At 51.0% G+C, this 576716-nt stretch overlaps 2 protein-coding genes across 7 annotated transcripts; one reads left to right on the forward strand and one right to left on the reverse strand.

Annotated features, from left to right (window-relative positions):
- Positions 1 to 58889: 58889 nt before the first annotated feature.
- LOC140409259 (leucine zipper putative tumor suppressor 3-like) lies at positions 58890 to 403446 on the forward strand. 6 transcript variants are annotated; one of them, XM_072497602.1, is made up of 4 exons: positions 58890 to 59034; positions 350618 to 351100; positions 371797 to 372633; positions 396276 to 403446. In XM_072497602.1, the coding sequence occupies exons 2-4, from the start codon at positions 350657 to 350659 to the stop codon at positions 396981 to 396983; spliced, it is 1989 nt and encodes a 662-aa protein (XP_072353703.1). In that variant the 5' UTR covers positions 58890 to 59034; positions 350618 to 350656; the 3' UTR covers positions 396984 to 403446. The 6 variants fall into 6 exon arrangements, with proteins under 6 accessions (XP_072353703.1, XP_072353705.1, XP_072353706.1 ...); XM_072497604.1 differs by lacking the exon at positions 58890 to 59034 and adding an exon at positions 59626 to 59781; XM_072497605.1 differs by lacking the exon at positions 58890 to 59034 and adding an exon at positions 304258 to 304388.
- Positions 264028 to 264478, reverse strand: LOC140409258 (large ribosomal subunit protein eL31-like). Its single transcript, XM_072497599.1, has one exon. It carries the CDS (start codon positions 264454 to 264456, stop codon positions 264079 to 264081), a length of 378 nt encoding a protein of 125 aa, XP_072353700.1. The 5' UTR covers positions 264457 to 264478; the 3' UTR covers positions 264028 to 264078.
- Positions 403447 to 576716: the final 173270 nt, after the last annotated feature.

The raw sequence follows: 576716 nt of genomic DNA on the forward strand, positions 1-576716 counted from the left end.
CTTGGATGTCTGCTTCTGCCTGCTGTTCCTCGGGTTTCCTAACTGCGGGTTTGTTTTATACAGACTGCTCCCAGGTGCGGGACAATCTTTTTAAAACCCGTTTCTCATTGTGGGCTTCCTCTGATGGGTCATTATTCGCACAGGCTATTTGTCCTTCCTCTGTGGCATGGGAGATAAGGGTGCGGGTCCATTTGGCCATGTTGTCTTGGGACAAATGGGTGCGTTCTAAATTTCCAAAAACTGCTGTGAAATGAATCCACAGGCGTCCAGCAAACGCCTGTCTTTTTCTGCCTGCACTTATTCAGGCCTTTTATGGGGTCACCTCTGTTGTAGCCGATCGCGTCTAGGATCGCTGCGTGCATTTCTGCAAGGGTGCCTCCTCCTACATTCTGTTGGTTGGGAAGGACTGCTACGACCGAAGGGTCTAAACTCAAAACTGTGAGCTTCACGTGCTCTCGCTCGTCCAGGCCGTACATGGTCGCCTGCTGCTTTACTCTGGCAAAGAAGTGGTGGGGGTCTGAGGTGGGGAGGAACGGTGTGATTTTCTCGAACGCGTCCTGTAACTGGGTCACGGTTAAGGGGGTGGTATAAAGAAATTCTGTATCTCCGTCCGATGTGACTGTGCGGTGGGTGGTTCCTGGATTCATTGGTGCCTGAACTATCTGCGATGTGGGGGGTTGGGGTGCTTTTCTCTTCTGGGGCTTTCCTTGCGCACATGTTCCCTGAACATATCTATGCGTGGTCTCATTTAATTCTTCCCAATCCGGGCAGTCTTCCTCATCTAATTGGGATCCAAAGGTGCTGTGGAATCCATTCTGAAATTGAAAGCAAAGACTGCAGTTCTGCAATCTGCTTCCGGCACTTTGCGTGATCTAGTGAGCTCTGTTTGTGCTCCTTGGTGGTAGTATGGAGTGCTCGCAATGCTGCTTTCAGGTCGCTACACTGCCTTTGCAATGCCTCTACCTGTTTCTCTGTTTCCTCTCTTACCAGGACTGCATATTGCGTGTCCTGATAGGTCTTTTCGTACTGTGTCTGGAAGTGCTTAGGTGCACCAGACAAGATTGGTGTGCCCACTTGGCATCATCCACCTCTCCGTCCTTTGCTGCTAACTTCCTTCTTAATTCTAGGTTTTCTTTCTCTATCTCACTCACATTGACCTTACTCATTCGATGTGTCTCCTCTATCTCTTTACGGAGCGTCCGAACGACCTCCTCTGTGCCTCGCAATTGTGCCAAACAGGACACGATTGCCATCGGCTTGCGAGCTTTTCCCAAGCTTTTCTTATGGATTTCGCTCAGATTCTCCCACCAAGTCTGTCCTATACTCCCGGGACCTGTTTCCTCGTTTCCACAGAATTCGCTCCAAAGGAGCCATCCTTTCCCTTTGAGGTACTTTCTGATTTCCTCTTCCCAAACGGGACACTGTCCTACTCTACTGCTGGTCGCTGCGACCACGAATTCTTCGGGGTTCATGAGGTGTTGCATTGCCTGCATTTCCATCTTTCCTCTCTAAATATTTCTCTTAAAATTTGTAACAAGGGGTATTAAGGCGGTGCCGTAATTACGGGTAAGGCTTTCTCTATTTTCCGGAATACAAACTCCCGACAGTTTTGTCGCAACAAAAAATCTATCAGTTTACCTTATAGCCCTGTTAGTTACGCATGCATTAACACACTTCCGAATTCTGAGGATTGATCAGAACTGCTTGAACACTTGAGGTTTTTCTGTTCCTAATTGGATTTCTAATTCAAATTTTTGGGTTCTCCCGGAGTGGTTAAGCCACTTCTAGTTCGGGTCCCGTCAGGATGTCGCCAGTAATATGTTGCTAACTTTTGGTTGGTTCAATTGGCTCTGTTTTATAACCTTTGCTCTCGAGTCGCCAGGTACCTTTATGATACCGCCACGAGGTTCAAGTTCAAGTAATGATCAATAACTCAACACACCCACCAGGTCAGGGGAACAAATGGCCTTTCGTTCAGGTCCTGAGTCTGCGGGATTCAAAGCCGGTATGGACTGGTAGCTAGGAGCGCCTATCTCGTAGTGAGCATTGACTTGCGACTTACTTGCTTGGAGGCAACAAGACAGGTCACTGTCAAGGGTTGGTTCAAGTTGCTGAGTGACCCTGCCAAAGAAGGACGATTTGAACTTGGGGGCTTTACTTTATAGTCCCCAGGGGCTTCCCGTCCTTTGGGGCGGACCCCGTACCTGGTTCCAAGTGATTGGACTACTTTCCGATCACTCGGATCGATTTCTCCAATGCTGGAGCGGTTCCCTGATCGCTGGCAGTCCTAAGTGTCCGTTGGCCTTCCTTTGTTTTGGCTCCTGCTGGTGCCGAGGCATCTGGCTTGGCTTTATTTACCTTAACTGTTGCCATTGTGCCTGGGGATCACACATTACTATGTAGATGGCTGCTACATTACAATGCAGATGGCTGCTGATTTCAGTGCTGTCTGGTTGATTTGCAGGTTCCAATATACATGATTTCTGTATATGCTAGCCTTTGCCTGTGTTGGCTGAATTTCCCTTCAGCCTTTGCGGTTCTCCATTTTAAGTCGGGAAGTGGCCAACTCAGGTGGCTACAGTGGTTCCCTGATTGCTGGGCGTATCCTGGTGACTGTCAATCTGATTTGTCTTAGGTTCTTCTGGCGCCGGGGAGTCTGCCTTAACATTGTGTATCTAACTGTTTCCCTTTTGTCCCCGGAGATGGCTCATTAGTGTGTAGATTGTTTGGTAGTTTCTGTCCTGTCTTAGAGTTTAAGGTTCTAATCAACAGACAGAGCTTGCACCTGCTTGTTTCTTAGCATTGTCCAATTTTCCCTGCATTCTTTGCAAGTGTCCATTTTGTAATCGGGACGTGGCCATCCCAGATGGCTACAGAGGCAACTAGGCTACTAACTGAGCCAAAGCCAACATCTTGCCGCAACCAATAGTTATTATTAATTAATGGGATGTTAGCGCCATTGGCAAGGGCAGCAATTGTTGCCCATCCCTAATTGCATTTGAGAAGGTTTACATGAGTAAGGGTGGAATTTTCTGGTATACAGGATTTCAGTGTGCCATCAACCACAACTTTCTGACTCAGAGGCGAGATCGATATCTCTGACCAGTACTGAGACCAGAGGGAAGTAGAACTTTGATGGAGAATCTGAGGTGCTCATGCCACCCAGTTTTCCTGGTTTCAATTGCGATCCCATCCAAGTGACCTGATGATGATGACTTCAATGCTGCTTTATACTTCACAGTGCTGGCACAACAGCAACATTGTATTTATATAGCACCTATAATGCAGCAACATGTCCCAAACCATTTCAAAGGAGAATTATCAAACAACACTTGACACTGAGTCACACAAGGAGACATTAGACATGTGACCAAAATCTTGGATTGAAGAGGTAGGTGGTAATCATTCCCTTACAGTAGGATGCAGGGAGGTTATTCCAGATCTTAGGCAGAGGGAGCCAATCATGAAAAGTGGCGTGATTAATTTCAGGAATAGACAAGAGGCCAGAACTGGAGGAACGCAGATATCTCAGAGGGTTGTTAGGCTAGGCTGGAGGAAGTTACAGAGTCAGGACTTAAGAGGTGAGGCCATGGTGTTTGAAAACAAGGATGATAATTTTACAATGGAAGTATTGCTTAACCAAGAGCCAATGTGGATTGGCACGAAGAAGTGGGAGAGGTAAACAGGATTTATCGCGAGTCAGGATGCAAGGCAGAAAGCGGATGGCAGCTTTTTGGTTATTGATACACCCAGGTGCAGGATCAAATACCTCAGACCATCAGTAAAGATAAAACCAATAGGGCAGAAGCTGAAAATAATTAATAGTGAGGCGATGCTTAGATTTTTTAAAAGTCTTTTGCCTCTATGAGAGTTAAGGGAATTAAGGAATTTCACAATTTTCAAACAACAAGGAAGGGTCATCGGAATAGGATGCAATGCGATGAAACTTCATTTGAACACAGTGGCCGGGATTTTCTGGTCCGACGCGGGTGGGGCGGAAAATTCGAAGAGGCAGCCAAATGTCCATTGGCTTTGGACGGGAATGGTCTGGAAAATCCCAGCCTTAGGCTTTGTTGCTAGCCAGATATTTTTAACCCAGATGTCATAGAATTTTTTAAATCATAGAATTTACAGTGCAGAAGGAGGCCATTCGGCCCATCGAGTCTGCACCGGCTCTTGGAAAGAGCACCCTACCCAATGTCAACACCACCACCTTATCCCCATAACCCAGTAACTCCACCCAACACTAAGGGCAATTTTGGACACTAAGGGCAATTTATCTTGGCCAATCCACCTAACTTGCACATCTTTGGACTGTGGTAGGAAACCGGAGCACCCGGAGGAAACACACGCACACACGGGGAGGATGTGCAGACTCCGCACAGACAGTGATCCAAGCCGGAATCGAACCTGGGACCCTGGAGCTGTGAAGCAATTGTACTATCCACAATGCTACCGTGCTGCCCTATAGTAGTTACTGTTCTTTTTGTGTCAACTTAAAGAGGAATTGTCCGTGTTTTTATGTATTCTGCACAACAGTAAGCTCTAAACCGGCAGTACTGATATGAAAGCACTTAACTTGTGACATTTATAGTTGGTAGACTACTGTACAATTTATAAATAAAGAGAGGAATTCCTCTTTTTGGACTAAATCCCCATCGACAATCTATTGTTCAGCTCAGAGTGGAACCGTTGATTTGTTAAGTATGTGCTAGACCAGGAACTGCAAAACCATACGCTTAACATCACCCCATATCAATGTATATTTAATCAACAGGCTTTCACTGGAATGAATGGAAGGCAGATTCTGGCTTTTAAAGCTGTTTCACCTCAATAAGTACAATGCAGTTTAATAGGAGCACAGATTTCAGAGGATGTAGTATTGGGATCCCAGAGGACAGGTTGTAAATTCTTCAGGAATACTATTATTTATAAGGTAAGAATGCATGTAATGAGATTCTCTCAGTCAGATCATGATCACATGTTGCATCAACCTATTCCTCCACACTAACCAGTTTCCCTTCGACATTCCCTGCAATCCTCTGAGACCGAGCAAAAAAGAAATTGACAGAAAAAGTTCCATTGGACCATCCAGCCTGTTCCACATAACTAGGATGATTTTTTGCGTCACAATATATATTTTATTCCTTCTAAACTACTAAACTCTCCTCCAGAGTGCTTTCCATATTCTACTACTTCTCATTGACCTACAAATCTTTGAGATCTCTGCACTCCACCAATTCTGGCCTCCTGCATATCTCTGATTTAAATCGCTTCGCCTTTGGTAGCCGTGTGGTGAATGTATTACTGCTACCATTCACCATTGTAGTGCGTTACATTGTATTGTATTATGTTGATGCCCTTGTGGGCTCCGCCCCTTTGGGGGGGTTATATAGATCTGCAGCCTGTAGGCGGCACTCAGTAAAGAGCAGTTGCAGGCAGGCACAGATCTAGCTGATTAAAACCATTGTTCACTTCTACTAATCGTCTCGTGTGAATTGATGGTCGCATCAATTTAATCAGCTAAGATATCGCAATGGAAGCCGCCCTCAAACCTGATCGACTGGAACTCGACCCACAGGCAGCTGAAGCCAAAGGAATCTTTTCGCATTGGCTCCGCTGTTTTGAGGCCTACCTCACTGCCTTCTCCTCGCCCACCTTCACAGAGGCACAGAAACTGAGTCTCCTCCACGCCCGGGTGAGCCACCGAATCCCCTTATTTATCGGGGTAGCGACCACGTAAGCAGACGCGGTCGCAATCCTGAAAAGATGCTACGTGAGGCCAGTGAACGAAGTGTTCGCGCGGCATCTCCTCATCACTCATCGTCATCGCCCCGGGAAATCGCTGGAGGAATACCTACGCGACCTGAGGGTACTCTCTCGAAACTGCAATTACAAGGATGTCACGGCCTCGCAGCACATGGAACTCTCCATCCGGGACACCTCTGTGGCTGGAGTCCGGTTCAACTATGTCAGACAGCGCCTGCTCAAAAAGGGCGCCCTCGACCTAGAAGAGACGGTAAAACTAACCACCTCCTGAGAAGTAGCTTTCCAGAACCTCACCGCTTTCCCCTCCGACCACGCGATTCCCTTGTGGACACCCTACCAGAGGGTGCCCCAGGCCTGTGCCGCGCAGCTGCCCGCCCAACCCAGGGCGCTGCCCTGCTATTTCTGTGGCTAGAACCAGCACCTCAGGCAGCGCTGCCCGGCTTGGAACGTGACCAGTAGCGAATGCGGCAAGAAAGCACACTTTGCCAAAGTCTGCCTGGCCAGATCCAAAGCTCCTAAATCTCAGGCCCGGCTCACAGACTCACAGGTCCGCAGACCCTGCAGCGTGGCTGCGTGCCTGCCGGTACCCTCCCCTTCGGACACGTCATCAGCCCCGTGCTAGATGGGGCAGCCATCTTTAACCCTACCCGACACGTGCGACTCATGGGGTCCGCCATCTTGGGACCACTCCGCTACCTCTGACCACACCGGCTACCCGCAGCTCGGCGCTATCACCCTCGACCAGTCACGGCCCAAGCACCTCAGGAACTCGTTGATGACCGTCCGGTCAATGGGCACGAAACGCCCTGTCTGTTTGACTCTGCGAGCACGGAGAGCTTCATACACCCAGACACAAATCTTTGAGATCGCTGCACTCCACCAATTCTGGCCTCCTGCATATCTCTGATTTAAATCGCTTCGCCTTTGGTAGCCGTACCTGCGGTTAACGAGGATTAAGCTCTGGAATTTCCTTGCTAAGCCTTGCCATCTCGCGAAAGCCCTCACTTCCTTCAAGATGTCCCTTAAAATCCACCTCTTTGAACAAGCCTTTGGTCACCTGCTCTTATATCTTCTTCTGGGGGAGGCAATGGCATAGTGGTATTGTTACTGAAGTCGTAAACCAGAGACAAAGGGCAATATTGCTATGGGGACAAGGGTTTGAATCCCTCTATGGCAGATGGTAAAATTCAAATTCAATTAAAAAAAGTTTAGAATTGATGCACGATCAATAACATCAGAAATTAGATTGGATACAATTGAAGGCTTTAATACGCAAGATGTTTCCCCCAGCAGCGCAGGTACAGAAGAAAGCTGCCATGGCGGCACGGGCTCTTATACCCCACCTTGCAGGGTGGAGCTAACATACAAGCTTAACCAATGGGAACAAGTACATTCTCCACTAATGGTATTCCGGCATTACCAGGTACCGTAATCCTCCTAACACAGACTACCACATTCACCCCCTGTTAAAAAAGAGTCCGGCGGGGGTGGTGGCTTTGTATTACAACGTGGCAAAAGTGGTAGACGTTACAGTTATGAAGGTATCGTAATGCCTCCGTACAGTGTTTTGCCTCATTACATCTTAACTATTTACAACAGTAATGTACATTTCAAAATGAAGCAATTAGTCGATCGGGGGCCCTGGTCGTCCTCTGCGATCGTCGTAGCTTTGGTGGTGATGCCGGTGGAGGTTCGGGCGTCTGTGACTCCGGGAGCGTGGTTTCAGCTTCATCACCCCTAGATGGGGCCGATGGAAAGGCCGACTGACCTGGGAAGGGGGCGGCTGTGGGGTGCGCTGGTGGGCAGGGCCTAGATGGGGCCAGTGGAAGAACCGATCCACCTGGAAAGCGGACGGTGTGGGGTGTGCCGGTGGGAGGGAGGGTGGGGCTGGTGGCAGGGGTGTGTGTGGGGATCCAGCGGGTGGCAGGTCCCATAGGGAGACCGTATCCTGTCGGCTGTCGGGGTACGCCATGTAGGCGTACTGAGGGTTAGCGTGGAGGAGATGGACCCCCTCGACCAATGGGTCCGATTTGCACGTGTTTTCGGAGCAGGACGTGTCCGGGAGCTGCCAGCCAGGTTGGGAGCGAGGTCCCAGAGGAGGACTTCCTGGGGAAGACAAGGAGACGTTCGTGAGGTGTTTGGTTGGTCGTGGCACAGAGCAGTGACTAGATGGAGTGGAGGGCATCTGGGAGGACTTCCTGCCAGCGGGAGACTGGGACATTCCTGGACCGCAGGGCCAGTAGGATGGTCTTCCAGACCGTTCCGTTCTCCCTCTCTACCTGTCCGTTTCCCCGGGGGTTGTAACTGCTTGAGGCAATGCCCTTGCTGAGCAGGAATTGACACAGTTCGTCGCTCATAAAGGAGGACCCCCTATCACTGTGTGTGTAGGCGTGGAAACGGAACAGCATAAAGATACTATGATTGGCTTTTATGACGGTGGTTGCGGTCATGTCGGGGCAGGGGACGGCGAATGGGAACCGGGAGTACTCGTCAATCACGTTCAGGAAGTACGTGTTGCAGTCGGTGGAGGGGAGGGGCCATTTGAAGTCCACACTGAGGCATTCAAAGGGACGGGAAGCCTGATGCACGATCTATTGCACAAAGACTAAAGTTGGGTACAACTGTGGCTTTATTACAGTCAGATGTGTGGCCTCCTGCTGCAGCTGGCGAAATGGCAGGGCACTGGAGGTCATGCATATTTGTACAGTTCTCTGTGGGCAGAGCCAGCCGGCAGGAGCTACCGGCGAACCTGTATTACAGGTCCTACCTCACATCTCCTATTACAGTGCTTCACCACATTCACCCCCTGTTAAAAATGAGTCCGGCGGGGTGACGTGAAACTATATACAATTAGTGCAATTATGTACAGTGGTAGGGAAGAAAATCCCTGTTGACGGTCTGGAGTCCGTCAAAAGTTCAGCCGGTCCGGTGCTTTGGTGCTTCGTTGGGAGCGGCGTAACGGTGGCGGCGAAGTTGTTGCTGGCGGTGGTGGAGGTGGCACCAATGGCGATGGTCGCGGTGCTGATGCTCGCCAGTCATTGGGGAACTCCAGGAGCGTGCAGAAGTCCTCTTCGTCCTCTTGTGCGGAATAGGGGAGGGGGGGGGCTAGTCTGGTGGGGTCAATATTGGTGGCGCGGTGGGAGGTAGGGGGGGGGGCGCATTGGTGGGGGGGGGTGTCGGGGTGGAACCTGACGGTGCCAGGTCCCTGAGTGAGGCAGTATCTTGGCGGCCATCGGGGAACTCAACTTAGGCATATTGAGGGTTGGCGTGGAGCAGGTGAACCCTGTTCACCAAGGGGTCCGCCTTGTCGTGTCGGACGTGCCGACGGAGAAGGACCGGTCCTGGAGCAGTGAGCCAAGTCGGGAGCGACACCCCAGATGTGGACTTCCTGGGGAAGGTAAAAACACGTTCATGGGGTGTGTTACTGTGACGGTGCACAATAGTGACTGGATGGAGTGCAGAGCGTCAGGGAGGACCTTCTGCCAGCGAGAGGCTGGGAAGTTTCTGGACCGTAGGGCCAGCTGGACGGACCTCCAAACCATCCCATTCTCCCGTTCTACTTGCCCGTTTCCCCGGGGGTTGTAGCTGGTCGTCCTGCTGGAGGCTATACCCTTGCTGAGCAGGATCTGATGCAGCTCATCACTCATGAAGGAGGATCCCCTGCACTGTGGATGTAGGCGGGGAAACCGAACAGAGCGAAGATGGTGCTGAGGGCCTTGATGACGGTAGCTGACGTCGTATCGGGGCATGGGATGGCGAAGGGGAATCTGGAGTACTCATCGACCACACTGAGAATGTACGTGTTACGGTCGGTGGAGGCGTTCAAAGGGGCGGGAAGCCTTCACCAGGCGCTCACGGTCTGGCCGGTAGATGTGCGGCTTGCACTCTGCACAGACCTGGCAGTCCCTGGTGGCTGTCCTTACTTCCTCGACGGAGAGGGCAGATTGCGAGCTTTGACCAGATGGTACAATCGAGTGACCCCCGGGTGACAAAGGCTGTCGTGTAGGGCCCGGAGTTGGTCCACTTGTGCGCTGGCACATGTACCTCGGGAGAGGGCGTCTGGGGGCTCGTTGAGTTTACCGGGGCGATACAAGATCTCGTAGTTATAGGTGGAGAGCTCGATTCTCCACCGCAAGATTTTATCATTTTTGATCTTGCCCCACTGTGTGTTATTGAACATGAAGGCTACCGACCGTTGTTCCGTAAGGAGAGTGAATGTCTTACCGGCCAGGTAATGCCTCCAATGCCGCACAGCTTCAACGATAGCTCGGGCCTCCTTTTCGACGGATGAGTGTCGAATTTCCGAGGGAAAAGAATGCCACGGGTCTGCCTGCCTGGTGTAGAGTGGCGGCAAGGGCGATGTCTGAAGCGTCGCTTTCTACTTGGAAAGGCAGTGACTTGTCCACTGCGCGCATCCCGGCCTTGGAGATGTCTGCTCTGATGCGGGCGAAAGCATGTTGTGCCTCGGCCGCAAGGGGGAATTGGGTGGACTGAATGAGTGGGCGGGCCTTGTCCTCATAGTTTGGGACCCACTGAGCGTAGTAGGAAAAGAACCCCAGGCAGCGTTTGAGGGCCTTCGGGCAGTGGGGAGGGGAAGTTCCATGAGGGAGCGCATGCGATCGGGGTCGGTCCGAGAAGTCCGTTTTGGACTATATAGCCGAGAATGGCTAACCGGGTCGTGCTGAACACTCACTTCTCTTTGTTGCAGGTCAGGTTGAGAAGAGTGGCAGTGCGGAGGAATTTATCGAGGTTGGCATCCTGGTCCTGCTGGTCATGGCAGTAGATGGTGACATTATCTAAGTACGGAAAGGTGGCCCGCAAACCGTACTGGTCGACCATTCGGTCCATCTCTCTTTGGAAGATCGAGACCCCATTTGTGACACCGAAAGGGACCCTAAGGAAGTGGTAGAGGCGATCGTCTGCCTCGAAGGCAGTGTATGGCCGGTCCGACTTCCGGATGGGGAGCTGGTGGTAGACGGATTTCAGGTCAATTGTTGAGAAGACCCGGTACTGCGCAATCTGATTGACCATATCGGATATGCGTGGGAGGGGCTACGCGTCGAGCTGCATGTACCGATTGATGGTCTGGCTGTAGTCCACGACCATTCTGTGTTTCTTCCCAGTTTTAACCACTATCACTTGGGCTCTCCAGGGGCTGTTGCTGGCCTCGATAATACCCTTCTTAAGCAGCCGCTGGACTTTCGACCTGATGAAGGTCTTGTCCTGGGTGCTGTACCGTCTGCTCCTAGTAGCAATGGGTTTGCAATCCGCAGTTAGATTGGCAAAAAGGGAGGGGGGATCGACCTTGAGGGTCGTGAGGCCGCAAATGGAAAGGGGGGGTAAGTCCGCCGAATTTGAGGGTGAGGCTCTGGAGGTTGCACAGGAAGTCCAGGCCCAACAGGAGTGCAGCGCAGAGATTAAGAAGGACACAGAGGCGGAAGTTACTAAATTCTATGCCCTGGACCGTGAGGGTGACAGTACAAAAGCCTCGGATCGGGACAGAGTGGGATCCGGAGGCTAGGGAGATCCTTTGATTGGCCGGGTGGACCGCGAGGGAGCAGCGCCTTACCGTATCTGGGTGAACAAAGCTTTCGGTGCTCCCGGAGTCCAGCAGGCACGAGGTCATGTGGTCGTTGATTTTAACCGTCGTCGACGCGGTGGCCAGGTTGTGCGGGCAAGATTGGTCCAGCGTCATCGAAGCGAGCTGCGGGTAGCCATCGGATGCTTCGGGTGGCGAGCGTGTGCGGTTCCGATGTCGGGATGTCCAGAGACCCTGTGGGGGACAAGATGGCGGCGCCCATGGATACAACTGTGGCTTTATTACAGTCAGATGCGTGGCCTCCTGCTGCAGCTGGCGAAATGGCAGGGCACTGGAGGTCATGCATATTTATACAGTTCTCCGTGGGCGGAGCCAGCCGGCAGGAGCTACCGGCGAACCTGTAGTGCAGGCCCTACCTTACATCTCCTATTGCAGTGGTTCACCACAAAGCCTTTATCAGGTGCGCTTTCTCTGGCCTGCAGAAGTGCGGCTTGCACTCCGCGCAGATTTGGCACTTCCTGGTGGCTGTCCTGACCTCCTCGATGGAGTAGGGCAGGTTGCGGGTCTTGATGAAGTGGAAAAATCGAGTGACCCCCGGGTGGCAGAGGTCCTCGTGAAGGGCTCTTGGCGGTCCACTTGTGCGTTGGCACATGTGCCGCGGGATAGGGCATCAGGAGGCTCATTTATCTTCCCGGGACGATACAAAATCTCATAGTTGTAGGTGGAGAGTTTGATCCTCCACCGTAAGATCTTGTCGTTTTTTATCTTGCCGCGCTGTGCATTATCGAACATGAAAGCAACCGACCGTTAGTCAGTGAGGAGAGTAAATCTCCTGCCGGCCAGGTAATGCCTCCAATGTCGCACAGCTTCTACTATGGCCTGGGCCTCCTTTTCGACTGAGGAATGGCGGATTTCGGAGGCATGGAGGGTGCGTGAGAAGAAGGCCACGGGTCTGCCCGCTTGGTTGAGGGTGGCCGCCAGTGCTATGTCGGACGCATCGCTCTCAACCTGGAAGGGGAGGGACTCGTCGATGGCGTGCATTGTGGCCTTTGCAATGTCTGCTTTGATGCGGCTGAAGGCCTTGCGGGCCTCTATCGACAGGGGAACAACTGTGGATTGGATCAGTGGACGGGCCTTGTCCACATACTTGGGGACCCACTGGGCATAGTAGAAAAAAAACCCGAGGCAGCGCTTCAGGGCCTTGGGGCAGTGCAGGAGGGGGAACTCCATAAGGGGGCGCATGCATTCAGGGTCGGGGCCTATAACTCCATTACGCACTACGTAGCTGAGAATGGCTAGGCGGTCGGTGCTGAACACGCATTTATCCTTGTTAGACGTGAGGTTAAGGATTTTTACAGTCTGGAGGAATTTTCGTAGGTTGGTGTCGTGGTCCCGCTGGTCGTTGCCGCAGATGGTGACATTATCGAGGTACGGGAATGTGGCCCGTAAACCGTACCGTTCAATCATTCGGTCCATCTCTTGTTGGAAGACCGAGAACCCATTCGTGACTCCGAAGGGAACCCTTAAGAAATCGTAGAGCCGCCCATCTGCTTCGAAGGCAGTGTATTTGCGGTCACTCGTGCGGATGGGGAGCTGGTGGTAGGCGTACTTAAGGTCCACCATGGAGAAGACCTTGTATTGCGCGATCCTGTTGACCAGGTCGGATATGCGGGGGAGAGGGTACGCGTCCAGCTGCGTAAACCTGTTGAGAAACCTGCTGATAGTCTGACTGTAGTTGATGACCATCCCATGCTTCTCCCCGGTCTTTACAACCACTACTTGAGCTCTCCAGGGGCTGTTGCTAGCCTCAATGACACCTTCCTTCAGTAACCGTAGGACCTCTGACCTAATAAAGATCCGATCCTGGGCACTATACCGTCTGCTCCTGGTGGCGACAGGTTTGCAATCCGGGGTGAGGTTCGCAAACAGGGAAGGCAGATCGACCTTGTGGGTCGCGAGGCTGCAGACAGTAAGGGGGGGTATAGGGCCGCCGAATTTGAAAGTTAGACTTTGGAGGTTGCACTGAAAATCCAACCCTATGAGTGTGGCCGCGCAGAGGTGGGGAAGGACGTAGAGTCGGTAGTTTTTGAACTCCCTTCCCTGGACCGTGAGGTTAGCTACACAAAACTCCTTGATCTCTACTGAGTGAGATCTGGAGGCCAGGGAGATTTTTTGATTAACGGGGTGGACGGGGAGAGAACAGCGCCTTACTGTGTCGGGGTGTATGAAGCTCTCCGTGCTCCCAGAGGCGATTAGGCAGGACGTTTCATGCCCGTTGATAAGCACCGTCGTCGTAGCAGTCGATAGTGTTCAGGGCCGAGACTGGTCCAGGGTCACTGAGGTACTCGTGGCAGCAGTTGAATGTTTTCTTCGGGCGGTGTGTGGTCAGCCGAGCTGGGGTCCTGGGAGTCCATCCAAGATGGACGCCCATTGGTCGCACATGGCTGGGGGTGCACAAAATGGCAGCACCCATCCATCGCGCGTGGCGTCCGCGGGACAAGATGGCGGCGCCCGGAGGCCGCATGTGGCCCTGGAGGAGGAAGATGGTGGCGCCCATTGGCCACATGGGGACCGTGGAGAGGGTTGTGGTGGTGGTCCGTATTCACCTCTGGAGACCGCAGCGACCGCCGGGGCCTGCCATGCCGCCACGAAGTGGCCCTTTTTACCGCATCCCTTGCAGAGGGATGAACGGGCCGGACAGCGCTGTCGGGGGTGCTTGGCTTGCCCGCAAAAATAGCAGCAGGCCCCCCCCCCGGGGTTGTCAGGCCGTCTTGCAGCACAAGCTTGTGGGGGGATGGGAGATGCCTCGGGGTCGGCCGTGGGGGGGGTTCCACGCTGCCCAGGGGGCTGCCACGCGTTCGGGGACGTAAGAGCGGGCGTTTCGGGAGGCCACATCAGGGAGCCGGCAAGGGCCCGTGCCTCCTTGAGGCCTAGTGTCTCTTTCTCCAGCAATTGCTTGCGGATTTGGGAGGACAGCATACTTGCAACGAAAGCGTCCCAGATCAAAAGTTCTGTGTGGTCGCTCGCCGAAACTTGCGGGCAGCTGCAGTTTCTCCCCAATACCAGGAGCGCACGGTAGAATTCTTCCAGTGATTCCCCAGGGATTTATCGCCTCGTCGCTAGCAGATGTTGGGCGTAGACCTGGTTTACAGGGCGAATATAATGTCCTTTCAGCAGCTCCATTGCTGCATCGAAATCGTCTGCGTCCTCGATGAGGGTGTAGATTTCTGCGCTCACCCTCAAGTGCAGCACTTGCAGTTTCTGTTCTCCTGTGGGTGTGTTTTCGGCTGTTCAGAGATATCCGTTGAAACATGCCAGCCATGCTTGAAGGTTGCCGCTGAGTTTGCCTTGTGGGGACTGAGTTGCAGACACTCCGGCTTGATTCGGAGCTCCATTCTTTTAAATCTAGCGTATTAAATTGATGCACAACCTCAGAAACGAGATTGGAGACAATTGAGGCTTTAATACGCTAGATGTTTCTCCCAGCAGCGCAGGTACAGAAGAAAGCTGCTGGGGCGGCATGGGCTCTTATACCCCACCTTGCAGGGCGGAGCTAACATACAAGCTTAACCAATGGGACCAAGTACATTCTCCACCAATGGTATTCCGGCATTACCAGGTACCGTAATCCTCCTAACACAGATTACCACAAGAATAAAAAGTGCAGTGATGACTTTTGTGAGGAATACAAAAAATCCAACATGAGTTTGTCGAGTCAAACAGAAAGTAACTTTATTCACAAGAATATGTACACAGAGCCAATAGCTCATTACTGGTTCCCTCTCTCGTCGGTATCACATTGGCCAGTTTTATTTATACAGCTGCACTGCTAATGATTGCCCCAGTTCCCTCTCATTGTGGGAGCTCATCTTCCTCAAGTAACATGGGGTAAGCAATTGTCCCCAGCCAATAGGATCCGGGCAGGTATAACAATGACCATGAAACCATTGTCGTAAAAACCCACCTGATTTACAAATCGGCGAAGCAGCGCCCCTTTTTTGCTGGTCCCGCCGGCGTAAATTACAGTCGGTACTTACCGGCGGGACCTGGTGGCGCGGGCGGCCTCCGGGATCCTCGGGGGGGCGCGGGGGGATCTGGCCCCGGGAGGTGCCCCCACGGTGGCCTGGCCCGCGATCGGGGCCCACTGATCCGCGGGTGGGCCTGTGCCGTGGGGGCACTCTATTCCTCCACGTCGGCTGCTGTGGGCCTCCGCCATGGCCGACGTGGAAATGAACCCTCCCTGCGCATGCGCTGGGATGATGCCAGCACACGTTGGCGCTCCCGCGCATGCGCCAACTTGCGCCGGCTGGCAGAGGCCCTTCGGCACCGGTTGGCGTGGCGCCAAGCCCCTTCCCCGCTGTCCGGCACGGCGCAAGCCACTCTGGCGCCGGCCAAGCCCCTGCAGGTGCAGAGGATTCCGCACCTTTGGGGCGGCCCGATGCCGGAGTGGTTCACGCCACTCCTTCCCGCCGCACTTGCCCGCCCCGCCGATTCCCGCACAATCCCACCCCAGGAGTCCAGCTTTACTTATTGAATTGAAATTCCACTGGCTGCCATGGTCCCATGTCACCACAGTGATAGCCTGGGCATCTGGGGAGGTGGTGGCTGTTATAACCTGCAGGAGACCTACAGGGATGAACCAATTCCTCTCCCCGTGCACCTTATAGAATACGAGCTTCCCCACTGAGGGATGGGGCGCCATCAAGGGAGTAAATGGACTCTAGCATAAGAGCCGGCCCAGATGGGAGATGAATGTGAGTAATCCTGGCTGGGACCAGAAGTGTACTGTGTATATAGTTTACTTTGTAATAAAAGAAGTTTCTTTACGCCTCTCGTTTTGGACTGCTCTGTGGCCACTAAAGCCACGGGACTAATAATCCACAGATCCGGGGATCGCTATGGAGAGCTGGGTTCAAATCCAGCCACAGCAGATTTTGAAATTTGAATTCAATAGAAATCTGGAATTAGTGGGCGGCATGCGGAGCAGTGGTTAGTTCTGGGGCTGCGGCGCTGAGGACCCGGGCTCGAATCCCAACTCTGGGTCACTGTCTGTGTGGAGTTTGCACATTCTCCCATGTCTGCGTGGGTTTCACCCCCACAACACAAAGATGTGCAGGTTAGGTGGATTGGCCATGCTAAATTGCCCCATAATTGGGGAAAAAAATAATTGGGTACCCTAAATTTATAAAAAGAGAAAATCTGGAATTAAAAGTCTAACGATGACCATGAAACCATTGCCGATTGTCATAAAAGCCCATCTGTTCGACTAATGCCTTTTAAGGAAGGAAATCTGCTGTCCTTACCTGGTCTGGCCTACAGGTGACTCCAGGCCCACAGCAATGTGGTTGATTCTTAAAAATGCCCTCTGAAATGGTTAGCAAGGGAAATTAGGGATTCGGAATAAATTCTGGCCCAGTCAGCGATGCCCATATCCCATGAATGAATAGAAAAGTCCAGTGACCATACCATTTATGCCCCCTTCTCCGCCATTTTGTTTGAAATCATTCCTGAGAATCTCAATATAAATGCAAGTTCTTGTTTACAAAACATTGAGGGGAGATTTGTTACATAGAAAGCTTTCAACGCCATGATGCAGATTTACATCGATTCACCAGTGCAAAGAGCACGGCACGCAGTTATCCAATGTCCCTGGAGTGCGCTTCAATAATCCCAAAGAACCTCCTCCACTCTCTCACTGAGGAAAATTAGTTTGAATGCAAATGAATGGATACAAGCATACCTCTAATAAAAAAATTACAGCACTTCAGATTGTGATGCCAGGTTACTGTTTTACTTCAGAGTCCCTTAATCATTTTGGGTGGAGGGGTTAGCGATAAGCAAACACCCATTGCGATTGGTAGTTATGTCATTTTAATAGCACAACATTTCTCTCCTGGCTGTGAAATGCGAGATGCCTCAGGGGTTTTGAACTGTCACTAATCAAATTATGAATCCTTTGAAGGGCACTGTTTTCTGCATTTATAAACTTCATTATGCATAGTGGAATGAGAATAATTCTGATCCAACCGAGGGTAGAATGGAAACTGCCTTCCCTCAAAATGTCAGCCGCTCAGAAGGGCCGTTCTGAGAAAGATCAGGTTGTTTCATCTGGTAATTATTCAGATAAAGGGAAATGCCTGCAGCATTTTGCATTTCTGGGTGTGCAAAGCACCAATGAGTTCTGAATTAGATAGAAACATAGAAAAAAATGGGATGGCATGCATGGCTTTACAGTGCCGAGGACCTGGGTTCAATCCCGGCCCTGGGTCACTGTCTACGTGCAATTTGCACATTTTCCCTGTGTCTGCATGTGTCTCACCCCCACAACCCAAAGATGTGCAGGATAGGTGGATTGGCCCTTAATTGGAAAAATTAAATTTAAAAAATATATTGAAAAAAATAACCAAAAAACGTAGAAAATAGGAGCAGGTGGAGGCCATTCTGGGCGGCACGATAGCACTGTGTTTAGCACTGCTGCCTTACAGCTCCAGGGACTTAGGTTCAATTCCGGCCTCAGGTGACTGTCTGTGTGGAGTTTGCACTTTCTCCCCATGTGTATGTGGCCTTCTGCCGGGTGCTCCGATTTCCTCCCACTGTCCAAAATGTGCAGGTTGGGTGGAGTGGCCTTGCTAAATTTCCCGTTTGCGTCCAAAAGGTTGGGTTGGATAACGGGGATAGGGTGGAGGTGTGGGCTTAAGTAGGATGCTCTTTCCAAGGGCTGGTGTAGACTCGATGGGCCGAATGGCCTCCTTTTGCACTGTAGGGATTCTATGATACAGCCCTTCAAGCCTGTTCCACCATTCATTGTGATCATGGCTGATCATCCAATTCAATAACCTGTTCCGGCTTTCCCCACATATCCTTTAATCCCCTTAGCTGAAAGCACTATGTCGAACACCTTGAAAACTTGCAGGGGTGATTTTCCCGCCGATTAGCAGCCAGCGCAAATCCAGCTGGATCGGAAAATGACTGGGGAGCCCTGGGGCGGGATTCTCCGCAATCGGCGCGATGACCGCCGACCGGCGCCAAAAACGGCGCAAATCAGTCCGGCATCGCGCCGCCCCAAAGGTGCGGAATTCTCCGCATCTTGAGGGGCCGAGCCCTCACTTTGAGGGGCTAGGCCCGCGCCGGACTGATTTCCGCCCCGCCAGCTAGCGGGAAAGGCCTTTGGTGCCCTGCCAGCTCGCGCGGAAATTACTTTGCCGGGCGGCGCATGCGCGGGAGCATCAGCGCCCGCTCACGGCATCCCCGCGCATGCGCAGTGGAGGGGGTCACTTCCGCCTCCGCCATAGTGGAGACCATGGCAAAGGCGAAAGGAAAAGAGTGCCCCCATGGCACAGGCTCGCCCGTGAATCGGTGGGCCCCGATCGCGGGCCAGGCCACCGTGGGGGCACCCCCGGGGCCAGATCTCCCTGCGCCCCCCCCCAGGACCCCGGAGCCCACCCGCGCCGCCTTGTCCCGCCGGTAAGAGAGGTGGTTTGATTCTCGCCGGCAGGACAGGCATTCCAGCAGCGGGACTTCGGCCCATCGCGGGCCGGAGAATCAACGGGGGGGGCCTGCCAACCGGCGCGGCGCGATTCCCACCCCCGCTGAATATCTGGTGCCAGAGAATTCGGCAACCGGCAGGGGCAGGATTCACGCCAGCCCCCAGCGATTCTCCGACCCGCCGGGCGGTCGGAGAATGGGATTTGGGCTGGGTGCCAAACAGTTTGTGATGTTCCCAATCCCTCCCAGCAGACATAATCGGGTTCACGCCCAGCAAGGACATGAGCGTGATAACCATGCATTGAAATTGATTTTTTTTAAAAATAACATTTTATTGAGGTATTTCTGGTATTACAACAACAACAAAATAAGCAATGTACATGAATCTATAAACATAGTGCAAAAGCCGTCTCCCTCCCTTACAGGTCCCACCTTTATTAACCCCCTACTCTAAGCTAAACTAACCCCCACACTTCTGCTGACGATTAATTTTCCGCAAAGAAGTCGACAAATGGTTGCCACCTCCGGATGAACCCTAACATTGACCCTCTCAAGGCAAACTTGATTTTCTGCAGACAGAGAAAGCTAGCCATGTCCGATAGCCAGGTCTCCAACTTCGGGGGCTTTGAGTCCCTCCAAGCTAATAGTATCCGTCTCCGGGCTACCAGGGAAGCAAAGGCCAGAACGTCTGTCTCTTTCTCCTCCTGGATTCCCGGATCTTCCGACACCCCGAAAATCACCACCTCTGGACTTGGTGCCACCCTTGTTTTTCACACCGTGGTCGTGACATCTGCAAACCCCTGCCAAAATCCCCTAAGCTTCGGACATGTCCAGAACATGTGGACATGGTTCGCTGGTCCTCCCGCACATTTTGCACAACTGTCTTCCACCCCAAAGAATCTGCTCATCCGGGCCACTGTCATGTGAGCCCGATGAACGACCTTGAATTGTATCAGGCTGAGCCAGGCACATGTTGTGGATGCGTTGACTCTACTCAATGCGTCCGTCCATAGACCATCCTCTATCTCTCCTCCCACTTGCGCTTCAGCGCCTCGGTCTGCGTCTCCTCTGACCCCATAAGTTCCTTGTAAATGTCAGAGACGCTCCCTTCTCCTACCCACCCTCTACCCTGTCCTGAATCCCCCATGGTGGTAGGAGCGGGAAGGTTGACACTGTCTATGTAGTAAGTCCCGCATCTGCAGGTACCTGAATTTGTTTCCCCTCGCCAACCCAAACTTCTCCTCCAGCGCCCTCATGCTCGGAAAGCTCCCCTCTTTAAACATGTCCCCCATCCTCTCAATCCCTGTTCTCCGCCATATCTGGAAACCCCCATCCATACTTCCCGTGGCAAACCGGTGATTACCAGCCTCCCCGAACAGGCGCCGGAATGTGGCGACTAGGGGCTTTTCACAGTAACTTCATTTGAAGCCTACTTGTGACAATAAGCAAATTTCATTTCATATTACAGATTGGGGACCAGACCAATGCTCCAACTGCTCCCGCATGCTCCATTGCCCCCAGATTCTCAGGGCCGCTGCCACTACGGGGCTGGTGGAGTACCGTGCCGTCGGGAACAGCAGAGGCGCAGTTACCAACGCCGCCAGACTGGTACTCTTGCATGAAGCCGCCTCCATAAGCTCCCATGCGACCCCTCCCCCCCACCAGCCACTTTCTGATCATGGCTATATTCGCCGCCCAGTGATAGTTACTAAAATTTGGCAGCGCCAGCCCGCTCCCTCTACGACTCCGCTCAATCATTACCTTCCTTACTCGCGGGGTCTTGCCCGCCCAAACAAAGCCAGTGATCACTTTGTTGACCCGTTTAAAAAAAGACCGCGGAATAAAAATGGGGAGACACTGAAATACAAACAGGAATCTCAGGAGGACCGTCAACTTCACCGTCTGCACCCTCCCAGCCAGTGACAACGGAAGCGCGTCCCATCTCCGAAAATCGTCCTTCATTTGGTCTACTAGTTGGGCCAGATTTAATTTATGCAACCGGTCCCATTCCTGCGCCACTTGAATGCCTATATACCTAAAGCGTCCCTCCACTAATCTAAACGGCAGCTCCCCCAATCGCCTTTCCTGTCCCCTCGCTTGGACCGCAAACATCTCACTTTTCCCCATATCTAGCTTGTACTCCGAAAACCGGCCAAATTCCCCTAGAATCCTCATGATTTCTTCCATCTCCTCTATTGGGGCCGATACATACAGAAGCAGGTCGTCTGCATTAAGCGAGACTCTGTGCTCCACCATCCCCCACCCGGACCAGCTCCTTCCAGCCCCTTGAAGCTCTCAAAGCAATTGTCAGCGGCTCTATAGCTAGAGCGAGCAACAGTGGGGAGAGGGGGCATCCCTGTCTTGTCCTCCGGTGCAGTCTAAAGTAGTCCGATGCTGTCCTATTCGTCTGTACGCTTGCCACAGGAGCCTGATACAGCAGCCTGACCCAGTCAATAAAGCCCCGCCCAAATCCGAACTGTCCCAGTACCTCCCACAGATATTCCCATTCTACCCGATCAAAAGCCTTCTCTGCGTCCATTGCGACCACTACCTCTACCTCCCTACCGTCCGGGGGCATCATGATCACGTTTAATAGCCTTATATTGGCCAGCAACTGCCTACCCTTAACAAACCCAGTCTGGTCCTCCCCAATAACGTCCGGGACATAATCCTCAATCCTGGGGGACAAAGTGTTGGCCAACAGTTTGGCATCCACATTCAACTAGGATATTGGCCTGTAGGACCCACACAGCTCCGGTTCTTGAGCGGTCCAAGCCAGGTTCCATAACGGTGTTAAAGTCCCCTCCCATGACCAACCTGTGCGAGTCCAGGTCCGGTATCTTCCCCAGCATCCTCTTTACAAACTCCACATCATCCCAATTTGGCGCATACACATTTACTAATACCACCTCTCCAATTTCCCACTGACCATAATGTACCGACTTCCCACATCTGAGACTATTCTACCCGCCTCAAACACCACCCGCTTATTGATCAGGATCGCAACCCCTCTAGTCTTTGAATCTAGTCCCGAGTGAAAGACCTGACTGACCCCAGCTTTTCCTCAGGTTGCCGACCCATTTTCGGGGTGGGGGAAGATCAGGCCGACGATCAATGTTGTGGGGGCTCACGAGGAGAAGTGATCTGGCTGGCAAAGAATGTGCGGGATGGGGGAAAACATGCCATCAATCAGTGGGTGGGGCGTCCCGATGTTTGTGAAGCTGGGATTGCCGGCGTCGTTCACAATGGCGGCCACAAAACATGCCCCCTTTGGTACAGGAAACATTCAAGTCGGGGGAGCAAAAAGGAATGTAGTGTTAATAGAGGATAGTACAGTCAGAGGGATTGACACGATTCTCTGCAACAAAGAGCGTGCATCCAGGCGGATGTGCTTCCTGTTCAGTGCTAGGGTTTAGGACATCTGCTTGGACTGGAGAGTAAGTTGAAGCAGGAGGGGGAGGACCCAGTCATCACGGTCCATGTAAGTACCAACGACGTAGGCAGACCACAGAAGGAAGTTCTATATAGGTAGTATGAAGACCTAGGCACCAAATTAAGAAACGGAACCTTAAGGGTCATAATTCTTGATTATTACCTGAGACACATGCCTGTACAAGTTGGCAAAGAACAAATCAGATTAGTGAGATGAACATGTGACTCCAAGACTGGTGTGGGAGAAGTGGGTTCCAGGTGCCGGTATTGGGGAAATTGGGATCTGTATTGCTGGGGTGGTCGACACCCAAACCGCGCTGGGACCGGTGTTGTTGCGAGCCACATATCTGGGGAAGCAAAGTTTCCATAGTCCCAGATGACAATAGGCTGCTCTCCCCCTTTGAGGGTGTGGTATTATCTGGTATTACGGTACCTGAGAGGCTGAAATACCATTGGTTAAACCTAGGGGTTTACCATTGGCTGTATAATATAGTAGCTCCGCCCTGATAGGCGGGGTATAAGAACCCGTGCCGTCCCAGCAGTCCTCATTCTGTACCTGAGCTGCTGGGGAACAGTTCTAGCTTATTAAAGACTTCAGTTGTACTACAACCGCGATTCAGTAGTTAGTGATCGTGCATCAATTTAATAATCTAGAACTAAGTGGAAAGAATGGACCTCCCAATCAAGCCGGAGTGTCTGCAACTCAGTTGCCACGCGCCAAACTCAGCGGTGATTTTTAAGCACTGGCTGGCGTGTTTTAAAGGCTACCTTGAGATGGCTGGAGGCACACCCTCGGGGGAGGAGAAACTGCACGTCCTGCACTCAAGAGTAAGCCCAGAGATCTACACCCTCATCGAGGAGGCGGAAGATTTTGATGCAGCAATCGAACTTTTAAAAGGACACTATATTCGCCCAGTAAATCAGGTCTACGCTTGTCACCTGCTTGCAACAAGACGACAAAACCCCGCAGAATCGTTGGAGGAATTCTACCGCCCGCTATTGGTGCTGGGCTGCCCGCAAGTTTCGGTGAGCGAGCACACGGAACTCGTAGTCCGGGACGTCTTTGTAGCAGGTATGAGCTCTTCAGAAATCCGCCAGCGTCTTTTAGAGAAAGACACCCTGGGACTTAGGGAGGCATGGGCCCTTGCAGGGTCCATGGACGTTGCCTCCAAGAACGCCCGATCCTACGTGCCCGACCGCGTGGCGGCCCCCTGGGCAGCATGGAATCCTGCAGCGGCCGCCCCAGAGACCTTCCCCGCTTCCCCGCAGGCCTGCGCTGTAAGGTGGCCCGCCAACCCCGATGGATCCCGCTGCTTCTTTTGCGGGCAGTAAAAACACCCCGCCAGCGCTGCCCGGCCCGCACATCCATCTGCAGGGGGTGCGGGAAAAAGGGCCATTTCGTGGGGGTCTGCCAGGCACGAGCGATGGCCGCGGTCTCCAGCGGCGACTCCGGACCGCCACAGCAAACTTCTCCAGGGGCCCCGGGCGGCCAGCGGTCGCTGCCATCCCCGTATCCCAGGCCCACGTGCGGACCCCGGGCACTGCCATCTTGTCCCTCGGACACCACGCTGGACAGATGGGCGCCGCCATTTTGTCCACCCGCGACCACCATGTGCGACCAATGGGAGACGCCATCTTGGATGCCCCAGGACCCCAGCTCGGCCGACCACGCACTGCCTGAACGAAATCCACAACTACTGCGTCTGGCCTCGGTGACACTGGACCAAACTCGACCTCGAACACTCTCAACAGCAATGACGACCGTCTTCATCAACGGCCACGAGACATCCTGCCTGATCGACTCTGGGAGCACGGAGAGCTCTATACACCCCGACACGGTAAGGCGCTGTTCCCTCTTTATACACGCTGTTAATCAAAGAATCTCCCTAGCCTCCGGTTCTCACTCTGTAGAGATAAAGGGGTTCCGTTTAGCAAACCTCACAGTCCAGGGAAGGGAATTCAAAGATTTCCGCCTTTATGTTCTTCCCCACCTCTGTGCGGCTACACTCCTGGGTTTAGCAAAGTCTGACCTTCCAATTCGGCGGTCCTATACCCCCCCTTACTGTCTGCGGCCTCGCGACCCTTAAAGTCGACCCGCCTTCCCTGTTTGCGAACCTCACCCCGGATTGTAAACCCGTCGCCACCAGGAGCAGACGGTATAGTGCCCAGGATAGTATCTTTATTAGGTCAGAGGTCCAAAGGTTACTGAGGGAAGGGGCCACTGAAGCCAGCAACAGTCCCTGGAGAGCTCAAGTAGTGGTGGTAAAGACTGGGGAGAAGCATAGGATGGTCATCGACTACAGTCAGACCATCAACAGGTTTACGCAGCTGGATGCGTACCCTCTCCCCCACACATCCAACCTCGTAAACAGGGTCACGCATTATAAGGTCTTCTCCACGTTGGACCTCAAGTCCGCCTACCACCAGTTACCGCTCCGTACGAGTGACCGCAAATACACTGCCTTCGAGGCAGACGGGCGGCTGTATCACTTCTTAAGGGTTCCCTTTGGTGTCACCAACGGGGTCTCGGTCTTCCAGCGCGAGATGGACCGAATGGTTGACCGGTACGGTTTACGGGCAACGTTCCCGTATCTCGATAATGTCACCATCAGCGGCCACGACCAGCAGGACCACGACACCAACCTCCGAAAATTTCTCCAGACCGCTAAAATCCTTAACCAATACAATAAGGATAAATGCGTGTTTATCACCGACCGTCTAGCCATTCTCGGATACGTAGTGCGAAATGGAGTTCTCGGCCCCGACCCTGAACGCATGCGGCCCCTTATGGAGTTCCCCCTCCCCCACTGCCCCAAGGCCCTGAAGCGCTGCCTAGGGTTTTTCAGTTACTACGCCCAGTGGGTCCCCAACTACGCAGACAAAGCCCGTCCCATGATCCACAACTTTCCCCCTGTCAATAGAGGCCCGCCAGGCCTTCAGCCGCATCAAAGCAGACATTGCAAAGGCCACGGTGCATGCCATCGACGAGTCTCTCCCCTTCCAGGTCGAGAGCGATGCGTCCGACGTAGCTCTGGCGGCCACCCTCAACCAAGCCGGCTACCCGTGGCCTTCTTCTCCCGTACCCTCCATGCTTCCGAAATCCGCCACTCCTTAGTCGAAAAGGAGGCCCAGGCCATAGTAGAAGCTGTGCGACATTGGAGGCATTACCTGGCCGGCAGGAGATTCACTCTCCTCACTGACCAACAGTCGGTTGCCTTCATGTTCGATAATGCACAGCGGGGCAAGATAAAAAACGACAAGATCTTACAGTGGAGGATCGAACTCTCCACCAACAACTACGAGATCTTGTATCGTCCCGGGAAGCTAAACGACACCCTGTCCCGCTTCACATGTGCTACCTCACAAGTGGACCTCCTCCGAGCCCTCCATGAGGATCCCTGCCACCCGGGGGTCACTCGCTTTTTCCATTTTGTTAAAACCCGCAACCTGCCCCTACTCCATCGTGGAGGTCAGAACAGCCAAATCTGCGCGGAGTGCAAACCGCACTTCTACCTACCAGAGAGGGCGCACCTGATTAAGGCTTTCCGTCCCTTTGAACACCTCAGCATGGACTTCAAAGGCCCCCTCCCCTCCACTGACTGCAACACGTACTTCCTGAACGTGATTGACGAGTACTCCCGGCTCCCATTCGCCATCCCCTGCCCCGACATGACCGCAACCACCGTCATCAAGGCCCTACATAGCATTTATGCACTGTTCGGTTTCCCCGCGTTCATACACAGTGATAGGGGGTCCTCCTTTATGAGCGACGAATTGCGTCAATTCCTGCTCAGCAAGGGCATCGCCTCGACCAGGACGACCAGTTACAACCCCCGGGGAAACGGACAGGTAGAGAGGGAGAACGGAACGGTCTGGAAGACCGTTCTACTGGCCCTACGGTCCAGGAACCTCCCAGTCTCCTGCTGGCAGGAAGTCCTCCCGGAGGCCCTCCACGCCTTCCGGTCACTGCTTTGTACGACCACCAATCAGACACCTCACGAACGCCTCCTGGTCTTCCCCAGGAAGTCCTCCTCCGGGACCTCGCTCCCGAAGTGGCTGGCAGCACCCGGACCCATCCTGCTCCGAAAACACGTGCGGGCGCACAAGTCAGACCCATTGGTCGAGAGTCCATCTGCTGCACGCTAACCCCCAGTACGCCTACGTGGCGTTCCCTGATGGCCGACAAGATACGGTCTCCCTATGGGACCTGGCGCCCGCCGGAATCCCACGTACATCCCAGCCAGCAGTCCCACCCTCTCCTTCACCGCAGCACTTTACAGGAGGATTAGTCCTCCCGCCGCCCCTGCCTAGGCCCCCGCACCCACCGACACCCCCTACAGGCGCCCCCTTCCCAGGTCAGCTGTTTTTCCCACCAGCGCCGTCTAGGGGTGACGAAGCTGCCATGGAGGCCGAAACCACGCTCCCGGAGTCGCAGACGCCCGGGCCCCCACCGGAATCACCACCGAGGCTCAGACGATCCCAGAGGACGACCAGGGCAACCGACCGACTGATTGCTTCATTTTAATGAATGTATATGCCCGCCTTGCTTGTAAATATTCGCTGTAAGGAGGTATCACGGTACCTCCATATCTGATCATACCATGTTGTTACATTTTGTTGTTACTGCTCGCCACAGGTCTCCGTTCCTATTCGGGTAAATCGCGCCCTTCGACTGGAAAGGGCAGATTGACAAAGGTAGCCAAGATGAAGAGTTCATTGAATATTTTAGGGATAGTTTCTTAGAACAGCATTTTCTGATGCTAACCAGAGAGCAGGCTATACCACACCTGGTGTTGTGCAGCAACACGGGAATAATTAATAATATGATAATACGATTGAATTTTGTATTCAGTTTGCGGAAGAGAGGAGTGGGTCTGAGACTGTGCGTGGAGTGCCAGGAAAACTGGCGTATAGCTGTCCAGCTGCACACACCAGTTTTCTGTCCAGTTGTTGAGCCTCTCTGAGTAAAAATAATGAGAGGTGGGATTTATGCCTTTACTCTGGCGAGGCAAGTTCTGATCAAACCTGCACATGTCTCCACAGAGATTGGGATGCAACCTTTAAGTCCAAAGAAGTGCGAGTTAGGTGGATTGGCCATGCTAAATTGCCCCATGGTGTGCAGGTGGGTGGGGTTGCATGGATAGGGCGGGGAGTGGGTGCTCTTTCAGAGGGTCGGTGCAGGCTCGATGGGCCGAAAAGTCTTCTTCTGCACTGTAAGAATTCTATGATTTAAAGGCGCACCAATCAGACTTGAACATCAGCTCCCCTTCACATAGAATTGTAAAATTTACAGTGCGGAAGGAGCCAATTCGGCCCACCGAGTCTGCACGTGCCCTTGGAAAGCCCACACTTCAGCTCACACCGCCCGATCCCCGTAACACAATAACCCCACCTAACGTTATTTGGACACTAAGGACAATTTAGCATGGCCAATCCACCTAACCCGCGTGGGCAGAATTCTCCGAGCCTTCGCGACGAAATCGCGATCGCGCAGGGGCAGAGAATGGGCGTTGACGTCGAAAACCGGCGCAATGCCGCTCCCGCGATTCTCCGGTTCACGGAGAATTGTAGCGAATCACGTGCACGCGGTCTATGCGGCGCGGGTAGGGGACCATTGACAGAGGCCCCTCCTCGCGATTCACCGAAGAAAAGTGGCCGCGTTCCCGACGCCGTGGTTCTAACCACATTTTGCCTGTCGGGAACGGTCGGCGGCGGCTGCGGCCTCACTCAGCGCCCGCCCTGGAGGGGGCGGGGAGATCCTTCACCGGGGGGCCTCAGGGACGGCCAGGCTCGCGATCGGGGGCCACCAATCCACGGACGCGCGTGGTCTCGGGGGGGGCATATATGTTCGGGGCCGCTCTGCGGTGCGAGTCTGCCATGTCACGTGGGGCAGCCGCTGAAGGCCGGCGCCGTGTGCATGCGCAGACACCCGACCGGAGGTGCAGGGCCCTGTATCGGCAGGCAGAGCTACGTGGAGTACCCAGGGGCCTTGCTTGCCGCCTTCAGGGAGGAGAATCACTCTGGACTTTCTTCTGGAAAGTCCAGAATGAAACACCTGCATTTTGACACTGGAGTGGGGACATAATCCCATTATTGAAGAATTTCCCCCCAAGCCGGGAATCAAAATGGGACCCAGGAGCTGTGAAGCCACAGTGTTAACCACAGTGCTACTGTGCTGCCATCTCCTCCAACTACGGAGGCATCGGGCACTTCTCCACCCCACCAGACAATCATCATGGGCTCTCCTTCGCTGAAGAATCAAAGAACAAAGAACAAAGAAAAGTACAGCACAGGAACAGGCCCTTCGGCCCTCCATGCCTGTGCCAACCCGTCTAAACTAAAATCTTCTACACTTCCTGGGTCCGTATCCCTCTATTCCCATCCTATTCATGTATTTGTCAAGATGCCCCTTAAATGTTATTATCGTCCCTGCTTCCACCACCTCCTCCGGCAGCGAGTTCCAGGCACCCACTACCCTCTGTGTAAAAAACTTGCCTCGTACATCTACTCTAAACTTTGCCCCTCTCATCTTAAACCTATGCCCCCTAGTAATTGACCCCTCTACCCTGGGAAAAAGCCTCTGAACGTCCACTCTGTCCATGCCCCTCATAATTTTGTATACCTCTATCAGGTCGCCCCTCAACCTCCGTCGTTCCAGTGAGAACAAACTGAGTTTATTCAACCGCCCCTCATAGCTAATGCCCTCCATACCAGGCAACATCCTGGTAACTCACTTCTGCAGCCTCTCTAAAGCCTCCACATCCTTCTGGTAGTGTGGCAACCAGAATTGATCACTGTATTCCAAGTGTGGCCTAACTAAGATTCTATACAGCTGCAACATGACTTGCCAATTCTTATACTCAATGCCCTGGCCAATGAAGGCAAGCATGCCGTATGCCTTCTTGACTACCTTCTCCACCTGTGTTATCCCTTTCAGTGACCTGTGGACCTGTACACCTAGATCTCTCTGACTGTCAATACTCTTTAGGGTTCTACCTGTTACATGAGACTACTTTTAAGAAATGGATGTTTAAGAAATGTACCTTTAAGAAATGGAGCTGATTATATTACTGAAGTGATGTCAGAGGGTGGGGGAAGCTGAGCTCACTTCTGCTTTTTTGAGTTTAAGTTTGAGAAGGCAGCTGGGAGTGTCTCTGTGTTTTGCTAAGAGCTGCAGGAAGAAACACAGAGCTGGTCTGTTGATTTCTGCAATCCAAAGACTATAAATATATTGAATGTAACCTAATGTCTGTTTTGAAGATTTGAAGTCTTTTGGATGTTTAAAGGAACAGGTTGAAGAATTATTTAGTGTTGTAGTCTTTTGTGGTTATCTTTTAAGTAATGGGTGTTAAGATATTCAATGTTTGTTTTTAAAAGGTTAACTTGAGTTCATAGAATAAACATTGTTTTGTTTTAAAAACCACTTATCCATTTCTGTTGTATCACACTTTTCGTGACCCCTTTTAGACCTCCTGACTCCTTGCTTAAGTTCCTTCCTACTTATATTCCACACAGGCTTCATCTGTTCCCAGCCTTCTAGCCCTGACAAATGCCTCCTTTTTCTTTTTGACGAGGCCTACAATAGCTCTCGTTATCCAAGGTTCCTGAAATTTGCCATATTTATCCTTCTTCCGCACATAAACATGCCGGTCTTGAATTCCTTTCAACTGACACTTGAAAGCCTCCCACATGTTAGATGTTGATTTACCCTCAAACATCCGCCCCCAATCTAGGTTCTTCAGTTCCCACCTAATATTGTTATAATTAGCCTTCCCCCAATTTAGCACATTCACCCTAGGACCACTCTTATCCTTGTCCACCAGCACTTTAAAACTTACTGAATTGTGGTCACTCTTCCCAAAATGCTCCCCTACTGAAACTTCTTCCACCTGGCCGGGCTCATTCCCCAATACCAGGTCCAGTACAGCCCCTTCCCTAGTTGGACTATCTACATATTGTTTTCAGAAGCCCTGCGTGATGCTCCTTACACACTCTGCCCCGTCCAAGCCCCTAGCACTAAGTGAGTCCCAGTCAATATTGGCGAAGTTGAAGTCTCCCATCACAACAACCCTGTTGCTTTTACTCCTTCCCAAAATCTGTCTACCTATCTGCTCCTCTATCTCCCGCTGGCTGTTGGGAGACCTGTAGTAAACCCCCAACATTGTGACTGCACCCTTCTTATTCATGATTTCTACCCATATAGCCTCGCTGCCCTCTGAGGTGTCCTCCCGTAGTACATCTGTGATAGTCTCCCTAACCAGTAGCGCAACTCCGCCATTCCTTTTACACCCCCCTCTGTCCCGCCTGAAACATCTAAATCCTGGAAAGTTTAGCAGCCGATCCTGTCCTTCACTCAACCATGTCTCTGTAATGGCAACAATTTCATAGTTCCAAGTACTAATCCAAGCTCTAAGTTCATCTGCCTTACCCGTTATACTTCTTGCATTAAAACATATGCACTTCAGGCCACCAGACCCGCTGTTTTCAGCAACATCGCCCTGTCTGCTCTTCCTCAGAGCCACACTGGCCCTATTCCCTAGTTCTCCCTCAATGTTTTCACCTTCTGACCTATTGCTCCGGTACCAACCCCCCTGCCATACTAGTTTAAACCCTCCCGTGTGACACTAGCAAACCTCGCGGCCAGGGTAGTTATGCCTTTCCAATTTAGATGCAACCCGTCCTTCTTATACAGGTCACACCTGTCCCGGAAGAGCTCTCAGTGGTCCACATAACAGAAACCCTCCCTCCTACACCAGCTGTTTAGCCACGTGTTTCGCTGCTCTATCTACCTATTTCTAGCCTCACTGGCACTTGGCACAGGGAGTAATCCCGAGATTACAACGCTAGAGGCCCTGTCTTTTGACGTTCTGCCTAGCTCCCTGAACTCCTGCTGCAGGACCTCATGCCCCTTCCTGCCTGTGTCGTTAGTACCAATTTGTACAATGACCTCTGCCTCTTTGCTCTCCCTCTTCAGGATGCCCGCTACCCATTCTGAGACATTCTGGACCCTGGCACCAGGGAGGCAACATACCATCCTGGAGTCTCTTTCACGTCCACAGATGCGCAAATCTGTGCCCCTGACTATAGACTCCCCTATGACTATTGCTCTTCTGCGCTTTGACCCTCCCTGCTGAACATCAGAACCAGCCGTGGTGCCACTGCTCTGGCTGCTGCTGTTTTCCCGTGATAGGCTATTCCTCCCAACAGTATCCAAAGCGGTATGCCTGTTCAAGAGGGGGACAACCACAGGGGATTCCTGCACTGACTGCCTGCCCTTTCTGGTGGTCACCCATCTCTCTGCCTGCACCTTGGGTGTGACCACGTCTCTGTAACTCCTATCTATGATGCTTTCCGCCACCTGCATGCTCCTAAGTGCATCCAATTGCTGCTCCAACCGAACCACGCAGTCTGTGAGGAGCTGCCATTGTTTACACTTGCTGCAGATGTAGTCGACCGGAACGCAGGAAGCATCACAGGTCTGCCACATCTTACAGTTGGAGCACTGCACCCCGCTGAGTGACATTTAGGCACTAATTAATTAATTTAAAAGAAACACTTGAATTATTGTTAGATTGAGTTACAATTAACTATATGGCCCTGACGCTAGATGATTTTTACTGTAAAATTAAATGCTAAATACCGATCACTGCCCTCAGGTTTAGTTACTCCACTATCTAGTTAATCAATTAGATTTGTTTTGCGAAATTCATTTTTTTGCAAATTTAACAGATTCCCAACCAGCCAATCGGGTCACAGCTTTACTGTGATGTCACTTCAGTCCCCCCCCCCCCCCCCCCCCACACACACACAATTTGAAAAGGTAATAAAAATCACTTACTTCCCCAGGATGCTCTCTGGTTCTCTCCCTGCAGATTAACAGTTAAAAGACAGAAGAAAGAAACCAAAACACTAGGGAGAAAGCACCTCCTCCCACTCTGCACCAAATTATGTCACTGCTACACACTGCAAAATCCTCGGGGGCTTCACTCCCCCCCCTCCCCGCCTGCGGACAATCATCGGAACTCTGCCCCCCTCACCCCGCAGGCAATCATAGGGTGCCTCCAGAATGAAGGAAGTATTGCCGGCATTCACCCCTCTCAGTGCTTGCACCCCCACCATGCCTGCAAGTTCCCCCTACACTACCCCCTGTCCCCCCGTGCCTGCAAGATCTCCCCCCTCACTGCTCTCTCTTCCTCCCCACACACATAAATGGACCCCTTCCCCCTCCATGGACTGAGAGTGGTGTTAATGGTGTGGTTGGGCAGATCAATAGTTGATAAAATGTCATAGCAAGTGGAAGACCAAAGATTTGGCAATGGGTTGCTCGAACGTGCAATGGATGCAACTTGAAAGGGACTTCATTCTCCTGGTGGACATGGGATGCAGTGAGGTTGGAAGGGGTTCAGCTGAGATATGGTTTTCCAAGAGCATGAGTGGAGTCAGTGTCAGCCACAAAAAGTGAAGGGTGTTTTAATGTGCAGCTGGTGCCTTGCACTTCATTTTCTCATTCGTAACTAGACAGATGGCCTAGATTAGATTTTAAGATGCAAATTCTAAACCTGGTATCAGGGAGTGAATTAAAGCAGAATCATGTTCGGATTGACCATTCCCCAAAAGGCTTTGCTCATTTGCCAGTCAATATTATTAAAATTCACAACAGCAATACACCATGCTCTTTTCAATTAGACATTTTTGCATATGCCATCAAAAAGACTTTGCAAAGCATCAAAATGTATGGGCTTACTATCTTGAATTATTTATTGATGTTTACTCTTTTCTACAAATGGATGTATTCTTCGGAAGTTGGGGTCTCCAGGGAAGCCCCCATTAACCCTATAATTCTTGTACCTGTGGCATCACAATCATTGTAAAGATAAATATTATTAAATTAAAAATCCATGTGAAGATTGAGACAATGACTCTGGCATTAAGCCCCATTTACTATCAAATGAGCTGGCTGGATTGTGCAGGGATTGGGATTTTTCCATCACACTGATTTTCCTGATGTCGACCGGAAAGGTGTCGGGGCAAGTTGCGCCGGTAACTGCAGTGTGGAGCGAGAACATGTGCGCAGCTGATTCCGGCGCTTTTCCAACTTGCGGGACGAATGTTGAAAACAAGGATCAGAATTTAAAAATGGAGGCACTGCCCTAAACAGGAGGCACTACATGTCAGTAAGTATAAGGAGTGGTGGAGTGAATAGAAATTGTTGGTTAGGCCAAAGGCAACAGAATTTTGGATGATCACAGGATGACGGTAGAATGTGGGAGGCATAGCGAGGAGCTCCCACTGAAATACAGGCATGGAAGTTACAGTGTATTTTGGACAGGCTCATGTTATGGAAATTTGTCAGGAATAATACCATATTTCATTGCGAATTTCTATCTAAATGGCAGGTGAATGAGATTGTGTTTCATACAGATTGATGTGTCAAGGAAACATAAATGAAAGTATCATATTACAATTTCTATAATGGGAGGAACACAATTAACTTTCTCTTTTTGGCTCCGATCCGGAACTAGCTCAGGCTAGAAGTGCCAATCATCTCTTTTGGCAGGTGGTTCTATACGCATGCTTTTCAGGCAATTCTCCAAGATTTTTAAGTACTATTTACAAGACAACGAATTCAAAGTAATGTTGACTGCAGGCCAAAGATAAATAAACAAAGTGGCTTCCAACCATGTTAATCCATTTTCTTTTTTGTGTTATCAGGGTCGGTTCAGCGGTCTCGATGATGTCAGGACCCTGATGATCCTTGAGATTCCACACTACTGGAACGAGCAGTTGACTGTTCTGGATTCAGGGAAGACAACCCATGAGCATTAATGCAATCGGCTTCCTCCACACTTTGTCCCATTTGCAAGGAGCGTTGGTGTCTCCCACCCTGAGGCTCTGACCCAGAAATTCTGTGACATTATGGGAAATGTTCAGAATACAAAGGGTTAATGTTATATCATAATTAGCCACTGGATGGAGCTAGATGCAGAACTATATAAAGCACTGACTCACTGGGGGAGAGCTGGAGAGGAGCAGTGAGAGAGATCAGAGTACAGTTATAGATAGAGTGTAGAGATTAGTGTCAGCAGAGTGTAGATTGTAGATTATTAGATTATTGTTTATTATAGGAGTAAGTGGTCGAACTTAAATAAATCGTGTGAATAAATGTTAGCTTCGTTAATGAACTTAGCTTCTGTGGTCTTTGTGAACACTACAACAACCATCCTGATAACAAGAATCACAACAAATACCACAAATTCAACAGTTCAGTTCCCATATTTTGGGTGTCAACTGCCTCCCAAGCATCCATTATGAGTTGCGAGTGCACCGGTCATCATATTGATTGCACAATTTTCAGCACCATTTCATGACTCCTCAGATACTGCAGCAAGACTTGGGCAATCTGTGCTTGGGCTGACAAGTGGCAAGTAATATACAGACCACACAAGTGCCAAGCATTGACCATCACCAATAAGAGAGAATCTAACTATCAGCCCTAGATATTCAATGGCATTTCCGTCACTGAATCCCTTACATCCCGGGGTTTACCATTGACCTAAAACTGAACTGGACTAGGCATAAAAATACTGTGGTTACAAGGTCAGGTCAGAGGCTAGGATCCCTGTGGCAAGTAACTCACCTCCTGACTCCCCAACGCTTGTCCACCATCTACAAGACGCATGACAGGAGTGTAATGGAATACTTTCCACTTGCCTGGATGAGTGCAGCTGCAACTACTCAAGAAGTTCAAGAATTTACCAGATCAGCACTAAAATGTTATTTTTCCTTTATTGATTTACAAGTGGATATCATTGGAAGGCCAACATTTACTGACCATTCCTAACTGTACTTCAGAGGCTGTTGGTGTACCACACGCTTGATAATTGAAGGCCATTTCAGAGGGCAAATGAAAGTCAATCACTTGCTATGGGTCTAGAGTTACATGTGGGCCAGGTTGGGTAAAGAATGGCAGATTTCTTTCCTCGAAGGACATTAGTGAGCCAAATGGGTTTTTACGACAATATGGTAGTTACATTGCCATTGTTACTGAAATTAGCTTTTTATTTTAGATTTATTTCATTAACTGAATGTAAATTCCCCGAGCTGCCTGTGGTGGATGTAAACCCGTGCCTCTGGGTCATTAATCAATATTGGAATAGTCTAGTAACTAAATCACCACGCTACCATTTCCATCAGAGTGCACAGAAATGTGGCCAAACTGCCTATGTTGATGAAGATAGCTTGGATGTTCTACAGGAAGAGGCACATCAGAGGACGGTACGGCCGTCGTATTGAGGATCCTGTCTTGCACTGCAATGTGCAACAAGCATTGCTTTGAGTCAGTCCGGCCATGTTGGAACAGGTGAGGAAATATTTTTAGCGTCTGCACCCATGCAGGGCAGTGAAGAACATTCTGTTGAGTCCTTCAGAAGTTAATCCTTTTTTTTACTGGAGCTCAGAAGAGTTAAGAGTGAACTTTCCAATGTTCTGAATGATTATAATGGAGCAACAGGTCAATAAGACGAAAGGTATAAAACTTAAGCATAATCACAAAAAGAATTAAAGAAGATGGAAAATATGCCTTTAAACAGCATAGTTAGAATTTGGAAGGTGTAAGGCAGTATTTTTTTAAACATTTTTTCCCGCAACCCACTTTTACCAGCCGGCCTTCGGGACCCACGCCGGCTGACTTTTGTAACCCATGACAGCCGACCATTGTGACCCACCATTTTCACTTTCCTTTAATGCAACAGGTGAGCCTGCTTGATCCTCATGATCATGCTTGCTTTATCATTCAATGTTACATTTCTGCTGTAACTTCAGCTTGAAGTTCTTGCGGCATCCTTTGAAACAAATCAAGAGGTTTGTCCTCAAACTCATCTTCAAATGCCTTTAAAGTTTTGTGGGTTTTAAACTCTCATTTTCCAGTGCTTCCTTGCATATAATAAGAATAAACTTTATAATAATAATACTTACTAGTGTCACAAGTAGGCTTACATTAACACTGCAATGAGGTTACTGTGAAAATCCCCTAGTTACCACACTTCGGCGCCCGTTCGGGTACACTGAGGGAGCATTCAGAATGTCTAATTCATCTAACAAGCATGTCTTTTGGGACTTGTGGGAGGAAACTGGAACTCCCGGAGGAAACCTACACAGACACAGGGAGAACGTGGAGACTCCGCACAGTGACCCAAGCAGGGAATCAAACCCGAGTCCCTGGCGCTGTGAAGCAACAGTTCTAACCACTGAGCTACCGTGCCTCCCTGTATATATATAACACACATGGGCTTTGCTTCTTGATTGGCACAATTAACAAAGCAATACTTCAAGAAATCATCTTTATATTGCTTTATTTCCAATTTCAGTTTTTTCTTTATTTAAAATGATCCATCTTCAGTTCTTCACAGTCCTTTTGCTTGCTTCTGCACAGCTAGGATTTGGAGGAATTTCTCTTCCATGATTTTGCGGCAAAAGCATGAATGTGCAGGGCGCATGCCATCAGTGTATGTGCCGCGCGTGATCTGCTCTCTGCCGCCGTTTCTAGCCAGCCGACTACATCGCTCCATTTAAATGTCGGTCACAGCTGGGATTCTCAATTTAAAAGTCGTGCTTTCGGGAACTCCGCGACTGATCGCTCCATGACCCTCCCAATACCCGCCCATGACCAACAATGGGTCGCGACCCGCAGTTTGAAAAACCCTTGTGTAAGGGGTAACAGGAGGCTGAATTAAATTAAGTTAAGAATCATTATCAGGCATCCAGTCATAGAATTGTACAGCACAGATGGAGGCCATTTGGCCTATTGTGCCTCTGCTAGCTTTTAGAAAGACAGTGGAGTTCTGGTACTGTGACTAAACTAGTAATCCAAAGATCCAGGCTAATACTTTGGGGACATGGATTTAAATCCCACCTTGGCAGCTGGCAGAGTTTAAATTCAGTTAATAAATCTGGAATATAAAGCTAGTCTTAAAGTGATCAGCGATTGTCATAAAAACCCATCTGGCTCACTCATGTTCTTTCAGGAAGGAAATCTGCCGTCCTTGCCTGGTCTGGCCTACATGTGACTCCAGACCCACAGTAATGTGGTTGATTCTTAACCAGCTTTCGCAGTGGCCTGGAAAGCCTGGAAATATTTCTATGGTCATTTTTTGCCCATCCTTAATTGCTCACCGCAAAGCCAATTAGGCAATGGGCACCAAATACTGGCCTTGCCAACAATTCCCTCATCCCATGAAAGAATAAAGGGGCAAATATTCCAATCAGTCCCACATTCCTGTCCTTCCTCCAAATCCCTCCAAGTGTTTCCTTTTCAAATATATGTCAGAAATGAATTTATGATAAACCTGTATAAATACAGGTTCAGTCCAGTATTGTGTCCAGTTCTGGATACATTTGGGGCCTGGAGAGGAAATGAGAGTGAGAGGGGAGGGGTCCAATTACCACGGTCCACTTGGGTACCAATGACATTGGGAATAAGAAAGGAACTCTGCTTAGGAAATATGAGCAGGTAGGGGCTAACTTAAAAAGGAGAAATTCAAAAGTAATAACCTCTCGATTACTTACCTGAGCCACGGGTGAATTGGCACCAGGTAAGTAAGATGAAAGAGTTGAATACGTGACTCAATGAGTCGTGTGGGAGGAATGGGTTTCAATTCATGGGACACTGGCACAGGTACTGGGGAACAAGCGAACTGTCTGATTGGGATTGGCTTCATCAGAATCATGCTGGGACTTGTGTCCTGACAAATCATATAAATGTTCGAGAGGGCTTTAAACTAAATAGTTTGGGAGGGGGTGGGGTTCAAATGAGGGGATATTTGGAAAGTTAAAGAGAAAGGACAAGGCAATAGCACAGGGTAGGGAGGCAGGTAATGATAAACAGAGTGTGACAGGAAGGGACAGAGCACCAGCAAATAAGGTCAGAGTAGGGACAAATAATAAAGAGACAAAATTCAAGACTTATTATCTCACTGCAAATAGCATTCTCAACAAGCTGGATAAATTGATAGCGCAACTCAAAATAAATAAGTATGTTATGATGGGAAATTACAGAGACATGTTACAGCATAGTGGTTAGCACAGTTGCCTCACAGCTCCAGGCTCCCAGGTTCGATTCCTGGCTTGGGTCACTGTCTGTGCGGAGTCTGCACGTTCTCCCCGTATCTGCGAGGGTTTCCTCTGGGTGCTCCGGTTACCTCCCATAGTCCAAAGATGTGCAGGTTAGGTGGATTGGCCATGCTAAATTGCCCTTAGTGTCCAAAATTGCCCTTTGTGTCGGGTGGGAATACTGGGTTTTGGGGATAGGGTGGTGTGGGCTTGGGTAGGGTGCTCTTTCCAAGAGCCGGTGCAGACCCGATGGGCCAAATGGCCTCCTTCTGCACTGTAAATTCTATGATCTATGATCTAACCAAATTGGAACAGAGTCCCATGATGAATGTGTTTAGCCGGGTGTTTGCTGACGCTTGTAGTGCCCAGAAAGACCATGCTATCTACTGGGACTCTGTTTCAATTTGGGGCCTCAGCGGGGAACTCTCCACCAGCTGGCAATGCCACCTGGGCACCTTGGCAATGCCATCCTGGCACCCAGGTGGCACTGCGAAGGTGCCAGGCTATCGGTACCAAGGTGCCTGGGTGGTACCAGCAGTGCCAGGGTGCCACCCTGCCCAGCGGGCAAGTACCCGGCTGCCTCCGATCCCCTAGTAGACCAGCACTAAACAGTTCTCGCTCAAGGTCTCCGAAGCGAAGGGGTGAGATCCCAACGCCTCGGGTAGATCAAGGGAGTGCATATTACAGTGAGACTAGCTGTCCCATTCTAATATGCAGATTTATAAATTGGTGATCACGACGTCTCACAAGATTACGTTATGTCATGTGAGGCTTGGCGAGCCGGGTAGATCCCGGAAGAGGAATCTCCCAGCATCTACTGGCCACGTTGCCTTTTGGGTACAACGCGACTGGTAGATCGCGCCCATGGTTACAAAGTGACAACATCTGGGACCTGAATATTCTAGGCTATTTGACTTTTCAGAAGGACAGGAAGAAAGGAAATGAAGGTGGGTTAGCTCTATTGAGCAAGATGAGATCAATGCAATAGTGAGAAATGATCTTGATTCAGAGGATCAAAATGTAGAATCCATTTAGGTGGAAATAAGAAATAGCAAAGAAAATGAAATGAAATGAATTTTTTTTAATGAAAATCGCTTATTGTCACAAGTAGGCTTCAAATGAAGTTACTGCGAAAAGCCCCTAGTCGCCACATTCCGCCGCTTGTTCGGGGAGGCTGGTATGGGAATTGAACCGTGCTGCTGGCCTGCCTTGGTCTGCTTTAAAAGCCAGCTATTTAGCCCTGTGCTAAACCAGCCCCTGTCACTATTGAGAATGTTGTGTCAGCTCCCTGACTGTAGCTACACTGTAGGACAGAGTATAAATCAAAAAGTAATTGGGGCTTGTAAGAAATGTACTGAATAATCATAGGGTATTTTAATCCTCATGTAGATTTGATGAATCAAATTGACGCAGGGAGCCTGGAAGATGAGTTCATTGAGTGCATAAAGGACAGTTTCTCAGAATAATATAGTTTGGATCCAACCAGAAACAGGCTATTTTAGACCTGATAATATGCAATGTGACAGGGTTAATAAGTGACCTTATAGTAAAGGTCCTCTCGGTTAGAGTGATCATAACATTTAATTTGAAGATGAGAAACATGGGCCTGAAATGAGCATCTTAAACATAAATAAAAATAATTACATGGATATGAAGGCAGAGTTGGCTAAAGTGAATTGTAAAAATAGATTAAAAGGTACACCTCCTACTGCCCGGGGAAAGCAGGCAGCATAATCAAAGCCCCCTCCCACCCGGCTTACTCACTCTTCCAACTTCTTCCATCGGGCAGGAGATACAAAAGTCTGAGAACACGCACAAACAGACTCAAAAACAGCTTCTTCCCTACTGTTATCAGACTCCTAAACAACCCTCTTATGGACTGACCTGATTAATACTACACTCCTGTCTGCATTACCCGATGCCGCTGTCTATGTATTTACACTGTGGACCTTGTGTTGCCCTTTTCTGTATTTTCTTTGAATTTTCTTTTCATGTACTAAATTATCTGTTGAGCTGCTCGCAGAAAATTACTTTCCACTGTACCTCGGTACACGTGACAATAAACAAATCCAGATAGTGGAGGAGAAGTGGCAGACATTTAAAGAGATATTTCATGACTGTCAACAAAAATAAATTCCATTGAGAAAGGAAGACTCAACAAGAATGATCAGTGGCTAATTAGAGAAGCTAAGGATGGTATCAATTTGACAGATAAGATGGACAATGTTGCAAAGATTAGGTAAGCTCAAAGATTGGGAAAACTTTAGAAACTAGCAAAGGATGAGTAAGAAAATAAAGAGGGGAAAATTGGAGTATGGGAGGAAACTAGCAAGAAATATAAATACTGGCCATAAAAGCACTTCTACAAGTATATTAAAAGAAAATAGTAGAAACAATAGGCATTGTGCTTTAGAAGGTGAGACTGAGAAATTAATAATGGGAAACAAGAAAATAGAAGAGGCTTTTAGCAAGTATTTTGCATCTGTCTTCACAGTATAAGACACAAAAGAAATCTCAAGAATAGTAGAAATCCAGAGGCCAAAAGAGAGAGAGTAACTGAAAACAGGCATTATCACAGGTCCAGGGGACTTCTCATACTTAGTCTCATTGGCTTTCCTAATGATCACCTTTTCTCTAGTGCTCGTGATTATTTCAAGTTTCTCCCTCCCTTTTGCCTCTTGATTTTCTACGACTTCTTGGGATGCTTTTAATATATTCTACCATGAAAACTGATACAAAATATTTGTTCAAATTTTCTGCCATTTCCTTGTTTCCTGTAAAGAATTCCCAGTCCCCTCCTTTAAGGGTCCAATGTTAGTTTACTACTTTCCTTTAGCTACACTCTTCCTTTTTATTTACTTGTTGAAGCTCTCATTGCCCATTTATTTTGCTGATTTACTGTCATATCCTAATTTCTTCCTTTTTTTTCAGATTCCTTTTGCTGGTCTCTAAAGTTGTCACCATCTTCTAGCTTACCGCTAATTTCCAGCTCATAATTCGCTGTTGTTAAAAACGCTTCCTCGTGTTGCCTCTGGATAGTTTGCAATATCTTTGGTTAATGACCCTCTTGCAAGTCAAAACTGTTTTTTTCCTTATTTACTATATCAATGCCCTACATGAGTGATCTAATTGAATGGCAGGGCAGGTTCAAGGGTATAATTGGCCAACTCCTGTTCCTAATTAGAACAGATGATTCTGATGCAGAAAAACACCATCCCAACCCAATGGCCAAGTGATGTGCTTTTATGCTGCATCAGTCTTTGACTCAGTAGGGTTATTTTTTCATTCTCATGCTTCTCTGGCCTGGGCTCCCCACAAGCACAGCTCCTTGCTGCAAGCATATGATCACTCCAAAGAATTCTCGAGATTTGAGAAATGAAACGGTATGCAGTGTGTTTTGAGAATTATATTGGTCACTGTTGGTGATTGCGCCAATTCACACAGCAAGCTGAGAAACTGTCCACATTCGCATTTGATAAACACACAGTTACATTTTTGGATGTGTAGCCTGTACAAGGCTGAGTGTTTTCCCATGAACTGAAGCAATCTCTCATTTCATTCAGAACAAGAATACCGTATGCTACTTTTACTTTGCCCGCTGAATATAGATGGATATGTATGTAAAGTGGCATGTGAGCAAGCTTACTGGCTGGAACTGCTGGCCTCTTTCGCTCTCTCTGGATGAAGGCCATGAAGTATCAATGGTTAGCAATGTGACTTGTCCTTTTGGTCAAAACAAAATTGCTTTTGCAACTTGAAGGCAAAAAAAAATGATAATCCACCAATCGCCATCTAACTTTACAAACATTTATGTTCCGTTGGAGTCACACAAGAACAAACTAACATTTATATCATACCTAATCAGGAAATCTGTTTTCATTACTTCTGAAATGTAGTCACTGTTATGTGAATGAACACAGGTACTAATTTGCGCATGGTAAGATCCCAAAAAGCACGGGTGTGATGGATGTATCTGGTGATGTTGGTTGATGAAGAAATATTGTTCAGGAACTCACCAAGGCTCCTTGGGCAGCTCCTTCCAAGCCCATGACCACTACCATCTAGAAGGACAAGGGCAGCAGATACATGGGAACACCACCGCCTGGAGGTTCCCCTTCAAGTCACTCACCACCCTGAGTTGGAAATATATCATCGTTCCTTCACTGTCACTGGGTCAAAATCTTGGAACTCACCCCCCCCCCCCAACCCCCCGACCCCCCAATAGCACAATGGGTGTATCTACATCATTAGGTCTGCAGCAATTCAAGAAGGAAATTTACCACCACCTTCTCAAGGGCAATTAGGGCAACTCATAGGGCAACAAGGGCAACACATGCGGGCTTAGCCGACGAAGCACACATCCCGTAAAAATGAATTTAGATGAAGGGAACCAGAATGCATCCCAATCTTCTTTGAAAATGCCATGGGAACTTTAATCATCATATCAGGCCTATGAGGTCTCAATTCAATTTCTTATTGGAAAGATGGGCTTGGATTTTCCACCACATTGCACCCGGTGCTGACCCCGCTGCACTGGTACATCGCGGCAGAGGCCCAAATCAGGCTTCATGCCAGGCGAAATAACCATGTGCAGGTTACCCGATCTGCGGCACCAGGTGCGATCTGGTTCATGCCCTCGCAGCTCCTTTAAATATACGTGGCCTGTTTGAGGCCGCATTCTCACAGCGCCCGAGAGTCATCAGCCGCATCGGCGAGGCCTCAGCTGGGTGCTGATTAGTAATGGTTCTCCACAAGCATAGACCAGGCGTGATGGCCACTCTGGTGGTCTCAGCAGCCATTGGAGCCACCCAGATGGTTGGGGACAGGGCAGGGCATACCCTGACACTACCCTGGCACCCTGACAGTGCCAACTGGACACTGCCAAACTGCCAGTTTGGCACTGTTAGAGGCACTGCCTGGTTGCCAGGCTGGCAGTTCAAGGGTGTCAGGTTGGCACTGCCAAGGGTTGGGGCCACGCCCATGAAAGTTTGCAGAAGGGGGCTTATGAAGGGTGGAGGGGGTGAAGTGGGGTATGGAGGCGGTAATAAAGGTTAGGGATGTGCAGGGAGGTCACGAAGGGAGATAATGAAAGGGGGAAAGGATATTACATTTAATGGATCAATAGAAAAGTGGCACCTATGAATGATAGCATAGTGGTATTGTCACTGGACCAGAAATCCAGAGAACCGAATAATGCTTTGGTTCGAACCCCACCAAGGGAGATGGTGAAATTTGAATTAAATAAAAATCTGGAATGCCATGAAACCATTGTTGATTCTCGTAAAACGCCACCTGATTCACTAATGTCCTTTAGGGAAGAAAACTTGTCATTCTTATCTGGTCCATCCTGCATGTGACTCCAGACTTACAGCAATGTGGTTGATTTAAACTGCCCTTTGAAATGGCCGAGCAAACCATTCAGTGGAGCAGCCAGTGGCCTTCACATCCTATAAATGAATAAAACAAATATAAAAGACTTCCAGAAGGTATTTGATAAGATTCCATTGCAGAGAGTATGAGCACAAAAAGAAAAAAAGCTTGGAACCAGAGTTCAACTTTATGAGATGGGTTGGAAATTATTTGTGCGGTCAGAGGCTACGAATAAAGGGTGACAGCACTGTGGGTGCGCATGCATTGCAGCGGTTCAAGGAGGTGGCGCATCACTACCTTCTCAAGGGCAATTAGAGATGGGCAACAAATGCTGGCCTTACCCACAACCTGTGAATAAATTAAAAAAGATACCGGGGGTATAGACAAATTAGCTGTGTGGGCAAATGGAGCTCAATTTAGGGACGTGTGAGGTCAGCCACTTTTGAATCAAGAGGGACAAATCGGGATATTTTCCAAATGCCGAGTAACTAGAAATTGCAGAGGAGCAAAGTGACCATTGTCATAATATACAGCAGTATATCATGGTGCAGACACACACACTGATGGACATGCAATGGGACCAATCAACACACACAACACCACAGCCAATCACCAGTTAGAGCACACGCACTATAAAGACAGGGGGCATCAGAGTTCCCGCTCATTCGGGTAGCAGCTAGCTAGGAGCACAGAGCTCACAGCCTGCAACACAGACATTCACCATGTGCTGAGTGCATCGACTGGTTAGGACAAGGCAAAGGTCTTTAGTTAAAGCTAGTATCGTATTTACCCACAGTTCAAGTATGTTTAAATAGTTAACCTTTTACTAAAATAGTGTTGCACTACTTCAAGTGTTGGTGACCTGTATGTGATCCAAAACACCCAACACATGATACCAGGAGTGGTTGCATACTAGCACTTCTTAGACCTACCTGCAAGTGATCTGCCTTCCGCCAGCATTCCGTCATTCTCAACATGGACAACATCAGCCCGCTGCCGCCGCTCCGCATCGCCGGCAACCTCGGGGCCAACTGGAAGATTTTCAAACAGCGCTTCCAGCTCTTCCTTGAAGCCACAGACAGGGAGGGCGCCTCAAACACCAGAAAGATTGCTCTTCTCCTCTCCACGGCCGGGGACCATGCCATCCACATTTTCAACTCTCTCACCTTTGCAGATGCCAAAGACAAGACGAAGTTCAAGAAAGTTCTCCTCAAATTTGAGACACACTGCAGCATAGAGGTGAATGAAAGTTTCGAACGATACGTGTTCCAGCAGAGTTTGCAGGGTAAGGACGAACCTTTCCAATCCTTTCTAACGCATCGCCGCATCCTTGCGCAATCTTGCAGCTACGGGCCCACCTCCGACTCCATGATACGCGACCAGATTGTTTTCGGTGTTCAGTCGGACCCCCTACGTCAGCAGCTCCTCAAAGTAAAGCAACTCACCCTAGCGACCACCATCGAGACCTGTGTCCTACATGAAAATGCCACCAGTCGGTACTCCCATATACAAGTGGCTGAAACGGCGCGGCAAGGTCCCCACGAGGCGGAACGGGTCCAAGTGATTGAGCACCTCCAGGGTCTCAGCCTGGATGAGCGCGGCCATTTTGCACGCTTTTCACAGACTCCCGCATTTGCACGCACCAAACGAGGGGACAGCGACGTGGAGGAACGTAATGCGCAGGCACACACCACGCATGACCGCACCGCGCATGCGCAGTGGTGCAGCGAACGTGCTGACATCACGACGTGTGGCAACTGTGGCTCCTCCCACTTAAAGCGGCAATGCCCCGCAAAATCTCGACAATGCCTACGATGTGGAAGACTTGGCCACTATGCTGCCTGCTGTCGAGCAGCTCAGCCTTCCAATTCATATCGCTTCAGCCAGCCTCGCAGAAATGTTCGGTCAATTGAACCCACGGTCACCGAGTCCGAATCCGAATCCGACCTCCCACAGAGCAGTGACACCGAGGACCCGAAGGTGCCTTTTCGAGTCGGTGTCGTAACGAAAAACAGGCTGTCCCCCGAAGCAAAGACACCAGCCGCTGTCGGTATACAGCATCGATCCAGACGATGAGTGGTGTGCCACCCTGACGGTCAACCAGTCCCAAATACGATTCCGGCTGTACACTGGTGCCTCCGCCAATCTCATGGCGTGGTCTGCTTTCCAAAGCCTTTGTGTCAAACCAACCATTCTTCCAACGGCCTGCCAGCTATTGGACTACAATGGCAACATCATTCCTGCTACCGGCTCATGCCAACTCGAAGTGACGCACAAGTCACGAAAAGCCATCCTTCCTTTCGAGCTCGTGGGCTCCTCGAAAGACTCTCTGCTTGGCGCATAGGCATGCAAGCTGCTAAACCTTGTGCAAAGAGTTCACTCTCTCTCTCCTGATGACACGTCTGCCTTCCAGGATGCTGACTTCAGGGCGCAACTCAACGCCATCATCGACCAGCACCGCGACGTCTTCTAAGGCATGGGCATGCTCCCATATACTTACAAGATCCTACTCAAACAGAACGCCACGCCTGTGGTGCATGCACCTCGCAGAGTCCCAGCACCCCTCAAGGACTGCCTCAAGCAGCAGCTGCAGGACCTCCAAGACCAAAGAGTGATCTCCAGAGTTAGGGAACCAATCGACTGGGTCAGTTCCATGGGGCGCGTAAAAAAAAGCCTTCCAGCGAGCTCAGAATCTGCATTGATCCAAAGGATCTAAATCGCAACATAATGAGGGAGCATTACCCAGTCCTCAAGTGCAAAGAGATAACATGCGAGATGGCTCGCGCCAAGCTCTTCACCAAATTTGACGCCTCGAAAGGATTCTGGCAAATTCAACTAGACAGATCCAGCAGGAAACTGTGTACCTTTAACACCCCTTTTGGCAGATATTGTTACAACAGGATGCCATTTGGGATCATATCGGCGTCAGAAGTGTTCCACAGGATCATGGAACAAATGATGGAAGGCATGGAAGGTGTTCGCGTCTATATCGATGACATAATCATTTGGTCCACCACCCCCAGGAGCATATCAGTCGCCTCCAGCGCGTGTTCAAACGCATACGGGAGCAGGGCCTACGCCTCAACAGAGCCAGACGGTCCTTCGGCCAGACGGAACTCAAGTTCCTAGGGGACCACATCTCCCAGTTGGGTGTGCGGCCGGATGCGGACAAGGTGGCTGCCATCAAAGCCATGAAAAAGCCAGAGGGCAAGAAGGCAGTCCTCCGATTTCTGGGCATGGTCAACTTCCTAGGGAAGTTCATCCCTAACCTCTGCCTCTCATACCACAGCTCTCAGGAACCTGGTCAGGAAGACGACAGACTTCCAATGGCTTCCTGTCCACGAGCGCGAATGGAGAGAACATAAAACCAAACTTCGCACGGCCCCGGTATTGGCCTTTTTTGATCCAGCGAAAGAGACAAAAATTTTGACCGATGCCAGCCAATCTGGCATTGGGGCAGTGCTCCTGCAACGCGATGAGGCCTCATCATGGGCCCCCGTTGCATATGCGTCACGCGCCATGACCCCCACGGAACAGCGCTACGCGCAGATAGAAAAGGAGTGCCTGGGCCTTTTGACCGGTGTCGTCAGGTTTCATGATTATGTGTACGGCCTTCCCCAATTCACCGTCGAGACCGACCATCGCCCGCTGGTCAATATAATACAAAAAGACTTGAACGACATGACGCCTCGCCTCCAGCGCCTCAAACTCCGGCGAAATGACTTCCAGCTCGTATACACCCCGGGCAAAGGCCTGATCATAGCCGACGCTCTGTCCAGGGCAGTCAACACCCCGTGTGACCCAGCGGGATCCACCTGCCAGGTTGACGCCCATGTGGCCTTCGTGGCCTCCAATCTACCGGCCACGGATGAACGCCTCGTCCAAATTCGCCGCGAGACTGCGGCTGACCACCTGCTACAGCGTGTCATGCGCCACCTAACAGACAGGTGGCTCAAGGGCCAATGCCCGCAGTTCTACAACATCAGGGACAATCTGGCGGTGGTCGATGTTGTCCTCCTGAAGCTGGACCGCATTGTTATCCCGCACAGCATGCACCAGCTTGTCTTGGAACAGCTACACGAGGGCCATCTTGGCGTGGAGAAGTGCCGCTGACGGGCCCGAGATGCAGTGTACTGGCCCGGCATCAATGACGACATCGCCAACACAGTGCTCAACCTCCCCACCTGTCAGTGGTTCCAGTCGGCCCGACTACGTGAGACCCTACAGCTCCATGAGATGGCCATGTCCACTTGGTCCAAGGTCGGCATCGACCTGTTCCACGCGCTGGGCAGGGACTATGTTCTGATTGTCGACTATGTTTCAAACTACCCGGTGGTGGTACGTTTGCAGGACATCACATCGTCTGCAGTCATCCGTGCCTGTAAGGACACCTTTGCTCGTCACGGCATCCCACTCACTGTGATCTCGGACAATGGCCCCTGCTTCGCAAGCCAGGAATGGTCCAACTTTGCCAGGAGGTACAACTTTGTGCATGTGACATCCTGTCCCCTGTACCCCCAATCCAATGGCAAAGCGGAGAAGGGCGTCCACATAGTCAAATGGCTCCTCTGCAAGGCAGCCGATGCGAGATCCGACTTCTACCTCGCCCTGCTGGCCTATTGCTCGGCCCCACTGTCCACTGGCCTGTCGCCAGCCCAGCTGCTCATGGGTCGCACCCTGAGGACGACGGTGCCATCCATTTACCCCCCAGACCTCGACCACGTTCCGGTCCTTCAACGTATGCAACTGTCTCATGCACAGCACAAGGAGGCTCATGACGCCCGTGCAGCTGATCCCCCTGCTCTGGCTCCAGATGACAACGTCCGCATCCATCTTCCGGATGGTGGCTGGTCTGCAACTGCTGTGGTTCTTCGGCAGGTGGCTCCCCGCTCGTTCCTGGTTCGTCTACCGGATGGTTCCATTCTGCGCCATAATCGACGTGCCCTTTGTCTCGTTCCGCGCTCGCTATATGATCCTCCGCCAGTGCCACGCCCTCCTGTTGTCCCTGACCTGGACTATGCGGAGATTCCGGTTACTCTGCATCCTCCTCACTCTGCGCAGTCCAGCCCGCTCCTCAGCCGGTGGCTCCTGACCCACCCTTGAGGCGGTCAACCAGAATTTGTGAACTTTGTGCACTAATGGACTCTCTGGTCTGTTCTGTTCTCCCGTTTAATCGTTCAAGTGGTTTGTATATAGTGTTCATCTCGTTATTTGTGTGACACACTGTTTTTTCTGCACCAGGCACCTTCCCATGTAAATAGCTTAGTTTTATGTACATAGTCCTGTAAATATTTCACACACACGTAGTCAGGAACATTCACCACACACTATTTATTGTCACGCAGGCACATTTTTTTATATAAAAGGGGGGATGTCATAACATACACCAGTATATCATGGTGCAGACACACACTGATGGACACACAGTGGGTCCAATCAACATACACAACACCGCAGCCAATCACCAGTGAGAGCACATGCACTATAAAGACAGGGGGCATCAGAGTTCCCGCTCATTCAGGTAGCAGCTAGCTAGGAGCACAGAGCTCACAGCCTGCAACACAGACATTCATCATGTGCTGAGTGCATCAACTGGTTAGGACAAGGCAAAGGTCTTTAGTTAAAGCTAGTATCGTATTTACGCACAGTTCAAGTATGTTTAAATAGTTAACCTTTCAATAAAATAGTGTTGCACTACTTCAAGCGTTGGTGACCTGTATGTGATCCAGAACACCCAACACATCAACCATGTGAAATAAATCGTTAAAGGCCAATAGACAGGTAACCACAAAAAGCTAATGGGGTGTTGCCTTGATCTCAAGGACACTGAAATAGGTGAGGAACATTTGCTTCACTTGCATGGAGCCTTGGCCAGACCCACATGGGGCATTGCATTCAGTTCTAGACACCACAACTGTGGAAGTATATACTGATCTTGGGGTGGGGAATGTAGAGGTACGCAGTGCAGATTCACCCAAATTGCTACTGGAGTTTAAAGAGTTAAAAGTTCAAATTATGATTGGCATTTAAATGACAGAAGGATTCAATAGGGTAGTGCAAATAGAAACTATTTTCTTGAGGGGTGGTTCCAGAACGGGAGCTTCACAGTGCCAGGTTCCCAGGTTTGATTCCCCGCTGGATCACTGTCTGGGCGGAGTCTGCACGTTATCCCCATGTCTGCGTGGGTTTCCTCCGGGTGCTCCGGTTTCCTCCCACAGTCCAAAGACATGCAGGTTAGGTGGATTGGCCATGCTAAATTGCCCTTAGTGACTTAGAAAGTTTAGGAGGGGTTATTGGGTTACGGGGATAGGGTGGAAGTGAGGGCTTAAGTGGGTCGGTGCAGACTCGATGGGCCGAATGGCCTCCTTCTGCACTGTGTGTTCTATGTTCTAAACAAGGGGATATAATCTTAAATTAGATGCTAGGCCATTTAAGGGTAGTTAGCTTGGTTGACTAGATGTTAGCACTTGGTGGCATGGTGGCGCAGTGGTTAGCTTTGCTGTTGTGGTAATACCAGGTATTGCGGTACCTGAGAGGCCGATGCCATTGGTTGAGACCCTGGAGTCTACCATTGGCTGTGTGAAGTAGCTCCGCCCTGAAGGCGGGGTATAAGAGATGGTGCCGTCCCAGCAGCCTTCACTTTCTGTTATGAAGCTGCTGGGGATCAGTTCTAGTGCATTATAGCCTCAGTTACTGAATACCTTCGTCTCGAGTATATTGATTGCGCATCAATTTAATGCACTACAACTAAGCTGGAAGGATGGATCTCCGTATCAAGCCGGAGTGCCTCCAACTCAGCCCCCACGCGGAAAACTCGGCCGCTATATTTAAACACTGGCTGGCGTGTTTTAAGGGTTACCTGGAGATGGCAGAAGGAGAGCCCACTGAAGGCCAGAAAATGCATCTCCTGCGATCAAGGGTCAACCCTGGGATCTATCCCCTTATCGAGAAGCCGGCGAACTACGAACTGCGGCGAACATCCTACTACTGGAAAGACATTACATCCTCCCTGTTAACCAGGTCTACGCTCGCCACTTGCTCGCTACGAGGCAGCAAAGCCCCGGGGAATCACTGGAAGATTTCTACCGGGCGCTACTGGTGCTGGGCCAAAGCTGCGGCTGCCCACCAGTTTCGGGGAGCGAGCACACTGAACTCTTAATAAGAGATGTTTTCGTGGCAGGTATGAGCTCCTCTGATATCCGCAGGAGGCTCCTGGAGAACGACACACTTGGGCTCAGAGAGGCACGGGCCCTGGCTGGGTCCATGGACATCGCAGACCAAAACGCGCAAACCTACGCTCCCAACCGCGCGTCTGCCCCCTGGCCCGCATGGCACCCTGGTGCGGCAGACCCCCAGATCTTCCCCCTGACCCCGCTGGCCTGCGCTACCGGACGGCCCGCTAACGCCGTCGGAGCCCACTGCTTTTTCTGCGGGCAGGCAGGTCATCCGCGCGCGCGCTGCCCGGCCCGCACCGCCACCTGCAAAGGGTGCGGCAAGAAGGGCCACTACATAGGGGTCTGTCAGTCCCGCGCCGTCGCCACACTCTCCGGTGGCTCCGGACCGCCGCGGCAAAACCCCCCCAGGTCCCGACCGACCAGCGCTCCTTCCCTAGGGCCATGTGCAACCCAAGGGCGCGGCCATTTTGCACCCCGAATACCGCGCCGCCATTTTGTCCATCCCCGCCGCCATCTTGGGGTTCCACGGACACCATGTGCGTCCCGTGGGTGACGCCTTCTTGGATGGGGCCCCAGGCCCCCAGCTCGGCTGACTACACGCTGCCCGACCAGAGCTCGCAGCTGCTTCATCTGGCATCGGTGACGTTGGACCAAAGTCGCCCCCGGACACTCGCGAAGGCTACAACGACGGTTCTCGTCAATGGCCGCAAGATGCCCTGCTTGATTGACTCCGGGAGCACGGAAAGCTTCGTCCACCCTGACACGGTAAGGCGCTGTTCCCTCGTGACCCACCCTGTAAGCCAAAGGATCTCCCTGGCCTCCGGATCACATTCGGTGGAAATAAAGGGGTACTGCCTGCCGAACCTCACTGTCCAAATCGGAAATCGATAATTTCCGCCTGTATGTCCTGCCGCAACTCTGCGCGGCTACCCTCCTGGGGCTGGACTTCCAATGCCACCTGCAAAGCCTGACCTTTGAATTCGGCGGCCCTATACCTCCCCTTACTGTCTGCGGCCTCGCGACCCTTAAGGTCGACCTGCCTTCCCTGTTTGCAAACCTCACCCCGGATTGCAAACCCGTCGCCACCAGAGGAGCAGACGGTACAGTGCCCAGGACTGGACCTTCATCAGGTCAGAGGTCCAAAGGCTGCTGAAGGAAGGAGTCATCGAAGCGAACAACAGTCCCTGGCGAGCTCAAGTAGTGGTGGTAAAGACGGGGGAGAAACATAGGATGGTCATTGACTACAGTCAGACCATCAACAGATTGACGCGTACCCTCACCCCCGTATAGCTGACATGGTAAACAGGATCGCGCAATACAAGGTCTTCTCCATGGTGGATCTCAAGTCCGCCTACCACCAGCTACCCATCCGTAATAGTGACCGCAGGTACACTGCCTTCGAAGCAGATGGGCGGCTCTACCAATTCTTAAGGGTTCCCTTCGGTGTCACTAATGGAGTCTTGGTCTTCCAGTGAGAGATGGACCGAATGGTTGACCGGTACGGCTTACGCGCAACGTTTCCGTATCTGGATAACGTCACCATCTGCGGCCATGATCAGCAGGACCACAACGTCAACCTCCGCAAATTCCTCCAGACCGCACAAATCCTTAACCTCACGTACAATAAAGATAAGTGCGTGTTCCGCACCGACCGCCTAGCCATCCTTGGCTACGTAGTGCGGAACGGAGTTATAGGCCCTGACCCCGAACGCATGCGCCCCCTTATGGAGCTCCCCCTCCCTCACTGCCCCAAGGCCCTGAAACGCTGCCTCGGGTTCTTCAGCTATTCCGCTCAGTGGGTCCCGAACTACGCAGACAAAGCCCGACCCCTAATCCAGTCCATAACCTTCCCTCTGTCGACCGAAGCCCGCCATGCTTTCAGCCGCATCAAAGCAGACATTGCAAGGGCCACGATGCGCGCTATCGACGAGTCCCTCCCCTTCCAGGTTGAGAGCGATGCGTCCGACGTAGCTCTGGCGGCCACCCTCAACAAGCGGGCAGGCCCGTGACTTTCTTTTCCCGTACCCTCCATGCTTCCGAAATCCGCCACTCCTCGGGCAAAAAGGAGGCCCAGGCCATAGTAGAGGCTGTGAGACATTGGAGGCATTACCTGGCCGGCAGGAGATTCACTCTCCTCACAGACCAACGGTCGGTTGCCTTCATGTTCGATAACGCACAGCGGGGCAAGATTAAGAACGACAAGATCTTGCGGTGGAGGATAGAACTCTCCACCTACAACTACGAGATCTTGTACCGTCCGGGGAAGCTCAATGAGCCTCCTGATGCTCTGTCCCGCGGCACTTGTGCCACTGCACAAGTGGACCGTCTCCGCGCCCTCCACGAGGACCTCTGCCACCCGGGGGTCACTCATTTCTTCCACTTTGTTAAGACCCGCAACCTGCCCTACTCCATCGAGGAGGTCAGGACAGTCACCAGGGACTGCCAAATCTGCGCGGAGTGCAAACTGCACTTCTACCGGCCAGAGAGGGCGCACCTGATCTCGGCTTCCCGTTCCTTTGAACGCCTCAGCATGGACTTCAAAGGTCCCCTCTCCTCCACTGACTGCAACACGTATTTCCTGAACGTGATTGACGAGTACTCCCGGTTCCCCTTTGCCATCCCCTGCCCAGACATGACCACAACCACCGTCATCAAGGCCCTCTAGGGTGTCTTTACACTGTTCGGGTTCCCCGCGTACATACACAGTGATAGGGTGGGCTCCTCCTTTATGAGTGACGAACTGCGTCAATTCCTGCTCAGCAAAGGCATCGCCTCGAACAGGACGACCAGTTACAACCCCCGGGGAAACCGGCAGGTAGAGAGGGAGAACAGAACAGTCTGGAAGACCGTCCTACTGGCCCTCCGGTCTAGGAATCTCCCAGTCTCCCGCTGGCAAGAAGTCCTCCTGGTGGCCCTTCATGCCATCCAGTCACTGCTCTGTACAGCCACAAATCAGACACCTCACGAGCGTCTTCTTGTTTTCCCCAGGAAGTCCTCCTCCGGGACCTCGCTCCCAACCTGGCTAGCAACACCCGGACCCATCCTGCTTCGGAAGCACGTGAGAGTGCACAAGTCGGACCCGTTGGCCGAGTGGGTCCACCTGCTGCACGCTAACCCACAGTACGCCTACGTGGCGTTCCCCGACGGCAGGCAAGACACGGTCTCTCTTCGGGACCTACCGCCCGCCGGAACCCCACGCGCTCCCGACCCATTACCCCCACCTCCACCACCCCCGCAGCAGTGGGAGGGCTCAGTACTCCCGCCACTCTGGCCCTGGCCTGGCCACTGATCGGCACCCCCTACAGGTTTCCCCCCCCCAGGCCAACCGCTTGCCCCAACAGCGCCGCCCAGGGGTGACGAAGCTGCCGAGGAGGCCGAAACTATGCTCCCGGAGTCGCAACCACCGAGACCTACACCAGGATCACCACTGAAGCTCCGACGTTCCAGGAGGACGATCAGGCCACCAGAGCGACTTATTGCTTCACCCTGACTCTCACAATAAATGAACATTTTGATCGAATCCTCGACTGTACGGTGCCTCAATACCTGGTCCTACCATGTGAAGGGCTATTTTTTTCACTGGCCACCAACCCCCCGCCGGACTCCTTCTTAACAGGGGGTGAATGTGGTAATACCAGGTATTGCGGTACCTGAGAGGCCAACATCCTGGAGTCTACCATTGGCTGTGTGAAGTAGCTCCGCTCTGAAGGCGGGGTATAAGAGATAGTGCCATCCCAGCAGCCTTCATTTTCTGTTACGAAGCTGCTGGGGATCAGTTCTAGTGCATTAAAGCCTCAGTTACTGAATACCTTCGTCTCGAGTATATTGATTGCGCATCAGCTGTGTCACGGCACCGAGGACCCGGGTTCCATCCCAGCCCCGGGTCATTGTCCGTGTGGAGTTTGCACATTCTCCCCATGTCTGCGTGGGTCTAACCCCCACAACCCAAAGATGTGCAGGGTAGGTGGATTGGCCACGCTAAATTGCCCCTTAATTGGAAACATTTAAAGAAAGGAATAATGTTAAAGCATGGGCTATGATCCCTGTTCTGGCAGAGGTTGTCTTGGGGCCTGCCCCCTTGCCCTGCCAATAGTAAAATCACAACAGAAAGTGTGGCTAGCAACCCTTGAATAATCGAGGATGCCAACGAGAGATGAAGAATGCCCTTCAGGAGTAAATCAGGAAGCACTTTTTCACACAAAGGGAATCAGAATTCTGGAACCCTCTCCCCTAAAAGGCTGTTTAAACTGGGACAATCACAATGCTCAAGACTGAGAGCTACAGATTTTTGTTTGGTAAGAGGATCAAGGGATATGGAACAAAGGCGTGTGAGTGGGACTGAGGTGCAGATCAGCAAGCTGACACTGCAAATACCTCCATTGTCTTGCTTTATTTTCTCTCATTCTGCCATCATGAGCCATATGTCTGAAGCATTCAAGCACGCCAAAACCATAAACATGGTTAAAGGTACCAAGCTGCTTCTGTTGTTGGCTCACAGGGTACGGCCAGGCAGCTTTACATTCTTTTCTCTTCTTATTTTTCCTCTCTTTCCTTTTGCTCTCTAGAGCGGCTCATTAAATTAAAAAAAGATTCCGACCAGCCGAATCATCCTTGACCTATGCAGCAAACTACTGGTTGAGTGGAACAGCAAGCTTATTTTCTGATGATGGTCATTTCTGATGAATATTTGCTGCACAACACAACATGACCTTTCCTCTTGACAGACGCTAGACAACATACTGTGTACTTCGAGCAATTACTGATTTTTGTTTTCAGCCTTGTTCCTCAGTTTTATTTTTTGATGCGCTTTAACAATCATATACCTGGGTAGGACAGATGGTTGGGGTGCTCCGTTACTGGAATGATTTGATAGAACTTGCTGGGAGATTCTATGTGTCACTGGGTCTGTTACAGGATAAGCAAAGGTAGGTTTCTCCAACATTGTGACAGCTTATTTCAGAGGGAGCTGCCTCATTTTAAATGAGCAATCTGTTTATCACAAAGCCATTCACATGGCATATTGTAACAGCAGTTCTCATTGAGATATAGACATGTGCTCTGCAGTTCGCTAAAACTCATGTTAAACTGTGATGTTGATAAACTGTTGTGGCAGATGTGAAGAACATAAATTGCTATCTTTATATTTTATTTGTGCTCCAATCCAGCAGATGCTTCTACCAACTTGATCAGCTCCACCTTCTTCTGTTCTCTGCCCAAAGGCAGGTCTGACCCATGGTGCCACAATCTCCGCCACATGTAGATAGATCAAGGAGGCAGGTCCCAAATCCACCCTAGCCAGAACAGGAATCGAAGCCTGTGCTGTTGGCACCAATCTGATCCACACTGACCATCCAGCCAACTGAGCCAACCATAGTGATGGTAGAGGCTCCAATTTCTTTCCATCACATGGCTGACCAAGAATTATTCCTGCTCTTGGCTTACGTTGGCAAGATTTGAAATTTGATATTCAACCAATTTGGCCACCTTATGACTGCACCTACCTTGGCCATCGAGTCCTAGAGTGGGATTTGAACCCAGAGCTTCTGACTCAGAGGTAGGGATTCAATCGCTATACCGCAAAACCTCAAGGGCATATCCAAAACAGTGCTGAATTATACATTTTGCTGCATCACCTTTCCCCCATCCAAACGTCTACCGCCAGCTGCTGTGAAGGTGCAGAGTTACATTGGGGATACAGTCTCACAGGCATCGATTGCCCCCTGGTATCTCATCAACACAACTCTTTATTCCAGTGAAAGTGAGCAAACATATGACATTAAAACTATTGATCATATGGAGGTTAATGACCACATGGACTGGATGGACTGGACAACAAGGGGCTGGTTTAGCACACTGGGCTAAATCGCTGGCTTTTAAAGCAGACCAAGGCAGGCCAGCAGCACGGTTCAATTCCCACACCAGCCTCCCTGAACAGGTGCTGGAATGTGGTGACTAGGGGCTTTTCACAGTCACTTAATTTGAAGCCTACTTGTGACAATTAGTGATTTTCATTTCATTTCATTTCAACCTGTGTCCATGTTATAATTCTGCATGTAATTTGTGAGCCAGAGTGAGCAAGCTTTTAAACCTGGACATTAAAACTAATGATGTCCTTGTCCTCAACTGATGACCAAACATATGTGTGCATTCTATGATTGGGAATCTGGAATGCTTTTACCCTTCCAAACTTGGGGAGCTGAAGCTAATTGGGACATTTTACCCATTGCCCCAAGTGGGTTCACCTAATGCAGCATTGACCAAATTGCCTGATCACCCACATTGGGCTTAGTTCCATATTGGGCAGTGCACTCACCAACTGAGCGAGAAGGAGAATTCTGTTTACTAAAGCTGAATGAACAAGGGGTACTCTCTGTGCAGGAATGAAAGTGAGCCCCAATATGTCATATTCCAATGGCAATCAACGCAAGAGAAATCAATTATCAATGGGGTATCAGCAACTCCACAAAGGAACAAGAAATGAAAAAGACTGAGTCTGCACCGGGCCAGACCATTCGAGCTCACATGGTCAACTCCCATACCTTGCTCGCCTCATGCAGTAGGTGTGAAGGTCATGCACACCCTAATATATAAAAGATATTGTCACCAGTATGTTGAAGGGAGCTACAGGTAGGATTTAACAGGTGAACAGAATTCTCACCCGACTCCATTTTCATGGCTGAATTCTTCATTCCAACTGTAAGTTGCGGATAGTAACCATGGGCAGGGATCAAACTTTTTTCCGTTGAAAATTTTAAAGAAGTTTGTAACCACATGTTTCTGATATGAAAACACACAAAATTACTCCCCCAGCGATGATTAAACGTCAGAGCGAGATTGTCATCTGAAGTGATTTTGAAAATGAGTGAGGAAAGAATGATATTGGTAGGATTTTATTTAGATAGTTATTGAGAGGAATATTAAGCAAACAATATGCATCATAAATGGAGTAATAACATTGATTTAAATAGCACTTTTTATGGACTAAGACATACACAGAGATACATATTAGGACAGATGGTCTGAAGCTAAGCAATGACTTAAAGGAAGGACAAAAGGCAGAGAGGAATTCCAGAAGATAGGGGCTGGACAACTGAAGATGCGAATGCCAAGGACAACGCTTGAAGCAGAGGGTGTTTTCTGATGTCAGAATTCGAGTTAACACAGAGATCTTGAGGAGTTGTAGGGCTGGAGGAGGTTGCAGAGATAGGGAGAGGCTAGCCAAGACATTGCATCATTTGCTGTGCTTAATTCAGTGTGTAATTTAGTTCAGCCTACTCATACTTGCTGAAATCCCTTGTTTCAACTGCTCACTATCAATATTGCGAATCGTCTTCCTTTCTCAATCTCCCTACCCTTAAAAACCTACACTGTGTCCTTCGCAGTCAGACCCAATTTGCAACCAGGCTCGCATGTCACACCCTGCAAATTGAACCTGCTTTTAATTCCCTTCTTCAATTCCTTATTCGACCTGCAGCGAATTACAGAACACTAAACAGTCCCCACCCTGCCCAGGTGACCTGATGGCCTTTCTCATAGCATACTCTATTTTTGATCACTCTTTTATTTACGTCAGGTTCTTGTAACTTCCCAGAGACGGGACCAAGGCAAGGTTAATCGTTTAGAACTGATGGTACTTTGAGGGCCAATGCAGGTCAGTGAGGACAAGGAACAAGCTGGTCGAGCTCCTGGAGCTTGGCATAAACCCTGGGGATGGGAGGCTGGAGGGAAATGAGGAGAGAAATCGTGAAAATATTTTTTGCACATGGGTATGGACTCCTTCTGCCCCACACCCACATACATATGGAGCAGCCTGGAGAGAAAAAATGTCACGCTGCAGCCTTGAATGATTGAATTCTGCGCCCCCCCCCCCCCCCCCCCCCGGAGCCAGAGACAAGTTGGAGATGAGCTAAATCCGCATTCAGCAGGAGGTGCTGGGGTGGTTTTCCCAGGCTCCGTGCAGCTGATAGGCTGGGTGCCGCTGGAGGCTGGCCTGCGGCGGCGGCGGGCGGTGTGTGAGCGCGAGCCGGCCAGCAGGACAAGCCGGAGCGGGAGAGAGCGCCTCCCCTCCCCGCCTCTCCCTCCCTCCCGGAGCCCGCACACCAGCCCCCCGCGCGCCAACCCAACAACTTTGCACGTTCAGCAGGATGTACTTCACCGGTGAGTCTGACCTCCCCTTTTAAAAAAAAATCCTCCCGCTGTTAAAGGAGAAGATGATCAGATTAATAGCATGCATGCACCCCGAATGCAACATCTTTGCGCGATTTAAGTTGCTCCCAAGTTGAGCGGCTGGAAGTCTGACTGGAAGGCTTGCAAAGCTGTGACAGGTGGGAAATGCTTGACAGGGTGGGGAATATAGGCACCGTTGTTTGGTTAGAAAATCCGATCAATGGCAGGAATTAAATGTTTAATCAATGGCATGTTTAAACCCCCTCCCCAGTGTGTGGATTTGAAAATATATACTTTAAAATAGCTTGGCGGCGATCGGAGGTTCGGGGGTGCAAAGATTGAATGCAGCAGGCTGTGGATGTTTATTTTAATGTGGCGCTCAGATGGATGTGAGGTGAGTTTGGTCCAGTGCCTCGGTGATGCAAGCGGTTTTGTGTACGTGATCTGATTTAAAGGAATTCACAACTTCATCCCCGTCTCTGGGAGGGTAAGGTTGACTGCACTGCACCAATAGCAGGGCCGTGTCTTTTTCTTTGCATGATGTGGAGATGCCGGCGTTGGACTGGGGTGAGCACAGTACAGTTTTCTTTGCAAGCAGCGAAGCCAAGATTTTTTAAAAAATGTCACTTTTTTCTGACGAACACCCTGAATTATTGCTGCAGCCATCATGGTCTTCGCTTTGGGCTCGTGCCCCAGAACCTCCTTCAGATTTTTTTTTAAAGCAGGAGGTCACGTCAGGTAACAAACACAATCAATCTCTCCTTCCATGTTTTTTTTTGTGTGGAGGGGGGCAAGTTAAGGAAGGCTGCTTGTACAGCGAATGAAGTTTAAAGTTGGAACTGGAAGGGTTCACTCCTTTCTCCTGTCGGTTAACATGGCTGGATTGTTTGTTTTTGGAGAGGGGCTGGGTGACCGAAGTGACTACCAGTCACACGGATGTGAAGTTCGGCGGGTAGAATTCAGCAAACCCTGTACAATCACTTTTTCGAAGAGGAGATGACATGTTGTCCATTGAACTGTTCTTTTAAAGTGCACTCATGGGATGCAGGTGTCCCTGGGCAAGGCCAACATTTAGTGCCCATCCCACAACAACTGAATGGCTTGCTAAACTATTTCCGGGGGTTGTTAACGTGTACAAAATTATGAGGGACATAATCTTTATTGTCACAAGTAGGCTTACATTAACACTGCAATGAAGTTACTGTGAAAAGCCCCTAGTCGGGTACACTGAGGGAGAATTCAGAATGTCCAAATTACCTAACAGCACATCTTTCCGGACTTGTGGGAGGAAACTGAAGCACCCGGAGGAAACCCACGCAGGCACGGGGAGAATGCGCTGACTCCGCGGACACAGACAGTGATCCAAGCCGGGAATTGAATTTGGGAACCTGGCGCTGTGAAGCAACGGTGCTATCCACTGTGTTGCCGTGCCCCCCATAGGGTCGATAGGGGGGGGGGGGAAACACCTTTCCCCTTAGTAGAGGGGTCAATAACCAGGGGGACATGGATTTAAGGTAAAGAGTGGAGGATTTGAGGGAAAGCTTTTTCACCCAGAGGGTGGTGGGAATCTGGAACTCACTGCTTAAAAGGGTGGTTGAGGCAGAAACCTTCATTTAAGAAGTCTTTAGATGAGCATTGAAACATCATAGCACACAAGGCTATGGACCAAGTACTGGAAAGTGGAATTAGAATAGATTGCTGCTTGATGGCTGGCGCAGACATGATGGGTTGAAGGGTCTCTTTTTGTGCTGTAAAACACAGACACTATTCACCACATTGCTATGGGTCTGGAGTCACACATGGGTCAGATCAGGTAAGGATGGCAGATTTACTTCCCTAAATTGCATTAGTGAACCAGATGGGATTTTGAACAACGATCCAGCAGTTCAACATCACTGATCTTAAATTTTTTTAATCCTAGATTTTATTTAGTAATTTATATGGCGGTCTTGTGTTGCAGAGGCATTCGTGTCTCTACTTCTGGGTGAAAAGCTTTGGGTTCGAGTCCCACACCAGGACTTGTTGGTCACAGAAGGAACGATCCTGACGCAGAAGACTAATTCTCCAAAGGGGGGAAAAGTGTGTATGAAGATAGGTTAAGAAAGATTATTTAATTGAATTTGCATTCCCCGTTTGCCATGGTGGGGTTTGAGCTCCTGTACCTTTAATCATTAATACACACCTACTTCAGTAACATAACCACCATGCTATCATGTGCTCAAATTCATAAGGCAGTTTCTTCAGTAAAAGTTGAAATAATGTTTTTTTTAAAGACATTCATCAAGGGTGACATGACCTTATTTAAAGTTTAAAATTGATTTATTTTGATGTGGCGCTGGAAAAATAGACGAAGAATGAATATATTTTAATTGTTTCTTTGCCTTTGGTGCCACTTTGTCTTGGCACATGCCATGCCTTGGCACATGCCATGTTCTCCATATTGACAGTTTATTTTACTGCGTAAGTGCGAACATACAACCACTGAACAGCATCTTGGTGATGTAATGTAGAAAAGCAATCTGAGATCTAAGACATTTTTTACAGAACTGTTAGGAACAGCACTATTCAGTCAACAAGGCTATTCGGTCAAATCAGAGAGAGACTTGACATGCCTGGAGTGAGTAGCACTTCCTTTCAACCCCAATGTTAGAGAGGTGGGGCATGGAAATTGATGGTTTAGATGGAACCTTCAAGCGGATCATGATGTCTACCTTTGACAATTCTAAACATTTTGATCGAGGGCCTGAGATCTTTGGTTCCTTAGACTCCGACAGATACAGGCTTTTCATGGCCCGGCAATATTAAAATATACATTTTGGTGTCCATTTACTCGCCCCTCCTTTATGCTAGTGAATTCTGTTGTCCACTTTTACATGTAATTCTATTTCAGTGTAATTCAATCTCACAAACAGGCCAATCAGTCTGACAGATCCATGCAACTATTTATGCTCCACATGAGTCTCCTGTCACCCTTTGTCTAATCCTATTAGCACATCAAAGAACAAGAACAAAAAAAAAATAAAGAAAAGTACAGCACAGGTACAGACCCATTGGCCCTCCAAGCTTGCACCGACCATGCTGCCTGTCTATCCAAAAACGCTCCACACGTCCGGGGCCCATATCCCTCTATTCCCATCCTATTCATGTATTTGTCAAGATGCCCCTTAAACGTCACTACCGTGCCTGCTTCCACCACCTCCTCCGGCAGCGAGTTCGAGGCATCCACTATCTGTGTAAACAAAAACTTTCCTCATACATCTCCTCTAAACTTTGCACCTCGCACCTTAAACCTATGTCCCCAAGTAATAGACTCTTCCACCTTGGGAAAAAGCTTCTGGCTATTCACTCTGTCCATGCCCCTCATAATTTTGTAGACTTCTATCAGGTCACCCGTCAACCTCTGTCGTTCCACTGAGAATAAACCAAGTTTTTCCAACCTTTCTAAGGCTTCTATTGCTTCCCTTTAAAGGCATCTGTTCCAATTGCTGTGACTTTTCCATGTGGTAGCAAGTTTCACATTCTAACCACTCTCTGGGCAAAAATGTTTCTCCTGCAATGCTGAAGTAAACGTCTTGGAGTCTGATACTGAATTCGAGAGACCTCGACCAACTCCATCCCACAATTAGGAAATGCTTATTGAATTAATAAATGTGATTAAATGGCTTCTTTGTACTTGATAATATTTTGCTCGTAGTCTTCTCCCTGTACTGAGCTCCCCTTATATACATTGTCAACGTGTATTGTCCACATTGTTTTCCTCTGAAACTGCTCTACACGGTATATAATTGTTGTAGCCCCCACGGGATCCATGGGGACGACTCATTGATTTCCCATGGGGCTCATGGACTCCGAGCTGTCCCGCTGAGGGGTGGAGGCCCAACAGCGGGTTCATTAATTCCTCCAGTTAAAAGCCGGCCTAGAAGGGAACCGGCATCTTTGGATGGTCCCGGCTGGGACTGGTTGTACTCCCCGCCGCTTTGTGGCTTTGCTTTTCTTTAATTTGGAGTAAAATAATCTGTCTCTAACCTTTTCGGGACTCCTTGTATTTACAATAATAATGCTTTCATGATTTTAAGCCCCGTGTGGGGCCTCTTATTGTGACTTTTTGTTCTACATTGATTTACTTAGAGTGTGTGGCAAATGAGCGGTGCATTTGGTTCAAATGTAAATGGTGACTTTCATGTTCCATACAACCTTCATCTAACCCTATCAGCTTACCTTTTCTTGAATGCTTATCTACTTTTCCTTAATGCCATGATGTGGAGATGCCGGCATTGGACTGGGGTGAGCACAGTAAGAAGTCTTACAACACCAGGTTAAAGTCCAACAGGTTTGTTTCGAATCACTAGCTTTTGGAGCACTGCTCCTTCCTCAGGTGAATGAAGAGGTGGGTTCCAGAAACATAGATTATAGACAAAGTCAAAGATGCAATACGATACTTTGAATGAGTCTTTGCAGGTAATTAAGTCTTTACAGATCCAGATGGAGCAGGTTAAAGAGGTGTGAATTGTCTCAAGCCAGGACAGTTGGTAGAATTTCGCAAGCCCAGGCCAGTTGGTGGGGGGTGAATGTAATGCAACATGAATCCAAGGTCCCGGTTGAGGCCGTACTCATGTGTGCGGAACTTGGCTATAAGTTTCTGCTCGGCGATTCTGCGTTATCGAGAGTCTTTATATATGTTGTCCATATATACTTTGTCTCTATATATGTTTCTGGAACCTACGTCTTCATTCACCTGAGGAAGGAGTAGTGCTCCGAAAGCTAGTGATTCGAAACAAACCTGTTGGACTTTAACCTGGTGTTGTAAGACTTCTTACTGTTCCCTAAGTGCGTCTGTGTTATGTGCCTTAACTACCCTTCATGTTAGCAACTTCCATGTTCTCACCACACTTTGGGTAGAAATGAATACCGAACTGAAATTATTAGTAACTTTCTTATATTTATGACCCCTAGATTTGGATTCCCCCCATAAGTGGGAAATATTTTCTCCACATCTACCCTTTCATCATCATCCTAAAAGAGCTTGATTAGGTCACCCTTCAGCTGCCTGTTTTCTCAAAGAGCTCTGGCCTTCAGCCTTTCCTGAAAAGTATATTGCTTCCATTGTGGCATCAACCTGCTGAATAACATTTTCGTACCTTTTGCAGTATAGGAACCAGAATGGTGGACAGTATTCCAAATGCAGTGTAACCAAGATTGTATACAGTTTTAGCATAACTGCTTTGGTTCCCTGAATTGAAACAAGCCGGTGCTGGGTTTGGTTTTTATTTTATTGCCTTATTAACTTGTATTGCTCCTTCTACTAGTTTGTTTATTGGTACTTCAGATCCTTTTCTCATCTACTTCATTCAGGCTTTTATTATCCAAACAGTATGTGGCCTCCTTGCGCTTCTGGCTAAAATGACTCATTCTGTTATCTATATTCAAATTAATTTACCAATTATATGCCCCATTCTGTAAGATTATTAATGTTTTCCTATTTTATTACATTCTTTTTGTCTTCAGTACACTCCCCATTGGTGTCAGCCACAAACTTAGAACTCAATTTCCAAGTCTAGATTTTTAATATAAGTTGTGACAATGGTCTCTGCACCGATCTTTATGGAACACCATTTGTGCCAGTAGCTATTGTTTTTTTTAAATATGAATTTATAGTACCCAATTATTTTTTTTTCCTATTTAGTGTGGCCAATCCACCTAACCAGCACATCTTTGTGTTTTGGGGGCGAAGCCACACGGGGAGAATGTGCAAACTCCACACAGACCCGGGGCCAGGATCAAACCCGGGTCCTCAGTGCCGTAGGCAGCAGTGCTAACCACTGTGCCACTGTGCCGCTCTGTCAGTAGCTATTGTTCACTCCTACTCTTTGTTTTCTGTTTTGTAAACCAGCTTGCTATCCGTTCTGCTGCATCCCCTGACTGCACATGCTGTGTGTGCAAATATATCCAAATATATTACAATTTTACCTGTGTCTACTCATTCTGTTATTTATTTTGCGGAATCCAATATGTAATAGGGCCTCATCTTCTCTGTAACTGTTTTTAATATGCACAGGTGCATTCCATCTGAACCAGGGATTTTGCCTTCTCGAAGTTTGATTAGTTGGGTTTATCAATCATTGCCCCCACACCACCACTATCTTTTTTGATCTCTTTGTCTAATGCTATGTTAGTTTCCTGGGTCAGAGTCACTATTCAGTCATTTCACTGCCTTTATCAGTACATCCACCAATGGCACTATCCCTATCCTGATTTTGCTTTGTCATTAATATGGCTGTAAAATACGTCAACTTTCTCCAGAGCCAAAAACTCCAGTAGGTACCTGTGGTAGTATGTATTGGGGGTCATGTGGGACTGGAAGCCCTAATGTCATTGGCTGACAGATCCCGGGTCCTGGTTGGCCGTTGACCTCATACTCCGCCCTGAAGGCGAAGTATAAGAAGCCGGTGCCTTCCCCCGCAGGCCAGTTTACTATCGGGCTGCTGGGGAACAGACACGCTTAATAAAGCCTCATCGACTTCACTCTATTCGTCTCACGGAGTCTTTGTGCGCCACAATTTATTAAGCGTGCCTAAAAAGGACTATGGAACTCAGGATCATTCCAGAATGCCTGAGGATCAGCCCCCACGCAGTGAATGCGGCAGCAGCCTTCAAACACTGGCAGACTTGCTTTGAGGCCTACATCACATCGACCACAGGCCGAGTCTCAGACGAACAAAAACTGCAGGTCCTGCACTCGAGGGTGAGCACGGAGATTTTCACCCTCATTGAAGACACCCGCGATTTCCAGACGGCGTTCACAGCACTGAGAAGTCTCTACGTTCGCCCAGTTAACCAAATCTACGCTCGCTACCAGCTCGCGACAAGACGGCAAGCTCCCGGAGAATCGATGGACGAGTTCTACGCCGCGCTGTTGATTTTGGGAAGAGCCTGCAGCTGCCCGTCGGTGAATGCAAACGAACATACGGACATGTTAATGCGCGATGCTTTTGTTGCAGGTATGCAATCCTCCCAAATCCGCCAAAGACTTCTAGAAAAAGAGTCGCTAGAACTCTCTGAGGCACGGGCCCTGGCAACCTCGCTGGACGTAGCCGCGCGTAATACCCACGCCTACGGCCCCGACCGCGCGGCAGGCCATTGGGCCCCGTACGTACCCGCCGCGGCAAACCCCCTACCCCCCCCCCCGGACACCCCACAGGCTTGCGCAGTCCAAACGCCGAGTCGCACCGGGGGCGCCCGCTGTTATTTCTGCGGCCAGGCGAAGCACCCCCGACAACGCTGTCCGGCCCGCGCAGCCATCTGCAAAAGCTGCGGGAAAAAGGGCCATTATGTGGTGGTGTGCCGATCCCGCGTGGTCGCCGCCGTCCCGGGAGAACAGGGAGCCCTACAGGCAGCCTATGCGTCCCAACCCCCCCAGCACGCCATGTGCGACCCGCAGGCGCCGCCATTTTGGGTCCCGACCACCGCGGTCCCGGGAGAACTGGGAGCCCTGCACGCCGCCTACGCTCCCCAACCCCCGTCCCCGCAGTCCATGTATGACCCGCCGCCGGCGCTCCCGATTTGGGTGCCGGCCAACACTCTCCACGGAGAGGAGGGGGTTTTTCGCATCCCGAACGCCACCCTCACCCCCGTCCCACGCCTGACCCGCCGGCGCCACCTACCTTGACCCCGACCACCGCTGTCCCCGGCGAGGGAGCTCCGCGCGGTGCCAGCGCTCGCGGCCCCACGACTGACCCGCCGGCGCCGCCGACCTGGGCCCTCACCCCCGTCCCGCGCCCCACGCCTGACCCGCTGGCCTGGGCCCCGACCACTGCTGTCCCCGGCGAGGGAGCCCCGCGCGGTGCCAGCGCTCGCGGCCCCACGACTGACCCGCCGGCGCCGCCGACCTGGGTCCTCACCCCCGTCCCGCGCCCCACGCCTGACCCGCCGGCGCCGCCGACCTGGGCCCTCACCCCCGTCCCGCGCCCCACGCCTGACCCGCCGGCGCCGCCGACCTGGGCCCTCACCCCCGTCCCGCGCCCCACGCCTGACCCGCCGGCGCCGCCGACCTGGGCCCTCACCCCTGTCCAGCGCCCCACGCCTGACCCGCCGGCGCAACTTACCTGGACCCCGATCACCGCCGTCCCCGGCGAGGGAGCTCCTCACGGTCCCAGCGCTCGCAGTACTGACCCGCCGGCCTGGGCCCCGACCACCGCTGTCCCCGGCGAGGGAGCTCCGCGCGGTCCTAGCGCCCGCGGCCCTGGCGCTCGCAGTCAAGGAACTCCGCGCGGTCCTAGCGCCCCCCAGACCCCCCAGCACACCATGTGCGACCCGCAGACGCCGCCATTTTGGGTCCCGACCACCACGAGGGGAGGAGGGGCCCCGCCATCTTGGACCGCCCCCGACCTGTACGACGCATGGGGGCGGCCATTTTGTCCACCCCCGACGCCATCTTGTGACCCCTCAGCCACGGGCGATGTATGGGGTGGCCATTTTGTCCATCCCCGACGCCATCTTGGACGGCAACAACAGACCCCACCCCACTACTACAACCACGGCTCGCTTCGGTTACACTCGATCAGGCTCGGCCCAGGACTCTCCAGACGACGACGACAACGGTCCTAATTAACGGCCACGAGACGCCATGCCTAGTCGACTCCGGGAGCACGGAAAGTTTTATACATCCCGACACGGTAAGACGCTGTTCCTTAACTACCTTCCGCAGCGCACAAAAGATTTGCCTAGCTGCAGGATCCCACTCCGTACAGATCCAGGGATTCTGCATAATTACCCTAACGGTACGGGGAGGGAATTCAAAAACTACAAACTTAACGTCCTTCCCCAACTCTGTGCCCCCACCTTGCTGGGCTTAGATTTTCAATGTAACCTACAGAGCCTTACGTTTAAATTCGGCGGCCCCATACCCCCACTCACTATCTGCGGCCTCGCCACCCTCAAGGTGCAACCCCCGTCCTTGTTTGCGAACCTCACCCCGGATTGCAAACCCGTCGCCACTAGGAGCAGACGGTACAGCGCCCAGGACCGGACCTTCATTCGCTCCGAAGTCCAGCGGCTACTAAAGAAGGGCATAATCCAGGCCAGCAATAGTCCCTGGAGAGCGCAGGTGGTAATAGTGAAGACAGGGGAGAAACAAAGGATGGTCATTGACTATAGCCAGACCATCAACAGGTACACACAACTAGACGCGTACCCTCTCCCCCGCATATCCGACATGGTCAATCGGATTGCCCAGTATAAAGTCTTCTCCACCGTGGACCTCAAGTCCGCCTACCATCAGCTCCCCATCCGCCCAAGTGACCGCAAGTACACAGCCTTCGAGGCAGACGGGCGGTTATACCATTCCCTAAGGGTCCCTTTTGGCGTCACAAACGGCGTCTCGGTCTTCCAACGGGAAATGGACCGAATGGTTGATCAACATGGGTTACGGGCCACGTTCCCGTACCTCGACAATGTAACCATCTGCGGCCACGATCAGCAGGACCACGACGCCAACCTCCAAAAATTCCTCCAGACTGCCAAAGCCTTGAACCTCACGTACAACGAGGACAAGTGCGTTTTTAGCACCGATCGGCTAGCCATTCTGGGCTACATAGTGCGCAATGGGATAATAGGCCCCGACCCCGAACGTATGCGCGCACTCATGGAATTTCCCCTCCCGCACTGCCCAAAAGCCCTGAAACGCTGCCTGGGGTTCTTTTCGTACTACGCCCAGTGGGTCCCCCAGTACGCAGACAAGGCCCGCCCCCTAATACAGACCACGACTTTCCCGCTGTCGACAGAGGCTTGCCAGGCTTTCAGCCGCATCAAAGCGGACATCGCAAAGGCCACGATGCGCGCCATCGACGAGTCCCTCCCCTTCCAGGTCGAGAGCGACGCCTCTGACGTAGCTCTAGCGGCTACCCTTAACCAAGCGGGCAGACCCGTGGCCTTCTTCTCCCGAACCCTCCACGCCTCAGAAATCCGCCACTCCTCAGTGGAAAAGGAAGCCCAAGCCATAGTGGAAGCTGTGCGACATTGGAGGCATTACCTAGCCGGCAGGAGATTCACTCTCCTCACTGACCAACGGTCGGTAGCCTTCATGTTCGATAATGCACAGCGGGGCAAGATCAAGAACGACAAGATCTTGCGGTGGAGGATCGAACTCTCCACCTTCAACTATGAGATCTTGTACCGGCCCGGAAAGCTGAACGAGCCGTCCGATGCCCTATCCCGCGGGACATGTGCCAATGCACAAATTGACCACCTCCAAGCCCTCCACGAGGACCTCTGCCACCCGGGGGTCACTCGGTTTTACCACTTCATCATGTCCCGCAATCTCCCATACTCCTTAGAGGAGGTCCGTACAGTCACAAGAGACTGCCACATCTGCGCAGAATGCAAACCGCATTTTTTCAGGCCAGATGGAGCGCACCTGATTAAGGCTTCCCGCCCCTTTGAACGCCTCAGTCTCGATTTCAAAGGGCCCCTCCCCTCCACCGACCGCAACACGTATTTCCTTAATGTAGTGGACGAATACTCCCGCTTCCCTTTTGCCATTCCCTGCTCCGACATGACCGCGGCCACAGTCATTAAAGCCCTGAACAGCATCTTCACGCTGTTCGGTTACCCCGCATACGTCCACAGCGACAGGGGGTCCTCTTTCATGAGTGACGAGCTGCGCCAGTTCCTGCTCAGCAAGGGCATAGCTTCAAGCAGGACGACCAGCTACAACCCCCGGGGGAACGGGCAAGTAGAAAGGGAGAACGGCACGGTCTGGAAGGCCGTCCTACTGGCCCTGCGGTCCAGGGATCTCCCAGTTTCACGGTGGCAGGAGGTCCTCCCGGACGCTCTCCATTCCATCCGGTCGTTATTATGTACGAGCACTAATCAAACGCCTCACGAGCGTCTCCTTGTCTTCCCTAGGAGGTCCTCCTCTGGAACGTCGCTGCCGACCTGGCTGGCGGCCCCAGGACCCATCCTGCTCCGAAAGCACGTGCGGGCACATAAGGCGGACCCGTTGGTCGAAAGGGTTCACCTCCTCCACGCAAACCCCCAGTACGCCTACGTGGAGTACCCCGACGGCCGACAGGACACGGTCTCCCTGCGGGATCTGGCGCCCGCCGGCACCACGCACACCCCCCCGACACCATCAACCCAACCGCCCCCCTTCCTGCCACCGCCGCACCCCGCGACCGCCCCCTTCCCAGGAGGATCAGTCCCCCTCCCCTTTGCACCGACAGCTGAAACCGTGCGGCTCCCGGAGGCGAGAACGCTGGTACAAGCACCACCACCACCGCCGGGGCCGAGGCGATCGACACGGACGACCAGACCGCCCGACCGACCGACTCGTGGCGTCTATGTAAAACAAAGATGGACTGTCCAATGAACATTTTGTTTTTCCTATATCCTCTGTAAATAGTTGTAACAGGACGATACTGTCCAATACTGTACTACCATGTAACTGTTCTATCCTCCCAGGACCAGCCCTGTAAACCCTTACCACCATACGAAGCATCACCCCGCCGGGTTCATTTTTGACAAGGGGTGAATGTGGTAGTATGTATTGGGGGTCATGTGGGACTGGAAGCCCTAATGTCATTGGCTGACAGATCCCGGGTCCTGGTTGGCCGTTGACCTCATACTCCGCCCTGAAGGCGAAGTATAAGAAGCCGGTGCCTTCCCCCGCAGGCCAGTTTACTATCGGGCTGCTGGGGAACAGACACGCTTAATAAAGCCTCATCGACTTCACTCTATTCGTCTCACGGAGTCTTTGTGCGCCACAGTACCCCCGCAACGCTGAGGTACAGAGTGGAGAAGCTGACCTCCACCCTAACAAGACCCACCATGCTAAGACATCTGCCCCCGCACTCGCCTGCAGTTCCAGCAGGTCCGACACGCCGAATTTGGCTTTTAGGGGACCGTGCAGCACATCCGTATGCAGAACCCCCTAAATAGTGCCGAAAACCATCCTCCAAAACCTTTCCAGCTTTGGACAGGCCCAAAACATATGTACATAGTTTCCGGGGCCCTTCCCACATCACTCACAGTCATCCGCCACACCCTCGATCAGCCGGCTCATCCTAGACTTTGTAAGGTGTGCCCTGTACACTACCTTCAGCTGTATCAACCCCAGCCTCGCACACAATGTGGAGGTGTTTACAAAGTGAGACGCCGCCAAATGAAATTAAACAGGAGAGGAGTTTCCCACTGCAGACCCTCCTCCAGTGCCACCCCCAGCTCTACCTCCCACTGTGCCTTAAACCCCCTCCGTAAAGATTATTATTATGGATACCCCTTCCTCCTTCAAAAACTTCCTGTAAATCATTGAGTCGACCCCCCCCTCCACCCCCCCCCCCCCCCCCCCCCCCCCACGGCCACCCCCCAACACCCCTGCTGACAGCACCGCCTCCAACAATGAGGAGGCAGGTGCTATCTGGAAGGTCGGGATGACCTTCCTCGCAACGTTTCGCACTTGCATATACCTGAAACGTTTGCCCCTTGCCAGCACAAACCTCTCGTCAGCTCCTCCACGCAAACTGCCCTCCCAGAAACAGATACTTAAATGTCCTTCATCCCATTCTCTCATTCGCGGAACCTCTCATCCATCCTTCCCGGCTCAAACCCATGATTCCCCCTAACCGACATCCCCCCCCGACACCGCTCCCAACTTAAAATGCTGCTGAAACTGCCTCCAGATCTTCAGCATGGCCACCACCGCTGGAATCACCGAGCACTTCGCTGGGGCCATCGGGAGCGGTGCCGTTGCCAGAGCCGCAACACCGACCTGCCTCCATCCTCACCCACAAATCCCCCACCTCCCTATTCCATCCCTGAACCTTCTCTCCAATTGCCGCCCAATGGTAATACATCTAATTCGGGAGGCCTAGACCCCCTCCCTCCCCACCTGCTATCCCATCTGCAGTATCACTTTCCTTAACCTCGCCACCTTCCCTGCCCAGATAAAGGAGGAGATAGTCTGCTGTCCACCCCCCTGAAAAATGTCTTGGGCAAAAAGACCGCATGCACTGAAACCAAAACAAGCATCGCAGTAAAATATTCACCTTTACTGCCTGTACTGGCCCGCCAATGACAGAGGTAAATTGTCCCACCTCAGCAAGTTGGTCTTCATCCTCCCCATCAAGCTAGTGAAATTGAACTTCGGGATAACTGCCCAGTCCTGGGCCACCTGCACCCCAGGTATCCAAAGTGAGACGCCGCCAAATGAAATGAAACTGGAGAGGAGACTATAAGGTACTCACTTTTCCCTAAATTCAATTTATACCCTGAAAACATCCCAAATCTCTGAAGCACCCCATTATGTCCCCCACTGAAGAGCTCGGCTCCAAAATATACAACATCAAGTCATCCGCATACCAGAACACTCTATGCTCCCCACCCCCAACCCCCCCACTATCCCTCCCACAAGCCCGAGCTCCTCAGCGCAATGGCCAAGGGCTCTATAGCCAATGCAAACAGAAGGGGGGACATGGGGCACCCCGGCCTTGTTCCCCGGTACAATGCAAAATACCCTGAATTCATATTATTTGTGCGCATGCTCGCCATTGCCTCCTTATGTACCCATGCCACAAACCTCGGCCCAAATCCCAAATTTCTCCAACGCTGCCATCAAATAACTCCAGTCCACTCGATCAAAAGCCTTCTCCGCATCACCACCTCCATCTCCCCTTTGCCTGAGAGAGCACCACATTCATCAACTTCCTCACATCCGATGACAACTGTCTTCCCTTTATGAACCCCATCTGATCCTTCCCAATTACCCTTAGAAGGCACCCCTCCAACCTTAACGCCAGAGCCTCCCAAACCACTGGCGATTGAACCCCACATCCTCCTCAATCATCTTCCCTATATTGTCACAGATGCTCTGATCTGCCAATAACCCCACATCCATCCTGCACCCTGGCCTCTAGGCTGCCGTCTTCTCCAATACCATGTCTATCCAATGTGGAGCGTGATCCGAAATCACAATTGCCGAATAATCTACCCTCTTAACTCCGGACAGCAGCGCCTTTCCCACCACGAAAAGTAAATCCTTGAAAACGCCTTGAATACCGGGGTAAAAACGAATACTCCAGGTCCCCCCCGGTGTAATTATATCCACGCGTCAACCCCCTCCCCAATCTTCCTCATGACCGCGGCCAACGCCTATGTCCCCCCCCTCCGACGGGGTCAGCAAGCAGGACTGGGACCTATCCACCCTCGGCTCCAGCACTGTGTTCCAAAACCGCCCACCATCAACTCATGGGTATCTAGATCTGGAATGGCATCAAGGGTTCTCTTCATGAACCCCGCATCATCTCAATTGCGGGTATACACGCTTACCAACACCACTGGCCTCCCTCCAATGCACCCGTAATGATCATGTACATGTCCCCCTATCCGCCACCATCTTCTCCAACTGGAACCTCACCCGCTTACACACCAATATCTCCAGCCCCCGAGCTCTACTATCAAACCTCAAACAAAACACCTAGCTCTCACACCCCTTTCTAAGACTCATCTGGTCCTTCACCCTCAGATGGGTCTCTTGCAGCATCACCACATCGGCTTTTAAACTCTTCAGATGGGCAAAACTCTCGCTCTCTTCATCGGTCCCCTAACCCCCTCATGTTCCACGTCACCATTCGGCCCGGGGGGTCCTCTCACTGCCCCGCCCCTCCTATCCACCATCACCATTACCCCAAGTCCTGCCCATCCGGCTGGACCTCCTTTTAAAAAATATTTAGAGTACCTAATTCTTTTTTTTTCCAATTAAGGAGCAATTTAGTGTGGTCAGGCTGGGTTAGCCAAGTGTTTCACTCCGGATTTGATGAAGGGCTCGAGGGGTAGCGGTGCTGGTCAGCAAAAGGGTACGCATCCAGATGGGGAAGGTGGTGGCAGATCAGGGGGGTAAATATGTGATTGTGACAGGGGCGCTGGAGGGGAGATTAGTGGCGCTGTTAAGTGTATACGGTCCCAATTGGGATGATGTGGGATTCGCGAGGAAGGTGTTTGGGGCTATTCCCGACTTGGACACGCATGAGCTGATTGTTGTGGGGGGACTGGAGCTTGGTGCAGGAGCCAAGGTTGGACAGATCACGGCTGCGCTCGCTGGTCCCATCAGGGGGGGCGAAGGCGCTGGCTGGGCTAATGGTGGAAATGGGAGGGGTGGACCCTTGGATGTTCCTGCACCCAAGGGAACGGGAGTATTCGTTTTTCTCAGCGGTCCACAAGGTATACTCGCGGATCAACTTTTTTGTGGTGGGGAAGGCTTTGCTGGCTGGAGTCAAGGGGTTGGAATGCTCTGCAATTGCAGTGTCAGATCACGCTCCACATTGGGTGGATATGGTGCTGGAGAAGGGAGCAACGCAGAGACTGGGGTGGAAACTGGATGTGGGGCTTTTGGGGAACCAAGTGTTCTGTGAGAAAATTGAAAAGGTAATTAAGGAATATGTCGGTTTCAATTGTACGGGTGAGGTGTCGAAGGCAGTCGTCTGGGAGGCTCTAAAGGTGGTGGTGAGAGGTGAGGTAATTTCGTTTAAGGCCAGGGTGGATAAAGAGGAGAGGTTGGAGCGGCAGAGTAATAGATGAGATGTTGGAGGTAGATAGGAGGTATGCAGAGGATGGGGACCCGGCGAAACTGGAAAAGAGGAAGGAACTACAGGCGAGCTTCGACCGACTGTCCACCCGGAAGGCGGCGTGCCAACTGAGACGAGCAAGGGGTGCAGTTTATGAACATGGAGATAACATGGAGAACATGGAGATGTTAGCAGGTCAGCTCCGGAGGGAGGCAGCAGCAAGTGAAATTCTTCAGGTGAAGGATAGGGCAGGGAAGCTGGTGGTGGCCCCAGTGCTGATTAACAAGCTTTTTGAGGAGTTTTATGAGAGGTTGTACAGTCAGAGCCACTCGGGGGAGACCGTGAGATGCTGGAATTTCTAGGTGGGTTGGAGTACCCGAGGCTAGGGGAGGGGGACAGGGCTACATTAGAAGGAGCAATAGTGGAGCAGGAGATAAAGGATGCGATTGGGAGGATGCAGTCGGGGAAGGTGGCAGGGCCGGATGGGTTTCCGGTGGAATATTATAAAAAATGTAAGGATAGGTTGGCACCCCTGATGGTGGGGATGTTTGAGGAGGCGATAGGGAAGTGGGTGTTGCCGCAAACCTTGGGCCAGGCATCGATTTCCCTGTTACTAAAAAAAGATAAGGATCCGACGGAGTGTGGGTCGTATCGGCCCATATCACTTCTGAATGTGGACGTAAAAGTGTTGGCGAAGGTACTGGCGGGTAGGCTGGAGGAGTGCCTTCCGAAGGTGATAGGGGAGGATCAGACGGGGTTCGTGAAAGGGAGGCAGCTGTTTTCGAACATTAGGAGGGTTTTGAACGTTGTTATGGCACCGGCGGAAAGAAAGGAAACAGAGGTAGTTGTGGCATTGGACGCCGAGAAGGCGTTCGATCGGGTAGAATGGGGGTACCTGATGGCAGTGCCATTCCGTAGAGCAGGGACTCATTTTAGGTATCTGGGGGTGCAGGTTGCCCGGGAGTGGGGGAGGCTTCGCAGGTACGACATCACTAGTTTGGTGGGGAGAGTGAAAGCCGATCTGGCAAGGTGGGATGGCCTTCCTCTGTCATTGGTGGGTCGGGTACAGGCGGTTAAAATGAATGTGTTGCCGCGATTCCTGTTTATTTTTCAATGCCTACCGATTTTCCTGCCAAAGTCTTTTTTCAGGGAGATTGAGGGAAGGATTACCTCATTCATATGGGGAGGGAAGGTGGCCAGAGTGAGAAAGGTGCTGCTACAGAGGGGAAGGAAGGCAGGGGTTTTGGGTCCCCCGAACCTGTTGTACTACTACTGGGCGGCGAACGTGGAGAAAGTGCGGAGCTGGGTCAGAGGGGTTGATTCTCAGTGGGTCAGAATGGAGGAGAGTTTGTGCAGGGGGTCAGGGCTGAAGGCACTTGCAACGGCGCCGCTCCCGATAGCTCCGGGGAAATATTCAGGGAGTCCGGTAATAATAGCTTCATTGAAAATCTGGAGGCAGTTTCGTCAACACTTCGGATTGGGTTTAGGGTCAAGGGAAATGCCGATTCGGGGGAACCACAGATTTGAGCCAGGGAGGTGGGGTGGAAGTTTTCGGAAATGGGAAGAGAAGGGGTTTAAGACGCTAAAAGATTTGTTTCTTCGGGGTCGGTTTGCAGGATTGAGGGAGCTGGAAGCAAAGTATGGGCTCGAGCAGGGAGAAGTGTTTAGGTACATGCAGGTTTGGGATTTTGCCAGGAAGGAGATACAGAGCTTCCCAGAGGAACTGGCCTCCACATTGCTGGAGGAGGTGTTGACGACAAGGGGACTGGAGAAGGGGGCAGTGTCAGCGGTGTACGGAGCTATTCTGGAAGAGGATAAGGCACCACTGGAAGGGATCAAAGCAAAGTGGGAGGAAGAGCTGGGAGAGGTTATGGAGGAGGGGGCCTGGTGTGAATGAATGAAATGAAATGAAATGAAAATCGCTTATTGTCACAAGTAGGCTTCAAATGAAGTTACTGTGAAAAGCCCCTAGTCGCCACATTCCGGCGCCTGTTCGGGGAGGTTGTTACGGGATTTGAACCGTGCTGCTGGCCTGCCTTGGTCTGCTTTCAAAGCCAGCGATTTAGCCCTGTGCTGTGAGGTGCTCCGGAGAGTGAATGCCTCCACCTCATGTGCGAGGTTGGGGCTGATACAGCTGAAGGTGGTGTATAGAGCGCACCTCACGAGGGCGAGGATGAGCCGATTTTTTGAAGGAGTAGAGGATGTGTGTGAGCATTGCGGGGGGGGGGTCCCGCGAATCACGTTCATATGTTTTGGTCCTGTTCAAAGCTAGGGGAGTACTGGAAGGAGGTGTTTCGGGTAATTTCCAAGGTGGTGCGTATGAAACTGGACCCGGGTCCCCAGGAGGCCATATTCGGGGTGTCGGACCAGCCAGGGTTGGAAACAGGAGCGGAGGCAGATATCATAGCCTTCGCCTCGTTGATCGCCCGAAGGCGGATCCTGCTGGGATGGAGAGCAGCCTCTCCACCCAGTGCCCTGGCGTGGCGGGGGGACCTGTTGGAATACTTGACCCTTGAGAAGGTTAAGTTCGAACTGAGGGGAAGCTCGGATGGGTTCTACAAGTCATGGGCACTATTTATTATGCACTTTCAAGAACTGGATAACATCGAACATTAGTTGACGGGGTGAGTGGGGGGTGGGGTGGAGTGGGGTGGGGGAGGGGGGCTGTGTAGATTAAGGGTGACTATGGGTGATCCCTGATTCCTTTTTGTTATTTGTTTATGTAAACATGCGGGCTGATGTTTGGGGGTTGGTGGGCGGATGGGATCGTTATTATTGTGGGGACTGACATATCTTGCTGATTAATGTTTATTGTTGATGGGTGTAAATGTGGGAGAAAATGTGAAAAAGGAGGAGAATAAAAATATTTTTTTAAAAATTAGTGTGGTCAGTCCACCTACCCGGCACATCTTTTTGGATTGTGGGGGTGTGGTAGTCACCACTGTTTGTATATAAGACGTTTATGAGAAGTCATACGGTAAGGCTCCTGTACTACAGGTATGGATAGATCCCTGCCTGCTGGCTCTGCCCAGCAGGCGGAGTATAAATGTGTGTGCTCACCGAGCTGCAGCCATTTTGGCAGCAGCTGTAGGAGGCTACACATCTCTGCTTAATAAAGCCTCGATTACACTCTACTCTCGTCTCGTCGTAATTGATAGTGCATCAATTTATTAAGCAGAGATTTTATAGCAATGGACCTCCGCATCAAGCCAGATCGCCTGCAGCTGCACCCTCAAGCAGACAATGCACGTCAGCTTTTAACCACTGGCTAGCTTGCTTTGAAGCCTCCATCGGTTCAGCGACAGAACAACCCTCAGAAGCACAGAAACTCAGGACTTCCGGTTGCGGCTATGCTGAGCTAAGTCACACGTTCGTCAGCTCCCGCCAGAAATTGACTTTTGGGCTCTTTTGAGGGGCCCCAGCGGCATTTGTTCGACGGTTCTCAGTGTGGGAAGGTGACAGAACGATTTCCCCAGCACTGTATGGATTGGACCAGGAGTGGAGCGATGAAAAAAGTAATTCTGGTGCAGCGAAAAGTGCGAGGGAGGAAAGCCAAGGTGGCGGCGGGTGGAGACCAGGCAGCGTGGGCGCAGTGGGCGCAAGAGCAGCAAGAGTTTCTCAAGCGCTGCTTCACGGAACTGAAAGCAGAGTTGATGGAGCCGATGAAGGCTTCGATCGACAAGCTGGTTGAGACCCAGAAGGCCCAAGGGCGGCGATCTGGGAGGAGCGGCAGAAGGCCTTGGAGAACGAGGATGAGATATTGGGCCTGGCGGTGAAGGTGGAGGCGCACGAGGCGCTGCATAAGAAATGGCAGGAGAAGTTCGAGGACATGGAGAATCGGTCGAGGAGGAAGAATCTGCGGGTTCTGGGTCTCCCGGAGGGAGTGGAGGGGTCGGATGCTGGAGCATATGTGGTCACGATGCTGAACACGTTGATGGGCGCGGGTGCCTTCCCGAGGCCCCTGGAGCTGGATGGGGCCCACCGAGTCCTGGCGAGGAGGCCCAAGTCTAACGAGCCGCCGCGGGCGGTATTGGTGCGGTTCCATCGCTTGGTGGACAGGGCGTGTGTCCTAAAATGGGCACAAAAGGAGCGGAGCAGCAGGTGGAAGAATGCAGAGGTCTGTATATACCAGGACTGGAGTGCGGAGGTGGCCAAGAAGAGGGCCGGGTACAATCGGGCTAAGGCGGTTCTGCATCGGAAGGGGGTGAAATTCGGCAGCCACCGCGACTGTGAGTCACGTTTGTGGTGAAGCACTGTAATAGGAGATGTAAGGTAGGACCTGCACTACAGGTTCGCCGGTAGCTCCTGCCGGCTGGCTCCGCACAGGGAGAACTGTATAAATATGCATGACTCCAGTGCCCTGCAATTTCGCCAGCTGCAGCAGGAGGCCACGCATCTGACTGTAATAAAGCCACAGTTGTACCCAACTTTAGTCATTGTGCAATTGATCGTGCATCAATTTATTACAGTCAGATTTTCCACAGAATGGATATCCGAATTAAGCCCGATCGCCTGCAGCTGGATCCGCACTCGCCCGACGCCAGGAAAGACTTTACTCACTGGCTAGCATGTTTCGAGGCTGACATCAACGTTGCGGACCCCGCGCCAACGGAGGCTCAGAAGATAAATGTCCTGTACTCCAGACTGAGCTCCAGCGTGTTCCCATTGTTCCAAGACGTCACGACTTACACAAAAGCAATGGAACTCCTCAAAGAACACTACACACAGAAGGCGAACACGCTCTTCGCCAGGCATGTACTTGCCACCCGCTCGCAACTACCTGGTGAGTCCATCGAAGACTTCTGGTGGGCCCTAATTCCACTCGTCAGGGACTGTGACTGTCAGGCCGTCACGGCTGCCGAACACGCAAATCACCTCATGCGCGATGCCTTCGTGACGGGGATTGTGTCGGACCGCATCCGAGAACGATTGCTAGAAGGGGCCACGCGCGAACTGGCGGAGACGAAAACCTTGGCGCTCTTCATGACGGTCGCATCCCGTAATGTACAATCGTGTCTCTCCCGCCGCGCTGCCCACCCTTCTACCCCTTCCTACCCCTCCTGGACCCCCGCCGACGACCTCCTCAGCCGGGGCCCTACCTTCGCAATACGCCTGCGCCGCACGCCGATCCGCGCACCCCGGGGGTCCCCGCTGCTACTTCTGCGATCAGCAGAAGCACCCCCGTCAACATTGCCCGGCCCGCACTGCAGATTGTAAAGCCTGCAGTAAAAAGGGCCACTTCTGTGCCAGGATCGCGCAGTCACATCAATCGCGCCCACTATCGCCCCCTCCCCCATGCCAGATGCACAATGGCACCCGCCATCTTCTCCTCCCGGGTCCATGTGCGAGCAATGGGCGCCGCCATCTTGTCCCCCTTCAGCAACGTGCGCCCATGGGTGCCGCCATCTTGTCCCGAACCCACAATGTGCGCACCATGGGCGCCGCCATCTTGTTCCCCTCAGGGTCCCCGGACGTCCCGACATCGGAACCGCACATGCTCGCCACCCGAAGCATCCGATGGCTACCCGCAGCTCGCTTTGATGATGCTGGACCAATCTCGCCCGCACAACCTGGCCACCGCGTCGACGACGGTTAAAATCAACGGCCACGCTACCTCGTGCCTGCTGGACTCCGGGAGCACCAAAAGCTTTGTTCACCCAGATACAGTAAGGCACTGCTCCCTCGCGGTCCACCCTGCCAATCAAAGGACCTCCCTAGCATCCTGATCCCACTCTGTCCCGATCCGAGGCTTTTGTACAGTCACCCTCGTGGTCCAGGGCGTAGAATTTAGTAACTTCCGCCTCTATGTCCTTCCTAATCTCTGCGCTGCACTCCTGTTGGGCCTGGACTTCCAGTGCAACCTCCAGAGCCTCACCCTCAAATTCGGCGGCCCCTTACCATTTGCAGCCTCACGACCCTCAAGGTCGATCACCCCTCCCTTTTTGCCAATCTAACTGCGGATTGCAAGCCCGTTTCCACGAGGAGCAGACGGTACAGCACCCAGGGCAAGACCTTCATCAGGTCCGAAGTCTAGCGGCTGCTTAAGGAGAGTATCATCGAGGCCAGCAACAGCCCCTGGAGAGCCCAAGTGGTAGTGGTTAAAACTGGCGAGAAACACAGGATGGTTGTGGACTACAGCCAGACCATCAATCGGTACACGCAGCTCGAAGCGTACCCCCTCCCACGCATATCTGATATGGTCAATCAGATTGCGCAGTACCGGGTCTTCTCAACAATTGACCTGAAATCCGCCTCCCACCAGCTCCCCATCTGGAAGTCGGACCGGCCATTCACTGCCTTCAAGGCGGACGGTCGCCTCTACCACTTCCTTAGGGTCCCTTTCGGTGTCACAAATGGGATCTCGGTCTTCCAAAGAGAGATGGACCGAATGGTCGACCAGTACGGTTTGCGGGCCACCTTTCCGTACTTAGATAATGTCACCATCTGCGGCCATGACCAGCAGGACCACGATGCCAACCTCGATAAATTCCTCTGCAGTGCCACTCTTCTCAACCTGAGCTAAAACAAAGAGAAGTTAGCCATTCTCGGCTGTGTAGTCCAAAACGGACTTCTCGGGCCCGACCCTGACCGCATGCGGCCCTCATGGAACTTCCCCTCCCCCACTGCCCCAAGGCCCTCAAACACTGCCTCGGGTTCTTTTCCTATTACGCTCAGTGGGTCCCAAACTATGCGGACAAGGCCCGCCCACTCATCCAGTCCACCCAATTCCCACTCGCGGCCGAGGCACAACACGCTTTCGCCCGCATCAGAGCAGACATCGCCAAGGCCGGGAAGCACGCAGTGGACGAGTCACTGCCTTTCCAAGTAGAAAGCGACGCTTCAGACGTCGCCCTTGCTGCCACTCTACACCAGGCAGGCAAACCCGTTGCAATCTTTTCCCGCACCCTTCATACCTCAGGAATTCGACACTCATCCGCCGAAAAGGAGGCCCAAGCTATCGTTGAAGCTGTGCGGCATTGGAGGCATTCCCTGGCCGGTAAGAGATTCACTCTCCTTACGGACCAATGATCGGTAGCCTTCATATTCAATAACACACAGCGGGGCAAGATCAAAAATGATAAAATCTTGCGGTGGAGAATCGAGCTCTCCACCTATAATTACGAGATCTTGTATCGCCCCGGTAAACGCAACGAGCCCCCAGACGCCCTCTCCCGAGGTACATGTGCCAGCGCACAAGTGGACCAACTCCGGGCCCTACACGACAGCCTTTGTCACCCAGGGGGTCACTCGATTGTACCATCTGGTCAAAGCTCGCAATCTGCCCTACTCCATCGAAGAAGTGAGGACAGTCACCAGGGACTGCTGGGTCTGTGCGGACTGCAAGCGCACTTCTACCGGCCAGACCGTGCGCGCCTGGTGAAGGCTTCCCGCCCCTTTGAACGCCTCAGCATGGATTTCAAAGGGCCCCTCCCCTCCACCGACCGTAACACGTACATTCTCAGTGTGGTCAATGAGTACTCCAGATTCCCCTTCGCCATCCCATGCCCCGATATGACATCTGCCACCGTCATCAAGGCCCTCAGCACCAGCTTCGCTCTGTTCGGTTTCCCCGCCTACATCCACAGTGACAGGGGATCCTCATTCATGAGCGATGAGCTGCGTCAGTTCCTGCTCAGCAGGGGTATAGCATCCAGCAGGACGACCAGCTACAACCCCCGGGGAAACGGGCAAGTAGAACGGGAGAATGGGACGGTTTGGAGGGCCGACCAGCTGGCCCCACGATCCAGGAACCTCCCAGCCTCTCGCTGGAAGGAAGTCCTCCCTGACGCTCTACAGTCCATCCGGTCACTGTTGTGCACCGCCACTAATAGCACACCCCATGAACGTGTTTTTACCTTCCCCAGCAGGTCCACGTCCGGGGTGTTGCTCCCGACTTGGCTCGCTGCTCCAGGACCGGTCCTTCTCCGTAGGCACGTCCGACTCCATAAGGCGGACCCCTTGGTGGACAGGGTTCACCTGCTCCACGCCAACCCTCAATATGCCTATGTTGTGTTCCCCGACAGCCGCCAAGATACTGTCTCACTCAGGAACCTGGCACCGTCAGGTTCCACCCCAACACCCCCCCCCCACCGGGCCGCCAATATTGACCCCACCAGAGCACCCCCCTCCCCTTTTCCGCACAAGAGGACAAAGAGGACTTCTGCACGCTCCTGCAGTTCCCCGATGACTGGCCAGCATCACCTCCGCCAGCACCGACTTCGCCGCCACCGTTACGCCGCTCCCAACGAAGCACCAAAGCACCGGACCGGCTGAACCTTTGACGAACTCCGGAAGTCAACATGGACTTTTCTTTCCCTACCACTGTACATAATTGCACTAATTGTATATAGTTTCATGTCACCCCCGCCGGACTCATTTTTAACAGGGGGTGAATGTGGTGAACCACTGTAATAGGAGATGTAAGGTAGGGCCTGCACTACTGGTTCGCCGGTAGCTCCTGCCGGCTGGCTCCGCCCACAGAGAACTGTATAAATATGCATGACCTTCAGTGCCCTGCCATTTCGCCAGCTGCAGCAGGAGGCCTCGCATCTGACTGTAATAAAGCCACAGTTGTACCCAACTTTAGTCTTTGTGCAATTGATCCAGCATCAACGTTTAGGGATTGGCACAATTACTTTGAGACGCCGGAGGAGGCGTGGACCTTTATTCAGGCCGAAAAGTTGGACACGGACTGAGCGTCAATTGTGAGGGGAGGTTGCGGAGGGCTACTGTGGTTACTGTGCTTTGCGGGATGTTCTATTCTGTTCTGTATTGTTTCCTTGGGTGCTGGGTGGGGTAGGGTGAATTGGTTCGAAGTGGGGGTTTTGTGAGAGTGTAGGCGTCGGTGGTTGGAAGGAAGGGGCCCTGGTCGGGGGAGGGGAGATGGGAGGCCTGAGGTGCGGGAGCTGGGATTAGGCCGCAAAAGGGAGATGCGCCAGAGAGGGCGGGGCCGGTCTGATGGAAACCGCGGGCTTTTTTCCGCGCTAGGGAAGGAAGGGGGCAGGGCCAGGGGGGAAGGGCGGTGTTGGAGAGGAGCGCCCGCTGATGGACAGGAGCGGGGGGGGGGTCTACCACACTGGGGGGGTCGATGGAGTGGCGGGAGCGGCTGGGGTCAACAGGATTCAGCTGACTTACGGGAGTGCTATGGGGGAGCAACACAGCTAGAGGGGGACCTAGCTGGGGGTGCGGGGGCGGAAGGGGGGGGGAGGGGGGAACTGGGTTGTTGCTGCATTTACAAAAGGTGAGCTGGAGCTCTGAGAGAGAGTCAAGGCGGGGGTCTGCCGCTGGGGGAATGGAGAGTGCGGGAGGTGCGGGCACGTGGCTGGCCTAGAAAAGGAGATGGCTAATAGGCAGGGGGGGCGGGAAGCCCCCTGATCCGACTGATAACTTGGAATGTGAGAGGCCTGAATGGGCCGATCAAGAGGGCCCGTGTGTTCGCGCACCTGAAGGGACTGAAGGCAGATGTGGTTATGCTCCAGGAGACGCATTTGAGGGTGTCAGATCAGGTCAGGCTGAGAAAGGGGTGGGTAGGGCAGGTTTTCCACTTGGGGTTGGACGCAAAGAATCGAGGGGTGGCGGTTTTGGTGGGGAAGCGGGTGTCGTTTGAGGCGCTGAACATCGTGGCAGACAATGGAGGGAGGTATGTGATGGTGAGTGGTAAGCTGCAGGGGGTGCGGGTGCGGTGAATGTATATGCCCCAAATTGGGACGATGCCGGTTTTATGCGGCGCATGTTGGGCCGGATTCCGGACCTGGAGGCAGGGAGCTTGATAATGGGGCGGGGGGACTTCAACACGGTACTGGATCCAGCATTGGACCGCTCCAGGTCCAGGACAGGACCCCACCGTGGAGATCCGGGGGTACTGCACTGCCACCCTTCCCGTCCAGGGCGTAGAGCTCAGCAACTTCCGGCTCTATGTCCTCCTCAACCTCTGCACTGCCTTGCTACTCGGCCTGGACTTCCAGTGCAACCTCCAAAGTCTAACTCTGAAATTCGGCGGGCCCCTACCACCCCTTACCGAATGCGGCTTCACCACCCTTAAGGTCGATCCACCTTCCCTGTTTGCAAACCTCACCCCGGATTGCAAACCTGTCGCCAGCAGGAACAGACGGTACACTGCCCAGGACAGGACCTTCATCAGGTCAGAGGTACAGCGGCTACTGCGGGAAGGCATCATTGAGGCCAACAACAGCCCCTGGAGAGCACAAGTGGTAGTTGTAAAGACTGAGGAGAAACACAGGATGGTCATTGACTACAGTCAGACCATCAATCGGTACATGCAACTCGACGCGTATCCCCTCCCACGCATATCTGATATGGTCAATCAGATTGCACAGAACTGGGTCTTCTCTACAGTGGACCTGAAATCTGCCTACCATCAGCTCCCCATCCGCAAGGCAGACCACCCAAACACTGCGTTCGAAGCAGACGGCCACCTTTACCACTTCCTTAGGGTTCCCTTCGGCATCACTAATGGGGTCACGGTCTTCCAACGGGAGATGGACCGAATGGTTGACCAGTACGGGCTGCGGGCCACCTTCCCGTACCTCGATAATGTCACCACCTGCGGCCACGACCAGCAGGACCACGACGCTAACCTTTTCAAATTTCTCCTCACCGCCAAACTCCTCAACCTAACGTACAACAAGGAGAAGTGCGTGTTCAGCACCAACCGCTTAGCCATCCTTGGCTATGTGGTGCAAAATGGAGTTCTCGGGCCCGACCCCGATCGTATGCGCCCCCTCATGGAGCTCCCCCTCCCCCACTGCCCCAAGGTCCTCAAACGATGCCTGGGGTTCTTCTCATTCTATGCCCAGTTGGTCCCTAACTATCCGGACAAGGCCCGCCCACTCATTCACTCCACCGTTTTCCCCCTGACGGTCGAGGCTCACCAGGCCTTCAACCGTATCAAGGCCGACATCGCCAAGGCCGCGATGCACGCGGTCGACGAGACCCTTTCAAGTCGAGAGTGGTGCATCAGACGTCGCTCTGGCCGCCTCACTCAACCAGGCAGGCAGACCCATGGCATTCTTTTCCCGCACCCTCCATGCCTCTGAAATTCAGCACTCATCCATCGAAAAGGAGGCCTAAGCCATCATTGAAGCTGTGCGGCATTGGAGGCATTACCTGGCCGGCAGGAGATTCACTCCCCACTGACCAACGGTCGGTTGCCTTCCCGTAACAGCCTCCCCGAACAGGCGCTGGAATGTGGCAACTAGGGGCTTTTCACAGTAACTTCATTTGAAGCCTACTTGTGACAATAAGCGATTTTAATTTCATTTCATTCATGTTCAATAACACATAGCGGGGCAAGATCAAAAATGCTAAAATCTTGAGGTGGAGGATCGAGCTCTCCACCTACAATGTATCGCCCCGGTGAGCTCAATGAGCCCCCCGATGTCCTATCCCGAGGTACATGTGCTAGCGTACAAGTCGACCGACTCCGGGCCCTACACAATGGTCTCCGTCACCCAGGGGTCACCCGGTTCTTTCACTTCATAAAGGCCCGCAACCTACCCTACTCCATTGCGGAAGTCAGGGCGGTCACCAAAGACTGCCAGGTCTGCGCGGAGTGCAAACCGCACTTCTATCGGCCAGACCGAGCGCACCTGGTGAAGGCCTCCCATCCCTTTGAATGCCTCAGCATGGATTTCAAAGGGCCCCTCCCCTCCTCCGACCGAAACACGTACTTCCTAACGTGGTTGACGAATACTCCAGATTCCCCTTCGCCATTCCATGCCCTGATATGACGTCTGCCACAGGCATCAAAGCCGTCAATAGCATCTTCATTCTGTTCGGTTTCCCCGCTTACGTCCACAGCGACCGGGGATCCTCCTTTATGAGTGATGAGCTGCGTCAATCCCTGCGCAGCAAGGGCTTTGCCTCGAGCAGGACGACCAGCTACAACCCGGGGAAACGGGCAGGTGGAGAGGGAGAACGGGAGGGTCTGGAAGACCGTCCTGCTGGCCCTACGGTCTAAAAATCTCCCGGTCTCCCGCTGGCAGGAAGTCCTCCCCGACGCCATCCACTCCATCCGATCGCTACTTTGCACTGCGACTAATGTAACCCCCCATGAACGTCTCCTTGCCTTCCCTAGTCCACTTCCGGGATTTCGCTCCCAACATGGCTGGCAGCTCCAGGACCCGTTCTCCTCCGCAAGCACATGTGGCTCCACAAGGCGGACCAGTTGGTCGAGAGGGTACAACTATTCCATGCAAACCCACAGTACGCCTACATGGCATACCACGATGGCCACCAAGACACAGTCTCCCTCAGGGACCTGGCACCAGCTGGGTGTCCTCCCCCAACTGCCCCGGCGCCACCCATCCTCTCCCCAGCGCACCTCACCACAGCCCCTGCTCCAGGACGATCCGTCCTCCCATTGGTTCCACCTGGGGATGAAGATGAGGACTACACGCTCCCGGAGTCACTGGCGACCAAGCCAGGGCCTGCATCTCCACCGGGACTGCGGCGCTCACAACGGAGGATCAAGGCACCCGACTGGCTAAATTTGTGAACTTTTACCCAAACTGTACACTTTAGAAATGCTCACATACATGTAAATAGTTTTCCACCACCACCCCCCCCCCCCCCCCCCCCACCCCCGCTGGACTCCTTTTTAACAGGGGTGAATGTGGTAGTCACCACTGTTTGTATATATGACATATATGAGAAGTAATACGGTAAGGCTCCTGTACTACAGGTATGGGGGTAGATCCCTGCCTGCTGGCTCCGCCCAGTAGGCGGAGTATAAATATGTGTGCTCACCGAGCTGCAGCCATTTCGGCAGCAGCAGTAGGAGGCAACACATCTCTGCTTAATAAAGCCTCGATTACTCTCTACTCTCGTCTCCTCGTAATTGATAGTGCATCAGGGGGTGAGACCCACGCAGACACGGGGAGAATGTGCAAACTCCACACGGACTGTGACCTGGGCCGGGATCAAACCTGGGTCCCTGACGCCGTGAGGCAGCAGTGCTAACCACTGCACCACCGTGCCGCCCTCGCCCCATCCTTTTGTTACAGTCAACCCCCTTTTTTCCAACCCACCCCCCCCTAGAATCTCCACATTCACTTCCTCTTGGAAACACCCCATCCAGTATCAATCCCCACCACCATTCACACCTCCCAGGTCCATCGAAACCTGCTTGACCAGGCTCCAATGACCACGGTCCCTCCCCCCACCATTCACACCTCCCAGGTCCATCGAAACCTGCTGGACCAGGCTCCAATGTCCACGGTCCCTCTCCACACCACATTCCTGTTCACTCGCCAACCTTCATTTGCTAGCGTGGTGACCCTGCCAGAGCCCCCCCCTCCTCCCTACCCCCTCCTCAGTAACCCGGCCCCACGTGCCCAAAGCCCACCTCCTTCAAACCAAGAAACTAAAAAAGAACCACACCCATGAGGCAAAACAAGAGACAGAAACACAACCCCAATCCAAGTAGGAAACATTCAATAAGAAAAACATTCACCGTCTCAATCAACCAAGTCCAAATCCCAACTCTCTTCTCAGTCCCAGTCCTTCAGCCTTAACGAACGCCTCCGCCGCCTCCACCGTCTCAAAATACAAGTCCTTTGAGTTGTGAGTCACTCTCAGCTTCGCTGGGTAGACCACTCCAAACCTCACTCCTCTGCCGTACAATACCGCCTTCACCTGTCCAAAGCTGCCCGCCTTCTCGCCAACTCCGCCGTCAGATCTTGGTACATGCGTATACCAATGCCTTCCCACTTTCCATCTTATCTCTGCTTCACCCAGTTCAAAACTTTCTCCTGAACATGGTAACTGTGGAAGCAGACTATCACTGTCCTTGGTGGCTTCCTCACTTTATGCTTCGGCCTGAGCAACCGGTCAAACTTGTAGCATGAGGGATCTTCTCCCTTCTCCATCAACTCAGCAAACACCTTTGCAAAGTACTCGGGCCTTCCACCCCTTGGCCAGACTCGTGTTCCTCAAATTTTGCCTCCTTTACCTGTTCTCCAGGTCCTTCACCTTGGCTCTGAGCCCTTTGTTGGCCTCCTGCACCCTCCGCAGCTCCTCACCCATCGAGGTGAACTGGCCACTGTGCTGCGATAGTGCTTCCTCCACCCCTTCAACTTCTCTCCTTGCTCCCACACCTCGACTGATCTTCATCATTGCAGCCTTCACCGGGGCAAAGGCCTCCTCCAACCATTTTTTAAGTGAAGCCGCCATCTCCCCATCTCCAAATGTTTGGCAAACAGCCTTTCAAACTCCACCGACATCACCTCAGTCAGAGTTTTAACTGTGGGGGGAGCGGCCCCACCCGACGACCCAGCCCTCGCCATCTTTCTTCCTGTGGGGTTCACAGGAACTCGCCCCCTTCTTCCCAGGATCTTTCTTCTGGGACGTCGACATTCCTCACCTTCCTTATGACTTCCCACGTCAGCTCATCCAAAAATTACCCCGAGACAGGACATAAAACAGAGACTCTAGCAGGAGCCACCTAATATGCAACCTTCCCCTACATGTCGCCACTGGAAGTCCTCATTTGGTCTTTTTAGTAGAATAAATTTCACCCTTTTAAATACTTTCCAATGTTTATCTCTCTGCATGTCAACATTTTTTCCATTTTCCTTCTCCTAGTTCTATTCTAACCGCCAAATTAGCTTTTATCCACTCATTACTTTGATCCTTCTCTTATTATGTTATGATTGCTATTACCTTGATGTTCCCCGATGCTTGCTTCTCTAATTTGCCTGAGTTAATTTTCCATTACTTGATCCGGCCTGTTGGTGGGCTTCTAATGTATTAGGTAAAGAATGAATCCTGCACACAGCGTTTGATAAGGTTCCCCACGGTAGGCTATTGCAGAAAATACGGAGGCTGGGGATTGAGGGCGATTTAGAGATGTGGATCAGAAATTGGCTAGCTGAAAGAAGACAGAGGGTGGTGGTTGATGGGAAATGTTCAGAATGGAGTTCAGTTACAAGTGGCGTACCACAAGGATCTGTTCTGGGGCCGTTGCTGTTTGTCATTTTTATCAATGACCTAGAGGAAGGCGCAGAAGGGTGGGTGAGTAAATTTGCAGACGACACTAAAGTCGGTGGTGTTGTCGACAGTGTGGAAGGATGTAGCAGGTTACAGAGGGACATAGATAAGCTGCAGAGCTGGGCTGAGAGGTGACAAATGGAGTTTAATGTAGAGAAGTGTGAGGTGATTCACTTTGGAAGGAATAACAGGAATGCGGAATATTTGGCTAATGGTAAAGTTCTTGGAAGTGTGGATGAGCAGAGGGATCTAGGTGTCCATGTACATAGATCCCTGAAAGTTGCCACCCAGGTTGATAGGGTTGTGAAGAAGGCCTATGGAGTGTTGGCCTTTATTGGTAGAGGGACTGAGTTCCGGAGTCAGGAGGTCATGTTGCAGCTGTACAAAACTCTGGTACGGCCGCATTTGGAGTACTGCGTACAGTTCTGGTCACCGCATTATAGGAAGGACGTGGAGGCTTTGGAGCGGGTGCAGAGGAGATTTACCAGGATGTTGCCTGGTATGGAGGGAAAATCTTATGAGGAAAGGCTGATAGACTTGAGGTTGTTTTCGTTGAAGAGGAGACTTAATAGAGGCATACAAAATGATCAGGGGGTTAGATAGGGTGGACAGTGAGAGCCTTCTCCCGCGGATGGAAATGGCTGGCACGAGGGGACATAGCTTTAAACTGAGGGGTAATAGATATAGGACATAGGTCAGAGGTAGGTTCTTTACGCAAAGAGTGGTGAGGACGTGGAATGCCCTACCTGCAACAGTAGTGAACTCGCCAACATTGAGGGCATTTAAAAGTTTATTGGACAAGCATATGGATGATAATGGCATAGTGTAGGTTAGATGGCTTTTGTTTCGGAGCAACATCGTGGGCCGAAGGGCCTGTACTGCGCTGTATTGTTCTATGTTCTATGTTCTACAGTGTAAAAACATCTTTTCCTGTATCCTATTTGCCCCTTTTTCTTGCCTGTCTACTTGGGGGTAGGTAAAATCTCCTACGATTATTATTGTATGTTTATTCATTTCATAATTTTGCCTGTGAACTTTTTCCTCTACCCCTCTTTCACTATTCTGCAATCTGCTGATTACATTTGTCAGTGCGATCAGTCCCTTCTTTATCTCTATCCATATGTTTTTATCTTAAAAGTAATGTTAGTTCTGCTCCTTTTTTTCCTGTCATAAAATCATAGAATTTACAGTGCAGAAAGAGGCCATTCAGCCCATCGAGTCTGCACCCACCCTTGGAAAGAGCACCCTACGTAATCCCACGCCTTCACCTTATTCCTGAAACCCAGTAACCCACCTACCCTTTTGGACACTAATGGAAATTTACCATGGTTAATCCACCTAATCTGCACATCTTTGGACTGTGGGAGGAAACCGGAGCAGCCGGAGGAAATCCACGCAGACACTGGGAGAATGTGCAAATTAAATTTGTAGTAATTCTTCTTATGCCTGGCTATGCACTTTCCAAGATTCTAAATAGAGTTAAAATATGAACTCCTCCAAGGCTAAACCATAAGGGGAGCTTCACTCCTGAGACCAAAGTGACTTTTGCATTTAACAAAAGGGACACAAATCTATTTTGCAATCTTGGGAAGTAGGCATTTCTGGGAAAGCAAAGACATCTCTAGTTGCCCTTGGGAAGGTGGTGGTGAGCATCCTCCTGAACGCTGCAGTCTCTGTGGTGTAGATATACCCATGGAGTTGTTAGGAAGGGAGTTCCAGGGCTTTGATCCAGCGACAGTGAAGGAATTGCAATATCAAACCACATCAGGATGGTGTAGGACTTGGAGGGGAACTTATATGTGATGGTGTTCCCATGTATCTGCTGCCCTTGTCCTTCTCGGTGATAGAGGTCGTAAGATTGGACGTACTATTGAAAAAGGCTTGGCAAATTGGTGTAATGCATCTTATAGGTTGTACACATTGCATGCACTGCGCGTTGGAGGAGGGAGTGAATGTTTCAGCTGGTGGGTGAGGTGCCAACCAAGCGGCTGTTTTGTCCAGAGCTTCTTGAGTATTATTGGAGCTGCACTCATCCAAGCAAGGGGGAGAGTATTCCATAACCTTACTATAACCTCACTTGACAAATGTGAGGTTATCCATTTTGGTAGGAATAACAGCAAAAGGGATTATTATTTAAATGATAAAATATTAAAACATGCTGCTGTGCAGAGAGACCTGGGTGTGCTAGTGCATGAGTCGCAAAAAGGTGGTTTACAGGTGCAGCAGGTGATTAAGAAGGCAAATGGAATTTTGTCCTTCATTGCTAGAGGGATGGAGTTTAAGACTAGGGAGGTTCTGCTGCAATTGTATAAGGTATTAGTGAGGCCACACCTGGAGTATTGTGTTCAGTTTTGGTCTCCTTACTTGAGAAAGGACGTACTGGCACTGGAGGGTGGGCAGAGGAGATTCACTAGGTTAATCCCAGAGCTATAGGGGTTGGATTATGAGGAGAGGTTGAGTAGACGGGGACTGTACTCGTTGGAATTTAGAAGGATGAGGGGGGATCTTATAGAAACATATAAGATTATGAAGGGAATAGATAGAATAGATGCGGGCAGGTTATTTCCACTGGTGGGTGAAAGCAGAACTAGGAGGCATAGCCTCAAAATAAGGGGAAGTAGATTTAGGACTGAGTTTAGGAGGAACTTCTTCACCCAAAGGGTTGTGAATCTATGGAATTCCTTGCCCAGTGAAGCAGTAGAGGCTCCTTCATTAAATGTTTTAAAGATAAAGATAGATAGTTTTTTGAAGAATAAAGGGATTAAGGGTTATGGTGTTCGGGCCGGAATGTGGAGCTGAGTCCACAAAAGATCAGCCATGATCTCATTGAATGGTGGAGCAGGCTCGAGGGGCCAGATGGCCTACTCCTGCTCCTAGTTCTTATGTTCTTCTGTTCTAACTTGTGCTTTGTAGATGGTGGAAAGAATTTATGGAGTCAGGAGTTGAGTTACTAACCGTGGAATGCTTAGGCCTGGATTTCCCCCCTGACACCGAGGCTCTCCATCTTGCGAAAATCCTAGAAGTGGCTGCAAATGCCTTCTTGCACCCAAAAGTGCCACTTTCCATCTTCGCTCTTATGATTATGTAATTTTTATGCACAAACCTTTTGGAACTGTTGAGCTGTCAATGAACTGTTAAGACCTGTCATAGTTGTCGAACAAGTGTCAAAGCTGTCAAGAAGCTGTCCAAGGATACTAATGAGTTAGCATAGAAGGGGTTGGGCAAAGGATGCAGGATAGGGAGGTTATGGTTTGACATGCAGTGGCATAGGGGGTGCAAGGAGCCACAGTAGTGGGTAGAGAGGCAACAAATCAGCATAAGGATAAGAGGGGCCATGGGGGGGGGGGGTTGGGGGAGGCAATACGTTGACATAGGTGTGGATGAGGGCATGGGTTGGCATAAATGGAGCATAGAGAACATTTGGATGTGGGAGAAGAATTGGTGGGGAATGTATTTGTTTTATTTTAAAAAAAATTTAAGCAGAGTGACAAAGTATAGTAGCAGGCCTTGCCCCTAACCTGCCTTCCACACTGTGGCAGCCTGTGGATTATTTCCAGACATATCCACCCTGACTCATTTTCTAGCCCACGCCCCGTCACCGGACGAAAACTTGACCTGCGGGTGGCCATTTTTAAAGGTCAGGTTCGGCGAGTCAGGAGATTTCCTATCTGGGGGCAAAAGCCCCAGGCATTAGGACAATTTTTATGTGATTGGCCCAGTTCAATTTCTGATTCATGATAACCGCAGGAATTTGGTAGTGGGGGATTTTGTGATTGGAATGTGATGAGGGATTGCTAGATTATCTGCTAATCTTCCCTTTATCATGAAACTCAGAAGGGAATGTGCCTGTTTACAGAGGTCGAAAAGGAATTCTGACTGCACCGCAGAGTGGAATCATAACCTTTGCAATGGTCCTTGACAGTTGACTTTTTCTTCAACTCCATTCACAATCCAGGGCGAATGTCGCTTCGCTTCAAAGGAGATAGTTTTGACTAAATCTAGTTTGGAAATATTGCATTCTGAACCAAAAGTTTACTTTTGACAATTATTATTGCTGCGTGTTGTTCCTCATCAATCTCTACTACGTACATATATCTTAGGGGCAGGAGTAGGCCACTGAGCACCTCGGGCCTGCTCCGCTATTCAATAAGATCATTGCTGGTCTGATTGCGACCTTTATTAGTGTCACAAGTAGGCTTACATTAACGCTGCAATGAAGTTACTGTGAAAAGCCCGAGTCACCACATTCCGGCGCCTGTTTGGGTACACTGAGGGAGAATTCAGAATGTCCAATTCACCTAACAAAAACGTCTTTCGGGACTTGAGCAGAGAAATGGCAAATGGAGTTTAATCCGGACAATTGTGAGATAATGCATTTTGGTAGGTCTAACATAGAGGGGAAATATACCGTAAATGGCAAAACTCTTAGGGATATAGAAAGTCAGAGAGATCTGGGTGTGCATGTCCACAGATCTTTGATCCACAAGTGGACAAGGTAGTCAAGAAAGCATACGGAATGCTTGCCTTCATTAGATGGGGCATTGAGTATAAAAACTGGCAAGTCATGCTACAGTTGTATAGAACCTTGGTAAGGCCCACTTATAATTTTGCGCACAATTCTGGTCGCCACACTAACAGAAGGATGTGGAGGCTTTGGAGATGGTGCAGAGGAGGTTGACCAGGATGTTGCCTGGTCTGGAGGGTGTTAGCTATGTGGAGAGGCTGAATAGACTCAAACTGTTTTCATCAGAACGACGGAGATTGAGCGGTGACATGATAGAGGTCTCCAAGATTATGAGGGGCATGGATAGAATAGATGAGCAGGCACTATTTCCCAGGGTGGAGAGATCAGTCACCAGGGGGCATAGGGTTAAGGTCCATGGGGCAAAGTTTAGGGGAGATGTGCGGGGCAGATGTTTTTCACAGAGGGTGGTGAGTGCCTGGAATGCATTGCCTGGGGAGGTTGTGGAAGCAGATACATTAACGGTGTTCAAAAGGCATCTTGACAAACACATGGATAGGATGGGTATAGAGGGATATGGCCCAAGGAAGTGCTCAGGCTTTTGGCAAAGGTTGGTATCATGATCGATACATGCTTGGAGGGCTGAAGGGCTTGTTCCTGTGCTATATTGTTCTTTGTTCTTTAAATGGCATTTGAACTGTCTTGGGTTGCTTAATTGGAATTAACAGGGTGTAGTTAGTAAGTTCAAGTTTTTCCTTTTATTTAAGAACTGTTTAATTGATAATTGTAAAGCTATTTCTTTGTTAATTTGGTTAATTCTGTGTTTAAATTAAAGTTTGTTTTAACAAGAAAGATACCTATTGGTCAGATTCATGACTGTTGTATCACTGCATCCTTTCCTCCCAGTTTTACAAATAGTTCTTGTCTGGTATCCGAACAAAAATTGGGGTCTGGTCCAGTATCCTAACATTGGCTACCATTTACAACCAAATAATCTCACGCAACTAACTTCAGTGTGTGCCATTGTGACCTTGGCAGGTCTATGAAAGAAGCTACTCCAACCCAACCATTAGCAGTTGTGAGGTCACACCTGGAATGTTGATCTATCAGATTCTAGATTTTCCACTTTTGTATCAGTATAATCGGGCCTTTATTACCACTTGTTGATCCGAGCATAAAGTGAATTAAATAAAGAAGACCAGAAATTGTTACATATATCATTATAAACCATCATTTAGTTACTACAATGCACAAGTTCAGTAATAGGACTTAAATATATTCAAAATCAATTCAGGAATGTTTGTGTGGGTGACAAAATTGTTTGACCAATCGCACAATAACAGGCTGTACATTTGAGTTCGAAACAATTTGCTCATTTATCGAAAGGATTGTAATGAAGTGCCTGCCTTCTTTATTTTGCACTTAAATGGCCCTTTAAATGGAACAAAATTCCTTAACGCTTGACAGTTGGGATTAAAATCCAGATCTAGACTGGTGAAGATTGGTGTGGTAGAATGTTGGATGGAAAAGTATGGCCTTTTAGGGTTTTGAATTTATAGCAATGAGAGGTATTGGAGAACAGGATGGCAGACAGCTCTGACACTGCAGAGTGGAAGAAACAGGAACCAGAGCCATGGTTCAAAGAGCTAACCAGAGCAAGGACCTGAAAGAAGAGAAGGTTGCTAAAGATAGAGACCTGGGGTTGCTCTGAGGGACCAGAAACTGGTGGTAATCAGCAATGTCTGTGGTGATACATTTGTGGCATTTTGGGTGGGGTGAGATGCAAAATTGGAGCTTGAGAAGCAGTGAGCAGGGCTTTGGAAATGTCAAGTTGGCAGCTGCCTGATTCATCGCTGAGGTATTCCGTGATTGAGTGGGTGAGGTAGAGATTGAAGCTGAGTTCAGAGTTGAACAGAAATGAACAATTTAGGATTAGCCAACAGCCTGAAAGTAACAAAGATGGAGATGTTGCATAAATGAACACTGGATCAACTTGTGTCAGGAAAGTCAAGCCGTCTGTGGCATTGGAAATCTACGAGCTCTCTATGAAGGGGATCAGGAGGGTGCATGCTCCTGCTACCATCAAACCTGCCTCTCCTGAAGTCGGCAGATAGTGACCGTCTCACGACAGAGGTCTTTATTGATTTAATAATACTGTGAGCTGCTCTCCTGTGACAGGGAGGGCTCCCAGTGCATGCTAGATGCTCTCCCACAGCTTCCCATCAGGATGAGTTAGATGACAAACCCTCATCACTTGAGTTCAAGAATAGCCATGATGTGGAGATGCCGGTGTTGGACTGGGGTGAGCACACTAAGAAGTCTTACAACATCAGGTTAAAGTCCAACAGGTTTGTTTCAAATCACTAGCTTTCGGAGCGCTGCTCCTTCCTCAGTTGAATGTGAGGAAGGGCCTCAGGAAGGAGCAGTGCTCCGAAAGCTAGTGATTTGAAACAAACCTGTTGGACTTTAACCTGGTGTTGTGAGACTTCTTACTGAGTTCAAGAAGGACAGAGGTTGCTTGACAAACAGAACAGCACCTCGCTAGGATGGAATCCCAGCGAGATTGCCCCCTTCTCTGCTGGAAAGTAGGCTTAATTCTCCAGGAGGTGCTTGATGCAAAAATCATTGCACTGCAAAGGCAACATAGGAGAAGACAACGACTACAGGGGCATCACTCTCTAATGTCACGGGGAAGGCCTTTGCTCGGGTTGCCCACTTAAAAGGCTCCATCTAATAATAATAATCTTTATTATTGTCAGAAGTGGGCTTACATTAACACTGTAATGAAGTTACTGTGAAAATCCCCTAGTCGCCACACTCCGGCACCTGTTCGGGTACACAGATGGAGAATTCAGAATGTCCAAATTACCTAACAGCACGTCTTTCGGGACTTGTGGGAAGAAATTGGAGCACCCGGAGGAAACCCACGCAGACACAGGGAGAACGTGCAGACTCCGCACAGACAGTGACCCAAGCAGGAATCGAACCCGGGACCCTGGCGCTGTGAAGCAACAGTGCTAACCACTGTGCTACTACTTGCAGGTCAAGTGTACGAAGAAGCTTAGTGTAGTTTTATCTGACAGAATTACTGGGCCATTATCTTTTCCATACGCCAGGGGCGGCACGGTGGCACAGTGGTTAGCACTGTGGCCTCACTGTGCCGAGGACCTGGGTTCGATCCTGGTCCCGGGTCACTGTCAGTGTGGAGTTTGCACTTTCTCCCCGTGTTTGCGTGGATCTGACCCCCACAACCTAAAGATGTGCAGGGTAGGTGGATTGGCCGGAGCTAATTTGGCCCTTCTTAACTGGGGGAAAAAATGAATTGGGTATTTCAAATTTTATGAAAGGAAATCTTTTCCATACACCAGATACAAGAGAAGTGTCGGAACTGGTCATTCCTTGGTGTTTCCCAATTTTCTTTTCTTGGTGTACGTGACTAGCACAGTTTCATTATCGTAGAGGAGTTTTAATGTAATACCTCCAGACCCTGTGTGATCCTAGAGTGACAACTTTGGAGGTATGAGAGTTGTTGGCGGTGTTGGTGGTGGCCAGTAGTTGTTGAGTGGCAGTTGGGGGTGGGGAAGGGGCTGTGGTCTGGAGGGGGGGGGAAGAGTATAATGAAGCCGGATAGTAACCTCCAATGTTTAATTCTTAACATTCACGCAAACATTAAACATCCGAAAATCTGTGTTTTGAAAACTATCTTGTGAAAATGTTACCTTCCTCATCGGGTCTGTTGACACATCGGGTCTGTTGACACATCGGGTCTGTACCTTTGAATGGCGCAACTAGCAAAAAGCAAAAGAAAAATTTTGAAGTCTCTGCAAACAAGAACAAATGATTCTGGAAATGTGAAACATCCCTAATGATTTGTAAAAAGGTTCCAGCAGCTATGTGGCATAGGCTGAGAATGAGCAGTTTAGAAACAGCGCTGCTTGTTCCTGGAAATGTGATACTGCAAAGGTGATCATGAGGTTTGCAGAGGGTTCGATCCATAGCCAGAAAAAGAGATTGGGCTGGCTCTTAGCCGACATTGCGCATATCATGGTGCAGATCTCAGGGCTTGCCGGACAGACAGTCCACGGCCACCATTCCAGCCTTGGAGATCATGAATTCATAATTGTGTAACTATATCCCACCAGAGACCTCAGTGAACAGTTTGGGCACCCCTAGCATATTCCACCTTTACTTTACTTACATAGAACTCCCAGCAGAGCTGTGCAAGATTTTGGGGGGAAATTGGCCATCCGCTGAAGCTCCTCAGTCTCTTCCCTCCATCTCATCTGCACCTTCCATTACTGTACAGTTGACAGATTCAGAGTAAGAAATGGGGTGAAACAGGGCTGTGACCTCGCTCCCCACTCTGTTTGGCATCTTCTTCTCCGTACCCCTGACTTTCACCTTCCGCGCAGATGTGGAAAGAGTCTCCTTGCACTCTGGGCCAGACAACAAGTTCTACAATCTCTCACGATTGAAAGCAAAGACAAAGGGCGGGATTCTCCAGTCCGCCAGCCATGTGTTTCTCAGTGGCGCACCGTTCGCTGGTGGCGGGTTTCTATCTTCTCACCATGTGTCAATGGGATATCCCATTGGAACCACCCAGTGCTGCCGGGAAACTCACTGGTGGTGGGCGGGGGGGAGGTGCTGCATTGCCGGCAGGAACAGTGAATCGCAATGACGGGAGAATTATGGCCAAAAACACATTGGGTCAGTTCTGGGTCCTCTGCTGTTTGTGATTTTCATTAATGACTTGGATGAGGGAGTTGAAGGGTGGGTCAGTAAATTTGCAGACGATACGAAGATTGGTGGAGTTGTGGATAGTAAGGAGGGCTGTTGTCGGCTGCAAAGAGACATAGATAGGATACAGAGCTGGGCTGAGAAGTGGCAGATGGAGTTTAACCCTGAAAAGTGTGAGGTTGTCCATTTTGGAAGGACAAATATGAATGCGGAATACAGGGTTAACGGTAGAGTTCTTGGCAATGTGGAGGAGCAGAGAGATCTTGGGGTCTATGTTCATATATCTTTGAAAGTTGCCACTCAAGTGGATAGAGCTGTGAAGAAGGCCTATGGTGTGCTCGTGTTCATTAACAGAGGGATTGAATTTAAGAGCCGTGAGGTGATGATGCAGCTGTACAAAACTTTGGCAAGGCCACATTTGGAGTACTGTGTACAGTTCTGGTCGCCTCATTTTAGGAAGGATGTGGAAGCTTTGGAAAAGGTGCAAAGGAGATTTACCAGGATGTTGCCTGGAATGGAGAGTAGGTCTTATGAGGAAAGGTTGAGGGTGCTAGGCCTTTTCTCATTAGAACGGAGAAGGATGAGGGGCGACTTGATAGAGGTTTATAAGATGATCAGGGGAATAGATAGAGCAGACAGTCAGAGACTTTTTCCCCGGGTGGAACAAACCATTACAAGGGGACATAAATTTAAGATGAAAGGTGGAAGATATAGGAGGGATATCAGAGGTAGGTTCTTTACCCAGAGAGTAGTGGGGGGCATGGAATGCATTGCCTGTGGAAGTAGTTGAGTCGGAAACATTAGGGACCTTCAAGCAGCTATTGGATAGGTACATGGATTACGGTAAAATGATGTAGTGTAGATTTATTTGTTCTTAAGGGCAGCACGATAGCATTGTGGATAGCACAATTGCTTCACAGCTCCAGGGTCCCAGGTTCAATTCCGGCTTGGATCACTGTCTGTGCGGAGTCTGCACATCCTCCCCATGTCTGCGTGGGTTTCCTCCGGGTGCTCCGGTTTCCTCCCACAGTCCAAAGATGTGCAGGTTAGGTGGATTGGCCATGATAAATTGCCCTTAGTGTCCAAAATTGCCCTTGGTGTTGGGTGGAGGTGTTGAGTTTGGGTAGGGTGCTCTTTCCAAGAGCCGGTGCAGACTCAAAGGGCTGAATGGCCTCCTTCTGCACTGTAAATTCAATGATAATCTATGATTAATCTAGGACAAAGGTTCGGCACAACATTGTGGGCCGAAGGGCCTGTTCTGTGCTGTATTTTCTATGTTTTCTATGTTCTATGTTCTTGATCAGAGAACTCCTCTACGATTTAAAAAAAAAAGATTTTTAGCGTACCCATTCATTTTTTACAGTTAAGGGGCAATTTAGTGTGACCAATCCACCTACCGTGCACATCTTTGGGTTGTGGGGGCAAAACCCACGCAAACACAGGGAGAATGTGCTAACTCCACACGGACAGTGACCCAGAGCCGGGATCGAACCTGGGACCTCGGTGCCGTGAGGCAGCAATGCTAACCATTGTGCCACTGTGCTGCCCTGAACTCCTCTACGATGATGTTACTGTGCTAGTCACGTACAGGAAAACACAGCTACAAAGAGACCCATGGATGTCTCTCTCATGCCAGTAACCTGTTCTCCATGGCTATAAGCATCAAGACAACTGTGGTCATGGGACAAGGTGTACCTCTATACCTGATCACACGAAGTCCAAAGTGACAGATAATTGCCATTTTCCTCTAACTCCCAGCTGGCTAAACCAACAATTATTGCCCATCCCTAATGGCTCTTGAGAAGGTGGTGGTGAGCAACTTCTTGAACTGTTGCAGTCCATGTGATGAAGGTACACCCGCTGTGCTGTTAGGGAGGGAGTTCCTGGATTTTGATCCAGAGGCTGTGAAGGAATGCCAATATATTTCCAAGTCAGGATGGTGAGTGACTTGAAGGGGAGCTTCCAGGTGGTGGTGTTTACATGTGTCTGTTGCCCTTGTCCTTGTAGATGGTCGTGGGTTCGGAAGAGGCTTGGATCAGGGGCTGGTTTAACACTGTGGGCTAAACAGCTGGCTTGTAAAGCAGAACAAGGTCAGCAGCACGGGTTCAGTTCCCGTACCGGCCTCCCCGAACAGGTGACAGAGTGCGGCGACTAGGGGCTTTTCACAGTAACTTTATTGAAGCCTACATGTGACAATAAACTATTATTATCTGGTAGATGATACACACTGCTGCACTGTGTTGATGATTGAGGGGGTGAATGTTAGTGGATGGCATACCAATCAAGTGAGCTGTTTTGTCCTGTATGGTTTCGAGCTTCTTGAGTATTGTTGTAGCTACACTCATCCAGGCAAGGATTCCATCACACTCCTGATTTCTATGTTGTAGGTGTTGGACAGGCTTTGGAGAGTCAGGGGATGAGTTACTTGCCACAGGATTCCTAGGCTCTGACATACTCTTGTAGATACAGTATTTATATGGCTAGTCCAGTTATGTTTCTGGCCAATGGTAACCCCCAGGACGTTGACAGCGGGGAATCCAGTATTGATAATGCGATTGACTGTCAAGGGGCAATGGTTAGTCTCTCTCGTTGGAGATGGTCATTGCTTGGCACCTGTGTGGCGTGAATGGTATTTGTTGGTTATCAGTCCAAGCCTGCATATTTTCCAGGTCTTGCTGCATTTGGACCTGAACTGCTTAAGTATCTGAGGAGTCCTGAATGGTGCTGAACATTGTGCAGTCATCAGCGAACATCCCCACTTCTAACCTTATGATGGAGGAAAGGCCATTGATGAAGGTAAGGTTATTGATGAAGCAGGTGGAGATGCTTGGTCCTAAAATACTACCCTGGGGAATGGATGGACAATGGGAGGCAGGTCATTGGAGCACTAAAATACCTCAGTCCCGAGGTAACAAAGGCCTGGATGAAGGTTTGTGCAGCACATGAGGATATGAAAAGTGGAGATGTGCAATATTACAGAGGTGGAAGTTGTTGGTTATAGAGCAGAAACGTAGCCAGCTTAGCTCTGGGTCAAATACAACACCAAGGTTCTGAACTGTCTAATTTGAGCCTCATATTTTCCAAGGTAGGAATGAAGTTAGTGTCTAGCGAAGGGTTTGTAGTGAGAATTAAAGACAAAGGCTTCAGTCTCCCTAATATTCAGCTGGAGGAAACGTCTCATCCGGTACTGGATGTTGGACAAGCAGTCTGACAAATCCGAAATGGCAAAGTAGGAAATTTGAGTCAGCAAAGGAGTCTAGATAGGTCCTGCTCAGGCAGAGCTGTGTATTATCTGTGTACATGTCGAAACTGTGGGCAGGATTTACCTGCCAACATAACCTGTTTTTCGGTGGTGGAGGCGGCCTGCCAGCGGGATTTCCCATTGACTGCACCCCTCATCGCCGGGAAACCTGTGCACCGTCGGTGGGACCAGAATATCTGCCAGCATGAAGAGCGGGTAAATTCAGCCTGTATTTTTGGATGATGTCACCAAGGGGCCAAGGATAGGTCCTTGAGATACAAGAGGTAATGGAGCAGGAAGAGAAAGCCCTACAAGTGATTCTTCAGCTATGTTGTGATGAGAATGGAACCAGGTGAAAGGAGAACCGTTGAACTGATGAGCAGTTTTAGAGGAGGACCGCTTGCTCAATGATATTAAAAGCAGCAAACTGGTCGAGAAGAGGAGGAAGATAGTTTATGTGACGTTGGCCAGAGCTGTTCCAGTGTGGAAAGGTGATTGGAGGGATTCAGATGTTGAAAGTGACAACATGTTCAGTGAGTTCTGAGAGGAAAGGGAGTTTGGAGATGGGGTGGTTGTTGGCAAACTTTGGTGGGGAAAAGGGTGGCTTTCAAAGCAATAAGAATTATGTTGGCAGGTTTGAAGTGGAAGGAACCTGAGAATTGGGAACCCAGGAATGGTTGCTGGGTGCTCAGTAGTTTAGTAGGAACAGGGTTGAGGGAACAGGAAGTGAGTATCATGGATAGGATAAACTTGGAGGGGCCATGAGGCAAGATAGGGAAACTAGAGAAAAAGGTGAATCTGGTGCTTGTGCAGATTGAAGTCTTGGGGAAAATTTGGCTACTTGCTAGTGGAAGAGAAGGAAGGAGCAGAAAGGAGGGTCTCAATCTTAGCGATGCAGGAGCCCGCGAGCTCTCTCCGTTTATTGGAGGTCAGGGTGGAGGGCACAGAGACAGGGTCTTGAAAAGGATATTGCTGGGCAGAAATCACTCTAAATGCTTCATTTAAACTTCAAAGAAGGGTAATTTCAAAGATTTTCTCTTTAGAAAACCTTAGCTGTGTGCTTTACAGCTAATCACAACTTAATGATCTCAATCTTTTCAGTCATTAAAAATACATCATTAGTATTCAGCGAGTGGCGCTCTGCGTATCATTTTGAGTATACATGCATGGAGTTCTGCTTCCCTTCAGCTCTCTGAGATATAATGGGCCTCTATTATATACAGTGTATTGTCAACAGCATATTTGCAGTCATAAGATGACTAGCACAAAAATGCACTTTTCCAGCAGTAAGTTTGTATCCAACCAGTAGTCTACTGGAATAGTTTTGTTGGCGGATAACTGCAGCTTTGGATGCATAGATGTGGAGATGCTGCCGTTGGACTGGGGTGAGTACAGTAAGAAGTCTTACAACAGCAGGTTAAAGTGCAACAGGTTTGTTTGGAGTCACTAGCTTTTGGAGTGCCGCTCCTTCATCAGGTGATTATTGGATGCATAGGAAATAGGAGCAGGAGTCAGCTGTTCAGCCCTCCCAATCGTCACCTTCCTAATTGCTAGCTGCGCCTGAATATCAGCTTTCAGTGACTCGTGAACAAGAACACCCAAGTCCGTATGGATCTCCACCATTTAAAAATATTCTGCATTTCAGTTTTTCCTGTCAAGTGGATAACTTTACTTTTATCCATATGATATTCCGTCTACCATGTTCTTACCCACTCACCTTGGCTTGTCCAATTCTTCTTGAAGCCCCTTTGCATCCCCCTCACAACTCCGATTCCCATCTAGTTTTGTGTCATCAGCAAACTGGGAAATATTACATTTGGTCCCCACATCCCAATCATTGACACAACATTGTTGATAGCTTGGGTGAATTGCTACTTCAAGGGCACATTCCACTTTTAGATATACTTTCTGTGACTGGCTTTTACATTTCTTTGAGAAATGGTAGGTGTATGGAGAATAGCCAGCATCTGCTCCCATAGCTATAATGTGGCTGAAATAGAACTTTCAGTGCCAATCTTGTACATTTCTAATGTAGCTAAGGGACGTTTTAGTTATCATAGGTTCCTGTGGCTTAACAGAGGTGCAAGAAATTTACTGGGCGCTTTAAAAAAAGTACGGAAAGATCATAATTGCAGTTCTGGTGATGGGGATGGGCTGAGTAATCGCACATCAGGTGGCTCTCCTTCTAAGAACTTGCAATTAGGCTCTTTTACCCAAAATAGCCTGCTAAAACAGTGAAAAAAGTATCCCCTCACCCTATATAACAACAGCACAAAAGAGATGCTGAGCAACAGTAGCTCCAGAGGCCGTAGAGAGATAAAAAGCGGAAGAAACCAGGAGAAACAAGCGGTCGAGACGGCGGACGCACGGGGCGATGATGTGTCAGCCACACCAGAACGAGAGGATCCGGTAAACCGCGTATGGGGATCCCCCTCACCGGAGGGCGGATGGAGGAAGTTCCTCTCCAGGGAAACCCAAGGCCGGAGCGCAGGCGAGGGTGCTAATCGCCAAAATGCACAGGTACCAGCGCTGGTATCCTGCGCTGGGCCAGCCAAACAAGGACTTGCAACTGGGAAGAGCATCAGATCAGGATATTGGGGCAGACCTGGCCATGCGGCAGGCGGAGCTCAACAGGGCAAAGGCAGCCCTGTACAAAAGCAAAGGGTTCACATGGCGTACACACAGTTGGCTGCCATGTTCTTTTTTATTAAATATTTTTATTCTCCTTTTTCACATTTTCTCCCAAATTTGCACCCACAAACAATAAACAATAATCTGTGACGAATGCAATGTCAATCCCCGTATCAACAACAACGATCCCATCCTCCCACCAAACCCCCAAACAGCAGCCCACATATTAACATAAACAAATAACAAAAAGCACCACCCATAGCCACCATTAACACATACAGGTTGGCTGCCATGTAGAATGGTCCCTGGGGAGTACAGTGACCGTGGCCATTTTGAAAGACCCCCTCACAAAGGGAAACCCCGGAGTGCAGGGGCACATTCACAAGGTAAATATGGTTCATCCTGCAAGGGGGGGGGGGAAGTGGGAACAAAAGCCCCCCATCAGAATAGTCACCTGGAACATCAGGGGACTGTGAAAAGATCCAGAGTCTTCATCCACCTGAAAAGTATGAAAGCCGATATAGTCTTCTTCCAAGAGACGCACCTGAGGGAGACGGAAGGGCTGGGTGGAACAGACCTATCATTCCTGTTACAGGACGAGAGCCAGGGGGTAAGTCATATTGTTAAATAAGAGGATGGTGTTTATTACGACGATGATGGTTATGGACCCAGGGGAATCTGTACATCACGGTCACTGGTGACCTGGACGGGCACCAGTGGTCTTGGTTAACGTATACGTGCTCGAGTATATTACTAACAACCGGAACGGGGATGCCTTTCCCTCTACACTCTGGGGGGCACTGAAGGCTGTGGTCAGTGTGGTGATATACATCACTGTAAGTACACAAAGGGTTAATGTACATACACTACACCTAGCTAGACACTAGAGGGAGCACCAGAGACATGACACGCAGACAGTCAACCAATAGGTCAGTAAGATGGGACATGACCAATGGGCATTCAAGATACACACAGAGGTGACACTGCCACAGGAGGGCATTGCACCAACCCATATAAAAGGACACAGCACACATGATCTCCCTCTTTCCAGTGGAGACACTCAGTGAGTACAGCCACAGGGTTGATTGAACATCACACCCACCACGTGGATTGTAGCAGACTGGTTCGTCAGTCTGAGTAGCTATAGCAGGATTAACAGGAGAGTCGAATCCAAGTAGGAGAATTGTTAACAGTTTAATAACCTCATTACAGCCTTAGTTCAAACATGGAGAAAAGAGCTGAATGCCAGCGGTGAGGTGAGAGTGACTGCCCTTGATATCAAGGCAGCATTTGACCGAGTATGGAATCAAGGAGCCCTAGTAAAAGTGGAGTCAATGGGAATCAGAGGAAAACTCTCCGCTGGTTGGATGCCTTGCACAAAGGAGGATGGTTGTGGTGGTTGGAGGTCAATCATCTCAGCTCCAAGACATCACTGCAGGAGTTCCTCCGGGTAATATCCCAGGCCCAACCATCTTCAGCTGCTTCATCAATGACCTCCCTTTCATCATAAGCACCATCCTCCGATGATGAAGCAATCCATGTCCAAATGCAGCAAGACCTGGACAATATCCAGGCTTGGCCTGACAAGTGGCAAGTTACAATTGCACCACACAAGTACCAGGCAATGACCATGTCCTACAAGAGAGGCTAAAACATCGCCCCTTGACATTCAATGGCGTTAATATCCCTGAATCCCCCACAATCAACATCCTGTGGGTTACCATTGATCAGAATCCTATTACTGTAGCTACGAGGGCAGGTCAAAGGCTAGGAATCCTTCGGCGAGTAACTCACTTCCTGATTCCCCAAAGCCTTTCCATCATCTACAAGGCACAAGTCAGAAGTGTAATGGAATACTCTCCACTTGCCTGGATGAGTGCAGCTCCAACAACACTGAAGAAGCCGGCAATATCCAAAACAAAGCAATCCGCTTGGTTGCTCCTCCTTCCACAAACATTCAAACCCTCTCCCACTGACGGACAGTGGCAGCCGTGTGTACCATCTACAAGATGCACTACAGTAACTCATCAAGGTTCCTCAGACAACACCTTCCAAACCCACGACCACTACCATCTAGAAGGACAAGAGCAGCAGATACCTGGGAGACCCACCACCTGGAGGTTCCCCTGCAAGTCACCCATGGCCCTGACTTGGAAATATATTGCCGTTCCTTCACTGTTGCTGGGGCAACATCCTGGAACTCCCTCCCTGACAGCACAGTGGGTGGACCTACACATGATGACTGCAGCGGTTCAAGAAGGCAACTCACCACCACCTTCTGAAGGGCAACTAGGAGTAGGCAATAAATGCTGACCTAACCAGCGACACCAACATCCCGTAAATTAATTTTTAAAAAGATGAATGTACTTCTCTTCCTATTCAGGTCCATACCGATCTATGTCCCCAACGCCTATTTCAACTCTGGAAAAATTAATCATGGTGTTTCTGTGGGGTCTTGCGGGAGGGGGAGGAAGAATCCCAGGATTCCCAAAATATTCTTGCAAAGAACAGGAAGCATGGGGGGCTTTGCTGTCCCAAACCTGCAATATTATCACTGGGCAGCAACAGCGAAAAGAGTAAAGGAATGGATAAATGCAGGACAGCTCAGGCATGAGGAGATCCCGCCGGGCCCTGGCCATGGCAGCGCTCCAATCCCCACTGACTAAGCACTCAATGAGCTCAGCGGTGATAGCCACACTCCGGTTGTGGAACCAACCAAGACTTTGGTCTAAGCGAAATGCCCATCAAGACCCACAACTGCAACAACCACAGGTTCGCGCCAGCCAAAATAGACGCTACCATCAAAACGTGGAGACAGGACGGAGGGGGGATCACTGACAGTTAGGAACTTCTACACAGACAACAGACTGACAACATTAGAGGAACTGACAGAGAAGTTCCAACTGACCAGGGAAAACAAATTAAGATATATGCTGATTAAAAACTTCCTACCTAGAGAAAGAAAGACATACCCACAGGCGCCGCAACAATCGCCATTAGAGGATCTATTGGACGAGGGTAACCTGGGGGCAACCTGCGGGGTCTTGTATGGGCAGCGACTGGGAAAGGCATGCTCTCCATTGGATGAGATGAGAAAAATGGGAGGAAGACCTAGGGTTTGAAATTGCATGGGGCTCTGGAGCGAAGCACTGCACCGGGTCAACTCCATCTCCACTTGTGCAAGGCTAAGCCTAACACAGCTAAAAGTGGTGCATAGAGCCCACGTAACCAGAACCCGAATGAGCAGGTTCTTCCTGGAGGTGGAGGACAAATGTGAATGTTATCAGGGAGGCTTGGCCAATCATGCCTACGTGTTCTGGGCATGCCCCAGACTTGTCGGGCTCTGGAGAGCCTTCTTCGATTTGACGTCCAAGGTTGTGGGAATGAGGGTGGAGCCATGCCCGAAGGTGGCAGTCTTCGGGGTATCAGAACAGCCAGAACTCTTTATGGGGAGGAGGGCGGACACCTTTGCATTTGCCTCCCGAATTGTCCGCCAAAGAGTCCTGCCCTGCTGGCAATCAGCTGACGACTGGCTGTCCGATCTATCGGAATTTCTCCAAATGGAGAAAATCACATTCACCATCGGGGTTCAGAAGTGTGTTTCCACAAGATGTGGAGACCATTCACCAACCTGTTCCAAGACCTGTTTGTAGCCAGCAGCCAACAAATCAGTGGGCGGGAGCATCCACAGGCACAAATGGAAAGATGCTGGGGGGGGGCGTTTTGGGCGGAGAAAAGGAGGGAGGGAGGGAGGGAACAAAGAGGCACAGAATCCAACCATATCCCACACAAGCAACCTAACATGAAGCAGCATACATAGCTCTACGCTACCCCAATCTGTCCAGGTTTGATTCACCAACAAGCAAAGAAGACACGCCAGATAGAAAGAAGCGGAGGGGGATTTGGAAGAAAGGGGGAGTTGGGATTAGGAGGCAAAATCAAAGCTGGCCACTTGTAAACCAATGTAAATAGTTTCTGTATATGTTTACTTTCATCTTTGTTTTGTATAAAAAGAAAAACCCAAATAAAAACATTTTCAAATTAAAAAGAAAGATTATAATTGTGAGCCAGTGAGCGACATAGTGGCACAGTGGTTAGCATGGCGCCGAGGACCCGGGTTCGATCTTGGCTGCGGATCACTGTCTGTGTGGCGTTTGCACATTCCCCCTGTGTCTGCGTGGGTCTCACCCCCACACCCCGAAGATCTCCAGGGTAGGTGGATTGGTCATGTTAAATTGCCCCTTAATTGGAAAAAAAAATTGTGAGCCAGTGTACCTATGAGGAGTAAAATAGAAGTCACAAGGAAGAGATATCAGAAAATGACAACTCTAATTTTCTATCCATTTCAGTTGATGGAAGTTACAGGCTGCAAGACTGCAATTTCCCAACATGTGTTATTATACATATCGAGAATGATTATTGACCGCTGTAGTTATGCAGTAGAGGTACAATAATGGGCAGCACAGCCATAATATACAGGGTGACTATAATTATTGGAAACTACAGCCATCTGAAGCTACAAAATTGCAGGGAGTGAGTGGGAGAAATTGCAGTTGCTCAGCTATAATCTTCCAAAGTGTTATCAATTTAGAAATTATTTTTTTTGAAGGGAATATTGCAAATCTAATCCCCTTCCTAAAGGTGTGAGAGAGTAACCAGGAAATTATAGACCTGTTATCCTCCCGTCTGTTGTGGGGAAGTTTGGATTATATTGATTGGTAATATGGCAGAGAAGCGGCCATCCAGGCACCCATGGCAGTGTGACTGTTTCACACAACTCCACCCATTATTCCTCCTCTAAATCTATCAGTGTAACCCTCTATTTCCTTCTCCCTCATCTACTTGCCTCACATCCCCTTAAATGCATCTGTACCATTTGCTTCACCCATTCTCTCTGGCCGTATCCAAAGGGGTGGCAAGAAGGTAGAAGTTTCTTTTGAACTTCCCTCTTGGATACCTTGGTGACATATATTGATGGCCTCCAGTTGTGCTCCGCCCCGCAAGACGAAATACTTTCTCTATGTCCACTCTCTAAAAACCTCTGAACCTTCTGTGATGTTATCATGAATGTAAGAACTGCAAGGGTTAATGAAATGAATAACTCAACCACTAGAGGGAGCTAGATGTAGACGCATAAAAGACATTGATGCAAAGCCTTTGGGTTGAGAGAAGTGAAGGAGATAGCTGGAGTACAGACTGAAGGAAAGACCGTGTGAGTGAGAGCAGATCATAGTCAATGCTATAGTTGGTTGGAGTCATGCCTTGCACAAAGGAGGATGGTTGTGGTGGTTGGAGGTCAATCATCTCAGCTCCAAGACATCACTGCAGGAGTTCCTCCGGGTAATATCCCAGGCCCAACCATCTTCAGCTGCTTCATCAATGACCTCCCTTTCATCATAAGCACCATCCTCCGATGATGAAGCAATCCATGTCCAAATGCAGCAAGACCTGGACAATATCCAGGAAAGACCGTGTGAGTGAGAGCAGATCATAGTCAATGCTATAGTGCAGAGACTATAGTAGATGAGTGTAGATTATATGTTTATTATCAATTGTGTATTATCTAGGAGTAAGTGTCAAATCCAAATTAGTAGTGTTAGTAAATTTATAGCTTTGTTCAAATTAAAGCCATTTTGTGATCTTTATGAACACTGAGCCAACCATCCTGAATTTAGCAACAATCAATTCACTTTATATTCTGGATTTTGTATGAGATGCCCTTTCTAATGCTGGAAGCTGTCCATAAGGTTTATGATCAATAAAGCAGTGAGGGGCTGTGCAGAAACATTTCTGGACACAAAAAGACAGTTTATAATACAATGAATTTAGTCAGTCTAAAAGTGTTTTGTTCAGTATATTAAAAGTGTTTTATGCAGCCAATCTAGGGAAGCGTGGATCAAAAGGTCATTCCATCCATCCATCAAGTCCATTCGTATTGTATAAATGTAAACCAACTCGGAAAATCTCCTGAGGGAAGGTTCTGCAGGGATTCACTCTGCTACCTGCGTCCCAGAAACTTCTGAATATCACTGAAATTTTAAGTTGCTATTTTTTTTACTGATGGCTTTTCCTGATGTCTCTTAATAGACTCACAAGTTTAAAAGTTGGCTAGCGCTTAATACTAAAATCAGGCACTGCCAAAAAACGCAGAATTTGTTTTCTAATCTTCTTTTCACTGTGCATCACCTTACACTCAGTTGCACTGTTGTTTTTTTTTACAAATTTAGAGAACCCAATTAATTTTTTCCAATTAAGAGGCAATTTAGCGGGGTCAATCCACCTGACCTGCACATCATAGAATCATAGAATTTACAGTGCAGAAGGAGGCCATTCGGCCCATCGGGTCTGCACCGGCTCTTGGAAAGAGCACCCTATCCAAGGTCCACGCCTCCACCCCATCCCCATAACCCAGTAACCCCACCCAACACTAAGGGCAATTTTGGACACTAAGGGCAATTTATCATGGCCAATCCACCTAACCTGCACGTCTCTGGACTGTGGGAGGAAACCGGAACACCCGGAGGAAACCCATGCAGATACGGGGAGAATGTGCAGACTCCTCACAGGCAGTGACCCAAGCCGGGAATCGAACCTGGGACCCTGGAGCTGTGAAACAATTGTGCTATCCACAAAGCTACCGTGCTGACCCCCCGCCGGGTTGGAGAATCGCCGGGGGTCGGTGTGAATCCTGCCCCCGCCGTCCTCCTAATTCTCCAGCCCCCCAAAGATCGGCCCAGCGTGAGTCGCGTCGCCCGCCTCGGAGAATGGTGGGGTCCAGCGCGACTCAATGGGCACCGGGGCTTCCCGGATTCTCTGGCCTGTGGTGGGCCGAAGTCCTGCCCGTCTTTTGCCGGTCCCGCCGACGTAAATTGAAGTAAGTCTCTTACTGGCGGGACCTGGCAGCGCGGTCGGGCTCCGGGGTTCTTGCGGGGGCACGGGGGGAATCTGGCCCTGGGAGGTGCCCCCACGGTGGCCTGGCCCGTGATCGGGGCCCACCGATACACAGGCAGGCCTGTGCCGTGGGGGTACTTTATCCTTCTGCACCGGAGGCTGCACTGGTCCGCCATTCCCGATGCGGAAACGAAGCCCTCAACGCATGCGCGGGGATGACGCCATAATGTGCTGGCGCTCCCGCGCATGCGCCAACTCGCGCCGGCCGGCGGAGGCCCTTCGGCGCCGGTTGGCATGGTGCAAAGCCCCTTTCCCGCCGGTCGGTGTGGCGCGAACCACTCCGGGGCCTAGCCCCTGGAGGTGTGGAGGGTGGCTTCCGGTTGCGGCTATGCGGAGCTAAGTCGCACGTTCGGCAGCTCCCGCCAGAAACGGACCTTTGGGCTCATTTGAGGGCCTCCAGCGGCATTTGTTCGTCGGTTCCCAGTGTGGGAAGGTGACAGTAACATTTCCCCAGCACTGTATGGATTGGACCAGGAGTGGAGCGGTGAAAAAAGTAGTTTTGGAGCAGCGAAAAGTGCGAGGGAGGAAAACCAAGATGGCGGCGGGTGGAGACCAGGCAGCGTGGGCGCAGTGGTCGCAGGAACAGCAGGAGTTTCTCCAGCGCTGCTTCACGGAATTGAAGGCAGAGCTGTTGGAGCCGATGAAGGCTTCGATAGACAAGCTGGCTGAGACCCAGAAGGCCCAAGGGGCGGCGATCCGGGAGATGTGGCAAAAGGCCTCGGAGAAAGAGGACGAGATATTGGGCCTGGCGGTGAAGGTGGAGGCGCACGAGGCGATGCATAAGAAATGGCAGGAGAGGTTCGAGGACATGGAGAATCGGTCGAGGAGGAAGAACCTGCGGATTCTGTGTCTCCCGGAGGGAGTGGAGGGGTCGGATGTTGGAGCATATGTGGTCACGTTGCTGAACACGTTGATGGGCGCGGGGGCCTTCCCGAGGCCCCTGGAGCTGGAGGGGGCCCATCGAGTCCTGGCGAGGAGGCCCAAGCCCAACGAGCCGCCGCGGGCTGTGCTGGTGCGGTTCCACCGCTTTGTGGACAGGGAGTGTGACTTAAGGTGGGCAAAGAAGGAGCGGAGCAGCAGGTGGGAGAATGCAGAGGTCCGGATATACCAGGACTGGAGCGCGGAGGTGGCCAAGAAGAGGGCCGGGTACAATCGGGCTAAGGCGGCGCTGCATCGGAAGGGGGTGAAATTTGGAATGTTGCAGCCGGCGCGACTGTGGGTCACTTTCAAGGACTGCCACCACTACTTCGAGATGCCGGAGGAGGTGTGGACCTTTATCCAGGCCGAAAAGTTGGACTCGGATTGAGGGTCGGGTGCGAGGGGATGTCGAGAGGGGATTGATGTGATTGTTGTGTTTTGTGGGGATGTTCTGTTCTGTTTGGTAGTTTTATTTTTGGGTGCTGGGTGGGGTAGGGTGAAATGGTTCGTAGTGGGGGTCTGGTGAGAGTGTGGGCATCGGCATTGGAAGAGAGGACCCCATTGTGGGGGGGAGGGGAGAGGGGAGGCCGAGGTGGGGGAGCTGGGGTCAGGCTGCGAAAGGGAGCTGCACCAGAGGGGGCGGGGCCGGCTTGGTGGAAAGCGCGGGCTTTTTCCATGCTAGGGAAGGAAGATGCGGGGTCGGGGGGGGGGGAGGGGTGGTGCTGGAGAGCAGCGCCCGCTGATGGACAGAAGTGGGGGGAGATTCTCACACTGGGGGGGTCAATGGAGTGGCGGGAGCGGCCGAGATCAGCAGGAGTCAGCTGACTTATGGGAGTGCTATGGGGGGAGCAACGCAGCTAGGGGGGGACCTAGCTGAGAGGGGGGGGTGGGGGGTGGCGGTGGAAACTGGGTTGCTGCTGCATTGGCTGGAGCCTGAAGAGAGAGTCGGGGCGGGGGTCTGCCGCTGGGGGGAACGGAGAGTGCGGGAGGCGCGGGCACGTGGCTGGCCTAGAAAAGGGGATGGCTAATCGGCAGGGGGGAGGGGGCGGGCTGCCCCCTGATCCGGCTGATAACTTGGAATGTGAGAGGCCTGAACAGGCCGGTCAAGAGGGAACGTGTGTTCGCGCACCTGAAGGGAATGAAAGCAGATGTGGTCATGCTCCAGGAGACGCTTTTGAGGGTGGCAGACCAGGTTAGACCCACATTACAGTGTGGGTCGTACAGGTCAATCTCGCTCCTCGATGTGGATGCAAAGCTGTTAGCGAAGGTGTTGGCTACCAGAATTGAGGACTGTGTCCTGGGGGTGATCCAAGAGGACCAGACGGGTTTCGTGAAGGGAAGGCAGCTAAACACCAATGCGCGGAGGCTCCTAAATGTAATCATGATGCCTGCAGTGGAGGGGGAAGCGGAGATAGTGGCGGCGATGGACGCGGAGAAGGCCTTCGATAGGGTGGAGTGGGGGTACCTGTGGGAAGTGTTGAGGAGGTTCGGGTTCGGGGAGGGGTCCGTTAGTTGGGTTAGGTTACTGTACGAAGCCCCGGTGGCGAGTGTGGCCACAAATCGGAGGAGGTCGGAATACTTTTGGCTGTACTGGGGGACGAGGCAGGGGTGCCCCCTATCCCCCCTGCTATTTGCATTGGCAATTGAGCCTTTGGCGATGGCTTTGAGGGAATCCAGGAACTGAAGGGGGCTGGTGCGGGGTGGGAGGAACACCGGGTATCGCTGGATGCCGATGACCTGTTGCTATATGTGGCGGACCCGGTGGGGGAGATGCCGGTGGTGATGCGGATCCTCAGGGAGTTTGGAGACTTTTCCGGGTGTAAGCTCAACGTGGGGAAGAGTGAGCTATTTGTGATACACCCAGGGGACCAGGGAAGGGCGATAGACGAGCTTCCACTGAAGAGGGCGGAAAGGAGTTTTCGGTACCTAGGGATCCAGGTGGCCAGGAGCTGGGGGGCCCCACACAAGCTCAACTTGATGAGGCTGGTGGAGCAGATGGAGGAGGAGTTTAAAAGGTGGGATATGCTGCCGCTCTCCCTGGCGGGTAGGGTACAGTCGGTGAAGATGACGGTGCTCCCGAGGTTCCTTTTTATATTCCAGTGCCTCCCCATCCTGATCCCTAAGGCCTTTTTTCAGCGGGTCAGTAGGAGCATCATGGGATTCGTGTGGGCGAAAAAGACCCCGAGGGTGAGAAGGGTGTTTCTGGAATGGAGCAGGGACAGAGGAGGGCTAGCGCTGCCTAATCTGTGTGGGTACTATTGGGCTGCCAATATGGCGACGATACGCAAGTGGGTAATGGAGGGGGAGTTGGGCAGCGTGGAAGAGGCTGGAGATGGCGTCCTGTGTGGGCATGAGCCTGAGAGCGCTGGTGACTGTACCGCTGCCGCTCCCGCCGACAAGGTACACCACGAGTCCAGTGGTGGCGATGACCCTCAAAATCTGGGGGCAGTGGAGACGCCACAGGGGGGAGGCAGAGGCTTTGGTGTGGTCCCCGATCCGAGAGAACCATCGGTTTGTCCTGGGGAGAAGGAATGGGGGTTCCTGAGCTGGCACAGGGCAGGTATTAGAAGGATGGGGGACCTGTTTATAGATGGGACGTTTGCGAGCCTTGGGGCGCTGGAGGAAGAATTTGGTCTGCCCCCCTGGAAATGCCTTCAGGTACATGCAGGTAAGGGCGTTTGTAAGATGGCAGGTGAGGGAATTCCTGCTGCTGCCAGCATGTAGGATCCAGGATAGGCTGCTCTCGGGGATGTGGGTTGGAGAAGGCAAGGTCTCGGCGACTTACCAGGAGATGCAGGAGGAGGAGGAGGCCTTGGTGGAGGAGCAGAAAGGTAAATGGGAGGAGGAGCTCGGGGAGGAGATAGATGAGAGTACATGGGCAGATGTACCATGGGTACGGTAAATTCTTCCTCCTCTTGTGCCAAGTTTAGCCTTATACAATTTAAGGTTCTGCACAGGACGCACATGACTGGGGCAAGGCTGAGTCGTTTTTTTGGAGTAGAGGACAGGTGTGTGAGGTGTTCGGGGAGCCCAGCAAATCACGGCCACATGTTCTGGGCGTGCCCAGCGCTAGATGGGTTCTGGAGGGGCGTTGCGAGGACGGTGTCTCAGGTGGTAAACACCCGGGTTAAGCCGAGTTGGGGGCTCGCACTATTTGGGGTATCGGACGAGCCGGGAGTGCAGGAGGCGAAAGAGGCCGGTATTCTGGCCTTTGTGTCCCTGGTAGCCTGGCGGAGGATTCTGCTACAGTGGAAGGATGCGAGGCCCCCAAGCGTGGAAGCCTGGGTCAGCGACATGGCAGGGTTTATTAAATTGGAGAGGGTAAAATTTGCCTTAAGAGGATCTGTGCAAGGGTTCTTCAGGCGGTGGCAACCGTTTCTAGACTTTCTAGCGGAGCGTTAGGAGGTGGACAGTAGCAGCAGCAACCGAGAGGGGGGTGGGGTACTTTGTGTTTATTACTGTGTTTGTTATGGGGGGCTTGTATATTGGGGGAATACGTGACAGAGCTATAAGATGTTTATTTATGTGTTCTTTGTTTTTTCTTATTTCTGTAAGGGGGGTTTTGTTGAAAATATGTAAAAATTTGATTAAAAATATTTATTAAAAAAAGAAGGTGCGGAGGATTCCGCAACATTAGGGCGGCCCGACGCCGGAGTGGTTCACGCCACTCCGTCCCGCCCGAACCCCCACCCCGCTGGGTAGCGGAGAATCCCGTCCATTGGTTTTGTTCATGGCTCTCTTAGACTGTGTACAAGGTATATCTCAAACCAGCAATAAAAACTATTTGGTCATTCAGCTCCCGCCATTTCATTAGATCCTACCTGATCTGTGTCTTAACTTCATCTACTCTCACTTGGTTCTGTGACCCTTAGTACTCTTATCTAACGAGAGCTGTGAACCTTCCTTGTGAAATTTTCAATTGTCCTGGTCACAACAACTAGGGGAGTGAGCCCCAGATTTCCAATACTCTTTGTGTGATGGCATGCTCTCTGACATCACCACTGAATGGCCTGGCTGTAACGTTAAGGTTTAGCCTGTCCCATTGGAGGGGTTTATTTTTCTCTATCTATCTGGTAATACCCAAGAAAATGTATAGTTTTGGCGGTATAGGATTCAAACAAATTTGATATCTGGTTAAATAGTTCCTTTTTGGAATACATTTTGGGGTAATGTTGGGCATCCATTTCCTGTCTCAAGTGCTCAGTATGTCCCAGAGTGTGAGTACAGAATAGGCCATTCTTGGTGCCTGATTTGATGGAAATTAGGTTAAGGGGCCTTGTGGCGTAATGGTAACATCCCCACCCCAAGTCCAGGATCTCTGGTTTAAAGTCCAATGCCGGAGCTTGTTGGCCATGGAATGCACAGTGGGTAGCACTGTTGCTTCACAGCGGCAGGATCCCAGGTTTGATTCCCGGCTTGGGTCACTGTCTGTGCGGAGTCTGCACGTTCTCCCTGTGTGGGTTTCCTCCGGGTGCTCTGGTTTCCTCCCACAAGTCCCGAAAGACGTGCTGTTAGGTGAATTGGACATTCTGAATTCTCTCTTAGTGTACCCAAATAGGCGCTGAATGTGGCGACTAGGGGCTTTTCACAGTAACTTCATTGCAGTGTTAATGTAAGCCTACTTGTGACAATAATAAAGATGAAAGATTATAACACAGTTCAATGGACTGATACAACTAGTGAACCCTTTCACCACTTCTCGCACTATTCCCAAAGGGTAAATAACAGTGTGGGTGTAAAGATATGGGGCGTCATTCTCCGACCCCCCGCCGGGTCGGAGAATGGCCGTTGGCCGCCGTGAATCCCGCCCCCGCAGAAGTCTCCGGTACCGGAGATTGGGCGGGGGCGGGAATCGGGCCACGCCGGTTGGCGGGACCCCCCGTTCAATTCTCCGGCCCGGATGGGCCGAAGTCCCGCCCAGAAATTGCCTGTCCCGCCGACGTAAATCAAACCTGGTATTTACCGGCAGGACCAGGCGGCGTGGGCGGGCTCCGGGGTCCTGGGGGGGGGGGGGGGGGGGGGGGCGCGGGGCGATCTGATCCCGGGGGGTGCCCCCACGGGGGCGCGGGGCGATCTGACCCTGGGGGGTGCCCCCACGGTGGCCTGGCCCGCGATCGGGGCCCACCGATCCGCGGGCGGGCCTGTGCCGTGGGGGCACTCTTTCCCTTCCGCTTCCGCCACGGCCTCCACCATGGCGGAGGCGGAAGAGACTCTCCCCACTGCGCATGCGCGGGAAACTTTCAGCGGCCGCTGACGCTCCCGCGCATGCGCCGGGAAACTGTCAGCGGCCGCTGACGCTCCCGCGCATGCGCCGCATTTCCGCGCCAGCTGGCGGGGCAACAAACGCCATTTCCGCCAGCTGGCGGTGCGGAAGTCCCTCCGGCGTCGGCCTAGCCCCTCAATGTTGGGGCTAGGCCGCCAAAGATGCGGAGCATTCCGCACCTTTGGGCTGGCGTGATGCCCGTCTGATTGGCGCCGTCTTTGGCGCCAGTCGGCGGACATCGCGCCGTTGGGGGAGAATTTCGCCCCTGATTTTTAAAAAATGGAACTTAAGCGGGCACCAAATATTGTGGCTCAAGCACCTGGACAGTGATCTGCAGTATAATATATCCACCGCAACACATGGTTCACTGTGTGAAGCATTGATGCCAGATGTGTACATTCTCTGTCAGATGCCTCAGGCTGTTCACAGTGCAGCCTCAGGATGCAGCAAGTCCATTAACACAACAACATGCTTTTATATAGTAGTTTTCATTGATTGAAATGTCCGAAGGTGCTTCATGTGAGGAGTTGTAAAACAAAAATTACCCCTGAGCCACAAAGATATTAAGACAGATGGATCAAGGTTTGGTCAGCGAGGTTTTAAGGAGCATTTTGAAGGGGGAAGTTTAGGGAGGGAATGATGGAGCTTGGTGCTGAGGAAGGTGAAGGTGCAGCCGACATGGTGGAGCGACTTCAAATCTGGGATGTGCAAGAGGCCAGAACTGAAGGCAGTCAGCGAGCACAGTCGTGATGGTTGAATGAGATACTGTGCGAGGTGAAACATGGGCGGTGCAATGTTTGAGCTCGAGCTTACTGAGGGTGGTGTGATTTGGCCAGGAGAGCATTGGAATAGTGAAGTACCGAGGTAACAAGGGCATGGATGAAGGTTTCAGCAACAGATAAGCTGAGGCAGGGGTGGAGACTAGTGATGCTATAGTGGTTGCAGTGGATAATTGTGGTGTATGCAGTAGGAAGTTCAGCACAAGCCCAGAAGGGCAGCGATCCCTTACTCACACAGTTAACATTCTGGTGCAACCATCCCACCCGAATTTAAAATCAATGTCAAAATGGCTATTTCCACCCTTGGCCACTTTGTGTGGCTCAGCTCAATGTTGGAGTCTTTTGCAAAGATATTTTGCACTTGGGGTATGAGAACCCTTTGTGAGTCCAGCACAAGCGGATGGGCATCGCTGAATGAACAACATCACGATTCCTATGGCTGAAGCACAGCCGTTTCTTTGTGTGGATAACAGACGTAAAACCCAATCTTCAACTTTGGCTGCATCCTTGTTCATTGGATTGTGTTTGCTTCCTCTTTTCCTGAAGCTGCCGGGAATGTAAATTTCCAGTTGAAGTTCACTGGGAGCACTGTGACTTGTACTGCCCGTTACTGCTCTGGGAGTCAGTGGAATATCATGGTAAGTTGGACAAAAATAGCATTTGTGCAATATCTTTCAGAACATAATGTCCCACAGTACTTTGCAACTAATGAAGTCCCTTTTGATGAGTAGGCAGTAGTTTTCCTGTGGTTGCCAATTTGCCCACAGCAAGCTCCTGCTTACCGCAGTATGTTCATCTGTTTTTAATTTTAATAATCTTTATTGTCACAAGTAGGCTTACATTAACACTGCAATGAAGTTAATGTGAAAAGCCCCTAGTCACCACACTCTGGCACCTGTTCAAGTATACAGAGGGAAAATTCAGAATGTCCAAATGACCTAACAGCACATCTTTCGGGACTTGTGGGAGGAAACCGGCGCACCCGGAGGAAACACACACAGACACGGGGAGAACGTGCAGACTCCGCACAGACAGTGACCCAAGCTGGGAATCGACCCTGGTGCTGTGAAATGACTGTGCTAATCACTGTGCTAACGTGATGTTGATTGAGTGATAATTATTGGTCAGCCATCGGGATATCTTGCCTGCCTTACTTCTTGATAATGCCATGGGACTTTAAAAATAAATCTCCACCTGAGGGCAGATATTAAAACAAGCGTGTAAAAGACAGCAGCCCTGACAACCCAGCACTCTCTCTGTACTGGATTGCAAGGTCAGCCGGGATGTTTGTGTTCAAGATTTGGGAGACTTTGATGTGAAACTCCCAACTTGCAAGCAGGTTCTTGACAGTCTGCAATGCTTCTCCCACCACCATTCCCAAGGACTACTCTGCGTGCAAACACACAACATTTTTGCAAACTCCCGATGTCCAAAGCTGCAATTTGTAGTTTGCAATCTAAAAGATAAGTGTCATCTTTACAGCATGAATAGATATGTACTGACTTTCAGCTGCAGTTGTTCAGGCACAGCAGATGGTGTCATGAGCTTGACCAGATTTGACCTTTCCTTGGAGCAGTGCAGACAATTCTGAACCACTACCCTTTGAGTTATTTATATGAAGCAGCCAAATCAAACACATTTTGACATAAAAAACTAAAAGTACTGGATAAGCTAAGCAGGTCTGGCAGCGTCTGTGAAGAGAGAAACCGAGTTAACGTTTCGTGTCTGTATGACCCTTCAACAGACTGAAGAGAGGTAGAAATGTAATGAATTATATAGATGGAGATGCAGGTAGAGGTGAAGGGCAGGAATAGTTCTGAGCAAAGGAGAGCTTGTCTCTCAAAGGGGGTGTTAATGGTGGCATTAAGGACTGTGTGTTAATGGTAGCAAAAGGTGAGACAGCAGAATGTGTTAGTAGGAGAACAAGGGTTAGTGCTCAGTGGGAGCGAAGCTGAACAAGGGACGGTGGCCGTATGGGGAAGGGGTGGGGTTCTGTTGGGGCAAGCCAAGGGAAGCAAAAAACCAAACCGGGTTGCTGGTGGATTCTGGATCTCGGACTTGCGGGGAGCCAAATGGATCAAGTGTCAGTAGGGGACAGTGATCATTGTCTCCTGAGGATTAGGCTGGCAACGGAAAAGGACACGGAGCAACCCAGAGTAAGAATAACTAACCGGGTGGGGAAAGCCAGCTTCATAAGGTTGGATCTGGCCCAGATAAGTTGGGATAAAAGATTAGCAGGCAGGACTGTAACTAAACAATGGGCTACCTTTAAAAAGAAGAGTGAGTTACAGTAGAGTCAAAGTATATTCCTACAAAGGGGAAAGATAGAGCTCCCAGGATGACTAAAAGAGTGAAAATAATGATAATCTTTATTATTGTCACAAGTAGGCTTCCATTAACACTGCCATGAAGTGAAAGTCCCTGAGTCACCACACTCCGGCGCCTGTTCGGATACACTGAGGGGAAATTCAGAATGTCCAAATTACCTATCAGCACGTCTTTCGAGACTTGTGCGAGGAAACCGGAGCACCCGGAGGAAACCCATGCAGACACGGGTAGAACATGCAGACTCCACACAGACTGTGACCCAAGTCGGGAATCAAACCCGGGACCTGGTGCTGTGAAGCAACAGTGGTAACCGCTATGCTACCATAAGACATAGACGCAGAATTAGACCACTCGGCCCACCAAGTCTGCCCCGCCATTCAATCATGGCTGATATTTCTCATCCCCATTCTCTTGCCTTCTCCCCATAACCCCTGATCCCCTTATTAATCAAGAACCTATCTATCTCTGTCTTAAAGACACTCAGTGATTTGGTCTCCACAGCCTTCTGCGGCAAAGAGTTCCACAGATTCACCACCCTCTGGCTGAAGAAATTACTCCTCATCTCAGTTTTAAAGGATCATCCCTTTAGTCTGAGATGGTGTCCTCTGCTTCTAGTTTTTCCTGCAAATGGAAATATCCTCTTCATGTCCTCTCTATCCAGGCCTCGCAGTATCCTGTAAGTTTCAATAAGATCCCCCCACATCCTTCTAAACTCCCTGATAGCACAAGGCAGATGTCAAGTGGATAATAGATTTGACAACCAGGTTGAATATAGCTTCAGAGGGAATTACAAAAGCAAATATGAGGATGAGAAGATACTGCCAGCTGAATTAAAATGGACTCCAAAAGTCTTCCAGCACCCTCTTGGTAAGAGGAGGAGTGGGGCTGATTCAAGACCTAAAAGGGGATTTGAGCATGGTGGCAGGGACATGGCTGAGGCATTAAAATCATATTTTGCATCTGTCTTTACCAAGGAAGGAGATGCTGCCGTGTGAAAGAAGGGCTAACTCAGACACTTGGAAGGGTTTAAACTTAATGAGGAGGATTTGGAAATCTCATCACTGGCCTTATTTACTCTATTGAAATCCTTCATGATTTTGAAAAGCGCTATTAAATCTTCCCTTATCCTTCTCTGCTTAAAAGTGTGCAATGCCAGCTTCTCTGGACTCCTCAGATAACTGAAATCCTTCAATCCTGGCATACTTCTAGCGAATGTCTTTCACACCCCACCCAGAATTTCCGCATGCTTCTAGAGTGTAGTGCCCAGTGTTGCAGTTAGAAGGTCAAAAGGAGTACATTGCGATCGTCGTGTCTCGAGGTAACAGAGGCACAGAGGAGGATTTTCCGCCGAGGATGGGCTGAGGCAGAAATGAACTGAGGTGATGCTTAGGGGAGTAGAAATGGGCTGTTTCCGTGACAACGTGGCTATATGGTTGGAATGCCCCCTCGCGTGATTAGGAAAAAGTATCTAGCTTTTCTGGCACTTTCTCACAAACGTTACATCGTGTTAGTTACTTTTCGAACAGCCTTTAATTTGTTTGCGCTTCGAGCCTTACAAAAATACCATTGATTGAATTATGAGCATTAAATCCTTCCATCCTGAAACAAAGTTAAATCCCAATAATCGCATGAAGAAACAATTCATAACTTGTCCTGAGGTTTTCAGGACTGTCATAGCTTCACGCCAGGTTATTTGAATTGTAGTAAATGTAATATGTTTAGAGGCAATTAAAGCTCTGTAAAAATGGAAGGCATGGAAATTTGCTCAAGTGCATTGAAGGTTCATGTATTAATATTTCAACAGCATATAATTGAGATATTATTCTCCGCAGTGCTCTGTTTTATATATGCTGAAACTGATTGACTCACCATAGATACTTGCCAAGGAGAATTGGGATGTGTGGTGTTTGACTGGAGAAGCAAAAGTTGCAGAATGCAATTTGTTTTTTGCATCAGCTGCCTGATGTCAACCATGCCTGAAGGAACAGTAATTAATTAGAATCTTGAATTGTCAGTAAATGTCAATCATATAAGCAGGCATGTGGTAAGGAACATAGTGGAATAATTTATTTTGGAGTAAACTTGAGACATCACTTTTCTCAGCTTTCTTTGCTCAGTGATTTTGAAGCAATAAAGGTCAATTTTTACCAAACGCTAAAGAGGTAAAGAGATGGCGAAAGTGGGCTCCTTGATTTAGCAGATAATGCCATCTTGGTAAATGAGTTGAAACCATCTCTCGCAGCAACCTCTGATATTTAAATGCCATTTTGGTAGCTAACTTCATCTAACCCCTTCTCCACACCACATCCAGCTGTTTGATAGCAAACACAGCATTGAATTTAATTTAAACCGCAACATGAAGGGATCTTCCCCATTCAATGGTCAAGTTGGAGCTGTGACGAAGACGTCTGAAATACATGACACATTCTGTGACACTTTGTCAAGACTTCACCAACACTTGAGCAACATTTGATTCACTAAGTTCCTTCAAAACATCACTTAAAACAGAATAGGTGCTGTGGAAATACTCCTCCTCACAAACCACATACTAGTCACCTGGAGAAAGAGTGTACTTGGCCACCAGTATCTTGCTGGGGACACCGTCTCTTCACCACCCGCTTCCCTCCTCTGAATGTGGAATGGGAGGAAGACATGGAGCCAGACATAGCAGTGGCAGCTGCTACAGGGAGAAGAGGGTGAGGTAACGTCCTTCCCCCACCGTGAGTACAGGACATTCCTCCTCCCCCTGGTTCTCCTGTGTTAAATAAATGGAAGCCAGATGGTAAAGGGCAAAACATGACCCAGATGTATGGTTTATTCACAGGATGCAGCATTACAGATCGCTACCTCCTAACAACTAACCTAGTGCTCCAGCAGGCTCTAGTTACATGTGCTCTCAGTACTTAAACAATATCCATCAGCTGTGTACCTTTAACTATATAACCAACCAACTATTAACACTCTGGATCTCCTTGACCAGGGTCTGCAGAGCCACATCTGAGAACCTCTGTGCCCTCTCCCTCTCTGTCCCAGAGCCTTGCTGCAACGTGGCATTGTGTGCTAGCCAGAGCACTCCACACACACAGCATTGGGAATGTGTGCAAGCTGTTGCGACTTCCCTTAACAAACCACAAGCCGTGAGTATGTTTCTTGTATTGACCAAATGACCACACAACTAGTATGTTAGTCCAAAAGACAGATTATTAAACACAAGACTTATCTCTATGTGCAATGATACACACGGCTACGCATTAAACTACACCTATCAACTAAGATGACCTTTACTTAACTTCTGGGTGACCGGCTCTGTGCAGGTAGATAAGGCCTTTATCTAAATCCCCACGTGAGTCGGCTGGAAGTCGTCAGGTTCGTCTCGGCTGCGGCTCGTCTCTCTCAGATAGCGATCGTGGGTCTTGAACTTGGCTGCTCATTATGCTACAGTTGGTGTGGGCACAGGCTGGTCTCAAAAGAGATCATTCCCTAGTTGCGCCGGGCCTTCTCCTTTATCGCGCCCTTTGGGCGGTGCTAACTCAGGATCCAATGGATCGATAGGGTCTTGATCACCCTAATCGATTCTTGGCAATTAGGGGTGGGTACCTCGATGACTGGGCGGGTCCCAGTTACCAATGTTTCAAGTACGTATGCCTTTCCAAATAAGGGGAAGTGGCGCCGGTGAGTCTGCTACTATTGCCATTCCTTAATTTGAGTCCATTGTCTTGCAGAAATCGGTGATTGAACTTTAACAGGTGCAAGTTTCAGTTCGGTCTGGTTTTCCTTTGCACAATACACAGGGGCTGTGTACTGTCTGTGACCCAACTTGACTACAATTCCCATTATCCTTTGGGGGTGGCCATTGTAGATAGCTACATATCCATCCTCTTGATCCTGAACGTGAAGCGTGGTGGATCACAGACTCAAGCCCATGTCTACTTATTGTCCCAGTCAGTCAGTTCAGGTCCTACTCTACTCTGTCCTAAATTCATTGCACAGTTTTACCTAATTCATTCATTATTACATACAGTTCATCAAAATTAAATCCATTGCTAATTATTATCTCATTTTTAATTAAATTCATATACAGACAGTTCATTTCTTTTAAAAAAAAATATATTTTATTTAAGTTTTCAAACACAAACAAAAATGGTAACGTGATAACTGATATATAACATTGTTTAAATAATATAGTAAACTAACCAAATAACACAAAGTAATGCTCTCCCACCCCCTCTCGCCATCTAGAACACAAACAATTTACCACCCCCCCCCGGGCTGCTGCTGCTGGCTATCTATCTTCCCCCCTAACGTTCCGCTAGATAGTCGAGGAACGGTTGCCACCGCCTAGTGAACCCTTGAGCCGATTCCCTCAGTGCAAACTTCATCCGCTCCAGTTTTATGAACCCCGCCATATCGTTTATCCAGGCCTCCACGCCGGGGGGTTTCGCTTCCTTCCACATGAGTAAAATCCTACGCCGGGCTACTAGGGACGCAAAGACCACAATATCGGCCTCTTTCGCCTCCTGCCCTCCCGGCTCATCCGCTACCCCAAATATAGCTAACCCCCAGCCTGGCTTGACCCGGACCTTCACCACCTTCGAGATCACTCCCGCCACTCCCCTCCAATACCCCTCCAATGCCGGACACGACCAAAACATATGTGTGTGGTTCGCCGGGCTTCCCCCGCACCTCCCGCACTTGTCGTCCATTCCGAAGAACCTGCTCAACCTCACTCCCGTTATGTGTGCTCTATGTAGCACCTTAAATTGGATCAGGCTAAGCCTGATACACAAGGAAGAGGAATTTACCCTACTTAGGGCATCAGCCCACAAACCCTCCTCAATCTCCTCCCCGAGCTCTTCTTCCCATTTTCCCTTCAGTTCGTCTACCAGCTCCTCCCCCTCTTCTCTCATCTCCCGGTATATCTCGGACACTTTGCCCTCCCCGACCCACACCCCCGAAAGCACCCTGTCCTGGATCCCTTGTGTCGGGAGCAGCGGAAATTCCCTCACCAGTTGTCTCGTGAACGCTCTCACCTGCATATACCTAAAGATATTTCCCAGGGGCAGCTCATACTTTTCCTCTAGCGCTCCCAAACTCGTAAACGTCCCATCTATAAATAAGTTTCCCACTCTCCTAATTCCTGCCCGGTGCCAGCTCTGGAACCCTCCGTCCAGCCTCCCTGGGGCAAACCTATGGTTGTTCCTGATCGGGGACCACACCGAGGCTTCCAGCACACCCCTCTGGCGCCTCCATTGTCCCCAGATACTTAATGTTGCCGCCACCACTGGGTTCGTGGTAAACTTTTTCGGGGAGAGCGGTAATGGCGCCGTCACCAGCGCTTTTAAGCTCGTTCCTTTGCAGGACACCACCTCCAGCCTTTTCCACGCCGCTCCCTCTCCCTCTATCATCCATTTACGGATCATCACCATGTTGGCGGCCCAATAGTAGTCGCCCAAATTCGGCAACGCCGGTCCCCCTCTGTCTCTGCTACGTTGTAGGAACCCCCTCCTTACCCTCGGGGCCTTCCCTGCCAACACGAAGCTCATGATGCTCCTATCTATTTTTTTGAAAAAGGCCTTAGTGATCAATATAGGGAGACATTGGAACACAAATAGGAACCTCGGGAGGACCATCATCTTAATCGCCTGCACTCTGCCCACCAGTGTCAGCGGCTGCATGTCCCACCTTTTGAAATCCTCTTCCATTTGTTCCACCAGCCGAGTCAGATTGAGTCTGTGTAAGGTTCCCCAGCTCCTGGCTATCTGAATCCCCAGGTATCGGAAGTTTCTTTCCACTCTCCTTAGCGGCAGGCCATCTATCTCTCTACTCTGGTCCCCAGGGTGTATTACGAAAAGCTCTCTCTTTCCCATGTTAAGCCTATATCCCGAGAAATCTCCAAACTCCCTCAATATCTGCATGACCTCTGTCATCGCCCCCCCACTGGATCCGCCACATACAGCAGTAGGTCATCCGCGTAGAGTGACACTCGGTGTTCCTCTCCCCCTCTAACCACCCCTCTCCATTTCCTGGAGTCTCTCAGCGCTATGGCCAGTGGTTCAATTGCCAGCGCGAACAGTAATGGGGACAGCGGGCATCCCTGTCTTGTTCCCCTGTGTAGTCGAAAATACTCCGACCTTTGCCGATTTGTGACTACACTTGCCATTGGGGCCCATAGAGGCGTTTAACCCAGCTGACAAACCCCTCCCCGAACCTCCTCAGCACCTCCCATAGATACTCCCACTCTACCCTATCAAATGCCTTCTCTGCATCCATTGCCGCCACTATCTCTGCCTCCCCCTCTGCTGGGGGCATCATTATCACTCCCAATAGCCGTCGCACGTTGACATTCAATTGTCTCCCCTTTACGAACCCTGTCTGGTCTTCGTGCACCACCCCCGGGACACAATCCTCTATCCTCGTTGCCAGCACCTTTGCCAGCAACTTGGCGTCCACATTTAGGAGTGAGATAGGCCTATAGGATCCGCATTGCAGCGGGTCTTTATCTCGCTTCAAGATTAGTGATATCGTCGCCTCCGACATTGTCGGGGGTAGGGTCCCCCCTTCTCTGGCCTTGTTGAAGGTTCTTATCAGCAGCGGGGCCAACAAGTCCACATATTTTCTATAGAATTCCACCGGGAACCCATCTGGTCCCGGGGCCTTCCCTGCCTGCATGTTCCCCAGCCCTTTGGTCACCTCGTCCACCCCAATTGGCGGTCCCCAGGCCCTCCACCTCCTGCTCCTCCACCTTCGGGAACCTTAGTTGGTCCAGAAACTGCTGCATCCCCTCTTTTCCCTCCGGGGGTTGGGACCTATATAACCTCTCGTAAAAGGTCTTAAACACCTCGTTTATCTTCCCTGCTCTCCGCACCGTAGTTCCCGTTTCATCCCTTCCCCCTATCTCCCTCGCCGCTGTCCTCTTTCGCAGCTGATGGGCCAACAGGCGACTCGCCTTTTCCCCATATTCATATCTCATCCCCTGTGCCTTCCTCCACTGTGCCTCTGCCCTCCCTGTGGTCAGCAGGTCGAACTCCGTCTGGAGTCGTCGCCTCTACCTGTATAGTCCTTCATCCGGGGCCTCCGCATATTTTTTATCTACCCTCAGAATCTCCCCCAGTAATCTTTCCCTTTCTTTGGCCTCTGTTTTCCCCTTGTGAGCCCTGATGGCGATCAACTCTCCCCTGACCACCGCCTTCAGTGCTTCCCATACTACCCCCACTCGGACCTCCCCATCGTCGTTGGCCTCCAGGTACCTTTCGATACATCCCCGCACCCTTCCGCAGACTCCCTCATCCGCCAATAATCCCACATCCAGTCACCAGAGTGGACGCTGCTCCCTCTCCTCTCCTAGTTCCAGATCCACCCAGTGTGGGGCATGGTCTGAAACAGCTATGGCTGAGTACTCAGTTCCTTCCACCCTCGAAATCAGTGACCTTCCCAAAACGAAGAAATCTATCCGGGAGTATAACTTATGGACATGGGAGAAAAGGAGAACTCTTTGGCCAGCGGCCTAGCAAATCACCACGGATCCACTCCCCCCACTTGGTCCATAAACCCCCTAAGCACCTTGGCCGCTGCCGGCCTTCTTCCGGTCCTAGATCTAGATCTATCTAACCCTGGGTCCAGCACGGTGTTGAAGTCCCCCCCCATTACCAGGTTTCCTACCTCCAGGTCTGGGATACGTCCCAGCATCCGCTTCATAAATCCAGCATCATCCCAATTCGGGGCATTTCCATTAACCAACACGACCTCCATTCCCTGCAGTCTGCCACTCACCATCACATATCTGCCACCGCTGTCCGCTACAATGTTCCTAGCCTCGAACGACACCCGTTTCCCCACCAATATGGCCACCCCTCTATTCTTTGCGTCCAGTCCTGAGTGGAACACCTGTCCCACCCATCCTTTCCTTAACCTAACCTGGTCCGCCACCTTCAGATGCGTCTCTTGAAGCATGGCCACGTCTGCCTTCAGTCCTTTTAAGTGCGCGAACACTCGGGCTCTCTTAATCGGCCCATTTAGGCCTCTCACGTTCCACGTGATCAGCTGGACTGGGGGGCTGCCCGTCCCCCTCCCCTCTCGACTAGCCATCACCCTCCCTGGGCCAGTCCCACGTCCCGGTTCCGCGCACCCACCCATCCCCCAGGCGGCGCATTCCCGCCCCGACCATCTTTTCTTTTACCAGTTCCCTTTCGATCTCCGCAGCAGCGACCCAGTTATCCCCCCTCCCTCCCCCCCTTCCCCCCTCACCCCCCGCTAGACCCCCATCTATCATGGTTGCTCCCCCCATATTGCTTCCGAAAGTCAGCTGACTTCAACTGACCCCGGCTTCTTCCGCTCTCTCCTTGACCCCCCTATGTGAGGAACTCCCATCCACCTTGCGCCTCTCTTCCCGCCATCATCTTTCTGACGCGGGAAAGAGAAAAAGAAACCCCGCGTTCTCTAGAGCCGCCCCGCCCCTCATGGCGCAGCTCCCTCTACCGCCCCACTCCCATTCCCCATCCCCTGCCTGTGTCTCTTCTTCCCCCCCCACCGGCGCCACATTTCTCAATGTCCCCCCCTCCCCAATTTACATCTCTATATACACCAGCATAGTCGTTTCCCCTCCAACATCAGTCCCTCAGTTCTGATCAAGTTTCTCGTTTTTAATGAAGGTCCATGCTTCTTCCGCCGTTTCGAAATAGTAATGCCTCTCCTGGTGCGTGACCCACAGTCGCGCCGGCTGCAACATCCCGAACTTCACTTCTTGTGCAGCACCTCCTTGGCTCGATTGAAGCTCGCCGTCCTTCTCGCCACCTCCGCACTCCAATCCTGATACACTCGTATCACCGCATTCTCCCATCTACTACTTCGTACCTACTTGGCCCATCTCAGAACCACCTCTCTGTCATTGAAGCGGTGAAATCGCACGATCATCGCCCTAGGTGGTTCTCCAGCCTTTGGTCTCCTCACAGGGACCCGATGGGCCCCTTCCACTTCCAAGGGGGCCTCAGCTCCCATTAGCGAGCGTAGCATCGTGCTCACGTAAGCCCCGCCGTCAGCTCCTTCCACTCCCTCGGGGAGACCCAGGATCCGGAGGTTCTTTCTCCGTGATCTGTTTTCTAGGACTTCAGTCCTTTCGGTGCACTTCTTATGGAGCGCCTCGTGCGTCTGCATTTTGACCGCTAGGCCCAGGATCTCATCCTCGTTGTCAGTCACCTTCTGCTCCACCACACGGAGCTCTATCTCCTGGGCCTTTTGTGTCTCTTTAAGCCCCTCAATTGCTTGTAGCATCGGGGCCATCACCTCCTTTTTTAGCAGCTCCACACACCGTCTTAAGAATTCATCCTGGTCCGGTCCCCATGTCGCCTGGACTCCCTCCGCCGCCATCTTGCTCCTTTCTTCCTTCTGCCCCTGCCCTCGAGGATTCTCCGAGATCTGGCCGCTGCCGCCGATATTTTTCTTTTCCGCTGGGGGGGACTCCCTGTTGCCTCACCCCACACCGGGTTTCGTCCCAAAAAAATTCCCCGTTGGGGGTCTTAAAAGAGCCCGAAGGTCCGTTCGAGCTGGAGCCGCCGAAACGTGCGGCTTAGCTGGTCATCGCCGCAACCGGAAGTGGGACAGTTAATTTCTAACTAACACTCGTGCTACTTGCTCATACATTAAATAACTTATTTACAAAACAAAATTTAAAGCAGCAGCACCTCATTCATTCTACTTATCCTTATCACTAATACAGGCACAAATGGCTCATTTCAGCAGCGGTTATTACATTCGATTATAAATTGTACATTCTCACGATACTTTCCTTTTGAATTCCAAAAAGGGGGGGCTCGGACCGTTATATCTGGGGGTGGGGGGCTTTTGCCTTCCATTTACAGAGTTGGAATGTGAGGATGACAATATATATTACCGCAATCAGGAGGAGGGTCTCGACTATGTAGGAGAGGGTGTTCCATTTTGAAAAGTTTGCCCACCAGGTGGGGATTTTAGTCTCGATCTCTAACAGTTGCTGGGTGGTATCCTGACTGGAGGTGGTCTGTTGGGTGGTAGTGTTTGGGGCTGGCTTATGTCCTAATCTAATTCTGTGCAATACCTTTAGTGGGTGTCCCGGGGCAGTTTTGTCCGGTTCCTAATGTGTTCCTTGAGCTTCTCTTCAAACATCCAATTTTGTGACACCCTTCATTCATAAGTTCCCACCAATCCCCTTTTCCAGTTGTGCTGATGTAGCACCCAGATGTGGTCCCGTTGGGCCTTTTGTACATTGCCCTTTGATTGTTACACCCAAATAGGATGCTTCTGTTGGGTTTTACCCACAATGTCCCGTCCTCACACTCCCCTGCACTAGGTGGTGCAAACCACAGTTGTCCAGTATGGCGTAAGTCCATGTTTTGTTGTGCTCGGAGTTCAGTAAGTCCAGCGATGATCATTGCGAAGAATATGGGTCTTGGATTCATTCTGTGGTTTGTCTGTCTTCCGTGTATTTCCGAGTATTTCCGTGTATTCCTGGGGAATCAAGCATAGTTATTATCTTTGGTTAACATCTGTATTTTATTCGTCTTTCTCTCTTAATTCCCATTACCCTTTATGATTGTCACCATGTGGGACACCCCATTTTGTTTTCAATAGATTTTGGAGAGAGACCAGAAATGCAAATTAAAGTGCAGAATTCCATTGTTCGAGTATCTCACAGCTTGTGTGGTCGATGTTTAGAGTGGGCGGACGCTTTCTTCGACCAGTCTCCATCTTGCTCACAACCATGGGAGGTTGAGGCTTTGCTTAACCAGCCGAATTTCAAGGTGGCCAGTTTTATAAAGTTTTGTTCCAGGGACACAGAGTGGTTCCGTGTATAGCAACAGTAATTCTTAAGTGTAAATAGCATGTGGGAGTGAACGACCGAAGGGGTCTAGAAAAAGGTGGAAGAGAGAAGGGTTCAGAGTGTGGAGTGTTGTGGAACACATTCTTTATCCCACAACCAAACAGAGGGGATAGAGTAAGATTGGACGTGAAGATGAAGACCTGCCCAAGGCAATGAAGTGTGCAGAAAACCATTCCAACGAATTTGAGGGTGACATGGGGTGCGTGTGAGCCGGTACAGGTGACGAATGTGTGGGATCCCTGGGTAGGACGAGGGAAATTACGTTTCTCCACTACCCGAGCTTTACTTGACCGGTTTTTGGAGTCCTCAGGTAGAGCAGGGATCAGTGCCGTTTCTCCCTACCTGAGTGACCGTGACGAATGGGAAGAGTTTGTATTCATGTGAAATCTTTCTCCATGGTGATAGCACATCTAAAAGGCGGGAGGTTCACCAACTACTTGTACTGGAATACCTTAGAAAAAAAAGAATCTCTCATCGTAAGAATTCGATGAGGTGTGTGCCTGTGCCCACAGATTGTGTCTTTGACTGTATAAAGATCTTCTTGTGCGATGTGGTGTCGGTAAAATCATGTGTTTAAAAAGAGAGGTGAGGAAGAAGAAGAAGAGGAAGGGCAGGCTCCATCAGAAATTGGACACCTTAATTCTTAGTAGGCGTCTGCTTGTCATCATCTGGACACCTCAGGTATTAACGTACATTAATGTTCCGTTAAATCATTTCCCAGAAGAAGCTCATTGTCTGAATTATCTTCCCCTCCTGGCTGCTAGACTCGCGTCTGCAGGTTCATACAGTTACTCTGGGCGTTTGCCACGTGGGCGTTTGCCACGTGGGCCTGTGAATTGTCTGCTCCGTCATGCCTTACCAATCGGCGAGAAGATTCACGGTGCCATAGTGGAGGATTGGGGTTGTGGCGTGGTGGAGGGTAGTCACGGTCTGGAGTCCTGGCAGTGGAAGCAATGCTGTGAGGGGAGGGCGGATAAGTCGGTGGGGGGGCACCAGTCAGGCATGGGGCCTAATTGAACCAAGTCGTAGCTCTGGGGGCTAGGATAGCTGACGTCAGAGAGACCAAGCAAGTCGCTAGGGTTAGCAGTCAAATCCAGGAGGTCATCATCTGAGTCAAGTTCAAGTGCGAAGCCTGCATGTATGGGCGGAGTTAAGGGAAGGTTGTCGTCATGAGGGGGGAGTGGTTGGATCGGGGGCAGGGCGTAAGCATCAGTGGGCGGGGCATTGTCATCCCCCATTGTCAAGGTGACATGGTGGGAGTGGTTATGTTGGGTCCGTAGGCTTTGAGTTGGTTGATGTGGAACCAACCAGTCTTACTGTTAGGGTACGCTATTTTTTAAATGGAGGGGCTTACTTTGTCAGAAATGGAGTTAGGGCCTGCAAATTTAGGGGATAGGAAGGAGCTTGGGTTGTACAACGAGATCATAACTTGCTGGCCGACTGTGTATTCTATGAGGTGGACCTTTTTGTCAAAGCTGGCTAGTCAGACAGCAGCAGCCAGTTGTGCCGCTTTAATGTTTTCTGTGACCTGTTGCACTGCTTTTTCGTGGATGAGAGCGGTTACTGCGGGGTTGGCCAAATCAAGTCCCAGTAAATACTCAATGCCTTTCATGGGTCTCACAGTCATAAGTGTGTGGGGGGTGTGTAGCGCACAAAGACTCACGAGAGACGAATAGAGATGAAGTCGATGAGGCTTTATTAAGCGTGACTTGTTCCCCGCAGTTAAGTAGCAGATTGGCCTGCGGAGGAGAACTCCTGGTTCTTATACTCCGCCTTCAGGGCGGAGCTAGAGGTCTCCGGGAGCCTTACGGTTTCTGCTTCAGATTCACTTCTGGTCGGACCTGGGAGGAGGACCTATCCTCCCGGGAAGGGGGCGGTGGCGGGGTGCGCCAGTGGCAGGGAGGGGGTGATTGGTGTCGGGGGGGTGTGCGTGGTGCCGGCGGGCGCCAGATCTCGTAGGGAGACCGTGTCCTGTCGGCCGTCGGGGTACTCCACGTAAGCGTACTGCGGGTTCGCGTGGAGGAGGTGAACCCTCTCGACCAACAGGTCCGACTTGTGCGCCCGCACATGTTTTCGGAGCAAGATGGGTCCTGGGGCCGTCAGCCAGGTCGGCAGCGACGTTCCAGAGGAGGACTTCCTGGGGAAGACAAGGAGGCGCTCATGAGGCGTTTGGTTAGTGCTAATACACAGTGGCGACCGGATGGAGTGGAGAGCGTCCGGGAGGACCTCCTGCCACCGTGAAACTGGGAGGTCCCTGGACCGTAGGGCCAGTAGGACGGTCTTCCAGACCGTGCCGTTCTCCCTCTCTACTTGCCCGTTCCCCCGGGGGTTGTAGCTGGTCGTCCTGCTCGAGGCTATACCGTTGCTGAGCAGGAACTGGCGCAGCTCGTCACTCATGAAGGAGGACCCCCTGTCGCTGTGGACGTATGCGGGGCAACCGAACAGTGTGAATATGGTGTTAAGGGATTTAATGACTGTGGCCGCTGTCATGTCAGGGCAGGGGATGGCGAAGGGGAAACGGGAGTACTCGTTCACCACATTCAGGAAGTATGTGTTGCGGTTGATGGAGGGGAGGGGCCCTTTGAAATCCAGACTAAGGCGTTCAAAGGGACGGGAAGCCTTGATCAGGTGCGCACCATCCGGCCTGGAAAAGTGCGGTTTGCACTCTGCGCAGATGTGGCAGTTCCTTGTGACTGTACGGACCTCCTCCACAGAGTAGGGGAGGTTGCGGGACTTTATAAAGTGGTAGAACCGAGTGACCCCCGGGTGGCAGAGGTCCTCGTGGAGGGTTTGGAGGCGGTTAATTTGTGCGTTGGCACATGTGCCGCGGGATAGGGCATCGGACGGCTCGTTCAGCTTTCCGGGACGGTACAGGATCTCATAGTTGAAGGTGGAGAGCTCGATCCTCCACCTTAAGATCTTGTCGTTTTTAATTTTGCCCCGCTGTGCATTATCGAACATGAAGGCTACTGCCCGTTGGTCCGTGAGGAGAGTGAATCTCCTGCCGGCCAGGTAATGCCTCCAATGTCGCACAGCTTCCACTATGGCTTGGGCTTCCTTTTCTACTGAGGAGTGGCGGATTTCTGAAGCGTGGAGGGTTCGGGAGAAAAAAGCCACGGGTCTGCCCGCTTGGTTAAGGGTGGCCGCCAGAGCTACATCGGATGCATCGCTCTCGACCTGGAAGGGGAGGGACTCGTCGATGGCGCGCATCGTGGCCTTTGCGATATCCGCTTTGATGCGGCTGAAGGCCTGGCAAGCCTCTGTCGACAGAGGGAAGGTCGTGGTCTGTATTAGGGGGCGGGCCTTGTCTGCATACTGGGGGACCCACTGGGCGTAATATGAAAAGAACCCCAGGCAGCGTTTTAGGGCTTTGGAGCAGTGGGGGAGGGGAAATTCCATGAGGGGGCGCATGCGTTCGGGGTCGGGGCCTATTATCCCATTGCGCACTACGTAGCCCAGGATGGCTAGCCGGTTTGTGCTGAAAACGCACTTGTCCTCGTTGTATGTGAGGTTCTAGGCTTTAGCGGTCTGGAGGAATTTTTGGAGGTTGGCGTCGTGGTCCTGCTGATCGTGGCAGCAGATGGTTACGTTATCGAGATACGGGAACGTGGCCTGCAACCCGTGTTGATCAACCATTCGGTCCATCTCTCGTTGGAAGACCGAGACCCCGTTTGTGACGCCAAATGGGACCCTTAGGAAGTGGTATAATCGCCCGTCTGCCTCGAAGGCTGTGTACTTGCGGTCACTTGGGCGGATGGGGAGCTGATGGTAGGCGGACTTGAGGTCCACGGTGGAGAAGACCTTATATTGGGCAATCCGATTGACCATGTCGGATATGCGGGAGAGAGGGTACACATCTAGTTGTGTGTACCTGTTGATGGTCTGGCTATAGTCTATGACCATCCTTTGCTTCTCCCCTGTCTTTACTACTACCACCTGTGCTCTCCAGGGACTATTGCTGGCCTGGATTATGCCTTCCTTCAGTAGCCGCTGGACTTCGGACCGAATGAATGTCCGGTCCTGGGCGCTGTACCGTCTGCTCCTAGTGGCGACAGGTTTGCAATCCGGGGTGAGGTTTGCAAACAAGGATGGGGGCTCAACCTTGAGGGTTGCGAGGCCGCAGATAGTGAGTGGGGGTATTGGGCCGCCGAATTGGAAGGTTAGGCTCTGCAGATTGCACTGGAAGTCTAATCCCAGTAATGTGGGCGTGCAGAGTTGGGGAAGGACGTAGAGCCTGTAGTTTTTAAACTCCCTCCCTTGCACTGTTAGGGTTACTATGCAGAAGCCTTTAATCTGTACGGAGTGGGATCCTGCGGCTAGGGAAATCTTTTGCGCACTGGGACGGATGGTCAAAAAACAGCGTCTTACCGTGTCGGGGTGGATGAAGCTTTCTGTGCTCCCGGAGTCGAGCAGGCATGGTGTCTCGTGCCCGTTTATTAGCACCGTTGTTGTCGTCGTCTGGAGCGTCCGGGGCCGTGCTTGGTCCAGCGTCATTGAGGCCAGACGTGATCGTAGTGCTTGAGCATCTTCCTCGAACCCCGTGGAGCCGTCGACACTGGGGTCCGTTGTTGCCGTCCAAGATGGCGGCGGGGGTGAACAAAATGGCCGCCCCCATGCATCGCACAGGGCTGGGGGGTCCCAAGATGGCGGCGCCCCTCCTCCCTCGTGGTGGCCGGGACCCAGAATGGCGGCGCCTGCGGGTCGCACATGGGGCGCTGGGGGGGTTGGGGAGCGTTTGAAACGCGCAGGACTCCTTGTTCTCCGGGGACAGCGGTGGCCGGGACCCAAAATTGCTGCGCTTGCGGGTCGTACATAGGGCACTGGGGGGGTTGGGGAGCGTTAGAAACGCGCAGGACTGCTTCTTCTCCTGGGACAGCGGCGACCTCCCGGGACCGGCACACAGCCGCGAAATGGCCCTTTTTCCCGCAGCTCTTGCAAATCGCTGCGCGGGCCGGGCAGCCCAAGGGGCTGCCGCGCGGTCGGGGCCGTAGGCGCGGGCGTTTCGCGCGGCTACATCCAGGGAGGCTGCAAGGGACCGTGCCTCTGAGAGTCCCAGCGACTCTTTTTCCAAAAGTCTTTGGCGGATTTGGGGAGAGTTCATACCTGCGACAAAAGCATCGCGCATCAACATGTCCATGTGTTCAATCGCGTTTACCGGCGGGCAGCTGCAGGCCTGTCCCAAAATTAGCAGCGCGGCGTAGAATTCGTCCAGCGATTCTCCGGGACTTTGCCGTCTCATTGCGAGTTGGTAGCGTGCGTAGATCTGGTTCACTGGGCGAACATAGATGCTCTTTAGTGCTGCGAACGCCGTCTGGAAATCCTCTGCGTCTTCGATGAGAGGGAAAATTTCCGGGCTTACCCTTGATTGCAGGACCTGTAGTTTCTGGTCTTCTGTGACTCGGCCGGGGGCCGTTCTGAGGTAGGCCTCGAAACAAGTCTACCAGTGTTTGCAAACTGCTGCTGAGTTCACTGCGTGGGGGCTGATCCTCAGGCATTCCGGGATGATCCTGAGCTCCATAGTCCTTTAAGCACGCTTAATAAATTGTAGCGCACAAAGACTCACGAGAGACGAATAGAGATGAAGTCGATGAGGCTTTATTAAGCGTGACTTGTTCCCCGCAGTTCAGTAACAGACTGGAAAGCGGGGGAGAACTCCTGGTTCTTATACTCCGCCTTCAGGGCGGAGCTAGAGGTCAACAGCCAACCAGAACCCGGGATCTGTCAGCCAATGACATCACGGCTTCACAGTCCCACATGACCCCTAATGCATACTACCACAGGGTGAAACCTGTGGAACTGGAAACCAAGTGATGTTGTTCTGCTGCACCGTTTTCCTAATAGTCGTTTTTAAAGTGCGGTTCATGCGCTCTACGATGCCACTGGACTGGGGGTGGTATGCTGTGTGGAATTTCTGTTTACTGCCAAATATTGTCATTACGTTTTGCATTACCCTGCTGGTGAAGTGGGAACCTTGGTCTGACTCAATGCCGTGTGGAAGACCCCAGCGCGTGAATATCTGATGGATCAAGATTTTAGCGGTGGCCTTTGCTGTGTTGGAACGAGTGGGAAATGCCTCGACCCATTTAGTGAATGTATCGATAACGACCAGAACATATTTGACACCATTTCTGCAGGGGGGGGTGCGAAGGGGGCGGGGACACACACCAATGTAATCGATTTGAAGATTTGTCCAGGGGCCCTCTACAGGTCGGGTGTGTCTTAATTGTCTCTTCTTTGCATAACGGTCGGGATTGTTTTGAGCGCAAATGAAGAAATTCTCAACATAATGGGTGACGTCGCTTTTCAATTCGGGCCACCAACACAGAGGTTTTAAATGGGCAATGGAAGTGTCTGGGTAGATGCCGTTCGAAACCTGTTTAAGGGACTCGTCTGCCTTCTGTGCTTGGGACAGATCTTCGATATTGGTTTGGGATACCTGGAGTGTATGCAGCTGCTCGCCTTCGAGTGGTTGCCAGAAGTGACCATTGCGGGCTCCAGCTTTAGCTCAGGCGTCTGCCTTGAGATTACCGGGTGGGGAGGTGCGGTAATGACCTTTCACTTTAATGATGCCATATGTGCGGCCGGCGGCTTCTTTAAGGGTATGTTTCAGTACGGGGCGGAGGGTAGGGGTTTTCCGTCGTCGGACACAAAGCCACGAGCTTCCCAGAGGGGAATTTGGTTAAACTGTTGCAAACATACAGGGGGCAGGATTCTCCAGTCGACGGTGTGAACGGGCCGCTCCCAGGACTAATTCTGGCCCCCATAGGGGGGCTCCGATCGTGGACCAGGCCACCTGGGGTCGGACCCCTCCTCCCGACCCTTCCGGCTCAGAGCAGGTTAGAACGACGGTGGCGGGACTCGGTTCTTTTCTTACGGCCGCTCGGCCCACCCGGGCCGGAGAATAGGCAGGCCGGCCGCAGAGAGCGGCTCGCGACCGGCACCGCACCAACCACGCCAGCGCCAATGGCGCCGATTCTCTGCTCTGCGGGGCAGTGTGGCCCGTTCTCCGGCCCAGCCCCGGGCTGGGAGAATTCCGCCCAGGCTGTCCGCAGGCTTTGGGAAAGAGTCCGGGTGGTCAATTACATAGGCTGTGGCTGCGAGCTCTGCTGCCTGGGCTCCTAATGTCCTGGCAATTTTAAAGATATCTCTTCTAGTGAACGTCCTTGTGAATCCTCCATATAAATCCCACATCCAGTTATCCTAACACCATCCTCTACAGTGGAGGAGCCATCCACATAGATTTTAAATGTTTCCTGTGAGTTTTGGGAACCTGGGGCGGGATTCTCCGACCCCCCCGCCGGGTCGGAGAATCGCTGGGGGGCGGCGTAAATCCCGCCCCTACCGCCTGCCGAATTCTCTGAAGGGTGAAAAGTCGGCGGGGCGTCAATCGTGCCGCCCGTCTCGGAGAATGGCAGGGGCGGGCGCGAGACAATGGACTCCGGGGCTGCCAATATTCTCCTGGCTGGATGGGCCGAAGACCCGTCAACGTGACACCTTTTTAACGGCATTAACCAGTGCTGATGGTTGACGCCGTCCAGCGGGGGGTGGCCGCAGGAGAGGTGATGGCGTGGCCGCAGTCTGTGTGTATGGGGGAGAGGTGTGTGTGCGGGGGTGTGTGGGGTGGGGTGGGCTTCAGGGGAGTGCCGGGGAAGGGGGGGTGAGTGCCGGTGAGGGGGACGGGGAGATGAGTGCCAGGGACGGGGGGGATGAGTGCCGGGGACAGGGGGGATGTGTGCCGGGGACAGGGGGGATGTGTGCCGGGTACGGGGCGATGAGTGCTGTGTACGGGGGGATGAGTGCTGGGTAAGGGAGGGTTGAGTGCTGGGTACGGGGGGATGAGTGCTGGGTACGGGGGCATGTGTGCCGGGGACAGGGGGGATGTGTGCCGGGTACGGGGGGGATGAGTGCTGTGTACGGGGGGATGAGTGCCGGGTACGGGGGGATGAGTGCCGGGTACGGGGGGGATGAGTGCCGGGTACGGGGGGCGGGTGAGTGCTGGGTACGGGGGGATGAATGCCGGGTACCTGGGGGTGAATGCTGGGTATGGGGGGATGGGTGCCGGGAACGGGGGGGGGGGGTGAGTGCTGGGTACGGGGTGTTGTGCCGGGTACGGGGGGATGAGTGCCGGGGAGGGGGGGGATGAGTGCCAGGGAGGGGGGGTGAGTGCCGGGTACGGGGGGGATGAGTGCCGGGTACGGGTGGGTGTGCCGGGTACTGGGGGATGAGTGCCGGGTACGGGGAGTGAGTGCCGGGGACGGGGGATGACTGTTGGATACGGGGGGATGAATGCCGGGTACGGGTGGGTGTGCCGGGTACGGGGGGATGAGTGCCGGGTATGGGTGGGTGTGCCGGGTATGGGGGGATGAGTGCCGGGGATGGGGGGATGAATGCCGGGTACGGGTGGGTGTGCCGGGTACGGGGGGATGAGTGCCGGGTATGGGTGGGTGTGCCGGGTATGGGGGGATGAGTGCCGGGGATGGGGGGGGGTGAGTGCCGGGGACGGGAGGATGAGTGTCGGGTACGGGAGGATGAATGCCGGGTACCGGGGGTGAGTGCCGGGTACGGGGGGGATGAGTGCCGGGAACGGGGGTGGGGTGAGTGCCGGGTACGGGGGGATGAGTGCCTGGGAGGGGGGGATGAGTGCCGGCTACGGGGGGATGAGTGCCGGGTACGGGGAGGTGAGTGCCGGAGACGGGGTGGATGAGTGTCGGGTACGGGGGGATGAGTGCCGGGTACGGGGTGGTGAGTGCCGGGGACGGGGGGGATGAGTGTCGGGTACGGGGGGATGAGTACCGGGTACGTGTGGGTGTGCCGGGTACAGGGGGATGAGTGCCGGGTACGGGTGGGTGTGCCGGGTACGGGGGGATGAGTGCCGGGGACGGGGGGGGGTGAGTGCCGGGTACGGGGTGTTGTGCCGGTACGGGGGGATGAGTGCCGGGGAGGGGGGGGGATGAGTGCCAGGGAGGGGGGGTTGAGTGCCGGGGAGGTCCCTTTCCTCAGGTCCGCCAGCCAGTTCCAGGACCCTTTCCTCATGTACGGTGAGTGGCCTCTCATCAGCTTGGCCCCCTCCAGTCCTCTCATGCTCCCTACTGTTGTGTGCGTGTTTCTCCTGTGGGGGGCGGGTGGGTGGGGGGATATTGGGGATACAGGGGAGGGGATATGGGGGAGGGGGCATATGGGGATATAGGGGAGAAGGGATATGGGGACAAGCTGTCGGTGGCTCACTTGCTGGTGGGCCCCCGACCTCTGCATCGGCAACCTCCCTGTCCTCAGGTCCGCCAGCCAGTTCCAGGACACTTTCCTCATGTACGGTGAGTGGCCTCTCATCAGCTTGGCCCCCTCCAGTCCTCTCATGCTCCCTATTGTTGTGTGCGCGCTTCTCCTGTGGGGGGCGGGTGGGTGGCAGGGGTAAAAGGCAACAGTGTTAGACAGGTATATGAATGCACGCCATCGGTTGCACGTATAGTGCAGAGGTTAGGGTTAAGGTTGGTTTCACCTGGGGGGGTGCCGCACATCGGGCAGGGAGAGGAGGGGGGTCTCACCCTGGCTGCCCTGACGAGCTCGTTCACCTTCTTGTGGCACTGGGTCCCTGTCCATGGTGTCAGCGCCACAGCACTGACGGCCTCTGCCACCTCCCTCCACAGACGCCAGCTGAGGTGCGGGGCGACCCTGCGGCCGTGTCCGGGGTACAGGGACTCCCTCTTCTCCTCCACTGCGTCCAGGAGCGCCTCGATGTCGCGGTCCTGGAACCTCGGGGCTGCGTGGCGGGCGGCCATCTTGCCGGGTCTTCCGGGGTGGGTGGGGCGTGTCTTTTGAGCCGTCACGCCTTCGGCGTCAATGGCGCCGCATGGTGTCACCGTCCATGTCGGGTGACGCCATCGCGAATGGCATCACGCCGCTAGCCCATTCTGGGCCAGAGAATTTGCGTTGTTTGGGGGGACCCGACGACGGAATGATCCGCGTTGTTTTTGCCGCCGGGTCCCGGACATCGCGCCAGTTTTCGGAGAATCCCACCCCTGGTTTCTCGCTGCCTGCGTGTTGCTGTAGTGACTTGGGAATGAAGGGTGTTTGGCTGTAATGATCTGGCACTCATGTGGGGTCCCTGCATTTTGTAAATTGTCCGCTAAAAATGTGTGGGTGCGTTTTACGGAGATGTCCCTGTCTTGCAGTAATAGTGTCCAGCAAGCTGCTCTGACCTGGCTAACTAAACCGTCCTTTAGTCTGCTGTCTAACAAAAGTTGAGTGGGGGGGGGGGTGCTCGGTGAGAATCGTGAGTGGGTTGAGGCCTGTAATGTATGCAAAATATTGAACTGCCCAAAAGACTGCAAGCAGGTGTCGTTCACAGCCAGAAAATCCCTGTCTACGGGGGTCTAAAACTCTGGAAGCGTAGGCCACTGGTCCGAATCGGTCATGGCGTTCCTGTAGTCGGTGGTTGCTATTTCTATGGCATATGGCAAGTCAGGGTCGGGAACTTGTATAGCAGGGGCTGTTCCGAAGGTGCGCTTTAAATCATTAATGGCATCTGTGTGCTGCAGAAGCCAATTCCAGGGTGTGTTCTTTTTCAAGAGCTCTGAGAGTGGGGCAGCTTTGGTGGCAAAACAATCTATGTGATTCCTACAGTATCCCACTAAACCTAGGAATGAACAGAGTGCGGTTACATAGCGGGGCAGGGGCAATTTTACTATGGAGTCTATTCGCTTCTATTCAATCTCTCTTTTGCCGTGGGTGATAATTGTCCCTAAATAGACAACCTTCTCCCTCAGTATTTGGGCCTTTTGGGGGTTTAACTCACATCCGATGGACTGGAGCAGGGCTAGCAACTCGGCTAGCAGAGCCACGTGCTCCTCCCTGGTGTCAGTTTGCAGGAGCAGGTCATCTACATTTAGGGGCTGTTTAGCACAGGGCTAAATCGCTGGCTTTGAAAGCAGACCAAAGCAGGCTAGCAGCACCGTTCGATTCCCGTAACAGCCTCCCCGAACAGGCACCGGAATGTGGCGACTAGGGGCTTTTCACAGTAACTTCATTTGAAGCCTACTTGTGACAAGAAGTGATTTTCATTTAATTTCATTTGGGCAGCACAGTGGCATTGTGGATAGCACAATTGCTTCACAGCTCCAGAGTCCCAGGTTCGATTCCGGCTTGGGTCGCTGTCTGTGCGGAGTCTGCACATCCTCCCCGTGTGTGCGTGGGTTTCCTCCGGGTGCTCCGGTTTCCTCCCATAGTCCAAAGATGTGCAGGTTAGGTGGATTGGCCATGATAAATTGCCCTTAGTGTCCAAAAATTGCCCTTAGTGTTGGGTGGGGTTGCTGGGTTCTGGGGATAGGGTGGAGGTGCTGACCTTGGTTAGGGTGCTCTTTCCAAGAGCGGGTGCAGACTCGATGGGCCGAATGGCCTCCTTCTGCACTGTAAATTCTATGATCTATGATATTGAACTAGGCATGCGGGGCGGGAGAATTTAGAGAGACCAGCAGCTAGCTGTCTGTGGAAAATGGAGGGGGAGTTATGGAATCCTTATGGGAGACACGCCCATGTGTACTGCTGACCTTGAAACGTGAACGCAAATTTGTATTGGCTAACTCAGTCAGGAGGAATGGACCATAAACCACTGCTAATGTCCAGCACGGTAAAATATCTCGCTTGCACTCCCTGTTTAAGCGTGGTCGCTGGACTCGTAGCAATGGTGGGGGCTGTTAAAGGGGTAACTTTATTTAATTCACGACAATCAATTGTGAGTCGACATGAGCCATCTGGTTTCTTTACTGGCCAAATCGGGGCATTGTTAGTGGAAGCTATGGGTTGAATTACTCCTTGTTTTAGTGGGCTGCTGATGACCTTTGAAATCTCGCTCTCAGCCTGCTGGGGGAAGCCGTATTGTCTCTGAGGTTTGGGATCGGGACCTGAGATCATGACTGCACCTGTTATCTGCCCACAATCGTGTTTGTGCTGGGCGAAAGCGTCTTTGTGTTTGGTTAGCACCTCTCTAATGGTCACGTCAGTGCTAATTGCTGAGGGATTAAACCAATAGTCCCCTATTGAGCAGATCCGATGTGCATAATCCCCTACTGATAACGTTGCGGGAGCGCTTGTTGCTTTAGACATCTGCCAGACACACCTATTTACGGGGTCAAAGGAAAGGTTATTAGAGTTCATGAAACCCATACCGAGAATGTGTTCTGCGGTTGGGGGTAGCTCGACTAAAATGACAGGGTGCTTGGTGGCTATGGTTCTAACATGGACAGGTATAGGGGCTGTAATGTATCTTTCCTGCATGTGCCCAATGAATCCACTTAGTGCAATGGTGTCCGCAATTGGCCAGGGGGTTTCTAGGAACAGGGTTGAGGAATTTAGCGTGGTCAGGGAGCCTCCTGTGTCCCGAGAAAATCGACGGAATGTCCCCGGACTTTGCCTGCGACTACCGGTTTTCCGACATTATCCCAGCGCGTGCCACAGACCCACATCGGAGACGCCAGACACCATCAATCAAGGGAGTTGTATGCGAGGCTATCTGAGCGGGCGTTTACGTTATGCATGGGGCGAGTGTTGCCTTCTAGCTGGCGTGGCTGCCGATCGTGGTCTGGCCTATTATTTCTGGGCGGGAGGTTGGGTTGCTCCTGTGGTCTCTGGTATCGGTAATTTAGTGGGGGATTTTATCTACAATTGCGGGCAAAGTGTGCCGTTTGTGCACAAGTATAACATGACCCTCGTGGCACGTGGGGTGAACCTTGTGCTCTGGGGTACTGTTCTCTGGGGTATTGTTCCTCTCTCCCCTCATTTATCCATACGAGACTCCCGAATGGTATGTTGCCTTCCGGGTGCACGGGTCAGGGATGTCTCAGATCGGCTGCAGGACATAATGAAGGGGGAGGGTGAACAGCCAGTTGTCGTGGTGCATATAGGCACCAACGATATAGGTAAAAAACGGGATGAGGGGACTTCCGGTGGCAGCAATGAGTGAGTGAGCCGCACATTCGGGGGTTTCTCCGGCGGGATTTGAGGACCTGGTTCCCCGGTTTTGCGGGCTGTGAAAGGACGGCCACGGGGGGCTAAGGAGCGAGCAGAGCTGTATGGAACTGCGGGAGAGCAGAAAGCAGCGCAAACGGGAGAGGAAGGGACAAAGGCAAGGTGCAGGGGAAGCTGACCTGGGAGCAAAGATGGCGGACCTACGGACCTCGGACCCGGCGATCCAGCAGGCGCTGGAAAACATGCTGCAGGTGATAAAGAGAAGTTTTGAGTCGTTGAAGCGGGATAACTTGGACCCACTTCAGAAGGCAGTGGATCAGCTGAACCAGAGACTGGATGCCCAGGACGAAAAAGTTAAGGAGCTGGGGGAGGCGGTGGAGGAGCAGGCGGACATGCAGACGATTGCTGCGCTAGAAGTCGACGGGTTGAAGGAGAGACAGAGAAGACTGCTGGACAGAGTAGAGGAGCTGGAAAATAGAGCCCGTGGACACAATCTGAGGACCATCGGCCTCCCGGATGGGGCGGAGGGAGCTGATGCCATAGCGTTCGTGGCGGACCTGTTGATGCAGCTGATGGGGGCTGAATCCTGTCCACGACCGCCGGAGCTGGAGGGGGCACACAGAGTACAGGCGAGACAGGTACGTCCCCCCCCCCCCCCCCCGTCCCCCCGTCCGATGGTGATTAGGTTCCACAGGTTTAGAACAAAGAACAAAGAAATGTACAGCACAGGAACAGGCCCTTCGGCCCTCCAAGCCCGTGCCGACCATGCTGCCCGACTAAACTACAATCTTCTACACTTCCTGGGTCCGTATCCCTCTATTCCCATCCTATTCATGTATTTGTCAAGATGCCCCTTAAATGTCACTATCGTCCCTGCTTCCACCACCTCCTCTGGTAGCGAGTTCCAGGCACCCACTACCCTCTAAATCTTGCCCCTCTCACCTTAAACCTATGCCCCCTAGTAATTGACCCCTCTACCCTGGGGAAAAGTCTCTGACTATCCACTCTGTCTATGCCCCTCATAATTTTGTAGACCTCGATCAGGTCGCCCCTCAACCTCCTTCGTTCCAGTGAGAACAAACCTAGTTTATTCAACCGCTCCTCATAGCTAATGCCCTCCATACCAGGCAACATTCTGGTAAATCTCTTCTGCACCCTCTCTAAAGCCTCCACATCCTTCTGGTAGTGTGGCGACCAGAATTGAACACTATACTCCAAGTGTGGCCTAACTAAGGTTCTATACAACTGCAACATGACTTGCCAATTCTTATACTCAATGCCCCGGCCAATGAAGGCAAGCATGCCGTATGCCTTCTTGACTACCTTCTCCACCTGTGTTGCCCCTTTCAATGACCTGTGGACCTGTACTCCTAGATCTCTTTGACTTTCAATACTCTTGAGGGTTCTACCATTCACTGTATATTCCCTACCTGCATTAGACCTTCCAAAATGCATTACCTCACATTTGTCCGGATTAAACTCCATCTGCCATCTCTCCGCCCAAGTCTCCAAACAATCTATTTGTGGAGAAGGAGCGGGTGCTGCAGTGGGCAAAGAGCAGCACGTGGAATAACAGTGTCTTCCGCATTTACCAGGATCTAAGCCAGGAGGTGGCCAGGCGGCGAGCAGCCTTTAAACAAGTTAAGGAGGTGTTATTCAAAAAGCACGTGAAGTTTGGTCTGCTCTTCTCGGCCCGTCTTTGGGTTACTCATCAGGGCCAACACCACTACTTCTCCGAGCCCGGGTAAGCGATGGACTTTGTGAGGGATCAGGGGCTGGTCTCGAAAAAAGGACCCACGGACGCAAGCTAGGGTCCGAGAATTACTGGTTGAAGGGGCGCCTACTGTGCCTGGACTGCAGGTCGACTGTTTACTGCTTTAAAGGTACCTTATGGTGTATTTCTTGTGGGCAGTTTTTGCATGTGGAGGGGAGGGTATTACCCCCCCACCCCCCCTCTCGAATGGTCTTTTTCCTTTTTTCGGTTGTTTTTTTTTCCTCTCCTTTTTTCTTCTTCTGGTGTGGTGGGTACCTTTTGCTGGGCTCTCTGAGTGAGCTGGAGCCTGTATTGTAACAAAAGGGTGGCCGGTCAGCAATGGAGTTGGGGGCTTTTGATTCATTTATGTCTATTGTTTTTATGTTTGTTTCGGATGGGGGATGTACGGGTACTTGGTTATTGCGGTGTTATATATATATATATTTTTTTGCTGCTCAGAAAGGGACGTGGGTTAACACTTTTCTGTATACACAGCTGGAACTGCCTTGTACCTGGAGCAGCCTCGCGTTGCTGTTTGATGTTTACATCTTGTTTGATCTTTCCCATCTTAGTGAGACTGCTCCAGTGGGTCGGAGTGGGGGATGGTGTGCTGGGGAGTGGGGAGATGAAAATGAAATGAAATGAAAATCGCTTATTGTCACAAGTAGGCTTCAATGAAGTTACTGTGAAAAGCCCTAGTCGCCACATTCCGGCGCCTGTTCGGGGAGGCTGGTACGGGAATCGAACCGTGCTGCTGGCCTGCCTTGGTCTGCTTTCAAAGCCAGCAATTTAGCCCAGTGTGCTAAACCAGCCCCAGATGAGGTCGGGGAAACAATGGGAGTGAGACAAGGGGGCGCCGGAGCGATGAGTCACCGGGCTAGCAGATTGGCTAGTCAAGGCAGTCAGGTGGGGGGGGGGGGGGAGAATACAGCCAGTGAATGGCAAGGGTGGGGATATCGGGGGATGTTGCTGGGTGGGGGGGGGGGTTATTTTGCTGACGTTGGGGGGGGGGGGGGATCTGAAGTAGGTAATGTAAAGGAGGTCAGGGGTGGAGGCAGCCAAGAGGCGAGCCAGGGGACTTTAATACGGTCCTTGACCCGGGGCTGGACCGGTCATGTCCCAGAACGGGCAGACTCCCAGCAATGGCAAGGGAGCTGAAAGAGTTCATGGAGCAAATGGGGGCTGTGGACCCATGGAGAGCCAGACAGCCGACGGGAAGGGGCTACTCGTTTTATTCGCATGTTCATAAAGTATATTCTAGGATTGATTTTTAATCATGAGCAGGGACTGTGTAGGGGAGGTAAAGAATACGGAATACTCGGCAATCACTATCTCGGACCATGCCCCGCACTGGGTGGACCTGCAGGTCGGGGGGGGGGGGAATTACCAACGCCCGCAATGGAGGTTAGACGTAGGACTGTTGTCAGAGGAGGGGATATGTGAGAGACTTCGGAAGTGTATGCAAAATTACTTGCAGGTGAACGATATGGGGGAGGTTTCAGCAGCGACCCTGTGGGAGGCGCTGAAGGCAGTAGTGAGGGGGGAGCTGATCTCAATTCGGGTTCACAGGGTCAGGGCGGACAGAGCAGAAATGGAAAGATTGGTTAGGGAAATTCACCGGATAGATGAGGAGCATGTGGCGTCCCCGGGGGAGGACCTACTCAGGGAGAGACGGAGATTGCAGGCAGAACTGGGGGTGCTATCCATGAGTAGGGTCGTGGAACAACTTAGGAAGGCGAGGGGAGTGGTGTATGAGCATGGGGAGAAGGCCAATAGATTGCTGGTGCAGCAACTCAGGAAGAGGGAGGCGGCCAGGGAAATAAGTAGAGTGGTTGATGGGGAGGGGAGCAGAGTGGAGGACCCGGCAGGACTGAATAAGGTATTTTGGGCCTTCTATAGTAAGCTGTACACTTCAGAACCGCCGGAAGAGCCGGAGGAGATGAAAAGGTTCCTGGATGGACTAACCGTCCCAAAAGTAGGCAGGGGACTAGTGGACGGGCTGGGGGTCCCGATTAGAGCGGGGGAGGTATTGGGGGGCCTAAAGGCCATACAGTCGGGGAAAGCCCCGGGACTGGATGGATACCCAGTAGCGTTTTACAAGAAGTTCTCGGAGATAGTGGGACCGGTCCTGACAAGAGTTTTTAATGAGGCAATGGACAGAGGGACCCTGCCACCGACGATGTCGCAAGCCACCATCTCGCTGATACTAAAGCGGGACAATGACCCGGAATCCTGCGGGTTATACAGGCCAATCTCCCTGATCAATGTGGATGCCAAGCTCCTGGCCAAGGTCCTGGCGATTAGAATTGAGGACTGCGTACCGGAGGCGATTGGGGATGATCAGACAGGGTTTGTGAAAGGCAGGCAGCTGACAGCTAACTTGAGAAGATTGCTTAATGTGATCATGATGCCCCCGACGGGCAAGGAGGTGGAGGTAGTGGTGGTAATGGACGCTGAGAAGGCCTTCGACCGGGTGGAGTGGGGCTTTTTGTGGGAGGTGCTTGGATGGTTTGGGTTCGGGGAGGGACTGGTTAATTGGGTCAGACTATTGTACCAGGCCCCAAAAGCTAACGTTGGGACGAACAGGATAATGTCAGATGATTTCAGACTACACCGCGGGACCAGACAGGGGTGCCCACTCTCCCCGTTGCTGTTTGCGCTGGCCATAGAGCCGTTGGCGATGGCGTTGAGCGCTGCGAAGGGGTGGAAGGGAATGACTAGGGTGGGGTGGAACATAGGGTCTCTGTCTATGCGGACGACCTGCTCCTGTACGCGTTGGACCCACTGGCTGGGATGGAAAATATACTGGAAACATTGAGGAAGTTCGGCCGGTTTTCAGGGTACAAATTAAATATGGCCAAGAGTGAGATGTTTGTGGTGCAGGCGAGGGGCCAGGAGAATAGACTGAAGGAGCTGCCATTCAGGCTGGTGCAGGAAAGTTTCCGGTACTTGGGGATACAGGTGGCACGAGACTGGGGCAGGTTACCTAAGTTAAATTTGACTAGGGTGGTGGAACAAATGAAGAGGGAGTTTCGGAGATGGGATGCGCTCCCGCTGTCACTGGCGGGGAGGGTGCAGACTGTAAAGGTGACAATTATCCCTAGATTTCTGTTCATCTTCCAGTGCCTCCCGATCTTTATCCCACGGTCCTTCTTCAAAAGGACTGGCAAAATCATCATGAACTTTGTCTGGGCGGGAAAATCCCCGCGGGTGAAGAAGGCGATGCTTGAAAGGAGCCACAGCGAGGGGGGTCTGGCATTGCCGAGTCTGATCAACCACGACTGGGTGGCTAACATAGCCATGATAAGGAAGTGGATGTTGGGTATGGGGTCTATCTGGGAGCGAGTGGAGGCAGCTTCATGCAGCGGCACCAGTTTGGCAGCCCTGGTCACGGCTCCCCTACCCCTGTCACCGGCCAGGTACTCCACCAGCCCGGTAGTGGGGGCGGCCCTGCGGATATGGGGCCAGTGGAGGAGGCATGTGGGGGGGATGGGTGCGTCTGTCTGGGCTCCAATATGTGATAACCATTGATTCGCCCCCGGGAACATGGATGGAGAGTTTCGAACATGATGGCGGGCGGGGGTGGGGAGGGTGGGCGATATGTTCCTGGAGGGGAGCTTTGCGAGTTTGAGGGGCTTGGAGGAGAAATTTGGGCTGGTAAGGGGAAATGACTTTAGATACTTACAGATGCGGGACTCTGTACACAGACAGGTCCCATCCTTCCCACGCCTCCCGCCAATAGGGATCCAGGACAGAATAGTCTCTAGAGGAGAAGGAGGAGAGGGTAGAGTCCCGGATATCTACAAGGTGCTCATAAAGGGGGAAGAGTCCCAGGTGGAGGAACTGAAACTCAAGTGGGAGGAGGAGTTGGGCGGGGAGATGGAGGACGGGCTGTGGGCGGAAGCCCTGAGTAGGGTAAACTCAACCGCAACACGTGCCAGGCTCGGCCTGATTCAATTTAAGGTCGTTCACCGGGCCCACATGATGGTAGCTCAGATGAGCAAATTCTTTGGGGTAGAGGACAAGTGCGCTAGATGCGCGGGAGGACCAGCGAACCATGTTCACATGTTTTGGGCATGTCCTAAGCTTAGGGGGTACTGGGAGGGATTTGCGAGGGTCATGTCCCGGGTGCTGAAAACAAGGGTGGTGATGAGTCCAGGGGTGGCAATTTTCGGGGTTTTGGAAGACCCGGGAGTCCAGGGGGAGAAAGAGGCCGATGTTCTGGCCTTTGCTTCCTTAGTAGCCCGGCGGCGAATACTGCTGGCATGGAGGGACTCAAAACTCCCGAAGACCGAACTATGGTTTTTGGACATGTCAAGTTTTCTGGGTATGGAAAAAATTAAGTTCGCCTTGGGGGGATCTGTACTGGGGCTCGCCTGAAGGTGGCAACCATTCATCGACTTCTTTGCGGGAGCGTGAACGTCAGCAGGGCGGGGGGGGGGGGGGTTGGAAGAGGGGGGGAGGGGGAGATTAGAGTAGATTTGAAGGGATAAATAGGCGGGTGGTGTCTAGGGGAGAGGAGCGGGCATGTGCGGTTTGGTTTGATTGAAGTATTGGTTTTATATTGATGTTTGCACATTTCTGTTATCTGTAACTGTTTACAATGCCAAAAAATACCTCAATAATATTGTTTGTTAAAAAAAAAACGGTATGACGCCCTACAATCAGAATTTAGGGAGTTAGGAGATAAGTTAAAAAGTAGGACCTCAAAGGTAGTAATCTCAGGATTACTACCAGTGCCACGAGACAGTCAGAGTAGAAATTCAAGAATAGTCAGAATTAATACGTGGCTTGAGAGATGGTGCTTGAGAGAGAAATTCAAGAATAGTCAGAATTAATACGTGGCTTGAGAGATGTGACTAAGGGAGGGGTTCAGATTTTTGGGACATTGGAACCGGTTCTGGTGGGACCATTACAAATCGGTTGGTCTACACCTGGGCAGGACTGGAACCAATGTCCTAGGGGGTGCTTTTGCTGACACTGTTGGGGGGGTTTTAAACAATGTGGCAGGGGGATGGCAACCAGATTAGGAAGTTAGAGGTCAGTAAAGAGGCAGCAACTAAAGCCAGTATGGTACTAGATAATAAATTCAATGTGACTAAGGGGAAGAGTAGACAGGGAAGAGATGATGAACGCAAAGGGACAGGTGGCCTGAGGTGCATTTATTTTAATGCGAGAAGTGTAGTAGGTAAAGCAGATGAATTTAGGGCTTGGATTAGTACCTGGGAATATGATGTTATTGGTATTACGGAGACTTGGTTGAGGGAAGGGCAAGACTGGCAACTAAATATCCCAGGGTATAGATGCTTCAGGAGGGATAGAGAGGGAGGTAAAAGGGTGGAGGAGTTGCATTACTGGTCAGAGATGCTATCACAGCTGTGATTAAGGAAGGCACGATGGAGGATTCAAGCACTGAGGCAATATGGGTCTGGCTAAGAAATAGGAAGGGTGCAGTAACATTGTTGGGACGTTACTACAGGCCTCCCAAAAGCGAGGGTGAAGTAGAGGTACAAATATGTGGACTGATTAAAGAAAAATGTAGGAGCAATAGGGTGGTCGTGATGGGAGGTTTTAACTTCCCCAACATTGAATGGGACTCATGTAGTGTTGGAGGCGTAGATGGAGCAGAATTTGTAAGGAGCATCCAGGAGAGTTTTTTAGAGCAGTATGTAAATAGTCCAACTCGGGAAGGGGCCATACTGGACCTGGTATTGGGGAATGCTCCCGGCCAGGTGGTTGAAGTTTCAGTCGGTGATTACTTTGGGAATAGCGATCACAATTCTGTAAGTTTTAGAATACACATGGACAAAGACGAGAGTGGTCCTAAAGGAAGAGTCCTAAATTGGGGAAAGGCCAAGTTTAACAAAATTCGGCAGGAGCTAGGGAATGTGGATTGGGAGCAGCTGTTTAAGGGTAAATCCACATTTGAAATGTGGAAGTCTTTTAAGGAAAGGTTGATTAGAGTGCAGGACAGACATGTCCCTGTGAAAATGAGGGATAGAGATGGCAAGATTAAGGAACCATGGATGATGGGTGGAATTGTGAGACGAGCTAAAATGAAAAAGGAAGCATACATAAGATCTAGGCGATTTAAAACTGATGAAGCTTTGGAGGAATATCGGGAAAGTAGGACAAATCTCAAATGTGCAATAAAGAGGGCTAAAAGGGTCATGAAATATCTTTGGCTAACAGGGTTAAGGAAAATCCCAAAGCCTTTTATTCGTATCTAAGCAGCAGGAGGGTAACTAGAGAAAGGATTGGCCCACTCAAAGACAAAAGAGGGAATTTATGCGTGGAGTCAGAGGAAATGGGTGAGATTCTTAATGAGTACTTTGCATCGGTATTCAACAAGGAGAGGGACATGACGGATGTTGAGATTAGGGATGGATGTTTAAATACTCTCGGTCAAGTCGGCATAAGGGAGGGGGAGGTTTTGGGTATTCTAAAAGGCATTAAGGTGGACAAGTCCCCAGGTCCGGATAGGATCTATCCCAGGTTACTGAGGGAAGTGAGGGACGAAATAACTGGGGCCTTAACAGATATCTTTGCAGCATCCTTGAGCACGGGTGAGGTCCCGGAGGACTGGAGAATTGCTAATGTTGTCCCTTTGTTTAAGAAGGGTAGCAGGGATAATCCAGGGAATTACAGACCTGTGAGCTTGACGTCAGTGGTAGGCAAACTGTTGGAGAAGATACTGAGGGATAGGATCTATTCACATTTGGAAGAAAATAGACTTATCAGTGATATGCAGGTAAGGTCATGTCTTACAAACCTAATAGAATTCTTTGAGGAAGTGACAACGTTAATTGATAAGGGAAGGGCTGTAGATGTCATATACATGGACTTCAGTAAGGCGTTTGATAAAGTTTCCCATGGCAGGTTGATGGAAAACGTGAAGTCGTATGGGGTTCAGGGTGTACTAGCTAGATGGATAAAGAACTGGCTGGGCAACAGGAGACAGAGAGTAGTGGTGGAAGGGAGTGTCTTAAAATGGAGAAAGGTGACTAGTGGTGTTCCACAGGGATCCGTGCTCAGACCACTGTTGTTTGTGATATACATAAATGATCTGGACGAAGGTATAGGTGGTCTGATCAGCAAGTTTGCAGATGATACTAAGATTGGTGGAGTTGCAGATAGCGAGGAGGACTGTCAGAGAATACAGCAAAATATAGATAGATTGGAGAGTTGGACAGAGAAATGGCAGATGGAGTTCAATCCAGGCAAATGCGAGGTGATGCATTTTGGAAGATCTAATTCAAGAGCGTTCTATACGGTCAATGGAAGAGTCCTGGGAACATTGATGTCCAGAGAGATCTGGGAGTTCAGGTCCATTGTACCCTGAAAGTGGCAACGCAGGTCGATAGAGTGGTCAAGAAGGCATACAGCATGCTTGCCTTCATCGGACGGGGTATTGAGTACAAGAGTCGGCAGGTCATATTACAGTTGTATAGGACTTTGGTTAGGCCACATTTGGAATACTGCGTGCAGTTCTGGTCGCCACATTACCAGAAGGATGTGGATGCTTTAGAGAGGGTGCAGAGGAGGTTCACCAGGATGTTGCCTGGTATGGAGCGTGCTAGCTATGAAGAAAGGTTGAGTAGATTAGGATTGTTTTCGTCAGAAAGACGGAGGTTGAGAGGGAACCTGATTGAGGTCTACAAAATTATGAGAGGTATGGACAGGGTGGATAGCAACAAGCTTTTTCCAAGAGTGGGGGTGTCAATTACAAGGGGTCACGATTTCAAGGTGAGAGGGGGAAAGTTTAAGGGAGATGTGCGTGGAAAGTTTTTTACGCAGAGGGTGGTGGGTGCCTGGAACTCTTTGCCAGCGGAGGTGGTAGAGGCGGGCACGATAGCATCATTTAAGATGCATCTAGACAGATATATGAACCCGGCGGGGAACAGAGGGAAGTAGATCCTTGGAAAATAGGCGACAGGTTTAGATAAAGAATCTGGATCGGTGCAGGCTGGGAAGACCGAAGGGCCTGTTCCTGTGCTGTAATTTTCTTTGAGAAAAAAAATAGGGTTCCTAACTAGGTCTAACTGGGTGCATGGTGCCTTCTAATCCATTCTGTTCTGTCTGTTCCTGTAGTGACTGTTCCCATGCCCTAGAGAGACGTCTGAGTACCCATGCCTCAATGTGTGTGTTATCTGCCGGGTCAAAGTTTGCACAAGCCCTTATACCTGCTTCTGTGGCATGCAAATCTAAAGTGCGGGACCATTTGGTGGTTTCTTCAGCATCGAGGTTGGCGCGGTTTAATTCCCCAAAAACTGCCTTGAAATGTATCCAGAGGTGACTGGCAAAGGCAGTCGGGTGTTCCCTTTTCTTCTGTCTACATTTGTTGAAACCCTCTACTGGATCCCCTTTATTACACCCAATAGCAGCTAATATGGAGTCCCTCATTTCATCTAGGGTTCCCCCTCCTACATTTTGGGGTTCAGGTAAAGCTAATCTTACGGACTGGCTAAGGCTCATTACAATTAATTTTACTTTGTCCCTCTCATCTAAACCACGTATAACCTTCTGTTGGCGCACCTCCTCAAAGAAGCTGTGCGGGTCCGCAGTGGGCTCAAATGGTGTGATCTTATTGCAGGCGTCCCTTAACTGGGTTATCGTGAGTGGGGTGGTGTAGGTGATAGCTGGACCTACATGATCTCTTATCCTTCTTCCTGTAGTGACCAGATTCATAGCTGCTGGGGCAGTTTCACTACTCTTTGGGGTTGGTTCGACCTGTTCAGTCGGGGCTGCTGGTGCTTTTCTTTTTGGGATGGGTGGCGGTTGCTTTCGATTTTCAGATCTATCTACGTATATGTGCGCGCTCTCCTTTAACTCTGCCCAATCGGCCGTCTCTTCCTCCTCTGTCCCTACTGTCTTGAAGGTACACATAAAGCCATTTTGAACTGAAAGTAGTGATTGGAGTCTGTCTATCTCTCGCTGGCACTTGGTGTGGTCAACGATACTTTGCCGTTGCTCCTTAGTGGACTGGTGGAATGCTCTTAAAGCTGCCTGTAAATCAGCACATTTGTTTGTTAGCTGAGTGACCTTTTGTTCAGTCTCCTCTCTTACCAAGACTGCACATTGTGTGTCTTGATAGGCCTTGTCGTACTGGGTTTGGAAGCTGCTAAAGTGAAATATACAGGACTGGTGGGCGCATTTAACATCAATGATTTCCCTTTCCTTAGCGGCTAACATCTCCCGGAGTTCCTCATTGTTTCTCTTATTCTCCTCCTCATGAACGATTAACTGACCGCGGAGTGTCTCTACGACCTCCTCGGTTCCTCGTAACTGAGCCAAGCAACACACTATTGCCATTGGCTTTTTAAATATCACTGCATTCTTCTTGTAGATCTCACATAGATTTTCTCACCAAGTTTGTCCTATCTTTCCTGGACCTGACTCGGTGTTTGCACATAGATTTGACCGAAGGGGCCATCCTTTCCCCTTTAAATACTTCCTCAACACATACGGGGCACTGCTTTGACTTGTCAACTACTATAACCTCGGTTTGCTACTGCGGATTCATCGTCTTCTCTACCAATTGCGCTGCCATCCCTTCTCTAATTTTAATTTGGAATAAGGAGTCGATCGAACTTATGGCTATATTTCGGTTCACAATCCCTCTAGATTTTCATGCAAGTCTGACGGGTTTAACTTACCCTTCCCGTAAGTTACGCATGCTTTAGTGCACACTTCTGAAATTCGGTTATTTGGCCAATACAAAACTTGCGCTTGTGGTTTGTTTTCCGTTTTCCAATTTAATTCAAAGTTGTGGGATCTCTCGGAGCAACAAATTCACTTCTAGTCGAGATCCACCAGAGTCGCCAATAATGTTGCTACTTCCCTTAACAAACCACAAGCCGTGAGTATGTTTCTTGTATTGACCAAATGACCACACAACCAGAATATTAGTTCAAAAGACAGTTTATTATTAAACACAAGACTTATCTCTGTGTGCAATGATACACGCGGCTACGCATTAAACTACACCTATCAACTAAGATGACCTTTACTTAACTTCTGGGTGACCGGCTCTGTGCAGGTAGATAAGGCCTTTATCTGAATCCCCACGTGTGTTGGCTGGAAGTCGTCAGGTTTGTCTCGGCTGCGGCTCGTTTCTCTCAGGTAGCGATCACGGGTCTTAAACTTGGCTGGTCGTTATGCTGCAGTTGGTGTGGGCACAGGCCAGTCCCAAAAGAGACCGATCTCTAGTTGCGCCGGGCCTCTTATCCTTCTCCTTTATCTCGCCCTTTTGGGCGGTGCTGACTCAGGATCCAATGGATGGATAGGGTCTCGATCACCCTAATCAATTCTGGCCAATTAGGGGTGGGTACCTCAATGGCTGGGCGGGCCCTAGTTACCATTGTCCCAAGTACGTATGCCTTTCCAAATAAGGGGAAGTGGCGCCGTTGAGTCTGCTACTGTTGGTATTCCTTAATTTGAGTCTATTGTCCTGGGGAAATCGGTGATTGACCTTTAACAGGTGCAAGTTTCAGTTCGGTCTGGTTTTCCTTTGCACAATACTCAGGGTCTGTGTACTGTCTGTGTCCCAATTTGGCCACAATTCCCATTATCCTTTGCGGGCAGAGATTTTAGATGGCCACAAAGGAGCCCACTATGAAAATTGCATTGAATCAGCACTGTGTGCTAGACCTGAACAATTCAAGCCAGAATTGTGTGCCAAATCTCGAATTTCAAACTAGGCTTGTCTTCTTAACATTACACTTATTTAATGCCTCTTTTCAGCCTCCAGCCAAAATAACTCCTGTACTTAATTTAATTGGAACAGTTATTTCATATAGCTGGAAATATAGAGCACGATTCTCAGGCCTCGTTGCGCTCTCGCTTGAGCGAAAGGAGGCTGGTGAATAGCGGGAGAGGCTGAAAACGAGAATCGCGCCAGGCGATAAACAGTTTGCGATGAAACCGGCCATTCCTAGAGACAAAATCGGGTTCTCGCCATAGCCTGGCGAGAAACCAATTATCACCACTTAAAGGGGGAGGTACATCTAGGGTATGACCATCTGGAGATCTGGGGCGTCATTCTCCGACCCCCCAGAGTCGGGGAGGGGGATGGGAGGGCAAGTGAGTTGGTCCACCTGGCCAGGTGCCAGCCTCCAACAGTTGGACCCATGCGGTCCATGCCACCTGGCTGGGGGGAGGAGGGGATATGGGCAATGATGACATGTCGTCGTTCCCCTCCCCCCACCAGGCCGTCATGTTTTCAGATCATCCAGCGAAGTTGGCCGCCGTGGCGGCAGCTGCTCATGTCTATGTTGCCCTGGATGAGGAGGAGGAGGAGGAGCATGTCAGAGAGGCGGCGCAGGCTGCTGCAGAGGGGCAGGCGGCAGCCGCCCAGGCTGGAGCGACACCTGACCGACAGGACGAGGAGGGGGAGGAGGACGTCGCGGCCCCACGGCAACGGAGGCACCCGAGGGCGCCCCGTGTGTACCGGCCCCGGCAGTCATACCAGGACCTCACGGACCGGGAATGCAGGAGGAGACTCCGGATGAGCCGGGAAACCGTGGCACACATCTGGCACCTGCTGGCACACCTGTCACCGCGTGGCACTGGCGGGGGACACCCTCTCCCCGTGTCCGTCAAGGTTACGGTGGCCCTGAACTTTTATGCAACGGAGTCATTCCAGGCACCGAGTGGGGACCTGTCCGGCATATCGCAGACATCGGTGCACCGGTGCATCCGGGCAGGGACAGATGCCCTATATGCCATGGCGCACTGCTACATCCGCTTCCCCGTGGACCGGGCCAGACAAGATGCCCGGGCCGTGGGCTTCTCTGCCGTGGCTGGGTTCCCCATGGTCCAGGGCGCGATCGATGGGATGCACGTCGCCGTGCGGCCACCTGCAGATAACAGGGCCGTGTTCACTAATAGGAAGGGGACCTATTCGATGAACGTACAGGTGGTCTGCGACCACCGCATGATGATCCTGCACGTCTGCGCCCGTCACCCAGGCAGTGTACACGACTCATTCGTGTTGTCGCGGTCATCCATCCCCGGCATGTACGAGGGACGCCATCCCCGGCTGAGGGGCTGGTTGCTGGGCGACAGGGGCTACCCATTGCGATCGTGGCTGATGACGCCTATACGGAGGCCACGCAATGAGGCGGAGAACCGCTACAATGATGCCCATGTAGCGACAAGGGGAGTGATAGGGAGGTGCTTTGGCGTGCTGAAGATGCGTTTTAGGTGCCTGGACCTCTCTGGGGGCGCTCCCCAGTATCGGTCAGATAGGGTCGGCCGCATCATTGTGGTGTGCTGCGTCCTGCACAACAGAGCCCAACAGAGGGGCGATGTGCCGCAGGCAGAGGAGGGCGGAGTGGAGGAGCAGCAGGAAGAGGGGCAGTCCTCCCCAGATGAGGGGGATGGGGGTAATAGTCAGGGCAGATGGGGTAGACACAGGCGGGTGGCTGTCCACCGTTACCGGCTGGCCCAGCGGGCACGGGACAGACTGATAGACGCCCGCTTCACTGACTAGATGGGCGTGGGAATCGGGTAGTATGGCCACAGACCGCACACCATGGCAACAGCCGACCACCCACACACCCCACCCATCCACCCACCCAGCACCCTCACCCCCCTCCCCAACCCCACCCACCCCACCCGCATGCACACCATTGATCCACGATCCACCTGCGGCACAACGGCCGGGCTCACACAGTTGCGGGTGGACGCGTGTCTATCCTAGGCCATGGAGGATGATGACAACCCGCCCTGCGGTGAGTTCCTGGCTCTACATCATTGGACTATGTCTGACCCATGGCCACAGTACCACCATCCACCCGGACCATCCCTGCATGCGGCTGTGACACTGCAGCGCACGGTCCCGTCCTCTGCCCGGGGGATGTTGATGGCGGCCCAGGGGGAAGGGGGCAGACTCACCTGGGGCTGTGGTAAGACCACCCCTCACACACACACTTGTGCTCAACGTACATGACACCCCCGCACACTTTGGACAGAGCACAAAGGCAGCTTCTGTAGGTGTAACATTGACTTTAATAACCAAAGGAGTTCATGCACGTGCCCTAGCCCCTAAAACTCATCTGTGCCCTGCAACCGTGCCAACTTACTCAGTGTCTAATTGTTTGGCCTTACGGGCCCATTGACTACGTCTACGTGGTTCCCCAGACGGTACAGCAGAACTGGAGGTGGACTCCTGTGATTCCTGCCCTCTGACACTGGATCCCTTTGGCGGCCGTTTCCTGGGGCGTCCTGGCCTAGATGGACCAGGCTGCGGCCCGGGCGACTGGGATGGCGAGCTGCCAGCCTGTCCTGCCCGTTGCCCACCCGATGCACCTGGGACGGAAGGGGGGGAGTCCGAGGTGTCGTAGTGTACCGGGACCTCCCCTACAGAGGGAGCCGGGACGGACCACACCACCTCCTCCTCCCTCGGGGTGCCCGATGGCCCCCAGGCCTCTACATGGGTGGGGGATGCGAACGGACTGGCCATCCGACGCCCCCCCGACATCTGGCGCTGCCAGTCCTGGAGGCCCGTGCTGGTATCGACAGGGGTCTGCAGGTTTGCAGCCATGGAGCCCAGGGGGTTGGCAAACCCTGTCTCTGACAGTGCGACGCCGGCTCGCACATGGCCACTGGCACCGATGCCCTCAGCGATGGCCTGCAGAGACTGGGCCATGGCCTGCAGAGACTGGGCCATGGCCTGCTGCTCCTACCTCCACCTGCTGTACCGGGACAGCTGTGTTGTGCGCACCAGTGAGTGTACCAGACGGCTCATCACGAAAGTGCCCAACCGTGGTGAGTGTTTCTGAGATGGTGGAGTGTGTTGGTGACAGCAGTGGCGTTGTGTCGGGCTCTTCGTCCCACTCTGAGTCCATGGCACTTTGGGGTGGGGGTTCGTCTCCACCCATCCACTCTGAGTCACTGTCCGGTATTTCGTCTTCCTGGGTAGTGCTGTCCCGGGTACTGCTGTCCCGGGTAGTGGTGTCCCGGGTAGTGGTGTCCTGAGTAGTGGTGTCCCGGGTAGTGGTGTCCTGGGTAGTGGTGTCCTGGGTAGTGGTGTCCCGGGTAGTGGTGTCCTGGGTAGTGGTGTCCTGGGTAGTGTTGTCCTGGGTAGTGGTGTCCTGGCTCGGATGTGACGGGGGCCTGTGCTGCCCCCCTCGTCGCTGGGTGGTCGCTCCCGCACGTGACGGGGGTGTCGTCTCCCTGTTGCTCCAGGTCTCTCCGTCTCCCATGGTGTGCGAGGGGCATCCTGCGGGCGTCGCATGCTGGAGGGTGCGGGTCTCTCCGTCTCCCGCGGTCTCCGAGGGGCATCCTGCGGGCGTCGCATGCTGGAGGGTGCGGGTCTCTCCGTCTCCCGTGGTCTCCGAGGGGCATCCTGCGGGCGGTCTGCATCTGCGGGGATGGGTGCCTGGACGTTTGGTCCTGCGATACACAATGAAGCATGCATGGTTAGACATCAGGCAGTGATCAGGTGATACGGGGGAGGGGGATATAGGGGAGGGGCGATATGGGGACGGGCTGTCGGTGGCTCACTTGCTAGTACGCCCCCGACCTCTGCATCAGCAACCTCCCGGTCGTCAGGTCCGCCAGCCAGTTCCAGGGCCCTTTCCTGGTGTTCGGTCAGTGGCCTCTCATCAGCGGGGCCTCCTCCAGTCCTCACATGCTCCCTATTGTTGTGTGCGCGCTTCTCCTGTGGGGGGCGGGGGGGGGGGGCTGGCAGGGGTAAAAGGCAACACTGTTAGGCAGGTATATGAATGCACGCCATCGGTTGCGCGTGCATTGCAGAGGTTAAGGTTAGGGCTGGATTCACTTGGGGATATGGAGGATATGGGGGAGGGGGGACATGGGGGAGGGGGGATATGGGGGAGGGGGGGATATGGGGGATATGGGGGAGGGGGGATATGGGGGAGGGGGGATATGGGGGAGGGGGATATGGGGGAGGGGGATATGGGGGATATGGGGATGGGGGATATGGGGGAGGAGGGTATATAGGGGAGGGGGGATATGGGGGAGGGGGAGATATGGGGGAGGGGGGATATGGGGGATATGGGGGAGGGGGGATATGGGGGAGGGGGGGATATGGGGAGGGGGGATATGGGGAGGCTCACCCTGCCTGCTCTGACGAGGTCGTTCACCTTTTTGTGGCACTGGGTGCCTGTCCGTGGTGTCAGGGCCACAGCGGTGACAGCCTCTGCCACTTCCCTCCACAGACGCCGGCTGTGGCGTGGGGCAACTCTGCGGCCGTGCCCGGGATACAGGGCGTCCCTCCTCTGCTCCACCGCGTCCAGGAGCGCCTCCACATCGCGTTACTCGAACCTCGGGGCTGAGCGGCGGCCAGCCATCCAGTCGGGTGTTGCGGTCGGGTGTTGCGGTCGGGTGGGGGGAGCAGCGCGGCCTTATGAGCCGTCACGCCATGCGGCGCGTATGACGCTGCACGGCGTGAACCACTGCGCAAGCGCGGATCCCGTTACGTCGCTGCTAGCCCATTTCGGGCCGGAGACTATCGACCCATTTTTCCGACGTGACGCAAGTCGGATTTGCGCCGTTTTTTGCGCTGATTGGCGGACTTTCCGCCGATAACGGAGAATTTCGCCCCAGAAGTTTTGGGCCATTGAGTTGGTTAGAAGATTACAGATTATTTGATGATGAAATCTGGAAAGATGCTGAGTATTCCTAATTAATTATTAGAAGGTCATCAGCTATTATTTGCATCTCTTTGTGAGAGATGTTGGGCAAGACTGGTCAATGTGGTCCTCTAACTAGCATTCCTCTCTAACTGGCAAGTATCGTTTTGAAGGGTTTCCTCCCACAGTACAAAGATGTGCAGGTTAGGTGGATTAGCCATGCTAAATTGCCCTTAGGTTAGATGGGATTACTGGTTTACGGGAATAAGGTGGAGGTGTGGCTTAAGTGGGCTGCTCTTTCCAAAAGTCGGTGCAGACTTGATGGGCCAAATGGCCTCGTTCTGCACTGTAAATTTTATGACAATCTATGATATTTTGCATTATTCCTCTTGGTACATAATGGATTTTTCTGGACACTGTGGTCACTTTTGACCTTTCTCTTGGAGGTGGATTGGGGGTGTTTTTGAAAAATCATCACTATTCTTATAAGTCCCCCTATACTAAAAAGGGCTGACATTCTAAATGGTGATCAGGGATTCTCACTCCCCGACTGAGATACAGGCTTCAGTGGATGCTATTCAGGTCAAACTATGTTTTCAAGTTATCCCCTGGTATAACCCATACCTCCACCGAAGATTTCATCTACTTACCACTTAGTAGCACCGATCCTGGGTCCCGCATTGCTAAGTAAGTAAAGTAGACTTTGGAATAACAACGATTTCAGGTTAAATTAAGTTATTTTATTATTATATTTTTTCTTTTAAAAGCTGCAATTACTTTCTTTACAGAAGGAAAAAGATCTTGCTTCTGGATCCTTCTGGTTGGTTGAAGAGACCTTCAGGTCCAACTTGACAATCAATCTTCTTTAAAGTCTGGTCTTCTTTAGATGTATTCGTTGGTTAGCTCGGTTGCTGTGTCCTATCTTTCCCATGTACCGAGCTATGAGAGCTGACTCTGCTGGCTGTCTCTGAGCTGACTCTTTAAATTCTAGTCTTCCTTAGATGTATTAGCTATTTTAGCTCGGCTGCTTTGCACTGTCTCTTTCCCATGGCCGAGCTGACTGTAATCTGACTCTGAGCTGCTTCTCTGCCTCTCTCTGCTTCTTGTTCTGGTCTCTAGGTTTATATTCTCTTTCTAACAGTTATTAAGTTTTTATGACGTTATTGTAAAGTAACTCTTATTTCACTTTGATTGTAAAAAGTATCTTTGATCTAAACCTTCTAATCCAACTAAGTTTTCATTTTGACATAACCTCATCTCATAGATCTGATTACATTGTTTCCTTTGTGATGTTCAAAATGCTTTGACTTCAAGAGGTGTTACTTTTGGTTTGGTTCCTGCCATTTCTATAGTTTTATTTTCCAATTGTGTCCTCAGCTCATAATTTTGACTTTGATTTTGGCTTTGAATTATGTTTCTCGTAGACTGATAGTCTCCAGTTTTCTTTAATTTACCTGGTATTAGCAAATTTTCACACCTAGAATTATCACCAAATTCAACTGAACCGCATCCATCCTTTTCCAGATGCTTACTAGGATAGTTACTTTCAATGAAGGTGTGAGCCATTGTTTTTGGCTTCATTCAAGCAAAAGACCAAAGAATCGTGGGGTAGAAGACAAACAAAGATGAAATGATCAGAGATGACAGGGTAAAATCATGATGGTGACTGAGTTGGGAAAGAGGGGCGAAATTCTCCCCCAACGGCGGGATGTCCGCCGACTGGCGCCAAAGCCGGCGCCAATCAGACGGGCATCGCGCCGGCCCAAAGGTGCGGAAGGCTCCGCATCTTTGGCGGCCTAGCCCCAACATTGAGGGGCTAGGCCGACGCCGGAGGGATTTCCGCCCCGCCAGCTAGCGGAAATGGCGTTTGTTTCCCCGCCAGCTGGCGCGGAAATGCGGCGCATGCGCGGGAGCGTCAGCGGCCGCTGTCAGTTTCCCAGCGCATGCGCGGGAGCGTCAGCGGCCGCTGTCAGTTTCCCACGCATGCGCAGTGGGGAGAGTCTCTTCCGCCTCCGCCATGCTGGAGGCCGTAGCGGAGGCGGAAGGGAAAGAGTGCCCCCGCGGCACAGGCCCGCCCGCGGATCGGTGGGCCCCGATCGTGGGCCAGGCCACCATGGGGGCACCCCCCGGGGTCAGATCGCCCCGCGCCCCCCCCCCAGGACCCCGGAGCCCGCCCACGCCGCCTGGTCCCGCCGGTAAATACCAAGTTTGATTTACGTCGGCGGGACAGGCAATTCCTGGGCGGGACTTCGGCCCATTCGGGCCGGAGAATCCAGCGGGGGGTCCCGCCAACCGGTGCGGCCGGATTCCCGTCCCCGCCCAATCTCCGGGAGCGGAGACTTCGGCGGGGGCGGGATTCACGGCGGCCAACGGCCATTCTCCGACCCGGCGGGGGGTCGGAGAATGACGCCCCTGGTTTCAGAAACCCCACCTACTGGCCAGAGCTTGAAAATACAGCACAACAGTTAGTTTAGCAAAGTTGAATGGTGACTGAAAAATGTGTCCAAAACTTTGAAACAACAGGGAGTCAAACTTGTGAACAGAAGCATACAGCCGATACAATTTTTTTGTTGCATTGACTTTCTGCTTCATAGCCAGGCTTAAGTGGCATGTTGCGCTACCGTCTGGTTTGTGGCATCAACAATATCAATTACAAAGAAAATTATTAGTCAAAACAAAAATATCCCTGGATAAAGCGATAGAGATAGTTCAAGCCCCCAGATTGTGCTGAGAGGACGCTTCGGAGCTACAGTGCGTACAGGAAGGTGAGGTAAATCAGCTTTAGGTTGGCTGTTAGGCGAACGCCCTGAATTACAGGCACAGAGGGGGCTGAACAGAGATCCCAGGAGCAGGACTGTGGAAGAAAAGTGGGTCGTCAACCCAGGATTTGTGAATGTTACAGATGTGGGGGAGACCACCCCCAAGAGATGTGCCATTGCAGAGATTTTGTTTGCTTCCAGTGTAACAGGAAGGGCCACGTTCAAGGGCATTGCAGCACCAGACAGTGCTGCAGTGCTGCAAAAACCCAGTTTTTAAAAAAAGAAACACATCATGACTCCAGTGCATAAAGTAGAGAAAAATCCCAAAGAGGAATCCAAGATTTACAGGTTAAACGTGGTTAAAGTGAGCAAGGCGGCTCCCATAGAAATAGTCCTTGGGGTCAACGGGCGACCACTGAGCATGGATGGACAGGGGTTCATTGAGCACAGGGGTGCAGCCACAGTGGTGGGTGAACAAACCTATAGGTATCTTCGAAGAGGAGTCCAATTTCTGACCCTAAGCAGCATGACTGCTAAATTGCCAAGTATACAGGGGAAACCTTAAAGGGTTTTAGGTACAATGGCAACAACGGTGTTGTATCAACAGCAGTCTGCTCAATTACCCATGATCATTGAGGAAGGACAAGGGCCAAGTCTCCTGGGGTGAGATTGGCTACGTCAAATTAAGCTAAACTTTGGGCCCTGTATCTAAGGAAGGATGTGCTGGCCTTGGAAAAGGTCCAGAGAAGGTTCACAAGAATGATCCCTAGAATGAAGAGCTTGTCACATGAGGAGCGGTTGAGGACTCTGGGTCTGTACTTGTTGGAGTTTAGAAGGATGAGGGAAGATTGTATTGAAACTTACAAGACACTGCATGGCCTAGATACAGTGGACATGCAGAACATGTTTCCACTAGGAGGAAAAACAAGAACCCAAGGACACAGCCTCAGACTGAAGGGACGATCCTTTAAAACAGAGATGAGGAGGAATTTCTTCAACCAGAGGGTGGTGAATCTGTGGAACACTTTGCCGCAGAAGGCTTCGGAGGCCAAACTACTGAATGCCTTTAAGACAGTGATAGATAGGTTCTTGATTAACAAGGGGCTCACAGCACCTAATTGTCTATCGTTGAGTGCCAAGTTCTTTTCAGATAATTTAGCTTTGCAGGACGTGTAGTTGCAGCGGTGATGCAGTAGGTGGTACTCTGCTGAGGTTATGATGCAAATAAACAGGGCGATCTTTGGCAGAGCACCCTGTGCTGTTCCAGTTTTCCTCTGTGCGCGCTTCATGCTGACATTGGGTAACAGAAGCCAGAGTGGAGGAACCTCCTCCAAATCTGCAGGAAATAATAACGACCAAGACCGGGTTTTCTGCTCCTGTTTGCATCAGGCGGGTTTGGCGACAGGAGCTCAAAATATTGTGAGAAATGCAATGTGCGATTTACTTTGGGGTGCCCAATTCTTTTTCTTCCCCAATTATGGGAATTTAGCGTGGCCAATCTACCTACCCTGCACATCTTTGGGTTTGTAAGGGTGAGACCCCGGCAGACACAGGGAGAATGTGCAAACTCCACACGGGACAGTGACCCGGGGCCGGGATTGAACCCGGGTCTTCGACACCGTAAGGCAGCAGTGCTAACCACTGCACCACCGTATCGCCCCACTTTTTACATTATAAATTGATTTGTATTGATATTTTTGAAAAAGGAATTAAAGAAGGTTGCTACTGGGGAGAAATATCTTCTTGGTAATTGTTAGCATCAAACCTATTTTTTTTAAAAACTATTCAATGGAGTTTGGCGATCAGACTGCTCAAGCTAAAGAAAAAAAAAACTTAAAATCCGTTTGCAAATTATTCTGATTATAAACAGAAGGCTGCATTCCTGGAGATAATTTGAAAAGTGAGAGGAGGAAATTTTATTTTAAAATTCATATGTACAGCTCTTCCTGAGTGACAGGAGTGAGATATTAGATCTGTAAACTGCTGTCGCTCCAGGCTATTGTACCACTGCACCAGACAACTCTGCTGCATCTTGAAACTGTTGCAAATGAGAAACATTTCTTTCAGCAGAATCCAAATAAATGGATTTAATTTGATGCTGTCGCATTTTGTGAAGCAGCGCACAATAGTGTAATGTTGACCAAATAATAATGATGTGTTCCTTCGGATGGATATCTATACAGAAAATTATTTTCATGTCAAGGTTACCAATATCTCTTCAGCCTGAATTTATTTTTGGGAAACTTGTGTTTAACTAACCTGCTGGATTTGTTTTGAAGAGGTAACAGAGAGAGCTGATGAGGATAGTGCTGTTGGTGCTGAGTCCACGGACTTCCAAAAGGCATGTGGTAAAGTGCTGCACAACAGACTTGTGAGAAAAGTTATAGCTCAGTAGCAATATGGATACAAAATTGGAAGGTTTGTCATAGAGTTATAGAGGTCTACAGCACAGAAACGGCCCTTCAGCACAATGTGTCTGTGCCACCAGTCAAAAACAACCAGCTAAGTTTTCTAATCCCATTTTCCAGCACTTGGCCCACAGCCTTGTGTGCCTTGACATTGCAAGTGTAGACCTAAATGCTTCTTAAATGTTATGAGGGTCTCTGCCTCCAGCACCCTGTCAGGCAGAGAGTTCAGGCTCCCACCACCCTCTGGGTATAAAGGTTTTGTGCTCGATGTTAAGCAAGTTTCCCATTTTTCAGCTTGACCTCAGTACCATTAAGTTGGCCATGGTTACTATCCAGGTGGGCCCGGTCCCTTATGCCATCGCCGAGAAGGTTAAGACTGAGCTTCGATGGTTGGGTACTTTGGGGATCATCCGGCCGCTGCATTTGCTGACTTGGCGGCACAGGTGGTCTCTGTGCTGAAGCCAGATCGGACAGTTCACCTTTCTGGCGATTGCAAGTTAACCATGAACTTGTAATAACTTCCATGTTAGACCATTACCCGCTGCCCAGGATAGAGGATCTATACGGCAAGTTGGCTGGTGGATCGCCATTTACAAAACTCAACATGAAGAACGCTTATTTACAGCTAGGTTTCACACACAAGGATATGTATGAATACACCCGGCTTCTGTTTGGTGTGTCCTTGGCAGTGCGCGATGGAGGGCATTTTGCGTGCCTTGCCACATGTTGCCATCTATCTCAATGACGTTTTGATCAGGGGGGCCACGGAGAAAGAGCATCTGCGAAACCTCAAGGCCGACAGAGGTTCTCCAAGTATGAAGTACGCCTGTGCAGGGAGAAATGCATCTTTCATGCCAAGGAGGTCTTATATTTGGGTTACCGGGTGGATCGCGAAGGGCGATACGGTGCAGGCAATAAAGATGGTTCCAGCACCACGAGACAGCGCGGAGCACCGTTTTTTTCTCAGGCTCATCAATCATTACGGGAAGTTCATTCTGAACCTGGCTACTGTCCTGACCCCCCTTCATTTGCTGTTGAAAAACCGCTGCCCCTGGGTTTGGGGTGAGGCCCAAGCGCCGGCCTTTAAGGAGGCAAAGTGCCCGTTTATCATCTTCGAAACTGCTGACTCATTTTCACTCGTCCCAACCATTGTATGTGACATGTGGTGCCTCGCCGTAGGGCATAGGAGCTGTCCTGTCCCATCGTCTGGGTGACGGCCGTGACTGCCCAATCATGTTTGCCTCCCGGACACTGGTTGCTGCTGAGAAGAACTATGCACATATCAAGATGGGGTAACCTGGCTGTGCTTTTTGGTGTCAAACATTTTCAGTGATATGTCTACGGTCGCCTTTTTGTCATCATAGCCGACCATAAGCCGATAGTGTCCGCATAGATCCATCGCTGGGCTTTGCTGGTAGCCGCATACGGGTACTCTTTTAAACACTGTCCAGTAACACAAATTGCGAGTGCGGTGCATTGAATCGTCTTTCCCTGTCGGTTGTGGCTGCTAACCTGCCCACGGTAGACAAAGTCATCGTGGTCCTCATCTTTATGGACTCTTCGCCTGTGACTGCTTCTTGTGTCCACGATTGAATGCAGACTGACCCTGTGCTGGCTAACGTGTGTCAGCTGATGTTGTACGCTGGGCAGTGGCAACAGTTTCCAGGGGAGTTGAAGGCATTTTCTTCCAAGTTCTCAGAATTGACCATGGGGGATGACATCCTCCAAAGCGGCACGAGGGCCGTCATCCCTGCAACAGGGCAGGCTTTGCTTTTGAAAGATCTTCATGCAGGGAATACTGGAGGGTGCACGATGAAATGTTGGCCAGGAGCTACGTTTGGTGGCCAGGGTTGGACGCAGCTAACAAGACGTTGGCCCAGGACCGCCCCATTTGTCAGGAACATCAGCAACTTCCCGTAGCAGTGCCCTTAATCCCTGGGAGATACCGGCGCCTTGGGCTCGCGCTCATGTGGATTTTGCTGGTCCTTTTTTTGGGTCAGTTTTTCGGATCATGGTGGACACCCACTCAAAGTGGCTGGAGGTCCACAGAATGACGTCCATCACATCCCGAGCAACCATAGAGCACCTGCATACTTCTTTTCCAGTCCATGGCATACCCGAGGCGCTGGTCACTGATACTCGGTGGCTACCCGGCTAGCAAGATTCCTGTTTTCATACAGGACCACACCTCACGTGATGACCGGGGATGGCCCCTGCCGAGCTGTTAATGGGTCGACGGCTTCAAACGCGACCGTGTTTGCTGATGCCAGACATTGACATTAAAGTGCGCCGCAGCCAAGGATCACAGGGGCGTTGCCCGATTCGACATCGATGTCTTCGACGCTTCACACCTGACGACACGGTCTACTTTTGTAACCTCACCCAAGGCGCTCGCTGGCTCTCTGAGATCACCGTCCGTCATGCGAGTTCTGTGTTTGACCAGATTTGTGTTCGTGGGCAACCTATGCAGTGGTACCTGGATCATATCCAGATAATAAAATAAAGGGTACAATTCTAAAGGGGTGCAGGACCAGAGGGACCAGGTGTTTATGTGGATAAGTTACTAAAGAATGCAGGTTGGATTGAAAGAGTGGTTAATAAAACATACCACATCCTGGCTTTATTAATGAGGGTATGGTGTGCAAGAACAAGGTGATTTGTTCAGACTTTTAATTCAGCCTCAGCTGAAGTATTGTGTTCAGTTCTGGGTGCCGCACTTGGAAGAATGTGAAGGCATTGGAGAAAGTTCACGAGAATGATTCCAGGGCTGGGAGCACCTGGCTCCAGGGCTGGGGGCACATGGTTCCAGGGCTGGGAGCACCTGGTTCCAGGGCTGGGGGCACATGGTTCCAGGGCTGGGGGCACATGGTTCCAGGGCTGGGGGCACATGGTTCCAGGGCTGGGGGCACCTGGTTCCAGGGCTGGGGGCACATGGTTCCAGGGCTGGGGGCACCTGGTTCCAGGGCTGGGGGCACATGGTTCCAGGGCTGGGGGCACATGGTTCCAGGGCTGGGGGCACATGGTTCCAGGGCTGGGGGCACATGGTTCCAGGGCTGGGGGCACCTGGTTCCAGGGCTGGGGGCACCTCCATCATGAGGATGTGTCTGTTTTCCATGGAGAAAAGAAAACTAAGAGAAAACTTGATAAATTCAAAATCACAAGAGGTCGGCACAGAATGGATGGGGGTAACTGTTCCATCTCTGAAAAGGTGGAGAATGAGAGGGTGCAGATTTGAAACAATTGGCAAAAGCCGTATGAGGAAATGTATTTCTACACAGAGTGGTTTCTGACTGGAAATGCACTGCCCAAGAGAGTGGTGGAAGCTGGTTCAATCGAAGCATTCAATCGGGAATCGGACTGTTGTGTAAAAAAGAAGATTATGCAGTGTTATGTCGGGAATGACACTAGGTGAATTGCTCATTTGTGGAGCTGGCACAGATATGATTTGAATGGCCTCCTGCTCTGTAACGATTCTGTCAATAGCTGAACCAGCGCAAGTGTTTTTACCCAGTTATCTCACAGCCTGACTATGAAAGAGGCTTTACAATCATGCCGATTTTTGAACATGTTTTCCAAAGCTCAAGGTTGGCTTTTGTCTGCCAATGGCATTGCAGCACGGCATTGCTGATGGGGTGAGGAGAGCCAAATGAAAGGAAAGTATATCTTGTTGCAGTGTCTCACCTGGCACAGGGAAGGTCAAGGGGCGATTTAACAGAAATGTTCAAAATCATAAAGGGCTTTGATTAAATAAATAACTGTATCCAGCTGCAGAGGGTTCAGGAGGAGGGCAAAAAAGCCGTAGGTGAAACGAGAAATTTTAAATGCAGGGGAATCAGACTATTTGTATAGCTCGATCAAGAGAGCCATAATGCGCTTCCTTCTGTTCTGTAAGATTTGATCATTCCATACTTGTTTATCAATGAGCACACAAAATAAATTTAAAATAATTTTACTTTTTCTCCCCCACTTATTTTGCTCGTTCTAGTTATCTTTCTCTTCATTGAACTTAGGGAAGAACATCCTAATTGCCTCCTCTAAAAATGCAAACCATTACTCCTGCCTCCATCCATATCTGTGGCTGCTCACTCAGCCGGAATCCCAGAATGTTACAGCCACTGACGTCTGTTCCGGTGGCCTTCTCCACATGTCCAGGGCAACAATTAATCCCTCAACCAACCTCACTAAAATCGATGATGTAATCATTATCTGATTTCCAGCTGCCAGGTGTGTTACAATAGTCACTATACTTTAGATGCCCTTGTCGTGTTATTCACCCTGGGGTAACACGGACTGCAACTGGATGCAGTTGTACTGTAAAGTAGACACCAAACTTAGACATTAGTTCAATAGGTTTTATTAAGCTTCTGGAGCAGTGCACACAGCTTGCTGTGGGTTGACACTCTACTAATCTAAGTGTGCTAACTATAACTAACTAGGCCAGACTATCTCTGAGCCACGTGTAGAAGGTGCTAACTGATATATACACCCTGACTGTCACTACAGTTGTCACCAGTGGAACGAGGCCAACAACACTGGAAGGGTGGTCCCAGCAACACCCACACGCTGATCCTGGCCCAGCAGAAACACATTCTATCCCAACACCAGAATGCTGCTCCCAATCCTGCGGTGATACCTGCAGCTCAGCAGGGCCACCAGGACAGTCTGAGAACCGTAACTGATTCCAGTCCACCATTCACCATATTGAGGAAGGAATTTCCTATTTGCAAGCTAAATTAAACAAGAGAAACTTGATACCTGTGTGCTCGCTCGATGGCCACCTGATATCATCAGCAACAGTTATTGCTACCCTGGTATCATTTTAGAAAAGTGAAACGTAGCCGGGTACTCTATCATTCCTTGTCTGTCAAGCCAAAGTAGAGTGAGAGGTGCACAGCATTCAGGGGTATTCTGAGTGTACACACAATAGGTTCTGCCTGCACTCAGTAAATTGTAAATGAATTTATGAAGACTGGTGAAAAGTCATATTAATTGTTAGAAAAATGACAGAGGAGCTTTTCAACCCTGAACTGTAAGGAGATCTAAGTGCTCCACTGCTGATAGTGAGGGAGGCGAGTATGAGTGCACAGAGCAATGTTAATTATTAACCAACTCAATGGTGCTGTCTGGCACACAACACTGACAGCTGCTCAGCACTTGTTGTATTTAATCCCCTTGAACTTGTCTCTGCAAACGCCAAAGAAAACAGTTTTCGTACATAAAAAGACAAATGTTTCGATCAACTTCCCATCAATGGGTTTTTTAAAACTTAAATGGTAAACCCTCCTATTTTGTGGGAAATATATTTATTGTTGGTGCTTTTGTGATGTAAAGGTCACACTGTTAAACCACGTCACTAAATTGAGAGCTAGGAGGTAGAACCGTAGAAAAGTTACAGCACAGAAGGTGGCCATTTGGTAGAAGGTGGCCATTTTTTGCCAGCCCGAGGACATGCAGGAGTAGGGAAGCACTTGAGCATTTCATAGGGCATAAATGCATTTAAGAGAACGTTCGATAAGCACGAGGCAAGAGTGGATTGGAAGGATATGTCGATGGGGTTAAATGAAGAGTGATTTGAGGAGGCTCATCTGGACCAGCTGGGCCTCTTTCAGTGCTGTACAATTTTTATCTGACTCTTAAGTATCTCTGTCTTAATAAATGCTCAAGACTGTTGGGGCATTTCATTGTGGCAGCTGCTTCCAGAGAACAGTAACATAGGAGACGTCCTCAATATGCCAATTAGCACATTGATGCTGAGCATGCAAGACTTTTATTTATAGCTGAGATAGGTGTAGTCACCTCTCAGATTCTCATTCCCATCATCTCATATACATATTGCACTGTGTATATTGCCTGTTGTATTGATATCCAATAAATTGGTGTAAAGACCTCCATATGTTCTTGTCCTTCAGTTTGGTCCTCGGAGCAAAGTCGTTGTTGACCATTGTTGTGGTTAGTAGTTTGTCGAAGTTGGCTGCTCATTGAGTGTTCTGGGTGCTCTGGAAACTATTTTCTGTCTGAAAGCATAAATGATCTTCCAAAGGTGTTGCATAGGAACACAAATAAGACCCATTCAACAAAATCTTCTACTTTACTTTCACCTTCCCACATTATTCTCAAATCCCTGAATTCTCTTGGTACTCAATATCTTTCGACCTCTGTCTTGAATTTGCTCAGTGACTGAATATCCAAAGGCCTCTGGTCTACAGAGTTCCGAAGATTCACAATTCTTCGAGGAAAGAAATTTCTCCTCATTGCAGTCCAAAATGACCAATTCATTATTCTGAGGCTGCGGCTCCGCGTTCCATATTCCCAGCAAATATTTTCTTTCAGCGTCTACCCTGTCAAGCCCCTGAAGAATTTTTATGTTTCAAATCGATCATCTCTCATTTACTGAACTCTACAAACTATAGGCCTGGTCTACTCAATATCTCCTTCTTAGACAACCCCTTATCCCAGGAGTTAATCTTGTGAACCATTGCTGCACTCCCTCCAGGGCAAGTGTGTGCTTTTAGGTAAGGAAACCAAAACTGCAGTGATTTTGCCTCACCAATGGCTTGCATAATTATACCAAGACTTCTCGGTGGTTATACTCCAATCCCTTTGTAACAAAAGCGAACCATTTGTCTCCCTCATTGCTTGATGTACCTGCATGGCAACGATCTGTGATCCGTGCACAAGGACACCCAGCTTCCTATTAATGCAGACATTTCTCAGTCCTTCAAAAAATGTTCTGCTTTTTATTTATTCTGACCAAAGTGGATGACTTCTAACTTCACCACATTGCGTTCCATCTGCCATGTTCTTACCCACTCACCCAATCCGTCTCTCCTTTGCAGCCTCTTTGCCTCCTCCTCCATATCCTCACCACTTAATTTCGCACCTAACTTTGTGCCAAAGGACTTCTTGATGTGATGGTGCAATAATTGGATGCGGCAATAATTGGGGTGGCACGGTAACACAGTGACTAGCGCTGTAGCTTCACAGCGCCGGGGTCCCTGGTTCGATTCCCGGCTTGGTTCACTGTCACATTCTCCCTGTGTCTGCGTGGGTGTCCTCCGGGTATTCCGGTTTCCTCCCACAGTCTGAAGATTTGCAGGTTAGGTGGATTGGCCATTCTAAATTGCCCTTAATGTTCAAAATGGCTAGATGGGGTTACTGGGTTACGGGGATAGGGTGGAGGTGTGGGTTTAAGTGGGGTGGTCTTTCCAAGGGCTAGCGTGGGCTTGATGAGTTGAATGGCCTTCTGCACTGTAAATTCTATGAAGGCCTGAGTTCTTCTTGGAGGGAAAAGGTTATTAAGTTATTGTGGAAATGGTAGGCCACATCAAAGGTATTACATGTGACAGAAACGCAAATAAAAGGTAAGTGTATATTCAACAGATTACTGCAGGCCGAGCATTCTAAACTATGCCAGGCAAAATAACGTGGAAAGAGAGATGCCAATTCCAATCATTGATGAATGAATCACTGACCTTAGCTATTCCATCCAGGCTATCAAAGCTAACTTGTTCCAACATAAGCAAGCAATGAATCGAAATTCCTCTGTCCCTTCACTAAGTAAGTGGTGTTCACAGCTTGGTGTTTGCAAAAGAAAGATTTTGCCGAGGCGGGAATGGAGGAGGAGTCGGAGAATCCAACGGGAGTCCCTAAACAATTTTTACACCGCCGAGATTTCCCGTTGAGATTGCCGCTGCACCCCAGCAATGGTGTAATGGGATTCCTGTCAGGAAAGGTCGGGAACGCAATTAGCATACATTAACTTAGCAGGCTTCCACCCCAGCCCCCAGAGAGGGTTTACAATAGGTTTTGTAAAACGGGGAATCTGTGAACAGAACCCAGTGGGGCACATAGGTAAGTATGCCCCCAATGGAGGGATGGCCATGCCCAGCCACTGCCAGTGGCATTGCCAGGGGGTGGACTTACATGGAGAGGTTTGGGGGGGGTGCGAGGAGCAGTTTGGAGTGGGGTCCCCGTGTCTGTGGAGGGATTCCTTTTTTTAATTTAAAATTTTTTTAGATCGAGATAGCCTTTAAAAATCACTTCTTGGTTGTTGGTAGCTGAGGTTGTTGATAGCCTGCCCCATCAACCAGACATTGTGAGACCCGCTTCAACTTTGTTCGATCAATGTTTAAAAATATGACGGGGGAAACTGGGCGAGGCACTTGGCAGCTGCCCTCTGCTTTTTCCGGCAAAGACAACACTTTGAATAAAAATCAAAAAATTCCGCCCTTTGTCTCGTTCTCTGCACATCATTGAAACATATTTCCTCGCAGCCTGTGGCATATGTTGTTCTGCCACCTCTATATTGGCAGGGTGGGGAGTTAACCCTACGATGCAAAGGGAGTACCTCCTGGTTAATGACAGATATTTCTTTGTCTGTAAAGTACACTTTTCTAGTTTAGTTTTCTTTTTTTTTTTTTTTATAAATGTTTTATTGAAAATTTTTTCCCAAACAACAATTTTTCCCCTCTTACAAAGCAAACGCAACAATAACAATACAGAAATTTTAAACAATACACAAGTAACAAAACCCCTTTATCTTTGACCTAAACTAAACCCCCCCTCCCCCCCCCCCCCCCCCCCCCCTCCCCCTGGGTTGCTGCTGCTGGTCATCTGTCTTCCCTCTAACGTTCCCCTAGGTAGTCGAGAAATGGCTGCCACCGCCTGGTGAACCCTTGAGCCGATCCTCTCAGGGCAAACTTTATCTGCTCCAGTTTAATGAACCCCGCCATATCATTTACCCAGGCCTCCAGTCCGGGGGGTTTCGCCTCCTTCCACATGAGTAGGATCCTGCGCCGGGCTACTAGGGACGCAAAGGCCACAACGTCGGCCTCTTTCGCCTCCTGCACTCCCGACTCTTCCGCAACTCCAAATAGAGCTAACCCCCAGCCTGGTTTGACCCGGGCCCTCACCACCCGCGAAATCACTCCCGTCACTCCCTTCCAATACCCTTCCAGTGCCGGGCATGCCCAAAACATATGTGCGTGGTTTGCCGGGCTCCCGCCACACCTCCCACATTTGTCCTCCACTCCAAAGAACCTGCTCAATCTTGCTCCCGTTATGTGTGCTCTATGTAGCACCTTAAATTGAATCAGGCTAAGCCTGGCGCATGAGGAAGAGGAATTTACCCTGCTTAGGGCATCAGCCCACATACCCTCCTCTATCTCCTCCCCTAGTTCTTCTTCCCACTTTCCTTTTAGTTCGCCCACCGACTCCTCCCCCTCTTCCCTCATCTCTCGGTAAATCTCTGACACCTTGCCCTCTCCGACCCACACCCCTGAAAGCACCCTGTCCTGTATCCCCTGTGTCGGGAGCAATGGAAATTCCCTCACCTGTTGTCTAGTAAATGCCCTCACCTGCATATATCTCAAGAAATTTCCCCGGGGCAACTTATACTTTTCCTCCAATGCTCCCAAGCTCGCAAAAGTCCCATCTATAAATAAATCTCCCACCCTCCTAATTCCCAACTGGAACCAGCTCTGAAATCCTCCATCCATTCTTCCTGGGGCGAACCTATGGTTGTTCCTGATTGGGGACCCCACCAGGGTTCCCCGCACCCCTCTCTGTCGCCTCCACTGTCCCCAGATATTCAATGTTGCCGCCACCCCCGGGTTCGTGGTAAACTTTTTAGGTGAGATCGGTAGCGGCGCCGTCACCAGCGCCTCTAAACTCGTCCCTTTACAGGACTTTCTCTCCAGTCTTTCCCACGCCGCTCCCTCACCCTCCATCATCCATTTACGTATCATTGCCACATTGGCGGCCCAATAGTAATCGCCCAAGTTCGGTAGTGCCAATCCTCCTCTGTCCCTACTACGCTGAAGGAACCCCCTCCTTACTCTCGGAACTTTCCCTGCCCACACGAAGCTCGTGATGCTCCTGTCTATTTTATTAAAAAGGTCTTAGTGATTAGTATAGGGAGACATTGAAATACAAATAAGAACCTCGGGAGGACCATCATCTTAATTGCTTGCACCCTGCCCGCCAGCGATAGAGGCTGCATGTCCCACCTCTTGAAGTCCTCCTCCATTTGTTCTACCAACCGTGTCAGATTAAGTCTGTGCAAGGTTCCCCAGCTCCTAGCGATCTGAATCCCCAGGTATCGGAAGTTTCTTTCCACTTTCCTTAGAGGCAAGCCTTCTATCTCTCTACTCTGGTCCCCTGGATGTATCACAAATAATTCACTCTTCCCCATGTTTAGCCTGTACCCCGAGAAATCCCCGAACCCCCTCAAAATTCGCATAACCTCTATCATTCCCCCCGCTGGGTCCGACACGTATAACAATAGGTCATCCGCATATAACGAGACTCGGTGTTCTTCTCCCCCTCTAATCACCCCTCTCCATTTCCTGGAGTCTCTCAACGCCATGGCCAGAGGTTCAATTGCCAACGCGAACAACAATGGAGACAGCGGGCATCCCTGTCTTGTTCCCCTATATAGTCGGAAATACTCCGATCTATGTCGACCTGTAACTACGCTTGCCGTTGGAGCCCCATAAAGAAGTCTAACCCAGCTAATAAACCCGTTCCCAAACCCAAACCTCCTTAACACTTCCCATAAATACTCCCACTCCACCCTATCAAATGCCTTCTCTGCGTCCATTGCCGCCACTATCTCTGCCTCCCCCTCCACTGGGGGCATCATTATCACCCCTAATAGTCGTCGCACGTTAACATTCAGTTGTCTCCCTTTTACGAACCCTGTCTGGTCTTCGTGCACCACCCCCGGGACACAGTCCTCTATCCTCGATGCCAGTACCTTTGCCAACAATTTGGCGTCCACGTTCAACAATGAAATGGGTCTATAGGACCCGCACTGCAACGGATCTTTATCCCTCTTCAAAATTAACGATATCGTCGCCTCCGACATCGTCGGGGGTAGAGTCCCCCCTTTCCTGGCCTCATTGAACGTCCTCACCATCAACGGGGCCAACAAGTCCACATATTTTCTGTAATACTCCACCGGGAACCCGTCTGGTCCTGGGGCCTTCCCTGCTTGCATGCTTCCCAGTCCCTTAATAACCTCGTCCACCCCAATCGGTGCCCCCAGGCCTACCACCCCCCGCTCCTCCACTTTCGGGAACCTCAATTGGTCCAGGAACTGCCGCATCCCCTCCTCTCCCTCTGGGGGTTGAGACCTATACAGTTCCTCATAGAAGGTCTTGAACACCTCATTTATCTTTCCTGCCCTTCGCACCGTGTCTCCCCTTTCGTCTCTAATTCCTCCTATTTCCCTCGCTGCTGCCCTCTTTCGCAATTGATGAGCCAACAGGCGACTCGCCTTTTCCCCATATTCATACCTCCTCCCCTGTGCCTTCCTCCACAGTACCTCCGCCTTTCTGGTGGTCAGAAGGTCAAATTCCGTCTGGAGTCGTCTCCTCTCCCTGTACAATTCCTCCTCCGGGGTCTCTGCAAATTCCCTATCCACCCTTAAAATCTCCCCCAGTAATCTTTCCCTTTCCTTGGCCTCTGTTTTCCTTTTGTGGGCCCCAATGGAGATCAGCTCTCCTCTGACCACCGCTTTTAGTGCTTCCCATACCACTCCCACAGGGACCTCGCCGTCGTCATTGACCTCCAGGTATCTCTCAATACACCCCCGCACTCTTGCACACACTCCCTCATCCGCCATCAGTCCCACATCTAATCGCCAGAGTGTTCTCTGCTCCCTTTCCTCTCCTAATTCCAGGTCCACCCAATGTGGGGCATGATCCGAAACCGCTATGGCTGAGTACTCAGCTTCTTCCACCCTAGAGATCAACGACCTTCCCAAAACAAAAAAATCTATCCGGGAGTACACTTTATGGACATGGGAGAAGAAGGAATACTCCCTAGCCCTAGGTCTAAGAAATCGCCATGGATCCACTCCCCCCATTTGGTCCATAAACCCCTTAAGTACCTTGGCCGCTGCCGGCCTTCTTCCGGTCCTTGAGCTGGATCTATCTAGCCCCGGGTCCAGCACCGTATTAAAGTCCCCTCCTAAAATCAAGTTTCCTACCTCCAGGTCCGGTATACGCCCCAGCATCCGTCTCATAAATCCCGCATCGTCCCAGTTTGGGGCATACACGTTAACCAACACGACCTCCATTCCCTCCAGCCTGCCACTCACCATTACATATCTACCTCCGCTATCTGCTACGATGTTCTTTGCTTCAAATGCGACCTGTTTCCCCACCAAAATGGCCACCCCTCTATTCTTTGCGTCCAGTCCTGAGTGGAACACCTGTCCCACCCATCCTTTCCTTAGCCTAACTTGGTCCGCCACCTTTAGGTGCGTCTCTTGGAGCATAACCACGTCTGCCCTTAGTCCTTTCAAATGCGCGAGCACTCGGGCCCTTTTTATCGGTCCGTTCAGGCCTCTCACGTTCCACGTGATCAGCCTCACTAGGGGGCTACCTGCCCCCCTCCCGTGTCGACTAGCCATTACCTTCTCTAGGCCAGTCCCATATCCCGCCTCCACGCTCCCGCTCGCTCCCCCAGCGTCGCACACCATCCCCGCCCACCCACTCTTTAGCCATTTCCTTTTGGATTTCCGCAGCAGCAACCCAGTTGTCCCCCCCCCCTTCTCCCTCCCTCCTCCCCTCCCCGCTAGATCTCTTTCTAGCTTGATTGCTCCCCCCATATTACTTCCGTAAGTCAGCTGACTTCAACTGACCCCGGCTACTCCTGCTCACTCCTCGACCCCCCCCATGTGGGGAACTCCCATCCGCCTTGCGCCTGTCTTCCCGCCTTATTCTTTCTGGTGCGGGAACATCCCTTTACCTGACCCGCCTCTTATGGCGCAGCTCCCTTTCCCCTCCCCCTCCCCTTCCCCATTCTCCAACTATGTCCCGTCTTTCCCCCCTCACCGGCGCCCACATTTCCCCAATGTCTCCCCCCTTCCCTGTTTACTTCTCAATTAACTTCCACCGTAACATTAACAATAACATTTCCTGCAGCATCAGTCCCTCAGTTCCGATCCAATTTCTCTTCTTTGATGAAGGTCCATGCTTCCTCCGCCGTCTCGAAATAATGGTGTCTCTCCTGATACGTGACCCATAGTCTTGCCGGCTGCAGCATCCCGAACTTCACCTTCCTTTTATGCAACACCTCTTTGGCTCGGTTGAAGCTCGCCCTCCTTCTCGCCACCTCCGCACTCCAATCCTGGTATACCCGTACCACTGCATTCTCCCATCTGCTACTCCGCACCTTTTTAGCCCATCTCAGGACCTCTTCTCTATCCTTAAGGCGGTAAAATCGCACGATTATCGCCCTGGGTGGTTCTCCCGCTTTTGGTCTTCTCGCCGGAATCCGATTTGCCCACTCCACCTCCAAGGGGCCCGTAGGGGCCTCAGCACCCATCAGTGAGCTCAGCATCGTACTTGCGTACGCTCCACAGTCCACTCCTTCCACACCCTCAGGGAGACCCAGTATCCGAAGGTTCTTCCTTCGCGCTCCATTTTCTAGGGCTTCGATCCTTTCAGTACACTTTTTATGAAGTGCCTCGTGCGTCTGTGTCTTAACCGCCAGGCCCAGGATCTCGTCCTCAATATCTGTCACCTTCTGCTCCACCACACGGAGCTCTGTCTCCTGGGTCTTTAATGTCTCCTTGAGCCCCTCAATTGCCTGTAGCAACGGGGTCAGCACCTCCCTCTTCAGCAGCTCCACGCACCGTCTCACAATTTCATGCTCAGGCCCCCATGTCGCCTGCGCTTTCTCCGCCGCCATCTTGTACTTCTCTCTTTCTGACCCTTTGGTCGACGATTCCTCGCGCTGCAGCCGCCGCCGCCGGTTTTTTCCTCCTTCGTTTGGGGGGGACTCCCTTCTCACACGCCCCACACCGGGTTGCGTCGTCGAAAAATTCCCCGTTGAGGCTCTTAAAAGAGCCCGAAGGTCCGTCGGAGCTGGAGCCGCCGAAGCGTGCGGCTAGCTAGGCATCACCGCAACCGGAAGTCCCTTCAGTGGCCTTGATGAGGTCTTTTCACAGTTGTTCCTTCTGCTGCTAGAATTCACCTTTGATACAGGCCCTCAGGTCAGCTTGCAGCTTTAAGCTTGCCCTTCCCCCGCCTGCATGCTGGAAGAGGCCCTGTTTATCCTGTAGTTGCAGCCAAATCTTTCACTGTTTCTGCGTGTGTCTGGCAACCAAGAGACATACCCTTCCTGGGGGACACTGTCGGGGGAATATTGCCGCCTTCTTCCCACACCGGGAAATGTCAAACAAATGCCGTGGGGGCCCTGTAAAAGAGCCCAAAAGTCCGTTCCAAGCAGGAGCTGCCGAATATGCGACCTAGCTCTGCATAGCCGCACCCGGAAGAGCCTAGTTTAGTTTTCTAAATGATTTGCCGATCAGAGAGATCTTTTTTGAATTTTTTGAGGGATCATTGTTGAATTTCTATCAGGGCTGAACCCAGGAACAAATAGCTTACTTCCCAGTAGGTATCACACTGCCTACTGAATTCTGCTATGTTCCTGCACGTAGAGATGTGTGACTTGAATAGAATTTGCTCCATTATGGCTATGGTGGCTCGAGTAACACTCTGGAGGATTCCAGTAGTAACAAAGAGTTTATTAACCAAAGGCAAAGATAACTGCACAGATACAGAACACGCAAGGATGGCTCTTGTCTCTTCGGCTCACGTGCCAACACTGCCTGGGCCCCTGCTCCCAAGGCACCATGCTGACTCAATATAGGCTGGGGATGTGCGCTCCCTTGCCGTTGGTCCCGAGCCAGTCATGTGGGCCATCAGGCCCGCCCCCTTAAGTCCCTTATTACATTTTACATAATAATTATGTACAGTTCTATATATATGGGAAAAAAAACATCAGGGGAGAAAGAGTTCAAAGAGTCAGTCAGCCCGGGGACCTTAGAGTCCTTCTGGAACTCCATGATCCTCCCACAGGTTCGACATCCTTCGAGGTAGTCATGTTGTCAACAGCCGATGACCGTTCAGAAGACACTGTCTCCTCTGCATTGTGTAAAATGTAATAAGGGACTCATTGGCTTCCAATGAAACGGGTGGCAGGATTGATTCCGGAGTCCTCAGCTCCCTCTGTTCAGGAACATTCACAGGAGTGTCGACAGCACCAGTGGGACTCGTGTGCTCTGAAATGGGTGTCGTTATGAGCAAAAACTGGGTCCCCCACCCAGAATTACCTGTCGCCCTCTGCATAGCCTGTTACTTTTCTGGGAGACCTGACGTGCCTCCACCCTCCCTGCCAAGTTGGGAAACACCAAATCTAAATAAATTCTGAGATGAGGGCCCATCGGTAACCCGACAGGCGTGATCCCTGTAGTGGCGGGCGGTCACAGAAAATTTGCAAGCCATTGGTGCAGGGTGGTATGGGCTGTTCTGGTGTGGCATATGCCATTAGCATGACCGAAAGTCTGGAAGTTGTCCCTCGTAAAAAGGAGTGTGGTTATCAGATACAGTGGAATCCAGCAGTCCATGTATAATGAACACTCAGCATAAGGCATCCAACGTGATTGCCGAGGTCATGGTCCCCATCTCCTGTATCAACAGCCACTTGGGCATCCACCATAACTAAAAACATCTTGCCCAAGCAAAGGCATGCCAAGTCAACGTGGTCCCTGGTCCAAGACTGGCAGATGGAGGCAGGGATTTCTCAGGGGTGACATCGTTGTACCATTTCTTTGGTGGCTTTATCAATGCCTGCCCACCATATATAGCTGCCGCCAGCCTCTTCATCTTTGTTTGCCTTGGGCATGATGCTGCTGTAATATAGGTCCCCTGGCTAGTGGTGGAATGATGACTCGCGAGCCCCACATGATCACACCATCTTGGCTGGTAAAATAGTGTCTCAAGTGCTCGGATTTCTCATAGTGCCACCCAATCTGTACCATCCGCTTGACTTTCGACAATATCGGATTCCTCTGGCTCCAGTTACCAATATGGCCAGCTGACACTAGCAAGCTGTCTTAGAAGTGTAAGGTCGTATGATCTCCTGGGGTAATGGCATGGTTTTTGGTAGGGGTAGTCGGTTCAATGCATCTGCATTGGTAATCCGTGTGTCTGGTCTGTGCTGGAAGGCATAATTATCAGCCGGCAGCAGCAAAGCCCAATATTGCATCCTTGCCGAGGCTATTGGTGGTATTGGTTTGTACTTGCTTAAGAGGCCCAGTAGCGACTTATGGTCAGTGATAATGATGACCCGTGTCCATACACGTATTGGTGGAATTTCTTCGCACCATATATGACTGCTAAACCTTTTTTCTCGATTTGAGCATAGTTTCGCTCCACTACTGAAAGGGTTCTCGAGGCAAAGGCGATTGGTCACTCCAAACCATCTCCCATCTTGCGGGATAGTACTGCTCCTATACTGAAAGGGGATGCATTATATGTGAGACTAATCGATTTTCCAGGGTTGAAGTGAACTAAATGTGAGGATTGTAAGATTTGCTTCACTGAGTGGTAAGCTTCCTCTTATGGCCCTTTCCATTGCCGCCGTTGATGTTTCTTTAGTAGCTGGTGTAATGGTTGTGGCTAAATTCGGAATGAACCATCCATAATAATTTACCATGTCGAGGAAGGATTTGAGCTGAGCTGCATTCTTGGGTGCTGGAACTTCTGGGACTCTTTGTCCAATTCTAATTGCAGGTATTCACTAATTTAGAGTACATAAGGCCCTCGACAGCTTGGTGTAGATGTCTTTGATCCTGGGGATTGGGTACCTGTCCACTTAGGCAGCCTAATTGATAGTTAACTTGTCGCCCCCACAGATCCTTTTGGAATGATGTGGCTTGAGGACAGGAACTATGGGGGCTGCCCACTCGGAGAACTGAACAGGTCTGATTATGCCCAGTTTTTCTAATCTCTTAAACTCAGCTTTAACCTTCTCATGCAAAGCACAGGGAACTAGTCTGGCTCTAAAACAGGCTCTAAAAAAAAACTTGGATGTCGAATCTGGATTGACATGAATTTTGGCCCCGAAGTTTTTAATCTGGCCTAGTTCCCTGTAAAAAGTCCTTGCATCTTCTTCGGACATCTTGAAGGACAGCGTTGGAAATTAAAAAGATTTCCAGCCAATTGAGCTTGATTTACTATGACCAGTCCCTTCCCATTAGGCTGTGTCTGTGCCCTTTCATTACAACCAGGGACAGATAGACCTCTTGCCCTTTATAAGCCACTGCTGTATTGGTGGTCCCAAGAATTTTGAAGATTTTCTCAGTATAAATTGAGAACTTGGCTGTAGTGCTGCAGAAATTTAAAGTTTGAGCTCTGTTGCGAATATACATAAGTCTGCTCCCCCATAACTATCACTGAGGCCCCGGTGTCGACTTCCACTTTCAATGGTTTACTGTTCACACTTAGGATAATTTCAATTGCGGCCATCTTGTTTAACTGGACCGTATTCAACGGTACATTGCATGCTCCTCCTCAGAGCTTCTCTCTACTTTGTTCAGTGGTGCTGTGGACTGCTGCTATTGTTTTTTTGTGCACTGGTGCGCTTTGCTTTGAATATGGCCCCTATGATTGGATTGGATTAGCAGGTTTATTGTCACGTGTACTGAGGTACAGTGAAAAGTATTTTTCTGCGAGCCGCTCAAACAGATCATTTAGTACATGAAAAGAAAATACGTAAAAGGGCAACACAAGGTACACAATGTAAATACATAGACAGCGGCATCGGGTGAAGCATACAGGAGTGTAGTATTAATCAGATCAGTCCATAGGAGGGTTGTTTAGGAGTCTGGGAGCAGCGGGGAAGAGGCTGTTTTTGAATCTGTTAGTGCGTGTTCTCAGACTTTTGTACCTCCTGCCCGATGGAAGAAGTTGGAAGAGTGAGTAAGCCGTGTGGGAGGGGTCTTTGATTATGCTGCCCGCTTTCCTAAGGCAGCAGGAAGTGTTGATAGAGTCAATGGATGGGAGGCGGGTTTGTGTGATGGACTCTCTAAAGTTTCTTGCGGTCTTGGGCCGATCAATTGCCATACCAGGCTGTGATGCAGCCAGATAGGATGCTATCTATGGTGCACCTGTAAAAATTGGTAAGAGTCAATGTGGGTATGCCGAATTTCCTTAGTTTCCTGAGGAAGTATAGGCGCTGTTGTGCCTTCTTGGTCGTTGCATCGGAAACGTGCAAATTCTCAACAGTGACATGTCTCCAGGGGATGGTCACCCCCCCCCCCCCCCCCCCCACCCCACAACGATAGAAGTCCACCTCTATCCAAGGTTGATCTGTTCTTTTCCTGGGTCCTTTGACTCCGATCCGGACCCGAGGACTGTGTCTATCCTCTGCTGTGCCCGTTGATCCTGCTGCACACCTCGCAGTCTTACTGCCCCATAATTGATTGACTTCCCCTTCAGCCAGGCTTTGGAGCTCAGTGGCACCTTTTTTTGGCTCATTCCACTGCCTGAGCTATCTCAATCTCTTTCTCCGACATTATGGATGTTTCAGCCAATGGTTTCTTTTGGGCACTAATATTATGGATTCCACAAACCAAAGAATCATGCAGCATATCACGAAGCACAGTCCCAAACTCGCAATACTCAGTGAACTAACGAAGCCTGGCTGTGAAGGCTGAGATGGACTCTTCAGGGTCCCTGACTGCAGAGTTGAATTTATAACGTTGGAGGATAATCGAGGGCATTGGGTCAAAATATTCTTTGACCAGCTTGGTGATCTGATCAAAGTTTTTGAGTCGGCTACTTCCTGGGGACGTGATGTTCCCAATTAGGTTATGAGTTTGGGGCCCATAAACTGTCAGAAGTATCACAGTCTGCTTGTCTTCCCCTTTGATCTTGTTTGTGGTGAAGACATAGCATAGCCGTTCGATGTACTGGCTCCAATCCTGAGCCCCGTGGTCAAACTGACCTAGTTAACCGATTAATAGGAATTTTCACTCATGTTTTGATGGTTCCTGACGCTTGATGGAACTTCATCCTTGCCAATTGCTCCTGCCTTCCCTCTCGAATTACCAAGTACTCAGGCTGCAATAGTCCCTTTTACCTCGTCACCAATGCGGTTGCTCGAAAATCACTCTGAAGGTTTCCACTAGTAACAAAGAGGTTTATTAACCAAAGGCTGGTAAGCGTACAGATACAGAACACACTAGGATGGGACTTGTCATTTTGGCTCTGGGATACACACTGAATAGGCCCCTGCTCCCGGGGATCGGCAGTGACTCACTATTGTCCAGGGTTCGCCCGCTTCTGAGCGATTGGCCCTGAGCCGGTCACGTGGGCTGCCATGCCTGCCCCTTTAAAGGGGTCACGCTACCACAATGGCCAATAATAAACAACGCCTAGAGATTCACCTCAGCCTGCCTTCAGATTTTACCTGTGCACCGTACGAAATAAAAAGGAATGCTGCTCTTTTTTTCAAGAACTAAACGTTGTACTAAGGAACCCTCAATAACACCATACCAGCTCCAGAATAATATTATTAGAAGCTGTTGGACAGGATGGAATCCATTCCCCAGATAGTTGTGTATAGATAGGTTCAATTCCACTTGGAGATAAAAACGCTGTTGACCCCAGCCTCAATACTCCCATTTCTCCCCAACATGTGTGTTTAATGCTAACAATTTTCGTCCTCCGAGGCAGTTACCTGGATATATGATGTGCATGTGGCATCAGACATGGACGTGGTAAAGGCTGAAGAGGAACCTTGCAGAAGTAATCATTGACTTACAGCAGCTTTCAGAGATTGATCACATTTAACACTTGCCATATCTCAGCCACCTGAGCAGAAGCAATCTTGATTTTCTTTTCATACCCCGGCCTGCGATGGTCTGAAAGTGCGCAATTTTGTTTTAATGCTTTCAGTATTATAGCTGTTGCCAGACCCATTGTCGTGTTGGTGCCAATAATTTTCAGATACCCTATAATTGAGAAGACCAGCCTCTCTCTTCAGCCTCTATTCAGAAGCTCCCTCTACACCTCACTGTTCTTTTTAAATTATTGTTTTGAGTGCTGATTGTGTCTTGCCTAAGTGGTTTAATTTGATTACCGACTGCAGCTTGTGGATTATTCAGTCTGCTTCCTGGCACTTGCAGCAAAACTATAATTAGACCATTGCGCTTTATTGTGTTGTTTCAGTTTGCACCTGGCATTGTTTATATCGAAAAGTCATGGGTTCAAGTTCTACAAATCTCGACACTGTCGGAGGTGCTATATTTTTGGAGGGGCTGTTAGACTGAGGCACTAGCTGACCTCTCAGTTGGAACAGTCTGTGGCATCATTTGCAGAAGGGTCGGGCAATTTTTCTTGTGTCGAGCTAATATTTTTCTCTCGAACCAGCATCACAAAAACAAATTATCTCATTGTTTTCTGTGTGTTCTTACTCTGCAATTCAGCTGCTGTGTATTGAAAAAAATATTTAATTGGCGATAAGGTGCTCTGAGATATTGAAAGATACCAGATAAACACAAATCCAGATAAACATGAATCCGTCCCCTTTGGGATATTAAGAAGTTCACCTATACAGGTGAACTAAGAGTGCTCAAAATAGACAAAACACATATCCAGGAGTACATTCTATCTACCTTGTATTAGAAATCAGTCTTGAGTTGTTACTTCAAGTGTGGTACTCTGTTACAGGTACAAGAGCTCCACAAGCAATGAACTAATACATTTGATATGGTTCTTCTGAACCATCATATTGGTGTGATTTTGAGCCTGCATTAGCCATCAGTGTGAACGGCGAAAAGGTCCCTAAATCCCGCTGCCGAGACCTCGTTTTCCCGATTTTCCCTGTCCCTCCTTGGTGATGTAACGAGGTTCTCAACCAGAAAGTGGGGGGGGGGGGGGGGGGGGGGGGGGGGGAGGAAATGTATTGAAACCTCATTTCAGTGCATTTAATTAAATCTCAATATCATTAAAGGGCTTCCCAGCTACATGGTTCCTCCTCACTGAATATTCACACCTCACTGACATTACATCACGTCAGCGAGGTTTACAACGGCTGTATTAAAACAGAAATCATTTGTGGGGAACCCGCCTGGGTGCTAAGGTAAGTATAGCCTCTAGGGCGGAGAGAGAAACATTCCCGGGCAGTGACCTGCATGGGCAGTGACCAGGCTGGCAGTACCAGAGGTGGTCCCTTTGGAGAGCCCCACAGAGGAGAGGGGAGTTCTCCTTATGTGCGCTGGGGGGTAGGGGGAATAGTGTCGATGCCTGTGAGGGGATATTGGGGTGAGTGCAGCAATATGTCCGTGGGGGGGGGGGGGGGGGGGAGGGGGGGGGGAGGGGAGATTTCTCCCAATACTTGAATGGTGCGGGCGTGGTGGTGGGAAAAGAGTGAATGCTTGGGAGATGGGGAGGGGGTCTTCCGTATCTGTTAGGGGGGGGTTATTCTCAGAAGCAGATTGGTGCACCATATAAAGATGGTCCCTGATCTCTGTGGAGCTGGCCTTGCCAGCCCTATCTGGCCCCAGTGACAGTGTAAACTGCGCCCCCAGATTCTCTTGTCCACTAATGCCAGAAAATCTGGTTTGAAAACTCGGCTGTGAATCTGGAGAGACACACCCGCCGGTTTTCATCTGAACCGGACACTGGCAGGTTTTGGTTAAATTCTACGCATTATTTGACTTGCTATGAGCAATAATGCCAAAGGAGACATGCTCGTAATATTAGAAAACTCTCTTTTATATTGCATGACATATTTCTAAATTAAAATTGTTGGAGCTGCGAGCTAAGTCCACGGGTTCTGATGGACTTCATTCTCGGTCTTAAACTAGTCCGGTTGTTGATGGGTCGGTTTTAATTTTCCAAAAATGTTTAGATTCAGGAAAGATTCGATTCAGTTGGAAAATAGCGAATGTAGTTCTTTTCAAAAAGGGAGCAAGACAGAAAGCAGGAAACTATAGGCTTAATATCTGTCATGAGAAGAATGTTATTATTGGAGATGTTACAGCATGGAACTTGGAAAAAAATCAAGTAGTCAGGCAGATTCAACATAGCTTTGTGAAGGAGAAATCATGTTTAACCAAGTTAATAAAGTTGTTTGAAGGAGTCACACGTGCTGTGGATAAAGGAGAGCCTGTAGATGTACTGTACTTGGATTTCAGAAAGTATTTGATGATGGCCACATCAAAGGTTACTGCAGAAATAAAGCTTATGATATAGGGGGGTAACATATTGGTTAGAAGATTGACAAGCTAACAGGAAACTGAAGACATGAATGGGTCATTTTCTGGTTGACAAGATGTAACAAGTGGGGTGTGCCCCAGGGATCAGTGTTGGGGCTTCAACATTTTACAATTTCTATAAATGAATTGAATGAAGGGACATAAGGTAGGGTTGCTAAATTTGCTGATGACAGAAAGATAGGTAGGAAAGTAAGATGTGGAGAGAACACAAGGAGGCAACACAGGGAGATAGATACATTGACCGCAGTGGACAAAAACCTGGTAAATGGAGTATAACGTGGGAGAATGTGAAGTTGTCCATTTTGGTAGTGTTATGTTCTGCCCTCTCAGGACAAAAGAATGTGAAGTTGGAGCATGTGGATGGGTAGTAAGTTATTTATTTTGTGCTGGATACCACAATTCTTTAGATAGTCCTGAAACTCCTCAGCTTTGAATTGTGGATTGTTATCACTCTTCATTTTTTCTGGTTTCCCAAATCTGCCGAAAATCTCATCGAGCTTTTCGATGGTTTGTTCCACAGTTGTTGAATTCATTAGAACCACCTCAGGCCATTTGGAGTGGTGTGCATTTATGATACCCATGAAATTAACTTTGAAGGTCCATACGAGGGGCACAACGTGTAGACGTTGTCAAAGAAATTTAGGCCACTACCATGGATGCAGTGCAGACCACGGCGGAGCGTTCCTTACCCGTGCACGTGACTGGCAAAGCCCTGCTTTTTCCTCAATCCAGGCTCCTCAGTTTTCTGGAAACATATGGCTTTAATCTGGGACCATTCCCAGTACCTTTCCCATCGCAGGATCATTTCTGGTCTGTCGTTGGACCTGAGCTGCAACCACTGGGATGTATTCTATCTGTGAAAATAGAAGACATTTTCACCACTGGGTGGTGGCTGACCAGCGGGAAAAGGCAGATGTGACAAGGCATCAGCATTGACATGGCTCTCTGACTGATGGTATTTGATGTCATATGAATGTGCAGATAATATTAAAGACCATCGCTGAAGTCTGCATATGGCAACAGAGGAATACCTTTATGTGGACCAAAAATAACTCCTGTGGTCCATCAGCAATGAAAACTGAAGACCACAGGGGTATTGGTAAAATTTTCACACACCAAAAATAATACTTCATGCCACCTCCTCCAACTGGGCATAATTTGATTTAGCACTCGTTAAGGTACATGTTGCAAAATCTATTGGTCTTTCCTTCCCTGAATTGTGACACCCCCATCCAACTCCATACAGTGAGGCACCACAAGCAAGGTGTAATGGCAAATTTGGGTTGAAATGTACCAACACTTCTGACTTCTTTGGTGCCAATTTTGCTAATTGGTGTGCTTTTTCACACACTGGTGCCCATTGCCCTTCTTTTATCCACAACAAAGTATGTAATTTAAGCGGGGTCGTTAGAACCATAGAATTCCTACAGTACAGAAGGAGGCCATTCGGCCTATCAAGGTCTGCACGTGACCCTCTGAAAGAACACCTTACCTAGGCCCACTCCCCGCCCTGTTCCCTTGAAGCTAACCTGTACACCCCTGGACACTAAGGGGCAATTTATCATGGCCAACCCACCTAATCGACACATTTTTTGGACTGGGAGGAAACCGGAGCACCCAGAGGAAACCCACGCAGACACAGGGAGAATGTACAACCTCCACTCAGACAGTCACGCAAGGCTGGAATTGAACCCGGTCCCTGGTGCCGCGAGGCAGCAGTGCTAACCACTTTGCCACCATTAACCCTAGAAATGATCTGAACTGTTTTACATTTATTGGTGTGTGGCCTCCATCATGATAGCCTGCATCTTTTTGGGTGCCTTGTGTAAACCCTTGCTATCAAAAACATGGCCTAAATATTGCATTAATGTTTGACAGAAATCATACTTATCTTTCCTCCTCTGAAGACAACTGGCGGGATTCTCCCGTTCCTGAAACTAAGGCCGGGATTCTCCGGTATCCGGCGGAGCGGGCTGTACCGGCGCCAAAGAGTGGCGTGAACCACTCCGGCGTCGGGCCGCCTGGAAGGGGCAGAATCCTCCGCACCTTCGGGGGCTAGGCTGGCGCTGGAGTGATTGGCGCCATGACAACTGGCGCCGAAGGGCCTCTTCCGATCGGCCGGCACGAGGTGGCACATACGCAGGAGCGCCAGTATGTTCCCAGAACCGCTGGTGTGTTTCCTGTGCATGCGCAGGGTGTTTCCTCTCTGCGCCGGCCATGGCGGAGCCTTACAGAGGCCAGCGCGGAGGGAAAGAGGGCCTCCCTGGCACAGGCCTGCCCGCAGATCGGTGGGCCCCGATGCGCGGGCCAGGCCACTGTGGGGGTTCCCCTCCAGGGCTGGAACCCCCGCATCCCCCGACGACCCTGCTAACCGCCCTCAGAGCCAGGGTCCCCGCTGGTACGGACATGGTCTAATCCACAGCGGGGGGACTGGCCGAAAACGGGCGACCGCTCGGCCCATCGGGACCGGAGAATTGCCGGGGTGGGGGGGGGGGGTGCCACTGCCCCCGACTGGCGCGGCGCGATCCCCGCCCCCGCAAAAAAAACAGGCGCCGGAGGAATTCGGCAGTCGACGTCGGAGCGGCGGGGCGGGATTCACGCCTCCGCCCCCCCGCCCCCCCAGGCGATTCTCTGACCCGGCGGGGGGTCGGAGAATTCCGCCCTTAGTGTTGACGCCGGGGCAGGATTTGTGGACTTCCATGACCGCAAAACCGGCGCCCCACCTGGACCGATTCAGCGACTGTTAAAGGGCCAGCACCAGCGCCACTTGGAGCATAATCGATTCGGATGAGAAATGGTGCTGTATTCGTGACTGACACTCAGGGGGCCAACAAGCTGCAGCGGCATATACACACTTCACTCCCCACACACACCATCCCAGCCAGCAAGATGGCGCTGGAGCGCACCCTCACGGCTGATGGGTCGCCGGGGCCAAAGGGCACCTAGGGGGGTGGCCTGGGGGTGGACCCAAACAACCCATGGCCCTAAGTTCATAGTGGGCAGTCAGTGGAGTGCGCAGCTGCACGGCTGCCTTGCAAGCCACGGCAATGGTGTTCCATGCTTGTCCACCCCGACCCCACAGCCGACCTCATGGCCACCTCCCACCCCGCTACACCCCGCGACCCTGGCAGAAGCCCCCCGGCCAGCCGCACAACTGTCAGCAAACTATGCCGATGTTGGACACTCTCCATGCCCCCTCTGTCTCCCTCAGCAGCCATGGCCCCTGTTTCATGATTGTTTAAAAGCACAGTTGAACCTCGCCATCGGGATTCGGCCCACTGGAGACAGAGAATCGCGGAGGTCCTGGAGAATACCAGGTCGGGCCCGCTAATGATATGCCAATGGCTTTGCACATTCTCCCCGTATTTGCCTGAGTCTCACCCCCACAACCCAAAGATGTGCAATTGGCCACGCTAAATTGCCCCTTAATTGGAAAAAAAAGAATTGGGTAATTTAATTTATTGACGTCGCTATCGAGGCGACGGAAAATTGCGATTTGGCGTGAAATCGGCGCCGCTGCGATTTCGTCTTCAGAACCGATTCTTGATTACGACTCATGTTTCCCAATTCCGGCGCCTGCTGATGGAGAATCCCACGCAACGTGTCTGAAGGTGTTACAACGTGGCTTCTGGGTTATGTAAGTGTTCCTGTTCATCGGTACCATTGATTACTGTCCATCGGTATAACATTGTAACCCCTGCAGACCGCTTAAGACCACTTAAAATCTGGTCCATAGACCATTGAAACAAAGCGGGTGTCGGCGTTATGCCGTAGGTAATCTATTGTAGTGTAATAGGCCTTTTTGTGTTATAATGGTGACTGTGTGTTGAGATTCACTGTGACATTCATTTGCAGATAGTCCTGCGTTAGGTTAATCTTGCTGAACTTCTGACCTGCTAGGCCAGCAAACAAATCCTCAATCAACAGTTGTGGATATCGATCCGTGCATAAACCCGGTTTGAGGGTTGGTTTGAAATCTCCGCAAATACGTATAGTCCTGTCCTGCTTGATTACAGGTGCAAAGGAGGTTGCCCAGTTACTAGGGTGAGGGGTTCTAAGATTCTTGTATCCACAAGTCTCATTAGTTCAGATTCTACCTTTGGACGCATGGTGTAGGTTACTGCTCTAGCCTTGAGACTCTTAGACTGGCTACATTGTTTGATCTTAAGTGCCACCTGTTCTCCTTTCATGCACCCAAGTATAACCTCAAATACATGACTGTATTTTTCGAAGATGCTCTGTCTATCTGTTTTAGAATCAGCTAACCTGTTCATGGCTCTCCAGTTCGCCTATATCTTCTCTAGTCAAGAGCGGTCAAAGAGAAGGAGTGGCAGCTCTGCAGTTTGCGCACTTAACTCTACTTTGAATTTGATGGCACTAGAGACACTATTTCCTCACTGTCGGTCCTCAGGATGACATCTGCTGGTTTTACTGGTTGGTGTTTCTCACAATGGACCAGACTTCAGAGCAGATTAAGTGTTTTTACTCAAAGGTGGCCTTGGGAATTAGGGAGACAGCAGCACCCGTATCAGCTGTCCATTTAATTTTGGAACTACGCGAACCAATGCGATTCACCTTGAACTAAAAGTACATTTAACTTCAATTCCTCGTCAGATTGATGTGCTGTGTCTTTGTTGTTCTTATTATTTTTCTCTTCCACACTGTAAATTCTTTTGGAGGAATTCATTTTATTTTTCCCTTTAGGTTTGTTTTGTTTCTTTCTTTGGACATCCTTTTCTGGAGCAATTGATTTCCTCCGGCAAGCTCGTGCTTTGTGGTCAAATTTGCCACAATTTTTGCTTGGCTACTTTGTTCCCGCTATCAGCCTGTGACTGGCCCATTTTTGCACTGAGATGACATGTCTATTGCTGAGTAGACTTTCTTAGGGTGGAGACCATTTTATAGTTGCTCGTGCCTGCTCCGAGCAAAGTCCTTCAAAATGGTTATCTCGTTAGCAATCTTCACTGTATGGCCTCATTCCTTCGCCCACAAACCAGGCGATCTCTAATCGTATCACCCAGAGTGTAATAAAATTCACAATTCTCCACGAGGCATCCTGGGGTCGCAACTAACATGTTATATTCTCTCCTTTTAGTAGCCAGTGCAAATTTGACCACAAAGCACGAGCTTGCCGGAGGAAATCAGTTGCTCCAGAAAAGCTATATCTCAGAAGTATGTGGAACCAAAGTAGGCCTTCACCTTGGGTGCGCAGGATGTCAGAAGAGGTGACTTCTCTCTGTTTACAAGTCCCCAAAAGTTTTTGTCCCTTGACCTAGCTTTCAGCTCTATTTCATTTTGCATGGTGATGATTTCCATGTCAAGTCCACTGCTTTGTTCAAATACCTGCTGAAATTGTGCTGTCAGTTCTCCGATGTCCACCTGAATAAAAGGATTTGAGCCAAACACAGTGATTTGTTCCATCTTGTCTAACTCCTGAAATCGTCTGTTGAATTCCTTTCCAATTTGTTCAGGAGGTCACATAATTTGTTTGGATGGAATCTTTTCTGTTTGGATTTCCTCAGGTTTGGAAAGTGCTCAGTAATTTTGTTCTTTAACTGAGAGGGCCACAGACCCAGTTTCAACTTGAAGCATTTACTGCACTGATCATGTGTGGACGAGCCTCTGTCCCTCCCCTGCAGTTCATGATTCAGCTCATTCAATTTTGCACTTGTGTCCGAAAGAAACGCCAGGTATAGCAACCGTGCATTATCTAACAGCTCACTGTACATCTCATTTCTTGATTTAAGGAAGTGACAATTTCAGGGAGCAGATCTAAAAACCACTGGAGGACTTTTCCTGCATTTAACCACCTCACATCTTGCATGAAGGATTAGTTCACCGTAGGTGGCAGCAAGCTCATCGAGTAACAATTTTTTGAACAAGCGATGTTGCAAAGCTCTGGCATGAATTGAGTTGACGACCTTGACAACAACTGACATTGCATGAGAAAAGTCAATAATCTTGCTCGCTAGCACTTGTTGATGGATAACACAGGGTAATGACAGGATCATTTCTGCAAAGTGCAACTAAGCCTGTATTGACAGCCAGCATTGACAGTGCACCATCAGTCGTGATTGAAACCAGTTTCTTGATCAGAATGTTCTTCACATAACTTTTGAATTTGCTGTAGACATCCTCGCCTCTTGTCTTCTCTTTAAGTGGCAAAGAGTTAAAGAGTCCTGCTTTGTTGTTGAGTCTCTATTTTTGTTCGCATGGCATTCCGTCAGCCGGGCCGTATCCGTCATGTCCACTTACTCATCGAACTGCAGTGAGAAACTTTCACAGCCTGATAAGTCTTGGTGTTTTTGCTGAGACATGTCCTCTGACAACAATAACCCCCTTCAGGCTATAGTTAAAGTGCCAACCGGCATGCTCTTGATGGCTGTCATAATTTCATCTTTGTTTTTAAAGTCTTTGAACCCAGTGTTGACAGCAACCGTTATAATCTTATTGATAACTTATTGATCGGTGAATGATTTCCTCATGTTTTGCCAGCAGATGGCAAATGTGAAAAGGTTTCAAAATTCCCTTTAACTCCCCAACGTGCTTCGTCCAAATCATGCTGTTTGAAGGGAAATCTTCTTGAACTTTTTCATGCATTGTCTTGTAATACCGTTCCAAATTCCCTCTATTACTCATGACTACACTCTGGTGAGGAATGGGCAAATGGTCTTGGCCTTGACATTCATAAAAATAAATTTATTTTCCCATTCTTGGTGAAAATGGTAGGGTTTTGCCCTCTTGGGAGGTCCTGGATCCTTGCTCATCATTTTGTTTTCAATCAACTTATTCCAATTTTGCTGTCTGCGAGAATCTCGTTGCCCACGTCTCGCAGAATTTGGCGCGGTTTGGCAGTAAATGAGCTGACTTGGTCAGGTCGGCACGGTAGCACAGTGGTTAGCACAGTTGCTTCACAGCTCCAGCGCTGTCTGTGCGGAGTTCGCACGTTCTCCCCTTGTCTGTGTGGGTTTCCTCCGGGTGCTCTGGTTTCCTCCCACAGTCCAAAGATGTGCGGGTTAGGTGGATTGGCCATGCTAAATTTCCCTTAGTGTCCAAAAAAGTTAGGTGGGGTTACGGAGATGGGGTGGAGGTGTGGGCTGAAGGGCCGCTGCAGACACGATGGGCTGAATGGCCGCCTTCTGCACTGTAAATTCTATGATTATCTATGATTACTAGAATCCCGGGTCTTGCACAATTTAGCGCAGTTCGGCAGGCAATGAGCTGATTTGCTCATCATTATGAGAATCTTGGGTGGAATTTCCCGTGAACCGGCGGGGCGGGCCACTCCGGCGGCGAGGAGTGGCAAGAACCACACCAGCGCCAGGCCGCCCCGAAGGTGCTGAATCCTCCGCACCTTCAGGGGCTAGGCCGGCACCGGAGATTTGGCGGCGCGACAGCTGGCGCGGAAAGGCTTGGCGCCACACCAATCGGCGGCAAAGGGTCTTTGCCGTCTGGCGCGAGTTGGTGCATGCGCGGGAGCGCCAGCGTGTGCTGGCATCATCCCAGCGCATGCGCAGGGGGGTTCTTCTCCGCTCCGGCGATGGCGGAGGTTGACAGCGGCCAGTGCTGAGGGAAAGAGTGCCCCCAAGACACAGGCCCGTCCGCGGATCGGTGGGCCCCGATCGCGGGCCAGGCCACCGTGGGGGCACGCCCCGTGGCCAGATCCCCCCGCACCCTCCGAGGACTCTGCAGGCCGCCCGTGGAGCCAGGTCCCACCAGTAAGGACCTGTTGTGATTTACGCCGGCGGGACCCGCCGAAAACGGGCGGCCACTTGGCCCATCGCGGGCCGGAGAATTGGCAGGGGTGCCGCTGCTAGCAGCCGCCGACCGGCGCAGTACGATTCCCGCCCCCGGGATTCACGCCGCCCCCCCCGGCGATTCTCCGACCCGGCGGGGGGTCGGAGAATCCCGCCCCTCGAATCTGCCGCAATTGGACAGGCAATGAGAATCTCGACTATTTGGAAGTCACTGCTTTAATATAAATGGTCTAATTTATATTGTAATATAAGCCAATTGTAGTAGCTTCTCTTGGTTTTAATACAATGCAAGAAATCTCTCTCCCTCCGTGCCTTCAGCTAACTGCATGTGGCGAGCTCTGCAGCCTGAACTCCTCGGGGTGCCAGTATTAATTTTAAGTCAAGAATTCCTAGTGTACAAACACATGTCCCACAAAGCCCCTCCCCTTTTTAAATGTGGTCGAACATTGGATTTCCTCCAACACACTTTTTTTTGGTTGGAGGTTTTGGAAGCCCATTAAAAACATGCCAGGTTTGAAAGCTCAATGAGAAAATATGAAGCTTGCTGAGGAGTCAAGAGCATACTGAAAGGCAACGCAAAATGTTTTGACCCTTCATCTGTCACTCTTGTCTTTGTGCTCTGATTTTTTAAAATATAAATTTAGAGTACCCAATTCATTTTTTTCCAATAAAGGGGCAATTTAGCATGGCCAGTCCACATAGCCTGCACATCATTGGGTTGTGGGGGTTTCAAAAGATTTAACTCAGCAGGTGGTCTTTGTGATCCAATAACTATTGAAACTTTTAGGTGCCGATGATGCAGTTGCCATATTGAATTGTGGAGCAGGCTCAAGGGCTCAGTGGCCTAATTCTGCTACTAATTCATAGGTTCAAACCAGAGGCAATTTTTTGGAATCTAACGAGCTTTGGAAAATCTTGACTAAATTCCTGCATTATTTATTTTAATGCTCTGGGGTGGGGACCATCAAGTCCTGAAAAGTTGTTCATCTTAAATCCCATTATATTCTCCATTACCTTTTTTTCCTTGTATCAATTCACGAAGTTGCTTCAATTTATTTGCTTTTAGATTCCCTGGTACCATTTTTATTTTCCTTCTTTGCCCACCATTTAAATGGATAGAAAGTACTAATTTTACAAGACATGTTGCAAATCCTCTAATATGTTATAAATGCAATGGATCCTCACTGACTTTCTCAAGTTGTGTATATGCTTATTTGATCACTGAATTTTGGTGACCTTTGTAAAAGGAAACTGTGCTAAACCTGGATGCTGTGATAAATCAATAATAAAATGTTATCAGTTTAATTTCAGATGAGTTCAGTCAGCTTTTCAGCTAAACAAAAGCTTAAAATGACACATTGGGTATTAAGGAAAATTGCCCTGCACGACTATTTATTTTCAAATCTCTCTAACAGCAAGTGCATCAATAAATCATATCTAGAGTCCACCTCCATATGTTAGTCATTAGCTGCATATGGTCGTGGAATTATTCATTCATTCATTCATTGATCAGTATGAATACAATGTTACTGTGCTAAATGTCCTGCTGTTAAGTTGGACTTTCAGAGGATTTCAAGGTGACATATATAACAAATTCAGTTTTGTGCTCTCTCGTTACTCAACAGACAGATGAACATTTTCAGGGTTGGAGTCACTTAAGCAGCGGCTTAACTGTTTGAGATATTTGAAGCTGACATCATTTTACGTACACTGTGATTGATCGATTGATAGCCTCCTGTGTTGTATTTTACATGGCTGCCATTTTAATCAACTGTTATTAGAATTTACCAAAGGAACGAAAAGAAGTGTTTTGCCATGAAAGAAGTGGAAAATGTATTCTGTTGCTTGATCACTTGCTCATGCTACGGTTTGTGAAACAGCATTGTAGAGAGTGCAGATTGGTCTTTCGTCTTTGGCATTTAAATTGGCTTCTGTGAGTATTAGTGACGTCAATGAGGCAGTCTCAAGGGATTAATGTCATTAACTATCTGAGGCCGTCCAGATATTGATGGGATATTGTCAAGTCTGTTAAGGGACAAAACTATTTCTATGATATTGATGAACATTTCTCCAATCCTGCTGATCTGTCAGGTTAATGCAATGTCCCTTTAATAAATTGAACCGATGAACAAAATGAAAGGGGAATAATTCTGCTTTTGGTGAGCAAAGGAAATGATCCATTATTTTAATTGCAGTAATGTTTGTGTGTGGGATGTGATTTGCATGATCATGTGTAAATGCAAACAGACTTGAGAGCAATTTGCTAAGTGTCTTACCGTTACGAATGGTGTCCATTTAAAATGCATGAATTATATTTTTATAAGCACAGAAAATAGTGGTGTGGTTTTATTTTCTCCGTACATGCAGCAGAGTATTTTTGATGTTAAATTGTTAGAACTGGCTCTAGAATATTGCTCTAAATCAGGAAAATGTCAATTGATAGTTGCATTATTCTGTACCAGTGGCATTGGTTTATTTGAGTATTGGGTTACAAACAATGCGATTAAGTGTGTTTACTTCTAAACCCACCATCTTGCTCCAACCTGCATCAGGAGAGGGATGGCTGTTGTGCTACTCTCCTACTTTGCCACTTATACAGCAGGATGTTTCATAGAGGCACACTGGCCTCCCAAGTGAAAAGAGAAGTATAAAGACAGGAAATGTATGGAACCAGCTCGTCATGGTTAAGTGACTTCAAGCCGTAGCTCATTGGTAGTATCATGAATGCAGTCCCTGGAATCTCAGCATGTTTGAGATAGAATGCAGCTGACAGACAGCAGTGCTGTGGTTATGTTACACGACTGGTAATCCAGAGTCTGTGGGTGCGCAATCTAACCGGATGGGAGTCCCGTAACGAGCGCATTTAGCAAGGTGTTTCCCAGCGCTGTCAGTGCTGAGAAACACCACGCCATCGACTGGGACTCTGGTTCTATTTGGGGCCGCAGCAGGGAACGCCTCGCCAAGGCCGCACTTCATACCGTTAGTCCATTTTCCTGCACAGAGGAGCTCTGCTCGCTGGAACTCCTCCATGCAGCAGGGGATCGGGATGCCATTTAAAAATCTCTCGACCCCCTCCCCCCCCGACACAAGCCCCAAAGTCCCAATTCATCTTTAAGGGGGTCCTCTGCCCCCCTCCCCTGGCACCCCTACGTTCAACATCCTGAGAGTTACCATTGACTAGAAATTGAACTGGTCTAGCCTTATAAATACTGTGGCTACAAGAGCAGATCAGATATTGGCATTGGGTTTGGGGATTGTCAGAACTGTGAGGGTAAGTTACTTTTGATGGCTACTGAACATTACAAATAGCAAAACGAAGAGAAGCAAGCCGGTGGAAAGAACCTTGGATTAGTTGCTCTGAAGATTACAATTCTGCGGAGAGTGCAGTGTAAGGTAAAAACACAGTGTGAGATTTTCGATTGTGATAGGAAGTTAAGGGGGGGGGGGGGGGCAGATCTTTCCTGTAGCTTAGTATATTAGTTGCATATTAAGTAGCGCTTAGTTGATGTTGACAATTTCAATCCGAGAGGAAATCTTCAGGCTCAACAACACCTCGATGTGATATTTGCTCTCACTGACACCCATGTTTTTATAGGCAGAGGCACTCCAGGGTATATTGGATTAAACCTGTCCCACTGTCATTATCTCAGTGCCGATGCAGTGCCCCAAGCTATGCTGTCAGATGACTAACGGGCAGTCTTATCAAATTAGATGGCTGGTCCTGTTGCTGTGAAAGGCACAATGACATTGTTCTTCTATGTAACAAGACCCTTCCAGTTCATACAAGTGGCTATTTGCCAGATCTGCAGCCAAAACCGCGCGAAATAAGTGACTCACCAGATGGAACACCTTTCCTACTTTTCCAGTGGAGAGGTACCTGCTGGAGAAAGCACACATATGTTAATACCTGACAGACGTAACTAGAATCCAGGGTGCAAAAGCCAGATCCCATGTGTTTGATAGGTCTTCAAATATCAATCCAAACGCGTGGATGAACAGGAAGGTTTACCACTGCATAATTAGTCGGGAGAACTTTTCATCACACGCTTGTCATCCTTCACTTTATTCTCACTATTCAGAAAACATCCTTCATTTCACTATCCAACAGCTCCCTATACCAGTATTAACCAGTAGCTCCATGAAAATGAACAGAGGGTTTGGGGCGGCACAGAGGTTAGCACTACTGCCCCACGGCACTGAGTACCCGGGTTCGATCCCAGCCCCAGGTCACTGTCTGTGTGGAGTTTACACATTCTCCCCATGTCTGCGTGGGTCTCAACCCCACAAGCCAAAAAAGATGTGCAGAGTAGGTGAATTGACCATGCTCAATTGAATTGGGAAAAAACATATGAACAGAGGGTTATTGGAAGATCATGGCTGCCCTTGGTAGCCATAAAGTTGCCATAGTCCCAGATGACCATAGGCTGTTTCCCCCTTTTGAGGGGGAGGACTGACTGGTGGTGATTTAACCTGATTGTCACCAAACCTCGGGCGAGGGGGGAGGTTGAGAATAACTTCAGCCGGTATGGGAATTGAACCTGCGCTGCTGGCCTCGGTTGTACATCACAAACCAGCTGTCCAGCCGACTGAGCTAAACATAACGTCCTGGAGAAGTGATGAATGGCTTGTGTGACCAGTCGAAGTCATCCAGAGTGAAGCAATTATCTTTTTTTGTCTGGTGACCACCCGTAGTTCAATTCCATACGGTGGGGAATTAAATTCACAGCCTCGAGTTTCATACCAGAGCTACTGCATTACCAACCCCACTGTGATGGCAGCTGCCTGCTGAATAATCGCACTTGTATAGAACATAGAACATACAGTGCAGAAGGAGGCCATTTGGCCCATCGAGTCTGCACCGACCCACTTCAGCCCTCACTTCCACCTTATCCCCGTAACCCAATAACCCCTCCTAACCTTTTTGGACACTAAGGGCAATTTAGCATGGCCAATCCACCTAACCTGCACGTCTTTGGACTGTGGGAGGAAACCGGAGCATCCGGAGGAAACCCACGCAGACACGGGGCGAACGTGCAGCCTCCGCACAGACAGTGACCCAGCAGGGAATCAAACCTGGGACCCTGGCGCTGTGAAGCCACAGTGCTATCCACTTGTGCTATTGTGCTTGTATGTTTTAGATCTGTCCCCAGCTGAAGTTGAATTGGCCAAAAGTAGAATTTCCCCAAACAGTTATTTTTGCATAAAAACCCTTATTATCAGCAGAGCGAAGAGACTTGCAAATCTCATCAGCTTACCTTCAGTCCACTGTTCCAGGTGTGAAAGGACTGTGTTCACTCTTGATTCCCTCAAAATACTCTTTTGTAATAAGTTTGTCTTGTAATGCGTGGACTCATAGTTGGAATTACCATTGCCCTCAGATTTCTGGCTTTGTACTCTGGAATCATGATCACAGGATATGATAGCACAAAATGAGGCCATTCATCCCATCATATTTGTGCCATCTCTCGAGTGGAGCGATGGTCTTACTCCCTGCCCTTTCTCTAACTTCTTTGTGCAAATATTTATCCACTGCCCTTTTAAAGAGGTGAGGATGAGAGAGATGATTCCAGAAGCCAAATGACTTATTTCAGCAGTGTTACGATCCCAACTAATGTTACCAGCCGCGAGACAGTCGCGTCCTAGAATGGAATTCTGGCTCGATAGACCTTTAGAGACATGGATGAACAGAGTTACTGCCAAATTATTTTTTTTTTGTTCATGGGATGTGGGCATCATTGCCCATCCCTAATTGCCCTTGATGCGTTACTTGCTAGACCATTTCAAAGGGCAGTTAAGAGTCAATCACATTGCTATGGGTCCAGAATCAAAAAAGGCCAGACCAGGTAAGAACAGCAGATTTCCTTCACTGAAGCACATCCATGACAGATGGGTTTTTACGACAATCGACAGTGATTAGACTTCCAGATTTCTATTGAATTCAAATGTCACCATCTGCCGTGGTAGGATTTGAACCCTGTCCCCAGGACATTACCCTGGGTCTCTGCATTGCTAGTCCAGTGACAATATCACTACGCCATGTTTAATAAATGTTTTATTCTTTTGGTAATAATTAAAAGATTGACTAATATACTACTCCTTCACCCCATCTATATCACTGCTGGAAGTGACATTAGGTGACTGGCTATAGTGATGTACACAGATTTCTGCAGATAACACAAGCTACAGAATAGATTGTATACTATCGTACACTATCTTGTTCTTGGTAAGTACACAGACCCTGCATTCCAAAAAGCCACTGTGGTCAGCCACTTCCTACTCTTAAACCAAGTGGCAGACCCAATACAATTTCCGTGGATTTCTCATCAAATACCCCGAGTTGCCAGCTCGTCTCACTGGAACTCTGACTTCCCCACAGATGTTTCCAAATTCCACTCTCAAAACATTTGCATTAGAATCTTCTCCTAAACAGATGCCTTCACCAAGGATCTACTTCCAGGATTTCAATCTCTCCTTTCAGTATTCCTCTTCCTTGGATTGCCAGGTGCATTCAAGTTTCCACACAATCTCTCAGGTACCCAGACACACCAATGGGAGACTACTCCTTCACAGGCTGCATCAAGGTATCGCCTACCTTAAGATTAATTCAGATATCTGGCTTCTCGCTAGCCAACTTTACCAGTCTGCACTTTTCATCTCTGTCTTTAACTGGGAGCCTCTCTCTACCCCGTTTACTTCAGTGAACATACCTTGTTCAGATTCCATTTCTTTCCTTTTGACTTCAGTCTTCTTGGCTCTTCCCTTTTCACCCCCTGGTTTCTAGAACCTAACTGTTCTTTAGTTTCTGGGACTTGCTTTCTGCCCCTTACTCCATTGTCCTGCCTCTCTGTTGGCAGTTTCTGTGGGAGCTCTTTCTTCTCAGTTACCTAGTTCCAATGGAAATGCAAGGGATTATGCTTTTCAGTGTGGAGCCCCTGGTTGCTAAGCAACAGCCTAATCTTTCTTTAACCGTGTTTACTTTCACATCGGAAACCCTTTAATTACAATGCGGGCACAGTTTAAAATGAAACCAAAACCCACAGACATGCAGACCACTTTGATTAACATGAGCTATCTGAAGTTTTAACCCCTTTTATACAAACGCAAAATTAAACTTACTTGAAGCTATTTCTTTTTCCCTAATACTGACAAATATAAATATAGATTACTGAAAACGACCTGTTTCCTGACAGCAGAGACAGGCTTCTCTTTACAGACTTGTTTGAGGATCGGGTTGTTTACTGGAATGATTCTCTCAGGGTAATAGCCCATCACTACAGCCAGTCACCTAATGTCACTTCAAGCAGTGAACACAATGGGGTGCAGCACAATCAATCCTTCTCCTACAAAAGGCGGACATGCTTTCACACAAACAATTCATATTCCGTCAAAATGCAAGAAATAATTTGAGTCATTCTGTCAGGAGCAGTGGCACATGCTCGAAAACCTCCAGACTATTTGTATGTTAATAGGCACAAAATGACTGGATTGTGAATGGTGAGAGCTGTTTCATGTATTTGGGCCAAGGTTTTCTTATTCCTGCTGGTTAATGTTCTACAGCAGGAATGCACCAGAGGTTAAAGATTGTTAAAGAACTCACTGAGGGAAAACTGTGTTCTGAATAATCACTTTGACCATCTGAAAAGGACATTTGTGTATGCATAAATTTTTGACATGAAAAATGGAATGATTAATGGGTTTGCACAGGACGTGCTAAATCCTCTTTGGTGACATTTGTTATTGCCCTCCTGTCAGTGTACCATTGAATATCTTTAGTGAATATCACTGATCGAGGACGAGGCATGTGTGTGGTCAGCTAAAAACTGGACACAAATACACACCACCACCGTATAAGTGCCCCAAAAACACACGCAGACCATACCACGCAGCAAATGTGAAGCCGTAATCTGTTCACAAATTTCCAACAACGAATATGCCATGGTTTATGGTGTTACATGAAGTCTACAGATTGCATTAGTAGCTATCGACACACTCAAATCTATTATATACTCCATAATTGCTTTTAACACCACAAGCACTTTGATGCCATTTTGTTATTTCTTGTGTCTTGTGTTTAACATTGAATGTTGAAGTACCTCACTGGATCGTGAAGAGATGTTTTTGTCAGATTGGAGGTACTTTATCTTCTCCACCGGTTTGTTTAAGCAGTTTAGAGATTTTTGCGGTCTCCTCCCCAGTATTTGTTTTGGAATGTTATTCATTGCATCCCATTGATGTTGGCTGTTCATTTTGAGAATGGTGAGGTAGCACAGCACATTGCCATGGAATGGCACGATGCAGGTTCAGACCGAATATGCCCACCCTACCCTGTCTAGATACACAGCAGGTTTTTGGAATATGCAAAGAAGACAAGGCACAAGCAAGGGACCAGTCTCTTCCTGGTTAGATAGGGCTGCCATCTCTGGTTGCTCACAGACCGCATGGGTAGGTTGGAGCAGCAGTTGGATTCACTTAGGAGCCTGCAGGTGGCGGAAAGCGTCGTAGACAGGAGTTATAGAGACGTGGTTATACCCAACGTGCATGATAGATGGGTGACCGCTAGAAAGGGCAGGCAGTCAGTGCAGGAATTCCCTGTGACTGTCCCCCTCTCTAATAAGCATACCGTTTTGGACACCTTTGGTGGGTGGGGGGGGAATGGCCTATCAGGGGATAACAGCAGCAACAGCCAGAGTAATGGTACTACGGCTGGCTTTGTTGTTAAGCAGGGAAGGACAAAGAGCACTGGAGCAATAGTTATAGGGGGCTCTATAGTGAGGGGCATAGATAGGCGAATCTGTGGACGTGAAAGAGACTCCAGGATGGTATGTTGGCTCCCTGGTGCCAGGGACCAGGGTGTCTCTAAACGGGCAGGAGGCATTCTGAAGGGGGACGGTGAACAACCAGAGGTCGTGGTACATATTGGTACTAACGACGTAGGCAGGAAGAGTGACGAGGTCCTGCAGCAGGAGTTCAGGGAGTTAGTTAGAAAGTTAAAAAACAGGACCTTTAGGGTTGTAATCTCAGGATTACTCCCTGTATCCCATGCCAGTGAGGCGAGAAATAGGAAGATAGTACAGCTAAATACGTGGCTAAACTCGTGGTGTAGGAGGGAGGGTTTCAGATGTCTGGACCATTGGGATCTCCTGCGGGGCAGGTGGAACCTGCACAAGTGGGACAGGTTGCATCTAAACTGGAGGGGCACCAATATCCAGGCTGGGAGGTTTGCTAGAGTCACTCGGGAGGATTTAAACTAGTGTGGCAGGGGTGTGTGAATCGGAGCAATAGGTCAGAAGGTGAAATAACTGAGGGAGTACTCGGCCAGTAAGACTCGGAGGAAGAGCAGGCAGGGAGATGTTGCTGAGCACAGTGGGACTGGTGATCATATGTGCATTTGTTTCAATACAAGAAGTAGAGCAGGTGAGGCAGATGAACTTAGTTCCAAGTACAAATCCAAGCTCTTATGATATTGTCGCCATTGCAGAGACTTGGTTGAGGGAGTGACAGGATTGGCAGCTAAACATTCCTGGATTTAGATGTTTCAGGTGAGATAGAGGGGATGTAAAAGGGGTGAGGGAGTTACACAACTGGGTAAAGAGAATATCACAGCTGTAGTGCGAGAGGACACCCCAGAGGGCTCATGCAGTGAGGCAATATGGGTAGAGCTCAGGAATAGGAAGGATGCAGTCACAATGTTGGCACACTGTTGGGGGTTTACAACAGGCCTCTCAACAGCCAACAAGAGATACAGGAACAGATAGGTAGGCAGATTTTGGAAAGGTGTAAAAGCAACAGGATTGTTGTGGTGAGTGATTTTTAACTTTCTCTATATTGACTGGGACTCACTTAGTGTTAGGGGCTTGGAAGGGGCAGAGTTTGTAAGGAGGACGTCTTGAAACAAGATGTAAATAGTCCAATTAGGGAAGGGGCCGTACTGGATATTGTGGAATAAGCCCAGCCAGGTGGTTGAAGTTTCAGTAGGGGAGCATTTCGGGAACTGTGACCATAATTCAATAAGTTTTAAGATACCTCATGGATAAGGATAAGAGTAGTCCTTGGGTGAAGTGCTAAATTGGCGGAAGGTTAATATAACAATATGAGGCAGGAACTGTCAAATCTATTTTGGGGTGGATGGTTGAGGGTAAATTAATATCTGACATGTAGGAGACTTTCAAATGTCGCTTGATAGGAATTCAGGACCAGCATTTTCCTGTGAGGAAGAAGGATAAGTAAGGCAAGTTTTGGGAACCTTGGATAACGAAGGATACTGTGAGCCTTATTCAAAAGAAAAAGGAAGCATTTGCAAGGCTGGAAGGCTGGGAACAGTCAAAGCCCATGAGGAATATAAGTAAAGTAGGAAGGAACTTAAGCAAGAAGACAGGAGGGCTAAAAGGGGTTACACAACGTCATTGGCAAACAGGATTAAGGAAAATCCCAAGGCTTTTTATACGTATATAAAGAGCAAGAGGGTAGCCAGAGATATGGGAGGGAATCTATGCGTGGGGCCAGAGGAAATGGGCGAGCTACTAAATGAAAACTTTGCATCAGTGTTCACCAAGGAGAAGGACTTGGTGGATGTTGAGTCTGGGGAAGAGTGTGTGATTAGTTTGGGTCACATTTAAATCAGAGCGTTGGGTGTCTTGAAAAACATTAAGATAGATAAATCCCCCGGACCTGATGGGATTTACCCCGGAATACTGGGGGAGGCAAGGGAGGAAATTGCTGGGGCGTTGACAGAAATCTTTGTATCATCACTGGCTGCAGGTAAGGTCCCAGAGGACTGAAGAATAGCTAATGTTGTTCCTTTGTTTAAGAAGGATAGCAAGGATAATCCAGGAAATTACAGGCCCGAGAGCCTTATTTCAGTGGTTGGGAAATCATTGGAGAGGATTCTTCGCGACAGGATTTACTCCCATTTGGAAACAAGTGGATGTATTAGTGAGAGGCAACATGGTTTTGTAAAGGGGAGGTCATGTCTCACTAACCTGATCGAGTTTTTTGAGGTCGCAATGAAGATGTTGATGAAGGTAGGGCAGTGGATGTTGTCTACATTGACTTCAGTGTGGCCTTTGACAAGGTCCCTCATGGCAGACTGTTACAGAAGGTGAAGCTTGCAAGACGGATACAGAACTGGTTTTGTCATAGAAGACAGTAGCAGTGGAAGGGTGCTTTTCTGAATGGAGGGTTGTGACAGTGGTGTTCCACAGGGGTAGAAGGTAGTCAAGAAAGCATACGGAATGCTCGCCTTCATTGGCTGGAGCATTGAGTATTAAAATTGGCAAGTCGTGCTGCAGCTGTATAGAACATTGGAGTTCAATTCTGGTCGCCACACTACCACAAGGATGTGGAGGCTTTGGAGAGGGTACAGAAGAGATTTACCAGGATGTTGCCTAGTTTAGAGGGCATTAGGTACGCAAAGAGGTTGGATAAACTCGGTTTATTCTCACTGGAATGACGGAGGTTGAGGGGCGACCTGATAGATGTCTACAGAATTATGAGGGGCAGGGACAGAGTGGATAGTCAGAAGTTTTTTCCCAGGATGGAAGAGTCAATTACGAGGGGGCATAGGTTTCAGGTGTGAGGGGCAAAGTTTAGAGGAGATGTGCGAGGGACGTTTTTTACACAGAGGGCAGTGGGTGCCTGAAACTCGCTGCCGGAGGAGGTGGTGGAAGCAGGTACGATAGTGACGTTTAGGGACGTCTTGACAAATCCATGAAAAGGATGGGAATGGAGGGATACGGGCCCCAGAAGCGTAGAAGGTTTTAGGTTAGACGGGCAGCATAGTCGGCCAGACTTGGAGGGCGGAAGGGCCTGTTGCTGTCCTGTACTTTTCTTTGTACTTTGTTCTTTGAACACATTCCTGGAGGTTGAATTATGTGATCTCTGACCCTTCCAGTCAAACTACTGTCCTGTCCAGAAGATGGGAAGGAAAATATATATTACATCAACCTGGCTACTTTATGAAATTATTATTTTATTCTGTCTAATAAATGGACAAAGGCTTTACTCCGGCATGCCTGACCACATGACTCACACCAGAAGAATTTCTAATCTTTAGAAGCCAGCAGGGACCTTGTTACCATTGTGATTCCGTGTTCCCTGTGATTACAAAGAATCAAATTCCACGGAAATGTACCAACATGCTATATATTTCTAAGGCACAGCTCTGGCCCCAGAGAAGATATGTATGTCTGCAAGGACAAAGGGGAACCTGACTCCTCTATTAAACCTCTCGAGTTTCCAGACCTGGAAAAATACATCCTTTGTCCAACACCCAGGAGAAGAAGTGGGAGGTTTTAAATATTATAGAATCCTTACAGTACAGAAGGAGGTCATTCGGCCCACCGAGACTGCACCGGCCCTTGGAAAGAACACCCTACCTAAGCCCACGCTCCCACCTTATCTCTGTAACCCAGTAACCCCAGCTAACCTTTTGGATACTAAAGAACAATTTAGCATGGCCAATCCACCTAACCTGCACAACTTTGGACTGTGAGGGCAGCACAGTGGCGCAGTGGTAGCACTGCACTCTCACGGCGCTGAGGTCCCAGGTTCAATCCTGGCTCTGGGTCACTGTCCGTGTGGAGTTTGCACACTGTGTTTGCGTGGGTTTCACCCCCACAACCCAAAGATGTGCAAGGTAGGTGGATTGAACACACTAAATTGCCCTTAATTGGGAAAAATGAATTGGGTACTCTAAATTTATTAGAGAAAAAAAACAAAAGAAAAATGTTGGACTGTGGGAGGAAACTGGAACACCTGGAGGAAACCCACGCAGATACAGGCAGAAAGTGCAAACTCCACACAGTCATCCGAGGCTGGAATTGAACCTGGGTCCATGGAGCTGTGAGGCAGCAGTGCTAACCATTGTGCCAACGTGCCTCTCTCCCCATGACCCCCCCAAGCTGCTAGAACCTGTAATGCTGCCATATGGTTCTGAACCCAGGCTGTGCCTTGTTTTACCACCCAACATGTAGTAGCAGGAAGAGTTCTGGCCGGGTAAAATGCCTGGCCCTCATCTATACTGTGTACTACTGGAATATCGGAACTCCTGTGTTGGTGCCTATAAGACCAGCTCATGGCTATGTACTTTCTTCCAGCATGGGAGTCCTTATGAAGGATGGATCATCATGGAGCAGTTTCAACCTGCTAACCTTAACTTCCCTTCAAGGCGAATGAGGGATGGGCAATAAATGCTGGCGCAGCCGCCATCCCATAAACAAATTAAAAAAAAATCTGGCAACATCTATAGAGAGGAACAGAGTAAGCGGGGGGGGGGAATTTTGCACTTTGTACACAACAGTGTGCTGGCTGAGACGAAAAAAAACAGAGTGCAGCTCTCCAGCTGCACATCCAAGCTTCCTCGCCAGATTCTCTGGCACTCTGTGTACAGGAAATCTGGGGGCATGGTCTTCGCCGTCACACTGCAGGGCGGGGCCTGATGAAGGGCATCCTGATCTGCACAGAAGAAAATACTCCCCCCACCCCGAGGTTGCACCGAGGCAACCGCCATGCCCCCCTCACATAAGGAGAACCCCACCCCCCCCCACTGATGGACCTTCCCCAGAGGCCTACATTTATTAAAATGGATTTAACTGAGGTTTCTGCCCAGCTGTTGACGCCACCAGCAAGAGGCGGGAAAATCACAAGAACTTGCCGCCGAGATTCTCGTTCCCGTGGTCTGGCGAGATTTTCTACCGACATTGCCATTTTTGCCCACGGTGAAAATCCCAGCCGACATCTCATTTTGATATTTCTAGTGGTTTGGCAACCAGAGGTTGAGGTTGGCTAAAGAACCAGTGACGATGAGGAGTGTTTATTTTTACACAGTTGAGTTATGTGAATGTAAGGCCTGAATGGGTGGTGGAAGCAGATTTGATAGTAACATTCAAAGGGGAATAGGATAAACAGTGGCAGGGCCGCTGGGGAAATGAGCAGGGGAATTCCGGAACTAAGTGGTAGTTCTTTCAAAGAACTGGTCCAGGCACGTTGGGGCGAATGATCTCCTTCCTGTGCTGTATCATTCTATGTCACTGCTGGGCCAGCTAAATGATGGGCAGCAACTTCTCTTTTACTGTACACTTGCCATTAGGACTGTTTGCGAGTCAGCAGTTTTGACGTTCAGCGAGTTCACTCAATCTCCCAATGGCCATGGTCCTTCGTGCTGACGGGAAGGCAGACTCTGCCTTCAGCCGGATGTGGATTCTGTCATGGGCAAGGTGGGGACAAAGTAACAATTAAAAGGGGAAATTTACAGTGCACCTGGCTGTGCTTTACCAGCCCTGCTTAGTATTGACACTGGGAAACAGAAATTCCATTGAGCAACAATGGATCCTTCATTTGGCTGACAGTAAAAAATTACCCCCCCCCCCCCACCGACCCCCACCTCCAGTGGATTTGTTTAACAGGTTTAAGTTGTGAGTGTGTGTGTACACAGTGACTAAGGGACTTTCACTAACACAATGCAACAGCCTGCGACTTTGGCACTTATTAAATCTGGGAATTACCCAACTGCAACCTCAGGGGCGGGATTCTCCGACCCCACGCCGGGTCGGAGAATCGCCGGGGGCTGGTGTGAATCCCGCCCTCGCCGGTTGCCGAATTCTCCGGAACAGATATTCGGCGGGGGCGGGAATCGCACCTCACCGGTCGCCCCCCCCCCGCCCACCCCGGCGATTCTCCAGCCCACGATGGGCCGAAGTCCCGCCTGCTGGAATGCCTATCACGCCAGCGAGAATCAAACCACCTCTCTAACTAAGCGGGACTAAGCGGCGCTGGCGGGCTCCGGGGTCCTGGGAGAGCGCGGGGGAGATCTGGCCCCGGGGGGGTGCCCCCATGGCGGACTGGCCTGGGATCGGGGCCCACCGATCCGCGGGCAGACCTGTGCCGTGAGGGCACTCTTTTCCCTCCGCTTCGGCGACAGCCTTCACCATGACGCGTAAGAGACACCCCCCTGCGCATGCGCGGGGATGACGTCAGCAGCCGCAGATGCTCCCGCGCATGCGCGGACTTCCGCCGGAAATCCGCACCTTTGGGGCGGCCCGACGCCGGAGTGGTTCCCGCCACTCCATCCCGCCGGGACCCCCCTGCCCCGCCGGGTAGGGGAGAATCCCGGCCATTCCTCCAAATAATTTGTGGGTTTTTAAAAAAAAACTTTGTTTGCCTTCCCAGCCTCTTCTTTTTGGATAGCAAATCTAGCAGCCAAGCCGGAAGTGAAACTAATTTGGCAACAACAGTGAACGGTTTCGGATTTTAAAGGGGCACTGTCTTCATCAACAAGCATTTGAAGTTTTTTTAACAACAATTAACATTTAAAGGTGCATGACAAGTATGCATCATGTGATCCCAGCACAAGAAGTGAATGGACTGCTGTCCCCCCCCCTCCAACCAGTTAACATTTCTGCCAGATATTTTTCTTTTGAGGCAACACCCCTTTAAATCTTTGAAAAACATAACTTTTAATAAGTCAACCATTGCTTGCCACAGTTCACAATCAGTGCCTTGAGTTTTGTATTTACTTGAACAGATATGGTGTGAGTGCAGTTATTATTTAATCTCATTGTATTAACATTCAGAAGCCAGAGCACAATGAATCCAGCCACATTCTCGTGATTGAAGCTGGAAGCACTTGTCCTTTCAGAATTATTTATATTGTATTGGAGGCCGCATCAGACCCCGGACAGGACTGGCTGAGATGGGTTATTTTTATTCCAATGTCTCCTTTCTTCTCCCACCTCCCTTCCATCCCCCCATCTGCCTCCCATCCCAATGAGTGTGCAAAGTGAACTTCTTAAAATAAACCATTGCCACAGGTGACGAGCCTCATTTAACTGTAGTGGAGATGCCAATGAGTTCACACAACCCACTCTTCACAATGAAATATTGTATTTGGAATTGTTTCAACCGCAGGACTATCAGATTCAATGTATGATGGTCCTGTCTTTGACGGTGTTTGATAATCAAATTGCAGAAATTTAAGTTGCTACGGACTGGCCAGGATTTTCCAGTCCCTTAGTGACAGCATCGGCCTCGGGAGATTGAGCGGGCTAGCAAGTAGTCCATTGGCATTTGATGGGACCAGATGGTGGTGGGCAGAGCTATCCTGCTCATATTGGATTAGAATACAAGCATTAAAGAGAGACAAAGTCATCACAAACACAGTGTCACAGTGGTTAGCACTGCTGCCTCACAGCACCAGGGACCCAGGTTCGATTATGGCCTTGGGTCATTGTCAGCACTGTCAGCACATTCTCCCCATGTTTTCTTGGGTTTCCTCCGGATCCTCCGGTTTCCTCCCACAGTCCAAAGACATGCAGGTTAGGTGGGGTTATGGAGTTACAGGGACAGAGCATGGGAGTGGGCCTAGGTAGAGTCTCTTTTGGAGGGTCGTGCAGACTCGATGGGCCAAAAGGCCACCTCCTGCACTGTAGGGAATCTATGGATTCTGCAACTGTGCCTACAAATGATTACCTGGACAACTCATTCAGCTTGCTTACAAAAACATAAACCTTTTAAACAAGCTTTCCAACATTCTCTTCCTCTCTCATTTCTTTGCTCAGCAACCATTTTCTTGCACACACGTGTAAATTGCTTGAAACATTTCATTACAACAACAGCTCTAATTTACGTGGTGTCTCTATTGTAGTAAAAAGTTCATGCTGCTTCACAGGAGAGGCGATCAGACAAAGTTGACTCTGAGCTGTAGAAGGAAATTTTAGAGGAGTTGACCAAAATTTAGGTTTGAAGGAACATCCCACATGAGGAGAGAGAGGTGTTGATTCTCAGGGAGGGAGTTCCAGGGTTTAGAACTTTGATGCTTGAAGACATAGCTGCCAATGGAGCGTTGAAGGAATTGGGGATACTAAAGAGGCCTACGTTGAAAAGGTATTTGAAGGTTCATAGAGTTTGGGGAAGTTACAGAGATGAGGGGTGGATGGGTGGGGAGGAGGCTGTGAGGCAAGGACATGGAGCAATTTAAACACACAAATAAAGAATTTTAAAATTGGAGTATTTTGGAATGGGAACCAACTTAGATCAGGGGTGATGGGTAAATAGCACTTGGCGTGACTTAGACCGGCAGAATTGTTAATGAACTTAAACATATATATAAAGGTAGGAGACAGACCAGGAGACCACTGGAATAGATTAAAAGCGGTAAGTAAATACAAGATATTGTTCACCATGGGAGATGCTATCTAAAGTCAAACATATCCCATGATTGAAGAGCACTTAGGATGTTGAGGATGAATGGATTGTGTTGGATCTCAGAAATTACTGTGCAGCGAGCGAGGAAACTCTTTGAAATGATATAAGAAATTTTCTCTTTTAGTGAATTTGATACCCAATAGGGCAAGTCTTGGGGAATGAAATATTGTTTCACGTTTGACCTCATTGAGAACTCCCAAATTATAGGTGCAAGAGTGTCTTCTAATCCAACTCAACAGCTGAGTGAATCCTGAAGAGTGCCTCACATTACATGGTGAGAATTTGCATTTTCATTGATTTGAACCTCTCCTGTTGCCTGTTCGTGCAAAACTCTGGGCAGTTGTGAATCAGTGTATTGAGCCTGCAAACTCGTCAAAGAAAACTCCATAGTGAATAAAGAGTTAATGATTCCTTCCATACTCTGTATTAGATTTCAATTCCAGGTCTCAAGGATGAAAACCGTGTTTTAACCCATTGTGCCCACTGCATTCATCCACCTGCCATAAATAAATCATACATACATAGAATTTACAGTGCAGAAGGAGGCCATTCGGCCCATCGAGACTGCACCGGCTCTTGGAAAGAGCACCCTACCCAAGGTCAACACCTCCACCTGATCCCCATAACCCAGTAACCTCACCCAACACTAAGGGCAATTTTGAACACTAAGGGCAATTTATCATGGCCAATCCACCTAACCTGCACATCTTTGGACTGTGGGAGGAAACCGGAGCACCCGGAGGAAACCCACGCACACACGGGGAGGATGTGCAAACTCCGCACAGACAGTGACCCAAGCCGGAATCGAACCTGGGACCCTGGAGCTGTGAAGCAATTGTGCTATCCACAATGCTACCGTGTTGCCCCACGATCATACTCTCTACTCTCACCCCAGGTTGTGTCATGAAGAGGTTGCTTCCAAAAGAAGAGCTTTCTTTGTTTGTATCCTTACCATCAAAGGATTTGGGAGTAGAATGGTAGATGGTCGGTACTTTGTTCTTGACCCTGGCAGGTATCATGAGCGGGTTGACTGCCCTACTCAATACGTGAACATATATGGGCACTTTTCACTTTTGAACGTTTCAATAAAACTTGGAGCAAAAGACAGGATGTGCATTCTCAAAGACGTTTAAGGAGTCTTCAGAAATACCCAGAGAGAAAGCATGGCAGTATTTCTTCCTATCACGACTGAGAGGACATAAGTACAGGAATGTGTGCAATCATTAACCAAGCTGCTTACAAGTAAGGAAGCAAAGGATAAAGAGAACAAAGTGGGTGTTTGTGTCCATGTTTGACTTTGATAGTGCTGGAGTTTTATAAAAAAAACAAATGGGCAGTTGATTAAATGTTATTGCACATTCATAACTTTTCTGGAGGTCAGCCTAACCTAGCAATTAAGAAGGTATTATAGCTACCATTCGTTTAGCGTGCCTAATCTATTCCTGAAAAATGGCATACAAAATAAAAATGTGCTAAAAATAAATAATTTTGCCAGAAAGGTTGGTTCCCGTCCCTGGCCTGCGCTGACCATTGCCTTTCTCCCTGCTTGTTGTAACTGCACTGGACATAGTCTGAAACAACACAGTACAAAGGAAGTTGCCAAAAATCTTATATCGAAGAGACACACATCCAGGACCAGTATGGATCTGGTGAGGGTGACTGATGGACAGTCAGCACCAAGCTAACATCTGGTTGCACCACGGCCTTGTGGTGCAAGGCAGCCTGGCCTGAGTGGCTTTACCCTCCCCCACCCGAGTACCTGCACCAGGCTAGCCTGACCAGCTCCCTGTCATCACCACCAACATCCATTTTGGTCGCCTGGGCCTCCAGCCCCACTTTGAGGGTGCATCAGGCTGAGGCCACGGCCCTGTTACTGGGTGAATCTGGAGGCAGTGATCTGGCTGAATGAGCGGGAGGTCAGCAGGAGGCCAAGCCGGATTAGAGGGCTGGAGGATACAGAGTGAAGGCTATGTGGCCTGGCCAGCTCCTGCAGGATGAAGGTGTCATCAATCTGGGGAATGGCTGCCCTGTGACTGTAAAGCAGATACAAAAATACAGGTGGTTGTGAAAGCTTGAAGCGCTGAAACTGAAACTAAATGTTGGTGTGCTTCTTAATACATATGCTGTAATTGTAGTAGTAAGGGCTGGTATACACAGGGTTAATGTGGGGCTGGTACACACAGGGTTAATGTGAGGCTGGTATGTACAGGGTTAATGTGGGGCTGGTGTATACAGGGTTAATGTGGGGCTGGTGCATACACGGTTAATGTGGGGCTGGTATATACAGGGTTAATGTGGGCTGGTGTATACAGGGTTAATGTGGGGCTGGTATAGACAGGGTTAATGTGGGGCTGGTATAGACAGGGTTAATGTGGGGCTGGTATAGATAGGGTTAATGTGGGGCTGGTATAGACAGGGTTAATGTGGGGCTGGTATAGATAGGGTTAATGTGGGGCTGGTATAGATAGGGTTAATGTAGGGCTGGTGTATAAGGGTTAATGTGGGACTGATATTTAGAGGGTTAATGTGGGCTGGTATATACAGGGTTAATGTGGGCTGGTATATACAGGGTTAATGTGGGGCTGGTATATACAGGGTTAATGTGGGCTGGTGTATACAGGGTTAATGTGGGGCTGGTATAGACAGGGTTAATGTGGGGCTGGTATAGACAGGGTTAATGTGGGGCTGGTATAGATAGGGTTAATGTAGGGCTGGTGTATAAGGGTTAATGTGGGACTGATATTTAGAGGGTTAATGTGGGGTTGAGTACAGTACCGTCCACACAGTGATGCACGAAGGCACATGACCCAGACCCAGGGTCAGTATAGAAATGGACAGAGATGTGTAAAGACCTACGATGGAGTTAGTTTCATACTTGTACTCTTTAATGTATATGTATATATAGTTATTAATGTGTTGGGTGTTCTGGATTGCAAACAGGTCACCAACACTGGAAGTGGCGCAACTCTCTTTTATTATAAGGTTAACTATATTAACATACTTGAACTGTGGGTAAATGCAATACCAGCTTTAACTGTTGACCCTTGCCTAGTCCTAACCAGGTGATGCACTCAGCACATGATGAATGTCTGTGTTGCAGGCTGTGAGCTCTGTGTTCCGAGCTGGCTGCCACTAGAATGAGCGGGAACTCTCCTGTCCCCTGTCTTTATAGTGCGTGTGCTCTCACTGGTGATTGGCTGCGATGTTGCGTATGCTGATTGGTCCCACTGCATGCCCATCAGTGTGTGTGTGTGTGTCTGCACCATAATATGCTGGTGTATATTATGACATCCCCCTCTTTATACAAAGAACATGTGCCTGCGTGACAATACATATCGTGTAGTGAATGTACCTGACTATGTGTGTGCGTGTTATTTACATGACTATGTACATGAGGCTAATCTATTTACACGGGAAGGTGCCTAGTGCAGAGAAATAGGGGGCGAAATTCTCCGTTATCGGCGCAAAGTCTGCCGATCGGCGCAAAAAACGGCGCAAATCCGACTTGCGTCACGCCGCAAAAACCGTCGCGAAGTCTCCGGCCCGAAATGGGCTAGCAGCGACGTGACGGGATCCGCGCTTGCTCACGTGGTTCACGCGGTGCAGCGTCATACACGCCGCACGGCGTGACGGCTCATAAGGACGCGCTGCTCCCCCCCACCCGACCGGAACACCCGACCGGAACACCCGACCGGATGGCCGGCCGCCACTCACCCCCGAGGTTCCAGTCACGGGATGTGGAGGCGCTCCTGGACGCAGTGGAGCAGAGGATGGAGGCCCTGTATCCCGGGCACGGCCGCAGAGTTGCCCCACGCCACAGCCGGCGTCTGTGGAGGGAGGTGGCAGAGGCCGTCACCGCTGCGGCCCTGACACAACGGACAGGCACCCAGTGCCACAAGAAGGTGAACGACCCCGTCAGAGCAGGCAGGGTGAGCCTCCCCCCCTGCCCGATATCCATATCCCCCATATCCCCCCTCCACCACATTCCCCTCCCCATATCCCCCCTCCCCCATATCCCCCCTCCCCCATATCCCCATCCCCCATATCCCCCCTCCCCCATATCCCCCCTCCCCCATATCCCCCTCCCCCATATTCCCCATATCCCCCCTCCCCCATATCCCCCTCCCCATATCCCCCCTCCCCATATCCCCCTCCCCCATATCCCCCTCCCCATATCCCCCCTCCCCCATATCCCCCCTCCCCCGTATCCCCCCTTCCCCATATCCCCCCTCCCCCATATCCCCGCTCCCCATATCCCCCCTCCCCATATCCCCCCTCCCCATATCCCCCCTCCCCATATCCCACCTCCCCATATCCCCCCTCCCCCATATTCCCCTCCCCATATCCCCTATGTCCCCCCATCCCCCATATCCCCCCTCCCCCATATCCCCCTCCCCATATCCCCCCTCCCCCATATCACTCCTCCCCATATCCCCCTCCCTCATATCCCCCTCCCCCATATCCCCCCTCCCCCATATCCCCCTCCCCCATATCCCCCTCCCCCATATCCCCCTCCCCCAAATCCCCCCTCCCCATATCGCCCCTCCCCATATCACCCCTCCCCCATATCCCCCCTCCCCATATCCCCCCTCCCCATATCCTCCCTCCCCATATCCCCCCTCCCCCATATCCCCCCAGCCACATATCCCCCCTCCCCCATATCCCCCCTCCCCATATCCCCCCTCCACCATATCCCCCATATCACCCCTCCCCCATATCCCCCTCCCCCATATCCCCCTTCCCCCATATTCCCCCTCCCCATATCCACCATATCCCCCCTCCCCATATCCCCCCTCCCCATATCCCCCCTCCCCATATCCCCATATCCCCCCTCCCCATATCCCCCCTCCCCCATATCCCCCCTCCCCATATCCCCCCTCCCCATATCCCCCATATCCCCCCTCCCCATATCCCCCCTCATCCATATCCCCCTCCCCGTATCCCCCTCCCCATATCCCATATCCCCCCTCCCCCATATCCCCCCTCCCCATATCCCCCCTCCCCCATATCCCCCCTTCCCCATATCCCCCATATCCCCCCTCCCCCATATCCCCCCTCCCCATATCCCCCTCCCCATACCCCCCATATCCACCCTCCCCATATCCCCCATATCCCCCCTCCCCATATCCCCCTCCCCATATCCCCCTCCCCCATATCCCCCCTCCCCCATATCCCCCTCCCCCATATCCCCCCTCCCCCATATCCCCCCTCCCCCATATCCCCAAGTGAATCCAGCCCTGACCTTAACCTCTGCAATACCGATGGCGTGCATTCATATACCTGTCTAACACTGTTGCCTTTTACCCCTGCCACCCCCCCCCCCCCCCCCGCCACAGGAGAAACACGCACACAACACCAGGGAGCATGTGAGGACTGGAGGAGGCCCCGCTGATGAGAGGCCACTGACCGAACACGAGGAAAGGGCCCTGGAACTGGCTGGCGGACCTGAGGACCGGGAGGTTGCTGATGCAGAGGTCGGGGGCGTACTAGCAAGTGAGCCACCAACAGCCCGTCCCCATATCCCCCCTCCCCTATATCCCCCTCCCCCATATCACCTGATCACTGCCTGCGTGTCTAACCATGCATGCTTCATTGTGTATCGCAGGACCAAACGTCGAGGCACCCATCCCCGCAGATGCAGACCGCCCGCAGGATGCCCCTCGGAGGCCACGGGAGACAGAGAGACCCGGACCCTCCGGCATGCGACGCCCGCAGGATGCCCCTCGCACACCACGGGAGATGGAGAGACCCGGAACCTCCAGCATGCGACGCCCGCAGGATGCCCCTCGCACACCACGGGAGACGGAGAGACCCGGACCCTCCGGCATGCGACACCCGCAGGATGCCCCTCGCACACCACAGGAGGCGGAGAGACCCGGACCCTCTGGCATGCGACGCCCGCAGGATGCCCCTCGCACACCACGGGAGACGGAGAGACCCAGACCCTCCGGCATGCGACGCCCGCAGGATGCCCCTCGCACACCACGGGAGACGGAGAGACCCGGACCCTCCGGCATGCGACTCCCGCAGGATGCCCCTTGCACACCACGGGAGACGGAGAGACCTGGAGCAACAGGGAGACGACGCCCCCGTCACGTGCGGGTGCGATGACGCCCCCGTCACGTGCGGGTGCGACGACGCAGGCGTGTGCCACCCAGCGACGAGAGGGGCAGCCACAGGCCCCCGTCACAGCCGAGCCAGGACACCACTACCCAGGACACCCCTACCCGGGACACCACTACCCAGGAAGACGAAATACAGTGACACAGAGTCGATGGGTGGAGACGAACCCCCACCCCAAAGTGCCATGGACTCAGAGTGGGACGAAGAGCACGACACAACGCCACTGCTGTCACCAACACCCTCCACCATCGCAGAAACACTCACCTCGGTTGGGCACTTTAGTGATGAGGCGTCTGGTACACTCACTGGTGCGCACAACACAGCCGTCCCGGTACAGCAGGTGGAGGTAGGAGCAGCAGAGGGGCCGGGCAGTCGGAGGGCAGCCCAGCCCAAGCGAACATCTGCCGCCCAGATGGATCCCGGGTTCCTGGAGTTACCACACCCACACATAGATCCGATGCAACCACCGACCCGGAGATGAGCGAAGAGGGTGACGGCCGGCTTGCGGCGGCTGCAGTCGCAGGTGGAGGAGTCTACCCGCGTCCAGGAGCTGGGAGTGGTGCCGGTCATGCGTGCCACCCAGGCCGACACCGCACGGGTGGCGTCCGCGGTGGAGGCAATGGGTGCGACGGTGTCAGACATGGGGAACGGTTTGCGAGGCCTGGGGCTTTCCGTGCAGGCGGCGTCTGTGGCCCAGGACATGGCTGCCCTCTCACAGGAGGCCATGAGCCAGCGCCAGATGGCAGAGGCGCTCAACGCCATGGCCCAGTCTCTGCAGGTCATGGCCCAGTCTCAGCAGGCCATAGCCCAGTCTATGCAGGCCATGGCCCAGTCTCAGCAGGCCATAGCCCAGTCTCAGCAGGCCATAGCCCAGTCTCTGCAGGCCATCGCTGAAGGCATCGGCGCCATTGGCCACGTGCGAGCCGGCGTCGCACAGTCACAGACAGGGTTTGCCAATCCCCTGGGCTCCATGGCTGCAAACCTGCAGACCCCTGTCGATACCAGCACGGGCCTCCAGGACTGGCAGCGCCAGATGTCGGGGGGGCGTCGGATGGCCAGTCCGTTCGCATCCCCCACCCATGTAGAGGCCTGGGGGCCATCGGGCACCCCGAAGGAGGAGGAGGTGTGGTCCGTCCTGGGTCCCCCTGTAGAGGAGGTCCCGGAACACTGCGACACCTCGGACTCCCCCCCCTTCCGTCTCAGGTGCATCGGGTGGGCAACGGGCAGGACAGGCTGGCAGCTCGCCATCCCAGTCGCCCGGGCCGCAGCCTGGCCCATCTAGGCCAGGACGCCCCAGGGAACGGCCGCCAAAGGGATCCCGTGTCAGAGGGCAGGAATCACAGGAGTCCACCTCCAGTTCTGCTGTACCGTCTGGGGAACCACGTAGACATAGTCAAAGGGCCCGTAAGGCCAAACAATTAGACACTGAGTAAGTTGGCACGGGTGCAGGGCACAGATGAGTTTTAGGGGCTAGGGCACGTGCATGAACTCCTTTGGTTATTAAAGTCAATGTTACACCTACAGAAGCTGCCTTTGTGCTCTGTCCAAAGCGCGCGGGGGTGTCATGTACGTTGAGCGCAAGTGTGTGTGTGTGAGGGGTGGTCTTACCTCAGCCCCAGGTGAGTCTGCCCCTTCCCCCTGGGCCGCCATCAACATCCCCCCGGGCAGAGGACGGGACCGTGCGCTGCAGTGTCACAGCCGCATGCAGGGATGGTCCGGGTGGATGGTGGTACTGTGGCCATAGGTCAGACATAGTCCAACGATGTGGAGCCAGGAGCTCATCGCAGGGCGGGTTGTCATCATCCTCCATGGCCTGCAATAGACACGTGTCCACCCGCAACTGTGTGAGCCCGGCCGTTGTGCCGCAGGTGGATCGGCAATGGGGGGGGGTGGTGTGCATGCGGGTGGGGTGGGTGGGGTTGGGGAGGGGGGTGAGGGTGCTGGGTGGGTGGATGGGTGGGGGGTGTGGGTGGTCGGCTGTTGCCATGGTGTGCGGTCTGTGGCCGTACTACCCGATTCCCAAGCCCATCTAGTCAGTGAAGCGGGCGGCTATCAGCCTGTCCCGTGCCCGCTGGGCCAGCCGGTAACGGTGGACAGCCACCCGCCTGTGTCTAGCCCGTCTGCGCTGACCATTGCCCCCATCCCCCTCATCTGGGGAGGACTGCGCCTCTTCCTGCTGCTCCTCCGCTCCGCCCTCCTCTGCCTGCGGTACATCGCCCCTCTGTTGGGCTATGTTGTGCAGGACGCAGCACACCACAATGATGCGGCCGACCCTATCTGACCGATACTGGAGGGCGCCCCCAGAGAGGTCCAGGCACCTGAAACGCATCTTCAGCACGCCAAAGCACCTCTCTATCACTCTCCTTGTCGCTACATGGGCATCATTGTAGCGGTTCTCCAACTCATTGCGTGGCCTCTGTATCGGTGTCATCGGCCACGATCGCAATGGGTAGCCCCTGTCACCCAGCAACCAGCCCCTCAGCCGGGGATGGCGTCCCTCGTACATGCCGGTGATGGATGACCGCGACAACACGTATGAGTCGTGTACACTGCCCGGGTAACGGGCGCAGACGTGCAGGATCATCATGCGGTGGTCGCAGACCACCTGTACGTTCATCGAATAGGTCCCCTTCCTATTAGTGAACACGGCCCTGTTATCTGCAGGTGGCCGCACGGCGATGTGCATCCCATCGATCGCGCCCTGGACCATGGGGAACCCGGCCACGGCAGAGAAGCCCACGGCCCGGGCATCTTGGCTGGCCCGGTCCACAGGGAAGCGGATGTAGCGGTGCGCCATGGCATATAGGGCGTCTGTCACTGCCCGGATGCACCGGTGCACCGATGTCTGCGATATGCCGGACAGGTCCCCACTCGGTGCCTGGAATGACCCCGTTGCATAAAGGTTCAGGGCAACCGTAACCTTGACGGACACGGGGAGAGGGTGTCCCCCGCCAGTGCCACGTGGTGACAGGTATGCCAGCTGGTGGCAGATGTGTGCCACGGTTTCCCGCCTCATCCGGAGTCTCCTCCTGCATTCCCGGTCCGTGGGGTCCTGGTATGACTGCCGGGGCCGGTACACACGGGGCGCCCTCGGGTGCCTCCGTTGTCGTGGGGCCGCGACATCCTCCTCCCCCTCCTCGTCCTGTCGGTCAGGTGTCCCTGCAGCCTGGGCGGCTGCCGCCTGCCCCTCTGCGGCAGCCTGCGCCGCCTCCCTGGCATGCTCCTCCTCCCTGGCACGCTCCTCCTCCTCCTCCTCCTCCTCATCCAGGGCAACATAGACATTAGCGGCTGCCGCCACGGCGGCCAACATCGCTGGATGATCGGAAAACATGACGGCCTGGTTGGGGGGGGGGGGGGGGGTGGGGGGGACAGACGACATGTCATCATTGCCCATACCCCCTCCTCCCCCCAGCCAGGTGGCTTGGACCGCATGGGTCCAACTGTTGGAGGCTGGCACCTGGTCAGGTGGACCAACTCACTTGCCCTCGCACCCCCCTCCCCGGCACGGACCCCCCCATCCCCGGCACGGACCCCTCCATCCCCCCTCCCCAGCACGGACACCCCCATCCTCCTCCCCGGCCCTCCCCGGCACAGACCCCCCCATCCTCCTCCCCGGCACGGACCCCCCCCCATCCTCCTCCCCGGCTCGGACCCCCCCATCCTCCTCCCCGGCACGGAACCCCCCATCCTCCTCCCCGGCACGGACCCCATCCTCCTCCTTGGCATGGACCCCATCCTCCTCCCCAGGACGGGCCCCCCATCCTCCTCCCCGGCACGGACCCCCTCCTCCTCCCCGGCACGGACCCCATCCTCCTCCCCGGCACGGACCCCATCCTCCTCCCCGGCATGGACCCCCCCATCCTCCTCCCCGGCACGGACACCCCCCCCATCCCCCTCCCCGGCACGGACCCCCCCCCCATCCTCCTCCCCGGCACGGCCCCCCGTCCCCCATCCTCCTCCCTGGCACGGACCCCCCCCATCCTCCTCCCCGACACGGACCCCCCCCCCCCATCCTCCTCCCCCGCACGGACCCCCCATCCTCCTCCCCGACACGGACCCCCCCCCCATCCTCCTCCCCCGCACGGACCCCCCCCCATCCTCCTCCCCCGCACGGACCCCCCCATCCTCCTCCCCGGCACGGGCCCCCCCCCCCCATCCTCCTCCCTGGCACGGACCCCCCCCATCCTCCTCCCCGACACGGACCCCCCCCCCCATCCTCCTCCCCCGCACGGACCCCCCCATCCTCCTCCTCGGCACGGGCCCCCCATCCTCCTCCCCGGCACGGACCCCATCCCCCTCCCCGGCACAGACCCCCCCCCCCATCCTCCTCCCCGGCACGGACCCGCCCTCCCGGCACTCCCCTGGAGCCCAGCCCACTCTAACCACCCCCCAGGCCGTCACCCACCTCCATGCTGGTCGGCGTAAACCTGGAGCACAGTTTGACGCCGATTAAAAGGAGATTTGATTTACGTCGACGTGACCGGTCATCACGTCGACGAGACTTCGGCCCATCCGGACGGGAGAATATCGGCAGGCCCAAAATCGGCTGCCTTGCGCCCACCCGTGCCATTCTCCGACGTCAGCGGTGCCATTAACATCCCGCCGACTTTTCTCCCTTCGGAGACTTCGGCAACCGGCGGGGGCGGGATTCACGGCGGCCAACGGCTATTCTCCGACCCGCTGGGGGGTCGGAGAATGACGCCCAGGGTGTCACACCAACAATGAAATGAACATTATATACAAACTACTGGAACGATGAAACAGGATAACAGAACAGATCAAAGAGTCCAACATCGTAAAACTCATAAGTCAAGTCTCTGAGGGGGATGGCGAATTCTGGTTGACCGCCTCAAGGTTGGGCCAGGAGCCACCGGCTGAGGAACGGGCTGGGCCCCGGCAGAGTGAGGAGGATGCAGAGTATTTGGAATCGCCACATAGTCCAGGTTGGGGACAACAGGAGGGCGTGGCATCGGTGGAGGATCACGTAGCGAGCTTGGAACGAGACGAAGGGCACACCGATTGCAGCGACGAATGGAACCATCTGGCAGACGAACCAGGAACGAGCGGGGAGACACTGCCGAAGAACCACAGCAGTTGCAGACCAGCCACCCTCCGGAAGATGGATGCGGATGTTGTCATCCGGTGCCAGAGCAGGGGGATCAGCTGCACGGGTGTCATGAGCCTCCTTGTGTTGTGCAAGAGACTGTTGCATCCGTTGAAGGACCGGAACGTGGTCGAGGTCTGGGACGTGAATGGACGGCACCGTGGTCCTGAGGGTGCGACCCATGAGCAGCTGGGCTGGCGACAGGCCCGTGGAGAGTGGGGCCGAACGAAGTTGGATCCTGCATCGGCAGCCTTGCAGAGGAGCCGTTTGACGATGTGGACGCCCTTTTCCGCTTTGCCATTGGATTGGGGGTGCAGGGGGCTGGATGTCACATGCACAAAGTTGGACCTGCTGGCAAAGTTGGACCATTCGTGGCTCGCGAAGCAGGGGCCATTGTCCGACATCACAGTGAGTAGAATGCCGTGACGAGCAAAGGTCTCCTTGCAGGCACGGATGACCGCCGATGATGTGATGTCGTGCAGGCATACGACATCCGGGTAGTTAGAACAATAGTCTACAATCAGAACATAGTCCCTGCCGAGCGCATGGAACTGGTCAACGCCTACCTTAGACCAAGGGGACGTGACCAACTCATGGGGCTGTAGGGTCTCACGTGGTTGGGCCGGCTGGAACCGCTGACAGGTGGGGGAGTTGAGCACTGTGTTGACGATGTCCTCATTGATGCCGGGCCAGTACATAGCCTCTCAGGCCCTCCGTCGGCACTTCTTCACGCCAAGATGGCCCTCGTGTAGCTGTTCCAAAACGAGCTGGCGCATGCTGTGCGGGTTCACGATGCGGTCCAGCTTCAGGAGGACACCATCGACTACTGCCAGATAGTCCCTGATATTGTAGAACTGCGGGCATTGGCCCTTGAGCCACCCGTCCGTCATGTGGCGCATGACACGCTGTAGTAGGGGGTCAGCCGCAGTCTCGCGGCGAATGTGGATAAGGCGTTCATCCGTGGCCGGCAGATTGGAGGCTGTGAAGGCCACATGGACGTCAACCTGGCAGACGAACCCCTCTGGGTCACACGGGGTGTTGACTGCCCTGGACAGAGCGTCGGCTATGATCAGGTCCTTGCCCGGGGTGTATAGGAGCTGGAAATCGTACCGCCGGAGTTTAAGCAGAATGCGCTGGAGACGAGGGGTCATATCATTCAGGTCTTTTTGTATAATGTTGACCAGCGGGCGATGGTCAGTCTCGACAGTGAATTGGGGGAGGCCGTACACGTAATCATGAAATTTGTCGACCCCAGTCAACAGGCACAGGCACTCCTTTTCGATCTGTGCGTAGCGCTGTTCCGTGGGGGTCATGGCACGTGACGCATATGTAACGGGGGCCCATAATGAGGCCTCATCGCGTTGCAGGAGCACCACCCCAATGCCGGATTGGCTGGCATCCGTTGAAATTTTTGTTTCCTTCGTGGGATCAAAAAATGCCAATACCGGGGCCGTGGTAAGGTTGGTCTTAAGCTCCTCCCATTCGCGCTCGTGGGCGGGAAGCCATTGGAAGTCTGTCGTCTTCCTGACCAGGTTCCGGAGAGCTGTGGTATGGGTGGCGAGGTTGGGGATGAACTTCCCCAGGACGTTGACCATGCCCAAAAATCGGAGGACCGCCTTCTTATCCGCTGGCTTCTGCATGGCCATGATGGCTGCCACCTTGTCCGCATCCGGCCGCACACCCAACCGGGAGATGTGGTGTCCTAGGAACTTGAGTTCCGTCTGGCTGAAGGAACATTTGGCTCTGTTGAGGCGAAGGCCTTCGTCCCGTATTTGTTTGAAAACGCGCTGGAGGCGACTGATATGCTTCTGCGGGGTGGTGGACCAAATGATGATGTCATCAACATAGACGCGCACACCCTCAATGCCCTCCATCATTTGCTCCATGATCCGGTGGAATACTTCTGATGCCGATATAAACCAAACGGCATCCTGTTGTAGCAGTTCCTGCCAAACGGGGTATTAAAGGTACATAGCTTTCTGCTGGACCTGTCTAGTTGAATTTGCCAGAATCCTTTCGAGGCGTCAAGTTTGGTAAAGATGTTGGCCCGAGCCATCTCGCATGTGATCTCCTCGCGCTTGGGGATAGGGTAATGCTCCCTCATTATGTTGCGATTTAGATCCTTTGTGTCAATGTAGATCTGGAGCTCGCCGGAAGGCTTCTTTACGCACACCATGGAACTGACCCAGTCGGTTGGTTCCGTCACTCTGGGGCGCACTCCTTGGTCTTGGAGGTCCTGCAGCTGCTGCTTGAGGCGGTCCTTGAGGGGTGCTGGGACTCTGCGAGGTGCATGAACCACAGGCGTGGCGTCTTGTTTGAACAGGATTTTGTAAGTGTCTGGAAGCGTGCCCATGCCTTCGAAAATGTCACGGTGTTGGTCGATGATGGCATTGAGTTGCGCCCTGAAGTCCGCATCCTGGAAGGCAGACGTGTCCTCTGGAGAGTGAGAGTGTACTCGTTGAACGAGGTTTAGGAGGTTGCACGCCTGTGCGCCTAGCACAGAGTCCTTCGAGGAGCCCACAATCTCGAAGGGAAGGATGGCTTTTCGCGAATTGTGCGTCACTTCGAGTTGGCATGAACCAGTAGCAGGAATGATGTTGCCATTGTAGTCCACTAGTTGGCAGGTCGACGGAAGAATGGTTGGTTTAACCCCAAGGGTCTGAAAGTCTGACCATGCTAGGAGATTAGCGGAAGCACCAGTGTCCAGGCGGAATCGTATCTGGGATCGGTTGACCGTCGGGGTGGCACACCACTCGTCGTCTGGATCAATGCTGTGCACCAACAGCGGCTGGTGGTTTTGATTCGGGGACAGCCTGTTCTTTGCTATAACAGCGACTCGAAAAGGCTTCCTCGGCTCCTCGGTGTCACTGATCTGTGGGAAGTCTGAATCGGACTCGGTGAACGTGGGTTGAATTGCCCGAACGTTCCTGCGAGGCTGGCTGAAGCGTTGCGAATTGGCAGGCTGAGCTGCTCGACAGCAGGCAGCATAGTGGCCAAGTCTGCCACGTCGTAGGCATTGTCGCGATTTTGCAGGACATTGCCGCTTTAAATGGGCGGAGCCACAGTTGCCGCATGTCGTGATGTCAGTACGCTCGTTGCGCCACCGCGCATGCGCGGTGCAGTCTTGCATGGTGCACGCCTACGCATCACGTTCCTCCACGTTACCGTCCCCTCGTTTAGCGCGTACAAGCGCGGGAGGCCGCAAAAGTCACGCAAAATGGCCACCCTCATCCAGGCTGCAGTCTTTGAGGTGTCCAATTGTTTGGACCCGTTCTGCCTCGTGGGGACCTTGCCGCGCCGTTTCAGCCGCCTGTATGTGGGAGTACCGGCTGGTGGCATTTTCATGCAGGACACAGGTCTCAATGGCAGTCGCTAGGGTGAGTTGCTTAATTTTGAGGAGCTGCTGACGCAGGGTGTCCGACTGAACACCAAATACGATCTGGTCGCGTATCATGGAGTCGGAGGTGGGTCCGTAACCGCAGGACTGCGCAAGGATGCGGAGGTGTGTTAAAAAGGATTGGAAAGGCTCGTCCTTACCCTGCAAGCGCTGCTGGAACAGGTATCTTTCGAAGCTTTCATTGACCTCTATGCTGAAGTGGTTATCGAATTTGAAGAGAACCGTCTTGTACTTTGTCTTGTCCTCGTTGCCTGCGAATGTGAGGGAGTTGAAGATGTGGATGGCGTGTTGCCTGGCCGTGGAGAGGAGCAGAGCAAACCTCCTGGTGTCCGAGTCTGTGGCTTCGAGGAAGAGTTGGAAGCGTTGTTTAAAAATCTTCCAATTGACCCCGAGATTGCCGGCGATGTGGAGCGGCGGCGGTGGGTTGATGTTCTCCATACTTCAAGATGCCGGAATGCTGATTAGTTGCAGGTGGGTCTCAGAAGTGCTAGTATACAACCACTCCTTGTACCATGATGTGTTGGGTGTTCTGGATCACAAACAGGTCACCAACACTGGAAGTGATGCAACTCTATTTTATTATAAGGTTAACTATATTGACATACTTGAACTGTGGGTAAATGCAATACTAGCGTTAGCTGTTGACCCTTGCCTAGTCCTAACCAGGTGATGCACTCAGCACATGATGAATGTCTGTGTTGCAGGCTGTGAGCTCTGTGCTCCGAGCTGGCTGCTACTAGAATGAGCGGGAACTCTCCTGTCCCCTGTCTTTATAGTGCGTGTGCTTTCACTGGTGATTGGCTGCGGTGTTGTGAATGCTGATTGGTCCCACTGCATGTCCATCAGTGTGTGTGTGTGTGTGTCTGCACCATAATATGCTGGTGTATATTATGACAGTTATGAGTTGTCAGTATAGACTTGCTGTTAACAACAGAATCCCTCCAGTGCAGAGGGAAGCCTTTTGGCTCATTGAGTCTGCACTGGCCCTCTGAAAGAGCAGCCTACTCCCACCCCACCCCGCCCTATCCCCGTAACCCCACCTAACCTGCACATCCCTGGACACTGGAATCAATTTTATTATGGCCAATCCACCCAACCTGCACATCTTTGGACTGACAGGTAGTAAACTCAAGGCTATGCAGCCTAATTATTGTGTCTGAAGCAGGATTCCTCGGGTGGCAGTGTCTAAATCAAAAGCCCTTAGCCTCATGAGAATGCAGAAAAACTGAGATTATGAACTGAAACAAGCTCCCAACTGAAGCAACAGATGGGGAAAAAAATCACCAGAAAGAGAAACCTCCAAAGAGAGAAGAGCCTGGAAGCACAGGGCGGCACAGTGGTTAGCCCTGCTGCCTCACATCGCTAGGAACCTGCGTTCAGTTCTGGCCTTGGATCACTGTCTGTGTGGAATTTGCACATTCTCCCAGTGTCTTCTTGGGGTTCCTCCGGGTGCTACTCCCACAGGAAAAGATTTGGATTGGCGATGCTAAATTGCCCCTTCGTGTCAAGGATGTGCAGGTTACATTACGGGGTTGGGAGGGGGGAGTGGGCCTGGTTACGGTGCTCTTTCAGAGGGTTGTGTGGTGATATGCATCACTGTAAATACACAAGGGGTTAATGTAGATACACTAGAACTAAATAAACACTAGAGGGAGCACCAGAGACATCATGACACACAGACATTCAACCAATCGGTCAGTAAGATAGGACACAACCAACGGGCAGTCAGGACTCCCAGAGGTGACACTACCACAACAGGGCAACCCATATAAAAGGACAGGGCATACATGCTCTTTCTCTTTTCCACAGGCGACACTCAGAGAGACAGGGGCAAATCAGAAGCATCACACCCACCGCATGGATTAGATTAACATTTACATAGAATTTACAGTGCAGAAGGAGGCCATTCGGCCCATCGAGACTGCACCAGCTCATGGAAAGAGCACCCTACCCAAGGTCAACACCTCCACCCGATCCCCATAACCCAGTAACCCCACCCAACACTAAGGGCAATTTGGGACACTAAGGGCAATTTATCATGGCCAATCCACCTAACCTGCACATCTTTGGACTGTGGGAGGAAACCGGGGCACCCGGAAGAAACCCACGCACACACGGGGAGGATGTACAGACTCCGCACAGACAGTGACCCAAGCCGGAATCGAACCTGGGACCCTGGAGCTGTGAAGCAGTTGTGCTATCCACAATGCTACCGTGCTGCCCATTAGAGCAGGCGACACAGGGGCAGATCGGAAGCATCACACGCACACGTGGATTAGAGCAGACTGGTTAGTTAGATTGAGTTATTATAGCAAGATTAGCAGGAGAGTCGAACTCAAGTAGGAGAATTGTTAACTGTTCAATAAATGTGTTAAACCTATCTCCAAGTCTGAACCTTCCTTTATCAGAGTATACATCAAGGAAGCAGCCTATGCTACGTGAAGAAGCACAACACAACAGGTTGGTGCAGACTTAGTGAGCCGAATAGCCTCCTGCACTGTAGGACTTCTAAGTATTACTCCAGCACAAGACTCCTTTGAATCTCCCTTGGAAGTCAGGCTTCAAGCAGAGTTTCTCAAAATTACCGACCAGCCAGTCGTGAGAAATCCCTTTCCAAATATTCAGTCAGAATCACCGTTTGAAAGAAGAATGTTGTAAATTCTGATCAGCGATTCAGGGGGCAATTCTTCGGCCTCCTTGCACTCTCGCTTAAGCGTAACGATGCCGGTGAATAGCAGGAGAAACCAAAAACGAGATCCGTGCCGGGACCCAAACAGTTTGTGATGCAACCGGCCCGTTCCCATCGGCTAAATCTGGATCTCCCCGTAGGAGGCGAGAAACCGATTATCACCACTTACGCCCCATTTCCAAACAATCAATGAGAGCCACTCCATATCCAACGGCCTCCCGTCATTCAGCGGCCTCCTCAGCAAGTGCTCACGCCGGTGCCGATTTGTGAAAAACGTGAACCTGACGGAAGAGCTTCTGTGGGGAGCCGAGGAGGTGAGCCCGGGGGGTGCTGGGATTGCACCCCAGTGCTCATCAGGGGGTGGGGGACTCTCCTCAAGGAAGGGCTGCCATGGGGGTTTGGAGGGGGAGGTGCTGGGGGGGGGGGGATGGCAACTGGGGGGCAATCGCTTGCTGCACCACCATGCCAACCCCCGAATCCCAACCTCATTCCAGGGGCAACCCTTGTCCCTGCCTATCTTCCCACGATCACCCATAACCCCAACCGACTGCCGAGGCCTCTGGCCATGGGGCTGAAGGCTATCGCTAATAGGGAATTGCCGATCGTGGTTAAGCGAGCACTTCACACAAGCCAAGTGGATTCCCGTGGGTGGGTGGGCCATGTAGCATGTGGAAGTCATTGCCTAGCTTCCCAATCACACCTTGATACCTGGACACTGCTTGAACACTGCGTGAGACAACACCAAACATGTAGCAGCCATCATCCGAACACCCAGGGGATGGGACACAGCTCCGGGAACATGTGCATGGCGGGAGTCTGGGCGAGCACCACGATGGGTGTGGAGGGGCTGAAGAGATGGGCAAAGGGTTCAGGGTCAGCCCACATTGCGGAAGAAAGTGACAGAGGCATCGTAATGGTTGTGCAAAAAATTATTTAACGTGCTGTGCAATACCCCACTCCCAACAATGCCACCCTCCCAGCCCCAATCCATCCCCACTCCACCCCCTACCTAACCCCCCATCCCCTACCCCAGTGCCCTCAGTGACCCTCAATGTGCATGGCCCTCCTCGCTCTCCCACTACATCTTGATGCTTCCCCAGGATGCACATCTGAGGTGGAGGCAGCCAGCTGCTTACCTCGTCCCGTGGCCCTCGATGCCCCTGGCAGACGTTCTCTGCGGACGGAGGGCCCGGGCTCACTTGTCACAGCTCGCAGCCTTGCCGCCCTGTCCCGTGTGCTGACTGCGCAACGTGGCCTCATCAGAGGGGAGGAACTCAGGGGAACTGCTGGCCACTGTGCCACTCCAGGGGGCAGGTTCGGCCTGGCACCCAGCACCCCTTCCCGATCGGTACCCACAGGGCCCTGGGGCTCGTCTTTTGACGGAGGGTCAGCTGGTTCGAGCCCCGGCTGCCCTGCATTGTCTGGCTTTGCCAGCCCTCGCGGTTCCCATTGTCCGCACCATGGTGTCAACGCCCTCGGCGATGCTCCTCAGTAACTGGGACATGCTTTGCAGCATCTCAGCCATGCCCACCTGCGACCGGGGCAGGGTCGCAGCACCTTGGCCATGCCCATCTGAGAACGGGACATGTCCCACAGACCCTCATCAAGGTCTGGTGCTGGGTGACAACCCCTAGTGAGTCGGACATTCTGCCGAAACCCTCAGTCATGGTCGTCACCGACTCACGACGCCTTGGACACCTTCACTCATGGTGCTGACGTCGGGACCACAGAATAACGTGTTATAGAGGGAAGGGGTAGGGGAGGACAATGTGACCGAGATCTACAAGTAGCTAATTGACTGGGAGGGAGCCCCAATAGGGGAAATCAAGCAGAAATGGGAGGTGAAACTGGGGGGGAAATGGAGGTCGGATTGTGGGAAGAGGCTCTGAGGATGGTGAATGCATCCTCTTTGTGCGCAAGGTTTAGCCTTATCCAGTTTAAGGCAGTTCATAGGACGCACATGACAGTGGCTAAGATGAGCAGGTTCTTTGAGGGGGTGGAGGACAGGTGTGGGCGGTGCGCAGGAGGCCAGCGAACCTTGTTCACATGTTTTGGACATGTCCGAAACTGAAAGGGTTCTGGCAGGGGTTCGCGGATGTAATATCCGAGTGCTGAGGGTGAAGGTGATCCCGAGTCCAGAAGTGGCGATATTTGGTGTGTCGGAAGATCCGGGGGGTGAGAGAGGCTGATGTTCTGGCCTTTGCCTCCCTGGTAGCCCGGAGACGGATTTTGCTGGAGTGCAGGGACTCGAAGCCACCGAAACAGGGGGAGAAAATTGTTTGTCTTAAGAGGGTGGGTTGATGGGTTTGCCCGGAGATGGAAGCTGTTCATCGACTTCTTAAAGGAGAATTGAGGTGTCAGCAGAGGGGGGGCGGGGGGGGGGGGGGGATGAAGCGATTAAAATGGAGAAGGCACGACGTGTGGAGGAGAATGGCAGGGGGGGTTGGGTGTTGGTTAGTTATTTATTTATTATGAGGTTTCTGTTTGTTCTTGCTCTTGTGTTGGTTTGTATTTACTCTTCATGCAAATGCCTTACTAAAAATATTGTAAAATAAAAAGTGTCCCAGAAGTTCCCGCGGCAGCACCCCAGCACCTGGGATTGCCCTTCGGCTCGTGTGCACGTTATTTCGCCAGTCCAGGCGACGGCCACTTCCTGGGCGACCGTCAAGCGATGGCGCATTTCTTTTTCCACCCTGAGGAATCCCTGAGACGCTACTAACAGATAACAGCGCCTCTTTCATGAGTGAAGAAGTTAAAAGGGGGCTTAACAAACAGACTCCAGGGATGAGAAACTTCAGTTCTGAGGATAGGTTGGAGCTGTTCTCCTTGGAGAGAAGAAGGCTAAGAGGAGATTTGATAGAGATGTTCAAAATCATGAGGGGGTGGCTAGGGTAGGGGGGAGGGGGGAGGAGGGGGGAGTGGGGGGTGGACATGTTCCCATTCATAAAAGAATCTAGAACGAGAGGGAACACATTTAAAATGATTTGCAAAAGAAGCAAATGCGATGTTAGAAATGTATTTTCATACAGCGAGTGGTTCGGGTCTGGAATGCATTGGCCAGAAGTGGTGGAGACAAGTTCAACAGAGGCATTAGATGATTCTTGATTCTGTGATTCTGTAATCCAAAGGCCCAGGCTAATGCTCTGGGGACACTGCTTTAAATATCACCTCAGCATCTTGCCATTTAAAAATACAACACACCTGGTTCACTCATGTCCTTTAGGGAAGGAAATCTGCCGTCCTTACCTGGTCTGGCCTACATGTGACTCCAGAGACCCCACAGCAATGTTCTTGACTCCTCTCTGTCCTCTGAAGTAGCCTAAGAAGCCACTCAGTTCATGAGCAATTAGGGATGGACAAGAAATCCTGGCCTTGTCTGCGGTACCCACATCCCACTGAACAATACATTTAAAAAAAATCTCATCTGAAAGAAAATTCTCCGATCTCAGAGCAGAAGAAAAACCCTTTCTGCTTCACAATCAAAATGGGCAGGATTTAAACATCTGCTAAGGCAGAGCTTTGTGAAATGTAATTATATGTTTTCAGCCTTTAATTTGTAATATAAATGGAAGAGACAGAGCATTAGTTATATTTTCTGTGTTTTGAAATACTGTGTTGCTGATTAACATTTTCTCTACTCTGACACTAAGATTATCCTGATCATTCAGTTCAGATTATCACTTGTGTGTAGATTCGAAATTTAATTATTTTATAATTTCAGGGACTCGCATGTACATGCTTACAGTTTTTTGAAATCTCAGTTTAATATAAATGCCATGAAACAAAATGTAGAAATAGGACTTGTTCTCTGAATTGGACTAACTGGACCTTTTTTGAACAAATCCAACGTATTCCAAAGAGTCCAGGTAGCAGTCTATGCTTTCCACGTCATTGCAGAGATACATTCCGGCAATGTCTGAGGTTGATTATAAAACAATGGCACCATTATGAAATCTGAGTTTAAAACTTGCTCATATTTCTACAGCGTAGAAGCTCTTGTGCGATTAGGTAACAAGAAATTATTTCCACTGGCAGAGGGGTTAATAGTTTTTTAAAAAATATATATTTTATTAAAGTTTTCAAACACAATTTTTTTCCTTACAAATCAAAAAAAAAAGGTAACATGATAACTGCAATATAACATTGTTTAACTAACATGGTAAACTAACCAAATAACACAAAGTAATACTCCCCCCCCGCCCCCTCTCCCCCTCCAAAAACCCAAACAATTTACCCCCCCTCCCCTGGGTTGCTGCTGCTGGTCATCTGTCTTCCCTCTAACGTTCCCCTAGGTTGTCGAGAAATGGCTGCCACCGTCTGGTGAACACTTGAGCCGATCCTCTCAGCGCAAACTTCATCTGCTCTAGTTTTATGAACCCCGCCATATCGTTTATCCAGGCCTCCAGTCCGCGGGGTTTCGCTTCCTTCCACATGAGTAAAATCCTACGCCGGGCTACTAGGGACGCAAAGGCCACAACATCGGCTTCTTTCGCCTCCTGCACTCCCGGCTCATCCGCTACTCCAAATATAGCTAACCCCCAGCCTGGCTTGACCCGGACCTTCACCACCTTCGAGATCACTCCTGTCACTCCCCCCCAATACCCCTCCAGTGCCGGACACAACCAAAACATATGTGTGTGGTTCGCCGGGCTTCCCCCGCACCTCCCACATTTATCCTCCACTCCGAAGAACCTGCTCAACCTTGCTCCCGTTATGTGTGCTCTATGCAGCACCTTAAATTAGATCAGGCTAAGCCTGGCACACGAGGAAGAGGAATTTACCCTGCTTAGGGCATCAGCCCACAAACCCTCCTCAATCTCCTCCCCGAGCTCTTCTTCCCATTTTCTCTTCAGTTCGCCCACCAACTCCTCTCCCTCTTCTCTCATCTCCCGGTATATCTCTGACACTTTGCCCTCCCCGACCCACACCCCCGAAAGCACCCTGTCCTGGATCCCTTGTGTCGGGAGCAGCGGAAATTCCCTCACCTGTTGTCTCGTGAACGCTCTCATCTGCATATATCTAAAGAAATTTCCCCGGGGCAGCTCATACTTTTCCTCAAGCGCTCCCAAGCTCGCAAACGTCCCGTCTATAAATAAATCTCCCACTCTCTTGATTCCTACCCGGTGCCAGCTCTGGAATCCTCCGTCCAGCCTCCCTGGGGCAAACCTATGGTTGTTCCTGATCGGGGACCACACCGAGGCTCCCAGCACACCCCTCTGTCGCCTCCATTGCCCCCAGATACTTAATGTTGCCGCCACCACTGGGTTTGTGGTCAATATTTTTGGGGAGAGCGGTAGTGGCGCCGTCACCAGCGCTTTTAAACTCGTCCCTTTGCAGGACTTCATCTCCAATCTTTTCCACGTCGCTCCCTCTCCCTCTATCATCCATTTACGAATCATCGCCACGTTGGTGGCCCAGTAGTAGTCGCCCAAATTCGGCAACGCCAGTCCCCCTCTGTCTCTGCTACGTTGTAGGAACCCCTCCTTACCCTCGGGGCCTTCCCTGCCCACACGAAGCTCGTGATGCTCCTATCTATTTTTTTAAAGAAGGCCTTAGTGATCAGTATAGGGAGACATTGGAACACAAATAGGAACCTCGGGAGGACCATCATCTTAATTGCCTGCACTCTGCCCGCCAGTGACAGCGGCTGCATGTCCCACCTTTTGAAATCCTCTTCCATTTGTTCCACCAGCCGTGTCAGATTGAGTCTGTGTAAGGTTCCCCAGCACCTGGCTATCTGAATCCCCAGGTATCGGAAGTTTCTTTTCACTCTCCTTAGCGGTAGGTCATCTATCCCTCTACTCTGGTCCCCAGGGTGTATCACAAAAAGCTCACTCTTTCCCATGTTAAGCCTATATCCCGATAAATCTCCAAACTCCCTCAATATCTGCATGACCTCTGTCATCCCCCCACTGGGTCCGTCACATACAGCAGTAGGTCATCCGCGTAATGTGACACTCGGTGTTCCTCTCCCCCTCTAATCACCCCTCTCCATTTTCTGGAGTCTCTCAGCGCTATGGCCAGTGGTTCAATTGCCAGCCCGAACAGTAATGGGGACAACGGGCATCCCTGTCTTGTTCCCCTGTGTAGTCGAAAATACTCCGACCTTTGCCGACCTGTGACCACACTTGCCGTTGGGGCCCCATAAAGGAGTTTAACCCAGCTGACAAACCCGTCCCCTCCCCGAACCTCCTCAGCACCTCCGATAGATACTCCCACTCTACCCTATCAAATGCCTTCTCTGCATCCATTGCCGCCACTATCTCTGCCTCCCCCTCTGCTGGGGGCATCATTATCACCCCTAACAGCCGTCGCACGTTGACATTTAGTTGTCTCCCCTTTACGAACCCTGTCTGGTCTTCGTGCACCACCCCCGGGACACAATCCTCTATCCTCGTTGCCAGCACCTTTGCTAGCAACTTGGCGTCCATATTTAGCAGTGAGATAGGCCTATAGGACCCGCACTGCAGCGGATCTTTATCCCGCTTCAAGATTAGCGATATCGTCGCCTCCGACATTGTCGGGGGTAGGGTCCCCCTTCTCTGGCCACGTTAAAGGTCCTTACCAGCAGCGGGGCCAACACGTCCACATATTTTCTATAGAATTCCACCGGGAACCCATCTGGTCCCGGGGCCTTCCCTGCCTGCATGTTCCCCAGCCCCTTGGTAACCTCGTCCACCCCAATCGGCGCCCCCAGGCCTTCCACCTCCTGCTCCTCCACCCTCGGGAACCTTAATTGGTCCAAAAACTGCCGCATCTCCTCTTTTCTCTCCGGGGGTTGGGACCTATATAGTCTCTCGTAAAAGGTCTTAAACACCTCGTTTATCTTCACTGCTCTCCGCACCGTAGCTCCCATTTTATCCCTAATTCCCCCTATCTCCCTCGCCGCTGTCCTCTTTCGCAGCTGATGGGCCAACAGGCGGCTCGCCTTTTCCCCATATTCATATCTCATCCCCTGTGCCTTCCTCCACTGTGCCTCCGCCCTCCTTGTGGTCAACAGGTCGAACTCCGTCTGGAGTCGTCGCCTCTCCCTGTATAGTCCTTCCTCCGGGGCCTCCGCATATTCTTTATCTACCCTCAAAATCTCCCCCAGTAGTCTTTCCCTTTCCTGGGCCGAGGGGTTAATAGTTGGACACAGTTTAAGATACTTAGCTAAACAATCAGAGGGGCGATGAGGAGAATTTGTTTGATGCAGCGAATTTAAGATCTGGAATGCAGTGCCTGAAAGGGTGGTGAAAGCAGATTTGTTAGTAACTTTCAAGGGTGAAGGGGCGGCACGGTGGCACAGTGGTTAGCACTGCTCTCTCGCGGCGCCGAGGACCCAGGTTCGATCCCGGCCCCGGGTAACTGTCCGTGTGGAGTTTGCACATTCTCCCCGTGTCTGCGTGGGTCTGACCCCAACAACCCAAAGATGTGCGGGGAAGGTGGATTGGCCACGCTAAATTGCCCCTTAATTGGGGAAAAAAATTAAAAGATACATTCTTGAAATGGAAACATTTGCAGGACTGTGGGAAAAGACCAGTGGACCAATTGAATAGTTCTTTCAAAGAGCTGGTGCAGGCATGTTGGATAGAATGATCTCCTTCTGTGCAGTGTTTCTGTAATTCTATTAACTGATTAACTATTAACTGATCGCCTTTGCCGATTCGAAATTTTACAGACTGTTTGTTTGAGCGCTGCAGCATAAACTGAGCGGAGCCGTCGCATTAACCAGTCATCATAACCCTACAAAAAAAGCTTGGAAAATAATGTCGGGCACGATCTACCGGTCATGTCCTGCTGGATTTGGAGCGGGACGTGGCCGGTAGATACTGGGAGAGGCCTGCCCCGAGTTTCCCAACAGCCGTTGCGCGTCACGAGATCTAACCAGATTACGCGAGGCGTCACGATCTAAACACGATCAGTCTCGCACGGCTAAGAACACTGGTTCTTTGTGGTGTAAATTTTCAATTTGGTATACTGTGACAAAAGATATGCAAACCAGTGAGGAACAGTCCAGTCATTTTGTGATCAATTAATAAAGAAACTTAAAAGAAAAGCACACGCCAAGAAGGACTATACTAAAATAAAATAAAATAAATATAATAAAGTAAATAATCTTTATTGTCACAAGTAGGCTTACATTAACACTGCAGTGAAGTTACTGTGAAAGGCCCCTAGTCGCCACACTCTGGCGCCTGTTGGGTACACAGAGGGAGAATTCCGAATGTCCAATTCACCTAACAGCATGGGCGTCATTCTCCGACCCCCCGCCGGGTCGGAGGATGGCCATTGGCCGCCGTGAATCCCGCCCCCGCCCCCGCCGAAGTCTCCGGTACCGGAGATTGGGCGGGGGCGGGAATCGGGCCGCGCCGGTTGGCGGGACACCCCGCTGGATTCTCCGGCCCGAATGGGCCAAAGTCCCGCCCAGAAATTGCCTGTCCCGCCGGCGTAAATCAAACCTGGTATTTACCGGCGGGACCAGGCGGCGTGGGTGGGCTCCGGGGTCCTGGGGGGGGGGTGCGGGGCGATCTGACCCCGGGGGGTGCCCCCACGGTGGCCTGGCCTGCGATCGGGGCCCACCGATCCGCGGGCGGGCCTGTGCCGTGGGGGCACTCTTTCCCTTCCGCCTCCGCTACAGCCTCCACCATGGCGGAGGCGGAAGAGACTCTCCCCACTGCGCATGCGCGGGAAACTTTCAGCGGCCGCTGACGCTCCCACGCATGCGCCGGGAAACTGTCAGCGGTCGCTGACACTCCCGCGCATGCGCCGCATTTCCGCGCCAGCTGGCGGGGCAACAAACGCCATTTCCACCAGCTGGCGGGGCGGAAATCCCTCCGGCGTCGGCCTAGCCCCTCAATGTTGGGGCTAGGCTGCCAAAGATGCGGAGCATTCCACACCTTTGGGCCAGCGCGATGCCCGTCTGGCGCCGTTTTTGGCGCCAGTCGGCGGACATCGCGCCGTTGGGGGAGAATTTCGCCCCATGTCTTTCGGGACTTGTGGGTGGAAACTAGAGCACCCGGAGGAAATCCACGCAGACACAGGGAGAACGTGCAGACTCTGCACAGACAGTGACCCAAGCCGGGATTCGAACCTGGGACCCTGGCGCTGTGAACTCTGAGACATCCCTTTTCCCATACAACACGCAATATCATATAAGTATATGTCCTAAATCCAGCAGATGATTACCATGCCGAGGTTATTTGTCCTTGTTTTGAAAAATCATTGTCACTTTCGCAAAGGTGTAATCTTCTCTGTTCAGGTTTTGGGATTTTAACCAGCTGCTTTTTAGCAATAAGTTGTTTTCAGGGGGCGACTGTTGCCTGCAGCTGGGTGTAAAAGTGATGGTAGCTGGGTGTAGCTGTGATGGTGGCTGGGTGTAGCTGTGATGGTAGCTGGGTGTAGCTGTGATGGTAGCTGGGTGTAGCTGTGATGGCAGCTGGGTGCAGCTGTGATGGCAGCTGGGTGCAGCTGTGATGGTAGCTGGGTGTAGCTGTGATGGCAGCTGGGTGCAGCTGTGATGGTAGCTGGGTGTAGCTGTGATGGCAGCTGGGTGCAGCTGTGATGGTAGCTGGGTGTAGCTGTGATGGTAGCTGGGTGTAGCTGTGATGGCAGCTGGGTGTAGCTGTGACGGCAGCTGGGTGCAGCTGTGATGGTAGCTGGGTGTAGCTGTGATGGCAGCTGGGTGCAGCTGTGATGGTAGCTGGGTGTAGCTGTGATGGCAGCTGGGTGCAGCTGTGATGGCAGCTGGGTGTAGCTGTGATGGTAGCTGGGTGTAGCTGTGATGGTAGCTGGGTGTAGCTGTGATGGTAGCTGGGTGTAGCTGTGATGGTAGCTGGGTGTAGCTGTGATGGCAGCTGGGTGCAGCTGTGATGGCAGGTGGGTGTAGCTGTGATGGTAGCTGGGTGTAGCTGTGATGGCAGCTGGGTGCAGCTGTGATGGCAGCTGGGTGCAGCTGTGATGGTAGCTGGGTGTAGCTGTGATGGCAGCTGGGTGCAGCTGTGATGGTAGCTGGGTGTAGCTGTGATGGTAGCTGGGTGTAGCTGTGATGGCAGCTGGGTGTAGCTGTGACGGCAGCTGGGTGCAGCTGTGATGGTAGCTGGGTGTAGCTGTGATGGCAGCTGGGTGCAGCTGTGATGGTAGCTGGGTGTAGCTGTGATGGTAGCTGGGTGTAGCTGTGATGGCAGCTGGGTGTAGCTGTGATGGCAGCTGGGTGCAGCTGTGATGGTAGCTGGGTGTAGCTGTGATGGTAGCTGGGTGTAGCTGTGATGGTAGCTGGGTGCAGCTGTGATGGTAGCTGGGTGTAGCTGTGATGGCAGCTGGGTGCAGCTGTGATGGTAGCTGGGTGCAGCTGTGATGGTAGCTGGGTGCAGCTGTGATGGTAGCTGGGTGTAGCTGTGATGGTAGCTGGGTGTAGCTGTGATGGCAGCTGGGTGTAGCTGTGATGGTAGCTGGGTGTAGCTGTGATGGTAGCTGGGTGCAGCTGTGATGGCAGCTGGGTGTAGCTGTGATGGTAGCTGGGTGTAGCTGTGATGGTAGCTGGGTGTAGCTGTGATGGTAGCTGGGTGTAGCTGTGATGGTAGCTGGGTATAGCTGTGATGGCAGCTGGGTGCAGCTGTGATGGCAGCTGGGTGTAGCTGTGATGGTAGCTGGGTGTAGCTGTGATGGTAGCTGGGTGTAGCTGTGATGGCAGCTGGGTGCAGCTGTGATGGTAGCTGGGTGTAGCTGTGATGGCAGCTGGGTGTAGCTGTGATGGTAGCTGTGATGGTAGCTGGGTGTAGCTGTGATGGCAGCTGGGTGCAGCTGTGATGGTAGCTGTGTGTAGCTGTGATGGTAGCTGGGTGTAGATGTGATGGTAGCTGGGTGTAGCTGTGATGGTGGCTGCTTCTACTGTCTGCCTTTCTCCAGCTACTGTGCAATGGATAAATAATTCTTTACCTTTGACATTACCAATACTCTGGGCCCAGTTTTTAGCATACTAGTGCTAATTCCCTTATCCCACAATTTAAAGTCACCTCTTCTACACCCCATTGTTTTCCCCTTGTCACATAGGTAAACACTTGCTTTTCTCACTGGTAGGCTAATTCACATATCAAAACACCCCTTCAGACAACTAACTGCCCTCATCAATCATCCCTGTTAATTTCATCCCAGTTTCATTCTTTAATCTTAATTTTCTCCAATTCTTAACAACATGCCATGTATACCCTTGTCATAGTTGTTGGCTCTTTGTTGTTGTAATGAATGGAATTAATGCCAGTTTGAGATCTGTTTTCCAAGATTGGTTTATCTTGAGGCAATCCGTGTCAGTGGCCTGATTTTGTTCCTATTCTTCGCTGATGGGCTCTCTAGCCATTAGGCATCAGGCCTCACCCTCATCTATATTTATGATCTGCGATATCCAATTCAACAGATCTGGCTGTAAATCTGACCTTGTTAGCCCTTTATGTTTTTTCTTCAATTATCAGTGAAGCCCTCTTGAACATTTGGCAAACTTTTAGGGCCAGATTTTACATGTTCCCCACTGCACGACTGACAAAGTCTGTTGGTAGCCCGTCTGCAAAAACCTGGCTTCCACACATCGATCATACACGTGGGGTGGGGGGGGGGATTAATGAGCTCAGAGGATGCCAAGCCTTACAGAGCTGCCAGCCAATCCAGTTGGATTGCGAGGATGGGGTGTATTGAGAGACCAGATGGGGGATGACACCTCTGGGTGAGTGGGTGCCTCCAATGACCCCCAAAGGGGACTCCTCTCCCTCACCACCCTCCCCAACTTACACCAATACCAGCCCCTGCAGCAAAAGTTGTCTGATTACCCGCTTGGCGTGTGCTTCCCCTGCTGTGATTAAAACAGTAGCGTGGTCAGGATAAGGCACTCAAGAGGCCTCAATAGGCCCAAGGATGGGAAGGTTGCCTGACTCCTCCACTTACTCACCGTTCTCCCCCCACACACACACACACACACACACACACGCGTGCTGGAACAAGGTCAGAGTCAGGCGGTTAGGCCACACACTACATTTTGTGAGCATAGTATGCATCTGTTTTCAGAATCTGAGAATTGGAGATGACAAAAGTAATCTGAAAAGCATTTCCACTTTCTTAAATTGCCCTGGAGATTATCAATGATGCTGCGTCACGGATAGAGAATCTAGCCTTTCCTCCTCAAACTTCTGATTTATTCCGACATCCTGCTGTTTTATTTAGTGAGGTTTGCAAGACGCCGTTATTCTTCAACTCTGCCCCATGTCTCCTCTCTGTTGGCTACATACGCACATTGATAAATTATTGTTTGTAATACTGACCTTTTATTATCTCAGGACTTCATGTCACTGGCAAATCCTTCAGCAGTCACTCGCAGACCTGCTTAACTCTTAGTCTGTGCCATCCACCTTGATTTTGCACTTCTATTGGGTCACCGTCCCTCACTTCTTGTCTTACTCAGTGAAAGATAATCAGTCCATTTAAAGTGTCCTTCAGTTATTAATTCCTAAATGATAAAGGCTGGTAATGTGCCTTGGAGTATAGGATTGATGGATCAGTTTAAGATTGAGCTCAGTCAGTCCTCCCTCGCATTTGTCAAACCTCGAGGGTAAGGTTTACTGCCTTCATTATACGAACGTAGTGCTCTAATATTGAAGGAATCTTTCCTCTTTGGTTTGTTGATCCCTTTCATTTGACTTTCAGCTTTACGTGTTAATTTTGTTTTCTCATCTTCACGAACTGTTCTCCACCATCAATTATGGTTTTTTTTTAGCCACCAGATTAAATATCACCAATTTTACACTTATTTTATTATTTGTGGCCCAGATTTTGTACTCATACAATCATAGAGTTTACAGTGCAGAATGAGGCCATTCAGCCCATCGGGTCTGCACCGGCCCCTGGAAAGAGCACCCTACCTAAGCCCACACCTCCACCCTATCCCCGTAACCCAGTACTCTCCAGCCTCAGTCACTGGATCAATCCAACAGGACAATGGTGAAAACCTGGGGTGGGGTTCCCCGGAACCCCAGCCGCGTGACTCTCGGCGATGTGCCATTTGCTGGCGACGGGATTCTATCTTCCCGCCGCTTGTCAATGGGATTTCCCATTGAAACCACCCTATGCCGCTGTGGGTGCGCTGCCAGCGGGAAAAGTGAATCCCAACGACCAGAGAATTCCAGCCCTGAGCTGAAAAAGTTCAGTTTTCTGTGAAAATCTCTGGTAAATGCAAGGACACATTTGCCCAAGACTATTCCATTTTCAGTCACTCCAGCTCAGTGCAGTTGAGGTCTCCTTTCTGGTTTTTTAAATACATTTAGAGTACCCAATTCATTTTTTTCCAATTAAGGAGCAATTTAGCGTGGCCAATCCACCTACACTGCACATCTTTAGGTTGTGGGGGCGAATCCCACGCAAACATGGGGAGAATGTGCAAAACTCCAGACGGACAGTGACCCAGAGCCGGGATCGAACCTGGGACCTCGGCGGCGTGAGGCAGTAGCTCTAACCACTGCGCCACCGTGCTACCCTCCTTTCTGTTTTTAACAGAACAGACTCGCACTCAGCAGGGAGGTGGGTAGCAGATGATGAATCAGAATAGTTTTTGCCAAGGCTGGCAAATATTGTAAGTGATTCTAAATGTCCATTCGTTTTGCAAAGTGTTCTGACTTGCCTTTCAGATACTCCAATAAGGACGTGATGTAAGGCCTGCAGGTTTGCAGCAACTGTAGAGCCAGTGTCGGGAAATTTCTCTCTGTGACCAGGTTCCCACACAACCTGTATCTCCAAAAAGCATAATAACCATTTTTCTTAATATAGAGAATGTAGATGAAGATGCAAGACCCACAGTGCAAGGTTAAATAAAAAGTAGGAAAGAGTGTGTCGAGCTGGAGACAGTTGAAGGGTCTTGATTGCTTCACAATGAGGATTAATTGAAGAGAAAGGATAGCATGTTTCGGGAAAAATTACTCTTGCTGGTGCTACACAGACCTACCTCGATTCCCTGGGGCATAATGACACCACCATCCATCTTGGTATTATTCTTCATTGATGCCATTGAGGAATGTCTCATCTACATTGACGCCAATGAATTTCTCCCCCATATCTCACACCCATCACACTTGGGTAAGGTTGCCATCGTCCCAGGTGACCATAGGCTGCTTTCCCCTTTGAGGAAGAGAGTTGACTGGTGGTGAATTAACCTGAGGATCACCATACCTCAGGCGAGGGGCAAGGTTGAGAAAGGGGGGCCTTCATTGATAACTTCAGTCGGTACGGGAATTGAACACTGCTGGCCTTGCTCTGCATCACAAACCAGCTGTCCAGCCAAGTGAGCTAAACTGACCCCCCTCATGTCACATCCAAACGATTTGGAACGACACACGTCACGCTAGAACTGTGCCAATGACATCAGAACTACATGCGTCACATCAGAACTACAATCTATCACGTTAACATTTCTCTTCTTTACTACGCTTTGATTCTAAAAATGTGATTCATCTTGCAGAGAGTAATTGAGTTGGGTTAATCCCTGATTTGAGACAAATTATTTATGTGCTATTCTCTGCTACATTGTGTTCATCCAAAGGAAAATTAATTTAAACCATTTTGAAAACAGTATTAGTTGCTAAGTGATTTGCAAACAGTGATTTTAGCTCCGGCTATAGCAGCTCAGTTAATGGAATCTAATTTTAACAGTGCCTTGTAATAAGGGGAAATAGGTGGCTTGCTGGACTCGAGCACCAGTAGAGAGAGAGACCTCGTAAAATCGTTCTTGGGTCTTATGGAAAATATTCAACAATCTTCAGCTAGGTTTTAAACAGTGTGAATTCAGAGCACAATAATTGCAGGCGGGAGCTTGGATGCCTAAATATCTCACTGACAAGTTTAGCAGTGGTAGAAACGGACACATAAATCGGGCATGATCTGATAAATTGTTGAATTTAATGCCTCAATTTGTATACACAGTGTCTGGTTTTGGCTTTAAATGAAAAAATGGCTTTGTTTTGTCTGAGATTTGATCCAAACTCTTAAAGGAGAACAGTACTGTGAAAGTAGACTGACCTTCTTGAATTAGGAACCAATATAGGTCCACGAGCGGCGATAGGTGAATAGGACTTATGTTTTTTTCAGCATATTTTTCACATAGGCATTTTTCCCCCTTTGAGGAATGTGTTGGAATTTCCGACCTGATTATCAGTCGATTGAACCGTGTTATGACCAGCAAGTCCTGGCATTGAACTTGAACCCGGAGTTTTCTGGTCCAAAGTTAAAAACGCTCCCACTGTGCCACAAGACCTCCTTTAAGACTTAGGGTGAGGGCGGACATGGGCAGCAGCATTTTGGATAATCCTAAATTTACGGTGGGTAGAATGTGGAGGCAAGCCAGCAGTGCATTGGAGTAGTTAATGATCACAAGTTGGAATAGAGTGAAATTGGTGATGCTAAAATATGCAAGGATTGGAGGAGTGCAAATATCAGGAGGATTGAGTGGCTGCTGAAAGAAAAATAAAGAAAGAACTTGCATTTATATAGTGCCATTCATGATGTTAGAATGTCCCAAAGCTCATCACGCCCAATGAAATCATTTCGTAGTGTAGTCCGTGTTGTAATGTAGGCGGTGCAGTAGCCAATTTACACCCAGCCAGCACCCACAAATAGCAATGTGATACTAACCGCTAATCTGTTTGTTTTTATCTTAATTGGGGAATAAATATTGGCCAGGACACCGGGCAAAATATCCCAGCGCTTCTTCGAAATAGTGGCATGGAATCTTTTGCATCCACCTGAGATGGAAGACAGCATGTGCATCAGTACTGCACTCCCTCACTGGAGTATCTGTCTTTATTTTAATGCTCAAGTCCTGAAGTGGGACATTGCGCAACATTAAGTGACGAAAGGTGAGGCTTCCACCCACATCGAGCGACGAAGTCCCGTGTCAGAGGGCCGGCAGCTCTCTGGTCCCAGCAGGGCCATTGGGAGCAGGGGCACTGGGAGCAGGGGCCACTGCTAGGGTTGACAGGCAGGCCCTACAAAGAGAAGCCTGGACTTTGTGGTAAATCCAGGATCTTGCCAGGACCGGGCTGGCACTTGTCGAGGGTGGCAGAGGGGTGGGAGGCCAGATTTGTGAGACCAGGGGGAAAGCCTAAAGGAGGGGATGAAATTTGGGGGGAGGTTCCGGCAGGGCACAGTAAGCCAACATTTGAGGTTGTGTTCTCCCCCCCCCCCCCTCCACTCCAACCCCACCCTGTTCCCAACCACATCAACACCAGCCTGCACATCTAGAGCTACCGGGCCCCTATGCGGCGTGGACGTCCCCCTACCCCCACACATATTTTACCCATGGCTACAGGGTGAATACAAGAGCATTAATTGGACACTAAGAGCTTCAATTGGCCATGGGTAGATGGCTGTCCAACACCTCCCCTGCTCCTGATGAAGTTATTATGGGGCTGGGGGCAGCTGGGTAGGGGAACCAAAGTTTGTGGGGACAGTCCGAAAAATGGAGTTGAGGCCGCAATCGGATCAACCATGATCTTATTGATTGACAGAGCAAGCTCAAGGGGCCAATTGGCCTACTCCTCCTATTCTGCTATTTTTGCAAAGATTATGGAGGAGCAGAAAATTGAGAACAGAAACTGCCAGATAGTCACATTCTTTCACTTGGTGGAGGTTGTGGCCTGATTTGTGCATAAACAGCGGTGATTGCTGTTGGCCTCATTGTTATTTTCACAGTAAGATCTAGGACATTATGTTTAATATTCCCAGCTTCAGGTCACCTGCCCCACTGTCTCCCTGACGTAGAGGAAAATGCTTGGCATCAATGAACAAGATTTTCTCCGTTCTAATAGAGACTGGCACCCTTCCCAATCTGAGTGGTAGTCACATATCAAGAAGTTTGATTTCAGCGCTGGTTGCACACCACTATGTTCAGCCTGACCATTCTAATTCTCCTGCTCGTGCCAAGCTATGCTTTCACTGTAATATTGGTAGAACTAGTAGAAGAAATTACTTTTCTCGCCCTTTGAGTGCTTGTACCCGGGGTTGTAGCATTTTACTCAAGTAATATTCCATGACAGTAGCAGTGCATTTCCTTAATATTGTTGAAAAAGAGACATTCTGTTGAAGCCTTCCGTCTTGCAGTCATCAGGACAAATGCAAGAATGCCAAATTTCAAATATGAGCAACAATTTATACTGCATGAGAAAATGGTGCTGATTGGTTGGCAACTCGACTCTGATTGGTTGAGGTATTCCTGTCCTGATGAGTGCAAGATTAAACATTTTGGCATGTCTCTTTTTCCAGCAATACTCCAGTTCTGTACTACCAAATGACTATTTTCTATTGTATTAACATTATATTTTAATCAGGAGCTGATACTGAAAAGGGTGTCTTGAACAGAAGTTCACTTTTCACTGTACTGACTGATTTCACATGTGACCTGCGAAGTTAACTATTTTTAATACAGTAATATCTATCGGTATGAGGGTTAGATAGGATAGAAGATATGGAAACATGCCATTTGGCCCAGCATTTATGGCCAATGAACTTCCTCTCATGAGGCCGTGGTGCAGTGGTATTGTCAGTGGCCTAGTAATCCAGTGATCCAGGGTTAACACTCTGGGGACCTAGTTTTGAATCTCACCATGGGAGATGGTGAAATTTGAATTCAATAAAAATTTAATGATGTCTAATAAAGTTTCTTGTTGTTAAAAACCCATTTGGTTTTGGAATTCTGCCATCCTTGCCTCGTCTACGTGTGACTCCAGACCCACGGCAATGTGGTTGATTCTTAACTGCCCTCTTAAATGGCTCAGCAAGCCACTCATTCCAATTAAGGATGGACCCAGCGAGTGGTGCCCACATCCTATGAAATAATTTTTCACAATCTAAATCTATCGCTGACATTCTATTCCCTACCTCCTCTTCTGCTGATCCAGCTTCCCCTGAAATGCGTCTGTACTATTTGCTTCAAACAATCCCTGTCGAATTCCACATTCTTACCACTCTTTTGCTAAAGAGTCTTCTTCTAAATTCCCTTTTGTATCACAGTCACACTGTCGATCAGATAAAGAAGCATAGTGCAGAAGGAGGCCTTTCGGCCCATCGAGTCTGCACCGACCCTCCGAAAGAGAACCCTCCTCAGGCCCACTTCCCTTTCCCCGTAACCCCATAACCTCACCTAACCTTCTTGGACACGAAGGGGCAATTTAGCATGGCCAATCAACCTAACCTGCACACCTTTTGGACTGTGGGAGGAACCCGGAGCACCTGGAGAAACCCATGCAGACACGGAAAGAACGTGAAAACTCCACACACACAGTCGCCCAAAGCCATAATTGAACCCGGATCTCTGACGCTGTGAGGTAGCAGTGCTAACCATGCCACCCTAACATATATTAATTGATCAGCAACTAATTGGTTCACTGAAACAATTTGAGCTCCATGGCCACATAATATTCTGAGCCACACTGTGATAACGAGGGAAGGTCCACAATCAGGATTCTTCTTGCATCATGGTAATTTCATGCACCAAAGGCAGCATGATATTTCTGAAATGTAGGTTTCATTTTCATTACCTGAGCTATTCTGTCAACCTGTTACATCTGAGTCCACCTTCACAGCAACCTAGGAATAGGAACAGACCATTCAGCCCTTCGAGCTTGTCGCCACTCATGGGGATCTTTATTTGATTGCAAAAAACTTGGAGTAAAGAAATCCATATTTACTGAGCCAAATACATCCCATCCCAAGAGTTGGTGAAGTTCGGTGTGCCACAGTGCTAACCTACTTTAAGCCTGAAGTCACAATTAAAGTTTCTGAATTGGGAGGAGATAGAAACCCTGTTACTTGGTAAATTCTGTCAAAAGGCTGGCCTCAGTTACCAGTTATTAACATTTACAATTACTTCCCCCTCTGGCATGCCAGATTAAACATTTTCTCACTAAAGCATTCAAATCTGAAAACTCTCTTCTTAAAATAGCTGTATTAATCATTTTTTTTGTTTTTGAATCCAGATCTTCCATCTGTTTGATAATTCTGTGTTAATCTTCACTCGGTCTGCAGCAATGACCTTAGCAAATGTAATCTGAAGCTGGAAGTGCAGTATTATAATCCAAAACCTAAAATGGATGCTTTAAAGCATTCTTCTCATTGTTTTTCTAGAATCATATAGCACAGATGGAGGCCATTCATCCCATCAATTTGGAAGAGAACTGCAAGATGAGATGAGCATCATCTCATCACAGTGATGTCATGTGCAAATGGCTCATCATTTTTAAGCGATGTAAATGATATTGCCATGTTATTTTTTTTTTAAATAATCTTTATTGTCAAAGTAGGTTTACATTGCAATGAAGTTACTGTGAAAAGCCCCCTAGTCGCCACATTCCGGCACCTGTTGGGTACACAAGAGGGAGCATTCAGTATGTCCAAATTACCTAACAGCACGTCTTTCGGGACTTGTGGGAGGAATCCGATGCACCCGGAGGAAACCCACGCAGACACCATAAGACCATAAGATATAGAAGCAGAATTAGGCCACTTGGCCCATCGAGTCTGCTCCGCCATTCAATCATGGCTGATATTTTTCTCATCCCCACTCTCCTGCTTTCTCCCATAACCCCTGATCCCCTTATTAATCAAGAACCTATCCAACTCTGTCTTAAAGACACTCAGTAATTTGGCCTCCACAGACATCAGCGGCAAAGAGTTCCACAGATTCACCACCCTCTGGCTGAAGAAATCCCTTCTCATCTAGGGTTTAAAGGATCATCCCTTTAGTCTGAGATTGTGTCCTCTCGTTCTAGTATTTCCTACAAGTGGAAACATCCTCTCCACGTCCACTCTATTCAGACCTTGCAGTATCCTGTAAGTTTCAATAAGATCCCCCCTCATCCTTCTAAACTCCAACGAGTACAGACCCAGAGTCCTCAACCGTTCCTCATACGACAAGCTGTTCGCTCCAGGGATCATTCTTGTGAACCTCCTCTAGACCCTTTCCTGAGGTATGGGGAGACACGGGGAGAATGTGCAGACTCCGCACAGACAGTGACCCAGTCGGGAATCGAACCTGGGACCCTGGTGCTGTGAAGCCACAGTGCTAACCACTGTGCTACCGTGCTGCCTGTTATTGTAGGAGTACTTATTGAGGCAGATCCTGGGCTCATTGTCAGCTGATGCTTCACCTTGAACCATTTTCGTGGCAGTCTTTGTCAGTGGGGGTTTGCCACTGCCTTCCATTCTCAGAAGTAGCACAAGGAGGCAGGTCCCTAGCCTTACCTCAGCCGGAACAGGAATCAAACCCATGCTGTTGGTGTTATTGTGAACAACACGCTTGAAACTAGCCAGCTGAGCTAACCGATCCCCCCCCCCCCCCCCCCCCCCCACCACCACCCAAAAAGGTTTTCCAGCGAGCTTCATTCCTTAGCATTTGAGGATTCCTAAGCCATTCATATTTAGCTGAACTCCAATAACCTTACTCATGGATTTTGTGTCCAGAGAGTAATAATGCTACATACAGTCTTGTAGATAATTGTCGCTACGCTACTGAGTAGGGGCGGCACGGTGGTACAGTGGGTAGCACTGCTGCCTCACAGCTACAGAGACCCGGGTTCGATTCCCGCCTCGGATGATTATCTGTGTGGAGTCTGCACGTTCTCCCCGTATCGGCGTGGGTTTCCTCCGGTTTACTCCCACAAGGCCAAAGATGTGCAGGTCAGGTAGATTGACCATGATAAAATTGCCCCTGAGTGTCCAAAAGTTTAGGTGGGGTTACTGGGATAGGGGAAGGGATTGGGCCTAGGCGGGGTGCTCTTTCGGAGGGCCGACGCAGACTCGATGGGTCGAATGGCCTCCTTCTGCACGGGATTCTACGAATGCTAAGCTATTCGGGTCAGGCTTCTTCTGCCAAGATTACTGCTGTAGTATTTCCACTGAGAAATGTCTAAGCACACACATCCTGAGGTCATTAGAGGCTACTTGCTGAGGAGAATGTCTGGACATTTGTGGCTGGTTTTTTATCCTTGGCTCCTGGGAGGGGCCAGTGTATCAATGGAAATGGCCTAGAAAGCCACTTGGCTGTAAAGGGATGGGCAGTCGCTATTTGGGAATAACAGTTACTGGCCTTGCCTATGAAGCCCACATCCTCCCTGAATGAGTTAAACAAAACGTAGCTGATGCTGGGGAGAGAATGGTGGACGGGTAGGATCCAGTCATAGAATCACTGAATTGTTACGATGCAGAAGGAGGCCATTCGGCCCACCGTGTCTGCACCGGCTGTCCACATGAGCATTATGACTTTACGCCATTCCCCTGCCTTTTCCCCATAACCCAGCACATTGTTTCTACTCAAATAATCATCCAATGCCCTCTTGACTGCCTCGGCTGAGTCTGAGGTGGGACATGGAAGGCAGAGTTTTGGGCCAGTTTAAGTTTGTGGAGTTTGGAAGGACATTGAAAAAAATGAAATGGCTGAGAGATTCAGCAGTTCCAGATTTGAGAAAGAATTGGCAACACTGCAGAGGTGGTAACGGGCAGTTTTTGGAGATGGATAGTAAATTTCTGGCACATTGTAAGTTGAACATTTAAAAAAGTTGGGTTCCAGGAATTGTTGTGGTCAAGACCAGACAAAGAGAGTGTACAAGACAAGATGTTGAGGAAACAAGTGGACCATCTGCGTGGGCGCGAGCTGTCCCAAGAGGCAGTCTTCCAGCCTGATTGGTTGTTGCCAGCTGGTGGTGTTGTTGGCTGCCCAAGAAGTGAAATTTCCAATTAGCCTGTGACAGGCCTGAGTATTCATAGAGGAAATACTTCATAGAATTTACAGTGCAGAAGGAGGCCATTTGGCCCATCGAGTCTGCACCGACTCTTGGAAAGAGCACCCTACCCAAGCCCACACCTCCACCCTATCCCCACAACCCAGTAACCCCACCCAACACTAAGGACAATTTTGGACACTAAGGGCAATTTAGCATGGCCAATCCACCTAACCTGCACATCTTTGGACTGTGGGAAGAAACCGGAGCATCCGGAGAAAACCCATGCACACACGGGGAGAACGTGCAGACTCCACATAGACAGTGACCCAAGTCCAGGTCTTGCTGGATATGGACTGCTTAGCAATCTTCAGCAAACATTCCCACTTTGGCCTTCTGATGGAAGGAAGATCATTGATGAAGCAGCTGAAGATGGCTGGGTCTAGGACACCACCCTGAAGAATGCCTGCATTGAGGTGTGGGAGTGGGATGATTGACCTCAGACAACCACAACCATCTTCCTTTGTGTAAGGTACTACTCCAACCAGTGGAGGGTTTTTACATCTGATTCCTATTGCCATCAGCTTTTCTCGGGCTCCTAGAGCCATACTTAGTGAGCATGTTATTGTACTGAGAAGTGCTGCTTGATAGCACTGTCAATGGCACATTCTGTGACATTACTGATGATGGAGAGTAGACTGATGGGGTGGTCATTGACCAGGTTGGACTTGTCCTGCTTTTTCTGGACAGGACATACTTGGGCAATTTTCCACATTGCTGGGTAGATGCCGGTGTTGTAGCTGTACTGGAACAGCTTGGCTAGGGGCACCGCAATTTCTAGAGCACAAATCTTCAGTACTATCTCTGTGATATTTGTCAGGGCCCATAGCTTAAGCTGGGCTCCATGTCAATGTTGGCCCCTACTTGAAGGGTCCATTTGTTTGTTATGTCTGCTTCAGACCCGTTCAGGATGTGGGGGAGAAAGGGACTGGAGAGGTTTGGAGAATGTTCATTGATGGGAGGTTTGCCAGTATGGAGGAGTTATTGGAGAAGTTCAAGCTCTCGAGAACTAATGTATTCAGGTACCTACAGGTTTGCAACTTTTTTCTACTCCCTCCTTGGGGAAGATCTCAGATATCCAGGGCTGGATCGACGGAGAAAGCTTCGTTGGAGGAAGTAGAGAGAAAGTGGGAGGGTGAACTGGGTCCGGTTTTTGATGGGGATGTGTGGAGTGAGGCTCTTCACTCTTCGCAGGGTCCACAGTCTCTTGTGCCAACCCCAGCTCAATCCAGTGCGTGGTAATGCACAGGACGCACTTGACCAGGGCACAGATGAGTTGTTTCTTCTTGGGAGTGGAGGTGTGAATGTTGTGGTAGGTGACCGGCGAATCATACACACATGCTTTGGTCTTGCCCTGTACTTGAGAGCTTCAGGGTCTCCTTTTTCAGCACCATGCCCGGGATTCTGGGGATTCCATAGAATTCCTACAGTGTAGAAGGCGGCCATTCAACACATTGAGTATGCTCCGACCATCTGAAAGAGCACCCTACCTAGGGTGGGATCCAGTACCCCACCCTTTCCCCGTAAACCCATAACCCCACCTAACTTGCACATCTTTAGACATTAAGGGGCAATTTATCCTGGCCAATCCAGCTAACCTGCACAACTTTGGACTGTGTCAGGAAACCGGAGCACCCGGAGGAAACCCACGCAGACACGGGGAGAAAGTGCAAACTCCATACAGTCACTGCAGGCTTAACTGAATCCAGGGGCGTCATTCTCCGACCCCCCGCCTGGTCGGAGAATGGCCGTTGGCCGCCGTGAATCCCGCCCCCGCCGAAGTCTCCGGTACCGGAGATTGGGCGGGGGTGGGAATCGGGCCGCGCCGGTTGGCGGGACCCCCGCTGGATTCTCCGGCCCGGATGGGCCGAAGTCCCGCCCAGAAATTGCCTGTCCCGCCGGCGTAAATCAAACCTGGTATTTACCGGTGGGACCAGGCGGCGTGGGCGGGCTCCGGGGTCGTGGGGGGGGGGGGGGGCGCGGGTTGATCTGACCCCGGGGGGTGGCCCACAGTGGCCTGGCCCGTGATCGGGGCCCACCGATCCGCGGGCGGGCCTGTGCCGTGGGGGCACTCTTTCCCTTCCGCCTCCGCCACGGCCTCCACCATGGCGGAGGCGGAAGAGACTCTCCCCACTGCGCATGCGCGGGAAACTGTCGGCGGCCGCTGACGCTCCCGCGCATGCGCTGCATTTCCGCGCCAGCTGGCGGGGCAACAAACGCCATTTCCGCCAGCTGGCGAGGCAACAAATGCCATTTCCGCCAGCTGGCGGGGCGGAAATCCCTCCGGCGCCGGCCTAGCCCCTCAATGTTGGGGCTCGGCCCCCACAGATGCGGAGCATTCCGCACCTTTGGGCCAGCGCGATGCCCGTCTGATTGGCGCCGTTTTTGGCGCCAGTCGGCGGACATTGCGCCGTTGGGGAGAATTTCGCCCCAGGTCTCTGGTGCTGTGAGGCAGCAGTGCCAACCACTGTGCCGCCGTGCCTGTTGGTGGCTATTTTCGGTGTATTGGACTCACCAGTGCTGCAGACGGCGGTGAAGAAGGATGGGGGGGGGTGAAGACGGATGTCTTTGCCTCGTTAATAGCCCGGAGACGAGTTCTGTTCGGGTGGAGGTCCCCGGTGCCCCCTAGTGCCTCGGCATGGCTGAATGATCTGATGGAATTTTTGTATCTTGAGAAGGTCAAGTACACCATGAGGGAGTCGGTGTGGTGGGGGGGGGGGGGGGGGGGGGTTCTACTCGAGGTGCCAGCCTCTCATTTCCTTTTTCAGGGTATTAGTCACAATCAGTTGCTGGGGAGTGGGGGGTTGGTTTTTGGTAAGTTTTGTTTGTTCATGGGGGGGTGGGGGGGCTGCTTGCCATGGATGTGTTTATTTTGAAATGGTATTTGCTGTATGTTATTGTTGTAATGGTAAACTTCCCTGAATAAAAATATATTTTAAAAACTGTCCAAACTTAGATTGCTTAAGATGCCCGTAGCCATCAGAGGGGAGGGATTACAATCTGACGATTCTGAACTGAATTGAAGCGCAGGCCGCTGCAGAGTTGAAAGTAGACTTTTGGAACTCATTATGTCACCGAGACTCCAATCTGTTCCACCCAGTACAAAGCGGCCCCATACCATTGTTAATCCATTTTCTGGTAGGTACAAAGGTAGGTTCAAGTCTCTCCAAACCAGTAATAACATTGATCACTCTTTGAGTTATCTGCTGTTCTGGTTTGACCAATAGAATGTCGCACCTGTACACTGATAAGGCACAACATGAACCTTGTTTTATCTACTCCCAGCAGCTGTGTTGTGCAGTTTTGTGTTTACTATATCAGTGAACAATGTCCTTAAGATGTGCTTTTTTATATCATACTCCATTACCAAAGAATTAACTACAAATGATACCTTAATAAACCTATGTTTACTGACACCATTGATCCTGCAATGTCAATATTATGCATTAAAAGAACACCACAACTCGCTGCCTGCACAGAAGAGGCGCTCCCTGAATAAACACAGTTTAAGCAGAACGGGATTAATCCACAAAATTGATGTTCATTCAGAAATATCTGAGTGCTCATGATGTGACATAATGTAGAACAGTTAAGAGTCACCCACATTGTTGTTGGTCTGAAGTCTTATCTAATGATTACCTTTCAATTCCAAAATTAATTAACCAAATTTAAATTCCACAAGCTGCCATGTGGGATTCAAACCCAGGTCCTCAGAGGATTACCCTGAGTCTCTGGACAATAGTCCGGTGACAATACTGCTACACCACGCTGGTCTTTATATTTCACGTGAGTGTCCTCTGCCCTCCTCCATCTTAGACTGTTGGAAAGTCATAATTAAAGGGTGCTGCTACTTCTTCTGAGGCAGTCGGGATTGAGGGCGACTTCCAATCCAATCCGATGGGTTCTTGAATTGATGAGTGGAAGATGCCTCCTTTAAAAATGCTCGCTGGTCATTGCACACTGACCACCACATGGTATCGACAGAACAGGACCTTGATTCAATAACAAAGGGGTTCCAAGGAGATTGGAGGACAGGATCTGATGTGAAATATTAGCTTTGTCATACACAGGTATAAACCTCCCTATTGGATTGTTGCAAAAACCCATCTAGCTCACCAATGTCATTCAGGGACAGCCTCACTCAGTCTGACCTACATATGACTCCAGACCCACACCAATGTGATCTTGACAGTTCTTTGAAGTGGCCTAGCAAGCCATTCTGTTGTGTACAATAAATGTTGGCCTTGTCAGAGAATTTAAGCTTGTGTGTCAAAATTTATTTTCCTCTCAGATGATTGTTCAGGGTTTGCTTAATTGTCTTTAGGATTTGGCAATCGTGTGACTTGCATCACTTTGGTCATCCGGTCCCTTCCAAAACTAAATCATATTAACTGGCGAGAAGAGTGAATGGTCCCAGTTCCAACTTCAAATTTCATTCGTTGCGCAAATGAGCAGCACTTTTGTCGTTCTGACATCAAGGGAGTGATATACAAGGCGGGACTCAGTTCTTGATTGGCAGAACCATTTTTGAATGGACAACACTACAAAGCTATTTACACACCTGCTGGTTGCTCTTACCCAGAGCGATGCAATTATCCAGGTTCCCTGATTAACCAGAGAGAGAGAGGGTAGAAAAGATGACCCATCTAAAGGAGCAATGAAAGCTCAATGGTGACAGGACTCTCAGTGGCAGCATACAACCCAGTGCGAAGGAGCGAGGACCTGCAGACTGAATGGAAGACATAGGAAAGCTCCCTGGAGGAAATGATTGGTGCACAAGCACATGGCGAGAACTTCTCTTCTCTGAGGGAAGCCAGCCCTCACCAGACAAGCATGACTTCAAGTTGTAGAGGTGGTGAGCAGCAAGTGTGTGGTGCCAAGTATCGGTCAAGAGCTGGAAAAGGTTAGATGATCTCATTCCGTCCAGCAAGATAGTTTCATGGGAGGTGGCACCATTGGCGAGGCAAGCATTTATTTCCCATCCCTTGAATCGAGTGGCTTGCCCAGCCGTTTCAAAGGGCAGTTATGAGCCAACCTGTGGGTCTGGAGTTGCATGTAAGCCAGACCAAGATTTTCTTCGCCGATGGATTTTGAAAAAAAACAAATCTAAGATAGCTTCTTGGTCACCATTACTGAGACTAGTTTATATTCCAGATTTATTGATTGTATTTAAATTCCACCAGCTCTCATATGTGGGATTTGAACCCATATCCCCAGAGCATTAGTCTGGGCCTCTGGATTACGAGTCCAGTGACATTACTACTAAATCATCACCTCTCCCGTGTCCTGAGGCTCTCAGCTGGCAACCGTCATTCCCTCACCTCCCCAGCATTCTCTTGCACAGCACTCCTCTGCCTGACACACCTTACTGTCACACAAATTCCTTTCCCTCCAGTCCTCACCCCTACAAACAGCACTGAAACTCACCCTCATCCTATAGCCCTCTTGTTCCCATTCCTCATAGTCACTCTCCGGGAATACCCATTCTCCGCAAATGCCCATCTTCAGCAACCAGTTCAGTTCCCACAATCCTAACTCAAATGAGGTTCTGAGCCAGGTTTTGAGTGGTTGTCCCTTGTCCGGCATGAGTCAGCTGTTGAAGGTGCCTGCTCAAGAGAATGCCTGTTCAACCTGGGAGTGCCACAGGATGGCAGAGTCATGAGCAGCTCCCTGGGTACTAGTGGTCACACAGCAGCTGCATTTTAAAAAATGGGCCAGCATTTTATTATTTCAGACCAAATTATTGGATTCACTAATGTTTACATAGGTTTTTGAGGAGGTCCACGTGAGATGTTGGCACCTGGCCTGAAATGTGGAGGTGGAGTTTGGTCCTTCCTGGCCTCTCCTGAATGATTTCTTACCACTTTACTGTGGATAGTATAGCTGACACAGTAATGCAATTTCATGTACAGCTTGGGCAACATGTAAGCATCAAAGACACTGGCCTCTGAAATATCTCAAACTGCAGCGGCCTCCACAATGTTGCGGATGACAAACTTTTTAATTTGGGCTGGACGTGGCCACGGCCCTTCGCGGCATCTCCATTATTCCTTCACTTCTTAGCCACCTCTAGCACAAGATGGGCAGCACGGTAGAACAGTGGTCAGCACTGTTGCTTCACAGCGCCAGGGTCCCAGGTTCGATTCCCGGCTTGGGTCACTGTCTGTACGGAGTCTGTCCGTTCTCCCCGTGTCTGCGTGGGTTTCCTCCGGGTGCTCCGGTTTCCTCCCACAAGTCCCGAAAGACGTGCTGTTAGGTAATTTGAACATTCAGAATTCTCCCTCTGTGTACCCGAACAGGCGTCGGAATGTGGCGACTAGGGGCTTTTCACAGTAACTTCATTGCAATGTTAATGTAAGCCTACTTGTGACAATAAAGATTATTATTATTAAGTCACATTAAGGGAGTGCAGACCCTCCCAATTAACGAAGTTGTTCTAATGGTACTTTCATTGCCACACAAGTGCATTCTCTCACCCCTGGGCCTGTGGAGATGATGCAAGGGAAGAAAACGGCCCTCTGGGTTTGACAAGAAGCTTTTGCAAACAAGGCATCAGTGACCTGGCTGCAGTCGTTGTGAGCTGCAGTTTGAGAGCTCCTTCAGTGTCACCAAAAGATCCCTGCATGGACCCAGAAGTACATAAATTGAGGTCAGTGGTCACTTTGATAGCCACGGGCAATGAGTGGGCACCTATTCTTAGGCCAAGATCTTCTTGCAAGAAGTTGCAGAGATCGCGAGAGTCGGACCCTTCCTAGGAACTCCTATTCAGAGAAGCCGGGGAAGCTGATCCTTAGTCTGTCGACTCTGTGCTGAGGATATCAGCCATATGCCCACCTCTTCTGCTCTGTGTAGCTGTGTTTGGTAGTAGAGAAGGCAGCTCCTTCTGTTGAAGTTGTTGCCTCTGTTGCTGTGGTTGCTGAATGTGACATCTCCTCCCCAGAGATTCAAGCGTGTGAACTTTATGTTACATGGCAGTCTCACAGGCCATAAGGTGAGATTATCCTCAAGTTGAATCCAAGAACAAACACAAGGTTGCTGTTCCCAACGAGATCAATGACTCCAGGCAGAAAGAATTGTTCCTGTTCACTGAACCTTTTCACTGTGGCTAACAACAGGCCAGTCGCTTTACCCTTCATACTGTTGCTGTCAGATCAGTTTCACTCGCCAAAGAGTTCCTGCTGTGTACTGACCTTCTCCAACCTGACAAAGCACAGGGCGAATGGGGGAGGAGTCGGTGTTTTTTTTAAAAAGGCCTTTAATTGCCTTTGGCTCCTAATTGCCTTTTTAATTTAGCTCAATTGCTTTCCTGCCTGACCCCACTGGGTTTGGAACCTTCCCCGGAAAAAAGCCAGAAGAGGTTGGGATTAAGTCGAGATCCTGGCCTAATGTGACCTCCAGGGCATTTAACTTCCTCCGCACACCAGAACCCACCTCCACTTCGCTGCGAAAATTCTGCCCAATTAATTTAGACAATTGGAGTTGGCACGATATTCCGAGCGTACTGCACATGCACACAAAGTATAGGCAAAAGATACATTCGCACTATGCACCAGCACCAGAGGTGACAAACTCAATTTCCATGGTGGATCTGATCCAACATGCTGGCACTTGGTGTGGGCCATGTTCAGTGACAGTTTTTTTGCATACTTCTGTAGAAACTGGCATTTGTTTTTCATGTATGTAAAATGGGTATTTTCCCGTAACAGGATGCTGCCCTCAAGCAAAAGTGACGTTTTGCCTATCTCACAAATGAGCAATGTGACATATGTGTTTCAGTGCGGGTGTGATGCCATGTTAGTAGACCGTAAATCCGAACGACTGGTGGATGGTGTCAAGCAGCACGCCCCTTTGTCTGTTTGCTGTGGGCAAAGTACTGACCATACTCAACCAGCCCGTGCAAAACTCAGAACGTTTAGTGTCTAACATTAGATGTGGCTCCTGATCGGACAGCCACAGCACTTACTGAACAATTTCGAGTGGGCTATGAATGACATTAACAACCAATGTAAGATTATCAGTCCGGTTTGCAATATGGCTCACATATGTCGCTGCATATGTTAATAGGCAGGGATCTGCCCTCTGCAGGCAAATGGAACATGTCCAGGCTTTATGCCTTTTTTGAATTCAGGAAAATAGTTTCCTGGAGAATTTTCCATGGCAATGCCTCAACCAATCAGAGTAAACTTGCCAACCAATCAATGCCCTTTTTCTCATGCAGCATAAATTGATGCTCCCTTTGAAATTTAGCATTCTTGTGTCTGTCTTGAGTGTATAAAACAAAATCTGTGACGGTACGCCTCTCTTCAGCACACTCAAGTTCTGTTACAGAAAGTGACTATATTTTTGAAAAAGCTATCTTGTCCTTTTGAAAAGAAAATCTAGATCTCCTTTTGTGATACAGGCACTGAGACTGGTAGGAATTGTTTTTCTCAAGTGAATTAGTTGCATGGGGTTTGGCTGAGGCAACATAATGGTATCCTTAATTAAATCGTTGAATTGTCAGATCCATCATCAGCATTAGTAAAATAAATTATGGAAATAAAAGCCCATCAATGAAATTACACATGAACACATCTCCCTCTCCAAGATTTATGGGTTTGTATAATTAAAATTTCAGCCACCAAGACCAAGATAGGAAGGGCCAAGGCCATGGAAGAATTTAAAAAGAATAAGGCCGGGATTCTCTGATATCCCCGAGGGGAGGCAAGAATCCCACCCCGACGCTGGATGGCCTATTCTCCGGCGCCACTTTTGTGCGGTGGCGACATTCCCGCCACGCTGGCTGTCAACGGTCCCCCGGCGATTCTCTGGGCCCCGATGGCCCGAGCGGCCATCCAGTTTTGGCCAGTCCCGCCGCGTGAATTATTCACCTCACGCACGGCGGTACCTGGCAGGTGAGTATGCGGGGGCGATCCTCGGGGGGGCGCGAGGGCATCCGACCCCGGGAGGGGCCCCCACGACGGCCTGGCCCCCAGACGGGGCCCTCCGATCTGCGGGCGGGCTTGTTCCATGGGGGCACTTCTTTCCTCTGCGCTGGGCTCCGCCATATTGCCCGGGGGCCGGTGCAGAGAAGAGATCCCCACACGCATGCGTGAAAACATGCTAGTCGGTCTGCGCATGCGCGGAAATACGCCGGCCGGTCCACGCATGCGCGAGATCCCGCCTGCCGTTCCGCACATGTGCAAACTCGCGCCGGCTGGAGCGCTGCCAACCCCTCCGGCGTCCACCTAGCCCCCGAAAGTTCGGAGAATTCCTTACTTTCAGGGGCTGTTGACGACGGAGTGGTTGGCACCCGTTTTCCCGCCGGCGTGGGGACTTAGTCCCCAGAAGGGAAAATCCCGGTCCAAGAATTTTAACATCAAGGCATTGGCTCAATTTTTAAAATGTGTTTACTTATCCCCACCAACCCATGTCCTGACAAATCTCCATCTTTCAGCCATTCCATATTGTCAAACTCTACAGCATAATCATGAGGTTAGAACCATCGTGCAGTCGTGTCAAAGTCACAGATCAACCAGCAAATTTTCTTCCAAATTACAGAGTTCAATTCCAGAATTCTGTGTATTAATTATCTGTTGCAGTTTCTGGTTTCAGCTTCCTTTTTCTCAAGTGTTGCCTATGATGGATGAACATATTTGTGGCGGCTTCAACACATGACCTAGACTTTGGAGTCAAGGACTAGCGGAAAAAATTAATGTCAGGTCTTTCGGGACTGGAGTGACGAAACACTCCGACTCTTGTAGGATGGTAGAGGTTTAGAACTCTCTTTGGCAAAGAGCAAGTTGATGCCAGATCACTTGTTACTTTGATATGTGAGGTTGATATATTTTTGTTAACAGAAGATGTAGCCATATAAAATGGCTGAGTTCCGATTAACCTGGCCAAAACCCAGTTTAAAACAGCTAACCCGAAAGACTACTGAGAAAAGCAGCCAAGAAGACACAAGCAGACTGCTGCAGACAGCTTTGCATATTCGGCTCTGGGAAGGTAGCCCAGATCGATACTCAGAGCTATCAACAGCCCATCAACCCAGGTATTCTCAGTTGCATTCAGGACTGTTTGCAGCCAATCTATTCAGACATCCACAGTTAAATTGGCTATCCCCGGGAACAATTGCAACATATTAGCAATTGAATACCGGGCCAGACCTGTCGGCGCCTGCAGTGGCCAAAACAAAGACAGGTGAGCGACCAACCCCCGATCGAGGAATCGCCTCACCATTGGACACATCGACCCCAGAGACTGGGGACAGATCCAATCACTTGGGACTCAGGGTCAAGGGCCGCCCCGGGAGGCGGGAAGCCCCTGGGCCCTATAAAAGTGAAGGTCCAAGTTCAGATCGCTCTCTCTCTCCTCTTCGCCTGCTCGAGACCTTTGCAAGACCAGCCACCGGCAACTGTAAGTTTGAATCCAACGATCGCTATCCGGTAGAGACACCTAGCCACCGACCTGTAGCAGCCTTTTGAATCCCGCGGGCCAGATTTGATTGGATAAGCCATTCGTTTCCCTGACCTGGTGGGCTCTTCCTAAAGTTAAGTATTGGCCAGTAGTGATAGGTTTATTATATAAATAGTAGTATTAGGGTATTAATATTGCTTGTTGTATATAATAAATGACTGTTTTAATCCTTACTAAGCGGTGTGCTGTATTTTTTTTTTTTTTTTCACTTTTTACAGTTTATTTTGTTAACATTTACAATTTAGTTCTCATCAACATTAACTGTCTGCAGACCTTTGTAGGATGTGACAGGAACGCAAGTTACCAATGTGTAGAGTTTGTTAGGCGAGTCCTCATCCTCGTTACGCTTTCTGGATAAACGCACACGAATGCGATATGGAACATTCCTTACACCTTTGGCCCAAACAGCCTTGTTCAAACGAGTATCAATGCGGACATCTGGCGTGCCCATCTCCTTCACTGCAAATTTACGGATCTCCTTAATGGCACGGGGAGCACGTCTCTTAAAACCCACGCCATGGATGCGCTTGTGAACATTTATTGTATATTCCCTCGTAACCACCTCGTTGATGGCAGAACGGCCCTTTTTCTTCTCTCCACCTTTTTTAGCAGGAGCCATCTCGACGGGGAAATGTCAGAAAGGCAGCGGTGTGCTGTATTATTAATCATAACCTGAACTTGAACCATGTGGCGGTATCATAAAGATACCTGGCGACTCATGAGCAAAGGTGACGTAAACAGAGCAAATAGACTAAGGTTAAAAAGAGCAACATAATTGGCGACTCCGCCGGGACCCGACTTAGAAGTGGAAAACCACTCCGGGAGAACCCCAACATTTTGAATTAGAATCCAATCGGAAACAAAAAAAAAAACCACAAGTGTTCAAGCGGTTCTGGTTAATAATTCACAATTCGGAAGTGTGTAGATGCATGCGTAACTAACAGGGTTATAAGGCAAAACTGATAGATTTTTTGTTGCGTCAAAACTATCGGCAGTTGGTATTTCGGAAATTAGCGCAAGCCGTACCCGCATCTACCACACCACCTTAGCCCCCTGTTCCAATTCGAACGTAACGAGCAGATAAGAGAGAGCCATGCAGGCAATGCAAGCGATGCAGCGCCTCATGAACCCCGAAGATTTTGCTGTCGCACCAGTCAGCAGCATAGGAGCGGGACAGTGTCCCATTTGGGAAGTGGAAATCCGCAAATTTCTGCAGGGCAAAGGATGGCCCATGTGGAAGGATTTCTGCAATAATGACGACTCAGGTCCTGGAAGTACAGGGCATACATGGTTGAAGAACCTGAGTGAGATCCACAGAAAGAGTTCAGCAAAAGCGCGCAAGCCGATGGCAATTGTGTCCTGTCTGGCACAATTGCGAGGCACAGAGGAGGTCGTCAGGACGCTCCGCAAGGAAATAGAAGGCATACATCGGATGAGTAAAACCGATGTATGCGAAGTTGAGAAAGAGAACCTGGAGTTAAAAGGGAAATTAGCAGCAAAGGACGAAGAGGTGGCTGACGCCAAACGGGTTCACCAATCTTGTCTGGCGCACTTGAGTAGTTTCCAGTCACAATATGAAACGGCTTATCAGGACCTGCAGCGTGCAGTCCTGGTAAAGAAAGAAACAGAAAACCAGTTAGGAACGCTCCAGAAACAATGCAGTGATCTCAAGGCAGCCTTGAGAGCGCTCCACGCCACAACCACGGAACAAAGGCAGAGTACTTTGGACCATGCAAAGTGCTGAAAGCAGATTGCAGACTTGAAAGCACTGCTTTCTGTCCAAAAGGGATTTCAAGAAACCTTTGGGGAAAGTTTAGACCAGGAAGACGGCCCTGATTGGGAAGAATTGCAAGAGACAGCGCAGAGATATGTTCAGGGAGCATGTGCGCAGGGAATACCCCAAAGGAGGAAAGCACCCCCACCCCCCACACAACAGATAATACAGGCTCCCATGAACCCTGTAACAACCCACCGCAGACGAGGCGGAGGTCTTATATTCCACCCGCCTCACAGTGACCCAATTACGGGACGCGTGTGCCAAAATCACACTGTTCCTCCCCGCTTCAGACCCACACCATTTCTTTGCCACCGTCAAACACCAGGCGACCATGTACGGCCTGCATGAGAAAGAGCAGGTAAAGCTCACGGTCCTCAGCTTAGACCCATCGGTCGCAGCAGCCCTTCCCGACCCGCAGAATGTAGGAGGAGGCACCCTTGCAGAAATGCAGGCCGCCATCCTGGATGCGATCGGGTACAACCGGGGCGACCCCGTAGACGGTCTGAATAAATGCAGACAGAAAAAGTCTGAACACCCCACAGCGTTCGCAGGACGCTTGTGGATTCATTTTGAAGCCGTTTTCGGCAACGTAGATCGTGCCCATTTGTCCCCAGACAATATGGCCAAATGGACCTGCACCCTTATCTCCCATGCCACAGAGGTAGGACAAAAAGCCTGTACAAATTATGACCCCTCAGAGGAACCGCACAATGAGAAATGGGTTTTAAAAAGATTGTCCCGCGCCTGGGAGCAATCTGTACAAAGTAAACCCACAGTTAAAAATCCTGAAGAACAGCAGGCAGAAGCAGACAAACCCGCAGTTAGGGAACCCGAGGAAGAGCAGGCAGGCATGCATCCAGTTAAACACACCAGATCCCCGCATGGGTAATCGAAGGAAGGAACAGCCCCCCACAGAAACCACCGGAATGTTACAATTGCGGACGATTAGGACATTACGCACGAGAATGTCAAGCCCCCCTGAAACACCAACTGGATAAGCCCACAAATGCCCCCCGAACCAGCAAAGAAACCAACAGCCCCGACCCCCCACCCAGGGAACCACACCCAAGGGAACAATGCACCAGAGAGCCTGCTCCACCTTATGTGCCTCAGAGGTCATGTTACAACTGTGAGCAGCCAGGACACTTCGCCCGAGATTGCAGGAGACCCCCACCAGCTAGACTAGCCCCCAGATATGAAAGAGAACACCACCCACAGCAGCTACAAGGTCCCAGCTGCCCCATGCAAACTGGGAGCGCTTACCCACCACTTCTCATGGCAGCGTTACCTCAGCAAGGCCACTTCATTTTTGTTTCACTCCTCCTTCCTTTCTTCTTTGGTCACGCTGCACTCCCTCCATATGCTAGTTACACCCCAGCCCAAATGTGATTTACGATGTCCCGTATTCTCATGGAACCTGCAGAATGTTTTATGTTGTCTGTCTGTTTGTTGAATGTTGTTCGTCCTACAGGAGAATGTTCTCACCGCCCCACACCCATTCACCTGAACTTTTTTTTAGCTCTTTCCAATTGGACAAGCCAGACGCTTGTTCAGCGGTACCAACTTGTCCACAGACCTGGTCACCAGACCAGATGCCCGATCGTAGCTACTTTTCTGATTTGATGGTAGATCAAATAAAGTCCCTATTGAAGAATTCACTATTTTAAAGAAAAAAACTCTCGTTGATGAAAACCCATTCACAACATTTAAGGTGGGATTTACTTGCTGTACAGGCCGGGAGAAATTCCAGTTCCTCACCGGCGCACGGGTTGTCCAGCGATAAGAGGCGCTGTCACCGGGAAATCCCATTTACAATGGCGCGGTCGGTAGATCCCGCTAATGGGCCGCCTCCCCCACCGAAAAATACATGGCAGGGTGGTCGGTAAATCCCGCCCTTAAGTTCATCCAATTTCTTATAAAAACAAACATTGGAATTCATAACCCACTCCATAACTGCCAATCAGCTATCAATCAAACTAATCCTATAATCCTAACTAATCCTATAATGCTAACAACCCTCAGGGTTATGTCAACAGATCGTGAAATAGAAAGCTCTGATTTAAAATAGAACACTGCAGGCACTTCTTTGTCTTTCAAATATATAAAGCGCATGTGTTCAAGATGGCTTGAGAGTTCCTTTTCAAAGTTACAATGAACATGACAGTTCCAATGTGTTTGTGCACTTTAATGCACATTCATGTCTAGTTTTAACAATCCCAAAGGACACATTACCGCCCCAAAAGTGTTCTGGGGCCGTATCCAGAAGGGTACCTTACCTCTCCAAAAGGGTGTCCCACCTATTCAACAACTCTTCAAAGTTTAGCCCTGCTTCTATCAGGTCTAATCTGCACATGTCATGTTTCCCACTCCTAGCCAATGAAAACCTGACATCACTGGAGGCAGTTAATGGTTTATACAAGCAGCTGCCTCCATAATCCACAGATCTGCAACTCCGAGCCTGCCCCATAACCCCCTGCCCACCACCCCACATAAATGGTAGGTGCCATGTTCAGTTGCGGGACTCACAGATCCAGGTCTTCGCAGGCATTCTTATAACAAAGGATAGCCTCTCTGAGTTATGAAAATTCAGGTCTGAGACATTCTAATATACATCGGAATATGTGAAACATGGGCCACCTAGTCATTCAGATGCTCCTTAATATCCTTTAGATTTCAGGTATTTCATTTTATTAATGCTGGTAATATGTTGTGTGATTGTCAGCAGGATCATGCTGAACACTAGCGCACACAACCAGCGTACACACCTTGTAAACCTATGTTTTTGTCTCTGTGTGAAAAAGTACTAGACAGATTTTTTATGTTGTAGGTGTAACATAAGCGGCTTCCTTGTTGTGCACTTGACAAAGGAAGGTTCAGACGTGGAGATAACTTCAACACATTTATTAAACTATTTACACTTCTATTACTTGGGTTCAACACTACTGCTAATCCTACTATAGCTACCCAGACTTACTAACCAGTTGCTGCAATCCACTTGCTGGGTGTAATATTGAATCAACCTTGTGTCTGTACTCACTGACTGTCTCCACTGGAAAGAGGCAGATCATGTGTGTGGTGTCCTTTATATATGGGTTGGTGTAATGCCCCCCTGTGGTCGTGTCACCTCCTTGTGTATCGTGAATGTCTATTGGTCGTGTCCTATCTACTTGATCTATTGATTGAGTGTGTGTGTGTGATATCACTGGTGCTCCCTCTAGTGTCTAGCTAGCTGACATGTATTTACATTGGTGCACATCACCACATCCACCCTTTTTTATATGTTACATATTTTCTGTACACTTTAAGAAAATTGAACAAAAATACAGGTAGGTACGTTAAGGTGTATACAAGTCATGGGAACAGTGATTAAACAATAAGTCCAAATCATTTGTGTGAGTCCAAAAACCATCAATCATCATGGTCAAATGTCTCTCTTGGTTATGAACGCATAAACTTCCCTGTGCCACAGGAACCAAGAAGTGGTCAAATCACTTCGCTGTCTGATTTGGAGTCCCTTTCTTTTTTCGATGTTTGTGATGGTGCTCTCGGATGGCATCTTATAGAGGTACCATCAACAGTATCATTCGAGGTCATGGATGTGCCATATGTTGAAGTTGGATAAGACTGTACATACTGATTCTAACTACGTGCTGCGCAGGAAGGGTGATCCTGCTGAGAACCGTTGAAGCTTGTCGAATTGGAAACAGAATTGCTGCTCGCATAAATACCTGGTGATGGTGTGAAACTAGAACCTTGCATCTGATAGGAATATGCCGTCTGGCCAGGCTAGGGTGCAGCAAATCCTGGGCTGTAACTAAGGCATCCAGTCTGTAGTGCAGATTGCGTGTGCGGTAGTCCTCCTTCAGTCTTGATTCCATTAGTGGGCAATCCATAGTGCTGGCCTGTTTGAGAATATGCTGCATAGACTGCTGGCTGCTGCATGCCTGAATACTGGGTTTGTCCAGCATGAGCTGTCATTGGCTGCACTGCTGGTGTGGAAAAAATGTGTGGATATACCTGTGGTGAATATTGGTGTATTCCTCTTGGACTGTAGCCGCTGCTTGTTATTACTGACCCAGTGTAATTGTTAAGTGATCCATCTCCTGTCGTTGTGGCATCTGCTGTCACCCTGAGCATGCCATCACTGATGTTGCCGCACTCCCTGTCTGGAGTAAAGTCCAGCTTACGTGAATCAGAGTCGGCGTTTGGTTGCTCCCCATCTGGAGCCTGGTCTGTTTCAACTGAGTCAGTGTTGGTTTGTTGATGCTTCCGTCCGGAGTCTTCGCAGGTTCACTGGAGTCAGCTGAGATTTCTTGAAGCTGCACGTCTGGAGTCGGAACATGCAGGAATGCATTGACTTGTGGAGAGGTTCGAGCGAATAAGAAAGTATCGTGGTGTCACCGGAGTCACCAGTGGTCTCACAGTGATCGTCGAGTGCATCTGTACACACTAGCTGAGGTTGTCACTTTGCACATCTTGCATGGGAAGTGGGATGCTGTCGTCACTCGTCTCACATACCGTGGGTAGAGCCTCAGTAGCTGCTTGTTGTTCACTTGGGTTGGGTAAATTGTCAGAGTCTTCATCTGGTGGCGCAAACAATGTGGGTGGACTGTCATTGTCTTGCTGTTGTCCTTCATTTGGGCTTGGACTGTCATCGTCGCTTTGTTCTTCACTGTAGCATGATAGACCGTCATGATCATCCTGCTGCGCACTGGAGCGTGGTAGACTGTCATAGTCTTCTTGCTGTTTACTTGAGCATGGCAGACTTGCATCATCTGCCGCTAGTTGGTCAGAGGAGGTTGCTAGACCCTCATGGTCTTGTTCCTGCAAGGACTGCGCGTCAGAGTCTTGCGTTGCTTCTATCGTGGAGGCTGTCCACGAGCTCGCTGCTCGTGACACTGGAGTCACGTATTGTGTGTGCAAGGACTGCAATCTGGAGTCTTGCGTTTAATCTGTCGTGGAGTCTGTCCACGAGCTTGCTGTGGAGGCTTGTGACACTGGAGTCACTTCTTGTTCATGCAAGGACTGCGGTGTGGAGTCTTGCGTGTCTTTTGTAGAGTCAGGAACCCTGAGTAGTGCATGGACCACGCTCTGTGTGGCAGCAGGCCGCTCTCTGTGGGCTTGTACCGCTCTCTGTCTCTTGGTTTCTGGCTGCAGCATAATCCTGCACTCACGAGTTGGGATGTCATATCTGCTGGGCTGAAGATCCTCAAATCCGAAGAACGAATCTGCGTCTGCGTCGGATTCAATACAGGGGTCGCCAATGTGCAACACGTCTAGTTTCGGTTCGGATTTGGGACTGGGGTAGCCTCCCAAGGTGAAAGGTTCGTCTGAATCGTTGTCTTCTAGGACCATATCATCACTGTTTGCGTCGGAGCTGGCATTGGGCTTGCGAGGTCCAGAGAAAATGTAAAGGTCGTTATCAAAGTATTCAAAGTTGGAATCATCGGCTTGGGCATAGGTAACTGCTTGTTGCAGGATTCTTCGGAGGTTAATTTCATTTCCTAGTTGAATTTGAGGCATTGTGCTGTCATTCCAGGTGAAGGAAGGTTGTTTTACGGCTTTAAAAGATTTTTTCTTTGATTTGTGACGTTTCCCCTTTAAATGGCCGTGGTCCGGGGCCGCTGACGTCATGACGCATGTGACGTACTGTGTAGGAAGCGATTGCGCATGCGCAGCTCGCGGTTCCTTTACCGGGGGTCGTTTTCGTGATTGCGCATGCGCGTCTCGCGACTGCGCAAGTGCAGTCCCTTTAGAAAGATGGCCGCCGATCAAAATTGTTCTCTGCTCCGGGATCTCGGCCTCGTGGTGAGTACGGGCACTCCTCTTACCTTTTCTTGCTGGTTGGAGTGTGTTTTCCTCACAGTATTTGCCGAATTTGTCCAGGACTGCCTGGAAGTCGCTCCTGTTTTGCCCCTTTGAGAACTTGAATTTTTAAAAGATTTCTTCTGCTCTGGCACCGGTGATGGTGAGGAGAAGCTCTGTTTTTTCAGCATCGGCCAGGTCTTCTAGGTCGGCTGCTACCAGGAAGAAACATTTGCCGGAATACCCGCCAGTTTTCGCGGAGATCTCCGTGGCACCGGAGCTGCTGCGGAACCCGGATCTCGAACATCTTGCCTGGGTATTGCTGGTTGTCACTATACGCTGAGATATGGCTATATGGATTGAAACAGTTCAGTCCTGGTACCATGATTTGTTATGTTGTAGGTGTAACATAAGCGGCTTCCTTGTGGTGCACTTGACAAAGGACGGTTCAGACGTGGAGATAACTTCAACACGTTTATTAAACTATTTACACTTCTATTACTTGGGTTCAACACTACTGCTAATCCTACTATAGCTACCCAGACTGACTAACCAGTTGTTGCAATCCACGTGGTGGGTGTAATATTGAATCAACCCTGTGTCTGTACTCACTGACTGTCTCCACTGGAAAGAGGCAGATCATGTGTGTCCTTTATATATGGGTTGGTGTAATGCCCCCCTGTGGTCGTGTCACCTCCTTGTGTATCGTGAATGTCTATTGGTCGTGTCCTATCTACTTGATCTATTGATTGAGTGTGTGTGTGATGTCACTGGTGCTCCCTCTAGTGTCTAGCTCGCCTACATGTATTTACATTGATGCACATCACCACAACAGTCTGTTGTTTTTGGTCAACTACTTGCTTGGTGACTATCCATTCCGATAGTCTGGAAACAAGTAAGGCCTAGACTTTTCCTGTCACAGACTTCACCTGCTCCCGACCCACTGACAACTCCCCCACTGGAGTCCCAATGGTTGATTCCATTGCTTGCCCATTCTCAGTGGGAGTCACGCAGACTTCCTGAATTCCACTTGTGCCTGACTTCCCACCCAACATGTTTTATTTATACTCTGGGGTTTAAGAAAGCCTGTGTCTTATTCCGGAACAGCAGGTGTCTTACTAATTCACAGGGTACTCACATCCTGAAATGGTGCAAAGCTAAAAAAGACCCGAATGGTTCAAAGTGAGAATTGATGGACAATGCTATAAACATTGAGCGTGATATAACAAAAAAAAAAACAGTCCTGTTGTGGGTGGGTCAAATGGGACACAGTTATTTTTTCAGGCCTTGGCGGGGCCGCACTTATCTTAATGAGTAGAGTTCCTCAATGCAGGGAGAGACCGGGGCGTCATTTTAAAATAGCACTCGGATCTCTCAATCCTGCAACTTGTCCCCTGGAAACCCCACCCCCAAATGCACCCATTGGGGGGTCCTCAAAGCCTTCGCACCCTACCCCATAAGGGCCGGGCGCCGGTGGGCCTGATGTCCAGCACAGATAAAATGCCACTTTGGCATTGCCAGCTTGGTAGTTCTCCTGCCAATATGGCAGTGCCATTTTGGCACCCTGGCAGTGCTGGTCTGACAACCAGGTGGCACTGCCAGGTGCCCGGGTGGCAGTTCCAAAGTGCCTGGGTTGCATCAGCAGTGTCAGGATGTAACTTTGCCCAGGGGACTTCGATTGCCTGGGCGAGCCACCGAAGTGCTGTTTCACCTGGTCCCCATTTGCGGAGACCAGTGCTAAATGGGGTCCGGCTGGGGTCTCCTCAGCAAAGCATTTAGATCCAAGGGGCTGGTTGGCACTGGCAGAGACATATTTAAACAGTGCCTCACTTAAATATGCAAATTTAGGCCCCGCCCATTGCGGGCAGGGTCCAGATTGTGACGTCTTGCGAGATCCCATTAGATTTTGTGAGACGTGGCGAGCTAGCTAAATCCGTTGCGCCCCGAGTTGCGTGCGCCACATTGGTAAGATCGCGCCCATTGTAACAGTGTGAGGATATAGGCCTTTCAGATCAACACATGGAGCACTTGTTAACATGGAAAGCAGGTCTTCAGTGCTTTAATGCAATGTTCCTGAGAAACCGAGTGATCAGTTAGTATTGTCAAACTACAAAATATCTTTGAAAGTAAAATTCAGTGTTTCAAAGATGCTTTCTTGAAAGAAAAAAAATTAATTTGCATTTTTATAGCACTTTTAATGACCAGAGGATATTGGAAAGCATTTCACAGCTGATGATGCATTTCTGAAGTATAGTCATTGTTGTAGGAAATGTGGCGGATGATTTGCGCATAGCTAGCTCCAACAAACAACAATTAAAGATTAAATAATCTGTTCATCATGGTGCTGTTTGAAAGATAAATAGTGGCGAGGACATGAAGCCAATCCCCCGTCCTTTTCAAAATAGAGCCAAGGGACTGGAGCACACTCGGAGTGAGACTCAACTAAGTAAAAGAGGGCGTGAAACAGGTGGCAATAGATCTGCCGCTTGTTAAATGCATCGCATAGACTTCTTTTCTGCCCATTTTACATTCCCACTGAATTTCAGTTTCACCGACTTTGATTCCCGATGTCACTGAAGCTGGTCAGGAATGGCTGCTTGGGAATGTTTGTCGAATTGGTTGTTCTTAACGAGCGGATTCAGAGTGTCAACGTGCCACTCAACCGTGGAGAACTTTGGAGCTGGGCCGAGTCCTGTTCATACACACACGTGCTTTCCAGTGTGACTTGTTGGATAATAACCAGGAGCAGGATCTCTACCTGATTGTCTGTCCCCCATCTTTCTCTGCCTAACCACGGGATAGGTATAGGCCAGTTACAGTCTTCCAGCTCCTGCCTCAGTTGAGATCAGTCAACTCCGCAAAGGTGAACAATAGGACTTGACGTCTTCTGGTCGAGTGGCTCAGTGCCACACCACACAGCAGGTTTATCCACTAAACTGTCCTTGGTCATATCTGCTGCTTATCGCCTATGACAGGCCCAATTAATGCAGTTTCTGCTTGGTTTAACATTGCTTTATGCTCCGCATAATTGAAACCTGCTTAGCAGTAAATAGATCTTTGGTTTGCTTCTAGACTTGATTAATCACTTTCAGGTAGCTGTTATGACTACCCAGCATCGCAGCGATTCAGTGTCACTTCCAGGAGCTGCTTATAACGGGGCTTTGCTGTACCAAACTTTCTGTTTTCGCCCAATCACTTAGCAGCTAAACTGAAACAGCCTGAATTAAAACAAGACTCCTTGCGTTTTATATCAATACTTTTATGTGTGCTGTCAGTTCCCGTTTCCCCAGCCCAGGCAGCTCGAACATTTCAGCAAGTGAATTTCAGGCCTCTTACTTTGCTGTCAGTAGCTCTCGGGTAACAAATAATATTTGCATTCACATTGCACCTTTAACAGAGTAAAACGTCCCAAGGTAATTGATGGGAGCAGTAGCAAGTGTGACGCCAAGCCACATCATGAGATATTTGGACAGGTGACCAAAAGCTTGGCCAAAGAGGTAGGTTTTAGGAAGCATCTTTGGGAAGCAAAGTGAAAGACCCAATAACTTTTCCTTTTCGATATCAACATGATCCAGACTGTCCACACACCCTACCCAAGAGGCCATGATGAGGTCAGCCATGATCGTATTGAACGGTGGAGCAGGCTCGAGAGGCTAAATTACCTACTCCTGCTCCTAGTTCTTAGGTTCTAAAAATAACTATTCTGTCTAATTCCACCTTCCAGCTCTTGGCCTGTAGCCCTGTAGGCAACAGCACCTCAAGCACAAATCTGGTGTCCTTGATTAATAAGAGGATTTCTTGATTAATAAGGGGATCAGGGATGATGGGGAGAAGGCAGGAGAATGGGGATGAGGAACATTTCAGCCATGATCGAATGGCGGAGTAGACCCATGGGCCGAATGGCCTAATTCTGTTCCTATACCTTATCGTACTCTAAACAAGATTCAGTATAAGTTTTGCATAACTTCATTACTTTTCAATTCAATACTTGGTGCATTAGGATTTGGGCCTTTTGAATGAATGCAAATTTATGGAGGATGGTAGACCAGCCAGGAATGCGTTGGAGTAGCCAGGCCGGGAGGTCTGTTTACAGGAGGGCTTTTTGGAACAGCTTGTGATGGAGCCCACGAGGGGACAGGCCATTCTGGACTTAGTGTTATGTAATGAGCCAGACTTGATTAAAGATCTTAAAGTAAGGGAACACTTAGGAGGCAGTGATCATAATATGGTAGAATTCAATCTCCAATTTGAAAGAAAGAAGGTAGAATCAGATGTAAAGGTGTTACAGTTAAATAAAGGTAACTACAGGGGCATGAGGGAGGAACTGACAAAAATCAACTGGGAGCAGAGGATAACAAAGAGAGAAATAACGAAAGAGAGGATCAATTATGAAGGTAGGCTAACCAGTAACATTAGGAAAGATAGTAGAACAGCAATGGCAGGAGTTTCTGGTAGTAATTGAGGACACAGTACAGAGGTTCATCCCAAAGAAAAGAAAGGTTATCAGAGGGGGGATTAGGCAGCCATGGCTGACAAAGGAAGTTAGGGAATGCATCAAAGCAAAAGAAAAAGCCTATAATGTGGCAAAGAGTAGTGGGAAGTCAGAAGATTGGGAAGGCTACAAAAACAAACAGAGGATAACAAAGAGAGAAATAACGAAAGAGAGGATCAATTATGAAGGTAGGCTAACCAGTAACATTAGGAATGATAGTAAAAGTTTCTTTAAATACATTAAAAACGAACGGGAGGCAAAAGTAGACATTGGGCCGCTCCAAAATGACGCTGGTAATCTAGTGATGGGAGACAAGGAAATAGCTGAGGAACTAAATAAGTACTTTGAATTAGTCTTCACAGTAGAAGACATGAGTAATATCCCAACAATTCAGGAGAGTCAGGGGGCAGAGTTGAATATGGTAGCCATCACAAAGGAGAAAGTGCTAGAGAAACTAAGAGGTCTAAAAATTGATAAATCTCCGGGCCCAGATGGGCTACATCCTAGAGTTCTAAAAGAGATAGCTGAAGAAATAGTGGAGGCGTTAGTTATGATCTTTCAAAGGTCACTGGAGTCAGGGAAAGTCCCAGAGGATTGGAAAATCGCTGTTGTAACCCCCCCTGTTGAAGAAGGGAACAAGGAAAAAGATGGAAAATTATAGGCCAATTAGCCTAACCTCGGTTGTTGGCAAGATTCTAGAATCCATTGTTAAGGATGAGATTTCTAAATTCTTGGAAGTGCAGGGTCGGATTAGAACAAGTCAGCATGGATTTAGTAAGGGGAGGTCGTGCCTGACAAACCTGTTAGAGTTCTTTGAAGAGATAACAAATAGGTTAGACCAAGGAGAGCCAATGGATGTTATCTATCTTGACTTCCAAAAGGCCTTTGATAAGGTGCCTCACGGGAGACTGCTGAGTAAAATAAGGGCCCATGGTATTCGAGGCAAGGTACTAACATGGATTGACGATTGGCTGTCAGGCAGAAGTCAGAGAGTTGGGATAAAAGGTTCTTTTTCGGAATGGCAACCGGTGATGAGTGGTGTCCCGCAGGGTTCAGTGTTGGGGCCACAGCTGTTCTCTTTATATATTAACGATCTAGATGACGGGACTGGGGGCATTCTGGCTAAGTTTGCCGATGATACAAAGATAGGTGGAGGAGGTGGGGAGGCTGCAGAAAGATTTAGACAGTTTAGGAGAGTGGTCCAAGAAATGGCTGATGAAATTCAACGTGGGCAAGTGCGAGGTCTTGCACTTTGGAAAAAAGAATAGAGGCATGGACTATTTTCTAAACGGTGACAAAATTCATAATGCTGAAGTGCAAAGGGACTTGGGAGTCCTAGCCCAGGATTCTCTAAAGGTAAACTTGCAGGTTGAATCCGTAATTAAGAAAGCAAATGCAATGTTGTCATTTATCTCAAGAGGCTTGGAATATAAAAGCAGGGATGTACTTCTGAAGCTTTTTAAAGCATTAGTTAGGCCCCATTTAGAATACTGTGAGCAATTTTGGGCCCCACACCTCAGGAAGGCCATACTGGCACTGGAGCGGGTCCAGCGGAGATTCACACGGATGATCCCAGGAATGGTAGGCCTAACATAAGATGAACGTCTGAGAATCCTGGGATTATATTCATTGGAGTTTAGGAGGTTGAGGGGAGATCTGATAGAAACTTACAAGATAATGAATGGCTTAGATTGGGTGGATGTAGGGAAGTTGTTTCCATTAGCAGGGGAGACTTGGACCTGGGGGCACAGCCTTAGAATAAAAGGGAGTCACTTTAGAACAGAGATGAGGAGAAATTTCTTCAGCCAGAGAGTGGTGGGTCTGTGGAATTCATTGCCACAGAGGGAGGTGGAGGCCTGGGACGTTGAGTGTCTTTAAGACAGAAGTTGATAAATTCTTGATTTCTCGAGGAATTAAGGGCTATGGAGAGAGAGCGGGTAAATGGAGTTGAAATCAGCCATGATTGAATGGTGGAGTGGACTCGATGGGCCGAATGGCCTTACTTCCGACCCCATGTCTTATGGTCTTATGGCAACAAAGGTATCAGTGAGAATTTCAGCACAGATGTACTGGGGCAGCGGCAAAATCGAACAATATGATGATAGATGTGTTAATGGTGACGGTGGGAATTTGTGATTGGAAGCTCATCCCGGGTGCAAAAGGACACCAGGATTGTGAACTGACAGTTTCAGCATTGATAGTTTCCTCCTTTAAGATGCTCTTTAAAGCCTGCTGCTTCAACCCACCTTTTGACCAACTGTTGTAATATTTCTTTATGTGATAATGTGCTTATGAAGCGACTTAGGATGTTTTACTACATGAAAGGATCTATATAACTACAAATTTGTGGGGTTTGTGCAAGGGTCTGAGTGATGGAGGGGGTGAATAATGAATGTCGCGAATGAGGTGCTAGTCAAGTGGTCTACTTTGTCCTGGATGGTGTCAAGCTTGTTGAGTGTTATTGGAGCTTCACTCACCCAGGAAAGTGGGGGGTATTCCATTACACTCCCGACTTGTGCCTTGCAGAGGTGAGTTACTCACCGCTGAATTCCCAGCTTTTGACTTGCGCTTGTAGCCACAGAATTTATAAGGATGGTTCAGTTCAGCTTCTAATCTATGGTAGCCCTCCCAGGATGTTGCTGGTGGAGGATGCAGCGATTGTAATCCCACTGACTATCAAGGGAGATGGTTAGATTCTCTTTCGTTGGAGATGGTCATTGCCTGATACTTGTGTGGTGTGAATGTTACTTGCCACTTGGCAGCCCAAAACTGAATGGTGTCCAAGTCTTCCTGCGTATGGACATTGTGAGGGACCTGAGAGTCCCTTTGGAGTCTCGCTTTGGTATAGCATCATAGAATCCCTGCAGTGCAGAAGAAGACCATTTGGCTCTTCAAGTCTGCACCGACCCTTCGAAGGAGCACACTACCCATGTCCACTCCCCCGTTCACCTTGCCCTACAAAATTGCAAAGTTAGTGGTTGCAAGCATCAGGAACGTAGACCTCTTCAGTGTCTGAGGAGTGGCGAATGGTGCTGAACCTTGTGCAATCATCAGCGAGCATCCCCACTTCTGACGTCATGATGGTCGGAAGCAGCTGAAGATGGTTGTGCCTTGAGCATCCCCCCCCCCCCCCCCCCAAGAAACTCCTGCAGTGATGTTTCTGGACTGAGAACATTGATCTGCAACAGCTATAACCATCTCCCTTTTGCTAGGTATGACTCCAACCAGAGGAGGGTTCCCCCTGATTTTCACTGACTTCAGTTTGCTAGGGCTCCTTGATGCCACACTTGGTCAAATGCTGCTTTGATGTCAAGGGCAGTCACTTTCACCTCACCTCCTGAGTTTTGCTCTTTTGTCCATGTTTGAAGCAAGGCTGTAATGAGGTCAGGAGCTGAGTCAGTGCCGCTTCATAGCACTGCCAGAAGTCCTTCCCTCACTTTGCTGATGATTGAGCATAGACTGATGGAGCGGTTACTTGACAGAATTGGATTTGTCCCAGTTTTTATGTACAGGACATAACTGGGCAATTTTCCACATTGCCGGTGAAGATTGTTGCAAGTGCTTCAGCTTGTCTTTTGCACTGATGGTCTGTCTCCCCAACCTTTGAGGATGGGGATATTTGTGGTGCCTCCTGCTCTTGTGAGTTGTTTAATTGTCCACCACCATTCATGACTGCATGTGGCAGGACTGGAGAGCTTAAATCTGATCCATTGGTTATGGGATCACTTAGCTCTGTCTATCGCTTGCAGTTTCCACTGTTTCAAATGCCAAGTATCTGGTATTGTAGCTTCACCAGGTTGACGCTTCTTTGTTTGGTATGCCTGGTGCTGGTGCTGAACATACACTCTTGCATTGTTCATTCAATGAGTGTGATCACCAACCTTGATGTTAGTGGTAGAGTGGGGGTGTGGTGAGCCACGAGATTACAGATTGTAATTGGGTACAATTCTGCTGCTACTGGTGGCCCCTAGCACCTTGTGGTTGCCAAGTTTTGAGGTGCTAGATCTATTCGAAATCTATCCCACCGAGCACAACATGATAGAGGGTATCCTAAATGTGAAGGTAGGGCTTTGACTTCACAAGGACTGTGTATAGTCACTTCTACCAATATTGTGATGTACAGATGCATCTGCAATAGGTGGATTGGTGAGGACAAGGTCAAGTAGGTTTTTGTCTCTTGGTTGCCTCACCACTTGCCGCAGACCCACTCTAGCAGCTGTGTCCCATAGGACTGCCATCTTGGTCAGTAGAGGTGCTACTGACCCACTCTTGGTGATGGTAATTGGCTGGGTTGGATTTGTTCTGCTTTTTTGGATGGGACACGTCTGGGCAATTTTCCACATTGTCACGTTGAAGCCAATGTTGTAGCTGTAGTGGAACAGCTTGGCACGGGGCTCGGCTAGTTCTGGAGATCAAGTCTTTAGTACTATTTCCATACTGTTGTTAAGACCCATAGTCTGAGGGAGGATTGGTTAGGAACCTTGAGAGTGCATTGGACATGGGAAGAACGCTCCTGGTTTATCTGGCCCCATATCAACTGCAAAATATAACGGGCGGGATTCTCTCATCCCGTGGCAGAGTGTCCACACCGTCATAGATGCTGTCGTGTTTTACGACGGCGTGAACTGGCCACTCCCAGGACTAATTCTGGCCCCTACAGGGGGCCAGCATGGCACTGGAGTAGTTCACGCTGCTCCAGCTGCCGATCCCGGTGTGAACTGGGCGCCGCGGGATCCGCACATGCGCAGTGGCGTCCTTCAAGGCGCCGGCCCCGACGCAACATGGCGCAGGACTACAGGGGCCAGCACGTAGGAAATGAGTCCCCCACCCAGAGAGGCTGGCCCGCCAACGGTGGGCCCCGATCGCGGGCCAGGCCACATCGGAGGCCCCCGCACCACGGGGTGGGAGCCCCCCTCTCCCCTCACAGGCCTCCACCCGACCCTTCCACGCTGAGTTCCTGCCGGCTGAGAGCAGGTATGGACGGCGCCGGTGGGACTCAGCGTTTCCATGATGGCCGCTCGGCCCATCCTGGCCCGAGAATCGGCGGACCGGCCGCGTGGAGCAGCCCGCGACCGGCGCCGCGTCAACCACGCCGGTGCCGATTCTCCACTCTGCGGAGAATCGCGTGCAGGCGTCGGGGCGGCATGGCCCGGTCACGGGGATTCTCCAGCCCGGCCCAGGGTTGAGAGAATCCCGCCCAACATACCTACTCTTCTGGTGGTGGACAGTAGACCACGTGCGTTCGGCGATCGGCCGGAAAATCAAAGTTCCCGACCAAATCGGGGGCGGCGACACTTTCGCGATGCTCCGCCCCTCCAAGGACATTGCCTTAGACCCGCCCCCCCGATGCACCACCCCAGACCGGCCGAGTTCCCGATTGGGTTGGTCTCCCATGGTCTCATCCGACGGGAACTCAGCGTGGTGGCTGCGGACTCAGTTGGGAGAGGGCCAATCCGCGGGCCGGGTGTCTTTCCCGGGGTTGGGAGCTCTGTGGGCGGGGGGGGGTGTCCAGGGTGCACGGGCCGGCCAAAAGGGGGGCACTATTTCGCAGGCCGGGTCCGCGAGCAGCCGGCACCATGTTGCACGGTGCAGCTGCTGTCGACCGCCACCATGCGCATGCGTGGCCACGGACCCGACAATTTTCCGGGCTGTATTGGCAGCTCGAGCCAGGTGCTCTATGCTGCCTTGATGCTAGCCCCCAGCCAATTGGAGGATAGGTGGCCATTTTACTCCATTGTTTCTGTCGTAAAACGCCACCATTCCCACTCCGGCATGGGGACATAGCCTCGAAATCGGAGAATCCAGCCCCACATTCACACCAGAAAAACTAAAGCCCAATGGTAGCTCCACTGGGGGCTGCCTAATTTCTCAGAGGGAGCTTAAACAGTTGTTAAGCCCTTCATTAGCACATCCAAAGTGCTTGTCACCTGTTTTAGCAGCCACCCTGTACAACTGAAAATACTTCATAAAAAATCTATTCTTTCATGGAATGTGGGCGGCACTGGCAAGGCAAGCATTTGTTGCCCATACCTTATTGCCATTGAGTTAAATGACTCGCTACGCTCTTTCGAAGGGCAGTTAAAAGTCAACCGCATTGCTGTGGGTCTGGAGTCACATGTAGGCCAGTCCAGGGAAGAATTAGGATTCCCTTCCGTCAAGGACATTAGCGAACCAGATGGGTTTTTACAGCAATCGATGATAGTTATCATTGTTACCATTTCTGAGACTAGCTTTATATCCAAGTTGTTTGTTTTCAGTAAATTTAGAGTACCCAATTCATTTTTTCCAATTATGGGACAATTTAGTGTGGCCAATTCACCTACCCTGCTCATCTTTGGGTTGTGGGGGCAAAACCCACGCAAACACAGGGAGAATGTTCCAAGTTTTTTTTAAATTAGTTGAATTCTAAACTCTACACCTGAGCTTCTGGATTATATTGGATTGGATTGGATTGGATTTTGTTTATTGTCACGTGTACCGAGGTACAGTGAAAATATTTTTCTGCGAGCAGCTCAACAGATCATTCAGTACATGGGAAGAAAAGGGAATGAAAGAAAATACATAATAGGGCAGCACAACATATACAATGTAACTACATAAGCACCGGCATCGGGTGAAGCATACAGGGTGTAGTGTTAATGAGGTCAGTCCATAAGAGGGTCATTTAGGAGTTTGAGTACTACTGCCACTCCCCCATTCTCTAAGGCCAACGTGTTGTCAGGCTTTGTTTCAGACATGCTTGAGGCACAGAGCTTAGATCTGGCAAATCAAGAACCGATTTCTACCCCACTGGGTCAATTCTAGTAATTCTTTGCCACAACATGGGTTATCGGCTTTAATGGGCTCTTGGAAACATTTCTCAAATGTCTGGAAATAGACAGGTTTAAAAATAAATCTGAAATAAGACAATAAGATGGAAGACAATTGTGAGAAACTGGAAGATTGAGAAGTAACTAAATTCTGAAATAATTACATTGATATTTTTAAAATTCGCTCATGGGATGTGGGCGTCGCTGGCTGGGTCAGCATTAATTGCCCATCCCTGAGGGCACTAAGTGTCAACCACAGTGCTGTGGGTCTGGAGTCACTTGTAGGCCAGACCAGGTAAGGACGACAGATTTCCTTCCCTAAAGGATATTAGAGAATCAGGTGTTTTTACTTTGCAACAATCAACAATGGTTTCATGGTCATCATTAGACTTTTAATTACAGATTTTGTTCTTGATTTTAAATTTCACCATCTGCCATGGTGAGATTCGAACCTGGGTCCCCAGAGCATTACCCTGGCTCCATGTATTACTAGTCCAATGACAATATCACTGCACCACTTTGACAAAGGGTCATTTGGACTCAGAACGTTAGCTCTTTTCTCTCCCTACAGATGCTGCCAGACCTGCTGAGATTTTCCAGCATTTTCTATTTGGTTTCACCACGCCACTTCCCGTATCAGCCTCCCCGAACAGGCGCCGGAATGTGGCGACTAGGGGCATTTCACAGTAACTTAATTTGAAGCCTACTTGTAACAATAAGCGATTTACATTCCATTTCCCCTTGTACCAGAAGGATACACAAGAAAGATGAAATACATTTCCTGAGGGTTGATGTGCAAATGGTTGGACGAGTACAGGAGCCCAAAGAAGGAGTGGGAATTAAGAAGGCAATCCTGGGATACGTGGGGATGCCTTTGGACAGAATGGAGATGTCTGACAGTGTTGTCAATAATTCACTGGCAGGGGGGAGTGAGGACTTTAATGGAATGCATAAAAAAATGAGAACATTCTTCATTTAGAAAAATTGGGCTCGTCGGACTAATGGTTGATTTTCTTTCTGGTTTGTCTGCTTGTGCCCATCTCCTGGAGAAGCTAAACTAAAGATAATAGCGTGTAATACAGAAGCATCAGATTCCCAGGATCATGAGTTTTAATTCCAGCTGTGACTGACGATGAGCTCAGGTGCCCCCTCTGCAGGAACTTTGACAGTTCTAAGTCATTCTGCTCAGGTTCAGCCCTGCTGTACAGCAGAAATCAAGTTGCGTGCAAGGGGGAAGGAATGATGCTTTGTCAATGTTTGCACACAAGTTCAATCAAATTGCTACCAAGCACACATTTTTCTTTGTCGTCCTTTAAGACATTTCTCAAAGCCCGTTTGTTTCCTCTTCTGCAATTTCCAATGACACAAGCTGGAGATTGTCAAGCTGGAGATGCTTTTCAATTACTTTGAACAATATCTGTCCCCGCTGATGTGAACGGAGTCTGCAGTTCTTTAACCCAAGGTGTTGACAAGTGTGAGTGAGAGGTTGAGTAATAAATTGGCTGCCAGTGTGAAATGGAAAGGAAACAGATTAGGAATCTGTCATGATTGTTGTGTTTCCTTTTATATTTCCGTTGAGTGGCCGTGCCTCCCATCTTCCACCCTCCGGAAACTTGAGAGCATCTAAAACTGTTGCACAAAGTCCCGTTCACCCATCATGCATGTGCCCGGTGAACACCATTAGCTCCCGATCTGGAAATGCCTCAAATTTTAAATTCTGACCCTTATTTTCAAGTCCCTCTTTGGCCTTGCCCCGAGCTTCCGTTTCTCTGTAATGCGCTCCCGCCTTACACCCCTCCCAAGATTTCTGAGCTCCTCCGATGCTGGCTTTTTGCGTATCGCTGATTTTCTTCACCAGGCCATTGGCGGCAGGGCCTTCCGTTGCCAAGGCCCTAAGCTTTGGTATCTCTTTCTGTACCTCTCAAAGTCTTACCTATCCTTTCAAACTCTCCTTAAAACCTCCCTCTTTGACCCAGCTTTTAGCTACCTGCCCTGATGTGACTTGACGTAACATTGTTTTCTGATCATGTCCCTGTGGAGTTGATTGAGATGTTTTTATCATGTTAAATGCACTCTAAAAATAGGAGTTGTTGTACATGTTGTTAGTTGCTGTGTGGATTCTGTGCCGTAAAAAAAAAATCTTTATTATTGTCACAAGTAGGCTTACATTAACACTGCAATAAAGTTACTGTGAAAAGCCCCTAGTCCACCACATTCCGGCGCCTGTTTGGGTACACAGAGGGGGAATTCAGAATGTCCAATCCACCTAACAAGCACGTCTTTTGGGACTTGTGGGGGGAAACCGGAGCACCCGGAGGAAACCCACACAGACACAGGGAAAACGTGCAGACTCCGTACCGCCAGTGACTCCAGCCGGGAATCGAACCCGAGACTTTGGCGCTATGAAACAACAATGCTAACCATTGTGCTACCGTGCATTGACCAATAGCTGGGGTGGAAACACATGCACAATGCGGAATGTAGTAGCTGTTAACGGGTTACAGCAGCATGACGTGGCCAGTAAATAGCTGAAATATTAGCTTTACATGTTTTGTAGTCCACTTTTGCAGTGGAAAACAGGGAAGATGTGTGGTGCCATTTCTGCAATATGAATTATCCCGTAGCAAAGGATAGTTAGTCATTTCCTTCAGTTCCAGATATTGCTTAATTTGACATTCTCAGTAAAACTGTATATTCTACCACCAACACAATCCATTCAGTAAAATAAATTGTTTAAAAGATATATTTTGAATTGGTTATAAGGTTCCCTTCCAGCTGACAGACGTCTCACCCATCACCCCCCATTCTTCACTGAGCCAACATTTCTGAGCAGGGTGATTTGAGTGTGAAGTGTCTCTGCTTTGCCATCCATCTGACACCAATTCCCAGGCAATACATGTTCAAGTGACTTTGTCGCAAAAGGTACCCCACCTGATGTGGAAGGTAAGATTGGCTAATTACTGCTTCAGGGAGCTGATTTCCCAATCCCATCAGCACAAAATAAAAGCCTTGCTCTTCGGAGGGCACACATTTCTTACAGATTGGGTGGAATTTTACCAAAAATTGTCAGTGTAATTTTCAGTCTGAAAACCGGCGTATACCGCCCCAGATGCACAGTCGAGTTTTCAGACCAGATTTTCTGGCACTTGGTGCATAGAAAATCTGGGGCATGTTTTGCGCCGTAATGACCGGCTCTACAGAGATCGGGGCACCATCTTTGAAGGGTATCGAGGGCTCTCTCCCGCCCCCACCAGCACCACACAAGTGTCGGAGACTCTCTTCTGCCTCCCCCTCCAACAACCATGGAAGTACCTGGACAACAGCCCCCCCACCCTCACATAGGCACCAGCTCACCTCCCCAAACACACATGAGGGAAACACCCCCATGGGCTCCCCAGACCTGACATTTCCCCCTGGCACAGATTCTGTTCTGGGGCAGGCCAGGGCATTACCTGGGTATGTCCCTTCCTGCCACACCCGTGTGGGCAATACTTACCATGGTGCTGCCCAATGGGTTCGCCTCTGCAGATTCCCATTCTTCTCTGGCTGTTGTGAACCTTGCCGACGAGGGTATGAATATTCGGTGCGGGGAGGGGGGGGGGGGGGGGGGGGATTCTGTGGCTGCTACGCCCTCTAATTAAATGGAAATGTAGTAAAATGTATGGAAATGAGATCCCTGCCCTTTCTAGGGAGAACCTCGTAATGTCACCGGTGAGGGGCAGGGAAAATCAGAAAACAAATTCCCGTCGGTGGTAATCTCATTTCCCAACTCTGCCAGGATTTTGGGTCTGCGTCACCATTTGCACTCACAGCGAACATGGGAACAAATTCTCCCCCACCCCCCTCCCCCACAGTGGATTAGATTTTCACCTCTGACAATGGTGGGGAAAAGGAGTGAAAAATCTGGAACTTTTTCCCCCTAAAAAAATTGAGGATCAGTTAGTTTATTGAGAATTTGAGTCTGGTAGATTTTTCTGAGGCAAATGTATTTCGGGATTTAGAATGCAGGTAGTTGGATTTAACATGTAGAACAGCCATGATCGAACTCAAAGCTGCGAATTGGTGTCAAGGCTGAATGGCCTGTTCCTGTGTTTGCAGACTTTAAAAAATGGGAGGTAAGCATTGCTGGCTAGGCCAATGATTGTTGCCCATCCCTAATTTCCCCTGAAAAGGGGGTGATGAGCCACCTTCTTGAAACAATGCAGACCTATGTGGTGCAGGTACACCCCCAGTGCAGTTAAAGAGTTCCAGAATTTGACCCAGTTCTGATGAAGGAACATTGATATAGTTCCTGGTCAGGATGATGATTGTGTTGGAGGGGAATTTGCAGGTGGTGGTGTCCTTCTGGGTGGTAGAGGTCGCGGGTTTGAAGATGCTGTCGAAAGAGCCTTGGTGAATTGCTGCAGTGCATCTTGTAGCTAATACACACAATTGCTTCTGTGAATCAGTGAAGGAGGGAGTGAAGGGGTGAATCGGATGCTTTGTCCTGGGCAATGTCGAGCTTCTTGAGAGATATTAGAGCCAAGCTCATCCAGTCAAGTGGTGAGTATTCCATCACAACCCTGGCGTGTGTCTTGTAGGTCGTAGACAGGCTTTGGGAAGTCAGGATGTGAGCCACTCACCCAACCTCCTCAGCATTTGACTTATTCTTATAGCCACAGTATTCATATAGCTGGTCCAGTTGTGTTTCTGGTCAAGGGTAATCTCCAGGATATTGATAATGGGAGATTCAGCGATGGAAGTGTTGTTGAATATCAAAGCAAAATGGTTACTTTCCTCTTTTATTGGAGATGCTCATTGCCTGACACTTGTATGTCATAAATCTTCCTTGCCAATTTTCAGTCCAAGCCTGAATTAAGTAAAGGTCTTGCTGCATGTGGGCAAGGACTACTTCAGTACCTCAGAGGTTGCGAATGGTGCTGAACATTGTGCAATGATCAGTGAACATCCCCACTTCTGACCTTGTGACAGAAGGAAGGTCATTGATGAAGCAGCTGAAGATGATTGGGCCTAGGACCTACCCAGAGGAACTCCTGTAATTATGTCTTTGGACTGAGATGACTGACCTCCAATAACCACAACCATCTTCCTTTGTGCCAGGTATGACTTCAACCGGTAGATAGTTTTCCCCTGATTTCTTGATGCAGCACTCGGTTAAATGCAGTCTTGATGTCAAAGGCCGTCACTCTCTCCTCACCGCTGGAATTTTGCTGTATTATCCATATTTGGACCAAGGCTGGAATGAGATCTGAAGCTGAGGGGGCCTGCTGGAATTCAAACTGACCGTCAATGAGCAGGTTGTTTCTGTGTTAAATGCCACTGGATAGCACTGTTGATGATACCTCCCATCACTTTGCTGAGGATTGAGAGTAGATTGACGGGCAGGAATCGACCAGAATAAAATCAGAATGTGCTGGAAAAGCTCTGCAGGTCTGGCAGCGTTTGTGGAGAAGCAGAGTTAATGGGCTGGATTCTCCACCCCGCCGGCGGGATGCTCCGTTACGCCGGCCGGTCAATGGGGTTTCCCATTGTGGGGCAGCCCCACGCCGTCGGGAAACCCTCGGGCTGCCGGAAAAACGGAGCATCCCGACGGCGGATAATCCAGCCCAATGAATCGAGTCTAATATGACTCTTCTTCAGATCGTCTTCAGTAATTGGCTGGATTAAATTGTCCTGCTTTTTGTAGACAGGACAAACCTTTTTTTAAATAAATTTAGAGTACCCAATTATTTCTTTCTCCAATTAAGGGGCAATTTAGCGTGGCCAATCCACCTAACCTGCACATCTTTGGGTTGTGGGGGTGAAATCCACGCAGACATGGGGAGAATGTGCAAACTCCACACGGACAGTGACCCAGGGCTGGGATTCAAACCCTGGTCCTCAGCGCCGCAGTCCCAGTGCTAGCCACTGCGCCACATGCCACCCTTGGACAGGACAAACCTGACCAATTTTCCACATTGCTGGGTAGATGCCTCGAGTTGTAGCTGTACGTGAACCACCTAGATAGGGAGGGGCATGCCTCATTCTGGAGTACAAGTTTTCAGTGAGGCTGTTGTCAGGGCCCATAGCCTTTGCTGCATCCAGTACCTTAGGCTGTTTCTTGATATTATGTTGAGTGAATCGAATTGGCTGAAGACTGACTTCTGTCGGAACCTCAGGAGAAGGTCAAGATGGATGTGAATATGTGAAGCTACATTAAAGAATTAATTATATTATACAGTGACAGACAGGTCCTAAGGCAATAGCCCTCATCTGTAATAATTCCACTAACAATTAATTTAATTTAAGAGTAATGCACATCTTGATTTGTCTCATTGCTCTCTACCACTTATTGAAACTTGGTATCCTGCACCCTAGGCCATGGGACCTCAACTTCAGTAAAATAATTGGATGGAGCTTTAGTTGGGTGGTCTGTCTGCTCCCACTCATTTCCCCCCAGTGTCAAAGAGGAACATCTAACCCACCAGATAAAACATAGGGATCCTGCCCTATGTCATTCCCCCCCCCCTGCCCACCCCCACCCCCAAACCCCCAACCACCAAACCCCCCTGTCCCAACCCATAGACCCTTTGGTCTACAGTAGCACTCCAAAAATCAACTAATCCAATACCAAGGGGAATCAAACCTTCCTGGCCAGAAGCAACTGCTGGATTAACTCTGTGGGCTCAAAATCCTGGTGCCAGGAAACGATGGATAGGAAATAGGTAGCTCACAGCGAAGTGGCTAGGTGGAACTGATTTCTGTATCATTTAGAAAGTAGCCCAAATTCCAGTCAGGAGGACTGGATAAATGGTCCATTTGCCTTTCACCCACCATCAAATTCTTTGCACTATTTTTGAGGTGCACATGAATGTGTTTGTTGGGGGGGAGGGCGGATTCCATACGTTTCACTCGACAGGAAGAAAACTCTGTTGTGAGCCTGTCGCGCAGACCAGAAGGGTGGGATCCCGCACCAGGTCCTGCACCTAGAGGCTCATTAATTGTGCACAAGCGAGTTCCTCTCCCAACTCTCCTGGCAGGCAGACAGCTGATTCATTCACACACCCTCTGCTAACAGGTTTGAAGTTCTTGGCGCCCTATTTAAACACCAGTCTAGCATACTCCTGTTGCTCTCTCCAGCTCACCTGTCTTCACCAGACTGCACGATGTCTGGAACCCAAAGCGAAAAAGCTAGCAGACTCAGGAAGACATCTGTTCCTCAATTCAACAACCCTACACCCGAATCCATCGCCTGCCAGGTGTCCATGGCCCACTTGGACCTCTACCCATCCCATCTGGAGTCTTCTTGCATCCCCTTCCAGTAAACAGTGTGGTATCCCTTTCACCCCCTTGTTTGTGAGCTTTTCATGCAGCTAGTTGGATTCCCGCTTCCCTCCCCTTGGTCTTCCCTCTGTCTTTCTTTGGTTGACTTCTTCACCCAGCTCCTTGTGCCTCTGCCTGCCATTGTGTGACCTGCAACTCCCTCCTTGCACAGTTCTCCTTCCACATTGCCACCCTGATCTTCTTCAGGCCCAACTCCGCGTTGTGGCCTCACCTCACACTCCACCCCAGTTGAACTTCAGACCTTTGTTGTGGTGGTTGCATGAGTCCCGCAGCACAGCGCTGTCCGGATATACACTCCGGATAGACACTGGTGTATGGCACCAGGGAGAAGGAGACCCCTGTACTCCCCACAGTACTGATCCAACTCAGTGACATAGAAGGAAGGGTCCATGGGTCCAGCAGCACAGTGCTGTCCATGACGACCAGCTCGGCATGGAGGTAGAGGGTACGAACCGACCTGCCCTGGCAGTGATGGGTGCAACGCAGCACGTTAGGTGCAACGCAGCACGATGGCAGAAAGGCTTTGTTGCGCCCACCTCAATGCCTCTTGCGAACTAAGGACCGCCTTGTGCTTGCCACTCTTTATCTGTCGTGATTTAGATTGACGTAATTTTATGCTGGCGTGGCATAAGATAGGAAGGCCTGACAGGATGTCAGCTGTTTTAATGGACATTCATGAGATGCAAATGGTGTTCACAGCACCAGCCAGTGGGATGACCGGCCCGCCATTAACCCACCATTTAGAGAATTACAACATGATTTTATGCCAATGGGTTTCTGACATTTTGGCTCCCGCTAATTCTCCACTTTGCCCACCATCAAACCTGCCATGGGTAAGATGGGAGAATTCCGTCAAACAACAAATTTTGATGATAATACAAGACATTGACAGAGTGTGGGGGTGGGTGGTTTCGAAGCCCAGAACTGAGGGCCATAAATATCAGAAATGCACTAATAAGTCCACTCGGGAATTCAGGAGAACCTTATTTGTGCAGTGAGTACTTAGGATCTGGAACTCACTACCACATGGAGTTGAGACAAGTTGCACAGATACATTAAAGGGGAAACGAACTATAATGTACTCCTTCCCGCATTCACATAATCCTAACTGTTTCATTGATGAAGGCCCTTGTGGGACCACTCCACAATGATCTTCTGACAACATTATGATATTGTAGACGAGGGGCCAATGTGGAATTTCCCTCCATCTTCAGTTTACTTTTTCCCAGTGAGACGTCAATGTAACCACAATCGTGATGGGAGTAATAAATAATAAACACTTGGAGGTCTTTGAGTTTCACGAGAAAGATCTAACGAGATGGCTAAAAAAGGTCTCCTAGGATTCTGATGCTGGGCACAGCTGGTGACATAGTGTTAGAAATATATTGAAATTTGTGGTGACTGTCCCTCTTACATTGCCGTTTGTAGTGTGATAGGAGGAAATTTGTATGACTCATGGGATTTTTGATGCGGTAACCAAAACATGAGGTCACCCTTTTATAGAAAGGATATTATTAAACTAGAAAGAGGGCATAAAAGATTTACTAGGATGGTACCGGGACTTGATGGTTGGAGTTATAAGAAGAGGCTGGAGAGACTGGGGGCTAGATTCTCCGCAGCCACTAATACGCAAGAATTGGGCTCGGCGCCGCTCCCGTAATTCTCCGGTCCCTGGAGAATCGCTCGTGTGCGATTTACGCGGCATGGCTGGGGGGCCATTGCCAGAGACCCCGCCAGCGATGCTCCGGTCCTGACCGCCCGAATTCCCGACAGCGTGGTTCTAACCACATCTGGCCGGTCGGGACTCTCACGCGACGGCTGCGGACTCAGTCTGGGGCCGCCCTGGTGGGGGGGACGGGGGGATCAAGTACCGGGGGCGGGGGGGCCTTATAGAACATAAAACAGTACAGCACAGAACAGGCCCTTCGGCCCCCGATGTTGTGTCGAGCATTGTCTGAAACCAAGATCAAGCTATCCCACTTCCAGTCAATCTGGTGTGCTCCATGTGCCTATCCAATAACCACTTGAAAGTTCTTCAAGTGTTTATGGGCGGCCGAGGCGGCGATCGGACGGGTTAGATCGAGCGGCGCAGGGCAGATCGTTGGGACCGTCTTTGTTGGTCCAGGCCGCAGTTGTGCGCATGCGCAGACTCGCAACGGGAGGTGCGGGGGCCCGTATCCGCAGCTACAGCTGTGGGAAGCACTCCAGGACCCTGTCAGCCCCTGCAAGGTAGGTAAATAGCTGTAAAATGTTTGAAGGAACCGTCTGGCACGAGACGTAGCGTTTTTATGCCGGCGTGGGGACATAGCCCCATTTTTGGAGAATCCAGCCCGACTTGTTTCCCTGGAGCATAGGAGGCTTAAAGGGTGATCTTATAGAGGTCTTTAAAATAATGACGGGCGTAGATAAGGTAGATAGTCAACATCTTTTCCCAAAGGTAGAGGAGTCTGAAACTAAAGATCATAATCATAGGTTTAAGGTGAGAGGGGAGAGATACAAAAGGGTCCAGAAGGGCAATTTTTTCACACACAGGGTGGTGAGTGTCTGGAACGAGCTGCCAGAGGCTGTAATAGAGGCGGGTACAGTTTTTTAAAAAGCATCTAGACAATTATATGGGAAAGATGGGTATAGAGGGATTTTGGCCAAATGCGGGCAATTGGGGCCAGCTTAGTGGTAAAAACTGGGAGGCATGGACTATTTGGGCCGAAGGGCTTGTTTTCATGTTGAAAAACTATATGACTCTTTTGCTGAGGATAATATTGTTGATGTAGTGCACATGGACTCAAGGGGGGGGATTTTCTGCCACTGTTTTCGGCAGGCAGGTATGGCAGTGGGGAGTTGTAACGGGGTTCCTGCCATGCAATGATGGGAATTCCACATGAAAGCATTTTAACACAATTAGCGGGCCTTCCCCGTCAGTATTCACACAGGAAAAATACAATGTTGTCGAGGAGAATACTGAGATTCAGGCTACTAGACTGGAAGGGCTTGAGGTTCTTAAGCAGGAGGTGTTAGCAATTCTGGAAAGTGTGAAAATAGATAAGTCCCCTGGGCCGGATGTGATTTATCCTAGGATTCTATGGGAAGCTAGGGAGGAGATTGCTGAGCCTTTGGCTTTGATCTTTATGTCATCATTGTCGACAGGAATACTGCCAGAAGACTGGAGGATAGCAAATGTCCCCTTGTTCAAGAAGGGGAGTAGAGACAACCCCGGTAACTATAGACCAGTGAACCTTACTTCTGTTGTGGGCAAAATCTTGGAAAGGTTTATAAGAGATAGGATGTATAATCATCTGGAAAGGAATAATTTAATGAGAGATAGTCAACACGGTTTTGTGAAGGGTAGGTCGTGCCTCACAAACCTTATTGAGTTCTTTGAGAAGGTGACCAAACAGGTGGACGAGGGTAAAGCAGTTGATGTGGTGTATATGGATTTCAGTAAAGCGTTTGATAAGGTTCCCCACGGTAGGCTACTGCAGAAAACACAGAGACATGGGATTCAGGGTGATTTAGCAGTTTGGATCAGAAATTGGCTAGCTAGAAGAAGGCAAAGGGTGGTGGTTGATGGGAAATGTTCAGCCTGGAATCCAGTTACTAGTGGTGTACCACAAGGATCTGTTTTGGGGCCACTGCTGTTTGTCAATTTTATAAATGAGCTGGAGGGTGGCGTAGAAGGATGGGTGAGTAAATTTGCCGATGACACTAAAGTCGGTGGAGTTGTGGACAGTGCGGAAGGATGTAACACATTACAGAGGGACATAGATAAGCTGCAGAGCTGGGCTGAGAGGTGGCAAATGGAGTTTAATGCAGAAAAATGTGAGGTAATTCATTTTGGAAGGAATAACAGGAAGACAGAGTACTGGGCAAATGGTAAGATTCTTGGTAGTGTGGATGAGATCTTGGTGTCCATGTACATAGATCCCTGAAAGTTGCCACCCAGGTTGAGAGGGTTGTTAAGAAGGCGTACGGTGTGTTAGCTTTTATTGGTAGAGGGAATGAGTTTCGGAGCCATGAGGTCATGTTGCAGCTGTACATAACTCTGGTGCGGCCGCATTTGGAGTATTGCGTGCAGTTCTGGTCGCTGCATTTTTGGAAGGATGTGGAAGCATTGGAAAGGGTGCAGAGGAGATTTACCAGGATGTTGCCTGGTCTGGAGGGAAGATCTTATGAGGGAAGGCTGAGGGACTTGAGGTTATTTTGTTTAGAAAGAAGAAGGTTAAGACGTGACTTAATTGAGATACAAGATGATCAGAGGATTAGATGGGGTGGACAGTGAGAGCCTTTTTCCTCAGATGGTGATGTCGAGCACGAGGGGACATAGCTTTAAATTGAGGGAAGATAGATATAGGACAGATGTCAGAGGTAGGTTCTTTACTCAGAGAGTAGTAAGGGCGTGGAGTGCCCTGCTTGTAACAGTAGTGGACTCGCCAACATTAAGGGCATTTAAATGGTCATTGGATAGACATATGGATGATAATGGAATAGTGTAAATGGGCTTTAGAGTGGTTTCAAAGGTCGGCGCAACATCGAGGGCCGAAGGGCCTGTACTGCGCTGTAATGTTCTTTGTTCCCATTGTAACATCCCCCCCATATAGGTAGGTTCCCCTTCTCCAGCGGCGTGATGTGATATTGGATTATAAAAATGGAGAACTGGCAAACAGAACCTGTCGGGGGTGCACCAGTAACAGCAGCCCCCGGGGGGAAGAGGGTCAAGCCCGGGCAGTACTCGGGCAATGCCAGAGGACAGTACTGCGGTAGTGTTGGGGCAGTGGCAGGGGACAGTGCCAGTGGGCACTGCGGGGGCGGGCAGTGCTAGGGGAGTGTCTGTGGGGGAGATGCCGGAGGTTCCGTGACCGTGAGGGAAATGGGAGGTGGGGTCCGTGTGGGAGGATTCCATGGTGGGAAAAGGGGGGTGAATTCCTTGGAGGGAGAGGTTTTCCTTTTTTGGGGAGGGGGGATATCTTTATCTTCTATTTTTTATATTCTTTACATCAGGGCGCCCTTTAAAAAGATCTGTCAGGAGATGAGGTTCAGAGCCCATCCCACCAGCGTGACATCGTGGAACCCGACCCTTCACTTTTTTCCCCTAAGTGTTTAAAAATATGGTGGGAAAAGCCAGCAGTGCATCTGCCAGGCTCCACTCATAGAATCTCTACAGTGCAGAAAGAGGCCATTCGGCCCGTCGAGCCTGCACCAACACTCTGAAAGAGCACCCCACCGAGACCCAATCCCCCACACCATCCCCGCAATCCCACCTGACCTGTACATCTTTGGACACAAAGAGATAATTCAGCATGGCCGTTCCACCTAACCTGCACATCTTTGGACTGTGGGAGGAAACCGGAGCACCCGGAGGAAACCCACGCAGACACGGGAGAACATGCAGACTCCGCACAGACAGTGACCCAAGGCGGGAATCGAACCTGGGACCCTGGAGCTGTGAAGCAACAGTGCCACTGTGCCACCGTGCCGTCCACCTCCGCTTTTCCCACCTGAGTTCACACTTAGACAAACAAAAATGAGAAAATTCCTCCCAACGAGATGTTTGCTAAGGTTGCAGGTTTACATTGCAGGTTTACCAACAAAATTGAAGCCCGTGGAATAAAAAAGGGACATTGGCAGCATGAACATGTTCGCTGAGCGACAAGCCTGAGCGAGATTCTCCGACCCCCCGCCGGGTCGGAGAATTGCCGGGGGCTGGCGTGAATCCCACCCCCGCCGGTTGCCGAATTCTCCGGCACCGGAGATTTGGCGGGGGGGGCAATCGCGCCACGCCGGTTGGCGGGCCCCCCCCGGTGATTCTCCGGCCTAGGTGGGCCGAAGTCCCGCTGCTAGAATGCCTGCCCCGCCGGCGTGGATTAAACCACCTCTCTTACTGGCGGGACAAGGGGGCGCGGGTGGGCTCCGGGGTCCTGGGTGGGGGCGCGGGGCGATCTGGCCCCGGGGGGTGCCCGCACGGTGGCCTGGCCTGCGATCGGGGCCCACCGATCCGCGGGCGGGCCTGTGCCGTGAGGGCACTCTTTTCCTTCCGTCTTCGCCACGGTCTCCACCATGGCGGAGGCAGAAGAGACCGCCTCTACTGCGCATGCGCGGAGATGCCGTGTGCGCCCGCTGACGCTCCCGCGCAAGCGCCGCCCGGCAATATCATTTCCGCGCCAACTGGCGGGGCACCAAAGGCCTTTCCCACCAGCTGGCGGGGCGGAAATCAGTCCGGCGCAGGCCTAGCCCCTCAAGGTTAGGGCTCGGCCGTTCAATTTGCGGAGGATTCCGCACCTTTGGGGCGGCGCAATGCCGAACTGATTTGCGCCGTTTCTGACGCCGGTCGGCGGACATCGCGCCGATTACGGAGAATTTCGCCCCTGGGGCTGGAATTTATGGCGTTCTGTGGTCCCCACCCCTCCTGGCTAAAAGGTCGGCGGCAAGCCTGCCCAGGGAAGGAAAGGCTGTCTCGCTGTCATTTAACAGTTAATTGGCCATTCATAGGCTGGAGGCGGGATTTCTACCGCTCAGGTGCAGGAAGCCCTGCCTCCGAGTGCTGCTGACCAATCAGATAACTGGCAGCTCTGAAGTCCCAGACAAAATTCCTTATTGTTATAGCAATTTATATACCCCAACCTTTGCTTTGCAGCTCTACGACCAGGCAACATAGGACAAGCTTGCCTAGTTCATGTTAGACGCAGAGAAACCCAAAACCTCAACACCACTAATTAGCTGCATGACCATCTACAGGATTGTGAGGAATCAGAACAGGCTCCCATCCTGCATTTAGCTGAGGTATCTGTCATAATATCCACTCATGTATATAATGAGATGCAGACAGGCAGTGATTGACACATAGGATGACCAGTAAGCATACAGCACAGCACAGCCAATCACCAGACAGGACACTACCACTATAAAGCCAGAGGGCACTAGGTTTCCCGCTCTCTCGGGACCCAGCTACTGAGACAGTCAGAGTCCACGAGCTAGCAAGCACAAACACCATGCGGTAGCTAGTAAGTCTGGTCAGGCTACTACAAGGTCACTAGTCAGATCAGTATAGTGTCGACCCACAGCTGAATATGTACAGCAGTTCATCTAGTTGAATAAAACAGCGTTGGATCTTCTCCTGTGTTAGACGTCTGTTTCTAACTTCCCTGCATCGAGTGCAGTCCACATCGAACCAACCTGCCTAAGACATCAGTATCAAGGGGGCTAAGACTCGGGGAGGCTCTCCCACAGTGCATTGTTGCTGGGTGGTCAGGGATCACTTCGGGGCTTCAGTGGTCGGGACACCATTTAAAAATGGCCTCCCAATCTCTTGCTACATTGAGGAGTTCCGGCGAGCGGAGCTCCTCCGTGTACAAAACGCGGCTATGTGCAGCCTCGGCTGTGCGTTCCCTGCAGAGGCCCCCTATCTAACGTGAGTCCTATTTTATAGCTTTGTGGTTCTCTGCGCTGCAAGCACCGGAAAACATGCGGCTAAACACTGTGGGACTTTGTTCCCATTTAGTTAAAGCCCGCCCATAGTGTTGGTTAAAAGGACTACGGCTCGTCCCTTATCGAAAGTGGAGGGGGGGGGTCGGGGGGGGGGGGGAGAGCGGGGGGGGGGGGGGGGTGGCGAGGGGGGGGGGGGGTCGGTTGTAGGTGTGGGCCCAAGGAAGAGTGCACTGCTTGGGAGTGCGATGGAGGAACATTCGCCAGGACTTTCAAAAGGGAATTGGAAAAGCACCAGAAGAGAAAAGAAATTGCAGAGCTACACTGAAAGGATGGAAATGGGACTAGCTGTATTTCTCTTGCAGAGAACCAATGTGGACATGACAGGTCAGAGGGTCTCCTTTTGTGCCATAGCCATGCTATGGATGATAGGAACATAATAAAAGACATAGGCCATTCATCCCCTTGAGCCTATTCTGACCTTCAATGAGATCATGTCTGATCTAAGCCATTTTGTTCCCTTGAGCCTCATTCACTATTCAATGAATTCACGGCTGATTTGTTAAATCTCTGTTTCCCTGTCTTTGCTTTATATCCCTTTGCCTATCCTTCCCTCACAAACATTATTTGCTGGCATTGTCACTGTGGAATCAATCTTGACCTTTAAACACAACTGCATTTTTTAGTGGAACAAATACCTCATTCACTGAACATAATACCTCCAGGGTCAAAGTTTTATTGCCCATTTAAGTGTACAGAAGCTAAATCATTCTCTCTTTATCCCAATATAAAAATGTGTTGAATTGTGTCAAAAGCTCAATTAATGTGAGCAATGCCTTTCATCAAATCACCCACGTGGTGTTCAGTTCAGTTTGATTGTGTTACTGTGAGAAAGGCCTTGACGTTGAAGGGGGCGACATTGCTCTTGTTTCCATTACCAGATCAAAAAAAGATCATTCACCAGAATCTCTGGGCCCATGCCACTAAATGGGAGTGATGGGGGAAAAGCTTGGAATAAGAGGGATTATATTCTGATGCATAAAATAAAACATATGACGTTGGAAAATGCTCAGCAGGTCAGGCAGCACCTTTAGGGATACAGGGCGCAATTCTCCGGCCTCGTTACGCTCTCGCTCAAGCGAAACGAGGTCGGCGAATAGCGGGAGAGGCAGAAAACGAGAACCGTGCCAGACACCAAACAGTTTGGGATGCAGCAGGCCCGCTCCCGTCGGCGAAATCGGGATCTCGCCGTAGCGTGGCGAGAAACCAATTATCACCATTTAAGCCCCATTTCCATACAATTAACAAGAGCCACCCCTTATCCAACAGCCTCCTGTCATTCATCGGCCTCCCCAGCAAGTGGTCACGCTGGTGTCGATTAGTACTCCTTTTGAAAAACGTGAACCTGGTGGAAGGGTTTCTGTGGGGAGCCGAGGAGGCGAGAAGCCATCTTTGCTCACAGGCAAAGAGCCAGGGGCACTGGATTTGCCATCCCAGTGCTTAGCGGGGGGACCCTCCGCAGGGGTGGCCCACCATGGGAGGCTGGGTGGGGAGCTGCGGGGGCAACTGCGTGCGGCACCACCATGCCAATCCCTGGATCAATCCTTGTCCCTGCCTGTCTGCCCCACCGACCGCCCATAGGCCCCAATGACTGCCGAGGCCTCTGGCTGTACAGCTGAATGCTTTTGGGAATTGGCAATCGTGGTTAAGTTAGCACTTCACACAAGCCAAGTGGATTCCTGTGGGTGGGCGGGCCATGTAGCTTGTGGGAGTCATTGCTTAGCATCCCAGTCACAGCTTGATGCATGGCCACTATGTTTGAACACAGCGGGAGGCAACACCACATACACAGCAGCCAACATCCAAACTCCCAGGGGATGCACTCGTAGCCTCTGGGACTCCTCCAAGCAAATATGGATCTGCTGCAGTGACACTGACATCTCCCTCTGAATGTCCTGGCCGATCTCTATCGTCTCTATCAGCTCCAGGATGACCTCTTCCACAGGCTCAGCATCAGGCTGGGACCCAGCTGGGTCCTGGGATCCAGCAAACCTCCAACTGCTGTCTCGCCTGGGGTGGGGCAGTGGACACTCCCGTGGGGGTGGAATGATCTCGGCAGGGGCGGGGTATGTGTTGGTATCTACTCACTCGTGCTGCCTGGTGTCGGTCATTGATCTTCTTCCTGCACTGGAGTCCAGTCCTCTTGGTCACACTGCCCGAGCTGACTGCCCCCACAACCTTGACTAAGGCAGCACTGGCTGCCCTATGGTGGACCTTCCTGGCCCCTTGGGGGAATGGGGCACCCTCCTGGCCTCCACAGCGTCTAGCAGCATCCCCAGGTCAGCGTCCCTGAATCTTGGAGCTGCTATCCTCGGTGCCATTATTTCGAGCTGACTGGTTTTGGCTGAGCAAGTGCTGCTCGACCTTGTTAGCGCGGGCTGTGAGGGCGGTCCCGGCGAGTCAGCTGGCAAGCCATTTGCAGTGAGAGGCTCATGAAGACTCGTTACGTGGACCAAATAAGTTGAATAGCGTTGCCGGCCTGGCTGGGCCGAGCGCCGGGAAGCTGGCAGCAATTCCTGCTCACTACAACGCTTAGAAATCTTTCCGGAGAATCGCGCCCACAGAGTTAACTCTCCTCAGGCCCCTGATGGATATGGGAAAGGGTTGGACAAGGGGTTAAAATCTCAAAAACTGTGATCCCGCCTGCAATCCTGAGCATTATTCCAGGCACCGTAACCTTTACAGCGACAACTCATGTCTTGCTCCCACTGAAAGGCAGGTATGGGCCAAGTTAAGTTTTAAAAAGCAGCGCCGGTGGTTTTCCCGCTGGGGGGAGTCCAGAGATGGAGTTTCCCTAAGGAATGGAGAGTGGGACATTCCCCAAAGATTGAGGCTTTGTAGGAATGTGGTAGGGAGTGTGTTTGGAGATTGGTCTTGCCTGTTGCCTGGTCGCGATCACAAGGAGGAGGGAGCTGACTAACTAGAAGAGGCTTACACAAATTCCAGAACTCCCTGTGTACTAGGAGGAGTAGAAGTAGAAGTGCTTCCCCTCTCCACTGCCCAGAACCCGTCAGGAAGTCTTGGTTTCCCCTGATTGTTAGGAATTCCCCATCAATGGCCTGATTGATGTCTTACAAAAAAAACACCCACCTCCTCCTCCCACTACAACCTGAGGGAGTTCCCTTCCCAATCCCCACTCCCCCCGCCCCCGTCAACCACAAACCTCACCATGGATCAGCTAGCAACGTCTGCTATTGTCTGGGGGGTCAGGAAGGCAGGATGGCAGTTACTTATATATATGAACAAATGCCATTAAGAACTGATATCACACCCCCATCTCCAACATGGATATCCCTCCCTCACATGGATATCACACCCCATCTTCCACATGGATACCTCTCCCCAACATGGATATCACACTGCATCCCCAACATGGACAGCACAGCCCTTACCCATATCACACATCGTCCCCCATATGGATACAACCTCCCCTTCGCCCCACTGGTACTTCACACCCTCCGTCAGGGTATAATTTCCCCTCCCCAACTAGGATATCATGCCTCGCACCCCCCCCCCCCCCCATGACATTTGAGAACCCTTCATTACCAAACTGAGGTGTCCTAAATGTTAAACCTTCCCGAATGAGGCGAAGAGCACAGAAGGAGGGGGGGTTTGTTGGGATCAAAAATACCAATCAAAACAGAACTCCAAACCCACCATGTGTTTCATTGCTGACCTTATGGGGACTGGCCATTTTGTTAACATATTGAAGTCAGTGTCCCTCAGTATTGTTTAAGCTTGCCAATTTCCTGCCCCGAGTCTCCGAAAACTCGGAGTCTCGAGTTTCCGAAAGCCCGGGATGAGGAGGGGGTGTGATATCCATGTGAGGGAGGGGTATCAAATTGTCTGATTGCTGGACAAGGAATGGACGGAAAGAACTATAATGACCTACTGCCGATAAATTCAGCAGGACCTCCATGTCGCCAAACATAGAACATAGAACATAGAAAATACAGCACAGAACAGGCCCTTCGGCCCACGATGTTGTGCTGAACCTTTGTTCTAGATTAATCATAGATTATCATTGAATTTACAGTGCAGAAGGAGGCCATTCGGCCATTTGAGTCTGCACCGGCTCTTGGAAAGAGCACCCTACCCAAACTCAACACCTCCACCCAACACCAAGGGCAATTTGGACATTAAGGGCAATTTATCATTGGCCAATTCACCTAACCCGCACATCTTTGGACTGTGGGAGGAAACCGGAGCACCCGGAGGAAACCCACGCATACACGGGGAGGACGTGGAGACTCCGCACAGACAGTGACCCAAGCCGGAATCGAACATGGGACCCTGGAGCTGTGAAGCAATTGTGCTATCCACAATGCTACCGTGCTGCCCTTAAGAACAAATAAATCTACACTATATCATTTTACCGTAATCCATGTACCTATCCAATAGCTGCTTGAAGGTCCCTAATGTTTCCGACTCAACTACTTCCACAGGCAGTGCATTCCATGCCCCCACTACCTGTCGAGTTCCCTTCACCCCCGGCCTAAATCTCAGACCTGTTAACGCTGTTCCTGTCTCCACAGCTCAATGTTTGCCAGACATTTCTGCTCCTGTTTCAGATTCCCTGCATCCATAGAAACTTGTGTTTATTTTGAAGGGAACAAAAGTATTCTGCTTGTGTTCAAACAAAAAGTAAAACTATTCAATCTTTCCGTTTCTCAAATTACAAAAAACGTTTTCTCCCAGACAGCCTGAAAACAAATGCAGTTAAAATTCTTCCACTTCCTGGTGTGGCGAAAGACTCTGATTCTGCAGGGTGAACGATTCTTCAGAAGAAGCTATTTGCAGGAACGAACTAACTGAGAGTTTGGTGGGAACAGATTCAGTGGTAACCTCCAAAGGGGAATTGCATACTTGATAAGGAAATAATTGCAGAGCGATGGGGAAAGAGCAGGGGAGCAGGACTGGTCTCTTCGAAAATGCCAGCACATGTACGATGGGCTGAATGGCCTCCTTCTGGGGAATTGAGAATAAAAGTAGGGCGATCTTGCTGCAACTGTACAGGCATTAGTAAGAACAAACGTAGCGTACTCCACGTACTCACTTAAGGAGGGACATACTTGCATCGGAGACAGAGAAGAGAAAACTCACTGGCCTGATTCCTGGGGTGAATGGGTTGTCTTATGAGGAAAGGTTGAACTGGTTGGACCTTTATTTGGGGAGTTTAGAAGAATGAGAGGCGATCTTATTGAAACATGTAGGATTCTGAGGGGGTGGGGGGGCGTTGACAGGGCCGATGCTGAGGGGATGTTTTCCTTTGCGGGATAATCTAGAACTCAGAGCCACAGTTTCGGAATAAGGGATCTCGCAGAAATGAGGAAATCCCAGACATAAATGTGGAAGAAATTCTTCTCCCAGAGAGAGTCATCAATGTTTGGAATCCTCTCCTCAAGTGACCAGTGAAGGCTGGGTCATTGAATTTATTCAAAGTTTGAGTTGGACAGATTTTCGATCAGAAGGGAGCCAGAGGCGGGATTCTCTGATCCTGAGGCTAAGTGTTGACACCATCGGAAACGCCATCACGTTTCCCGACAGCGTCAACACGGCCCTGGATCAGCAATTGTGGCCCCTACAGGGGGCCAGCAGGGCGCTGGAGCGGTCCACACCGCTCCAGCTGCTGATCCAGCCGTGGAATGGGCACCGGGGGATGTGCGCATGCACAGTGGGTCCGGCGAGAATCCGCGTGAGCGCAGTCCCACCGGTGCGATTTGTCCCTTGTCCGCGCTGGCCCCGACCCAACATGGCGCAGGAGTACAGGCGCCGGCGCGGAAGAAAGGAGGCCGGGAGACAGAGAGACCGGCCCGCCGATCGGTGGGTCCCGATCACAGGCCAGGCCACATCGGAGGCCCCGCCCCCCTGGGGTAGGACTCCCCTCCTCCCCCAGAGGCCGCCACCCGACCCTTCAATGTTCAGTTCCCGCCGGCTGAGAGCAGGTTAGAACAGCGCTTGCGGGACTCGGCGTTTCCACGACGGCCGCTCGGCCCATCCTGGCACGAGAATCGGCGGGCCGGCTGTGTAGAGCGGCCCGCGACCACGCCAACCACGCCGGCGGCAATGTCGCCGATTCTCAGCCTCGGGACGGTTTCGCGCCGGTCGCGGGGAATCTCCGGCCCGGCCCCGGCTGAGAGAATCCCCGCCCCAGGTGTTATGGCAGGCAGGCAGGAAAGTGAAGTTAAGGTCACATCATATTAGCCGAACTGACAAGGGATCTCGAGGGGTTAAATGCCTGACACCTGCGCCTATTTCTTATGTTTTTATGTGTTGTATGGTTCTGGGAGTGTGCTCTGAATGACAATGGATTCAGCACATCATGTGCTTATAGTGCTGGGCATTGTGAACAAGCAAAGCTTATTTAACCATTCATGGGTGGCATGGGGCACAGTGGTTAGCACTGCTGCTTCACGGCACCAGAGACCCGGGTTCAATTCCGGCAGTGTTAATGTAAGCCGACTTGTGGCAATAATAAAGATTCTTATCATTATTATTATTTCCTTTGAGTCGCTGAAGTCTACTGACAGGGAAAGCAGGGATTTACAGAAATCTAATGAACAAAAATGACAGTAATGAAGTGGTTAAATCAGGAGACCTGCCTTTAAGCTTTCGTGATTGGGACTGAGAGGAACACTGAGGGGACCTGAGTCTCTTTTATTTGAAGGGGGCTGGCAATAGCTTTAGCGGAGCTGTTGTTCATAACTCCAGGCACCCCATCCCAGGGGTGAATAAAAGCCAGAACTGTAAACAAGGCTGCGAGATGCAGATGAGCTCATGAAAAACCAATAGGTTGAAAGTGAGCACATCGAGGTGGAGACACAGCCAATGGGCCGGTGTGAAGGAGGAACTGAGGAGTCTGGGCACAGGTGACTTGACTATTCTCGGTGTGGGAGATGTTTCGGTGCAGTCAGGGTTTGATCTGGAGGAGAGTGCGAGTGCATTCCTCAAAGTGAGCTGTATTTCACCCTCTCTCGGGGCAGCGCGAAGATGCGGCAGGTACTGGGAACGTGCAGGTATCACCCACTGGCTCTTAATGTGTTTTCCGATCTGTGGCAGTGTTTCCGAGCGGCTGGCCCCAACCTCAAAGCTGCGTTATATCTGCAATCTATTGCGGATCATATCCAGTGGGCAATGTGTGTTATGTGGTTTAAACATTGTATGGTGCTTGCCCCCGCGCTGTGCTCGTTACCCATTTATCATTTTAATAACTTTTTATTCAATTTGATTGTGAGTCATTTCAGCGGTGGGTCCAGGGGGGGGGGGTATCTGCAGCTCCCCAGGGACCATCGCTGGAGCGGCTTAAATACAAGAGAAATTCTTGTCAAGTTGACCCAGGAGCAGAGTGACTCCATTGCCCTTCAGAATGAGGACACCAAACCCGGAGATCAGTCTGGAGGCATTCACTGTGACGGGGGCGGGGGGCGGGGGGATTATATTAGAATTGGAAAAGTTTAGATAGAGCCTTTATTTCTTACGAAAGGTAGGCATGGAGGAGATTTGACAGAGGTGTTCAAAATCGTGAGGGGCATGGACAGGGCAGATAAAGAGAAACTGTTGCCGCCCGTGAAAGGATCGAGAATGAGAGGGCGCAGATCCAAAGAAACTGGCCATTGAGGGGAAAGCGATGAGGCAAACCCCATTCCACACAGTGAGTGGCTAGGGTCTGGAATGCACTGTTGGAGGGTGTGGTGGAGGCGGGTTCAGTGGAAGCATTCAATCGGGAATTGGACGGGGAGGAGGTGTGGGAGATTGGCTCTGGGTGAAGTGCTCAATCACTACAGTGGGCCGAATGGCCTCCTTCGGCGCTGTAGTGATTCTGTGCTAAACAGTTGCGAATAAGGATGCGAGAACCACATGAGCAGACTACGAAGCCACAATCCACAAATAAAACTTGGACTTAAATTGACATTTTAACAGAAATGGTTTTATATTTCTGATGTTGCCAAAGTTAAAGAGAGACTTGTATTTATATAGTGCCTCAGAACAGCCCAAAGCATTTTACAGCTAATGGCTGGCTCTGTAATGTTGGAAGCACAGTGGCCACTTTGCTGTTTGTGGAAGTTAGTAGTGTGCAATGTGAGTTAGTAGTGTGCAATGTGAGTTATCATAGAATTTACAGTGCAGAAGGAGGCCATTCGGCCCATCGAGTCTGCACCGGCTCTTGGAAAGAGCACCCTACCCAAGGTCAACACCTCCACACCCTATCCCCAGTAACTCCACCCAGCATTAAGGGCAATTTTGGACACTAAGGGCAATTTATCATGGCCAATCCACCTAACCTGCACATCTTTGGACTGTGGGAGGAAAGCGGAGCACCCGGAGGAAACCCACGCACACACGGGGAGGATGTGCAGACTCCGCACAGACAGTGACCCAAGCCGGAATCGAACCTGGGACCCTCGAGCTGTGAGGCAATTGTGCTATCCACAATGCTACCGTGCTGCCCATTAGTTAATTGTGTGCAATGTGAGTTAGTTGTGTGCAATGTGATAAATGACCAGATAATCTTGATTTTTGTTTACTAGTGAAGTTGGTTGATGAATACATATTGACCAGGACACTGGCGAGAGCTTCATTGCTTGTCTACAAAAGATGGTCTAACATCTCATCCGAAAGATGTTGCAGCTAAATGCCATCCCGGATGATGGTCTTAAGTCTCTGGAAAGGGGCTGTTTCTCCTGGCTGCAGAATGAGGGGCAGTAGTCTTTTGATAAGGAGTCGGCTATTGAGCACTGAAATGAGAATTTCTTTCACTCAAGAGGATTGTGAATCTTTGGAATTCTCTACTCCAGAGGCTAGTGGATGTTCAGTCATTGAGTATATCCAAGGCTGAGATCAAGAAATGATTAGATTGGATTGGGTTTATTGTCACGTGTACTGAGGTACAGTGAAAAGTATTGTTCTGTGCGCAGCTCAAACAGATCATTCCGTACATTAAAAGAAAATACGTGTTCCGCAAGAGTCATGGGGTAACCAATTGCCCCCAGCCAATAGGATCCGGGCAGGTTCAAATTGTGCCATCTGCCATAGTGGGATTTGAACCCATGTTCCCAGAGCATTGCCCTGGTCCCTGGATTACGAATCCAATGACAAGACCTCTACGGTACTGCCTCGCCACTACTATTGGGTTAACAAATAATTTACATAGAATTTACAGTGCAGAAGGAGGTCATTCGGCCCATCGAGTCTGCACCGGCTCTTGGAAAGAGCACCCTACCCAAGGTCAACACCTCCACCCGATCCCCATAACCCAGTAACCCCACCCAACATTAAGGGCAATTTTGGACACTAAGGGCAATTTATCATGGCCAATCCACCTAACCTGCACATCTTTGGACTGTGGGAGGAAACCGGAGCACCCGGAGAAAACCCACGCACACACGGGGAGGATGTGCAGACTCCGCACAGACAGTGACCCAAGCTGGAATCGAACTTGGGACCGTGGAGCTGTGAAGCAATTGTGCTATCCACAATGCTACCGTGCTGCCCAACAATGCTACGGTGCTGTTCTTTAGACAATGACGTGGGACCTAGCAAGTTACCTATTTTTATATGGCACTGATGGATTAGAGGTGGCTCATGTGACCCAGCTAAATAGTGCAGCTCATGTTTATTTTTAGTGAAGCTGATTAAGCAGTTAGGGGTAGGAGAACATCAAAGTCAAACAGTGTTGCTTACACCTGCTCATTGTTCCTCCTGTCGTTGATGCCTGTCACCTAACCACACCGAGTGGACTGGGGACTAGGGTCGCCAACTCTGTACAGACATATTCCTGGAGGTTTCATCACATGATCCCCACCCCACCCCACAGCAGCTTCCTGCCCAGCCAATGTATTTATAACTAACAATCAAAAATGTTCATAGAAAATCTAAAACAAACCCGTGTTCCTGTGATTTTTCTCCTGCTACACCTTACAGCGGTGATGGGTCGAAGATTAAATCTTCAATGCCTGAAGACTCTAGAATATTCTGGAAGTTGGCAACCCAAGGCAGGGCGGAATCCAAGCCGGCAGACATTTTGAGCTGAAGAAAACTGTTACAATCTATCCCTGTCGTGTTGTTTCGTTGTTGCTCAGTATTCCCCATCTTGAATGTTTGACAGCCTGTCGTAAAAGGCAGGATCTGGGGTGGCGAGACTGCAGGTGTTGGCAGGGAGGAGGGCGGGGAGAGAGAGACTGGGCAGGGTTAGTGGATTTGGCAGTTGTCAGGCAGAGAGAAGGTGACGGTGAGGGTTGTCAGAGGCGCTGGAGCAAAGGCGAGCAGGTCAGCGATCCTGGGTGATGGGCTGCTTCTGGAGCAGGGCCATAATGGTCAGCAGGAGATGGTCTATTGAGAAAGGGGCTGCAGGATTGCTTGTTTTTAATCCTTCAGCCTGAAGATGGCATTTCGCCTCAGTCCAGGATTAAAATTAAGAACCCAATGATGACATTGGAGAATAATTTGTATTTTTTTAAAAAAGGAAGCTTAACTGCTCACTACCTGATTTTGGGCCTGAATGGAGAACCTTATTTTCTCAGTGCTGAGTATCGCTGGATGGGAATATAGATTTAGAGAATTGAGCAGAGCGATTGGTCATTAAAATTAATGATTGGAAAACTGGGGGTTCCATGGACAGGACGAAGTACAGATATAAACATGGGAAATAGAGGCAAGAGTCTGCTCCGCCATTCATTGTAGTCGTGGCTGATCATCAAGTTCAATACACTGATCACGCCTTCCCCCATATCCCTTGATCGCTTTAGCCCCAAGGGCTATATCTAACACCTTCTTGAAATTACACAACATTTTGGCCTCAACTACTTTCTGTGGTAGTGAGTTCCACAGATCCACCACTCGCTGGGTGAAGACATTTCTCCTCTCCAAGGAAGTTGCACTGAACTCCACATCCAAACTGAAGGGTTGTATTTCTCAGGAAAGACTGAATAGATTTTCTCTTTAAAGACTTGGGTATGACCTGGTTCAAAGGTTTGTGTTTGAGAGGTAGACATTGTGATGATGCTTCAAGTTGCTAGGGAGACTAAAACTAGGTCTGCAAATATCAAATAGTCACCAATCAATGCAATAGAAAATTCAGGACAAGCGTCTTCACCCAAAGGGTGCTTAGAATATGGAAATCACTACCACAAGGAACAATTGAGCAGATATAGGGGGGATGTCAGAGGTAGGTTTTTTTACCCAGAGAGTAGTGGGGGCATGGAATGCACTGCCTATGGAAGTAGTTGAGTCGGAAACATTAGGGACCTTCAAGCAGCTATTGGATAGGTACATGGATAACGGTAGAATGCTGGGGTGTAGAGTGATTTGTTCTTAATCTAGGACAAAAGTTCAGCACAACATCGTGGGCCGAAGGGCCTGTTCTGTGCTGTATTTTCTATGTTCTATCAGCATAGATCTTCAAGGAGAATCATTCTGATAAGGTTGGGTGACAAAGGATAGGAGGAGGTTCATGTGGTGCAGAATGGCCAGCATAGTCCCGTTGGGTCGAATGTCTCCTATACGGTAAATTCAATATAATTTAGTTTATCATAGAATCAGGACCGTGCAGAAGGAGGCCATTTGCCTATTGAGTGTGCACCAACCCTCTGAAAGAGCCCCCTACCTAAGCCCACTCCCCCGCCCTATCCCCATAATTCCACCTAATATTTTGGATACTAAGGGGCAACTTAGCATGGCCAATCCCCCTAACCTGCACATCTTTGGATTGTGGGAGGAAGCCAGAGCACCTGGAGGAAACATGAGGAGAAAGTGCAAACTCCGCACAGACAAGTCACTCAAGGCTAGAATTGAACCTGGGTCCCTGGCGCTGTAAGCAGCAGTACTAACCACTGTGCCACCTTGTTTAGGAATTATGTCTAATCCCTAAACAACCAGTTATTTGGCTGAACGGATCCACTCTTGCAACAAGTACACTAAAGAAAATCTCACACTTGTCCAACAAGTTTTAACTTTAACCACAATGCTGAGTGATAGACATATTTGTGCGCTGCTCTTTCATTGGTTCCGTCAAATTACTCCTGCTACTTTCACTACATGTTTGTAACCACCAGTACGAACTTAATGTTGTTCAAATTTGGGATACTGTCCCATACGTAGTCCAAATTCTCTTAAGTGTACTGCGAATCGCCTAAATAGGGCTGTGATTGGGCTTTAAGCTAAATAATGGAGGGGGAGGCTTCAGTTGCAGGAGAATTAGAAAATCCCAGTTAAAGGCTAAGATAGAAGTGCAGGTTAATGACAAGGACCTTAAACTAGTTAAATGGGCTGAGGACTCAGGAGAGGTTAGTCAAGTTTCCAGAACACGTAATAGAACCGAGTGTTTAGAAGGTGGCAGGAATCTAACGAAAAAACAGAACAAATATGAGAAGGTGGGTGGTCAATACAGGACTGAGGGTGTTGAAATTGGTACGATGTTGGGGGCATCACAGAGATGTGGCTGCAAGGGGATCAGGGCTGGGATCCAAATATCCAAGGATATGTGTCCTATCGAAAGGACAAGCAGATGTTGAGAGGGGGCGGGGTTGCATTGTTAGTAAGGGATGAAGTTAAATCAATAGCAAGGAGCGGTGTAGGATCAGAAGGCATAGAATTTATGTGAGTAGAGTTGAGGAATCACAAAGGCAAAAAGACCCTGATGGGAATTATGTACAGGCTCCCTAGCAGTAGTCAGGATGTGGGGCAGAAAATAAATCAGGAGATAGAAAAGGCATGTAAAAAAGGTAATATTACAATAATCATGGGGGACTTCAATATGTAGGTGGACTGGGAAAATCAGGTTGGTAGCGGATCCCAAGAAGAGGAATTTGTAGAATGTCTACAAGACAGTTTTTCGGATCAGCTTGTTGTAGAGCCCACTAGGGAACAAACAATTCTGGATTTGGTGATGTGTAATGAGGCAGATCTGATTTGGGAACTTAAGGTGAAGGAACCGTTAAGGGGCAGTGACCACAATATGACAGAATTTACACTGCAGTTTGAGAGGGAGAAGCTGCAATCAGATGTAATGGCCTAATTCTGCTCCTATGTCTTATGGTCTTATTTGCGTTTTTCCAATTCATTCTCCAGATGTAGATTTCACTGGAAAGGCCAGAATCTATTGCTCATCTATACTTGCCCTTGGGAAGGTGATCATGGGGTTTCTTCTGAACCACAGCTATCCACATTGCTGCTAGTTCGAAAATTTTAGGATTTTGGCTCAGTCATTTTCCACATTTCATGAGGACGCTATGGAAACATTTCCACACACACTCAATTATTCATCATGGAAGCGCTAGTGAAAATATCAGGTTGAGTTTGTGAATTGGCTTTAAAGTGCAGCATAGAGGACAAAAGGTAACTCCTGATAATGTAAAGCTGGCTGGGGTTCTCTACCCTTCTTTCGTGGCAGTCTCGTTTCATTGTTCTTGACAATGACAATAGTTGGAATCCTGTAATGTAAACAGAGCATTGCTATTCCTTCTTCAGAATGTAAACAACATTTCTTGGACTAATTAAGGGAAGGTTTTATTGTGTAAACTTTTCAAGTATTACCATTTTTCAATTACAACTCTGGTTTTATCATCCTTGTCTTGACCTTTTTTTAAAAGGTATTCCTTCACGGGTTATGGGAGCCACTGGCTTGGCCAGAATTTTGTGCCCGCCCCCTAATTGCCCTTGAAGGGCAACAGTACACCAATAGTCATTTGAGTTTCGGAATCACTCCTTTTTCCAGGCATAATGGGCAGGACTCTCACGTCCGCGGTGGGGCGGGGGGTCCTGGCGGGATGGAGTGCCGTGAACCACTCTGGCATCGGGCTGCCCCAAAGGTGCGGAGGATTCAGGAGCTAGGCCCGCCCTGGAGTGGTTGGCGTCACGCCGACCGGAGGGATAGGGGCCTAGCGCCATGCCAACCGGTGCCGAAGGGCCTCCGCCGGCTGGCGCGAGTTGGCGCATGCGCGGGAGCGCCAGAGCGTGCTGGCGTCATCCCCGCACATGCGCAGAAGGATTCACTTCCGCACCGGGCATGGTAGATGACCACGGCCTCCGGTGCGGAAGGAATAGAGTGCCCCCACGGCACAGGCCCACCCGCGGATCGGTGGGCCCCGACCGCGGGCCAGGCCACCGTGGGGGCACCTCCCGGGGCCAGATCCCCCGGTGACCCCCCAAGAACCCCGGAGCCCGCCCGCGCCGCCAGGTCCCGCCGGTAAGGGACCAACTCTAATTTACGCCAGCGGGACCTGCATAGAACGGGTGGGACTTCAGCCCATCGCGGGCAGGAGAATTACCGGGCGGGGCCCGCCGACCGGCGCGGCACGATTCCCACCCCCGCCAAATCTCCGGCGCTGGAGAATTCGGCAGCCGGCAGGATTCAGCCGCCCCCCGGCGATTCTCCGACCCGGCGGGGGGGTCGGTGAATCCCGCCCAATGTTCTTACACTGAGTTATTTAGATGAGACCCATGCCCCAGTATTAGCTATGTGCTGAGATGTCTTGTCTCAGCCTGAGTAATGAGCAAAGGTACAGGTATAGTAGCCATTTAGCCTCCCCGAGTCTTTTCCGCCACTTATTAAGATTATGGCTGATCCCAATAACATGTACCCATATTATCCCAAATTCCTTAATACTTCTGGTTAATGTACCTTTTTAAAATCGAATAATGGATTTAGTGAATTACAATTGATTTTAGAGAACCAAGATTTGCAAAGGGTTAAAAAAAATTATTCTGGCCTCCGGCCTCTGATTGCAAACCGCTGAGTTCTGGAGACAGGCTGGTTTGAGTGGAGTTCAGCAGAGGACAGAATTAGGTTCCCCAAATTGAACACTCTTTATCTAGGTTGACAAGTAGCCTTGGTTGCTAATTACTGCCAATGAAGAAAGAAAGTGCCTGCAAAGTAAACCATAGAGAGTTGGTTGGGGTGGAATGGGAGAAGTGGGGAGGCAGGAGAGGGCATCGGAGTGGATAACCTTCAGTGAGGACAATTCTGGGACTTGGAGGAAGTGTGGAGTCACATCCTCTTTGTCCTGTCTCTCTAGTGCTCCACCCAGTACTCTGGGCTGGTGTTGCAGAGTGTCGTATCAGGAGAGAGGCCTATTGCACTTAGTCTGTAAACTGCCAGCGTGGGGAAAAATATCTTATTGTTTAACACTTTCAAGGCCCCGATAATGTACAGTGCTGTGTCAGAGAGATATGATTCTGCTTTACTGCTGTGCCTCATATAAATCACTTTGAATTCTTCACTTAAACAAGTTGTGTGCTTACATTTTAGCCTAACTAAGGCTACTATAAAGGTATCACTGCGAAGCTCATCCCTGGCATTATTCCACAACAAGGTCCATGATCATCACAACTTCATAAATCAGCTGCTTTATATGTACTGCACTTGGGTTACTGCAGTACTTAAATTGGATGCATGATTGGACAGTGACTAAATGTTTTACTGTTGCTACACTGCGATATTCACCATAGAGTTGCCCTAAAATAGTAACATGTTTTAAAAGGAGGGACATTCTGTTTTAAAATGCTCATGTTACGAGGTGCACAATTGCACTTCAATTTCAGATCACCCATACGAAAACAAGCCACCGAGCCAATGAAGAAGAGATTAGAAGTGACCAAAGTTTTAGTCAAAGGAAACCGCTTTGAAGACATTTTGAAGGGCGAGGAGAGAGACCAGAGGTATTTGGGGAGGGAAGTTCAAAGAGTATCACGGGGTGCTGAAGGGTTCGCCACCAATGGTGGGCCTAAGGGAGGGATGATTCTCAAGAGGTCAATCAGAGGATGGATGGAGGATATAGAGGAGGATCACAGATAGGGTGGGATGAGGAACAATTTAAGGATGAGAGACTTATTGGGGAAGGAGGGTAACCGACGAGAGATGGGCAGACAAGGCTTGACAATGAACAAGATATTTGTGTCAGATTTTGTTCAAATTGGAGTTCATGAATGTGGTGATATGCCTTTGGGCTATATCATAGATGGATGGTGTGTGACCTCCAACCAGCAGGTGGCAGTGCAGACACACCATACGGTCTCTAGACCAAGGTCATGTGACGAGTGACTCCCATATAAGGGGAGACACATCCGGCCATCTTCAGAAGAAGATTGAGAGGGGAATAAGACATACAAGTAAATGGGCGGAGCTAGGTGCAGATTCCAGAGGAGTAGTTAGCAGACTCCATGATAACGTGCTCTGTATCAGATTGCTATCTTACCACACGAGACTCAATAAAAGATTCTGGTTTAGACAAGTCAAAGTGTTTGGTGGATTTCTTCATAAGGTATAAAGGACCAAACACGACAATGAGACTTAAGACAAAGAGAATTGGAATAGTTGAGTCTGGAGGTGAGAAAGGCCTGAATAAGGTTTAAATTCAGCCTTGAATGAGGAAATAGTTTGGTACGGTCAAGGTACATTCCAACAATGGGTGAAAGGTAGGGCAACTAAAGCTCTGGATGTTGAGCTATGGTATGATCAAGCAGAAAAATACTTTTTGCCTTTTGACAGATATGACAGACCTATTGGATGCAGCTCGGCACAGTGTGACTGATAAAAGCCAGGAGACCTCGCTCCTGGGATCTACCCGGCTCGCAAAGCCTCGCGAAATCCAACACAATCTCGCGAGATGTGGCAATGTAAATCCCGCCCATTGTGGGCGGGATCACTTTTTGGTAAATCTGCATATTAGAGCAAGACAGCTAGTTTCACTCTAATGTGCAGATCCCTGAGGTACCTGAGGCTTTGGGAATCATCTCCTTCATCTCGGAGACCTTGGGTGAGTGCCGTTCAGTATTAGTCTCCACAAACGGGGACCAGACGGAACGGCACTCGTTGGGGCCTCCAATGGAATCTGCATATTAGAGGGAATCGGAGACCTCCAGCTGCATGTCCTTTGGACAGGATGGTACCCTGGCACTCCTGGTGCCACCTGAACACCTTTGTAGTGCCACCAGGGTGCCAGTTGGGCATGGCCAAGGTGCCAAGCTTGCATTTGCACATACAATTGGGCAAGGGGTGACCTGCGTGGGTTTGGGGGGGGGGTCCTCCCACGGTGTGTTCGGGCTGGGAGGGGGCGGTCGGGGTTTAATTGGGGGGCCTCGGAGATTGGGTGCAATTTAAGAATGGTGTCCTGATCTCTCGCTACACTGGGGAGTTCCGGCGAGCTGAAGCCCCTTATACAACGCGAGTTTATCAGTGCTGCGAGTGCCGGGAAACATGCACCTTAACACGCTCGCAATGATGGGATTTGTTCCCATTTAGTTGAATCGAGCCCATTGCCAACATGAACGAAAGTTCGAAGGATCAATCTGCAACTGACTCCCTTCATAATATCCTGTTTGAGAAAACCTTCAGATAAAATATACACATATTTAGGAAAGATAAAAAAACAATAGGTTAAGCAAAACCCATCGTCTTTAATGGATCTTATCACCATTTGGATGACTTTTCACATAATCTCTGAACCTTATCTCTCTTTCCAACCAGGTATATTTGTCTTTTGAACTCATTTATATTGACAATGTCATTGGATTCCCTGGTAACCAAGTCCATAATTCTACAGCTGACCCATTACGTTTACCTGCCTTTGCTTTATCCTTCCAACTTCCTAAGTTAGCTTGTGTCGTTTTGCTATTTGAACAACTTTACCACAGTTAATTGTTGGAATTAACATTGGCAATTCACTTGTAATCTCGAATGGGTCCAATGGTTCCTGCACAAAGCTTCAACTTTCTCACATGAAAACAAGCTCGACTTCCTTACTACTAAAGCAAAATACTGAGGCCAGGATTCTCTGGCATCCTCACACTCCATCAAGGTCTGCAGAGTCTGGTAGAAAGATCATGGTGCTTTTTCACATCTTTGGATGGGATTATCTGGCCATTTCCGCTGGCGGGATCTTCCGTTCCTGCCGATGGCAACCCCCCATCATGGGCCCCCTGGTGGTGGAGGGTGCAAACAATGGGAGACCCTGTTGACAGCAACAGGACTGGAAGATTCTTCCACCAGCCAATGGTGGACTGCCTCTCCCACAATAAAACATGCTGCTGGGGGACGGGTGGGGGGAACGGAAAATCCCACCCTGTGTCTTTTGGATGAAGCTGTTGAGCTAATTATTGCTTCTATCAGCTTGGATGGATTTGAAAGATCAGTGATTCAATTTGAAGAGGAGTAAAATAACCCGAATGCCTTGGCCAACATTCTTCCCTCATTCAGCATGCATATTGATCAGCCAATCACCTTAAACATAAATCTGCAAGTACTGAAATTCCAAAGGGAAAAGTGAGAAGAGCATAATTAGTAGTGACAAGTTAGGCTCTGTGGGCTTTTGTGTCAAAACCAATCAGAATTGGTAATTAATTTGCTGTCAGTGGGATCATGCTGTGTGCAGTTTGGTTAATGCATTTGCTCACAGGACAATGAATATAACTGTCAAGAAATTCAATGAAGATACAGCATATCTGGAAATCCAGAGGACAAGTTAAGGCACGATATAACTGCAAGTGCTTCCTTTCACTTGGCAATCGATTTCAAACCACCCCCCCCCCCCCCCCCCCCGCCCCTCTCAGAGCACCAACAATTATGTCTGCCACATACTTGTGTTTCTTCTTTTCCACAAAGACATTCTCCCTTTAAGAAAAAAGCAAAGTCAGGAGTGTATTTAATTTTCCACATTATGATAAAGGGCTGTTAGAGCACTGAGCATAATCCATCTCAATTTAGGTGGGAGTGCCGGCTGCCCGCTGAGTCTGTTTACATAGTTGGTAGAGGAACAGTACTGCCAGTGCAAATAGCCAGTCGAGCGCTGCTGACAGTTTTGACATGTGTGCTGCAGAATGTCCTTTAACCCCTCCCAGCTCCTGTTTGTGGGTGTGTGTGTGTGAGTACATATATCTTCCTGTATTGCAGTTTGCCACTTGTACAGTGACAAGGTTAGCAGCAGGCTGTGAGGAAACCCTCCCATAGAAAACTCCCCGAGCTCATTATGCTCCACAGCAAGGGCTGAATTCAGAAGCTGCAACGGCTTCCCAGGACATTAATTTTCCAGTCAAAACCTAAATGTACCAGAAGGAGACTTTAAGGTATGACGTGTTTCTTTCTTCTGCAGTTCATTTTACTTCGGTCAGATGTGTTGCCCAAGAGCTGAATGTGCAGCCGACAATTGATAAAGGGGTCTTATTTTCATTACTGGACTCGAGAGCATGAAAGACTTTGTTCACTGAGGTGAGCAGGAGCTCTTGCGTGCAGAGAGCCTACAGATGCTGCATTTATTCTGTGGCTTGTGTGGTTTTCAGCTGGCTAATCTCCGGTAGATACATACAAACAGGAATAGGGTACTCAGCCCCTCAAACCCAACATACAATTAGACCACAGTTAATCTGCATCTCAACGCTTTATTTACCCATCTTGATTCTGTTACCCCTCTTGTTCAAATAATCAATGCACCGAATGCCGTTCCCCTGCCTTCTCCCTATAACCTGATACATTCTTCCTTTTCAAATACTAAAACGCCCTCTTAAATGCCTCGATTGTACCTGCCTCCACCACACTCTCAGGCATCACGGTCCAGATCCTAGCCACTCGCTGCGTGAAAAGGTTCCTTCCTCATTTCTCCCATTGTTTCTTTTGCCAATTATCTTAAATCTGTGCCCCTCATTCTACATCCTCGCACTCGTGGGAACAGTTTCTCCCTATCTACTCAGTCCAGACCACTCATGATTTTGGAATACTTCAATCAAATCTCCTCTCCACCGCCTTTTCTCCAAGAACAGTCCCACTTGCTCCCATTTGTCCCCGTAACTGACGTCCCTCCTCCCTGGAATCATTCTCGTGAATCTTTTCTGCACAATGCGTGGTCGAGAGCTACCCCTCAATCAACTTTGCTACAAAGAGGTTATCTAGTTGATATCACATTGCTGTTTGTAGGAATTTGCCCTTCAAGTGCTTTGGGATGCGTTGAGGTCATAAGATATAAATACAAATGATTATTCCTTTTTTCCCTGTGAGGCTGCAAAGAGCTACCTTAACTTCAAAGTCAAAACTGGTGAACCTCAGACACGATTGGGAATAAAAGGTGCCTAGTAGGGAACATTCAGGGAACTGGCCTGCAGGGATTGTTCTCCCATGACCTCAGCTACCGAAGAACTGAATGACTGCCTTTATACAGCATCTTATTACATTACTTTGAAACACCAACAAGAATCTCACATGCACCAAATTTTATGAAGTGTGACGAGGGAGCAAGTTTTCTGAGGCTCCGTTTCCAGCCTTGCTGTTTGTACCTAATACTAACAACATTTATACTATCTTCAGTGTAATTAAACGTCCCAGAGCTTTTCACACGAGTATTGTAAAGCAAGGTTTGACACGGAGTCAAGTAAGAGATTCAGGCAGATGCCAGAATGCTTGATCAAGAGGATGGTTTTGCAAGAGGTTTACGTTCCAGGAAGAAAGAGAGATGGAGGGGCAGAGAGGTTTAGGGAGGGAATTCCAGAGCTTGGTTTGCAAGACAAGAATTATAATTGGAAATGGGTAAAGAAAATGCTTCTTTTTGTGATGAAAACCCGGTTTCAGTATGAGCTCATTGATTGTAGGTACAGGAGTCCGGAGTCATGGCCCTCAGGCTATTGCTCGCTCTCATTGTCTTTGGCACTAACATATTGGAAGTTTCCTTTGGCCGCTGAAGGTTTTACATTCTGCATGTTTCCCGTTCTTTGAAGCTTGATTTGAACTCCAGTGAAGCATGGTGTGAGCACACGGCAATATCAGCAATAGTCCATGCTGTTCCCCTCACCCACCCTAGCAGCTCCCATTCTGGTGAACCAGTGCTTTTTTCCCTTTACCAAAACCACTTTGGGGGGCGGGGGGGGAGGGGGGGAATAATTAGGTCATTATTTTACTGCTGTTTGTGAGAGCTTGCAGTGCGTAAACTGGCTGATACAGTGCAATGGGATCTTCACATCCACCTTGAAAGCTTTTGTTTAACATTTCATCCAGAGCTAGAATTGGGCTTCCCGTCTCTCTGACTGGTGTAAAACAAACTAATTCCAAGCCTTTCCACTTGGGAGCTTGCTTATTTCTGTACAGTTGGTGTGTGCTGTTGGATGATATGGAACGGTGCAGAAAAGCTTCACTGGAGTGATTCCAGGGATAATGGAGAAGGTGGGGTTGTTCTCCTTGTGGAAGAGAAATTTGATCGAGGTCAGGACTACGCCGCCATGTGAGCAAACCGCCAGGTAAACCTTGGTGAGTTCCTGCAATGCATCTTGTAGATGGTGCACACTGTGTGTGTGTGTGGAGAAGAGTGTGAATGTTTGTGGACAGGATGCCAATCAAGCGGGCTGCTTTATCCTGGATGGTGTCGAGCTTCTTGTTGGAGCTGTGCTCATCCAGGCAAGTGGAGAGTATTCCATTACACTCCTGACTTGTTGGTGGACGGGCTTTGGAGAGTGAGGAGGTAAGTTACTCACTTCAGAGTTCCCAATATCTTCCATGCGCTATTAGCCACAGTATGGCTAATTCAGTTGCATTTCTGGTCAATGGAAACTCCCAGGATGTTAATGGTGCAGGATTCAGTGATAATGCCATTGAATGTCAAGGGCAGCTGGCTGGATTCTCACTTGCAGGCGATGATCCTTGCCTGGCCCTTGTGTGGTGCGAATGTTACTTGCCACTTGTCAGCCCAAGCCGGGATACTGCCCAGTTCTTGCTACTTTTGGGCACTGACTGCTTCAGTCAATATTTAAACATCAGCCAATATCCTCATCCTTATCATTATCACAGTGCTGTTTGTGGGAGTTTGCTGTGTGAAAACCAGCTGACATTTTTTCTACATTACAAGATTGACCACACTTCAATAGTATTTGCTTGGATTGTAAAGCATTTTTTAAAGCACTTTTCCTTAGTGGTTAGTAGGAATGGTTAAATTACACATGTCCAAGTCTCAACTGGTTATTAAACTCATCAACCTAAGCTGTGTGACAACCTCATTCTTGATGGGATTGGATGCAGTAATCCTGCCCCTTTAAGAACCCAGGTTGCCCGCCAGCCCTCCAGATTATCCTGGAGTCTCTCGGAATTGGAGGTTAATCTCTAGGACACTGATTTGATACTCCTGCAAATGGAAACACTCATCGGGACAAATGCAAGAATGCCCAATTTCAAATGATAACAATTTACAGGAGAAACAGATACTGATTGATAGGTAAGTTGCCTTTGATTGGTCAAGGCTTTACCATAGATAAAGCAGCGGGGTGTATAGGCTCGCCAAACTCATGGGTAATTCAAAAAAGGCTCAAGGCTTAAACATATGCCGTTTCTCTGCAGAGAGCAGGTCCACGATGAGCCTTGGTATGAACTCAAAAACAGAAAATACTGGACAATCTCAGCAGGCCTGACAGCATAGTGGAGAAAGAATGGACCTAACCTTTCAAGTCTGGAAGCTTTGAAAAAGAGTCATCCAGACTCGAAACGTTAGCCCCTTTCTCTCTCCACAGATGCTGTCAGGGCTGTGATTGTCCAGTATTTTGTTTTTTAAAATCAGATTTCAGCATCCATGGTAATTTACTTTTATCATGGTATGAGCTTGACTGTCTATCTTAAATTAGTTATTAGCGTAGCTATTAGCATACTTAGGATTGTTCAGCAAGTGTTGTCCCTTTGCAGAATCACATCTCACAGCAGACGTTTTACTGTGTTTTGCTGCACTTTGCCAGTAGCTACACTAAACCAATTTAAGACAATCCGTTGAGCTCATAACATGGCTCATTCACGCTTGCTAGAAGTGACATACACTCATTCGCAGAATCCCACTCTCTGCAAACAAAAGGAATATGTTCAAGCTTTACACCTTTTTTGAATTACCTAGGAGCTTGAGGAGTCTATAGTTTCCCCTTGCTTTCTTCGTGGCAAAACTCGTTTAATCAGAGTTGACTTGACAACCAATCCGCACCTGTTTTTCCAGTAATATAAATTATCATAGAATCCCGACAGTGCAGAAGCAGGCCATTCGGCCCATTGTGTCTGCATTGGCCCCTGCTCCGTTAGAGCTCCTGACCTAGGCCCAATCCCCCGCCCTATCCCTGCAACTCCACCTAAGCTTTGGACACCCAGGGGAAATTTAGCATGGTCAATTCACCTAACCTGCATATCTTTGGGCAGTTAGAGGAAACTGGAGCACCCGGAGGGAACCCACGCAGACACAGGGAAAATGTGCAAACTCCACACAGTCACCCGAGGTCAGGATCGAACCCAGACCCCTGGAGCTGTGAGGCAGCAGTGCCACCATGCCACATGTTGTTTGGTTTGAAATTTGGTATTCTTGTGTTTGCCCTGATAAGTGAAAGATGAAAAGCTTCAGCAACAAGGCTCTCTTTTCAGCAACACGCAACATCTGTAACATTAAGTGACTGTTTGTGGACACTGTTTTAAATAAGCTAGGAGAAAAATGAACAGAGCACAAAGCAAGATTTTGCTTTTTGCATTTTCTTTAAACACCTTTTGTTTATTAGTTATGAAAAGTTTGGAGGTGTTAGAGAAAAGCCCTGTGATTATTGAGCAGTAGAAACAATTCCCTTTTCAATTGGATACTTAAGGGGCTGTTTAGCACACTGGGCTAAATCGCTGGCTTTGAAAGCAGACCAAGGCAGGCCAGCAGCACGGTTCAATTCCCGTAACAGCCTCCCCGAACAGGCGCCGAAATGTGGCGACTAGGGGCTTTTCACAGTAACTTCATTGAAGCCTACTTGTGACAATAAGCGATTTTCATTTTCATTTCAAGTATAGACGATGGAACGGCGGTATGGTGGCACATGGTTAGCACTGCTGCCTCACGGCGCTGAGTACCCGGGTTCGACCCCGGCCCCGGGGCACTGTCCGTGTGGAGTTTGCACATACTCCCCGTACCTGCGTGGGTCTCTCCCCGCAATCTAAAGATGTGCAGGGTAGGTGGATTGGCCACACTAAATTGCCCCTTACTTGGAAAAGAAAATGAACTGGGTACACAAAATTTATTTTAAAAAGTATAGATGAATGGCCATTCTGCTTATGACCTTAAACGTTGACTCCCTGTCTCTCTCCCCGATACTGCTTGGCTTGCCGAGTATTTAGACCATTTTCTGTTTTTGGGGTTTCCAACCTCTGTAGTATTTAGCATTTTGGCTTGTGTAGGCTAGGCTAGTTTGAGGTGGCTGGTCATGTGATGTGACCAGGGATTTTCATAAGTGCAGGCGAGTATCAGGTGGGTCACAGAGTGATCGGTCACGCCGTTCCCCCCGGTGGTCCCAATCATGGGAGAAGTGCCCAACAGTCAATACTGGCTTTTAAATTGAGAATGGTTAGCACAGGGCTAAATTGCTGGCTTTGAAAGCAGACCAAGGCAGGCCAGCAGCACGGTTCAATTCCCGTAACAGCCTCCCCGAACAGGCGCCGGAATGTGGCGACTAGGGGCTTTTCACAGTAACTTCATTTGAAGCCTACTTGTGACAATAAGCGATTTTCATTTCACTTACACCTTTTAATTGAAAAGGAATGAGACTGTGTGCAATTTTCTGCCAGAAACGGCAGCAGTGAGGTCACGAGCCCTGAACATACACTTGACATCAAGCGATCTCTATGTACGTGCTTTTGGTGCAAAATCACAGATGAGAACTGTTTCCATTTCCTAGCTGCTAGCAAAAAAGGCAAGAGGACTGCGAAGATGGATTGTTTCCTTAAAAGTAAGAGATGGCCAGAGACTCAAATAGGCAGTGTACCTACTGGACAGGATCTCGCAACAGAATCTGCTGGAGAGAGATGCTCAGGAGCTTCCAGAGTGGGACAGAGCAGTGCTAATTTTAGCTCTGTACAGAGTTTCTAGGTCTCTGGTTAAGAGCCTACAAAGAAGAAACTTAACTTGGGAACAAAGCAGTATAAAGATGATTTCTTGAGGTATGGTTTTTAATGTGCTGTCACATGTCAGCTACAGCAACGTAGCTTTTTAATTTGGAATCAGCTGGGTTAATAACTGACTCTGGGGTCTCAGCCTCAATAGGAGCTTTTTACTCACCACTGCACTGCAGTAACTCTCCAAGTTCCTCTGACAGCACTTTCCAAACCCATGACCACTACCATCTAGAAGGGCGAGAGCAACAGATACCTGGGAACCCCACCAGAAAGCCCCTGAGGCAGTTGGCATTCTGAAGTTGTCAGCATTCTGGAGTAGCATCTCTCAGGAGTATCCAGTGCTGAGCAAAAGAAGCATTTTGTTGCTATTGCCCTTAACGACGATCTACATGTGCGAGGTTGGATTTTCCGTTTTGATGAAGACTGCAAAGGAAGCAGCTGAACTCTTCACCTAATACGTGCATTGCCCTCTCTTCCTGTGAACTTGATTTAAGTGAGATCGTGAGGATCAAGCAGGTTCCCCTTCCCCTTTCCCCAAGCAAACTTGGGATGTGTCCTGAAGGTCGGACAGCAAGGGTCCCGAAGGTCGGTCGGTTGTCAAAAGTGGACCACAGGAAAAAAATGTTTGAAAAAACTGTCCTAGATGACCCTAATTGGACCCTTCATTCATAAGAAGCAAGACCACTAGACATGTTGCCCTTGACATCTCTGATGTTACTTGCATCAGAAATGTAACAAAGCCAGTCTGACGAGAGTTTTGCTTCCTATCTTCAAATGCACCAGATTCCCAAGTTAAACAGAGACAATTTGTTTCTAGTTAGTCAGTCACAACAAAGGAAGGTCTCTCACCCAACATCTACTGGAAATTTGACTTTGATACATTGGATGCAATCCAAAAAGGGAACAATGTCTTTACTTTGCCTTACTAATTACCAGTTCAACCTGTTTCTGAGCCGTTAGCTATGCAGTAACTTGGATATAAATGAGATGATGTGTATTTGAATGACTACACAATGAACACTTTTCTGTAAGGGTATAGAGCAGTATTGAAAGCTCAATTGTTGAAGCAGCTCAGTCTCATTACCAAAGCAGAAACTGCTGTAAACACTCAGCAGTATCACTGGAGAGGGTGACAAAGACAGAAAACAAAGAGAGTGCAGTCTTTGTCAGAACTGCAAGCTATTAGAGATGAACAATAGTGAAAAAGAAAGTGGATCAGAGACCAAAATGATTCACGATCGCATGTTTGGCACTGCTGCCGTGACATCGGTCAGCTACTTAGCCTCTGCACCGCCGCCCCCCCCCCCCCCCCCCCCCCCCCCCACACAACGTTTAATCACTGTGTGTGAGACTTTGATGTGTGCACATTGACTGCTGCATTTCCAACGTTAACACATCAACTGCACGTCACAAGAGTATACTGGCTGTAAAATGTTTTGGGAAATCCCTAGGTTGTCAAAGGCGCTTTATAAATGCAAGTCTTTAACAAACAAAATCTAGCAACCTCAGCCTTTTCAATTCTCCCAGCAGCTGCAGCCTTTTATGAGTTGTGGCCGAGTTTGTAGCACTCTCGCGTCCGAGTCAGGAAATTATGGGTTCAAGTCCCACTCCAAAAACAAATTGAACAATAGAATCCTGGCTGGCGCTGAGGGAGTTCTGCAGTATCACAGGTGATTCAGTTAGACTGTAAAACCGGGGTGTCACCTCTCAATCGATAGGAGAGACTCTTATGACAATGTTTCAAGAGAAGAATTCTTCATGATGCCCTGGTCAATATTCATCCCTCAAGCAGCATGACGAAAACAGATAATTTGGTCATTTTCTCATTGCTATTTGTGGAAGCTGGATGTGCACAAATAGACTGTCGTTTCCGACATTACAACAGCGACTGCAAGTCAGAAATACGGAATTAGCAGTAAATTCGCTTTGGGGTAACCTGGGTTTGAGAAAGTCACGATATAAAAGGGGGGGGGGGGGTGAATTCTTGAATTCTGCTTCCCTTTGCATGAATTGTCACTTCTGCATGTCCAAGCTCTGGAGCCCCCTTGTTCTAAAGTCCTCCATTCACCTGATTCACCTGAGGAAGGAGCAGCGCTCCGAAAGCTAGTGACATCGAAACAAACCTGTTGGACTTTAACCTGGTGTTGTAAGACTTCGTACTAAAGTCCTCCAGCAAGGGAGATAGCTTCTGGGTATCTACCACATCGAGTCCCTGTTTCAATTTAAACGCCGCAGGATCATGCCGCAGCATGAGACCGTTATCTAACTGTCAAAAGAGCCACTTTCTACTCATCTGCATCAGTCACCAAGGACCACAGTGATCTGAGTACAGTAGATCCACTGGCCTTTTCCCAGTGGGGATTCCGCATTGTATTGACATATTTTCATAAAGTGGTGCTCGCAGTTATCCATCCTTTCCGGGTTTTTATGTTGTATGGTTGGCAATTCTGGACAGGCTGAAAATAGATAAGTCCCCGGGACCTGATGGGATTTATCCTAGGATTCTCTGGGAGGCCAGGGAAGAGATTGTTGGACCTTTGGCTTTGATTTTTATGTCATCATTGGCTACAGGAATAGTGCCAGAGGACTGGAGGACAGCAAATGTGGTCCCTTTGTTCAAAAAGGGGAGCAGAGACAACCCCGGCAACTATAGACCGGTGAGCCTCACGTCTGTAGTGGGTAAAGTCTTGGAGAGGATTATAAGAGACAAGATTTATAATCATCTAGATAGGAATAATATGATCAGGGATAGTCAGCGTGGCTTTGTGAAGGGTAGGTCATGCCTCACAAACCTTATTGAGTTCTTTGAGAAGGTGACTGAACAGGTAGACGAGGGTAGAGCAGTTGATGTGGTGTATATGGATTTCAGCAAAGCGTTTGATAAGGTTCCCCACGGTAGGCTATTGCAAAAAATACGAGGCTGGGGATTGAGGGTGATTTAGAGATGTGGATCAGAAACTGGCTAGCTGAAAGAAGACAGAGGGTGGTGGTTGATGGGAAATGTTCAGAATGGAGTACAGTCACAAGTGGAGTACCACAAGGATCTGTTCTGGGGCCGTCGCTGTTTGTCATTTTTATCAATGACCTAGAGGAAGGCGCAGAAGGGTGGGTGAGTAAATTTGCAGACGATACTAAAGTCGGTGGTGTTGTTGATAGTGTGGAAGGATGTAGCAGGTTACAGAGGGATATAGATAAGCTGCAGAGCTGGGCTGAGAGGTGGCAAATGGAGTTTAATGTAGAGAAGTGTGAGGTGATTCACTTTGGAAGGAATAACAGGAATGCGGAATATTTGGCTAATGGTAAAGTTCTTGAAAGTGTGGATGAGCAGAGGGATCTAGGTGTCCATGTACATAGATCCCTGAAAGTTGCCACCCAGGTTGATAGGGTTGTGAAGAAGGCCTATGGAGTGTTGGCCTTTATTGGTAGAGGGATTGAGTTCCGGAGTCGGGAGGTCATGTTGCAGCTGTACAGAACTCTGGTACGGCCGCATTTGGAGTATTGCGTACAGTTCTGGTCACCGCATTATAGGAAGGACGTGGAGGCTTTGGAGCGGGTGCAGAGGAGATTTACAAGGATGTTGCCTGGTATGGAGGGAAAATCTTATGAGGAAAGGCTGATGGACTTGAGGTTGTTTTCGTTGGAGAGAAGAAGGTTAAGAGGAGACTTAATAGAGGCATACAAAATGATCAGGGGGTTGGATAGGGTGGACAGTGAGAGCCTTCTCCCGCGGATGGATATGGCTGGCACGAGGGGACATAACTTTAAACTGAGGGGTAATAGATATAGGACAGAGGTCAGAGGTAGGTTCTTTACGCAAAGAGTAGTGAGGCCGTGGAATGCCCTACCTGCTACAGTAGTGAACTCGCCAACATTGAGGGCATTTAAAAGTTTATTGGATAAACATATGGATGATAATGGCATAGTGTAGGTTAGATGGCTTTTGTTTCGGTGCAACATCGTGGGCCGAAGGGCCTGTACTGCGCTGTATTGTTCTATGTTCTATGTTCTATGGTTGCACTCTTGGAACAAGTAGATAACTCAGCACTGTTGAAGTACAGACCTCGATCTGTGTGCTGCATAGTATAAGATATTCCCAAACGGATGGCTACAAAAATACTTCCACTGCTGTTGCTGCTGATGTTTGCAGGATACTGGATGATCGATGTGCAAGTTCTGCGGTTAGGATAATATTAAGGCCGGGATTGTCTCCCTCCCCCCGTTCGCGTCAGGTGGATGCGGGAATAGAAAATATCGCAAGAAGACCAAGTCGTGATTCACAACAAAGTCACAGTGGAAAGCAATTGTTCCCCCCCCCCCCCCCCCCCCCCCCCCCCCCCCGGCAATCAGTGATAGGCCGTGTTCCCGCGTTCAACGTTGGGGAACTAATTGTAATAAATTAACATATAATTATGAAGTCCACACACTGGAATTATCCCCCACGTCAAAACATCCATCCAGGACGGCGTGATGTCAGAACGGCGTGAGGCACAACTGGTTTCAGATGGTGTGTACCTGGCGAGGAGCACTGCCAATGGAGCTGGGAAATGAATGCAGTGATTGGTGAGGGGGGACATGCGATACAAGGGGGATGTACCTGGTGGAAGATTGTTTCCTGGTTTGCTCACTGTGCTCTGGGGTGGTCTTGAAGAATGGCGCCCGGATCATCTTGGGCTGGATTCTTTATCCGCGCCCGCCTGGCGATCGGAAATTCCCGCCTGAGGTCAATGGACCTTTACATGGTCCACGTCCCATCCGTGGCGATCATGCGGTGGGCGCGGCCGAAGAATCCAGCCCCAAGTGTCTGATTTGATGACTGGGTGTGCCAATCAGAAACCGCCCGCCGGCAATTCACTGTGGAGCCCGTGACTGCAAGTTTCATTTCCAAGTATCAGACTATATGGTAGAAAATGCTGCTATTGCCATTGGCGGCCTCAACGCCACATTTCTCCACTTCTTGACCCCCTCCTGCGCCGTGCACTGAATAATCTTCAATTTATGTCCTCAGACACATCAACTGGTGGAACAGGATTTATCAATTTGTTTTATGAAATTTCTATCATTTTGAATGCCTCTATCAGATAACGCTCAAAGATAAATGTCCCAGTTTCTTCATCTGTTCATAATAAGTGCGTCTCATCCCTGGTGTCTGTAATGTTTGCCTATTGAGTGGGCGGCACGGTAGCACAGTAGTTAGCACTGTTGCTTCACAGCTCCAGGGTCCCATGGTCGATTCCCGGCTTGGGTCACTGTCTGTGCGGAGTCTGCACATTCTCCCCGTGTCTGCGTGGGTTTCCTCCGGGTGCTCCAGTTTCCTCCCACAGTCCAAAGATGTTCAGGTTAGGTCAGGCATTGTCAAACTGTTAATAACGCCGGCTGCAAGCGGCCTTCAAAATGGCCATGAACATGTAAAAACAAATGCGGCCGCACTGCGCATGCATGCCAGATCATCGGTGCACATGCGCAAAACTATGCGCATGCGCGCTGATGATCGGGCATGCATGCGCAGTATGGCCGCTTTTTTTTTAAACGGTCGCAGCTTTTTTTTTACAAGTTCGGGGCAGTTTTATTCATTTTATTTTATTCATTTATTTTATCCATTTTTTTTTACAAGTTCGGAGGGATTTTGAGAACATTTTACAGGAAAAAAATGCGGAACTTTGGAAAGATGGAGACTCCATACTTTCCGACACTGGAAGGCTTCACCTTCATCCAACAGGTTCCGTTGGAGGAGCGGGTACGAGGGCCAAAGGTGTGGGTCGTGAAGGTAGGCCGGGTTGGGCCCCGAAGGTTGGCCGGTTGATAAAAGTGGGTCCCCGGAAAAAAAGTTGAAAAACACTGGGTTAGGTGGATTGCCCATGATAAATTACTCTTAGTGTCCAAAAAAGTAAAGGTCAGTTGGGGTTATTGGGTTACGGTAGATAGGGTGGAGGTCAGGGCTTAAGTCGGGTGCCCTTTCCATGGGCTGGTGCTTGCTTGATGGGCCAAATGGCCTCCTTCTGCACTGTAAATTCAATGAAATGGAGATCTTCTGTCTGTACTTTTGATTAAACTGTTTACATCAAAATAGAAAGGAAAACTTGTGTTTATATAACACATTTCACCATCGCTGGATGTCCCAAAGCACTTTTGAAGTGTAGTGACAAATAGCAGACAGATGATGTTCAAACAATTCCATTATGTATTCACATCCCAATATTTATAGGTTAATTTCATGGCCATTTAGGCCCACTATTTCATTGATGCATATTTTCCCCAAACTGTTTTCAATGCAGAGTGTCACAGCGAGTGAGAAAAGTGGCACTGTAGGCGTTGACCCCAATGGTGGCTTTCTCAGCTCAGGACATTAAAAGAAAAGGATCCAAGGTCCCACGGCGTCACATCTGACTGAGCCAACCCCGCCATCAACTTAGTTTTCAAAGGTCAAGCCATCAATTTTAAACACCGCCCCAGTATAACAATGTAAAAATAGAACAGCCCCCTCCCAACGCACCACCCCCCTGAAGTGAAACACAATGTGGGCCTCTCATGGTATTTTTGACCTTCATCGCCGAATCCACCTGATGAAAATGGGAGCAGAAAATCACCCCCCCCCCCCTCCACGTCTTTGATTAAGACCAGAATTCACTGAATCCTTCGCCATCAGAGTGTGTCAGCTCAAATTGGAAAAAATAAAATGGCAGGCGCACAAAGAATCTCATAGGTTTAAACTAATGTGGCGGGGGATGGGAACCGATGCAGGAAGTTGGAAGGTAGTAAAACAGGGACATAAATAAAAGGCAGTAAGGGGGAAAGTGTAAGGCAGAGAAGCCATAGTCAAAAATCAAAAAGGGCGACAGTACAAGGTACAGTGACTGAGGGGAGCTCAGTGAATAGGATCAGGAATACTAAAAGAAATAAAACGGGAAGTGAAAACATTAATGGTAAGCGACGCGGCAGGTTGTTACAGGAAGATATGGGTTCGACGACAAGGAAAATTAGGAGAAAGGTTAAGAGGAAATATAACTTAGGAGAGGTTACTGATCGAGGTGTTAAGATTAAGAACAGAGGTAAAAAAGCCAACATAAGTGTACTTTACCTGAATACTGGATACTGGAAGTCTGCAGTGGGATTTGGATAGGCTAAGTGAATGGGCTAGGGTCTGGCAGATGGAATACAATGTTGACAAATGTGAGGTTATCCATTTTGGTAGGAATAACAGCAAAAGGGATTATTATTTAAATGATAAAATATTAAAACATGCTGCTGTACAGAGAGACCTGGGTGTGCTAGTGCATGAGTCGCAGAAAGTTGGTTTTCAGGTGCAACAGGTGATTAAGAAGGTAAATGGAATTTTGTCCTTCATTGCCCGAGGGATGGAGTTTAAGACTAGGGAGGTTATGCTGCAATTGTATAAGGTGTTAGTGAGGCCACGCCTGGAGTATTGTGTTCAGTTTTGGTCTCCTTACTTGAGAAAGGACGTACTGGCACTGGAGGGTGTGCAGAGGAGATTCACTAGGTTAATCCCAGAGCTGAAGGGGTTGGATTACGAGGAGAGGTTGAGTAGGCTGGGACTGTACTCGTTGGAATTTAGAAGGATGAGGGGGGATCTTATAGAAACATATAAGATTATGAAGGGAATAGATCGGATAGATGCGGGCAGGTTGTTTCCACTAGCGGGTGAAAGCAGAACTAGGGGGCATAGCCTCAAAATAAGGGGAAGTAGATTTAGGACTGAGTTTAGGAGGAACTTCTTCACCCAAAGGGTTGTGAATCTATGGAATTCCTTGCCCAGTGAAGCAGTAGAGGCTCCTTCATTAAATGTTTTTAAGATAAAGATCGATGGGTTTTTGAAGAATAAAGGGATTAAGGGTTATGGTGTTCGGGCTGGAAAGTGGAGCTGAGTCCACAAAAGATCAGCCATGATCTCATTGAATGGTGGAGCAGGCACGAGGGGCCAGATGGCCTACTCCTGCTCCTAGTTCTTATGTTCTTATGTACCCGACCGGCATCCCATTTACCAGCTCACCAAGGAAGCAGTCAACTGTGGAACGAGTTGCTGAGCTAGTGTGTCAGAATCCCCTTCCCCCTCACTTGGTGTGACTTCCATGCCAGTGAGGAAGTACTAGGCCTTCCTCGTATTTAACCTTTCCCACATCAAGACCATGCCTATGTAACAAATTATTGGCATGAATATCGAACAGTAGAGCTTCACTGTGCTGCATTACCCCTCTGGTGGGTTTGTGCTTGAAATAGGAGGTATGGACTAACTGTATGGAATGAGAGTGAGCCATTTGATCCATCGGGCCCATTCCACCACAGACCTCTACAATGTAGCTTGTCACAGGCTCTAGCCCTGCGTATTTCATCCCTTGAGAAAAGTCTCTGCTACTTTCTCCCTGCCCCAATTATATCTAGTCGTACATCAATCACCCTTGACTGGTTGCTTTTCTTGGCATGACATTCAATCCAGCAGCTCAGAAATCATGTTCCACACAGCACTCAGTCATCTCCAGTTGTCTTGATCCTTCTTATAACTTATTGGCCCATTTCTCTAACATATGGTCAGTCAGGCAGCTGTTTCTTTTTTAAATCAGCACAACATTAACTTTTATTTGGGAGTGCGGTTCATATACACACTGTCTTCAGAGGCAAAAGTACTTCTACAAGTCTCAGGTTTCTGTGGAGTTAAGGGATTTTACTCTTCTTCTACCTACATCAGTAATTATGGCAAAACGGCCTGAAAAAGTAGATTTTTGCACCGGAGCAGAGAGGGTTAATGAGAAACATAATAATGTGTTTTAACATCACGAATGGTCGTGCAATGGTGATTGATCAATTTCACGGTTTAACAATGGACTTTAGAATCAGTGGGTGGAGTTCTCCCAAGCCCCTGCCGGCAGGCTCAATGGTGGGCGGGGTGCAGGTGGGGAATTTAGTGGGAGCCTCAAAAATCGGTTTTATGCTGCCGTGAATTTCCTGCGTGATCTGTGCGCCATGGTGGATTGGGAGACACGCGGGTGGCTGGAGTGAAACGGATTTGTCCCCCTCTTTTCCCCCTCGCGTCCGATTATCTCCGACGCCAGCAGGGAAACACACCAGTCCAGATCGTGGGGCGAGATTCTCCGACCCATCGCCGGGTCCTGGCGTGAATCCCGCCCCCGCCGGTTGCCGAATTCTCTGGCACCGGAGATTCGGTGGGGGCGGGAATCGCGCCGCGCCGGTTGGCGCCCCCCCCCCCCCACCCCCGCGCGATTCTCCGGCCCGGATGGGCCGAAGTCCCGCTGTTAAAATGCCTGTCCCGCTGGCGTAGATTAAACCACCTACCTTACCAGCGGGACAAGGCGGCGCGGGCGGGCCCCGGGGTCCTGGGGGGGGGCGCGGGGCGATCTGGCCCCGGGGGGTGCCCCCACGGTGGCCTGGCCCGCGATTGAGCCCACCAATCCGCGGGCGGGCCTGTGCCGTGGGGGCACTCTTTTCCTTCCGCCTTCGCCACGGTCTCCACCATGGCAGAGGCGGAAGAAACCCCCTCCACTGCGCATGCGCGGGAATGCCGTCAGCGGCCGCTAACGCTCCCGCGCATGCGCCGCCCGGAGATGTCATTTCCGCGCCAGCTGGCGGGGCACCAAAGGCCTTTTCCGCCAGCTGGCGGGGCGGAAATTCGTCCGGCGCGGGCCTAGCCCCTTAATGTTGGGGCTCGGCCCCCAAAGATGCGGAGCATTCTGCACCTTTGGGGCGGCGCGATGCCCGACTGATTTGCGCCGTTTTGGGCGCCAGTCGGCGGACATCGCGCCGATACCGGAGAATTTCGCCCAATGTCCGGAACAGCATGGCATGCAGAACAATGGCTGAGGCTGCCTCTGGATTTTGGGACGGAGGCCACCAGCAACCCTGGAACACGGCAGCAGTGGGTGGGCAGTGCAACTATCAGGTCTTCCAGATTCAGTGTCATTGTGGAGGTCCATCTTCCATCTTCACTGTGTTCCTGGAGGTCCAGTATCTTTCTTCAACAGTGGGTCAGTAATGTTCGGCACCTTTTAAATATGAATAACTAATGAGGTTGGGGCCAGAAAGTATGGTGTGTATTTCCGTCGGCCTCTCCAATGGGAAATCCTCTCTGTTCTCACTCAGCCACGGATCTTAGTCCCATATGGGGGAATTCTGCTGGTGTTGTGTCTAGAGGAATAAAGTTAGATGTTTTTTTTCTCAAAGTGGGTTATTGCATTCGTGCCACACAAGTGCCAAGCAATGATCATCTCCTACATGAGAGGACATAACCACCACCCACGACATTCAATGGCTGAATCCCCCACAATCAACATCCCGGGGGTTACCATTGATCAGAAACTGCACTGGAGGGGCAGCACAATGGCACAGTGGATAGCACTGGGACTATGGCGCTGAGGATCTGGGTTCGAATCCAGGCCCTGGTTCACTGTCCGTGTGGAGTTTGCACATTCTCCCCGTGTCTGCGTGGGTTTCATCCCCGCAACCCAAAGATGTGCAGGTTAGGTGGATTGGTGATGCTAACTTGGCCCTTAATTGGAAAAAAAATAATAATTGGGTACTCCAAATTTTAAAAAAAGAAACTGAACTGGACTAGTCACGTTAGTACTGTGGCTACTAGGGCAGGTCAAAGGCTAGAAATCCTACGGCGAGTAACTCACCTCCTGACCCCCAAAACACTCTCCACCATCTACAAGGCACATCTCAGGAGTGTAATGGAATACTCTCCACTTGCCTGGATGAGTGCAGCTCCAAGAACACTCAAGAAGCTCAACACCATCCAGGACAAAGCAGCCCGCTTGATTGCTCCTCCTTCCACAAACATTCAAACCATCCACCACCGACAAACAGTGGCAGCCGACTGCACCACCTACAAGATGCTCGCCAATGTTCCTGAGACAGCATCTTCCAAACCCACGGTCACTACCATCTAGAAGAGCAAGAGCAGCAGATACCTGGGCACTCCACCATCTGGAGGTTCCCCTCCAAGTCACTCACCATCCTGACTTGGAAATATATCGCCGCTCCTTCACTGTAGCAGGGGCAACATCCTGGAACTCCCTCCCTAAAAGCAGTAGGTGCACCTACACCTCAAAGACTGCAGCGGTTCAAGAAGGCAATTCACCACCACCTTCTGAAGGGCAACTAGGGATGGGCAATGAATGCTGGCCTAACCAGCGACACCCACATCCCGTAAATGAATTAAAAAATAAATAAAATAGTGCTTTAAGAGGAATGAACACAATATGATGAGATTTAGTTCCAAATAGAAATGAAAAAGAGGGCCTTGGATAGGCTTGTCAAATATATGGCCCAGGGGCCACATCCAGCCCCCAAAGCATATGTGGTCCCCCGGGCCAGTTTTCAAAATCACGGTCAAACAGGTAGGTCTGAAATGGAGATTCTTCATGGAGCTGCTCCTCCAATCACAGGCCCGTTTTATCTCATGCCTACTGCTGATAGGCTCAATATCTTTGGAACCCAGGGAGGGGCGGGGGGGGGGGGGTTGTAAAAAACTGTTGGGGACAGGGAGGGGGTGTGGTGGGAGGGGTGAGAGGGTGTGAGGGGGGGAGAAAGACAGACATTATCAGGGGAGAGAAGGTGTGAGGGGGAGAGAAAGAGAGAGACGGACAGTGTGAAGGGGGAGATGGAGAGTAAGGGGGAAAGGGAGAGAGTGTTTGTGTGTGTGGGGACAGGTTAAGTGGGGGGATGGAGAGAGTGTTTGTGTGTGCAGGGACAGGTTAAGGGGGGGATGGAGAGAGTGTTTGTGTGTGCGGGGACAGGTTAAGGGGGGAGGAGAGAGTGTCTGTGTGTGCGGGGACAGGTTAAGGGGAGGGAAGGAGAGAGTGTTTGTGTGTGCAGGGACTGATTAAGGGGGGGGGGGGGAAGGAGAGAGTGTTTGTGTATGCAGGGGCAGATTAAGGGGGGATGGAGAGAGTGTGTGCGGGGACAGGTTAAGGTGGGGAAGGAGAGAGTGTCTGTGTGCGGGGTCAGGTTAAGGGGGGGATGGAGAGCATGTGTGTGGGGATAGGTTAAGGGGGAGGAGAGAGTGTGCGGGGACAGGTTAAGGGGGAGAAGGAGAGAGTGTGTGTGTGTGTGGGGACAGGTTAAGGGGGAGAAGGAGAGAGTGTGTGTGTGTGCTGGGACAGGTTAAGGGGGGATGGAGAGAGTGTTTGTGTGTGCGGGGACAGGTTAAGGGGAGGGAAGGAGAGAGTGTTTGTGTGTGCGGGGACAGGTTAGGGGGGGGAAGGAGAGAGTGTTTGTGTGCGCAGGGACAGATTAAGGGGGGATGGAGAGAGTGTTTGTGTGTGCGGGGACAGGTTAAGGGGAGGGAAGGAGAGAGTGTTTGTGTGTGCGGGGACAGGTTAAGGGGGGGGAAGGAGAGAGTGTTTGTGTGCGCAGGGACAGATTAAGGGGGGATGGAGAGAGTGTGTACGGGGACAGGTTAAGGTGGGGAAGGAGAGAGTGTCTGTGTGCGGGGACAGGTTAAGGGGGGGATGGAGAGCATGTGTGCGGGGATAGGTTAAGGGGGAGGAGAGAGTGTGCGGGGACAGGTTAAGGGGGAGAAGGAGAGAGTGTGTGTGTGTGTGCAGGGACAGGTTAAGGGGGGAAGGAGAGAGTGTGTGTGTGTGCAGGGGCAGGTTAAGGGGGGAAGGAGAGAGTGTCTGTGTGTGCGGGGACAGGTTAAAGGGGAAGGAGAGAGTGTGCGGGGAAAGGTTAAGGGGGAGAAGGAGAGAGTGTGTGTGTATGTGTGCAGGGACAGGTTAAGGGGGGAAGGAGAGAGTGTGTGTGTGTGTGCAGGGACAGGTTAAGGGGGGGATGGAGAGAGTGCGTGTGTGTGTGCAGGGACAGGTTAAGGAGTGAAGGAGAGAGTGTGTGCGTGTGTGCGGGGACAGGTTAAGGGGGGAAGGAGAGAGTGTTTGTGTGTGCAGGGACACGTTAAGGGGGGAATGGAGAGAGTGTGTGTGTGTGTGTGCGGGGACAGGTTAAGGGGGAAGGAGAGAGTGTGTGTGCGGGGACAGGTTAAGGGTGAGAAGGCGAGAGTGTGCGGGGACAGGTTAATGGGGGGGAAGGAGGGAGTGTGTGGTGACAGGTTAAGGGGTGAAGGAGAGAGTGTGCGGGGACAGGTTAGGGGGGGAAGGAGAGCGTGTTTGTGTATGCGGGGACAGGTTAAGGGGGAAGGAGAGAGTGTGTGTGCGGGGACAGGTTAAGGGTGAAAAGGAGAGAGTGTGCGGGGACAGGTTAATGGGGGGGAAGGAGGGAGTGTGTGGTGACAGGTTAAAGGGGGAAGGAGAGAGTGTGCGGGGACAGGTTAGGGGGGGAAGGAGAGCGTGTTTGTGTGTGCGGGGACAGGTTAAGGGGGAGAAGGAGAGAGTGTGCGTGGACAGGTTAGGGGGGAAAGGAGAGCGTGTTTGTGTATGCGGGGACAGGTTAAGGTGGGGAGAAAGAGTGTTTTTGTGTGTGTGTGGTGACACGTTAAGGTGGGGGAGGAGAGAGCGTACGGGGACAGGTTAAGGGGGTGTGGTAATACCAGGTATTGCAGTACCTGGGAGGTGGATGACCATTGGTTAGACCCAGGAGTCTACCATTGGCTGATGTACATAGCTCCGCCCTGAGGGGCGGAGTATAAGAACCAATGCCGTCCCAGCAGCCTTCACTTTCTGTATCGAAGCTGCTGGGTACAGTTCTAGCTGATTCAAGCCTATTAGTTATGACTCACCTTGTCTTGACAGTAATTAATTGCGCATCAATTTAATCTGCTACAACTTCAGTTGAAAGGATGGATCTCCGTATCAAACCGGAGTGCCTTCAGCTCAGCCCCCACGCGGACAACTCTGCTGCTATTTTCAAACATTGGCTGGCTTGCTTTAAGGGCTACCTCGACAGGGCCGCCGACACCCCCACGGAAGGACAAAAGATGCATCTCCTACGCTCACGGGTCAGCCCTGGGATCTACCCTCTTATCGAGGAGGCGGCGAATTATCCTGCCGCGATCGAGCTGCTGGAAGGACATTATATCCACCCTGTGAACCAGGTCTACGCTCGTCACCTACTGGCGACTAGGAGGCAAAGCCCCGAGGAAACGTTGGAAGACTTCTACCGGGCGCTGCTGGTGCTGGGCCGAAACTGTGGCTGCCCGCCAGTTTCGGGGAACGAGCACATGGAACTTTAGATCAGGGATGCTTTCGTGGCAGGTATGACCTTCCCCGATATCCGCCGAAGGCTCCTAGAAATGGACACTCTGGGACTTGCAGAGGCACGGGCCCTGGCGGGGCCCATGGATGTTGCATATAAAAACGCACTGTCCTTTGCTCCCGATCGCGCGGCGACCCCCTGCGCTGCGTGGCACCCCGTAGCGGCAGCCCCTCAGACCTTTCCCCTGACCCCGCAAGCCTGCGCGGCGAGACGACCCACTAACGCCGCCGGACACCGCTGTTTCTTCTGTGGGCTGGCGAATCATCCCCACCCGCGCTGCCCGGCCCGCACCGCCACCTGCAAAGGGTGCGGTAAGAAGGGCCACTATGTGGGGGTCTGCCAGGCCCGCGCCGTGGCCGCGATCTCCAGCGACTATCGGCAACCCCCCTTTCAGGCCCCGACCGCCCAGCACTCACCGCCACCCCCCTATCCTAAGGCCACATGCGACCCCCGGGCATGGCCATTTTGCCCCCCTGGACACCACGCTGGACGGGTGGGCGCCGCCATTTTGTCCCTCGCCGCCGCCATCTTCTTCATCCCCGGACACCATGTGCGACCCATGGGTGACGCCATCTTGGATGGGGCCCCAGGCCCCCAGCACAGCCGACTACATGCTGCCCGACCAGAACTCTCCATTACTGCAGCTTTCCTCGGTGACTCTGGACCAGAGTCGGCCCTGGACGCTGGCGAAAGCTACAACGACGATCTCCATCAACGGCCACGAGACGTCGTGCCTGATCGACTCTGGGAGCACGGAAAGCTTTGTTCACCCTGACACGGTAAGGCGCTGGTCTCTTGTCACCCATCCCGTAAATCAAAGGATCTCCCTGGCCTCCGGGTCACACGCAGTGGAGATAAAGGGGTTCTGCCGAGTGAACCTCACTGTCAAAGGCAGGGAATTCCACAATTTCTGCCTGCACGTCCTGCCGCACCTCTGCACAGCCACCCTCCTTGGGGTGGATTTCCAATGCCATCTGCAAAGCCTGACTTTTAAATTCGACGGCCTTACTGTCTGCGGCCTCGCGACCCTTAAGGTCGACCCGCCTTCCCTGTTTGAGAACCTCACCCCAGATTGCAAACCCGTCGCCACCAGGAGCAGATGGTACAGTGCCCAGGACCGGACCTTCATCAGGTCGGAGGTCCAGAGGCTGCTGAGGGAAGGGGTCATCGAAGCGAGCAACAGTCCCTGGAGAGCTCAAGTAGTGGTGGTAAAGACCGGGGAGAAACATAGGATGGTCATCGACTACAGTCAGACCATCAACAGGTTTACGCAACTGGATGCGTACCCTCTCCCCCGTATAGCCAACCTGGAAAACAGGATTGCGCAATACAAGGTCTTCTCCATGGTGGACCTCAAGTCTGCCTACCACCAGCTACCCCTCCATAATAGCGACCGCCAGTACACTGCCTTTGAAGCAGATGAACGGCTCTATCAATTTTTAAGAGTTCCCTTTGGTGTCACTAATGGGGTCATGGTCTTCTAGCGAGAGATGGACCGAATGGTTGACCGGTACGGCTTACGTTCAACGTTCCCGTATCTGGATAACGTCACCATCTGCGGCCATGACCAGCAGGACCACGACACCAACCTCCGCAAATTTCTCCAGACCGCGAAAATCCTTAATCTGACCTACAATAAGGATAAATGCGTGTTTAGCACCGACCGTCTAGCCATTCTAGGCTACGTAGTGCGAAATGGAGTCATAGGCCCCAACCCTGAGCGCATGCGCCCCCTCGTGGAATTCCCCCTCCCTCACTGCCCCAAGGCCCTAAAGCGCTGCCTCGGGTTCTTCAGCTATTATGCACAGTGGGTCCCAACTACGCAGACAAAGCCCGATCCCTAATCCAGCCCACAATCTTCCCCCTGTCGACGGAGGCCCGCCAGGCCTTCAGCCGCATCAAAGCAGACATTGCAAAAGCCACGATGCGCGCCATCGACGAGTCCCTCCCCTTCCAGGTCGAGAGCGATGCGTCCGACGTAGCTCTGGCGGCCACCCTCAACAAGCGGGCAGGCCTGTGGCTTTCTTCTCCCGTACCCTCCATGCTTCCGAAATTCGCCACTCCTCGGTCGAAAAGGAGGCCCAGGCCATAGTAGAAGCTGTGCGACACTGGAGGCATTACCTGGCCGGCAGGAGATTCACTCTCCTCACGGACCAACGGTCGGTTGCCTTCCTGTTCGATAATGCACAGCGGGGCAAGATTAAGAACGACAAGATCTTGCGGTGGAGGATAGAACTCTCCACCTACAATTACGAGATCTTGTACCGCCCGGGGAAGCTGAACAAGCCTCCTGATGCCCTGTCCCGCGGCACATGTGCCACTGCACAAGTGGACCGCCTCCGATCCCTCCACAAGGACCTCTGCCACCCGGGGGTCACTCGTTACTTTCATTTTATCAAGACCCGCAACCTGCCCTAATCCATCGAGGAGGTCAAGACAGTCACCAGGGACTGCCAAATCTGCGCGGAGTGCAAACCGCACTTCTACCGGCCAGAGAGGGCGCACCTGATAAAGGCTTCCCGTCCCTTTGAACGCCTCAGCATGGATTTCAAAGGCCCCCTCCCCTTCACCGACTGCAACACGTACTTCCTTAATGTGATTGATGAGTACTCCCGGTTCCCATTCGCCATCCCCTGCCCAGACATGACCACAACCACCGTCATCAGGGCCCTCCAGGGTATCTTTATGCTGTTCTGTTTCCCCGCATACATTCACAGTGATAGGGGGTCCTCCTTTATGAGCGACGAACTGCGTCAATTCCTGCTCAGCAAGGGCATCGCCTCGAGCAGGACGACAAGTTACAACCCCCCGGGAAACGGGCAGGTAGAGAGGGAGAACGGAACGGTCTGGAAGACTGTTCTACTGGCCCTACGGTCCAGGAATCTCCCAGTCTCCCGCTGGCAGGAAGTCCTCCCGGTGGCCCTCCACTCCATCCGGTCACTGCTCTGTACAAGCACGAACCCGCCACCTCACGAAAGTCTCCTTGTTATCCCCAGGAAGTCCTCCTCCGGGACCTCGCTCCCAACCTGGCTAGCGACACTCGGACACATCCTGCTTCGGAAACATGTGAGGACGCACAAGTCGGACCCGTTGGTCGAGAGAGTCCACCTGCTGCATGCCAACCCCCAGTATGCCTACGTAGCGTTCCCTGACGGCCGCCAAGACAGGGTCTCCCTTCAGGACCTGGCGCCCGCCGGGACCACACGCGCACCCACACCATTGCCCCCACCCCCACCCTCCCCACAGCACCTAACTGGAGGGTCAGTACTCCCGCCGCCCCTGCCTAGGGCCGAACACACACCGACGCCCCCTACAGGAGCCTCCCCCCCCCCTTGTCCACCTTTCGCCCCAACAGCGCCGCCTAGGGGTGACGAAGCTGCCTGGGAGGACGACATCACGTTCCCGGAGTCGCAACTGCCGGGACCCCCTTCAGAATCACTGCCAAAGCCCAGATGCTCCAGAAGGACGACCTGGCCACCCGATCGACTGATTGCTGCACCATGAACACTTTGTTATTACCCTCGACATCACGGTACCTGCAATACCTGGTCATACCATGCAAAAGGCGACTATTAACGCTGCCATCACCCCGCCGGGCTCTTTTTTAACAGGGGGTGAATGTAATAATACCAGGTATTGCGGTACCTGAGAGGTGGATGACCATTGGTTAGACCTAGGAGTCTACCATTGGCTGATGTACATAGTTCCGCCCTGAGAGGCGGAGTATAAGAACCGGTGCCGTCCTAGCAGCCTTCACTTTCTGTATCGAAGCTGCTGGGAACAGTTCTAGCAGATTAAAGCCTATTAGTTATGACTCACCTTGTCTCGAGAGTAATTGATTGCGCATCAGGGGGGGAAGGAGAGAGTGTTTGTGTGTGCGGGGACAGGTTAAGGGGGGGAAGGAGAGAGTATGTGGGGACAGGTTAAGGGGGGGAAGGAGAGAGTGTTTGTGTGTGCGGGGACAGGTTAAGGGGGAGAAGGAGAGAATGTGCGGGGACAGGTTAAGGGGGAAGGAGAGAGTGTTTGTGTGTGCGGGAACAGGTTAAGGGGGAGAAGGAGAGAGTGTGCGGGGACAGGTAAAGGGGGGGAAGGAGAGAGTGTGTGTGCAGGGACAGGTTAAGGGGGAGAAGGAGAGAGTGCAGGGACAGGTTAAGGGGGGAAGGAGAGAGTGTGTGGTGACAGGTTAAGGGGGAAGGAGAGAGTGTTTGTGTGTGTGGTGACAGGTTAAGGGGGGAAGGAGAGGGTGTGCGGGGACAGGTTAAGGGGGGAAGGAGAGAGTGTGTGGTGACAGGTTAAGGGGGAAGGAGAGAGTGTTTGTGTGCAGGAACATGTTAAGGGGAAGAGGAAGAGTGTTTGTGTGCGTGGGGAGAGAGCCTGTCCATTAGTCTGGCTTACTCCCAGAGTTAGAGTTTTCTACCTCACCCAAATACACACCAAAATGCGCTCTCATTTACTCTCACAGAGGTTGAGAGTGAGTGAGTGAACACCCTAAGACTGGGAGTGGACCAGGCACAAATGTACTCACCATATTACGCTCTAATACTCATTTTGATTCATTACTCATTTTATTTTTGTTCAGCAAGTTAGTTGTTTTCATATCTTGTTTAAAAAAAAACCATACTGTAGTAGCTGGTCCGTACATCGGGAGGGTCATGTGACCCCATCACCCAATGGAAATCAAGCACGGGGATCGTTGAGCAGAGCGCAGCTTTTTGTAGCCAGAGTAGGTCCTAGAGTTCGCAGTGATAACATCGTGAAAGAGTCTGTGTAAATACTGTTTGTAAATAAACCGTTACAATTCATTATACATGCTGACTCGTGGTCGCCATTCTTTCCTTCACTACACCTATGTGTTGTTGTGGTGAACTTTATATCTGTCTGAAATTTTCTAGTTGGCCCCTTGAATGAGAGAAATAGTGAAATGTCCCCCCCCCCCAGGTAGTAAAGGGTGGACAACCCAGGTCTAGGAGGGTATGAGCTATAATGGAAGGCCCAAAGTAGAATATAATAAAATCAGACAAAGTTAGGAGCAAGTTACGGATAGAAAAATTACAAAACATCAAAAGAAATAGTGTATAACATATATGTTCAGCTAGTTGAAATAAATTAGTTGAAAAATGAAACCTGTGAAGTGAGGAGCGGATCATCAATTCAATTCTGGCCACTTGCCCACTCCTGATTTTTAATCACTGCACCATTGGTGGCCATGCTCCATCTGCCAAGGCCTAAACTCTGGAATTCCCTGCCTAAACATGTCTGCCGCTCTGCTCGTATCTCCTCCTTCAAAATGCTCCTTACCTACTTCTTTGACCAAGCTTTTGGTCATCTGACCTAATATCTGCTTTAAATGTCTGTGTCTGTGTTTATTTGCTAACGTGCACCTGAGGACATCTGATTAGTGGATCCAGTAAACCGACCTATATGATTCAGTAATCAATCGAGCTCAGAAGCAGCCATTGCATAATGAGAGGTATTGGTGTCAAGGTGTTTTATAAATTCAGATTGTGGTTGTGAATGAGATGAATTTAGACCATATAAGGACAGAGGACAACAGCACCAGTAGGATACATCCTGGGATCCTGCGGGAACATAGAACATTATAGTGCAGAAGGAGGCCATTCGGCCCTTCGAGTCTGCACCGACCCACTTAAGCCCTCACTTCCACCCTATCCCCGTAACCCAATAACCCCTCCTGACCTTTTTGGTCACTAAGGGCAATTTATCATGGCCAATCCACCTAAGGAGGAAACCCACGCAGACACAGTGAGAACATGCAGACTCTGCACAGCCAGTGACCCAGAGGGGAATCAAATCTGGGACCCTGGCGCTGTGGAGCCACAGTGCTATCCACTTGTGCTACCATGCTGCCCAAACTGAATGAGTGAATTGTAGAGGCCATCGTAGTTATATTTCAGGGGTCTACTGCGTGTGGATATGTGCCAGAGAACTGGAGCATAGCTCATGTATATATATTTTTTTAAGGGGGGGGGAGACAGTCATTCTCAGTAATTGGGGGCCAGTTAGCTTAACAGCTTTGGTAGCAAATTAATTAGATACAAAATAATTAGACCTGGTTAGACCCCAGTGCCAGGATGGGTAGGTGAGCTGTATACCTGATGCGGGGCTTCATTTAAATGTTACTAGGGAATTCATGGTGGGCCTTAACAAATACTCACTGGTGAATTGACAATGGGCTTCAGACAGCTGTGTCGCAGTCAGTGGCCCTCGGGTGATCAGGAATGGAAGGTAATCAGGAGGTCACAGATCATCAGGACATTAGATATGATGAGGACGTCAAGGAAAAGAGGTGATTGGCAGGAGATGGTGACTGGTTGGATGCCCTGTAGAAGTAGCCAGCAATGATCTTTGGTACTCCTCTCAACTCCAAAATCAAGACATACCTTTGTGGCCTCTTTAAGGCGCTGGTGGTTTTCATGACAGAGCTGTTTTGCAAAGAAGGCCTAAAACAGATGTTAGGCTCTCTGAATAGTAACTGTGAAGGCCTAATGTTTGCTCTGGGCATTTCCCCAAACGCTTATTTTTCTGCTTGGGCAGTGGATGGTACACTTTTGGCGTAGAATGGACAGGTGCAAGCAGGACGCCATTTTGAAAGCTTTGGTGTCCGGATTGTGCCTGTGAAATGAGCACGGCAGCATCCAGTTTCCAGGCCTCTGTCCTTATACTTAAGCAGAAAACGCCTACCTATCTAAATAGCTTCAAATAGGCGGCACAAGTTTCAAAAATGGATGTTGCTGTTTGACAAACATCTTGGAATGTGTTGAAAATTCGAAACAGGGTGAAGTAGATTCAAGCAGAAGCCTCCATAAGCTGACGGGTCGAAAAGTAAGTGTCAACAGATGTCAGGTTAAATGTAATACATTTACATCAGCGAAGAGGAGAAACTTTTCCACACAAAGCTGTGAGGCTGTGGAATCCACTTCTGGGCTTCATGGCCTAAGCAATGTCAACATTTAGAATTAATTTGGCTAGGTGGGTGAAGAGCAAGGGCATGAGGTAACAGAAGTGGGTCTATGTGATTCGGCAAATTTGCTTGCATGGAGGGGACGTATCGACATGGGCTGGTGGAGCTGAATGCCTTGTTTCCCGAAAGTAACTCCTACACCTATCACAGAATACTTTACCGCAAGATGACATTGAGAGGGGGTCTGTAACATCTATTAAGATGGAATTTGAGAAAGAAAATAGAAAGGGTACGTAGATATCTGGAATCAGTGCAGATAATATAACGATGCAGCTTCCTTCCATTTTAGAGGAAATTAACAAAGAGAGAGGAGGTAGCAGCAGGTTTTGCAGCCTTAAAAGTGGATAAATCCACAGGCCTGGATGCCAGGGTGGCACAGTGGTTAGCACTGCTGCCTCACAGCTCCAGTGTTGTACCCTCAATAACGACGCTTAGAGAGTAAAACGGTAAAGAAGGCTTTAATAAGCTAAGAACTAGCTTGGTGCTGAGACGGGTGCTTACTGAGTGCCGCCCACAAGGCGGCCCCTTATATACGGCTCCCAGGTGGGCGGAGCCAGAGGCGGAGTCCCCCAGGGTTCCAAGCCCAGTCTTAAAGGGGAAATCACCTTACATGATGATAAGGGTACAGTAATACAGTAACCGTTCATCACATCAAGGGATCCAGGTTCAATTCCAGCCTCGTTGGCTGACTGTGAACACAAGAACATAAGATCTAGGAACAGGAGTAGGCCATCTGGCCCCTCGAGCCTGCTCCGCCATTCAATGAGGTCATGGCTGATCTTTGTGGACTCAGCTCCACTCCCCGGCCCGTACACCATATCCCCGAATCCCTTTATTCTTTAGAAAGGTATCTATCTTTTTCTTAAAAACGTTTAAAGAAGGAGCCTCAACTGCTGCACTGGGCAAGGAATTCCAGAGATTCACAACCCTTTGGGTGAAGAAGTTCCTCCTAAACTCGGTCCTAAATCTACTTCCCCTTATTTTGAGGCTATGCCCCCTAGTTCTGCTTTCCCCGACCAGTGGAAACAAACTGCCCGCATCTATCCCATCTGTTCCCTTCATAATTTTATATGTTTCAATAAGATCCCCCCGCATCCTTCTAAACTCCAATGAGTACAGTCCCAGTCTACTCAACCTCTCGTCATAATCTAATCCCCTCAACTCTGGGATCAACCTAGTGAATCTCCTCTGCACTCCCTCCAGTGCCAATATGTCCTTTCTCAGGTAAGGAGACCAAAACTGAACACAATACGCCAGATGCGTCCTCACCAACACCCTATACAATTACAGCATAACCTCCCTAGTCTTGAACTCCATCCCTCTAGCAATGAAAGACAAAACTCGATTAGCCTTCTTAATCACCTGTTGCACCTGCACACCAACTTTTTGCGACTCGTGCACCAGCACACCCAGGTCCCTCTGCACAGCAGCATGTTTTAACATCTTACCATTTAAATAATAATCCATTCTGCTGTTATTCCTCCCAAAATGGATAGCCTCACACTTGGCAACATTGAATTCCATCTGCCAGACCCTAGCCCATTCACCTAACCTATCCAAATCCTTCTGCAGACTTCCGGTATCCTCTGCACTTTTTGCTTTACCACTCATCTTAGTGTCATCTGCAAACTTTGACACATTGCACTTGGTCCCCAACTCCAAATCGTCTATGTAAATTGTGAACAACTGCGGGCCCAACACTGATCCTTGAGGGACCCCACTAGTTCCAGGTTGCCAACCAGAGAAACGCCCATTTATCCCCACTCTCTGCTTTCTGTTAGTTGACCAATCCTCTACCCATGCTACCACTTTACCCTCAATGCCATGCATCTTTAATTTATGCAGCAACCTTTTGTGTGGCACCTTGTCAAAAGCTTTCTGGAAATCCAGATATACCACATCCATTGGTTCCCTGTTATCTACTGCACTGGTAACGTCCTCAAGAAATTCTACCAAATTAGTCAGACACGACCTATCCTTTGTGAACCCATGCTGCGTCTGCCCAATGGGACAATTTCCCTCCAGGTGCCCCGCTATTTCCTCCTTAATGATAGATTCCAGCATTTTCCCTACAACCGAAGTTAAGCTTACCGGCCTATAATTACCCGCTTTCTGCCAACCTCCTTTTTTAAACAGTGGTGTCACATTTGCTACTTTCCAATCCTCTGGGACCACCCCAGAGTCTAGTGAATTTTGATAAATTATCACTAGTGCGTTTACAATTTCCCTAGCCATCTCTTTTAACACTCTGGGATGCATCCCATCAGGGCCAGGAGACCTGTCTACCTTTAGCCCAATTAGCTTGCCCAATACTGCCTCCTTAGTGATTACAATCATCTCAAGGTCCTCACCTATCATATCTTTATTTCCATCAGTCACTGGCATGTTATTTGTGTCTTCCACTGTGAAGACTGACCCAAGAAACCTGTTCAGCTCCTCAGCCATTTCCCCGTCTCCTATTATTAAATCTCCTTTCTCATCTTCCAATGGACCAATATTTATATTAGCCACTCTTTTTTGTCTTATATATTTGTAGAAGCTTTTACTATCTGCTTTTATGTTCTGAGCAAGTTTACTTTCATAGTCTACCTTACTCTTTATAGCTTTTTTAGTAGCTTTCTGTTGTCCCCTAAAGAGTTCCCAGTCCTCTAGTCTCCCACTAATTTTTGCCACTTTGTATGTTTTTTCCTTCAATTTGATACTCTCCCTCACCTCCTTAGATATCCACTGTCGATTTTTCCCCTTTCTACCGTCTTTTTTGTCGGTATGAACCTTTCCTGAACACTGTGAAATATCGCTCGGAAGGTTCTCCACTGTTCCTCAACTGCTTCACCATGAAGTCTTTGCTCCCAGTCTACCTTAGCTAGTTCTTCTCTCATTCCATTGTAATTGCCTTTGTTTAAGCACAAAACACTAGTGTTTGATTTTACCTTGCCATCCTCCAACTGTATTTTAAATTCCACCATATTGCGGTCGCTCCTTCCAAGAGGATCCTGAACTATGAGATCATTAATCAATCCTGCCTCATTACACAGGACCAGACCTAGGACCGCTTGTTCCCTTGTAGGTTCCATTACATACTGTTCCAGGAAATTATCCCGGACACATTCTATAAACTCTTCCTCAAGGTTGCCTTTGGTTAAACCAATCGACATGCAAATTAAAATCTCCCATGATAACCGCTGTACCATTTCTACATGCATCCCTTATTTCTTTGCTTATTGCCCGCCCTACCATCCTGTTACTATTTGGTGGCCTATAGACTACTCCTATCAGTGACCTTTTCGCCTTACTATTCCTGATTTCCACCCAAATTAATTCAACCTTGTCCTCCATAGCACCAATATCATCCCTTACTATTGCTCGGATGCCATCCTTAAACAACAAAGCTACACCACCGCCCTTACCGTCCATTCTATCCTTTCGTATAGTCTGATACCCTTGGATATTTAACTCCCAGTCATGACCATCTTTTAACCATGTTTCAGTAATGGCCACTAAATCATAGTCATTCACGATGATTTGCGCCATCAACTCATTCACCTTATTCCGTATACTACGAGCGTTCAGGTAAAGTACACTTATGCTGTTTTTTATGTCTTTGTTATGAATCCTAACACCTTGATCAGTAACTTTTCGCAAATTATTTTTCCTCTTGCCCTTTCTCCTAATTTTCCTTGTGTTTGAACCCATATCTCTACATAATAACCTGTCACGTAACCTGCTGCCTTGCTCTCCATTAACCATTATACCGTCCATAGCTTAACCCTTCCCTTCCCCCCAACTTGCAAGTTTAAAGTCCTTGTGACCAACCTATTTATCCTATTCGCTGGAACACTGGTCCCAGAATGGTTCAGGTGAAGACCGTCCCAACGGTGCAGGTCCCTCCTGCCCCAGTACTGATGCCAATGCCCCATGAAATGGAATCCCTCTTTCCCTCACCACTCCTTTAGCCACGTGTTAACTTCCCTCATTTTCTCAACCCTATGCCAATTGGCACGTGGCTCGGGTAGTAATCCAGAGATTATAACCCTGGAGGACCTGTTCTTTAATTTAGTCCCTAGTGTTTGATAATCCCCAAACAGGTCCTCTTTCCTAGTCTTACCTATGTTGTTAGTCCCAACGTGGACCACAACAACTGGATACTCCCCCTCCCTCTCCAAAATCCTTTCAAGCCGATCAGAGATGTCCCTCACCCTGGCACCGGGCAGGCAACATACCATGCGGGACTCACGATCTGGCTTACAAAGGATGCCATCAATCCCCCTAATTATAGAATCCCCTACAACTACCACTTGTCTTTTTGCTCCCCCCTCTTGAATGGCTTCCTGTACCACGGTGCAGTGGTCAGTCAATGCAGCCTCCCTACAGCCCTCTTCCTCATCCACGCAGGGAGCAAGTACCTCATACCTGTTGGACAAGGTCAAGGGCTGAGGCTCCTCAACTCCTAAACTCAGGATCCCCCTACCTGCCTCCCTTGCAGTCACACCACTCTGTCCCTGACCACTATCCGAATTAACAGTACTTATTCTACCGGGTGTGACTGCCTCCTGAAACAAACCGTCCAGGTAATTTTCCCCCTCCCTGATGTGCCGCAGTGTATGCAGCTCGGTCTCCAGCTCATCAATTCTGAAGTTTGCACATTCTCCCAGTGCCTGCGTGAGTTTCCTCCTGATGCTCCAGTTTCCTCCTGCAGTCCAAAGATGTGCAGGTTAGGTGGATTGGTGCTGCTAAATTGCCCCTTAGTGTCCAAAAGGTTAGGTCCTAACAGTCGATCAAACTTCGGTGATGGGGAAGGTACCAGAAAGAATTCTGAGGGACAGAATATATCTGCACTTGGATAGACATAGATTAATCAGGGGCAATCAGCATGGGTTTGTTAAGGGAAAGTCTTGTTTGACAATTTAATTGATATTTTTGAGGAGGTAACCAGGAGTGTTGATGAGATAATGCATTTAATGTGGTCTGTATGGACTTTAACAAGACTTTTGATAACTTCCATCATGGCAGAAGCGTCCATGAGAACGTGGCATATTGGATCCAAAATTGGCAGAGAGGCAGGAAGCAGAGATGGCAGAGAAATGTTTCAGTGACCGGGAGTGTGTTTCCAGTGGGGTTCTACAGGGCTTGGTGCTGGGGCCCGTGCTATTGGTGGTGTATATTAATTATTTGGACTTCAAAGTCGGGGGTATGATAACTCACTGGTTGAGTCCGAAACTCTCGTAACATTTAAGAAGTATCCACTTGTGCTGCCATAACCTCCAGGGCTGTGGGCGATGCGCTGGAAAATGGGATTTGTTTTGTCAAATCTTTGTTGACTGACGTAGACATGATGGGCCGAATGGCCTCCTTCTGTGCTGAAAACCTCTATGAGTCTGTTTGCTATAGCACCACTTATAGTCCAAATTAAAGAGCTGATAACTATATACTGGAGATAATATCAATTCAAGAGGAGTGCCTGTAATTTCTCATTTACTGCTTTCTGTTTCAGGAACAGTACAACGAGCTTTGTAACATGCAGTGTAATAGGTAAAAGCGTTGGGGTGGGGCTGGTGAACTGCCTCGTTTAAAATCAGACAGAGCAATGTCAAGCTGAGGAAGGTGGAATGAGCACCTGCTCTTCATGTGCAGAGAGTTAATTCAGTGGGGAGGCAGGTACTAGGAAGACTGAGAAAATCAGACTGCCGAGCGATGTCACTGCTCTTAAAGCAGATGCTTTGTAAAATCCCACAGGAAATTTAAGAAACAAAACCTTGATGACTTATTCCAAATAGAGACATTACATATGCAGAAAATACACAGCGGAAAAGTTTCCATCAAGCTGTTGACTGTTCTAATGTTTGTTGATGAATCTTTCGATTGTCAAGTGTATTTGAAAGGTTTAGAGGACACGACTGCACAGCGTGCTTTGACACGACTGGTTTGTCAATCTGAAGCAGCCTGATGAATTCTGTGTAATTAATGTTGCTTTTTATGCCAAGGTGGATGCACCCCCCCCCCCTCCCCGCCCACCCCAGCTCTCCATGTAAAGACTTTTCTCCCACCTCAAACTTTCTTGTGTTTAGGGTTTCAACTGTAGCTCAGTTGGTAGCACACTCTCCTCTGAATCACAAAGTTCTGGGTTCAAGACACACTCTAGGACTTGAGCACAAAAATAAAGGCCTATTCTGCTGAAGGTGCAGTCTTTTGGAGGAGACGTGAAACTTAAGCCCTGCCTGCCTGCCTGAGTGGATGCAAAGGATTCCGTGGTACTATTTTGAATTGGAGCAGGAAAGATATGCATAAAAGCAAATTACTGCGGATGCTGGAATCTGAAACGAAAGAGAAAATGCTGGAAAATTTCAGCAAATCAGGCAGCATCTGTAGGGAGAGAAAAGAGCTAACGTTTCGAGTCCGATGACTCTTTGTCAAAGCTCAAAGTTATGAAAGTTATGCAGATTGTTTTTACAACAGTCCATGCTCAGGCTAGCTTTTTATTCCAGATTAATTTGTTGAATTTAAATTCCAATCGCTGCCATAGCGGGAATTGAACCCATAGCCCCCGGCTTGGGTCACTGTCTGTGCGGAGTCTGCACGCTCTCCCCGGGTCTGCGTGGGTTTGCTCTGGGCGCTCCGGTTTCCTCCCACAAATCCTGAAAGGCGTGCTTGTTAGGTGAATTGGACATTCTGAATTCTCCCTCAGTGTACCCAAACAGATGCCGGAATGTCAGGGGATTTTTGTTTTTCTAAATTTAGAGTACCCAATCATTTTTTTCCAATTAAGGGGCAATTTAGTGTGGCCAATCCACCTAGCCTGCACATCTTTGGGCTGTGGGGATGAAACCCACGCAAACACGGGGAGAATGTGCAAATTCCACATGGACAGTGACCCAGAGCCGGGATCGAACCTGGGACCTCGGCGCCGTGAAGCAACAGGGCTAACCCACTGCGCCACCATGCTGCCCGCGATTAGGGGATTTTAACAGCAATTTCATTGCAGCATTAATGTAAGCCTACTTGTGACAATAATAAAGATTATTATTATTAAATTATCTGCTGTTCTTGTGACTGTGGGAACTCACCTGTTTCTCTTTCCCTTTCAGTGCCGGAGACTGATGCTGCTCCATTGCTCCTGAGACAACATGGCAAAACTTCAAATGCTTTCGGCAACCAGTGAACCCGGTTACCACGGCTGTGAGGTGTATCCTGCGTTCTCCCCCAGATCCGCTGACCCAGGTTACTCCCAGGGCATTATGGGAAGTGTTGGCAGTGGCGTCGCCAACGAACAGGAATTTGCAATGAAAAGTGTGAACAGCAACAACCGAAAAGGCCACGCCCAGAACAGCAGTCGGGATGGTCTGAGGAATGGGTACACTTCCCGGGAATTCTCGAAACGCTTCTCGACTGATGAAAAATGCTTCAAGCCCGAGAAAATGCCTAATTCTTTATACATTAACGGGGACCATCGCACAGGCGACAGAACTAAAACTGATGTAACTAACAATAATGAGAGGAACATGCCTCCACAGTACAGAGAACCAAGCAACCCCCCCAAGATTTTGCCTGTATCTGGCAAACTAGAACAGGTAATAATGCACGGTGAGATATGACTAATGTGAGAGAAAAGGTTTTCCAAGCCCAAACAGGACTTGGCGGGTAGCAAGGGTCTGCTCTTGGCTTGGAGAGAATGTGCCCGCAAAGGTGGGATCTGCATTGCCGGGAGGGTGGGTGCGGTCTGGAATTGGGCCAACTGACCTGGGAAAGGGGTCGAGGCTTTCCTCTAGATCACTAGGCTCTCAGCTAAGAATACATAATGAGACTTGGCTGAGAACCAGAAATCAATTACTCTTGTCGGAATTTCACCTGAGGTCCAGAGAAAATATTGCTGGCTTGCCAGTTCTGACTCTCCAATCTTTGTCGTCAATTTCAAAATGTTTATTTGCACAAGATTAAGTGGTTTCAAGCCTTGTGGCTTCTGTCATTGATAAGAGTCTCTATGATTGACATTATTATTGCTCTGTGATGAAAGTAAATGACTTTTTTGAAAGCTTTTTTTACACACCCTACTGCCACTCTTTATTGAACATGGAAATGCCATAGCTTTACATAACAGGGCATGAGGGGCCATGGGTGTGAGTGGAGGGACATAGGGGTATGGGGAGGCCAAACAGTTGGATGGAGTGCCCACAGCTTGCCATAGGGACATGAGAAGGACCTTTGGAGCTCACCTTTTAAAGAGTCCCGTCATGCAGACTAGGACCATGACTCCTCGGAGTGGCTGTGAACCGCGATTCTATAAAACTGGCCCCACTGTGTGAAAATTGCAGAGGAGTAGGTCATATCTATCTCTGCAGTTGCGCTGGCCAGGTCTGGAGTACTGGATCCAGGATATTGACCCGAACCAGCCCACACTTTTAAAGACACTCCCAAAAAAACAGACAGCCCGGGAAAGAGGTTGGAAATCCTGGAATTGCGACCCAAATCCCATTTTAAAGGCCTCCCAAGTCATCCCAACTTGGTGAAAATCCAGCCCAGTGTGAGAGCAGTTACTAAAGTTCCTTTTTACTTGATTACTTGATCGTTATTTTTTTACATGCGGGAAATCCTGTAATGAATTCCATCATTAGCAACTGAATGACGTCCTCGGCCAGTTCAGAGGTCATTGTGTCAACCACGCAGTGTGAGTTTAGAGTCACATATAGGTCAGATCGCACCTGAAGGCATTGATTAACTGGTTGAACATATGAAACAGGAACAGGAGTAGACCATCGGCCCATCGTGCCTGCTCTGCCATTCATTAAGTTGTTGGCTGATTGGATTGTGGCTTCCACTCCACATTCTGCCTCCCGCGATAACCTTTGACTCCTTTGTTAGTCAAGGATCTAACCACCTCTGCCTTGAAAATATTCACTGACCGTGCCTCCATCGCTGTCGGGGCAAGAGAGGTACAAAGACTCATAACCATCTTGAGAAATAATTTCTTCTAATCTCCATCTTAAATGAGTGACCCTTATTCTTCCATTATTATTTCCCTAACTCTAATCTCTGCCACTGGGGAAACATTCAGCATACATGCTGTCAAGTCCCCTCAGGATCTTGTATGTCCCAATAAGATCACCTCTCAGTCCTCTAAACTCCAATGGATACAGGCCCAGCCTATCCAATCTTTCCTCAAGATAATAGCCTCCTTCATCCCAGGTATTAGTCATGTGGACCTTCTCTGAACTGCTTCTAATGTATTTATATCATTTCTTAAATAAGGAGCCCGAAACCGTAATGCTCCTAGATGTGGTCTCACAAACTGTAGGTTAGTGACATCCTGATATTTATTTTCCATTCCCCTTGCAATAAACAACAACATTCTATTTGCTTCATAATCATTGCCGCACCTGCATACTAACCTCTCCTGATTCATGTCCCAGGAGATTCAGATCCCTGTGTACCTCCGAGCTCTGCAATCTCTCTCCATTTAAATGATATGCTGCTTTTCCATTCTTCCTGCCAAACTGGACCAGTTCACGTTTTCCAAAATTGTACTCCATCTGCCAAATCTTTACCCACTCACTTAATCTATTTAGATCCCCCTCCAGACTCTTTGGGCGGGATTCTCCTAGCCCTGGGCCGGAGAATCCTCACAACCGGGCCACGCTACCCCGTCGCCGGCACGCGATTCTCCGCAGTGTGGAGAATCGGCACCATTGGCGCCAGCGTGGTTGGCGCGGCGCCGGTCGTGGGCCGCTCTGTGCGGCCGGCCCGCCGATTCTCGGGCCGGGATGGGCCGAGCGGCCATCGTGGAAACGCTGAGTCCCGCCGGCACCGTTCTAACCTGCTCTCAGTGGCGGGAACTCAGCGTGGAAGGGTCAGGTGGGGGCCTGTCGGGGGGAGGGGGGCTCCGACCCTGGGGGGGGGGGGGGGCCTCCGATGTGGCCTGGCCCACTGATCGGCGGGCCGGCCTCTCTGGCTGGGGGACTCATTTCCTACGCGCCGACCCCTGTAGCCCTGCGCCATGTTGCGTTATGGCCGGCGCATTGACACTGCGCTTGTGCGGATCCCGCGGCGCCCAGGTCGTGCCAGGATTGGCATCTGGAGCGGCGTGAACCGCTCCAGTGCCGTGCTGGCCCCCTGCAGAGGCCAGAATTAATCCTGGGAGCGGCCCGTTCACACCGTCGTAAAGCGCGACGCCGTTTGCGACGGCGTGGACACTCTGCAGCGGGATAAGAGAATCCCGCCCTTTATGTCCTCTTCACAACTTACTTTCCTAACAATCTTTGTATCATCAGCACATCCATCAACCATACATTTGGTCCTTTCATCCAAGTCATTGATATAAATTGTGAATGATTTGAGGCCCCCAGCACTGATCTCTGTAGCACTGCACTTGTCACATCTTGCCGACCTGAAAACCTATTTTCACCTACTCTCTGTATCCTGTTAGCTAACCAATCCTCCATCAATGCTGATATGTTACCCCATACATTATGAGCTCTTATTTTGCATTGTAAACTTTGATGTAGCACCTTGTCAAATGTCTTTTGGAAATCTAGGAACAGCACATCCACAGGTTCCCTTCATCCACATTACCTGTTATTTCCTCAAAGAACTCTTCATAAATTAGTCAAATCAGTATCCAAGGTTAGGTGGGGTCCCCTTTACAAAACCATGTTGACTCTGCATGATTGCATTGAGATTTTCCAACTATAACCTCCTTAATAATAGATTCCAGCAACTTCCATACGACAGATGTACAGCTAACTGACCTGTAGTTTCCTGCTTTTTGTCTCCCCCCCCCTTCCTTGAATTGAGGAGTGACATTTGCTTGTTTCCCATTTGATGGGACCTTTCCACAGTCTAGCGATTTTGGGAAAATTAAACCATCGCATCTACTCTCAGCAACTTCTTCTTTTAAGACCCGAGGAGGAAGTCCATCAGGACCTGGGGACTTGTCAGCTTTCAGTTTGAATCATTTTCTCAGTACCCTGTCCCTGGTGATAGTCTTTGTTTTAAGTTCCTCCCTCCCTTTCACCTCCAGATTCACAATTATTTCTGGAATTTGTATACTCTGCAGTGAAGACCTGTGCAAAATAGCTGTTCAATTCGTCTGCCCTCTCCTTAATTTCTATTATTAATTCCCCATGCTCACTTTCTAGAGGACAACGTTCACTTCCCTTACTCTCCTCCGTCATAAATACCTGTAGAAACTCTGACTATCAGTTTTTATATTTCTAACTAGCTTTCTCTTGTGTTCTAATTACTCCCTCCATATTAAGCTTTTAATCATTCTTTGATGTTCTTTATCAATAGAATCATAGAATCTCTACAGCGCAAAAGGAGGCCATTTGGCCCATTGACTCTGCACCGACCCTCCGAAAGAGTACCCCTCATAGACCCACTCCCCGCCCTATCCCTGTAACCCCACCTAACCTTGGATACTGAGAGACAAGTTGGCATTGCCAATCCACCTAGTCTGCACATCTTTGGACTGTGGGAGGAAACCGGAGCACCGGATGAAATCCAGGCTGATATTCTGTTCAATCTTCTGACCTGCCACTCATTTTTGTGGAATAATATGCATTTTCTTTCAATTTGGCGCTATCTTTAACTTCCTTAATTAGCCACGGACGGTGCATCCGTCACTTAGAGTCTTTCTCGCTGAACGTGTATTTTCTGTGTATTCTGAAATATCTCCATAAATGCTCGTCACTGCATCTCAACTGACCTAGCCCTTAACTTAATTTCCCAGTTCACTTTAGCAGCTCTGTCTTCAGGTCCTCAGAATTCCTCTTATTTAAATTTAAAACGCTGGTCTTCCATTCACTCCTTTTCCCCAGACTGAATGTGAAATTCAATCATATTACAGTCACTACGTACCTAGGAGTGCCTTCATTATGAGGTCAATCATTCATCCTGTTGGGTTTCTGCAGCATTTTCATGGCTTTCCTGGTCACTTGCATGCTTTTACTGATGCTGATCAGATTTGTTGAATTCCCTTTTATGCAATTGGAATTCTTTTTGTTAAACTTAAAAAAAAAAAATTCTGTAAATTTAGAGTACCCAATTCATTTTTCCAATTAAAGGGCAATTTAGCGACGCCAAGTCACCTATCCTGCACATCTTTGGATTGTGGGGGCAAAACCCACGCAAACACAGCGAGAATGTGCAAATGCCACATGGACAGTGACCCAGAGCCGGGATCGAACCTGGGACCTCGGCTCCGTGAGGCTGCAGCACTAATCGCTGCACCAGCAATTGGAATTCTAAACTCACAACACAGTTCTCAGTCCAATTCTACAATCACGCTCGTATACAACGACGACAAATTTAGATTTACTGTCACGTGTACCGAGGTACAGTGAAAAGTATCGTTCTGCGTACAGTCCAGACATGAAAATCATAGGATATACGTAAGTTACACAATGTAAATACATAGACATCGGTGAAGCATACGGAGCTGCAGCCTGCATTTATAAAGCACTTGTACATCTTGTGCATCACTGGTGCATTACCGGTCAAAATTTGACACCGAGCCAACATAAGGCAATATTTGGTGAAATGATCAAAAGTCTGGTCAATGGGTTTTAAAGATTCAAAGAAAAGTAAAGGGCATCTTGACAAATACCTGAATAGGATGGGAATAGAGGGATACGGACCCAGGACGTGTAGAAGATTTTAGTTTAGACGGGCAGCATGGTCGGCACAGGCTTGGAGGGCCGAAGGGCCTGTTCCTGTGCTGTACTTTTCTCTGTTCTTTGATTCCGGGAAAATCATGGACCACTCTCCCCACTGAGCTGGTTTTTGAGCCCTATTCAACTCTGCCTAAAGTGGAAGGTCTTCCTGTCCTTTAGAAGAGTGTAAAAATCCAAACCTAAGAGGAAATAATAATCTTATTTTTCCAGCGCTGCTGCCTGTGTCTTTGCTGGTGCTTTTTTTCAGTATTGTTTGCCTGTAGTACTATCAGAAGATTGCTGAGGTAATGATGCAGCATTAGAAAGTGGGAATGTGCACAGCGTTGCAGCAATGCCTGGTAGTTTACAGGAAGATTGATTCTAGCACATCTTTTCGTGAGCTCAGGTGGCATTGTTAATGTGAAAACAAAGTGTGAACTGGTTTGAACCGGTCCTTGAGCTGTCAAGCCAACAACTTTGAAATTACCGTTTTGTAGATTGTAGTTTTATTCTGGTTTGGCTTCATTTAACTGTCAACAACAGCTGGCAGTAAAGCCATCAAAACAAATAGAAAATAAACTGGAAAAAAGCCATTAGGCCCAATATGCCTGTTTGCTTGGTTGGAAAAACCACGGGCCTGATTCAGTTTTAATCAGTGGGGAAGCAGAGTAAGTTACCCAAAATGCAAGCAATCAAATTGTTCTGCCCCTGATTTAAGAGGTTCAGGATGTGTGCGTAGATGGGTGTGCGCGCGTCGGTGGGTGTGCGCGCGTCGGTGGGTGTGTGTGTGCGCCCGTCGGTGGGTGTGTGTGTGCGCGTCGGTGGGTGTGTGTGTGTGCGTCGGTGGGTGTGTGTGCGTCGGTGGGTGTGTGTGCATCGGTGGGTGTATGTGCGTCGGTGGTTGGGTGTGCGTCGGTGGGTGGGTGTGTCTGATTGTTGTGTGTGCCTGTGTGTTGCTGAAGTGAGTGTATAAAAATAAAAATGCATTTTTGCTCCATGGACACAAAATGATTAATCAAGGCAAGCTGGGTCTTAGTTGTCTCATTTTTAATTCCAGGTACTTTGAGAGTCAATGCACAGATTTCCAATCAAAATGACATGACCGACCATATGATGTATGTCTATAGGAGAGGACTTTTCCTTTTGTTTAAGCAGATTATTGGATGTTGTTGGCTGACTAATCGTTCTGTAATGGGAAGCCAAGTTACGTTCCTGATTTGGGATAAAAAACAGAAAATGTTGGAAAAACTCAGCAGGTCTGGCAGCATTAGTAGAGAGAGAAACGCAGTTAACTTTTAGAGTCCATATGACTCAGCTTCACTTTCCTGTCAGACCCCCCACACCCGTTTGACTCCCGTGTCACAGGGATGTAATCAGACAAGATTTAACAGCAAGAAAGAGACAGGTGGGCCCTGGAGAGGTTTCGGGTGGGAATTCCAGAACTAAGCACCCAGGCAGCCGAGACACAGTTGACAGTGGTGGGGTGAAGAATGTCGGGGTGCACAAGGCTATAATGAGAGGAACTTGGAGTTCTTGGAGGGCTTCAGGCCTGGAGGAGAGGACAGAGATAAGGGTTTTTTGTGGTTTGCTACTACAAAGCAGCTTGCAGGCCATTTGAGAGGGCAGCTACATTGCTGCAGATCTGGAGTCACAGATAAGAACATAAGAACTAGGAGCAGGAGTAGGCCATCTGGCCCCTCGAGCCTGCTCCACCATTCAATGAGATCATGGCTGATCTTTTGTGGACTCAGCTCCACTTTCCGGCCCGAACACCATAACCCTTAGTCCCTTTATTCTTCAATAGATGGACCGCTGATGCAATTTAATGGAGGTAAAACAGGCTAGGGCTGCTTTAGCACTTGGCTATATAGCTGGCTTTTAAAGCAGACCAAGGAGGGCCAGCAGAACGGTTCAATTCCCGTACCAGCCTCCCCGAACAGGCGCCGGAAGCTGGCGACTAGGGGCTTTTCACTAACTTCATTTGAAGCCTACTTGTGACAATAAGCGATTTTCATTTCATTTTCAAAAAACAGTCTCATTTTGGGCACGGTTTGCAGGTGTTTCTCTGCGCCTGCAGTGCCGAGAACAATCCTGCTATCAAACGGGACTCTTTTCTTGGCATTGGCAAGAAATGCCCCACTGAGGCCTCACTTAACTCGTCAATGCAGAAAGAGATCGGGGGCGTCACGCTTGTGTGGACCATTACTAAACGGTGTCATGGCGAGGTCTCCCAGGTGTAGGCATTCATTCCCGGGCCTTGGGAGCATCGGGCGGCAACATACTTCAGGGAGCCTATCTGCTCACTTAAATATGTAAATCTGGCGAGATTTACCAGCAAGCTTAAGATTTATTCTTACCGTCCTTTCACAAAGCTTTACCTACCAGGAATTCCTATTGGGAAATCAGTCCTGCCCCAGTGCAATGTTCGATCCATTGGTACTGTTGGGAATATTGTGGTCAACCCTCTGGGATTATCCTGGAATCTCCCAAAAAATAAAGATTAATCACCTGGACACTGCGACCGGCAACCCAGGAGGAAAGAAACCATCGGTCACTAAAAGCCGCTGTGATTTCCTCCCCTTTTTAAAAAAAACGCTTGTGTATTGATTCCAGAAATATTGGCGACGGAATTAACAGGTTGTTTTACCTAATGGGAGGTCATGTGATGCAAGATCCTGATTAAAGTTGTCAGCTCTGAGGGGGAGTGATAATAAATCAGGTTTCCCAGTGTCACTACAAGGATTCTCAGCCAGCTCCTCCCCAAGAGTTGCGCAAAGAGCTGTGTTAATTTTGTTGTTTATTATTAGGCAAGGAAAGTGTGCAACCCACATTATGTAGCATTTGAAATATCTCTTGCCTGCCGGGTTTAACGGCATTTAATGAATAGCTTGGATGAGGTTATTAATTTTCAATTGTGCCATTGAATGCAAATCATCCAAAGGTTCATTGTTTGGTGATTGATCTCCAATCTGAAGTGGCTGTTGATCTAATCGCTGGAACTGGAGGCTTGTTCCTATGGTAAACAGAGTGTGATAATACCTCCGATTCCTCAGAAACCATGCAGTGGATTCCAGAAAACAAAGGCAGGCACTGGAGTTCCAATAGAATGTCGGTGCTGCGCTCATCGTTAGAAATAGTCTTAAATCTAAAAACAGAGACAGCAAATAAAAATAGAGCTGTCGAGCGTTCTCTCGTTCTACCCTGTACAGGCTTGTAGGGTGCAATCCTGGAACTGAGGAGAATGGATGAAATACTCGGCAATCCACAGTGCATACCTCTCTACCTGACATTGATCCTTTAAGGTTCCTCCTTCAAGCTGCTTTGGCCAAGCTGTTGGTCACCTGTCCATTTGTGATTTGGTGCCAGGTTTTGTTTGATGGCATTGCTGTGAAGCGCCTATGTTAAAGGTAAGTTATTTTTGTTGCGTACACAACAGGGCAATTGCATCAAAATATTTATTAAATTATTCTTTTTTTTTTAAATTTGCTCTGTCAAAGCGTTGGAGGTGAGAGTAAGTCAGTGATTGAAGAGAGGGAATAGGTGAGCAAAGCAGAGATGGTGGGTGAGATTTCAGTGTGCCCTCCCTGTGCAGATGGGGTGCAATGCTTTCTGCACACCCCACCCGATTTTACTCACCGCTATAGTCAATGGAGAGTAATCTTGTGCAAGGTGTAAGGCAGGCATTCCACACGAACCTGTGGGTTTCCCACCCAGCGTGTGAGCTTAAAGTTAATCCCTTGTGTTTCTGGTGATCTGCCAGTCTGAAAAGCTGCATACGGTGTGAAGGAAATAACTGCAGAGCTGGTGAATTCGGAGGAGAATCTTGACAGCTTTTATAACAGGAGACCATCACTGTTTGAGGGAAGCGGATCATTGGACCATTTCCAGGTTTGTGTTAAGCTGAGCGATATTAATTCAACACAAACCAATGTAGGGCATAATTAATTAATCAAGTGCCAGTTTAATTAACTAGCTCGTTTGAGATAAATGATGTTCACGTAGAGACATTTAATATTAATTGTCGCCAATGCATCACCCTCATTGTTTCCCCGTGCCTGCATGGGGTTTCCTCCGGGTGCTTCGGTTTCCTCCCACCGTCCAAAGGCGTGCAGGTTAGGTGGATTGACCATGATTTTTTTAAAAATTGCTCTTTGTTGTCCAAATATGTGCAGTTTGGGTGAGGTTACGGGGATGGGGTAGGGGGCCTAGGTAGGGTGCTCTTTCGGAGGGTCAGTGCAGACTCCATGGGCTGAATGGCCTCCTACACTGTAGAGATTCTATGGAGTCTAAGTGCGGATGGGAGTGGAGAGAAAAATTCCACCAATAGAGATTTTAAATTGAAAATGAGAGTGAGAGGGTGGGAGTGAGGGAATAAAGGATTGGAGTGGATTGCATTGGATTGTTTGCTGTCATGTGTACCAAGGTACAGTGAAAAGTATTTTTCTGGGGAGGTGTGGGCCGAATGGCCTCCTTCTGTGCTATAACACTTCCGTGATTCTGCCTGCCAGGGATGCAGAAAACTGACATTCTGGCACACCATGCCAAAGATTTGGATGGCAGGAGAGGAATAATTTATAAAGTGCCAGATTCACATCCCAAAGCATCCCATGGCTAATTAAGGTCTTCTTAAAGTTAGGTCATTGGTGTGATGGTGGAAATATGGCAGCCAGTTTGCACACAGCAAGCTCCCACAAAGCAATGTGATAACAACCAGACAATCTGTTTTGGTGATGTTGGGTGACGAGTAGATGTTGGTAAGGAGACTGCGGAGAGCTTCCCTGCTCTTTTTCAGAGTAGTGCCATGGGATCTTTACACTTTTCTATCGTCATTTATTGCCCATGCATAATCATCCCTGAGAGGTGGTGATGAGCTACCTTCTTGAACTGCTACAGTACATGTGGTGTGGGTATACCTACATTGCTGTTCGGGAGGGAGTTAAATGACTATGACCCAGTGACAGTATCCAGTGCCTAAGTCAATCCCGAGATGGCCGTCCACTTTTATTTTTATGTAACCTTTCTATTGTGCTTTGCTAGGCCATGTCTGAGTGCATTAAAAGCCAATTACATCGCGGCGGGCCTGGGGTGACATGTAGGTCAGACCAGGTAAGGATGACAGATTTCCTTCACGAAAAGGAAACTACAACAACAACTGATACTTATGTAGTGCCTTTAACATCATGAAACATCCTAAGACAATCCACTGGATTGCTATAAAACAAAATTAGACATTGAGTCACATAAGACAGATAACCAAAAGCTTGGTCAAAGAAGTAGAGTTTAAGCAGCATCTTGAAGGGTAAAAGCGAGGGAGAGATTTAGGGAGGGAATTCCACAGCTAAGGGCTTTAGCTGACCGTACAGTTATCAAAGGTGGAAAATTGAAATCCGGGATGTTCAGCAGGCTAGGTTTAGAGGAGCGTGGCTTTCTCAGAGGGTTGTAGGGCTAGAGGAGTTCACAGAGGTCAGGAGGGGCAAAGCCATGGAGCAGTTTGCGAACAAAGGATGAGGATGTTAAATCGAAGTGTTGCTTGACTGGAAAGCAATGTAGGGTCAGTGAGCACAGGGGTGCGGGGTGAATGGGACTCATTGCAATTAAGAACATGTGCAGGCAACCACCCAGGGGAGCATGAAATAGTTAAGTCCAGAAGTAACAAAGCTATAGATGAGCGTTTCAGCTAAGGCAGGGACGAAGTTGGTGCAGTGGAAGTGTAAATAGGCAGTGTGTTTATAAGAAGTAGAAAGGGCCGAGTATAACTCATTGGGAGACACTAGATGTAATGGTGCCAGAGCAGGAAGAGAAACCATTGCCAGTAGCATTCTGGTTAACAATTCGAATGAGAATGGAACCGGTGTCCCATGACTTTTACCTATATCCCATGTGGTTGTCTTTCCATAAAGGGACACCGGGTGGAATCTGGAGGGTGGGAGACATATTTGATTGAGTTATGAAATTAAATAAAATGAAAATCGTTTATTGTCACAAGTAGGCTTCAATGAGGAGCTTCGGGGAGGCTGGTATAGGAATTGAACTGTGCTGCTGGCCAGCCTTGGTCTGCTTTAAAAACCAGCGATTTAACCCAGTGTGCTAAACCAGCCTCGGACAGCTTCTGTGCCCTACCAGGAGAAGAACTACCAAGGCTGAGGACTCACTTAGAAAGCAGCCACTTGATCCTATCACATGCATAGAAGCAGAAAGGGTTAAGCAGGGGAGGGGATGAAATAAATGTTTAAATGGTATCAAACAAATGGGTGCACAAAGTTTAGATTATTAGATTCAGAAGCTCGGGAATACACCTCATTTGAAGCCGTTCATAAAATACCAACATTACTCAAATCAGAAACAAAGTTCCATTGTTTAAAATGTCTGTGAGCTAAACTTGACTGAAATTCAGATTAAGTTGAGAATTCCAAATGCCACATTAACTTCCTCTGCGGTTTCAGTCAAAGCGAGCAGCTCATTCACAAACTGTATAAATTTAATATTCAAAAGATCTTTTTTAAATCAGGGCTGCTGTCAAATAGCAAATAGATGGAAGCAGCACCATCTCCTGGAAGATGTTGTACTAAGTTTAGCTGGAGCTGTTGCTAATGATAAAGTGTATTAATCATTCAGTGCTTAAACAGTTTAGGTGGGGACTGTCATCTCAAGAGTCGTATCTGTGCATCGGCACATTCATTGCGCCTTAGTCACAGAAATTTGGCAAATAGCAAATTTTACATTTCTGGCCACTTTTGTGTCCTCATAAACATCAAGACATAGGGGACGAGGGGTTACAATGTTGTCTTGATGACAGCCTTGGCTCAGAGATCGGATTTTTGCCTCTTGCTCAAAGGAGTCTTAAATTCCACGACAGAAACGTGAGCAGTACACCCGTTATTAACATCCGTTATAGGGAATAGGGGCCCACCATTAATCTGTTATTGGGAATAGGGGCCCACCATTAATCTGTTATTGGGAATAGGGGCCCACCATTAATCTGTGATTGGGAATAAGGGCCCACCATTAATCTGTGATTGGGAATAGGGGCCCAGCATTAATCTGTTATTGGGAATTGGGGCCCACCATTAATCTATGATTGGGAATAGGGGCCCACCATTAATCTGTGATTGGGAATAGGGGCCCACCATTAATCTGTTATTGGGAATTGGGGCCCACCATTAATCTGGTATTGGGAATAGGGGCCCACCATTAATCTGTGATTGGGAATAGGGGCCCACCATTAATCTGTGATTGGGAATAGGGGCCCACCATTAATCTGTGATTGGGAATAGGGGCCCACCATTAATCTGTGACTGGGAATAGGGGCCCACCATTAATCTGTGATTGGGAATAGGGGCCCACCATTAATCTGTTATTGGGAATTGGGGCCCACCATTAATCTGGTATTGGGAATAGGGGCCCACCATTAATCTGTGATTGGGAATAGGGACCCACCATTAATCTGTTATTGGGAATAGGGGCCCACCATTAATCTGTGATTGGGAATAGGGGCCCACCATTAATCTGTGATTGGGAATAGGGGCCCACCATTAATCTGTTATTGGGAATAGGGACCCACCATTAATCTGTGATTGGGAATAGGGGCCCACCATTAATCTGTGATTGGGAATAGGGGCCCACCATTAATCTGTGATTGGGAATAGGGGCCCACCATTAATCTGTTATTGGGAATAGGGGCCCACCATTAATCTGTGATTGGGAATAGGGGCCCACCATTAATCTGTTATTGGGAATAGGGCCCACCATTAATCTGTGATTGGGAATAGGGGCCCACCATTAATCTGTGATTGGGAATAGGGGCCCACCATTAATCTGTGATTGGGAATAGGGACCCACCATTAATCTGTTATTGGGAATAGGGGCCCACCATTAATCTGTTATTGGGAATAGGGGCCCACCATTAATCTGTGATTGGGAATAGGGGCCCACCATTAATCTGTGATTGGGAATAGGGGCCCACCATTAATCTGTTATTGGGAATAGGGGCCCACCATTAATCTGTTATTGGGAATAGGGGCCCACCATTAATCTATGATTGGGAATATGGGCCCACCATTAATCTATGATTGGGAATAGGGGCCCACCATTAATCTGTTATTGGGAATAGGTGCCCACCATTAATCTGTTATTGGGAATAGTGGCCCACCATTAATCTGTGATTGGGAATAGGGTCCCACCATTAATCTGTGATTGGGAATAGGGGCCCACCATTAATCTGTTATTGGGAATAGGGGCCCACCATTAATCTGTTATTGGGAATAGGGGCCCACCATTAATCTGTGATTGGGAATAGTGGCCCACCATTAATCTGTGATTGGGAATAGGGGCCCACCATTAATCTGGTATTGGGAATAGGGGCCCACCATTAATCTGTTATTGGGAATAGGGGCCCACCATTAATCAGTTATTGGGAATTGGGGCCCACCATTAATCTGTGATTGGGAATAGGGGCCCACCATTAATCTGTTATTGGGAATAGGGGCCCACCATTAACCTATGATTGGGAATAGGGGCCCATCATTTAACTGGTATTGGGAATAGGGGCCCACCATTAATCTGGTATTGGGAATAGGGGCCCACCATTAATCTGTGATTGGGAATAGGGGCCCACCATTAATCTGTGATTGGGAATAGGGGCCCACCATTAATCTGTGATTGGGAATATGGGCCCACCATTAATCTATGATTGGGAATAGGGGCCCACCATTAATCTGTTATTGGGAATAGGGGCCCACCATTAATCTGTTATTGGGAATAGTGGCCCACCATTAATCTGTGATTGGGAATAGGGTCCCACCATTAATCTGTGATTGGGAATAGGGGCCCACCATTAATCTGTTATTGGGAATAGGGGCCCACCATTAATCTGTTATTGGGAATAGGGGCCCACCATTAATATGTGATTGGGAATAGTGGCCCACCATTAATCTGTGATTGGGAATAGGGGCCCACCATTAATCTGGTATTGGGAATAGGGGCCCACCATTAATCTGTTATTGGGAATAGGGGCCCACCATTAATCTGTTATTGGGAATTGGGGCCCACCATTAATCTGTGATTGGGAATAGGGGCCCACCATTAATCTGTTATTGGGAATAGGGGCCCACCATTAACCTATGATTGGGAATAGGGGCCCATCATTTAACTGGTATTGGGAATAGGGGCCCACCATTAATCTGGTATTGGGAATAGGGGCCCACCATTAATCTGTGATTGGGACTAGGGGCCCACCATTAATCTGTGATTGGGAATAGGGGCCCACCATTAATCTGTTATTGAAAATAGGGGCCCGACATTAATCTGTTATTGGGAATAGGGGCCCACCATTAATCTGTGACTGGGAATAGTGGCCCACCATTAATCTGTGATTGGGAATAGGGGCCCACCATTAATCTGTTATTGGGAATAGGGGCCCACCAGTAATCTGTGATTTGGAATAGGGGCCCACCATTAATCTGTGATTGGGAATAGGGTCCCACCATTAATCTGTTATTGGGAATAGGGGCCCACCATTAATCTGTGATTGGGAATAGGGGCCCACCATTAATCTGTTATTGGGAATAGGGGCCCACCATTAATCTGTTATTGGGAATAGGGGCCCACCATTAATCTGTGATTGGGAATAGGGGCCCAGCATTAATCTGTTATTGGGAATTGGGGCCCACCATTAATCTGGTATTGGGAATAGGGTCCCACCATTAATCTGTGATTGGGAATAGGGGCCCACCATTAATCAGGTATTGGGAATAAGGGCCCACCATTAATCTGTGATTGGGAATAGGGGCCCACCATTAATCTGTGATTGGGAATAGGGGCCCACCATTAATCTGTGACTGGGAATAGGGGCCCACCATTAATCTGTGATTGGGAATAGGGGCCCACCATTAATCTGTGATTGGGAATAGGGGCCCACCATTAATCTGTGATTGGGAATAGGGGCCCACCATTAGTCTGTTATTGGGAATAGTGGCCCACCATTAATCTGTGATTGGGAATAGGGGCCCACCATTAATCTGTTATTGGGAATAGTGGCCCACCATTAATCTGTGATTGGGAATAGGGGCCCACCATTAATCTGTTATTGGTACGGGTACGATCTACTGGCTGTTCACGCCGCCGGGATATTCCGGTCCCATGTCGTCGCCCAGGTTTCCCGGCGACTAAGCGTGCAGTGACTGAGAAATACAGTTGACAACGGCTGGGTCGGAAAATCCGGCAGGCCGCCTCCTCCGCTGAATAACACGCGGCAGGGTGGTTGGTAAATCCTGCTCAACATCTCTGTATCCAGCCTGTCCAGTCCTGGCTGAAGACTGTACAGGACTGAAGAATAAAGGGATTAAGGGTTATGGTGTTAGGGCCGGAAAGTGGAGCTGAGTCCACAAAAGATCAGCCATGATCTCATTGAATGGTGGAGCAGGCTCGAGGGGCCAGATGGCCTACTCCTGCTCCTAGTTCTTATGTTCTTATGGTCAGAGTCTGAAATGGTTCAATGAGGTCCCCTCTCACTCTTCAAAATCCCAGTGAATACAGGCTACTGTTGCAGCATGATAGCGCAAGTGGATAGCACAGTGGCTCCACAGCGCCAGGGTCCCAGGGTCGATTTCCCGTTGGGTCACTGTCTGCGGAGTCTGCAGGTTCTCCCCGTGTCTGCGTGGGTTTCCTCTGGGTGCTCCGGTTTCCTCCCACAGTCCAAAGACGTGCAGATTAGTTGGATTGGCCATGATAAATTGCCTTTAGTGACCAAAAGTGTTAGCAGGGGTTATTGGGTTACGGGGATAGGGTGGAATTGAGGGCTTAAGTGGGTCGGTGCAGACTCGATGGGCCGAATGGCCTCCTTCTGCACTGTATGTTCTATGTACCTATGTACTCAAGCCAATCTCTCCTCATTCAACGATCCTGACATCCTAGGAATCAGTCCAATGAACCGAGGGCAAGTCTATCCTTTCTTGGGCAAGACGACCAAAACTGCACACAGTGCTCCAAGTGCCACACCAAGGTCCTGTACACTGCAGTTAAACATTCTGCTCACACCTGCTAAGAGCACGCCAGCTTGCATTGCCACTGGGTGCGATTTAATGGAAATGTTTCCAAATGTGGTAGCGAGCAGGAACATCTGCAAACTTCCCGACGGTCGTCCCAGCGAGGCCGTCGCCAGTAACAAACATTAATAGGTCCACTTAATGAGGCCCCGCGGGCTTTGCGCCGCAAATGACTGTCCAGCTGGCTGATTCACGGGGATTGCGCTTGCCAGCTCCCCGCTAATGAAAGGTTGCAGCGCTTAAACGGACCCTGCAGAGGTAATCCCACACAGCATTCTGGGGTGTGACCTGATTCCTGCTGGACACGGTGGACTCGCAACGGGATACCCTGTTTCCCCGATGGGCTGGGAGGATCAGCTACAGGACAGCCCAGTGCCACCTGGGAGGAAGTGGCAGCGGCCATCAGCATGGGGAGCGTGACCTGGCGGACTGCCACCCAGTGTCGCAAAAAGCTCACACCGCCCCCCACCCAGCACCATGCCCGGTAGTGGTGCTCACCCATTGCTCCCCCCCCCCCCCCCCCCCCCCAGTGCACAATGCACGTGGCTCACGATCAACTCTCTGTGTCCCCGGAGAAGAACCTGGCTCATAACACACGGGGGAGGACCCAGCCAGGTGATGGGGTGCTGGGCATCAGCGGCCTCATCCCCTATGAGGAACGGGCCCTGGAGGTTGTGGGGGTGGCCGGGGACAAATAGGTCTTCAGTGTCGAGGTTGGCCTACACCGCAGAGGTGGGCAAACCCACCACCACCCCCCAGAGGACCGGTAACATGCAAGTTGTACATGTCAGCATGTTGATCCTGCCCTCCACTGACTACTTGTCCATTCTCCCATAGGATCTCCATCCGGCGGTGCCAGCCCATCCAAAGATGTCAGCAACACACCAGCAAGTCCACAACCGATTGGAGGAGTCCCAAAGGCTGGGGACACAGGCAATAACACCTGTAATGTGTGGCATCGAGACCAACACTGCTGGGGTGCGACCGCAGTGGAGAGCCTGGAACACGACATCAACACCATGAATGATGGCATCCAAGGCATGGCTCAGTCAGTGGCAGCCATGGCTAAGCACCTCGGCAGCATGTCCCAGTCACTGGGAGATGTGTCCACCCCCCAGGTGGTCCTGTCCAGTGCACAGCAGAGCATGTCCCAGTCACTGGAGGACGAGTCCCACTCTCAGGTGGTCCTGGCCGGAGAGCTGCAGAGCATGGCTGGGTCTCAGGTAGGCATCGCTGAGGTGCTCCACAGCATATCCCGGTTGCTGAGGACCGTGTCCCAGATGCAGGTGGACGGTGGTGACGCACTGCAGAGCATGGCCCGGGCACAGAGGGGCATCGCTGAAGGCATCGACACTATGGTGCAGACAATGAGAGACCGCCAGGGCTGGCAGAGCCAGATGACATAGGGGCATCCGGAGCTCAATCCAGCTGCCCCTCAGTCCTGAGGGTGGGGGGAGGGGAGGGGGTGGTATGACAGACTTAGCCACATTCTATGTGAAGCGGCGAGGATGAGGGCCTCCCTGGCACTCCGCGTATGCCGAACCATCGCCGCTGCCACCTGTCTCCATCCTCCTGCTGGTCTTGCAGGTCTTCCCCGGGCTCATCCTCCAGCCCCTCTTGGTCCGGCGCCTCCTCGACCTCCTCCTCGGTGGTGGCCACATGTTCCTCCTCCACCTCCAGTATGTTGCCCTGCTGCTGTGCCAGGTTGTGGAGGGCACCGCAGACCACCACAAAACGGGGGAGCCTCCAGGGGATGTACTGCAGTGTACCAGCAGAGTGGTCGAGGCATCGGAACTGCATTTTGAGCCGCTCAATAATAGCCCAGATAACCTCATTGACCTCGTTACATCGGATCTCTGCATCGGTCACTGATCTCTACATTGGCGCCATTGCCAGGTTCTAAGCGGGTACCCCTTATCCCCCCAAGAGCCATCCGGCCATCTTGGGGTGTCTCTCGGAGATGCTGTGTATATCCGAATGTTCCAGGATGTCGCTGTCGTGCACAGGCCCTGGGAAGCGTGCACACACGTGCATGATCTTGAGGTGGTTGTCGCACTCGAGTTGGACGTTCAGGGAGTGGAACTCCTTCCTGTTAATGAAGGGCGCTCCCTGATGCCCCGATGCGAGCAATGCGACATGCATGCCATCTACTACCCCTGGGCCTAGGGCATCCCGTCAATGGCAGAGAATCCTGCTGCCCAGGCATCCTGTTGGGCTTGGTCCAGCTCAAAGTTTATATAGTTAGCTGCCCAGGCAAACGGACATCCATGATTTTAAGGATGCATTTGTGGGCTGTTGGTTGGGGTAAGTCCCTGCTCGAGCCCTGGAATGATTCTGAGGCGAAAAGGTTCAGAGCTGCAGTGACATTGACAGCCAAAGGGTACGAGTATCCTCCTCCTCCCCCCACGGGGTGCCAAGTCCGCCAGGACATGGTACAGGTGCCGCATCGTCCATTTGTTGAGGCAGAGCCTCCTGCCGCACATGCTGTCCGTCATCTATTTGAACGACCAATGATGCCTAACACCTTGGGCCTTCGCCGGCTTCCCTCTCTGTGTCTCTGCCTGGCCTGATAGACATCCATGTCCTCGGCGATTGGGGCGGGCACCTATACATAGGCCGCCACCTCGAGCCTCTACTGATGCTGCTGCCGCTGCCTTCTCCGGCATCTGGCAGCCTGGCCTGCCAACAGAAACCCGAGGGTGGCTTCCGCGGGGTCGAAGGTATCATCCATCCCATATAATATCTGTAAGGAATTGACAAAGGTGAGGGCCTCCAGCCCGGTCCCCCATGGTGCCCATTAAGCCAACCCCCCCAACACACACACATACACACATCCCTTGCCATGTCCCCAGAGTGCCGTCCAATATGCCCTGCATTCACACTCCTGGCCGCAACGGGAGCCCCCCCGGCATCAGAGCCTGTACCCAAGACACCCCCTGGTAACGACCGGGCATTGGGTCCCCCCTGGTGCACACACCCACCCTTTGGTGCAGGCATGCTCCCAGTGCTAAGGCACAACTCTTGGATGTCTGGATGTTGGCTTCTGCCTTTGTGGTGTTAAAGCGTCCGCTGTTCAGGCAGGGTGTCCAGGTGTCACAGTCTGGTTGGAATGCAAGGCAGTAACTCTCGTCTGCGACATGGAACGTCTACACACATGAATCCACTTGGGGGCTGTGAAGCGCTCCCATTACTACAATTGGCAATTCCCTATTAGCAATGGCCTTCTGCTGTGTGCTCGGAGGCCGCCATGGTCAGTTGGGGTCAAGGCTGGTGGGGGGAGACAGATAGGCAGTAGATGGAGCTTCCCCCCCATTACAGGTACAGATGATCCAAGGGTGCAATGATGGACTCACAGGGGCTGGGACACCCACCCCCAGCCCCGGGACCATCTCCCGACTGAGGCCACCCCTCCCTCAAGCAAGAGCACAACGAGACCGATAGATCGCTCCCACCATATTATTATCTGCATCCTAAGCTGAGAAGTAGTTATGTTTATCTTAGGATGCAATAATACTGACTATCAGCTACCATCCATAATATTTGTGACAGTAAGCACACCCTGCAGGCAGCTTTATTGCATAGGAGGTTTCTTATACACTAAATACATGTTACGGATGTAAATAAAGGAACAGTTTCAGGTAAAGTTTTGATATAAAGGAGACTTGGAACCACAGAGTCAAACAGCACAGGAACTATTCAGCACGCCATGCCTGTGTTAATTCCTTGAACGCCACCTTCTGCTCTTTATTTATTTTTAACGCCTATATAGTTCCAGGTCAAGGTGGTGTATGGTTTGGAGGAAAACGTGCAGATGTTGCCGTTCCCACGTAGCTGCTGCCCTTGTCCTTCTAAATGAAGGTTGCATTCCTGGGTTTAGAAAGTGAGGCTGAAAGAGCCTTGGTGAGTTGCTGCAGTGCATCTCGTGGATGGTACAGACTGCTGTCAATACGCTGCGGTTCCAGTTTCCATCATAAGAATCCTTGTCCTCAGCAGCTTTGGTCCAATCCCTGTCCGTCACATACCATCAGGATCAGATTCGGGAATGTTTTGAGCTATAGATAGTTCTTTTTTTTGTTGTTAATTTGGTGTGTTGACTTGTCTGACTGAATACTCCTTTCCCTCATTAATTAAAGGCATGATTAGGAAAGTGGGAGCACTTTCCTGGTTCAGTTAAGGTGTGAATTCGGGCAGAATTCAGAAAGGGTCCAACCTAAAACTGAAGCAAAGTGGATTCTCGCTTCACTTCATTCCAGAGTCTGGTCAGACCTTCACACTGCCTATAAAGTTTAACATGGGTACAAAGGGGACCCTGCTTCACGATGATGCTAGAATTGCTTGAAGAATACTGTGGTATCTGCAAGGAGCCTGGACTAGACCCTGTGGCTTCCTGACAATTAGGATTAAGTTTCAGCTCCTGATGAATGAGGAATGCACTGTTATGCAATTTTTATAAAAATGGTCTTACAATTAGATGCTAACGAAATATCAATAGTGTTGGATAATGATGTGTTGAACATGAACGTCTTCAATCAATTATTCATGATGAAAAGTAATGATGTGTCTATCTTTCCTCTACAGAACTGCGAGTCATTGATTAGGCCCTCAGCTTTCAAGCCAGTTGTCCCCAAAAATTTTCACTCCATGCAGAACCTCTGTCCACCACAAAGCAATGGAATTATAGACAGCAGGAAAAGCCTTAATGCTCATCATACCAGTGGCAACAGCCCTTCAGGTGGGAGAGTTGGATTGGACAAGGCAGGCCACGGTAGGACTATAAACCATGGTGGAGGTATGTCTGATTCTGGCCGCAACTCACTGACCAGCCTTCCTACCTATGGAACGGGCTACAGCCAGCATGTTGGACCAATGAGTGCTTCCACAAGCCACATCAACCGTCTAGGAACTTCGTACGGCGAGAGAGGAATACTGGGCTATAATGGAATATCTACCTCTGATAGTGGACGGTCTTCCAGTAAAAGTGTGGCGTCGTTCAACAAACTCAATCACATGCAGGAAACGCTAGCATATCACTCGCCATCTAATGATGATATCATTCAGGACCTTGAAGACCGTTTATGGGAGAAGGAACAGGAAGTTCTTCAGATGAGAAGAAGCCTGGACAAGAGTGAAGCGGCCATAGTGCAAGTCTTTGAGGAGAAACAGAAGATATGGGAGCGTGAGATGGAAGACCTCAAGCAGAATTATGCAAACAAGCTCCAACAGGTATCCAAGAAGGCGCAGAGAGCTCAGCAAGCCTTACAGCTTCAGATCTTCAAGCTCCAACAGGAGAAGAAGAAACTACAGGAAGATATTGGACAGCTGCTGCAACAGCGTGAAGAACTGGAGAAAAAATGTATGACTTTCAAGAAAGAGCAGTCCGAACTTCTGCCCAGACTGGAAGAGACCAAATGGGAGGTAAGGGACAGTTATCCTGAAAGTCCTATTCTGATTCCAATGAGTTCCCATTTTATGTTCACTCACACGGTACATTGCCCCCAGCAGAAAGAACCATCCACCATGTCTCAGTAAGTGCTCTTACTCTTTAATCCGTCCTGATACAATATTAGTAACTGAGAATGCTTAATGCATGGAATGACTACATAGGCCATGTAATCACCAATCAAAGGCAAAACACATTGTGGGACTATAAGAGCAAGAGTTAGGCCATTTAACTCCTCGGGTTTGCTCTGCCATTCAGATAGACTCACGAATACCTCACCCCAATTGGCAGCCTTAACTCCACATCCCTTGTTACAGTTCACCCTTGCACTCTTTGAATGTTTGCCATTGTCTATCCACCATCATCCGTTGAAATAATGTTCCCCAATCCATCAAAGCTAATCCGTGCCTCATGCTATCATTGTTTCCTTTATTTAGATTCAGAACCTTAGTCTCAGAATCAACTACTTAATTCTCCATCTTGATGAGGAATTCTATCTTATTATGGACGTTCATCCCCAAGGGGCTTCTCACAACTAGATTGTCAATGATTCCGTTCTCATTTCGCAGTACCCATTTTAGGCTGGCCTGTTCTCTAGTTGATTCCTCAATAATAATAATCTTTATTGTCACAAGTAGGCTTACAGTAACACTGCATTGAAGTCACTGTGAAAAGGCCCTAGTCGCCACATTCCGTCGCCTGTTCGGGTACACAGAGGGAGAATTCAGAATGTCCAATTTACCTAACAGCACGCCATTCGGGACTTGTGGGAGGAAACCGGAGCACCCGGAGGAAACCCACGCAGAGACAGGGAGATTGCGCAGACTCCGCACAGACAGTGACCCAAGCCGGGAATCGAACCTGGGACACTGGAGCTGTGAAGCAACAGTGCTAACCACTGTGCTACCATGCCGCCATGTATTGGTCCAGGAAACCATCCCGTATACACGCCAGGATTTCCTCCTCGACAGTATTGTGGCTAATTTGATTTGCCCAATCTATATACAGATTAAAGTCTCCCATAATTACCAATGTTCCTTTCTCGCATGTGTCTCTAATTTCCCGTTTAATGCCATTCCCTACATCACCACTGCAGTTTAGGTGTGTATATACAACCTCCACTCACAATTTTTGCCCCTTGGTGTTTTTCGACTCGACTCATACAGATTCCACATTGTCGGAGCTAATATCCTTCCTCACTTAATTTCCTCTTTAAGCAGCAATGCAACCCCACCGCCTTTTCCTTTTTGTCTGAGCTTCCTAAATACTGAATGCCCCTGGATGTTCCATTCCCTTCTCTGGTCACCCTGCCTGCAGCCATGTCTCCATAATCCCGACTATATCATACCTTTTTGCATCAATTCATCAACTTTGTTGCAAATTCTCCACGCGTTGAGAAGCAAAGGGGCAAAAACCATTTGTAGGGGTGGTATACAGACCACCAAACTGCAGTGGTAATATTGGGAATAGCATTAGACAGGAAATCAGAGATGCATGTGAAAAAGGAACATCTGTGATTATGGGTGACTTTAATCTACATATAGATTGGGTGACTCAAATTAGTCACAGTACAATAGAGGAGGAATTTCTGGAGTGTGTATGGGATGGTTTTCTGGACCAGTATGTTGAGGAACCAACAAGGGAGCAGGCCATCTTCGACTAGGTGTTGTGCAAATGAGAAAGGATTAGTTGGCAACCTAGTTGTGAGAGAACCCTCGGGGATCAGTGACCATAATAATTCTTCATCATGGTGGATAGTGAGGTAGTTGATTTTGAGACCAGGCTCCAGAATCTCAGTAAAGGTAACTATGATGGTATGAGGCATGAGCTGGCTATGACGGACTGGGAAACATTACTGAAAGGAAGGGCAGCGGACAGGCAATGGCAGGCATTCAAGGAACGAATAGGTGAACTCCAAATGTTGTTTCTTCCTATTTGGCACAAGAATAGAAACTGTGGCCAAACCATGGCTTACAAAGGAAATTGGGGATAGTAATAGATCCAAAGCAGAGGCACACAAATTAACAAGAAAAAGCAATTAGACCTGAGGATTGGGAACAGTTTAAAATTCAGCAAATGCAGACCAAGTGATTGATTAAGAAGGGGCATGTATAATTTGAAAGTAAACTAGCGGGGAATATAAACACTGATTGTAAAAGTTTCTGTAGGTTTGTAAAGAGAAAAAATTAATAAAAAGGTACGTAGTCAGGTCCCTTACAGTCAGAAACTGGGGAATTCATAACAGAGAACAAAGAAATTGAACTAAATTCCTCAAAGGGAGACAGGAAGAATATACCGGAGGTTCTGAGAAGCCCATGTTTTCACAGAGGAGCTGAAGAATTTGGTATTAGTAAATAAATAGTTTTGGGGGAAAAAATGGGATTGAAGGTGGACAAATCTCATTTCTGATAATCTTCATCCCAGAGTATTTAAAGAAGTGGCCCTAGGAATAATAGATCCATCGGTGGACATTTTCCAAAACTCTTTGAACTCTGGATTGGTTCCTTCAGATTAAAGGGGAGTGAATGTGATCCCGCTATTCAAAAAGGAAGGTTGAGAGAAAACAGGGAACTGTAGACCAGTGAGCCTAACGTCGGAAGTAGGGAAGTTGCTGGAGTCCATTATCAAGGGTTTCAAAGCACAGCATTTGGAAAGCCGTGGTGTAATCAGATAAAGTCAGCATGTATTATTGAAAGGCAAATCATGCTTAACGAACCTGCTAGAATTCTTTGAAGATGTAACTAGTAGAGTTGGCTAGGGAACCATTTATCCCCTGGCTCCTCTCTCAGTCTCACCCTATTATCCCCGGCTCCGCTCTCAGTCTCGCCCTTTTATGCCCGGCTCCTCTCTCAGTCTCGCCCTTTTATCCCCAGCTCCTCTCTCAGTCTCGCCCTTTTATCCCTGGCTCCGCTCTCAGTCTCGCCCTTTTATCCCCGGCTCCTCTCTCAGTCTCGCCCTTTTATCCCCGGCTCCGCTCTCAGTCTCGCCCTTTTATCCTCCGGCTCCTCGCTCAGTCTCGCCCTTTTATCCTCCGGCTCCTCTCTCAGTCTCGCCCTTTTATCTCCGGCTCCTCTCTCAGCCTCGCCCTTTATCCTCCGGCTCCTCTCTCAGTCTCGCCCTTTTATCCCCGGCTCCTCTCTCAGTCTCGCCCTTTTATCCTCCGGCTCCTCTCTCAGTCTCGCCCTTTTATCTCCGGCTCCTCTCTCAGTCTCGCCCTTTTATCTCCGGCTCCTCTCTCAGCCTCGCCCTTTTATCCCTGTTTCCTCTCTCAGTCTCGCCCTTTTATCCTCCGGCTCCTCTCTCAGTCTCGCCCTTTTATCTCCGGCTCCTCTCTCAGCCTCGCCCTTTTATCCCTGTTTCCTCTCTCAGCCTCGCCCTTTTATCCCTGTTTCCTCTCTCAGTCTCGCCCTTTTATCCTCCGGCTCCGCTCTCAGTCTCGCCCTTTTATCCCCGGCTCCTCTCTCAGTCTCGCCCTTTTATCCTCCGGCTCCACTCTCAGCCTCGCCCTTTTATCCCTGTTTCCTCTCTCAGTCTCGCCCTTTTATCCTCCGGCTCCTCTCTCAGTCTCGCCCATTTATCCCTGTTTCCTCTCTCAGTCTCGCCCTTTTATCCTCCGGCTCCACTCTCAGTCTCGCCCTTTTATCCTCCGGCTCCACTCTCAGCCTCGCCCTTTTATCCCTGTTTCCTCTCTCAGTCTCGCCCTTTTATCCCCGGCTCCTCTCTCGGTCTCGCCCTTTTATCCTCCGGCTCCACTCTCAGTCTCGCCCTTTTATCCTCCTGGCTCCGCTCTCAGTCTCGCCCTTTTATCCTCCGGCTCCACTCTCAGTCTCGCCCTTTTATCCTCCTGGCTCCGCTCTCAGTCTCGCCCTTTTATCCTCCGGCTCCACTCTCAGTCTCTCCCTTTTATCCTCCGGCTCCACTCTCAGTCTCTCCCTTTTATCCCCCGGCTCCACTCTCAGTCTCTCCCTTTTATCCCCCGGCTCCACTCTCAGTCTCGCCCTTTTATCCCCGGCTCCTCTCTCAGTCTCGCCCTTTTATCCTCCGGCTCCACTCTCAGTCTCGCCCTTTTATCCTCCTGGCTCCGCTCTCAGTCTCGCCCTTTTATCCTCCGGCTCCACTCTCAGTCTCTCCCTTTTATCCCCCGGCTCCACTCTCAGTCTCGCCCTTTTATCCCCCCGGCTCCTCTCTCAGTCTCGCCCTTTTATCCTCCGGCTCCACTCTCAGTCTCGCCCTTTTATCCTCCGGCTCCTCACTCAGTCTCGCCCTTTTATCCCCGGCTCCTCTCTCAGTCTCGCCCTTTTATCCCCGGCTCCTCTCTCAGTCTCGCCCTTTTATCCTCCGGCTCCTCTCTCAGTCTCGCCCTTTTATCCCCGGCTCCTCTCTCAGTCTCGCCCTTTTATCCCCGGCTCCTCTCTCAGTCTCGCCCTTTTATCCCCGGCTCCTCTCTCAGTCTCGCCCTTTTATCCTCCGGCTCCTCTCTCAGTCTCGCCCTTTTATCCCCGGCTCCTCTCTCAGACTCGCCCTTTTATCCCCGGCTCCTCTCTCAGTCTCGCCCTTTTATCCTCCGGCTCCTCTCTCAGTCTCGCCCTTTTATATCCCGGCTCCACTCTCAGTCTCGCCCTTTTATCCTCCGGCTCCTCTCTCAGTCTCGCCCTTTTATCCTCCGGCTCCTCTCTCAGTCTCGCCCTTTTATCTCCCGGCGCCACTCTCAGTCTCGCCCTTTTATCCTCCGGCTCCTCTCTCAGTCTCGCCCTTTTATCCTCCGGCTCCACTCTCAGTCTCGCCCTTTTATCCTCCGGCTCCTCTCTCAGTCTCGCCCTTTTATATCCCGGCTCCACTCTCAGTCTCGCCCTTTTATCCTCCGGCTCCTCTCTCAGTCTCGCCCTTTTATCCTCCGGCTCCTCTCTCAGTCTCGCCCTTTTATCTCCCGGCGCCACTCTCAGTCTCGCCCTTTTATCCTCCGGCTCCTCTCTCAGTCTCGCCCTTTTATCCTCCGGCTCCTCTCTCAGTCTCTCCCTTTTATCCTCCGGCTCCACTCTCAGTCTCGCCCTTTTATCCTCCGGCTCCTCTCTCAGTCTCGCCCTTTTATCTCCCGGCGCCACTCTCAGTCTCGCCCTTTTATCCTCCGGCTCCTCTCTCAGTCTCGCCCTTTTATCCTCCGGCTCCTCTCTCAGTCTCTCCCTTTTATCCTCCGGCGCCACTCTCAGTCTCGCCCTTTTATCCTCCGGCGCCACTCTCAGTCTCGCCCTTTTATCCTCCGGCGCCACTCTCAGTCTCGCCCTTTTATCCTCCGGCTCCTCTCTCAGTCTCGCCCTTTTATCTCCCGGCTCCTCTCTCAGTCTCGCCCTTTTATCCTCCGGCTCCGCTCTCAGTCTCGCCCTTTTATCCTCCGGCTCCACTCTCAGTCTCGCCCTTTTATCCTCCGGCTCCTCTCTCAGTCTCGCCCTTTTATCCTCCGGCTCCACTCTCAGTCTCGCCCTTTTATCCTCCGGCTCCTCTTTCAGTCTCTCCCTTTTATCCTCCGGCTCCACTCTCAGTCTCGCCCTTTTATCCTCCGGCTCCACTCTCAGTCTCGCCCTTTTATCTCCCGGCTCCACTCTCAGTCTCGCCCTTTTATCTCCCGGCTCCTCTCTCAGTCTCGCCCTTTTATCTCCCGGCTCCACTCTCAGTCTCGCCCTTTTATCTCCCGGCTCCTCTCTCAGTCTCGCCCTTTTATCCCCGGGCTCCACTCTCAGTCTCGCCCTTTTATCCTCCGGCTCCTCTCTCAGTCTCGCCCTTTTATCTCCCGGCTCCTCTCTCAGTCTCGCCCTTTTATCTCCCGGCTCCTCTCTCAGTCTCGCCCTTTTATCTCCCGGCTCCACTCTCAGTCTCGCCCTTTTATCCCCCGGCTCCACTCTCAGTCTCGCCCTTTTATCTCCCGGCTCCACTCTCAGTCTCGCCCTTTTATCTCCCGGCTCCACTCTCAGTCTCGCCCTTTTATCTCCCGGCTCCACTCTCAGTCTCGCCCTTTTATCCTCCGGCTCCTCTCTCAGTCTCGCCCTTTTATCCCCGGCTCCTCTCTCAGTCTCGCCCTTTTATCCCCGGGCTCCACTCTCAGTCTCGCCCTTTTATCCCCCCGGCTCCACTCTCAGTCTCGCCCTTTTATCTCCCGGCTCCTCTCTCAGTCTCGCCCTTTTATCCCCCCGGCTCCTCTCTCAGTCTCGCCCTTTTATCCCCGGGCTCCACTCTCAGTCTCGCCCTTTTATCCCCCCGGCTCCTCTCTCAGTCTCGCCCTTTTATCTCCCGGCTCCTCTCTCAGTCTCGCCCTTTTATCCCCGGGCTCCACTCTCAGTCTCGCCCTTTTATCCCCCCGGCTCCTCTCTCAGTCTCGCCCTTTTATCCCCCCGGCTCCTCTCTCAGTCTCGCCCTTTTATCCCCCAGCTCCGCTCTCAGTCTCGCCCTTTTATCCCCCCGGCTCCTCTCTCAGTCTCGCCCTTTTATCCCCCCGGCTCCACTCTCAGTCTCGCCCTTTTATCTCCCGGCTCCACTCTCAGTCTCGCCCTTTTATCTCCCGGCTCCTCTCTCAGTCTCGCCCTTTTATCCCCCCGGCTCCACTCTCAGTCTCGCCCTTTTATCTCCCGGCTCCACTCTCAGTCTCGCCCTTTTATCCTCCGGCTCCACTCTCAGTCTCGCCCTTTTATCTCCCGGCTCCTCTCTCAGTCTCGCCCTTTTATCCCCCCGGCTCCTCTCTCAGTCTCGCCCTTTTATCCCCGGCTCCTCTCTCAGTCTCGCCCTTTTATCCTCCGGCTCCTCTCTCAGCCTCGCCCTTTTATCCTCCGGCTCCACTCTCAGTCTCGCCCTTTTATCCCCCGGCTCCTCTCTCAGACTCGCCCTTTTATCCCCCGGCTCCGCTCTCAGTCTCGCCCTTTTATCTCCCGGCTCCACTCTCAGTCTCGCCCTTTTATCCTCCGGCTCCTCTCTCAGTCTCGCCCTTTTATCCTCCGGCTCCTCTCTCAGCCTCGCCCTTTTATCCTCCGGCTCCACTCTCAGTCTCGCCCTTTTATCCCCCGGCTCCTCTCTCAGACTCGCCCTTTTATCCCCCGGCTCCTCTCTCAGTCTCGCCCTTTTATCTCCCGGCTCCTCTCTCAGTCTCGCCCTTTTATCCCCCGGCTCCTCTCTCAGACTCGCCCTTTTATCCCCCGGCTCCTCTCTCAGACTCGCCCTTTTATCCCCCGGCTCCTCTCTCAGACTCGCCCTTTTATCCCCCGGCTCCTCTCTCAGTCTCGCCCTTTTATCCCCCGGCTCCTCTCTCAGTCTCGCCCTTTTATCCCCCGGCTCCTCTCTCAGACTCGCCCTTTTATCCCCCGGCTCCTCTCTCAGTCTCGCCCTTTTATCCCCCGGCTCCACTCTCAGTCTCGCCCTTTTATCTCCCGGCTCCACTCTCAGTCTCGCCCTTTTATCCCCCGGCTCCGCTCTCAGTCTCGCCCTTTTATCTCCCGGCTCCACTCTCAGTCTCGCCCTTTTATCTCCCGGCTCCACTCTCAGTCTCGCCCTTTTATCCTCCGGCTCCACTCTCAGTCTCGCCCTTTTATCCCCCGGCTCCTCTCTCAGTCTCGCCCTTTTATCCCCGGCTCCACTCTCAGTCTCGCCCTTTTATCCCCGGCTCCACTCTCTGACTCGCCCTTTTATCCCCGGCTCCACTCTCAGTCTCGCCCTTTTATCCCCCGGCTCCACTCTCAGTCTCGCCCTTTTATCCTCCGGCTCCTCTCTAAGTCTCGCCCTTTTATCCTCCGGCTCCTCTCTCAGTCTCGCCCTTTTATCTCCCGGCTCCTCTCTCAGTCTCGCCCTTTTATCCCCGGCTCCTCTCTCAGTCTCGCCCTTTTATCTCCCGGCTCCTCTCTCAGTCTCGCCCTTTTATCCTCCGGCTCCTCTCTCAGTCTCGCCCTTTTATCCCCGGCTCCTCTCTCAGTCTCGCCCTTTTATCTCCCAGCTCCTCTCTCAGTCTCGCCCTTTTATCCCCGGCTCCTCTCTCAGTCTCGCCCTTTTATCCCCGGCTCCTCTCTCAGTCTCGCCCTTTTATCCCCTGGCTCCACTCTCAGCCTCGCCCTTTTATCCCCCCGGCTCCTCTCTAAGTCTCGCCCTTTTATCCTCCGGCTCCACTCTCAGCCTCGCCCTTTTATCTCCCAGCTCCTCTCTCAGTCTCGCCCTTTTATCCTCCGGCTCCTCTCTCAGTCTCGCCCTTTTATCCTCCGGCTCCTCTCTCAGTCTCGCCCTTTTATCCTCCGGCTCCTCTCTCAGTCTCGCCCTTTTATCCCCCGGCTCCTCTCTCAGTCTCGCCCTTTTATCCTCCGGCTCCTCTCTCAGTCTCGCCCTTTTATCCCCCCGGCTCCTCCCTCAGTCTCGCCCTTTTATCCCCCCGGCTCCTCTCTCAGTCTCGCCCTTTTATCCTCCGGCTCCTCTCTCAGTCTCGCCCTTTTATCCCCCCGGCTCCTCTCTCAGTCTCGCCCTTTTATCCCCCGGCTCCTCTCTCAGTCTCGCCCTTTTATCCTCCGGCTCCGCTCTCAGTCTCGCCCTTTTATCCCCCCGGCTCCACTCTCAGTCTCGCCCTTTTATCCTCCGGCTCCGCTCTCAGTCTCGCCCTTTTATCCCCCCGGCTCCACTCTCAGTCTCGCCCTTTTATCCTCCGGCTCCTCTCTCAGTCTCGCCCTTTTATCCCCCGGCTCCTCTCTCAGTCTCGCCCTTTTATCCCCCCGGCTCCACTCTCAGTCTCGCCCTTTTATCCCCCGGCTCCACTCTCAGTCTCGCCCTTTTATCCTCCGGCTCCTCTCTCAGTCTCGCCCTTTTATCCCCCGGCTCCACTCTCAGTCTCGCCCTTTTATCCTCCGGCTCCTCTCTCAGTCTCGCCCTTTTATCCCCCCGGCTCCTCTCTCAGTCTCGCCCTTTTATCCCCGGGCTCCACTCTCAGTCTCGCCCTTTTATCCCCCCGGCTCCACTCTCAGTCTCGCCCTTTTATCTCCCGGCTCCTCTCTCAGTCTCGCCCTTTTATCCCCCCGGCTCCTCTCTCAGTCTCGCCCTTTTATCCCCGGGCTCCACTCTCAGTCTCGCCCTTTTATCCCCCCGGCTCCTCTCTCAGTCTCGCCCTTTTATCTCCCGGCTCCTCTCTCAGTCTCGCCCTTTTATCCCCGGGCTCCACTCTCAGTCTCGCCCTTTTATCCCCCCGGCTCCTCTCTCAGTCTCGCCCTTTTATCCCCCCGGCTCCTCTCTCAGTCTCGCCCTTTTATCCCCCAGCTCCGCTCTCAGTCTCGCCCTTTTATCCCCCCGGCTCCTCTCTCAGTCTCGCCCTTTTATCCCCCCGGCTCCACTCTCAGTCTCGCCCTTTTATCTCCCGGCTCCACTCTCAGTCTCGCCCTTTTATCTCCCGGCTCCTCTCTCAGTCTCGCCCTTTTATCCCCCCGGCTCCACTCTCAGTCTCGCCCTTTTATCCCCCGGCTCCGCTCTCAGTCTCGCCCTTTTATCTCCCGGCTCCACTCTCAGCCTCGCCCTTTTATCCTCCGGCTCCACTCTCAGTCTCGCCCTTTTATCCCCGGCTCCTCTCTCAGTCTCGCCCTTTTATCCCCGGCTCCACTCTCAGTCTCGCCCTTTTATCTCCCGGCTCCTCTCTCAGTCTCGCCCTTTTATCCCCGGCTCCTCTCTCAGTCTCGCCCTTTTATCCTCCGGCTCCTCTCTCAGCCTCGCCCTTTTATCCTCCGGCTCCACTCTCAGTCTCGCCCTTTTATCCCCCGGCTCCTCTCTCAGACTCGCCCTTTTATCCCCCGGCTCCGCTCTCAGTCTCGCCCTTTTATCTCCCGGCTCCACTCTCAGTCTCGCCCTTTTATCCTCCGGCTCCTCTCTCAGTCTCGCCCTTTTATCCTCCGGCTCCTCTCTCAGTCTCGCCCTTTTATCCTCCGGCTCCTCTCTCAGCCTCGCCCTTTTATCCTCCGTCTCCACTCTCAGTCTCGCCCTTTTATCCCCCGGCTCCTCTCTCAGACTCGCCCTTTCATCCCCCGGCTCCTCTCTCAGTCTCGCCCTTTTATCTCCCGGCTCCTCTCTCAGTCTCGCCCTTTTATCCTCCGGCTCCTCTCTCAGTCTCGCCCTTTTATCCCCGGCTCCTCTCTCAGTCTCGCCCTTTTATCTCCCAGCTCCTCTCTCAGTCTCGCCCTTTTATCCCCGGCTCCTCTCTCAGTCTCGCCCTTTTATCCCCGGCTCCTCTCTCAGTCTCGCCCTTTTATCCCCTGGCTCCACTCTCAGCCTCGCCCTTTTATCCCCCCGGCTCCTCTCTAAGTCTCGCCCTTTTATCCTCCGGCTCCACTCTCAGCCTCGCCCTTTTATCTCCCAGCTCCTCTCTCAGTCTCGCCCTTTTATCCTCCGGCTCCTCTCTCAGTCTCGCCCTTTTATCCTCCGGCTCCTCTCTCAGTCTCGCCCTTTTATCCTCCGGCTCCTCTCTCAGTCTCGCCCTTTTATCCCCCGGCTCCTCTCTCAGTCTCGCCCTTTTATCCTCCGGCTCCTCTCTCAGTCTCGCCCTTTTATCCCCCCGGCTCCTCCCTCAGTCTCGCCCTTTTATCCCCCCGGCTCCTCTCTCAGTCTCGCCCTTTTATCCTCCGGCTCCTCTCTCAGTCTCGCCCTTTTATCCCCCCGGCTCCTCTCTCAGTCTCGCCCTTTTATCCCCCGGCTCCTCTCTCAGTCTCGCCCTTTTATCCTCCGGCTCCGCTCTCAGTCTCGCCCTTTTATCCCCCCGGCTCCACTCTCAGTCTCGCCCTTTTATCCTCCGGCTCCGCTCTCAGTCTCGCCCTTTTATCCCCCCGGCTCCACTCTCAGTCTCGCCCTTTTATCCTCCGGCTCCTCTCTCAGTCTCGCCCTTTTATCCCCCGGCTCCTCTCTCAGTCTCGCCCTTTTATCCCCCCGGCTCCACTCTCAGTCTCGCCCTTTTATCCCCCGGCTCCACTCTCAGTCTCGCCCTTTTATCCTCCGGCTCCTCTCTCAGTCTCGCCCTTTTATCCCCCGGCTCCACTCTCAGTCTCGCCCTTTTATCCTCCGGCTCCTCTCTCAGTCTCGCCCTTTTATCCCCCCGGCTCCTCTCTCAGTCTCGCCCTTTTATCCCCGGGCTCCTCTCTCAGTCTCGCCCTTTTATCTCCCGGCTCCTCTCTCAGTCTCGCCCTTTTATCCCCGGCTCCTCTCTCAGTCTCACCCTTTTATCCTCCGGCTCCTCTCTCAGTCTCGGCCTTTTATCTCCCGGCTCCTCTCTCAGTCTCGCCCTTTTATCCCCCCGGCTCCTCGCTCAGTCTCGCCCTTTTATCCCCCCGGCTCCTCTCTCAGTCTCGCCCTTTTATCCCCCGGCTCCTCTCTCAGTCTCGCCCTTATATCTCCGGCTCCGCTCTCAGTCTCGCCCTTTTATCCCCGGCTCCTCTCTCAGTCTCGCCCTTTTATCCCCCGGCTCCTCTCTCAGTCTCGCCCTTTTATCCCCGGCTCCTCTCTCAGTCTCGCCCTTTTATCCTCCGGCTCCTCTCTCAGTCTCGCCCTTTTATCCCCGGCTCCTCTCTCAGTCTCGCCCTTTTATCCCCCGGCTCCTCTCTCAGTCTCGCCCTTTTATCCCCGGCTCCACTCTCAGTCTCGCCCTTTTATCCCCCCGGCTCCACTCTCAGTCTCGCCCTTTTATCCCCGGCTCCACTCTCAGTCTCGCCCTTTTATCCCCGGCTCCTCTCTCAGTCTCGCCCTTTTATCCCCCGGCTCCTCTCTCAGTCTCGCCCTTTTATCCCCGGCTCCACTCTCAGTCTCGCCCTTTTATCCCCCCGGCTCCACTCTCAGTCTCGCCCTTTTATCCCCGGCTCCACTCTCAGTCTCGCCCTTTTATCTCCCGGCTCCTCTCTCAGTCTCGCCCTTTTATCCCCGGCTCCTCTCTCAGTCTCGCCCTTTTATCCCCCCGGCTCCTCTCTCAGCCTCGCCCTTTTATCCCCCGGCTCCTCTCTCAGTCTCGCCCTTTTATCCTCCGGCTCCTCTCTCAGTCTCGCACTTTTATCCCCTGGCTCCACTCTCAGTCTCGCCCTTTTATCCCCGGCTCCTCTCTCAGTCTCGCCCTTTTATCCTCCGGCTCCGCTCTCAGTCTCGCCCTTTTATCCCCCGGCTCCGCTCTCAGTCTCGCCCTTTTATCCCCCGGCTCCACTCTCAGTCTCGCCCTTTTATCCCCGGCTCCTCTCTCAGTCTCGCCCTTTTATCCCCCGGCTCCACTCTCAGTCTCGCCCTTTTATCCCCCCGGCTCCTCGCTCAGTCTCGCCCTTTTATCCCCCGGCTCCACTCTCAGTCTCGCCCTTTTATCCCCCGGCTCCACTCTCAGTCTCGCCCTTTTATCCCCCGGCTCCACTCTCATTCTCGCCCTTTTTACTCCCGGCTCCACTCTCAGTCTCGCCCTTTTATCCCCCGGCTCCGCTCTCAGTCTCGCCCTTTTATCCCCCGGCTCCACTCTCAGTCTCGCCCTTTTATCCCCCGGCTCCACTCTCAGTCTCGCCCTTTTTACTCCCGGCTCCACTCTCAGTCTCGCCCTTTTATCCCCCAGCTCCTCTCTCAGTCTCGCCCTTTTATTCCCCGGCTCCGCTCTCAGTCTCGCCCTTTTATCCCCCGGCTCCACTCTCAGTCTCGCCCTTTTATCCCCCGGCTCTCATCTCAGTCTCGCCCTTTTATCCTCCGGCTCCTCTCTCAGTCTCGCCCTTTTATCCCCCAGCTCCTCTCTCAGTCTCGCCCTTTTATCCCCCGGCTCCACTCTCAGTCTCGCCCTTTTATTCCCCGGCTCCGCTCTCAGTCTCGCCCTTTTATCCTCCGGCTCCTCTCACAGTCTCGCCCTTTTATCCCCCAGCTCCTCTCTCAGTCTCGCCCTTTTATCCCCCAGCTCCTCTCTCAGTCTCGCCCTTTTATCCCCCCGGCTCCACTCTCAGTCTCGCCCTTTTATCCCCCGGCTCCTCTCTCAGTCTCGCCCTTTTATCCCCCGGCTCCGCTCTCAGTCTCGCCCTTTTATCCCCCGGCTCCTCTCTCAGTCTCGCCCTTTTATCCCCCGGCTCCGCTCTCAGTCTCGCCCTTTTATCCCCCCGGCTCCACTCTCAGTCTCGCCCTTTTATCCCCCGGCTCCACTCTCAGTCTCGCCCTTTTATCCCCCGGCTCCTCTCTCAGTCTCGCCCTTTTATCCCCCAGCTCCTCTCTCAGTCTCGCCCTTTTATCCCCCCGGCTCCACTCTCAGTCTCGCCCTTTTATCCTCCGGCTCCACTCTCAGTCTCGCCCTTTTATCCCCCGGCTCCTCTCTCAGTCTCGCCCTTTTATCCCCCAGCTCCACTCTCAGTCTCGCCCTTTTATCCCCCAGCTCCACTCTCAGTCTCGCCCTTTTATCCCCCGGCTCCTCTCTCAGTCTCGCCCTTTTATCCCCCAGCTCCACTCTCAGTCTCGCCCTTTTATCCTCCCAGCTCCGCTCTCAGTCTCGCCCTTTTATCCTCCGGCTCCTCTCTCAGTCTCGCCCTTTTATCCCCCCGGCTCCACTCTCAGTCTCGCCCTTTTATCCTCCGGCTCCGCTCTCAGTCTCGCCCTTTTATCCCCCGGCTCCTCTCTCAGTCTCGCCCTTTTATCCTCCGGCTCCTCTCTCAGTCTCGCCCTTTTATCCCCCAGCTCCCCTCTCAGTCTCGCCCTTTTATCCTCCGGCTCCTCTCTCAGTCTCGCCCTTTTATCCTCCGGCTCCTCTCTCAGTCTCGCCCTTTTATCCCCCAGCTCCGCTCTCAGTCTCGCCCTTTTATCCCCCAGCTCCACTCTCAGTCTCGCCCTTTTATCCTCCGGCTCCTCTCTCAGTCTCGCCCTTTTATCCCCCAGCTCCGCTCTCAGTATCGCCCTTTTATCCTCCGGCTCCTCTCTCAGTCTCGCCCTTTTATCCTCCGGCTCCACTCTCAGTCTCGCCCTTTTATCCCCCGGCTCCACTCTCAGTCTCGCCCTTTTATCTCCCGGCTCCACTCTCAGTCTCGCCCTTTTATCCTCCGGCTCCACTCTCAGTCTCGCCCTTTTATCCCCCGGCTCCACTCTCAGTCTCGCCCTTTTATCCCCCCGGCTCCTCTCTCAGTCTCGCACTTTTATCCCCGGCTCCTCTCTCAGTCTCGCCCTTTTATCCCCGGCTCCACTCTCAGTCTCGCCCTTTTATCCTCCGGCTCCTCTCTCAGTCTCGCCCTTTTATCCCTGGCTCCTCTCGCAGTCTCGCACTTTTATCCCCGGCTCCTCCCTCAATCTCACCCTTTTATCCCCGGCTCCGCTCTCAGTCTCGCCCTTTTATCCTCCGGCTCTGCTCTCAGTCTCGCCCTTTTATCCCCCGGCTCCTCTCTCAGTCTCGCCCTTTTATCCTCCGGCTCCTCTCTCAGTCTCGCCCTTTTATCCCCCAGCTCCGCTCTCAGTCTCGCCCTTTTATCCCCGGCTCCGCTCTCAGTCTCGCCCTTTTATCCCCCCGGCTCCACTCTCAGTCTCGCCCTTTTACCCCCCAGCTCCACTCTCAGTCTCGCCCTTTTATCCTCCGGCTCCTCTCTCAGTCTCGCCCTTTATCCCCCGGCTCCACTCTCAGTCTCGCCCTTTTATCCCCGGCTCCGCTCTCAGTCTCGCCCTTTTATCCCCGTCTCCGCTCTCAGTCTCGCCCTTTTCTCCTCCCAGCTCCTCTCTCAGTCTCGCCCTTTTATCCCGGTCTCCTCTCTCAGTCTTACTCTTTTATCCCCCGGCTCCGCTCTCAGTCTCGCCCTTTTATCCCCGTCTCCGCTCTCAGTCTCGCCCTTTTCTCCTCCCAGCTCCTCTCTCAGTCTCGCCCTTTTATCCCCGATTCCTCTCTCCGTCTTGCTCTTTTATCCCCGGCTCCGCTCTCAGTCTCGCCCTTTTCTCCTCCCAGCCCCTCTCTGTCTCGCCCTTTTATCCCCGTCTCCTCTCTCAGTCTTACTCTTTTATCCGCCCAGCTCCTCGCTCAGTCTTGCCCTTTTATCCCTGGCTCCTCTCTCAGTCGCACCATTTTGTCCTCCCAGTTCTACTCATCACAGATACCAGTCTTCAGACAATTTGATTTGTTCCACATAGTGACAAGAAACATCTGAAGGTGCTGGATACTGCAAAGGCTACCTGTCCTGCCAACATTCTAGCAGTAATATTGAATTCATATGTTCCAGACTAGCTGTGCCACTAGTCAAGCTGTTCCACTACAGCCACAACATAGCATTTATCTGGCAATATAGAAAATTGCCAAAATATGCCCTGCCCAGAACAGGATGGATAAATCCAATCCATCCAATTAACATGTCAAAATTTCCTCTTGATCATCAGCAAAATGCTGCAACGTCTTGTCAGACACTTATTCAGCAATAATACACTGCTTGGGAAAGGTAGTGGAGGCTGTTAACCTAACAACCCTTAAAAAGGACTTGGATGGACACTTGAAACACCCTCACATTCAAAGATATGGGACAAGTGATGGTAAGTGGGATTAGCGCAAGGTATGGGGTAGTTATTGTCGGTAAAGACTCGATGGACTGAAGGACCTTTTCTGTGCTGTAAGACTCGACGACTCTATGAAAAACCTAGTCACTGACCCTCAGATTGGGATTTGCCAGAGCCACTCAGCTCCTCATCTCATTTCAGCCTTGGTCTAAACATGGACTAAAGAGGCTAATTCCAGGGGTGATGAGAGCAACCACCCTTGACGTCAAGGCAGCATTTGACTGACTGTGGCATCAAGGAGCCCAAGAAAAATCAAATTCAGTGGTGGGAGCTCTCCACTGATTGGAGTCGTAATAAGCACAGAGAATGGTTGTTATTGGAGGCTAGTCACCTCAGCCCCAGCACTTTGTGGCAGGAGTTTGAGTTAAGACATGAGCAGCAAAGTTCTTGACGACTTCAAGTTTCCGAAGGATAAAATGTGAGGGCCCAGAATGAAGCACATTAGAATAATAAAGCCTTAAAAGTAGCATAGACAGACATGAAGATTTTAGCCTCAGATGTGCTGAGATGGGGGGGGGTGAGGTTGGGCGATGTTATAGAGTGGAAATGGACAATCTTAGTGGTGGCGCAAGTGTACGGTCAGAAGTTCAGCTCAGGATCAAATGTGACATCACGATTGCAAACAGAATAGTTGTGTTAAGACTGTTGCCAGGGAGTGACATGGAGTCATTTTTTTTTGCAAACGGAGTTCGGAGAGGAGACCAGAAACAATGGAATCAGTCGAGAGGACATTTTTGCTGGGTAAGCAGTCTGATAATTTAGCAAAAGTGGAGGAGTCAAGGGAGGTGGTGGTGAGGTGGTGGTGGGTTTGATAACATACACATGAAAACTAACGCTCTGCTTTTGGATAATGTTGCCAAGAGGCAGAATGTAGGTCATATTATAGGAACATTGGAATCAGGAGCAGAAGTAGGCAATTCTGCCCTTTGAACCTGCTATGCCATTCAATCTGATCTCTTCCTGGTCTCAAATCCACCTCCGCACCTGTTGCCCATATCCCTTTAACCTGTTTTTAAAAAAACATTTAGAGTACCCAATTCATTTTTTCCAATTAAGGGGCAATTTAGTGTGGCCAATCCACCTACACTGCACATGTTTGGGTTGTGGGGGCAAAACCCACGCAAACACGGGGAAAATGTGCAAAATCCACACGGACAGTGACCCAGAGCCAGGATCGAACCTGGGACCGCGGCACCGTGAGGCAACAGGGCTAACCCACTGTGCCACCGTGTTGCCCCTTTGACCCGTGTTTTGTCAGAAATATATCTATCTCCTTCTTGAAACCATTTAATTACTCAGATTCCACCACAGTATGGGGCAGCGAGTTCCACAAATTCACCACCTTCTGCGAGATGTAATTCATCCTCATCTCAGTTCTAAGCTGCAACCTCTCAACCTATATCCATGATGGTGTCTAGATTGCCCCACAAGGAGGAACATTTGATCTACATTTACTTTATCAATCCTATTTAGTATCTTATACACCTCGCTTGGATCCTCTCTCATCCTTCTAAACTCTAGCAAGTATAAGCCCAAACTGTTCAATCTTTTTAAAAAATCATGTACAAGATGTGGGCGTCGCTGGTTCCGCCACCATTTATTGCCCATCCGTAGTTGCCCTTCAGACGGTGGTGGTGAGTTGACTTCTTGAACGCTGCAGTTCTTGAGGCGTAGTTTATTGTTACCAGGGTTTAGAGAATCCCAAAGTGTATCATGGAGTTCACCTGTCCCACAACTTTAAATAGATTTTGGTTATGGGGAGCATCTGGGCCTACTTTACAGGTGTGGTGCATCAGAGCGTTAAAGTACTTTTAAATTAAAGCAATGTTTATTTATGAAACCAGTTAACACTTTATAACCCACAGTAAGAACTATCAACACCAAACATCCCCACAAAGAATACAGTACTCTATAAGTAACTCTTAATCTTTCCTTACAACATCCATAAGACAAAAGACCCTTTTTAACACCGAGATCAGGTTTAAATTCTCTACTGAGAGCAGTTACCACTGTTAAATTAGCAAGTGATCTGAAGACATTCCTTTCATCCAGCTCCACCCACTCTCTGACATCACTGCAGCTATTCGATAAACACCCATTTCTTAAAGGCACATCCACTACAGCTATTTGATAAACACCCAGTTCTTAAAGGTTCTCTCACATGACTGTAGGTACACCCATTGTGTTGTTAGGGAGGGTGTTCCAGGATGTTGCCCTAACGACAGTGAAGGAACAGTGATATATTTCCAAGTCAGGGTGGTGAGTGACTTGGAGGGGAACCTCCAGGTGGTGGTGTTGACAGGTATTTGCTGCCCTCGTCCTTCTAGATGGTAGTGTTCGTGGGTTTTGAAGGTCCTTCCAAAGGAACCTTGGTGAGTTACTGCACTGCATCTTGCAGATGGTACGCAAGGCTACCATTGTTCATTGATGGTGGAGGGTTTGATTGTTTGTGGAACTGGGAGCAATCAAGTGGGCTGCTTTGTTCTGGATGGTGCCGAGCTTCTTTACTTTTGTTGAATCTACATTCATCCAGGAAAGTGGAGAGTATTCCATTACACTCCTGACTTGTAGATGATGGACAGGCTTTGGGGGGTCAGGAGGTGAGTTACTCTCCATATGATTCCTTTGACCTGCCCTGGTAGCCATAGTATTAATGTGGCTCGTCCAGTTCAGTTTCTGATCAATGATAACCCCCGGGATGTTGATTGTGGGGGATTCAGCGATGGTAATGCCATTGAATATCAAGGGCGGTGGTTAGATCCCCTCTTGTAGGAGATGTTATTTGCCTGGCACTTGTGTGGCGTAAATGTAACTTGCCACTTGCCAGCCCAAGCCTGGATATTGTCCAGGCCTTGCTGCATTTGGACATGGACTGCTTCATTATCTGAGGAGTCGCGAATGGTGCTGAACATTGTGCAGTCATCAGCAAACGTCCCCACTTCTGATGTTATGATGGAAGGGAGATCATTGATGAAGCAGCTGAAGATGATTGGACGTAGAACACTCCAATGAGCTGAGATGATTGACCCCCAGTCATCACAGCCATCTTCCTTTGTGCCAGGTATGACTCCAACCAGCGGAGAGTTTTCCCCCCGATTCCCATTGACTCCAGTTTAGCTCGGGCTCCTTGATGCCATACTAGGTCAAATGCTGCCTTAATGTCAAGGGCAGTCGCTCTCAGCTCACCTCTGGCATTCAGCTCTTTTGTCCATGTTTCAGGTCAGGAGCTAAGTGACACTGGTGGAACCCAAACTGAGCATTCGTGAGCAGGTTATTGCCGAGTAAGTGCCGCTTGATAGCACTGTTGATGATTCCTTCCATCACTTTGCTGATGATGGAGAGTAGATTGATAGGGTGTCGTTAGCTGGGTTAGAATTATCCTGTTTCTTCTGCACAGGACACCCATGGGTAATTTTTCACATTGCCGGGAGATGCCAGTGTTGTAGCTGTACTGGAACAGCTTGGCCAGGGGTGCGGCAAGTTAAGGAGCACAAGTCTTCAGTATTATTGCCGGAATATTATCAGGGCCCATAGCCTTTGCAGTATCTCTCCTCATACGTCAAGCCTTTCATCCCTGGAATCAATCTGGTGAACCTCCTCTGAACTGCCTCAATGCCACCACATCCGTCCTGAAATAAAGAGACCAAAACTGGACACAAGACTCCCGATGTGGTCTCACCAACACTTATCTACTTTGATACTCCGGTCCTTTTGCAATAAACACTAACATTCCATTTGCCTTTTTACTTAAATGCTGTACCTGCATACCGACTTTCTGTGAATCATGAACAAAGACACACAGATCCCTCTGCCCAGGCGCATCTTAAGTCTGCTTTCCATTTACATAATTTTCCTTTCTATTGTTTCCACCAAAATGGATAACCTCACACTTATTATGATCTCAGACCAGCTCCCAACAGTGGCTAAGATACTGGACAGAAACCTCAATATTTTATGTTAATTTTGTATGCATGTGTGGAAAGGATACCTCCCACCAGGAGCGATTTCAGGACGAAATAGGGATATCGTACAATAAAACAAACTTTATTACTGACACAGTATTAAATTATCTTTGACATCACACCAGAAAAATAGCTTACAATTACCCCTTAAACAATACTACTCAACACAGTGAATACAGCACCCTTAACTGCTATCTTTATTCACACTCAAATAAGAAAAAAAACATCTCTGCTCTCAATCCACTGTTAAACCATTAGCCCACAGGAACACCTGCTTTACAGAGATGTTCTTTGAGAAAGAGAGATCTTTTGACACTGCTTTAAAAGACAAGATTTAACTCCTTGTCAGAACCATACAGAAACATTGGCTGTATGTTTTCAGAAGCTGTTTCAGCATTTTTAGTTCTCCTTGTTCTCAGACAAGTTTGCACTGCTTTAAAGACTGTGAGTCTCTTTTTAACTGAACTGCAGTGAGAGCAAACTACTGAATGTCAGGTCACAGCGTCATTCAGCCCTCAGCTGAAATGCTTTCTGCAAAATGTCTTGGCTCCACCTAAGGAGCCTTACTAAGGTGAAATCTAATTAACTCCACAGGGAATCACCTTAATCCAAACAAATTGCATTAGCCCAAGAATTTTATGATGGTTTAATTGCACCCTTGGCTCCCAAAATATACTTGCCTTTCAAACTAGGATGTATTTTAATATATGACTGCAGCAGTCACATACACACTAACCCTGACTTTCAACCCTCCCTGCAACCCTTACAACATTACATCTAAAATGGGTGCCGGTTTAGCTCAGTTGGCTAGACAACTGGTTTGTGATGCAGAGCAAGGCCAGCACTGTGGGTTCAATTCCCACACCACCTGAGGTTATTCACGAAGGACCCACCTTCTCAACCTTGCCCATCGCCTGAGGTGTAGCGATCATCAGGTTGGGGAGACACTGGCTTGGAGATATTGCCACTGGGCTAGTAATCCAGAGACACCGGGTAATGATGCTCTGGGGACCAAGGTTCAAATCCCACAATGGCAAATGGTAAAACTTGAATTTAATAAAAATCCGGAATTAAGTTGATGACAATGAAACCATTGTCGATTGTCGTAAAAATCCATCTGGTTCACCAATGTCCTTTAGGGAAGGAAATCTGTCGTCCTTTCCTGGTCTGGCCTATATGGGACCCCAGATCCTCAGCAATGTGGTTGACTCTTAAATACCTTCAGGAATGGGCAATAAACGCTGCCCAGCCAGCGACACCCACATCCTGTGAACGAATTAAAAAGAAAGTTAAATCACCACCAGTCAGCTCTCCGCCTCAAAGGAGTGAGCAGCCTCTGGTCATCTGCGACTATCGTGACTTTACCTTTACATCTGAAATTCCTGCATTCATCACTGTGACAAATAGGGAGACGGCAAGAATAGTTCACTGCGGAATACTATACGTAGCTGCGTCAGAGTAGAATAAGGAAATAACTTTAACTGAAGCAGAATTTTTCCTGTTGAGCAAGGTTTTAGACCTGACATGTGACTTTATCATTCTTCTGTACTTTCAGCTATATTGAATAAGCGTTCAGCTTCAATCACACCACAAGTTTTGTTGAGTTACTCATAACCATGTAACATCATGCGTCCCATTTTTTGACTGCAATGCTTGGTCTGTTGAAATGGACATTCGGCCCCTTGATTCTGCTGAGCCCTCTACCGATTTCTATGCAAATTGGTTATAGCACCTCCTGCTGGAGGCAAAGCAGAAAGTCATATTCGCTTCCACTTGTCAACTCTGTTTCCTTCTCCATAGATGCTCCCAGATCTGCTGAGTGCTCCCAGCGCGTTCTGTTTTTATTTCAAATTTCCACAATATTATGCTTTTATTCAAGTATCCCGTATGCCTTCTTGACCACCTTTCCTCCCTGTCCTGCCACTCAATGCGGCAGCTGCCCACGGTTCTTTTCTCCTCCAGACCTTTTGTCCCTCTGACCCATCCAACCTGCCCCCAGACAATAGTGATGCTTTAGGATTAACACCATATACACTCTCCATATAAATGTGAAATACTGAACATGCTGGAAATCAGAGATGGGATCAGAAAGTGCTGGAGATACGGAGCAGGTCTGTCAGCATCAGTCCAGAGAGAAACAGTTAATATCTCTGGTCGAGGACCTGTCTCAGAGTTATTCCAGTGCCCTGACCAATATTTATCCCTCAATCAACATCACAAAACAAATTTTGTGATCAACTTGCAGTTTCTGTCTGCTTGTGTGAACATTAACTGACGTGCTGCTCGATAAATATGTTTTTTATTGATAGATTTTTAATGGACAAGGGCCGGAAGTCTCCGGCCAAGAATTCCCTTGGAATTCTATGGGCGGGATTCTCCCAACGGGCAGCTAAGTGCCAACGCCGGAGTAAAAACGGGAGTGTTTTACTCCGGTGTCGGCGCACGTTCCGGAACCCCATTCTGCGGTCCACAGGGGGCTAGCACGCCGCTGGAGCGGCCCGGCGCCATGGGGTCCGCGCATACGCAGTTGGGCCGGCGCCAACTAGCGCATGCGCAGTGGCCTTCTTCCCCACGGCAGCCCCGACGCCAAATGGCGCCAAAGGGGCCGGCGCAGAGGCCGGGGGGTCAGAGAGGCCGGCCCGCCGATCGGTGGGCCCCGATTGCGGGCCAGGCCACTACGGAGCCCGCCCCCCCGGGGTCGGAACCCCCGCTCCCCCACAGGCCGCCCCCGGACCCTTCAACGCCGAGGTCCCGCCGGCTCAGCGCATGTTAGAACTGCGCCGGCGGGCCTCGGCTTTTTGTTGACGGCCCATTCGGGCCGGAGAATCGGCGTGCCGGCCCGGGCCGGAGAGTCGGTGTATACCCCGACCGGCGCCGCGCCGACCACGCCGGCACCAAATACAACCTTCTGTGGATTGAAGATCTAAGTCTGGCTGCCAGCAATTCCTGGGAATGTGAGGGCCAGCTTCCATGCAGTTTGTTCTGTTTACGCCAGTTATTAGGGATACCATGATGCATCTCGGGATATCTTTAAAATGGTTTGCCAGATAGTAAGTCAGCACATTGACATCACCTCCTTTTCACTTCAAGGTGTGAAGAATCATTTCAAACCACTGCCATTTTACTTAATGTCTGTTTTCATTGGGGATCATAGAATCTTATAGCTGACTGGCTCTTAGAAAGAGCAATCCAATTCATCCCACTCGCCTGGCTCTAGCCCCGGAAATGTTTCCTTTTCCAGTATTTATCCAATTCCCTTTTTGAAAGTTGGAATCTGCTTCCACCATCCTTCTTGGAACTGTGTTCCAGACTGTACCAACTCCCTTTGTAAAAAAAAAGTGCTCTCTGCCATTCCGTCATTGGAGATGGCTTGCCTGCATCGTCATCAAAACACAAATCTTTTAGAGTTAAAGGGATACTTTCTTTATTTGCAAATACAACCTCAAAGACATAGGGCGTGATTCTCCGGACGCCAACACCAAAATTGCGTTTGGCGATCGGCCGGAGAATATCCGTTTTCGAAGAAATCAGGGGCGGCACAGCTCTCATGATGCTGCCACTCTACTCTACTCTAGGCTGTTGCTTGAGGCCCACCCCACCCCAATGCTCCACCCCCGCCGAGCTGAGTTCCCAATGGCGTGAGTCTCTCATGGTCTTACCCGTCGGGAGCTCGGCGTGGCAGCTGCGGTCTCAGTCCAGCGCTGCCACAGTCGGGGGAGGGCCGATCCGCGGGCAGGGGGGACTTTGTCAGGGGCTGGGGGCACTGGTGGGTGGTGGTCCGGGGCTCACGAGCCGGCCAAAGGGGGGCACTATTTTGCAGGCCAGGTCCACGGGCGGCCATGCCATGTTGCACAGTTGCACAAGTAGATGACCGAGCAGATGACGAAAACTTTGGTCAATTTTTTAAGGAACAACATTGCCGAAGAGAGGCAGAGAGGTTTTGGAAAGGAAGTCCAGGCTGCTGAAGGTCAATGGTGGAGAGATTTAAAACTGAGGGTTAGATGAATGCAGGATTGAGGATTGCAAGCCTGGGGGAGATTATAGAAATGGGGGAGGGCGAGGCCTCGGAGGCGTTTGAAAGCAGGGATGAGAATTTTAAAATGGAGGTGTTGCCTGACCGTTTTTCTCACACTCTTCTGTGTTTGTCTCAGGTGTGCCAAAAGGCCGGTGAGATCTCCTTAATGAAGCAGCAGATGAAGGATTCACAAGCCGACGTGGCCCAGAAACTGAACGAGATGGTGGCATTAAAGACACAACTCAAGGAGGCAACAACAGCGCTAAGGGCCAAAGAAGAGCAGGTCTTCACACTGAAGGACTCCGTCAATGCCAAGGGCATCGAGTTGGAGGTGTGCGAGAACGAGCTGCAGAGGAAAACCAGCGAGGCTCAGCTCTTGAGGGAAAAGCTAGGCCAGAACGAAGTGGAAATTTCAGGGTTAAAGCAGGCCCTGGCCGCTGCGGGCCGCCAGAACTGGTGCAGTGAGGAACCGCCGGAGGAACCGAGGGACCAGCTGGCCTGCGAGAGCGACGAGGCGAAAATGCAACGGCAGAACGAGGACACGGTGAAGACCCTGAAGAAGCAGGTTGAGCGGCTGCAGGGGGAGCTGAGGCTCGAGCGGCAGCAGCACGAGCAGCAGGCGGCCCACTTCGAGGAGGAGAGGCAGACGTGGCAGGACGAGAAGGAGAAAGTCATCAAATATCAGAAGCAGCTGCAGTTGAATTACGTTGAAATGTACCAGAAGAACCAGGCACTGGAAAGCAAACTTGGCGACATCAGCTCGAAGGCCAATTCTCCCACAGCTGACGAAATCAAGCAATGGACGCCTTCGCGGCTAGAACGGATAGAATCCACCGAAATATAATCTGTGCAAATGACTGTACACTTTCTACTGATGTATAAGTGGGACCATTTACATGTTTTGTCTAAACCTATCTGTCAAGATTTACAGTCACCTTTGTGTTTTATTTTCATTTCAGCACAATGTTTGCTGTGGTATGAATGAATCCAAAATTTGGTCTCCACATCTTTACTTTTTGAAATTGGACGAGGTCTGACTATCACCCGCCCTCCCCCACCAACCAGCGTTTTCAGTGATACTGCATTTCCTGTTTGTTTCTGTTCCTCAGCGTCTGGAGTGGGTGGGGTGGGACCATTAACTCTGACTCTCGCTACACAGATGCTGCCTGACCTGCTCTGTCAAGAACAAAGTAGAGTACAGCACAGGAACAGGCCCTTTGGCCCTCCAAGCCAGTGCCGATTATGATGCCCTAACTGAAAAGAAAACCCTTCTGCCCTTACTCTGTCCGTATCCCTCTATTTCCTCCCTATTCATGTATCCATCCAGATGTCTATTAAATGTTGCTAAAGTGCCTGCTTCCATCACATCCTCTGACAACGCGTTCCGGGCACCCACCACTCTCTGCGTGAAAAACGTACCCCGCACATGTCCCTTAAACTTTCCCCCTCCCACCTTGAACCTGTGCCCCCTTGTAATTGGCACTTCCACCCTTGGAAAAAGCCTCTGTCTAATTCTCCAGCATTTTCTGTTTTTATAATGGATTTCAGTCATGTGTCCCAATGACTAAAAGAATTGCTCAGAAACATTGCTCAGAAATGTCACTGCCCCGGGAGTGGGTCGGCAGGTGAGGGTGGGTGGCCTGTCAGGAGCTCCATGTTTGTTGTCCACCTGCCTCCACCAGACTTTACAAGATGTGGAGATGCCGGCGTTGGACTGGGGTGAGCACAGTACGAAGTCTTACAACACCAGGTTAAAGTCCAACAGGTTTGTTTCGATGTCACTAGCTTTCGGAGCGCTGCTCCTTCCTCGTGAAGCAGACTTTACAAGGGGACGGTTAGGTTTCGGGGGGCTCTTTTGCCTTTGGACCAATTGAGGCCTAAAGTGACCAATTAATGCCACTGAAGACCCACCTCTCACCACTGTTGGTATTTTACCAACCATGCTGGCAACCTATGTGGTCAGGTTGCCAGGTAACCCTTGGGCTTGAGGCTAAGCAGGGAGACCCTATTTTTGCTGAGTATCCAACAGAGTTTTGACCCTTTCCTAAATAGTTATCGCTGTCCCCACTTGATCCCCCCCCCCCGCTTTTCGTCCCCCCCCTCCCCTGGTGAAACCACTCCGGTCTGGCCTACATGCTGTTCTTTGTGGGGGTTGCTGCCTGCAATCCCAGCAGTGGCCAGCAGTCCTCGTGGCACTGGAGAACTGCCGGCCATCTGATATGTCAACGGCTCTCAGAGATGGGACATCCTCCCAGATGGAGCCAGAATTCACGACCTGAGCCACTTAACAGGCCAAAAAAGCAAGTCATGCCTCATGGCTCTGCGACCTTGAGCTCAAGTTTGATGGCCATGCACAGCAGGCTTCTGGCCATGTTGCATCGCAATGTGTCTCACTTCACATGGTCTAATTTTCTGCCGCCATGTTAAGTTACAGATCAGCCATGATCTAATTGAATGGTGAATTGGGCTCAAGGTGCTGTATGGCCTATCCTCCTGTGTTCTGTTAACAAGGGATCCAGCCTGTGACGTGCAGCTAGAATCTGCAAATCAGGAAATGAAGAGACAAATTCATGGTGATGTAAATCTTCCATTGTTGTGTGTGAATGGCCCCTTTTATCAATGCAGTGTGTAAGTGCATAAACTACCTGTATGAACCATCAGTATCTGTGAAGATGGCACAGTGGAATCACATAATCTACACGACCAAGTACAGAGCACAATGCTGCAAAGAAATGGCACATTGATTAGTATTTCCATCTCCCTCTTCTGAATCCTGCCATAGAGTTTTTATGTTTCAATGGAAATAATACTTAGAACTCGAACATTGAGAGTGACAGCACCAAGCTACAACGTACTTCGCTGAAATCACTGTATTCTTTATTTACAATCTCTACGGTTGTAACCATTTGGTTTCCTGTGTGCTCTGCAGTTTCTTCTATAATTTTCCGATGAAATACTGCTCGTGTTTGAAAAGCCCTTTAAACCCAGATAAAACGACTTCAGGTGCAGATTTTGACAAAACAGCCCTATCGACTTGCCTTCTCACCAAATTCCTCCATTCTCTTTTTCTCCAAGGTACAAATTGAATTGCCTCCTGAACCCTATTGCAATGAGTGTACACTTCAATAGCCTTCTTTGGGAAATTATTCCACAAACCTATCGCCTGGTTGGGTGGGGAAGAAGTTCTCTGACATTGTCTCTTGTCTCTAATTTCCGCTCCTGCCATTGTGAACAATTTTCTGAGATCAGTTTTGTCTATCACTCTCTTAATCTTGCAAAGTCAATTCCAAATCTCTAACCAGGGACAATGAGCCCCAACATTTTCCAAATGTACAAGTTCACATAGCGGTCTCCATTTAGTGTTAATATCCTGCCTTTTGTTCATATCCTTTGAAATTTTGCTCTCTATGTACGCATATAGAAAAACATCAATCCATTTTTATTCCTGCTGTATCTGTCTCAATGTTGCCTCTGAGGCAAAAACACTCGAGCAAAGTCTGTAGATGAAGGCATATTTGATGATTTGTTGAACAGGAAATCAATCTGTGTCTCACACATTGCCTTGCGGCTCCATCTTATATCCTGGGACTCAATACAGGCCTGTTGTAATTGAGAAGAGCCCTCAACCCTTGGCTGTCTTGGTCATTTTCTCTCATTTCTTCCCTTCACCCACCTCAGGAATTCTGGGCAATAACGGAGGGTTGCTTATAGAATTTTCAAACAAATTCCTCCAAACTCTTAATGAAGCGATTAATCCTAGGATCGTACAGTATAGATGGAGGTCGTTCAGTTTATGATGCCTCATGCTGTCATTAAAGAGATGGACAGGAAGAAATAACGGAGAAGGGAAGGACTGCAGTTGAATAATTGGCATCCTTCATCAATATTACGTCCCCAACGAGGGAGCAAAAGGAATAACTTATTGTCTCAAATCCCTGTAATTTCAAAAACTGTGTGCCACTGTATCCACCTTCACAGAATTACTGCTAATTCACTCTGTTGTACTGTCCACTAGAAAGATGAATTATCCATTAATTTGTTCATTGGTAAATATTGAGTAGTGTGTGTATAGTTCAATGTAAATATGTGTGCCTGTGATGTGTGTAAAAGTAAACATTATCCATCCTAAAGTTTCACAACTTCTAAAGATTTCCTGTACGACTAGACAATGCAATCCCTCAGTTGCTGCACTTTCTCGCAGCACTGTGCAATGTTTGATTTAATACATCGGCAGATGGCAAGCGATCCTTAACTGACAAAACTTAATAAGGTCATAAAGGTTAAATAAGAACATGTTATATTTACAAGGCGTGAAGAACTATTTGCAGATCTGTGACTAGAGATTAGTTTGAAGCTGCACGACATCCCAATCTTTTATTTTGGTGCCTAATTCCCTACCAAAGTATGGGAAAAGATGCAATGGAAGTGTAGTGCTCCCACACCAGGAATAGTCATGAAGGCTCTACCACACAGCCGGTAAATTGAACGTTGCAGTGGGTAAAATACGATTTTCCTTTTTGTTCCCTATCATGCTAATAGGTCACAGGAGAGATACAGGCCCAGAATCTGTCCCAGTCCGTGGAGGATGGGCTAACTTGAGTGCTCGCGATCAGTGGTTCACGCATTTGCAATAAAGTACTGCCAATGCCCATCCCATTCCACCGTCAGCAGATTCAGAGGGCACCGTGCCACCTCAGTGAGAAAACTCCAAAATTCTGGTCCAGGGCTTGTGCTGAATGTCTGATGCTGATTTTTCAAAAATAGGAGATATCTACCATACAGCTCTCACACCTGCTCCACAATTCAATAAGATCAGGTTCAAAGCTTAACACCAACTCTACTTTACCACCTCCATCCCCATACCCCTTGATTCCCTTTGTCTCCACAAATCTGTTGATCCCAATCTAGAATATGCTCAATGACAGCGAACCCACCGCTGTGCGGTGTGGAAAATTCTCCAGAGATTCACAATCCTCTACGAGAGAAGCAATTTCTCCTTACCTTAGTCCTAGATGGCCTAACATTTATACTGAGATATGACCCCTAGGTCGAGACTCTGATGCCAGGGGGAAGCATCCTCACAATATCTGTCCTGTAAAGCCCTCAAAAGAATTTTACATGTTGCAATGAGATCACCTCATTCTTCAAAATTCCAAAGAATTCTACCTGTTTTCTCCTAAAGAGCAGTCATCTCATCCCCGGAATCAATCTAGTGAAATTTTGATGGATTCCCTCTGGGGCAAATATAGCCATCCTTGGTTCAGGAGACTAGAACTGTACACATTACTGCAGGTATGATTTCACTGAATTCTGATATAATTGCAGCAAGACTTCTTTTATATGTCAACCACTTGCAATAAAGGCTTACTATTGCAAATAATATTTGCCTTTTTAATTGCTTTTAACTTTATGATTCCTGTACAAGGATCCCCAAATATATTGGGGCCTATATAGCTTTGCAGCCTCTTTGAGTTCTCCACATTGCCTTTCCACCTAGTTTTGCCCTGCCAGCAAATTTAGATGCATTATACTTGATATAGATTGAGAATAGCTGAGGTCCATTCAGTGATCCTTGGGGCACGCCATTAGTTACACCCTGTATTCCTAACACTGAACCGTTTATTCCTACTGTTCCCTCCCCGTTAACCAAATTGCGTTTTGCGTGAGCAAGCCTGATCGTACACTGGTCCTGATTTAGCCAGGAGTTGGTTTAGCTCAGTTGGATGGACAGCTGGTTTGTGATGCAGAGCGAGGCCAACAGCATGGGTTTGATTTCCCCATACCGGCTGAGGTTATTCATGACCTTCTTAACCTTGCCCCTCACCTGATCCTCAGGTTAAATCACCACCAGTTCCCTCAAAGACGATGGTCTTAGAAAATAGAACATACAGTGCAGAAGGAGGCCATTTGACCCATCGAGTTTGCACCGACCCACTTAAGCCCTCACTTCCACCCTATGCCCGTAACCCAATAACCCCTCCTAACCTTTTTGGTCACTAAGGGCAATTTATCATGGCCAATCCACCTAACCTGCACGTCTTTGGACTGTGCAAGGAAACCGCAGGACCCAGAGGAAACCCACGCAGACATGGGGAGAACGTGCAGACTCCACACAGTCAGTGACCCAGCGGGGAATCGAACCTGGGACCCTGGCGCTGTGAAGCCACAGTGCTATCCACTTGTGCTACCGTGCTGCACACCTGGCTCTATGACGAATTTACTCACTTTTATCTGGTTTAATTCTGGAACTAATATTCAAAGTTTGATTCCTAAACCCTGTATATGTTCTGTACATATGTAAAATACATATTTATTTTTCAAAATGTACATCATTGATCTTTAAGTTGCAAAAGAGTGGACTGTCAGTGCTGCAGCAAACATATTCCTGGTTCACACTTGGTGCTCCCTCTCTATAATATGTTAGATTACCTTCAGCACTTTAGTTTATACCAAAGTTTATTTAGTTGTGTCTTACACAAGGTTCAAAAGAGCCCATTTTTCCCACCGATGCCTCACTGGCATTAATTTCAACAGTTAAGAATCCAGAGATCCATGTGAGTCAAGTGCTCAGGCCATGCAAAAGGTGTTTGACACTTCACATAACTCGGCTTTGGCTGAGATTTGGTTTTACATGGGTGTGGCTATGTTGCCAGCTTTGCACTAAGGAAAAGTGGTTTTGAGTGAAAATCATGCCACTGTAACTTTGATGACAATGACCGCCCTTGGGCTGTAAGACCTACTTTCTCGAAACCCGCCAAGAGTTTACACTGGGTTCCACCCCAGCCTATGGCAATTCCAGAGCTGGCTTGAAGTTTGCCTCCTCAAAGGGGAGAACATTTGTATTTGACCAGTTGTAAACCACAGGGTAGTCCTAGTAACAAAGCAATAAACAAACAATGCCACACTGTAATAATGCTACTTAAATAGCAGGCAATGTCTACTTTTACAGTAAATCCTCAGCGTAGGAATCATAAAGTTGCTCTGTAATTGTTTCACCATTTTGTCCAGAATTGACTGCTGTATTTTTAGATATCTGTACTTAGCAGGAGCTGCATGAGGATCGATGAGCTGTGATGTATAATGAAACAAATTCCCATGGGGAAGCTGATGAAGACGCACTTTTTATTCAACATTCTTCCAGTGGATAATGACATTTAAGTGATCAAGTCAAGGTCACATGCATTGAAAATAGAAATCAATTTGTTAGTTGAGAACAATTACAAAAATTATCACTGGTTAGTTTCTGAGTTCTCCCACAGTGTTTTGTTATAAATTCATGTGTACATTAAAACTCAGGAGAGACATTTGGAGCATGGTGATTGTGAATTTGGTTAAAAAGCCACGGCACGAATATAGAGACGTAGCATCACAAAGAGTTGGAGCTACAATCTGCTGTACCACAGAATGGTTCAGACGCAAGTTTCTGTCCCTTCGCTTTCTCTCTGAGATACCAGGTATTGGCAGATTGGAAGGTAGGTACCTTACCACTGAGGCCATAGAATGATACAGCACAGAAGCAGCCCATTCAACCCATTGTCTATATGCTGGCTGTTTGAAAGGGCTTTCCAATTAGCCTCACTCACCTACCCTTTCCCCAGTGCCCTGCCACTTTGTTTTTTCCCTATTTACTTTTGAAAACCAATCTGTTTGCACTTCCCTTTCAAACAGCACCTTGCTGGTGTTGTCTGTAAAACCTCAGACACCTTCGACCAGTTCATTACTTAAATGTTTTACCCAGGTGCCCTTATTTGCGAGATGAACAATGGACAAGCGCAAGTTTTTGATTCAACCAAATTTATTACTGTACACAGTAAAACAGTACCCCCCCCCTACAAAATTATCCCAAATAATAATAATCCCAAGATTCGTAATGATTTTTTTGCCGATGGACTCAGTCGAGCTGCGGGTCCATTTCTCTGCGTCTCGGCTGTCTCAGGGCCGCCGTCCGTGAAGGTGGATCTCGCACACTGCTTCCTTCCGTCTCTGGTCGGACGTCCAATCTTCTGTGTGCCGAGTCTTCGCTGGGGAGGGTCCTGGGTGGTCGAGTTTTATACTCTACGCCTTTCAGAAAGCTCTCTGGCTCGCAGCCAATGAGATCTCAGCGTGGGGACAGCAAGACCCAATGGAGTTATCGATTGCAACTCTGCAGGACACCAGGAACCCACCCCCAGGTGTCCATCTGTTGGTGTATGACATGTAACCGTATTCCATATATGTGAACTGAGTACCAGAAAGTCTCGCTTTATCTGGGCAACCCGCAACAATCAATCCATTTGAATGGGACCGATTATCTCCTAATGTCTTGTTGGCAGGGCAGGCCAGACTTACCCGACTGTCTGTCTCTGTTCCGTGGATTCGAACTTGGTTGTCCCAGTTCCAAGCAGGCCTGCCTGGAGCTGACTGGTTTAATTAAAAATGTCCAATTCTTAAAGTGGTCCACATTTAACGGGCCTAAAATTCAAGCTGCTGTCCATTTACCACAAGAACTTTCCTGATGTCCTTTCTGGCTCTTTTGTCAATTGTCTTAAACCTGTGTCTTCGACCAGTCCTCCTGCTAGAGGGAACAGTTTCTCCTTATTTGCTGTATCAAAACTCCTCGTAATTATAAACATCTTCATTTTAAAAAGCTGGGAACGTTTAAGGAGAATCTGCCTGGGCTACTGGTGCAGCTCCTAATATTGGGTTGTGAGCAAGGCCAAAGACATTTTATTTTAGCATAGGGCGAAGCAGTTGAAGGAGGCGGAAATGAAAACGAAACAAAAATGACCCCGATCATGTAGATGGCTAATGCCACACTGATAGCTGGCTCGTTGTGAAGTCACTCCACCTTGCCTTTCTGGGAGTAACGGCAGAACAATATGTTTTAATTAAAAGCAGATATGCAGTTCCATGAATTCCTCCTGACTTTTAGTTATACTCGAACTTGACACATATTTGTGAGTATGTCTCCAGAGGTCGCATTTACAAAACATGGTTTCTCCGGTCCGCCAGCCGTGTGTTTCACGACCGGGCGCTGTTCGCTGGTGGTGGGATTCTATCTTCCCGCCACTTGTCAATGGGATTTCCCATTGTAATCACCCCTCACTGCTGCAAAACCCACAGGTGGGGTATGCTGCCGGTGGGAAAATTGAATGGCAACGACCGGAGAACTCCGGCCTGTATTGTTTTACTTTCTGGGCATCAACTTACCTGTATAATATACTAAATTAAAGTTTGTTCCTTTTGTATCATAAAATACTCTTGCATACAGTTCATGAATTAAATTTTAAAACAATAAAAGTGATCATATGACAATTCTTCCCAATGATTTGTGACACTTGATCTTGAAGCAATATTGGGGCAGGATTCTCCGTGAATTGGCGCGATGGCCCGAACCCGGCGCCAGAAACGGCGCGAATCACTCCGCCGTCGGGCCTCCCGAATTCTCTGGCCGGGAATGGGCTAGTAGCGGCGTGACGCCATTCGCGACGGCGTCACCCGTCACGACGCGCGAACCGTCAGTGGCACAAAAGATGCCCTCGCCCCCCCCCCCCCCCCCCGGAGAACCGGCAAAATGCCCGTCCGGGGTGCAGCGCCAAGTGATACCCCCCATTGCCTTTCTCCCTTCCCCCATATCTCCCCTTCCACCATATACCCCCTTCCCCCATATCACTCATAATCCCATCCCCCATATCCCCCTTCCCCATATCCCCTTCCCCCATATCACTCATAACCCCTTCCCCCATATCTCCCCTTCCCCCATATCCCCCTTCCCCCATATCCCCATACCCCTCTTCCCCCATATCCCCCTTCCCCATATCCCCCTTGCCCCATATCTCCTTCCCGCATTTCCCCCCTTCTCCCGTATCCCCCCTTCCCCCATATTCCCTCTTCCCCAATATCCCCCCTCCCCACATATCCCCCTTCCCCAATATTCCCCCGATATGGGGTAAGGGGGATATGGAGGGAAGGGGAAAGGGGGGGATATGGGGGAAGGGGAGATATGGGGAAGGGGGGGACAGACCCGGCCCATCAGACATACGACGCCCCCAGGACGTTCCAGGGCGGCCACGAGCCAGGGCCTGGCCCGGTGCACCAGGCGGATGCCGCCCCCAGGATGTTCCAGGGCGGCCACAAGCCAGGGACAGTAACGGAGCACCAGGCGGATGCCCCCCACATCTAGTGCGAGTGCGGTGACGCCGGCGGGCCACACCCAGCGACAAGGAGGGCAGCCACAGCAACAGGCCCCCATCGCAGCCGACCCAGGACACACAGGACACCGACACACAGGACACCTACACACAGGACACCGACGCCCAGGACACTGACGCACAGGACACCAACACACAGGACCCTAACACACAGGACACCAACACACAGGACCCTAACACACAGGACACCGACGCCCAAGACACTGACACACAGGACACTGACACACAGGACACCGACACACAGGACGCTGACACACAGGACATCGACACGCAGGACACACGCACAAGACACCAACACATAGGACCCTAACACACAGGACACCGACGCCCAAGACACTGACGCACAGGATACTGACACACAGGACACCGACACACAGGACACCGACACATAGGACCCTAACACACAGGACCCTAACACACAGGACCCGAACACACAGGACACCGACGCCCAAGACACTGACGCACAGGATACTGACACACAGGACACCGACACACAGGACACCAACACATAGGACCCTAACACACAGGAACCTAACACACAGGACACTGACGCACAGGACCCTAACACACAGGACCCTAACACACAGGACACCAACGCACAGGACCCTAACACACAGGACCCTAACACACAGGGCACCGACGCCCAAGGCACTGACACACAGGACACCGACGCACAGGACCCTAACACACAGGACCCTAACCCAAATGACACCAACACACAGGACCCTAACACACAGGACCCTAACACACAGGACACCGACGCCCAAGACACTGACGCACAGGATACTGACACACAGGACACCAACACACAGGACACCGACACATAGGACCCTAACACACAGGACCCTAACACACAGGACCCGAACACACAGGACACCGACGCCCAAGGCACTGACACACAGGACACCGACGCACAGGACCCTAACACACAGGACCCTAACCCAAATGACACCAACACACAGGACCCTAACACACAGGACCCTAACACACAGGACACCGACGCCCAAGACACTGACGCACAGGATACTGACACACAGGACACCGACACACAGGACACCGACACATAGGACCCTAACACACAGGACCCTAACACACAGGACCCGAACACACAGGACACCGACGCCCAAGACACTGACGCACAGGATACTGACACACAGGACACCAACACATAGGACCCTAACACACAGGAACCTAACACACAGGACACTGACGCACAGGACCCTAACACACAGGACCCTAACACACAGGACACCGACGCACAGGACCCTAACACACAGGACCCTAACACACAGGACCCGAACACACAGGACACCGACGCCCAAGACACTGACGCACAGGATACTGACACACAGGACACCGACACACAGGACACCAACACATAGGACCCTAACACACAGGAACCTAACACACAGGACACTGACGCACAGGACCCTAACACACAGGACCCTAACACACAGGACACCAACGCACAGGACCCTAACACACAGGACCCTAACACACAGGGCACCGACGCCCAAGGCACTGACACACAGGACACCGACGCACAGGACCCTAACACACAGGACCCTAACCCAAATGACACCAACACACAGGACCCTAACACACAGGACCCTAACACACAGGACACCGACGCCCAAGACACTGACGCACAGGATACTGACACACAGGACACCAACACACAGGACACCGACACATAGGACCCTAACACACAGGACCCTAACACACAGGACCCGAACACACAGGACACCGACGCCCAAGGCACTGACACACAGGACACCGACGCACAGGACCCTAACACACAGGACCCTAACCCAAATGACACCAACACACAGGACCCTAACACACAGGACCCTAACACACAGGACACCGACGCCCAAGACACTGACGCACAGGATACTGACACACAGGACACCGACACACAGGACACCGACACATAGGACCCTAACACACAGGACCCTAACACACAGGACCCGAACACACAGGACACCGACGCCCAAGACACTGACGCACAGGATACTGACACACAGGACACCAACACATAGGACCCTAACACACAGGAACCTAACACACAGGACACTGACGCACAGGACCCTAACACACAGGACCCTAACACACAGGACACCGACGCACAGGACCCTAACACACAGGACCCTAACACACAGGGCACCGACGCCCATGACCCTAACACACAGGACACCGACGCCCAAGGCACCGACGCCCAGGACACTGACACAGAGGAGCCTAACACACAGGACCCTAACACACAGGACTCCGACGCCCAAGACACTGACACACAGGACCCTAACACACAGGACACCAACACACAGGACACCAACACACAGGACCCTAACACACAGGACTCCGACGCCCAAGACACTGACACACAGGACCCTAACACACAGGACCCTAACACACAGGACCCTAACACACAGGGCACCGACGCCCATGACCCTAACACACAGGACCCTAACACACAGGACACCGACGCCCAGGACACTGACACAGAGGAGCCTAACACACAGGACCCTAACACACAGGACACCGACGCCCAAGACACTGACGCACAGGATACTGACACACAGGACACCGACACACAGGACGCTGACACACAGGACCCTAACACACAGGACCCTAACACACAGGACCCTAACACACAGGACCCTGACACACAGGGCACCGACGCCCATGACCCTAACACACAGGACCCTAACAGACAGGACACCGACGCCCAAGACACTGATGCATAGGACACTGACACACAGGACACCGACACATAGGACCCTAACACACAGGACCCGAACACACAGGACACCGACGCCCAAGACACTGACACACAGGACACTGACACACAGGACACCGACACACAGGACACCGACACATAGGACCCTAACACACAGGACCCTAACACACAGGACACTGACGCACAGTACCCTTACACACAGGACCCTAACACACAGGACACCGACGCACAGGACCCTAACACACAGGTCCCTAACACACAGGACCCTAACACACAGGACATCGACGCACAGGACCCTAACACACAGGACCCTAACACACAGGACACCGACGCACAGGACCCTAACACACAGGACCCTAACACGCAGGACCCTAACACACAGGACACTGACGCACAGAACCCTAACACACAGGACCCTAACACACAGGACCCTAACACACAGGACACTGACGCACAGAACCCTAACACACAGGACCCTAACACACAGGACCCTAACACACAGGACCCTAACACACAGGACCCTAATACACAGGACCCTAACACACAGGACACTGACGCACAGAACCCTAACACACAGGACCCTAACACACAGGACCCTAACACACAGGACACCGATGCCCAGGACACTGACGCACAGGACACTGACACACAGGACACCCATACTCGGGACGGAAGGACAGGAATCACCACTCCAGGGGACTCCGGACTTCGGGTCGGATGAGACGCACGCCATTACGCCACTGCTATTTCCTACACCCTCCACCATTGCGGAGACACTCACCTCGGTTGGGCACTTTAGCGATGAGGCATCTGAGACACTAAGTGGTGCGCACAACACAGCCGTCCCGGTACAGCAGGTGGAGGCAGGAGCAGCCGAGAGGCCGGGTGGTCGGAGGGCAGCCCGGCGTAGGCAACCACCTGCCGCCCAGACGGGTCCCGGGTTCCTGGAGTTACCACACCCACCCATAGACCCGATGCAGGCACGGACCCAGGGACGACCAAAGGGGATGACGGCCGGCTTGCGGCAGCTGCAGACGAAGGTGGAGGATTCCACCCGCGTGCAGGAGCTGGTAGTGGTGCCGGTCATGCGTGCCACCCAGGCTGACACCGTACGGGTGGCGTCCGCGGTGGAGACAATGGGAGCGACGGTGTCTGATATGGGTCGCAGTATGCAACGTGTGGGGCTTTCTGTGCAGGCGGCGTTTGTGGCCCAGAACATGACTGCCCTCTCACAGGCAGCCATGAGGCAGAGCCAGCAGCAGATCACAGAGGCGCTCAATGCCCTGGCCTAGTCTCAGCAGGCAATGGCCCAGTCTCAGCAGGCCATCATTGAGGGCATCGGCGCCATTGCCCAGGTGCTGGCCGGCATCGCCCAGACACAGACAGGGATGGCCAACTCCCTGAGCTCCATGGCTGCAAACTTGCAGACCCTTGTTGATACCAGGGCAGGCCTCCAGGACTGGCAGTACCAGGTGTCGGGTGCTCGGCCCGTTCGCATCCTCAACCCATGTAGAGGCCCGGGGGCCATCGGGCACCCTGAGGGAGGAGGAGGTGCTGGGGCCCGTTCCGGGTCCCCCTGTAGGGGAGGTCCTGGAACACCACGACACCTCAAGACTCCCCTCCCCCCCCCTTTCCGTCCCAGGTGCACCTGGTGAGCAACGGGCAGGACAGGCTGGCAGCTCGCCATCCCAGTCACCTCAGCCGCAGCCTGGCCCATCAAGGCCGGGCCGCCCCAGGAAACAGCCGCCAAAGTGGTCCCTAGTCACAGGGCAGGAATCACAGGAGTCCACCTCCAGTTCTGCTGCACCATCTGGGGAACCACCGAGACGTAGTCATAGGGCCCGCAAGGCCAAAAAATTAGACACTGAGTAAGTTGGCACGGGTGCAGGGCACAGATTAGTTCTGGGGCTAGGGCACGTGTATGAACTGTTTGTTATTAAAATCACTTTCACACCTACAGAAGCTGCCTTTGTGCTCTGTCCGATGCGTGCGGGGGGTGTGGTATGAGGTGAGCGCCAGTGTGTGCGTGAGGGGTGATAGGACATCGGCCTCAGGTGGGTGTGCGCCCCCTTCCCCCGAGTCGCCCTCGCCATCCCCGGGCAGACGACGGGACCGTGCGCTGCAGTGTCATGGCCGCATGCAGGGACGGTCCGGGTGGATGGTGGTACTGTGGCCATGGGTCAGATATTGTCCAACGATGTGGAGCCCAGAGCTAATCGCAGGGCAGGTTGTCATCATCCTGCATGGCCTGCAATAGACACGTTTCCACCGGCAACCATGTGAGCCCGGCCCGTTGTGCCGCAGGTGGATGTGCAATGGAGGGGTGGTGTGCATGCGAATGGGGTGCGGGTAATTGGTGTTGGGTGGGCGGGGTGAGGGTGGTTGGTGTTGGGTGGGCGCGGTGAGGGTGATTGCGCCAATACGAATGAGTCATGTACACTGCCCGGGTACTGGGTGCAGTACTGGGATCATCATGCGGTGGTCACAGACCACCTGCACGTTCATGGAATAGGTCCCCTTCCCATTCGTGAACACGGCCCTGTTATCCACAGATGGCTGCACGGCGGCGTGCATCCCATTGATCGCCCCCTGGACCATGGGTATCCTGGCCACGGCAGCGAAGCCCGCTGCCCGGGCATCCTGGCTGGCCCGTTGCACAGGGAACTGGATGTAGCGGTCCGCAATGGCATTGTGTGTTGGGGTATCACCCAACAGAGCTGTGGACCATTAATGTCACAGCACGGATGCACCGGTGCACCGATGCCTGCGAGATGCCTGCGAGATTGTGGATAGCACAATTGCTTCACAGCTCCAGGGTCCCAGGTTCGATTCCGGCTTGGGTCACTGTCTGTGCGGAGTCTGCACATCCTCCCCGTGTGTGCGTGGGTTTCCTCCGGGTGCTCCGGTTTCCTCCCACAGTCCAAAGATGTGCAGGTTAGGTGGATTGGCCATGATAAATTGCCCTTAGTGTCCAAAATTGCCCTTAGTGTTGGGTGGGGTTGCTGGGTTATGGGGATAGGGTGGTGGTGTTGACCTTGGGTAGGGTGCTCTTTCCAAGAGCCGGTGCAGACTCGATGGGCCGAATGGCCTCCTTCTGCACTGTAAATTCTATGTAAATATTCTATGCCGGACAGGTCCCCACTCGGCCCCCCACGTGGCATCGAAGTTCAGGGCCACCGTAACCTTCACGGCCACGGGGAGAGGGTGTCCTCGGCCAGTGCCACACGGTGCCAGGTGTGCCATCAGGTGGCAGATGTGTGCCACAGTTTCCCGGCTCTTCCGGAGTCTCCTCCTGCATGCCCGGTCCGTGAGGTCCTTGCACGACGGGCGGGGCCGGTACACCCTCCCAACCACCCACTCTCCTCCCCGGCATGCACCCTCTCCATCACTCGCTCTCCCCGGCCCCCCCCCCCCCTCTCCTCCCCGGCATGCACCCTCCCCAACCCCCTGCTCCCCTCCCCAGCCCCCCCCCCCAGCCCCTCTCCAGCCCCTCCCCCTGCCCCTCCCCTTCCCCTTCCCCCAAGCCCCTCCCCAAGCCCCTCTCCCCAGACCCTCCCCCCAGCCCCTCTCCCCAGCCCCTCCCCCTGGCCCCTCCCCCAACCCCTCCCCCTAGCCACTTCCCCCCAGCCTCGCTCCCCTGATGTGTTGGGTATGCCGGGTCTGCGAGGACTGTGTTTGCTGCAGCAGTGAGAGAGACAGGCTTCCAACACTTGAAGAAATGCAACTCGATTTTATTGAACTCTTAACTACCATACATACTTTAACTGTGGGTTGACACTATGCTGACTTGACTGAAGACCTGAGGCTAACCTGACCAGACTATCTTACTGCCACATGGTGGATGTTCTAGTTGCTGCTCACGGGCTCTGACTGTCTCAGAGGCTGCATCCCAAGAGAGCGGGAAAACTAGTGCCCTCTGGCTTTATAGTGATCGTGCCCTGTCTGTTGATTGGCTGCTGTGTTCTGTGTGTTCACTGGTCATCCTGTGTGTCAATCACTGTCTGCCTGTGCACCATCTGTGCACATATACCTGTGTGTATATTATGACATCTCCCCCCTTTTCTTTTTACTTATTTTAAAAAATGTGTGTCGGTCAATAAATAGTGAGTGTGTGTGTACAGGAGCCTGACTATATACAAAGTATTGTCATAATATACACCAGTATATCATGGTGCAGATACACACACTGATGGACACACAGCGGGACCAATCAACACACACAACACCACATCCAATCACCAGTTAGAGCACACTCACTATAAAGACAGGGGGCATCAGAGTTCCCGCTCATTCGGGATGCAGCCTCTCAGAAGGACAGAGCTTACAGCTTACAGCACAGATCCTCACCATGTGCTGAGTGCATAGACTGGTTCGGACAGGCATAGGTCTTTAGTTTAATCTAACATCATGTTAACCCCCAGTGAAAGCATGTTCAACAGTTTCTAGCTTAATAAAATACTGTTGCACTATTTTAAGTGTTGGTGGCCTGTATGTGTTCCACGGATCCAGAGCACCCGACACATCAAGTATGTTAATGTATTTACATGGGAAGGTGTCTAGTGCAGATAGAGAGCAGATAACAAATTAGGAAGAAACAATATGTACAGATGTGTAAACGAATCACATCAGTCTCTGTGGCGGGCAACAAATTCTGGTTGACCGCCTCAAGGGTGGGTCAGGGGCCGCCTGCATTTGAACGGGCGGGACTGTCTCCAATGTAGAGGTCGGTAAAAGAACTGGCAGATCGGTGGCCTCGTGGAAGGGCACGTCCTGAGGAATCAGCAGGCGAGGCGGGACGTCACGTTCAGGTGGCGAGCGTGGAAGCAGCCGCAGTGCCCGCCTATTACGGCGAAGAAAATAGCCATCATGCAAGCGAACGAGGAACGATCTCGGGGCCACTTGCTTGACCATCACAGCCGTGGCAGACCAGCCACCGTCAGGTCGCTGAACACGAACTCGGTCAGCTGGAGCCAGAGCAGGGAGATCTGTGGTGTAGGCATCGTACGCCGACTTGCATTGAGCCCGAGACTGTTGCATTGCCCGAGATGTGGATAGCCGGCACCGTCATCCGTAGTATGCGGTTCATTAGTAGCTGTGCTGGGGACAGGCCAGCGGACAAAGGAGTCGCCCTGTAGGCTAACGGCGCCAGGTTAAAATCCGAACCCGAGTCAGCAGCTTTGCACAACAGTCTTTTAACAATGTGGACCCCCTTTTCAGCCTTCCCATTCGACTGGGGGTAGTGGGGGCTTGAAGTGATGTGCGTAAAATTGTACAGCCGGGCAAAATCCGTCCACTCCTGGCTGAAGAAACAAGGGCCATTATCAGTCATAACTGTAAGTGGAATGCCATGACGGGCAAAAGTCTCTTTGCATGCCTTGATGACTGTTGCCGATGTGAGGTCAGTCAGTCTGATCACCTCGGGGTATGCCGGACAGGTCGGCCACAATGAGCTCTTTGCCCGGAGTGTAGACCAGGTCGAAATCGTAGTGGCGGAGTTTGAGGAGGATACGTTGTAGCCGTGGCATCATAACATTGAGGTCTTTTTGGATGATGTGAACCACTGGCCTGTGGTCTGTCTCGACCGTGAATTTGGGGAGTCCATACACGTAATCATGGAATTTGTCAATCCCTGTGAGGAGGCCCAGGCATTCTTTTTCAATCTGAGCGTTTCGTTGCTCAGTAGGTGTCATGTCTCTAGAGGCATATGCGACTGGGGCCCAGGAGGAGGATTTATCCCGCTGGAGGAGTACTGCCCCAATGCCAGCCTGGTTCGCGTCGGTGGAGATCCTCGTCTCCTTGGCGGAGTCGAAAAACGCCAGTGCCGGGGCCTTGGTGAGTCTCGCCCTGAGCTCACGCCACTCTCGCTCATGAGCAGGGAGCCACTAGAAGTCCGTAGTTTTTTTGACAAGATTGCGGAGAGCTGTGGTGTGTGATGCAAGGTTGGGGATAAACTTCCCAAGGAAATTGACCATCCCTAGGAAGCGGAGGACCGCCTTCTTGTCCTCCGGTGTCTTCATAGCATTGATCGCCGACACCTTATCTGCGTCTGGCTGCACACCGAACTGCGAAATATGGTCGCCAAGGAACTTTATTTCTGCTTGACCAAACGAGCATTTGGCCCTATTGAGTTGAAGGCCATACTCGTGGATCCTGTGGAACACTCGCTTGAGGCGATCGATGTGCTCCTGAGGAGTTGTGGACCAGATAATAATGTCATCGACGCACACTCGCACCCCCTCGATGCCCTCCATCATTTGCTCCATTATTCGGTGGAACACCTCTGAGGCGGTGTCCGTGGGTTCAGTGACCTTAGAAATGACGCCCTGGTCCTGGAGGTCCTGCAGCTGCTGCTTGAGGCGGTCCTTAAGGCGGTGCATGAACCACAGGTGTGGCATTCGGCTTCAGCAGCATCTTGCATCGGTGAGGTAGTGTACCTATACCTTCGAAGACGCTGTGGTATTGTGCTATGATGTCATCTAATTGGGCTTGGAAGTTGACATCTGGCGAGGCAGTTGCCTCTGCGGATGACCTGGTGTGAACCCGCTGCACAATATTCAGGAGTTTGCAGGCCCAAGCACCGAGCAGGGAAGCTCTGTTGGTTCCTACAATTTCAAAACGCAGGGTTGCTTTTGAAGAACGATGGGATACCACAAGCTGGCATGAGCCACTGGCAGCAATGGCATTGCCATTGTAGTCGAGGAGCTGGCAGGCCGGTGGAAGAATGCTTGGCTTGACGCGGATGGTGTCAAGGTCAGACTTAGAAATGAGGTTTGCTGAAGTGCCGGCGTCCAGCCTGAAGCGTATGCGAGCCTTGTTGACAGTAAGGGTGGCACACCACTCGTCATCCGGATCAATGCTCAGCACTGGGAGTTGTTTCACCTTCTTCGCTGAAAGAATTGTATGCTTGGTGATGATGCTCACCCGGAATGGGGATGTGAGGTCCTCGGTGTCGGAATCTGGAACCATGTCTGAGTCGGAGTCTGCAACGGGTTGCTGTGCTGACCAGACGTTCCTGCGTTCGACTGGGATCGCTGTGTGTTGGGAAGTTGAGCAGATCTGCACAGGGCTGCGTAGTGGCCAAGCTTGCCATACTGGAGACAGCGTCGAGATTTTGCGGGACATTGCCGCTTTAAGTGGGCGGAGCCACAGTTGTTGCACGTCATGGCACCGACGTCAGGGCGCTCCATGCGCCACCGCGCATGCGCGGTGCGGTCGAACGATGTGCACACCTGCACAGTTTGGTCATCGGCCTCACCGGCCCCTCGGTCGTTGTACGCATGCGCAGGAGCCCGGGAAAAGCACGCAAAATGGCCGCCCTCGTCCAGACTCAGGCCCTGGAGCTGTTTTATGGCCTGCACCCGCTCCGCATCGTGGGGGCCTTGCCGCGCCATCTCTGCCGCCTTGATATGGGAGTACCGGTTGTTAGCGTGCTCGTGGAGGACGCAGGTTTCGATGGCGATGGTAAGGGTGAGCTGCTTAACTTTAGGTAACCCAACAGAGCTGTGGACCATTAAGAATTAGCAACTTAGCCTTGGAATTATCCAATTTAAATTAGCTGAATGCTGAAAAGCTATTTATGAACTAAATCCTGTTTTATTTTACATGTTTTGTCCGTTGGCCTTAACTAACTGATGCCAATTTGGGTAGATGCAGATCCAAATACTTTTTATCGAGATGACCCTCCAAGTAAAATAAACCTCTCCATTTGGCCCTCCAGATGGATTATCTTTTACTAATTCTGGGCAAGTCCACATGCGATATCAGAACAGCCCAGCACACAATTTATGTAGATGAGCTCTTTGATGATCTCTATTACCGTGCGGATTCCTTGTTCTACATTCACTGTATAGATGGGGAGATCCAGCAGGAGAGCATTGGAGTAATCCAGTGCAAAGGTGATGAAGGAATGGATTAACAAGTGATCCAGGAAAGGAAGGAAAAGACAGAGACTTTATCCCAGGGTAGAGGGGTCAAATACTCGGGGGCATAGGTTTAAGGTGCGAGGGGCAAGGTTTAGAGGAGATGTACGAGGCAATTTTTGTGCACAGAGGGTAGTGGGTGCCTGGAACTCGCTGCCGGAGTAGGTGGTGGAAGCAGGGGCGATAGTGACATTTAAGGGGCATCTTGACAAATACATGAATAGGATGAGCATAGAGGGATACGGACCCCGGAAGTGCAGAAGATTTTAGTTTAGACGGGCAGCATGGTCGGCACGGGCTTGGATGGCCGAAGGGCCTGTTCCTCTGCTGTACTTTTCTTTGTTCTTTGTTGACTAACAAACACAGAGGGAGACTCAGTGGCGACTTGTTGGCTGATGCAACTGATCATGTCATGCAAGTAATGGACAGAGGCATCGGAGACATTAATGGAACAGGGACATGGGAAGACATTGAAGCATTGAAAGTTCAATAGAAAAGCAAAAAAAATCAGAGAGCAAATTAACTTGTGGTCAGGCTTCGGATCAAGACAGAAGATGTCAGCAAACGTCCACCAGCTTCGGAATGAGAAGGAGCCAGGAGATTTTACAACTCTTCTTACACTCTGGGTATTACATCGGGAGGAAAATTCCACACCTCCTCCTCACTCCCAGCATTTTCCTTTCATTGTTTCTGAAATGATGAGGTTGATCTTTCGCGGTTCCTGACGTATTTGTGCAGCTGAACTGGTGATCAAAGTTGCAAAAGGAGAAACATGTTCACCACAAGAGCGAAACTTGGAGATAAACAAGATGGTAAGTGGTGGAGAAACGGGGAAGGTAGAACACAGAACAAGGAATCCACATGGTGCTAGAGATCATCAAAGAGCTCATCTACATATATTGTGTGCTGGGCTGTTCTGATGCCGTATGTGGACTTGTCCAGAATTAGTAAAAGATAATCCATGTGGAGGTCAAATGGAAAGGTTTATTTTACATGCAGGGTCATCTTGATTAAAAGTATTTGGATCTGCACCGACCCAAATTGGAAGATAAGTAGTTGAGGTCAGGAGACAAAACAACAAATAAAGTAAAATAGAATTTTGAACACAAATTGCTTTCTGCTACTGTTCAGCATTCAGCTAATTGAAATTGTATAATTCCAAGGCTAAACTGCTAATTCTTAACAGTCAGATCATCTTCATTATGTGGGCCCCCTCCTCATCTTTAATGCACCCCCCTTTCAGGACCCCCTTCATTTCAGGCCTCCCCCTTACCCTTCATAACCCTCCTTCATACCCCCCTTTGCCTCCCCATCCTTCTTACCCCCTTCACCCTTTCATGGGCATGGCTCTTCACAGGCTCTGCCCCTTGGCAGTGCCAACCTGGTGGTGCCAATATGGCACCCCTTCAGTGCCATGTTGGCATTGCCACAGTGCCGGGGCACTGCCCTGCCCCCAACTACTCAGCGGCTCCAATGGCTTCCGAGATCCCCAGTGTGGCCCCCAATTCAGTGGGATTCTCCGTCGGTGGGATCCTCTGGTCTGCGGCAGCGCACCCACACCCGCAGGTATCCCGACGGCATCGGGTGGCTGTCATGTGAGAGTACCTTTAAGAAATGGGTGTTTAAGAAAGGTACCTTTAAGAAATGTTTGGCTGCTCATGTTACTGCAATGATGTCGGAGTGTGGGTGGAGCTGAGCTCTGGTTCTGCTTTTTAGTTTCACTTTGAGAAAAGCTTGGGTGTGTCTGTCTTTTTGGTTTTGTTTTTCAGTGTATTTCAGCTGAAGTCAGCCAAAGCAGCTGTATTGTTGAGCTCTCTGCCATGAAGGACTATCTCTTAATCATTTGGTGAATTCAGAATTATAAATGTTTACAGTATTGAATGTAAACCCTGATGTGCTTCTGTTTAAAGGTTTGTAAAGTCTTTTGGGTGTAAAAGGACAGCATACAGGTTACTTAGTGTTGTATTCTTTGGGAGTTATCTTTAAATTAATGGGTGCTAAGATATTCACTGTTTGTTTTAAAAAGGTTAACTTGGACTTCTGGATGCGGCAATGCTGAGCTAAGTCGCACGTTCGGCAGCTCTGGGTCTCCCGGATGGAGTGGAGGGGTGTGATGCTGGGGCATATGTGGTCACCATGCTTGACATGCTGATGGGTGCGGGAGCTTTCCCGAGGCCCGTGGAGCTAGACGGGGCTCATCGAGTCCTGGCGAGGAGGCCCAAGGCCAACGAGCCTCCAGGGGCGGTAATGGTGCGGTTCCACCGCTTTGTGGACAGGGAGTGTGTCCTGAGATGGGCCAAAAAAAACGGAGCAGCAGGTGGGAGAACACGGAGATCCGAATTTACCAGGACTGGAGTGCGGAGGTGGCCAAGAAGAGGGCTGGCTTCAACCGGGCTAAGGCGGTTCTACATCGGAAGGGGGTGAAGTTCGGGATGCTGCAGCCAGCGCGATTGTGGGTCACATTTCAGGATTGGCACCACTACTTTGAGATGCCGGAGGAGGCGTGGACCTTTATCCAAACTGAAAAGCTGGACTTGAACTGAGGGTTTGATGGGAGGGGGTGCCTAGGGGGGTTACTGTGTTTTTGGGGATGTTCTGTTCTGTTTCTTTGGTGCTTGGTGGGGTTGGGCAAAATGGTTCGATATGGGGGCTGTGTGATGTGGGCGTTGGTGTTGGAAGTTGGAAGGACAGGGCCCCGCGGGGGCGGGGGGGACGGGGGGACGGGGGGGGGGGGGGGGGGATGGCGGGGGGGGGTGCGGTTGGGGGGGGTTGGAGGCCCGGGGATGGGGAGTTGAGACAAGGCTGCAAAAAGGGAGCTGCGCCAGAGGGGGCGAGGCCGGCTTGGATGGAAAGCGCGGGCTTTTTCCCGCGCTAGGGAAGGAAGGGGGCGGGGCCAGGGGGAAGGGCGGTGCTGGAGAGGAGCAAACACTGATTGCCAGGGGGTGGTGGAGGGATTCTCACACGGGGGGGGCGGTCGATGGAGTGGCAGGAGAGGCCGGGGTCAGCAGGAGTCAGCGGACTTACGGGAGTGCCATGGGGGGAGCAAAATGGCTAAAGGAGGATCTAGCTGGGGGTGGGGGTGGGGAACTGGGTTGCTGCTGCATTGGCCAAAGGGGAGCTGGAGCTAGGCGAGGGAGTCGGGGAGGGAGCCCGCCGCCTAGGGGAATGGAGGGTGCGGGCGGCGCGGGCACGTGGCTAGCCTAAAAAGGGAAATGGCTAGTCGGCAGGGGGGGGGGGGGGGGGGGTTGCGGGAAGACCCCTGACCCGGCTGATAACCTGGAATGTGAGGGGCCTGAACGGGCCGGGCAAAAGGGCCCAGGTGTTCGCGCACCTAAAGGGACAGAAGGCAGATGTCGTTATGCTCCAGGAGACGCATTTGAAGGTGGCAGATCAGGTTAGGCTGAGAAAGGGGTGGGGAGGGCAGGTTTTCCACTCGGGGTTGGATGCAAAGAATAGAGGGGTGGCAATTCGGGTGGGGAAGCGGGTGTCGTTTGAGGCACTGAACATTGTGGCAGATAATGGAGGTCGGTACGTGATGGTGAGCGGTAAGCTGCAGGGGGTGCAGGTGGTACTGGTGAACGTATATGCCCCGAATTGGGATGATGCCGGATTTATGAAGCGCATGTTGGGTCGGATTCTGGATTTGGAGGCAGGGAGCCTGATAATGGGAGGGGGGGACTTCAACACGGTGCTGGACCCAGCACTGGACCGTTCTAGGTCCAGGACGGGTAAGAAACCGGCTGCGGCCAAGGTGCTTAGGGGGTTTATGGACCAGATGGGGGGAGTGGATCCATGGAGGTTTGCCAGGCCGGTGGCCAGGGAATTTTCCTTCTTTTCCCATGTCCATAATGCCTACTCCCAGATAGATTTCTTCATCGTGAGTAGGGCGTTAATCCCAAGAGTGGACGGCACGGAATATTCGGCCCTAGCCATTTCAGATCATGCCCCGCATTGGGTGGAGCTGGAGTTGGGGGAGGAGAGGGACCAGCGCCCGCTGTGACGCCTCTATGTGGGACTGTTGGCGGATGAGGAGGTGTGCGGGCGGATTCGGGGGTGTATCGAAAGATACTTAGAGGCCAATGACAATGGGGAGGTGCAGGTGGGGGTAGTCTGGGAGGCGTTGAAGGCGGTGGTAAGGGGAGAGCTAATCTCCATTCGGGCCCATAGGGAGAAGAGATAGAGGAGAGAGAGGGAGAGACTGGTGCGGGATATATTAAGGGTGGACAGGAGCTATGCAGAGGCCACCGAGGAGGGACTACTTAGGGAGCAACGGAACCTCCAGACGGAATTCGACTTGCTCACTACTGGGGAAGCAGAGGTGCAGTGGAGGAAAGCGCAGGAGGCGGCATATGAGTATGGGGAGAAGGCGAGTCGGACGCTGGCACATCAGCTTCGGAAGAGGGAGGCAGCGAGGGAGATTGGTGGAGTTAGGGATAAAGGGGGGAACACGGTGCGGAGTGCGATGGGAATAAACAAGGCATTCAGGGACTTCTATGAGGAGCTGTACAGGTCGGAGCCCCCGACGGGGAGGGGGGGGGTGCGCCAATTTCTAGATCGGCTGAGGTTCCCGAGGGTGGAGGAGGAGCAGGTGGTTGGGCTGGGGGCACCGATTGGGCTGGAGGAGCTGGTTAAAGGATCGGGGAGCATGCAGGCAGGGAAGGCCCCGGGGCCGGATGGGTTCCCGGTAGAATTTTATAGGAAGTACATAGACCTGCTGGGCCCGCTGCTAGTGAGGACTCTCAAGGAGGTGAGGGAGGGGGGGACCTTGCCCTTGACAATGTCCAGGGTGCTGATCTCTTTGATCTTGAAGCGGGACAAGAACCCATTACAGTGTGGATCGTACAGGCCGATCTCGCTCCTCAATGTGGACGCGAAGTTGCTGGCGAAGGTTCTGGCCACGAGAATTGAGGACTGTGTCCCGGGGGTGATTCATGAGGACCAGACGGGATTTATGAAGGGTAGACAGTTGAACACCAATGTGCGGAGGCTCCTTAATGTAATTATGATGCGTTCGGAGGAGGGGGGGAAGCGGAGGTAGTGGCGGCTATGGACGCGGAGAAGGCCTTCGATAGGGAATATCTTTGGGCGGTGCTGCAGAGGTTTGGGTTCGGGGAGGGGTTCATGAGTTGGGTTAGGCTACTATATAAAGCCCCGGTGGCGAGTGTGGCTACGAACCAGCACAGGTCGGAGTACTTTCGGCTGCACCGGGGTTCATAATATACACCAGTATATCATGGTGCAGACACACACTGATGGACATACAGTGGGACCAATCAACACACACAACACCGCAGCCAATCACCAGAGAGAGTACATGCACTATAAAGACAGGGGGCATCAGAGTTCCCGCTCATTCGAGTAGCAGCTAGCTAGGAGCACAGAGCTCACAGTCTGCAACACAGACATTCACCATGTGCTGAGTGCATCAACTGGTTAGGACAAGGCAAAGGTCTTTAGTTAAAGCTGGTATCGTATTAACCCACAGTTCAAGTATGTTTAAATAGTTAACCTTTTAATAAAATAGTGTTGCACTACTTCAAGTGTTGGTGACCTGTATGTGATGCAGAACACCCAACACATCATGATACCAGGAGTGGTTGCATACTAGCACTTCTTAGACCTACCTGCAAGTGATCTGCCTTCCGCCAGCATTCCGTCATTCTCAACATGGACAACATCAGCCCGCCGTCGCCGCTCCGCATCGCCGGCAACCTCGGGGCCAACTGGAAGATTTTCAAACAGCGCTTCCAGCTCTATCTCGAAGCCACGGACAGGGAGGGCGCCTCGGACACCAGAAAGATTGCTCTTCTCTTCTCCACGGCCGGGGACCATGCCATCCATATTTTCAACTCTCTCACCTTTGCAGATGACGAAGACAAGACAAAATTCAAGACGGTTCTCCTCAAATTTGACACTCACTGCAGCCTAGCGGTGAATGAAAGTTTTGAACGCTACGTGTTCCAGCAGCGTTTGCAGGGTAAGGTCGAACCTTTCCAATCCTTTCTAACGCACCTCTGCATCTTTGTGCAATCTTGCAGCTACGGGCCCACCTCCGACTCCATGATACGCGACCAGATCATTTTCAGTGTTCAGTCGGACCCCCTACGTCAGCAGCTCCTCAAAGTAAAGCAACTCACCCTAGCGACCGCCATCGAGACCTGTGTCCTATATGAAAATGCCACCAGTCGGTACTCCCATACACAAGCGGCTGAAATGGCGCGGCAAGGTCCCCACGAGATGGAACGGGTCCAAGTGATTGAACACCTCCAGGGCCTCAGCCTGGATGAGGGCGGTCATTTCGCGCGCTTTTCGCGGACTCCCCCGGTTGTACGCACCAAACGAGGGGACGGCGACATGGAGGAACATAATGCGCAGGCGCGCACCACGCAGGACCACGCTGCGCATGCGCGGTGGTGCAGCGAACGTGCTGACGTCACGATGTGCGGCAACTGTGGCTCTGCCGATTTAAAGCGGCAATGCCCCGCAAAATCTCGACAATGTCTACAATGTGGAAGACTTGGCCACTATGCTGCCTGCTGTCGAGCAGCTCAGCCTGCCAACTCCCATCGCTTCAGCCAGCCTCGTAGGAATATTCGGGCAATTCAACCCACGGTCACCGAGTCCGATTCCGACCTCCCACACAGCAGTGACACCGAGGACCCGAAGGCGCCTTTTCGAGTCGGTGTCGTAACGAAAAACAGGCTGTCCCCGAAGCAAAGACACCAGCCGCTGTCGGTATACAGCGTCGATCCAGACGATGAGTGGGTGCCACCCTGACGGTCAACCGGTCCCAAATACGATTCCGCCTGGACACTGGTGCCTCCGCCAATCTCATGGCGTGGTCTGCTTTCCAAAGCCTTTGTGTCAAACCAACCATTCTCCCATCGGCCTGCCAGCTATTGGACTACAATGGCAACATCATTCCTGCTACCGGCTCATGCCAACTCGAAGTGACGCACAAGTCACGAAAAGCCATCCTTCCTTTCGAGATCGTGGGCTTCTCGAAGGGCTCTCTGCTTGGCGCACAGGCGTGCAAGCTGCTAAACCTCGTTCAAAGAGTTCACTCTCTCTCTCTCCTGATGACACGTCTGCCTTCCAGGATGCTGACTTTTCAATTTTCAATTTTTCAACTGAGGGCGCAACTCAACGCCATCATCGACCAGCACCGCGATGTCTTCGAAGGCATAGGCACGCTCCGATATGCATACAAGATCAGACTCAAACAGAACGCCACGCCTGTGGTGCATGCACCTCGCAGAGTCCCAGCACCCCTCAAGGACCGCCTCAAGCAGCAGCTGCAGGACCTCCACGACCAAGGAGTGATCTCCAGAGTTACGGGACGTCATTCTCCGACCCCCCGCCGGGTTGGAGAATCGCCGGGGGCTGCCGTGAATCCCGCCCCCACCGGTTGCCGAAGTCTCCGGCACCAGATATTCGGTGGGGGCGGGAATCGGGCCGCACCGGTTGGCGGGCCCCCCCCGCTGGATTCTCCAGCCCGAATGGGCCGAAGTCCCGCCGATAAATTGCCTGTCCCGCCGGCGTGGATTAAACCACCTTTTGAACGGCGGAACAAGGCGGCGTTGGCGGGCTCCAGGGTCCTGGGGGGGGGCGCGGGGCTATCTGGCCACGGGGGGTGCCCCCACGGTGGCCTGGCCCGCGATCGGGGCCCACCGTTCCGCGGGCGGGCCTGTGCCGTGCGGGCACTCTTTCCCTTCCGCCTCCGCCACGGCCCCCACCATGGCGGAGGCGGAAGAGACTCCCTCCACTGCGCATGCGCGGGAAACTGTCAGCGGCCGCTGACACTCCCGCGCATGCGCCGCCCGGGGATGTCTTTTCCACGCCAGCTGGCGGGGCAACAAAGGCCGTTTCCGCCAGCTGGCGGGGCGGAAATTCCTCCGGCGCCGGCCTAGCCCCTCAATGTTGGGGCTTGGCCCCCAAAGATGCGGAGCATTCCGCACCTTTGGGGCGGCTCGATGCCCGTCTGATTGGCGCCGTTAAGGGCGCCAGTCGGCGGACATCGCGCCGTTTCGGGAGAATTTCGCCCACGAAACCAACCGACTAGGTCAGTTCCATGGTGTGCATAAAGAAGCCTACCGGCGAGCACAAAATCTGCATTGATCCAAAAGATCTGAATCACAACATAATGAGGGAGCATTACCCAATCCCCAAGCGCAAAGAGATAACATTCGAGATGGCTCGCGCCAAGATCTTCACCAAACTTGATGCCTCGAAAGGATTCTGGCAAATTCAACTGGACAGATCCAGCAGGAAACTGTGTACCTTTAACACCCTTTTTGGCACATTTAAACAACAGGATGCCGTTTGGGATCATATCGGCGTCAGAAGTGTTCCACAGGATCATGGAACAAATGATGGAAGGCATTGAAGGTGTTTGCGTCTATGTTGGCGACATAATCATTTGGTCCACCACCCCGCAGGAGCATATCAGTCGCCTCCAGCACGTGTTCAAATGCATACGGGAGCAGGGCCTACGCCTCAACAGAGCCAAATGCTCCTGCGGCCAGATGGAACTCAAGTTCCTCAGGGACCACATCTCCCAGTTGGGTGTGCGGCCGGATGCGGACAAGGTGGCTGCCATCACAGCCATGAAAAAGCCAGAGGACAAGAAGGCGGTCCTCTGATTTCTGGGCATGGTCAACTTCCGAGGGAAGTTCATCCCTAACCTCGCCTCTCATACCACGGCTCTCAGGAACCTGGTCAGGAAGACGACAGACTTCCAGTGGCTTCCTGCCCACGAGCGCGAATGGAGAGAACTTGAAACCAAACTTCGCACGGCCCCGGTATTGGCCTTTTTTGATCCAGCAAAAGAGACAAAAATTTTGACCGATGCCAGCCAATCCGGCATTGGGGCAGTGCTCCTGCAACGTGATGAGGCCTCACCATGGGCCCCCGTTGCATATGCGTCACGCGCCATGACCCCCACGGAACAGCGCAACGCGCAGATAGAAAAGGAGTGCCTGGGCCTTTTGACCGGTGTCAAGTTTCATGATTATGTGTACGGCCTTCCCCAATTCACCGTCGAGACCGACCATCGCCCGCTGGTCAATATAATACAAAAAGACTTGAACAACATGACGCCTAGCCTCCAGCGCATTCTGCTCAAACTCCGGCGATACGACTTCCAGCTCGTATACACCCCAGGCAAAGACCTGATCATAGCCAACGCTCTGTCCAGGGCAGTCAACACCCCGTGTGACCCAGCAGGATTTGTCTGCCAGGTTGACGCCCATGTGGCCTTCGTGGCCTCCAATCTACCGGCCACGGATGAACGCCTCGTCCAAATTCGCCGCGAGACTGCGGCTGACCACCTGCTACAGCGTGTCATGCGCCACCTAACAGACGGGTGGCTCAAGGGCCAATGCCCTCAGTTCTACAGCATCAGAGACGATCTGGCGGTAGTTGATGGTGTCCTCCTGAAGCTGGACCGCATTGTTATCCTGCACAGCATGTGCCAGCTTGTCTTGGAACAGCTACACGAGGGCCATCTTGGCGTGGAGAAGTGCCGCCGATGGGCCCGAGAGGCAGTGTACTGGCCCAGCATCAATGACGACATCGCCAACACAGTGCTCAACTGCCCCACTTGTCAGTGGTTCCAGCCGGCCCAACCACGTGAGACCCTACAGCCCCATGAGTTGGTCACGTCCCCTTGGTCCAAGGTCTGCATCGACCTGTTCCACACGTTGGGCAGGAACTATGTTCCGATTGTAGACTATTTTTCAAACTACCCGGATTGCACGACATCCCATCGTCTGCAGTCATCCGTGCCTGTAAGGACACCTTTGCTCATCACGGCATCCCACTCACTGTGATGTCGGTCAATGGCCCCTGCTTTGCAAGCCAGGAATAGTCCAACTTTGCCAGGAGGTACAACTTTGTGCATGTGACATCCAGTCCCCTGTACCCCCAATCCAATGGCAAAGCAGAGAAGGGCATCCACATCGTCAAACGGCTCCTCTGCAAGGCTGCCGATGCAGGATCCAACTTCTACCTCGCCCTGCTGGCCTATCACTCGGCCCCACTGTCCACTGGCCTGTCACCAGCCCAGCTGCTCATGGGTATCACCCTGAGGACGATGGTGCCGTCCATTTACGTCCCAGACCTCGACCTCGTTCCGGTCCTTCAACGAATGCAACTGTCTCGTGCACAGCACAAGGCGGCTCATGACGCCTGTGCAGCTGATCTCCCTGCTCTGGCTCCAGATGACAACGTCTGCATCCATCTTCCGGATGGTGGCTGGTCTGCAACTGCTGTGGTTCTTCGGCAGGTGGCTCCCCGCTCGTTCCTGGTTCGTCTACCGGATGGTTCCATTCTGCGCCATAATCGACGTGCCCTTCATCTCGTTCCGCGCTCGCTACATGATCCTCCGCCAGTGCCACGCCCTCCTGTTGTCCCTGACCTGGACTATGCGGAGATTCCGGTTACTCTGCATTCTCCCCACTCTGATGCAGTCCAGCCCGCTCCTCAGCTGGTGGCTCCTGACCCAACCTTGAGGCGGTCAACCAGAATTTGTCGCCCACCTCAGAGACTTAATTTGTGAACTTTACACTAATGGACTCTCTGGTCTATTCTGTTCTTCCATTTAATCATGGTTTGTATATAGTGTTCATCTCGTTATTTGTGTGACACACTGTTTTTTTCTGCACCAGGCACCTTCCCATGTAAATAGCTTAGTTTTTATGTACATAGTCCTGTAAATATTTTGCACGCACCTAGTCAGGAACATTCACCACACACTATTTATTGTCACGCAGGCACATTTTTTTATATAAAAGGGGGGATGTCATAATATACATCAGTATATCATGGTGCAGATACACACTGATGGGCACACAGTGGGACCAATCAACATACACAATGCCACAGCCAATCACCAGTGAGAGCACACACACTATAAAAACAGGGGGCATCAGAGTTCCCTCTCATTCGGGTAGCAGCTAGCTAGGAGCACAGAGCTCACAGCCTGCAACACAGACATTCACCATGTGCTGAGTGCTTCAACTGGTTAGGACAAGGCAAAGGTCTTTAGTTAAAGCTAGTATCGTATTTACCCACAGCTCAAGTATGTTTAAATAGTTAACCTTTTAATAAAATAGTGTTGCACTACTTCAAGTGTTGGTGACCTGTATGTGATCCAGAACACCCAACACATCACCGGGGGACGAGGCAGGGATGTCCCCTGTCACCCTTGTTGTTTGCACTGGCAATTGAGCCACTGGCCATGGCATTGAGGGAGTTCAGGAACTGGAGGGGATTGGTTCTGGGGGGGGAGAGGAACACCGGGTGTCGCTGTATGCCGATGACCTGTTATTGGATGTTGCGGACCCAGTGGAGGGGATGGCGGAGGTCATGCGGATCCTTAGGGAGTTTGGGGACTTTTTGGGGTATAAACTTAACATGGGGAAGAGTGAGCTCTTTGTGGTGCATTCAGGAGACTAGGGAAGGGGGATAGACGAGGTTCCGCTGAAGAGGGCGGAAAGGAGCTTTCGGTACTTGGGGATCCAGGTGGCTGGGAGCTGGGGGCCCTGCACAAGCTCAATTTGATGCGGTTGGTGGAGCAGATGGAGGAGGATTTTAAAAGATGGGGTCTGTTGCCACTCTCACTGGCGGGTAGGGCGCAGTCAGTTAAAATGACGGTCCTTCCGAGGTTTCTCTTTGTATTTCAGTGCCTTCCCATTCTGATCCCGAAGGCCTTTTTTAAACGGGTAAGCAGGAGCATCATGGGATTTGTGTGGGCGAATAAGACCCCGAGGGTAAAATGGGTTTTCCTGGAGCGTAGCAGGGACAGAGGAGGGCTGGCGTTGCCGAATCTATGTGGGACAGCCAATGTGGCGATGATCCGTAAGTGGGTAATGGAAGGGGTGGGGGGTGGCATGGAAGAGGCTAGAGATGGCGTCCTGTGTGGGCACGAGTCTGAGGGCACTGGTGACGGCACCGTTGCCGCTCCCGTCGACAAGGTACACCATGAGTCTGGTGGTGGCGGTGACTCTAAAGATTTGGGGACAATGGAGGCGTCATAGGGGTAAGGTGGGGGCTTCGGTTTTGTCCCCGATTCGAGAGAACCATCGGTTCATCCCGGGAAGGATGGTTGGGGGGTTTCTGAGCTGGCATCGGGCAAGGGGGGACCTGTTCATTGATGGGACGTTTGCGAGCCTAGGGGAGCTAGAGGAGACGTTTGGGCTACCCCCAGGAAACGTTTTCAGCTACATTCAAGTGAGGGCTTTCGTGAGGCGGCAGCTGCGGGAATATCCGCTGCTTCCAGCAGGAAGGATTCCGGACAGGGTGAGCTCGGGGGTATGGGTTGGAGAAGGCAAGGTCTCGGCGATTTACCAAGAGTTGCAAGAAGAGGAGGAGACCTCGGTAGAGGAGCTAAAGGGCAAATGGGAGGAGGCGCTTGGGGAGGAGATAGATGAGGGTCTGTGGGCTGATGCCCTGAGTAGGGTTAATTCTTCCTCCTCTTGCGCCAGGCTCAGCCTAATACAGTTCAAAGTTACTCACAGAGCGCTTATGACAGGGGCAATGTTGAGTAGGTTCTTTGGGGTGGAGGACAGATGTGTGAGGTGCTCGGGGAGCCCAGCAAATCACACCCATATGTATTAAACGTGCCCGGCGCTGGATGGGGTTTGGAGGGGCTTTGCGAGGACTATGTCCAAGGTGGTGAACGCCCGGGTCAAGCAGAGCTGGGAGGTAGCATTATTTGGGGTATCGGACGCGCCGCGAGTGCAGGAGGTGAAAGAGGCCAGTATTCTGGCCTTGCGTCCCTGGTAGCCTGGCGGAGGATGTTACTGTGGAAGGATGCGAAGCCCCTAGCGTGGAAGCCTGGATTAATGACATGGTATGGTTCATCAAGCTGGAGAGGATAAAGTTTGCCTTGCGAGGGTCTGTGCAAGGGTTCTTCAGGCGGTGGCAACCGTTCCTAGATTTTCTCGCGGAGCATTAGGAGGAGGTCAGCAGCAGCAGCAATGCAGTGCGGGGGGGGGGGTTCTTTTGGGGTGGCGTTGGGTTAGGGTGGGGTGTTTCCCTATTTGTGTTTTTATTGTTATATGGGGGGTTATAGTAGTTTGGGGAAATTCTATGTAGAATTCTTGCGGGTTGTGTTCTTATGTTCTTGTTTCTTTTTTTCTGAAGGGGGGGGGTTTGTTGAAAATCTGTTAAATTTGAATAAAGATATATTTTTTAAAAATAAATGGGTGTTTATTACTGCAGTGATGTCAGAGTGGGTGGAGCTGGGCTGTCTGTCAGCTTTTTACTTTTGTTTTAGGCTGTTTGCTGCAGGGTGTGTTTTTAGTTTCGTTTTCAGTGTTGGAGTTGAAGCCAGAATGAGCAGGCGTATTGTTGATCTCTCTGCCATGAAAAGACTATGTCATGATCATTTGGTGAATTCAGAATAATAAATATTTTCAGTAGTGACTTTAACCTGATGTGCTTCTGTTAAAGGTTTTGTTTTTAAGTCGTATGGATGTTAAAAGGAAAGCTTAAAGGATTACTTAGTGTCGTAGTCTTTGGGGGTTGTATTTGAATTGATGGTTGCTAAGATGTTTACTGATACAGTTTAAACTTGTTCACAGAGCGCATATGACAGGGGCGAGGATGAGTAGGTTCTTTGGGGTGGAGGACAGATGTGTGAGGTGCTCAGGGAGCCCAGCAAATCACGTCCATATGTTCTGGTCGTGCCCGGCGTGGATGGGTTTTGGAGGGGTTTTGCGAGTACTATGTCCAAGGTGGTGAACGCCCGGGTCAAGCCGAGCTGGGGGGGTAGCATTATTTGGGGTATCGGACAAGCCATGAGTGCAGGAGGCGAAAGAGGCCGGTTTTCTGGCCTTTGCGTCCCTGGTAGCCCGGCGGAGGATTTTGTTGCTGTGGAAGGATGCGAAGCCCCTAGTGTGGAAGCTTGGATTAATGACATGGCAGGGTTCATCAAGCTGGCGGTGGCAACCGTTCCTAGATTTTCTCGCGGAGCATTCGGAGGAGGTCAGCAATAGCAGCAACCCGGGAGTGGGGGGGGGGGGGGGGGAGGGGGTTCATCTGGGGTGGTGTTTGGGTTAGGGTGGGGTGTTTCCCTATTTGTGTTTTTATTGTTATATGGGGGTTTATTTTAGTTTTGGGAAATACTATGTATAATTCTTGCGGGTGGTGTTCTTATGTTCTTGTTTCTTTTTTCTGTAGGGGGGGTTTGTTGAAAATCTGTTGAAAATTTGAATAAAGATATTTTTTAAAAGGTTAACTTGAGTTCATAGAATAAACATTGCTTTGTTTTCAAAAATACTGCTCCATTTCTGCTGTACCACACCTGTAGAGTGGGCCGTGTGCTCCCCATACCACAATCTATTAAAAGTTGTGGGTCAGGTGAACTCCGTGATACACTTTGGGGTTCTCTAAACCCTGGACCATAACAAATTGGGGGCTTGTGGGGGATAAAAGTCTATTTATTGGATAGGCTTAGTGAACTTAAAGGCAGTGAGGGGTGAGCATATTGTAGTTGATTTTCAGGTGTGGTATTTTAGTTTAAGTGGGGAGTGTGTTGTGGACAATGGATCTTTCAGCGGGTCAGAAGTTTTTCGGGGTGGAGACTGTCACACGTAGTACCTTACGGACAGAGACTAAAAGCAGACTGTTAGATTTGGCAAAAACATTGCAGTTAACATTATCTGCTAAAATGCGAAAAGTTGAGGTAATTATGGCGGTGTTGCCTGAGATTGAGTTTGACTCATTGGAAATGGCAAAAATTCAGTTGCAAATTAAACAAATAGAACATGATAAAGAATTAAAGCAGCTTGAATACGAAAGAGAGAGCGGAAAGAGAGAGAGAGGAAAAAGAAAAGGAGAGGCAGTCAGTTAAAATTGGACGTACAGTTGGATGACAGTGATGAGTATAGTAGAGCATCAAAGTCGAAGGCTTGGTGGGAATCTATTTAAATATGTCCAAGCATTGCCAAGGTTTGACGAGAAGGGAGTGGAAGCCTTTTTCATTTCATTTGAGAAGGTAGCTAAACAAATGAAATGGCCACAGGACATGTGGGTATTACTGATTCAAACAAAGCTGGTAGGTAGAGCTAGTGAAGTGTTTGCATCACTACCGGAGGAGGTATCTGGGACGTATGAGGAGGTGAAAAAATCCATCTTAGGTGCATATGAACTAGTGCCTGAAGCTTACAGACAAAGGTTTAGAAACTTAAGGAAAGAATTTGGTCAAACATACATGGAGTTTGAAAGAATCAAACAGAGTAATTTTGATAGGTGGTTAAGGGCTTTGAAAATAGACCAAACGTATGAAGCTCTCAGAGAAACTATACTTTTGGAGGAGTTTAAAAAATCAATTCCTGATGTAGTGAGAACTCATGGGGAAGAACAGAGGGTTAAAACTGCAAGATTAGCAGCAGAAATGGCAGATGATAATGAATTAGTTCATAAATCAAAGCTTCGTTTCTGACATCAGTTTCAGCCTGTGAGGGATAGAAACTGTGGACATGAGAAATACTCAAGTGGTAAAGGTAAAGATGATCTGATGGGAGATAATAAAGATAGTGTAACTCAGATTTAAAAAGAAATCCAGGACGGTGGAAGAGAAATGAAAAGTTTCAAATGTTTTCACTGTAATAAACTCAGTCGTGTAAAGTCACAGTGTTGGTGGTTGAAGAAAAGCACTGGGAAGGCTGATATGGTAAAACAGGATAAGACAGTGGGGTTTGTTAGAGTGGTAAAGGAAAGCCCAAGGGAAGCGAAGGAGGTGCAAAAGATTGTACAGCCTGTTCAAGAGGTGATTGATGAGAAGGTGGCAGATCTCTTTAAAGAATTTACTTGTGTGGGTAAAGTTGACTCATGGGTATCAAGAGGAGCAGGTAAAGAAGTCACAATTTTAAGAGATACGGGAGCTAGTCACTCTTTAATGGTAAGAGATGAGAAGTTATGTAGTTTGGGAAGAATATTGCCAGAAAAGGTGGTAATATGTGGAATTCAGGGTGGGAGGAGTAGTGTTCCATTATATAAGGTAAGGTTGGAAAGTCCAGTGAAGAGTGGTGAAGGGGTAGAAGGAGTAATAGAGAAACCATCTTGTCCAGGAATACAGTTTATCTTGGGTAATGATATAGCTGGATCGCAAGTGGGAGTGATGCCTACTGTGGTTGATAAGCCAATGGAAAATCAGACAACTGAAGTGTTGAAGGACGAATATCCTGGGATTTTTCCATATTGTGTAGTAACAAGGTTGAAAAGTCACAGGTTAAGACAAGAGGAGAAATCAAAGAGTGAAGATGAAGTTGAAGTGCAATTATCAGAAATGATTTTTGATCAGATGGTTGAAAAAGAACAAGAACAGGTGGAGGATGAGGCAGATATTTTTAGTTCAGGAAAATTGGCAGAGTTGCAACAGAAAGATATAGAAATAAAACGGATGCATCAGAAAGCATACACGGTAGAGGAATCTGAGTGTATACCAGAGTGTTATTACCATAAAAGTGATGTCTTGATGAGAAAATGGAGACCATTACATATGCAGGCGGAGGAAAAGTGGGTAGAAGTTCCTCAAGTAGTATTGCCGGTAGGGTATAGAAAGGAGGTGTTGCGAGTTGCACATGAGGTACCAGTGGGAGGTCATTTGGGGATAAGGAAAACTCAAGCTAAAATCCAGAAACATTTTTATTGGCCTGGACTACATAAAGATGTAGTTAAGTTTTGTCAATCATGTCACACATGTCAAGTGATAGGGAAGCCTCAAGCAGTGATAAAACCAGTGCCCTTAATACCCATTCTAGCATTTGAGGAACCTTTTACAAGGGTCCTAATTGATTGCGTAGGACCGCTTCTTAAAACAAAAAGTGGAAATCAATATCTTTTGACTATAATGGATGTGTTTACTAGGTTTCCAGAGGACATTCCAGTACATAATATTACAGCTAAAAAGATTGTGGAGGAGTTACTTAAATTCTTTACTAGATATGGACTACCCATAGAAATACAATCGGATCAAGGATCAAATTTTACCTCAAGCAGATTCAAAGAAGTTATGGATAGCTTAGGAATAAAACAATTTAATTCAACTGCATACCATTCAGAATCGCAGGGAACGTTAGAAAGGTGGCATCAGCCATTAAAGACAATGTTGAGGGCTTATTGTCAAGATTATCCAGAGGATTGGGATAAAGGAATTCCATTCGTACTGTTTGCAATTAGGGATGCACCTAATGAGTCAACCAAATTTAGTCCTTTTGAACTAATTTTTGGTCATGAGGTAAGAGGACCACTTAAATTGATTAAGGAAAAATTGGTGGGTGAGAAATCGGAAATTACACTATTGGATTACGTGTCAAATTTTAAGGAACGATTAAATCGAGCAGGTGAATTGGCTAGACAACATTTGGAAGTTGCACAAAATATGATGAAACGGGTCGCGGACAAGAAATCCAAAGTTCGTAGTTTTACCAGTGGAGATAAAGTTTTTGTGCTGTTACCAGTGGTAGGGGAGCCTTTAAAAGCTAGGTTTTGTGGACCTTATCAGATTGAAAGGAAATTAAGTGAGGTGAATTATGTGATAAAAATATCAGATAGAAGGAAGACCCACCGAGTGTGTTATGTGAATATGCTTAAAAGGTCCTTTGAAAGGGAAGGAGAGAAAAAGGAGGAGGTTTTAGTGATTCTAACTCAAAGTGACGAACCAAATCCATATGACTGTGAATTTGACATACCTCAAATTAAATTGGAAAATGAGGATGTTCTTAAAAATTGGGATAAATTGTTGAGTTACCTTCCAGAGGAAAAACAAACTGACCTGAAAGAGTTATTGATATCACATGGGCAAGTTTGTGGAGATAAATTGGGAAGTACTAAAATGGCTGTACATGATGTAGATGTGGGAAATGTTGTTCCAATCAAACAATATCCATATCGACTTAACACATTAAAATTGGCACAGGTTAACAAAGAGATTGAGAATATGCTTAAAAATTGCATAATTGAAGTGGGTTGCAGCCAATGGAGCTCACCCATAATGATGGTGCCTAAACCAGACAGTACCCAACGGTTGTGTGTGGACTATAGAAAGGTTAATGCAGTTACAAGAATGGACTCTTATCCTATCCCACGTTTGGAGCATTGCATTGAGAAAGTGGGACAATCAGCTGTTATTTCTGAACTGGATTTACTTAAAGGTTACTGGCAGGTACCTTTATCCGAAAGGCGAAGGAGATTTCAGCTTTTGTGACTCCAGATGGTATATACCAATTCAAAGTTATGACTTTTGGCATGAAAAACGCCCCAGCCACATTTCAATGGTTAACTAATACAGTCGTTTCAGGATTACCCAGTTGTGCGGCGTACATCGACGATCTGGTAATTTTCAGCCAGACACGGAAAGAACATTTAAAACATCTGCTGGAGTTATTTTATCGACTTTAGGAGGCGGGTTTGGTGATAAACTTAGCCAAAAGTGCATTTTGAAAAGCCCAAGTCACTTTCCTTGGGGAGTTTCCGATTCCCGCAAGACAAAGGGAAATAATGCGATTTCTTGGCATGAGTGGATTTGATCGATCATTTGTGCAGAAGTTTTGTAGTGTGATTGCTCCACTGATAGACTTGCTGAAGAAACGTCGAAAATTTCAATGGACAATGGAGTTTCAACAGGCATTTGACTGCCTGAAAGCTGTGATAACCAATGTACCTGTGTTGGAGAATTGCAAGGGACTCTGTGATCAGATTGAACTAAAGTATCTGACTTTAAAGAGAAATGCCGAGGCATAGAGAAATGGACGGATCGTGCAGATACCTTCTTGTTCAAAGAGGCTGTCAATCGAGAAGGATTTCAGTTGGAGGAAGAAGGACGGGGAACAAAATTGACAACATTATTATACCTGTTTGCCTGTTTTTTTTTAAAGCGGGAAAGTATATTTACTGTGTGCATTTCTTAAAGAATGGTGAAAAGGTGAAAAATGAAACCATCTTGAAGATGATGGGTTTTTTTTTCTTGGGGGAGACGTCATGTGAGAATACCTTTAAGAAATGGGTGTTTAAGAAAGGTACCTTTAAGAAATGTTTGGCTGCCAATGTTACTGCAATGATGTCGGAGTGTGGGTGGAGCTGAGCTCTGGTTCTGCTTTTTAGTTTCACTTTGAGAAAAGCTTGGGTGTGTCTGTCTTTTTGGTTTTGTTTTTCAGTGTATTTCAGCTGAAGTCAGCCAAAGCAGCTGTATTGTTGAGCTCCCTGCCATGAAGGACCATCTCTTAATCATTTGGTGAATTCAGAATTATAAATATTTTCAGTATTGAATGTAAACCCTGATGTGCTTCTGTTTAAAGGTTTGTAAAGTCTTTTGGGTGTAAAAGGACAGCGTACAGGTTATTTAGTGTTGTATTCTTTGGGGGTTATCTTTGAATTAATGATTGCTAAGATATTCACTGTTTGTTTTCTAATTGGAGGGCTGTGACCAGTGGTGTTCCACAGGGATCAGTGCTGGGACCTTTGCTCTTTGTAGTATATATAAATGATTTGGAGGAAAATGTAACTGGTCTGATTAGTAAGTTTGCAGACGACACAAAGGTTGGTGGAATTGCGGATAGCGATGAGGACTGTCAGAGGATCCAGCAGGATTTAGATTGTTTGGAGACTTGGGCAGAGAGATGGCAGATGGAGTTTAATCCGGACAAATGTGAGGTAATGCATTTTGGAAGGTCTAATGCAGGTAGGGAATATACAGTGAATGGTAGAACCCTCAAGAGTATTGAAAGTCAAAGAGATCTAGGAGTACAGGTCCACAGGTCATTGAAAGGGGCAACACAGGTGGAGAAGGTAGTCAAGAAGGCATACGGCATGCTTGCCTTCATTGGCCGGGGCATTGAGTATAAGAATTGGCAAGTCATGGTGCAGCTGTATAGAACCTTAGTTAGGCCACACTTGGAGTATAGTGTTCAATTCTGGTCGCCACACTACCAGAATGATGTGGAGGCTTTCAAGAGGGTGCAGAAGAGATTTACCAGAATGTTGCCTGGTATGGAGGGCATTAGCTATGAGGAGCGGTTGAATAAACTTGGTTTGTTCTCACTGGAACGAAGGAGGTTGAGGGGAGACCTGATAGAGGTCTACAAAATTATGAGGGGCATAGACAGAGTGGATAGTCAGAGGCTTTTCCCCAGGGTAGAGGGGTCAATTACTAGGAGGCATAGGTTTAAGGTGAGAGGGGCAAGGTTTAGAGTAGATGTACGAGGCAAGTTTTTTACACAGAGGGTAGTGGGTGCCTGGAACTCGCTACCGGAGGAGGTGGTGGAAGCAGGGACGATAGTGACATTTAAGGGGCATCTTGACAAATACATGAATAGGATGGGAATAGAGGGATACGGACCCAGGAAGTGTAGAAGATTGTAGTTTAGTCGGGCAGCATGGTCGGCACGGGCTTGGAGGGCCGAAGGGCCTGTTCCTGTGCTGTACATTTCTTTGTTCTTTGTTCTTTGTTCTTTTAAAAAGGTTAACTTGAGTTCATAGAATAAACATTGTTTGGTTTTTTAAAATACTGCTCCATCTCTGCTGTACCACACCTGTAGAGTGGGCCGTGTGCTCCCCATACCACAATCTAGTAAAAGTTACGGGTCAGGTGAACTCCATGATACACTTTGGGGTTCTCTAAACCCTGACCCATAACAGTGGCCACAATGGGAAACCCCATTGGCTGACAGGGAATGGTGAATTACGCTGCCGGATGGGGCGCGCCGCACCAGAAAACACGGCTGACGGACCGGAGAATCCGACCCCTGTTCTCCACTTTTGGAGACCAATACTGATTCGTGTCAGTGTGAGACCTGGCTGGTGCGGCCAGCGAATACCGGCAGCTGGGAAGCTGCAGCCTCAAACAGGCTATGCATATTTAAATGAGCCTAATGGCTCTCCCGCTGTGCACCCGCCGTAATGGGATTGGCGTTGGGCGTAATGCATCGGGAAAATCGCACCCTTGTTGTGTTTGTGTGATGACATATTTGGTGTGTTTTTGTCCGTGATGACCTGCTTAGGGTGTGTGTATATGTATGTGTGTGTTGGGTGCTTTCAGTTCTAGGTGTGGGCTGTTTGGGTTATGTCAAAAAGAGACTCAGGATCCTTGGGTCACGAATAAAGACAGAGTGCAAAACTAAGCAAGTTATGGTGAGCCTTAAGAAATCACTGGTTTGGCCCCAGACTGGAGAGCTGCGGGCAATTGGGAACTTCACATTTTTATAATACCAGAACCAAAGAAGAGCAAGGTAGCCTTTCTCAATGACTACCGACCGGTGGCCCTGACATCTGTTGCCATGAAATGCTTCGAACGGCTGGTCATGAGACAGGTCAACGCCAGCCTCCCAGACAGTCTCGATCCATTGCAGTTCGCCTATTGCTGCAACCGGTCCACAGCAGATGCTATGTCCCTGGCCCTAAAATCAATACCTGAACACCTCTACAACAAGGACACCTACAGCAGACTACATCGACTACAGTTCCACCTTCAACACCATTATCCCAACAAGACTAATAACCAAACTCCGCAATCTTGGACTTGACCCCTCCCTGTGCAGTTGGATCCTTGACTTCCCCACCAACAGACCACAATCTGTCAGGATAGGCAACAGCACCTCCTTCACAATAGTCCTCAACACCGGGGCACCGCAAGGATGTGTGCTCAGTCCTCTACTGTATTCCCTATACACACACAACGGCGTGGCAAGATTTAACTCCAACTCAATCTTTAAGTTTGCGGATGATGCGAATGTGGTGGGCCGTACCTCAAACAACGACGAATCAGACTACAGAAGGGAGATAAATCACTTGGTTGCATGGTGTACCGAAAACAACCTCTCTCTAAAAGTTAGAGAAATCAAGGAACTGACATCGACTTCTGAAAGCGTAGTATGACGCATGCCCCCATCTACAAAAATGGCTCCGAAGTGGAGATGGTCGATAATTTTAAGTTCCTGGGGGTCACCATCACCAACAGTCTGTCCTGGTCCACGCCCGTTGATGCAACAGTCAGGAAAGCCCAACAACATCTCTATTCCCGGAGGAAAGTAAGGAAATTCGGCATGTCTGCATCGACTCTCACAAACCTCGACAGATGTGCCATAGAGAGCATCCTATCCGGCTGCATCACAGCCCGGTATGGCAACTGCTCTGCCCAAGATCGCAAGAAACTGCAGAGTGTGGTGAACTCAGCCCAACACATCACTCAAGCTTGTCACCTTCCCATTGATTCTGTCTACACTTCCCGCTGCCTTAGCAAGACAGACAACTTTGTCAGAGACCCCTCACACCCAGGCTTTGCCCACTTCCAGACTCTTCCAACAGGCAGAAGATACAGAAGTCTAAAGACTCGCACATCCAGACATAGGAACAGCTTCTTCCCCACAGCTACTAAACTCAACAAGTCTTCCTCGGACTGAGTGTTCCCTGTAAGACACGATTCACGACACCCTATGCTGCTCTTGCTCATGTATTTGCTTTGCTTGGCCCCTTGTTCCGCATTGTAACCAATTACTTTTTAAAAAAAATGTATTTTATTACAAACGTATCAAAACAGGTTACAGCAAATAAACACCCCGGGAAACATACTTCCAACGATCAACTATACAGTCATAAGAACATAAGAACTAGGAGCAGGAGTAGGCCATCTGGCCCCTCGAGCCTGCTCCACCATTCAATGAGATCCTGGCTGATCTTATGTGGACTCAGCTCCACTTTTCGGCCCGAACACCATAACCCTTAACCCCTTTATTCTTCAAAAAACTATCTATCTTTATCTTAAAAACATTTAATGAAGGAGCCTCTACTGCTTCACTGGGCAAGGAATTCCGTAGAGTCACAACCCTTTGGGTGAAGGAGTTCCTCCTAAATTCAGTCGCAAATCTACTTCCCCTTATTTTGAGGCTATGCCCCCTAGTTCTGCTTTCACCCGCCAGTGAAATAACCTGCCCGCATCTATCCTATCTATTCACTTCATAATTTTATACGCATCCATCTAACTTCCAAGTACAGTCCCAGTCTACTCAACCTCAAGCCCAAATATTGCCACCAAAGGGTTCGGGTCCACCTCCTCCTCCACTTCCCTAGCTAAGACCACGAAAACCTCCGCCCAGAATCTTCCATATTTTTCACACCCCCAAAACATGTGCGCGTGATTCGCTGGCCCCCACCCACACCTCTCACACTCATCTGCTACCACCTGAAAGAACCCACTCATTCTTACCCGAGTCATATGCACCCTGTGCACCACCGTAAACTGTATCAGGCTCATCCTTGCACATGAGGAGGTCTCGTTTACCCTATGCAGTGCATCACTCCATACTCCCCAATTGATCTTCCCTCCTGTGGTAATACCAGGTATTGCAGTACCTGAGAGGTGGATGCCCATTGGCTAGACCTAGGAGTCTTCCATTGGCTAACGCACATAGCTCCGCCCTGAGAGGCGGGGTATAAGAACCAATGCCGTCCCAGCAGCCTTCACTTTCTGTATCGAAGCTGCTGGGTACAGTTCTAGCTGATTAAAGCCGATTAGTATGACTCTCCTGATCCAGTCCACAACCTTCCCCCTGTTGACGGAGGCCCGCCAGGCCTTCTGCCGCATCAAAGCGGACATCGCAAAAGCCACGATGCGCGCCATCGACGGGTCCCTCCCCTTCCAGGTCGAGAGCGACGCGTCCGACGTAGCTCTGGCGGCCACCCTCAACCAAGCGGGTAGGCCCGTGGCTTTCTTCTCCCGCACTCTCCATGCTTCCGAAATTCGCCACTCCTCGGTCAAAAAGGAGGCCCAGGCCATAGTAGAAGCTGTGCGACACTGGAGGCATCACCTGGCTGGCAGGAGATTCACTCTCCTCACGGACCAACGGTCAGTGGCCTTCATGTTCGACAATGCACAGCGGGGCAAGATTAAGAACAACAAGATCTTACGGTGGAGGATAGAACTCTCCACCTACAATTACGAGATCTTGTACCGTCCCGGGAAGCTGAACAAGCCTCCTGATGCCCTGTCCCGCGACACTTGCGCCACCGCGCAAGTGGACCGCCTCCGAGCCCTCCACGAGGACCTCTGCCACCCGGGGGTCACTCGTTTCTTCCATTTTGTTAAGACCCGCAATGGCCCTACTCCATCGAGGAGGTCAGGACAGTCACCAGGGACTGCCGTATCTGCGAGGAGTGCAAACCGCACTTCTACCGGCCAGAGAGAGCGCATCTGATAAAGGCTTCCCGTCCCTTTGAACGCCTCAGCATGGACTTCAAGGGCCCCTTCCCTCCACCGACCGCAACACGTATTTCCTGAACAGGATTGACGAACACTCCTGGTTCCCATTCGCCATCCCCTGCCCGGACATGACCGCAACCACCGTCAACAAGGCCCTCCAGGGTATTTTTACATTGTTCGGTTTCCCCGCCTACATACATAGTGATATGGGGTCCTCCTTCATGAGCGACGAACTGCGTCAATTCCTGCTCAGCAAAGGCATCGCCTCCAGCAGGACGACCAGTTACAACCCCCGGGGAAACGGGCAGGTAGAAAGGGAGAACGGAACGGTCTGGAAGACCGTCCTGCTGGCCCTTCGGTCCAGGAATCTCCCAGTCTCCCGCTGGCAAGAAGTCCTCCCAGTGGCCCTTCACTCCATTCGGTCGCTGCTCTGTACTACCACAAACCAGACACCTCACGAACGTCTCCTTGTCTTCCCCAGGAAGTCCTCCTCCGGGACCTCGCTCCCAACCTGGCTAGCGACACCCGGACCCATCCTGATGCAGAAACATGTGAGGGCGCACAATTTGAACCCGTTGGTCGAGAGGGTCCACCTGCTGCATGCCAACCCCCAGTAAGCCTACGTAGCGTTCCCCGATGGCCGGCAAGACACGGTCTCCCTTCGGGACCTGGCGCCCGCCGGAGCCCCACGCGCACCCGCACCATTGCCCCCACCCTCCCCGCAGCACCTGACCGGAGGGTCAGTGCTGCCGCCGCCCCTACTCAGCGCCAAACAGGCACCGACGCCCCCTACAGGTGCCCCTCCCCCTGCCCACTTTTCGCCCCAACAGCGCCGCCTAGGGGTGACGAAGCTGCCTGGGAGGAAGACACCACGTTCCCGGAGCCACAACCGCCGGGGCCTACACCAGGATCATCGCCGAAGCCCAGACACTCCAGAAGGACGACCAGGCCACCCGATCGTCTGATTGCTGCACCATAAAACAATAAAAACTTTCACTGTTACCCTCGACATCACGGTACCTGCAATACCTGGTCCTACCATGCAAAAGGCGACAGTAACACTGGCCATCACCCCACTGGGTCCTTTTTTTAACAGGGGGTGAATGTGGTAATACCAGGTATTGCAGTACCTGAGAGGTGGATGCCCATTGGCTAGACCTAGGCATCTACCATTGGCTAACGCACATAGCTCCGCCCTGAGAAGCGGGGTATAAGAACCAATGCCATCCCAGCAGCCTTCACTTTTTGTATCGAAGCTGCTGGGTACAGTTCTAGCTGATTAAAGCCAATTAGTATGACTCTCCTTGTCTCACGAGTAATTGATTGTGCATCACCTCCCATTTCCCATTTCTCCTTGATCTTCACCACCCGCTCACCTCCCTGCTCCCCCAGCCACTTGTATATATCCCCAATTCTTCCCTCCCCTTCCACAACTGGAAGCAGCAGTCGCTCCAGCATGGTGTGTCCCAGCCACTAGGGAACCCCCTCCAGACCTTTCGCGCAATGTCCCTAACCTGCAGATACCTGAACACACTCTACTCTCTCCCTTCGCTCCTCCAGACTGGCGAACCCTTCCTCCAAATTCACATCCCTCACCTTGGCCAGCCCCACTTCCCTCCACCTCCTGCATACAATATCCATCCCCCCGGCTGAAACCTACAATTTTTTGCACAGTGGCGTTAGCACCGGCGTCCCTTCCACCCTAAAATGCCTCCTGAACTGATTCCATATCTTCACCGTGGACTGCATCAGCAGGATCCTTGAATACCTACTCGGAGCCATTGACAACGCTGCCGTCACCATAGCCCTCAAACTAGACCCCTTACAAGATTCCTCTTCCATCTTAACCCACTCTACCCCTTCTCCTTCCCACCACCGCCACACCTTGTCCACATTTGCCACCCAATAATAATGAAGCAAGTTTGGCAACGCCATCCCCCTGCTGCCTCTGCATGTGTAGCAGGGTCCTCCCCACCCTCAGCACTTTCCCCGCCCATACAAAGTCCGAGATGATCATGGCCACTTTCCGTAGAAAGGCCTTTTGTGTAAAGATTGGGAGAGCATGAAAGATAAATAAGAACCTCGGCAAAATATTTATTTTCAGGGCTTGGATCCTCCTCGCCAGCATTAAGTGCAGTGTATCCCACCTCCTAAGATCCTCCCCAGCCTCTCCACCAGCTTCATTAAGTTCCACTTACAGAGCCCCGTCCATTCCCTTGCAACCTGAATCCCCAAATACCTAAATCTATTCCTCCACCTTTGCCCTCAATGTTTTAACAGATCCCCTAGGAGCCCTACCTCCGCCTGCAGAGCCACCACTCGATCGCTGTGGTCCTAGATCACTCCTTTGATCTCCCGAATCTGCGACCCCTGCACCTCCAAACCTCTCCACCCATTCCAGAGAACTCTTCTTCGATGGCCTTTGAGTGATCCTCGCGCCATCAGCTCCTCCATCTGGGGCCTTCTGGTTTCTGCAGAGTCTGACAGCCAGCAGACATACCGCTCCTGGGGGAAACTACTCCTCCAACATTCACCTACGCCATTTCATCGAAATTCAACCCAGTATTGTGTAAAAAGAGCTCTTTTCTGTGCCTTTAAGCAGGAGCTGCCCTGTGTGTGACCACTCACTCCATGGTCACAACTGGAAGTGCCTACCCAAGTAATTAGTTGTTGTTGTACTTTGTTGATTATTCTTTTTGTCTACTGTGTATGTCCCCTTGGCCGCAGAAAAATACTTTTCACTGTTCTTCGATACATGTTACAATAAGTCAATCAATCAATCAGATGTTGAGATCATAGAAATAATAATAATCTTTTCTTGTCACAAGTAGACTTACATTAACACTGCAATGCAGTTACTGTGAAAAGCCCCTAGTCGCCACATTCTGGCACCTGTTTGGGTGCAGAGAGAATTCAGAATGTCCAAATTATCAAACAACGTCTTTGGGGACTTGTGTGAGGAAACCGGAGAACTCGGAGGAAATCCACGCAGACACGGGGAGAACGTGCAGACTCCGCACAATCAGTGACCCAAGCCGGGAATCGAACCTGGGACCCTGGTGCTGTGAAGCTCCACTGTGCTAACCACTGTGCTACCGTGCTGCCCTTGTGCAGAAGGGGTTTGTAAGATTAATGACAGGGATGAGGCTCTTCAGCAATGGAGAAGGTGTGTTGGTTTCCCTTGGATAAGGAAAGATCCAGCAGATATTTGATCAAAGGGTTCAAAATTATGAAGTGTGTCAATGAAATTAGTAAGGAGAAACGATTTCAGAGCAGACAGATTTAAGGTGGTTGGGAAAAGAACCAGAAGAATAATGAGGGGAAAATGTTCACACAGCTAGCTGTTCAGATTGTTGCCTGGAGAAATCATGGATTCTATAATGACGTTTGAAACAGGAATTGGATAAATATTTGAAGGTATTATTCTGATTGGTTATTGGAAAAATGCATGAGAGTGGAGCTAAATGAATTATTCTTCTTAAGAGCTTGCACAGGGGCAATGGGCTGAATGGTGTATTTCTGAGCTATATCCTTCTCAGATTCAATGGCACTGCAGAGCGCTCCCTGCCCACACCCCACACCCTTTTCGGAGTGGTAATAGAGATAGAACATAGAACATAGAACATTACAGCGCAGTATAGGCCCTTCAGCCCTCGATGTTGCGCCGACCTGTGAAACCACTCTAAAGCCCATCTACACTATTCCCTTATCGTCCATATGTATAGTGAATGTATAGATTGTTGGGTCCACCTGGAAGGAGATTTAGTTTAACCTCCCGCCTGGCAGTGCACCACTCCATCAATCGTGCACTGCGGTGTCAACCTAGATTAGATGTTCAAGACTCCACTGGGTCCTGAACCCATGACCTCAGTGGAGAGAGTGCCAACAACTGAGCCAAGACTGACACCTTGGTTGAGTGTTGGAAAGGAGGAGAATTAATAATGTGTTTCAATACGAAAGCAGGTCCTCACCTCAATGCACATCATTTCAGCTGGATTAAACTAACTTGTCCCTCAAGTGAACTTGACTGATTTCACAGTTTCTTGCCTTATGTGCTGGAGACAGTAATGTCAGGTTGCTGCAGTGCCAGACATTCTCTACAGCTGTCACCGCAACTCTATGTCAAACACGCACACACCATGCCAAGCACTCAGATTCCCAAAGCTTATACATATTTCAGTGGGTATTTCTAGCATTCGCCACTGAAGGCAAATATTGGCTCTCAGTCATTGACAGTTATCCACTGTGATTGCAAAATAAGACAATCCACGAAGATTGCAAAGTTACTTTTCATGCCTGTGGGAGAAAAACAGACTCAGAATGCTGAAAAGCTGAAAGAAAATCAGGTTACACACAGTTTTACAGCCCAGAAACAGGCCATTCGGCCCAATGGATCCATGTTGGTGTTTCTGCTCCACCCACCATCACCCAACCTGAAATGAAAACAAAATGCTGGAAATGCCCAGCAGGTCCAGCAGCATCAGTGGAGAGGGAAACAGAGTTAGCGGGTGGCATTTTCCCTAAAACTGACTCAGGGTGTGTGATTCTCCGGCCTCCCAGCTGCGTGTTTCTCAGCCCTGGGATTCGGCCCACCGTTCCCTGGTGGTGGGATGCTCAGCTCCTGTCACTGTTAATGGGAATTCCCATTGTAGCCATTCCACGCTGCCAGCAAGCCCACGGCAGTGGTGCAACGCCGGCAGGATGAGAGAATCCCACCGGCAGTGAACAGCCGGGGAATTGCGGCCTAAGTGTCATTTTGGGTAGGAAGATCAATGTGATTCCATCCCAATTCTCCCACATTTAGGGTGCGATTTAACCAAAATGTTTTGAAGTGTGGTAGCGAGCGGGAATTTCCGTGAGCTTCCCGTCGCTCAGCCGAGTGAGGCTGTCACCGCTGTGGTAAACCACTGTTAGTATATTATATATATTGTGGTAACCTACTACTGTATTACGTGTAATGTGGTAAACCACTGCCTGATGGCTCCGCCTCCCCTCGGGCTCGGTTTAAAGGTGGCTGCCCTCCAGCCTTGTCCCAGTTCGGGTTCAGAGGCCAGGAGGCTTCCTGTTTAGCTTATTAAAGCCTCAGTTACGTTCACTACTCGTCTTGTGTTGATTGATGGCACGTCAATTTAATAAGCTAAACTTTTAAGATGAATCCATCGCTCAAGCCTGATCACCTGGAGCTGGACCCACAAGCAGCCGACGCCACTGCAACATTCGAGCACTGGCTAAGCTGCCTCGAAGCTTACCTCGGATCCTCCACCGAAGACGTCACCGACCTCCAGAAGCAGCAAATACTCAACGCACGGGTGAGCCCACAAGTTTTCCTTCTTATCAGGGACGCCCCCTCGTATGCGGAGGCGATAATGCTGCTGAAGGGACAATATGTAAAGTCTGTAAACGAGGTGTATGCTAGGCACCTCCTTGCCACAAGGCAACAACGCCGCGGAGAAACACAAGCCGAATTCCTGCGTGCCTTGCGGGTACTCGGCCGGAACTGTGCTTGCCAGGCGGTATCGGCTGCCCAACACACAGAGCTGCTGATCAGGGACACCTATGTCGCGGGTATTAAGTCCAACTACATCCGCCAGCACTTGCTTGAAGGGGGTACACTCGGCCTACCAGAGACAGTGCAGTTCTCAAACTCCCTGAATGTTGCTTTCCAGAACATGGAGGCGTACATCTCCGACCACGCTGCACCCTCGTGGACGTCATGGGCGCCGCCATCACCCGACTCGAGTGCAGCGCAAGCCTGTGCCATGCAGCAGCCCACCAACGCTGGAAGCCCAAAGTGCTACTTTTGCGGACAGGGTAAGCACCCCAGACAACGCTGCCCTGCACGGAACGGGACTTGCAACGGGTGTGGGAGGAAGGGCCACTTCGCCAAAATCTGCCAGGCCCGACCGGTCCCTAAAACACCTAGGCCTAGTGGCACTGCCTGCTGTTCGTCGGGACCTCCCCCATCTTCCGCACCACCCGCCATGTGCGACTCGTGGGCGCCGCCATCGTCGCTGCCACCCGCCATGTGCGACCTGTGGGGACCGCCATCTTGGCCGCCATCTTGTACTCCACCCGCCACGCATGACCCATGGGGGCCCCATCTGTCATAATTATACACCAGTATATCATGGTGCAGACACATACTGATGGACACACAGTGGGACCAATCAACATACACAACACCGCAGCCAATCACCAGTGAGAGTACACGCACTATAAAGACAGGGAGCATCAGAGTTCCTGCTCATTCGAGTAGCAGCTAGCTAGGAGCACAGAGCTCACAACCTGCAACACAGACATTCACCATGTGCTGAGTGCATCAACTGGTTAGGACAAGGCAAAGGTCTTTAGTTAAAGCTGGTATTGAATTTACCCACAGTTCAAGTATGTTTAAATAGTTAACCTTTTAATAAAATAGTGTTGCACTACTTCAAGTGTTGGTGACCTGTATGTGATCCAGAACACCCAACACGTCATTCTACCAGGAGTGGTTGCATACGAGCACTTCTTAGACCTACCTGCAAGTGATCTGCCTTCCGTCAGCATTCCGTCATCCTGCAACATGGACAACATCAGCCCGCCGCCGCCGCTCCGCATCGCCGGCAACCTCGGGGCGAACTGGAAGATTTTCAAACAGCGCTTCCAGCTCTACCTCAAAGCCACGGACAGGGAGGGCGCCTCGGACACCAGAAAGATTGCTCTTCTCTTCTCCACGGCCGGGGACCATGCCATCCATATTTTCGACTCTCTCACCTTTGCAGATGACGAAGACAAGACGAAGTTCAAGACGGTTCTCCTCAAATTTGACACTCACTGCAGCGTAGAAGTGAATGAAAGTTTCGAACGTTTTCCGTTTGCAGGGTAAGGACGAACCTTTCCAATCCTTTCTAACGCACCCCCTCATCTTTGTGCAATCTTGCAGCTACGGGCCCACCTCCGACTCCATGATACGCGACCAGATCGTTTTCGGTGTTCAGTCGGAGCCCCTACGTCAGCAGCTCCTCAAAATAAAGCAACTCACCCTAGCGACCGCCATCGAGACCTGTGTCTTACATGAAAATGGCACCAGTTGGTACTCCCGTATACAAGCGGCTGAAACGGCGCGGCAAGGTCCCCACGAGGCGGAACGGGTCCAAGTGATTGAACACCTCCAGGGCCTCAGCCTGGATGAGGGCGGCCATTTTGCGCACTTTTTGTGGACTCCCGCACTTGTACGCACTAAACAAGGGGACGGCGACATGGAGGAACGTAATGCGCAGGTGCGCACCACGCAGGACCGCACCATGCATGCGCGGTGGCGCAGTGAATGTGCTGACATCATGATGTGCGGCAACTGTGGCTCCACCCATTTAAAGCGTCAATGCCCCGCAAAATCTCGACAATGCCTACGATGTGGAAGACTTGGCCACTATGCTGCCTGCTGTCGAGCAGCTCAGCCTTCCAATTCATATCGCTTCAGCCAGCCTCGCAGAAATGTTCGGGCAATTCAACCCACGGTCACCGAGTCCGATGCGGACCTCCCACACAGCAGTGACACCGAGGACCCGAAGGCACCTTTTCGAGTCGGTGTTGTAACGAAAAACAGGCTGTCCCCGAAGCAAAGACACCAGCCGCTGTTGGTATACAGCGTCGATCCAGACGATGAGTGATGTGCCTCCCTGACGGTCAACCGGTCCCAGATACGATTCCGCCTGGACACTGGTGCCTCCGCCAATCTCATGGTGTGGTCTGCTTTCCAAAGCCTTTGTGTCAAACAACCATTCTTCCAACGGCCTGCCAGCTATTGGACTACAATGGCAACATCATTCCTGCTACCGGCTCATGCCAACTCGAAGTGACGCACAAGTCACGAAAAGCCATCCTTCCTTTCGAGATCGTGGGCTTCTCGAAGGACCCTCTGCTTGGCGCACAGGCGTGCAAGCTGCTAAACCTCGTGCAAAGAGTTCACTCTCTCTCTCCTGATGACGCGTCTGCCTTCCAGGATGCTGACTTCAGGGCGCAACTCAACGCCATCATCGACCTGCACCGCGACGTCTTCGAAGGCATGGGCACGCTCCCATATACTTACAAGATCATACTCAAACAGAACGCCACGCCTGTGGTGCATGCACCTCGCAGAGTCCCAGCACCCCTCAAGGACCGCCTCAAGCAGCAGCTGCAGGACCTCCAAGACCAAGGAGTGATCTCCAGAGTTAAGGAACCAACCGACCGGGGCAGTTTCATGGTGCGCGTAGAAAAGCCTTCCGGCGAGCTCAGAATCTGCATTGATCCAAAGGACCTGAATCGCAACATAATGAGGGAGCATTACCCAATCCCCAAGCGCGAAGAGATAACATGCGAGATGGCTCACGCCAAGCTCTTCACCAAACTTGACGCCTCAAAAGGATTCTGGCAATTTCAACTAGATGGACCCAGCAGGAAACTGTGTACCTTTAACACCCCTTTTGGCAGATATTGTGACAACAGGATGCCGTTTGGGATCATATCGGCGTCAGAAGTGTTCCACAGGATCATGGAACAAATGATGGAAGGCATTGAAGGTGTTCGTGTCTATGTCGACGACATAATCATTTGGTCCACCACCCCGCAGGAGCATATCAGTCGCCTCCAGCGCGTGTTCAAACACATACGGGAGCAGGGCCTTCGCCTCAACAGAGCCAAATGCTCCTTCGGCCAGACGGTACTCAAGTTCCTAGGGGGCCACATCTCCCAGTTGGGTGTGCGGCCGGATGTGGACAAGGTGGCTGCCATCACAGCCATGAAAAAGCCAGAGGACAAGAAGGCGGTCCTCCGATTTCTGGGCATGGTCAACTTCCTAGGGAAGTTCACCCCGAACCTCGCCTCTCATACCACAGCTCTCAGGAACCTGGTCAGGAAGACGACAGACTTCCAATGGCTTCCTGCCCACAAGCGCAAATGGAGAGAAATTGAAACCAAACTTACCACGGCCCCGGTATTGGCCTTTTATGATCCAGCAAAAGAGACAAAAATTTTGACCGATGCCAGCCAATCTGGCATTGGGGCAGTGCTCCTGCAACGCGATGAGGCCTCATCATGGGCCCCCGTTGCATATGCGTCACATGCCATGACCCCCACGGAACAGCGCTACGCGCAGATAGAAAAGGAGTGCCTGGGCCTTTTAACGCGTGTCTTCAAGTTTCATGATTTTGTGTACGGCCTTCCCCAATTCACCGTCGAGACCGACCATCGCCCGCTGGTCAATATAATACAAAAAGACTTGAACGACATGACGCCTAGCCTCCAGCGCATTCTGCTCAAACTCCAGCAATACGACTTCCAGCTCGTATACACCCCGGGCAAAGACCTGATCATAGCCAACGCTCTGTCCAGGGAAGTCGACACCCGGTGTGACCCAGCGGGATTCGTCTGCCAAGTTGACGCCCATGTGGACTTCGTGGCCTCCAATCTACCGGCCACGGATGAACGCTTCGTCCAAATTCGGCGCGAGACTGCGGCTGACCCCCTACTACAGCGTGTCATGACGGGTGGCTCAAGGGTCAATGTCCGCAGTTCTACGACATCAGGGACAATCTGGCGGTAGTCGATGGTGTCCTCCTGAAGCTGGACCGCATTGTTATCCCGCACACCATGCGCCAGCTTGTCTTGGAATAGCTACACGAGGGCCATCTTGGCGTGGAGAAGTGCCGCCGACGGGCCCGAGAGGCAGTGTACTGGCCCGGCATCAATGACGACATCGCCAACACAGTGCTCAACTGCCCCACATGTCAGCGGTTCCAGCCGGCCCAAACACGTGAGACCCTACAGCCCCATGAGTTGGTCACATCCCCTTGGTCCAAGGTCGGCATCGACCTGTTCCACGCGCTGGGCAGGGACTATGTTCTGATTGTAGACTGTTTTTCAAACTACCCGGAGGTGGTACGTTTGCAGGACATCACATCGTCTGCAGTCATCCGTGCCTGTAAGGACACCTTTGCTCGGCACGGCATCCCATTCACTGTGATGTCGGACAATGGCCCCTGCTTCGCGAGCCAGGAATGGTCCAACTTTGCCAGGAAGTACAACTTTGTGCATGTGACATCCAGTCCCCTGTACCCCCAATCCAATGGCAAAGCGGAGAAGGGCATCCACATAGTCAAACGGCTCCTCTGCAAGGCTGCCGATGCTGGATCCGGCTTCTACCTCGCCCTGCTGGCCTATCGCTCGGCCCCACTGTCCACTGGCCTGTCGCCAGCTCAGCTGCTCATGGGTCGCACCCTGAGGACGATGGTGCCGTCCATTTACGTCCCAGACCTCGTCCTCGTTCCGGTCCTTCAGCGAATGCAACTGTCTCGTGCGCAGCACAAGGCGGCTCATGACTCCCGTGCAGCTGATCTCCCTGCTCTGGCTCCAGATGACAACGTCCGCATCCATCTTCCGGGTGGTGGCTGGTCTGCAACTGCTGTGCTTCTTCAGCAGGTGGCTCCCCGCTCGTTCCTGGTTCGTCTACCGGATGGTTCCATTCTGCGCCGTAATCAACGTGCCCTTCGTCTCGTTCCGTGCTCGCAATGTGATCCTCCGCCAGTGCCACGCCCTCCTGTTGTCCCTGACCTGGACTATGCGGAGATTCCAGTTACTCTGCATCCTCCTCACTCTGATGCAGTCCAGCCCGCTCCTCAGCCGGCAGCTCCTGACCCACCCTTGAGGCGGTCAACCAGAATTTGTGAACTTTGTGCACTAATGGACTCTCTGGTCTGTTCTGTTCTCCCGTTTAATTGTTCAAGTGGTTTGTATATAGTGTTCATCTCGTTATTTGTGTGACACACTGTTTTTTTCTGCATCAGGCACCTTGCCATGTAAATAACTTAATTTTATGTACATAGTCCTGTAAATATTTCGCACACACGTAGTCAGGAACATTCACCACACACTATTTATTGTCACGCAGGCACATTTTTTTATATAAAAGGGGGGATGTCATAATATACACCAGTATATCATGGTGCAGACACACACTGATGGACACACAGCGGGACCAATCAACATACACAACACCGCAGCCAATCACCAGTGAGAGTACACGCACTATAAAGACAGGGGGCATCAGAGTTCCCGCTCATTCGAGTAGCAGCTAGCTAGGAGCACAGAGCTCACAGCCTGCAACACAGACATTCACCATGTGCTGAGCGCATCAACTGGTTAGGACAAGGCAAAGGTCTTTAGTTAAAGCTAGTATCGTATTTACCCACAGTTCAAGTATGTTTAAATAGTTAACCTTTTAAGAAAATAGTGTTGCACTACTTCAAATGTTGGTGACCTGTATGTGATCCAGAACACCCAACACATCACCATCTAGGAACCGCTCCGCCGCCTCCCGGGACCCCTGCTCACCCGGTCGTACGCTGGCCATTGCTATCTCCAAACGGCCCACCCGCCACCTTCTGAAGCTCGCCTCCATCACACTCGACCAGTCTCGACCCCATCAACTCCCAAGATCCACGATGACCGTCCGGATCAATGGGCACGAGCCGGCCTGCCTTTTCGACTCTGGAGCACAAACAGCTTTATCCACGCAGATATGGAAAGGCGCTGCTCCCTCCCAATTTTACCCGCGACTCAGAAAATCTCCCTGGCTTCCGGATTGCATTCCCTAGCAATCCGTGGGTACTGTGTCCAACCCTTTCAGTAAAAGGCGTAGAGTACACTAACTTTAAGCTCTACATCATCCCCCATCTCTGCGCTGCCCTATTACTGGGGCTTGACTTCCAGTGCCACCTCCAATGCCTTACCTTAAAGTTCAGTGGACCCCTGCCCCCCCCCTCACCATCTGTAGCCTTAAGGTCGCCCCACCCTCGCTCTTTGCTAACCTCACCCCGGACTGTAAGACCATCGCCATGAGGAGCAGATGATACAGTGCCCGGGACAGGGCCTTTATCAGGTCGGACGTCCAGCGACTCCTACGAGAAAGGATAATTGAGGCTAGTACCAGCCCCTGGAGAGCCCAAGTGGTGGTCGTCAAGACTGGGGAGAAGCACCGGATGGTCATCGATTACAGCCAGACCATTAACCGGTACACGCAGCTCGATGCGAACCCCCTCCCCCGCATATCTGACATGGTCAATCAGTATTGGGTCTTCTCCACAGTCGACTTGAAGTCCGCGTACCACCAGCTCCCTATCCGCCCGGAGGGCCGCCAATAGACTGCCTTCGAGGCAGACGGCCGCCTCTTCCACTTCCTCAGGGTTCCCTTTGCCGTCACCAATGGGGTCTCGGTCTTCCAGCGAGAAATGGACCGAATGGTTGACCAGTACAGGCTGTGGGCCACGTTCCTGTACCTAGACAATGTCACCATCTGCAGCCATGACCAGCAGGACCATGACACCAGCCTCCAACATTTCCTCCATACCGCCAAACTCATTAACCTCACCTACAATAAAGAGAAATGCATTTTCCGCACAACCCGCCTAGCCATCCTCGGCTACGTTGTGGAAAATGGAGTCCTAGGGCCCAACCTCGACCGCATGCGCCCCCTCCTGGAACTTCCCCTCCCCCACTGCCCCAAGGCCCTGAAGAGATGTCTGGGGTTCTTTTCCTATTATGCACAGTGGTCCCCAATTTTGCAGACAAGGCCCGCCCACTTATTAAATCTACCGCTTTCCCTTGATGGCTGAGGCCCACCTGGCCTTCAACCGCATCAAGGCAGATATTGCCAAAGCCGTGATGCACTCTGTGGGCGAGTCCATTCTGTTCCAGGTGGAGAGCAGTGCGTCGGACTTTGCTCTGGCCGCTACCCTCAACCAGGCAGGATGGCCCGTGGCTTTCTTCTCCCGTACCCTCCATGCCTCCGAAATTCGGCACTCCTCCCTCGAAAAGGAAGCCCAAGTCATTGTAGAAGCTATTTGACATTTGAGGCATTACCTGGCCGGCAGGCAATTCACTCTCCTCACTGACCAACGGTCGGTTGCCTTCATGTTCAATAACACACAGCGGGGCAAGATTAAGAATGACAAGATTCTGAGGTGGAGGATCGAACTCTCCACCTACAACTACGAGATCTTGTACCGACCTGGGAAACCCAATGATCCCCCAGATGCCCTATCCCGCGGTCCATGTGCCAGCGCACAAGTAGACCGACTTCGGGCCCTCCACAATGACCTCTGTCACCCAGGGGTCACCCGTTGTTTTTCATTTTATCAAGACCCGCAACCTGCTTTCCTCCATCGAGGAGGACCATGACCAGAGACTGCCAGGTCTGCGCTGAGTGCAAACCGCACTTCTATCGGCCGGATAGAGTACACCTGGTAAAGGCCTCCCGTCCCTTTGAGCACCCCAGCATCGACTTCAAAGGGCCCCTCCCTCCACTGACCGTAACGTGTACTTCCTCAACATTGTTGATGAGTACTCACACTTCCCCTTTGCCATCCTGTGCCCTGACATGACCTCTGCCACCGTCATCAAGGCCCTGCACAGTCTCTGCACCTTGTTCGGGTTCCCCACCTACATCCATAGCACTCGAGCTTCCTCCTTCAGGAGCGACGAGTTGCGTCAGTTCCTGCTCAGCAAGGGCATTGCCTCCAGCAGGACTACCAGCTACATCCCCAGGGGAAACGGGCAGGTAGAGAGGGAGAATGCGACGGTTTGGAAGGCTGTTCTTCTGGCCCTACGGTCTAGACGTCTCCCAGTCCCCCACTGGCAGGAGGTCCTCCCCGATGCGCTCCAATCCATCCGGTCGCTCCTGTGCACTGCCACCAATGAGACCCCTCACAAACGTGTGTTTGTCTTCCCTAGGAAGTCCACCTCTGGGGTCTCGCTCCCACCCTGGCTGGCAGTCCCAGAGCCCGTCCTCCTCCGGAAGCATGTGAGGAGTCATAAATCGGATCCCCTCATCGAGAAGGTCCTGCTCCTCCATGCCAATCCACAATATGCCTACGTGGCACATCAGGACGGGCGGCAGGACACAGTCTCCCTCCGGGATTTGGAACCTGCGGGTTCCCCAGCGACCCTCACCACCACCCCCGCCCCTACACCGTCTCCCTCCACCACTACCCAGCTACTTCAAGAACTGGCACTCGCAGGCCCACCGGCGACCATCACCACCACCCCCGCCCCTACACCGCCCCCCCCCCCCCCCACCCCCCCCCCCCCCCCCCCCCCCTCCACCGACTCAACAACTGGGTGAAGAAGAGGACAACACGCTCCCGGATGCACAGGTCTCGACACCAGTGCCCACACCACAGTCGGGACTGAGGCGATTACGGCGGAAGGTCAAAGCCCCCGACAGACTCGACCTTTAAGCCCACTTCACCCCACTGGACTCTTTTTTTAACAGGGGGTGAATGTGGTAAACCACTGTTAGTATACTATATGTATTGTGGTAACATGCTACTGGTGTATTATGTGTAATGTGGTAAACCACTGCCTGATGGCTCCGCCTCCCCTCGGGCTCGGTATAAAGGTGGCCGACCTCCAGCCTTGTCCCAGTTCGGGATCAGAGGCCAGGAGGCTGTCAGTTTAGCTTATTAAAGCCTCAGTTTCATTCACTACTTGTCTTGTGTTGATTGATGGCACATCAACCGCGATAAAATGTTAATTAGTCCACTTAACGAGGCCCCACGGGCCGGGGGGGACAGACGGTGTACAGGAAGTGGAGAGACTGGTGAGGGATCCGTACCTGGCAGAGAGGTTTGCTAATATAGAGGAACTGAAGGAGAGGTTAGAGCTCCCGAGAGGAAACAGGTTTAGATATTTACAGATAAGGGACTTTGCACGGAAAGATTGGAAAGAGTTCCCTCAGCTGCCGACGTATGCCTTACTAGAGTGGTTGCTGCTCCCGGAGGTGGAAGGGGAGGGCAGGATCAGACACATATATGGCAGGCTGGGAGAACAGTGGGGGGTGAGCAGGCAGTGAAGAATAAGGAGGTGTGGGAAAGTAAGATGGGAGAGGAGATGAATTGGGGAGTGTAGAGTGAGATGCTACGTCGGGTAAACGCGACCTGCTCATGTGCAAGGATGAGCCTGATACAATTCAAGGTGCATATGGCTTGGGGGAGAATGAGTGGGTTCTTCCAGGGAGTGGCAGACGATTGTGGGGGAGGAGTTCGGGCCGGAACCTATGGTGGCAATATTCAGGATATCAGAGAAGCCAGAGCTGATGGACGGGAGGAAGGCCGATGTTGTGGCCTTCGTTTCTCTGGCTGTCCGAGGTAGGATCTTGTTGGAGTGGTGGTCGGCAATGCCGCCGGGGGTGGCGGCCTGGCTAGGAGACTTATATGACTTTCTCCATCTGGGAAAGATTGAATGTGAACTGAGGTGTTCAGCGTTGGGCTTTGAGGCAAGGTTAGGGCTGTTCGTGGCCATGTTTGAGGAGCTGTTCGGCACTGGAGGGGGGGGCGAGAGGGGGGGAGGTAGTGGGGGAGGAGGTGGGGAGTGAAAATGGGGAAAAATTTGTACTAACTGTATAATTGTGTGTAGGGGAGCATGTTCCCTGGATTGTTCATGTTTTGTAACTGTTTGAACAAGTTTGGAATAAAATACATTTAAAAAAAAAGAGAAACGGTGCGGAATACACTGGGTCCGTGCTTGACACTCGGGAGGCTGACAAGCTACAGCCGCAGATACACATTACACACCCCACACACATGTGGTAGTCACCACTGTTGTATATATCACATACGAGATGTAATACGGTAAGGCTCCTGTACTACAGGTACGGGGGTAGATCCCTGCCTGCTGGCTCCGCCCAGTAGGCGGAGTATAAATGTGTGTGCTCTCCGAACAGCAGCCATTTCGGCAGCAGCTGTAGGAGGCAACACATCTCTGCTGAATAAAGCCTCGATTACTCTCGACTCTCGTCTCGTCGTAATTGATAATGCATCAATTTATTAAGCAAAGATTTTACAACGATGGACCTCCGCATCAAGCCAGATCGCCTGCAGCTGCACCCACAGGCAGACAACGCCAAGTTGGCCTTTGCACATTGGCTAGCTTGCTTTGAAGCATACATTGGATCTGCGACAGAACCACCCTCAGAGGCACAGAAGCTCCAGATCCAGTATACGCGGCTGAGCTCCGATATCTTTCCGCTCGTCCGGGACGCGCCGACCTACGCTGAGGCCATGGCGCTACTGAAAGAGAACTACACTCAGCAGACCAACAAGCTCGACTCCAGGCACCTCCTGTCCACGTGGCATCAACTCCCTGGTGAGTCTGTGAACGATTTCTGGCGTGCCCTGCATGACCTGGCGAGGGACTGTGATTGCCAGGTCATCTCGGCTGTTGAACATTCCAAACTCCTAATTAGGGACGCTTTTGTTATGGGCATAGGGTCGGCGTACATCCGCCAGCGCCTCTTAGAAGGGGCTACCCTTGACCTCACGGTGAGCAAGAAACTCGCGTAATGTACAAGCGTACGCTCCCGACCGCACGGCACCCCCCTCCTGGGCATCGTGGACCCCACCAGCGAACACTCCATCGTGGACCCCACCAGCGACCGCCTCCAGCCAACCACAAGCCTGCGGCACGCGGCAGTCAGCGAACCCCGGGGGACCCAAGTGCTACTTCTGCGGAGAGACAAAGCACCCCCGGCAGCGCTGCCTGGCGCGGAGCGCACTCTGCAAGGCCTGCAGGAAGAAAGGACATTTTGCTGCTGTGTGCCAGGCCCGCTCGGTCGCCGCTGTAACCACGTCCATTGTTCCTGCACCCCCCACGTGCGGCCCGTAGGCGCTGCCATCTTCCTCGCCTCAGACCACATGAGGCCCGTGGGCGCCGCCATCTTCCCCCCTTCAGGCCTCGTGCAGCCCATGGGCGCCACCATCTTTAACGCCACCCGCCACGTGCGCCCAGTGGGCACCACCATCTTCCCCGCCTCAGGACCCCTGCTAGTTGGGCACCTTATCGGGCCGTTCATCGCCTGCCGACCAGCCAGGGGCCTTCCAACACCAGCCACAGCTCACGTCCATCACGATCGACCAGTCCCGGCCGCACAACCTCGCAACCGTGTCGACGACGGTAAAGGTCGATGGGCACAAGATGAAAAAATGAAATGAAAATCGCTTATTGTCGCAAGTAGGCTTCAATGAAGTTACTGTCGTCACATTCCGGCGCCTGTTCGGGGAGATATCCTGCCTTCTTGACTCAGGGAGCACAGAGAGCTTCATCCACCCCGATACGGTAAGGCACTGCTCCCTCGCAGTACACCCCATCACCCAGGAAATCTCCCTGGCCTCCGGATCCCACTCCGTGGAGATCCGGGGGTACTGCACCGCCGCCCTCACCATCCAGGGCGTAGAGTTCAGCGACTTCCGGCTCTATGTCCTCCCCAACCTCTGCGCTGCCTTGCTACTCGGCCTGGACTTCCAGTGCAACCTCCAGAGCCTAACCCTGAAATTCGGCGGGCCCCTACCACCCCTTACTGGTCTCATGACCCTTAAGGTCGACCCGCCTTCTCTGTTTGCAAACCTCACCCCGGATTGCAAACCTGTCGCCAGCAAGAGCAGACGGTACAGTGCCCAGGACAGGACATTCATCAGGTCGAAGGTCCAGCGGCTGCTGCGGGAAGGTATCATCGAGGCCAACAACAGCCCCTGCAGAGCCCAAGTGATAGTTGTGAAAACTGGGGAGAAAAATAGGATGGTCGTTGACTCCAGTCAGACCATCAATAGGTACACGCAGCTCGACGCGTACCCCCTCCCACGCATATCTGATATGGTCAATCAGATTGCATACTACCGGGTCTTCTCAACAGTGGACCTGAAATCTGCCTACCACCAGCTCCCCATTCACAAGGCGGACCGCCCGTACACCGCGTTTGAAGCGGACGGCCGCCTTTCCCACTTCTTTAGGGTTCCCTTCGGCGTCACTAATGGTGTCTCGATCTCCCAACGGGAGATGGACCGAATGGTTGACCGGTACGGACTGCGGGCCACCTTCCCGTACCTGGATAACGTCACCATCTGTGGCCACAACCAGCAGGACCACGACGCTAACCGTTCCAAATTCCTCCACACCGCCACACTCCTCAACCTAACGTACAACAAGGAGAAGTGTGTGTTCAGCACCAGCCGCTTAACCATCCTCGGCTATGTGGTGCAAAATGGAGTTCTAGGGCCCAACCCCGATCTCATGCGCCCCCTCATGGAACTTCCCCTCCCCCACTGCCACAAGGCCCTCAAACGATGCCTGGGGTTCTTCTCCTATTATGCCCAGTGGTCCCTAACTATGCCGTCAAGGCCCGCCCACTCATTCACTCCACCGTTTTCCCCCTGACGGCCGAGGCTCACTAGGCCTTCAACCGTATCAAGGCCGACATCGCCAAGGCCGCGATGCATGCGGTCGACGAGACGCTCCCCTTCCAAGTCGAGAGCGATGCATCCACCCTCAACCAGGCAGGCAGGCCCGTGACTTTCTTTTCCCGCATCCTCCATGCCTCTGAAATTCAGCACTCCTCCATCGAGAAGGAGGCCCAAGCCATCGTAGAAGCTATGCAGCGTTGGAGGCATTACCTGGCCGGCAGGAGATTCACTCTCCTCACAGACCAACGGTCGGTTGCTTTCATGTTTAACAACGCACAGCGGGGTAAGATCAAAAATGATAAGATCTTGCGGTGGAAGATCGAGCTCTCCACCTACAATGACGAGATTTTGTATCGCCCCGGTAAGCTCAACGAGCCCCCCGATGCTCTGTCCTGAGGTACATGTGCCAGCGCACAATTGGACCGACTCCGGACCCTGCACGGCAATCTCTGTCACCCAGGGGTCACACGGTTGTACCACTTCATTAAGGCCCGCAATCTGCCCTACACCATTGAGGAAGTCAGGGCTATCACTAGAGACTGCCAGGTCTGCGCAGAGTGCCATACAGCTTCAATGATAGCTTGGGCCTCCTTTTCGACGGAGGAGTGCCGAATTTCGGAGACATGGAGGGTGCGGGAAAAGAATGCCACGGGCCTGCCTGGTTGAGGGTGGCGGCCAGAGCGACATCTGATGCATCCACTCGAGTTGGAAGGGGAGTGTTTCGTCGACCGCGTGCATCGCGGCCCTGGCGATGTCGGCCTTGATATGGTTGAAGGCCTGGTGAGCCTCAGCCGTCAGTGGGAAATCGGTGGAGTGAATGAGTGGGCGGGCCTTGTCCACATAGTTAGGGACCCACTGGGTGTAGTACAAAAAAAAACCCAGGCATCGTTTGAGGGCCTTGGGCAGTGGGGGAGGGGGAGTTCCATGAGGGGGCGCATGCGATCGGGGTCGGGCCCTAGAACTCCGTTCTGAACCACATAGCCGAAGATGGCTAATCGGTTCGTGCTGAACATGCACTTCTCCTTGTTGTAGGTTAGGTTGAGGAGTTTGGCGGTGTGGAAAAATTTGGAAAGGTTAGTGTCGTTGTCCTGCTGGTCGTGGCCGCAGATGGTGACATTATCCAGGTACGGGAAAGTGGCCTGCAGCCCATACCGGTCAACCATTCGGTCCATCTCCCGTTGGAAAACCGAGACCCCATTAGTGACGCCGAAGGGAACCCTAAGAAAATGGTAAAGGCGGCCGTCCGCTTCAAACGCGGTGTACTAGCGGTCCGCCTTGCGAATGGGGAGCTGGTGGTAGGCAGATTTCAGGTCCACTGTCGAGAAGACCCGGTACTGTGCAATCGGATTGACCATATCAGTGGGAGGGGCTACGCGTTGAGCTGCGTGTACCGATTGATGGTCTGGCTGTCGTCAATGACCATCCTGTGTTTCTCACTAGTTTTCACCACCACCACTTGGGCTCTGCAGGGGCTGTTGCTGGCCTCGATGATACCTTCCCGCAGCAGCTGCTGGACCTCTGACCTGATGACGGTCCTGTCCTGGGCACTGTACCGTCTGCTCCTTTTGGCGACGGGTTTGCAATCTGGGGTGAGGTTTGCAAACAGAGAAAATGGCTTGACCTTAAGGGTCGTGAGGCCGCAGACAGTAAGGGGTGGTAGGGGCCCGCCAAATTTCAGGGTTAGGTTCTGGAGGTTACACAGGAAGTCCAGGCCGAGTAGCAAGGCAGCGCAGAGGTTGGGGAGGACGTAGAGCCGGAAGCCGCTGAACTCTACGCCCTGGATGGTGAAGGTGGTGATGCAATACCCCTGGATCACCACGGAGTGGGATTCGGAGGCCAGGGAGATTCTTTGTTTAATGGGGTGTACCGCGAGGGAGCGGCGCCTTACCGTATCGGGGTGGATGAAGCTGTCAGTGCTCCCGGAGTCCAGAAGGCAGGCTATCTCATGCCCGTCGACCTTCATCTTTGTCGACACTGTCGCGACGTTGTGCGGTCAGGACTGGTCGATCGTGACGGAGGCAAGACGCGGCTGGTCGTCCGCGGTTGCAGGCGATGAGTGGCCCAATGAGGTGCCCAACGGGTAGGGGTCCTGAGGCGGGGAAGATGGCGGCGCCCACGGGCCGCACGTGTCCTGAGGCAGGCAAGATGGCGGCACCCTCGGGCCGCACGTGTCCTGGGGCAGACAAGATGGCTCCACCCATTGGTTGTGAGGCAAGCAAGATGGCGGCGCCCACGGGCCGCACGTGTCCTGAGGCAGGCAAGATGGCGGCGCCCATGGGCCGCACGTGTTGTGAGGGGAGCAAGGTGGCGGCGCCCACTGGCCGCACGCGGGGGATGCAAGGACAATAGCGGCGATGGAGCGGGCCTGGCACACTGCAGCGAAATGTCCTTTCTTGCCGCAGGCCTTGCAGAGCGCGCTCCGCGCCGGGCAGCGCTGCCGGGGGGGTTTTCATGTCTGCAGAAGTAGCACTTGGGTCCCCCGGGGTTGGTTGGCTGTCGCGCGGCGCAGCCATGGGGTTGGCTGGGGGCGGTCGCTGATGGGGTCCACGATGGGGTGGCCGTGCGGTCGGAAGCATACGCCTGTACGTTGCGTGAGGCGACTGTGAGCGAGAGTGCTAATTTCTTGGTCGCCGCGAGGTCAAGCGTAGCCCCTTCTAAGAGGCGCTGGCAGATGTGGGCCGACCCTTTGCCCGTAATGAACGCATCTCTCATTAGCAGGTTAGAATGTTCAGCGGCCGAAATGGCCTGGCAGTCACAGTCTCTCACCAGGGCGAACAGGGCACGCCCAAAATCTTCCACAGACTCACCGGGAAGTTGGTGCCGCGTGGATTGGAGGTGCCTGATGTAGATCTTGTTGGTCTGCTGAGCGTAGTTCTCCTTCAGTAGCACCATGGCCTCTGCGTAGGTAGGCGCGTCCTGGATGAGGTTAAAGACATCGGAGCTCAGCCGCAAGTACAGAATCTGAAGCTTCTGTGTTTCTGGGATTAGGTCTGTCCCAGATCCGATGTATGCTTCAAAGCAAGCTAGCCAATGTGCAAAGTCCTTTTTGGCGTTGTCGGCTTGAGGCGGAGATCCATCCTTGTAAAATCTCTGTGTAATAAATTGATGCACTATCAATTACGACGAATTGAAGCTTTATTACACAGAGATGTGTGACCTCCTACAACTGCAGCCGAAATGGCTGCCGTTCGGAGAGCACGCACATTTATACTCCGCCTACTGGACGGAGCCAGCAGGCAGGGATTTACCCCTGTACCTGTAGTACAGGGGCCTTACCGTAATACCCTTGTATGCAGTGCAGTATATACAATATAATACAACAGTGGTGACTACCACACACGGCGACTAATGCAACCCCTCATGAATGTCTCCTTGCCTTCCCCAGGAAGTCCACCTCCGGGGTTTCGCTCCCAACATGGCTGCCAGCTCCAGGACCCATTCTCCTCCGAAAGCACTTGCGGCTCCACAAGGCGGACCCGTTGGTCGAGAGGGTACAGCTACTCCATGCAGACCCGCAGTACGCCTGGCATACCCGACAGCCGCCAAGACACAGTCTCCCTCAGGGACCTGGCACCAGCTCCCACCTCCCACCCCGGTGCTGCCCTTCCTCCCCCCAGCGCACCTCACCACAGCCCCTGCTCCAGAACGATCTGTCCTCCCCTTGGTCCCACCTGGGGATGAAGATGAGGTCTACATGCTCCGGGAGTCACCGGTGACCGAGCCGACGCCTGCATCGCCACCGGGGCTGCGGCGCTCACAACGTGGGATCAAGGCACCCGATCGGCTGAATTTGTGAACTTTCCCCAAAATGTTAACCTTAAAATGCTTGTAAATAGTTTTACACCACCCCCGCTGGACTCTTTTTTAACAGGGGGAGAATGTGGTCGTCACCACTGTTGTATATATCACATACGAGATGTAATACGTTAAGGCTCCTGTACTACAGGTACGGGGGTAGATCCCTGCATGCTGGCTCCACCCAGTAGGCGGAGTATAAATGTGTGTGCTCACCGAGCTGCAGCCATTTCGGCAGCAGCTGCAGGAGGCAACACATCTCTGCTTAATAAAGCCTCGATTACTGTCCACTCTCGTCTCGTCGTAATTGATAGTGCATCACACACTCATCTCAGCCAACAAGATGGCACTGGTTACGCTGGAGCTGCCCATCCTGCTGATGGGTCGGTTTGGGCCAGAGGGCACCCAGGGGGATGCCCTGGGGGAACACCCATATGATCTGTGGCCCTAAGTTCACAGTGGGCCGTCTGCAGCGTGCGCAGCTGCATGGCTGACTTTCCGGCTGCCATGGTATGGAGACACCGGTGTTGGACTGGGGTGAGCACAGTAAGAAGTTTTACAACACCAGGTTAAAGTCCAACAGGTTTGTTTGGAGTCACTAGCTTTCGGAGCGCTGCTGATCGTGATTTGGCTTGAAACCACCGCACGCCGCGATTTTGGCGCTGGAACCTATCCTCCACCCAATCAGGCATCGGCCGACAGAGAATCCCGCCCCATAATTTTTCACTTTCTGAAATTGATCAGAATCAAATAACCGCGCCAGCGGCATCAGTAAAGTTACTTCTCTAGCTCCTCCCGAAGAAGATACCGATGCATTGAGCATTCTACCTTAAGGTATGATGTAACCAGGTTGTGGTTACATTTGCAATTTGCCTTGTCGATAATCTAGCAATGTGGACCAGTCTATCAATATTTTTTGATGCATTTTACTTTATTAAAAAGTATTTTGCAGCATTGCTTTATGACACAGTGTCAATACTTACACAACTGCAAACTCCCAGAGAAAACCTACCTTCAAGAATCAGCAAAGACAAGGGCAGGGATTTAAAATGGAGGCAGCGGCCTTCTCCGCTGGGACAACCCTTCCTCAGTTGACCCTGAAAATCACCACCAGATTTTACACTCCCGCTGCAATTATTTGCCTACAGTCATTGCCTCCATCTGTCTGGCAGAATTTCTTGTCCCCAAAGGCCTCCAGGAGCATTGGCCACTTGTAGGACGGCAGCTGCCATTGTGGAAGAAGCATATGGTAAAGTTAAATAGGGGCTGGTCTCATCAGGGCCAATCAGACAGGTGTGGGTGAGGGGGTGGTCAATTGTGAAAGCAGCAGGAGTGGGCCTTGTCACTGGGAATCTTCCATAGAACATAGAACATTACAGCGCAGTACAGGCCCTTCAGCCCTCGATGTTGCGCCGACCTGTGAAATCACTCTAAAGTCCATCTACACTATTCCCTTATCGTCCATATGTCTATCCAATGACCATTTGAATGCCCTTAGTGTTGGCAAGTCCACTACTGTTGCAGGCAGGGCATTCCACGCCCTTACTACTCTCTGAGTAAAGAACCTACCTCTGACGTCTGTCTTATATCTATCTCCCCTCAACTTAAAGCTATGTCCCCTCGTGCTAGACATCACCATCCGAGGAAAAAGGCTCTCATTGTCCACCCTATCCAATCCTCTGATCATCTTGTATGCCTCAATTAAGTCACCTCTTAACCATCTTCTCTCTAACGAAAACAACCTCAAGTCCACAGTGGTTAGCACTGTTGCTTCACAGCGCCAGGGACCCGGGTTGGATTCCCGGCTTGGGTCACTGTCTGTGGAGTTTGCACATCCTCCCCGTGTCTGCGTGGATTTCTTCGGGGTGCTCTGGTTTCCTCCCACAGGCCAAAGATAGAACATAGAACATAGAACAATACAGCGCAGTACAGGCCCTTCGGCCCACGATGTTGCACCGAAACAAAAGCCATCTAACCTACACTATGCCATTATCATCCATATGTTTATCCAATAAACTTTTAAATGCCCTCAATGTTGGCGAGTTCACTACTGTAGCAGGTAGGGCATTCCACGGCCTCACTACTCTTTGCGTAAAGAACCTACCTCTGACCTCTGTCCTATATCTATTACCCCTCAGTTTAAAGTTATGTCCCCTCGTGCCAGCCATTTCCATCCGCGGGAGAAGGCTCTCACTGTCCACCCTATCCAACCCCCTGATGTTCAGGTTAGGTGTATTGGCCATATTAAATTGCCGCTTAGTGTCCAAAGATGTGCAGGTTAGGTGGGGTTACAGGGATAGAGCGAGTTAGTGGGCCTACGTAGAGTGCTCTTTCAGAGGTCGGTGCAGACCCGATGGGGCGAATGGCCTCCTTCTGCACTGCAGGGATTCAATGGAAAATATACACCGTGGAAAGCGATGGGCCAGGCACCTAATTTTGCACCTCCCTCACCTCCGCCTGTCAATTACCCATTCCACTTCTAATCTCGTTGTGTTTGAGACATTCACCACCACATCTTTCCATCTGCTCCTGGGTCTTCCTGGATTTTAGTAAGGCATTTGATAAAGTTCCCCATGGTAGGCTTCTGCACAAAGTAAGGAGGCATGGGATAGTGGGAAATTTGGCCAGTTGGATAACGAACTGGCTAACCGATAGAAGTCAGAGAATGGTGGTGGATGGCAAATATTCAGCCTGGATCCCCGTTACCAGTGGTGTACCGCAGGGATCAGTTCTGGGTCCTCTGCTGTTTGTGATTTTCATTAATGACTTGGATGAGGGAGTTGAAGGGTGGGTCAGTAAATTTGCAGACGATACGAAGATTGGTGGAGTTGTGGATAGTAAGGAGGGCTGTTGTCGGCTGCAAAGAGACATAGATAGGATGCAGAGCTGGGCTGAGAAGTGGCAGATGGAGTTTAACCCTGAAAAGTGTGAGGTTGTCCATTTTGGAAGGACAAATATGAATGCGGAATATAGGGTTAACGGTAGAGTTCTTGGCATTGTGGAGGAGCAGAGAGACCTTGGGGTCTATGTTCATACATCTTTGAAAGTTGCCACTCAAGTGGATAGAGCTGTGAAGAAAGCCTATGGTGTGCTCGCGTTCATTAACAGAGGGATTGAATTTAAGAGCCGTGAGGTGATGATGCAGCTGTACAAAACTTTGGTAAGGCCACATTTGGAGTACTGTGTACAGTTCTGGTCGCCTCATTTTAGGAAGGATGTGGAAGCTCTGGAAAAGGTGCAAAGAAGATTTACCAGGATGTTGCCTGGAATGGAGAGTAGGTCTTACGAGGAAAGGTTGAGGGTGCTAGGCCTTTTCTCATTAGAGCGGAGAAGGATGAGGGGCGACTTGATAGAGGTTTATAAGATGATCAGGGGAATAGATAGAGTAGACAGTCAGAGACTTTTTCCCCAGGTGGAACACACCATTACAAGGGGACATAAATTTAAGGTGAAAGGTGGAAGATATAGGAGGGATATCAGAGGTAGGTTCTTTACCCAGAGAGTAGTGGGGGCATGGAATGCACTGCCTGTGGAAATAGTTGAGTCGGAAACATTAGGGACCTTCAAGCAGCTGTTGGATAGGTACATGGATTACGGGAAAATGATATAGTGTAGATTTATTTGTTCTTAAGGGCAGCACAGTAGCATTGTGGATAGCACAATTGCTTCACAGATCCATGGTCCCAGGTTCGATTCCGGCTTGGGTCATTGTCTGTGCGGAGTCTGCACGTCCTCCCCGTGTCTGCGTGGGTTTCCTCCGGGTGCTCCGGTTTCCTCCCACAGTCCAAAGATGTGCGGGTTAGGTGAATTGGCCAATGATAAATTGCCCTTAATGTCCAAATTGCCCTTGGTGTTGGGTGGAGGTGTTGAGTTTGGGTAGGGTGCTCTTTCCAAGAGCTGGTGCAGACTCGAGGGGCCGAATGGCCTCCTTCTGCACTGTAAATTCAATGATAATCTATGATTAATCTAGGACAAAGGTTCGGCACAACATCGTGGGCCGAAGGGCCTGTTCTGTGCTGTATTTTCTATGTTCTATGTTCTATGTTCTTCTTCTTCCATCTTAAAGTCCCTTCTCTATCATTCCTCTCACCATATTTTTTCTCTCTCTCTGCAACAGATGACCATTTCATTTCATCTCTTCTTGTCTACTTTCTTCGATACTCCCACTGTCCTCACTGCCCCCCTAAGGTATTGGGTTGTGACCTTGTTCTTTCTCATCACCCCACACATTCACCTAGCAACCACATATGATTAATATTTCTATCATGTAATACCACACTGCACTACTTGCAATTAGTCTAATCAGAGTTAATCTTGTGCTTCATCTCCATTTCCGTACTTCCATCTTCAATATCCATCGGTCGAACTCCCTCACTAACTACACTATGGATGTACCTACACCAGGTGCAGGGGTTGAAAAGGGCAGCTCACCACCAATTTTCAAGGGCAATTAGGTCAGGGCAATTAATGCTGGCTGCGCCAGCGATGCCTACATCCCATGAACGAATTTTTAAAAAGACAACTACAACTCCATGTTGTGAAGTTAACTTTGGCTGGCAGCCTGCTCCAAGGCTCCATGCCATTGGCTGAGCAACTGTGTAACAAACTGACTGAAAGCCATTTCAGCTGAATTTATGAATCTGCCATAAGACATAGGAGCAGAATTAGGCCACTCGGCCCATCGAGTCTGCTCCGCCATTCAATCATGGCTGATATTTTTCTCATCCCCATTCTCCTGCCTTCTCCCCATAACCTCTGATCCCTTTATGTATCAAGGACCGATCTATTTCTGTCTTAAAGACACTCAGGGATTTGGCCTCCACAGCCTTCTGCAGCAGAGAGTTCCACAGATTCACCAGCCTCTGGCTGAAGAAATTCCTCCACATCCTTCTAAATGCCAATGAGTACAGACCCAGAGTCCTCAACCAGCGGGCAGGGGATGGGGGACGGGGAGGTGTGGTGATATTTAACCTGCCAAACTGCCTTTACTGTGGGAATGGAAGGATTGGCTCCACGTTCAGATGAGTGGATTGGTAGCTGCAGCCTTCACCTATTGCTCCATAGTACATCTGGTTTACTCAGCTGTCTCAGGGCAAACCAATCTTGCAATGGGGAGTCCTGAAACAGGCTTTAGGTCTCTTAGTTGCTTGTGCAAAGGGTCTAAAGCCTGTTTCAGCCATTGGCTCTGGGTGGCAATTGTTTTGCCTCTCCCAAAATGGCGACCGGCATACACATAGCTCATAACCCCCTTCGCTATGGACTTCTGAAATCTCTGAAGCAAATTGTCTTAAAACTAATGAGAATTCTGAAAACGCTTTTAAAAAATAATTTCGCAATGATATCTTTCTGATTATTATTGATGTTTCAGTATTGTAGGTTACTCATAAAATAATAATACATGAGCAAGATTGCCAGACTGTAATATGATAGCTTCAGATTGGTACGGCATTCTGGCCTCATTATAAATTCCCCTATCCATTACTTTTATACATTACGTAATTTTCCACAACTTTTCAGGAAAGTTAGTAGCACCCCCCAAAAAATGTTCCAAATTTCCATTTCTCTCCCTGGGGTGTAATATTAAAGCAAGCACACGCTATCATTGTGCTCTAATATTTATGAGCACTCTTAGAAATTCCATAGCTCTGCTAGTGAGAAAATTCAACAAAAAAGGACATTGTAGTGATTAATGGCCAACACTAAAATTGGTAATGAAAAAGCAAATGTGAAATGAAATGTATATTTATTACCTGCAAACTGCATTAATGAAGGCGGGGAGGGAAACATTTAGCTGAAATAAATACTTCAAATCTACCTCAGACTGAGTTTACCGCATGTTGGCAAAATGGAGGGCGGAAGACATTTGGGACAGCACGAAATGTGCGAAAACAACAATGTTTATTAAACAATTCTTTAAAAATTGTAAGTGATAAAAGTAAATAAAAGCTAACTTTATTAAAAAGAGAAACGGCTGGATCACTCCATTGATGACCCATCCGCCATTGTTTTGAGTGGTCAATTAATCCACTCCGGCTGCAGCCCGGAACGGATACCTCTTCATTCACCTGAGGAAGGAGCAGTGCTCCGAAAGCTAGTGTTTGAAACAAACCTGTTGGACTTTAGCCTGGTGTTGTAAGACTTCTTACTGTGCCGTTTAAGTCCAACCTCTGCCTCCATTCTAGACGTCCGAGGCTTCGATCTAGATTTCCTCAAAATAAGAGTCGCATCGCCATGAGTGCTATCAAATTCTTCCCCCAGTCTTGCAAACTTCACAATATTCAAGCTATTTACGCAACTTTTGATGGTGTAGCAGACAATTGGGAACACCACCACCTCGAAGTTCCATTCCAAATTACTCACCATGCTGACTTGGAAATGTAGCACCATTCTTTCATTGTCGCGGGATCGAATTCCTGGAACTCCCTCCCTAACAGTGCTGTGGATGTACCTACACCACATGGGCTGCAGCGGTTAAAGAAGGCAGCTCACCATCACCTTCTCAAGGGCACTTAGGGATGGGCAACAAACTCTGGCCGAGCCAGAAATGCTCACACCCCATGAGAGAATTAATAAAAATCAAGCTCTGCAAAGTAACTTTTACAACCTTGGGGCAGCACAGTGACGCAGTGGTTAGCACGCTGCGTCACGGCGCCGAGGTACCAGGTTCGATCCCGGCTCTGGGTCATTGTCCGTGTGGAGTTTGCACATTCTCCCCGTGTTTACGTGGGTTTCGCCACCACAACCCAAAGATGTGCAGGGTAGGTGGATTGGCCACGCTAAATTGCCCCTTAATTGGAAAAAATAATTGGGTACTCTAAAAAAAATTTTTTAATCTAGACAAAGCAGAAATAAAATGCAAAAATATAAAAGTGCAATAGTTAGTGACTGCTGGCCACAGGCCAAGGAGTTAAGGATGTCTGGTTAACTCAATGGGAGAAATGCTTCTGGCTGTAAATGTTGGATAGGGTTAATTGCCACAGGGAGTTTTCCCAATTATGTGCCTTAACATAAGACTGAAACCTAAATTACATGGCCTGATAGCATGCGCTCTGCTATCTGACAAACGCGGAGAGTGTGGCAGTGCTTCTGATACTCTCAGTGAGAAAATTAAGTTAATATGGGCATTCTGTTCAACACTGGGTGACACCACAATGTTAATAAGGAAGGACTTGAATCTGTATAACACATTTCACCACCACTTGACAGCCCAAGATGGTTCGCAGCTAACTGAATAGATTTGAAATGTAATGAACTGTTACAAAAAGTTAATATTAAAAGTGCAGGACTAGGTCATTCGGCCCTGTGAGCCTGCACCATGGCTCACAGGGCCGAATATGATCATGGCTGATCATGTAAATTCAGTATCCCACTCCCGCTTTCTCTCCGTACCCCTTGATCCCTTTAACCACAAGGGCCACATCCAACTCCCTCTTGAATATATCCAATGAACTGGTCCCAACAGCTTTCAGTGGTAGAGAATTCCACAAGTCCACAACTCTCTGATGTTGTGTTTGGTCTTCTGTACCTTGCAAAGGAATCCACCAAACACCTTGACTTGTCCAAACCAGCATCTTTATTGAGTCTCGCGTGGTAAGATAGCAATCTGTTGCAGAGCACGTTATCATGGAGTCCCTTTATACTCCTCTAGAACTACAGCTAGCACCGGCCATTCACCTGGATGTCTGACTACCATCTCCTGCTGATGGTCGGATGTGTCTCCACTTAAATGGGAGTCCCTGGTCACATGACCACGGTCGAGATACCGCATGGCGAGTCTGCACCACCACCTGCTGGTTGGAGGTCGCACACTATCCAACTATAATATTGCTCACAGGCATATCACCACATCTGAGAGAAGAAATTCTTCCTCATCTCAGTCCTGAATGGCTTTCCCCTTATTCTCAGGCGGTGACCCCTAGTTCTGGAGGTCCCCAACATCGGGAACATTCTTCCCGCATCTAGCCTGTCCAGTCCCATCAGGATTTTATATGTTTTTCTGAGATCCTCTTTTATTCTTCTAAACTCCAGTGAGTACAAGCCCAGTCGATCCAGTCTTTCTTCAAATGTCAGTCCTGCCATCCCAGGAATTAGTCTGGTGAACCTTCGCTGGACATCCTCAATAGCAAGAATGTCCTTCCTCTAACATCAAAACTTCACACAATACCCAAGGTGTGGCCTCACAAAGGCCTGTATAACTGCAGCAAACCATCCCTACCCTGACACTCAAATCATCTCGCCATAAAGGCCAGCATGCCGTTAGCCTTCCTCACCGCCTACTGTACCTGCATGCCAACCTTCGGCGAGTGTTCCACCATGACACCCAGGTCTCGTTGCACTTCCCCTTTTCCGAAACTGCCACCATTCAGATAATAATCTGCCTTCATGTTTGTGGTAATCACCACTGTTGTATGTATTAGGAGATGTGTGGTAAGGCCCTGTACTGCAGGTACGGGGGTTGTCCCTGCCTGCTGGCTCCGCCCAGTAGGCGGAGTATAAATATGTGTGCTCCCTTTCCAGCAGCCATTTTGCCAGCTGCTGTAGGAGGCCACACATCTTAGAGTAATAAAGCTTCAATTGTATTCAACTCTTGTTTCTGTGCAATTGATCGTGCATCAATGCTTTTGCCTTTCAATGTGGATAACCTCACATTTACCCACATTATATTGCATTTGCCAAGCATTTGCCCACTCAACCAACCTGTCCATGTCACCCTGCAGCGTCTTTGCATTCTCCTCACAGCACACACTACGACCCAGCTTAGTATCGTCTGCAAATTTGGAGATATTTTTCAGTGCAATTCCTTCGTCCAAATCATTAATGTATGTTGTGAACAACTGGGGTCCCAGCCCTGAACCCTGCGGTACCCCATGAGTCATTGCCTGCCACTCTGAAGAGGACCCGTATATTCCCATTCTCTGCTCCCTATCTGCTAACCAGTTCTCTGTCCACATCAATACATTAACCCCAATACCATGAACTTTAACTTTGCTCACAAATCTCCTGTGTGGACCTTGTCAAAAACCTTTTGAAAGTCCAGATACACAACATCCACTGTTTCACCCGTGTCCACTCTACTGGCCACACCCTCAAAAGGTCCCAGAAGATTTGTCAAGCATGATTTCCCTTCAGTGAATCCACGCTCACTTGGACCGATCCTGTCCCCGCTTTCCAAATGCTCAGTTAATTCATCCTTAATAATTAACTCCAGCATTTTCCCCACCACCGATGTCAGACTAACCGCCAATCCATTGACACTCTTCCAGAGTCTATAGCGTGCTGGAAAATGATCACCAATGTGTCACTATTTCTCAGGCCACTTCAGCTTGTGGTTAAGCCTTGCCAACCTCTCATTGTAAATAACAAATTAATTTGCAACTTCCAAGCTGAACTAAATTGGAATAACCTACCCCTGGCTCCCCAAAGCCTGTCACCCACCTGCAGGGCAGAATTCGGGAGTGTGATGGACTACTCCCCATTTGCCTGGTTGAGTGCAACTCAAACAACACTCAAGAAACTTGACACCATCCGGAGTAAACAAGTCTCCTTTGACAGATGGTTTTAAAACCATGACCTCTACCATTTGGAAGAACAGGGACATGGGAATCCAACCTTCAAGGCGGTTCCCCTCCAAGTCACACACCATCCAGATTTGCAATTATATTGTCGCTTCTTCACTGTCGCAGAGTCCAAATCCTGGAACAACCTTCTTCCTAGCAGCACTGTGGGGTGTATCTACACCACATGGACTGGCACTGGTTCAAGAAAATGGCTCACTAATACCTTGTAAGGGCAATAGTGCTGGCCTTCTCAGCAATGCTCACACCCTGTGAAGGAATAAAATACAACATAATTTGAAATACAGTTGCCCTTTTGATATCCTTTGGAATTATGGAAACACCTGGTGTGTGAACTTCCAAAGTTTTATACAGAATAACTGTGAAGATCTCAGCTAGCTTGTTTCCTCCTCAGTGAGACTCACTGGGGTAGCACTCTAACATTCCCCCAGGTCTTGTTGAAAGATTACCAAGACCAAAAACTGGCCCACTTCCGTCGCCTTAGCAACCAGGCGCCTGATCTGCAGCCCCAGCTTCCCACAAGTTGAAGGTCTGTTTAATTGATTTGAAAGGGCATACTGATAAATCACTTCACAAAAAGTAATTGGGCCCAAGGAGGATATGAAGACTTGTCTGTTAAATTCAAGAACCAAGAATCGCTCATCAGGTTTGTATTTATGATGCTTGCCTCTTCCCTCAAGTAAGCTCTTGAGCTGGCAACTTGCTCTTTGTCACAGGGTTAGATTTTACAGCCTGCCAGCCATGTGTTGGCAAGCAGGTGGCCTGTAAAACACCATGGGCACCATGCCTGCAGCCTAACATCCTGACCCTGCTCCCCACTGCAATTCTACCAGCGGTGGAGAAGATGGCAGATGAGCCATCCGCCTGTGGGTCAGTTGAGGCCTTAATTAACAGCCACTTAGGAGAATCATCCTACTGCCCCTGAGAATAACCCAACAGTATGAGAGGCCCACGCCAAGTGTCTAGCCTGGCAGCTCTCACTACACAGGCTGGTGGCAGGAAAGAGGAACAATACTCATTAATGGGGCCCCTGGAACTCGCAAGGCCTGTCCCCCATTGGTTCCTCGCATCCTACTGGCCTCCAACCCAGACCCCAAACCTCTCACCCTCCTCGCTGGGACCATCTAGCCTGGCCCCAGTAATACTTTCCCCATCCCAGACTTACTTTTCAGTCCAGCTTCTCAGTGTTGAGGATTAGATGCAGTCCCAGAAATGGCCACATGTCCTGGTAGCGCTGTGGGTACCAGAGAGCTGCTTGATTGGCTGGCAATCAGAGTTGAATGCCTACAGCACAATCTGCCACTGAGGGGGTGAGGAGCCTGCTGCCCCATAAGTTCCAGTCCATAGAACCTGATGGCACAGAATTTCCTGGAACTGTTTAGTGTCACAACATTGTGAGAGCAGGATGGAAAATCTGTTTTGTGAGGAATTTAGCAGCTTTACCTCAACTTTACACTGAAAACTCGGTGTCTACCAACTTGTTCTGCCCAAACTCTCTGCCGCCCACTCATATAGCCCTGACCCATGCGGCGGCACGGTGGCACAGTGGTTAGCACTGCTGCCTCACAGCTCCAGAGACCCGGGTTCAATTCCGGCCGCAGAAGACTGCCAGCGTGGAGTCTGCACGTTCGCTCCGTGTTGCCATGGGTTTCCTCCGGGCTCCGCTTTTCTACCGCAGTTCAAAGATGTGCAGGTCAGGTGGATTGGCCAGGCTAAATTGCCCCTTTTGTGTCCTAAAGGTTAGGTGGGGTTACTGGGTTACGGGGATAGGATGGAGGCGTGGGCTAAAGTAGCGTGCTCTGACCAAGGGCTGGTGCAGACTCGATGGGCTGAATTGCCTTCTTCTGCACTGTAAATTCTGTGATTCCAGGAAAAGACTGGCACAGGTGGGTTTCCTTCATTTGTATCATGTTAGCAGGACGCTTCCATATCTAACCAAGACAAATGTCTTCTGTTGAATTGAAAGGAAGCAAGCACACAGGAGCATAAAGAATATAAAGGTTTATTCACTCTCTGATCAAACACTATACACCACCACTCCCTGAAGGATCTCCCACGCCCGGCCCAGACCCGGGCAGGAGTTTTTATGTCCTTGTTTGGTCCCCACTAACGAGGGAGCTCCCCCCCCCTTCAGCGAGGCATACGTATTCCTACAGTGTACCAGGGAACCTAATTGGCCTTGTCCCGTGACTCTCATATAGGTTAGAACACTCCTCTCCCCACCCACCAAGTCCAAAAATGCGCCTGTGGAGTAAGGGCCTAGGGGAGGACCTCTGTACCTCTTGGCTCAAGGCTGCCGTTTGGGCGGTGTCAGGGTGGGGTCCGGTGGCGTGTAACGGACAGGGGACTGATGTTTTCGAGTAGAGCGCCTTGGTGGTGCCTCCTTTGGTGGGTTCTCATCTGGACTGCCATTCCCATCATCGTCCGGTGGTGGTATTTCCGCCTCAGAGTCTGAGTCATCCGCCTCGGCATTTCGGTGTGAAAAGCCTCGCCGGATTGCGATGGTGGTGACGGTGGTGGCGGCATCCACAAAATCTCTGCTGGCCCTCCAAGAGGGCATCGTTGGCCATGGATGCCTGGGTGTAGAGGTAGGTGGTCCAGGTGTCTGTTTGACTGCCAGTCTAGCATTGAAACGCTGTACCATAAAGTCCCTGTATGCTGGAAAACAGTGCCTGGAACCTACATTGCCCCATCGCCAAAGTTCCATCCATGGACCGTGTCCTCAGGTGTGAAACTCTGAGGTGGTGTATGTCCGCCAGGGTCATCTTCCACCGGGTCCTGCCCTCAGCAGACCTTCCCTTCAGGCAGCACAAACCTGACAAATCTGGATTTGATGACCGGTGCGGACATGGTGAACCCCATTCGCTCGCACGAACACGTGCTAAATTCCGTGCTGGTGAAGGGCGTCCCATTATCCAAAATGGAAAATTCTGGAATGCCGTGGATACAAACGACAGTCGGAGTTTCTCGGTGGCTGCCTTTGAAGTCACTGAAGGCATGCGGAGGATGTGGGTGGCACGTTGGCATAGTGATTAGCACTGTTGCCTCACAGCTCCAGGGCCCCGGGTTCAGTTCCGGCCTTGGGTGACTGTGGAGTTTTCACGTTCTCCCCGTGTCTGCGTGGGTTTCCTCCGGGTGCTCTAGCTTCCTCCCGAAATCCAAAGATTTGCAGGTTAGATGGATTGGCCATGCTAAATTGTCCCTTAGTGTCCAAAAGGTGAGGTGGGATATGGGAATAGGGTGGAGGCATGGGCTTAAGTGGGGTGTTCCTTCCAAGGGCCGGTGCAGACTCGATGGGCCAAATGGCCTCCTTATACACTGTAAATTCTATGATTCTATGTCCAGCCACGTCGAGTGGGCATCAATGAGAAGCAAAAGCATGGACCCCTGAAAGGGTCCCGCAAAGTCGGCGTGGAGTCCCGCCCATAGGTGACCTGACCTATCCCATGGGTGGAGGGGCACCCCAGCCAGGTGTTTCAGTTTCTCCTGACAGATCCCGCGGCATTTGGCGAGCCGCTCGATCTCTGCATCCATGCTGCCCACCCCACGAGGCTGCAGGCAAGTATTTTCATTTGGAACACCCCGGGGTGTCCGTTGTACGGTATGGTACAGTGCCAGAATGGGGCCTTGCCCTTTCTGTGGAACGGCCAATCAAGTCCCCTACAGGAGGACCCTGTCTTCGATACTAAACTCCTCGATATTGGACGTAATATCCATGTGCCCGCAGGGAAGTGTACAATGCTGGGACCTATACAGAACGGTGTGGTGAACCCGGGACAGTGCGAGATCGCTCTGGGTCAATCTGAACGGTGTGGTGAACCCGGGGCAGTGCGGGATCGCTCTGGGTCAATCTGAACGGTGTGGTGAACCCGGGGCAGTGCGAGATCGCTCTGGGTCAATCTGAACGGTGTGGTGAACCCGGGACAGTGCGAGATCGCTCTGGGTCAGTCTGAACGGTGTGGTGAACCCGGGACAGTGCGGGATGGGTCTGGGTCAATCTGAACGGTGTGGTGAACCCGGGGCAGTGCGGGATCGCTCTGGGTCAATCTGAACGGTGTGGTGAACCCGGGACAGTGCGGGATGGGTCTGGGTCAATCTGAACGGTGTGGTGAACACGGGACAGTGCGGGATGGGTCTGGGTCAGTCTGAACGGTGTGGTGAACCCGGGACAGTGCGGGATGGGTCTGGGTCAATCTGAACGGTGTGGTGAACCCGGGACAGTGCGGGATGTGTCTGGGTCAATGTGAACGGTGTGGTGAACCCGGGGCAGTGCGGGATCGCTCTGGGTCAATCTGAATGGTGTGGTGAACCCGGGGCAGTGCGGGATGGGTCTGGGTCAATCTGAACGGTGTGGTGAACCCAGGACAGTGCGGGATGGGTCTGGGTCAGTCTGAACGGTGTGGTGAACCCGGGGCAGTGCGGGATGGGTCTGGGTCAGTCTGAACGGTGTGGTGAACCCGGGGCAGTGCGGGATGGGTCTGGGTCAGTCTGAACGGTGTGGTGAACCCGGGGCAGTACGGGATGGGTCTGGGTCAATCTGAACGGTGTGGTGAACCCGGGACAGTGCGGGATGGGTCTGGGTCAATCTGAACGTTGTGGTGAACCCGGGACAGTGCGGGATGGGTCTGGGTCAATCTGAACGGTGTGGTGAACCCGGGGCAGTGCGGGATCGCTCTGGGTCAATCTGAACGGTGTGGTGAACCCGGGAGAGTGCGGGATGGGTCTGGGTCAATCTGAACGGTGTGGTGAACCCGGGGCAGTGCGGGATGGGTCTGGGTCAATCTGAACGGTGTGGTGAACCCGGGGCAGTGCGGGATCGCTCTGGGTCAATCTGAACGGTGTGGTGAACCCGGGACAGTGCGGGATGGGTCTGGGTCAATCTGAACGGTGTGGTGAACCCGGGGCAGTGCGGGATGGGTCTGGGTCAATCTGAACGGTGTGGTGAACCCGGGGCAGTGCGGGATGGGTCTGGGTCAATGTGAACGGTGTGGTGAACCCGGGACAGTGTGGAATGAGTCTGGGTCAATCTGAACGGTGTGGTGAACCCGGGGCAGTGCGGGATCGCTCTGGGTCAATCTGAACGGTGTGGTGAACCCGGGGCAGTGCGGGATGGGCCTGGGTCAATGTGAACGGTGTGGTGAACCCGGGACAGTGTGGAATGAGTCTGGGTCAATGTGAACGGTGTGGTGAACCCGGGGCAGTGCGGGATGGGTCTGGGTCAGTCTGAACAGTGTGGTGAACCCGGGACAGTGCGGGATGGGTCTGGGTCAATCTGAACGGTGTGGTGAACCCGGGGCAGTGCGGGATGGGTCTGGGTCAATGTGAACGGTGTGGTGAACCCGGGACAGTGTGGAATGAGTCTGGGTCAATCTGAACGGTGTGGTGAACCCGGGACAGTGCGGGATCGCTCTGGGTCAATCTGAACGGTGTGGTGAACCCGGGACAGTGCGGGATGGGTCTGGGTCAATCTGAACGGTGTGGTGAACCCGGGGCAGTGCGGGATTGGTCTGGGTCAATCTGAACGGTGTGGTAAACCCGGGACAGTGCGGGATGGGTCTGGGTCAGTCTGAACGATGTGGTGAACCCGGGGCAGTGCGGGATGGGTCTGGGTCAGTCTGAACGATGTGGTGAACCCGGGGCAGTGCGGGATGGGTCTGGGTCAATCTGAACGGTATGGTGAACCCGGGACAGTGCGGGATGGGTCTGGGTCAATCTGAACGGTGTGGTGAACCCGGGGCAGTGCGGGATCGCTCTGGGTCAATCTGAACGGTGTGGTGAACCCGGGGCAGTGCGGGATGGGTCTGGGTCAATCTGAACGGTGTGGTGAACCCGGGGCAGTGCGGGATGGGTCTGGGTCATTGTGAACGGTGTGGTGAACCCGGGACAGTGCGGGATGGGTCTGGGTCAATCTGAACGGTGTGGTGAACCCGGGACAGTGCGGGATGGGTCTGGGTCAATCTGAACGGTGTGGTGAACCCGGGGCAGTGCGGGATGGGTCTGGGTCAATCTGAACGGTGTGGTGTACCCGGGACAGTGCGGGATGGGTCTGGGTCAATCTGAACGGTGTGGTGAACCCGGGACAGTGCGGGATGGGTCTGGGTCAATCTGAACGGTGTGGTGAACCCGGGGCAGTGCGCGATGGGTCTGGGTCAATCTGAACGGTGTGGTGAACCCGGGACAGTGCGGGATGGGTCTGGGTCAATCTGAACGGTGTGGTGAACCCGGGGCAGTGCGGGATCGCTCGGGACAGTGCGGGATGGGTCTGGGTCAATCTGAACGGTGTGGTGTACCCGGGACAGTGCGGGATGGGTCTCAGTCAATCTGAACGGTGTGGTGAACCCGGGACAGTGCGGGATGGGTCTGGGTCAATCTGAACGGTGTGGTGAACCCGGGACAGTGCGGGATGGGTCTGGGTCAATCTGAACGGTGTGGTGAACCCGGGACAGTGCGGGATGGGTCTGGGTCAATCTGAACGGTGTGGTGAACCCGGGGCAGTGCGGGATCGCTCTGGGTCAATCTGAACAGTGTGGTGAACCCGGTGCAGTGCGGGATGGGTCTGGGTCAATCTGAACGGTGTGGTGAACCCGGGGCAGTGCGGGATCGCTCTGGGTCAATGTGAACAGTGTGGTGATCCCGGGACAGTGCGGGATGGGTCTGGGTCAATCTGAATGGTGTGGTGAACCCGGGACAGTGCGGGATGGGTCTGGGTCAATCTGAACGGTGTGGTGAACCCGGGACAGTGCGGGATCGCTCTGGGTCAATCTGAACGGTGTGGTGAACCCGGGGCAGTGCGGGATGGGTCTGGGTCAATCTGAACGGTGTGTTGAACCCGGGACAGTGCGGGATGGGTCTGGGTCAGTCTGAACGGTGTGGTGAACCCGGGACAGTGCGGGATGGGTCTGGGTCAATGTGAACGGTGTGGTGAACCCGGGACAGTGCGGGATGGGCCTGGGTCAGTCTGAACGGTGTGGTGAACCCGGGGCAGTGCGGGATGGATCTGGGTCAATGTGAACGGTGTGGTGAACCCGGGGCAGTGCGGGATGGGTCTGGGTCAATCTGAACGGTGTGGTGAACCCGGGGCAGTGCGGGATGGGTCTGCGTCAATCTGAACGGTGTGGTGAACCCGGGGCAGTGCGGGATGGGTCTGGGTCAATCTGAACGGTGTGGTGAACCCGGGGCAGTGCGGGATGGGTCTGGGTCAATCTGAACGGTGTGGTGAATCCGGGACAGTGCGGGTTGGGTCTGGGTCAATCTGAACGGTGTGGTGAACCCGGGGCAGTGCGGGATGGACCTGGGTCAATCTGAACGGTGTGGTAAACCCGGGAAAGTGCGGGATTGGTCTGGGTCAATCTGAACGGTGTGGTAAACCCGGGACAGTGCGGGATGGGTCTGGGTCAGTCTGAACGATGTGGTGAACCCGGGGCAGTGCGGGATGGGTCTGGGTCAGTCTGAACGGTGTGGTGAACCCGGGGCAGTGCGGGATGGATCTGGGTCAATGTGAACGGTGTGGTGAACCCGGGGCAGTGCGGGATGGGTCTGGGTCAATCTGAACGGTGTGTTGAACCCGGGGCAGTGCGGGATGGGTCTGGGTCAGTCTGAACGGTGTGGTGAACCCGGGGCAGTGCGGGATGGGTCTGGGTCAATCTGAACGGTGTGGTGAACCCGGGGCAGTGCGGGATGCGTCTGGGTCAATCTGAACGGTGTGGTGAACCCGGGGCAGTGCGGGTTGGGTCTGGGTCAATCTGAACGGTGTGGTGAACAAGGGAAAGTGCGGGATGGGTCTGGGTCAGTCTGAACGGTGTGGTGAACCCGGGACAATGCGGGATGGGTCTGGGTCAGTCTGAACGGTGTGGTGAACCCGGGGCAGTGCGGGATGGGTCTGGGTCAGTCTGAACGGTGTGGTGAACCCGGGGCAGTGCGGGATCGCTCTGGGTCAATCTGAACGGTGTGGTGAACCCGGGACAGTGCGGGATGAGTCTGGGTCAATGTGAACGGTGTGGTGAACCCGGGGCAGTGCGGGATGGGTCTGGGTCAGTCTGAACGGTGTGGTGAACCCGGGGCAGTGCGGGATGGGCCGGGGTCAATCTGAACGGTGTGGTGAACCCGGGACAGTGCGGGATGGGTCTGGGTCAATCTGAACGGTGTGGTGAACCCGGGACAGTGCGGGATGAGTCTGGGTCAATCTGAACGGTGTGGTGAACCCGGGACAGTGCGGGATCGCTCTGGGTCAATCTGAACGGTGTGGTGAACCCGGGACAGTGCGGGATGGGTCTGGGTCAATCTGAACGGTGTGGTGAACCCGGGACAGTGCGGGATCGCTCTGGGTCAATCTGAACGGTGTGGTGAACCCGGGGCAGTGCGGGATGGGTCTGGGTCAATCTGAACGGTGTGGTGAACCCGGGGCAGTGCGGGATGGGTCTGGGTCAATCTGAACGGTGTGGTGAACCCGGGACAGTGCGGGATGGGTCTGGGTCAATCTGAACGGTGTGGTGAACCCGGGGCAGTGCGGGATGGGTCTGGGTCAGTCTGAACGGTGTGGTAAACCCGGGACAGTGCGGGATGGGTCTGGGTCAATCTGAACGGTGTGGTGAACCCGGGGCAGTGCGGGATGGGTCTGGGTCAGTCTGAACTGTGTGGTGAACCCGGGACAGTGCGGGATCGTTCTGGGTCAATCTGAACGGTGTGGTGAACCCGGGACAGTGCGGGATCGCTCTGGGTCAATCTGAACGATGTGGTGAACCCGGGGCAGTGCGGGATCGCTCTGGGTCAATCTGAACAGTGTGGTGAACCCGGGACAGTGCGGGATCGCTCTGGGTCAATCTGAACGGTGTGGTGAACCCGGGGCAGTGCGGGATCGCTCTGGGTCAATCTGAACGGTGTGGTGAACCCGGGACAGTGCGGGATCGCTCTGGGTCAATCTGAACGGTGTGGTGAACCCGGGGCAGTGCGGGATGGGTCTGGGTCAGTCTGAACGGTGTGGTGAACCCGGGGCAGTGCGGGATGGGTCTGGGTCAGTCTGAACGATGTGGTGAACCCGGGGCAGTGCGGGATGGGTCTGGGTCAATCTGAACGGTATGGTGAACCCGGGACAGTGCGGGATCGCTCTGGGTCAATCTGAACGGTGTGGTGAACCCGGGACAGTGCGGGATGGGTCTGGGTCAATCTGAACGGTGTGGTGAACCCGGGACTGTGCGGGATCGCTCTGGGTCAATCTGAACGGTGTGGTGAACCCGGGGCAGTGCGGGATGGGTCTGGGTCAATGTGAACGGTGTGGTGAACCCGGGGCAGTGCGGGATGGGTCTGGGTCAATCTGAACGGTGTGGTGAACCCGGGACAGTGCGGGATGGGTCTGGGTCAATGTGAACGGTGTGGTGAACCCGGGGCAGTGCGGGATGGGTCTGGGTCAATCGGAACGGTGTGGTGAACCCGGGGCAGTGCGGGATGGGTCTGGGTCAATCTGAACGGTGTGGTGAACCCGGGACAGTGCGGGATTGCTCTGGGTCAATCTGAACGGTGTGGTGAACCCGGGACAGTGCGGGATGGGTTTGGGTCAATCTGAACGGTGTGGTGAACCTGGGGCAGTGCGGGATGGGTCTGGGTCAGTCTGAACGGTGTGGTGAACCCGGGACAGTGCGGGTTGGGTCTGGGTCAATCTGAACGGTGTGGTGAACCCGGGACAGTGCGGGATGGGTTTGGGTCAATCTGAACGGTGTGGTGAACCTGGGGCAGTGCGGGATGGGTCTGGGTCAGTCTGAACGGTGTGGTGAACCCGGGACAGTGCGGGTTGGGTCTGGGTCAATCTGAACGGTGTGGTGAACCCGGGACAGTGCGGGATGGGTCTGGGTCAATGTGAACGGTGTGGTGAACCCGGGACAGTGCGGGATGAGTCTGGGTCAATCTGAACGGTGTGGTGAACCCGGGACAGTGCGGGATGGGTCTGCGTCAATCTGAACGTTGTGGTGAACCCGGGACAGTGCGGGATGGGTCTGGGTCAATCTGAACGGTGTGGTGAACCCGGGACAGTGCGGGATGGGTCTGGGTCAGTCTGAACGGTGTGGTGAACCCGGGACAGTGCGGGATCGCTCTGGGTCAGTCTGAACGGTGTGGTGAACCCGGGACAGTGCGGGTTGGGTCTGGGTCAATCTGAACGGTGTGGTGAACCCGGGGCAGAGCGGGATGGGTCTGGGTCAATCTGAACGGTGTGGTGAACCCGGGACAGTGCGGGATGGGTCTGGGTCAATGTGAACGGTGTGGTGAACCCGGGACAGTGCGGGATCGCTCTGGGTCAATGTGAACGGTGTGGTGAACCCGGGACAGTGCGGGATGGGTCAGGGTCAATGTGAACGGTGTGGTGAACCCGGGACAGTGCGGGATGGGTCTGGGTCAATCTGAACGGTTTGGTGAACCCGGGACTGTGCGGGATGGGTCTGGGTCAGTCTGAACGGTGTGGTGAACCCGGGGCAGTGCGGGATCGCTCTGGGTCAATCTGAACGGTGTGGTGATCCCGGGACAGTGCGGGATGGGTCTGGGTCAATCTGAACGGTGTGGTGAACCCGGGGCAGTGTGGAATGGGTCTGGGTCAATCTGAACGGGGTGGTGAACCCGAGACAGTGCGGGATGGGTCTGGGTCAATCTGAACGGTGTGGTGAACCCGGGGCAGTTTGGAATGGGTCTGGGTCAATCTGAACGGTGTGGTGAACCCGGGACAGTGCGGGATGGGTCTGGGTCAATCTGAACGGTGTGGTGAACCCGGGACAGTGTGGAATGGGTCTGGGTCAATCTGAACGGTGTGGTGAACCCGGGACAGTGCGGGATGGGTCTGGGTCAATCTGAACGGTGTGGTGAACCCGGGGCAGTGCGGGATGGGTCTGGGTCAATCTGAACGGTGTGGTGAACCCGGGGCAGTGCGGGATGGGTCTGGGTCAATCTGAACGGTGTGGTGAACCCGGGACAGTGCGGGATGGGTCTGGGTCAATCTGAACGGTGTGGTGAACCCGGGGCAGTGCGGGATGGGTCTGGGTCAGTCTGAACGGTGTGGTGAACCCGGGACAGTGCGGGATGGGTCTGGGTCAATCTGAACGGTGTGGTGAACCCGGGGCAGTGCGGGATCGCTCTGGGTCAATGTGAACAGTGTGGTGATCCCGGGACAGTGCGGGATGGGTCTGGGTCAATCTGAACGGTGTGGTGAACCCGGGACAGTGCGGGATGGGTCTGGGTCAATCTGAACGGTGTGGTGAACCCGGGACAGTGCGGGATCGCTCTGGGTCAATCTGAACGGTGTGGTGAACCCGGGGCAGTGCGGGATGGGTCTGGGTCAATCTGAACGGTGTGGTGAACCCGGGACAGTGCGGGATGGGTCTGGGTCAATCTGAACGGTGTGGTGAACCCGGGACAGTGCGGGATGGGTCTGGGTCAATGTGAACGGTGTGGTGAACCCGGGACAGTGCGGGTTGGGTCTGGGTCAGTCTGAACGGTGTGGTGAATCCGGGACAGTGCGGGTTGGGTCTGGGTCAATGTGAACGGTGTGGTGAACCCGGGACAGTGCGGGATGGGCCTGGGTCAGTCTGAACGGTGTGGTGAACCCGGGGCAGTGCGGGATGGATCTGGGTCAATGTGAACGGTGTGGTGAACCCGGGGCAGTGCGGGATGGGTCTGGGTCAATCTGAACGGTGTGGTGAACCCGGGGCAGTGCGGGATGGGTCTGCGTCAATCTGAACGGTGTGGTGAACCCGGGGCAGTGCGGGATGGGTCTGGGTCAATCTGAACGGTGTGGTGAACCCGGGGCAGTGCGGGATGGACCTGGGTCAGTCTGAACGGTGTGGTGAACCCGGGGCAGTGCGGGATGGGTCTGGGTCAATCTGAACGGTGTGGTGAACCCGGGACAGTGCGGGATGGGTCTGGGTCAATCTGAACGGTGTGGTGAACCCGGGACAGTGCGGGATGGATCTGGGTCAATGTGAACGGTGTGGTGAACCCGGGGCAGTGCGGGATGGGTCTGGGTCAATCTGAACGGTGTGGTGAACCCGGGGCAGTGCGGGATGGGTCTGCGTCAATCTGAACGGTGTGGTGAACCCGGGGCAGTGCGGGATGGGTCTGGGTCAATCTGAACGGTGTGGTGAACCCGGGGCAGTGCGGGATGGGTCTGGGTCAATCTGAACGGTGTGGTGAACCCGGGGCAGTGCGGGATCGCTCGGGACAGTGCGGGATGGGTCTGGGTCAATCTGAACGGTGTGGTGTACCCGGGACAGTGCGGGATGGGTCTCAGTCAATCTGAACGGTGTGGTGAACCCGGGACAGTGCGGGATGGGTCTGGGTCAATCTGAACGGTGTGGTGAACCCGGGACAGTGCGGGATGGGTCTGGGTCAATCTGAACGGTGTGGTGAACCCGGGACAGTGCGGGATGGGTCTGGGTCAATCTGAACGGTGTGGTGAACCCGGGGCAGTGCGGGATCGCTCTGGGTCAATCTGAACAGTGTGGTGAACCCGGTGCAGTGCGGGATGGGTCTGGGTCAATCTGAACGGTGTGGTGAACCCGGGGCAGTGCGGGATCGCTCTGGGTCAATGTGAACAGTGTGGTGATCCCGGGACAGTGCGGGATGGGTCTGGGTCAATCTGAATGGTGTGGTGAACCCGGGACAGTGCGGGATGGGTCTGGGTCAATCTGAACGGTGTGGTGAACCCGGGACAGTGCGGGATCGCTCTGGGTCAATCTGAACGGTGTGGTGAACCCGGGGCAGTGCGGGATGGGTCTGGGTCAATCTGAACGGTGTGGTGAACCCGGGACAGTGCGGGATGGGTCTGGGTCAATCTGAACGGTGTGGTGAACCCGGGACAGTGCGGGATGGGTCTGGGTCAGTCTGAACGGTGTGGTGAACCCGGGACAGTGCGGGATGGGTCTGGGTCAATGTGAACGGTGTGGTGAACCCGGGACAGTGCGGGATGGGCCTGGGTCAGTCTGAACGGTGTGGTGAACCCGGGGCAGTGCGGGATGGATCTGGGTCAATGTGAACGGTGTGGTGAACCCGGGGCAGTGCGGGATGGGTCTGGGTCAATCTGAACGGTGTGGTGAACCCGGGGCAGTGCGGGATGGGTCTGCGTCAATCTGAACGGTGTGGTGAACCCGGGGCAGTGCGGGATGGGTCTGGGTCAATCTGAACGGTGTGGTGAACCCGGGGCAGTGCGGGATGGGTCTGGGTCAATCTGAACGGTGTGGTGAATCCGGGACAGTGCGGGTTGGGTCTGGGTCAATCTGAACGGTGTGGTGAACCCGGGGCAGTGCGGGATGGACCTGGGTCAATCTGAACGGTGTGGTAAACCCGGGAAAGTGCGGGATTGGTCTGGGTCAATCTGAACGGTGTGGTAAACCCGGGACAGTGCGGGATGGGTCTGGGTCAGTCTGAACGATGTGGTGAACCCGGGGCAGTGCGGGATGGGTCTGGGTCAGTCTGAACGGTGTGGTGAACCCGGGGCAGTGCGGGATGGATCTGGGTCAATGTGAACGGTGTGGTGAACCCGGGGCAGTGCGGGATGGGTCTGGGTCAATCTGAACGGTGTGTTGAACCCGGGGCAGTGCGGGATGGGTCTGGGTCAGTCTGAACGGTGTGGTGAACCCGGGGCAGTGCGGGATGGGTCTGGGTCAATCTGAACGGTGTGGTGAACCCGGGGCAGTGCGGGATGCGTCTGGGTCAATCTGAACGGTGTGGTGAACCCGGGGCAGTGCGGGTTGGGTCTGGGTCAATCTGAACGGTGTGGTGAACAAGGGAAAGTGCGGGATGGGTCTGGGTCATTCTGAACGGTGTGGTGAACCCGGGACAATGCGGGATGGGTCTGGGTCAGTCTGAACGGTGTGGTGAACCCGGGGCAGTGCGGGATGGGTCTGGGTCAGTCTGAACGGTGTGGTGAACCCGGGGCAGTGCGGGATCGCTCTGGGTCAATCTGAACGGTGTGGTGAACCCGGGACAGTGCGGGATGAGTCTGGGTCAATGTGAACGGTGTGGTGAACCCGGGGCAGTGCGGGATGGGTCTGGGTCAGTCTGAACGGTGTGGTGAACCCGGGGCAGTGCGGGATGGGCCGGGGTCAATCTGAACGGTGTGGTGAACCCGGGACAGTGCGGGATGGGTCTGGGTCAATCTGAACGGTGTGGTGAACCCGGGACAGTGCGGGATGAGTCTGGGTCAATCTGAACGGTGTGGTGAACCCGGGACAGTGCGGGATCGCTCTGGGTCAATCTGAACGGTGTGGTGAACCCGGGACAGTGCGGGATGGGTCTGGGTCAATCTGAACGGTGTGGTGAACCCGGGACAGTGCGGGATCGCTCTGGGTCAATCTGAACGGTGTGGTGAACCCGGGGCAGTGCGGGATGGGTCTGGGTCAATCTGAACGGTGTGGTGAACCCGGGGCAGTGCGGGATGGGTCTGGGTCAATCTGAACGGTGTGGTGAACCCGGGACAGTGCGGGATGGGTCTGGGTCAATCTGAACGGTGTGGTGAACCCGGGGCAGTGCGGGATGGGTCTGGGTCAGTCTGAACGGTGTGGTAAACCCGGGACAGTGCGGGATGGGTCTGGGTCAATCTGAACGGTGTGGTGAACCCGGGGCAGTGCGGGATGGGTCTGGGTCAGTCTGAACTGTGTGGTGAACCCGGGACAGTGCGGGATCGTTCTGGGTCAATCTGAACGGTGTGGTGAACCTGGGACAGTGCGGGATCGCTCTGGGTCAATCTGAACGATGTGGTGAACCCGGGGCAGTGCGGGATCGCTCTGGGTCAATCTGAACAGTGTGGTGAACCCGGGACAGTGCGGGATCGCTCTGGGTCAATCTGAACGGTGTGGTGAACCCGGGGCAGTGCGGGATCGCTCTGGGTCAATCTGAACGGTGTGGTGAACCCGGGACAGTGCGGGATCGCTCTGGGTCAATCTGAACGGTGTGGTGAACCCGGGGCAGTGCGGGATGGGTCTGGGTCAGTCTGAACGGTGTGGTGAACCCGGGGCAGTGCCGGATGGGTCTGGGTCAGTCTGAACGATGTGGTGAACCCGGGGCAGTGCGGGATGGGTCTGGGTCAATCTGAACGGTATGGTGAACCCGGGACAGTGCGGGATCGCTCTGGGTCAATCTGAACGGTGTGGTGAACCCGGGACAGTGCGGGATGGGTCTGGGTCAATCTGAACGGTGTGGTGAACCCGGGACTGTGCGGGATCGCTCTGGGTCAATCTGAACGGTGTGGTGAACCCGGGGCAGTGCGGGATGGGTCTGGGTCAATGTGAACGGTGTGGTGAACCCGGGGCAGTGCGGGATGGGTCTGGGTCAATCTGAACGGTGTGGTGAACCCGGGACAGTGCGGGATGGGTCTGGGTCAATGTGAACGGTGTGGTGAACCCGGGGCAGTGCGGGATGGGTCTGGGTCAATCGGAACGGTGTGGTGAACCCGGGGCAGTGCGGGATGGGTCTGGGTCAATCTGAACGGTGTGGTGAACCCGGGACAGTGCGGGATTGCTCTGGGTCAATCTGAACGGTGTGGTGAACCCGGGACAGTGCGGGATGGGTTTGGGTCAATCTGAACGGTGTGGTGAACCTGGGGCAGTGCGTGATGGGTCTGGGTCAGTCTGAACGGTGTGGTGAACCCGGGACAGTGCGGGTTGGGTCTGGGTCAATCTGAACGGTGTGGTGAACCCGGGACAGTGCGGGATGGGTTTGGGTCAATCTGAACGGTGTGGTGAACCTGGGGCAGTGCGGGATGGGTCTGGGTCAGTCTGAACGGTGTGGTGAACCCGGGACAGTGCGGGTTGGGTCTGGGTCAATCTGAACGGTGTGGTGAACCCGGGACAGTGCGGGATGGGTCTGGGTCAATGTGAACGGTGTCGTGAACCCGGGACAGTGCGGGATGAGTCTGGGTCAATCTGAACGGTGTGGTGAACCCGGGACAGTGCGGGATGGGTCTGCGTCAATCTGAACGTTGTGGTGAACCCGGGACAGTGCGGGATGGGTCTGGGTCAATCTGAACGGTGTGGTGAACCCGGGACAGTGCGGGATGGGTCTGGGTCAGTCTGAACGGTGTGGTGAACCCGGGACAGTGCGGGATCGCTCTGGGTCAGTCTGAACGGTGTGGTGAACCCGGGACAGTGCGGGTTGGGTCTGGGTCAATCTGAACGGTGTGGTGAACCCGGGGCAGAGCGGGATGGGTCTGGGTCAATCTGAACGGTGTGGTGAACCCGGGACAGTGCGGGATGGGTCTGGGTCAATGTGAACGGTGTGGTGAACCCGGGACAGTGCGGGATCGCTCTGGGTCAATGTGAACGGTGTGGTGAACCCGGGACAGTGCGGGATGGGTCAGGGTCAATGTGAACGGTGTGGTGAACCCGGGACAGTGCGGGATGGGTCTGGGTCAATCTGAACGGTTTGGTGAACCCGGGACTGTGCGGGATGGGTCTGGGTCAGTCTGAACGGTGTGGTGAACCCGGGGCAGTGCGGGATCGCTCTGGGTCAATCTGAACGGTGTGGTGATCCCGGGACAGTGCGGGATGGGTCTGGGTCAATCTGAACGGTGTGGTGAACCCGGGGCAGTGTGGAATGGGTCTGGGTCAATCTGAACGGGGTGGTGAACCCGAGACAGTGCGGGATGGGTCTGGGTCAATCTGAACGGTGTGGTGAACCCGGGGCAGTTTGGAATGGGTCTGGGTCAATCTGAACGGTGTGGTGAACCCGGGACAGTGCGGGATGGGTCTGGGTCAATCTGAACGGTGTGGTGAACCCGGGACAGTGTGGAATGGGTCTGGGTCAATCTGAACGGTGTGGTGAACCCGGGACAGTGCGGGATGGGTCTGGGTCAATCTGAACGGTGTGGTGAACCCGGGGCAGTGCGGGATGGGTCTGGGTCAATCTGAACGGTGTGGTGAACCCGGGGCAGTGCGGGATGGGTCTGGGTCAATCTGAACGGTGTGGTGAACCCGGGACAGTGCGGGATGGGTCTGGGTCAATCTGAACGGTGTGGTGAACCCGGGGCAGTGCGGGATGGGTCTGGGTCAGTCTGAACGGTGTGGTGAACCCGGGACAGTGCGGGATGGGTCTGGGTCAATCTGAACGGTGTGGTGAACCCGGGGCAGTGCGGGATCGCTCTGGGTCAATGTGAACAGTGTGGTGATCCCGGGACAGTGCGGGATGGGTCTGGGTCAATCTGAACGGTGTGGTGAACCCGGGACAGTGCGGGATGGGTCTGGGTCAATCTGAACGGTGTGGTGAACCCGGGACAGTGCGGGATCGCTCTGGGTCAATCTGAACGGTGTGGTGAACCCGGGGCAGTGCGGGATGGGTCTGGGTCAATCTGAACGGTGTGGTGAACCCGGGACAGTGCGGGATGGGTCTGGGTCAATCTGAACGGTGTGGTGAACCCGGGACAGTGCGGGATGGGTCTGGGTCAATGTGAACGGTGTGGTGAACCCGGGACAGTGCGGGTTGGGTCTGGGTCAGTCTGAACGGTGTGGTGAATCCGGGACAGTGCGGGTTGGGTCTGGGTCAATGTGAACGGTGTGGTGAACCCGGGACAGTGCGGGATGGGCCTGGGTCAGTCTGAACGGTGTGGTGAACCCGGGGCAGTGCGGGATGGATCTGGGTCAATGTGAACGGTGTGGTGAACCCGGGGCAGTGCGGGATGGGTCTGGGTCAATCTGAACGGTGTGGTGAACCCGGGGCAGTGCGGGATGGGTCTGCGTCAATCTGAACGGTGTGGTGAACCCGGGGCAGTGCGGGATGGGTCTGCGTCAATCTGAACGGTGTGGTGAACCCGGGGCAGTGCGGGATGGGTCTGGGTCAATCTGAACGGTGTGGTGAATCCGGGACAGTGCGGGATGGGTCTGGGTCAATCTGAACGGTGTGGTGAACCCGGGGCAGTGCGGGATGGACCTGGGTCAATCTGAACGGTGTGGTGAACCCGGGGCAGTGCGGGATGGACCTGGGTCAGTCTGAACGGTGTGGTGAACCCGGGGCAGTGCGGGATGGGTCTGGGTCAATCTGAACGGTGTGGTGAACCCGGGGCAGTGCGGGATGGGTCTGGGTCAATCTGAACGGTGTGGTGAACCCGGGGCAGTGCGGGATGGACCTGGGTCAATCTGAACGGTGTGGTGAACCCGGGACAGTGCGGGATGGGTCTGGGTCAATCTGAACGGTGTGGTAAACCCGGGACAGTGCGGGATGGGTCTGGGTCAGTCTGAACGGTGTGGTGAACCCGGGGCAGTGCGGGATGGGCCTGGGTCAGTCTGAACGGTGTGGCGAACCCGGGGCAGTGCGGGATGGATCTGGGTCAATGTGAACGGTGTGGTGAACCCGGGGCAGTGCGGGATGGGTCTGGGTCAATCTGAACGGTGTGTTGAACCCGGGGCAGTGCGGGATGGGTCTGGGTCAGTCTGAACGGTGTGGTGAACCCGGGGCAGTGCGGGATGGGTCTGGGTCAATCTGAACGGTGTGGTGAGCCCGGGACAGTGCGGGATGGGTCTGGGTCAATCTGAACGGTGTGGTGAACCCGGGGCAGTGCGGGATGCGTCTGGGTCAATCTGAACGGTGTGGTGAACCCGGGGCAGTGCTGGTTGGGTCTGGGTCAATCTGAACGGTGTGGTGAACAAGGGAAAGTGCGGGATGGGTCTGGGTGAGTCTGAACGGTGTGGTGAACCCGGGACAATGCGGGATGGGTCTGGGTCAGTCTGAAAGGTGTGGTGAACCCGGGGCAGTGCGGGATGGGTCTGGGTCAATCTGAACGGTGTGGTGAACCCGGGACAGTGCGGGATGGGTCTGGGTCAATGTGAACGGTGTGGTGAACCCGGGACAGTGCGGGATGAGTCTGGGTCAATCTGAACGGTGTGGTGAACCCGGGACAGTGCGGGATGGGTCTGCGTCAATCTGAACGTTGTGGTGAACCCGGGACAGTGCGGGATGGGTCTGGGTCAATCTGAACGGTGTGGTGAACCCGGGACAGTGCGGGATGGGTCTGGGTCAGTCTGAACGGTGTGGTGAACCCGGGACAGTGCGGGATCGCTCTGGGTCAGTCTGAACGGTGTGGTGAACCCGGGACAGTGCGGGTTGGGTCTGGGTCAATCTGAACGGTGTGGTGAACCCGGGGCAGAGCGGGATGGGTCTGGGTCAATCTGAACGGTGTGGTGAACCCGGGACAGTGCGGGATGGGTCTGGGTCAATGTGAACGGTGTGGTGAACCCGGGACAGTGCGGGATCGCTCTGGGTCAATGTGAACGGTGTGGTGAACCCGGGACAGTGCGGGATGGGTCAGGGTCAATGTGAACGGTGTGGTGAACCCGGGACAGTGCGGGATGGGTCTGGGTCAATCTGAACGGTTTGGTGAACCCGGGACTGTGCGGGATGGGTCTGGGTCAGTCTGAACGGTGTGGTGAACCCGGGGCAGTGCGGGATCGCTCTGGGTCAATCTGAACGGTGTGGTGATCCCGGGACAGTGCGGGATGGGTCTGGGTCAATCTGAACGGTGTGGTGAACCCGGGGCAGTGTGGAATGGGTCTGGGTCAATCTGAACGGGGTGGTGAACCCGAGACAGTGCGGGATGGGTCTGGGTCAATCTGAACGGTGTGGTGAACCCGGGGCAGTGTGGAATGGGTCTGGGTCAATCTGAACGGTGTGGTGAACCCGGGACAGTGCGGGATGGGTCTGGGTCAATCTGAACGGTGTGGTGAACCCGGGACAGTGTGGAATGGGTCTGGGTCAATCTGAACGGTGTGGTGAACCCGGGACAGTGCGGGATGGGTCTGGGTCAATCTGAACGGTGTGGTGAACCCGGGGCAGTGCGGGATGGGTCTGGGTCAATCTGAACGGTGTGGTGAACCCGGGGCAGTGCGGGATGGGTCTGGGTCAATCTGAACGGTGTGGTGAACCCGGGACAGTGCGGGATGGGTCTGGGTCAATCTGAACGGTGTGGTGAACCCGGGGCAGTGCGGGATGGGTCTGGGTCAGTCTGAACGGTGTGGTGAACCCGGGACAGTGCGGGATGGGTCTGGGTCAATCTGAACGGTGTGGTGAACCCGGGGCAGTGCGGGATCGCTCTGGGTCAATGTGAACAGTGTGGTGATCCCGGGACAGTGCGGGATGGGTCTGGGTCAATCTGAACGGTGTGGTGAACCCGGGACAGTGCGGGATGGGTCTGGGTCAATCTGAACGGTGTGGTGAACCCGGGACAGTGCGGGATCGCTCTGGGTCAATCTGAACGGTGTGGTGAACCCGGGGCAGTGCGGGATGGGTCTGGGTCAATCTGAACGGTGTGGTGAACCCGGGACAGTGCGGGATGGGTCTGGGTCAATCTGAACGGTGTGGTGAACCCGGGACAGTGCGGGATGGGTCTGGGTCAATGTGAACGGTGTGGTGAACCCGGGACAGTGCGGGTTGGGTCTGGGTCAGTCTGAACGGTGTGGTGAATCCGGGACAGTGCGGGTTGGGTCTGGGTCAATGTGAACGGTGTGGTGAACCCGGGACAGTGCGGGATGGGCCTGGGTCAGTCTGAACGGTGTGGTGAACCCGGGGCAGTGCGGGATGGATCTGGGTCAATGTGAACGGTGTGGTGAACCCGGGGCAGTGCGGGATGGGTCTGGGTCAGTCTGAACGGTGTGGTGAACCCGGGGCAGTGCGGGATGGGTCTGGGTCAGTCTGAACGGTGTGGTGAACCCAGGGCAGTGCGGGATGGGTCTGCGTCAATCTGAACGGTGTGGTGAACCCGGGGCAGTGCGGGATGGGTCTGCGTCAATCTGAACGGTGTGGTGAACCCGGGGCAGTGCGGGATGGGTCTGGGTCAATCTGAACGGTGTGGTGAATCCGGGACAGTGCGGGATGGGTCTGGGTCAATCTGAACGGTGTGGTGAACCCGGGGCAGTGCGGGATGGACCTGGGTCAATCTGAACGGTGTGGTGAACCCGGGGCAGTGCGGGATGGACCTGGGTCAGTCTGAACGGTGTGGTGAACCCGGGGCAGTGCGGGATGGGTCTGGGTCAATCTGAACGGTGTGGTGAACCCGGGGCAGTGCGGGATGGGTCTGGGTCAATCTGAACGGTGTGGTGAACCCGGGGCAGTGCGGGATGGACCTGGGTCAATCTGAACGGTGTGGTAAACCCGGGACAGTGCGGGATTGGTCTGGGTCAATCTGAACGGTGTGGTAAACCCGGGACAGTGCGGGATGGGTCTGGGTCAGTCTGAACGGTGTGGTGAACCCGGGGCAGTGCGGGATGGGCCTGGGTCAGTCTGAACGGTGTGGTGAACCCGGGGCAGTGCGGGATGGATCTGGGTCAATGTGAACGGTGTGGTGAACCCGGGGCAGTGCGGGATGGGTCTGGGTCAATCTGAACGGTGTGTTGAACCCGGGGCAGTGCGGGATGGGTCTGGGTCAGTCTGAACGGTGTGGTGAACCCGGGGCAGTGCGGGATGGGTCTGGGTCAATCTGAACGGTGTGGTGAACCCGGGGCAGTGCGGGATGCGTCTGGGTCAATCTGAACGGTGTGGTGAACCCGGGGCAGTGCTGGTTGGGTCTGGGTTAATCTGAACGGTGTGGTGAACAAGGGAAAGTGCGGGATGGGTCTGGGTGAGTCTGAACGGTGTGGTGAACCCGGGACAATGCGGGATGGGTCTGGGTCAGTCTGAAAGGTGTGGTGAACCCGGGGCAGTGCGGGATGGGTCTGGGTCAATCTGAACGGTGTGGTGAACCCGGGGCAGTGCGGGATGGGTCTGGGTCAATCTGAATGGTGTGGTGAACCCGGGGCAGTGCGGGATGGGTCTGGGTCAATCTGAACGGTGTGGTGAACCCGGGACAGTGCGGGATGGGTCTGGGTCAATCTGAACGGTGTGGTGAACCCGGGGCAGTGCGGGATGGGTCTGGGTCAATCTGAACGGTGTGGTGAACCCGGGGCAGTGCGGGATGGGTCTGGGTCAGTCTGAACGGTGTGGTGAACCCGGGACAGTGCGGGATGGGTCTGGGTCAATCTGAACGGTGTGGTGAACCCGGGGCAGTGCGGGATCGCTCTGGGTCAATCTGAACAGTGTGGTGAACCCGGTGCAGTGCGGGATGGGTCTGGGTCAATCTGAACGGTGTGGTGAACCCGGGGCAGTGCGGGATTGCTCTGGGTCAATGTGAACAGTGTGGTGATCCCGGGACAGTGCGGGATGGGTCTGGGTCAATCTGAACGGTGTGGTGAACCCGGGACAGTGCGGGATGGGTCTGGGTCAATCTGAACGGTGTGGTGAACCCGGGACAGTGCGGGATCGCTCTGGGTCAATCTGAACGGTGTGGTGAACCCGGGGCAGTGCGGGGTGGGTCTGGGTCAATCTGAACGGTGTGGTGAACCCGGGACAGTGCGGGATGGGTCTGGGTCAATCTGAACGGTGTGGTGAACCCGGGACAGTGCGGGATGGGTCTGGGTCAGTCTGAACGGTGTGGTGAACCCGGGGCAGTGCGGGATGTGTCTGGGTCAATGTGAACGGTGTGGTGAACCCGGGACAGTGCGGGATGGATCTGGGTCAATGTGAACGGTGTGGTGAACCCGGGGCAGTGCGGGATGGGTCTGGGTCAATCTGAACGGTGTGGTGAATCCGGGACAGTGCGGGTTGGGTCTGGGTCAATGTGAACGGTGTGGTGAACCCGGGACAGTGCGGGATGGGCCTGGGTCAGTCCGAACGGTGTGGTGAACCCGGGGCAGTGCGGGATGGATCTGGGTCAATGTGAACGGTGTGGTGAACCCGGGGCAGTGCGGGATGGGTCTGGGTCAATTTGAACGGTGTGGTGAACCCGGGGCAGTGCGGGATGGGTCTGCGTCAATCTGAACGGTGTGGTGAACCCGGGGCAGTGCGGGATGGGTCTGGGTCAATCTGAACGGTGTGGTGAACCCGGGACAGTGCGGGATGGGTCTGGGTCAGTCTGAACCGTGTGGTGAACCCGGGGCAGTGCGGGATGGGTCTGCGTCAATCTGAACGGTGTGGTGAACCCGGGGCAGTGCGGGATGGGTCTGGGTCAATCTGAACGGTGTGGTGAACCCGGGGCAGTGCGGGATGGGTCTGGGTCAATCTGAACGGTGTGGTGAACCCGGGGCAGTGCGGGATGGACCTGGGTCAGTCTGAACGGTGTGGTGAACCCGGGGCAGTGCGGGATGGGTCTGGGTCAATCTGAACGGTGTGGTGAACCCGGGGCAGTGCGGGTTGGACCTTGGTCAGTCTGAACGGTGTGGTAAACCCGGGACAGTGCGGGATGGGTCTGGGTCACTCTGAACGGTGTGGTGAACCCGGGGCAGTGCGGGATGGGCCTGGGTCAGTCTGAACGGTGTGGTGAACCCGGGGCAGTGCGGGATGGGTCTGGGTCAATCTGAACGGTGTGGTGAACCCGGGGCAGTGCGGGATCGCTCTGGGTCAATCTGAACGGTGTGGTGAACCCGGGGCAGTGCGGGATGGGTCTGGGTCAATCTGAACGGTGTGGTGAACCCGGGGCAGTGCGGGATCGCTCTGGGTCAATCTGAACGGTGTGGTGAACCCGGGGCAGTGCGGGATGGGTCTGGGTCAATCTGAACGGTGTGTTGAACCCGGGGCAGTGCGGGATGGGTCTGGGTCAGTCTGAACGGTGTGGTGAACCCGGGGCAGTGCGGGATGGGTCTGGGTCAATCTGAACGGTGTGGTGAACCCGGGGCAGTGCGGGATGCGTCTGGGTCAATCTGAACGGTGTGGTGAACCCGGGGCAGTGCGGGATGAGTCTGGGTCAATCTGAACGGTGTGGTGAACAAGGGAAAGTGCGGGATGGGTCTGGGTCAGTCTGAACGGTGTGGTGAACCCGGGACAATGCGGGATGGGTCTGGGTCAGTCTGAACGGTGTGGTGAACCCGGGACAGTGCGGGATGGGTCTGGGTCAATCTGAACGGTGTGGTGAACAAGGGAAAGTGCGGGATGGGTCTGGGTCAGTCTGAACGGTGTGGTGAACCCGGGACAATGCGGGATGGGTCTGGGTCAGTCTGAAAGGTGTGGGGAACCCGGGGCAGTGCAGGATGGGTCTGGGTCAGTCTGTACGGTGTGGTGAACCCGGGGCAGTGCGGGATCGCTCTGGGTCAATCTGAACGGTGTGGTGAACCCAGGACAGTGCGGGATGGGTCTGGGTCAATGTGAACGGTGTGGTGAACCCGGGGCAGTGCGGGATGGGTCTGGGTCAGTCTGAACGGTGTGGTGAACCCGGGGCAGTGCGGGATGGGCCGGGGTCAATCTGAACGGTGTGGTGAACCCGGGACAGTGTGGGATGGGTCTGGGTCAATCTGAACGGTGTGGTGAACCCGGGACAGTGCGGGATGAGTCTGGGTCAATCTGAACGGTGTGGTGAACCCGGGACAGTGCGGGATCGCTCTGGGTCAATCTGAACGGTGTGGTGAACCCGGGACAGTGCGGGATGGGTCTGGGTCCATCTGAACGGTGTGGTGAACCCGGGACAGTGCGGGATGGGTCTGGGTCAATCTGAACGGTGTGGTGAACCCGGGGCAGTGCGGGATGGGTCTGGGTCAATCTGAACGGTGTGGTGAACCCGGGGCAGTGCGTGATGGGTCTGGGTCAATCTGAACGGTGTGGTGAACCCGGGACAGTGCGGGATGGGTCTGGGTCAATCTGAACAGTGTGGTGAACCCGGGGCAGTGTGGGATGGGTCTGGGTCAGTCTGAACGGTGTGGTGAACCCGGGACAGTGCGGGATGGGTCTGGGTCAATCTGAACGGTGTGGTAAACCCGGGGCAGTGCGGGATGGGTCTGGGTCAGTCTGAACTGTGTGGTGAACCCGGGACAGTGCGGGATCGTTCTGGGTCAATCTGAACGGTGTGGTGAACCCGGGACAGTGCGGGATCGCTCTGGGTCAATCTGAACGATGTGGTGAACCCGGGGCAGTGCGGGATCGCTCTGGGTCAATCTGAACAGTGTGGTGAACCCGGGACAGTGCGGGATCGCTCTGGGTCAATCTGAACGGTGTGGTGAACCCGGGGCAGTGCGGGATCGCTCTGGGTCAATCTGAACGGTGTGGTGAACCCGGGACAGTGCGGGATCGCTCTGGGTCAATCTGAACGGTGTGGTGAACCCGGGGCAGTGCGGGATGGGTCTGGGTCAGTCTGAACGGTGTGGTGAACCCGGGGCAGTGCGGGATCGCTCTGGGTCAGTCTGAACGGTGTGGTGAACCCGGGGCAGTGCGGGATGGGTCTGGGTCAATCTGAACGGTGTGGTGAACCCGGGACAGTGCGGGATCGCTCTGGGTCAATCTGAACGGTGTGGTGAACCCGGGACAGTGCGGGATGGGTCTGGGTCAATCTGAACGGTGTGGTGAACCCGGGGCAGTGCGGGATGGGTCTGGGTCAGTCTGAACTGTGTGGTGAACCCGGGACAGTGCGGGATCGTTCTGGGTCAATCTGAACGGTGTGGTGAACCCGGGACAGTGCGGGATCGCTCTGGGTCAATCTGAACGATGTGGTGAACCCGGGGCAGTGCGGGATCGCTCTGGGTCAATCTGAACAGTGTGGTGAACCCGGGACAGTGCGGGATCGCTCTGGGTCAATCTGAACGGTGTGGTGAACCCGGGGCAGTGCGGGATCGCTCTGGGTCAATCTGAACGGTGTGGTGAACCCGGGACAGTGCGGGATCGCTCTGGGTCAATCTGAACGGTGTGGTGAACCCGGGACAGTGCGGGATGGGTCTGGGTCAATCTGAACGGTGTGGTGAACCCGGGGCAGTGCGGGATGGGTCTGGGTCAATGTGAACGGTGTGGTGAACCCGGGGCAGTGCGGGATGGGTCTGGGTCAATCTGAACGGTGTGGTGAACCCGGGACAGTGCGGGATGGGTCTGGGTCAATGTGAACGGTGTGGTGAACCCGGGGCATTGCGGGAAGGGTCTGGGTCAATCTGAACGGTGTGGTGAACCCGGGGCAGTGCGGGATGGGTCTGGGTCAATCTGAACGGTGTGGTGAACCCGGGACAGTGCGGGATGGGTCTGGGTCAATCTGAACGGTGTGGTGAACCCGGGGCAGTGCGGGATGGGTCTGGGTCAGTCTGAACTGTGTGGTGAACCCGGGACAGTGCGGGATCGTTCTGGGTCAATCTGAACGGTGTGGTGAACACGGGACAGTGCGGGATCGCTCTGGGTCAATCTGAACGATGTGGTGAACGCGGGGCAGTGCGGGATCGCTCTGGGTCAATCTGAACAGTGTGGTGAACCCGGGGCAGTGCGGGATGGGTCTTTGTCAATCTGAACGGTGTGGTGAACCCGGGACAGTGCGGGATCGCTCTGGGTCAGTCTGAACGGTGTGGTGAACCCGGGGCAGTGCGGGATGGGTCTGGGTCAATCTGAACGGTGTGGTGAACCCGGGACAGTGCGGGATGGGTCTGGGTCAATCTGAACGGTGTGGTGAACCCGGGGCAGTGCGGGATGGGTCTGGGTCAATGTGAACGGTGTGGTGAACCCGGGGCAGTGCGGGATGGGTCTGGGTCAATCTGAACGGTGTGGTGAACCCGGGACAGTGCGGGATGGGTCTGGGTCAATGTGAACGGTGTGTTGAACCCGGGACAGTGCGGGATGGGTCTGGGTCAGTCTGAACGGTGTGGTGAACCCGGGACAGTGCGGGATGGGTCTGGGTCAATGTGAACGGTGTGGTGAACCCGGGGCATTGCGGGATGGGTCTGGGTCAATCTGAACGGTGTGGTGAACCCGGGGCAGTGCGGGATGGGTCTGGGTCAATCTGAACTGTGTGGTGAACCCGGGACAGTGCGGGATCGTTCTGGGTCAATCTGAACGGTGTGGTGAACCCGGGACAGTGCGGGATCGCTCTGGGTCAATCTGAACGATGTGGTGAACCCGGGGCAGTGCGGGATCGCTCTGGGTCAATCTGAACAGTGTGGTGAACCCGGGGCAGTGCGGGATGGGTCTTTGTCAATCTGAACGGTGTGGTGAACCCGGGACAGTGCGGGATCGCTCTGGGTCAATCTGAACGGTGTGGTGAACCCGGGACAGTGCGGGATGGGTCTGGGTCAATCTGAACGGTGTGGTGAACCCGGGACAGTGCGGGATGGGTCTGGGTCAATCTGAACGGTGTGGTGAACCCGGGGCAGTGCGGGATGGGTCTGGGTCAATGTGAACGGTGTGGTGAACCCGGGGCAGTGCGGGATGGGTCTGGGTCAATCTGAACGGTGTGGTGAACCCGGGACAGTGCGGGATGGGTCTGGGTCAATGTGAACGGTGTGGTGAACCCGGGGCATTGCGGGATGGGTCTGGGTCAATCTGAACGGTGTGGTGAACCCGGGGCAGTGCGGGATGGGTCTGGGTCAATCTGAACGGTGTGGTGAACCCGGGACAGTGCGGGATTGCTCTGGGTCAATCTGAACGGTGTGGTGAACCCGGGACAGTGCGGGATGGGTTTGGGTCAATCTGAACGGTGTGGTGAACCTGGGGCAGTGCGGGATGGGTCTGGGTCAGTCTGAACGGTGTGGTGAACCCGGGACAGTGCGGGATCGCTCTGGGTCAGTCTGAACGGTGTGGTGAACCCGGGACAGTGCGGGTTGGGTCTGGGTCAATCTGAACGGTGTGGTGAACCCGGGACAGTGCGGGATGGGTCTGGGTCAATGTGAACGGTGTGGTGAACCCGGGACAGTGCGGGATGAGTCTGGGTCAATCTGAACGGTGTGGTGAACCCGGGACAGTGCGGGATGGGTCTGCGTCAATCTGAACGGTGTGGTGAGCCCGGGACAGTGCGGGATGGGTCTGGGTCAGTCTGAACGGTGTGGTGAACCCGGGACAGTGCGGGATGGGTCTGGGTCAATCTGAACGGTGTGGTGAACCCGGGACAGTGCGGGATGGGTCTGGGTCAGTCTGAACGGTGTGGTGAACCCGGGACAGTGCGGGATCGCTCTGGGTCAGTCTGAACGGTGTGGTGAACCCGGGACAGTGCGGGTTGGGTCTGGGTCAATCTGAACGTTGTGGTGAACCCGGGGCAGAGCGGGATGGGTCTGGGTCAATCTGAACGGTGTGGTGAACCCGGGACAGTGCGGGATGGGTCTGGGTCAATGTGAACGGTGTGGTGAACCCGGGACAGTGCGGGATCGCTCTGGGTCAATGTGAACGGTGTGGTGAACCCGGGACAGTGCGGGATGGGTCAGGGTCAATGTGAACGGTGTGGTGAACCCGGGACAGTGCGGGATGGGTCTGGGTCAATCTGAACGGTTTGGTGAACCCGGGACTGTGCGGGATGGGTCTGGGTCAGTCTGAACGGTGTGGTGAACCCGGGACAGTGCGGGATCGCTCTGGGTCAATCTGAACGGTGTGGTGATCCCGGGACAGTGCGGGATGGGTCTGGGTCAATCTGAACGGTGTAGTGAACCCGGGGCAGTGCGGGATCGCTCTGGGTCAATCTGAACGGTGTGGTGAACCCGGGGCAGTGCGGGATGGGTCTGGGTCAATCTGAACGGTGTGGTGAACCCGGGGCAGTGTGGAATGGGTCTGGGTCAATCTGAACGGGGTGGTGAACCCGAGACAGTGCGGGATGGGTCTGGGTCAATCTGAACGGTGTGGTGAACCCGGGGCAGTGTGGAATGGGTCTGGGTCAATCTGAACGGTGTGGTGAACCCGGGACAGTGCGGGATGGGTCTGGGTCAATCTGAACGGTGTGGTGAACCCGGGACAGTGTGGAATGGGTCTGGGTCAATCTGAACGGTGTGGTGAACCCGGGACAGTGCGGGATGGGTCTGGGTCAATCTGAACGGTGTGGTGAACCCGGGGCAGTGCGGGATGGGTCTGGGTCAATCTGAACGGTGTGGCGAACCCGGGGCAGTGCGGGATGGGTCTGGGTCAATCTGAACGGTGTGGTGAACCCGGGACAGTGCGGGATGGGTCTGGGTCAATCTGAACGGTGTGGTGAACACGGGGCAGTGCGGGATGGGTCTGGGTCAGTCTGAACGGTGTGGTGAACCCGGGACAGTGCGGGATGGGTCTGGGTCAATCTGAACGGTGTGGTGAACCCGGGGCAGTGCGGGATGGGTCTGGGTCAGTCTGAACGGTGTGGTGAACCCGGGACAGTGCGGGATCGCTCTGGGTCAATCTGAACGGTGTGGTGAACCCGGGACAGTGCGGGATCGCTCTGGGTCAATCTGAACGATGTGGTGAACCCGGGGCAGTGCGGGATCGCTCTGGGTCAATCTGAACAGTGTGGTGAACCCGGGACAGTGCGGGATCGCTCTGGGTCAATCTGAACGGTGTGGTGAACCTGGGGCAGTGCGGGATCGCTCTGGGTCAATCTGAACGGTGTGGTGAACCCGGGACAGTGCGGGATCGCTCTGGGTCAATCTGAACGGTGTGGTGAACCCGGGGCAGTGCGGGATGGGTCTGGGTCAGTCTGAACGGTGTGGTGAACCCGGGGCAGTGCGGGATCGCTCTGGATCAGTCTGAACGGTGTGGTGAACCCGGGGCAGTGCGGGATGGGTCTGGGTCAATCTGAACGGTGTGGTGAACCCGGGACAGTCCGGGATCGCTCTGGGTCAATCTGAACGGTGTGGTGAACCCGGGACAGTGCGGGATGGGTCTGGGTCAATCTGAACGGTGTGGTGAACCCGGGACTGTGCGGGATCGCTCTGGGTCAATCTGAACGGTGTGGTGAACCCGGGGCAGTGCGGGATGGGTCTGGGTCAATGTGAACGGTGTGGTGAACCCGGGGCAGTGCGGGATGGGTCTGGGTCAATGTGAACGGTGTGGTGAACCCGGGGCAGTGCGGGATGGGTCTGGGTCAGTCTGAACGGTGTGGTGAACCCGGGACAGTGCGGGATGGGTCTGGGTCAATGTGAACGGTGTGGTGAACCCGGGGCAGTGCGGGATCGCTCTGGGTCAATCTGAACGGTGTGGTGAACCCGGGACAGTGCGGGATGGGTCTGGGTCAATCTGAACGGGGTGGTGAACCCGGGACAGTGCGGGATGGTTCTGGGTCAATCTGAACGGTGTGGTGAACCTGGGGCAGTGCGGGAATGGTCTGGGTCAGTCTGAACGGTGTGGTGAACCCGGGACAGTGCGGGATCGCCCTGGGTCAGTCTGAACGGTGTGGTGAACCCGGGACAGTGCGGGTTGGGTCTGGGTCAATCTGAACGGTGTGGTGAACCCGGGGCAGTGCGGGATGGGTCTGGGTCAATGTGAACGGTGTGGTGAACCCGGGACAGTGCGGGATGAGTCTGGGTCAATCTGAACGGTGTGGTGAACCCGGGACAGTGCGGGATGTGTCTGCGTCAATCTGAACGGTGTGGTGAACCCGGGACAGTGCGGGATGGGTCTGGGTCAGTCTGAACGGTGTGGTGAACCCGGGACAGTGCGGGATGGGTCTGGGTCAGTCTGAACGGTGTGGTGAACCCGGGACAGTGCGGGATCGCTCTGGGTCAGTCTGAACGGTGTGGTGAACCCGGGACAGTGCGGGTTGGGTCTGGGTCAATCTGAACGGTGTGGTGAACCCGGGGCAGAGCGGTATGGGTCTGGGTCAATCTGAACGGTGTGGTGAACCCGGGACAGTGCGGGATGGGTCTGGGTCAATGTGAACGGTGTGGTGAACCCGGGACAGTGCGGGATCGCTCTGGGTCAATGTGAACGGTGTGGTGAACCCGGGACAGTGCGGGATGGGTCAGGGTCAATGTGAACGGTGTGGTGAACCCGGGACAGTGCGGGATGGGTCTGGGTCAATCTGAACGGTTTGGTGAACCCGGGACTGTGCGGGATGGGTCTGGGTCAGTCTGAACGGTGTGGTGAACCCGGGGCAGTGCGGGATCGCTCTGGGTCAATCTGAACGGTGTGGTGATCCCGGGACAGTGCGGGATGGGTCTGGGTCAATCTGAACGGTGTGGTGAACCCGGGGCAGTGCGGGATCGCTCTGGGTCAATCTGAACGGTGTGGTGAACCCGGGGCAGTGCGGGATGGGTCTGGGTCAATCTGAACGGTGTGGTGAACCCGGGGCAGTGTGGAATGGGTCTGGCTCAATCTGAACGGTGTGGTGAACCCGGGACAGTGCGGGATGGGTCTGGGTCAATCTGAACGGTGTGGTGAACCCGGGACAGTGTGGAATGGGTCTGGGTCAATCTGAACGGTGTGGTGAACCCGGGACAGTGCGGGATGGGTCTGGGTCAATCTGAACGGTGTGGTGAACCCGGGGCAGTGCGGGATTTGTCTGGATCAATCTGAACGGTGTGGTGAACCTGGGGCAGTGCGGGATTTGTCTGGGTCAATCTGAACGGTGTGGTGAACCCGGGACAGTGCGGGATGGGTCTGGGTCAATCTGAACGGTGTGGTGAACCCGGGGCAGTGCGGGATGGGTCTGGGTCAGTCTGAACGGTGTGGTGAACCCGGGGCAGTGCGGGATGGGTCTGGGTCAATCTGAACGGTGTGGTGAACCCGGGGCAGTGCGGGATGGGTCTGGGTCAATCTGAACGGTGTGGTGAGCCCGGGACAGTGCGGGATGGGTCTGGGTCAGTCTGAACGGTGTGGTGAACCCGGGACAGTGCGGGATGGGTCTGGGTCAATCTGAACGGTGTGGTGAACCCGGGGCAGTGCGGGATCGCTCTGGGTCAGTCTGAACGGTGTGGTGAACCCGGGGCAGTGCGGGATGGGTCTGGGTCAATGTGAACGGTGTGGTGAACCCGGGGCAGTGCGGGATGGGTCTGGGTCAATCTGAACGGTGTGGTGAACCCGGGGCAGTGCGGGATTGGTCTGGGTCAGTCTGAACGGTGTGGTGAACCCGGGACAGTGCGGGATGGGTCTGGGTCAATCTGAACGGTGTGGTGAACCCGGGACAGTGCGAGATCGCTCTGGGTCAGTCTGAACGGTGTGGTGAACCCGGGACAGTGCGAGATGGGTCTGGGTCAATCTGAACGGTGTGGTGAACCCGGGGCAGTGCGGGATGGGTCTGGGTCAGTCTGAACGGTGTGGTGAACCCGGGACAGTGCGGGATGGGTCTGGGTCAATCTGAACGGTGTGGTGAACCCGGGACAGTGCGAGATCGCTCTGGGTCAGTCTGAACGGTGTGGTGAACCCGGGGCAGTGCGGGATCGCTCTGGGTCAATCTGAACGGTGTGGTGAACCCGGGACAGTGCGGGATGGGTCTGGGTCAATCTGAACGGTGTGGTGAACCCGGGACAGTGCGAGATCGCTCTGGGTCAGTCTGAACTGTGTGGTGAACCCGGGACAGTGCGAGATGGGTCTGGGTCAATCTGAACGGTGTGGTGAACCCGGGGCAGTGCGGGATGGGTCTGGGTCAGTCTGAACGGTGTGGTGAACCCGGGACAGTGCGGGATGGGTCTGGGTCAATCTGAACGGTGTGGTGAACCCGGGACAGTGCGAGATCACTCTGGGTCAGTCTGAACGGTGTGGTGAACCCGTGGCAGTGCGGGATCGCTCTGGGTCAATCTGAACGGTGTGGTGAACCCCGGACAGTGCGGGATCGCTCTGGGTCAATCTGAACGGTGTGGTGAACCCGGGGCAGTGCGGGATCGCTCTGAGTCAATCTGAACGGTGTGGTGAACCCGGGGCAGTGCGGGTTGGGTCTGGGTCAATCTGAACGGTGTGGTGAACCCGGGGCAGTGCGGGATGGGTCTGGGTCAGTCTGAACGGTGTGGTGAACCCGGGGCAGTGCGGGATGGGTCTGGGTCAATCTGAACGGTGTGGTGAACCCGGGGCAGTGCGGGATGGGTCTGGGTCAGTCTGAACGGTGTGGTGAACCCGGGACAGTGCGGGATGGGACTGGGTCAATCTGAACGGTGTGGTGAACCTGGGACAGTGCGGGATGGGTCTGGGTCAATCTGAACGGTGTGGTGAACCCGGGACAGTGCGGGATGGGTCTGGGTCAATCTGAACGGTGTGGTGAACCCGGGGCAGTGTGGGATGGGTCTGGGTCAATCTGAACGGTGTGGTGAGCCCGGGACAGTGCGGGATGGGTCTGGGTCAATCTGAACGGTGTGGTGAACCCGGGACAGTGCGGGATGAGTCTGGGTCAATCTGAACGGTGTGGTGAGCCCGGGACAGTGCGGGATGGGTCTGGGTCAATCTGAACGGTGTGGTGAGCCCGGGACAGTGCGGGATGGGTCTGGGTCAATCTGAACGGTGTGGTGAACCCGGGGCAGTGCGGGATGGGTCTGGGTCAATCTGAACGGTGTGGTGAGCCCGGGACAGTGCGGGATGGGTCTGGGTCAATCTGAACGGTGTGGTGAACCCGGGGCAGTGCGGGATCGCTCTCGGTCAATCTGAACGGTGTGGTGAACCCGGGGCAGTGCGGGATGGGTCTGGGTCAATCTGAACGGTGTGGTGAACCCGGGGCAGTGCGGGATGGGTCTGGGTCAATCTGAACGGTGTGGTGAACCCGGGGCAGTGCGGGATCGCTCTGGGTCAATCTGAACGGTGTGGTGAACCCGGGGCAGTGCGGGATGGGTCTGGGTCAATTTGAACGGTGTGGTGAACCCGGGACAGTGCGGGATTGGTCTGGGTCAGTCTGAACGGTGTGGTGAACCCGGGGCAGTGCGGGATGGGTCTGGGTCAGTCTGAACGGTGTGGTGAACCCGGGACAGTGCGGGATGGGTCTGGGTCAGTCTAAACGGTGTGGTGAACCCGGGGCAGTGCGGGATGGGTCTGGGTCAATCTGAACGGTGTGGTGTACCCGGGACAGTGCGGGATGGGTCTGGGTCAATCTGAACGGTGTGGTGAACCCGGGACAGTGCGAGATGGGTCAGGGTCAAACTGATCGGTGTGGTGAACCCGGGGCAGTGCGGGATGCGTCTGGGTCAATCTGAACGGTGTGGTGAACCCGGGACTGTGCGGGTTGGGTCTGGGTCAGTCTGAACGATGTGGTGAACCCGGGGCAGTGCGGGATGGGTCTGGGTCAATCTGAACGGTGTGGTGAACCCGGGGCAGTGCGGGATGGGTCTGGGTCAGTCTGAACGGTGTGGTGAACCCGGGGCAGTGCGGGATGGGTCTGGGTCAATCTGAACGGTGTGGTGAACCCGGGGCAGTGCGGGATGGGTCTGGGTCAATCTGAACGGTGTGGTGAAACCGGGACAGTGCGGGATGGGTCTGGGTCAGTCTGAACGGTGTGGTGAACCCGGGGCAGTGCGGGATCGCTCTGGATCAGTCTGAACGGTGTGGTGAACCCGGGGCAGTGCGGGATGGGTCTGGGTCAATCTGAACGGTGTGGTGAACCCGGGACAGTCCGGGATCGCTCTGGGTCAATCTGAACGGTGTGGTGAACCCGGGACAGTGCGGGATGGGTCTGGGTCAATCTGAACGGTGTGGTGAACCCGGGACTGTGCGGGATCGCTCTGGGTCAATCTGAACGGTGTGGTGAACCCGGGGCAGTGCGGGATGGGTCTGGGTCAATGTGAACGGTGTGGTGAACCCGGGGCAGTGCGGGATGGGTCTGGGTCAATGTGAACGGTGTGGTGAACCCGGGGCAGTGCGGGATGGGTCTGGGTCAGTCTGAACGGTGTGGTGAACCCGGGACAGTGCGGGATGGGTCTGGGTCAATGTGAACGGTGTGGTGAACCCGGGGCAGTGCGGGATCGCTCTGGGTCAATCTGAACGGTGTGGTGAACCCGGGACAGTGCGGGATGGGTCTGGGTCAATCTGAACGGGGTGGTGAACCCGGGACAGTGCGGGATGGTTCTGGGTCAATCTGAACGGTGTGGTGAACCTGGGGCAGTGCGGGAATGGTCTGGGTCAGTCTGAACGGTGTGGTGAACCCGGGACAGTGCGGGATCGCCCTGGGTCAGTCTGAACGGTGTGGTGAACCCGGGACAGTGCGGGTTGGGTCTGGGTCAATCTGAACGGTGTGGTGAACCCGGGGCAGTGCGGGATGGGTCTGGGTCAATGTGAACGGTGTGGTGAACCCGGGACAGTGCGGGATGAGTCTGGGTCAATCTGAACGGTGTGGTGAACCCGGGACAGTGCGGGATGTGTCTGCGTCAATCTGAACGGTGTGGTGAACCCGGGACAGTGCGGGATGGGTCTGGGTCAGTCTGAACGGTGTGGTGAACCCGGGACAGTGCGGGATGGGTCTGGGTCAGTCTGAACGGTGTGGTGAACCCGGGACAGTGCGGGATCGCTCTGGGTCAGTCTGAACGGTGTGGTGAACCCGGGACAGTGCGGGTTGGGTCTGGGTCAATCTGAACGGTGTGGTGAACCCGGGGCAGAGCGGTATGGGTCTGGGTCAATCTGAACGGTGTGGTGAACCCGGGACAGTGCGGGATGGGTCTGGGTCAATGTGAACGGTGTGGTGAACCCGGGACAGTGCGGGATCGCTCTGGGTCAATCTGAACGGTGTGGTGAACCCGGGACAGTGCGGGATGGGTCAGGGTCAATGTGAACGGTGTGGTGAACCCGGGACAGTGCGGGATGGGTCTGGGTCAATCTGAACGGTTTGGTGAACCCGGGACTGTGCGGGATGGGTCTGGGTCAGTCTGAACGGTGTGGTGAACCCGGGGCAGTGCGGGATCGCTCTGGGTCAATCTGAACGGTGTGGTGATCCCGGGACAGTGCGGGATGGGTCTGGGTCAATCTGAACGGTGTGGTGAACCCGGGGCAGTGCGGGATCGCTCTGGGTCAATCTGAACGGTGTGGTGAACCCGGGGCAGTGCGGGATGGGTCTGGGTCAATCTGAACGGTGTGGTGAACCCGGGGCAGTGTGGAATGGGTCTGGCTCAATCTGAACGGTGTGGTGAACCCGGGACAGTGCGGGATGGGTCTGGGTCAATCTGAACGGTGTGGTGAACCCGGGACAGTGTGGAATGGGTCTGGGTCAATCTGAACGGTGTGGTGAACCCGGGACAGTGCGGGATGGGTCTGGGTCAATCTGAACGGTGTGGTGAACCCGGGGCAGTGCGGGATTTGTCTGGATCAATCTGAACGGTGTGGTGAACCTGGGGCAGTGCGGGATTTGTCTGGGTCAATCTGAACGGTGTGGTGAACCCGGGACAGTGCGGGATGGGTCTGGGTCAATCTGAACGGTGTGGTGAACCCGGGGCAGTGCGGGATGGGTCTGGGTCAGTCTGAACGGTGTGGTGAACCCGGGGCAGTGCGGGATGGGTCTGGGTCAATCTGAACGGTGTGGTGAACCCGGGGCAGTGCGGGATGGGTCTGGGTCAATCTGAACGGTGTGGTGAGCCCGGGACAGTGCGGGATGGGTCTGGGTCAGTCTGAACGGTGTGGTGAACCCGGGACAGTGCGGGATGGGTCTGGGTCAATCTGAACGGTGTGGTGAACCCGGGGCAGTGCGGGATCGCTCTGGGTCAGTCTGAACGGTGTGGTGAACCCGGGGCAGTGCGGGATGGGTCTGGGTCAATGTGAACGGTGTGGTGAACCCGGGGCAGTGCGGGATGGGTCTGGGTCAATCTGAACGGTGTGGTGAACCCGGGGCAGTGCGGGATTGGTCTGGGTCAGTCTGAACGGTGTGGTGAACCCGGGACAGTGCGGGATGGGTCTGGGTCAATCTGAACGGTGTGGTGAACCCGGGACAGTGCGAGATCGCTCTGGGTCAGTCTGAACGGTGTGGTGAACCCGGGACAGTGCGAGATGGGTCTGGGTCAATCTGAACGGTGTGGTGAACCCGGGGCAGTGCGGGATGGGTCTGGGTCAGTCTGAACGGTGTGGTGAACCCGGGACAGTGCGGGATGGGTCTGGGTCAATCTGAACGGTGTGGTGAACCCGGGACAGTGCGAGATCGCTCTGGGTCAGTCTGAACGGTGTGGTGAACCCGGGGCAGTGCGGGATCGCTCTGGGTCAATCTGAACGGTGTGGTGAACCCGGGACAGTGCGGGATGGGTCTGGGTCAATCTGAACGGTGTGGTGAACCCGGGACAGTGCGAGATCGCTCTGGGTCAGTCTGAACTGTGTGGTGAACCCGGGACAGTGCGAGATGGGTCTGGGTCAATCTGAACGGTGTGGTGAACCCGGGGCAGTGCGGGATGGGTCTGGGTCAGTCTGAACGGTGTGGTGAACCCGGGACAGTGCGGGATGGGTCTGGGTCAATCTGAACGGTGTGGTGAACCCGGGACAGTGCGAGATCACTCTGGGTCAGTCTGAACGGTGTGGTGAACCTGTGGCAGTGCGGGATCGCTCTGGGTCAATCTGAACGGTGTGGTGAACCCCGGACAGTGCGGGATCGCTCTGGGTCAATCTGAACGGTGTGGTGAACCCGGGGCAGTGCGGGATCGCTCTGAGTCAATCTGAACGGTGTGGTGAACCCGGGGCAGTGCGGGTTGGGTCTGGGTCAATCTGAACGGTGTGGTGAACCCGGGGCAGTGCGGGATGGGTCTGGGTCAGTCTGAACGGTGTGGTGAACCCGGGGCAGTGCGGGATGGGTCTGGGTCAATCTGAACGGTGTGGTGAACCCGGGGCAGTGCGGGATGGGTCTGGGTCAGTCTGAACGGTGTGGTGAACCCGGGACAGTGCGGGATGGGACTGGGTCAATCTGAACGGTGTGGTGAACCTGGGACAGTGCGGGATGGGTCTGGGTCAATCTGAACGGTGTGGTGAACCCGGGACAGTGCGGGATGGGTCTGGGTCAATCTGAACGGTGTGGTGAACCCGGGGCAGTGTGGGATGGGTCTGGGTCAATCTGAACGGTGTGGTGAGCCCGGGACAGTGCGGGATGGGTCTGGGTCAATCTGAACGGTGTGGTGAACCCGGGACAGTGCGGGATGAGTCTGGGTCAATCTGAACGGTGTGGTGAGCCCGGGACAGTGCGGGATGGGTCTGGGTCAATCTGAACGGTGTGGTGAGCCCGGGACAGTGCGGGATGGGTCTGGGTCAATCTGAACGGTGTGGTGAACCCGGGGCAGTGCGGGATGGGTCTGGGTCAATCTGAACGGTGTGGTGAGCCCGGGACAGTGCGGGATGGGTCTGGGTCAATCTGAACGGTGTGGTGAACCCGGGACAGTGCGGGATGGGTCTGGGTCAATCTGAACGGTGTGGTGAACCCGGGGCAGTGCGGGATGGGTCTGGGTCAGTCTGAACGGTGTGGTGAACCCGGGGCAGTGCGGGATCGCTCTCTGTCAATCTGAACGGTGTGGTGAACCCGGGGCAGTGCGGGATGGGTCTGGGTCAATCTGAACGGTGTGGTGAACCCGGGGCAGTGCGGGATGGGTCTGGGTCAATCTGAACGGTGTGGTGAACCCGGGGCAGTGCGGGATCGCTCTGGGTCAATCTGAACGGTGTGGTGAACCCGGGGCAGTGCGGGATGGGTCTGGGTCAATTTGAACGGTGTGGTGAACCCGGGACAGTGCGGGATTGGTCTGGGTCAGTCTGAACGGTGTGGTGAACCCGGGGCAGTGCGGGATGGGTCTGGGTCAGTCTGAACGGTGTGGTGAACCCGGGACAGTGCGGGATGGGTCTGGGTCAGTCTAAACGGTGTGGTGAACCCGGGGCAGTGCGGGATGGGTCTGGGTCAATCTGAACGGTGTGGTGTACCCGGGACAGTGCGGGATGGGTCTGGGTCAATCTGAACGGTGTGGTGAACCCGGGACAGTGCGAGATGGGTCAGGGTCAAACTGATCGGTGTGGTGAACCCGGGGCAGTGCGGGATGCGTCTGGGTCAATCTGAACGGTGTGGTGAACCCGGGACTGTGCGGGTTGGGTCTGGGTCAGTCTGAACGATGTGGTGAACCCGGGGCAGTGCGGGATGGGTCTGGGTCAATCTGAACGGTGTGGTGAACCCGGGGCAGTGCGGGATGGGTCTGGGTCAGTCTGAACGGTGTGGTGAACCCGGGGCAGTGCGGGATGGGTCTGGGTCAATCTGAACGGTGTGGTGAACCCGGGGCAGTGCGGGATGGGTCTGGGTCAATCTGAACGGTGTGGTGAAACCGGGACAGTGCGGGATGGGTCTGGGTCAGTCTGAACGATGTGGTGAACCCGGGGCAGTGCGGGATGGGTCTGGGTCAATCTGAACGGTGTGGTGAACCCGGGCCAGTGCGGGATGGGTCTGGGTCAGTCTGAACGATGTGGTGAACCCGGGGCAGTGCGGGATGGGTCTGGGTCAATCTGAACGGTGTGGTGAGCCCGGGGCAGTGCGGGATGGGTCTGGGTCAGTCTGAACGGTGTGGTGAACCCGGGACAGTGCGGGATGGGTCTGGGTCAATCTGAACGGTGTAGTGAGCCCGGGACAGTGCGGGATGGGTCTGGGTCAATCTGAACGGTGTGGTGAACCCGGGGCAGTGCGGGATGGGTCTGGGTCAATCTGAACGGTGTGGTGAACCCGGGACAGTGCGGGATGGGTCTGGGTCAATCTGAACGGTGTGGTGAACCCGGGACAGTGCGAGATCGCTCTGGGTCAGTCTGAACTGTGTGGTGAACCCGGGACAGTGCGAGATGGGTCTGGGTCAATCTGAACGGTGTGGTGAACCCGGGGCAGTGCGGGATGGGTCTGGGTCAGTCTGAACGGTGTGGTGAACCCGGGACAGTGCGGGATGGGTCTGGGTCAATCTGAACGGTGTGGTGAACCCGGGACAGTGCGAGATCGCTCTGGGTCAGTCTGAACGGTGTGGTGAACCCGTGGCAGTGCGGGATCGCTCTGGGTCAATCTGAACGGTGTGGTGAACCCCGGACAGTGCGGGATCGCTCTGGGTCAATCTGAACGGTGTGGTGAACCCGGGGCAGTGCGGGATCGCTCTGGGTCAATCTGAACGGTGTGGTGAACCCGGGGCAGTGCGGGTTGGGTCTGGGTCAATCTGAACGGTGTGGTGAACCCGGGGCAGTGCGGGATGGGTCTGGGTCAGTCTGAACGGTGTGGTGAACCCGGGGCAGTGCGGGATGGGTCTGGGTCAATCTGAACGGTGTGGTGAACCCGGGGCAGTGCGGGATGGGTCTGGGTCAGTCTGAACGGTGTGGTGAACCCGGGACAGTGCGGGATGGGTCTGGGTCAATCTGAACGGTGTGGTGAACCCGGGACAGTGCGGGATGGGTCTGGGTCAATCTGAACGGTGTGGTGAACCCGGGACAGTGCGGGATGGGTCTGGGTCAATCTGAACGGTGTGGTGAACCCGGGGCAGTGTGGGATGGGTCTGGGTCAATCTGAACGGTGTGGTGAGCCCGGGACAGTGCGGGATGGGTCTGGGTCAATCTGAACGGTGTGGTGAACCCGGGACAGTGCGGGATGAGTCTGGGTCAATCTGAACGGTGTGGTGAGCCCGGGACAGTGCGGGATGGGTCTGGGTCAATCTGAACGGTGTGGTGAGCCCGGGACTGTGCGGGATGGGTCTGGGTCAATCTGAACGGTGTGGTGAACCCGGGGCAGTGCGGGATGGGTCTGGGTCAATCTGAACGGTGTGGTGAGCCCGGGACAGTGCGGGAAGGGTCTGGGTCAATCTGAACGGTGTGGTGAACCCGGGACAGTGCGGGATGGGTCTGGGTCAATCTGAACGGTGTGGTGAACCCGGGGCAGTGCGGGATGGGTCTGGGTCAGTCTGAACGGTGTGGTGAACCCGGGGCAGTGCGGGATCGCTCTCGGTCAATCTGAACGGTGTGGTGAACCCGGGGCAGTGCGGGATGGGTCTGGGTCAATCTGAACGGTGTGGTGAACCCGGGGCAGTGCGGGATGGGTCTGGGTCAATCTGAACGGTGTGGTGAACCCGGGGCAGTGCGGGATCGCTCTGGGTCAATCTGAACGGTGTGGTGAACCCGGGGCAGTGCGGGATGGGTCTGGGTCAATCTGAACGGTGTGGTGAACCCGGGACAGTGCGGGATTGGTCTGGGTCAGTCTGAACGGTGTGGTGAACCCGGGGCAGTGCGGGATGGGTCTGGGTCAGTCTGAACGGTGTGGTGAACCCGGGACAGTGCGGGATGGGTCTGGGTCAGTCTGAACGGTGTGGTGAACCCGGGGCAGTGCGGGATGGGTCTGGGTCAATCTGAACGGTGTGGTGTACCCGGGACAGTGCGGGATGGGTCTGGGTCAATCTGAACGGTGTGGTGAACCCGGGACAGTGCGGGATGGGTCAGGGTCAAACTGATCGGTGTGGTGAACCCGGGGCAGTGCGGGATGCGTCTGGGTCAATCTGAACGGTGTGGTGAACCCGGGACTGTGCGGGTTGGGTCTGGGTCAGTCTGAACGATGTGGTGAACCCGGGGCAGTGCGGGATGGGTCTGGGTCAATCTGAACGGTGTGGTGAACCCGGGGCAGTGCGGGATGGGTCTGGGTCAGTCTGAACGGTGTGGTGAACCCGGGGCAGTGCGGGATGGGTCTGGGTCAATCTGAACGGTGTGGTGAACCCGGGGCAGTGCGGGATGGGTCTGGGTCAATCTGAACGGTGTGGTGAAACCGGGACAGTGCGGGATGGGTCTGGGTCAGTCTGAACGATGTGGTGAACCCGGGGCAGTGCGGGATGGGTCTGGGTCAATCTGAACGGTGTGGTGAACCCGGGGCAGTGCGGGATGGGTCTGGGTCAGTCTGAACGATGTGGTGAACCCGTGGCAGTGCGGGATGGGTCTGGGTCAATCTGAACGGTGTGGTGAGCCCGGGGCAGTGCGGGATGGGTCTGGGTCAGTCTGAACGGTGTGGTGAACCCGGGACAGTGCGGGATGGGTCTGGGTCAATCTGAACGGTGTAGTGAACCCGGGACAGTGCGGGATGGGTCTGGGTCAATCTGAACGGTGTGGTGAACCCGGGGCAGTGCGGGATGGGTCTGGGTCAATCTGAACGGTGTAGTGAACCCGGGACAGTGCGGGATGGGTCTGGGTCAATCTGAACGGTGTGGTGAACCCGGGACAGTGCGGGATCGCTCTGGGTCAATCTGAACGGTGTGGTGAACCCGGGACAGTGCGGGATGGGTCTGGGTCAGTCTGAACGGTGTGGTGAACCCGGGACAGTGCGGGTTGGGTCTGGGTCAATCTGAACGGTGTGGTGAACCCGGGACAGTGCGGGATCGCTCTGGGTCAATCTGAACGGTGTGGTGAGCCCGGGACAGTGCGGGATGGGTCTGGGTCAATCTGAACGGTGTGGTGAACCCGGGACAGTGCGGGATGAGTCTGGGTCAATCTGAACGGTGTGGTGAGCCCGGGACAGTGCGGGATGGGTCTGTGTCAATCTGAACGGTGTGGTGAGCCCGGGACAGTGCGGGATGGGTCTGGGTCAATCTGAACGGTGTGGTGAACCCGGGGCAGTGCGGGATGGGTCTGGGTCAATCTGAACGGTGTGGTGAACCCGGGGCAGTGCGGGATGGGTCTGGGTCAGTCTGAACGGTGTGGTGAACCCGGGGCAGTGCGGGATCGCTCTCGGTCAATCTGAACGGTGTGGTGAACCCGGGGCAGTGCGGGATGGGTCTGGGTCAATCTGAACGGTGTGGTGAACCCGGGGCAGTGCGGGATGGGTCTGGGTCAATCTGAACGGTGTGGTGAACCCGGGGCAGTGCGGGATCGCTCTGGGTCAATCTGAACGGTGTGGTGAACCCGGGGCAGTGCGGGATGGGTCTGGGTCAATCTGAACGGTGTGGTGAACCCGGGACAGTGCGGGATTGGTCTGGGTCAGTCTGAACGGTGTGGTGAACCCGGGGCAGTGCGGGATGGGTCTGGGTCAGTCTCAACGGTGTGGTGAACCCGGGACAGTGCGGGATGGGTCTGGGTCAGTCTGAACGGTGTGGTGAACCCGGGGCAGTGCGGGATGGGTCTGGGTCAATCTGAACGGTGTGGTGAACCCGGGGCAGTGCGGGATGGGTCTGGGTCAGTCTGAACGATGTGGTGAACCCGCGGCAGTGCGGGATGGGTCTGGGTCAATCTGAACGGTGTGGTGAACCCGGGGCAGTGCGGGATGGGTCTGGGTCAGTCTGAACGGTGTGGTGAACCCGGGGCAGTGCGGGATCGCTCTGGGTCAATCTGAACGGTGTGGTGAACCCGGGGCAGTGCGGGATGGGTCTGGGTCAATCTGAAACGGTGTGGTGAAACCGGGACAGTGCGGGATGGGTCTGGGTCAGTCTGAACGATGTGGTGAACCCGGGGCAGTGCGGGATGGGTCTGGGTCAATCTGAACGGTGTGGTGAACCCGGGGCAGTGCGGGATGGGTCTGGGTCAGTCTGAACGATGTGGTGAACCCGGGGCAGTGCGGGATGGGTCTGGGTCAATCTGAACGGTGTGGTGAGCCCGGGGCAGTGCGGGATGGGTCTGGGTCAGTCTGAACGGTGTGGTGAACCCGGGACAGTGCGGGATGGGTCTGGGTCAATCTGAACGGTGTAGTGAACCCGGGACAGTGCGGGATGGGTCTGGGTCAATCTGAACGGTGTGGTGAACCCGGGGCAGTGCGGGATGGGTCTGGGTCAATCTGAACGGTGTAGTGAACCCGGGACAGTGCGGGATGGGTCTGGGTCAATCTGAACGGTGTGGTGAACCCGGGACAGTGCGGGATGGGTCTGGGTCAGTCTGAACGGTGTGGTGAACCCGGGACAGTGCGGGTTGGGTCTGGGTCAATCTGAACGGTGTGGTGAACCCGGGACAGTGCGGGATCGCTCTGGGTCAATCTGAACGGTGTGGTGAGCCCGGGACAGTGCGGGATGGGTCTGGGTCAATCTGAACGGTGTGGTGAACCCGGGACAGTGCGGGATGAGTCTGGGTCAATCTGAACGGTGTGGTGAGCCCGGGACAGTGCGGGATGGGTCTGGGTCAATCTGAACGGTGTGGTGAGCCCGGGACAGTGCGGGATGGGTCTGGGTCAATCTGAACGGTGTGGTGAACCCGGGGCAGTGCGGGATGGGTCTGGGTCAATCTGAACGGTGTGGTGAGTCCGGGACAGTGCGGGATGGGTCTGGGTCAATCTGAACGGTGTGGTGAACCCGGGACAGTGCGGGATGGGTCTGGGTCAATCTGAACGGTGTGGTGAACCCGGGGCAGTGCGGGATGGGTCTGGGTCAGTCTGAACGGTGTGGTGAACCCGGGGCAGTGCGGGATCGCTCTCGGTCAATCTGAACGGTGTGGTGAACCCGGGGCAGTGCGGGATGGGTCTGGGTCAATCTGAACGGTGTGGTGAACCCGGGGCAGTGCGGGATGGGTCTGGGTCAATCTGAACGGTGTGGTGAACCCGGGGCAGTGCGGGATCGCTCTGGGTCAATCTGAACGGTGTGGTGAACCCGGGGCAGTGCGGGATGGGTCTGGGTCAATCTGAACGGTGTGGTGAACCCGGGACAGTGCGGGATTGGTCTGGGTCAGTCTGAACGGTGTGGTGAACCCGGGGCAGTGCGGGATGGGTCTGGGTCAGTCTGAACGGTGTGGTGAACCCGGGACAGTGCGGGATGGGTCTGGGTCAGTCTGAACGGTGTGGTGAACCCGGGGCAGTGCGGGATGGGTCTGGGTCAATCTGAACGGTGTGGTGTACCCAGGACAGTGCGGGATGGGTCTGGGTCAATCTGAACGGTGTGGTGAACCCGGGACAGTGCGGGATGGGTCAGGGTCAAACTGATCGGTGTGGTGAACCCGGGGCAGTGCGGGATGCGTCTGGGTCAATCTGAACGGTGTGGTGAACCCGGGACTGTGCGGGATGGGTCTGGGTCAGTCTGAACGATGTGGTGAACCCGGGGCAGTGCGGGATGGGTCTGGGTCAATCTGAACGGTGTGGTGAACCCGGGGCAGTGCGGGATGGGTCTGGGTCAGTCTGAACGGTGTGGTGAACCCGGGGCAGTGCGGGATGGGTCTGGGTCAGTCTGAACGATGTGGTGAACCCGGGGCAGTGCGGGATGGGTCTGGGTCAATCTGAACGGTGTGGTGAACCCGGGGCAGTGCGGGATGGGTCTGGGTCAGTCTGAACGATGTGGTGAACCCGGGGCAGTGCGGGATGGGTCTGGGTCAATCTGAACGGTGTGGTGAACCCGGGGCTGTGCGGGATGGGTCTGGGTCAGTCTGAACGGTGTGGTGAACCCGGGGCAGTGCGGGATCGCTCTGGGTCAATGTGAACGGTGTGGTGAGCCCGGGGCAGTGCGGGATGGGTCTGGGTCAGTCTGAACGGTGTGGTGAACCCAGGGGCAGTGCGGGATGGGTCTGGGTCAATCTGAACGGTGTAGTGAACCCGGGACAGTGCGGGATGGGTCTGGGTCAATCTGAACGGTGTGGTGAACCCGGGACAGTGCGGGATCGCTCTGGGTCAATCTGAACGGTGTGGTGAACCCGGGACAGTGCGGGATGGGTCTGGGTCAGTCTGAACGGTGTGGTGAACCCGGGACAGTGCGGGTTGGGTCTGGGTCAATCTGAACGGTGTGGTGAACCCGGGACAGTGCGGGATCGCTCTGGGTCAATCTGAACGGTGTGGTGAACCCGGGACAGTGCGGGATCGCTCTGGGTCAATCTGAACGGTGTGGTGAACCCGGGGCAGTGCGGGATGGGTCTGGGTCAATCTGAACAGTGTGGTGAACCCGGGACAGTGTGGGATGGGTCTGGGTCAATCTGAACGGTGTGGTGAACCCGGGGCAGTCCGGGATGGGTCTGGGTCAATCTGAACGGTGTGGTGAACCCGGGGCAGTCCGGGATGGGTCTGGGTCAATCTGAACGGTGTGGTGAACCCGGGGCAGTCCGGGATCGCTCTGGGTCCGTGCATGTATCAGGGCTGCTGTGACAGGCAACATGTCCATCAAGTGATGGTGGCGACAACTTGGTCGATGCTCGAGGGCATCGGCGGCTCAGTCGTAAGTGGGAGCGCACCCAAGGTATCGGCATGTGCGATGTTCGTCCTGGGGCTGTGCTCCATAACGTACCTGTTTGTCACCAGAATGAGAGCCCATCGCTGTTCCTGGCTGATGCTAAACAGTCCCAAGAACGGTTTCTGATCAGCGGGCGCTGTGAACCAATGCCCATATGTGTATTGGTGAAACTTCTTAACTGCAAACACCACAACCAGACCTTTTTGATGTGGGCATAGTTTTGCTCCACCGCGACGAGCATCTGGGAGCAAACGCAATTGGGCGCTCTTTACCATCGTCCATCCTGTGGTACAAAACCGCCCAACACCACAGGGTGAGGCACCGCAAGTGATCAGAAGCAGTCTGGTGGGGTTGAAATGGCTGAGCAGCGGGAAGAAGAATGCTACTTCTTCACCCCCGCGAATGCCGTCTCAGACAACCATTGACATGGACCGTGGTCCTAATAGGCCCGACCTTAGCAGAGGAATCGCAGTTCAGCTGCTGGCAATTGTACTTGCGTTCCTCTGCGAAGAAAGTACGGGATGTGGAAGGGCAGCTGGGCCTGACAGGATGACAGGCAGACAGGCAATCCCGTGAACATAGCTCTCTTTGGTCACGCCGACCACATGCCCTGCAATAACAAGGGCCTGTCTTATCAGGGTAGGGGCAGGGGTCCTGTCCGGCCCCAGGGTCTGTGGCCCGCCGTGAATCGGACCCGTCCATTGCCAGGGTTCAGATCGCCCAGTCAAGAGAGCTCCTTTCCAAGAGGAGGCATGGCCTAGACTGAGGACCTCCAACCCCTCCAATCCTGTACGCCCTGTCCTGTGCTTTCCTGTGATAGGGCTATCTCGATGGCTTAGTGAGCAGCTTGAGCTGGTTTGCCACTTTGCAGATACCGCAAACAAGTCTGTCCGGCAACGTCTCTGGACGGCAGCCCCATATGTGTAAAACTCTGCAAGGTTCCAGAGGCGCACCAAATACTCCGATACAGACTGGCTGGCGTGTGTTCTGTCGTATTAAAATGGCAGCGCTGGATGATGATGGACGGTCTGGGTTAAAGTACTCTCCCACCAGGGCAACTAAGTCCGCGAACAACCTCGTGTCCGGGAGGAGGGGTATATTAAGTTCTTCACAATGCTGAAAATAGGCTTACCACAGGTCGTCAGCAGGATAACAGTCTGTCATTCACTCCCAAAGATGGCATGTGCACAAGAAAAATAGGGCATGTGCTCAACGTGCAGCGACCAGTCGGACCTAGGTTGAAAGCCTCAAGCTTCCTGAAATGTGGCATGTTGACGGCCATTGAAACAACTTCCTGAGGGCTAGGGAGCTGCGGCCAAGCACTACGGAAATGGCACCATCTGCAACGCCACATTATCCTCGTCGCCAGTGTTGAATCCGACGGAAGTGACCACACCTTGCATAAAGGATACAAAAGTTTATTCACTCTCTAATCACCCACTAAAAACCACCACTACCCGAAGGATCTCCTGTGCCCGACCCACATATTTCTTGGTTTGGTCCCCGCTAATGAGGGAGCTCCGCCCCCTGAGCAGGGCAGCTCGTATTCCTCGAGGGTCATGGGGAACCTAATCGGCCCGGTTCCGTGACTCTTATATAAGTTATAACATGTTCCATTAAGTATTGTTATTTTATTGTGCTACCAACTCTCAGTTTATTGTATGCTGAGCTGTCCATGACAATGGGCGGCACGGTGGCACAGTGGTTAGCACTGCTGCCTCACAGCACAGGGACCTGCGGTCAATTCTGCCTTTGGGTGACTGCCTGTGTGGAGTTTGCACATTCTCTCCGTGTCTGGGATGTTTCCTCCGGGTGCTCCGGTTTCCTCCCACCGTCCAAAGAAGTGTAGGTTAGGTGGATTGCCATGCTAAATTGCCCCTTCATGTCCAGCGATGTGTAGGTTGGGTTAAGGGGTTATCGAGATAGGGCAGGGCGAGCTCTTTCAGAGGGTCAGTGCAGATTTGATGGGGCAAATAGCCGCCTTTCACACTGTAGGGATTCCACGATTCTCTGAATACAATCACTGTTGCCATCGGATCATTACCTGATGTTATTCTCTTTTCAAATTGTCAATCACGGCTGCCCACTTTCTCTCCCAGTTTCACAATCACTGTACCCTCAATAACAGCTCGCACCCAAATATACTGCCAGATATTTGCCCACTTCTCAACTTGTCTAAATGACCTTGAACTCTCTTAACATCCTCCTCACCACTCACATTCCCACCAAATTTTGTGTCATCAGCAAACTTGATGATATGGGAATTAGGAGAAGATTCCACTGGTTGAATCATATCTAGCACAAAGGAAGATGATAGTGGTTGTTGGAGGCCAATCATCTCAGTTCCAGGTCACCACAGCAGGAGTTCTTCGTGTAGTGCCCTAGACCCAACCATCATCAGTTGCTTCATCAATGACCCTCCAACCATCATAAGGTCAGAGGTGGCGATGTTCGCTGATGACTGCACAGTGATCAGCACCATTAGCGACTCCTCAGATACTGAAGCAGTTCATGTCCATATGCAGCAAGACCAGGACAATATCCCGGTTTGGGCTGATCAGCGGCAAGTAAGACAAGTGCCAGGCAATGACCATCTCCAACAAGTGAGGACCTCACATCTTCCCTTGACATTCAATGGCATTACCATCACTGAATCACCCATTATCAACATCCTGACAATCCTTACCATTGGCCAGAAACTCAACTGGACCAGCCATAAATACTGTGACTACAAGGGCAGGCTGGGAATTTGGCAGTGAGCAATTCATGTCCCAACTCCCCAAAACCTGTCCACTTTCGACAAGACCCAAGTCAGGAGTGTAATGGAATACTCTCCATTCCAGCTCCAACAACACCCAAAAAGTTGAACACCATCCAGGACAGAGCAGCCCACTTGTTTCACACTGTATCTGACACCGTCAACATTTATTACCTCCACAATCGACACACTGTGGCAGCCGTGTGTGCCATCTACCAGATGCACTGTAGGAACTCACCAAGGCTCCTTCAACAGCATCTTCCAAACCCACAACCTCTCCCACCTATAATAATAATCTTTATTGTCACAAGTAGGCTTACATTAACACTGCAATGAAGTTACTGTGAAAAGCCCCTCGTCGCCACATTCCGGCGCCTGTTCGGGTACACAGAGGGAGAATTCAGAATGTCCAAATTACCTAACAGCATGTCTTTTGGGACGTGTAGGAGGAAACCGGAGCACCCGAAGGAAATCCACATAGACGCAGGGAGAACATGCAGACTTTGCACAGATAGTGACCCGTGTCGGGAATCGAACCTGAGACCCTGCCGCTGTGAAGCAACAGTGCTAACCACTGTGCTACCGAAGGACAAGGGGAGCAGATGGGAACACCATTACTTGCAAGTTCCTCTCCAAGCCACTCACTATCCTGCCTTGGAACTATATTGTCATTTGTTCCGTTTCACCGCAGCAAATCTCTGGAACTCCTTTCCTAACAGCATGGTGGATTTACCCTATAAGACATTGACTGCAGCAGTTCAGGAAGGCTGCTCACTACCACTTTCCCATGGGTAATTAGGGGTGGGCAACAAATGCAGGCCCAGCCAGCTATCTTCACACAGAGTCCAGGTACTGGCACCACTACCCACAGAGTCTAGGTACTGGCACCACTACCCCATTGTTTCAGAGGAAGAAGATGTTTGCTTAATACTTAAGAATATTGAACAAATACCTGCAGTTAGACATGGGCACAGTGTACTTGAAGTTATTATTTTGTAGAAATACAGCCACTTTTTAAATACTGTGAAAACTGAGGTTATTACTAATGTGGGTGAAGGTCATTTGGTTTAAATGTTTCCTTTTGCTTTTGCTCCCTTGAACCAATAATTGCAGTTGTTGTTTACACAGCTTCTATAAAAGCACTAGTTAACTGAGCATGCCTGCAGCCAGGAAAGGAAAGAGTACAACGGGCCACAGTTGTAATTAATACACCGAGTCACCATTCATGTGGGGCCCTGTTCTTGGCTGCAAGGTAGCGAGTAGGGTCAGTTTCCGGCATGCATTAATCAGCGAGCCAACCTTTTACTGTACGTTATTTTAGTCCTGTCAATAGATCCAGCCACTTAATTTTGTTATGATCCTAAGAGGGGACGGGAAACTAAAATAGTGTAAATTATTAAACAACCCCCAATTGAAGAAATTGGCAACAAGATTTCACTTTTACGGGCTTGTACTTGAACACAAATCAGAAGCAATGCGAGTTGAACGTGAATTAATGGGCAAATTATGATAAATTTCACTTTAAATGGTTGATACAACAAAGATACGTCTTACTTGTGTAAGCACCACAATCACCCACATCCCTCCCCTCACAAATATGTAATTCCCAAATTCTCGAACTCAGCCTCTGGTATTCTCCACCCGCAGCGCCACATTTCTGTTCCCCCCCCACTGGCGGGATGCTCCGTTATGTCGGCCAGTCAATGGGGCTTCCCATTGTGGGGCTGCCCCATGCCGTCGGGAAACCCCAGGGCTGTCGGCAAAACAAAGCATCCCGCCGGTGGAGAATCGGTCTTTCACTTTTGTTTTGGGCAAGGCGTTTTCAGAACCCCAAAATGTATCATGGAGTTCAACCAACCTTTTAATGCTATTGTTGCTTTTCCGAGCACACGGCTTGTTCTCCAGGTGTGGGATTACAATTATGGACACGTGGGTTTTTAAACACAAAACAATGTTTATTCCATGAACTCAACTTAACCTCTGAAATAAATATTGGATCTCTTATCACCCCTTACTTCAAAGATAACCCTGAAAATATTACAACACTAAATAATCCTTCAGTTATTCCTTTCAACATCCCAGAGACTTAACACCTTTAAATAGAAACACATCAGGTTAAAGGCTTTACTATTATGAGTTTAAATCACCCAAATGATCCAAAGATAGTCTTTCATGGCAGAGATCACAGCAGATCCAGCTCACTGAAACTAAAAAACTGCAAAATGGCTGATCTAAAACCCAGCTCCACCCATACTCTGACATCACTGCATTTCTTAAAGGTACATTGCTTAAACATCCATTTCCTCAAGGCACTCTCACATGACACCTCCCCCCAAGAAAAAAAAACCCCATCAACTTCAAGATGGTTTCATTTTTCACTTCTGCACCATCCACTAAGAAATGTACACAGTAAATATACCTTTTAGTTTTAAAAAAAAACAACACATGCAAACAGGTATAATAATATAGTCCATTTTTCTTTGTTCTTCTTCCTCCAACTGAAATCCTTCTCGATTGACAGTCTCTTTGAACAAAGCCTCTGCACGATCCATCCATTCCTCTACTCCTCGGCCTTTCTCTTTAGAATCAGATACTTCAGTTCAATCTTCCCACAGAGTCCCTTGCAATTCTCCAAGACAGGAGCATTGGTGATCACAGCTTTCAGGCAGTCAAATGCCTGTTGAAAGTCCGCTGTCCATTGAAATTTCTTTAGCAAGTCCATCAGTGGAGCAACCAAGGTACAAATCTTTTGCATAAAGGGTCGATCAAATTCATTCATGCTAAGAGATTGCATTATTTCCCTTCGCCTTGAAGGTATCAGAAACTCCGCAAGCAAAGTGATTCGGGCTTCTCCAAATTCACTTTTGGCTAGGTTCATCACCAAACCCGCTGCCTGAAGTCGATCGAAGAACTCCATACGATGTTTTAAATGTTCTTTCCATGTCTGGAAGTTGTAAATAAAAGCAGATTGTCCCACTTTCTCAATGCAATCCTTCAAACATGGGATAGGATAAGAGTCCGTTCTTGTAACTGCATTCACCTTTCGATAGTCCACACACAACCGTTGGGTACCATCTGGTTTAGGTACTATCACTATGGGTGAGCTCCATTGGCTGCAACCCACTTCAATTTGCCATTCTTCAGCATACTCTCAATCTCTCTGTTAACCTGTGCCAATTTTAAAGGATTAAGTCTATGTGGATGTTGTTTGATAGGAACAGCATTTCCCACATCTACATCATGTATAGCCATTTTAGTACTTCCCAATTTATCTCTACAAACTTGCCCATGTGATATCAATAACTCTTTCAGGTCAGTTCATTTTAACTTAACAATTCACCCCAATTTTTAAGAACATCCTCATTTTTCAATTTAATTTGAGGTATGGCAAATTCACAGTCCTCTGGATTTAGTTCATCACTTTGAGTTAGAATCATTAAAACCTCCTTTTTCTCTCCTTCACTTTCAAAGTACCTTTTAAGCATATTCACGTGACACACTCGGTGAGTCTTCCTTCTATCTGGTGTTTTTAATCACATAATTCACCTCACTTAATTTCCTTTCAATCTGATACGGTCCACAAAACCTAGCTTTTAAAGGCTCACCTACCACTGGTAACAACACTAAAACTTGATCCCCACTGGCAAAACTACGAACTTTGGATTTCTTGTCCGCTACCCATTTCATCACATTTTGTGCAACTTTCAAATGTTGTCTAGCCAATTCACCTGCACCATTTAATCGTTCTCTAAAATTTGACACGTAATCCAATAATGTAATTTCCGATTTCTCACCCACCAATTTTTCCTTAATCAATTTAAGTGGTCATCTTACCTCATGACCAAAAATTAGTTCAAAAGGACTAAATTTGGTAGACTCATGAGGTGCATCCCTAATTGCAAACAATACAAATGGGATTCCTTTATCCCAATCCTCTGGATAATCTTGACAATACAACATTGTATTTAATGTCTAACGCTCCCTGCGATTCTGGATGGTAAGCAGTTGATTTAAATTGTTTTATTCCTAAGCTATCCATAACTTCTTTAAATAACTTTGAAGTAAAATTCGATCCTTGATCCGATTGAATTTCTGTGGGTAGTCCACATCTAGTAAAGAATTTAAGTAACCCCTCCACAATCCTTTTAGCTGTAATATTATGTACTGAAATGGCCTCTGGAAATCTAGCAGGACATCCATTATAGTCAAAAGATATTGATTCCCACTTTTGGTTTTAGGAAGCGCTCCTACACAATCAATTAGGACCCTCGTAAAAGGTTCCTCAAATGCTGGAATCGGTATTAAGGGCGCTGGTTTTATCACTACTTGAGGTTTCCCTATCACTTGACATGTGTGACATGATTGACAAAATTTAACTGCATCTTTATGTAGTCCAGGCCAATAAAAATGTTTCTGGATTTTAGCTTAAGTTTTCCTTATCCCCAAATGACCTCCCACGGGTACCTCATGAGCAACTCGCAACATCTCCTTTCTATACCCTACTGGCAATACTACTTGATGAACTTCTGCCCACTTTTCATCTGTCTGCATATGTACAGGTCTCCATTTTCTCATCAAGACATCACTTTTACGGTAATAACACTCTGGTATACTCTCAGATTCCTCTCCCGTATATGCTTTCTGATATATCCGTTTTATTTCTACATCTTTCTGTTGTAATTCTGCCAATTTTCCTGAACTAAAAATATCCGCCTCATCCTCCACCTGTTCTTGTTCTTTTTCAACCATCTGATCAGAAATCGTTTCTGATAATTGCACTTCAACTTCATCTTCACTCTTTGATTTCTCCTCTTGTCTTAACCTGTGACTTTGCGACCTTGTTACTACACAATCCGGAAAAATCCCAGGATATTCGTCCTTCAACACTTCTGTTGACTGATTTTCCACTGACTTATTAACCACAGTAGGCATCACTCCCACCTTCAATCCAGCTATATCATTACCCAAGATAAACTGCATTCCTGGACAAGATAGTTTCTCTATTACTCCTACTACCACTTCACCACTCTTCAAGGGACTTGCCTTATATAATGTAACGCTATTCCTCTCACCCTGAATTCCACATATCACCACCTTTTCTGGCAATATTCTTCCCAAACTACATAATTCCTCATCTCTTACCATTAAAGATTGACTAGTCCCTATATCTCTTACAATTGTGACTTCTTTACCTGCTCCTCCTGATACACATGAGTAAACTTTACCCACACAAGTATATTCTTTAAAGACATCTGGCATCTTCCTAACAATTACTTCTTGAACAGGCTGTACAATCGTTTGCACCTCCTTCACTTCCCTTGGGCTTTCCTTTACCACTCTAACAAATCCCACTGTCTTATCCTGTTTTACCACATCAGCCTTCCCAGTGCTTTTCTTCAACCACCAACACTTTGACTTTACATGGCCTAGTTTATTACAGTGAAAACATTTGAAACTTTTCATCTCTTTTCCACCCTCCTGGATTTCTTTTTAAATCTGAGGTACACTCTCTTTATTGTCTCCCATCAGATCACCTTTATCTTTACCACTTGAGTATTTCGCATGTCCCCAGTTTCTATCCCTCACCGGCTGAAACTGATGTCAGAAACCAATCTTTGATTTATGAACTAATTCATAATCATCTGCCATTTCTGCTGCTAATCTCGCAGTTTTAACCCTCTGTTCTTCCACATGAGTTCTCACTACATCAGGAATTGAATTTTTAAACTCCTCCAAAAGTATAATTTCTCTGAGAGCTTCATACGTTTGGTCTATTTTCAAAGCCCTTATCCACCTATCAAAATTACTCTGTTTGAGCCTTTCAAACTCCATGTATGTTTGACCAAATTTGTTCCTTAAATTTCTAAACCTTTGTCTGTAAGCTTCAGGCAGTAGCTCATATGCACTTAAGATGGATTCTTCACCTCTTCATATGTTCCAGATACCTCCTCCAGTAGTGATGCAAACACTTCACTAGCTCTCCCTACCAGCTTTGTTTGAATCAGTAATACGCACATGTCCTGTGGCCATTTCATTTGTTTAGCTACCTTCTCAAATGAAATGGAAAAGGCGTCCATTTCCTTCTCGTCAAACCTTGGCAATGCTTGGACATATTTAAATAGATTCCCACCAAGCCTTCGAATATGACACTCATTCTCACTATCCTCATCACTATCATCCAACCGTACATTTCCCTTTACGTCTGCCAATTTTAACTGACTGTCATGTTTCATGGCCATTTTCTGAAGTTCAAACTCCCTCTCTTTATCTTTTTCCCTGATCTGTATCTCTCTTTCTGTATCTTTTTGTTCTGCTAGGGCTATTCTTTCTTTTCTCCTTTCTTCTTTTCTTTTTCCTCTCTCTCTCTTTCTCTCTCTTTTGTCGCTCTCTCTCTTTCGTATTCAAGCCGCTTTCATTCTTTCTCATGTTCCATTTGTTCAATTTGCAACTGAATTTTTGCCATTTCCAATGAGTCAAACGGTATCTCAGGCAACTTTAAATGCTTAACCACTGCCATAGTTACCTCATCTTTTCGCATTTTGTCAGGTAATGTTAACTGCAATGTTTTTGCCAAATTTAACAGTCTGCTTTTAGTCTCTGTCCGTAAGGTACTGCGTGTGACATTCTCCACCCTCAAAAATTCTGAGCCTCTGAAAGACCCATTGTTCACAACATTCTCCCCACTTAAACTAAAATACCACACTGGAAAAGCAACAATCCTTCACTGTCTTTTGACTTTTATCCCCCTCGAGCCCCCAATTGTTATGGGAGTGGCGTTTTCAGAACCCCACAATGTATCATGGAGTTCAACCAACCTCCCCCTTTAATGCTATTGTTGCTTTTCCGAGCACACGGCTTGTTCCCTAGGTGTAGGATTACAATTATGGACATGCGGGTTTTTAAACATAAAACAATGTTTATTCCATGAACTTAACTTAACCTCTTAAATAAACATTGGACCTCTTAACACCCTTTACTTCAAAGATAACCCCGAAAATATTACAACACTAAATAATCTTTCAGTTATTCCTTTCAACATCCATGAGACTTAACACCTTTAAACAGAAACACATCAGGTTAAAGGCTTTACTATTATGAGTTTAAATCACCCAAATGATCCAGAGATAGTCTTACATGGCAAAGCTCACAGCAGATCCAGCTCACTGCAAACACAGACACACACCCAAGTTCTTTTTCAAACTGAAACTAAAAAACTGCAAAATGACTGATCTAAAACCCAGCTCCACCCACACTCTGACATCACTGCATTTCTTAAAGGTACATTGCTTAAACATCCATTTCTTCAAGGCACTCTCACATGACACTTTCTCACTCAGTTGATTCAGCCTTCAAGTCACGTTCACTGGCAGGCATATTCCATCCAAGGTCCCTGGAGTCAGTCAACTCAGAATCTACAGCACAGTCCGACAGAATCTTCTTAGCTACAGTCTCGATGGCACAAATCCCCCAAAGATTAATTTATCCAACCTCCAATAAACCCTGGTAAATAGTCAAGTCAGCTCTGCAAAACTGAAGCAGCATCGGTAATATTGTCTGATTTACAATCCATGTTCTAACCACATCGTCAGCTTTCTGTCCTTTTTTATTGTGTTACACACACCCAGCTCCTTGTAAATGTGCCTTAATATTCTTCCCTCGCCTGCTTTCCTTTCTTCTTTTCAGCAGCAGCATCTTTGCTTGTCTTCTGTGTCTGGCCACATAACCTTTTGTAACTTATCCTCCTTTCTTTTGGTGCTGCTTCGAGGTCAAGGATTGCAAGGTCACATGGATTAGTACAAACACATGAACATACCAAATAGCAGCCGAAGGTGACCATTTGGCCCTCTGAGCCTGCTTCACCATCCAATATGGTCATGGTTGCTCTGTTTGTGTTGAGTTCCACATTCCCATCTATCCCTGATAACCTTTGATTCCCTTGCTCAACAGCAATCTATCTACCTCCACTGTTAAAATATTCAGTAACCCTGCTTCCACCGCCCTTCTGAGGCAGACTTCTAAAGTCCAAAGTAAGTAAGTAAATAAAAGTATACAAAACAGTTCTAAAGTCACACAACTCTCTGAGAGAGAAAAATTCTCCTTATCTCTGTCATATAATAGTGACCCCTAATTTTAAAACAGTGCCCCCGAGTTTTGGACTCACCCACAAGAGGAAACATCCTTTCCACATCCACCTTGTCAATACCATTCAGGATCTCAAATACTACAATCGAGTCACCCCTCACTCTTCTAAACTCCAGTGGAAACAAGCCAAGCCTTGAATAAATGATAGCCAGTTCACCTCTCCTCACTTGGGACGTAACAACTTGTGGATATCAGCAGTCAGGAACACATTTGGGCGTTCACCCCGGTTTTTAACAAATCGTGAGCTTGTGCTGCGAAAGCTCCTATAGAGCGGACCAAGGGCAATAAATTAAGGGATTTCGTCTGGGTTAACAAACTTGGGGAACATCACCTGGGGACCGGCCGTAACAATTCCAAGATTTTATTTTCTGAAAGAAATCTGCCTACTTCACAAAAGCCCCATGTGCTTTCTGACATAAAATCATAGAATCCCTTCAGTGTAGAAAGAGACCATTCAGCCTATCGAGTCTGCACTGACCCTCTGAAAGAGCGCCCTACCCAGACCCAATCCCCTGCCCCATTCCCTTAACCCCACCTAATCGTTGGACACCGAGCGGCAATTTGGCATGACCAATCCACCTAACCCACACATTTTTGGACTGTGGGAGGAAGCCGAAGAACCCGGAGGAAACCCAGCACACACGGGGAGAATGTGCAAACTCCACACAGACAGTGACACGAGGTCGGAATCGAACCTGGAACCCTCAAGCTGGGAGGCCGCAGTGCTAACCACAATGCCACCGTGCCGCCCCTGTACAACAACAAGAGTGCACGACACACAAATAGGACCAAAATAAACTTGTGAAAAACTTTCTTTAAAGAAAAATTACTTCCTCCAGGAATGGGACTCCACCGTTCCATTGATCCCTTTCTGTGCCTCCAAGCTTGAGTGCCACATCAAGAACCATAATCATATCATCAGCAGGGCTGGTATGGCATGAAACACAAGCCCCAACTGGCAGTGGTGGGATTATTCCACACTGATGGGTCAAACCCAGCAGTTCTGTGGCACGGAATGCAGGTCAGTCACAAAGGCTCACGGTGAGACAACAATGATTTTGGTTTCGTCAGGGATAATGGCAGAGCAATCGTCCAGCGATCTGGGGAGAATCAAAACTCACGGCGCATCTCTTCTTTTGCCACAAGCCACTGGATTCTTTTTACTGACCAGGATTTGGATTTGGATTTTGTTTATTGTCACGAGGTACAGTGAAAAGTATTTTTCTGCGAGCAGCTCAACAGATCATTAGGTACATGAAAAGAAAAGGAAATAAAAGAAAATACATAACAGGGCAACAAAAGGTGCACAATGTAACTACATAAACACCGGCATCGGATGAAGCATACAGGGTGTAGTGTTAATCAGGTCAGTCCATAAGAGGGTCGTTTAGGAGTCTGGTGACAGTGGGGAAGAAGCTGTTTTTGAGTCTGTTCGTGTGTGTTCTCAGACTTCTGTATCTCCTGCCCGATGGAAGAAATTGGAAGAATGAGTAGGCCGAATGGGAGGGGTCTTTGATTATGCTGCCCGCTTTCCCCAGGCAGGGGGAGGTGTAGATGGAGTCAATGGATGGGAGGCAGGTTCGTGTGATGGACTGGGCTGTGTTCACGACTCTCTGACGTTTCTTGCGGTCTTGGGCCGAGCAGCTGCCATACCAGGCTGTGATGCAGCCAGAAAGGATGCTTTCTATGGTGCATCTGTAAACGTTGGTAAGAGTTAATGTGGACATGCCGAATTTCCTTAGTTTCCTAAGGAACATAGAACAGTACAGCACAGTACAGGCCCTTCAGCCCAATGATCTAGTATAGGCGCTGTTGTGCTTTCTTGGTGGTAGTGTCGACGTGGCTGGACCAGGACAGATTTTTGGAGGTGTGTATCCCTAGGAATTCAAAACTGCTAACCATCTCCACCTAGGACCCGTTGATGCTGACAGGGGTGTGTACAGTACTTTGCTTCCTGAAGTCAATGACCAGCTCTTTAGTTTTGCTGGCATTGAGGGATTGATTGTTGTCGCTTCATTACTTCACTAGGTTCTCGATCTCCCTCCTATATTCTGACTCGTCATTATTTGAGATCGAGCCCACTAATAATAATAATAATCGCTTATTGTCACAAGTAGAACATAGAGTATTACAGTGCAGTACAGGCCCTTCGGCCCTCGATGTTGCGTCGACCTGTGAAACCAATCTAAACCCCATCTACACTATTCTCTTATCATCCATATGTCTATCCAATGACCATTTAAATGCCCTTAGTGTTGGTGAGTCCACTACTGTTGCAGGCAGGGCATTCCACGCCCTTGCTACTCTCTGAGTAAAGAATCTACCTCTGACATCTGTCCTATATCTATCTCCCCACAATTTAAAGCTATGTCCCCTCGTGCTAGACATCACCATCCGAGGAAAAAGGCTCTCACTGTCCACCCTATCTAATCCTCTGATCATCTTGTATGCCTCAATTAAGTCACCTCTTAACCTTCTTCTCTCGAATGAAAACAGCCTTAAGTCCCTCAGCCTTTCCTCATAAGATCTTCTCTCCATACCAGGCAACATCCTGGTAAATCTCCTCTGCACCCTTTCTAATGCTTCCACATCCTTCCTATAATGCGGCGACCAGAACTGCACGCAATACTCCAAATGCGGCCGCGCCAGAGTTTTGTACAGCTGCAACATGACCTCATGGCTCCGAAACTCAATCCTTCTACCAATAAAAGCTAACACACTGTACACCTTCTTAACAACCCTATCAACCTGGGTGGCAACTTTCAGAGATCTATGCACATGGACACCGAGATCTCTCTGCTCATCCACACTTCCAAGAATCTTACATTAGCCTAGTACTCTGTATTCCTGTTACTCCTTCCAAAATGAATCACCTCACACTTTTCTGCATTAAACTCCATTTGCCACCTCTCAGCCCAGCTTTGCAGCTTATCTATGTCCCTCTGTAACCTGCAACATCCTTCATTGAAGTAGGCTTCAATGAAGTTACTGTGAAAATCCCCAAGCCGCAACATTCCGGCGTCTGTTCGGGGAGGCCAGTAAGGGAATTGAACCCACGCTGCTGCCTTGTTCTGCATTACAAGCCAGCTGTTTAGCCCAGTGTGCTAAACCAGCCCCGATGGCCGTATCGTCAGCAAACTTGTGGATGGAGTCAGAACCAAATTTTGCCACGCAGTTGGGTGTGTACAGGGGTATAGTAGGGGGCTAAATCTGCAGCCTTGTGGGGCTCCGGTATTGAGGACTATTGTGGAGGAGGTGTTGTTGTTCATTCTTACTGATTGTGGTCTGTGGGTCAGAAAGTGGAGGATCCAGTTGCAGAGTGAGAAGCCAAGTCCTAGGTTTTGGAGCTTTGATATGAACTTGGCTGGGATTATGGTGTTGAAGGCACAGCTGTCGTCAATAAATAGGAATCTGAGGCAGGAGTCTTTGTTGTCAAGATGCTGTAGGGATAAGTGGAGGGCCAGGGAGATGGTGTCTGCTGTGGACCGGTTGCGGCGGTATGCGAATTGCAGTGGATCAAGGCATTCTGGGAGTATAGAGGTGATGCGCTTCATGACAAACCTCTTGAAGCACTTCATTGCGACTGAGGTCAGGGCCACCGGACGGTAGTCATTGAGGCACGTTGCCAGGTTCTTCTTTGATGTGGAGATGCCGGCGTTGGACTGGGGTGAGCACAGTAAGAAGTTTTACAACACCAGGTTAAAGTCCAACAGGTTTGTTTCAGTATTTCACTAGCTTTCTGAGCACTGCTCCTTCCTCAGGTGAATGAAGAGGTATGTTCCAGAAACATATATATAGACAGATTCAAAGATGCCAGACAATGCTTGGAATGCGAGCATTAGCAGGTGATTAAATCTTTACAGATCCAGAGATGGGGTAACCCCAGGTTAAAGAGGTGTGAATTGTATCAAGCCAGGGCAGTTGGTAGGATTTCGCAGGCCAGATGGTGGGGGATGAATGTAATGCGACATGAATCCCAGGTCCCGGTTGAGGCCGCACTCATGTGTGCGGAACTTGGCTTTAAACCTCTGCTCGGCGATTCTGCGTTGTCGCGCGTCCTGAAGGCCGCTTTGGAGAACGCTTACCCGGAGATCAGAGGCTGAATGCCCTTGACTGCTGAAGTGTTCCCTGACTGGAAGGGAACATTCCTGCCTGGTGATTGTCGCGCGATGTCCATTCATTCGTTGTTGCAGCGTCTGCATGGTCTCGCCAATGTACCACGCTTCGGGACATCCTTTCCTGCAGCGTATGAGGTAGACAACGTTGGCCGATTCGCATGAGTATGTACCGCGTACCTGGTGGGTGGTGTTCTCACGTGTAATGGTGGTATCCATGTCGATGATCTGGCACGCCTTGCAGAGATTGCCATGGCAGGGTTGTGTGGTGCCGTGGTCACTGTTCTGAAGACTGGGTAGTTTGCAGCAAACAATGGTTTGTTTGAGGTTGCGCGGTTGTTTGAAGGCAAGTAGTGGGGGTGTGGGGATGACCTTGGCAAGATGTTCATCTTCATCGATGACGTCTTGAAGGCTGTGAAGAAGATGTCGTAGTTTCTCCGCTCCGGGAAAGTACTGGACGACGAAGGGTATTCTGTCGGTTGTGTCCCATGTTTGTCTCCTGAGGAGGTCGGTGCGGTTTTTTGCTGTGGCGCGTTGGAACTGTCGATCGATGAGTCGAGCGCCATATCCCGTTCGTACGAGGGCATCTTTCAACGTCTGTAGATATCTGTTACGCTCCTCCTCGTCTGAGCAGATTCTGTGTATACGGAGAGCTTGTCCATAGGGGATGGCTTCTTTAATGTGTTTAGGGTGGAAACTGGAGAAGTGGAGCATCGTGAGGTTATCTGTGGGTTTGCGGTAAAGCGAAGTGCTGAGGTGACCGTCCTTGATGGAGACGAGTGTGTCCAAGAATGCAACTGATTTTGGAGAGTAGTCCATGGTGAGTCTGGTGGTTGGATGGAACTTATTGATGTCATTGTGTAGTCGTTTCAGTGATTCTTCGCCGTGGGTCCAAAGGAAAAAAATGTCATCGATGTATCTGGTGTATAACGTCGGTTGAAGGTCCTGTGCGGCGAGTAGGTCTTGTTCAAACTTGTGCATGAAGATGTTGGCGTATTGGGGTGCGAATTTGGTCCCCATGGCTGTTCCATGCGTCTGGATGAAGAACTTGTTGTCGAAGGTGAAGACGTTGTGACCCAGAATGAAGCGGATGAGTTGCAGAATTGCGTCTAGAGATTGGCAGTTGTCGGTGTTGAGTACTGAGGCTGTTGCAGCAAAGGTTCTTCTTTGGCACCGGTATGATGGTGGTCTTCTTGAAGCAGTTGGGGACCTCGGAGCGGAGTAGGGACAGGTTAAAGATGTCCGCGAACACATCTGCCAGCTGGTCCGTGCAGGCTCTGAGTGCACGAGAAGGGATCCCGTCCGGACCCGTCGCCTTCCGAGGGTTCTCTTTCAGGAAGGCCGATCTGACTTCGGAAGCTGGGTATGGGTGTGTTATGGGCTTCTGGGGCAATCGACAGCGGATCGTTGGTTTCCTGCTTGAACCGAGCATAGAATGCATTGAGTTCATCGGGGAGGGGTGCGCTGCTGCATGAGATACTGCTCTGCTTCGCTTTGTAGCCCGTTATGTTGTTTAGGAAAAGTGAGTACCATGAACTCAGCGTTATTTTCCCAGCAATTTCTGGGCGATTCATTTCCAATGCCATGTTATCTGACAATTTCCAGGTGAGCACCGCGTTTTTTCACTTTCTAGTCCCTGATCAGGGTTATTTATTAGCTCATCGAGAATCCTCCCTCTGTCTCGACAATGGATGCTAATTAAACCGTGACACTGAATGGACACTGAACCGGTCCACATCAGACACCAGTTCCCTGGCCCTACACTCATCCCTAGAGCATCTCGAAAACAAGGACTCCTACATTAGACTCATATTTATTGACTACAGCTCCGCCTTCAACACCATAATCCCAGCCAAGCTCATATCAAAGCTCCAAAACCTAGGACTTGACTCCCCACTCTGCAACTGGATCCTCGATTTTCTGACCAACAGACCACAATCAGTAAGAATGAACAACAACACCTCCTCCACAATAGTCCTCAACACCGGTGCCCCACAAGGCTGAGTACCTAGCCCCCTACTCTACTCCCTGTACACACACGACTGAGTGGCAAAACCTGGTTCCAACTCCATCTACAAGTTTGCTGACGATACGCCCATAGTGGGCCGGATCTCGAATAACGATGAGTCCGAATACAGGAGGGAGATAGAGAACCTAGTGGAGTGGTGTAGTGACAACAATCTCTCCCTCAATGCCAGCAAAACTAAAGAGCTGGTAATTGACTTCAGGAAGCAAATACTGTACATACCCCTGTCAGCATCAACAGGGCCGAGGTGGAGATGGTCAGCAGTTTCAAATTCCTAGGGGTGCACATCTCCAAAAATCTGTCCTGGTCCACCCACGACGACGCTACCACCAAGAAAGCACAACAGCGCCTATACTTCCCCAGGAAACTAAGGAAGTTCGACATGTCCACATTGACTCTTACCAACTTTTACAAATGCACCATAGAAAGCATCCTATCGGGCTGCATCACAGCCTGGTATGGCAAATGCTCGGCCCAGGACCGCAAGAAACTTCAGAGAGTCGTGAACACCGCCCAGTCCATCACACGAACCTGCCTCCCATCCATTGACTCCATCGACACCTCCTGCTACCTGGGGAAAGCGGGCAGCATAATCAAAGACCCTCCCACCCGGCTTACTCACTCTTCCAACTTCTTCCATCGGGCAGGAGATACAGAAGTCTGAGAACACGCATGAACAGACTCAAAAACAGCTCCTTCCCCACTGTTACCAGGCTCCTAAATGACCCTCTTATGGACTGACCTCATTAACACTACACCCTGTATGCTTCATCCGATGCCAGTGCTTATGTAGTTACATTGTATATGTTGTGTTGCCCTATTATGTATTTTCTTTTATTCCCTTTTCTTCTCATGTACTTAATGACCTGTTGAGCTGCTCGCAGAAAAATACTTTTCACTGTACCTCTGTACACGTGACAATAAACCAATCCAATCCAATCCAATCCAATCCAATCCAATTATTCTCTATTTTCGGTTCTTTCATTCCAGGTGCCGTTACATCTGGTCCATGTTTACGTAGACCAGTACTAAATGGTGTCTTGGCGAGGTCTTGCAGGCATGGCTGTTGAGTCCCAGATGCTGGGTGAACCCGTTGTCCGGGTATTTAAATAAACCTAATGGATTATTTAAATATGCATGTCGGGATCTTGCCCAGCGAGGGCAAGATCCAGATCATGCTAGGCAGAGTGAATCGGGTGACTCCTGATCATCCCGGCGCCTGGCGTGGTGCCCGATTTGGGGCTCTCGCACGATTCATCCATTGCGCCTGGAACGCAGTCACTGAACCGCGCCCTGAACTGGACTAGCCAGATAAATACTGCGGCTACATGAATAGGTCAGAAGCTAGTAATCCAGCGGCAGGCAACTCACCTCCTGACTCTCGAAAGCCTGTCCACCACCTATAAGGAAAAGTCAGGAATGTGGTGGAATACTCTCCACTTACCTGATGCGTGCAGCTCCAACAAGAAACTGAACAATGTTCAGGACAAAGCAGCCCACTTGATTGGCACCCCATCCACAACATTGACTCCCTCCACCACCGACGCACAGTGGCAGCCGTGGGTACCATCTACAAGATACACTGCAGGAACTCAACAAGGCTCCTTTGACAGCACCTTCCAAACAGATGACCACAACTCACCAAGGTTCCTTCAGCCTGCCAACCCTGTGACCTGTACCAACTAGCAGGACAAGGGTAGAAAATGCATGGGAACACCACCCTTCCAAGTCACTAACCATCCTGACTTGGAAATCTATCACCCTGTTCCACCACGGTCTCAGGGTCAAAAATTCTGGAACTCCCTTCCTAACAGCACTGTGGATGTACCTACACCACATGGACTACACCAGTTTATGAAGGCAACTCGCCACCACTTTTCAAGGGCAATTAGAGATGGGTAGGTCTAGCCAGCAATGCCCACATCCCATGAACGAATATTACACCTGCCCTCGCTACCTAACAGAAGACCCATTACACTACCAATCACACATATTGAATTCTGGTGCTGGGAGTAAACTGAACAATTCTCTTGCTTCTATTTGCAGGCATTAATAGTAGGAGTGGAGGCTTTGACTCATAGATATTTGAGTATTGGCCTGCCAGAAATTATCCAGAGAATGGAAGAAAGGCAGATGGTTGCAGGAGATGAAGTCAACTTGTCCATAAATTAATTCATTATTCAGAATTCGCAGGCAGAAACTTGTTAATAATACTCAGCAGAGGACTTTTTAAAGAACTTTTAATACAATCAACATCAATTTGGATAATAAAATATATTGCATTTTCTTTGTTTATAATTTATCTTCATTTAGATGAAGGACAATTGAGCGCCTTTCCACTACGATGCTATGGTTCTTAGTCCATGGTGGACCACCATTTTCCTCAGTTAAATTTGGGAAAACCAAAGAAATTGGGCTGGATATTTGTGTTAGATTTTCCAACATCAAATTCCCACCCATTCTGAACCCGCACATACATGCCATTTTCCTTCCGAGAGCCAGGGTTGACTTGCAGTTGTGACTGCCGCCTCACAAGGCAGGCAGATGCAGAGGTGGGTCAGTTAGTAAGTCAGCCTGTTTACTGGGACATCAGCCAGGAACATCAGCCCAGTTCCATTCATGACTAGCCCCCTCACCCATCCCCATTCCCCCTCAATATCCCCTTATGAATCCTTCATGCCCCCTCATACCTCCCAAGCCCCGTATGGCCCTCATTGCCTGCCCATGCCTGCCATGACTCACCATGCACCCTCACATATCCAATGCCTGCTCCCTAATCCCCATGCCACTTTCATACCCCTTCATTTCTCCCACAACCCCTCTAAGTCCCCATGCCACATCCATGCCTCTTCCTTGCTACCACGTCCCTTCCATGCCACCATGTATCCTTCTGTATACAGGATTCATGTGCCCTGAAATAACATTGGGACATCTTTGAAATGCTCATGAAAATGTCAAAGTAAACAATCATACATTCAAACTCCACGTGAAATAAAAATTATGTTTCTTAAGTGCTCATACATCTGTCAAAATAAACAAGTTGCTATTCAAAATAACCACAACGAAACATAAACCTATTAAATGGTCATAAAACTGTCAATCAAACAAAACTTATGGTCCCCTTGACAGTTATGTAAATGAGCTTTGTTAAGTTTAATGCTGCTCAGCTAAGAAATCACAATGAGATTCCATTGCACAACTGAACAAACAAATTCAGTTGAATTGAATATATGCTTTTAAAATTTACTGAACATGTGACTAGCCATCTGGTATTTGTTTTAAAGGCTCAACAGATGGTCTTTTGATCACAGCAATCAGGCATCTGTTCAGTTTTTTCAAAGGTTCAACATGTATTTGGACTTTTAATAAATATAACAATCAAAACACAGGATCCAGTTGACATGTTAATATCTGATTCTTAATATATGATTCTCAATATCATTGAATGCATAAGTGCCCCTTATCTACTGGAGAAAGTACTCTAATGTATATGAGGGGCTGGTTTAGCTCACTGAGCTAAATTGCTGGCTTTTAAAGCAGACCAAGGCAGGCCAGCCCCACGGTTCAATTCCCATACCAGCCTCCCCGAACAGGTGCGGACTGTGGCGACTAGGGGCTTTTCACAGTAACTTCATTGAAGCCTACTTGTGACAGTAAGTCATTTCATTTTCATGAACACTTTGCTGACCAAATTCGTGGTCACTCAGTTTTTAAAGACATGACTTATGATCAATCATTGCAAAAAATGCATATTTAACTTATCACACATTGATTGGTAATTAGCCATTGGGACCATAGACATTGCTCTTTATTAGAAATAAACAATAGGTTTTGGAGTTTGAGGGGCACCACTCTGCATAAAGCATGGGGCAGGCCAGGAGACAGGTCCCAAGTCTACCTCAGTGGAATGGGAGCACTGTTGATGTCATTCCAAACCATATACCAGCCATCTTACTAACTGACCTAACCAGCCCCCTCTAATATATCATATAGCATCTAACTATGAAATTTCAAGTTGGCAACAACTTTTAAACCTACGTGTCAAAAGATTCCCAACTTCACTACAAAGTTCCCCCAAGATTCACCAACTGACTTAACTGATATTTTTTCGTGACCTTCAGGCCCCCACACAATGTGTTGAAATTTGAAATTATTTAAGAAAGGAGAGTGTGAGAAAATGAGCAGACCTTACATCAGTCGTAGGGAAAATGCTGGATTCTGTTCCAAAGGCTATGATAAATGAATACTTAGATAATAATGATCTAATTGGGCATAATCAACATAGATTTATGAAATCAGGAAATCATAGATAGAATTTTGCAACCCCTCCCACTGGTGGTATTTTCCAAGCCGGCCAAAGTCATTGGATTTTTGAACGACTCACCGTATTTTCCAGCCCTGCCCCTGCTGGGACAGGAGTGTAAAATTCTGCCCCATGTTTGACCAGCCTGTTGCAGTGCTTTGAGGATGTTACTAACAAAATTGATAAAGGGGAGTCAGTGGACAGAGTGCATTTGCATTTTCAGTCAGTTTTGATTAAGTCCGCTGAAGGAGGTTGGTTTGCAAAATTAAAACATATGTGATAGGAGGCAATATACTGGAACGGATTAAGGATTGGTTACCAGAGAGTACGAATAAGTGCGTCATTCTCGTGGTGACAGGCTGTGGCTAGTGGGGTATCACAGGGATCAGTACTCATGCCTCAGCTGTCACAATATATATCAATGGTTAGGATGCGGGGACCAAATGTAATGGGCGGAATTCTCCGACCCCCCGGTGGGTCTTTGAAGCGCCACGGCGCCATGCGAATTGTGCCCCGACTCCGGGATGCAATTCAGCGCCATCGGCGCCGGCGTGGTCGGCGCGGCACCGGTCGGGGTATGCGGCGACTCTCCGGCCCGGCCGTCAAAAAAAAACCGAGTCCTGCCGGCGGCGTTCTAACACGCTGTGAGCCAGCGAGACCTCGGCGTTGAAGGGTCTGGGGGCGGCCTGTGTGGGGGGAGGAGGGTCTGACCCCAGAGGGGGGCCTCCGTAGTGGCCTGGGAGGGATTTGCGGGGGTCATGACCGATCGGCGGGCTGGCCTCTCTGGCTGTGGGCCTCCTTTCCTCCACGCCGGCTCCTGTACCCTGCGCCATTTGGCGTCGGGGCTGGCACGGGGAAGAAGGCCACTGCGCATGCGCGCGTTGGCGCCGGCCCAACTGTGCACGCGCGGACCCTGCGGCGCTGAGTTCACACCGGGATCGGGAGCTGGTGCGTCGTGGGCCTGGAGGATTTGGGTGAGAAGTATGGGTTAGCACAGGGGGAAGGGTTTAGGTAACTTCAGGTTCGGGATTTCACAAGAAAGGTTTCCCCAGGGCAGCATGGTGGAGCAGTGGGTTAGCCCTGTTGCCTCACGGCGCCGAGGTCCCAGGTTCGATCCCGGCTCTGGGTCACTGTCTGTGTGGCGTTTGCACATTCTCCCCGTGTTTGCGTGGGTTACACCCCCACAACCCAAAGATGTGCAGCGTAGTATGAATGGCCAAGCTAAATTGCCCCTTAATTGGGAAAAAATGGGCATTCTAAAATTTTTTTTAAAAGGTTCCTCCGCCCTTCCTGATAGCGCCGGCCTCTTCGCTGCTGGAGGCGGTGCTGTCAGCGGGAGGGCTGCAGAGGGGAGTCGTTTCGATGATCTATGGGAGGATCCTGGAGGAGGATAGGTTCTCTATGGAGGGGATTAAGGCAAAGTGAGAGGAGGAGCTTGGGGGGGGGGGGGGGCGTGATGGAAGAGGGGTTGTGGTGTGAGGTGCTGCAGAGGGTGAATGCCTCGACCTCGTGTGCGAGGTTGGGGCTGATACAGTTGAAAGTTGTTCATAGGGCTCATCTCACAAAATCAAGGATGAGCCGGCTGTTTGAGGGGGTGGAGGATGTCTGTGAGCGATGTGGGAGGGGCCCCGGGAACCATGTTCATGTCTTGGTCCTACCCGAAGCTGGAAAGGTTTTGGGGGACGGTGTTTATTACACTCTCGGGGGTCTTGCATACAGATGTGGACAGTGGTCCGTTAGAGGCCATATTCGGGTGACGGAACAGCCCAAGATGCAGGTTGGAACGGGGGCGGATGTTTTAGCCTTTGCCTCGCTGATCGCACATAGGCAGGTCCTGCTGGGGTGGAGGTAAGTCTTTACACCCTGTGCCTCGGCGTGGCGAGAGGGGCCCTGCTGGAGGTTTTGACCTTGGAGAAGGCGAAGATTGAGCTGACGGGGGGTAAAGGAGGGTAAAGGTTTGTTCATTATGCACTTCCGGGAGTTGGTTACCGCTGACAGTTGGGGGATCGGGGGAGGGGGGGTTTGGGGGGATTGTTTCTTTTTATATATTGTTGAGGCTGTTTTTGTTTCTCTTTTGTATGGTGAAAATGATGAAAATACTGCGAATAAAAATATATTTTTTTAAACTTTGCCCATCTCCATTTTAGCCCATTAATTCCTATTCACCTTTCATTGGTTCCCAGCACCCTTACTACCCTCAATTTTAAATTCTAATTTCCGTATTCAAATCCCTTCGAGCTGCTAGAAGGACATTATATCTGCCGGTGAACCAGGTCTACACTCGTCACCTGCTGGCGACTAGGCGGCAAAGCCCCAAGGAAACGTTGGAAGACTTCTACCGGGCGCTGCTGGTGCTGGGCCGAAACTGTGGCTGCCCGCCAGTTTCGGGGAGTGAGCAAACGGAACCTTTGAGCAGGGATGCTTTCGTGGCAGGTATGACCTCCCCAATATCCGCCGAAGGCTCCTAGAAATGGACACTCTGGGTCTTACAGAGGCACGGGCCCTGGCAGGGTCCATGGACGTTGCCTATAAAACCGCGCTGTCCTTTGCACCCGATCACGCAGCGGCCCCCTGGGCTGCGTGGCACCCCGCAGCGGCAGCCCCTCAGACCTTCCCCCTGACCCCGCAAGCCTGCGTGGCGAGACGGCGCGCTAACACAGCCGGGCCCCGCTGTTTCTTCTGCGGGCAGGCGAATCATCCCCGCCCGCGCTGCCCGGCCCGCACAGCCACCTGCAAAGGGTGCGGCAAGAAGGGCCACTATGTGGGGGTCTGCCAGGCCCGCGCCGTGGCCGCGATCTCCAGCGACTATCGGCAACCCCCCCCTCCAGGCCCCGACCGCCCAGCGCTCACCGCCACCCTGCTTCGGAAACATGTAAGGGCGCACCATGCACACCCGTTGGTCGAGAGGGTCCACCTGCTGCACGCCAACCCCCAGTACGCCTATGTAGCGTTCCCTGATGGCCGGCAGGACACAGTCTCCCTTTGGGACCTGGCGCCCGCTGGAGCCCCACTCACACCCGAACCATTGCCCCCACCCCCACCCTCCCCGCAGCACCTGACTGGAGGGTCAGTACTCCCACCGCTCCTGCCTAGGCCCGACCACACACTGACACCCCCTACAGGCGCTTTCCCCCCCTGTCCACCTTTTGCCCCAACAGCGCCGCCTAGGGGTGACAAAGCTGCTAGGGAGGACGACATCACGCTCCCGGAGTTGCAACCGCCGGGACCCTCATCAGAATCACCGCCGAGGCCCAGACGCTCATGAAGGACGACCAGGCCACCCGATCGACTGATTGCTGCACTATGAACACTTTGTAAATTCCCTCGACATCACGGTACCTCCATACCTGGTCATACCATGTGAAGGACGACTATTAATGCTGGCCACCACCCCCGCCGGGCTCTTTTTTAACAGGGGGTGAATGTGGCAGTACCAGGTATTTCGGTACCTAAGTGGTGGATGACCATTGGTTAGACCCAGGCGTCTACCATTGGCTGTTGTACATAGCTCCGCCCTGAGAGGTGGAGTATAAGAACTGGTGCCGTCCCAGCAGCCTTCACTTTCTGTATCGAAGCTGCTGGGGAAGAGTTCTAGCAGATTAAAGCCTTCAGTTATGAATCATTTCATCTTGAGAGTAATTGATTGCGCATCACACAGTACTGTGAATTTGGCCAGATTTTGGATGATGAACTTTGCTTAGTTTGTGGCCTCGGGAATGAAGCTATCCAAAGGAAATTGTTGTTGACTGAAGGTGTATTAACCCTAAAATCTGCTATAGAAATAGTAATGTCTATGAAGCCTGCTGTAAGAGAAGCTTCGCTGATTGGAGTTCAAGCTAAAATCCATAAGATGGAGTCTGTGAGCAGGTTCACCAAGAACCGACCATGTCATCGCTGCAACCAAGTGGGACATGTGGCTGGAGATTGTTGGAGCAAGGGGAATAAATGCCAAATTTATGGTAAAGTTGGTTAGATTTCCAAGGCATCTTAAAAAGTGTATCAAAAAAAGGACTGCAAAGCCTACAGGGCGAGCTTACCAGTTAAATGATCCAACTGAAGACTCACCAAGTACCAAAGTGTCAAGTCAGTTTAAGGAATTTAATCTCGGCATTCTCGCAGTACAGGAAGACCAGCAACGATTTTGGGTCCATCCAGCTTAGTGATAGAAACTGGGCGGCATGGACAAGCTGGGCCGAAGGGCCTCTTTCCATGCTGTAAACATCTATGACTCTCTGACTCTAACTAGGAACACTATTAAGATGGAAGTGGATACGGGCACTGCAGTATCACTTATACCTAAATCGTTGTATGAGGAACTCTGGGTCTGTACTCGTTTAGAAGGATGAGGGGGATCTTATTGAAACTTACAGGTTACTGCATTGCCTGGCTAGAGTGGATGTGGAGAGGATGTTTCCACTTGTAGGGAAAACTAGAAGCAGAGGACACAATCACAAACTAAAGGACGATCTTTTAAAACAGAGATGAGGAGGAATTTCTTCAGCCAGAGGGTGGGGAATCTGTGAAACTCTTTGCCGCAGAAGGCTGTGGAGGCCAAATCACTAAGTGTTTTTAAGACAGAGATAAATAGGTTTTTGATCAATAAGGGGATCAGGGGTTATGGGGAGAAGGCAGGAGGATGGGGATGAGAACAATATCAGCCATGATTGAATGGCGGAGCAGACTCGATGGGCCGAGTGGCCTAATTCTGCTCCTATGTCTTATGGTCTTATGGATATACCGTCAGAAATTGAAGTATCTGCCATTGTAACCATCTGATGTGGTCTTGAGGACGTATACCCAGGAGGTTGTGCCGCTGAAAGGCTTCATCAAAGTGACTGTGGAGATCTTGGTTAAGGAAGATCAGGCTAAACTGGTACGCTGTGCGGTTAATTCTATGAATGGTCTTCAACAACGTCTGAGAAAGTATGCACAGGTATTTGAGGAGTTGTTTGGATCCATGATTGGGGTTGAAGTGAAACTCAAGCTAAAGGCAGACAGCGTGCCTCACTGTTTGAAAGCGCATACTGTACCCTATGCTATTCAACCGAAAGTGAAAGTAGAACTCAAAAGATTATTGAAGACATTGAAGGAGTCAATGAGCCTGTTATCACCAGTGATTGGGCGACCCAATCATTCTAGTCTTAAAGAAGAATGGTTCAGTATGAATATGCGGGGATTTCAAATTGATTATCAACCCTGTATTATGCGCTGATTAATACCTTCCACCACTTATTGAAGAGCTTTGTGCAGGCCTCTCAGGCGGTGAAACATTGAGCAAAACTGATCTCTTCCAAGCCTATCTGCAAATGAACATTACTGACCATACTAACACACAAGGGTCTGTTTCAGTATCGGAGGCTTCCGTCTGGGATAACATCAGCACCGGCCCTCCAATGCTTTCTGGATCAGGTCTTGAGTGGGCTATCGGCTGTGCAATGCTACCTGGATTACAGCTTTGAATGATGTAAAACATGTAAAGAACTGAGAAGCTACTCTTGCAAGGTTGCAACTAGATGAGAAGTGCAAATTTAATAAAAATTCTATTCATTATCTTGGACACAACATCAACCAATACGGTCTTCATAAAGAACCGAAGAAGATGTCAGAGATTCTGGAATCTCCGCAACCACAGAATGTGACTCAGTTGAGTTAATTTCCAGGAATTTAAATTGCCACGGAAAGTTTGTACCACACTTAGCAACAAGGCATGTTTACACATGTCGCTTTGTAACAAACGAGCTTGGCTCTGGATGAAAGATTGTGAGGATGCTTACCAAAATGTCAGAAGAAATTACAGGAATCGGAGTTATTGATCCATTATGACCCAAAACTGAAGCTGCAGCTTGCTTGTGACCCCTGTGGGGTTGGAGCAGTTGTCTCGTATCTAATGCCTTCAGTCGAAGAGCGACCAATAGCATTTGCTTCTAGGATGTTGAGTAGCGCTGAGTCCAACTATGCTCAATGTGAGAAAGAACCTCTCAGCATTATTCATGATATTCAAAGGTTCCACCAATATTTATTTGGCCATCGTTCATGAACAACAATCCACAAAAGAGGATTCCATCGCTCGTTGCCAGTCAATTCCAACGTTGGATTTTAATCTTGTCAGCACACGATTATATAATCAAATATCGTAGATCTGACAGCACACGAATGCGGGCGTTTTGTCTAGGCTGCCTCTGCAAGATCAAAAAGATAAGCATGAATCTGATAAACACTTTAACGACGGGGCGCTGAGGGCCCGGGTTTGATCCCGGCCCGGGTCACGGCCTGTGGGGAGTTTGTACGTTCTCCCCTTGTCTGCATGGGCTTCACCCCCACAGCCCAAAGATATGCAGGGTAGGTGGATTGGCCACGCTAAATTGCCCTTTAATTGGAAAAAAAAAATGGGATACTCTAAATTGATTTTTAAAAACGACTTCAACGTCAAATTCTATCCGTCTCATGTGGAAAATGTTCCGGTAACGTCTTTCAGGTGAGATAATTTAGAATGAACAGATCAGGTGATGGAGAAGGTGTTGGACATGATTCAAAAAGGCACTCTAACACAAGAGCAGAGAAAGAACCATGACCTTAAACCCTACCTTATCAGGCAACTTGAGTTGACAACACAAAATGGAGTATTGTTCTGGGGTGTTAGAGTAATCATTCCGCCGGGTCTACGAAGTGGAATCCTGGAACAGGAGCATGAGGGCCATCCTGATGTAGTGAGAATGAAGGAGTTGGCAAGAAGCTACTTCTGGTGGCCCAGGTTGGATGCCCAAATAGAGGAGAATGTGGGGTTATACCAATCCTGTTCTGCATTGAGAAATATACTGTAGCACCGTCAATATGACGCGAGGCAGGTTGAGGTAATGTCAATTGAAGGCTTTATTAAGCAGAACTTTATCCCCAGCAGCGTGGTTACAGAATGCAGCTGCTGAGGGAAATGGAGGGAAAAGCTGGGTTCTTATACCAGCATTTCTGGGTGGAGTCCAGTAGGTGGCAGATCCTATCAGGACCTGGCATCCCTCCACCAATAGCCTGTCGACACGTGGTGTACCGTATTACCCCTAATACATACCACCCCTTGTTGAAAAAGAACCCGGCGGCATGGTGGTTCGCATGGGGGTAGGGGTTTACAGAGTCGGTACTGTGCCATAACTTTGAACAAAACACAAAATTATCGCTTCAACTGGACCAACGAGCCAAACAGGGTTGGCATGATGCCATAACTATAACAAGACAGAATAACTGAAAATGTTGAGAGTTAAAGTGATTTGATGAGCCGGATGGGCGCCCTGGTTGTCCTTTCCGATCGTCTCGGGCGTGGTGGTGATGGCGCTGGCTCGAGTCCCGTCGACTCTGGGAGCGTAGCGCTGTCCCCTGTGTCCTTACTCCTGGGCGGGTCTGGGAGGAGAACCGAACCCCCCGGGAAGGGGATGGCTGCGGGATGAACCGGCGGGAGTGAGGAGGTGGTGATTGGCGTTGGGGGGGTGTGGGTAGCTCCAGCGGGTGCCAGGTCTCGCAGGGAGACCGTGTCCTGTCGGCCATCGGGGTACTCCACATAGGCGTATTGCGGGTTGGCGTGAAGGAGATGCACCCGTTCTACCAATGGATCTGACTTGTGCGCCCGCACATGTTTCCGGAGCAGAATGGGTCCCGGAGCTGCTAGCCAGGTCGGAAGTGGCGTTCCAGAGGAGGACCTACTAGGAAAGAGGAGGAGGCGCTCGTGAGGCGTTTGATTCGTGGTGGTGCACAGCAGGGACAGGACTTCCTGCCAGCGGGAAATTGGGAGACTCCTAGATCGGCGGGCCAGCAGGACGGCCTTCCAGACCGTTCCATTCTCCCTTTCTACCTGCCCGTTCCCCCGGGGGTTGTAACTGGTCGTCCTGCTCGAGGCTATGCCTTTGCTGAGCAGGAATTGACGCAGTTCGTCACTCATAAAGGAGGACCCCCTGTCGCTATGGATATAGTCGGGGAAACCGAACAGTGTAAAAATAGTACCGAGGGCTTTAATGACCGTGGACGCTGTCATGTCGGGGCAGGGGATGGCGAAAGGGAAACGGGAGTATTCGTCAATGACGTTCAGGAAGTACGCGTTGTGATCGGTGGAGGGGAGGGGCCCTTTGAAATCCAAACTGAGGCGTTCAAAGGGTCGAGAGGCCTTAACCAGGTGGCTCTATCTGGCCTGAAAAAGTGCGGTTTGCACTCAGCGCAGATCTGGCAGTTTCTGGTGACTGTTCGGATGTCCTCGACGGGGTAAGGGAGGTTGCGGGCCTTAAGGAAGTGGTAGAAACGAGTGACCCTCCTGGTGGCAGAGGTCCTCGTGGAGGGCTTGTAGACGGTCCACTTGTACATTGGCACATGTGCCACGAGGTAGGGCATCGGATGGCTCGTTCAGCTTTCCGGGATGGTACAAGATCTCATAATTGAAGGTGGAGAGTTCGATCCTCCACTGCAAGATCTTGTCGTTCTTGATCTTGCCCCGCTGTGCATTATCAAACATGAAGGCAACCGACCGTTGGTCAGTGAGGAGAGTGAATCTCCTACCGGCCAGGTAATGCCTCCTGTGTCGCACAGCTTCCACTGTTGCTTGTGCCTCCTTTTCCACTGAGGAGTGGCGGATTTCTGAAGCGTGGAGGGTTCGGGAGAAGAAGGCCACGGGTCTGCCTGCTTGGTTGAGGGTGGCCGCCAGAGCTACATCCGATGCGTCGCTCTCGACCTGGAAGGGGAGGGACTCGTCGATGGCGCGCATCGTGGCCTTTGCAATATCCGCTTTGATGCAGCTAAAGGCCTGGCATGCCTCTGTCGACAGGGGAAAAGTAGTGGACTGGATTAGCGCACGGGCCTTGTCGGCGTGTTGTGGAACCCACTGGGCGTAATAAGAAAAGAAGCCCAGGCAACGTATCAGGGCTTTGGCACAGTGGGGGAGAGGGAACTCCATGAGGGGGCGCATGCGTTCAGGGTCGGGGCCTATCACTCCATTACGCACTACGTAGCCCAGGATGGCTAGACGATCGGTGCGGAACACGCATTTTTCTTTGTTGTAAGTGAGGTTCAGGGCGTGAGCGGTCTGGAGGAATTTTTGGAGGTTGGCGTCGTGGTCCTGCTGGTCGTGGCCGCAGATGGTGACGTTGTCGAGATACGGGAACATGGCCCGTAAACCGTGCTGGTCAACCATTCGGTCCATCTCTCGTTGGAAGACCGAGACTCCGTTCGTGTCGCCGAATGGAACCCTTAAAAAGTGGTATAACCGCCCGTCTGCTTCGAAGGCAGTATAGTTGGGTCACCGGGACGGATGGGGAGCTGGTGGTAGGTGGACTTGAGGTCCACGGTGGAAAAGACCTTGTACTGTGCAACCCGATTGACCATGTCGGATAAGCGGGGGAGAGGGTACGCATCTAGCTGAGTGTACCTGTTGATGGTCTGACTATAGTCGATGACCATCCTCAGTTTCTCCCCGGTCTTAACGACTACCACCTGGGCTCTCCAGGGACTGTTGCTAGCCTGGATGATGCCTTCCTTCAGCAGCCTCTGGACTTCGGACCGGATAAATGCTCGGTCCTAGGCGCTGTACTGTCTGCTCCTTGTGGCGACGGGTTTGCAATCCGGGGTGAGGTTCGCAAACAAGGAAGGCGGTTCAACCTTGAGGGTCGCGAGGCCGCAGACAGTCAGTGGGGGTATAGGGCCGCCAAATTTAAATGTTAAACTCTGGAGGTTGCATTGGAAGTCCAACCTTAGGAGTGTGGGCGCACAGAGATGGGGGAGGACATACAGCCGGTAATTTCGGAACTCCCTCCCCTGCACCATTAGGTTAGCGATGCAGAACCCCGTGATCTGAACGGAGTGGGATCCCGCCGCCAGGAAAGTTTTCTGGGTTCTTGGCCGAATTACGAGGGAACAGCGCCTTACCGTGTCCGGATGAATGAAGCTCTCCGTGCTCCCAGAGTCGATAAGACATGGCGTCTTGTAGCCATTCACTAGGACTGTAGTGGTTGCAGTCGGGAGCGTCCGGGGTCGCGACTGGTCGAGGGTCATCGAAGCCAGAAGTGGTTGTTGAAGTTGAGCATCGTAATCAGGCAGTATGTGGCCGTCTGTGTCGGGGTCCTTCAGCCAAGATGGCGGCGTCCACGGATCGAGCGCGGTCGGGGGTGGACAAAATGGCGGCGCCCATCTCTCCCTCGTGGCGTCCGGGATCCAAAATGGCGGCGTCCGTTGGTCGCACGTGGATCACTGGGGGGGCTGGGTCTGTGGTCCCGTTTCTTCCCCGGAGATAGCGGCGACCCGCGGGGCTTGCACACCGTCACGTAGTGGCCCTTCTTCCCGCAGCTTTTGCAGGTAGCCGCGCAGGCCGGGCAGCGCTGCCGAGGGTGTTTCGGCTGGCCGCAAAAATAGCAGCGGGGCCCCCCCGGTTGGTCTGGTGTTTTGGCCGCGCAGGTTTGCGGGGGTGGGGGGGGGTGTCGGAGAGTCGACCGCAGCGGGGGTCCACGGAGGCCAAGGGGCTGTAGTGCGGTCGGGGGCGTAGGCGCGGGCATTACGCGAGGCCACATCGAGGGATGCCGCCAGGGCCCGAGCTTCTGTAAGTCCCAGAGATTCTTTCTCCAGAAGCCTCTGGCGGATCTGGGAAGAGGCCAAACCTGCCACATACGCATCACGGACCAGGAGCTCTGTGTGTTCACTCGCTGTTACCGCCGGGCAGTTGCAGTTTCGACCCAGGATCTGCAGGGCGTTATAAAACTCGTCCAGCGATTCCCCCGGAAATTGCTGTCGTGTGGCGAGCTGGTAGCGAGCAAAAACCTGGTTGGCGGGCCGGATGTAGATATCCTTCAGCGCGGTGATGGCACCGGTGAAACCGTCCTCGTCCTCGATAAGGGAGTAGACGTCAGGACTCACCCTGGAATAGAGGACCTGCATCTTTTGTTCATCTGTCGGTGTGCCGGGGGCCGTTCGGAGGTAGCCCTCAAAGCATGCCAGCCAGTGCTTGAAAATAGAGGTCGAGTTAGCTGCTTGGGGTGCGATGCGCAGGAACTCCGGGGTGATTCGGAGCTCCATGTTCCCACGTCGTATTTTTCAATTTAAATTCTGCTTAATAAATTGTAGCACCGTCAATATGACGCGAGGCAGGTTGAGGTAATGTCAATTGAAGGCTTTATTAAGCAGAACTTTATCCCCAGCAGCGTGGTTACAGAATGCAGCTGCTGAGGGAAATGGAGGGAAAAGCTGGGTTCTTATACCGGCATTTCTGGGTGGAGTCCAGTAGGTGGCAGATCCTATCAGGACCTGGCATCCCTCCACCAATAGCCTGTCGACACGTGGTGTACCGTATTACCCCTAATACATACCACCACATATACCTCCACTACAACTTTTGTATCCATGGGAATGGATACAGGCCAAGGCAAAGAATCCATATCAATTGTGCGGGACCAGTCGAAGGACACGTGTTTTTAGTCAAAGTTGATACGCATTCAAAGTGGCCAGACGTTGCCACCATGAAGTCGACAATCATGGAACAGACCAGAGAAAGGCTTGACGAGGCATTTACAAGATTCGGGTGACCTGAACAACTTGCGAGTAATATCGGTACTCGGTTCAGATTCGAGGAATACCTGAAGGGGTGTGACATCCACCAGATCAAATCTGCCCCATACCATTCAGCTACCAACGGCTTAGCTGAAAGTTTTGTACAATTGCTCAAGCATGCAGTGAAGGTTTCGAGACTTTCTACCTAAACGTGTCAATAGCTTTCTAACGACATACAGAAACATTGCGCATTCAACAACACAAAGCTCACCGGCTATACTGATGTTCAAAAGGAAACTACCCACACAGCTCAACCTTTTGACTCCCCCTTCACCTTCAGAGATAGTCAGGCAACAACATCAGATGCAAGTGGCTAGAAGGGAACAACATTCCAAGATCAGAGGCCGGGATTCTCCGAGCCCGCGGCGGATCGGAGAATCGCTGGGGGGCGCGTGAATCCCGCCACGCCGCTCCGACACCGGGCCGCCAATTCTCCGGCAACCACGCCGGCCGTGCATTCTTTGCACTGGCCGCGCATTCTCCGCACCGGCCATGGTGCACATGCGTGGACCCGCGCGGCCGTGACGGGCCAGCTTTCGGCGCCGGAGCAGCGCACAGCACTCCGGCGCCGTTCTAGCCCCCGAGGGCGGGGAGAATTACTGGGCCTGGAGGCCCGTTGATGCCGGCGTCGCTCGCGCCGGTTTTGATGCCGGTGTCAACACTTTGGAGAATCCCGGCCAGAATCTTTGACTGCAGGGAATGTGTTCTTGTGTGAAATGGCTCCTCGGGTGAAAAATGGACTCCGGCAATTGTATTAGACAAAACAGGTCTGATTTCAAATACTGTACAATCTGACGATGAACAAATTTGGCATTTGCACATTGACCAATTATTGTCTATGCGTAGTGGGAATATAGAATCTGTCCCGGATGTTTTCACCACAGAGTATGGACAGTGATACGCCCGGCTTGAGGACTACAGTTGCCGAAATTACGGAATCTGTCATGACAGAATCATCCACATGGCCAGAGACTGTTCCTGAATTGCTTTGGCCAAATATTACACTGTCCAGTGTACAGGAAGACACTCCTAATACCCCTAAGAGGCAAGTTCCTGAAAGTCCACCCAAGAGACTGTCACACTAATGTACATATGGATCCATAACATAACAATGTTGGTTATGCCAAAATCTGTTGGAACTGTGTTAAAGTGCTTGATTGAGTATAAATGCCAGGGACAGTGAAGGAGCAAAGAGGGAGGAGTGGTATGTATCAGTATAACACCATTAGCTGGTGTAATATCATGTGTTACCCAATTTGTCATCAGAGAGCTTTGCGGGCTTTTGTGGAGTTTGAACCCTGTTTGAGCAGCAACTTGAGAATAAACCCCTTGCTCTATGTTATATAAACTCGACGTGTGTCACCTCTGATTCTTTCTCTTTGCGGCTATAACAAAGAATGTAACATATTGGGAATTAGGAAGAGGCACACAGTCTCAAACCCAGTCACCAGCTACATGGCCCCGTTTCATTAATCCCTGGCCAAGCGACCCTCCTGTGGCCCCGTAACATTAACCCCTGGGAGTAGTACCCACTTTAGAGTGAGTAATCTGGTAATAATTTAAAAATTCTCTCATTCAAGCATGTTTAAGTCTTACCTTTTGTCGTTTTCAGTGGGAGGAGTGATGCTGGAAAGCTCATACTCATACTGGACACACACACCTCACACACAGTCTCCCCTTCTCTCACACACACAGAAACCACCCTCGCACACACTCTACCCCCTCTCTCACACATACCCTACCCCTTATCTCACACACAATAACCCCCGTCAACTCAACCCCCTCTTGCAGTCTACTCCACCCTCTCAAAGACCCTCGCTCTCACACACATCCCCCACACACTCTATCCCCATCCCTCACAGAGACTCACCCGCCCTCACACACACTCTACCCCCTCGCCCACCTTAAAGAGGTCCTCTGCTCAGAGGCCTGCCCTGGACAGCCCATCCGCTCTGAGGCCACTGCTGGACAGCCGCCCCACTGGGAGGCATGCTCTGGTCACTCCCCGCCCCCTCTCCATATGCTCCGGTACCACTCTGGGTTTTGTTCCGAGTCGCTCTCATCACATCACCCCCCTGTCCATGCTTGGCCAGTTAGAGGCTAGCTTCTGATTGGGCGAGCAGCTCTGCAGAATTTTCAAATTTTTCAAATGTGCCCGTTCTGCCACGGAGCCCCTGGGAAGCTCCCACAGCTCCCCTGGGTTCTGCGGACCCCAATTTGGGAACCCCTGCCTTAATCTACCAATCCATAGCAGTCATGGTGATGGATGTATTTGCTGAGACTGTCAAACCAGTGCCAGTTAGTGACAGTAAATATGTGGATTGGGACAATGGATATTGGAAAGTTTGTTAGCACCGTCTTACATCATTCCACATTGGACCGTCCCAACAATGACAGAGAAGGAACCTTTTTTAAAAAATTTAGAGTGCCCAATTTATTTGAAATGAAAATCGCTTCTTGTCACAAGTAGGCTTCAAATGAAGTTACTGTGAAAAGCCCCTAGTCGCCACATTCCGGCGCCTGTTCAGGGAGGCTGGTACGGGAATTGAACCGTGCTGCTGGCCTGCCTTGGTCTGCTTTCAAAGCCAGCTATTTAGCCCTGTGCTAAACAGCCCCAGTTTATTTTTTCCAATTAAGGGGCAATTTAGCGTGGCCAATCCACCTACCCTGCACATCTTTGGGTTGTGGGGGCGAAACTCATGCAAATACGGGGAGAATGTGCAAACTCCACACGGACACTGACCCAGGGCCGGGATCGAACCTGGGACCTCGGCGTCGTGAGACAGCAATGCTAACCACTGCGCCACGGTGCTGCCCCTCCTAAGTCCTTTCTAAGTGGACTAGGTGAGATGCCAGAGGTGAAAATTTATTGTGCTGACTCAGTACACCATCTAATTCCTGTTAAATTGTATTTGTATAAATAAATATTAATGTACCAATAATAAAATATACATTTATGATATGCAGAACCGTCGCTTCATGCACTTTAGTGCTGGCCAGGGTCAATGACCAAACAGTTCTAGTGTTTACAGGCTCCGGTTTATGAAAGAATTAAGATAATGAAGTAAAATGCTTCCTTCTTTATCCCGTGGGTATTTGCCAGCTCATCAATCATCTTGTCTCAGGAAATCTGCAGAGCTATACCCTGGCTGTTTGACGATTTATAGGCCCTTAACTTGGAAATGTCCCCGTTCATTGGCTCACCGCATTCACAGAATGGATGTTAAGTGCAAAAAGATGACGTAATCCCTGCCGTAATATTCTGGGTGTCTGCCAGTACTCCAAGGCGAAGTAAAATCTAATTTAAATGTAAACTCGAAACCATTTGTGAGCAATGTTAGTTTGCATTTTCATGTCAATCCTTTGCTGTTTTAGGGAGCTATTAATGCACTAATTTCAAGGACTACACTGATTGAAACACCTGTTGTGGGAAAATGCATTTTAGATGTGTTTCTAACACTAATGGGAATGATTTGGTAACATTTTTAAGGGAAATTCACAACAAACACACACCCATATCTATCTATTAAAAGATTTGCAGGGGCTGATGTCATTTAGCTTGTCATGCAGTCGGTGCATTGGTTTACAATTAGTAATTGAGCAGACGTGAGTCAAGCAACCTCCAATTCGGTATAAGTGGCACAGATCCACTTCTATTCAATCTCTGGCTGCATGTGCTTGTGTCAACAAAAAGCTCTCCATTGAAAGTTAAGTGAGTAATGCGATAGTGGAGATTATCATTGTACCGAGGCACCATTCGCTAACATTGTTGGACAGTATTTGATTACATCATCAACAACTGCTTGCATTCATATAGCACCTTTAACAAAGTTAAATATCTTAAGGTGATTCACAGGGGCATCATCCAGCAATATTTGACACCAGGTCACATAAGGAGACTAAACGATTGGTCAAAGCGGTAGCAGCATCTTAAAGGAGAAAAGCAAGGTACAGAGGCAAAGATGTCTAGGGAGGGAATGCCTGAGCTTAGGGATCAGGCAGCCAGAGGCACGGCTACCAATGGTGCAGTGGCAGAAGCCATGGTTCAGAATCGGAGGTGTACAGGGATCTCAGAGGGTTGCAGAACCAAATGAGGTTACAGAGATAGGATGAGGTAAGGCCAGGAGGGGATTTGAAAATAAGGATGAGAATTTTACAATTGAGGCATTATGGATTAGAAGCTGACATATGGCCATGAGTACAGAGGCGGTAAGTGAACAGGATTTGAGATGAGTTAGGATATGGCTAGCAGGGTTATGGCTGAGCTCAGGCTTATGGATGCAAGGTTAAAATAAATGGGTCACTGCATCTATTACAACAGAGAACAAAGGCATCTGAAAAAAGATTTTGACGCTTAACTATTCAGGTAAAATCTGGTCAGCTCCACCAGTCAGAGTCACAACTGCCGCTATTGTGGTAATATTCCAATTTAGCCACAATGATTCAGCAAGATTTTAAACTTGTTTTATTTAGTGCTATTCTTGGATTCCGTCGTCTCACACATGTGATTATACCAAACAATTAATTTTTTTAAATAATTACTCATATCCTATAGGGAAATGATTCCTTGAATATTCAGAGTTGGGAATCTTATCAGTTTATTGCCATGACGTGACCATGAAGCTAAGCACAGAAATTGCTCAAGGTGTGTTCCCACTTTACAAGGTTTTATTTTTTTCAATGTATTTCCTACTGCCAATAAGGCAAAAAAAAAGATTGTAACTTTTCAAATGACCGAATCAAACGCTTGTGCATTATTGAGAGCTGGGCGGCACAGTAGCACAGTGGTTAGCACTGTTGCTTCACAGCACTAGGGTCCCAGGTTCGATTTCCGTCTTGGGTCATTGTTATGCGGAGTCTGCACGTTCTCCCTGTGCCTGTGTGGATTTCCTCCGGGTGCTCTGGTTTCGTCCCACAAGTCCCAAAAGACGTGCTTGTTAGGTGAATGCTCCCTCTGTGTACCCGAACAAGCGCCGGAGTGTGGCGACTAGGGGATTTTCACAGTAACTTCACTGCAGTGTTAATGTAAACCTACTTGTGAAAGTAATAAAGATTATTAATGTACTGTCCCCATTGACTGTTGAAAGGTTAATTTATGGGTTTAAGACACTTTTTGTATAAATGAGATCATTGCTTGATTTGGCTTGTGCAAGGTAGGAACTGAAACATGCAGATTCAGGCTCAATATGTATTGAGACTTGAGCTACAGAAACAAGAGGCTGTGTTTAAAGTTCACACTGCATTGGGAATTGAGAGGGTGGGTGCAACAGAATGTTGGAAACCCCAAAGTACAGACTGTCAGTTGTTGTTTTTTTAACCCAACCACTGCATTACCATATGATTTTGAGTTTCCTGGCCAGTTAGCATCAGCTAGGATATAAGCATGGCCTGTATGAAGTGATTTTTCTGTTTGTTGCGCTGCTCAGCTCGAGTGAGATTTCACTGCTTTTGTTCATTCATTCATTCATGCTCTGTGGGCATTGCCGGTTAGGCCAGCATTTATTACCATGGCTGGACTTTACAGCCCCACCACGGCGTGTCTCGGCAATATCCTGCCGGGCGCGAGAGGCCTTAAAATCCTAGCTTCCCTTCTTTCTAATATTACCGAACCTCAATAAGGCTTTGCTCCCTTTGGGAAGACTTGAGATGTCGGTATGGTTTAATTTAAAATAATTCATTGAGAACTATACACAAAGTGCTTAGGGTAAGCACATGGTATTCAGGGCACAGTCTACGCTGCACCGAGCTCTCCCTCCTGGAGCCTCTCGGCCATCCTTTGGCTCTTTATGGCACAGTTACGTCATTCTCATCGTCATGGTCTCATTAACCCATCACTGCGCAATTTCAACTCCACTATTTAAAGGGACACTTTAAATATGCCATTTGACAAATTTGGAGTTGGAAGAAAAAGCAGGGAGCGCCAAGTGGAATTTGGATGGTCAGAAGCGACACTTTAATTTCAGTGCAGTGTCCCTTGAAATGCCACTAAGGGCTGTGTGGAGCCAGAGGAATATAGAGCTGGATTCTCCAAAAATGGAGCTACGTCCCCACGCCAGTGTCAAAACGCTGAAAGTCCTTAAGAAAGTCCAGAGTGATTTTCCAACCTGCAGGGGGCTATCAGGGCCCCGGAGTGCTTCTCGCAGCTCTGTCTGGCTAAGGATACGGGGCCCCACACTTCCGGTCAGGAGTCCGCGCATTTGCACGGCGGCCCCGTGCGACATGGCGAAGTCGCAACGCGGACCCTGATGCAAGAAATAGGTCACCCCGAGATCGCGAACCCATGGATTGGTGCCGCCCGATCACTTGCCTGGCCATCCATGAGGGCCCCCCCCCAGTGAATGACCCCCCGCTCCCCACACACTCACTCCCTCTCTCACGCTGAGTCCGCCGCCGCCAGCCGAGGTTCCCGACGGCCGATATGTGGTTAGAACCACGCGGTGCGGAATTTGGCCAGTTACACTTGGAGAAATGCAGGGGTGCCCCTGTCAATGGCCCCCTACCCGCGCGGCGTAGATCCCGCACAATTCACGCCGATTCTCCGAGGACCGGAGAATCGCTTCAGCGGCATCCGTTACGATTCCCGCGCGAACGCCCATTCTCTGCCCCTGCGCTGAATTTGATTTCAGCACGGAGGCTCGGAGAATCCCACTCATAATGTTCCCTAGTCACCATCCGGTGCCGGCTATGAGGGAGTAAGTCGCACATTTGGTGGCTCCCGCTCGGGTAGGACTATTGGACCTTTTCCCCCAATTTTCTACCGGACCTGAACTGCAAAATTGAAGACAAAGGCAATTGTGTACTGAATTCCCACATCGGTGCATGGTGAGAAGGACTAGAAGTACTTGTAAAGGCAGAAACTGAAAGACAGAGAAGGCTTGGGCTGAAGCTGCAGCGGGAGACAGCATGGCGGAGGACAGGACCTCTGGTTTGTCGACCCAGCGGTCAACGGAGCAGCTGGTGCAAGTTATTCAGGAAGACTTTGCTAAGCAGAAACGGGACTGCTTGGACTCAATAAAAGAGTCGATTGAGCGACTGGAGCTTAGATCGGATGCCCAATATCGGGCGATCCAAAAGGTGGAGAAGGCGCTGGCTGGGCAGGAGGAGCATCAAACTTCGGTGCAGTTGGAGGTGGGGATGCTGAGAGACCCGCAGAAGAGACTCCTGGAGGAGGTGGAGGACCTAGAGAATAGGTCCCACCGGCAGAACTTGAGAATCGTTGGGCTCCCGGAGGGGTCCGAAGGAGCGGACGCCGGGGCATACATCGCAGATATGTTTGAGAAACTGCTGGGGGATGGGGCATTCTCCCAACCCTTGGAGGTGGACAGGGCTCACAGAGCATTCGCGAGGAAGCCGCAAACGGGAGACCCCCCGAGGAAAATGGTGGTGAGATTCCACAGGTACTTGGATAGGGAGCGCATTCTACAGTGGGCCAAGCAGACACGGAGCTGTAAGTGGGACAATAGTATCCTGTGGGTTTACCAAGACCTGAGTGTGGAGGTGGCCAGGAGAAGAGCAGGCTTCAACCAGATTAGGTCGATCGTTTTTAAGAAAACGGTGAAGTGCGGACTGTTGTATCCAGCCCGTCTCTGGGTCACATACGAGGAACAGCACTTTTATTTCGAGTCACCTGAGGACACGCTGGACTTCGTGAAAAGGAAAGGACTGTGAACTTTTGAACTTTGCTGCAGCGTTCATGTTTTTTTTTTCTTTTAGTTTCTTAAAAAAAAGTTCTTAAAAAAAAAGTTTCTCGTTTTTTGTTTTGTGGAAGCTGTTTGTAATGCCTTCTGTATTGATTTGGGACCAGTGGCAGAGCTGAGTGAGTTAAGGTTTTCATTTGCACTGTTAGGGGATGGAGGTGTGCTTGTTTAGACTTTGGTGTTTTTCTGTCGGGCAATTGTTTGGGGATTGTTTGATGTTGGAGTATGTTTGTATGAGCGGGAGGGGAGGGTGGGGAGGGAACAATAGGTGGGAGACTATCCGGCGCCAGGGATAGGGGCCTCCAAGCTAGCTGGGCGGGCTAGCTCATGGAAGCGCAGTGGGGGGTGTGCATATGTTCGGTTTATTAAAGGGGTTGGGTTACAGAGTGTTGTTACTAGGGGGGGGGGAATGTCCTGCTGATGAGGGAGGGACTTGGGCCAAGGGACAGAAAAGAGGTTGGGATGGAGGCTGCCTGGGGGCGGGCCGGTGGAGGTGCGGAGCATGGGCTGGAGGTGGGCCCAAAAAAGGGGACGGCTGATCGGCGAAGGAGGGGTGCAATGAACCCCCCAACTAGGCTGATCACCTGGAATGTTCGCGAGTTAAATGGGCTAGTCAAGAGGGCACGTGTGTTCGCGCATCTTAGGGGACTGAAGGCGGACGTGGTAATGTTGCAGGAGACACACCTTAGAATAACTGACCAGATTAGATTGAGGAAACGCTGGGTTCAGTCAGGTCTTTCACTCGGGACTGGATTCAAAGACTAGAGGGGTCGCGATCCGGATCAATAAGTGGGTGGTGTTTAAGGCGGGTAGAATAGTCTCGGACGTGGGAGGTCAGTACATTATGGCCAGTGGGAGACTGGAGGGGGTGCAGGTGGTATTATTGAATGTGTATGCACCAAATTTGGATGATGTGGTGTTTATAAAGAGGATGCAGGGCAAGATACCGGACCTGGCCTCGCACAGGTTGGTCATGGGAGGGGACTTCAACACAATTATTGACCCTGGCTTGGACCGGTTAAGCTCGAAAACAGGCAGGGTGCCAGCAATGGCAAAGGAACTAAGAAGGTTCATGGAGTTGATGAGGGGGATGGATCCATGGAGGTTTGGGCAGCTGAGGGTGAAGGAGTTCTCCTTCTACTCACACGTGCATGAAGTGTACTCCAGATCGATTTCTTCATTTTGAGCAGGGCCTTTACTGGCAGGGGTGGTGGGCACGGGGTACTCGGCGATCACAATCTCAGACCATGCTCCGCACTGGGTTGACCTGCAGGTTAGTAAAGACAGTAACCAGCGCCCGCACTGGAAGTTAGATGTGGGACTTTTGGCTGACGAAAGGGTGTGTGAGCGGCTGAGGAAATGTATTCAGAACTACCTGCAGGTCAACGACACGGGGGAAATTTCAGCAGCGATGGTCTGGGAAGCACTGAAGGGGGTGGTCTGAGGGGAGCTGATCTCAATACGGGCCCAAAGGGAGAAAGTGGACAGGGCAGAGTCGGACCGACTGGTTAATTTTGGCCCCCAGGATTGAGGATTGTGTTCCGGACATTATTGTGGAGGACCAGACGGGGTTTGTTAAGGGTAGGTAGTTGGTGGCCAATGGAAGAAGGTTGGTAAATGTGATCATGATGCCCCCGGAAGATAGGGAGATGGAGGTAGCAATTGTAATGGATGCAGAAAAGGCTTTTGATCGTGTAGAATTGGATTATCTGTGGGAGGTACTGGGACAGTCACTGTTCGAGTTCGCCCGGAGGTGGCAACCGTTCGTCGACTTCTTCGCAGAAAATTAATCGTCAGCAGAAGAGGGGGGGGGGGGTTAGTTTAGCTTAGAGTAGGGGCTTAATAAAGGTGGGATCTGTAAGGGAGGGAGACGGCTTTTGCACTATGTTTATAGTTTCATGCACATTATTGTGTTGTTATAATACAAAAAATACCTCAATAAAATGTTTATTAAAAAAAAAGAAAATTGTGAACTGGGAACACCAGGAGGACATGGGAAGCAATGGCACAAGAGGTCAGGAATAGGAACATGGTGCAATCATTCTGGCAAAATTGCAGGAAACTATTCAAAGGCCTAAACAGGTGAGAGAAACATTACATTTACCTACAACATGATGTGTGCATCACCCCAATCCCCTCACTCAATCCCTTCTCATACCTCGTAGGCACACCCATCCCTCTCTGTCTATGTGCTTCCTTATATCCCCTGTTGTTTCCCCTTTTAAAGGAATCCAGAACATTGGGGCCTAATCATAGGACAGAGTCACAATTATAAGATCACAATAATGATTGTAATTACAAAAACTACAAGTACCACATTTTAACAATGATTATTATATTTTGGGACTGCAGCTTTAAAATTAGGGTAAAAGAAGGGGGAGGCAAGTCAAAGTTCTTGTTCTGCTCTCCAACAGACAATAGGCCTGAATGGTTTATTTTCCAAGATCAAAGGAAGGCTTAGATTGTTTTACTGAGTTTGTTTGCAGAGGGCAGTAGAGTGGAGCTGCTGATTGGCTGTTGCAAGGTACATTTGCATACCTCCGTTGTGGTCACCCTAACTTGAAGGTGTACCTGAGCTAGAGACCCTAGATGTTCGAGTGAAGACAAGCATCCAGCAGAGGGCAGTAGAGCGGAGCTGTCGAGTGAAGCCAAGCATCCAGCAGAGGGCAGTAGAGCAGAGCTGCTGATTGGCTGTTGCAAGGGAAATTTGCATACCTCCGTTGTGGTCACCCTAACTTGAAGGTGTACCTGAGCTAGAGACGCTAGCTGTTCGAGTGAAGACAAGCATCCAGCAGAGGGCAGTAGAGCAGAGCTGCTGATTGGCTGTTGCAAGGGAAATTTGCATACCTCCATTGTGGTCACCCTAACTTGAAGGTGTACCTGAGCTAAAGACCCTAGCTGTTCGAGTGAAGACAAGCATCCAGCAGAGGGCAGTAGAGTGGAGCTGCTGATTGGCTGTTGCAAGGGAAATTTGCATACCTCCATTGTGATCACCCTAACTTGAAGGTGTACCTAAGCTAGAGACCCTAGCTGTTCGAGTGAAGACAAGCATCCAGCAGAGAGCAGTAGAGCGGATCTGCTGATTGGCTGTTGCAAGGGAAATTTGCATACCTCCGTTGTGGTCACCCTAAGTTGAAGGTGTACCTGAGCTAGAGACCCTAGCTGTTCGAGTGAAGACAAGCATCCAGCAGAGGGAAGTAGAGTGGAGCTGCTGATTGGCATACCTCCGTTGTGGTCACCCTAACTTGAAGTTGGTTTGTGGAGGAGCTGTTGTCAAGTGACACTTAAACCCGAAATACTTCTTCAGTGTTTCCCTCCCTACCCCCTCCTCTAACCAAAAAAAACCAACAGCTGTAAAGATCAAGAGGAAGGCTCAAGGTCAGGTAGAAGTAGAAAGAAGTTGAACAGTGACGCCACAGCCTGCAGGTAAGGGATTGGCTGGTGACTGGTAAGTAGTTTTTCTTTTATTTTCCCTCAGGTGTTATCGTGCAGGGCGCAGAGGTTGCTGAGTGAGTGCTCGCTGAGAAGGGGAGTGAATAACAGGTAAGCTCTTTCTTTCTTTTTCTTTTTTTATCTAGAGGGGATGGCAGGGAGGTAGTGCAATGTTCCTCCTGCAGAATGTTTGAGGTGAGGGATGCCGACAGTGTCCCTGCTGATTTCATCTGTGGGAAGTGCACCCATCTCCAGCTCCTCAGAAACCGCATTGGGGAACTGGAACTGGATGAACTTTGGATCATTCGGGAGGCAGAGATGGTCATAGATAGAAGCTTCAGGGATGTAGTTACACCGAAGAATAAAGATAGATGGGTCACGGTGAGAGCGGTTGGGAGGAAGCAGTCAGCACAGGGATCCCCTGTGGTCGTTCCCCTTAGTAACAAGTATACCACTTTGGATACTGTTGGGGGGGATGACTTGCCATGGGGTGCAGGTCTCTGGCACAGAGTCTGTCCCTGTTGCTCAGAAGGGAAGGGGGAGAGAAGTAGAGCATTAGTCATTGGAGACTCCATAGTTAGGGGGATAGATAGGAGATTCTGTGGGAACGAAAGAGACTTGCGGTTGGTGTGTTGCCTCCCAGGTGCCAGGGTGCGTGATGTCTCGGATCGTGTTTTCGGGATCCTTAAGGGGGAGGGGGAGCAGTCCCAATTTGTGGTCCACATAGGTACCAACGACATTGGTAGGAAAAGGGATATGGATGTAAGACAGGAATTCAGGGAGCTAGGGTGGAAACTTAGATCTAAGACAAACAGAGTTATTATCTCTGGGTTGTTACCCGTGCCACGTGATAGCGAGACGAGGAATAGGGAAAGAGAGGAGTTGAACGCGTGGCTACAGGGATGGTGCAGGAGGGAGGGTTTCAGATTTTTGGATAATTGGGGCTCATTCTGGGGTCGGTGGGACTTCTACAAACGGGATGGTCTACACCTGGACCAGAGGGGTACCAATATCCTGGGGGGGATATTTGCTAATGCTCTTCGGGAGGGTTTAAACTAGTTCAGCAGGGGCTTGGGAACCTGAATTGTAGCTCCAGTATACAGGAGGTTGAGAGTAGTGAGGTCATGAGTAAGGTTTTAAAGTTGCAGGAGTGTACCGGCAGGCAGGAAGGTAGTTTAAAGTGTGTCTTCTTCAATGCCAGGAGCATCCGGAATAAGGTGGGTGAACTTGCGGCATGGGTTGGTACCTGGGACTTCGATGTTGTGGCCATTTCGGAGACATGGATAGAGCAGGGACAGGAATGGTTGTTGCAGGTGCCGGGGTTTAGATATTTCAGTAAGCTCAGGGAAGGTGGTAAAAGAGGGGGAGGGGTGGCATTGTTAGTCAAGGATGGAGAGGAAAACTGCAGGGGATGGGCACAATGGAAATGTGGAGCTTGTTCAAGGAACAGCTACTGCGTGTCCATGATAAGTATGTACCTGTCAGGCAGGGAGGAAGTGGTCGAGCAAGGGAACCGTGGTTTACTAAGGCAGTCGAAATACTTGTCAAGAGGAAGAAGGAGGCTTATGTAAAGATGAGACATGAAGGTTCAGTAAGGGCGCTCGAGTGTTACAAGTTAGCTAGGAAGGACCTAAACAGAGAGCTAAGAAGAGCCAGGAGGGGGCATGAGAAGTCTTTGGCAGGTAGGATCAAGGATAACCCTAAAGGTTTCTACAGATATGTCAGGAATAAAAGAATGACTAGGATAAGAGTAGGGCCAGTCAAGGACAGTAGTGGGAAGTTGTGCTTGGAGTCCGAGGAGATAGGAGAGGTGCTAAATGAATATTTTTCATCAGTATTCACACAGGAAAAAGACAATGCTGTCGAGGAGAATACTGAGATTCAGGCTACTAGACTAGAAGGGCTTGAGGTTCATAAGGAGGAGGTGTTAACAATTCTGGAAAGGGTGAAAATAGATAAGTCCCCTGGGCCGGATGGGATTTATCCTAGGATTCTCTGGGAAGCTAGGGAGGAGATTGCTGAGCCTTTGGCTTTGATCTTTAAGTCATCTTTGTCAACAGGAATAGTGCCAGAAGACTGGAGGATAGCAAATGTTGTCCCCTTGTTCAAGAAGGGGAGTAGAGACAACCCCGGTAACTATAGACCAGTGAGCCTTACTTCTGTTGTGGGCAAAATCTTGGAAAGGTTTATAAGAGATAGGGCGTATAGTCAGCTGGAAAAGAATAATTTGATTAGACATAGTCAACACGGTTTCGTGAAGGGTAGGTCGTGCCTCACAAACCTTATTGAGTTCTTTGAGAAGGTGACCAAACAGACGGATGAGGGTAAAGCAGTTGATGTGGTGTATATGGATTTCAGTAAAGCGTTTGATAAGATTCCCCACGGTAGGCTACTGCAGAAAATACGGAAGCATGGGTTTCAGGGAGATTTAGCAGTTTGGATCAGAAATTGGCTAGCTGGAAGAAGACAAAGGGTGGTGGTTGATGGGAAGTGTTCAGACTGGAGTCCAGTTAATAGTGGTGTACCACAAGGATCTGTTTTGGGGCCACTGCTGTTTGTCATTTTTATAAATGACCTGGAGGAGTGCGTAGAAGGATGGGTGAGTAAATTTGCAGATGGCACTACAGTCGGTGGAGTTGTGGACAGTGCAGAAGGATGTTACAAGTTACAGAGGGACATAGATAAGCTGCAGTGCTGGGCTGAGAGGTGGCAAATGGAGTTTAATGCAGAAAAGTGTGAGGTGATTCATTTTGGAAGGAATAACAGGAAGACAGAGTACTGGGCTAATGGTAAGATTCTTGGCAGTGTGGATGAGCAGAGAGATCTCGGTGTCCATGTACATAGATCCCTGAAAGTTGCCACTCAGGTTGAGAGGGTTGTTAAGTACGGTGTGTTAGCTTTTATTGGTAGAGGGGTTGAGTTTCGGAGCCATGAGGTCATGTTGCAGCTGTACAAAGCTCTGGTGCGGCCGCATTTGGAGTATTGCATGCAATTCTGGTCGCCGCATTATAGGAAGGATGTGGAAGCATTGGAAAGGGTGCAGAGGAGATTTACCAGAATGTTGCCTGGTATGGAGGGAAGATCGTATGAGGAAAGGCTGAGGGACTTGAGGCTGTTTTCATTAGAGAGAAGAAGGTTAAGAGGTGACTTAATTGAGGCATACAAGATGATCAGAGGATTGGATAGGGTGGACAGTGAGAGCCTTTTTCCTCGGATGGTGATGTCTAGCACGAGGGGACATAGCTTTAAATTGAGGGGTGATAGATATAAGACAGATGTCAGAGGTAGGTTCTTTACTCAGAGAGCAGTAGGGGTGTGGAATGCCCTGCCTGCAACAGTAGTGGACTCGCCAACACTAAGGGTATTCAAATGGTCATTGGATAGACATATGGACGATAAGGAAATAGTGTAGATGGGCTTTAGAGTGGTTTCACAGGTCGGCGCAACATCGAGGGTCGAAGGGCCTGTACTGCGCTGTAATGTTCTATGTTCTAAGGTGCTTGGAGACAATGGCAGCAATCTTGGAGTTTACAATGAGTAGACCCTGAGCCTCCCAAAGTCCCAGAAGAGCGTTGAAGGTATTGGATTGTAAATAGTTGTTCTGTAAACTGTCCATTTACTTCTCAGGTGAAAGATAGTTGGAATCAAGAAAATTAATTAGTATTACCACCTAGATAAATGGTTAATGTATTTCACATTGCCATGGGGAAGAGGACAGAGGAAGCCGCTTTCGAGATCAGGTTAAAGACTTACCTATAAATGAGTGAATGTTGCAAACACTCAGCAGTTCTGTGTGGTCTGCAGAGAAAAAGGTTGCTTGACTTTGCAAACTATCACAGCTGGATGTGGAAGGGATACTATCTCTACTCGAAAAGACACATCTTGCCGCCTTCTGAGGATTCCAGGAGATTTGCGCTGGCATGGCCAGGGTGAAAAAGAAACATTGCAACAGGCGCTACTGCTGGTGTTGGATTTAAGGAACTCTTTGAAAACTGAAGACGGCACTAGCGTTAGCTGTGCACAGAACTCCAGGGCCTCTAGTGAACAGCCATTAAAAAAAACTTAAATCAGAACCAAAGCAGTAAAAAGATGATTTCTTGACGTATGGCTATGTTAATTGTGTCAATGCGTATGCAGGATGCAAAGTCTGTGTGTGTTATATGAAGGAAAGTACTGGAAATGAGAATTTAAAACCCTCAAACCTTCAAAGGCATTTGAAGACTAATCATGGCGAGTTTGAGGACAAACCTCTTGATTTTTTTCAAAGGATGCAGCAAGAACTAAAATCGTCAGCTAAAGTCCTTAGTAGAAATTTAACATTGAATGATAAAGCAAGTGAGATCATGAGGACCAAGCAGTCTCACCTGCCGCATTAAAGGTAAGTAAAATGGGGTGACACAGTTACTGAACCTTGGGGTTGTCGATGAACAGGATAATTTGTGGATCAGCAGCAAGGAATGTGTGACATACTGACAGGTGTTTCACCTGCTTTGTACAGACAAATAGGAGGAGCCACCCTCAAACACGAATAGCCTGATGTTGCAGCTCTTTGCAATTATATCAGCTGTCACACCCATTTGTGTTTCATAGATCATAGAATTTACAGTGCAGAAGGAGGCCTTTCGGCCCATCGAGTCTGCACCGGCTCTTGGAAAGAGCACCCTACCCAAGGTCAACACCTCCACCCTATCCCCATAATCCAGTAACCCCACCCAACACTAAGGGCAATTTTGGACACTAAGGGCAATTTAGCATGGCCAATCTACCTATCCTGCACATCTTTGGACTGTGGGAGGAAACCGGAGCACCCGGAGGAAACCCACGCAGACACGGGGAGGATGTGCAGACTCCACACAGACAGTGACCCAAGCCGGAATCGAACCTTGGACCCTGGAGCTGTGAAGCAATTGTGCTATCCACAATGCTACCGTGCTGCAAGATTCTACAGAGCCCCGGGAGGATGCTGCAGTCGGAGAATGGGAGCAGTGTTCACTCTCATTGACCATCTGAGCCACTTGGCAGCTGGTCTTTTTGCAGCAGACTGAAATATCTGCCAACACCTAACATAAGGCCGTCCATCTCCAGACTCACTGGTATTCTGACATGTGGAGGAAGCTTATCCTCTGTCTGTAGACCCAGTGTGCTGGGTATGGCCCCCTGTGAGCTGCACTCCCCTCCTGCCCCAGCATCTCCCGCTGCTGTTGCTGCTGCTGCCAGTGCTGTTGTTGCTGCTGCCAGTGCCCTTGCCAGTGCTGTTCCTGCTGCTGCCAGTGCAGTTGCCAATGCTGTTCCTGCTGATGCCAGTGCTCTTGCCAGTGCTGTTCCTGCTGCCAGTGCTGTTCCTGCTGCCGCCAGTGCTGTTCCTGCTGCCACCAGTGCTCTTGCCAGTGCTGTTCCTGCTGCTGCCAGTGCTCTTGCCAGTGCTGTTCCTGCTGCCAGTGCTGTTCCTGCTGCTGCCAGTGCTGTTCCTGCTGCTGCCATGGCTGCTGCCAGTGTTCCTGCTGCTGCCAGTGCTGTTCCTGCTGCTGCCAGTGCTCTTGCCAGTGCTGTTTCTGCTGCTGCCAGTGCTGTTCCTGCTGCTGCCAGTGCTCTTGCCAGTGCTGTTCCTGCTGCTGCCATGGCTGCTGCCAGTGTTCCTACTGCTGCCAGTGCTGTTCCTGCTGCTGCCAGTACTGCTGCCAGTGCTGTTCCTGCTGCCAGTGCTGTTCCTGCTGCTGCCAGTGCTGTTCCTGCTGCTGCCAGTGCTCTTGCCAGTGCTGTTTCTGCTGCTGCCAGTGCTCTTGCCAGTGCTGTTCCTGCTGCTGCCAGTACTGTTGCCAGTGCTGTTCCTGCTGCTGCCAGTGCTCTTGCCAGTGCTGTTCCTGCTGCTGCCATGGCTGCTGCCAGTGTTCTTGCCAGTGCTGTTTCTGCTGCTGCCAGTGCTGTTCCTGCTGCTGCCAGTGCTGTTCCTGCTGCCAGTGCTGTTCCTGCTGCTGCCAGTGCTGTTCCTGCTGCTGCCAGTGCTCTTGCCAGTGCTGTTTCTGCTGCTGCCAGTGCTCTTGCCAGTGCTGTTCCTGCTGCTGCCAGTACTGTTGACAGTGCTGTTCCTGCTGCTGCCAGTGCTCTTGCCAGTGCTGTTCCTGCTGCTGCCATGGCTGCTGCCAGTGTTCTTGCCAGTGCTGTTCCTGCTGCTGCCAGTGTTGTTCCTGCTGCTGCCAGTACTGTTGCCAGTGCTGTTCCTGCTGCTGCCAGTGCTCTTGCCAGTGCTGTTCCTGCTGCTGCCAGTGCTGTTCCTGCTGCTGCCAGTACTGTTGCCAGTGCTGTTCCTTCTGCTGCCAGTCCTCTTGCCAGTGCTGTTCCAGCTTCTGCCAGTGCTGTTCCTGCTGCTGCCAGTGCTCTTGCCAGTGCTGTTCCTGCTGCTGCCAGTACTGTTGCCAGTGCTGTTTCTGCTGCTGCTGGTGCTTCAACTGGATCCTGAACCATAGTATTCCTACAGTGCAGAAGGAGGCCATTCGACCCATCAAGTCTGCACTGGCCCTCTGAAAGAGCAGTCTGCCCAGGCTCAATCCCCCGCCCTATCCCCGTAACCACATCTAACATTTGGTCCTTACTGAGAACCAAATGAACACCCATGCTGATCTGGTGGATAATAACAATGCAGTCTCTGACACCGCCAATGTGTGTGAAGTCACCTCTAAATTGTTTAAAGTCAACTGTTAGTACAAGCACGGTTAACAAAGTCTTTCACACAAGCAGCAGTAAAGCAGCTGTGAATACTGAGTATGTCCTGACAGCTTTCCCTGAGAGGGGTTCCAGTGTCTCTGTGTATTCGCTCTTTTCACTGACCAGTTTCAGCAGATTGAGGAAATCTGGAGATGATGTTAAACTGCAAAAAACACATGATAATATTGCTCTAATTGAGCGATTAGGAAATTGAAATTGACAAGCCACATCTCCCAAAGGGGTTTACACGCACGCTGCCTACTGCGCTGCGGTGAAATATGTGGGAGTCAGTGTGTTGGAACCATCTTCCTGATATGCTGTCAATTTTCCGGCTTTTAACCCCCGCCACCTGCTCTGAAAACCACAAACTCACTCATGTTATAATTTTCCTCAAACTGTTTACAGCAACGGCGACAAAGTAAGGCCAAGAGCTCACCAGGGCAGCAATAATTAAAGTACATAACTGGAATTCCCAATTCTAATTCAGACAAATACGCCTGTCATCTGAGCTCATCGGGATGGATTCTCCGTCCTTGAGTTCCCACATTGGCGTGAAAACGGTGGCGTCCCACAACGGGCAAATCATCGTGAAGCAGCCACCGATTCTCCATTCCGGGGGGATGGGGGGGGTTAGGAGCCTGGCAGCACAGAGCACCCGGCTCTAGCTGCCGATACAGCCTGGAGAATTGCCGGGTCCATGTCTGCGCATGCACACGGCAGCGGCCTGCAGCCGCGCTGTGCTTCATGGTGGATGCAGCTCACGGACCCGGCCCGCAAAATAGTGCCCCCCCTTCGGCCGGCTCGCGCACCCCGGGCCACCCCACCGCAGTGCCCCTAGCCCCGAATGTATCCACCCCTGCCCGCGGACCGGCCCTCCCCCAGCTGTGAGTCCGCAAGAACGTGTCGCACGCCGTCGGGAACCCGGCCGGCGGGGGACGGAGCATCACGGGACGGGCCTCAGCCAACGTACGGAGGCCGTGGATACGGCGTCCGCCGCTTTTCATGGGGGGGAGGGGGCATTGCGAAAGCAGTGCCTCCCCCCCCACCCCACCGGTTTCAGCGTCATCGGGGATTCTCTGCCCTGTCGCCGAACGCGATTTTGGCGTCAGGGTCGGAGGTTCCAGCCCATGGATTTTAATGAACGTTACCTTTATAAGAAGGTTTTTTAAAAGTTCCAGCACTCTTGGGGCAGTCTCCACCCTGACACAGGTTTAAAGGCTCCGTGCCAGCACTGACTGAGGAAGAGCCATGAATGTCACTCAAAACAGACCATCCTGATGAAATATGTGTCCATTGAATTCCTACAGTGCGGAAGGAGGCCATTCGGCCCAGCGAGTCTGCACCAACCCTCCCAGGTACCCTACCCAGGCCCACTCTCCCGCCCGATTCTCGTAACCCTGCGCATTGATCATGGCCAATCCAACTAACCTGCACATCTTTGGACTGTGGGAGGAAACTGGAGCACCCGGAGGAAACCCACGCAGTCACGTGGAAAATGTAAAAACTCCACACTGACAGTCACCCAAGGCCGGAATTGAACCTGGGTCCGTGGCGCAGTGAGGCAGCAGTGCTAACCACTGTGCCACCATGCCGCCCTGAACTAGTAATAATTCCATGAATTAACAAGGCCCAGGGGTTACCAAATGTCAAACATGCAATTGTATAAAAATAGGTTGATGGGAGTTTGAGTCAGATCTGACCAGCTCTCACTATTTTGAAATGTCTCTAAATTTCTCACATTTATCAGCCGCAGATCTTTAGCCCTCCTCGAGCCCTGTACAGAGATGGAGTTTCCTTTTTTAAAATTCATCTACGGGATGTGGGTGTCGCTGGTTAGCCCAGCATTCATTGCCCATCCCTAGTTGCCCTTCAGGAGGCGGTGGTGAGATGCCTTCTTGAACCGCTGCAGTCCTTGAGGTGCAGGTGCACCCATTGTGCTGTTAGGAGGGAGTTCCAGAGGGCAGCACAGTGGCACAGTGGTTAGCATTGCTGCCTCACGGCGCCGAGGTCCCAGGTTCGATCCCGGCTCGGGGACACTGTCCGGGTGGAGTTTGCACATTCTCCCCGTGTTTGCGTGGGTTTCGCCCCCATAACCTAAAAAAGATGTGCAGGGTAGGTGGATTGGACACGCTAAATTGCCCCTTAACTGGAAAAAATGAATTGGGTTCACTAAATTTGTTTTTAAAAAAAGGAGGGAGTTTCAGGATGTTGCCCCAGCCATCATGAAGGAACGACGATATATTTCCAAGTCAGGATGGTGAGTGATTTGGAGGGGACCTCCAGTTGGTGGGGTGGAAGGGGGCGATGAGGGGGGGTGGGATAAAAGCTCACGACAAAGACAATGAGGTACAAGGGACAGAACCACAGGGGACGGGCCTGAGGGCAAGCGGAAAACCAGAGTGAACAACAAACAAAACATGGCGTCGGTTAGCACACGTCCCAGCCAACACTGGGGAGTACAGCTAAGGCAGATTGGCCAAATGTGGACCACGGCTACCCAGGGAGGAGAGACAAATACATGCAAATATATATAGTGATCTTTCTTTGTTTCTGTTTCCTTTATCGCTCCTCGGTTTGTCTTTTGTAATTTTAATTTTTCCTTGGTTGTTTTTGCTTTGGTTTGCACGGTTTTGCAACCTGTAACTTAACCTATGAACTGAAATGTGTAACAGAAAATGTGAAAATTAATCAAAACAATTAAAAGGAAGAAAACATTCTTGTTTAATTACCCTCACAATGCAGCTGCTCTTTCTATATTTCGCTTTACTGAAGTTGCACAAGGCAAGGTCACCTCAAGGTCGCCAGCGGACCTCATAAAGGTAAATGCTAGGACGTTCCACAGTGGGACCTGATAATTCACTGAATAACAACAACAACTTTCATTTATATAGCAACTTTCACAGAGTCAAACATCCCAAGATGCTCCCGCAGGAGCATTATTAACACAATTTGACACCGATTCACATAAAGTGACACGAGGGTAGATGACCAAATGTTTAGTTAAAGAGGTAGAATTTGAGAGAAAAGAGCAACGACATCAATATCAAAGAAGAACGTAACACCAATCCTTTAAGACGGGTAGCCCTCCTCCCTTTGCTCCATTATTTCAGCTCCCTGGGCCCTGAAATCCTTCCTCTAAATAAATCCATCTCCTTCTCCTCCTTTAAACCGTCACTTAAAACCCACTGATTTGACCAAAATCCCGAATGTTGTCCTTCTTTGGCTCAGCATCCATTTTAGTCTGATAATGCGAGAAGCACCTTAGGCCATTTTTCTATCATAAACGTTTATTTTGTGTAAGCTGATGTTGTCCTTAGGGGTGTGGGTGGATGGTATTGCAGTGGAATATATTAGGTAAAAAGGTTCTTTCAGAAAGCTTGGAGGAAATAGAAGCCAATTAGCATATTGAACAGTGCATGCCTGATCTGTCGCTCTGGTCTCAACCCTATTTAGCTCAGTGGGCTAGACAGCTGGTTTGTGATGCAGAACAAGGCCAGCAGCGTGGGTTCAATTCCCGAACAGGTGCCGGAATGTGGCGACTAGGGGCTTTTCACAGTAACTTCATACTTTTGACGATAAAAGGTTATTATTATTATTTGTTCAATCTTCTGCTAAACGCTCTCATCCCCAAAGTTAACTCTACCAATCCAACCTGTATAACTTCACCATTCAACCCAATCATTCGCAGACACCACTACCTTTTCCTGAATTCGATTCCAACAGCATGGGAAACGATGGCCCGATATTTACTGGCAGGTGGGGAGGGTTGTGAAAGGAGCCAAAACATCTGGCAAGGCGATGGACTTGGTGGTCTTGCCAGAATTAATATCAGGACCTTATGATCATTAAGTTGTTTGGGTGGGAGAGGGATGAGTTAATACCAAGATTGCTGCGATCGGTTGAGTATCTTTGGAACCATCAAACAAATTTGTTCTCCAACTTACTTCAGAAAAGTAAGAATCAGAAAAGCATGAGCTAATTCACATAATCGAGCACGATGAGAAAAATAAAATCCTTTTAAATTCTAATTTTGAACCAGTTTACAGTTTAGGCTATCCTTCATCCTTTCTCTCTTTGTATGACGTGCAGTTTCCGTGTACGGATCAATCCCCCTGTGAACCAAACCCTGTTATCTTTATGTAATGCTTTAAATGGATTACTTTAGCCCAGGTCTTGCAATCACCAATGATTGTTGAACATTGCTTATTGAAATGCACATGGGACTCCCACTGTTCTCCTATCACCACAGAAGGTAAAAGCTACAATTAGACTACAGCATACATTTCAAAACGAACAATTCAGGGTTTCTGAAATAGCAAAATCATCAAATTTACACTGCACACAAACCAAATTGGCTGTTTCCTTGAACTCTTCTCAAAATGCCCTGATGAAGACACGGAGGCCAATATTGCACCCCTGCCAATTTGGCAATGGCAATATTAATGTATGGAACACTTTGCACAACATTGCAAGGATAGTTCAGTTCAACATTTTTTCCAGTATCTTATTGCCGTATCTGTTGAGAGGTTAAGGATATTTTAAAGCAAGAAAAAGAAAGGCCGATTTGCAAAAGTTCCTTCTAAATATCGGTGCAAGATGAACTTGAATCAAAGATAGCTTGAACTGGAGTCGAGAACCATTCTGTAATCAATCGTGCTACCAGGCCAGATCCTGGGCCGTGCAATGTTCCTCGGGTGACGGACAAACATGTGGCATCAACTTACATCATCCTGCAATGTGTGGAATCTTTACTGAACTTGTCTGTAAACTTTACCAAACCATCACAAAAAGAAAACGTAATGAACTTTGCTCCTCGTAATGCACAGGCACGTTTCTGGACTTCCAGAGCCATGTATAATTTCAGAGCACTGACAGTCTCATCCATTATGTATGAAAGACTTACATTTATACAGTACATTTCATGACAGCACGCTGTCCCAATGATAATGAAGTAATAGATGCATTAGTGTTAATGTTCCGAAGTACGCTAGATTCTGGAAAGGTTCCACAATCAAGTCACGAATGTTCGAGAAGGGAGGGAGGCAGAAAACAGGAAGCTATAGGCAAGTGAGCTTAAAGTCTGTTGTGAGAAAGGTGTTTGAATCATTCATTGAGCAGGTTGCTGGGCACTTAGAAAAGCCCAAAGTAATTGAGCAGAATAAGCATGTTAATCAAGTTACCAATTTATTGGAGTTCTTTGAGAGAGTAACATGCACTGTGGATAAAGGGGAGCCTGTAGACATGCTGTACTTAGATTTCCAGAAGGCATTTGATAAGGTGCCATATCAAAGGTTATTGCGGAAAATAGAAGCTCACGATATAGGAAGTAATATATTGCCATGGATAGAAGATTGGCTCGTTTGCAGGAAACAGACAGGATGCATAAATAGGTATTTTTCTGATTGCCGGGATGTGATCAGAGGATTTCCACAGGGGTCTGTGCTGGTGCTTCAACATTTTACAGTTTATATCAATCAATTAGACATAGACATAGAATTTACAGTGCAGAAGGAGGCCATTTGGCCCATCAAGTCCGCACCGGAAAGACCAACCCACCAAAACCCACAGCTCCACCCTATCTCCACAACCCGCTAACCCCACGTAACCTTTTTGAACACTATGGGCAATTTAGTGCAGAAGGGGGCCATTCGAGCCTGAGTCTGTTCCCACCCTCTGAAAGAGTATCCTACCTAGGCCCATTCCCCTGCCCTATCCCCATGACCCCACCTAACCTGCACATCTCTGGACACTAAGGGCCAATTTGGTCTGGCCAATCCACCTCACCTGCACAGCTTTGGACTGTGGGAGGAAATCTGAGCACCCGGAGGAAACCCACGCAGACACAGGGAGGACGTGCAAACTCCACAGGCAGAATTGAACCCAGATCCCTGGCGCTGTGAGGCAGCAATGCTAACTACTGCGCCACCATGACGTGGAGGTCTTGTGACATAGTGGTGGTGTCCCTACCTCTGGGTTTGAGTCCCACCCCAGAACTTGATGGCCAAGGAAGGTGCATTAAAAACGCGGTCAAACATGTTGAGTGTGTCAACCTGCAAATCCTTCCAACACACCAATGGCTGGCGGTAAGAGCGGGAGAGACTCCTGGTCAGCCACGCTTTCTGTGGAGTGACGTACCTCAAGCTATAAACTCCTGGCGACAGACTAGCTACCTGTTCCAGGGATAACGAGCTAGGGAAATGGGCGAAAGTCTGCCTTAGTGGAATGGAATTGAAACATCAATTAATTTAATGAGGGGAGTGAAAGCAGGGTAGCTAAATTTACAGATGACACAAAGATGGATAGGAGTGTATGTTGTGAAAAGTACATGCGGAGATTGCAGACGGATATCGATGAGTTGAGTGAGTGGACAAAAAGCTGGTAGATGGAGTATAATGTGGGAAAATGTGAAGTTAAAAAAGCAGAGATTACTTAAATGGAGAACAATTGCAGAATTCCAAGGTGCAGAGGGATCTAGATGTTCTGCCGCACAAGTCACACACCTTAGTTTGCATGTACAGCAAGTAATTAAGAAGGCGAATGGAATTCTAACTTTTATTAAAGAGAAATCGAACCTAAAGGTGCAGATGCATTGCTTCAGTTATACGGCACATTGGATTGGATTGGATTAGTTTATTGTCACGAGAGTTCACTTTCAGGAAGGCTGACCTGACTTTGGAAGCTGTGGCGGTGCGTATGGGTGCGTTATGGGCTGCTGGGGCACTCAACAACGGATCGTTGGTTTTTTGCTCGAACCGAGCATAGAATGCATTGAGTTCATCGGGGAGGGGTGTGCTGCTGCTGGAGATACTGCTCTGCTTCGTTCTGTAGCCCATTTATGTTGTTTAGGCCTTGCCGCCAAGAGTCTATAACGCTAGTCTGTGAGACATTGGTGAGATTGTATCCTTAATGCTGTGCACAGTCTTTGTCTCCTTATTTAAGGAAGGATGTAAATGCGTTGAAGGTGGTTCAGAGGCGGTGTACTGGATTGACATCTGGAATGAAAGGGTGGTCTTATGAGGACAAGCTGGACAAACTGGGCTCATTTTCTCTGGAGTTTAGAAGTGTGAGGGGTGACTTGATTGAAGTACATAAGATCCTGAATGGTCTTGACAAGGTGGACGTGGAAAGGATGTTTCCTCTTGTGGGTGAGTCCAGAACTAGGGGGCACTGTTTAAAATTAGGGGTCACGCTTATAGGACAGAGATCAGAAGATTGTTTTTCTGTCAGATGATTGTGCGACTTTGGAACTCTGCCTCAGAAGGCGGTGGAAGTGGGATCACTGAATAGTTTTAAGGTGGAGGTACATAGATTCTTGTTTGGCAAGCGAATCAAAGGTTATCAGGGGTAGATGGGAATGTGGAACTCAACACAAACAGATCAGCCATGATTCTATTAATGGCAGAGTAAACTCGAGGGGCTGTATGGCCTAGTTCTGCTCCTATTTCTTACATTTCTATGTTCATATATAAACCTGGAGGTGTAGATTGCCCTGCAGAAATTAATTAAAGGACATATTTTACA

The sequence above is a fragment of the Scyliorhinus torazame genome, chromosome 3 (genome assembly GCF_047496885.1).
Source record: "Scyliorhinus torazame isolate Kashiwa2021f chromosome 3, sScyTor2.1, whole genome shotgun sequence".
Classification (NCBI taxonomy): domain Eukaryota; kingdom Metazoa; phylum Chordata; class Chondrichthyes; order Carcharhiniformes; family Scyliorhinidae; genus Scyliorhinus; species Scyliorhinus torazame.

Coding starts and splice junctions, on each gene's coding strand:
- LOC140409258 (XM_072497599.1), bottom strand. CDS start 264,456: ATGGCTCCTGCTAAAAAAGGTGGAGAGAAGAAAAAGGGCCGTTCTGCC.
- LOC140409259 (XM_072497602.1), top strand. CDS start 350,657: ATGGCAAAACTTCAAATGCTTTCGGCAACCAGTGAACCCGGTTACCAC. Junction 351,101..371,796: donor TATCTGGCAAACTAGAACAG/GTAATAATGCAC, acceptor TTTCCTCTACAG/AACTGCGAGTCATTGATTAG. Junction 372,634..396,275: donor TGGAAGAGACCAAATGGGAG/GTAAGGGACAGT, acceptor TGTTTGTCTCAG/GTGTGCCAAAAGGCCGGTGA.